This window comes from Pipistrellus kuhlii, unplaced genomic scaffold (genome assembly GCF_014108245.1).
Source record: "Pipistrellus kuhlii isolate mPipKuh1 unplaced genomic scaffold, mPipKuh1.p scaffold_m20_p_7, whole genome shotgun sequence".
NCBI classification, from domain to species: Eukaryota; Metazoa; Chordata; class Mammalia; order Chiroptera; family Vespertilionidae; genus Pipistrellus; species Pipistrellus kuhlii.
This window is the reverse complement of record NW_023425573.1, coordinates 34000549-34461743: the sequence shown is the minus strand read 5'-3', so window position 1 is coordinate 34461743 and position 461195 is coordinate 34000549. Positions and strand designations below refer to the sequence as shown.

The window sequence follows — 461195 nt, the reverse complement described above, 5'->3', positions numbered from 1 at the left end:
TTTAATACATAATTGTAAGAATATACACTTGTGACGGAATTTTAAGGCCTTGTCTATTACAGAAAATGATAAATCATTTAAGAAAGGGCTAGTTCTAATTCTTCCAAAATGAGAACTGAAGAAGAATTAATTCTTTAAAAAGTGCTGTGATAACCAGAACACCCAACATCTTAAGCCAATGAAGCCCTATGATTAGGGCAGCTTACAGGTGGCAGTTACCTGTGAGTCGGATGCACCCTTTGTTTTCCTAACAACTATGAGTTGATTGATTTTCTTTTTTCTTCTGGCCCTAACTTAGTGAGGGGCAGGCATACACAGGTCCATTCTTTTGACCTGTGCCATGGAGTGATTGTAACATTCAGCAACTGTGTGCAGTTACAGGGTGAAATATCAATATCAGAACCACTGCATGTAGCCCCCTGTGGAACACTAGTAAATGCTCATGGATTAAAAATCCTATCTAATAAAGAGGGAATATGCAAGTTGTCACACCATGAAAAAAAATATGGCAGTGCCCTTAGCCACAAGATGGCGGCACCCAGTCCCCTCACCCCTGCTGGAGTCCCCCAGTCCTTTCAGCCTCACCAGGGGAAGGAGGAATGCAGATGCATGGTGCAGCTGAACCAACTCTTAACCCCCTAGCCACCCAGGGCTGCCTGAGGCTCAGGTAACCAGGGCCAGCTGAGGCTTGCATTGCCGGCAGTGGCAGCAGCAGAGGTATGATGGGGCGTCACCTTCCCCTAATCACCGAGTCACCTCCTGCCCCTAAGGGCTCCCAGACTGTGAGGGGGGGCAGGCTGGGCTGAAGGATTCCCCCTTCCACTGCACGGATTTTCATGCACCAGACCTTTAATTACTCCATAATTACATATTATTAACTAGGCCTGGTGCATGAAATTTGTGCACAGGGTGGAGGGGGTGCTGAGGGAGGTGATGTATGTGTCCCTCAGCCAGACCTGCACCCTCTCCAATCTGGGACATTCCTCTCACAATACAGGATAACTGGCTCCCAACTGCTTGCCTGCCTGCCTGCCTGATTGCCCCTAATTGCCCTCCTTTGCTGGCCTAATTGCCCACAACTGTCCTCCTCTGCTGGCCATCTTGTGACGGCCATCTTGTGTCCACATCTTGTGTCCCTCTGGTGTGTTGGAGTGATGGTCAATTTGCATATTATCCTTTTATTAAATAGGAGGATATCCTCAGTATTTCCAGGTGGGTATGAAAAAAACATAAAACAAAATTGTCTATTTTCTGCAAAATATCTATTTTCTATCATGCTTTCCTTCTACATATAATACATTAGGGCAATTACATCTACAATTGCAGCTGTAACTCTATTCCTTTAGTTAATAGGGTATGCAGCAACTTAATACAGTACTGTGGAAAAAAAATAATGCTAAAATTACTACTTTTTCAACCTTAGGCACCAACTCCCCTTAATTATCCTCACTTAGTTATTTCGTAGGGAAATAATGCCATTGCTAGAAACCTTTTAAGTCATTTCAGGCTTATTTAAAAAGCTTTATTGGGGTGTAACTAAATTACAGTAAGCTTTGCATATCCAAGCTATACAATTGGATAGTTTGACATGTGTACACACTCTTGGCACTGACCCATCACCACCATCGAACTATCGGCCCCTTTGCCATCCCTCTCTCCCACACCTCTCCAATCTCCACCCCAGGCAACCACTGGCCTGCCTTTTTCACTTATTAAAGTCTGCATTTCTTAAAATTTATTTACTGCAGGTGGGTTTTTTTTTTTTCAAGGTGTGGGCATGTGAGTGGATGTATGCCTCCAAGTTCTGCCCTGTGTCCACCATCACATGGGGACGCGTCACAGAGAAAGAGGGTGTTAAGTTCTAGTTCTATAGCCAGCTGACACGTTAGGTTTGAAATACTTTGAGACAATAACCGTTTTCATACCGAAATGGCCGTGTGAGCTAAGGAGCTCATTCCCGTCTGTCGGAGGCCCAAAAGGAAGGTCGGCCTGGCCCGCTGGCAGCGGGGAGAGAGCCCAGGAAGTGGTGTTCTCTGGTTTGTGATGAACCAGAATGACCGCCCGGGAAAGGAAGTCATTTTTTTTTTAAAATATATTTTATTGATTTTACACAGAGAGGAATTGAGAGGGACAGAGAGTTAGAAACATCGATGATAGAGAAACATCGACCAGCTGCCTCTTGCACATCCCTCACTGGGGGATGTGCCCGCAACCAAGGTACATGCCCTTGACCGGAATCGAACCTGGGACCTTTCAGTCCGCAGACCAGTGCTCTCCCACTGAGCCAAACCGGTTTCGGCAAGGAAGTCATTTTAATGGCCCCATGAGGGAAGTGGTCTGTACTGAGTGGTTTCTCATTCGCCGCCCAAGCCCCACTTTTGTGTCACACACATTAGACACTTCCGGTGCTCAGAAGGCTGCTTTCCCATTTCTTCTCGGCCCTCACGTCCTCTCCAGGAACAGAGTTCCTAAACCCTGTTTTGAAAAAGAAGTGGGAAAAACCTGTTCCTGGAAAGTAGAAGACTGCCCGGAACTGTCACCTCCAGCATGACTGATGCTGAGTGACTATGGAGAGGAAAGACAAGAGTGAGGAAAGGAGAGATGAAATACAGGGGAGACAAATGAAATATGTGGGGTCGGCAGATGTGCTGGGCTGCACCGATGGCCCCAGGGGCCCGGATTATGGTCTTTGAAGTTAGATCACAGGCAGGTTGACCCCTCAGCTTCCCTCCAATGATTCTGACTCCTTAGTTCTAGGATGTGGGCCAAGAAACTGCATTTTATTTTATTTTATTTTATTTTATTTTATTTTAAATATATTTTATTGATTTTTACAGAGAGGAAGGGAGAGGGACAGAGAGCTAGAAGCATTGATGAGAGAGAAACACCGATCAGCTACCTCCTGCACACCCCCTACCGGGGATGTGCCGGCAACCAAGGTACATGCCCCTGGCAAGAATCGAACCTGGGACCCTTCCGTCCACAAGCCAACACTCTATTCACTGAGCCAAACCGGTTTCGGCAAGAAGCTGCATTTTTTTTTTTATATATATTTTTATTGATTTTGTACAGAGAGGAGGGGAGAGAGATACAGAGTTAGAAACATCGATGAGAGAGAGTCATCGATCAGCTGCCTCTTGCACACCCCCTACAGGGGATGTGCCCGCAACCAAGGTACATGCCCTTGACCAGAATCGAACCCGGGACCTTTCAGTCCCCAAGCAGACGCTCTATCCATTGAGCCAAACTGGTTTCGGCAAGAAGCTGCATTTTTAATAAGCTCTGGGACCCCAGAAAATTTGAATGAACTTTGGCCTAACCACCCACTCACACCATCCTTCCTGCTCCAACATCAGTCTTCCTTTCTTTCTTTCTTTCTTTCTTTCTTTCTTTCTTTCTTTCTGTCTGTCTGTCTGTCTGTCTTCCTTCCTTCCTTCCTTCCTTCCTTCCTTCCTTCCTTTCTTTCTTTTTTTAATGTTTGTATTGATTTCAGAGAAGAAGGGAGAGGGAGAAACAGAAACATCAGTGATGAGAGAGAATCATTCATCGGCTGCCTCTTGCACGCCCCCTACTGGGGATGGAGCCGGCAACCCAGCATGTGCCCTGACTATGACTTCCTGGTTCATAGGTTGCTGATCCACCACTGGGCCACACCGGCTGGGCTAACCTCAGTCTTTCGTTGGATTTTTTTCTCCTAGTGAAAACTAGTTCACGAAAACTAGAGCTGAGGGACTTTGCCATGTGTGGCTTCCTGTCACTTTTAGACTTCTGTCCGGATGCCAGTGCGGTATGTGGAGGGGAAGAGTAGGAGGAGAGAACTCTGAAACCTACATATGAGATGGTGTTAAGCCAGAGACTTAGGTCACAGTGTGTTCCTGGAGGCCCCTAATAACCAGTGCAGATAACTGAAGGGTACTCTTCAAAGCCGGGGTCAACCCTGCCTGCCTGCCAGCCCCTCTGACACCCGTCTGTGTCTCTAAGAAGAGTTTTCAAATGAGCCGATGGGGCCCTGGCTGGACGCCCGCAGGGAACTTACCGGCAAAGCGGGCTCCCGAGCACCTGGCCAGCGATTTCATAACAAGGTGTAGCAGCACCTTCTATATGCAGGTCAGTTTCTTCCCCGAAGGGGGCGGGAGGGGAGGGAGGGGGGGGACGTGCCCTAATTATTCCTGAAATTGTCCACCCTTTTTAAACTTCACCAAAAGTAAACTCCTCAGCTCAGCCAGTGTGGCTCAGTGGTTGAGCGGAGACCTATGAACCAGGAGGTCACGATTCGATTCCCAGTCAGGGCACATGCCCAGGTTGCAGGTTCGATCCCCAGTAGGGGGTGTGCAGGAGGCAGCCAAGCAATGGTTCTCTCTTATCATTGGTGTTTCTATCTTTCTCTCCCTCTCCCTTCCTCTCTGAAATATATCCTAATATATAAAACCCCAGAGTCCATAACGACCAACCAAAGGCTCGGCCGAACACTGGAAGTCAGTCCTGCAGTCGGAGCTGGATTGCTGTGCTGACTCAGCACTGACTGCCAAGGGGGCTGTGGATCAGGCTCAGAGAGAGGCCCAGAGAGAGAGGGAGGGTCTGATCTGCAGCCTCTGTGGCAGCTGTTAATCAGCCATTGTCTCTCTTTTTCAGGGCTTCACCAGCAACCGTGCCTCTGTTTCTCTTCAGGCCTCCATCGGGGCTGCTGATCAGCCCCATCTCTCTGATCAGGCCCAGAGATAGGCCCAGAGACACTGCCTGGCATAGACACCGACCAATCAGAACCAAATCTGGATGAACTGCGAAGAGCCAATGGCTGCCTAGGAGGCAGAGCTTTTGATACTGACTGGCATAGAAACTGAGCAATCAGAACCAAATTGGCAGGCAGGGGAGGGCAGTTGGGGGCAACCAGGCTTGCAGGAAAGGGCAGTTGGGGGTGAGATCAGGCTGGCAGGGGGTGGCAGTTGGGGGGCAAGATCAGGCAGGCAGAGGCAGTGGGGGCGAGAGCAGTCCAGCAGGGGAGGGCAGTTAGGGGGTATCAGGCAGGCAGGCAGAGGGGCTAGGAGCAATCAGACAGGCAGACAGGTTAGCAGTTAGGAACCAGCAGTCCCACTGCCGGTCTGGCCTCCCACTGTGGGAGGTGACTGGCTGATCATGGGAAGGCACTGCCCCCATCACTCCCTGGCTGCTGCTGCCTCTGGCCTCTCTCTGTGGGAGGTGACCGGGCCGATCAGGGGAAGGGACACCTCCATCACACTGCTATTGCTGCCACTGCCGGCCGCCGCGGCTGCCTGAGCCTCGGCCAGCTCTCACAGCAGCAGCTGCTGTGGCTTTGTCCGGAAGGATGCTGAAAGATGTCCGGTCTAATTAACACATTACCCTTTTATTAGTATAGATATTTATATGTACTAGAGACCCCGTGGGGTCCCTCGGCCTGGCCTGCGCCCTCTCGCAATCCGGAACCCCTCGGGGGATATCAGACTGCCGGTTTCAGCCCGATCCCCACAGGTCGAAAAAATATATCCTAGTATATATGTATATATTTTTTTTAACATAAACTCCCCAAATGGTAACAGCTCAGTATTTTTACCCACCCTTCAAATATGAGAATAAAAATTTCCTTTCAAGGAAAATCAAACCACTCCACACCCTAGCTTTCCTCTGGAAGACACTCCCTGCAAATGCCCAAGTCCCCCCTGCCTCTCCCAGGATTCTCTGTGTGCTGTCGCAGTATTTCTGGGTTGTAACACGTTTAAGCTTCTCATCGTCCTTACAATTGTATTTTAAATCCTCCCTTACAACATCTTTTCCTCTTCTGTCCTATTCTTACTTATGTAGAATGAAGTGCATTTATGTTTACATAAGTAATATGCTCTTTTCCACGTGTGCCAGTCATGTTGTGATGTCTCAGAAGGATAATTCTCCAAAGTATCCCAAAGTCGTTCTTCCTTTACCTTCCGAGTAAGAAGTGGCGGAGGCGGCCTCCCATCCACCTCACCTCAGTGCCGGCAAACGGCACTCAGCGCCCCTTCACACGTCCTGCTGTGTGCCAGCGCAGGTCTGCCCAGCCTTTCCGTGTCGTTCCTCCGCTCCCGAGTGGCACCTGGGCACGCAGGCACCTGCCCCCGCACAGCCGCTGCCGACTGGCTGAGCAGGATGATGGCAGGGCTGGAGGGTCTCGGCGTGGCTTTTCCAGTCAGCAACGTTCACACGCATAGTCCCAGCCTGAGAGTTCAAGGTCATTTTCTAAATGTCTCGCAATTTTGCCAAACGAGTAATTAGTGAATGGAACATTCTAAACTTTTTTACTTTGTCCAGTGAAAGATGTTTTTCCATGGTGCAGCCGAACTGGTGAAAACGCCTAACGCGAGTATTGCATTAGAGCCAAAAAATTAAACTACCATGTGACTCCGCAACGTCACTTGTGGATATACGTACACTGTATACGTTGGCTGGGGCCGCCATAACCATTTACCGCAGGCTGAATGTCTCAAGCAGCAGAAAGTGATTTTCTCAGAGGTCTCGGCCAGAAGTCCGCCATCACGGTGTTGGTGGGCACTGTTTGTTCTGCGGCCTCCTTCGTGGCAGATGGTCGCTCTCTTGCTGCCTCTTCACCTGGTCGTGCCTGTGTGTTCTCTGTGCTTGCATGAATCCATGGTGTCTCTTAGTGTCCAAATGTCCTCTTTTTATAAGGAAACCAATCAGATTGGATTAGGGACCACTCTAAAGACCTCATTTTAACTTAATCGCATTTTTAAAGTCCTTATCTTCAAAAACAGTCATATTCTGAGATACTTGAGGTAAGAATTTCAATATATGAATTTTGTGAGGGGGCTAGGAGAGATACAATTCAGCTCCTAAAAATACCCAAAATAGTCGAAACCGGTTTGGCTCAGTGGATAGAGCTTCGGGCTGCAGACTGAAAGGTCCCAGGTTCAATTCCGGTCAAGGGCACGTACGTTGGTTGTGGGCACATCACCAGTAGGGATTGTGCAGGAGGCCGCTGGTCGATGTTTCTCTCTCATCAATGTTTCTAACTCTATCCCTCTCCCTTCCTCTCTGTAAAAAATCAATAAAATATTTTTTAATAAATAAATAAATAATAAAAATTAAAACATCCAAAATAAAGAAAATTAGGGTCTCAAAAAGGTATTAGAGCACCCATGTTCATAGCAGCATTATTCACAATAGCCAAAAGGTGGGAATAAACACTTCCATCCATTGACAGGAAACCGGATAACAAAAGGTGGCATATATCTACAATGGAATATTGTTCTGCCTTAAAAAAGGAAAGATAGTCTGATACATGTTACAAAATTGAAGACATTATGCTAAGTGCGACAAGCCAGTCACAAAAGCACATACGCTGTGTGATTCTGTTTAGACAAAGTATCTAGAACAGTCAAATTCATAAAAACAGGAAGTATTATACAAAGGTGGTTGCCAGGGGCTGGGAGAACAGAAAAGGGGGAGTTAGTGTTTAAGGTGTAAAGAGTTTCAGATTTGCAAGAGGAAAAGAGTTCTGGAGATTGGTGACTGTAGTTATAACTACTGAACTGTGCACTGAAAAATGGTGACAGTGGCAAATGTTATATATATTTTACTACAATTGTAAAATTTTTAAGTTAAAAATGACATAGCTCAGTGGTCGGCAAACTCATTAGTCAACAAAGCCAAATATCAAAAGTACAACAATTGAAATTTCTTTTGAGATCCAATTTTTTTAAACTTAAACTATATAGGTAGGTACATTGTTATTAACTTAATTAGGGTACGCCTAAGCTGGCCTTTGCTAAAAACTCAAGGGGCCAAAGAGCCGCATGTGGCTTGCGAGCCACAGTTTGCCGACCGCTGACATAGCTGTATGCACTTATACAACTTAATTTCCTTGTTTTGATATTGTGCTGTATTTATGTACATTCTAACTGTGCCATCTTTGCAACTTCCTGTGCCTCTGTCATTACTTGAAAGCAAAAAGTTTCTTCGGATTGCATTGTGTGAAAAAAGTCAGGAAGTTACAGATGCCAATTCAATCTCTTGAACCAGGACGACAGCTTCATGGAGATAGAGATTAAAGAGCCACAAGGCCTGCCCATGAGGGTAACTTTGATCTCAGCGAAGTCCACAAGCTGGGACCCAGCAAGACAAGGTAACCCATGGGATGGTTGTTACAAGTTATTAGCTTTCAAGGGAAGTTGAATTAACGAGTCTCCTTTTTGGCATTTGAGCCTTGGTAATGGCTTCCTATTGAGGAGTGTTCCCAGCGCTGATTCCCCTGCATGTCAAATACCTCATTCACCGGACAGGGCACCACAAAAGGCACTCACAGCACATCGCTCTCTGAGCACATCTCCCAGCACCGCTCTGTGAGGGCAGGACTGGGAGCATCGCCTCTGCCCAAAGCCAACCCCGTAGACACAAGCCTCACCCCTTCCTCCAGGAAAATCACTGGGTCTCAAAACGTCTAAAAGTCTGTCTCTACTTCCACCTCTCTTCATGTGAGCAGTCCAACTTTCTTATAGGGGCTGGAGGTGATGTCTAGAATTTTATCGACTTTCATCATGTAGGGTCCGACTCCTAAATCTCTAGCTGTGATGACTGCCTCTGGAAGGAATTCCTGGCTGCCTGGCTCTAAATTCTCACAGAAGGCGAGGTTCAGAGAAAACCGAGGGAAGATCTCTTCTTTCCAGGCCAAGTCGCCAGGGTTGTTTCATAAACATACAGAGGAGAAACGTATTTCCTCATTCACCACACACACACACACACACACACACACACACACACACACACGTCCCTCTAACGGGCTGGTGCTGGGCTCACACAGACACGCAGATTGCCTGTCTGCAGTGGCGGAGACGGGATGTTTGTGTCCACCCTCCCCACCCCCCAACCACCAAATTCATCTGTTGAAACCGACTCCCCAGTGTGATGGTCTTTGGAGGCGGGACTTTGGGAAATGAGTAGGTCACCAGAGCGGAGCCTTCATGAATGAGATTAGTGCCCTAATCAAAGAGACATAGAGAGTTTCTTCTTTCATACGAGGTTACAGTAAGAAGAAGATCGTCAGTGAGGACCAGCTCCTCGGAGACATCAAATCTTCCAGCGCCTCAATCTTGGACTTCCCAGCCTCCAGAACTATGGGAAATAAATTGCTATAGTTTCTAAGCCTCCTAGTCTGTGGTGCTTTATTATAGCAGTGCACATAAAAAATTAAATAAAACACCTGGGCTCTGATCATGAACTGAAAACTATTCTTGGGTAAGTGTTAAAAAAAAAAATGAAAATTCTTCTAAACCCGTTTTAGGGCCTGCCACCATCATGAGAAACAGGCTTCCTTCTCCTTCCAGCTTTCACACTGTGGTCTCCGATTAGGAGCATTCAATGTGTATATGTACAACATTAACAATAATTTGCAAAAACAAAGCAACCTGCTCTATCCCAGGTGCTCTGAAACGTTATCTCATGGTGCCAGGTGGGTGCTGGAAATATCAGGGGGGCCATTCTGTAAAGTGTATGATTGTCTAACCACTGGGCTGTCCTCCTGAAACTAATACAAAATAACGCTGACTATGAACTAGAATGGAAATATTTTTCCAACTTTAAAGATGTAAGAAAAAATATTGCCTCTAATATTATAGCAACATAAACATAGGTATTGAAGCATTACTAACCTCAAGTTATAGAAATCGAGGCTCAGAAGAATTAGGTAACTTGCTCAAGGTTACAGGCAAAAAAAATAAATAAATTTGTTAAAAGCTTTTGAGTATTATGTATGGATAGGGTTTCAACAAAAAGAAGGAAAACTATAGATATAAAAAGAAAATAATTTAAAATATAAGCAAAGCCCTTTAAGAAAAGTGTTCTAGGTTTTCTATTGCTGTTCATTCAAATTATCACAAAATTAGTGGCTTAAAACACCACAAACATATGATGTCCCAGCTCTGTGTGTCGTAAATCCAGAAAGATCTCACTGTGCTGAGACCAAGGTGTCCGTACGGTGCATTCCTTTCCGGAAGCCTCCATGCCCGCGTTCTAGAGGTGGCCCATTGTCCTTGGCTCAAGGCCCCTTCCTCCACCTTCAAAGCCAAGAAGATTAAACCCCGTCCTTTTGCCCTGTAATCTCTCTCTGTTCTCTCCCTTCTGCCCCCCTCCTCCTCATTGAAGGACCCCTGTGATTACATTAGGCCCACCTGGATAATCCACAATATCTTTTTATTTTAAAGTTAGCTGACTAGCATCCTAGCCGATTTGGCTCAATGGATAGAGCATCGGTCTGGAACCAAAGGGTCCCGGGTTCGATTCCAGTCAAGGGCATGCACCGTGGTTGCAGGTCCCTCCATGGCCCGGGCCCTGGTTGGGGCTTGTGCAGGAGGCAACGAATCTATGTGTTTCTCTCACATCGCTGTTTCTCTCTGTCTTCCCCTCTCTCTCCCACCCTCCCTAAAAATCAATGGAAAAATATCCTCAGGCGAGGAATATAGAAAGAAAGAAAGGAAGGGAGGGAGGGAGGGAGGGAGGGAGGGAGGGAGGAGGGAGGAGGAGAAGGAAGAAGAGAAGGAAGGAGGAAGGAGGAAGAGGAGGAAGGAAGAAGAAAAGAAAGAAAGAAAAAGAAGAAGAAAGAAAGAAGAAAGAAAGAAGAAAGAAAGAAAGAAAGAAAGAGGAAGAGAGGGGAGGGGAGGGGAGGGGAGGGGAGGGGAGGGGAGGAAGGAAGCTGATTAGCAGCCTTGACTGGCCTGTGCCAGGTAATCTAACGTAGCCACAGGTTTGGGCCTGTGGCCCTCCAGGAGGAGCCAGGATCCTGCCCAGCACATGGCTGTGAAAGGCTGCCGAAGACACTCCTGCCAAACAGGAGAGCGGCCTCAGGAGGCTCTTTCCACCCCACCCGGACGTGCTGTTCACAAGGCTTCAGACCCGTCTGGGCGCAGCAAAGGCAGTCTCCGGCTCCCGGGACCCCCTGTCCTGCGCGTGTCTCGCCCGGTTTGCAACAGTGACCATGTGGTTGTAATGTGTTTTTTAATCCCCGTTAAAATGAAACAACAAAAACAGCGATATCCGTGACTTAGACTGAAAACCTTTCTCTCTGCGGGGTCCATAGAGAAATTCTCTCAGCAGGGCTGGGCCTTCGTTCTGCCAGGGCCACGGGGGTCTTTGTGACATCATCTGCGGACCGAACGCAATTATCCCCTTCATGACGGGCCTGCTGGGCCCGCCGGCCGGGGTCAGCGGTTCGAGGGTCGGCCTGTGGCCGGAGGGTCCGGTGATTCCCAGTCAGGACCACACACCTTGTCTGCGCGTCCCCAGCCCCGGCAGGGGTGCATGCGAGAGGCACCCCAAGGCTTCAGTGTCACTTAAGAGACAGGGTCTTGTAGGCAACGGTTATAGGGCTAAGCCTCAGGCTGATCTGCAGGCAAAGTCCCAGCTTAGAGGGCACAGAGATCTTGTGACTGCTCCCTGGATGGTTCCTGGGTGGCTCCTGGGCTGTGGGAGGGGCAGCAGGTGCTGCCAAAGCCAGTGAAACGTACAACAGCATTGTAGATTACCTTGTTTGCCCCCGACCATGAAATAAACCACCAGCTTGCAGCCTGGATGTGTTCTGCGGCCTCAGCCAGGCACAGGAGATGCACCTAGACCCAGCTTTTTCTCTCTCTGTCCTTTTTCTCCATCCTTCACCGCCCCCCTCGAACCCTTGGCTGTGCTGGCACCGCACAGGGCCTCTCCTCAGGCAACACGGCGCAGACTGTAACAACATAACAAAGGCTCAGAAAAAGCGTGAACGAACGGCCTTGGGTTCTGGCCTCGGGCCGATACGTCTGCTCTTTCCTCTGCGGGTCCCCCCAGGGGCTGGCTGCAATGTTACCAGGGGATTTGTATGCGAGTGGTCACCCCACGTTCACAGCGGTGCCTTTCCTCTGGGCACCATCCAGGTCTCCGGAGCACGTTCCTGGCGTCCTGTCACCTTCCAGCCGCCGGGGGGCGGTGCGGAGGGCCCTCCCTTTTGCAGGAGAGGAGCAGAGGCTGGCGGAGCCCCTGTCATGGGGCAGCAGTGGGACCAGGATGGGGGCAGGGACCACACCCTGGAGTCTGGGGAAGAAGGCTGGGCCTGGAGCCGGGGTCCAGTGCCTGCCTGGCGGGTGGCTTTACACAGGTGCTCCTCCCTGTTCACCGCATTCCCTTTCCTCAGCCGCCCAGCGGGCCCCACGGGCTGATCGGAGCCCCACCTCCCTCAGGAGGCTGCAGGGTGGCTGAGGGGACCTACTGGAGCCTTTTCAAAAGGGAGTCACAGCCGCCATTCCAGAGAGACTGCCTTCCCTGGCTTCACCTTTGGACGGTTTGCATAGGGCCAGACTTTGGAACGGGCCCAACCAGCATTGCCTTACACAGGTATTTGTTTGTTTGTTTGTTTGTTTATTTATTTTTAAATGTATTTTATTGAGTTTTTACAGAGAGAAAGAGAGAGAGGGATAGAGAGTTAGAAGCATCAATGAGGGAGAAACATCAACCAGCTGCCTCTTGCACACCCCCCACTGGGGATGTGCCCGCAACCAAGGTACATGCCCTCCACCGGAATCGAACCTGGGACCCTTCAGTCTGCAGGCTGATGCTCTATCTCCACTAAGCTTAACTGGTTTCGGCAAACAGGTATTTATTTTAATATGTATATATATTTTTTTTTATTGATTTCTGAGAGGAAAGGAGAGAGAGAGAGAAACATCAGTGATGAGGGAGAATTATTGATCCACTGCCTCCTGCACGCCCCCTACTGGGGATGAAGCCCGCAACCCCCGCATGTTCTCTTGACTGAAATCGAACCCAGGACCCTTCCGTCTGCAGGCCGCGATGCTCTATCCACTGAGCCAAACCAGCTAGGGCCTCCCTTCAATTCTTGATTGAAGGGCCTAGAATTAGTGACAGTGCATTAGAGTCTAACTTACAGACCTTTTATCTGGTAGAAGCGCGAGGTTCTGTCTAGCTGAACAGATAATCTCAAACGTTATAATTTAACCAGCCCTGTGTCTCACCCAGCAATCTCACTCCCTATAAATGAGCTCCCTCGCTCCACCAGTGCTCTTTGAACCGGGCAGGGCGTCTTCCTGGCTCCTCGGCTGTTTAATGAGCGGAGTGGAGTCTCTGGCAGGTGCTCACGGTGTGTTTCCACCGGCTGACTCCTCTGAACATTCATTCCCCCTGGAGCTCAGAGGGGGAGTGGGGCTGAGCAGGAAGCAGGGACAGGACTCGGGCTCTGAGCTGGCTTCAGGCGGTTACAGGCTTACTTCTGGGTAATCACGTCACCTCCCTAAATTCCCCATTGCTCATTCCTAAAAGGGAAATAACATCACCTCGCTCGCACTGTGTCTATTAGACTGAACACATCCAGCATTCCAGGACATGGCACCTAGTATTTGATAAATGGTGTTATTATCATTGTCTTCCTCATCATTATCACTATCAATCATATCGATAGTTGATGGCAGAGACCTAAAAACCAGGTGTGTGTGTTTTTTTTTTTACTTCCCACCCAGTGTTCTTTCTAATGTCACAAAGGTACCTGTGTGGTTGACAATTTATATAGTGCAATGCTGTACCCAAAAGACAAACTTTTTAAAATATATATATATATTTTTTCTTAATTTCAAAGAGGAAGAACGATAGAAACATCAATGATGAGAGAGAATCGTTGTTCAGTTGCCGCCCACTGGGGATCCGGCCTGCAACCCAGGTCTGTGCCCCCAACTGGAATCCAATCTGGGACTCTTCAGTCCGCAGGCCGACGACGCTCTATCTACTGAGCCACACCAGCTAGGGCTCAAAAGACAAACTTTTAAGTGACTCCAGGTTTTTTCTTTCATCCAAATAGCATTGTATAAGCTTTTGGCTTCTGAACACCTCCATGAAAAAGGGAAATATATAATTACAGTTTTAAAAAGTAATGATTCAATAAATGGTGCTCACCAGCTCTTTGTCCATATAGAACGTAGTCACACTTTATACGAATTGGAATTTATGTAACTATTAGAGTACAGCAGAATGGCTCTAGCTGGTTTGGCTCAGTGGGTAGAGCGTTGAATTGCAGACCAAAGGGTCCCAGGTTCGATTCTGCTCAAGGGCACATGCCCGGGGTGGCAGGCTCGATCCTCCATGAGGGGCGTGCAGGAGGCAGCCGATCAATGATTCTCTCATCATTGATGTTTTTACCTCTTTCTCCCTAAAAAAATATATATTAAATATATATATATATTAAATATATATATATATATTTAATATATATATTAAAAAAGAGTACAGCGGAACTAATTTGCAACACTTGAAATAATACAGGTGTGCACAATATTGAAAAATATTCGTCAAGAATTCCATGGCTTCAAAGCAGGCAGGCTTGGTGAATTGTAAATGTAGAGCAACAGTGGACTGATAAACCTACAGCGCTCTCGCCCACAGGGGCAGAGTTGCAGCAGTGCCCTCTTGTGGATATTCTGAGAACAGCACCCTAATAAGGACTTGTCAGTTTGGGGGGAAAAATCCTATTGATAGACACCCTGCAGAGAGATGTTGCAGTAGTGCCCTGTTGTGGACATTCTGAGAACAGCACCCTACTAATGAATTCTGCCAATTTGAAAAGAAAACCCTATTGATAGAGTAAGAGGGCTCTCATCCTGCAGAGAGTGGTTGCAATAGTGCCCTCTTGTGGACATTCTGAGACCAGCACCCTTTTGGTAAATCTACACTGGCTCTCACCCTGAAGGCAATAAACAAACAAACAAACAAAAAACCGCCTCTTTGGTCAGTGTCATCAGGGATGCATTCTTTGCATAAAATGTACTAGTAGACACTCTGCTCAGAGAATCGCCCTACCTAATCCTTTCCAAGCTTTGTATCCAGTTTACCACTATGTGCTCACCCCTGGCCACCTGACCAAAAATACGGTTTCCCAGATTTTGACCATTCAAAACAAAACTTTATTAAACATCTGGATTCCTCCCTTTAGGGGACCCCGCCTAGATCCTGGGAGGGGCCCTACCAAAGTATTGCCGTTGATTTTTGTAAAATTAGCAAAAGATGTTTTAACTAGAATTCATCCGTGAAGAGCTCAGCACCTCGCTGCACACCTGAGTGTGGCTTTTCCGGGCCGCGGCCTCCAGGGGAGGAGCGCAGAGGCCGCTGCTCTCACAGCTGCTTTCTCAGCGCGTCCGTTCAGAAGCCCTTACCCGGAGCCCTTACCCGGAATGTGATGGCACCGCCCATGGGGGAGGGGGGAGTCCTGAAGACACCTTTCTCCTCTCTGACTCTGAACTCAGGATGTTTTCCACGTTTATTTTATTTTATTTTTTTAATATATTTTATTGATTTTTTACAGAGAGGAAGGGAGAGAGATAGAGAGCTAGAAACGTCGCTGAGAGAGAAACATCTACCAGCTGCCTCTTGTACAACCCCCACCGGGGATGCGCCCGCAACCAAGGTTCATGCCCTTGACCAGAATCGAACCCGGGACCTTTCAGTCCACAGGCCGACGCTCTACCACTGAGCCAACGTTTAGCCGTTTCCCCCCCTCGCCTCCATCTCACCAGCTCCCTGATCCATAACACTGGAGGAGACTTTGGTTCCAGGGTCCCATGGGCAGCCAGGAAAAAACTAAGTGCTCATTAAAAGACTAGTAAGTAAAGAATGAAAGTCCAGATTTACAATGTAGAATTACCCACGTCCAGTGAGAAGTGCAAAAACTCTCAACATGAAGGAATCCAACCGTCCTTCCCTCAAACCCTTCTCCCCTTCTCTCCTCCACACACACACACACACACACACACACACACACACAGACACACACACACACACACACACACACACACACATATATATACTCAGACACTTGACCAAACATTAGAATGGCTTCTAGTAGCCCAAGGCCATGAACCAGCAGGTCTCGAGTTGGGAAAAACTTTAAAAATAAGTTACTGTTTGTTCTAGCCAATACCGAAGGTAAGCCTCTGACCTCCCTTTCCTGAGAGCATTTATCACCATTGTAAATCCTCCCTATGTCCCTTTGAGATATATAACTCTTCTGCAACCTTTCTCAAGGACCAGGGAGCCATTCTTATGACAGAGAAGCATCAAGGATAGGGCCCCTGTCTCCCAGCCGCTGTGGGCCTGTAGGGGCCTACCTAGGCAGCAGGCAGCAGGCACAAATGGTTTCATCCACCACTCCTGTCCGTCAGCACCTTTCGTCAGCAGCCCCAGTGTGTAAGGCCGCCTGCCTTTTGTTCCGGGGGAGGAGAGCTCAGGTTACACGGGCCTCTCCCGGACAACAGTAGTACTCAATAAAATCTGTCTTACGGCCCAGCCAGTGTGGCCCAGTGGTTGAGCACCGACCTATGAACCAGGAGGTCACGGTTCGATTCCCGGTCAGGGCACATGTCTGGGTTGCAGGCTCCATCCCCAATGAGGGGCATGCAGGAGGCAGCCGATCAATGACTCTTTATCATCATTGATGTTTCTATCTCTCCCTTCCTTTCTGAAATCAATAAAAATATATTTCTTAAAAAATATCTCTTACAGCCTTTACTGAGTGTCTAAGATACTAAACAACTAGCTATATTTTTCTTTGACACCAGCATGCTTTGTATCAAAAACGAGGAGAGCCGAAACCGGTTTGGCTCAGTGGTGGAGCGTTGGTCTGCGGACTGAAAGGTCCCAGGTTCGATTCCGGTCAAGGGCATGTACGTTGGCTGCGGACACATCCCCGGTGGGGGATGTGCAGGAGGCGGCTGGTCGATGTTTCTTTCTCATTGACCTTTCTGGCTCTCTATCCCGCTTCCTTCCTCTCTGTAAAAATCAATAATATATATATATAAAATAAAAAACAACGATGAGAGGCAAATAAAAGCAAGTGATTGTGATGAATCCTGAACATGTGCCAAACCGGTTTCGGCTGCCATGTAATTCTCGACCTTCCTTGTTTGCCTGCCTTCTGCCTCTTACTTCCTGAGATATAGGCAAAGCATTTCTGTACCTCGGCTATAGCTACTAGCACAACCTGCAACAGACACTTCTCAGTTATCCACTCCTCTGACTACCAGAGGAAGGAAAATTACCCTGTTTGGGTCTTTTTTCCTGGACGCCCCACTCTGGCCCCAGGCCAAACAGAGATTCCATCCTTTCCATGGACTGACCTCCCTGGCTCTCGGACCGACTGCGCAGCAGCTGCTGGATCTTCATTGCTCCTTGTTCTCTGTCAATGGCCCCTTTGATACGTTCTAGAGTAGGGATGTCGAACTCAATCAGAGAAGGGGCCAAAATCTAAAATCCAGCCTAAATCGCGGGCCGAATGGTTTACTGAACAGTCATAAACTGACAATGTTAACCAGAAATGTGAATTTAAAATGAGTGGAACAATCTTTTCCTTAACAGTGCTGTTAACCAACTCACATGCTATCAAGGATTTGGCCCGCGGGCCTTGTGTTTGACACATGTGTTCTAGAGTAACATTGCAACGGGAAATGAAGCAATCAGTTAGCGGTGCTTTAAATATAATAACTGTGAGATCTGGTGTGTGGCTAATTTTCCAACAAGCCCAAACTCCATTTTGAAATCTGCTCTGTCTGTCTGGGGCGGAAAGCCCTGCTGATCCGTTTGTGAGTAATTCAAAATGTGCTGAGAAGCTAGTACAATCTTCAGTCATTTCCACACGTTTACAATTTTTCAGGTAAAGCTGTGCTTTAATGAGTCAGAACAAATTAACGCTTCCCCAGTTTACTAAGAACTGCCGCTCAGTTCCACTGCTCAGATACTTTTAGGTTTGGAGTTTATACTTGTTAGAATTCATATAACAAAATGGGCTCTTTCATTATTTTTAACATTTCATATATATATATATATATATATATATATATATATATATATATATTTGATTCTTTAAAGAGAGAAAGAGAGAAGGATAGAGAATTAGAAACATCAATGGGAGAGAGACATTGATCAGCTGCCTCCTGCACACCCACACTGGGGATGTGTCCGCAACCAAGGTACATGCCCTTGACCGGAATCGAACCTGGGACATCCACTGAGCCAAACCGGTTTTGGCTGGGACATTTCTATAATATTTCACTTTCTACATACCCTTTTACAGGAATCTTTTCAAAAGGCAAATATTCTGTCACAGGAGCCCCTACACACACCACCCACAGACACCTGCCAAAAAGAAACTGGTTACAAGGTCACCACCAGTGCTTCCTCCAGGGATTTTAACAAAAGGCAAAGGATTAGTATTTATTTTGCATTGTAATTTTGTGTGGTTTATAACTTACGTGATTTATCTGATTTTTCTACGAATACCTTGTTGCACTTAACTATAGGCGCACAGCCCGGTCGGGCCCCCGGGGAGCAGATCTGAGGGGCTGTGGGCGGGGGTCCGAGGGGGAGCTTTGGGCATGGCCCTCTGTCGGGAGAGAGCAGGACTGGGCAGAGGAGGAGCGGGGAGCGGCCCGCGGTCAGGATACACTTGGACGGCGGCGGTAACTGGTTTTGTCAGCTGGTCTGGGGCCTGGAAAGAAACAGACTGGAAGATAGGGAACAAAATTCCTCCCTCCTTCCATTCCAAATATATCTCCCAGCTCAGCTCACACTAGATTGCTACCCGACTCTGCCTAATCCTGTGCCGGGATGGGACCGAGGACCCAGCTCACAGCCGGTGGTGCTGGCTGCATGGCCCCTGAGCATCCGTTGTCAGGTGCTCTGTGGCCACCAGGGCCCGGCAGCACCTCGAAGGCTTGTGGTGAAAGGTGTTTACTTCTACCGATGGCATGGCCTCCATCCGGAGTCCTTGGAGTCTGCCTCGGGCTTTTCTCATGAGACTTGTCCTAAACTCCACACGGCATCTCTTCCCACTGCTGGTGCATCTCACAGGCATGGCTACCCATGCAGCCAGTTTAGGAAACTCACGGGTGTAACCAGTTTAACTGGTTAAGAGCCTTAACACAGTGCTGTTAAAGAACGCCTGATGGTGCAGCAGCTCCTTAGGACATCTGGAGTCTGACAGAGGCAACAGCTGGACAGCGTCTTTGAGATACCTGTGTCCGCCGAAACCGGTTTGGCTCCATGGCCAGAGCGTCAGCCTGCACACTGAGAGGCCCCTGGTTCGATTCCTGTCAAGGGCATGTACATTGGTTGCAGGCACATTCCCAGTAGGGGGTGTGCAGGAGGCAGCTGGTGGTTGTTCCTCTCTCATCGATATTTCTAGCTCTCTATCCCTCTCCCTTCCTCTCTGTAAAAATCAATAAAATATATTAAAAAAAAAAAAAAAGAATACCTGTGTCTCATCCCCCCCCCCCCCCCCCCCCCCCCACACACACACACTAAAGGGTTAGCTTGCTGGCTTAATTAGAAAGGTTTAGGGAATGAGGAGGGGAGAGGAATATATGGATGGAGACTTGAAGGCGCCAGGTGCTTATCTTACTTGTACTAAGGATGGAGAAATGCCACAGCAGATGGAAACACTTCTGGCCTGAGCAATTCCAACAGCCATAAGCCAAGGACAAGGGTAACTCTGGCTGAGCAATTGAAGTGACCGTGTGTGAGACCCACAGGAGCCCTGAGCTGAGCAGCGGGAGGGCCACAAGACGTCTCCGCCAGCACAGCTGGGAGAAACCCCTAAGATAAATCACAGTGACTCCCACCTGGACAGATAAGATGACCCCAGGAGAAGTGCGGCTGTGCGGGTCTGGGAGCCGATTGCAGGGCTAAGGTCCCACGTGGAGAAGGAGGGTCTGCAGCCTCAAGACACAAAGCAAGCAGCGCCCACCCTTCCCTGGGCCCCTCTGTGTGTCCGGGAGGGACAGTCTCAGGAGCAGGAACTCAGAGGACCTTTCTCAGGTGGCCCTCCGCCCCTCCGCACCAAGACTGACAGAGCTGCCGGCTTAGAATAACCGTCTTCGAGGCAGTGTTTGCTTGCAATCAAGTTTCTGTACTTTTCACAACCACCTTTTGTTCGGGGCTTCATTCTGCGAATCCATTCGGACAGGGACCCGGGGAAGAAATCACTGTCCACAATACAACCACCCAGTCATGGGCCCAGCCGGAGCGGGGAAACCGTGCGCAGGAAGAACATGCCTCTGGGCACCGTGCACTCAACTCTCATTTTACCAACACACCTGACCTCCTCAGAACCAAATTACATTGTCCTTTCCCCTCTTGGGCCTCATCCTACTTCTCCTTATGGAACCTCCCCCCGACACACACCTCACCCCCCAGACACACACATCCCCAATTTCCCTCTTCAGTTAGCATTTTACTGGGAAGAAGAGTCTAATGTCATCTCTTAAAGTGACTTTATTGTGCCTTCTCTATATCCTATTCATAAAAACCTAAGATCAGTCTATTTTAATGACCCACAAGCTCCTCTTTATGCCGAAACTGTTTACGTTCTTTGTATTCCTTAATCTCCCCAACAATACCCAACATTCACTTTATCAAAGATAGCTTATGCCGAAACCAGTTTGGCTCAATGGATAGAGCGTCGGCTTGGGGACCGGGTTCGATTCCGGTCAAGGGCATGTACCTTGGTTGTGGGCATATCCCCAGTAGGGGGTGTGCAAGAGGCAGCTGATCGATGACTCTCTCTCATCGATGTTTCTAAACTCTCTATCCCTCTCCCTTCCTCTCTGTACAAAATTAATAAAATATATTAAAAAAAAAAAAGATAGCTTATAACATGAAACTAAGTTTAAATGCTCTTCGTGTTGTGCATTACATGCACTGATTTTCCTTTATTGTGCAATATTATCATCATCAAAGGCATCCACTCAGGTATGATTTTCACTTTTCTGCCAGGAAAATCTTTGTGGCCCATTTCCTGCTTGATTAACATTTTAGATTGTCAAAATCTAGTTAGGCATGTTACATAGAAGGTCTGTCAGGCTGGCCAGTAGTGTGTGGGCTCGTGACTTCCTGCAGGAAAGAGTCACAACATCCATGTGATGCTGAGAGTGCTGGGGGCAGTGTAACACAGGAAGAGGACAGGGCGAGGAGGGGGAGGGGGACGGCGCCAGGGCAATGCTCTGCTCAGTTCCCTAGAAACATCATAGGAAGGAGCCAGGGTGGCTTCTGCTGGTTGGCTGGAAGTCAGAAAAAAAGGGGTCCTTGGAGACAGATTCAGAGGATGAGCCCAGGACAAGCCGCTGCTACCCACTGCTCCCCTGACTGCAAGTCTCCTGAGGACCTTTAAGTTTAGGAGGAAAAAAAGTCCAAAAACAGGCATGGGTGTGCTCCAGAGAGTCCAAGTTGGTACCTGTCTCGAGGGTTTTATCTCTGCAGCAAGGATCTTAGCAGATCTTACTGAAGGTAAATAAATGAGGGAAGAGGTAGAAACACAGGAGTCATCATTTGTTTAAAGAGGTCATGGTTAAATGTATTTCAGCTAGTCAACAGAGGAAAATGTGTTTCAATAGAATATTCATTAGCTTTCCAGATGCATTCTTGATATGCTAGTGCAGCAAAATAATTGCATAGGAGCCTGGCTGGCATGGCTCAGTGGTGAGTATTGACTTATGAACCAGGAGGTCATGGTTCAATTCCCAGGCAGGACACATGCCCAGGTTGCGGGCTTGATTTGGAGGCAGCTGATTAATGATTCCCTGTCATCACTGATGTCACTCTCCCTTCCTCTCTAAAATCAATAGAAAACTATATACCTATACCAATAGACAAATATGTAAATTGACTGCACCTCCACAACACTCACAGCCAATCAGGAGTGAGTATGCAAATTAACCCAACAAAGATGGCAAGTCTGTGGGCAGTGCGCACGCGCACATGCACAGGCACCAAGCAGCCAGGGGCATCCCTGGGACCCTGCCCACTTCGAGCCTGTGGCCAGCATGCTTCCATCTTTTTGATTTAACAGACCCTGGACCGGAAGCAGAAACCAAGTGCGCGGGGAGCACCAGGAATTCTGGAATGTTAGTTCCGGTGGCAGCCTCTGGACCAGAAGTGGAAGCCCAGAGTGTGGGAGTACCAGGAAAGCCTGTTAGTGCCTCCTCAACCCTCTACGTCTAAGGGGCCACCTGCAAATTCCTTTTGAAAGCCTTTGCACCAGGAAGAAAGACTGTTGTTAGCAGTTTTATTTCATCATCTTCGTCATCATCAATACACATGCAGTTTTTTCCTTTTATGTACATGGCATTGCCAAATGGGTGCTACACTCTGCCTGTGGTACAAAGTTTATAAATACAATATACCAATACAAAGTTGAAGCCATAAAAAGAGTTTAGTAACAACGAGGAGATAATGAAATCTGTACTGTCGATGGAATCTATGAAAGAGATTTAGAAACAACACACAAACTCAAACATTACAGTACACGTGTGACCTGGGAAGGGGTGAGAGGGACGTTTTATGTGCTGCTGCAGGGTTTCCTCGGTTGTTCCACGATTACTTTTTCTCTGCTATTATCTTTAAGTACTGCAGAGCATTGTGGGCGGCATCACTCTGGGCATTGCTGCAGGAGATCCCGGAGCCATGGCACACGGTGATGGGGCTGGTGGACAGTTCGGCGAGGCACTGATACTGTCCGTTGGCACTCAGTTCTTCTGTAGTAACAAGTCCAAACGTGACAGTTAATAAGTGCATATGATGCAGATCCTTTGTCTAAGCAATATTTTTTATCATTGTTTTTCTCAGTAAGCATCCATGGTAGACTACTTATCATCTTTGCTATTATATTTATTTATTTTTTAAAATATATTTTATTGATTTTTTACAGAGAGGAGGAGAGAGGGATAGAGAGCTAGAAACGTCGATGAGAGAGAAACATTGACCGGCTGCCTCTTGCACACCCCCTACCGAGGATGTGCCCGCAACCGATGTACATGCCCTTGACTGAAATCGAACCTGGGACCTTTCAGTCCGCAGACCGACGTTCTACCACTGAGCCAAACCGGCTTAGGCTTACTTTTTTTTTTTTTTTTTAATAAAAATTATTTGAGAGAGGGAAGAAGGGAGAGAAAGAGAAATATCAATGTGAGACACATTCACTGGTTGCCTTCTGCATGTGCCCCAACTGGGGCTGAACCTGAAACCTAGGTATGGGCCCTGACCGAGAATCGAACCAGAGACTTTCCCGTCAACCAACTGAGCCACATGGGCCAGGGCCTCTTTGTTATTCTTGTATAAACAAAACACAGCTGCTCAGGTACGGCAATTCTCAAACACAGATGTGCTTTATGAACATCAGAGGGAACTTAGGAATGCAGGTGTCCAGGCCCTACTCCAGCTTGCTTAGTCAGAAATGCAGGGTTAGGGTTAAAAATGCCAGATTCTTGCATTTAAAAAAACAAACAAATAAAAAAGCTCCTGAGACAATTCTAACGTGGCTATTTGAACAGTGTTGACAAATTACTGAACCGCAGCAATTTTTTAGAAAGGGAAAACAACATTGGCTAGAAGCCAGGGGAAGTTGTATTTTTCATTATGAAGCGAGTGTTGTTTTCAGTGGACACTGAGCTCAGAAACACATGCTCAGGGCAAGGCCTCTTTGTGCCTCAATGTTCTTTGGTTATACAGCTGTGCCCAGTCTAGTTTCATTGTGTGTAGGCATTAGGGTGTTTTAAAAAATACCTAACCCAGGAAACAAATGTTTTCATCAATGAGTCACTCTTACGGGAAGATAATAAGATCAAAGAAGCAGTAGAACACATGAGTCATAATTTGTGTAAAGAGGTCATGATTAAATATTATTTCAGTTCATCAACATAGAGGGAAATACCCAGATACTGTGGGATTATTTAATGCCTGAAGAAACTGTCTAGTCCTAGCATCTAGGTTCTTTTATTTTTTTAAGTGAAGTAAAATTCACGCAACATAAAATTAATCGTTTTTAAAGTGAACTATTCAGTGGCGTTTAGTACATTCACAATGTTGTGCAACCACCACCTCTGTCTAGTCATAAAACATGTTTATCATTTCGTCATCCCACAAGGAAACACCACACTTGTTAAGCAGCTGCTCTCAACTTGCCTGCCCCATCAGCCACCTTTTCTCACCTAAGTTCCCAGGACATCTGATCCCAAAGAAATAGAAAATCAGAAGTTCTTTCAATCCCTAAACACCCTACTTTCCCAGTGCTAGTACCTTTGAAAGCTAGGTCCCACTGCTCACTGAAACTGGAATAAAGTTATCAAGTTCTTCACATATTATACTGATGTAAAATCAAGACAATAAACACATGTACACGGTAGCCAGCTTTATAAACTGAATTGAAAGAAAATCCAAACTGACTTACTCTCCAGTCATTCTGCATTTGTCTATCTAGATGATTGAGGGCTAGAGGAAATGGTAGCTGGAACGGGATTAAAGCTATAAGTTGACCTGCCCCCGTCTGCCTCCCAGAACTGGCACACAGTGATCGAGTGAGGGAGAGGTCTGGCATGGGTTCTATAGAGACACCACACTTCTAGAACAAGGAGTGAGTTTGTGAGTCCTATAATGATGTAGTCGAATGTGACGTTTAATAAGTGTACATAAAGTAGATCCTTCATTTAAGCAATAATTTTCATCATTGTTTCTCTCTGTAAGCATCCCCGGTAGACTATTCCACTTATCAGCTTTGTTATTCTTTTAAAAACATTTTTTATTTTAGGGAGGGAGGGAGGGAGAGAGGGAAAGAGAAACAGAAACATTGATGTGAGACATGTCCATTGATCATTACAGAACCCACAAACTCACTCCTTGTCCTAGAAATGTGGTGTCTTTTTATCTGTCAGTCTTCCCATCAGGGCGAGATAAATAGACAGTGTATCTGCAGTCACTCTTCCCCTAACCTGGTTCTACCACTGACTAGCTATGTGATCTTGGACAAGTTTCTCAACTTTTCTATGCCTTACTTTCTTCATTTGCATATAGAACCTACTCATAGGTTTAGTTTGAAGATTCAATTAGTTATTAGTTAGAACAGTGCCTGGCACATCTACACTAATAAAAGAGAAACATGCAAATTAACCATCACTCCACTACACCCACCAGCCAATCAGGATCAAGTATGCAAATTAACCCAACTAAGATGGCGGTGGCCACAGAGCTGGAGCCAGCTGAAGGCTTGGGTTGGCCCCAGTGATGGAGGAAGCCAAGCTTCCAGCCCGCCCTGGCCAGCTATGGCCTCTGCTCAAGGCTAAAAAGTTTCAATTATAGAAGATAAATAAATCCCAGATACTTGCTTTTAGCAGGCCCTGGCCTCCCCTCAGAGGCCCCACCCCCCCCCAAAAAAAAGAAAGAAAAAAAGGAGGAGCTGGGAACTTGGATCACCAGGGGGCATGGCCAGCCTACAAACAACCATCAGCAAGCACCTCACCCAGGCTGGCCAGACACCCCAGCAGGACCCCCATCCTGATCCAGGACACCCTTCAGGGCAAACCAGCTGGCCCACACCCGTGCACCAGGCCTCTATCTATACTAATAAAAGGGTAATATGCTGATTAGACTAGAAGAACTTACAGGAGATCTTCCAGATGTTCTCTGGACAAAGCCATGGTGGCAGGGCCAAGGTAGAGGTGGTTTGAGGCCGAGAGGGGAGGGCAGTTGTGGGTGATCAGGCTGATAGGGGGTGGAGCCATTGGGGGTAAGCAGGCCATCAGTGGGGGTCAGTTGGAGATGATCAAGACAGCTGTGGGGCAGTTTGGAGTGAACAGGCCAGCAGGGGGGCAGTTGGGGGCAAGCAGGCCAATGAGGAGGAAAGGTAGGGGCGAGCAGGCTGGTGGGGAGTAGGGGGGGCAGTTGGGGGAGAGCAGGCCGGCAGAGGGAGCAGCTGGGGGTGAGCACACTGGCACGGGGGGGGGGGGGGGTAGTTGGGAATGATCAGGCTGGCAGGATGGGCATTTGGGGACGAGCAGGCCAGTGATGGGGGGCAGTTGGTAGCGAGCAGGCCTGCAGGCAGAGTGGTTAGGGGCAATCAGGCAGGGAGTCAGGCAGGTAAATGGTTAGGAGCCAGCAGTTCCGAATTGCGAGAGGGATGTCCAACTGCCAGTTTAGGCCTGATCACTGTAAACCAGCAATAGGATATCCTTCGAGGGGTCCCAGGTTGGAGAGGGTGCACAAATTTCATGCACCGGGCCACTAGTAGTAAATAAAATTCTATAAATCTTAGCTATTATTGTTTTATTATAACTATTATTGTTTTGTAGTGATGCTGGCTATTTTGAATATTATTTATGAGAATGGAACATATCATTTATATATTTTACTGCTGTGGTAATATATATAGTTAGAATCCCTAATCAATGAAATTAATTATAATAGAAGTTTTTGTTTCTCAAACATATTTTTAAAAGAAATACATTTTGGGAAAAGCAAAAAAAAAACCCCTCATACCTATATCCAAATATGTTATATTAAAACCTTGCTCCTTGGCGATTTCACTGAGCAGCTGGATGTAATTCGTGTTGGGAATACTGAGGAGGCTTCTCTTCAGCAGGTTGATCTTTTCACCAGGAGAATTCCTCAAGGAATGCCAAGTGCATCCTAAGGAATGTCCTACTACATTTGTCTGAAAAACAGAGATGAAGGTTAAGACTCGAAACTGGGACTGGTTTCCAACTATAATTAATTTAGAAGGCACTCACAATTAATATAATAGTTTACAAAGCATGTTTAAGTGGACACAATTTGGTTAACTTTCTAATTTAAACAAGACAACACTAACAAGTACACACATTTAACAAATACCATGATGTTAAGAAAAAAGAAGCATGTATAATAATATACTGGAAGTATTAATTTTTATTTTTATTTTTTAATACTGGAAGTATTTAAAGATATTTTGTATAGCACAAATATCTCTCAGTTTAACTTTCTGATAGTCACAGTAAGACATAAGATATTTATTTAAGAGTACTATAAACAAATTTTCAAATAATTGCATCTGACTAGCAATCTACAAATAAATTAAATATAAAACAATTTCTGTGTCTTTATGATTTTTTTATTAAATACCAATCCCTGTAACCAAAAACTGTAGAGCAGAAAACAAAGAAACTGTAGAAAAGGTGAAAAGTATGTTGGGTTTGAGAAGAACACGTTACTTAAATGAATATCAGGCTGTCAGAGTTCTCAGACTTATATCCAGAACCCAACTGAGCTTATGTTTTTGTTTTTTTTCTCCTTTTCCTTTTTTCTCCCTCATATCCTCCCTTTTTCACCTGTGTTCAGAATGTTTCACATTCCAAGTTAGTTTATGTTTCTCAAATTATTTTTCTTTATTATGTCATTTACAAAAACCACAACTACTCTTTGAAGTAAGTGGGGCGACCTATCCTTAGTCTTATTTATTAATGAGCCCAGACATAGGTTAAGAAATTTTCAAAAGATCGTAGGAATGGCCTTGATATAGAATTGAGTAATTTGTACAATTTACTAAATAGAATTTTACATTCCTGGATTGAAACTTTAAATAAAATTGTTTTTTAATTATAATTAATTCACATGGTTAAAAAAAAACCTGCAATTAAAACAAACATCTAATGAATAGTGGTCTTTTGTCCTTACCTCTCCCTCCCCAAAGATTTCTGTTCCACTCCCCAGAGGTACTTGCTATTAAATTTTTCTTCAGTTTCCTTCCATAAATGTTCTATGCACATTCAAGCAATCTTTTTAAACAGAAATGATAGCTTCCTCTTCTACATCTTACTCATTCTTCTCATCTTTGTACATATATGTACTAGATTTATTACCAGCCTTTCCAACTAAGGGTTTTAGGTTGCTTCTGGTTTCTTGCTTTTAATAACAATGTTACAATAAAACCCCATTGCACTTAAATGACTTTCTGTGCAGATTAATTTTTAGTAGAAATGTTGAATCAAAATACATGCATGTTTTTAATTTTGGTAAATACTTCCAAATTGATTTTAAAACACTTCATACTCCCATCAAAGTCTTAAAGCGTGCTTGCCTTCTCATATTCTCACCAACACCAGGTGTTATCAAACTTTGTCGATTTTGTCGATCTAAAATATGAAATTAGTATACTGTTTAACTTGCACGAATGAACTTTTTTTTTTAAGATAACTGTTTGTATTTCTTCTACTTGGTTGTCTTTAAGACTCAATATATCCTCCATTTAGCTCATTATCTGTTCCTCCTCAAATCTCACTCTTTTTCTGTGATCCCCATATGAATGAGTGGTACCACTATCTACTCAGCTGCCAAACTAAAAATGTTTACTTCCTCCCTTTTCCTTACTTCCCATATCTAATCAATGACCATGTCCCCTTCACTTCAGTTTTCTAAATAATTTTTAAACCTACCATTTCTACTGCTACTCCTTTAATTTAGGCCATCAACATTTGTCATCTGATTTCTATAACAGCATTCTAACAGGTCTTTTAATATTCATTAACTCTTCATAACACAGCCAAGTGATTTTTCTTCTACTGGATAAATTAGATGCTATGAATCCAGATTAAAATTCTTTGATGACTTTGTGCTCCTCTCAGGATAAAGTTCAGTCTCCTTAAAGGCCTCACGATCTGAGTCTCCCTCCAACTCTCTGCTCCAGCCATACAAAACTACTTAGGGTTCCTACACTGCATATGATGTTCTACTCCTGCGCTTTCTTCTCTCTGGAGTTCTTTTCCCCACTCTCATCCTACAGTCTTAATGTAAACACTACTTCCTCCAAGGAGCCTTCCCTAAACCCCCAGTCTGAGCTGGATGGCTTCTCCTATGTTCCCACAGCAGCCTCTGTAAGGAGCAGTCTGTAGGGTTCTTTTCCCTCTTTCAGTCTGCTATAAATGCCTTAGGAGCAGAGACTGTCTTATCCCTGTCTGCCAGCACCCAGCACAAAGCATAGCACAGATATGAGCTCACTAAATGTTTCCTGAGTGGATAAATGAATGAAGAAAGAAAGGGATGGGAATGCACTGTCAATTGAAGGCAAAAATAGCACTATGGCCTATTATCTTTAGATCCTCAGAGTATTCTCAACTTGTCTATTTTCCTAAGCCCTCTGACCTGGTCACCCCTATGACCCTGGCTCACATATAGCAAGCAGATTAAATTGGGGTAGTGTATAACTAAACAACGAAGAGTTTTCAAAAACTGCAACTATGAAGTATCAGTGCAACAAGAAATCTAGGCAAGTTTCCTACAGCAAGAGATGGAGGGGGAGGGGTGCAAAACAGAGGAGAATGGGAAATATCTGTAATTCTGTCAACAATAGATTTTTTTAAAAAGAGATGCTTCATCACATTAATATCATGGCTGTAAGATCATTACTCACTAAAGAAATGTGGTTCTCTGGAGAAATGTTACTGAATTTGGCAAGAAATTTCTCAGCAGCATTTCTCTTGGCTTGTTTTTTTGATGCCCCTTTTCCTAAATAATTAAAAAGAAATGGTAGGTTTAGAAAAAAAATGTGTCCACAGAGAATCATCAAACGTATATTGCATTTAATCAGAGAACAACCTCATGGTTTTTATATACTAGTCTATTCTTTACTGACCTGACATCTTTGCTTGCTGTGATTCATATAGCTATTCATTCTTACATTTTTTAAGGCATTTTGATCAAATATTCAAATTTATCAAGGTATGTTTGAATTACCACTTGTTTCTCATTGTTTACTTCCTTCTTACAATTTTCTATAAACTGACAACTATGTGGAATTTCTCTAACATGAATAAGAAAGGAGATACTGAAGTTGAAAGACACCTTATATTTCATCTCCTTCCATGCTTCCGTTAGATTTAAAAACTAAGGCCCAGAGAGATTGAGCTGCCTATCCTGCAAACCAAAGACTGCATCAAGAACAGGAGCTGAGGTTCCCGCTTCTTGCTCAGTGCTTTCTGTCCTGGCTCACACTACCTCTTTTTTCTTTTTTTAAAAAGATGTCTCATTTTATTTTTTTATTTATTATTATTATTTTAAAATATATTTTTATTGATTTCATAGAAGAAGGAAGAGAGATAGAAACATCAATGATGAGAGAGAATCATTGATCGGCTGCCTCCTACACACCCCCTACTGGGGACTGAGCCTGCAACCTGGGTATGTGCCCTTGACCAGAATTAAACCTGGGACCCTTCAGTCTGCAGGCCAACACTAGCCACTGAGCCAAACCAAGTGGGGCCCACGCTACCTCTTGAGGACAAAAAGTAGCTTGTCTGTTGAAACTAATACGTAGCCAAGGCAAAATTCCCTTTCAAACCATTTTAAATATAAGAGAAACATATTAGGGAATTTAAATAGGAATCCTCAATAGTACTTTATTAAGTAACTTTTTTTCCTCATAGTTTATGGCCTTTACAACATAAAAGCTGCTATCACTACAATGTTTTATCATCTAACCTCTTATTAATTATCTTGTTTTTAAATGCAAACAAGATGTTTTCTAGTACTATCTTCTAGAATAGCTGCTGTAACACCAAATGAGATTTCTTAAGTACGTAGTATATCAATGAGGATTGTATAATGAGTCAATTAGTTATTTATCTTTCCATTAATAACTCTAGATTTTTAAAAATATCAAATTATGTCCATTGGTTGTACTTATATGCATGTATACAAGTCCTTCGGTTGATCTATTATAAAACTATGGGGAGGGAGGGGATATGGGGGAGGGAGGGAGGGGGGCAAAAAAAATCATTAAAATATGTAAAAAAAATAAATTAATTAATTAAAAAAAATAAAATAAAAATAAAAATATCAAATTAAGAAGTATAAGTATTCTTAAACCAAATATTTACTTAAATTCATCCTCAGAAAGTTAGAGACAGAACAGGAGAGTATCAATTTTTCTCAACAAAAAAAATTTGAGAAGTTGCCACAACAGAAATTTCTATGGTCATTCATCATCTGAAAATACTTCAAATGTCTTCAATTGTATGAGGATAAAAATACTTAAGTACCAGTTTCCATAAATGACTCTAGCTTGCAGATTGTGGTATATTCTCTCTTATGAGCGGGTCCTCCCTCCTGGGAAAGGGTATATTCAGGAAGTCTCCAGCCATGATGAATAGCCAATTCCTAGAAAATTGAGATGAGGCTTTAGTAGTTTTTACTATGCAAAGGCTCAATCTCATTTCTATTAATATGTTTAAAGGAATAATGATATTATGCAATAGAAAAATTAGGGAATACCCTTGTAAGCCCACAATACCAAAGCTGAAGCAGTTTCCTGCTTATGAATGGCATTCTGCCATTAAGGCAGAGTGAGTTGATATGGAAGAGTTCAAGTATGAAGACAAATTGAGTAGAAACCTCAGAGGATATCCAGAGGCTTCACTGCCAACAGATCCTAAAACCTTTCCCCTGAGCTATAGACTCCTCTACCCACAGCTGGCTAACCACTGTAACTGATCAAGAGCAAAAGAGGAGCAGAGATAGCAAACAGACTTGAATGAGGTTGGGAAAAGAGGGAGAAAACCACAGGATAACTCATGGAGCAGGAAAGAGACGAAAGGTCTGGTTGGATAATGGGGAGGGGAGTTGTCCAACAGAGCACACAGATAATCTGTAAGAAGGATATTCTGTATGCAGAATATATTATATATATTTGGTAGAAGAAGCAAATGCAGACTTCTTCCCTATTCTTGAACTAGGCTACCTGATTTGAGTTCTTTAAATTTAGTCTTCTGTCTCAACAAAAGTAGAAAGAGGTTTGTCAAAAAAAAGTGGCAAGAAACATTGTTAAAGTAGAAAACGTATGTAGAGGTTCTGTTGATCTCAAATGAGAATCCCACAAACCAAAGGCATATACTGTATATGGAGGAAAATTCAAAACATAAACAGAAAAATAATTTCAAGCACTATAATATCTAATGATCATAACTTGGAAAACAAAATATCATACCACCTTATCTTTAAAATATTAATGCCCTGTCTTAGCCCTTGATTGTATCAATTTATGACACCTTTCTTCAGTAGACAAAATGTTAAATATGGAAAAACTATGCAACTTACCTGCAATGAACCAATAGGATTAAGCTGGTTCTTTGGTTGCTTGGAAGGGTCAGGCATTGAGGGGTCAGGAACTGCAAAGCTAAACGTTTTTAAAAGTGTTACAAAACCAAATGATTTCCCCCAGTTATCAAATAATGACAAGCATTTTCTCTCTAACCCTCTATGCCTTTGCTTTCACTGTTCCTTCCACACAGACTGCCCTTAGCTCCCACCTCTTTCACGAGAAGCTGATCTACCCATCACCCAAGGTATATCTTAACCCCCACGTCCGGTAAAAAGCCTGCCCTCCCGTCCCAATGGAATATACTTTCTCCCTCCTTTGAGCCATTATAACATCTGGTTTGACTCTTTCTTAAGCAAACTATTTTGTCATAAGTTATACACTCTTACAAATACATGTAATTTGTGCATCCCTTGCCACCTCTCGCCTCTGTTCAGACTGTAAACTCCTTGATGGCAGGGCCCATCTATTACTTTCGTAAGCCTTGTGATACTTTGCATATAATTGGTGCTCAATAAAATATATTTAAGTAAAGCATACTATTGTTACAACTACACAAAGAGGGAAGACTAATAATTAGTTAGGAAAGTTAGCCTGTGAGTCATGTAAATCATAAATGCAGTTTTTTCATTCGGATAATTATAGAGGACAAATTTGTTTGATATATCATCTGGTCTATGCTAGGATAACCCTAAGATTAACATACATCCTAGAGGGCCTGCATGAATTTGGTTTCAGCATCTGATGATTGTTATTAGGAAAAAAGAAAACAATCTTTTCTAAGTAATTTGAAATACTAACTACTTGGATGATGGGTGCCTGATGCTGAATAAGCTATTAATATATCCCAAGGTTACTACCATTGAGGCAACTGAAGAGTCATTTCTTCCATGAAAATGGGCTTAGTTACTGCCACTTCCTCAAGTTTCTTTTTTACCAGAATTTCAAGCTTTGCAGAGGCTTTTGAGATCTGAATATTCACTTACAATGCTGCATGACTAAGCTATCCAAATAATTGTGATGAAGAAATAAGAAAGTCTGTATTAAATCAGGCCACTTTAGGCCTCATTATAGCTTAGTAATTCCCATTTTATCTGCCAAGAAGCACAACATATACAGAGAGGGGCAAAAGTAGGTTTATAGTTGTAAGCACACATAACAGTTTATTCTTGTGTTATTAATTAATTAATTATTGTATTATTTTCCATATGAACAACTGTAAACCTACTTTTGCCCCATCCTGTAAAGCGCATGAGCCTTTTTTGCTGATAAAGTGAAGCGCTCATGTGCAGGAAGGACACAGTGTACACCCATTTCCACAAATGCACTTAACACTTGGGTTGATCTTGGCTGCACAGAAATAGTATGGCCATCACAAGCAAGGGGGGGATCCAGTACCTGCCATCCCCTTTGCCATGTCTAAAAAGGTAGCATAAATCAATTACAGAGTCAAGCATTATTTTATAAAATCCAAGGCTTTCACTGACTAAACTATCCAAATGGCTGGAATAATTCAGAAAGAGGGAGCAGCACTGCGTGAGAGCCTAGATTAAGGTGACCAGATGGTCCCGCTTTTGGTGGGACAGTCTTGATTTCTAACAATTTTTCCTGCGTCATTTAAAAAAAGTCCCGATTTTTGGAAAGATTAAAAATCTTTTGATTTTTTAAAATACCGCAGGACGCGGGGAAAAATTGTTAGAAATCAGGACTGTCCCACCAAAAGCGGGACCATCTGGTCACCTTAGCCTAGATCCATTCTAAGTCAAGAGTTTTGCTCTGGCTGGGAGCAAAAACCCCATGGGCCTATGCTCTCAGCTATGAACAGATATGCAAACTGTACTCCAGACACATCTGAGTGCACGCAGAGAGAAGCCACTGAAGGCACACCGTATTCCAGGCTGTGCCCATTAGACACCGAGGACACCACTTTAAGATACATGAGATCTCCAGGACCAGCACTCTTTCCAAAAGTGCCTAATGTGCTTACAAATTTATATTGGAAAGATATGTCAAGAATTAGCATCCCATTGAACATTTTTTTGTATTTGGCATACATTCTATAACAAAAGGAAATCTTTTTTTCTCCTTTCAAATAGAATTCCCGAGTGCTTTCAGCTGCTCTTTTCCCACCTCACACCTTGCTTTCTTCAGTGTAGAAATAGTCTTAATACAGTAAGACATTGGTCAGAAAACTCTGGTTTCCAACTGCCGCACGCCATCCAGAAAACAAACAAATAGTAGCCTAGCTCAAGGGCCTTCAATTAATTTTTAATTGCTGGATTTAACTTCTTAAGAATAAATTGTCTTTAAAGGATGATGGATTTTCACAAGGAAATAATATTCTAGAGCTACATACTAAACACTGTTCCCTCTGTTGCTTTTTCCAAGGATGTTCAAACTTTTAATCTTACCTCCTCAGCCATGATATTTTTGAGCTGCAGAATACAAAGAAATTTAGCTCACCAAATACTTGCATTGGCTTTCAAAATGTTTATGGCAGCCTCTGCAGCTCTATGTTTCGCCAGCTTCTTACTTGTACCTTCACCTGAATTAAGGTTAACAACAACAAAAGTATATGCTGTGAAAATGTGAGGTCTGCATAGATGATTTCATATTGCAAAATAAAGTCAGGCTTTATATATTGAATAGTTATAAAACATATACTATAAATATGCTATAATAAAAATATTCACCACATGAAATACATTTAAAAAACCCAAGGTTTCAAAAGTTCTGTGTGTGTGTATGTGTGTGTATCAGAGAGGAAGGGAGAGGGAGAGATAGAAACATCAATGATGAGAGAGAAAATCATCAATCGGCTTCCTCTTGCATAACCCCTAATAGAGATCAAGGCCGCACCCTGGGTATGTGCCCTTGACCAGAATCAAACCCGGGACCTTTCGGTCAGTAGGCCAATGATCTATCCACCCAGCAAAACCAGCTAGGGCAGAAGGTCTATGTATTTAATTCTACGTATACCTGTATAAAAAAATCCATATTATCTCTCTATTATATATTTATTATATGACGTGATAATAAAGTAGCCCATATTATACCTTTTGAAGAAATGCAAATTAGTAAAGTACTCTTCCCCTATTCACAGAGAGAAAATTCTTCTGTAACAAGAAGTTTCCTTTAAGGGAGCCACTCACAGCAAAATGTGCCCAATTTTACTCTAACGGCCTGTCCTATACTGGAATAATGCCTTGATCCGATAAGCAGTCATGGCTATATATTGGGCTCATTGTGGGAAGAATGATATGGGAAGGAAGGTGAGAGTTTATGTTATGTGTTTTCCTTACAATCTGTATCCCTTAGGGGTAGCTAAGGGGGCCTGAGGGGATAGTCCTGACTGATCAGTGACATGATGTCTAACTGTAGTAAGTAATCACATCTGGTAACTGGTAAATTCAATCTTTTTCCTCTGTGTTCAGACGAGGTGTTGAGAACCCTTCGAAAGTGGTATTAGAATGCTCACATCCATTCCTCTGGTGTGGAAGAAAGAAAAGAGACGTGGAATAATTTCCAAAGACACAGACACTGTACTCAGTTATCCAATACAATAGAGAACTGAACAGAGTCCCTACCTTTAACTTTAAAGTTTAAAGAGTTCAAGCCCTAGTGCAGAATTCCTTCATGTCTGCAACATGGAATGGTACATGCATGTGATGGCAGTCCTAAGCGCAGGCTGCATGGGAGCACACCCAGGGGCAGCTCCCTACACTTAGGAAAGATTCAGAAAGGCTTCATGAAGAAAGGAAGAGATAACTCAATGAAGACTGGAAAGATCAGTAAAAGCCGGGAACATGTAGAGAGTTAGGGGTTGAGAAGAAGAATCTGGGCAGAGAAAAGAGCACCGGCAAAGGCTCAAAGATAAAGAGCGTGGTTATCTCAACAGCCCCGGGTAGTTGGATACAATAAGAGCTAGAAGGAAGAAACTTTGAGATAAAAGGCTAGAGAGTTGTAGGAAAAGGAGGAGGGGTCAGAGAACGGCCTCCTAAACTCGTGCTTCTCAAACTCTAATGTGCATTGGAAGAGCCTGGGAGTTTTGTTAAAAAAAAAAACACACAAAAAACACTCTGATCTAGTAGGTCTGGCATGGGTCCTGAGATTCTGCTTTTCCATCAAGTGTCCACGTGATACCAATGCTGCTGTTGATCACAGTTTTAGCAGCAAGGTTCTAAATCAGATCAATAAATATATATTCACCCAGAGAGTAATGGGGAAACTACTGGATGGATTTTTTTAAAAATATATTTTAATTTTATGTTTTTAATTGATTTCAGAGAGGAAGGGAGATGGAGAAATAGAAACATGAATGATGAGAGAGAATTGTTGATTGGCTGCCTCCTGCATGTCCTCCACTGGGGATCAAGCCCTGGATGGGAATCGAACCATGACTTCTTGGTTCATGGATTAATGTTCAATCACTGAGTCACACCAGCCCGGCACTGCATAGATTTTTAAGACGAGGAAGTACATGAACGCACGTGAATGTCAGAAAGAACACTCTGGTTGTCGCGTAGAGAATGGACATCACAAGACTAGAAGCTAAAAGCAGTTATAAGACCATAGCCATAATCCAAGGGGGAGATGACAGTGGCCAAACAGTAGCAATGGGAAGAAGAGAGCAGGGGACAGATTCAAGAGATAGTTAGGAAGATTTGGTGATAGCCTGGACAAGAGAGGAAGACATCAAGGAGATCAGACACAAATTTCTATTATGAGCCAATGGGTGACGGTGGTCCACTGACTGAGCTAGAGAAAGCAGAGGGAATGGGTTTGAGAGGGAAGATGGATTCGGTCGGAGGCAATGAGAGAGTGGGGTGTCTTTGAGTCCTCCAAGTAAAGATGCCTCGCAAACACAGGCTGATACGCTGTTCTGTAACTGGGCCTGGGCTGAAGATAGAGGTTTCAGAATTATCAGCCTGTAGATAGCATTTGAAGCAGATAAGCTTGTACAGGAATACAGGGCAGTGTAAGAAGAGTAGAGGGTCTGGACAGAATGTTTGCTATAGGTTATTAATCACTGGTCTATAGGTTATTAATGATTAATAGGTTATTAATCACTGGTCTATAACACATTGAGGGCGAAGAGGCTACCTTTTCTTGAATTTTCATTGAATATTTAAAAATAGAGCAGCTAAAGCAATAACGCAGTGTTGATTCACATGAAGACTATTGAAGCTGGCACCTCCAATCCACCTGCCTCACATAGAAAAAAAAAATCCCACAAAGAACTTCAAAATTGTCTTGAAGTGGCTTTAATGAAAATAGCAGACTCAGTGTTTTCAAGGACACAAATAAATGATTTTTTTAGATTATAGAATGATAGGACTTTAGATTATAGAATGATAGGACTTCAGCCTTCCTGCTACAATTTCTTCTTGACATTCTTCCAAACTAAATTTACTATTTAATATTTTTTTAGTTTGCAATTAAATAGGTACATAAGAAATAGAATGTCTACATTTACAAATGGGCAGCTTCAGTTATAATTTGCTCAAACTCAGAGACCATAATAAGGTGAGTTTAAACTCTGAAAGTTTACTGCTATGTAACATGGGGCATATTATTTCTAATCTCCTTGAACCTATTTCTATATATATATATATAAAGGAGATAACAGCTTATTGAAATCCCTGTACAGTGTCAGAAACTAGAAGCTGCTATGCAATTAATATAACTCTATATTGATTAATATAACTCTATATTCAAGCCATTTGCCTTCCTCATTTTGCTTGGATACAGAATCGAGTGTTGTACAATGAGCCTAAAGTGGCAAATGAGTCCACACAGAAAGGGGAGAGGTTCCAGAAAATTCTGGGGTCATGGAATCAGCTATAATCTATGAAACTTTAAAACTTGATAGCACCTACTGATCCAGCTATGGCTGCTCCAAGAACCTTTCCTGCTTCTCCCTAATTCTTGGAAGAACCCTAGGAGGGTCCTAGGATGTTTCTGAGCTTCTCTTGGTATCTGGGGAAGAGAAAATCAGGGAGAGAATCAGACGAAGTTGGAAAAAATCCCAATGGCCTGAGATGAGAGGTCTCATTTCAAGAGCCTGCTCCTCACAGCTATCTCCAGAAAAAAAGGGCGCCTGCCCAACGGATAAACAGTATCAAGTCTTGACGGTCCACCCGCAGGGTCGTCGGGGGTTCGCTGTTGTGCATACAGACCTGTGCAGGTTATGTCCCCAACGGTTACTCTGAAGGTGAAAGTGGGCACGTGTATTTGCATATCGGATCTTTCACACTCATAAACCGGGATGTTCTTGGTCTTCATGCCGTATTCGTGCAATACCTGAATCGGTGTTTTCCCCGGTTTAGCTGTAATCATCTTCCCCAAACTGCAAAAACAAACAGATAAAAAGGGTGTGCGTGCTTTGCATGCCAAAGCAGGGAGGAAAGCAGGAGCTTTGCAGAGGCTAGTTCTCACGGCCACCTCCGGTGATTCCCGAGCACCGAAGCTCCGAGGGGCCGGGGCACGCCATCTGCCCGCCCCTCTGCAGAGGGAGGCCCGCTATCGGGGAGATGGTTTGAATGAGGGTAGAGCGGATTCGCAACCTCTCAGGACCAGGCTCACAGATCTCATTCCCCGGGAAGCCCTGAACCACCTCCGCCTGCCCAGCCCCGGACCCAGGAGGACGCCAAAGGGGCGGGGCCCAGCCGCAGACCCAGGTTCGCGGGCCACCGAGGGCGGGTCCGAGCGCCAGCGGGTCCGCCCGCAGCAGCTGCGGGGGCGAGAGCGTCGGGAAGCGAAGGGGGGGGGGGGGCCTCTACCCACAATGCCGCTGGGGAGCCAGGCTCCCGGGCCCCGCCTCCCCGCCCACCACTCTCGGCCCCGCTACGCGCGGCCCCGGCCGCCCGCGCTGACCTGAAGGTCCCGCTGTCCTCGCGCTCCAGCGGCGGGGCCGCGGCGCGATGCCTGCTCTGGGACATGGCGAGAAGGGAGGGCGGGCTCGGCGGCAGGAAGAGCGCTGCGGATCGACGTCCTCGCTCCCCGGGTCGGCCGGTCCCCGAGAGGAACACTCCAGCGCCGCCGCCGCCGCCACCGCCTCCTCCTCCCCAACTCCTCTGCTTCCCTCCTCCGACCCCCACCCCCTCGGCTCCCCTCCTGCGTCCCTCCGGCGAGGAGGATGGGCGGGGGCGGGGCCTCGGCGCGGCAGCGCGGGTCCAGGCTCCCGGCCACGCCCCCTCGCTGTCCTGGATCCCGACCCTCCGCCAAGCTCCGCCCCGCCCGCCGCCTCTGCGGCGTTTGGCCCCGCCCCCTCGCTGCAGGCCCAGGCTCCTGGCCACGCCCCCTTGCTGTCCCGGATCCTAGCCCACCGCCAAGCTCCGCCCCACCCGCCGCCTCTTCTGCATCTGGCCCCGCCCCTCGCCGTAAGCCCCGCCCCGTCTCCCAGCCCAGGCTCTGCTTCCATGCGTACCCCACCTTGGGGCCTCCGGCTTCTTGGCATCCTGTGTCCCGGCCTATGGAGGCCTCAGTTCTGCGTCCTTAAAAGGAGGCCGTTTCCTGCTGGGAGAGAGAGGCTGGTGGGGTTGGCAGGTCTCACAGTCTGTGGGCCTGAAGCCCAGCCTTATTTTGTTGCGTGTGTTTTTTTTTCTGGCGGGGTGAAGGATGAAAATCCCAAAGGCCACATTTGTAGAGGGCATCCCTGGGCCTGGCCCGAAGCTTGAGGCTCGAGGTGCACCAGCCCCTGAGGGCTGCGGTGGCTCCTCCCTGCAGCCCTGCCTTGAGGAGCTCGCGGGGACGCCCAGAGACCCCTCCTTCTCTCTTGCTCCGGGGGCCTCTTTGTCTTACACAGGCTTTTGTCTTGAGAATAAATGTGGGGCCTGCGGATCCCAGCAAGGCCTGCTAGGTGTAAGCGAAGGCTTTTCTGTGAACCAGATTCTAATTAAATATTGTTCTCTGCACACCTGTGGTGTTGGTTGTGATGGCGTTTGCATGGGATGCACCACCTTTGTTTTGATAGGGGTCAGACAGCGACCTGAGATGCCCAATCCCTCTCTAGGGATTTGCTAGCCACTTGCAGAAATGACTCCCTGTGGTTTCTTGGTGTTTTGGAAGGTTCTTTGCACAACACTATTTGCACGAGGGGACATTAGTAAAAACTTCTTTGGAGGTTTGCACGTGAGCCCTGGATATCTGAAAGTAAATGTTTAAAAAATGTCCAGAATCTAATAAAATTGATTTATATTATTTGAGGCTTGAATCAACCTATTCTTCCTCTCTATATGTCTTGTATCGATTACTAGCCACCTAACTATGGCAATACAATATTTCAGCACTCAGATTTGTTTCTAAAGTGTATTTTAGCCACAAAATTCCTTTAAAAAACAAGACAAATCCTTATATTGCTCTCTTTAATGGCTGAGTTACTGATGAATAATAATGATGAAACAAAATGAAAATAAAGACAGTAGGATCCCCTTTCAAAGAGCTATCCATGTGCCAGCCTCAGGGTAAGAAACCCACATGTTTATACAGTTATTTATATGTAATGTGGTTTTCATTCAGGATTTTATAAAGATTTGCATACGTTTGTTTCCTTATAGTCTGTCACTCTTATTAATCACTTGCTGTAACAAGGAAAATGAATGAATTGCTGAAATGAACTATATACCATAAGAATTCAAAACAGTACTTTTCTGTTGCCAGAGTTGGCATGATGGACTTGTGAAGGAATTCCCTTTGGACTAGGTACAGGGTAGCTGGTGTCCAGGCTAACGTTAGTGCATAATTGCATTTCCCTCAAAACTGGCAGACTACTAGTAACCTTGACCTTCACTAGCATTTTAAAATTATTAGTTTCCTATGTATATTTTAGTGCTATAGACTGCAGTTCCACATTAGACTCACTTTCAGTATATCACTTTACACTGTTGATCTATAATTCATCACCTGAGCACACCAAGGGAGGCAGTGTTGTGAACTGTTCACTGTAAACTACTTGGTGGAACCATGCTTTTTATTTTTAAAATATATAATCATATTTAAAATCAAGTAAGGTTTAGATTTGTTCCTGATTTTCTTTGCAAATATGGATTTGTTATCTGAGGGTTGCAGTTGATGGGTATTTTGATACTATATTAATATGTTTGCTGCTGCTACCAAGAGCTTTGTCAAGCAAGTTGGAGATGGAGGGAGATTAGTTCCTGTTCCAAGCCTCAGTGAAGCTGACAAATACCAACCTCTAAGTCTGGTGGTGAAAAAGAAGCGATGCTTTCTGTTTCCTAGGTACAAATTTACCTCGACACCCTTTACGCTGAAAGATATTCTTCTAGGAGACAGAGAAATTTCAGCTGGTAAGTTCAAATGTCTGTTTGAGAGTCACTGCTTATTCAGCTACATTGTTGGTAATCTAAACATAGGTCATTTTTACTGCTTCTGTTCATAATATTTACACATTTTCATTGATAAAAGCAACTTTTATTGCTATAGCAGTAATAATATTATTATGATTAACAGTGCCTAAAGTTTGTAATAGTATCAAATCTCTTATTGATCAAATAACTTTGAAACCTATTTTATAAGATTATTTTATTTCAATTATCTTATTGTTTTAATCAAATTAGCTTAGGAAATGGCATAACAATATATTTTTTCATCTATGAAATGGAGGTATTATTTAGTCTTACCTATCTCACATGGGCAAATGAGATGAAAGTAATTTGTATTTATTTTTTATGATTTACTTATTACAGTTGGCAAACAAATATATTACAGTCTTGGTTAGAAAATAAATGGACATTGAGACAAATTATTTCTTAGAAACATCTGCTTTTCTTTCAACTATCCAGTGGATCATGATGCATAAGAAATTCTGTCCAAATTGAGTTCATTTTAAGCACTCTGGCTATTTATTTCTTCTTGTTTTCTCATTAATTGGATGACTATATTTAATCTTGGTTTGAAACTTTGCCTTTCTTAATAGGTCGTTAATGAAGTCTTAAATAGCAAATTAATGTGTTACCATATGTAATCTACATTAGAATAATTAGTGACATTTGAAAAATATTAACTTCCTTTTTTAAAAAAGGTATTTCATCTTATCAGCTACTGAATTATGAAGATGAATCAGATGTTTCACTCTATGGAAGGCGAGGCAACCATATTGTGAATGATGTGGGGATTAATGTTACTGGATCAGATTCTGTTGCCGTCAAAGCTTCATTTGGTGTAGTCACTAAACATGAAGTGGAAGTTTCAACATTACTCAAGGAAATTAGTTCACGGTCAGTATAATAATTATTGTCCTGTAGTGTTCTCATTATTTTTTTTAAATTATGTAAACTTCATTATAAATTATTAAAACATTCAGGTTTGTTTTAGTAATGTAATGTATTTGTTTGAAATAATACAAATTAGTAATATACCCAAACTTTTGATAGGAGTAGGTATCCAAAATCATTTAGTTTACAGAGAATTTTTAATTGTCCCACAAAATTGCTTTGGATATGAATACATTTGCTAAATTATTAGATTAAAAGAATACAGGAATCTGCTTGCAACGAATATGCTAAAAGAGTCTCTCCAATAGACTCCTCAAGTAAGCATGTTTTAAGAAAATAGAAAGGAGAGGCAGATTATTCCATTTCTTTTGAGCATCCTTACTGATTTGTGTTAAGCCTGCCTTGATTTACTTTTAATTAAGGTAAACTGTGAATGAGTAATGCATGATAGCAAAAAATGTATTGGGTGATATGTAGTCAGATGCCATAGATTCTTGTGACTGTCTCTCTCGTTTATTTTAGAAAAATTAATTTTGACCACAGCTTGATACGTCAGTCAAGGAACAGCAGAAAGGCAGTATTGTGTGTTGTCATGGAAAGCATTCGAACCACACGGCAGTGCTCACTGTCTGTGCACGCTGGAATTCGTGGGGAATCCATGCGGGTAAAGGCACACTCATTAAGCTTCTTTTATTAGAAAGCTGCAATGGGAATGTTTTTTTAAAGTACTCAAATTCCAATGGGACTTGTGTATTTGGTCAAATATTGAGATTAAAGAACTGCAATGATATAAAGGATTTTGCATAGTAATGGTTTTGTATTAGAATGTGAAAAAAAAAATCCAAGAAAATTTGGATTGTAAACATGTCTAATATAATGAAAACAGAATACTAGTCCTCCTGAAATAATATACACACTGGAATCCCTCCTATTGCTATTTAAATACTGTCTTAAGACTAAAAATTAGATAATTTTACTGAATTCTTTGATATCATTTTCAAGTAATATAGTTTATATTACTTAAATTTTAAAAGTTGAATTTATAGTTTTATAATAAACTCATTTTTCTAAAATAATATTGTCAGTGACTAAACATACTTCAATGTTAAATCTTTTTTTTTTTAAATATATTTTATTGATATTTTACAGAGAGGAAGGGAGAGAGATAGAGAGCTAGAAATGTCAATGTGAGAGAAACACCGACCAGCTGCCTCCTGCACACCTCCCACCAGGGATGTGCTCGCAACCAATGTACATGCCCTTGACCTGAATTGAACCCGGGACCTTTCAGTCTGCAGTCCGACGCTCTACCACTGAGCCAAACTGGTTTCGGCCAATGTTAAATCTTTTTAAAAGTCTTAAAAGTAATTGTGTATATTACTTCCATTATTATATTTGTCCTTGTCATTCACATAATAATGATTTGATTTCTAAATGTTAGAAAGACAGGGTTCAATGATAACCTTTTCAAGTCTTTGATAATAAAGCTTATATTTAGCTGCTCACTAAATTGTTTAACATTGGGTCATTTGGGCATGAACTTGATTTTGGTGATTGCTTTGGAAAGCTGCTAAAAGCTCTGTGGGCTTTGGGACAGTAGACAGGGTGGGCTTAAAGAAAGCCCTAGCACGTAAGCACAGTTGGTTTGCATTTGAAAGAAAAAGGCTTCTATGCCAGAGAACTAACTTTTGTGGTAGTACCAGTCATTGGCTCCTGTTACCAAAGTAAGGGAGGAGTGGTGAGTGCCATTTCCTAATGTAGATCGAGATCCCATCGGACCATTTGGAACTCTGCTATGAAGTTTACTTCCAGTAGGATAGTTCTTTACTTGGAGAAGTGTTTTGTTTGCTTATTTCCTTTTGATAGGATTGAGGGAAATGTTATGTTCCTCCAACAAGTTATCCTTACACGTTATGCTCCTAAATAATGTTATTTATTTATTTATTTATTTTTAATATAGTTTCATTTTATGGATGAACAGAATCCCAGGGGAAGGGACAAAGCTATTGTTTTCCCAGCACACACAACCATCGCTTTCAGTGTTTTCGAACTCTTCATCTACTTGGATGGTGTCTTTGGTGAGTGAGTGATTTGTATGAAACACTGAATTGACTATATTTTTAAGAATTTAATTATCTCGCTTTGCCTCTGTAATTATAGAGCAGTGATGCTCTCAGCATTGTCAATCTTTTTTCTAAAATATGTTTTTATTGATTTCAGAGAGAAAGGGAGGAGAGAGCATCAGAAACATCAATGATGAGAGAGAATCTTTGATTGGCTGCCTCCTGCATGCTCCCCATTGGGGATCAAGCCTGCAACCCAATGGGACATGTGTTCTGACTTTCTGGTTCATAGGTCAATGCTCAACCACTGAGCCACACCTCTGGGCAGCACTGTCAAGCTTATGCTTGGATGAAGTAGCTAGAAATGGCTCTTTACTCCCTACTTAGCCAGTACCTCTTTCTGGTTCTTGATAAAGGCTATAGACTTCCACCATCCCACTTACAATTACAGATAAGAGCTAAAATGCAATCCACCGACAAAAGTATTCCTTGACTTATGGGGAGATAACACATGGACTGCTAATAGATAGTTTTTTATTATGGCAAACAGAGAAGTAAACAGTAAGATGCCTGAAGATGTCAGGGCACCCAAACTAGTATACCTAAAGACAACTTTTCTTTAATTTTTATCTATTAGAGATCCTCCCCACCTCAACTCTCCTTAAAAATAACTTTAAAAGTACAAACACTGCCCCTAAAATTGTCACCTTATGCACTGTCACCTCAGTGCAGCTTTATTTTTATTTAAAAAAATACATATTTATTGATTTAAGATTGGAAGAGAGAGATAGAAGCATCAATGATGAGAGAGAATCATTGATCAGCTGCCTTCTACACAGCCCCTACTGGGGTTTGAGCCTGCAACCTAGGCATGAGCCCTTGGTCAGAATTGAACCTGGGACCCTTCAGTCTGCAGGCTGATGCTCTATCTACTGAGCCGCTAGGGCAGTGTAGCTCACCTTAGATTTCTATACTTCACAGACCTTTAAGGTTAGGAGGCCAGCCAGCTTGAGACTAGGTGTAGGCCAAAGGATCAGGCAAGTGAGCCCTCTGGCCACAGTAATTTATAGACATTTTTAGACCTGTTTATGTTTGTTTCTGCAGTTCTATTGGAAGGAGGACTAGGGAGTCCAGAGACAAAACAAAACATGCAAATTAAATTCTCTTTGGGACCCTTCAGGTGTAGGTTTTTTACAATTATATTGTTAGGAGGAGTCTGAACTGATAGAACTGATATCCATCAAAATTTTAAATGGGCATATACTTTAGCGTTGCTTATACTTTTAGGAATTTAACATATAGATATACTTGTGTGAAATGATATGGGGATAAGGATATTCAGTTCATAATAGTAGAAGACTGGAAATAATCTTAAGATCTATTATCAGCAACTAAATAAAGGTGCATCCATATAAAGAAATACTAAGAATGAGGAAGCACTACATATCCTGACATTGAATAATTTCTAAGAGATACTTGAAAGAAGTGTGTGTAATATATAATGTTTTGAGCCTAAAGCATTTTGTGTACATACATACTTATTCCTTTATGCATGTAAAATATATGGAGCATTTCTGGAAATATACACAAGAAAGCTAACATGGTTACCTCTGGGGTGGAAAACTGAGGCTGGGGTCAGGGTAGTCTAGAGATTTGTCACTATACCGCCTTGTTGTGCTCTTTGAATTCTGTACCATGTGAATGTTGCCTTTCCTAAAAATATGTAAAATTTAGCTTAAACAAATACAACCAAGTCATGTACCGGAATTCATCAGCCACAAAATATGAGTTCAACTTATAACATCTTCTAAATTCTCTTGTAGACCTTTGTGTCACTTCAGTGTCAAAAGGAGGATTTGAGAGGGAAGAGACGACAACATTTGCCGTGCTCTACAGGCTGAGGAACATACTGTTTGAAAGAAGTATGTCCGTGTTCACTGAAGAGTATTTCAAATGTGTCCTTCTTCTTCTGAGGTCAACACTTGAGGTTGTTTATGAGTAATCCTGTTAAGAATTTAAATTTAAAAGCCAAATTACTTCATGACTGATGGCTTAGATTCACCTGGTTATAAATGCAGCTTGGTTATTTGTTGTTTTTTTAATTTGACTTCTGACACATTTCTCTGTGTTTGTCTTTAGACAGAAGAGTGATGGACGTCATTTCTCGTTCGCAGCTTTACTTAGACGACCTGTTTACTGACTACTACGACAAGCGTTTCAGCATGACCGATATTTCACTCAAAGAAGGGACTCACATCCGGGTTAACTTACTGAACCACAACATTCCCAAAGGGCCGTGCATCCTCTGTGGGATGGGGAACTTGAAAAGGGAGACGGTGTATGGGTGCTTTCAGTGCTCTGTCGATGGGCAGAAGTACGTGAGGCTTCACGCAGTTCCTTGTTTTGATATTTGGCACAAGAGAATGAAATAAAATGAGAAATGAATGCACTTTGCTGGTGTTTAAGGTGCAACGGTGCCACATACCTTTTCCCCCCAAATGAACTGTGGCAAATTAAAGGAGGAAAGAAATTAACCTGGGCATCGTTTTCTTCATGTATGACATGCAGGTGACAACAGTCTCCTCATAACTTGTATGAAGGTGAATATTTTTATGTGGAAAAAAAGGGCTTAATTATAAAATGAAGGATGTAGATGCTCCTCCATAAAACCTGCCACTTACATTAGAAGTATTTTGGGGGATTTAGTCTATCATTTTAGGTAACTTTTTACATAGAGATTTTTTGAAATACCAATTTTATTTTTAATTGGCTTTTTACTAACATTTAAAGATGAAAGGCTGCACAAGAGGCGACTTTATGGTGCTTTAACTCTTGCCCTGTTTCTGGTAAAATGAGAAAAAATGTGTTAATAATTTATTGTAACCGAAGTGTTTGATTGCAGTATCAAGTTAAAAGCACACTGAGCTGTGTGGGGCGTTCTGTACACAGTTGACAGGGTGACTGATAATAATAATAATGGGCTGCTATGTACAGTTGCTCACTCGCTTTGGCTTTATAAAACTCACTGCTGTCATTTTAAAGTTAAGGCAGCTAGGAAATGTTTATTTCTTTTCCCCCCTGAAAATATTTTAAACATTTAACATATTTAGTTCTGAGATCTTTTTCATCTACTCTGTAAGATGTCTGAAATTTGTCATAAACAGCCTAAAATTATTTACTATATACTCTCATGAAAATAACTGCAAAAATAATATGTTCAAATTCTAGAACTCACAGTGTATAATTATACCACTCATTTCTAGGTATATGCCTATGAAGGCGTAATGCAGTCATGTAAATATGAACTACTTGTGCACTATAAGCATGTAGAATAATTAAAATTTTATTTTTTAACTAAGGGTGATTAGTTTCAGAATCAATCTCTGTATTAACATCAACTATAATCTTTTAAAAGTTAAGTTTAAAAGCACTTTGTATGAAAACAATGGGACAGAAGGTTAGAATAAACTTTGTATTATCTGATAATTTTCATTTATATCTTCTGTCACTGTATTTTATTTTAGACAGAGTATATGATTCTAGGGCAAATATGGGGATACAGACCAAACAAGGGCCTAGTGACTTTTTTATACAAAAAAAGTGGGGGCAGTTTCCAAACCAAAGCATAATATTATCAACTTAGTTTACTTCTACTGAGCAGGTTTTTCTGAAGAAAGCAAAGAGATGAAGTTATAAAACCGGGCAGAGGAATGATGCAATCTTGGCAGGAAAGAAAAAAAATAGTAAATGTTTTTGTTTTATGAAGTGTCAAACTTTGTGCTATGCCTATGTGACATCCACTAACCGGGTGGGTTTTGTGTTATCCCTACCCTTTTAAGTAACAGATTTTCTGGCAGTATATCAAAAGAGGTTAAAAGATAGTGGTTTGGAAAGAGCAAGTTTCAGAAAATGCAAAAGCTTTGTTTTGAACTCACCTGTTTTGAACAGAGCTATTTACTGCCTGACCATTCCTTCCTACACATGCAGTAGGCTAAACCTTACATGTTCTAATAAACATGTGCCCTTTCTTTGCTACCAACTGCATCTACAGCATCTCTCACCTCTTTTTCTCCACAAGTTGTACCATGTCATGATTTGACCATGACACAAAATTGCCATGGGACATTTATTTTGTTTCTCTTTTGAAAATGTTTAAAACATTTAACATATAGTTCTGAGAGATATTTATGAATCCTCATTTCTATCCTCATTTGATATTTTCATGTATCCTCATGTGTAAAATAAATGATATACATTTATAAAAAATTTGATGAGATGTCAGTTTGTAATGTTCATTCATAATTAATAACAAAATCATCGTGAAATGAAATGACATATGATAGAAATACTAGAGAAAAGAAACTACAGACTAAGAAATACCATGACATCAATTTAAAAATCAAGACAGAAAGTTAGGGATGGTAGATATAAAAGCCTATGAGAAGGAAGAGGAGGGGCACATTTATCATGATGTCTAAAGGAGTACAAGACTCAGAGCAGTCTAGACTGTATTATGTCTGCTATAAGAGGCACAATTTGATCAAACATCTTTAACAATCTCCCATTGGAACAAATATATAAAGTCAGAAGCTTGCATCAAAAAGTACAGAGACTGTGTTGAAGCTCTCTGTGAGACAGGGTTATACAACTCATATTTTCCTGCATGCACACCAAAAGTAGACTGTTCAGTTCTATGCTTTTTACATACTACTACCTACTCGTATGCTATGAGAGGTATAAACAGTGAAATGTTAATTTCTTGGTCCCTATTGAAAATTTTAAAAATATGGGCATTTTAACATTTAAAACATTAAAAAATGGTTACTTACAACATGTGCACACGTTGTTAGATTAGAGTTGGGAAGAGTTTTGTAGATTTTGCTATAGATGTCCTCCAAAGTGGGAGAATTGCCCACTGGGACACAGTCAGGTCAGTTTCATGGTTCTGCAACTCATGTTCACAGAATTAAATTTGCAACATAGCCTCACATTTATTCCAAACTTACATGATTGAGGAGATCAAAATATGTCCTCATCGGGTGAAGTAGAAAATACAACTTGGAGAAAGTGACCTTGTTTTATATATAAAGTACAGTAAGTAGCTAAGGAAATTGAGAAATAAAAATATGCTATAGTTCATCATGTTGATATACATTGTATTCCTTGGGAGAAATGAAGCCATCACCATCATGGTCATTCTTCTTAAAAATATCTTCTAGAACTGCATTCTGATATGACTTGTCACGTGGCTTATCATCTTTTTCAAAGTCCTTTTTCAGGTACTGATCTATCTGGAGGGCCAAAATAACATTTCATTAATAAGAAGAAATCACAATACATTTCTAGTAACTTTGTAGAAATGTTTTATAAAGAAACTCACAAGGAAGAATGCTTATAAGTGAAATAAAAAATTTAAAAAGCTGTTTGAGGTTTTATTTTTTTAATCTTGGAAGCAATTCTCTGAAGAGAAACCAATCTTCCCTTGGAGTTGTAGATGGTTAGTGGTATAAGTTCAAAGATTGATATATAAATTGAATTTTGTTGAAACTAAATGCTTTCTAATAATTTATACTGGCCACATTACCAAAGGAAATTCACTAAAGATTTCTATTAATGAATTTTATTATTTCATTAATTTATTAATGAAATAATAAATTATTTCATCTATTTACTTTCCATTAATGAATAAAATACAAATTGGTGTTTCTATGATCTCTAAAATTAATAAATATGCTGCATAATCAATAAAACCAACCACAGGTTTTAAAATATAATTTTTTAAATTATTCTATGCTTCTATATCTCCTTCAAATCTGCAAACTACAACAATCTCTCAAATAATAATGTCAAATAAAGAACAGGTATTCTGAAATATTTCCTTTTCTCTATATAATATGATATTTCTCCAAGCAAAGACATTATTATAAACACTGCCTAACACAGCAGCCACTAGCCACAGCCAACTACTAAGCACTTGAAGTGTGATTAAATAAAAATGAGATATGCTACTTGAGGATAAAATACACAACAAATTTTGAAGGTAATAAAAATATCTTGGTAATTTTTATATTGACTTAATATAAAATGGTAATATTTTAGATATCCTGATTTAAACAAAACATATCATTGAAATTAATTTCACCTGTTTCTTTTTTTAAAATGATGTGGTGGAACTCAATTATATTTCCATTAAAAAGAGCTGATATGTAATAACTGAAGAAATCAATGCACAATGATCTAGAAATAATGTTCAGCTGAGCATTGTAGAGGCAAGAGTGTATGTAAAGGCTAAAGTTGAACCCTGAGAGGTTTTTAGCAATCCATATCCCAAACTCAATCCTTAGACTCTAGTTAGAATGACTAATGGATCTATCAACTGTTCTCAAATGGGACTTTGGTCCTATATGATGAAGATACATTTTCTTCCCAGTGAGCCTTAGAAATCCTCTGTAGATATAAAGAATTTTAAATAGCATAAAATATTCCTCAGTTTCTAAATAAATGAAATATATTTTCCTCATCAATGTTGGTGACTATACAAATGTACTTTTCTAATACACTGCAGTGAAGAGGCACAAAAAGGCAGTGCATAATTTTGCTGGCAATGGGATCCATACTATTTCCACTTTGTAATTTATTAAAAACACTGTATTCCTCCACTCCCCCACCTGACTTATACTGAATAAATAACTGACTAAATCTTTCTGAAGATGAAGGAAAGTAGTTTATTTTAGTTCATGTTTGAAATCTAGGCTCTGCCATGTACTGTTTGTGTAGTCTTAGATAAATAATTTAGCCTCTCTGAACCTCAGTTTTGTCATCTGTTAAAGGAAGGAATCAATAAAGATATATTTGAAAAAAAGGGAAGAAAATATAATCTATACTGTAGGATTGATGTGAAGATTAGAGTCATGTTTACAAGTGTCAAGGATAGATAACGATTGTTATGAAAATCAAACATGTTAAAATCACTCTTACCTATCTAGTGATAATGCAGTTAATCCCTGATACCCAAGAATGTAGGCAAATCTGGGCAAAATGTAGGTAAGCATGTCTCTATTTTGGACATTCTCTATTTTTTTTCCAGAAAAAAACTAAAGATCCCCTAAGGTCTACTGAACATTCATACTGAAGAACGTGTCTGTTGGTGTACAAGTAATATTGAGGGGTATGTGTACACAGGCTGAGCTCCTGAGTACTATATGAATTCATCTGCAGTTGCTGTTCATTCTAAAAAGGGTGATGAGCCCTAACTGGTTTGGCTCAGTGGATAGAGCATAGGCCTGCAGACTGAAGGGTACCAAGTTCGATTCCGGTCAAGGGCATGTACCTTGGTTGCAGGAACATCCCCAGTAGGGCGTGTGCAGGAGACAGCTGATTGCTGTTTCTCTCTCATCGGTGTTTCTAACTCTCTATCCCTTTCCCTTCCTCTCTGTGAAAAATCAATAAAATATATATTTTAAAAATAAATAAAAACGGTGATGAGTTGACAGAAAGTATTGTACTGGGAACAGTTTGCCACACCTCTAATGGCTACACTTAAGGAAAGGGGCATGTTCTCCTTCTCTTATCCCTCTTCTGTTATTGATCAACCAAAGAGCTTCAGGAAAAAGTCCTTACTAAGATCTTGGAGGAGGTAGTAGAATTAGGGTGGGCAAACCATTGAAGAAGGAAGAGAAAAAGAAACAGAAAAAGGTCATACACATACATACACACATACACACACACACACACACACACACACACACACACACACATACACGTTTTTTACAGAGAAGAAGGGAAAGGGATAAAGAGTTAGAAACATCAATGAGAGAGAAACATCGATCAGCAGCCTCCTGCACACACCCTACTGGGTATGTGCCAGCAATCAAGGTACAAGCCCTTGACCGGAATCGAACCTGGGACCTTCCAGTCCGCAGGCTGACACTCTATCCACTGAGCAAAACCAGCTAGGGAGGGTTTTACTTTTTTTTTATCCCTTGAATCAGTGAAACGGTTGCCTTTTTAAAAAAATGATTGCTGCTTCTTTAGTTTTTAAAATATATTTATATTGATTTCAGAGAGGAAGGAAGAGGGAGAGAGAGAAAAACATAGAAGATGAGAGAGAATCAGCAGTAGGCTGCCTCCTGCATGCCTCCTACTAGGGATTGAGCTGGCAACCCAGACATATTCCCTGACAGGAAATCAGACTCATGACCTATTCTCAACTGCTGAGTCACACCCGGATGGATCCCAGTTGTCTTTTATTATTTAAGTGATAAGAGTTATGCATGTTAAACTGCCTCCAAATGGGAGGGGAGACAAGGCACCAGACTTCAATGAAATGAACATTAGCTGTGAAACACTCATGATGAAGAACATGATAGTGGAGTCAGATTGCTGGGTTTGCAGTCAGGTTTTGCCACTTAGACCTGTGTTGCCTTAAGCTAGTTACTTAACCTGTCTGGGTGCCACTTGCACCTTCTATAAAATGGAGATGATGGCAATAGTATCTACCTCATGTATTGTCAAGGTCACACACTATTGCAGGCGTCCTCAAACTTTTTAAAGTGGGGGCCAGATTATGGTCCCTCAGAGAGCTGGAGGGCTGGACTATATGAACTACTAATTCCTACTGTAACACCTTGGCTGCGCTCACTGCCCAAAAAACCTGGCGGGCCGGATCAGACTCCTCTGCGGGCCGCAGGTGGCCCGCGGGCCGTAGTTTGAAGACCCCTGCAGTGACTATTGGGTTTATAACTATACCTGGTACTGAGAAGGTATGAAAAATTATTGTTATGAGATCTTTATCAATTCCTCAATTCATAATATAAGACTAACTGGGATGCAGAAGCTAGGTAGCTGAACTCCTGAGAACTGTTTACTAACTTTCCAATATACACAATTTAAATTTTGGCTAGCTTTTTTTTTTTTTTTTTTTTTTATTAAAAAAACATATTTTATTGATTTTTTATAGAGAGGAAGAGAGAGGGATAGAAAGTCAGAAACATCGATGAGAGAGAATCATCCATCAGCTGCCTACTGGGGATGTGCCCGCAACCAAGGTACATGCCCTAGACCGGAATGGAACCCGGGACCTTTCAGTCCGCAGGCCGACGCTCTACCCACTGAGCCAAACCGGTTTTGGCTTTGGCTAGCTTTTTCCATAACCTTATGTAATCCTCACAGTCCTATGAGGTGGGAATTATTTGCTCTGTTAGACATTCCTATAGTGCTGCTTAAAAGAGATCTGCTTCTGTAGTCCAGTTGCTGGAAATGCCTCCTAGAGATTAGTATGGTATTGCAATGGCCCTCTTGTAGGGAGAGAAGAAACTGAACAGAATGACTAAGTTTTGTTTTGAAAAAGCTCGTTTTCTTCTTGGAGCTCTGATTTTTTGTAACCAGCTCTTATATTAAAAGCTAAGTAATCAGTCCATACTAGGTAAAAGTAAAAAAATAAGAGTTGTAACAAAAATGCACTTAGTGTATGTTAAAAAATTAGGCTGTACACACGAAATCTGTTTGAATTACCTCAGCCTTGGAGAGTTGCCTGTCATTGTCTGTGTCTATCTGCTTAAAGGTTTCAATACTTCGTGGTCCTTTGGTCACAGCATAAAGTTCAATCTCAAAAATCAATGTTGCATCAGGTGGAATCTTGCCTTCTGCTAAAAGTATAAAATTTTAACAGTTTAACTTACATGAAGATAATGTTTAAATATTTATTCATAAGTAGCCATTACAGCATTATGATTATACTATTTTATATCTATAAAAATTGTGCTCTAAATACTTTTTAGAAATTTTTTACAAATGTTTTTAAACCAAGTCAGTTCTAAGAACTTAGGGGACCATTATTCCATAATTAAACAAAAATGAATATAAATAATATAATTTTTATTAATATACCCACCATTTTAAAGGAGAGAGCTAGTGCAGAGAAGAAATACCTGGGCAGAAAAATCTCAAAGCATAGATCAGTAATCTTTTAGAAAATGATTTTGTATAGTTATTTGGGAGCATAAACAAAACATATATATCAATCTATTTGTCTTTTAAATTCTTTATAGATATTAAAAATAAAGTATAATGACAGAGTAAATCAGTAACAATTTTATGAAGAAATTTCTAAACACAACAAAAAAAATTAAGTATTAAGTTGAACAGATCTCCTTAATAAAGTTAATCTATTAACTGATATCACAGATGATTTTAGTATGTAGGCTTTGGCTATTTCAGATGTTCATTTCATAAAAATAACCTTTAAAAATGACTTGGGAGGGCATGTTTGGGAATGGGGGTGGGGTGGGGATTGGTAAGGTATGTACACATATAATATCTTTTTAAAAAAATATATTTTATTGATTTTTTACAGAGAGGAAGGGAGAGAGAGATAGAGAGCTAGAAACGTCGATGAGAGAGAAACATCGACCAGCTGCCTCTTGCACACCCCCTATGGGGATGTGCCCACAACCAATGTACATGCCCTTGACCGGAATTGAACCTGGGACCTTTCAGTCCGCAGACCAACGCTCTACCACTGAGCCAAACTGGTTTGGGCACATATAATATCTTAATAAAAAAAACAAAAGAAAAAAAACTTGTTCTGCTTTAAAAAAAAATGACTTGGTACGAGGCAGTGAGTGGTTTGTGTCACTGGTATATTCCTAGAGACTCTCAGAATGTCTGATTCTTATCACTCAACTATTTGTTGAATGAATGCCAACTACCCTTTATTTTTAAAATGGCTAATTTTGTTCTTTTAAGAAAACAGTAATTTCTTTAATAAAAACAAAACAAAAAACAACCCCAGAGGATTCTTGCTAAAGTGCTTATACATATATTCCAAAAAATATATCTTTGGATCATCATCAGTCATCTCAAAGCCAGGACATAGAACAATCTTCCTGTGCATCACGTGACTAATGTGATCATCCCAAACAAAGCAGCACCTGTTACCCGATTTTAGAATAAAAGAGCTAGAGATTGACTCAATGATCACTTTTTAAAACCCATTCCTCTTCCATCCAGTTATGATCTTCTTATAACAAAACAATAATTAAAAACAAATTCCAAATGCAAATTCTAATTTCTTAAGAAAAAATATTACAGGTTCAAGTTTCTGAACAATTCTACTATAAACATAGAAAATATTGCCAATTCTTCTTTTCTCTTGCAAAAAACTATATCATAAAGAAGAGAAATGTGCATTTGCTACAGTTACTTGTATTTAGAGAAGTAGATCAAAGACATAGGAGTTAATGTGAAGAATCTATACATACCACATGTACTGTTAATTAAAGCACAGACAAGTCACATGCATTTCAAGACATGCAGGGGTGTGCTGCGACATGAGGCAAGGACATTGCGCAGAAGAGAGACTTCTTCAAGTACTCCCTAAAACAAAGTTATAACTTACATTAGTTCCTAATCACTTATTTTTAAAAGCTTATTTCACCAAGAAGTTTTGTTAAGCAGCTACTTATGGTCTACACTGCAACTTTTAAAATAATCCAATCTGAGCTATTGTCGTGCAGATAAACTTGCAGTGAATTACATTCTAAACAACACACCCGTTTGTTTGGGCCTTGGTTCCTCTCTGTGTAAAATGAAAGTGTTGGTGGTATTACTAGTGAAATTCATTCTTTTTATATATTTTTGGAGACACTTCAAATTGAATATGAACCAACTTCAAGTCAAATTTCCACATCTCCACAGCAAGGGTTTTTGGTTTAATAGTAGGTTAGGCAGCTGGCTTAGTCATTCACGCATAAATTAGTTTACAAAAAAGATAAACTAAGCAATCATTCGCCTTAAGGTAACAGGACACTAGATAACATCTATTGATGAGGGATGTGGGTGTAGGCTGATAGGGAAGCAGGTGCTCTGGCAGTAGGCAGAATGTGGAGGCATCTGATGGGAAAACACAAGAAAGGGAAACTGGAAATGAGATTAAAGAGACTGACGGGCAAACTTCGCCTGTTATCGTGTTGCCTAGAATTGGCTTCAACCTTTGGCAATATTTTTAGGACAAGTATTGCATTCACTTTTATTTATCTTCAATTTTTTACTTCTCTTCTTGTTTCCTCTACAATTAAAAATAGAATATATAGCACTGGCTAGTTTGGCTCAGTGGATAGAGCGTCAGCCTGCAGACCAAAGGGTCCCAGGTTCAATTCTGGTCAAAGGCACATGCCTGATTGCAGGCTCGGTCCAACATGCAGGAGGCAGCCAATCAATGGATCCTTCTCATCATTTATGTTTCTGTCTCTCTCTTCCTCTCTGAGAACAATAAAAATATATTTAAAAAAAAAGATAGAATATACAAATTATGGTTCAGTGGCAGCTATTTTGTTGGGACCAAATGATTGGTAAATAGCATTGAAAATGAAGCTGTAGTTATCTGAAACTGTCTCTTGAGAAATTTTAAGTCTGAACGGGTCTGACTCGCACCACTAACCTCCCTCCAATCCAGTTTAGAGCAGTGATCCTTGCTCTTGCTGAGAAGAAGACGCGAGGGAATCACTACTCTTAATGAGTAAATCAACAGCCTCAAAGAAGGCATGATATTTCAATGAAATATTTGGAAGTTAATGACAATATTTTATTGGAGAAAATTAATCTTTAATTACTTTAATTATATATTTAATATTTCAAAGAGGTGGAGTTACCAAGGACTCTAGACAGAATGAAGAGGCTTTAAAGATTCTTTAACATCCTTACACAGCAGTAGGAAGCAAGGACTTAATTGAGAATAAAATATCAAAACTGTTCCTCTGACAGACTGCCCATTTCTAAAGTTTATCTATTCGCTCCGCTTTTAATTTTAGTGTTTTTTATTTTATTTTAATTTTTAAAAAATAAATATATGCACACGGTGAAAAATTTAAACAGTACAATATATTACAGAATGAGAAGAAATCTCCTCTCCCTTGACCCTGAGGCCGCCTTCCCAGGACCACTTAATGTCATCAGATTATCTGTGTATTTTTCTTTTCTTTTTTTTTTTTTTTTAATATATTTTATTGATTTTGTACAGAGAGGAAGGGAGAGAAATAGAGAGTTAGAAACATCGATGAGAGAGTCATCGATCAGCCGCCTCTTGCACACCCCCAACTGGGGATATGCCCGCAACTGAGGTACATGCCCTTGACCAGAATCGAACCTGGGACCTTTCAGTCCCCAAGCCAATGATCTATCTATTGAGCCAAACAGGTTTCGGCTATCTGTGTATTTTTCCAGAGAGAGTCTACCTAGATACATGATGCATATGAGAGATTCTTCCTTGTACACATAAGCTCATTGAGGATAGAAAGTTGTTTCTGCATTGTAAACAGCTTCTTTTTACTGGCTGAATCCATTTCATAAGTATACCATGATTTATTTAACTGATTTCCTACTGATGGATACTAAGGTAGTTTCCAGTCTTTTGCTACCAAAAAGACTGCAATGAACGTTCTTTTACATATACTTTTGTGCATATTCATGGTAATGGAACTACTGGGTCAGAGAAAATATGCATTTTAAATTTAGATAGAAATTGCTATAGAGTTACAATGATTTACATTCCCAGTAATAATGCATGAGCCTACTGTTTTTTCCATACCTTTGTCAACTTTTATGTCTTTGCAGATTAGAAAAGACATAAAATGGCACTCACTTTTGTTTTAATTTCACCTTCTTTAATTATGAATAAAATTCAGTATTCTCACAAATTTAAAGGTTATTTGTATTTTTTGTTGTTACTAGTGGGACACTTGTTTATAAACTTGTGTATTCCTAAGGGTAGGTAATTTTTATTATTTGTTATTAGGAATCTTCATATATATTGCAAACATTTTTCCTATTTTATTGCCTTACCTAGATTTTTAGATCTCACTCTCGGATTTAAAAATAGGTAAGATATTAGCAGTTCAGTTCTTTCACATTTCAAGTTTTCTCCTAAATTCGGGTAATAGTGACTGACAGTTATTTCAGATGTTCTTTTTACCATGTTCCAGTGCTATCCTTTTACTCTAAAATCATATGTTTCAGTTTCCAGGTTTTATGATTTGACTTTGGTACTGCTTACCCAAAGGAACATGCCATTTACATTTATATTAAAAGCAAATAACATTATGCTAAAAACAAATATGACAAAGGTAGAGCTTATAGAATATACATGATCATTAGGAGAACTAACACTATGTGGGAAGAACAATTCTGGCCAGAGATCTGTATTTGAACAATGTTGTATTTTCTTTATATGTAAAAACAGCAGGCTGGCTGGACTGGATTAGATACAGCTAAAGTTTGTTGTACCCTTTAGTTCTGTAATTATTTCCTCTATAATTTTAAAATTTTATTTGAACTTTTTGAGAGATTGAAATATTTTAATTCAATTTTATGTAACATGAAATTTACCAGTATAACCATTTTAAGTATACACTTCAGTAGTGTTAACAGTATTCACATTGTTGTACAACCATCTCCAGAACTATTTCATCTTGGGAAACTGAAACTCTATACCCATTAAACAACAATTCCCTATTCCACCCTCTCCCCAGGCTTTGACCTCCACCCTCTCCTTTGATCTCAATGAATGTGACTACTCTTGGTATGTAGTTAAAGTGGAATCATATAGCATTAGTTTTTTGATGATTAGCTTATTTCACTTAGCATAATGTACTCAAGGTTCATCCATGTTACAGCATGTGCCAGAATTTCCTTCCCCTTTTACGGATGTATAATATTCCATTGTGTGTAAATACCACATTTTGTTTCTCCATTTATCTGTTAAAGAACACGTGTTATTTCTTTGTGTGTGTGTTTGTGTGTGTGATTAGTGCTGCTATGAACATGTTGTACAAATATCTCTCTTAGACCGAGGAATAAATATTAAAGCATCTTACCATAGCCTTCCTTTCCATATGCAAATGAAGGGGGTATTATCACTTTTCGCTTCTCTCCAGGGCACATATCCATCATAGCAATGTCTAGGCCTTTTATGACTTGCCCAACACCAAGAACAAACCATTTGGGGTGGCCTTCATATTGTGTCCGGCTATAATAAAAAGCAACATTTAGGTAAGCTGATTTCAAGAAAAATAAAATCAAACTAAAATGAAATCAAACCCAGCATCCTGGCTGGGTGGTTCAGTGCGCTATAGCATTGTTCCTCTGTACACCAAAGAGGTTGCGAGTTCAATACTGTTTGGGGCGATAAAGGAGGCAACCGATCCACGATTCTCTCCCACATTGATGTTTCTCTCTCTCTCTTCCTCGTGATCTAAAAATTAATAAATATATATCCTTGGATGAAGATTAAAAAAATACAGCTGGGCATTTAGTTATATTAAAATTGGATCCTCTTTAACCATCTCTTTCCCCGTACTATCACTCACTCTGAATCCCCTGGTGGAGTGTTTGGCTCAAACTTACCTCATAATAGCCCGAATGAGGTATGATTTGTCATCTCATTTTCTTTTTGTTGTTTTTATAAAAACTACTCAACAGTTAACGTTTTTGTTTTTTTAAAAATATATATTTTATTGAGTTTTTACAGAGAGGATGAGAGAGGGATAGAAAGCTAGAAACATCGATGAGAGAGAATCATGGATCAGCTGCCTCTTGCACACCCCCTACTGGGGATGTGCCTGCAACCAAGGTATCATACATGCCCTTGACCAGAATCGAACCCGGGACCTTTCAGTCCGCAGACCTTCGCTCTATCCACTGAGCCAAACCGGTTTCGGCAACAGTTAACGTTTTTAATGGGTCTTCTGCCCTTACCTAGCTGCATGACTTGTCTAAATAATACATTTACCATGTTTGGATTTGTCCTAAAAAATGATGGTGTTGTTTTAGCCACATAAATATTTTAAAGCTATGTAAAATTTGTACCCTTTCTTCTTAAGTTTCTATAGTTTCTGTAGTTTCCTCTAAATAGGAAGAACTAAATTTTCCCAGCTCCTATTTTTATAGGTAATAGTACAGATGAAGAAAAGACATTCTCCCTCTGAGTAGTAAGCCTTTAATTAAATCAGAGGAGGCAGTCATGGGATGAGGAGTCAGGCGGAGGACAGAGAGCCCAGAAGTCATCAGGGAAAGTTGCTGTGTGTTTTCTCAACAGTTGGAAAGTGGCCCCATCGCCTGTAAATATGGTGCTTCTGAAGGCCAGACAGAATCCCTTAAACTACCCTATCTGACCCTCTGTCAAGAAACTCCCGCTGGCAAAGGAAAAGTGTGAACATCCTTACAAACAGTGCCTTGACTTACTTCTCTAAGTCCCAAGGGTAGTGGGAATGGTCAGCTGTGTGTGGGGACATCGTGCATTTATTTTTAATTGCTTCAAAGAGAGGAAAGGAGAGGGAAAGAGATAGAAACATCAATGATGAGAGAGAATCATTGATCAGCTGCCTCCTACATGCCCCCTACTGAAGATGGAGCCTGCAACCGCATCCTGGGCTTTTGCCCTGCGGGAACTGAATCTTGACCTCCAACTTCATAGGTGGCGGCTCAACTACTGAGTCACACCAGCAGGGCCATAGTGTCTTTTTTGATAATTTCTTGGTCCAAGATTTTTAATAACTTAGAAAAGTAATATTCAGCTTAATTGAGAACGACTGCATCTAGTCTGATTTCCCCCTTAGGAATGAAAATCTCAACTCTTACTGTTAAAAAACAAGAACCAACCAACCCACCCACCAACCAATTAAGCTTCTGCATCCTGGAGGGAGGCTAGATTCCACACCTCCACTGGGCGTGACGGCTGCTCGCTGCATGTCCTACCTGCAGTAGAATTTCGTGCCATCTTTGGCCAGGTAGCCGTCATAATGGGCATTTAGCAGGTCCCCCTTCTTGCTGGTCTTAGAACAGTTTTCTGGACGATGCACAACTTCTATTTTCACCTCCTCCGTGAGCCCCTCTTCCTTTTGTCCCTGGGCAGCGAAAATGCCCCACGCGCAGAAGAAAACGGTTAATCTGAGCAAGAGATGCATGGTTCCTGGCGCTGGTCCCCTCCCGCGTGTCACTCGCGTCCCGTGGCCCACGGGCAGCTGAGTTCCGACGCGTGGCAGCATTATCCTACGTCACAAAGGGGGGCGGGGCGGCGCGGGGCCCCGCCCCTTCACCCCGCACCCCGCACCCCCTGCTCGAACGTGGAATTGTGCCAGTCGGAGGCGGGCTGCCGCGCTCCGGTACCCAGCGCCTGGCTGGCTGTCATCAGTCTCCAAGGCAACGCTGATCGCTTGCACCGCTTCTCGCCGGCTCCGCTGGTTTGGCGGCCGGTTTCCTCGGGGTTCGGGTTCGGGGTTCGTGTGGCAAAGCTAGCGTTTCCTAAAATGAAACCCGTAAAGGACGAAAGAAACAGCCCTGGGTGGGGTGTAGTCAGAGGATATGATTGTCATTTCTGGGCATAAAAGGCTTTTCTGCAGACCCCTAGAGAGCTAGCGGGCATGTGTGTGTGGGGTGTGTGTGTGTGTGGGGTGGGGGGTGGGGGGACGGAGGTGTATTCCGGGGTGTCCTGGAAGGCTCAGGCTAAGCCGCACTCACCCCAAAGGCCTCTGGGTCTGGAGCAAACAGAAGCGCCCTGCTCCCTGCCCAGGGCGGACCCCAGCATCCTTCACTGCGGAGTTTGCAGTTACTTCCTCCCACCCCTTGGGCCGCCCCTGATTTCAGGGCTTAGAGAGGTGCACAGTTTCACCTTTTCCTACCAGCTCTGCCAGATGGGGAACTATTCACATCACACGAGGAGAAAATGAGGTACAGAGGTCCCCTCTTTTCCTCAGACCCGTTATCCTGCGGGGGATGTGTTCCAAGCCCCGGTGCATGTCTGAAAGCAGGCTAGAATTGAACCCTACATATATATTTCCATATAATCCAAACCTATGATAAAGCTTAATTAATAAATTGAGCACAGTAAGAGATTAATAATTTATAATAAAACAACAACAGACTGTAATAGAAGTTATGTGAATGTGATCTCTCTGGAAATATCTTGTTGTCCTGAATCACAGCCTGGATGTGCTGGACAGAGAGGGCTCATGGTTTGGCAGGAGGGAGGTGGTCAGCAGATTTCATCAGGCTGCTCGGAACAGGCCCACAGCTGAAAACGTATGAGTTGTTCATTTCTGGGATTTTCCATCTAATATTTTCAGACCGTGGTTGGCCTCTGGTAGCTGAAAACCACAGGAAGTGGAAATCCAACTCCTGAAAGGGGAGGACTTCCTGTCCCTTCAGTGCTGGCCGCTTTGTTCCCACCTCACAGCCCATGTGCAGGAGGGATTCGGTGAAGCCGCACCCAAAGCCAGCCTCACCCCTCAGCATTTCAGAATGAGGAATGTTCAAACACACAGAAAAAGCTGAATTTTACTATCACCATGGCCATCCTACTACCCATCTCTGTATCCATTCATCAATCCCTCTTATTTTCAAATGAATATCCGAAGGCCTTTGACCAGAAAGGCTAAGGCCTAGATCAGGTCCTGGACGGGGCGATGTTTTTGAATCCACGTCGGTGATGCTGAGAAAAGCCACAACCCTGAGCACCTTACATCCGCTTTGCGGAAACCCTGCAAAATCCCATCCACCTGGAAATGATTGCCCATTCTGTAAGATGATGATCCTTTCCAAACAGGATTTTTAAAAATCCTAAAAGCTAGGGGAAAGCTTCCCCATTTTTAGTAAAACAAACTCCAAACTGATTCCCCGTTTTCTCTTCTATTTACATGAAGATGTGGCTGTCTAAGGTTAATTGTTTGCTGATGACGCTCCTTGATGAGTTGTTTGCTGATGACTCTTCTCTGGAACCCATGGCCACTCCTGGCCGCGGATTCTCAGCGGCCCCCCGCCTCCCGGGACATAGCGGGTTGGACCCTCTGAAGGTGAGGACACGATGAAACATAAATAGGAAATCTTTTATTTCCTTGGGACACCCCCGCTCCCCCCAAACAACAACAACAACAACAACAAAAACAACCACCGGAAGGACCGGAGGCTCAGTTATTAAAGCCTGAGGGCGGCCCGGGGAGCCAGCCGAAGGCCGAGAGGGACGGAGCGGAGCCGGCGGCGGCGGCCGGAGCCCGGGGCGCGGCGGGCCGAGCGGGCGCGCCGCCGGGGAGGGGTTTCCCGGGCCGCCCGGCCCCTTTCAACCAGGAAGTGAAAGCGACGCCGGGGTCAATGCCAGCAGCGGGGAGCCTGGGGGCCGGGGAGGCGGGCGGCGAGGAGGCCGTGCCCGGCGCGGAGGGCGCAGCACGCGAGCGGGAGGCCGGCCCGCGGGTCCGATCGCCGCCGCCGCCGCCACGAGGCAGGCCGCCCGGGGATGTGTGAGCCCGCGGCCCGCGGGGCCCGAGCTGCGCGCGGCGGCCGGCGCCCCGGCCTCTGAGGCCGCCACCGGCGCGCGGGCGGGCGGGCGGAGGGGCCGGGGCCGGAGCGGCGGTCCGGCTGCGCGCCTTCCCCATCGCCGCGGCCGGCGGGCCAGGAGGATGCGCGGCGCCGGGCCCTGAAGCATGGAGGGCGTCCTGTACAAGTGGACCAACTATCTCACAGGTCTGCGCCCGGGCGCCCGGGGCGGCGGGCGGGCGCGGGCTGGGCCGAGCCGGCGGCGGGGCAGGCAGGCCGGGGGCTCCGGCGCCGGGTGCCCGCCCGCCAGCCCGCCCGCGGGGACCCTCCGCGCACGGACCCTTCAGATTCTCGGGCTTCAACCCTGTCTGTGTCCCCGTGAGAGCCCCGCCGGCCTCTGCCAGGAGACGGCTCCAGAAGGCGCACCTTCCGGACGGTGGGAGGTGCACCTGATGGACCCCCACCTCCTGGCCGGTGCAGGGATCCTGGCTCCCCAGGTGCTGCTGCAATCTCTGTCCTCATCCACACGCAGCTCAGCATATTGTTACTAGAGCGGTCAGGGTATAAGACCAGAATGCGCCCCTTAAGATCAAGATTTAATTTTAAGAAATGTTTTCTATGCATCACCCCTCCCCCTCCCTCCATTTCCAAAGCAACACGGTTTATTTGAATAGCTGCTCTCTTGTTGAAGTTTGGACATAGAAGCATTATTTGGGAAGCTGTCCCTGGATAATGTACCCTTAGAGGTTGGTTGTCAACGAGATAGCCTTGTTTTCGATGTCAGGTAAGTGTGAGAAACCGTGGAAGATACAGAAGTGCAACGTACAGAAGTGGAGGAGGCAAGTCAGTTTCACGCATGAAGTGGGTTGCAAGGAAGAACTCCAAAGAGTGAGGTGTTTGTTTTTGTTTTTGTTTTTTTTTGTCGAAAGGAGTCCGCAGGGAGGGCCCTTTGCCATGACATCAACAACCTGGCATATTAAGAGTCTGAATTCTAGTCCCATCTCTGCCGTCATCCAAGAGTAAGAATAGTTACTTATTCTCTCAAGAGCTCAATCCAAGGCCAGGCCGATCAAATAGTTTATCCTGAAGATGCCTTCCAGTCCAGAATTCTAGGATCTCACCAAATCAGAGGAAGGGGAATGGGTTTAAAATAAGATTAAGTAGCAAACATTTTTTGGTCCATTGTGACAGGCAAATCTTGACTTGTTGCCCCCTTATTCACTCTGCCAAAAGTATTAAGCCGTTAGTTATTGTGTGGTACACTTGTGCCCACCTGACTTTGCTCACAATCTGCACATAAACATTTTGAGACATAAGCACTGAGCTACAGTTGTCCATCTTTTATTTTATTGATTACAATGGTACTGCCAGATTTATAGCAGCAAATGCTTTATCATTTATGATGGATGTTTTGTTCACACTAAAATGTCAGTTTGTTTCTATAAACATTTTAATAGGAAACATTTAAAAAGGAAATATTAAGCATTTTCATTCTGTTTAATTGAGATATTGTATTAACTTTAAGACAGTAGCTTCTGTGGTTAGCTATGCAAATGGTCATCTCATTGCAGATGTTTATAAGCACAGTGTCTTGGGAAGTCTTTTGGAGAAACTGCTTAATGCATAGCACAGAGCAATGGGCGATTCCTGAGATGAGTCATAATTTATTCTTGTGTCAAAATGTGGTCTTCTATAGCACTGAGCACCAGCTGGTTAAGGTTTTAACCACTTGTGCTTAAGGTTTCAGTCATTGCTGAGCATTTAAATTAACTGCTATATGTACTTGTAGAAGCTCGATAAAATTACATCTTTTGGAAGAATTCCCTTTTTAAAATTTAAATTGGGCTCGATGAAATGCTGATTATTAATTTTAGTTCATCGTAGGTCAGAAGGATGAATAATTGCTCATACTAAGGGATCTTTTAAAGAACCTTCCAGTTCAGTGACAGCATTCTTTGAGAACCCTTTGTAGAGAAAAAGGATTTCAGTAACATTTGGTAGTTTGAGATAAAAAGAATGTGTGTGTGTTTTAAAAAAAAATAATTTAAAAGAGAGAATACCTATGAGTCTTTTTCACAGATGTAGCTCTCTACTTCATAAATTAGAGATGTTTTATTAAGTATTTCTTCAAAAAGGTGTGAAGAGAAAGAGGAATCTTTGATTAATTAACCCTGCCTACTTTTGAAGTTGTTATTAATTTTAAGTGAATCCTTTTTCTCAGTATTTGTTTTAAAGACATTGAGTCACAATATTGCAAGCTTACAGAATCACACAGGGCCTGGGGTGGAGTGTATTTTCACACTGCTTATACTTTGTTTGCCAAGGTGAATTAGTGTCTGGAAAGATAATGTTTTTATTATTTCTGTGTATGTTTAATACAACATACTCATGAATATACTCCTTACCTATACTCATGGATAACATGCACTATCTCACTTTTCTGGTACTTAATCATTCATTCAATCAGTCACTTGAGCAATAAATATAGTTTTTTGTTACCCTGTTTCCCCCAAAATAAGACAGTGTCTTATATTAATTTTTGCTCCCAAAGATGCACTAGATCTTATTTTCAGGGGATACCTTATTTTTCCACGCCCTAGGACTTATTTTTGGAGGGTGTCTTATTTTCGAGGAAACACGGTAGTACCTGTCTGTACCAGGCACCATTCTAGGGAGATGCTGGGAATGCAGTGATGAATAAGATAAAGTTCATGTACCAAAAGAACTTACTTTCTAATTTGCTTGGCCTCATTAGGGAATATAGTGTTTCATAAAAATAATTATCCAAGCATTAAAACTTTTTTGGGGGCTATCCCTCGCTCTGAACTGTATTATGACATTCCCTGCTGTGAAATGTAACCTTTTTATGATGACTCACCATTGTCATTTCAAAAGTGTTACAGGTAAAAGTTTTTGGCTGGGTATATCCTGGGTCTGTATAGGATGAAGAACAACTTCCCCCATCTGTCATTATCTTAGTACTATTTGACCCTGGAAAAATGGAATTGAGTAATTATATAGCAGGCTATGTCCAAACTGAGCAGGCTGAAGTGTCATTTAATAGTCACAGAAAGAACAGGGACAGTCACATTGCCTCCTACATGGTCACCATGCTACTAATCAGTGAACTGTTAAAAATTAGTAGCATGCTTAATAAGATTTCAGGGAACACTGAGTTTGGCTTGTAAGAGTGGGAGCTGAGCTTTGAGGAAGGTCATTATTCTCATTCCCAACTTCTTGTTAGTGATAGCTGTGTGCTCTAGTCTCTGAATAAATACTAATTAAACGAATGGTTGTAGTTTCTAGCATTTCTGCCAGACCTGTGCAGCAGCAGAGCAAGGAGAGAGGGGTGGTTGGGAATCCATGCTCACCACAGGGTATGCAGCTTCTGTGTAAGAGACAGAGTCATCCAGCAGCACTTACTATATGCAAGGGAGCTTGCTTAGGAAACATAAGAGAGGGGAAGGTCACATTGTAGAATTAGAAAACTAGGTGACAGCTAAGGGGTCTTCTTATTCAGTCCACTCTCGAGACTTGGTGTTTTTGATATTTAATGAAATGAAGGAGATTTGTAGTCCAGGTTATCCAACTAAAGAATTGTATTAGAGCTTGGTCTAGAATCCAGGTCTTCTGTTTCCCCCGTTCTTCCCCCCATTATATCATAACTAAACTCTGTTCCCTTTGGAAGAAGGGGACATTTATATCGCACCCAGGGAAAGGCTGTATTTGAGGATGGGCCTATGGGTTGTTAATGAGAAAGTAGTGAGCCAGAATAAAGGTATCACCCCCCATATTGATGCTGATCGAGACATTTCCTCAGAAATCTCTCCCAACAAAGTAGAGATTGATGCCAGAACATTTTGGGCAGGGCTTGTCATTTAAAAAATTCATTATCAGAATGGTATTTTAGAGCCAATAAGTAACATGGATGGTAAGTTTTGAAACCAGTTTTCTATGTGATGAAAGTAAATTTTTATTAACTTTTTATTATTTATGATTTTGTAGGTTGGCAGCCTCGTTGGTTTGTTTTAGATAATGGAATATTGTCCTACTATGATTCACAAGATGATGTTTGCAAAGGCAGCAAAGGAAGTATAAAGATGGCAGTTTGTGAAATTAAAGGTAAGTGAATATATGGAATTAGAGGAAATTAGGTAAAGGAAAGTAAAGGGATCTGCAGCATACTCCAAAAATGGGAAAAAAGCATTTCTAACTAAGTAGGGGTCTTCTAATACCACTTATTTCCTTAGCATTCAGGAGTGGCACTTAGCATTGTTAAGCATAGTTTTGATGTTTCTGTCTATGAACATACTTTGAATTGCATTTTAAAGTACTAGTGCACATCTTCCAATATGGACTTGAAACATAATTTCTTGGGGATGCCACTTATGTGTCCACGCTGAGTCTACAAGTGTTCTCTTCATTCTCGTAAAAAGGCATTGTGAAGATTGAAAGCTGAATTCTAAAGCTCTGTAGGTTTCTGATAAAGTGTTAAGTCAGGGTCATAAAATGGTTCTAGGCCTAATCGAAGATAAGCTCTTCTGAATAATAGAGATGTTTTTCTTTTCTTTCTTTTTTGGTGATCTTTAGAGTTTTAAGGAATACTGCTCAGGAATATTGTAGGAAGCCCCTCTATTGGAATTTGATGTTTTTCCTATGGTTAGGCTTGTTATGGGGTTATGGGTTTTAGGAGGAAAGTCACAGAGGTACAGTGCCATTCTCATCATATCAAGAGTGGGTCCTATCAACATGACATGTCACTCTAAATGTTAACCCTGACCACCTGGCAGAGGCAGAGTTTGTCAGATCTCTCAACTGTCAAGTTACCCTCCCCCCTTCCATATTGTGTTCTTCTGAAATGGAGGAAATAAAGCAATAAATGCTATAATTTTCATGAAGAAACATTTTATGGACCATTGATTCTTTTGTATGTGTGTTTGGGATGTGTAGGATGGAGGTAGGTAGGTAGGAGAGATCAAGCAGAATGATAGTGAGAAGTATTGAATTCTTTAAGAGAATTGAAGGAAAAATGAGCTCTAGAAGAGTGAATGTTAAACTCCTTCAGGGAATCATGGCTATAAAAGATATAGATTCACCAGTCTGGTGTATTGTTACTTGCACAACCCCTGAAATATGTGGGATTAATTTTGCTTTTTTATTTTATTTTTATAAATTACACAAGAAAAGAACATTCAAAGAATAAGTTTTTATCTTTTTAAAGTGTGAGGTTTTATCTCATCTCATTCCCCAGACTAATTTCCAAATGAGATTTGATGAGAATTAGAAATCAAACTACCTTCAAAGTTTAAAAATTTGCCAACTTTGAGGATTTTAAAAGACTATTAGTGGCAGAATTCTAAGGCAATTCCAAATGTTTTTTAGCCATGGCATCATTTTTGTTCCATTGTTTTCTCTTTAAAGTAATCATGTTGTTGAAGAATAATATACTCATAGAAAAGGGCATAAATCTTAAATACTCAGTTTGAAGAATGTTTACAAAGTGTCCATGCTTGTGTAGCCACCACCCAGATCAAGAATTAGAATATTACCCTCATGCCAAATGCTGGGAAATTACTAAATCCCCTCAGCTCCTAATTCCTCTAAAAGGTAACTATTAATCTGACTTTATCACCGCGAATAGGTTTTTAGGACATTTATAAATCAGTATTTTCTTCTGTGTCTGGCTTCTTTCTTTTTCAAACATTTTTATTGATTTTTTTTTTTTTTTTTTGAGAGAGAAGAAGGGAAAGGGAGAGAAACATTGATGAGAAAGAACATTGATTGACTATCTCCTATAGGTTTCTTCAATACATAATGATGTTGAGTATTTTTTTCAGATATAATTAGCCATTTGAATATTCTTGTTTGAAGTCCCTTTTCAGTTCTTTGGCCCAATTTCTAAACTGGACTATTTTTCATGTTGATCTGTAAGAGTTCTTTATATAATCTGATGATTTTTTTTTTATATTGCAAAGGTATTCTCTCACTCTGTAGTTTGCATGTTTATTCTGTTAATATCTTTTGATGAACACATGTTAATTTTAATAAAGTCCGGTTTATTAGTTTTGTTATTAGAAATTTTTATGTCCCACTAAAGAAATCCTCTGTTACCTTCTTGAAGCTTTATTGTTTTACTATTTATATATAGGTTTATATTAGGTCTGTGACTGGCTTAAAATTTATTTTTATATATGGTCTCAGGTAGGGGTCAAGATTCATTGTTTTTTATCCTCCGATGGCTGAGCACACTTATTGAAAAGAGTAACCTTTCACCCACTGCACTGCAGAGACATCTTTGTCACAAAGTGAGTGACCATGTCTGTGGGGATAGGTCTTTTTCTAGACTACCTTTTGTCTTACTTATAATTGGTTCTTTACATTTCATTTTACATCTTAGAATCTGTTTGTAAATTTCCACAAATATTTGTTGGAATTTTGATTGGAATTGCATTGAATCTATATATCAATTTGGGGAGGATTATATTCTTGACAATATTGAATCTTCTGATCCATTAGTGTGGTATATTTCTATATTTAATTAGGGTTTTAATTTCTCTCAATGTTTTGCGGTGTTACATATAGAGGTCTCGTCCATGTTTCCTAGAATTTGGTGTATTAGAAGCATTATTCTTAACTTTGTTGCTTTCTCAGGTGACTGCTTGACTGATACATCTGGTATATTTAAAAATGAGTCATCTTTACTTTAGTTCCATTTTTGTGGAAACATCATTGGAAATTAAAACATTATTTTCTTTTAAGGTAGCTATTGATTTTTTTTTTTCTTCCTAGTACTAGCAAGTAGCAGAAAAGAATTATCCTTGGAGCTTTGGGATTTCAATAATTTTACCCTAGACTAGAAATCTTTTGTACCCATGATTGATCATTTGTCCATTCATGAATATCATTACTTGGTGATATAACACAATGCTCCTTTTAGACCTGTCTCCTGATATTCTCAGCACATACTATATTTAGTTCCTCATCTAGAACTTTTCTCATGCAGTTTTTCTGTTTCAATTTTAAGCCAATCCTGCTGTCATCAAATCCCTCTTCTTAAAGCCTTTTTTATTTTCTGTCTCTTCTTATCTTTCTCTCATTATAATTACACATGAAGTCTCTGTATCAAGGAGTTCAACATTTAGATGTCTTGATTATTTTTAGTGTGTCAGTTTGGTTCCTTGGTTAAATTATCACCTCTTTTAAAGCAAAGACTTTTTTCCTCTTGCTCTATCTTCTCTATCATCACTGCTCTGAGCTGAGTAAATACCGTGTTTCCCCAAAAATAAGACCTACTTACAGGTTTCCTTCTGAGTGAAATATAAGGCATCCCGCGAAAATAAGGGTCCCCCTTTCCCCCCCTACGCTAAACATGAGAGATTTGGTCCACTGATTCTGAAAGAAATGGAGTCACGAGAAATTCACCAGGAAATTCAGGAATTGGATTGTTATGATGATGTTCCAGAAGATGATGACATGATTGGCATTGAATAAATGAGTAAATTCTTGATACTGTAGGATTCACAGTTTGTCTGGTTTGTGTTGACAACTACCGTACTACTGTACCGTATACAGGTAATAAATTTCCTTTATTTTCATTTAACAATAAATGCGTCCTGTATTCTTCTTCATGGAAAAATAAGACATCCCCTGAAAATAAGACCTAGCGCATCTTTGGGAGCAAAAATTAATATAAGACACTGTCTTACTTTCGGGGAAACAGGGTACTTGTGATTAATGGCAATCTAAGACAAATTTAGTCTTATAAGAGTTAGGATTGACTCAGCATAATTCTTGATGAGCTCTCTTTTGTCAGAGCATCAAGGTGGGCTGTGTAGGAGAAGAGAAGGAGGATGGAGGGGAAAAGATCTTCAAAATACTCTTGCCTTCCAAGTGATTATGATGTGCCCATTACTTGAGGACAACATGGCCATAGTTACCATTTGTTGTGCTTCATCTATATGCCGGGCACTACCTAGGCTTGGGGGATACCAAAACACAGACTGTGCTTTCAAAGAACTCAGTAAAAACTGAGTGATAAGTTAATAATGGATGTGTATTTAGGGTAGTACAGTTGGCCCTAAGGGAGGGAGTTCTTTGTTCTCATTTCTCAGTACATATTGTATTTAGTAGTTAATATATGTGTTTTCTCTTTTGCCTGGCACCACTGCCAGCTGGGGTAGATGTGAGAATGGCAGTTTGGGGGGTAGCCCCTTAGGGAGCAGCACTGCCTGCATCTTAAGTCATAGTTTGTGGTTTTAAGTGTCTGAAACATCTAATACTGTATAAGAGTGATGCTTTGATTCTCCCCAACTTACTTAATTCCATGACTGTATTTCTCCTTTGTTCATCATCATAGTCCATTCAGCAGACAACACAAGAATGGAATTAATCATTCCAGGAGAGCAGCATTTCTACATGAAGGCGGTCAATGCAGCTGAAAGACAAAGGTGGCTGGTTGCTCTGGGGAGCTCCAAAGCCTGTTTGACTGACACAAGGACTAAAAAAGAAAAAGGTAACTTCCTTTGCAGTAAGAATATTTTCTTAAACACAAATATAAATTATCATTTCACTCATAGTAATTTATTCCAAAGACATAATCAGAAATGTAGAAGATTTATGTGCATAGATGTTCATCAAAAAAATATTGTAGCCCTAGCTGGTTTGGCTCAGTGGGTAGAATGTCAGCCTGCGGACTGAAGGGTTCTGGTTCAATTCTGGTCAAGGGCACATGCCTGGGTTGGGGACTCGCAGTAGGGGGCATGTGGGAAGCAGCAGATCAATGATTCTCTCTCATCATTGATGTTTCTATCTCTTTCTCTCCCTCTCATTTCCTCTGTAAAATAAAAAAAAACAAAAAGTTGTAAACAATGCAAAGGTTTGAATTCAGGGGAATGGTTCAGTAAACTGTATAGTGCTTACATAGGCTGATATATAGGCAGTAAAATGTTTACAAGGAATTTTAAGGATGTGAGGCAATGCCTAAGGTTAAATAATAATTGAAAAAAACAGGATTCAACATTATATATCCATTCATTGGACAGGTCAGCAAAGATAGGTAAGAACTGATAAAATTGTTACCTTTAGAAAGGGAATTTGTGGGAAGAAGATTCACTTTTCACTGTATACCTTTTGACTTCATTATGTACATATATTATCAACTTAAAAGGACTAAATAAAAATCAAAAGCAAGGCAAATAATTTATGGTATTCAATTATATGCAGATATAATGTGAAAATAACAATAGTATTTATATCTTGGTAGCGAGATTATAGTTGTTCAGTTTTTCTTTTCTATATTTTTGATTTTCCAAAATTCTTCATTGACCTTGTATTACTTTTATAATTAAAAACAATAAAAGTTATCTAAACTAGTGAAAGCACTAAATTATGGATATATGAAAAGAACATCATGGAAAGAGTAGGATAAGAAGGAATGAAAGGCGGGAACAACCCAAACATTCATAGACAGATGAGTGGATAAATATAGTATGGCATATACACACAATGGAACATTGTTGTGCCTTAAAAAGGAAGGCAATTTTGACATTCACTATGACATGGATGAATCTTTAAAATATTATTATGCTAAGTAAAATAAACTAGTCACAAAAGGACAGATATTGTATGACTGTACTTAATATGGAGTATCTAGAGTAGTCAAATTCATAGAAACAAAGTAGAATGGTGTTTTCTAGGGGACAGGGGAGGGGAGAATGGGGAGTTAGTGTTTAATGTGTACAGAGTTTTGGCTGGAGAAGATGAAAAAGTTTTGGAGGCGGATGGGAGTAGTGGTTATATGGTAGCATGAATGTAATTAATGCCAGCACACTGTATATTTAAAAATGATTAAAATAGTAACATATTTTACTACAATTAAAAAGAAGCAATGGGCTTAAATTTGAGTAGGAGGTTAGGGTAAGTGGGCAGCTAGAGCTCTTTGGTGTGCTCTAGGTAGAGTAGCTCTGTGGCTAGTACCACAAAGCAGTGTCGCAGACTCAGGGATGCAGAAGCACCAGGATCTGCTATGTGTATTTTTCTCCTTCCTCTGCTGCTTATTCCTCTAGTTTAGAAGGTATTGGTAAGCGAGTGGTGGAGATTATGGCCAGAGGTTTAGTCTGTCCAGATATATTAAACAAAAGAAAGTGAGCTGTTAATTTAAAAATTCTGAAAATAAATATAACATGAAAATAAACCAATGAAAAGACCAAAAAAATAAAAATAAATGAATGTTTATGTAAAATAGTTTTAACTACATAAAAACTAAAAATATTTTTATGCCAAAATATACAATAAAACAAAACTGGCAGATCTTGAAATGTATTTTAGAGTAGAAAGGACAGGTGAAGATGGCTACATTTAGTGTATAAGAAATTTTACAAATGACCAGTTTACATATTATTAATAGAAAACCCAAATATCAGAACTGGAAAAATGAGTTAAGGATAAGAAAAGCCAATTCGCAAAAGAAAAATGTAAGCATTTTTCAAATGAAAGATGAGTGGTGGAATGGAAATACCTCGTATAAGACATTCAGCGGTCATCACCCTGTCTCTGGGAATTAATCTACCCAAACTTCATGTTAGACATAGACTGCCAATTTTTTCCCATTAATCTGAGGAGAATGTGCTTCCTTACAGTGTTTGTATCCTATTTCCAAGGTCTCACACTACAGATATTTGTATTTATTGTCTTAACTTTTTAAAAAATCCTGCTTAGGAGAAAGATAGGTGCCATGAGAGATGAAAAGAGAGATGGGTGCACAGAAAAGAGAGGGAGCATGAAAGAGAGGGGCATTCTGGGGAAAGGAGGTGGGGAAAGGCTGGAAGGATGCCTGCCTGGAGAAGGAAGGCACAAGCATGTTTTTGAGGGCACCATCCCCAGAAGGGCAGGAAAGGGCCATCAGACACAGGCCAGTGGCAGGAAAATGGCACTAGGCCTTAGAGATGAGTTGAGCTGGCCTTGAGTTCAGCTTGAAAGAATTCAGAGCCAAGGAACTGAAATTATAAGGGAAAGTTTATTTAGAAAGTTACTGAGGTAGTTGATGGGCACGTGGAGTTTAGAAAAAAGGGAGTTAGATAAGAGCTCTGAGAGGCAGAAGAGCCAGAGGGGAGGCTTGGGTGTGCTCCTGAAGAGGACATGTTGGGGGAAGCAGAGGGAGGGGAAAGGCACAGCACGCTTCGCAGAGAGAGCCACTGTCTTGCTTTTTAAATGATTCCATTTTATTGCTTTGCCCCCAAAATATGAAAATGATCTAATCGAATGTTTATGTATGTTCCCTTTTAGAAATAAGTGAAACCAGCGAATCTCTGAAAACCAAAATGTCTGAACTTCGTCTCTACTGTGACCTTTTAATGCAGCAAGTTCATACGATTCAAGAATTTGTTCACCATGACGAGAATCATTCATCTCCAAGCATAGAGGTATAACAGGGATAGTCTTTTATATCTGATCATGCTTTGCAATACTTTGCTGTCTTAAAAAAAAAAGGGAGTTTTTATTTTACCAAGGAAGAAATGGGAGAATGGTGTCTGCCACTAATTAATTCTCCAGTTTCCACTGCTCTGATCACCTTTGGAATTCAGATAGTTACAAAATTCCATTTAGGTTAGGTTTATCTAAGAAATTCTGTACACGATTTTTCAATATAAAAAACTTATTTTTTCTTAGAATCTAATTTCATACATTATTTGCCTGAGAGACAGGTAATTATTATTCATGTATGGCTTTAATTTTCTAATGTAGTGTATTTTAAATAGATTTGACCACAATCTAGTCAGATATCCTACTCAGTACTTGATTATAAGGTAGTGCATGATGGTACATAGTCGTGTATGTGAATCTATTCAACTCTGTGTGTAATTTTTCAGAACATGAACGAAGCCTCTTCCCTACTCAGTGCCACATGTAATACGTTCATCACAACGCTTGAGGAATGTGTGAAGATAGCAAACGCCAAGTTTAAACCTGAGATGTTTCAGCTGTCCCACCCGGATCCCTTAGTTTCTCCTGTGTCACCTTCTCCTGTTCAAATGGTTGGAACATAACTGTTTTTCTTCTAGCAATGTTGCATGTACTTCTGTTTTTGTTTTTATTTTTAAGGGTGGAATCTGACAGTGGGTGGGAAATAGTCAGCAGGTTAATTTTTAAAAAAATTGTATTCATATTCTCTATTGGAGCCTTTCATCTGGTGAGCTCAGCATGTGCCACGGTCATGATTCCCCCTTCCCCGGAGAGCCTGTACCATTTACCCCATTGTGCCAGGAAAAGACTACACTGTTCTCTGGGTGCGGTGACATGAAAAATGTTGGGGAAAACTGTTCTATTTGGAATGATGTTTACCCACAATGGGATAAGATAAGCAAATCTTTACAGAAGTTGGAAGGAATTTGAAACAACTTGTTGCTGGGAAACAGTATTTTGTAGTCTGCATTTGGATTTGAACCCTTTGAGTAGGCAAGTTTCTTAATCTCTCTGGACCTCAAGCATCTGTAAAATCAAGTGTCTTCTACATCAGAAGCTCTTTGCAAAAGACCTGACCTGTTTATATTAGGGGATGTTGTTGAGTGAGTAATCTTAAAGGAAGTGATTTCTGTTAAAGGAAGTATTAATGTAATGAGTTTTTCTTTTATGACCTCTGAGAAAGGGAAGTGGTGTGCAGTGTTTCTGAAATTTGTTTGGCAATTATACCCTTTTTATTTATTTTTGAATAACATCTCAGGACTGTAGCATTCAGTAGAACACAGTTTGACAGTTTTGCTTTTAGAATAATTATAGATATACTGTGAAATGTTAAATAACACATATAGCTGAACAAAACATGATCTTTTGAGATGGATATTTGGTGCTGTGTTCCTGAGACTGATGGACAAGAGGTCCGCTGTTGTTTGTTTTTTAAAGATGTACTTTACAGAGCCAAATACAGTAAATAAACCTCAAACCTGCCATGTTTGTATTGAACTTCTGAAGACAATGCCTTCTGTTTCAAATGCTCTGTAGTCCTGAGAGGTTATATTTGTAATGATGTATAAGAAACTCAAATAAATGTTCCTCCTCTAAACCAAAACCTTTTATCAATAGAAACATTAAACCAAAACCTTCTACCAACAAAACATAACAGGAAATCCAGTCAGAGGCTGCTTATTTTTCCTTGCCATGCCATTTTTTTGCACACATAGAGCACAGACTGTGGCTTATGGTAATTAGTTCTAGAGATAGGGAAAGTAAGGTCAGTCTTCATGAGAAAACCGCCTTTTTAAAAATAACATGAGTAAGTAAAAAAAACAAAACATTTGAGAATTCTAAAATTAACTTGATAGTTATAACCATTTTATGTAGCTACTTTCATTATGTCCCTCTTAAAACTAGTTTGCATTCAATTATATTTCAAATCTTCATGGAAGTTCAAACAGTGGTCTTTTGGATGGACAGATTGATGATAACTGTAGGGGGGATGTTGTTGGGTGAATAATCCTAAAGGAAGTGGTTTCTGTTAAAGGAGGTATTAATAATACAGTTGCATCTTAATGTCAACCAGATATCCCTGGACTCATGGATGGGTCATAACTGTTATTTCGGCTGGGATTTCTCAGAGCAACTGGTGGCTCATGTTACAAATGTAGAAGATGTTTATTTACATAACACAAATGTTAGACATAGATTGGACCTCTAAGACTCTTGAGCCTGTATATAAAATCAACCATTCTTAGCCTTTAATATACATTTTATTATTTTGTTACCTTGTTAAATATTGAAATAATCTGTTTTACTTGATTGCCTCTTTCTATTTTTTTTCATTAGTTGAATTTAGTATTTGTCATATTTATGAATGTTCTGCTTAATCCAATTTTATTTATATTTTTAATATGTGTTTTTAGAAACCTATTTGAGGCTTAGGGTTCCTCTTCTGAGTTCTTTAAAGACATGAATTATTAATGCCATCTTCCATGAAAACCATCCTTTAGACTCACTTAGAGCATCTGTGTGACAGCTACCTGAATAATGAATGATAAAGAGAAGACTTTATCCTAGACTTTGCTCCTAGACTCTATTCCTGTCCTTTAAAAAATACATAGAGAGATTAGAATATTTTCTGGTTTACCAAATATACTTCTTTATAAAAAACATTATGATTTTTTGAGGGGGACTAGATAAGTATACTCTTTTTTTATATTTGTGTATATACACACAAACACACATCTGATATAAAATTTGTTTTTTAGCATTGAGGAAAGAATCCAGCATGTTTTTGGTACCTATTGAGAAACATTCCCATTAATGGTTACTATGGAGAAAGCTTGAAATTGTGCTAATAATGTTACTTGAGTATGTAAAACATAATTGTTTTGGCCAGCCATTTTTAAAATCTGAATAAGGATAATATATTAGAGCTGCTTTATTTTACTTGACTAATGGATTATGCTTACTTTTTAAAAAAATTTCTAGATGAAGCGTTCTATCAGCCACCCTGGTCCTTGCAGTTCAGAAAGGTAAAGTAACTTTCTTTTGACTAAGTTCTCCCAAATTTATAGCTAATTAGGGAAATTCTTTGAACCTTTAACAAAAGTGGTGTGGAATCTAAATTCTGTATGGGCAGAGTCTGGTTCTGATTTGCTCAGCATTTCTATCTCTTAGTGTTTAGAATAGGGCCTGCCATAGTATGTAGTAAAGAAAAAAAAATGAGTGAATAAATTAACCAGCAAGGTAAGCACCTTGCCAGGTATTATACCTCTTAATAAGAGAGGAAGGGAGAGGGATAGAAAATTAGAAACACCGATGAGAGAGAGTCATTGATCAGCTGCCTCTTGCACACCCACTACTGGGGATTTGCCCACAACCAAGGTACATGCCTTTGACCAGAATTGAACCTGGGACCCTTTAATCCACAGACCAAGGCTCTATCCACTGAGCCAAAACAGTTAGGGCTTTAATACCTCTTTTAGATGTTTAAAATTATATTAAATGATATAATTTGATGGTTTATAAATCAATATTTTATATAACAAGGCTCCAAAGATTAGGTTCATTTTACTACTGCTTTTAGTGCATCATATATTCATACTGAGCAGTTTTTCTTTCTTTAAAAATATTTTTTTATTTATTAAAAAAATACTTTTATTTCAGAGAGGAAGGGAGAGAGAAAGATAGAAACATCAATGAGAGAGTATCATTAACTGGCTGCCTCCTGTATGCTCCCCACTGGGGATTGAGCCTACAACCCTAAGCATGTACCCTGATGGGGAATTGAACCGTGTTCTCCTGGTTCATAGGTCAATGCTCAACCACTGAGCCACGCTGGCTGGGCTGAGCTATTGTTTTATTAGATTCTAAAGATCTTACTGAAAAAGAGAGAAAAAGTAATTGATATTTTAAAGCACATGTGTCAAACACAAGGCCCGTGGGCCAAATCCGTCCCGCCAGGCCTTGCAATGTGGCCCGCACCGCGCTGTCATCACTGCACTCCGCTGCGTTTCCATCACAATGACAGTTTATGACTGTTCAGTAAACCATTCGGCCCGCGATTTAGGCTGGATTTTAGATTTTGGCTCCTTCTCTGATTGAGTTCGACACCCCTATTTTAAAGTATACACACAAATACATACACACACTTTGAGTAAGTATGAGGGCAGTGTTTATTAAAATACATTTCATTTTCAAAATGGGGCTATCATATATTAAAATGTGTGTACATTTTTGGGGGACACCCTGTATATTCATTCAACTCATTTAAAAATTTTATGTTCTAGATTAGGGGTGTCGAACTCAATCAGAGAAGGGGCCAAAATCTAAAATCCAGCCTAAATCGCGGGCCGAATGGTTTACTGAACAGTCATAAACTGTCATTGTGATGGAAACGCAGCGGAGTGCAGTGATGACAGCGCGGTGCGGGCCACATTGCAAGGCCTGGCGGGACGGATTTGGCCCGCGGGCCTTGTGTTTGACACATGTGTAATCTACAATAGATAGATCTTGCCAATATCTCACGCTACTAGAGTATTCTTTATCTTGTTAGGTGACATTGCTATAGTTGTCTTACTTGGTTCATTGGAAAGTGATGAAATTGTAATGACATTAGCATTTATTTATCTACATTGAGGATAAGTGCTGAGCCCCTATTATTGCTTTGTCACATTTTCCCCCTCTCTCTGATGATTAAGTAATCTTTGATTAAACTATCATGTGCTCAGAGGTGTTCAGTGATGTGCCCATGTATCCAGTCCTATCAGAATGAAGAGTTTCACCAACAGAATTTTCCAGAAAAGTAGCAGCTTGATCCCTTTGACAAAATTTTACATTTATGAGAGAAAGTTTTCTGAACTGTATTTTATCCTTTTTATCTTGGTAAATAAGATGTAAACTTTTCTTTTTTCTTTTTGATGATTCAAGGTTATCATTAAGAATAGTAATGTTGGGCTTTAATACATTGATAGCCAAAATGCTATTGAGTGGCAGTGATTTGTTTCTATGTTGGATTTTTTTATTGATTTTTCTATTTTTTTTTATTTTTTAGACTGTTTTTTAAGTATTTTTTAGCCTTCATTTGCCACCTTTGTCTTGCTGCCGACAGAGTTGACCTTTAATATGCTCCCACACTACCTGCCTATGCCTTTTCACCCTGCTGTTTTTAATCAGATATGGATTGACACTAGATCTGTGCACTTGTGAAATCCATAATTTTTAGTTTTTAAACATTTGTTAACCATCTGATATATTTCTGTCTAGCTGGATTTTCCTCTATTAAAAAAAAGTGATTTTCATTTTATCCCTTTTGCATTTAGTTTGGCTCAAAGGTCATATTCTCTGAGTTATCAGCTGGATTCTAAATGATTTGACTTTTGGCCTGACCTCTGAACAAGTAGAACTTACTAAAATAGAACTTTGGCATAAAGGTAGTTCCTCTTTCATTTAAAGAAATGTCATTTAAAACTCCAGATAAGTTGAGGGTGTTTGCATTTGTTTAAAACGTTACAGTTTAATGCTTTCTTTTTAATTTGCAGGAGTAGCCACTCTATAAAAGAACCAGCGTCTACACTTCACCGGCTCTCTCAGCGACGACGAAGAACCTACTCAGATACAGACTCTTGCATTGATCTCCCTCTCGAAGACCCAGATAGTAAGTTAGATGGGGTCTGTCTCTCCTTTGGTGTATTCAGCAAAATTATTGCGGGGCTTTGTAATCGCTGAAATGAAGAATACTGACAAGTGAACACCATACTTGGGCCCTTGGATTAACTCCTTAATTCAGAGCTAAGCAGACAATACATAATCAACAGAAGCTCATATATCCTCTTATAAACACCCCTGTTATTAACTGAGAAGTTCTGAGTATCTCTTTGTAAATACCTTATCTTAGACTTATATAGAATACAGAAATCTTTTACTCCTACTACATTTTAGTAATTACTTAATAATTTTTTACTCCCACTACATTTCCATTTAAAGAGCATTTTAGAAGAAAAAGAAAAAATTGTGGGTAGGATTTAGGGCAAGTTCAAAGTACTAAGAAAATAAGAAAAAAATACAGATAAGTTCTAAGTTCAAAGAAAAAGTCAGCATTGTTGTTTAAATAATTTGAAATGTCCAAGGAAAATAAATTTTTTTTCCTGGTGTTGGTGGTGAATTATAGTAGCATTTATTTTTGTACCAATTTTTTAAAATATATTTTATTGATTTTTTACAGAGAGGAAGAGAGGGGGATAGAGAGTCAGAAACATCGATGAGAGAGAATCATCGATTAGCTGCCTCCTGCATACCCACTACTGGGGATGTGCCTGCAACCAAGGCACATGCACTTGACTGGAATCGAACCTGGGACCTTTCAGCCCACAGGCCGACACTCTGAGCCAAACTGGTTTCGGCTATTACTATACCCTTTTATTCCTTACTATTTAAAGAGGAAGCATACTGTGATTGAATACTTTAGGAAAAGTTTTATGATTTATCTTAAATTTTAAGAATTTTTCTTTGCAGAGGAAAAACTTTAAAAGTGTGTCAGACGATCTATTTAGACAGTATTTTGAATGATTTCTACTGAACATAAATATGGTCTTATTACCATTAATAGGCTTTTGCTTTACAAAGTCTTTACTACTGCCTGTGAAGCCTGTGGGCCAAAAACTACACACAGTTCCCAGTTCCGTAACAGGTTGTGCTCCAAGAATTCATGTGTAAATCAGTTGTGTGGAACACAGGTCTTACTTCCCTTATGGAAATGACGGCAGTTTGATTCTTTTCTTTAAAAAAATAAATAAATAAATACACACACACACACACACACACACACACACACACACACACACAGATTTCAGAGAGGAAGGGAGAGGGAGAGAGAGAAAGAAACATCAATGATGAAAGAGAATCATTGATCGGCTGCCTCCTGCATATCCCCTACTGGGGATCGAGCCCACAATCCAAGCATATGCCCTTGACTGGAATTGAACTTAGGAGCCTTCAGTCTTCATGCTGACACTCTAGCCACTGAGTCAAACCAGCTAGAGCAATTTGATTCTTTGGTTGCCTAGAAGAGCCCAGCTAGTTCACAGGATGGATAAAATGGGACAAAACAAATGGTGTTATATTTACCTATATGTACCTATAAAAGTGCAACTGCCTTGGTACCGGACCATGCCAATGTGTTAAGCTTCGTTCACTTGCATTCTAGTGATAGTTTTGTGAGTTGCATTCCAAATGGAAATAGGAAAGTTTCAGTGTGCTTTACTCAGAAAGTCTAGTGATGAAAATAGCAAGACTCAAATTAGTCTAGTTCTGTTACCAATTGTGTCATCTTGCCTTAGCCATGTAACCGTTTTTGGAACTTGGTTTCTTTGCCTAAGAGCAAGGAGGTTACTAACAGTATTAAAACCATCAGGCTGAAAAAGCCATAGTTAATTAAGAAAGATTAATTCAATTAAACAAATATTTGTTGAGTGTCCATTATGTGCCAACCATGGTCTTAGCAATGAACAAAATAAATATCTCTACTTCACGTAGTTTCATAATTTACCTCATGAACTCTGAGATTTCTCCAATGACTGCCGATAGTAGAAAAGTTAGATTTTTCTTTATTAAACAAATAAGCAGAAAAATTAGCAGAAAGCTAAAGGAATTCATGTCTCTGAAAAGAAAACTTAAAATGTTCTCACAAAGGATATTGGAGTTAATTTTGATAGGATGTTTAACCTTTTAATCAATTTGTTAATAGGGCCTGTTCACTGTTCAAGAAATACACTTAATGGAGATTTGTCATCAACAATCATTCCTGAAGAGAGCAGACTTATGGCCAAAAAAAAATCTGAATTGGAAGATCCTCTTTCATCCTTTTCTTCCTGAGGAAACAGAAATGTCCAACTTCCTCTAAGTATTGCTATGCAAAAGCTGCTGTAATTAAACTATGTCATAGGGAGTAGTTTTTCCCTTAGGATTTCTCTGCACTTTATAGAATATTGTAAAACAAACAAAAAACCCACCTACCTTTGAAGTGTATTTTATCTTTACATAGTTTATTTGCAAGAGTATTTTCCTAATAACTTCACAGTATGAATGTGCATCTTTTTCTTTTTAAACAAATGATGGTGTAACATTTTGACATCCATAAGGACAAATGTAGATATTTTTCTAAAAAACTGTGAGTGACTGACAGCTTAGTCAGTGTATTGTAGCTTATAAATATGAAATCTTATAAACATAAGGTTTCAGTTGGACAGAAGTGTGACATATGTAACTTGTGCCATGGACCAAATGGTCATTTTACCCCCTCTGAAAACGAGTTACCATAGCAGCTTGATGGTGATCGTACTGTATTCCTTTAAGCAAAAGGAAACATTTAATATTCTTAAATATTTTTAGCCCAAATACCATGACATTGAGGATTTTTTTACAAACCAGACTGTGCTGTCCTTCATATGTGAAGTTGACACTACTGATTTGTCAATACCAAATGTTGGGTTAAAGTATTTAATTTTTATTTATTTATTTTTCTGTTGCATCAAAAATGACCTACCAAATTTAAGATGTGTATACATTGTTATTTACACTGTTCTGGGAAAGAGGCTAATGTTGTAGTGACCTTGCTCACTTCCACCAGAGAAATAAATGGCTTTCAATGGAAGAGATTTTAGTGCTTTTTTTCCTAAAATAGATGATAAGCTGCTGTTTTACGGTATTAATGTTTGCAGCTCTTTAGAATATCTAGAGACATTTTTTAATTTATGAATATTTATACAAAAAAGGAATTTTGTTAAGGCAACTGCTCTACAGCACTTGAGAATGGCATTATTTAATTAAATTCAAATAGCATTTTTTGGTAGTTCCTGTTCATATCTATTGTCAGTGTTTGCCTTGTAAACTGTTTTTCTAAATTCACTTTGGAGTGATGGTTTTGTCCAAGGTCTTGGCTGAGGAGCACTTTAAAACAAACTAGTTTGGTGTTTTTAAGTTAATCATGTGTTTAATAAATATGTGGTTTTTGCATTCAAACCCATCACATAATTACATTGTATTTTTTTTACATTTGTTGATATACTGCCTAATTTTTATCAAGTTTTAATAGTATTTGTTATTTCTTTGATTTTGTTTGTGTATTCAGACCTCATAATGAAAACACAAATGATGCGTAATTTTAATTTTGTTGCCTTTGAGCTTAGAATAGTGTGACCTATTTTACTTTAAAATTCTAAGTGTGTGTGAGATTTTTTTTAAGAGTCAGTGTTTGGTATTTACTTTATTAAAATAAATTTGTAATTATAGGCTTTCTCCCTTACATTTAAATGGACATATGCAATCTATAGTCATTAATATACATTTAGATAAACTGTGTGCTCTTAAAATATTTTATTTTAAATAGCACTCAGATCATTAGACTGAATTAAGTGGAATATTTTTCTAGTCATATGCTCTACTTCATATGTCTAATTTGAGAAAAACTTTAATAATGTAAGTTTTCATGTTGATCAGATAATCACTTTTTTTTTTTTTAAAGTAAGAACTTGCATAGTGACAAGACTATGAAGTTCAAGGTGCTACTGATAGGGTTTTTTTTGTTTTTTTTTTTGGTAGTTTTATTTTTTATAATGAAAACAATACAACAAGGTTTTGAACTCCTAGAAAATAAATTCACTTTCTATTGTTTTATCCAAAAAGCTGAGTTCCTGAACAGTTTTCTGTAAATAGTTTTTTAAATAAAATGCAGTCATTTCTGGAACATATCAAATTTTCTTTCTTGAAACAGATGCTTTGAACAGGTTTGCTCTATTCCTGAGTATGGCTTTTATTGTGACATGGAGCCACTTTTTTTTCTCGTAGGAGCCAATATATTTGTGAAATCACTTTTTGAGGGGTTATTAGTGTATCTTGCATTACATCTAAGTTTTGATTAGTGAATGGGTAGCATGAATCAACCTATAAGACTTCAGGGAACCTGCATTTTGAGCATCCCTGTATATTTTTAAGTGTACTCAGCTTCTCTGAATTTTAAGAGAAAGATGAAGCAGAACAAATAAGAACAATTCTGTAAGGATTTTAACTTGTCAGTATTAAAAAAAAAAAAAAAAGTATAACTATTGGTTGTTCCTATTTTGCTTTGTCTAGGCCATGGGATCATTGAGAAATTCGGATACTGTTATAGGCGATCTAAGCAACACCAGTACTTGCTTTTCTTTTCAGATACCTGGTTTCTGGTGAGGGTGAGTGGGAATCGCAGAACTCTGTGAATAAAGCAACTTTCATGAGAATTACTCTGTAAATGGGCCAAATTTAAACTTCATTCTATTACATTGCACTTTGGTAGTTCATTTCAAGTCCAGAAACGGATGCTATTGCTTAAACTTAAATTCTGAGGCAAGAGGTTATGGAAACTGACCCTGAATTATAGTTTTTCTTTATGCCTTATTACATTTAGTGTTTAGCAGTCATCATGAAATCTCAGGAAGTATATCCTTTTAATATGTTACTATTATTCTACTGTTTATACTAATTCCATATACCTTATAATATTACTTTGGATTCTACCAATTCTTTACTTTTATTAAATGAAATGCCTCTAAGTCTGTCATTATTGCTGCTGTTGTAGTTAATCCTCACCCGAGGATATTTTTTCAATTAATTTTTTTAGAGAGGGTGGAAGAGAAGGAGGAAGGAAAGAGAGATACATTTTTTTTTTAGAGAGAATGGAAGAAAGGCAGAAAGGAGAGAGAGATACATTGATGTGACAGAGACACATCAATTGGTTGCTTCCCGCATGTACCCCACCAGGGCTGAGGGTCGAATCTGCAACCCAGGTACAAGCCCTTGACTGGGACTCGAACCCGTAACTTTTTGGTCCGAGGGCTGACACTCTAACCACTGAGCCAGATCAGCCAGGACTGGGTTTGTCCTTTGAGCCTTGGTATTGCCACTTGGTGCAGAGACAGTGTCTTGGCCCCAAAGGAAGCCTGTTTAGACTGCAGCAGTTCCTTTGAGGATATCTCTTTTAATAGCCCTGGTGGGAAGTAGCTGGGAGATAGGGCTACTTTTCATGTCTTTCCAGTTCCTTTCTTTGAGTTCATACTGAATTTGTAAGTTTAAATTCTTTTCTTTTAAATTTAGCTTTCTTTTTTTCTAAAGTAATTTATTTATATAGTTTAAAAAAATCAAATAGAACTAGGAAATAGTTCTACATGATTATAGTGAAAAGGAGTAGCTTCTTTCCCCCAGCTTAGCACTCCTGAGACAAGCACCTGCCTTCCTATTTGAAAATACAATAGTAATATTACTTTTTCTTGATTTATCAATTTCAGAAATGATTCTTAAATTCCTTTTATGGCAAGCGGGATTTACTTTTTGCCCTCATGCCTCTCAATATACATTACTCACAACTTGTTAAATTAATAGGTAATAAATGTTCACTGATGAACCCAATGTGGTTAATGATAGGAAGTCAACAACTATTCAGGCAAAGTGTATGTAACACATACCATTCACTTACTAGCAGTACCTTGTGAATTTGAAGACTGCCATGCTGACATGGTACTCAGAAGAAAGCCATTGACATACTTTTAAAACACTTTAAAAACGAGTTTAGCAAGTGTAATTCAGTAGCATACCAGTGCTTGACATGCCACCGTTTGTGTATAGATCACCCTTAGTCATCACTTGAGAGAAGAGTTTTAGTGTATTTCAATTTTGCATAGGTAGCAAACCCCCTTAGAAAGACTAGATGCTCTTCATTTTCTTTGCTGTGTTTTTAAAATCGTATCCATGATTTTTTTGGGGAAATTTACATATTGTAACTTTTCTTTATTGATTTTGTGAATTGGGCCACCTTGGCCACACAATATGCTATCTTGTTTACATATGTCACTTTTGGATTTAACTCCTGCAGGTGTTTCTCCCCCCACCCTTTGAGGGAGTAACAGAGTGATTATAATTTTAGATTATTATAACAGTTAAGGTTCATTAATGGCTTGATCTAGAGACCATTAAAGACTCACTGTGGTAGGTCTTCCCCCCCCCGTTTTTCACATGCTGTATGTTATTGCAATATTTCCTTTTTTCTAGCCCTGAAGAAGTCATGTTTGTATGTTATACAAATCATGGTTGAATGTGAAAAGTAAATTTCTAAGAGCTTTCCAGATTATCCATAATTAGCCAAAGAGAAAGTCATATGAATGTTTCCATTCTTTCTGAATTTACTTTTTTCTTATCACTTTGTTATTTTATCTTTTCTCCATTTTTAATTAATTATAGTGTCTCCTCCTTTCCCAAACCACCTCTTCAATTTCTCTATATTTGGTGGACTGTTTGGAAAAGAAAAAGAATCACTTGGGAAGGGTGGTGAGTTCAAGGGGACATTTAATTTAGGGTTGTATGTTTATTCACCCTTCTAAAAAGTCTTTGTTCAGTTAATATTCATTGCCTACTTACTAAGTGCTGTGTTGCTAGTATTCACCTTTGCTTTCTAATTCTTGAGTGCACTCAGCACTTAACCACTTTATCTTTAATAGTTTAGATAGGTTGAATATCTTAACTATAATTGGCTTCCCTAAATTTTCAATATTTAGTTGAATAGTATTTATGGTATTTATTATTCACATTTGCACACCAACTATTATTTTAACTTAAATAAAAAGGAGCAAGCATTGGAAGATATCATGGCTGTTTTAAAATAGCTTTATCTTTGTATATATAAATATTATTGAAGACATAAGCACATCATATTTTTTGCCTTTTAAATGTTTTTATTTTTGGTTAGCCATAACCAAAAATAAAAACACTTTATTTTTGTTTATTAATTACAGGGTCTCCCAAAAAAATGGATACACACTTTGAATAATTATTAATTCCAATGGGATCAATCTATCAATCTGAAAAGAAAGAAACATCAACTGATCTATCAGTTGTTAAAGTGTGTATGCATTTTTTGGGGGGACACCCTGTATTTATAATGGTTCTTGCAACAAGAATTTGTGGGTGTTTAAATGGACAGTTTGTAATTTTAGAAGTTAAATAAATTAGAAATGCTGAAATTGAGGGAAAAGCTAGTTTCTAAATATATTTAGTAACCTATTAGCAAATATGGCTTTAAATGAATATAACTAAGCATTTTAATTTTGAAACATTTTGAGAATAGGATTTTTATTTCCAGAGGAAAATAAATATTATTCAAAAATATAAGTATATTTTTGTTAGTATTCTTTTTTCTTTTTCCAAATGCTAAAAGGTGTACTTTATATTTTTGTTATGAAAATTCTGCTTATTTAAAGTATTGTAGCACTTTTATAAATCAATAAAACTGAGTCATGCCAACAGTATGGGGGGAAATGTTTAATATATTGTATTTGCCATGTCAGTGAGAAAAATTTAAGCACAGCATATTTTGAAAGTTTAAGGAAGGGTAATCCTGAGCTTTTAAAAAATAAGACAACTGGCTTGTTGCACACTTAAAAGTAAAATCTGGTTGGCTAAGTTAAAGTTAGTGCTGTTATGTGAGCAAAGACAGAAGTAATAATGAACCTGTAAGTGACAGCATTAAGTGAATCAGTTTATTTGGCTGGATCGGGGGCTCTCCATAGTGGCTGCACATTAGAAACCCCAGGGAGAATTTAAACTTCCTCATGCCCAGGTTGACTCAGACCAATTATAGTGAGTCTTGGGGGAGAGCCGGTGGTGGTGGTGGGGGGGGTGCGACCAGTCATCAGAGTTTTTTTAAGCTCCCAGTAGCACCATTGGTTAGCCAAGGTTGAGAACCAGTGAACTAGGTGGAAACCCTTGTATTTAAGAAGTGGTATGTGTGTATAGCATTAAAGTTTGGGGTCATCATCTCACAGCCTGAAAGGCCAGGCATTTTTCCGGGTCCCTAGGTGCATAGTCTGAGGCAGTGGTTGGCAAACTCATTAGTCAACAGAGCCAAATATCAACAGCACAACGATTGAAATTTCTTTTGAGAGCCAAATTTTTTAAACTTAAACTTCTAACGCCATTTCTTCAGAAATGCCCAGGCTGTGGTATTTTGTGGAAGAGCCACACTCAAGGGGCCAAAAAACCACATGTGGCTCTCGAGCCGCAGTTTGCCGACCACGGGTGTAAGGATTGGCCACAGTGGCTTCACTTGAGAGCTTGTTAGAAATGCAAAACCTGTGCCCTCACCCCAGATCTGCTGAACCCAATTCTGAGCTTGAATAAGACCCCCAGGGGGTACCTCTGCACTGTGAAGTCTGAGGGGCACTATTGGAGGTGGTGGTGGGGCAAATGGCCGTCTTCATACAGCTTGCCTTGTGTTCTTTGTTTTCTGTCCTACGTAAGTAAGTCATGACATTTTCCTACAGGGTTGGAAAATGAAGCTAGTCCTATGTGCTCATGTTAGCCAGTTAATAGCTAAAGTGCTTTTCTAATTGATGGAAACAACCCTCACCATCACCATCACCACCACCACCACCACCAAACTCCACTTTCCCTAACGCAGGAAGAAAGAAAGGAGCTAGAACTGATCCCTGGGCTGAAGGCTGAACTCTTTAAATCCTTTTCCACAGCTATCTGTGTATTAAGGAAAAATAGCATGTACAGCCGGGACCGGTTTGGCTCAGTGGATAGAGCGTCGGCCTGCGGACTGAAAGGTCCCGGGTTCGATTCCGGGCAAGGGCATGTACCTTGGTTGCGGGCACATCCCCAGTAGGGGGTGTGCAAGAGGCAGCTGATTGATGATTCTCTCTCATCAATGTTTCTAACTTTCTATCCCTTTCTCTTCATCTCTGTGAAAAATCAATAAATATATTTAAAAAAAAATAGCATGTACAGTCCTTGCAAGGGCACCTCTTCACATGTGCCCTTACTCTGACAATTCTTTGAAAAAAAAAAAAAGATTTCCCTTTAAGACATTTACTTATCCTGGTCTCAAGCAGAAACGGGTGAGCCTGAGTGCTCCCCACTCTCCAGAATGTCTACCCAGCACCCCACTCAGAACCCCCCTTCTCTTGGCGCCAGTCCCTACCTTGGACATTCTGGAGCTCTCAGCTGGCTTCCCTCGTCCCAGCACCATCAGAATCAAGCAGTGTTTCCTCAAGACACCTCCTTCTGGGAACGTGGGAAAGGTCCTTTCCATTCATTCTTTAGAGTCCCTAACCTGGTGTACAGGAAGCTCTGGCTCCCCTCTGCTGTCTGTCCACAGGACATGCTGGGCAGATAAGCACCTGATTTCCTGGCCTTGGCTTTTTGAGAAGAAGAGCTGGAGGGCCTTTTCATGGGGACTGACCTGAAGGGTTGCTGCTGTCTACCCTGCCCGGAGCTCCAATGACCCTGAAAATGGGATGGAGCCCTCTTGTCCCTGCACAGGTGCGCTCCTGCGCTTACTCTCCAGCAGGTTTCAGTTCTGGTGTCCATGAGCACACTGGTCCGCGCAGACCGGGCTTCTGGTTCCAGCTTTGCTGCTTACCGGGTGACTGTGGGCCTGTTACTCGAAGACCCTGGATCCCAGTGTTCTCCACTTCCAGCCTTCCTTCCGGTGGGCTCTCCACAAGGGGCCTCTTTCTCCTCCCCTTAGAGGTCCTTCCCTTTTCTAGGACAAGGCAGCTCAGGCTCCCATTTGCTCTCAGGCTGGTGGACCAGGTGGTGTCCCTTCTCCAGCTCTTTTGAGTTATTCCAGGCAGGAAAGGGAGAGCAGGGTGGATGGCTGCTCCTTACTTATGTGGGCCAGGTTCCCAGCAGGTTGGGGAATGAGGGGCACCTGTATGCCTCACCTGCCTACAATCTAAAAACATAACAGTTTCAGATGGAGCTGGCTGTCAACTAAAAAGCTGACTTCACTCATGCATTGCAATTACAGAGAAGGATTCTGTCCCCATATTCCTCTCTGAGGCTGAAGCTGGTATCAGGCAGGGTCACCTCCACATCCCTAGTGACTTTCTCTATAGCTCAGGGAATGTGTACCTGTTACATCTTCAGCAAGAAGCATTTGTCCTGGAGTCTTTGCTGGTTTGGAAGGCCCCAGAGAAGCACACACCTGCACAAGGCTCATGAACAGTGGCCTCTGCTGGATGCAGAAGGAAAGGAATCCTGAGCCCCAGGGCTCTAGCACTTTCCAAGGTGGAGCTTGTCATAGCCTGTTTTTATGGGGAGCCATGTGCAGGTGTTTCTCAGATGGCTTAGGCATCTGTCCATCCGCTCCCTCTCTGAAACATGCAGGACAGCATTCCTTAAACTTTTAAAATCATTTGCATCTTTAAAATGAAATAAAAAATTTTTAAGGAATCATGCCCTTAAAAAATATACATAGGGCCAAAACTGGTTTGGCTCAGTGGATAGAGTGTAGGCCTGTGGACTAAAAGGTCCCAGGTTCGATTCCGGTCAAGGGCATGTATCTTGTTTGCAGGCACATCCCCAATAGGGGGTGTGCAGGAGGCAGCTGATCAGTGGTTCTCTCTCATCATAGAGGGATAACTCTCTATCTCTCTCCCTTTCTCTCTATAAAAATAAATATATATATATATATATATATATATATATATATATATATATATATATACACACACACACACACACACACACACACACACACACACACATAGGCATAATCTCAGGGAGCTCAGACACATAAAGACCTGAGGATAAGCACGGATTCCAGACTTTTAGGACATGCCATCTTTTCCAGGGAATTCAGGACAGATTGGAAAGCATTCATACATCTGCCCACGCCTCTCACCTGCTTTCTACCCTTTCTTATAACGGAGCAGGAGTGAATGGGAGTCCTCCCCAGGAGCCACACTCCTCACACCACATCCTCAGGGGAAAATGGCTTGCTGGGTCAGAGTCTGCTTCGCCACTGCCAATTCCTCAGACAAGGACTTGTCAGTGAGAAGGCTGTGAGGCCCCCTACCACCCCCACCCTCCTGTGCCTGGAGAGTCTACCAGCCTGGCTTTATTACATGTATCCTGAGGTCCCCAGACAATCCTAAAAAAGGCCTTTCCACAGACGGCTACAAAGCCCCTGAGCTATCATTACCGGGCCACTAAGGGCTAGAAATTTGGTGGTAGGTAAAAGTCTTTTTTCTTGTGGGTGGGGTCTCCGGGGAGGAAATATGTAAGCTCCTTGATGTGTAGAATGACAAGTAAATGTCATAGCTTCCTCAGAATAGCTCAAGACATTGTAAAACTAAAATTTGATCAAGTAACTAGTTTGCTTCAGTCTCTTTCATGCTTCCCTTACCTCCTAGGGTGAAGCCCAAACACTGTAATTCTATATAATAAGAGAGGAATATGCTAATTATCTGTTATGCCTTAAGGCTTAACAACCAACCGAGTAATGACCAGATCATGGATCTGCAGGAAGGTGGGGCAGCGAATTACAAGCTACAGGAAGGGGCAGGGCAACAAGCTATGAAGGGGGAGAAATGGGGAGAGAGGAGGGGGGAGAGGGAGCTACAGGAGGGTGGCAGAGAGCTGCTGGTGCATGGATTCGTGCACAGGGCTCCTAGTATGTATATGGAACCTTTGCAACCTTATCCTGCCTCTCACTCCCAGCCCTTCAGAGGTTCTCACACCAACCTTACTAATGAGTTTTTTCTTCTAATTTTCTGACTGTATTGTGCTTTCCCTTGTCCCCAGACTTCTGCGGTTGCAAAAGTCATCTGCCCGAAAGCCCTGCCCCACTCCTGCTTACCCCAGACTTCAGGCCACAGCATTTACATGGTGTTTCCTCTGCTGTTCTTCATTTCTCCTTCTGCATCAGAAGCCCCAGCCACGTGCTCTCAAATACCTTACTTTTTTTTTTTTTTTTTTAATCGTAGCACTTACTTCCATTTCTTAGGTGATATCCAGTTCCTCATTCTACTGAGATCTAGTCCTCTTCACACCTTCCACATTTTCACCCTCTCAGCCTGCATCATGTGCAGCACCAACAGAAACAGTTCCATTATCAAATAACATCAGGGAGCGCTGGATTACCTCCTGGAGAATCAACACATACTAACTCATCAAAGGCTCTGACAAGTCCTGCATAAAGAAGCATAATTACCCTACCCAAGTCCTGACTCGATTGTCAGAGGGGAGGGAAGTTGGGGGACTGGATGGAAAAAGTTAAGTGATTAAGAAGTACAAACTGGCTAAAATCGGTTTGCTTCAGTGGATAGAGCGTCAGCTTGCAGACTGAAAGGTCCCAAGTTCGATTCTGGTCAAGGGCATGTTCCTTGATTGCGGGCACATCCCTAGTAGGGGTTTGCAGGAGGCAGCTGATTGATGTTTCTCTCTCATCGATGTTTCTAACTCTCTATCCTCCCTTCCTCTCTTAAAATAAATAAATAAATAAATAAATTTAAAAAAAGAAGTACAAACTGGTAATCACAAAATAGTCATAGGATATAAAGTACAGCATAGGGAATATAGTCAATAATGTTGTAATCACTATGTATGATGGGTGCCAGGTGGGTGCTGGAAAATCACGGGAACACATTTTAAGGTATGGTTGTCTAACCACTATGCTGTACACCTGAAACTAATACAACACGATATAGAATGTAAACTGCAATAAAATTGAAATGAAATAAAATCAAAAGAAAAAAAAAAAAAGGAAGTACAATTACCCAAGTCCTATGTTTATTTGGTTGTGGAACACTTTTTTTTTCGCAGCATTTCCCAACTTCCCTAGGAAGAGTTTGGGAAATATTGACCCACACATACCATAAGCATAAACCTAAGCTTTCACTTTTTATAACCTTAGAATAAAAATTGATGGGCCAATCTCTTTTCAAAAGTCCTTCATCTATCTAGCAGACAATATTTTCTCTCATTACAAGGCAACTGGACTTCCTCTGCCTGAATTTCTCAAAATGACATTTGGGGCAGAGTAAACAAATACAAATTACTTTCTCTTCCTGGAGCACAATCATAAAACGTTATTCTTGTACCAGTCACCATGGAGACCACCATTTTTACCTGTTATTTTACTGACTGCTTCTGATTTACCTCCCTCCCTACCTCTAGATGGTTCATCTATATAATCAGCTACTCCTGGATAGAGATGATAAATTCATCTTTTGAGACAATCCATCAAAACACTTCTTATAAAAATGTGTTGTCCCATGGGCACCATATCTAGAGGTTGAATTGTGTCTCCCCAAAAAGATATGTTGAAGTCCCTCGTACCTTAGGATGTGACTTTTTTGAAGATAGGTTTTGGCATGGATAATAAAATGAGGTAAAATTAGGGTTACCCTAATATGCTGGTATCCATCTAAACAGGAAAATTGGGACCCAGACACACAGAGAGAATGCTATGGGAGCATGAATGTGGCCATGTACAAGTCAGAGTAGGCTGGAACAGAGCTTCCCTAACAGCCCCCAGAAGGAACAGACCCTGCGGACACTTTCATTTTGGATTTCTAGCCTTCCTGTGAAAAAGCCCCCACAGTGTGGGGTACTTGGTTCCGGCAGCCCAGGCCAGAGAACGCATCTGGTGAACACAGGTGCAGCCTGTTCTCTGTCCCCTCTAAAATGCTGCCTCCCTGGTCCCTGACCGTGATGTTTTTTATGGTGGTTCCTAATACAGTAATGCTTGCTGGTCCTTAATGGTGCTGTGCCAGGCATTACTCTAAAAGTTTCTGTAGAGGGCCGCCTGAGAAGGCACATGGACATTCTTTAAATTGTCAGCTGAGCCCGAGGCACTGGCAGAGTACCTTTGTCCAGGTGTCAGAACGGGCGGGTCTAGATATGTAAATCCAGTAATGTTAGAGCCTATTTAGAATGCAAATAAGCTCCTTTGACCCTATAAATAAACCTGCGTGTCTTGGGGTGTCGCTTTTGCTACCTCTCCATCAGAGAGATGGCGCCCACCTAGCGCCAAGCTTGATGAATCTATTTCTGCCTCTTTCTTTTTTCAGTATCTCTTAATCCCCAGCTCCTCCACTCAGGAACCTGTCGTTTTCCGTGCTGGACACGGAAAACAGAGAAACAGCCCACCATAGTTTCATATGAAATAACTCGTTGAATCCTCACAACAACCCAGTGAGGTTGATGTTGTTGTTATTCCCATATTATGGATGAGAATATCAAGGAATGGAGAAGTTCAGTAATCTGTCCCAGGTCACACAAGTTAGCAGATCCTAGATTTCAGCTTCTCACTCTGGGTGCTGAGCGAGAATGTGTAATTCCTTCATTATGCTGTCATGTAGCCTGGGTGTGGGGTTTGTAAAACAGACAGGAAAGATTCAGCACAAAGAGGGCAAGGATGACTGAAGATTTCTCATGGGATGGATTGGAGCCAGGAAGCTCGGCTTGATCCTCTCTGTTGCCCCCAGTCCACAGGGGGAGAGAAAAGGCGGTCTAAACTGGAAATGCAACTATGCAGAGAAACTATGGAGGGTTGCTGAAGGCCTGGAGCACGAATCCCCTCCACCTTCCAGCTGGGAGCATTATTCTGGGAGGACTGAGGGGAAGGAGGCTGGCTGGTGAGTCCATGAAGGGTTATGGTCACTCCCCGCTGGAGTGCCCCTGACGGACTTCCAGGACCCTCCCTATGCAGACCTCTGTTTTCCCAGGCCCCTGTTTCATAAAAAGCAGTCTGGCCATACTTGTAGCGATGACCTCCTTTGCTGGATAGAGTGCGGCCTCTCCCTTCTCTCCCAGGCCCTGTGCTTGGGAGCTTCCACTACAGAAGTGTGAAAAGCTTCAACATTCTCTTCAGCTCTGACTATATCTCCGCAGAAGGCGTAGGCCTTGTTTAGATATTAGCATGTCCTGGTGGGAATCATCCTCAGGAACCACCCAGTAAGCCCTGCCTCTCTCATTTAGGTTAAGAATAGGCAATTCAAGTAGCAGTGGGTGCTGTGGTACCGTTCAGATTCCCCTAGGTCAGTGGTCAGCAAACTAATTTAGTCAACAGAGCCAAATATCAACAGCACAATGATTGAAATTTCTTTTGAGAGCCAAATTTTTTAAACTTACACTTCTAACGCCACCTCTTCAAAACAGACTCGCCCAGGCAGTGATATTTTGTGGAAGAGCCACACTCAAGAGGCCAAAGAGCCACGGTTTGCCGTCCACTGCCCTAGGATATGTGTACCCGACCCGGCTTCTGGAGTACTGTTTAGTGCCCAGCCTGCAGAGATTGCTCTGGCCAAAGGTCCCCATCAGCTGGGAGGTTATTCCCCCACCCCCACCCTCACCCCACCCCTGACCCCAGCACACAGCCTGTAGCCACCAGCTGGCAGATAAGGGGGTCCAATGAGGCTACTTCCCCTCCCCTGTTCCAAAACAGAACTAGCTCTGGTATCATTTAGGCTCCCTGCGGGGTTGGGCTGCTGCTGCTGAGGCTTCCCTTTCTCCTCCGCCCTGCCCCCCTCACTCCCCTGTTTGTGGTAGCAGCGCCTCAAGCCTCAACCATTCCTTATACAAAAGCCCTTGCTCTGGGCTCTGCTTTTAGGGACCCCGACTTAAGACAATACTTGTTGAGTAAATGAATGAAGACCCAAGATCTTATTTTGGAGAATTAAAATTGACAGTATGTTTGCTTCAGGTGTCTAGCACAAAATATTGTAGCTATTGAATGTCTTTGATAGATTTAGTTGAGTCAGCTCCCATAAAAATAATTTTCTTGATAAGTGTAGATTTCATCCGTTATTTTTAGGGGAGTTTTGTTATCTTTTGAGGATAAAATTATCCAATGAAAATGATATCTATGCTTTAAAAATGGTTGAATATATTCAGCACGATGATTTAAATATTTGCTTTCATGAGCTTATGAACGTAGGGCTACTTTGAACTTGAGTTGCTTTATTTGATGAAGGCACATAACACCTCCCCCCAACCTCAGAATTTCACAGAAAACAACCAAGCACACGTTTTTGAGGTGCAGATAGCTTGCTTTTATTTTGTTCTTACTATCTCCAGGAGGCCCAACAATTATAACTAACAATCGAATTTATACTTGCATGAAAAGAACTACATCCGATCGACATTTGGGGCAATTAGTAATGTTGTTTTAGTTTAACGACAGCTTTAATTTGTTCTTGTTCTTGTTGTTAGCTCTTTGCTGTGGCTCATTTGCTTAGGTGCCCCGGTTTCTCAAGGTAATTTAAATTTAGAGCTACCACACGAAGGCATTGGCTGCACCCCGGGACCTCCAAGAGGTGGCACTGCTCCGGCATAGGAATACCTGAATAGCTTGGTTAAATGAGGGGATGGCCAGGCGATGTTACTTTCCCAAGCGACCCAGGCACTCTCTATGGTCAGAGGCAGCGCAAAAATGGGCGAACAAAGTGCTGGCCGTTGCACTTTGCTCTGGTAATATTTAGGTCATGGTAATTCTGAGTGTGACATCATCAGAGAAAATGTAAGACGTTCAAGTGTTGCTTACAGGAGGGTACATGCAAACATCACCAATGCCTTACATTTCTGATTCAAGTAGGTATTTTGGTGCACATGCCAGGGGATGTGCACAGCATTATCTTCCAGGTGGATAAGACATCTTCAGTGGGGAATTGCTCAACCCACTGAGGCAGACTTAGACATCAACGTTATGTTGAGGCACAAAGATTAAGTGTCGAGCAGGGTATTCGTTCCCCAGGAAACTTTCTCCTGCCAACAGTTAGTTTCAGGAGTTACATTGTAAAAAGTCATAAAATAATGGTACAAAACTTTATAACCGTTAATCCGGCTATATACAGTATGTACATGTCAATAGAAAAGGCGTAATATTCTTAGGTCAACAATTAGAAAAGGTTGAAATGCATATTTTGAACTTGGACTCATTTAGGTTGATACAAAACTACTTTTTTTCCCCCTTAATATTTACAGATCAGAAAGATTAGTCCATGTGCATCGTTAAGGTTAACCTTTAGAGAAAGGTGAAGGAGGATGAGAGCACCGGCCCTCTTACATGGATCGAATATTTATATTCACAGTAGCAGAGTCACATCCGAATTCATTCCCTAAGCTCAGGGTATAAAGTCCGCCGTCTTGTTTCTGTACGTCCATGATGATCAGCGTGGTCAGGTCCTCTGTGTTTTCAATGTGGAACCTCCCCTGGTCTTCGTTTTGGATTTCTCGTCCGCCACATGACCATGTTATCTCTGGGGTGGGCTCACCCGTAAACGCGCAGGCTACTGTGAGCACTTTGCCCTCATCAATGCTGATGTCAGAGGGAAGAGCTTCAATCTTAGGTGGGATTCCTTTATGGAACAGCAACAAAAACAGTTTAGAATCACAGAAAAAAAAAACACAAAACACCTCCATTTGCTCTCTACTGAATTGTATGAACTACAGACTACACAGTGCTACTAGGCATGTCAAACTCTACCAGTAATTTCATTGCTCACCTCTTACGCCTGCTGTAAGCATCTTACTACTGGAGCTCGCCAGTTGCGTCATACTAGATTGTCCCATAAAACTGCTGGAACTCATTCCTACAAAGGACTCTTGCATGGAGGACATGCTTTGGGCAGACATGCTTGCAAATTTCATTTCAGTCATGCTGCTAGCACTGCTGCTGCTGAAACTGCTGAAGGAGGCCTCCTGCTTAGACGCAGACATTTGGACTGACTGAGACGAGAAGCTTCCTTGCATGCTCATGTCATCGCTTGTCTTCAATACTACCTCTCGGGGAGGTTCTTCAACTAGAGCTGTGGACCATAGCAGATACGGTGAACATCAATGGCATCTGGTTAAGTCGTGACATCTGACATTGACTTACAGAAATGGCAAACTTAAACACTGTACAGAGAAACGGAACTATGGAAGCTTAAGCAGATACATAACATACATACATACATTTGTCAAGAGCTAGCCCAGTGTCTCCAAGGAATGAATCCTTATGTTTCTATCACCGCATTACATGCAGGTACTAGAATCACTAGGAGGAAAATGATGAGTCATATAGAAAATAATTTATATGTTGCGCATTCTGAAAAGAAATGTAACAGGGCAGCCGGTAGCTTTGCCTTGGAAGCTTCTGTGGAGCTGTAAAGAAACTGAGGAGAAGAATGAATCCATACAGGAGGCCTGTGCCTCTTACCTATGGAATTTAATGAGGCTCCTGAGTCTGCTGTGATCAGAAAACAAAGGCAAAAAAAAAAAAAAAACCCAAAAAAAAAACACATAACAAAAAAGCCTTACACAAATAAAGAAAATGGCAAAGATATACTTACGAAGGACCGTTAAGGAAGCAGTAGCTGAACATTGGCCACGGAAATTTTTGGCCTTAATGGTGTACTTCCCACTGTCACTTACTGACGCATTTCGGATTTCAAGAGAATATACATTTCTAGAGCGACTGACGCTGATATTTGAAGAAACAGAAATCTAAAAAGAAGAAGAGAAAAAAGTGTTTCTTCAACCTCTTCAGGAGTATATGTAGTGTTTAAAAATTTCTTCCATAACAAATTCATAATTGAACTTACCGGCAGATTGTTTTTAAACCATTCGATTTCAGGAGAGGGCTCACCACTGATTTCACAAGAAAAGAGAACACTTTGTCCTTCGTTAACATTTTGAGATCTGGGCTGCGAGATGAAGGCCGGAGCATCTGAGAGTTCTTCGCTCAGGCTCAAGTCATACTGACACTTGACGATTCCTTGACTGGTTTTGCCAATGCAGGTGAGGACTCCCTGGTGTTTGCGACTGGCCTGCTTGATGGTTAGGGTCTGATCGCTGCCCGAGACGCCGTACCTGTACTCCTCGGAGTTAGTGAGCTCGACTCCATTCAGCACCCATTTCACATCAGTGGCACCAGCAATGTTGGCTTTTAAAGTCACTTTCTGACCATCAGTTATGCTCATCTGACTAGAGAAGGCTTTAATTTCAACTTGAGAGCTGATTTCTTCCATTGCCTGGGATGCTTTAGTGACTTCCTCGTGAACAATGGATTTTTCCATGGAGGCTGCTTCTGACTTCTTGACTTTTTCAGAAATTGTAACCTTCGACGCTTCCTCCACAAGGGCTAACTTTTCTTGAGATTTCACCTCCGACTTCTTGATTTCTTCAGAAATTAAGGCTTTTTGGGACGTTTCCTCTTGGATAACTGCCTTCTGGGATGTGGTTTCGGAAGTCTTTTGTGTAGATACTTTCTGTGTCTCAGTGTCCTTTACTAAGGCTGAAAAAGAAACCTCTGTAAGGCAAACTTCATTGGAAAGAGGCCCCACTCTGAACTCCTGTACATTCTGCAAGTGAGCGATTACCAAGGAAACAGGTGCTGGCTTCTGTGTGCAGGGTAGGTACCCGTCGTGGCAAACTGCAATGCTTGACTTTTGAAATGAGTGTAATGATTCTTTAAACTAAACTGAAGATGATTTTTATGACTTAAGGGGAAAAAAGTCTTGCAAAGAATAGCCAAAGAATTTGGGAGACGTGTGTGTCTTGATTAATGAAAAATGAATTATGTTTTAGTTGACTGAGATGACGGCAAACTAATTTTAATGAGGAAAACTGAGGTAGCTCTTTCTTTAACTTAGCAAAAGTGAAGGCTTAGGGAAGAAGTACCGTTTTGTAAATTTGGTGGTCCTACGGAACTTTATATAATACCCCACACAGTTAGGTACTTAATATGTACTTTTATAAATTAATATTTGTATTGATTTTGAGAGAGAGAGGAAGGCAGATGTAAGAGAAAAAAAACATTAATGCGAGAGCAAAATATCCATCAGCTGCCTCCTGCACGTTCCCTACCAGGGATTGAGCCCTCAACCCAGGCATGTGCCTCAACTGGGAATCAAACCAGCAACATTTTGGTGCATGGCACGACCAACACCCAAATTGTGCCACACTGGCCAGGGCTCAATCCACACTTTTTTTGTGAATATAAAAGTATATGCTAATTTCAAATATGTATATTTCTACATTTGTGTACAAATGGCATTCTGAAATTGGAAAACAGTTTTAATACTTTCTCATGGATGGGATTGTGTGTACAAGGAAGGGCTTAGAAATGTTTCTTTAATATTGTTTTCTGAAAAATGTTGGTAAGAACAAAAGCCAACCTACCTTTTATGGTTAATTTGCAGCTCGAGGACACAGATCCAGCTGAGTTTGTTACTGTACAAGTGTAAAGCCCACTGTCAGAAGTGTCAGTCTTAAGAATTTCTAAGAGGAATCCTCCTTTGTCTTCAGAGAGTTTATATTTACCTCCCTGTGTAATAGCCTGTAGAATGCAAGTTTTAAAAAGTGATTTAATTTTCAGCTTTATTTGGGAGATGGGGATGAGGGAAAAGGTTAGTTATTTAGAAGATAAAATTAAGAACATTTAAGAACTGGTTACCTTTCCATCCTTTGTCCAGATGACAGTTGGTTGGGGTTCTCCGGTAACTTTAATGGAAAATTTAGCGATGCTGTCTGAAGAAACAGTTGTATCCTGCAGCCCAGTAACAATTACTGGCTTTGAGGATATTGGCTCAGGTGCTTTTGTTTCAGTTTTCTTGGTTTCTATTGCCTCAGCAGTTTTCTGAGCTGATACCTTGGCTTCTGACTCAGCAGTTTTCTGAGCTGATACCTTGGTTTCTGTTGACTCAGCAGTTTTCTGAGCTGATACCTTGGTTTCTGTTGACTCAGCAGTTTTCTGAGCTGATACCTTGGTTTCTGTTGACTCAGCAGTTTTCTGTGCTGATACCTTGGTTTCTGTTGACTCAGCAGTTTTCTGAGCTGATACTTTGGTTTCTGTTGACTCAGCAGTTTTCTGAGCTGATACCTTAGTTTCTGTTGCCTCAGCAGTTTTCTGCACTGTTGACTCAGCAGTTTTCTGAGCTGATTTCTTAGTTTCTGATATGCTCGACACCTGCTCATGGATGCTCTTAAAGGTTTGTCCCGTGAATTGTAAGTTAGTTTTGGAAGTTCCACCTTCCCCAGAAATCTCACAAATGTATTCTCCACAATCAGATTCCGTGAGGTTATGGATTTTGAGCTCGTAGGTACCATCTGCTGAATAATGAAACTGGAAATGCCCATTTTCCTTCAGTTTCTTGCCATCTTTATACCAGGTGACCTCTTTTGCACATAATACACTACTTTCGACGGCACAGGTCAGCTTTGCTACGTCTTTCACAGCTTCTGCCTTCAGGGACTGAGATATTTTGGGCGGGGCAGAGACTGGTAGCTGTGCAACTTTCTCTGTGGGTTTTTTCTCCGTGGGTGATGTGGCTTTGGGGGGAGAAGTTACCAGTTCTGGGGATTTCACCCGTTTTGGAGACTTCACTCCTTCTGGGGATTTCACCTGAGGCTCTGGGGATTTGACTTTCGGTGGCGAAGTCACCGCCTTTTCGGTGACTCTGGCCTTCTGAATCGTCAGAGTAAACTGTGCTTCTTGCCTCCCTTCACTGTTTTCTACCACCACGCTGTAGTTGCCCTCATCAGAGGCCTGGACTGAAGAGATCTCAAAGGTGGACTTGTATTTCGTGGTGGTCACGTGGTGGCGGGTGGAAGTGCTGACCACTTGTCCTCCCCGCATCCAGGTCACAGTCGGTACCGGCTCACCATCTGTGTCGCAAGAAAACCTGGCAGACTCTCCCTCAGAGACGGTGATGGACCTTGGCTTGGTTAGGATCCTCGCTTCCAAAGTGGACTTGATCTTCCTGTGTGTGGATTTTTCTTCCAGCGACTTTTCTTCCACCGCGGCCCTTTTCATTTCGGCAGACGCGTGGTGTTCATAGGATGAGAGACTCTCCCTGGTCTCTGTCATCTGTGACTTCATCTCCCTAACTGAGGAAGAGGCTTCCATCTCAGACGTCTTCTTGAACGAGGAAACCGCATATGCCTCTGTTTTTGTCAGGTCAGGGAAGAGGGACCGGGGGACGTCCTCGTCTCTGCGCCGGGAAGCGTAGGTGGTATAATCGCCTCCCGTGACATCCAAGGTCGCGTAGTCAGAAGCCTCGCCTTTGTAGTTAGTGCACACGGTGCGGTAGGTCCCGCTGTCATCAATATGACAGTCTAGAATTTCCAGGGTCAGGACCCCGCTCGTGTTGGTGAAATGAATCTTACCGCTCTCTTGGAGTTCCACACCATTATGGTACCATTTAACCTCGGCCGTTGGCTTGGACTGAACGTTTAGGATAAACCGGGTGTTCTGGCCACAGGGTACCCTGTGGGAGCGCATCCTCAGTGTGATCCGAGGGGCGTGGTCCAGCGTGAAAGGCTGCTGACTCAGAACCTCGTACTTCCTTTCTGATGTCTTCTGAGTCTTCAAAGCCGCCTTCATGGACTCATACCTGGAAAAGATATCAAATCTCGCCGACCTCTCAAATCTTGAGAGCGATCTCTCACTGGAGACGGGGCTGGGGGAGCGTGGGCGAGTTCTCTCTGGAGTGGGGGACCTTCTCTCTGTGTCATCTTCGTGTTCCTCAGCCGGTTGTGGATGGGATCGGATTAGCTCGGACACCGGCCTCATTAACTCGATGTAAGTCGGAGACAGGGAGCGCCGTCGTCTCAGAAGTCTAGACACCGACGAGGATGCCTCCCTGTGCGCGCGTTTTGTGATTTCGTATTCCTCCTCAATTTCCGTGATCTCGGTCACTCTTCTCTGTTGCTTTGATTTCTTCTTAGACTTCTGTTCCTTTGACATGTGGTCAAGCTCGCTTTTGTATCCTGAGAGGCGCTGGGTGGTTGTCACCGGACGGAGCAGCTCTTCGTCCTCCTTCTCGGCCATGATGCGCTGCCGCTGCTTGGGCTGCCGGTAGGAGGCCTGGGCGTGCCGCTCGCGCAGCTCCGCGTAGCTCGTGCTGGTGTCGGCCTTGGTGGGGATGTGATAGGTTGAGTATCTGAAGTCCTTTCTTGTTTCTTCCACCTTCACGTGAGCCTGGGGGGAGGAGTAACGCAGGCTAGAGAGCTCAAAACGCGGAGGGCTCCGGCTCGGGGGCGAAGCTGAGAAACCCAACTCAAGCTCCTCTTCGAGACGCAGCCTCTCTTCCTCCGTCCTCTTCATCGCCAGGTAGTCGTCAATGGGAAGGAGCAATTCTTCATCGGAGATGTCCCCCAGGGAACGTCTCCTGGGCCTGTAATAGAAGGCGTAGTCGGGAGAAGGTGTGCGCCGGCGGGCTGGCCTCACCGTTTCAAGGTCATCTTGGGTGAGTTTGGGAATGCGCCACCTGGGCTTGTACTGGTCGGTAAAGCGTGGGAGAGGCGTCACGTAGAACTGCTCCCATCTCGAAAGGCGGATGCGCTTTTGTCTCTTCTGGACAACTCTGTCAATCTTCCCAGGCATTTCGTACTGGTCACGGATCTTTTTGTACCATTTCATGTCGGACATGGGCACAAACTGTTTAATGTGCTGGTCTTCTTCCGTGACGGCCCGCTTGTGCTTGCGTGGCTCTGGTACCTCATAGGGCATGCGGAGTTTTCTCTCCTCCTTCTTTTCTTCTGTCTCAAGTCGGAACTCCCCCTTGACGGTCTTGGTGCTTACAGCTGGTTTGTAGAGGATAGCAGCTTCTCTCAGAGCCTCTTGGGCTACCTGTGTCAGTGGCACACTTTCCGTTCCAGAGAGAATCTCGGCCATTCGTATTGTTTTGTCAATTTGCTTCTGTACGTGTCTTTCACGCTCCTCTTTGCTCTTGAATTCTTGTTTGACATATCGCAAGCGCTCCACTTGTAAGTGAGCCTGGCAGCTGGTGGACCCAGCTGTGTTTGTGGCTGTGACCCTGTAATAACCAGTGTCTTCAGGCAAAGTATCCCGGATGTGCAAAGCATAATAGTCCAAGCCTTCGTGGATAATTTCAATGGTAGGCCCAAGGGACAGTGGCTGACCGTCTTTCTCCCACTTTAATGTTGGCGGGGGGATGCCAGAAACTCTGATCTCAAAGCTGACACTCTGGCCTTCTTGGCATTCTGCATTTGCCAGGAGCCTTTTGAACATGGGCCTTAAGGTTGTATCTGCTGGAGGCGGGTGTGGGGTTACAGTCAGTTTTGCTTTACAGCTGTCCTCACCATATTTGTTTCTTGCCACAATAGTATATTCAGCATCATCATCTGTTGTCACACTGTTGATTGTTAATTGGTAAAGACCCTTGTCAGACTCGAATGTGTATTTCTTATCATCATCACCTGGTTTGATTTTCTGACCTGATTTGTACCATGTGACACGAGGCTCTGGGTGGACAGTGATAGTCACTCCAAATCGGACATTTTCACCCACATAAGCTGTCTTGTTAAAGAGCGGCAGGGTAAACTCAGGTGGCCTTTCCAGGAGTCTCATGGTGTCTGTTCTGCGCTTCATTTTCTTCATGGTTCTACGGAAGTAATAGTCGTACACTTCTCTCACACCCTTAACAAACAGCTCTGCATAAGAACTGTCTTCTCCATAGTCATTGACTACTTTGCATCTGTAGGTACCGTCGTCGAACTTGGTAATGTCTTTGAGGTACATGGTTGCCACTCCATCTTCATAGGTGATTTCGTATTTCTCACTGTTCTCCAGCTGTCTGACACCAAAGTACCAGGTCACTTGGGTAGACTGGTCATAATTTTCAATTTTGCAGACATACTTGATATAGCCTCCTTCCTCGCCAACAGCATGCATTATCTGCCCAGAAACCGGGCCAATTTCAATGGATGCCACTTTAACTTTGGCAACACTCACTCCCTTCTGAGATCGAATCGCACCACCACAGGAGATCCGGGCTGCTGACACAACCATGTTGAGGTCTTTCTTGATCAGAGTGTGGTAGTACCGCCGGTGTTTTAATGTTCTGATAACTTTAGTACTGACTCTTTCCATCTTCTGCTTGAGCCACGGATGCTGGAGCGCTTCAGATGCTGTCATGCGAGATTTTCTCTCTTTCACTAACAGCCGGTCAACAAAATCCATGGCTTCAAGGCTGATCTCTTTGAATGCCTCCTCATCAAAAGTATATTCCGCATTCCGGATGTTCTCAATCATCTGCTGGTTAGTTTCAGCCAGGAATGGATTGATACCACTCAACAGTACATATACCAGCGTTCCAAGCGACCACATGTCTGTGGCGGTGCTGACCACATCATGCTGGTGGACCTCAGGTGCATAGTACTCAGGGGCAGTGAACAGAAGCCTGAAGTTGTCTCCTGGCTTCAGCTGGCGGGCTTGACCAAATTCTATGATTTTAATGACGGAGCTTCGTCTCGTTTGGTAAATGATATTTTCTGGCCTAATGTCAAAGTGTCCAATACTCTGACTATGTAAGAACTCAAGAGCTTCGCAGACCTGGCGGACATAACTTACAATTTCTCTTTCAGTAAGTTCAAAAGCACTGGTGTTGATGCGTTCAAATATGTCAAGTCCTGATATGAACTCAAAGATCATAACCAATTCTTCCATGCTTTCAAATGACTCATGGAGGTATAAGAGGTTTCTGTGCCTAGCAATATTTAGGATGGAAATTTCCTTCTTTACCAAAACCTGATCAGTCCCTTTGACTTTCACAAATTTGGCCATGTATGTCTTTTTGGAGGCTGTTTCAACACAACGGTGGACGATTCCAAACTGACCACGCCCAAGATCTTCAGCAATCATGTATTTCTCATAGAGTTCCTTGGTTGAAGAGTGAGATGCTTTAGTCATGGAAACTTCCATGGTTTCATCTACCTCTTCATCATAGTTCATAGCTCTGGTCTTATCTTCTTTGGTTACAGTTGGTTCTGAAGGCTCAGAAGGCTTGCTCAGGCCAAATTTATTTTCAGCTATTACACGGAACAGGTAACTTGTCTTCCCAAATAAGTTGATCACAGTATAACGTGTTTCTCGGGCCTGTCCTACACGGAGCCATCTTTCTGCAGTCGTTGCACATTTTTCAATAATGTAGTTGGTGATTTTGCTGCCACCGTCAGTAGCTGGCTCAGTCCAGGTTAAGTTGACAGAGTCCCGTGCGACGTCACTAACTTTGACTCCTCTGGGTGGGTCGGGAACATCAGCCACATCCAGTTCAACTGTCTTCTGATCAATTCCAAACCTGTTTTTAGCACAGACCACATAGAAACCGGCATCTTTTCTCTCCACTCCATTGGGGAAAACAAGTGATGTGAAAGATCTTGTGACAATAACTTGGTAGTGGCCGTTATTGTCGATGAGATCTTGTCCTTTCTGCCAGGTGATCACGGGATCCGGTTTGCCACTGAAAGGGATCTTGATGCTGATCACCTCACCTCGGAGAGCATGAACAGCTCCCATGCCCTCAAGAGTTTTAGGCAAGTGGATCTTAGCTGGGACTGTATCGGAAAAAAAGAGGAAAAAGAACATGATTTAGAAATACCTAACACTATGTAAGTGCACCAACTCCCCTCCAATTAATAGTGTTATCTAGCACCAAACTTATGTTTACTAATTTGCTTTTACCTTCCACTTCCAAGGAGGCAGTGCCAGACACGGATCCCCCTTGGTTGGTAGCTCTGACTTGGTAAACTGTGGCATCGTCATCCGTGACACTTGCAATAACGAGCTGATGGTAGCCACCCTTAAACTCTTGAATCCTGTACTTCAATCCATCTGCAATGATTTCCTTGCCTTGTCTGTACCATTTCACAATAGGTTTTGGGTGGCCAGTCACTTTGCAGACCAAAGTAGCATTGCTCTGATATCTGACGTTTAGGTTTCTTAGTTCATCTTTAAAGTGTGGTGCCTGAATTGGGACATCAGATTTGGGAGTGACAGGTTCTGATATTTCACTCCATTCACTTTCCCCTCCTAAGTTTTCACACTTCACACGGAACTCATATTCAAGACCTTCAATAAGGTTTTGCACTGAGAAGACAGTTTCTCGGATTTCTTCTGTTGTCACCGCAATCCATTTATTCTGCTTCTTCTCACGCTTCTCAAGGTAGTAATTTCTGATCTTGGCGCCACCATCACTGGCAGGTGGCTTCCAAGCCACAACGCAAGACTCTTTTGTGACAGCAGAAATAGTTGGCTTGCCAGGAGCACTTGGTTTTTCTATTTAAAACAAACAAACAAACAAACAAACAAGAAGGATTTGAGTCAAGAGGTGAAACAAGCAGCTTTATTAAAAGCTGATTAAAAAAATAAAATGTTATAAATTCAAAGTTCTATTACGAATAACTATTACAGAAAAATGAAGGGGTTAGTTTGTGCTAAGAAACTAACAAAACACAAAGTTCCTTTTTAAAGAAGGGATAGGGTATATACATGGGTGGGCAAAAGTAAGTTTATAGTTGTGAGTATGTGGAACAGAGTTTATTCTTATATTATAATTTACTAATTAATATGCTATTTTCCATATAAGCAACTGTAAGCCTACTTTTGCCAAGCCCATATTTGTCTTTTTAGATATGCAAAAGTTCGATTTAAGTAAGATAAAAGGTTCTTGCGCTTTACCTGATTGTTATTTCCTTCCAAAATTTATTTCTGTTTCAAAGACTTTTATGTGAAGATATATTTTTTTAAAAACAATTTTGCCATGTGAAGATTGTAGTGGTTGTACTCACCAAATGGACTCTTTATGATCACAACTGAGGGGACCTCTAGAGGGTTACTGATGCCAAAAGTGTTCTGAGCCGAAACCCGGAAGTAGTAGCCAGCATTTTCTGTGAGGTTCACAATCCTACAGGTTGTCACTGAGATGGCTGAAGACACCAATTGCCATTCAGCCCCTTCCTTGGCCTCACATTTCTCCACCACATAATTGGTGATCCAGGAGCCTCCGTCATCTTCTGGTGGCTTCCAGCTGATCACTACCGAGTTCTTTAATAGAGCTTCAATCACAATGGGTCCTGTGGGTTTGTCTGGTTTATCTGTTGGGGGAAAATACAATAGTAGTGGTTTTTGTAGTGTGTCTCCCAAGAGCTTTTTTTCCTTTAAAAATAAACACACACACACACACACACACACACACACACACACACACACACAAAACACTGAGGATGAAAATAAATACCTTGTATTTCCACATCAAGGGTGGCATCCACTGTTCCCAAAACATTGCTGAGCTGAACTTTGTATTTCCCAGCATGCGTCTTCCGCTGGACATTCTTCATGACGAGATGAGTGTAGTGCTCAGTGTTTTCAATAGCAGTGTTTTCTGAGTTTTGCAAAAGTTTCTGGCCATGGAACCAAGTGATGGCAGGTACTGGGCGACCAATGTACATAACATGAAGTCGAAGTGTTGAACCCACAGCACCATAGTATTTCTCTTTCAGTGGGTAACCAGGATGGAACTGTGGTGTTGCTTGCAGGAGTAGCTTACTACTAGTTTCTATCTCTCCAACCTCATTGGTAGCTATGCAGGTATAAACACCTTCGTCTTCTTGTTCATCTGTCATTACTGTCAGAGTATGTGTGCGTCCATCTGAAGACATTTTGTACTTCCGGCTTTGTATGAGCTCCTTACCAAATCGGTACCATTTAATGTCAGGAAGAGGCCTTCCAATGATCTGGCATGAGAGTTGAGCAGCTTCACCCAATTTGGTGGTAACATCCTCCATTTCTTTGCGTACTCCTGGGGCCTCGCCAGCTGAAGGGTATGAAAGATAATATTAATGCATATTGTTACTACTAGTTCTATAATCCCATGTCCTTGTATATCAGGAATTTAAAGTGTTGTTATTGACCAACACTTTAATAGACACCATGATTTACATGAGTCTAATTCTTAAAAACTCTTTGCAGTGATTTTCCTGAGGTCATATGGAAAATAAGGATTCAGTGAGGACATTATACAGAATGATTTTTCTTTTTATAATTGGGAGGCATTAACGATGTATAGAGTTTTGGGGAAATAGGAATTCTCTCTATAAATCTGTGGTATCTTTGCTTTTAGGTTCAGTGAAGTTGGGTATATTTGTTGACCCTTCAAGTCTTGTTAGGAACTATAAAAGAACACAACCCATTGCATTCAAGGGAGATCCTGTTCCAGGATTGTGTTCAGTTCACTGCACCTGACATCTATTGGGGTTATGTGCTTGGAATGGCTTCTCATAGAACCTATCCACTACTCCCTGTGTGTGCATATGCCAAAGTGAGTGATTCTTTCCATACATTTGCTCACAAGGAAAGCTTTCTGGAGATCTACTTAGTTTACAGGAATAATTAGCCTTACATGTTACTTAGTTTGTAAATCATAGGCAGAGAACTAGAAGCTACTTACATGTTAGTTTTGTCTTTACAGACATAGCAGTTCTTCGAGGTCTGCTAAGCCCAGCCTCATTCTCAGCAAAAACCCTAAATTCATATTCAGTAGCTTCCAGCAAACCCCCTATTGTGAATTGCCTGTCCTTGATGCGTTCCTTATTGCTCTTCTTCCAGGCACTGTCTCCAGATTGTCTGTATTCAACCCAGTATCCAAGGATGTCTTTGCCACCATCACATTCAGGTTTCTCCCACTGTAGAGTGACACTATCTTTGGAGATTGAAAGAATCTCAAGTTCTCCAGGTTGGCTTGGCTTATCTGAAATAGTTTAAAACAATTAAAAGAGAGTCAACTATACTGCTGAAATAACAGAAAAAAAACTCCCAAAGATGGCTTGCCGGCTTGCCCCTTTGATGTTAACCCCTTCACAAAAACCTCTCCTTACCAAATGGATCTTTGCAAATAATTGGTTCAGAAGCAGGGCTGGTCTCACTTAGGCCAACATCATTCTGTGCTATGACTCGGAACTGATATTCAGCATCAGGAACGAGCCCTGTGACGGTGTACATTGTGGTCGTTATCTGAGTCTTATTGTGCCTGACCCACTTGTCAGTTGAGGTTTCCTTGCGTTCAATATAATAGCCTGTAACTCGAGAACCACCATCGTCTTTGGGCCGGGACCAGGACAGACTGACAGAACTCTTGGTCACATCGAGTACTTCTGGAGGATTGCTTGGAGGCTCTGGAGGATCTAAGGATATAAGTAGAAAACACACGTGTTATAGTGCCAAGTCTTGTGAGCTGATGGCTTCATTTCAAAACAAGAGTACCGAAAGAATTTTTACAAGGTTGTGGTTAGAGGAGCACTTACTTAGTGGTGTTTTTGGTATGACTGGTTCCTCGGATTTTAAGGGTTTGCTGATACCAAACTGATTTTCTGCTGAAACACGGAAATGGTATTCCACATTTTCTTTGAGGCCTTTTACCACCAGAGATGTACCTTTGACTCTGGAATCAATGGTATACCAGGCGGCTTTAGGCACTTCTCGTCTCTCAAGGATGTAGCCTAAGATGTCGGCACCACCATCATCGGCAGGGGGTCTCCAGCTGACCCTTACAGAGCGAGCTTGTATGTCATCATATTCAAGCGGCCCTTCTGGAGTGTTAGGAATTCCTATCACCTTGACCTTGATGTAAACAGCCTTCTTGCCACATTTATTTTCCAGAACCAGGTCGTACGAGCCAGAATCTTCCCTGACGGCCTCTTTGATGACGAGCTCAGTGTGTGTTTCAGAGGTTGCAATCATGGCACGCTTACTGATATCTTGGCCTTCTTTGGTCCATTTACATATTGGGTATGGTTTTCCTTTGATTGGAATGGTAAGTCTGATGACTCCACCTTGTCTTACAAAGAGACCCTCCTGGTATCTTTCATCAAGTTCAACATCAGGATGTTCTGGAAAAAAAGGTAGGTTGCAATTGTCATTTGTGTGTAGGAGTGGGGAGGGGGGGGGAAATAAGTCTTAAGGCAATTACAGAATAAAGTAAGTGATTGCGTGTCTTACCAAGCATTTCCGTGATTTTGACTGTTCCTGGTACCTCAGCAGGTTCTCCAGGTCCACCAGCATTACAAGCGAGGATACGGAATCTGTATTCAGCACCCTGAGGTAGGTGAGTTAGAGTATATTCCCGAATCTTGGTTGGGGTGGTGTTACATTTGGTCCATTCATGTTGATCTACTTTCTGCATCTCAATCAAGTAGCCTGTGACTTTAGATCCGCCTTCGTCTTCTGGAGGGCTCCAGGCCAGGGAGACGGACGTCCTGGTTGTATCAGTAACTCTCGGGTTTTGTGGCTTTCCTGGGGGAGCTGGGAATAAGAATAAGATCACAACAACAAACTTGTTAAGGTTGTCGAAAGTTGAAAATCAACTGTGCCACCTAACAAATCCACTGAGTGTGGAAACACGGACTGTTAGCATTAGAATATTTTTTTGTTTTGTAAAAATTTCATTTTATAAGGTAAAAAACACTAAAAGCTCTTGGTTTTTTTTCTTTATCTTTAATGTTTTATTTGTAATTATTACTGCTATCTCACATTTATTATCAGTTTTTAAAGTGCTTTCAGAAATATTAACTTGCTTAAAATTTTTAACTGGAGTTCCATTTTAAAGAGGGGAAAATAGGCTCAAGAGAAGACTATAAAAGTTATTTGACAAAAGCTCCTAAGAGAGAGAGGAGGGTGGAGATTGATGACAAAGGGATGCAAGCAATTTTTTTGAGCTGATGGAAATGTTCTGCATTTTGATTGTGATGGTGGTCATACAACAATATAGCTTTCAAAACTTAACAGACTTATACATTTAGAAAGGGTGAATTTTACTACATCAAATTATACCACAATAAACTTGACTTATACAAAAATGTATTACCAATTGGGTCCATGGCAACGATGGGTTTAGAAGGACGACCCGGTTTTCCAGTCCCTCTCACGTTAATGGCCGTGACACGGTGTTCATATTCTAAGCCTTCAATCAGGCCAGTGGAACGGTACCGCGTCATCGTCACTGGAACTTTATTGACACGGACCCATCGTTCTGCTCTCACTTCTTTGCGCTCCACAATATATCCGGTCACTTGGGAGCCACCATCGTCCTCTGGTGGGTACCAGGTGAGTGTCATGCCATCACGGGAGACATCAAATATCTCTAATGTTTCTGGAGGTCCAGGAATACCTGCAGCAAGAAAAGGTGACACAATATTGGCAATATGAATAAACCAAAGACTCATATATTTGTACCAGTGTGTTACCTTTTTAAATAGTACTTAAGACTCCTGTGGCTTTTTCCCCAAACTTTTCATTTTTTTACTTTTCTTGCTGTTCCTTGTTTTCTTATATTTTATGAACATTTATTAAGCATGCATTCTTTCTCTCACTTTACCAGAGCCAGACTGTCCTTCCTTTCTTCCCTTCCTCTCTTCCATGTATCTTTCTCATCTGTCTCCCTCCCTCCCTCCCTCTCTCCCTCCCTTCCTTCCATTAAAACAAAATCTAACCATGTTGAAAACCTCCAAGAAAAGGGGTGGGGGGGGTGGGGGGTGGAGGGGAGAAACCTTAGAAAGACCCTGGGTTAATTTTGTGACCTATTTTTACTTATGTTAGGACACATTAAGAACAGATTCCTTTTTGTTAACATTCAGAATCAGATCAGAGGAGGGGAGAAGGGAGGAAAAGTCCAAGGACTTACTGATGCTGCTGCGACATTCTATGATCTCTGACTGCAAGTAAGAGCCAATCCCGAAGCGGTTGGTTGCAGCCACACGGAACACATACTCGTTTCCTTCAGTGAGTCTGGTGAACTTAAATGTCGTTCTAGTCACTGATTCAGATACTGGCAGCCATCCTGGACGATGGGCATCACGTTGTTCTACCACATAACCACTCAATGGCGCGCCACCATCCAATTCAGGTGCTTCCCAGGAAATGGTAACTGAAGTATCTTCAATTTCATCAATCCTGATAGGCCCAGTTGGTGGACCAGGCTTGTCTATGAAAGAAAAAGAAATCCAGGGAATCAGTTTTCACTTCAAATCAAAATTGGGTGACTGAATGTCAGCAACAATTTGCATGTGTCTTTGTTAACATGTCCTTACCAAGGATGATAACTTTGATGGTCTCTGAAGTAGTTCCAGTTACATTTTTCAATTCAAGTGTATATTCTCCAGTATCTCTGATGGTGGTTTCACGGATGGTTAATTTAGCTACTTTTGTATGAGTTTCAACTGTGACACGGTCTGATTCTTTTAGTTTAGAACCAGCAAAGAACCATGAAGCAGCAGGAGGTGGACGACCAGCAATAGGTATCACCAACTCTATTGGTCTGCCCGCTGGGACATGGATGGTCTTTTGAGGCATCGTAGAGAGATCAATTGTTGGCAACACTGTAAGGAAGAAATGAGGCATTTGTTGTTAAGCATTATTTCTAAGGACACAGTATCATGATTTCTGAATGTTTTCTTAATTTTACTTTACTAGGATTGCCATTTTTGTCAATTTGATACATACCTCTGAGATCTTGTACAGTCACGGGTGTGATGATCTCTCTTGGCTCTGACACACCTTTCTCATTTTGTGCCCTTACTCTAAATAAGAACTGTTCGCCTTCATTTAGGGAAATAACAGTGTGCTCTAGGACTGTGGGCTTTAAGGTAACAACCTTCATCCATCTGTCAGTTCCAGCTTTGCAGGCCTCAAGAACATATCCAGTGAGTCGGCTACCACCATCATAGAGTGGTTTTTCCCAGGCAAGGGAAACAGTTGACTTGGTGACATCAACCACTTCCAGTTTTGTAGGCACCAAAGGCACTTCTGAGACCAGCACTGCATCAGATGTTTCACAAGGCTCTCCAATGCCATAAATATTTTCTGGCAACACTCTGAAATAGTACATGGTTCCTTCTATGAGTCCAGAAATTCGGTAAGATGTCTTGCTGCATTTGGTAGTTACTGTTTTGAATGCTCTCATGGCAGCTTCACGCTTCTCAATAATGTAGTTGTTGACTGGAGCTCCACCATCAATTGTGGGGATTTCCCAAGTAATGGTCACAGAATCTCTTGATACTTCCTTAACTGTCACAGAAGGACAAGGACCAGGAGTATCTAAAAAGTAGAATGAAAGATCCATAATGCTTATTTGCCCGATTGGTTGATAGATTTTCATTTTTGCCAGAAAATATACTTAACATAGTTTCTCTCTAGAGAGGTGATAAGATGTATTTTTTTAGAGACTCTACCCACAGCATCATCAATTTTCAGACAAATACTTACCATATACTTTAACAAGGACTGTTGCTGATTTTTTGCCAGATTGATTTTCGGCTTCAATGGTGTATTTTCCAGCATCGTACCGGTTAACTTTGTCCACGATAAGTAAAGAGTAGCTGTCTGTGGTGTCAATAATTGCCCGGTTTGCAAGGTCAATGCCTTTCTTGCTCCATGTTATGACAGGAGGTGGCCTTCCAGATACAGATACCATCAGGCGTAATGAGGCCCCAGCTCTGATGGTCACAGTTTTCTTTAAATCGTCTGCAAGCTCAAGATCTGGTATTTCTGGAAAGTAAAGGTCAAAACTTAATTACTTCAGGAATAGGTGTGATGAGAAAATAATTCACCTAAAAGTTTGTAGGATAAATACCTAGTCTTTCCACAGGCTCAATTTCGGCAGTTGATTCGCTGTATTCACTCATGCCCTTCACATTGACAGCAGCAACTCTGAAGGAGTACTTCTGGCCTATTTTAAGATCTACCACCGTGAACTCATTATTTCTTATTGTGGCATTGGTATGCACACGGTACCACTGCTCAGTGTCCTTCTCTTGCATCTCAAGAACATATCCTATGATGTCAGTGCCTCCATCGTACATGGGCTTGGTCCATGCCAAACTAATGCTGTGCTTGGTGGTATCTACAACTCTTGGAGCAGAAGGTGGTCCAGGGGTATCTATAGGATTTTTAAAAGGGGATACAGATATTATATAAATAAGAAAGCTTTGAGATTTGTATTTTTGGTTTTCAAGAGTCCCAAAGGCATTATTTTTTGTTGTCCACACCCATCAAGATAATTTTTGTAACTGGCATTTTCAGATATTATAGAAAAGCACTGTCTGTTATATTATCACTATTATTATTATTATTTAATAATTGAACTTCTTTGCAAAGGTAGATGTATCTTTCCTGCTACTTTGGCTAGCTATGCTGTGTTCTAGCTAAGCTCTGTGTTTAAAGTATTCACTCTCAGGGACTATCTTTCAGTTGCTCAGCTTTCTTTCACTGGGTTAATATCATTTGTCTCCTCTACAGGTGACAATGAATACAGGAATCAGTTTCTGCTACATCCTCTATTCAGCCCCAGTGATTTATTCCTTAGTTTTTGGGCTCTAATTCTACACAGGGATTTGCTACTTCCTTTCGAAGCTCTTGTGACAACTGTTATGTTGGGCACTTATGAAAGTACTAAAAACCATGTTCTACTAAGACTCTGCTTAAAAGAGGTGTTATCTTCTTTCTTATCAGTAGCATTATCACTACAGTGCATTTTTCTTGTCAATAGCTGTTATCACTACAATGCATTTTCTCAATTCTTTAGAGGATTTATAAAATACATCCTTGTAATATACTTTTTTCATAGATTGGAAAACACTGCAACAATTTTCAACCATTGCTGACTTAACAGAAGTAATAGCTAACTTGCTTTCTGATTGAGACTATATTTAAAATCCTCCTAATAAGCATATGCTTTTGTAGACCATTTGTAAATTCTACAAGTTCTTGGAAGTGGCATTTTGGAAAATTATTTATGATACAGTTTTGGTAGGCATTAGGTTTATGTATAATTCTTGGAACTCACATGATGGCTCTCTGCAGGAGATAAAGTTGGAAGCCTCGCTGGGTTCACTGTTGCCAGCAGCATTCACTGCAGTCACCCGGAACTGGTAAGCACAACCCTCCATCAGGCCCGTCACCTTCAGCCTGGTATCATACACCACATAGTCTTTGTTGACACGGGTCCAGCGCAAGCTCTTCTTCTCACGTTTATCCACTAGGTAGTTGCTGATCTCATTGCCACCATCAGATTCAGGTTTTAGCCACTGAATAATGATATGCTCTTTGCCAACCCCAATTTCTTCAGGCATGCCAGGTTGTGATGGGATAGCTGTTTACATTTTTATGGAAATAAGAATAATAGAATTGCATGAAGTCACCATTGAGATAACTGTCCTCTCCCCTTGAGCCCATTACATTTCAATTACCAAATTGCTTAAAAGTGTTAATACTCACTGAAAGAGTTTCTGGCTACAATTGGCTGTGTCTCAGCAGGCACACCAGGGCCATATTTGTTTACTGCCCGCACTCGGAATATGTATTCATTGTTCTTGATGAGTCTGGTAACCACATAGGATAGGGTTGGGCATTCACTCTCAACGATCACCCAGTTGAGCCTGCTGGTCTCGCGCCTTTCCACAATGTAGTGAGTTATTGCTGCTCCTCCATCCTCCTGAGGTAGGCTCCAGGCTAACGTGCACTTCTCCTCCGTCACTCTGCTGACAGTGAGATTTGCACATGGGCCAGGGGTATCTGAAACAGGTGTAATGACAAACAGTGATGAAGACCTTTCCTTCTGCTCACCATTGAAAATGCTATAAAAATAAAATAAAAGAACATCTGACATGCATACCAAGAACTTTGACCAAAACAGACACGGCCTTGGTCCCACCAGCATTCTTCACTGTTAAGGTGTATTTTCCACTGTCAGTTCTGTCACAGAACTTGATCACAGCAGTTGCTCGTTTGCCAGTATACTGCAAAGAGACTTTTTCACAGAGATCTAGTTCCTTGTCCCCTTTGGTCCAGATGATTTTGGGTTCAGGTTTGCCACCAACTGCAGCATCAAGAACAAGATCTGAGCCTGCTCTGATGGTAACCAGATCACCCTGTAATCGGGCATCCAGTTCAGCCTTGGGTGGAGCTGTCATAGACAAAACAGATGTAAATGAATATATGACAGTTTATTTACACATACGTTGTGATAACTTAAAAGGTGAACATTGAGTATTTTTTACCATATTCATCTCGGCAGGTGACGGGGCCCGTAGATTCTGATCCTTTGCTAATGACGCCTGCTGCATTCTTGGCCAACACACGGAATTCATAAGTGTCTCCTTCACTGAGAGCGGTCACAGTGAAGAAATTATCAGAGACAATGGTATAGTTGCACTTCAGCCAGCGACCATCTCCAACTTCACTGACTGGCTTACGCTCTATGATGTAGCCCACAACCTTGCTGCCTCCATCATATATTGGGGCTGACCAAATCAGGGACACGGTTGATCTTGTGACATCTGTCACTTCTGGTCTTCCTGGTGCATCTGGAAGGGATACAGAAATAAAGTTTAAAAATGCAATCCTGAATTCAACTAGTACCAATGATCATGATGATAATATTAATAAACAAATGTATTCTTAAATTTGGACACATACCAACTGGGTTCTGAGCCATTACAGGTCTTGAAGCTTCGCTGGCTTTGCTAACACCTGCAGCATTGAGTGCATATGTTCTGAACTGATATTCCAGTCCTTCTACCAAATTGGTCACTTTGTAGTTGCACTCTAAGCATGGCACTTTGTTTTCTTTTGTCCAAAGAATGGTGTTACGCTCTTTCTTCTCAACCCAGTAGCCAACAATTTTACTGCCACCATCATGATAGGGTTCTTCCCAACGAATAGACATGGCATTGGCTGACACATGGTAGACTTCAGGTCTGGTAGGAGCGCTTGGAGGAACTAAATAGAAACAAAGGTATTAAATATGAATACAATTTTATAAAATCTAGGGGAAATATTTAATACTAAAGATGTTGAAATATGATTTTTGTTTTTCTTACCAAATGGGTGCTCAGCAATTATTGGTGCTGATTCTAGAGGCTTGCTGACACCAAATCTGTTCTCTGAACTGACACGGAATGAATATTCCATGTATTTTGTGAGATGAGTGACTTTAATCTGAGTGCGCTTGACACTGGAATTGATAAGCTGCCAAGCTGTTGTGCCTGACTCACGCTTTTCAACTATGTAATTAGTAATCTCGCTGCCTCCATCATCTTTAGGTTCAGCCCATGAAAGGACACATGATTCAGCTGAGACAGATGAGACTTCGATGGGGCCGGTTACTGGACCTGGTCTTCCAATGACCACAACTGTGATGGTAAATGTTTTAACACCAGCTGTATTTTCCAGGGTCAAGAAGTATCTTCCAGAGTCACCTCTCATGCTTTCTTTTACAGTCAAGGTGGTTCTGTCTTTTGTTGTTGTGATACTCATTCGCTCTGTCTCCTTAAGTCTCATTTCTTCCAGCTTCCATGTTACCTTGGGGGTGGGACGACCACTGATTGGCACATCAATGGTAAATGTACTTCCTGCTTTGCAAGTTATGAGCTGATTGGTAATTCCAGTAAGGTCAGCAGTGGGCTCAATTTGAGGCTCTTTGATAATGACAGAAGAGAAGGCTTCCCTGGGTTCACTGTAGCCAGCATCATTCTTAGCCTTCACACGGAATTCATATTCAGTGTTCTCAACCAGGCTTTCCACTGTGAAGGTCAGCAGTTTGGTGTGACCAGCTTCAACCCAGAACTCAGAACCTTTTTGTCTCATTTCGAGCAGGTAGCCAGTGATTCGGCTGCCTCCATCATGGTCTGGTTTCAGCCAAGCTAAGACTGCAGAGGATTTGCTTGTGTCGACGATATCAAGTCTCTTAGGTGGAGCAGGCTGTTCTGTGGCTATAACTGGTTCTGGCATTTCATAGGGTTCACCAATGCCATACTCATTTTCTGCAGAAACACGGAAATAGTACGGAACGCCTTCTGCCAGGTCATTAACCTTGAGGATTTGACGAGTGCATTTTTCACTGATAACCTGCCAGCTTCGGCGACTTGCTTCTCTTTTCTCTACCACGTAGTGATGGATTCGGGCACCACCATCAAGGAGAGGGGCATCCCACATCAGTGTAACAGATCCCCGGGTCACATCCTTGAAGGTAATCGGGCCAGGTGGCCCTGGAGTGTCTAGCACCTTGACGGTGAATGTGACTGACTTACTACCACTGCTGTTTTCCACAGTAAGGGTGTATTTCCCTGCGTCATTTCTGTTGCAGTTTTCCACAGTGAGGGTGGTGAAGGAGTCTGTTATATGGATATCAGCCCGAATGCTAAGGTTAGAGTCGGGTTTGCTCCACACAGCTGTAGGGGCTGGTCTACCCTGGTAGGCAATGAAGAGGCGGATACTGGCCCCAGCTCTAACGACATGAGTTTGCTTGAAGTTTGCGTCAATATCCAACTCAGGAGCTGTTAAGCGGTCAACTGCTTGAATTGTGCCAGTCACTTCACAGCTGTCTCCTTTTCCAGCACCATTGATAGCACTAACCCGGAATTTGTATTCTTCACCTGCTTCTAGATCTGTGACTGTGTATCTTGTTTTCACACATGCCTCTGCATTTACTTTGTGCCAGTCTTCTAAGCCAGCTTTGCACATTTCAATAATATACCCAATTATTTCCATGCCTCCATCAAACACTGGCTTAGACCACTCTAAGCTCACAGTTGTTTTTGATGTGTCTGTCACTTTGACCACTGTGGGAGCACCCGGTGGGCTGACTGGGTCTCTACATTTGATTAGTCTTGAGATATCACTGGCAGGTCCTATTCCTGCAGCATTTTCAGCCATGACACGGAATTCATACTCATTGCCTTCTACCAGACCAGTGACTTTGAATCTTGTCTCAGAGATTGGTCGTTTGCTGATCACTTTTACCCATCTTGTGCTTTTCTTTTCTCTTCTTTCAAGGATATACTGTCGAATTTCATTGCCACCATCTGATTCTGGCCTTGCCCATGTCACGGTAATGCTATTGGCCGTTACGTTACTTGGTTCTGGAGTCCCTGGGGCATCAGGAACAGCTGTAAAAGGAGAACAGAGAAATTAATGAATAAATAAATAAACCAATTAGACACATTTGCTTGGAAGTTAATCTTATGACACATTATTACTCCATAAAAATGGATACTTACTGTATTGTATTTGAGCAACCACTGGGTCAGAATCAAGTGGCCTGCCAACACCAAACTTGTTAACTGCAGAAACACGGAATTGGTATTCATTGCCATTTATTAGTTTAATGGCAGTATAGCTGTGGGCTTCACATTTATCTTCAATTAGTGCCCAAGCAAGTCTGCTGGTTTCCCGTTTTTCAACAATATAGTGAGTTACAGGAGAACAGCCATCATTGAGTGGAGCATCCCACCACAGGGTCATCTTCTCGCCAGTAATATTGGTGAATCTTATTGGCCCAACTACTTTTCCTGGTGTATCTGTAAGAAAAAGATAGTTACACAGTTAGTTCCTTTTTCCTTGTCCATTCAAATGCAATCAGGCCTTCCTCTAACCCATGCCCTGAAAATGTTAAGATTAAGAAGCTATTTTAGAAGTACCTTGTACTTTCACTGTAATTTCTGCTTTTGCTATGCCAGATACATTTTTGGCTTCCACTTTATATACACCACGATGGTCCCGAGTAGCATCTCTAACAAAGAGGCTGGTGGATCCAAGGACATCAGTTATTTCCATATTCATCCTCTTTTCAATTTCTACTTCATCTTTGAACCAAGTTACTCGAGGTACTGGTCGTCCTTGCACCAAAGCTTTAATTCTAAGACTCTCTCCAGCTTTAATAACGAGACCATCAAAGTACTCAGGGCCAAACTCTACTGTTGGTGGAACTAAAAAAGAAATAGAAATAATATGTGTTAATTTGGCTTAATAATGATATAAATTAACATTGTTTTCTTTAGATATTTTTTAATTTTAATTTTTTTCTTATTGATTAAGGTATTACATATATGTCCTTATCCTCCCATTGACCCGCACCCCCCTCATTCATGCCTTCACGCCCTGGTGTCTGTGTCTACTGGTTAGGCTTATATGCATGTATAGAAGTCCTTTGGTTGATCTCTCCACCATATCACCACCCTTCCCTACCTTCCCTCTGAGGTTTGATGGACTGATCAATGCAACATTGTTTTTCATTAGCATCATATCACAAAGCCCAGAAGAGTTAATACTCATTCTGTATTACCAAAGGCTATTCTGAAAGTAGGATGGATAATTGAGAATGTAGACTATGGAGTAAGACATTTGCGTGGTTATCTTCTTTGTTATGTTTGTCATTCTATTTAATCTCACATTGAGACTTACAAAAAGAGAAGCAAAACATTTACAGATCATTTACTTCCTAGTACTGCTGTATATTCAAATGAGTTCCTGTAGGAGACTATTGGCTGTGCTCAGGCAAGCTGATGACTGTGCTACTGATGTATGCTATATTTCTAGTAACTTCAGTAAAGATGGACAGCTATCTTGAGAGCTTTTTAAGTTTATTATAAAAGACTGAAATTACAAAGCTAAAAATGCAGCTCCACTTGCATGCTATTTATATGGGAATGGAGTGAAATAATAGACACGGTAAAAAGCATCGATTCCAATTACATTTTTTTTTCTTTTCTTCATCTGAAAGGTAGACAATCTAATTCATTACATAACAACCTTGGGTAATCTGTATGAAATGATATTCCTGTTCCCATTTTATAGACCAACGACCAAAAAATCTTTTTCAAAAATGTGAATGATCTTAGCCTTATTGGAAATCAGTTGTAAATGCTTACCATTTTCATCTCTGGTCATGATAAAGCCAGAAGACTGTGAAGGAGGACTTATAGTTCCAACGGCATTTCTTGCAATTATTCTGAATTCATATCGATCCCCAGGACTGAGTCCTGTGACTGTGTACTGACATTCACAGACATCAGTAAAGTTGCATCTAACCCAACGATCACTCCCTTGCCGTCTCTCAATGCTGTAGGCCACAATCTTACTGCCTCCATCACGCAACGGTGGGTTCCATTTAAGTGTGATGGTTTCTCGGGTGACATCAATGTAGTCAGGAGTGCCAGGTGGGTCTAAAAAATTATATGGAAATTAAATGCATCATTATTTCTGTAATCAACTCTTAATCATCAATAGAAGAAAAATAAAATGAACAAATTCCACAAGATCATTTTAGCCATGTCAATTTTTTGTATTATAATCTTTAAAAAGAACTTTAAGGTACTTTATCAGACTGATTTGAAATTATCCCCCCTTGCTTTACTTGACTAGTTCTTTAGTGATAATATGCATATATTATGAGAGAAGGTGAGGTGATAACGTGGAAGAAAAGCAGTGTTATTTATTTGTCACCAACACATTCAGGTGCTGAATTAAATATATTTGAATAAAACTCAATTACTTACCTACTGGGGAAACAGCTAAGGTAAATTTGCTTGGGTCACTAGGTGAGCTTAGGCCGGCAGAATTTTCAGCAAATACACGGAATTGGTAATCCAGGCCTTCTATTAGTCCAGTAGCTCTATACTCTCTTCCAGATATTGGTGATGTATTCACTCTTTGCCAGAGGATGCTATTTCTTTCTTTCTTTTCAACATGGAATCCAGTAACTTCTGAACCACCATTATAAACTGGAGCATCCCAAGTTAGTGACATGCCATCAGAAGTCACGTTGTATATAACTGGCTTTCCTGGGGGGCCAGGAATCCTGAACTGGTGTTTTGCTATAATAATAGTAGAGACAAGTGGCTGGCTGACTCCGTATCTGTTTTCTGCCCTCACTCTAAATTGGTATTCAGAATCTTTGACTAAATTAGGAACTTTGAAAGTCGTCCTGGCAACACTAGAGCACACCATCTTCCAATTAGTTTGTGAAGCTTCTCGCTTCTCAATGCTGTAACAAGTAATTTCTCCTCCTCCATCATCTTCAGGCACATCCCATGACATGATTACACTGTCAGCTTTGATTTCATCAAATTTAATGGGCCCTTTTGGCTTTGATGGCGGGCCAAGAGTGATGACAGTGATGGGAAATGTGTTTCTACAAACTGCGTTATCAAGAATAATTGTGTATTTCCCTCCATTCTCCTTTTTGGCATTCTTAATATTGAAAATAATTTTGTTTTCACTTTTATCAAAGCGAACATTTTCACTTTCTTTCAATGGCAAACCATCTTTCAACCAACTGATAGATGGTTTGGGCTTTCCTTTATAAGGTAATTCGAGGTGCACATTATGCCCAATTCTCACAGTGACTTGTGCTCCAGGTATGTCTGACAGGTCAACTTCAGGTGTAATGACAAGTTCTTTCACTGTAATTGGTCCAATAGTGACAGAATCACTCAGTCCTTTCTCATTTCTGGCAGACACTCTGAATTCCAGGACTGACAGTTCCTTAAGTTGGCCAACCTCAATTTCACATGTCTTACTAATGCCAGCATGTGACCATGTTTGTTCTGTGCTACTTTTCCTTTCCACAACATAGTCTGTGATGACACTACCACCATCATAGTCAGGTTTGGTCCAGCTCAGGGTAACCGATGTCTTTGTTGAATCTTTCACTGAGAGATCACGGACAGGAGCTGGTACTTCAGCAGCCTTCACTGGCTCTGTGGTTTCACAGGGTTCGCCAATTCCAATTTCATTTTCTGCAAGAACTCTGAAGAAGAATGGTGTTTTCTCTGACAAATCTGTTACCTTAAAGGATGTACTAGAACATTTGTTTGCCACTGCAGACCATGTTCTCTTGGTGGCATCTCTCTTTTGAATGACATAATTAATTATGGGAGATCCTCCGTCAATGAGAGGAGGATCCCAGATCAGAGTGACTGTGCCTTGAGAAACATGTTTAATCTGTAATTTCTGGCAGGCGGCTGGCGTATCAAGCACTTTGACACTCACAGTGGAAGACTTTGGTTCACCAACTCCATTTTCTATTGTGAGAATATATTTCCCTGTATCATTGCGAGTCACTTGAGGAATAATGAGTAATGAAGACGAATCAGTGTTTTGAATGCTATATCTGACATCACTGCCAAGATTCTTCTCATCTTTTCTCCATGTGACAGTAGGTGGAGGTCTGCCTTTAAAGGGAATAAATACTTGTACATCTTCACCCGCTTTAGCGATAATAGAGGTTCTGAAAGCCACATCTAGGTCGATCTGTGGTTCCTCTGTAGACATAAAATGAACATGTACAATGAATTTTAAAGCAAGAAAATGATTTACTGAAGGTACACTAATAAAAATATAAAAATGCAACCAGACTAGTAGATACATACCAAGTATATCTTTAGCCTGTGCAGGTTCAGTCATTACTATAGGTTCTCCTTGCCCAGCACAGTTTACAGCAGACACCTGGAAGTAATAATTGACTCCAGGTTTCAGGTTAGATACCACATATTCTGTAGTTCTGACTTCTTCTTTAGTAGAGACAATAGTCCATTCCTCTTCCTCTCCTTGTCTCATTTCGACAACATAACCAGTAACAGCACTGCCCCCATCATAGACAGGTTTACTCCAGGCAAGAGTGATGGATGATTTAGTTGTATCTGAAATCTTTATCTTAGCCGGTGGGCCTGGAGGATCTGGAATGGCCATTCACATAGCAGTTACACAATCATGTACATTTCAGTGACATAAAAAAAAGTCATGGGTGAAGATGCTGCATTAATGAACACTTACCAACAGGATCAGCAGCTTTGTAGAAGTCAGATGGTTCAGAAAATGGACCCTGTCCAGCAGCATTTACAGCACAAACTCGGTATTGATAGTCGCTGTTTTCTATGAGTCCTGTCACTTTCTGTCTGGTGTCACGGATAGTCTCCTTTAGGACTTTAAACCATCCTAGACTCTTTTTGTCTCGTTTCTCAAGGAAATAGCCACTTATTTCATTACCACCATCTGTAACTGGTCTGTTCCAGACAACGGTCATTGAATTCTTGGTTATCTTTGTCACCTCTGGTATGCTTGGAGGCCCTGGTGTAACTATTTAGAAAGGAAAAGGAAAATGAGCTCAAAGGATTGACATTACTGACATATTCTACCTTTCAATCTTCAAATCTTATCTAAGAATACTAGCTTCATTTATTATATTTTCCACCTTGTGAAGAGGATGATAATGTGAAGAGGAAGAATACAAAAAAAAAAAAAATCAAAGTCATTCTAAGAAAGCATTGACAAGCTAGCAGAATAGCTTATATTTAGTTTTAGAATATTTCAGTTTTGGATTTTAGTTTTTTAATGAAATCATGTCTCACCAAATGCATTCTTTGCTACCACTGGATCAGATTCTAGTGGATCACCAATGCCGTATTTGTTCACGGCTCGAACCCGGAAGATGTACTCATTTCCTTTGATGATTTTGGTGGTGGTAATGATGCATTCTTCTAGATTTTCAGACACCATAGACCATACCACGCGGCTTGTTTCTCGCTTTTCCACAATGTAGTGAGTGATTTTGGCACCACCGTCATCTGCTGGAGGCCGCCAGAGAAGAGTCATCTTTTCAGCAGTGACAGTCTTAAATTCAATTGGTCCACCTGGTGGTCCTGGTTTGTCTGTCAATGAAAGAACAAAATAATATGTTAGTAATTTTAAAAGGCTGTTATGTAAAATTACTAAGTTTTAGGCCAACAAAATACGATGTTGGCCTTTATTCAGTACCTACCAAGGATCTGTACTCTGATGGTGGCTGAGGCTGAGCCCATGGCATTCCTTAGTTTTAATTCATAGGTTCCACTATTAAGGCGACTTGCATCTTTGATGAGTATAGACGCAAGGTCAGTGGTATTTTCGACACACACCAGTGCATTGGTTTGTAATTCTTTATCATCTTTATACCACTCAATTGTAGGCTCAGGTTTGCCAGAAATGCCAGCTCTGAGTTTCACAGATGTACCTGCTCTGTATTTGACAACTTCTGTATATTCTAGAGGCAAATCAATTACAGGTCCACCTGAAGGAAAAACAGATGATAAATATTTAAAAGATCAAAAAGATGAAAAAAATAATTGTAATTACTTCAAAGTAAGCCATTGGCCTTTATTTAAAAATATATGGACACATAGTAGTTATAATCCTATTTAGCCATTATTTTAAACATTCAAATGTTACAAGCTGCTCTTCTATCCCAAGTGAGTAAGAAAGATTGAGAGTAAGTTTTGTACCCCAATGACACTGCATCAATTGCACAGTGATTTAAATGCCTTTGAAATATATTTAAAAGTCTATTAGGTGTTTGATTCCAGTGTTTAAATTAGATATGCTAGTGCAGTGTTTTTCAACCTTTTTTGGGCAAAGGCACACTTGTTTCATGAAAAAAATCACGAGGCACACCACCATTAGAAAATGTTAAAAAATTTAACTCTGTGCCTATATTGACTATATATAAAGTAATTCTCTTGAATAGGAATCAAATAAACACAAAGAAAGTATTTTATAATTACTTTATTATGAAATATTAAGTAAACAAAATAGTGAAAAATTATAAAATTCTTGTCTTGTCTGCACCTACGGCACACCAGGCAACATCTCGCGGCACACTAGTGTGCCGCGGAACAGCGGTTGAAAAATGCTGTGCTAGTGAGAACATCATTGAAGAATAAGCATTATCCATTTTTCTTTCATGCTAGGTTCTCCTTTCTCTTTCTTTACCTCCTATCCTTTTTTATTTTCCCTTTTCAGTTTATTGGTGTGGGTGGTTCATGTCAGACCCTTGAAGTCTGAATTCTCTACTCAGAGAGCTACATGCTTCACTGGATAGATTTTCTGCGATGCTTCTTAGAATTTTTCCACCCCCTTTATTTCTTTTTAAATTGATTTTAGAGACAGGAGGGAAGTGGGAGGGAGGGAGGAAGGTAGGGAGAGAGGAAAAGAGAGAAATATTGATGTGAAAAACATCGATTGGATCAACTGGTTACTTTGCCTTCTATGCCCTGGTCAGGGATTGAACCTGAAACAAGAGTATGTGCCCTGATCAGGAAGCTAACCTACAACATTTTGGTGTTTAGGAGGACATTCCAACCAACTGAACCACACTGGCTAGGGCAATACTAACGAGGCCTGATCCTGCTTAGCTTCTGACATTGGATGAGTTTGGGCATGTTCTGGGTGGTATGGCCATAGATAGAACTTTGAGAAATAGAACTATAATAAATCTGACTTGCTTCTTGGTCTCACAAGTACTGATTCAGTGTCCACAAAGCCTTATTCATAAAAAACCGCCCTGGGATTCTCAGCATGAGGATGAGAGTGGACACTAGAGGATCCTCCTTAAAAATGGGAAACTTAGAAAAACTATCACAGGATGCCTAACTCTGATGAAATTTTAAGTTTTAAACAATGGTTGAATTTAACAAACTACTTATTTTCTAGAATGGTCAAGTATGAGTATTTTGGACTGACAACAATGTTTAATAGAGAGTTCAGGAGTTTGTTTGAATTTCCATTCTATCACTAATGAGCTTTTTGATGTTGGAGAAATTACATAAGACTCAAAACCTCAGTTTCTTTTCTGTAAAATGAGCTAATCTTAGGGCTCTTAGAACTAAGAGGGAGCATTCATGGAAAGTACCCAAATACTACCTAATACTACCATGAACACCTCTGTTTAGTTTTTCACGTATTTAAGAAGAATATTTTCTGGATACTCAACCATGGTCTTAATTTACTCATATGACCAAAGAATCATAAAGGTTGAAGTTGGAAAGCCCTTTAGATATTCATGGCTCGAACCCGGAATATCTCCGGTTTTACAGTCAAGAGGCCTGGGAGCTTAAAGAATTTTCCTTAGACTCCAGCTGGTTCTTCCTAAAACTGCCACATAACATATTCTAAAAATCAAACTAAAGTGTATACTAAAAGTTATTCTATAGATTAAGGCCAAATGAATTAAGGATGACTATTGAGGTAACTGCTATTGGGATTCAAAGTGCTAAAAATGCTTACCATAAGTATCGATGCATGTAACGGGGCCCACAACCTCGGATGGATTGCTGACGGAACCAACAGCATTTCTAGCAAAGACACGGAATTCATACTGCGAATTCTGAGTCAAGCCAGAGACAGTGAACTGAGTCTCAATGACATTGGTGAAGCTGGCTTTGGTCCACCTGCCATCTGGAAGATCTCGTCTTTCAACGATATAGCCTGTAATCTTGCTTCCTCCATCGAAAGCTGGTGGTTTCCATGAAAGGTTGACAGAATTCTTTGAAATATCAGTGATACGGACATTTCTTGGTGGTTCTGTGGTAACAAGAGAAAGCAGATCAGCAGTAAGCACTATGCCAACATTATTTGGCTTCGCAGAAACAAGACTTGCATTTTTAGTTATCAGAAGCATCTTTCTTGACAAATACATACCACAGGCATCTATGGCGAGGACTGGCTCAGATGGGTGGCTGGGTTTTCCAATACCAGCAGCGTTTTCTGCATACACTCTGAATTCATAAATAAGTCCAGCGCTGATTGTTGTGACTTTGAAGTGAGTTGTACGAATGACCATTTTGTTGACTTTTTGCCATAAAATACTGTTTCTGTCTTTCATTTCCAGGTGATAGCCTATAACTGCATTGCCTCCATTGGACACTGGTTCATGCCAGCCCACAGTGATGCTTTCTCGAGTAACATTATTGATCCATGGTGTAGATGGCGGTCCAGGTGTTGCTACAAAAGAGATAAATGCTGTAAGTTAACACAAACATTTAAAACATGTATGTAAGTGAAAACCGGGGCTCTTTGCCAAAGTTGAGAACTTACTGTATGGTAGTTTGACAACCACACAAGCCGAATCTATGTGATCACTGATTCCAAAGCGGTTTTCTGCCTTGATGCGGAATTGGTATTCTTCTCCTTTGGTCAGTTTCATGACTTTAATCATGGTTCTTGCAACTGTGGCAGACACTTCAGTCCATACTGCCGTACTTGTCTCTCTCTTGAGTACAATGTAATTGGTAACATTACTTCCACCATCGTACTTGGGTGGCTCCCATTTGAGAGTCACACTTTCTTCAGTTACATCACTAATTGCAATAGGGCCAGTTGGGGGACCAGGCCTGTCCAGCACAATGATGTTAATAAAAGCTTTGGTTGTTCCGCTGGAGTTGGCTGCTGTGATCTCATATCTTCCGGCATCAGCAGCAACGCTTTCTTTCAGATTAATGGTTAGGTTCTCAGCAGTAACTTCAGTATTAAATCTCATGGTAGCTTTCAGGGGTACACCATCTCTTGATAAGGTCACTTTGGGCAGTGGTTTTCCAGAAATTGGAATGTCAACTTTAAGGTTTGAACCAGCTCTAACATATACAGTCTGACTTGGGAAATTCTTCATGTCAATTTCAGGTGGTTCTAAAAAAGAAGAGTATGGCAGATGAAGATGAAAACAAATTTCTAAAGATGAACTCAGATCAATGCACATAATTTCAAATTTTTCTTCTACATAATATTAGACATACCTAGTTGCTCCTTAACAAGAACAGGAAGAAGAAGCTCTCTTGGATCACTCAGACCAGCTTGGTTTTCAGCAAACACCCGGAAAAAGTATTCAGAGTTTTCCCTCAGACTAGAAACAACATGACGAGTTGTCTTTACCACGGCACATTTCACCCAGTTTTTCTGTCCTTTTTCTAGTGCTTCAACAAGATAGTGTACAATTCTGCTTCCACCATCGTGTTCTGGCTTCAACCAGGCTAGGGAAACACTATCTTTGGATACACTTGTTACTCCAAGTTTTTCAGGTGGGCTTGGTTTTTCTAAGAAAGCAAAATATCAAAGGAAAGGGAAGATTATTATAACATTTTAATCCATGCATATTCTTTCTGCATTGTCAAGAGAAAAAATTTTAAATGAAGGCCATATATCTACTCTGATTAGAGCCTTTCTTACTTTTTATAGGACCAGTTTGGCTTCTGAGCTTTTGCCATTCATTACATGTCATAGCATTAAAATTCAAATTAAGTGTCAAGTGACCAGATTAAAGCTAAAATCTATCATAGGTTTATCATGGGTATAACATTGAAAAAATATGATGATCAATCTTGTAAGAAACTTCATCATGTAATTCTTGCACACCTATGCTAATATACCTAGTCCAATTCAATTGTACTTAAATTTAACATACATTATTCAGTTCTAGCTATATTACTTTCTACTTATATTTTTATCAAAAATTTTCTCTATTAGAGATTCCATTTTGTATGAATTGTTTGAGGTGTGAACCAAATGCATTTAAGATTAAACAGTAATTAGAATGATTCACACTATTCCAGGAAAATTAATATGAATTTACAGGTTTTCTTTGTTCTTAAAACATACCTGTTATTTTTACTCCTTCCTGTGTTTCAGCTGGTGCACCAATGCCAAACTCATTTTCTCCAAAGACTCTGAAGTAGTAGATCGCCCCTTCTTGTAGGTTGGTAACTTTGTAGGAGAGGCGGTTACAATTGTTGGTTACAGAGACCCACGCTTTCTTACTGGCCTCACGTTTTTCTATGTGGTAATTCTTCACTGGTGCTCCACCATCATTTTCAGGCACATCCCAGGATACCACAGCAGACTCTTTGGTGACATCATGTACAGAAATATTGGCTGGAGGACCAGGAGAATCTAAAACTCTGACAACTAAGGTCAGTGAAGCAGCATTCAAATGATTCTGAATTGTTAATGTGTATTTTCCAGAATCATTTCGATTAGCATTTTCAATAGTAAGTGAGGTACGAGAGTCTGTGGAATCAATATAAGCTCGAAGGCGGAGGTCAGTATCTGGTTTACTCCATGAGACATTGGGTATTGGTCTTCCTCGGAAAGGCACAGTCATGGTGAATGAGGAACCAGCCTTGACAATCAAGGTCTTCTTCATTTCACTGTCAAGATCAAATACAGGTTCTTCTTCTCTTTCTTTTGCTATCTGGGGATCAGAACTATCACTGGGATCACTAGCACCCATCTTATTGACAGATCTTACTCTGAAAATATATTCAGCTCCGGTTGTTAGTCCATTTATTGTATATTCTGTGCCTCTTAAGCTCTGAATGGCAACTGTCCAGTCAGTTTCATCGGATGTTTTGTATTCTACAGTGTATCCAGTTATTGGGGACCCACCATCAAATAAAGGCTTAACCCAGCTAATAGTTATATTTGTCTTGCCAAAGTCTACAACTTTCGGTTTGGATGGAGGAGATGGTAAGAACACTGGATCTTCTGCCCGAATTAAGGGAGAGGGTTCACTTGGAAGGCTTAGGCCAGCAGCGTTTTCTGCAAAAACCCTATACTCATATTCACATCCTTCCCGGAGTCCTGTGGATTTCACTCTCAAATCATAAACTGGTTTTTTGTTTACACGCACCCATCGTAGACCATTTTTCTCTCGCCTTTCAATGATATATCCAGAGATCTCACTCCCTCCATCACTCTCAGGTCTCGACCAGCAAAGTGTCATGAACTCTTTGGTCACAGAGGTAATTTCCAAAGATGTGGGAGGACTTGGAACTGTAAATGGGTCTAGTGCCTTTACAGCCACACTCTCCAGGGGCTCACCAACACCATATTTATTAACACCTGTTACTCTAAAGATGTATTCATTGCCTTTGAGTAATTTGGTGATTTTACAGGATGTTGTCTTTAACTCTCCTTCACATATTGTCCATGCAAGGCGGCTTGTTTCACGTTTTTCAACAATGTAATGGTCGATACTTGCACCGCCATCTTCTTGGGGCGGTCCCCAGGAAAGAGAGCATTTCTCAGAGGTGAGGCCATTTATCTCAATCGGTCCTGCTGGTGGGCCAGGCTTATCAAGGACCTTGCAATTAACTGCCATAGACCGAGTTCCTGCAACATTCTTCAGTGTTAGTACATACTGCCCAGTGTCTCGTCTGACACAGTCTTTCACTGTTAATGCAGTATGAAAGTCCGTTGAGACAATCTCTGTTCTTGCCCTTTCTTCAATTTCTACACCATCCTTGGTCCAGGAAACTACTGGCAGAGGTCGCCCTGCAATGTCAGCATTTATCTTAAGGACTTCTCCAGCTTTGACGACAATAACATCTCGGAACTTGACATCCATCATAATTCTTGGAGCCTCAACATCGTCTTTAACTGTAATAGGTCCAGTGGATTCAGAGGGTTCACTAACTGAGTCAGCAGCATTCCTTGCAAAAACCCGGAATTCATAACGCTGATCTTCAGTAAGTTCAGTCACTTCAAAGTATGTCTCTTGTACGTTAGTAAAATTGCACTTCAGCCACCGGCCATCTGGGAGTTCTCTACGTTCAATAATGTATCCTGTGATCTTAGCTCCACCATCGTAACGTGGTTTAGACCATTTAAGTGACACTGATTTTCTTGTGATATTTGTGACTTCAGGTTGTCCAGGAGGGTCGCAGGGATCTCGTGCAGGGACTGGTTCACAAGCTTTACTGCATTTGCCAATTCCAGCAATATTTACAGCATATACACGGTACTCATACATCAGTCCTTCATCAAGGCCGGAGACTTTCATTTGAGTGTTGGGGATGAGAATTTTATTTGCTTTTGACCAAAGAATGCTGCTTCTTTCTTTATATTCAAGGTGATATCCAATTACTTGACTTCCTCCATCATTAACTGGTACTTGCCAGCTGACCAACATGGTAGATTTTGTGGCATGCACAACTTTAGGTGTACCAGGAGGCCCTGGGGGACTGAATGGATACTCTGCAACAACAGCTGGAGATTCACTGTAGGAACTCTTTCCATAGCGGTTTTCTGCACAGACACGGAACTGATACTCACTCCCTGTAGTCAGACGCACTATTTTAATGGATGTTCTTGCAACTGCTTGTGAAACTACTTGCCATGTTGTGGAAGTAGTTTCTCTCTTTTCAACAATATAATTGCTAATTTGGCAGCCACCATCATACTCTGGAGGATTCCAAGAAATAGTTATATTGTCACAGCTAACCTCATCAATCTGTATAGGTCCTGGAGGTCCTGGTTTGTCAAGGACAATTACTGTAATAGGAACTGTTATGGAGCCAGCACTGTTTGAGACACATAATTCATAAGTTCCAACATCTTCCCTTGAAGCTTCCTTAATAGACAGTGATGTTACAGTCTTTGAAGAAGTGACGTTGACTCTGGTTGTCTCCTTAAGAATCTGGCCATCTTTTTTCCAGCTTATTGTAGCTTGAGGTCTTCCTTTGAATGGAATATCAATCTTAAGCTGGTCTCTAGCCTTTACATGGAAAGTATTGAAAGGAAGGTCAACTGAAGGCTCTATTTCAATATCCCTTGCAATTACTGGCACTCCGAGTTGTCTTGGATCACTTCTTCCTTTTTCATTAACTGCAGCTACCCTGAAGACATACTCTTCTCCTGTAGTTAGGCCAGATACAGTTGCTTCTAGAGTCTTAACTTGTGTGCAAGTGCTCCATTTCTCACTCCCTTTAGTCTGCATTTCAACTACATAACCAGTAATTTTGCTGCCACCATCACTTTCTGGTTTTTCCCACTTAATTGTAGCTGTGTTACGAGTCACATCAACAAGAGTTACTCTTCCAGGTGGGAGGGGTGGTTCAGAAGCTTTGATGGGCTCAGTTGTTTCAGCTGGCAAACCAATCCCATATTCATTGGACGCCAAGACTCGGAAGTAGTAAGAACATCCTTCTTGTAGATTTTCAATTTTAAAAGTGTTCTTAGTGCAATTGTTTGTCACGGTGGCATAGGCTTTCCTTGTAGCTTCTCGTTTTTCAACGATGTAGTTTGTAATCTTAGCTCCTCCATCAATAAGTGGTGGTTCCCAAGACAATGTCACCGAGTCTTTCTTCACTTCTCTTACAGTCAAATTCTCCGGGGCACTTGGCGAGTCAAGAACTCTGACATTAACAAAAGCTGTTTTGGAGCCACTGTTATTTTCCAGTGTCAGATTATACCGGCCACTGTCAAATCTGGTAACATTATCAATGACCAACATTGTGTATGAGCTGGTCACCTCAATCTGGGCCCTCTCAGTGAGAATGGCATCAGCCTTTTCCCATTTAACTTCAGGTTCCGGTCGACCTTTGATAGTAACAAATAAGCGTAAAGTAGTACTTGCGCGGAGAATGACCACCTTTCTGAGGTCAGCATCAAGTTCTATTTCTGGTGGCTCTAGCCGATCTTTAGCAGCGACCGAACCAGGGATAGTTGCTGGTTCACCTACACCTTCAGAATTGATGGCACAAATACGGAAATTATATTCAGTGTTTTCTTTAAGCTCAGTCACTGTGAACTGCCTTCCTTGTAATCCTGTTGGTGGAGTGCAAGTTGTCCATTCATCAGCAGTGGCTTCTTTGACTTCAATAACATAGCCCTTGACAGGTGCACCACCATCGTAAATTGGCTTATTCCATGCCAGGGAGACAGAGGACCTGGAAGTGTCTGTCACTTTTGGGTTACTTGGTGGACCGGGTGGGTACAAAGCATCACATGCACGGTAGAAAACAGATGGCTCACTAGGTTCGCCCACACCAGCTGCGTTTTCAGCTGCAACTCTGAATTCATAGGAATGACCTTCGGTGAGGCCAGTTACCCTCATTCGGAGGTCTGTCAGTGTTTTCTTGTTACACTTGATCCATCGGATGCCTTCCTTATCTCGTTTTTCAAGAATATAACCCTCAATTTCAGCACCTCCGTCATCCACTGGGCGGGTCCATGTTACCACCATAGAATCTTTGGTGATTGCTGAGACTTCAGGTGGTGAAGGAGGACCAGGTGGTTTATAAGGATTGCAGGCTATGACAGGCTCAGATTCCAAGGGCTCGCCAACGCCATACTTATTAACAGCCATGACACGGAAAATATACTCATTACCGGGAAGAAGTTTAGTGACTTTGTAGTTAAGCGCCTGTACCTCAGTTGAAACCTGGGTCCAGGAAAGCCTGCTTGTCTCTCTCTTTTCAATGATGTAATGTGAAATATTAGCACCACCATCTTGTAAAGGTGGATTCCATGCCAGGTAACATTTTTCAGCAGTAACCCCAGAAACTTTGAGAGGCCCTTCGGGAGGCCCTGGCCTGTCCAGTACCTTTACAGTGATTGGTATAGACTTTGTACCGCCTACATTGCTCAGTTTCAGAATGTATTGTCCTCCATCAGTACGGATACAGTCTTTGACAACGAGAGTTGTTCTCTGAATAGTAGATTTGATTTCCATCCTCGCAGCTGTTTCTTCAATCTCTTTTCCATCTTTTAACCAAACAACATCAGGTATAGGTTTGCCGCGGATATCAGCTTCAAGGACAAAGGTCTCTCCTGCGTGAACAATGATGACATCTCTATATTTTGGATCCAGTGAGGCGTTTGGTGCATCAATTTCATCTCTTGCAGTAATGGCACCCGTGCTTTCAGATGGCTCACTGAAGTTACCAGCTGCATTTCTTGCAATTACTCTAAATTCATATCTTTGGTCTTCTACAAGTCCACTCACTGTAAATTCAGTTTCTAATACGTTGGTAAAGCTGGCTTTCATCCAACGGCCATCAGGTAGGTCTTTCTTTTCCACAACGTAACCTGTTATTTTGCTACCACCATCATAGGCAGGTTTCTTCCATGTTAGTGTGACACTGTTTCTTGTGATAACAATGGCTTCTGGGCGACCAGGTGGGTCACATGGATCACGAGCAACAAAACATTCGGACACTTTGCTAGGCTTACCGATGCCAACAATATTTTCAGCAGAAACTCTGAACTCATACTCAAGGCCTTCATCAAGCCCCGTTGTTTTGAATTTGGTATCTTGAATGGGACTCTTATTTAATTTGATCCATAAAATGCTGTTCTTTTCTTTCTGTTCAAGATGATAGCCAATAACTTTGCTACCTCCATCGTTAACTGGCTCATGCCACTGAACAACCATTTGATCTTTTGAGATTGATGTCACAAAAGGAGTTCCAGGTGGTCCAGGAACTTTAAATGGATATTGTACAACAACTGGTTTAGAATCCAGAGAGGTACTTTTTCCATACCTGTTTTCAGCAAAAATTCTAAACTGGTATTCCGAGCCTGTTTTCAGTTTGCTTACTTTAATTGTTGTTCTTGCAACTGTTGCTGATACCATCTGCCAAGTGGTAGTGGTTGTATCACGCTTTTCTACAATGTAGTTGCTTATTTGGCAGCCACCAGTATAGGCTGGAGGTTCCCAAGAGATGACCACAAAATCTGCACTAACTTCATCAAACCGAACTGGTCCAACTGGAGGTCCAGGCTTTTCCAAAACAATAACGCTGAGATTTTCTGTTGCCTCACCTGCACTATTTGTTGCTGTTATGGTGTATTTTCCAAAGTCATCTTTGTTACTTTCTTTAATGTGCAAAATAGTGGAAGTAGCTGTTTCCTCAATATTTACTCTTGTTGTCTGTTTAAGAGTGTCACCATCTTTGATCCAAGAAATTTTAGGTTTTGGTCGGCCAATAACTGGAATTTCGATTTTAAGATCTTCTCCAGCTTGGACAGTATATGTGTTAAATGGCAACTTAAGACTAGGTTGTATAGTTAAGTCCTTGGCTATGACTGGAACACCAAGCACTCTTGGATCACTTTTTCCCTTCTCATTGTAAGCCTTGACACGGAACTGATACTCTTGTCCAGAACTCAAACCAGTAACAACTGCATTACAGACTTTGGATTCAGCCACAACACTCCATTTTTCAGTTCCCTTGGGCTGCATTTCAACAACATACCCCAGGATTCTGCTACCACCATCATGTTCAGGTTTCTCCCACATAAGTGATGCACTGGTTTGAGACACATCAGTGAGTGTAACCTTTCCTGGTGGGGAAGGAGGTTCAGCAGCTTTCACAGCATCAACAGTTTCTACTGGAACACCAACTCCAAATTCATTTTCAGCCATAACTCTAAAGTAATAAATGGATCCTTCTGTAAGGTTCTCAACTTTAAAGTTTGTTTTGTTGCATTTATTGCTCACATTAGCATAAGCTTTTCTGGTTGACTCACGTTTGTCAATAACATAGTTCTTGATCTTTGAACCTCCATCAATGATGGGTGGTTCCCACACCAGGATGACAGAGTCTTTTTTCACTTCTTTGACTGTCAAATTCTGTGGTGGTCCTGGGGTATCCAGAACTTTCACAGTCACAAAAGCAGATTTAGATCCACTGCTGTTTTCCAGCTTGAGAATATATTTCCCAGCATCATTTCTATCACAGTTATCTATTGATAGATGGGTATAGTTTTCTCCCTTTTCAATTTGAACCCTATCTGTGAATTCACCTTCCTCTCGAGACCAAGTGATCTCAGGTGTTGGACGACCTTTGAATGGGATGTGAATTCTGGCAGATCCACCAGCTCTCACAACAATCCCTTTCCTTAATTCAGAATCAAGGTCAAGTTCAGGTGCTTCAAGTTTATCTTCTGGTTTCACAGTACCAGGAACTGATGTAGCCTCACCTAAGCCAATTTTATTGAGGGCACAGACTCGTATTTTATACTCTTGGTGTTCAATGAGTTTTGAAATTTCAAATCGAGTGGCTTTCAGGCCAGTTGGTGGAGTAACTATTTGCCATTCCTCTTCGTCTGCTTTACAGATTTCCACCACATATCCCAGGATCTCACTGCCACCGTCATAGATGGGTTTACCCCAGGCAACTGTAATTGAATTTTTAGTGGTGTCTACAGCGTGTACATTGGTGGGTGGGCCAGGTTTAAACACAGGATCACAAGCCTTATAATAAACTGTCGCTGGACTTGGTTCTCCAACTCCAGCAGCATTTTCTGCAGAGACTCGGAATTCATACTCATGATCTTCTGTTAATCCTGTCACTCTTAGACGCAAATCTGTAATGCGGCGTTTATTACATTTTATCCACCTGATGCCACTTCTGTCTCTTTTCTCTACAATGTAACCTATAATCTCACTTCCACCATCACTATCTGGACGGTTCCAACAGACAGTCATGGAGTCCTTGGCAATGTTCGTGACTTCCAGGCTTTTTGGTGGTCCAGGGAGCACAAATGGATTTTTCATTAGTACTGGTGCAGATTCCAAAGGCTCTCCAACACCATATTTGTTGACAGCCATTATACGGAAAATATATTCATTTCCTTCTAAGAGTTTGGTTACTTTCAAAGAGTTGGTCACAACTTGGGAACCAACCACAGTCCAGGCAAGCCGACTGGTTTCTCTCTTTTCAACAACATAGTGAGAAATGTCACTGCCACCATCTTGCAGTGGTGGAGACCATGTTAAAGTGCATTTTTCAGCAGTGACTCCAGTAACCTGAACTGGTCCTTCTGGAGGTCCCGGTCTATCTAACACTTTCACGTTTACCGGGAATGACTTAGAACCTGCAACATTAGAGGCTCTTAAAATATACTGTCCACCATCAATTCTAATGGCATCCTTTATAATAAGTAAAGCCTTGAAATCTGTGTTTTTTATTTCACATCTAGCAGATTCTTCAACTTCTTTATCTCCCCTTAACCACTCAATGGTAGGCAGTGGCTTTCCATGGACATCAGCCTCAAGTCTGAATGTTTCTCCAGCATTCACCACAATTGTGTCTCTGAATTTCGGGTCCATTGAAATTCGTGGGAGTTCAACCTCATCCTTGGCAGTTATCGGTCCGGTACTGTCAGAAGGTTTACTTACTGTACCAGCTGCATTCTTTGCAATGACTCTGAACTCATATCTTTGATCTTCAGTAAGACCTGACACGGTAAATTGAGTTTCAATGACATTTGTGAAACTAGCTTTCATCCAACGACCCTCGGGCAAATCACGTTTTTCTACAATGTAACCTGTAATCATACTTCCACCATCATATACGGGTTTGGTCCATTGTAAAGTGATCTCATTTCTTTTAACAATGATTGCTTCCGGGGTTCCTGGTGGGTCACAGGGATCTCTGGCTATGTAGCATTCAGAATTCTTGCTTGCTTTGCCTACACCAACAATATTTTCAGCATAAACTCTGAATTCATATTCAATGCCTTCTTCAAGATTGACTGCTTTAAACTGGGTGTCATGAATAATAGTTTTGTTGACTTTTGTCCACAAAATACTATTTCTTTCCTTTCTTTCAAGGTGGTAACCTATAACTGGGCTTCCGCCATTATTGATTGGTTCATGCCACTGTACAACCATGGAATCTTTGGAAATGGCTGTGACAAATGGTGTGCCTGGAGGGCCAGGTTCTTTGTAGGGATATTGAGCTACAATTGGACTAGAGTCCAAAGCAAAGCTTTGTCCATATCTGTTCTCAGCAAATATTCTGAATTGGTATTCCGTACCGGTTTTCAGTTTGGTTACTTTGAGTGTGGTTCTGGCAACAGTAGCAGAAACAACTTCCCATACTGTGGTGGTTGTATCTCTTTTCTGAACGATGTAGTTGGTTATTTGGCAACCCCCGGTATATAATGGAGGCTCCCAAGATAATGTAATACTTTCAGCACTGACGTCATCAAATTTAACAGGTCCCTTTGGAGGATCAGGTTTATCTAGAGTTATAATTTCAATGGATGCTGTTTTCTGACCAACAATATTAGCAACTGTGATTCCATACTGTCCACCATCATCCTTATGAGCTTCTTTAATACTGATTACAGTGAGGTCAAGTGAATCTGTAACATTGATTCTTGTAGTCTGCTTCAGTGGAGCACCGTCTTTAGTCCATGAAATGGTTGGCTTAGGACGCCCAGAAATTGGCACTTCTATTTTCAAATCGTGTCCAACCTGTACACTATAATTATTGAATGCAGGTCTTACATCTGGCTCAATGACCAGATCTTTGGCAACTATTGGAACTGCAAGGGACCTAGGATCACTTCTCCCCTTTTCATTTACAGCAACAACTCTAAAAAGATATTCTTCTCCCTGAGTTAGGTTGGTAATTACTGCTTCAAGGGACTTGACTCGTGCACACTCTGACCATTTCTCACTGTGTTTCGCTTGCATTTCCACAATATACTGAATTATTTTACTGCCACCATCATGTTCAGGCTTTGTCCAACTCAAGGAGACACTGTTTCTGGTGACATCATCCACAGTTATTTTTCCTGGAGGTTGTGGGACTTCTGCAACCTTAATTGGATCAGCAGTGCGGGCAGGAAGGCCAATACCATACTCATTCTCAGCTGTGACTCTAAAGTAATAACTGCAACCTTCTTGGAGCTGATCGATTTTCCAAGAATTCTTATGGCAATTTGTTACAACTGCAGCATACGATTTCCTCGTGGCTTCGCGTTTCTCAACAATGTAATTTTTTATTTTGGAGCCACCATCCAGCAAAGGAGGCTCCCATGTAATTGATACTGAGTCTTTTGTGATTTCTGTGACTTTTAGGTTAACAGGTGGACTTGGTGTGTCTAGGACTCTCACAGTAACAAAGGCAGACTTTGTTCCACTGCTGTTTTCTAAGGTGAGTGTATATTTCCCACTATCATATCGGTTGACATTGTCAAGAACCAGGGAGGTGAAACTGCTAGTGACATCAATTATAGCTGCATCTCGGATTTCACCGTCCATTTTCCCCCATTTCACTTCCGGTGTAGGACGACCTTTAATAGGAACAAATAGCCTTAAGGAGCCACCTGCCCTTATATTTATAATTTTCCTTAGTTCTAGGTCAAGATCAATGTCTGGTGCTTCCAATTTTTCTTCCACTAGAACAGGTCCAGGGACATCAGCGTGTTCTCCAACACCAGCTTTATTAACAGCACAGATGCGGAAGTTGTACTCATGCTTTTCCAACAGCTTCTCAACTTCTAAGTTTGTTCTATTGATTCCAGTTGGGGGAGTGCACATTGTCCATTCACCAACACTCACATCACATTGTTCAACGATGTATCCTTGAATTTCACAGCCACCATCATATATGGGTTTGCTCCAAGAAAGGAAGACAGAAGACCTGGTAATATCTGTGACTTTTGGATTGTTTGGGGGTCCCGGTTTGTAAATGGGATCACATGCCTTCTGGTAAGCGGAAGGTGGGCTTGGTTCACTAAGTCCAGCAGCATTCTCAGCTGACACTCTGAATTCATAACTATGATTTTCTATGAGTCCAGTTACCCTCAAGCGCAATTCCCCAATCAAACGTTTGTGGCATCTTGTCCATCGAATGCCCTCTTTATCTCGCTTTTCAAGAACATATCCAAGAATTTCACTGCCACCATCAGAAGCTGGCCTTTCCCATACAACAATCATAGAGTCCTTGGTCACTGCCGTGATTTCTGGAGCCTTTGGTGCATCTGGTACTACAAATGGATTCTTGGCAATTACTGGCTCAGATTCAAGAGGTTCGCCAACACCATATTTGTTCACAGCCATTATACGAAACATATATTCATTGCCTTCAAGAAGCTTAGTCACCTTGCAGCTGAGAGTTTGCACGTTGGCATCAACCACAGTCCAAACTAAGCGGCTGGTTTCTCTCCTTTCCACAATATAATTGATGATATCACTTCCACCATCCTGTAGTGGGGGTTTCCAAGCCAATGTGCATTTTTCTGCTGTAACTCCTGTTATAACAACAGGTCCTTCAGGTGGCCCTGGTTTATCAAGAACTTTGACATTTACAGTAACTGATCTCTCGCCTGCAACATTTTTGGCCGTCAGTATGTAATTTCCACTGTCAACACGTACTGCATCCTTTACACTGAGACTGGTGGCAAAGTCAGTGCTCTTTATTTCTAATCGGTTTGTATTTGATAGCTCCTGATCACCTTTTATCCATTGAATAGTTGGTATTGGTTTGCCACGAACATCTGCATCAATCTTGAAGAATTCACCAGCATGGACCACAATTGTTTCTTTGAATTTGGGATCCATACTTATTCGTGGTGGATCTACCTCATCTCTTGCTGTTATTGCTCCTGTGCTTTCTGATGGCTCACTCAACACACCTGCAGCATTTCGAGCTATAACCCGGAACTCATATCTATGATCTTCAACTAGGCCAGTTACTTCAAATTGAGTGTCAATGACATTTGTAAAACTAGCTTTCATCCAACGGCCTTCTGGTAGTTCTTTCTTCTCAACAATATAACCAGTGATCTTGCTTCCGCCATCATAGGTGGGTTTTTTCCACTGAAGAGTCACAGAATTCCGTGTGACAATTATTGCCTCTGGCCGCCCTGGTGGATCACATGGGTCACGAGCTACGTAGCATTCTGACACTTTGCTTGGCTTGCCAATGCCCACAATGTTCTCTGCAGAGACTCTAAATTCATATTCAATGCCTTCCTCAAGGCCAGTTGTTTTAAACTTGGTTTGAGGAATAGGCGTTTTATTCAACTTAACCCAGAGGATGCTATTTCTTTCCTTGCGTTCTAGATGATAGCCAATGACTTTGCTACCTCCATCATTGACTGGCTCATTCCATCGAACTTCCATGCTGTCCTTGGAGGAGAGCGTTACAAATGGTGTGCCAGGAGGACCAGGAACTTTGAATGGATACTGGGCTACAATAGGCTCTGAATTGAGGTAGGTGCTCTTTCCATATCTGTTTTCAGCAGCAATCCTAAACTGATATTCACATCCAGTCTTTAATCTGCAAGCTTTTATTGTTGTCCTTGCAACAGTAGCTGACACAATTTGCCAGGTGGTTGTGGAAGTGTCCCGTTTTTCTACGATATAATTATTGATAGAACTTCCACCATCATATTTAGGTGGGCCCCAGGAAAGAGTAATACTATCAGCCGTCACTTCATCTATTTTAACTGGTCCTGTTGGAGGCCCTGGTTTGTCAAGAACAACAATATTAAGAATTTCAGTGGCTTCACCAGCTGAGTTCGTCAGTTTAACTGTGTAATGTCCAACATCTTCTCGGCAGGCTTCCTTTATTGTCAATAATGAATTATTTTCTGTGCTCTCTGCATTTACTCTAGTTGTCTGCTTCAGTGGCACCTCATCTTTAAGCCAGGTTACAGCCGGTGGAGGACGTCCAATGAATGGAACATCAACTTTTAGGTCTTCACCTGCCAGTACTGAAAAAGTATTGAAGAGGAGTTTGAAGGCTGGTGGAATGACAAGATCTTTGGCAATTACTGGCACACTCAGTTGTCTAGGATCACTGATGCCCTTTTCATTCTGAGCTGAAACACGGAAAGAGTATTCTTCACCCTGAATTAATCCAGTTATAGTGGCTTCAGTGACTTTGACTGTGGCACACGTGACCCATTTGTCACTGCCTTTGCTCTGCATCTCTACAATATAGCCTAGAATTCGGCTGCCTCCATCATGCTCTGGTTTCTCCCAAGAAAGCGACACGCTGTTTCTTGTGACATCCACCAGAGTTATTTTTCCTGGAGGAAGAGGTCTTTCTGATGCTTTCACAGATTCTGCAGTTTCAGCAGGCAGCCCGATGCCATATTCATTTTCAGCAAGAACCCTGAAATAGTAACTACAACCTTCTTGAAGCTGGTCTACCTTCCAGGAAGTCTTGTGGCAATTTATTGCAACAGTTGAATATGCTTTTCTTGTTGATTCCCGCTTTTCAACAATGTAGTTCTTTATTTTCGAACCCCCATCAAGGAGAGGAGGCTCCCATGTCAACGTGACAGATGTCTTAGTGACCTCCTTTACCTTAAGATCCTGTGGAGGGCCTGGTGTATCCAGTACTCTAACATTGACAAATGCAGATTTGCTGCCTGAGCTGTTTTCCAAGGTGAGTATGTATTTGCCACTGTCGAATCTGTTTACGTTTCCAACAACAAGCAGGGTGTAAGAGCTTGTGGAATCAATGCTAGCTTTATCCAGAGATTCTCCATGTTCCCGGCTCCACTTCACCTCAGGCGCGGGCCTGCCTTTGATTGGAACAAAAAGTCTCAGGGTACAACAAGCTCTTATGGTAACAACTTTGCGCAGCTCAGCATCCAGTTCAATCTCTGGAGGCAGCAACCTGTCTTCAGCCTTTGGAGTTCCAGGAACAAGTGCAGGTTCTCCAATCCCTTCAGAGTTCATGGCATAGATTCGGATTTTATACTCCTGATTCTCTACGAGATTGGTGATGGTGTAAGAAGTTGCCTTGAGTCCAGCTGGTGGAGTGACAATCTGCCATTCATCTTCCTCCGGAAGGGCAATCTCCACCATATACCCAGTGATTTCTGAGCCACCATCATAGATGGGTTTATTCCAAGCAATTGAAATGGATGACCTGCTTGAATCTAGAACACGTGGGTTACCTGGTGGGCCAGGTTTAAACACAGCGTCACAAGCCTTATAATATGGACTGGTAGAGCTTGGTGCACTAATTCCAGCAGCATTCTCAGCCATAATCCTGAACTCATATTCATGCCCTTCAGTCAGTCCAGACACTTTAAATCTTAAATCAGTAACAGTTTTTTTGTTGCATTTCACCCAGCGTTGCCCAGCTTTATCACGCCGTTCCACAATATAGTTTATGATTTCACTTCCACCATCAGAATCAGGATGTCCCCAGCAGACAACCATTGAATCTTTAGTGATAGTTGTCACTTCAGGGTTTTTGGGTGGGTCAGGGGGTCCATAAGGATCCACTGCAAGCACAGGTTCTGATTCCAGTGGCTCTCCGACTCCATATTTATTTACTGCCATAACGCGGAAGATGTATTCATTGCCTTTCAAAAGTTTAGTAACCTTTAGTTTTGTTACTTGGACTTCTGCGGCTACATTTGTCCATGCCAGTCTGCTGGTTTCACGTTTCTGAACGACATAATGATCAATTTTGGCACCTCCATCATCCAGTGGAGGCAACCAGGACAATACACATTTTTCTGATGTCACATCGGATACAACTAATGGTCCTTCCGGTGGGCCTGGTCTATCAAGAACTTTGACATTGAAAATATGTTTGGCAAAACCCCCAGGATTAGTTGCTGTGAGGATATAGGCACCACCATCTCTTCTTGATGAGTCCTTGTTTACCAGAATAGTAGAGAAATCTGCAATTTTTATTTCTAATTTCCCTGTGCCTTCCAGCTCCTTTCCATCTTTGGTCCATTCCATTGTTGGAGGAGGGCGACCCGAAACATCAGCTTCCAGCTTGAATGCTTCACCTGCTTTCAGTATAATTGTTTCCTTAAATCTAATATCCACCATGATCCTTGGTGCTTCAATGTCATCCCTGCATGTGATAGCATCTGATGGCTCAGATGGTGGACTAATAGCACCAGCAGCATTTTTGGCAATCACGCGGAATTCATATGCAGCATCTTCTGTTAGGCCACTGACTGTAAATTCATTCTCCAAAATGTTGCTGAAGTTGGCCTTCAGCCACCGTCCATTAGGAAGGTCTCTCTTTTCAACTATATAACTAGTAATTTTAAAGCCTCCAGTATATTCAGGCTTAGCCCACTTAAGTGTCACGGTGTGTCTAGTAATATTAAGAGGAACTGGTTTCCCAGGTGGGTCGATGGGATCCAAAGCAAGCATGGGTTCAGATGGCTTGCTGGGTTTGCTTTTGCCTGCCATGTTTTCTGCAATCACTCGGAACTCATAAGCAATACCGTCTGTAAGTCCAGTTGATTTGAAAATGTTGCCTGGTACTAATGCTTTGCTCACAGTCTGCCAGAGTATACCATTTCGTTCTTTTCTTTCAATGTGGTATCCTAAAATGGGGCTTCCACCATCAGAGAGAGGCTCATGCCAGCTAATTGTCATTGAGTCCTTGGTAACTGCAGTTACCTGAGGGGTGCCAGGAGGCCCAGGAACCTTGAATGGATAATTGGCAACTACTGACGCGGATGTGATGCCTGGTCCAACTCCATATCTGTTTTGAGCTTTTACCCGGAATTGATATTCCACTCCGGTAGTAAGGCGGGTGGCTTTATAGGTAGTGCGTATAACAGTGCTGGCTAATTCAGTCCATGTGGTACTGTCAGTCTGTCGTACTTCTATTACATAGTTGCTTATTGGTACACCTCCATCGTTCTCAGGTGGGTCCCAAGAGAAGGTTACAAAATCAGATGAGACTTCATCGAATTTGATTGGTCCAGTAGGTGGTCCTGGAATATCATGGACTTGAATGGTGATGACATCACCAACCTCTCCTACAATGTTCCTTGCAGTTAATGGATAGGGCCCACTATCACTTCTTACACACTCACTGATATTTAAGATGGTTGACGTTGCTGTATTTTCAACATTAACTCTCTGTGTCTGTTTAAGAATCTGGTCTCCCTTTTTCCATGTCACTGTGGGCTTTGGTCGACCAAGCACTGGGATTTCTACTTTGATGTTGTCACCAGCTCTGGCAATGACTAATTTCTGATAAATGCCACGGAGATCCAATTCTGGGAGCATCGTCTGCTCCTTGACAATGACAGGTCTGCTTTCTCTAGGGGCACTTCGCCCTGCACTGTTCACTGCCATCACTTGGAAGGTATACTCTTCCCCCTCCGTGAGATTCCTTACCACGCACTCTAACCCTTTCACGGTTGTAATGTGGGTCCACTGATCAGAGCCTTTTCTTTGGGCTTCAATCACATAGCCAGTGATCTTACTGCCACCATCATGTTTTGGTTTGGGCCATGCCAGGCTGACCGTGCTCTTGGTTATGTCCATGATGTTCAGACTTTCTGGAGGTAGAGGTGCTTCGGAGGCTTTCACAGGTTCTGTTGTTTCTGTTGGGACACCAATTCCGTATTCATTCTCTGCCATCACTCTGAAGAAGTATTCACATCCTTCGGTCAAGCCGGTGACTTTATATGTGCACTTATGGCACTTAGTGGAGACTGTGGTGTAAGATTTTCGTGTTGCTTCTCGCTTCTCCACAATATAGTTTGTTATACGGGAGCCCCCATCTACCAGAGGGAGGTCCCAGTGCAGGGTGACACTGTCCTTTGTGATGTCAGTAGGCCTAAGGTTAAGGACGGGTCCTGGTGTATCCAAGACTCTGACGTTCACAAAGCCACTTTTCTTCCCAGCAGGATTTTCGATGGTCATCACAAATTTACCAGTGTCATATCTGTTACATTCTGGGATAATCAGAAGCGTGAATGATTCTGTGTTTTCAATGTTTGCTCGGGTGTTAAGGTTGATATCATCTTTGGTCCATGTCACTTCAGGAGCAGGGCGGCCTTTGATTGGCACAAATATTCTAATACTGAGTCCTGCTCTAACAACAAGGGTTCTTCGAAGCTCAGCATCTAGTTCGAAATCAGGAGCCATTTCCCTGTCCACAATTTCTACATCTGGAACCAGTGCTGGCTCCCCAACACCTGCATCATTGATGGCACTGATTCTAAAATTATATTTTTCTTTAGTCTGAAGATCAGGGACAACAAACTGAGTGATTCTGAGGGCAGTTCCTGTGGTATCTTTTATCCAGGCGTCCTCTCCTACTTTTTGATGCTCTACAATATAGCCAGTGATTTCAAGTCCACCATCATAATGAGGCTTGCCCCATGCTAAAGAAGCAGATTTCTTCGTAGTATCTGTGACATGTGCATTTGTAGGTGGTCCTGGAGGATCTGAAAGGAAACCAAGACACAAAAATATATATTAAGAGTTTGACTTAGCTAAATTATATAAAATATTTGCACCCTCAAAGGAGCTGTGTTGAAAAAGGTGAATACTAACATGCTGCATCTTTCATTAAAACCATATTCGAAGCCTCACTAGGTGGACCAATTCCTGCTCTGTTTTCTGCACTGACACGGAATTCGTAGCTGTTTCCTTCCTGAAGTCCTGTGACTTTGCATCTGAGGTCGGACACTGGTGTCTTGGTTGCTCTCACCCATCGCAAGCCTTTCTTTTCTCTCCTTTCCACATGATATCCTGTGATCTCACTACCACCGTCATCAGCTGGTCTTTTCCAACTGACAGTGGCGGAGTTTTTAGTGACATTTGATACCTCTGGTTTTTCAGGAGGGCCAGGGGGACCTGAAAAGGAAGCAAATGTATGAGAAACCCTGTTTCCTAAACTCTGCCATCAGTATTAACAGATCAATTCCCTCACATGCTGTACGTACCAAATCTGTCCACCATTTTGACAGGTTCAGACTCTACAGGTTCTCCTTTGCCATACTGGTTTACAGCCGAGACCCGGAAGAGGTACTCATTTCCTTGGATAAGTTTGGTTGCCACATGCCTGCAAGACTGAAGATCTTCAGCAACCACTGTCCACAAGAGTCGGCTGGTTTCCCTCTTTTCAAGCACATAGGACTTAATTGGCGAGCCGCCATCTTCCAAGGGAGGTGTCCATGTCAGTGTTGCTTTTTCAGAAGAAACATTACTGATTTCAATGGGACCTGGGGGACCAGGTACATCGAGAACGGTTACCTTCACGTGTTCCTCCTTCGTGCCAAAAGGATTGGTAGCAGTGATGGTGTATTCACCAGCATCTTTCCTAGTGGCATACTTGACTGCAAGCATGGAAGATGTTGGGGTGGAAGTGATCTTAACGACATCTGACAGTCTAATATCTTTTCCTGCCTTGGACCAGTTTGACTTTGGAAGAGGTTTGCCAAGAATGCTAATGGCACTCAAAACAATGGTCTCTCCGGCTTTCACGGTTAGCCCATCTTTTATTGTAGGATCAAGGACAATGGTTGGTGCCTCTGCAAAGGAAAAAAAAAATTAAATTTTAATCAGAAGAGTAAGGAGGCTTAAGTTGATGTTTTATGTGCACAAAAAGTAAAATAGACCTACCATATTCGTCCTTGCAAATAATGGTTCCTGTACTTTCTGATGGAGCACTGATAGCACCTGCTGTATTCTTTGCTCTAATTCTAAATTCATATTTTCCACCTTCCACAAGGTCAGTCACAGTAAAGGCACAATCAGGGACATTAACATGGTTAGCTTTCATCCAAGATTTGGAGGGTAGGTCCCGCTTCTCCACTATGTATCCAGTCAACTTATGACCACCATCGTATTTGGGCTCAGTCCAAATGAGAGTCACCGAGTTCCTTGTTACACTGATAACCTCAGGCTTGCCAGGAGGATCTAAAACATGGGGGAGAAGAGAGTCAAATACCACTGCTTTTTTTTTTTTTCAGGCAGAAAATGCACCTGGGTTTTCCTTCATATAATGACTTACCAATGGGATCAAGAGCCACGACTGGCTCTGATGGCAGGCTTGGCTTGCCTACTCCTGCTAAGTTGATTGCCATTACTCGGAATTCATATTCCAGACCTTCAGTTAATCCTGTCACTCTGAACTCTTTCATCCTAATAGGAGTCTTGCTAGCTCTCTTCCACAAAAGGCTGTTTCTTTCCTTGAACTCGATATGATACCCTACAAGAGACCCAATGAAGTGTCAATTCAGATAGAACTTCCAAATGTTGCCTGTTTTTGCTCAAATAACTTATATATGGATATGTGAGATAATCTTTCTTGCTAACATCTACTTTTTTTTTTTTTACTATTTTTTAAATTTAATTTCTTTATTGTTTAAAGTATTACAGATGTCTCATAACATCTATACTTTTATTACCTAGGCATAATGTCATTTTTTTTCCTCCGAGAATATGTATATTTATTTATTATACCTTTAGTTGAAAAATTTTAACTTACAAAAATTGATATTATCACTAAGAAAGATTTTCTTTATAAATTATTATATTAGAAGGGTTTCAAAAAATTAAGCATTAGCTGAATGAATTTGTTTAATTAATACTTAACATACTGAATGCTGATGTACTGAAAGGGAAATACGCATGGTCAGACAGTGCCATGTAAAAAAGGAGCACACATTCAACGTGTTTTCAGGGAGGAAGGTTTGGAGGGAATATTAATGTGAAAGCTGTAGGATAAGAGTGAAATAAATACCTGTAATTGGAGAGCCACCAGTTTTCCTGGGGTCTGTCCACGTTAGAGATACCGAATCGTGTCTGACATCCACAATATTGGGAGGTGGGGGAGCATCAGGCACATCTGGAAAATATATGGTAATGGAAGATCAATAATAAGAAACTTCCACAAAACCACATTTTGCTTTATATTTTCTGATATTGAGACACTCACCGAAAGGATGTTTAGCAACAATTGGGTCTGACTTCAGGCCCTCACCCACACCGTATTTGTTCTCGGCACTGACCCTGAAGGTGTACTCCATGCCCTCATGAAGCCTGGTTACTCTAAAGGTGGTTTTCTGGACAGCCGAGGCACATGTCACCCACTTGTTGTTTACAGAATCTCTCTTCTCCAGGATATAGTTGGTGATTTCAGAACCTCCGTCATCTTTTGGAGGGCCCCACTTTAAGGTTATGGCTTCTGCTGTGACCTCATCAAATTTGATTGGCCCAGTGGGGATGCCAGGTTTGCCAACAACTTTGATAGAGATAGTTCCTTCCTTTGTGCCAGCGGCATTTTTCAGTGTAATCGTGTATTTTCCAGCATCAGATTTCTGGCAATCACGTACTACAAGGGTTGTGTTCACTGCAGATGACTCCACGCTGACTCTTGTGTCAGTTGCTAGAGGATCTTCCCCTTTCTTCCAGGACACCGATGGAACTGGCTTGCCTTTTATGGGGATCTTAAGGCGGAAGTTGCTGTTTTCCTTGGCCAAGTAGCACAAATCAGGTAAATCCTTTAAGTCAAGGTCGGGAGCCACTGGGAAAGAGCAGAGATACATTTTTATTTTTTAAGAGCAGTAATTAACTTTTTATATTGCTACAGTTTGTAAAGAACTTATATAGAAGTCAGTGAGTAAGGCTCAAGAGTGTATTTCTGCTGACAATAAAGAGAAAATGAAGGTGCAGGGCAAAAGGCTTACCAACGTCATCCTTTGCCACGACAATGATTTCGCTTGGCGTTCCTTCTCCCTTTTCATTCTCAGCACTCACCCTGAAGGTATATTCCTTCCCTTCAATCAAATCTTTGGCAAAGTACTGTAAGTTTAATGCTTTCATAACTCGTTGCCACTTATTTTCTTCAGTTAGGAAATCAACTACATATCCGGTAATTCTACTTCCACCATCGCTGCGAGGCTTTTTCCAGCCAATGGTACAAGATGACTTATTTACAGATCTCACTTTCAGATCCACAACTGGTCCAGGGGTTTCTAAAGCAAAGGAGAAAAGGTAAGTCTAAGCCCCAGGTAACCAAGGTAAGATGCCACTCAGAATTACAGGGCAGCATCTCATTTGCTCACCGGAAGCTTTGACGGCATCACGTGTTTCACCAGGATCACCAATGCCGTACTCATTTTCAGCAAACACCCTGAAGAAGTAGGACTTTCCCTCCTCCAATTTAGATACCCTGAAGCTTGTTTTGGGGCACTCAGTTGCCACTGTAGACCAGGATTTCCTCTCCGCATCACGTTTTTCTACCACATAGTTTATGATGGGGCTTCCACCATCAATAATGGGAGGATCCCAAGTAATATAAGCAGAATCTTTGGATATTTCCTTAACAGTCACATTGATAGGTGGCCCGGGAGTATCTGGTAAATGGTAAGGAAGAAATAAATATGTAAAAGAGGTATAGAATTGCATTTTTAACACTTATGATTTTGTTTTAAATCAACTTACCCAGCACTTTCACCACAATGGTATATTCCTTTTTACCACAGCTGTTCTCCAGAGTCAAGATATATTTTCCTGCATCATATTTGTTCACATTTTCACAGCGCAAGAAAGTGTCAAAGTCAGTTGACTTTATGTCCAGTCCAATCCTTTCTTTTAGATTGGCACCTGGTTTAGACCAAGTTATCTTTGGAGGTGGGCGTCCTTTTACTGGTACATATAGTCTCAATGTAACTCCAGCACGTAATATAATTGTCTTCCTCAAATCAGCATCCAGTTCTCCCTCTGGTGGAACTGTTTAATTTTGGAGTGGAGAAAGTTAAATAATTTAATGGGTCAAACAGTATTTCCAAAGATTGGACTTAACCACTCCTAAAATATGTTTCTTTTGTAGAACTGATTTCTTGTTCTTAAAAAAAAAAATCCTTAATATAATCCTCAAAACTTTTGTCAACAATTTCAATACCCAAAGCAATTGTTGATCTTACTATTTTCCAATATCCTGTAGGCCAAACCCAGTTTTCCTTGGAGGATCTTCTCATACACCTTCCTTACTCTCACACTCTGCATGTTAAGTAAATGATTGGTTGTTGGCTCTCTTCTGCTCTTATTTTTCTTTTCTATATTCAGTGAAAGCACTCTGTTATAGACTCTGACTCTCTTTATTTCATTGTGGGAATAAAAGTACATAGGGGATGAGAGAGAAGTAATTCAAAATAAATGAAGACTTGGTTATGGACCAGAGTGAATAGAAAAGTTAAGATAAGATAGCCTTCTAATGCATATTTATGGAAAAGGGTGGGTTAGAAGAAAAAATAAAAACCTGTAAGAATAAAAACCTGCTCAGTGCTTAGTTAAAAAAAAAATCTCCTTATTCTCAGAATAAAATTCCTATATTCCAGGCTCTTTTGAAGACATGTCATTCCCATGTAAGTATGAAAAGCTTTTCAAATCACTTTGCATTCCCTTTGGCCTGTTATACAATACCACAAATTACCAACCCAGCTCTCCAAAAATGTATTCCTAGAATTACAAACACCAAAGCCTATAAACAAATAAATGTACAAAAGGGAGTTCTACACCACTCCCCTACTCCCTTACAGTATGACTGAAGACAAAGCTCGATGTATTCTTTCTAGTAGTACTTACTTAGGATGTCCTTTGGACAGTGGTTGTCTGGCACATCACTGGGGTCACTGTATCCAACCTTATTAACGGCATACACACGGAACTGATACTCTATGTTTTCCATCAGGCCGGTTACCTCAAAGCGGGTTTTCTGCAGCTTATCTGGTAAATTGCACCTCACCCAGTTATCAGAGTCAGCTCGTTTTACTTCAACAAGGTAACCAATGATAGGGCTTCCACCGTCATAGGCTGGCTTGCCCCACGAAAGACTCACAGAGCTACGGGTTGTATCATACACTTTAGGGAACGCTGGTGGGCCAGGAGGATCTGAGGATAAATTAAAAAAAAAAAAATTGTTTTTTCATTAAAACCTCACTCCTGGTTGTTTAACGTTGATTGCAACACAGGATAAGAGACTCTTTCATGAAAACTTACACAGAGGGTCCTGAGCATAAACAGCTTTGGATGCATCACTGGGCTTGCCTGGGCCAGCCTTGTTTATGGCTGTAACTCGAAACTCGTATTCGGTGCCTTCTTGGAGACCTGTTGCTTTGATAGTTCTTTCTATAACAGGTTTCCTGTTGACCTTAGTCCAGTTAACTGCCTGGGTTTCCCGCTTTTCAACCAAATAGCCAGTGATGGGTGAGCCACCATCATCTGCTGGTGCTTTCCAGCTTACTGTCATGTGATCTTTGGTTATGTTGCTAATGACAGGAGGATCACAGCGTCCTGGTGGGTCTGCAGGGAGTGATGGAAATGTTAATATCCCATCTAAAAGGTAATACTTCAAAAGTAAAATGAGAAGCCACAGGAAAATGTCCCTACCATAAGGGTTTTTAGCAATGGCTGGTTCAGTTAGGATTGGATCGCCCACTCCATATTTGTTTTCAGCACAAATTCGGAACTGGTACTCGTGGCCCTCTATCAGTTTCTCCACGCTGCAGCTGGTGATGGGCACGGTGGCAGAGACCTGGGCCCAGTTGGGTCTGCTTGTTTCACGTTTGTCAACAATATAGTTGGTGATTTCTGAGCCTCCATCTTCAAGAGGAGGTTCCCAAGAAAGCATTGCACGGTCTGAATACATTTTGTTGATTTTAACAGATGCTGGAGGACCTGGTTTATCTGAAAGAACAAGGGAGAAAAGTGAAGTCTTTCACGATCACACGTGAAATGGGGAATGAGTCGAATGGAGGTCTGGAAATCTGGGCTGCAGTCTTGATATTGTCACTAACCTCCCATATGACTTTGGAAGTCACTTAATTTTTCAAAACCAAAATTTCCTCACATGTGAAATTAGGTAACTGAAATATGTAATCTCTAATGCTCTTTTCAGCCCTAAAATGCTGCTGTTCTGTGATGAGAATAATTCTATGACTACAAAATATACATCAAGATATGCACCTTCTCTCATTATTATTTTGTAAATTCTGGTGCATCACATTAGCCAAAACAAAATGAGATTCTAGTTAAGTGCTTTAGTTACCTAACACTTTAAGCTTAATGGTGGCTGATTTGGAACCACTTGGATTTTCTGCAGTAATGGTGTAGTCTCCTGAGTCCTTCCGGTTCACGCTGAACAGCTCCAAGGTGCACAGGTTCCGCTTCCTGGCCATTTTGATGCCTTCTGCTGGTTTTAGCAGTGTGTCATCCTTCTTCCAAGAGACTGTTGGTATTGGTTTCCCAAAAACAGTAGCATCTAGGCAGACATTAGTTCCAGCTTTGACAGTAAGCAAAGATTTCATAGACAAACCCAGTTCTATCCTGGGAGGAACTGGAAAAAAAAAGAAAAAAGGAATAGGATTTAATACGTGCAAAACTATATTATATGTCATAACAAAAGCGGGAAATTCATATACTCTGTGTCTTTCAAGATAGAATTTTTAGAAGTAATATATTAAGAAGTGCAGGTTTAAGGTAGAAATTCTATTATGCTGAAAATATAAAGAAAAAAATAAAGGTCACTTACAATGCCAACATCCTAAAATTTTCATTATTTTAGGGGGGTCATATTTCTGTGAAAGTGTATGGTTGGAAGGATATGGTCCTTTAGGTTAATTGCTATTTTTAGTTTAACAAGTGATTAATATTCTCCATAATATAATTTTCATGTCTGTATACAAAGTACTTATCACTTTTATTCTTTTCTCCACAGATGTAGATTTTCTTTTTTATTAAGAGAAATATACATTATGAGTGCTGTCCTCCTTCGCCTCTGATACTCAACACAATCTTACCATTTTCTGCGAGGATTGTCACTGGATCAGAAGGTTCAGAAGGCTGGCTGATGTTGACTGCTGTCTTGGCGATTGCTCTGAATTGATACTGAGCATTTTCTTCTAAGCCCGTAGCTGTGTACTCTTCCTGGGGAATCTGGTGTGGTGTAGTATTGCACCGTACCCACTTATCACCAGGAAGTTTGCAAGCTTCTACGAAATAGCCAATAATTTTGCTGCCTCCATCATGTTTTGGACGAGCCCAGATGAGGGACACAGTACTCTTGGAAACATCGATAACTTCAGGCTTTCCTGGAGGATCTAAAACCAAAAGAGGTATTCTCAGCATTTTTCTTAATGGCCAAAGTTTTTAAGTGCCATATTTCATATTATCCCCCCAAAACCCACTCCTGAATGAAAATAGTAGTCTTCAGAGATTCCAAGATTTAGATGTGTCCCTGTAATACTTAGAAAAACAAAACAAAACAAAACAAAAAAACCACTCACCAACTGGCATTCTTGCAGTTACATATTCTGTTGGTTTGCTGGGTGGGCTGGATCCAGCTTTGTTCAGGGCATAGATTCTGAATGAATACTCAAGACCTTCTATAAGGCCAACACAGGGGTATTCAGTTGACCGGACAGGAGTATCATTAGCTTTCACCCATAGCAAACTGTTTCTTTCTTTGCGTTCAATCAGGTAACCAGTGATGGGGCTCCCTCCATCACTGTCTGGCCTGTCCCAGGCCACAAATATGCAGTCTTTGTTGACTTTCGTGATTCGTGCATTCTTCGGTTCACTGGGAACACCTGGAGATGAAAACAAGGGACGTGTCAATTTCTCCCTTAAGTAGCAGACTAGAAAGAAAAGATAATTTTTTTCTTCCTGAAAGAAACGCACCAAATGGGAACTTAGCCAACATCTTTGGAGACGTGAGAGGCTCTGAAATGCCAAATCGATTTTCAGCACGGACCCGGAAGACATACTCCTGGCCTGGGATCAGTTTTCCAATTCTGCAGGAAGTTTTTGTCACTGAAGCTAGCGCTGTCACCCAATCACCTCGGCTTACATCACACTTCTCCACTATGTAATTGGTGATGTTACTGCCTCCATCCTCCAGCGGGATGTGCCACGACAGGGAGCAAGCATCGGCGTCTATGTCAGAAATGTCAAACGGAGGCTGAGGGGGCCCAGGAGCATCTGCGTGAACCAAGAGGAAAGAAACATAGAACAGGAATTTGATAGGGAAAATAGTTTTGGTCTTCATAGTTAGATGCCCGTTTGGCTAACGCTAACTTACCCATGACGATAACTTTGATTTTCTGAGTGTCTATCCCAGAGCTGTTCTCTGCAGTGAGGCTGTAATAACCACTGTCTTTCCTAGTAACATCTTTTATGATCAGAATCGAAGAAGTATCTGTTTTATGCACGGCCAGGTGGCTGGATGTGACGACTTCATCTTCTCCTTTTTTCCATTTACAGGTTGGATGAGGCTTCCCGTACACATGGGCTTCAATTCGAACTTTCTTCCCCGCTTTAATAGTAATTTGCTCTGGCATAAGGATCTTTGGTGGCACTAAAAGGAAAATAAAAATATGTTAATTTTGTGGGGAGGTTAGTTTCCTCTGGTGGGGAATTATACTAGTGTGTTTCAAATTGTGGGTTTCAACTCATGAGTGGGTTCAACTTAATGTTGGCATGACAGCTAATATTTTTCTTAAAAGAATGACATAATTGAACAGAAAATATGAGCCCAGCATGCAGAAGAAATATAGGTGTTGCTTCAAGAAACTTCTTTTATGTGTGTGTGTATACCATGTTACATATACATTTATACATTTATATGTACTGTGTCATGTGTTATAGTTTGTTTACAATGTGTATGGGCTCAAATGCTTCAAAACCACTGTTTTCTACTATCTATAAAGTATTTCTGGAACTATATTCCTCAGGGAGAGATGTCTACATGTGAAAAGAAAATTCTAATAACTTTTATCGCAGGATAAAGTTGAGACGATGACTACTTACACAGCTGTTCTTTGGCTTCATACACTCCTTCGGCTTCTCTTGGCAAACTGACTCCAACAGAATTTCTGGCCACTACTCTAAATTTGTACTTCTTTCCTTCCTTGAGACCAGTGACGACAAGGCTGAGATCTTTAACCACTGAGTATTCTGTCCAGCGATCTGCAGGCTGCTCTTCCTCTCTGTAACTTATGATATAGCCATCGATTTTAGCTCCTCCGTCCCGCAGGGGAGGTAACCAGGCTAATGTAGCGCTGTTCTTGGTCATTTCAGTAACTTCTAGTTTCCTTGGTGGATCTGGCTCACCTAGAAGAAAATCGTGAGTTAGAAACTGTCCAGGTAACCTCATCAAATCCATTTGTTTATATACTTAAGTGTCAAGTATGACATTTGCTTCAAAGTACATGGAAACTGTAGGGTATGTTGAAAATAAATAGTACAAGGTGAGTTAAGGAGAGAGTTTGACATTTATTTGTACTGTATAGGTTTCTACGAATTAAAATTCTTTCAGTAGTAGATAAAAATGTTTCAGTATCTTGACTTTGCTAATGTAGGGGACTGGAGTTAAAGAGAGGAAGAAAGAATATTGCTTACTTAGGGGATCTGATGCAAGTACTGGTTTGGGGGCATCTGTAGGAACACCGGGGCCATACTCATTGACAGCAGTTACTCTGAAGAAATATTCATTTCCAGGGACAAGATTGGTGACTTGGAAGCTCAGTTTCTTAACTTCAGGGGTAACTGTTGACCACGTCTTTCTCTCTGCATCACGTTTCTCCACAATATAATGTGTCACCTGGCTCCCACCATCGTTCTCAGGAGGGGCCCAGGAAATGTGACATGATGTTTTAGTGACGTCCGAGACTTTCAGATCAGACACAGGTCCAGGAGTATCTGTAAAGAACCACAACATCAGATGTACATGCCTCCTCAGCCTCTTCACTGACATGCATTTTTGAAGAGGAAACTTGTTAGTAACCCACCTAATACTCTAACGTTCACGAACACGGCCTTTTCTCCTGCTGGATTCACAAGTGTCAAGGAATATTTTCCTGAGTCATCACGAGTAGAATTGGGGATGACAAGGAAGGCCATTGTATCGACAAGGTCAACTTGTCCTTTTCTGACCACGTTATCAATACCCACTTTTCTCCAAGTGACTTTAGGGGCTGGTCGTCCTCTCACTATGGCAAATAGGCGAATCGGGCATCCTGCTCTCACGGTGACCAGTTTCCTCATGCTGGCATCCAAATCAATCTCCGGAGGTTCTGCAAATGACATGAAAGCCATTAGCGGACTTCACAGAATGTGGGGAAATCATGTGAAAAGTGAGGATGAATGAGGTGATAATAGAGGACCTCACCTAAGATTTCTTTAGGTTTAATGGCATCCTTTAGTTCTGCAGGGCGCCCAATGCCAACCTGGTTTTGGGCACACACCCTGAACTCGTATTCCTGGTTTTCGTCTAAGCTGGTAGCAGTGAACTCCATGCGGATGAGTTGAGCTGCAGCATTGCATCTTTTCCATCCTTCATCGGGTGATGCATCTTCTTTCTTTGGTCTCATTTCCACAACATAGCCAATTATTGGCGCGCCACCATCATACACTGGTTTTCCCCATCCGAGAGTTATGGAATTTTTGGTCGTATCAACAACTTTGAGATTGGTTGGTGGACCAGGTGGTTCTGAAAATAAATTACGTAAGAATAAATTTATGCATGGTTAACTACTACTAGGATACTTTAATCCATAATTTTATATAGTCTATTCTTAAAGATAGGCTTTTCAATATATCAATTAATGAGCTCTTATTCCCCCTTCCCCCATAAAATTAGGATCTACCATTGTTCATACACTTCAGGTGATTTGGTAAAAGATCTACTTTGAAAAATGTAGGATAAAATAAAGTTTTGAAGTTACAGATTTAATGTATTTTTCTAACCACTCTGTACTTGAGATTAAGAGTTGGTATAGTATCAGAAAAAGAAAGAATATCATACCTATGGGATCTTTTGCCACCACTGGTTTTGATGGCAAAGATGGTTCTCCAATTCCAATTTCATTTTCTGCCTTGACACGGAACTGATATTCATGTCCTGGGAAGAGATTCTGTACTTTCAAACGTCTCTCAGGGATTGCACTCTTGTTAACAGGGACCCAGCGTATTGAATGTTTTTCCTTTTTCTCCAAGAAGTATCCTGTGATGGACTTTCCACCATCATATTCAGGTGGACTCCAAACCACAGTCATTTCTTCTTTGCTTACTTTAGTGACATCTGGGGGATCAGGGCGACCGGGTCTATCAAATTTGGTTTTTGCAATGACTGGTTTGCTTTCCGTTGGAGGCCCGGTGCCTATTTTATTTTCTGCACGGACTCTGAAAATATACTCATTTCCTTCTATGAGACGTGTTACTGTAGCACTGGGTGTTAAGACAGCAGAAGAATAGGTAGACCAAACCATGCGCTTGCTCTCACATTTTTCTAGAATATAATTTTGGATTTCACAGCCTCCGTCATCCTCTGGTGGATCCCAGCGAATAGTACACCTATCACTGGACACATCAGAAATTTTCAGATTTCTCACAGGACCAGGCTTATCTAAGACATTGACAGTGGCGTAGGCCACAAAACTGCCAGCTATGTTAGTTGCTGTAATTACATATTTACCACCATCACTTCGCTTTGCTTTAGTAAGAGAAAATTTAGATGAATCAGAACTGGTATCAATCTTGACCCGTGGTGATCTTGTTAAGTCTGTAGCATCTTTGTCCTTGGTCCATGCAACTTCTGGAAATGGTTTGCCTCTAACACCTGCCTCAAGTCTAATGGTATCCCCTGCTTTAACAGTTAATATACCACTTAACTTCAGATCAAGTACTGGCTTCTGTAAATCTTCCTTCACAACAACTTCCTCTGTCTTTACCCAGTCACTTTCTCCACCTTCATTCTTGGTTTGTACTCTGAACTCATAAATCTGGTTTTCAACACATTTGTCAACCATGAAGTGGGTTTCTTTAATGCTTCCTTTATGCACTCTTTCCCAGTCAGTAGAACCCTTCAGTCTCCTCTCAACATGATAGGATAGATTCGGGCTGCCTCCATCATAATCAGGCCGCCGCCACTTTAGATAGACAAATGTCTTTCCTTTATCTGCAATGTGAAGATTTTCAGGCTCACCTGGTCTATCAATAGGGTTAATAGCCAGAATTGGTGTTTTTGTTTCAATGGTTGGCCCAACACCTACTTTATTCTCTGCACAAACTCGGAAGTAGTATTCATTGTTGGCTAAAAGGTTCGCCTTGATTAATCGCTTAGTGACATCCGAAGCAACGATCGACCAGCTTTTCTGGTTTGGTTTGCGAGATTCCACTATGAAATTTGTTATCTCTGAGCCACCGTTATCTAGTGGGTTTTCCCAAGAAATTGTACAGTTCTCTTTGTTTACATTGCTAATCCTTAAATTCTGGCAAGGCCCAGGTCTGTCAAGGACATTGACAATAGCATAACCTTGGGCATGTCCACTGCTGTTCTTAGCGGAGATGATATACTTGCCATGATCAGCTCTAACAGCTTCTTTAATTTGTAACTCAACACGAGGTAGATCTTGAATTAGGTCAACCCGCTTATCACGGACCAGTACTTTGCCTTCCTTGGTCCACGTTATGTCTGGTTGAGGTCTGCCTTTGACTCGAGCAAGAATATGGATAGTTTGGCCCACTCTAACGGTAATAATATCACGGCAAGTAACATCCAGTTCTACTTCTGGAGGATGAAGGATGTCTTTTGCAATCACAGATTCTGGTAGTTCTCTTGGCTCTCCTTCTCCCACAATATTAGCTGCCTTTATACGGAATCTGTACTCTGTTCCTTCAATTAGTCCAGGTACTGTAAAGGCACATTGCCTAATGAGTTCATCTTTATTAATCCTGTTCCACTGGGTCGTACCAGCCTTCTGACATTCCACTACATAGCCTAGAATGGGGCTACCACCATCACTGAGAGGCTTTGTCCACACCAAGTCAGCTGTTTCTTTGGTCTTGTCTTTCAGTTTGGGATTAATAGGTGGTCCAGGTGGTTTGATGGGTCGGCAAGCTTTTATTGGGTCAGAACTTGGGGATGGATTGCTTAGTCCTGCAAGATTTTCAGCAAAAACTCTAAATTCATAGGTATTTCCCTCATAGAGTCCTGTCACTCTAAACCTCAAGTCCGCTATAGGCGTTTTGTTGACCCTCACCCATTTGCCACTTATTTCTCGGCGTTCTACATAGTAACCAGTTATTGGGCTGCCGCCATCAGATTTTGGCAGAGTCCAGGACAATGTTGCAGCATTTTCAGTAATGTCAGTAACCACCGGTTTACCTGGAGGCGATGGAGGATTAAATTTATGTTTAGCAACAGTAGGTGTGGACTCAAGAGGAGGACCAATACCCATCTTATTCTCTGCACTAACTCGGAAAACATATTCAGAGCCCTTTTGCAGATGTGGGACTTTCAGCTTTGTCTTACTGCTTCCTGAAGAGACAACACCCCATGTATCTTTCCTTGTATCTTTTTTCTCAACGATATAATTTATCACAGGGGTTCCTCCATCATCCTTAGGTGGCTTCCAGGCGATAGTCATATGCTCAGGGCTAATATCCAGAATATCAATAGGACCTGTTGGTGGACCAGGAACATCAAGGACAGTAAGATGTACAGCTACTGTTTTGGTGCCAGCTGCATTGGAAACTGTGATTTGATATTCCCCAGTGTCTTTCCGTAAGCAGTTCTTAATGGTAAGTACAGATGAGAAATTGTCAGTTTCCACTGTGTAATGTTCATCGGTGTTAATCTCACTCCCATCACTTGTCCACTTTGCAGTAGGGAAGGGTACACCTCTTATAATGGCTGGGAATCTGACGGTAGTTCCAGCTTTTACCACAAGGCCTTCAATTAATTTCACATCCAGCTCCACAGATGGAGGTACTATAAACACAAAGAAATTAGATTTTTTTAAAAAGAAATATGCATAATTTCAAAAAGAAACAAAATAATAATGGCAATCCAAAAATTACCTAATTTTTCTTGACATTCAATTGGGATAGTTGTGTCAGGGAGACTAAGGCCTACGATATTTTCAGCTTTTACACGGAATTTGTAGGTATTTCCTTGTTGTAGTCCAGTAACAACACATGCTAAATCTGTCACAGTCTTGAACTTAATCCAGTCTTTGGTTCCTTCTTCTTGATATTCCACCAAATATCCAGTGATTGGAGAACCACCATCACGATCTGGCTTATTCCAAACAAGGGAGACTTCAGTCTTGTCAACATCTACATGGTGGAGGTCCTTGGGTGGCCCAGGGGGATCTTTTCAAAACAAGAAGTTATGATGAATAAAGAATATTCTTAAAAGACACTCAAATAATATCTTGTATTTAGAGAAAGCAACTTACGTAGAGGATCCACAGCCTTGATGGGTTTAGGTGTTTCAACAAAAGGACCACGTCCATACTGGTTCTCAGCAGCGACTCGGAAGAGATACTGATTGCCTTCATTAAGATGTTTAGCCCAGTGACTCTTTTTCTTTGACGTAGTTGAGAGAGGTGACCACTGGGCGGTGGCAACATCTCTCCTCTCAACCACATAATTTGTAACAACAGAACCACCATCATCCAGGGGTTCCTTCCAAGTAAGGTAGCAAGAATCTTTCCTAATTTCACTGACTTCCAGATCTCGAGGTGGCCCAGGCTTATCTGAAAAGTGTTAGGCAATGCAGTGATATGTAACTTAATACAGATAAGAGCTCACAATTTACTTTTAATTTATTTTTACACCAAAAACAACCTAAGCATTAAAATTCTTACCTAATACAAGTACTTTTACGGAGACAGTTTTTGAACCAGCTGGATTCTCCACTGTTAAGGAATAGATTCCACCATCTTCATGGGCAGCGTTACGAATTTCAAGCTTGCTACCAACTGGAGTCACATCAATTCTTGCCTTAGTTGGAGCCTCTCTGTCTTCTTTTTTCCAAGTTACTTTTGGGAATGGCACTCCTTTGATGATGGCACTAAGTCTTAGAGTATCACCAACCTTTATATGTTGTTCTCTCGCCATGTTGGCATCAAGAATCAACTCAGGGGGTTCTTGAATAAAGAAAATAGTAGTTTCAGGTTTGATTTGTTAATGAATTTTAGAAATAAGTATATACATTGACACACCTATCTTTTCTGCAAAGAAAGCTGAGGACATTTTACTCACCAAGTCTGTCTTTTACTAGTACAGGCTCAGGAACATGAGCTGGATCTGATTCGCCAGCTTCATTGACAGCTAGTACTCTGAACTTGTAGGATTGACCATCCCGGAGACCAGTGACTTTATATGTAGTTTCAGGACATGACTCAGGAGTGTGATTGGCTCTTCTCCACTCTTCATCCCCAACTTTCTGGTACTCAACGATATAACCCAGAATCTTGCTCCCACCATCGCGACGTGGTGGCTGCCAAGTTAGGTCAACTGAATTACATGTTGTATCTATTGCCTCGGGATTAACAGGTGGACTTGGTTTAGCTATATAATAGAAGGGGGGAAAAAGAATTAGAATATACCTGAAAACAAAGTTGGATAATATAAAAATTGAATGGATGCTTTAATACTATACCAATTGGATCTTTAGCAAAGACTGGTTTGGATGGTGGGCTTGGGTCTCCAATACCAATTTCATTTTCTGCAGCAACCCGGAATTCATATTGACACCCTTCTAGAAGATCAGGAACCCTGAATTTAGTGTATGGATGAATCGGCTCTTTGGTAACTCTCACCCATCGTTTAGACATAGTTTCCCTCTTTTCCAGGATGTAGTTTGTTATGGGCTTTCCTCCATCATTTGGCTTGTTCCAGGTTACTAATGCGGAGTCTTTGGTAACTTCTGTGACAATTGGCATGTCAGGTGCATCAGGAACCCCTATCATAAACATTAGCAAAATGTGTTAGAAATTTAATTTTTCCTATTAACAATATCAAACAACAAATCACTAAAATGAAATGTAGTGCATACTGAAACGATCTTTGGCTTTCATTGAATCAGACACCAGAGGATCACTTATTCCATACAGATTTTCAGCGCGTATCCGGAAAATATAATCTTTTCCTTCAAGCAGTTTAGAAACTTTGCATGTTGGTTTAGCACTTGCAGCTGTCACAGGCATCCAAATATCTTTGCCCACCTCATTCTTCTCAATAATATAATTGGTAATTTCACTGCCCCCATCATCTAATGGTGGCTTCCAAGAGATAACCATGTGCTCTTTGGTCACCTCATCAAAAATAACTGGTCCTACTGGTGGTCCAGGACGGTCTGCAGGAAAAAAAAAAATCACAGCACAAAATGTTATTTCCACTTCTGCTTTAGAAAGAACAGAATATCTATTCATCTTGCTAAATAATACTTACCAACCACGTTAACTTGACAGAAACCTTTCCTAGAGCCTGTACTGTTCTCCACAACCACACAGTACTTGCCAGTATCTAAACGTTTGGCCTTGATCTTCTCTAGAGCAAGTGTTGTTGGAGTGGTCTTGATATGGGTGCGATCATCTTCTACCACATCAGCTTCATCTTTGAACCAAGTAACCTTAGGCTTTGGCTTGCCTGAGTAACGGCCAGTGAGGGCAAAAGCTTCACCAACTCGAACCGTGATCTTATCTCTGAAGTCAAGTTCAAGTGTTGGAGGAGCTAAAATGTACAATTACAAAGGCAAGTCAGTATTACGGATGTTTTATGCTAAATCTATAAAGGTACAAGTTTTCAAGGTATAAGCTTCATTGGACACATACCCAGCTCATCCTTGCAAGTGATTGGCTTGGTGCAAAATGATGGCTTGCCTTGTCCAACAATATTGACGGCACTGACACGGTACTCGTATGTGTCACCTTCCTTTAAGCCTTTAACAGTGTATTTTCTACTAAGCAAGTTGTCCTGTGTAACTTTGTGGAATTTCTCAGTTCCAATGAGACGGCTTTCTAGGACATAGTTAATAATTTCGGATCCACCATCATACTTTGGAGGATTCCAAGTCAAAGAAACAGAATTTTTAGTGACTTCTTTAACTTCCAGGTCTTCAGGGCGCTCTGGTACAGCTGTAAGTGTAAGTATGGAATTGCAGTGAAAAAACTGTCATGTTAAGAATGTAGTAAAGAATACTTTCTGAGGATTGCATTTAAACCTTAAACTATTTGCTTTGATAGGTAACAAAAGAGATAGCATAGAATCATTAGCCCTAAAAAGGATCTAATACAATCTAATTTCCTCTGACAGATGAGGAAATAGAAATTCTCAGACTTGATAGTTTTAGAATTAAGAAAACACTTCATATTCATGCCACTCAGTGGCAACTTAAAAACAACCAGTGTAGCAAACATTGGAGGAGTTGAAGAATAAGATATATTCCCATAATCTTTTTCACAACCACATTCAAATACTACCAGTATTTGATCATTGAGTATTTACTTAATGAATGCTTGCCAAATGAATAAAATGTTTGGCATTTATACACATATTTTGTCACCATAGTTTTTTTTAAATTAGTAATCGAGTGAAGAAGTAATTAAGAATGAAATTGATTGAAATTGTACGTACTTATTGGATCTCTGATGACTATTTCATGTGGTGTTTCAATAAAAGGACCTATGCCAATGATATTTTCAGCTGCAATTCGGAAAAAGTAGGCTTTTCCTTGAATGAGACCCTGGACAGTAGCATTTTGCCGGGTGACTGTGTATGTCACTGGGGTCCATGCTCTGCGGTCAGCTTCCCGTTTCTGAATGACGTAATTGGTGATTGGAGAGCCTCCATCATCTTCTGGAGAAAACCACGTCAGCTTGCAGGAGTCATTGGTCAGGTTGTCAGGCAGGAAAGGGGTTCCAACAGGACCTGGCACATCTGGAAATAAGAGGAAAAGCTTTCTAGTGTTTGTTTTCAATGAATCATAGAGCTCAATATTTGTTACCCTCTGTTTTTAAAAAGGGGACACAAATGTTGTTATGAAGAAAATAAGATTTTGTGTTTATTTATTGAGCTGTTTTCCTCCCCTGGTATCTATTTTCAACCATATTTTTAGATGAATAGGTTTGCAATAATTACGGCTTGCCCCGGTTTCAGCAGAAGCTGAAGGAACAGTAACTGTAGGAAGGGGCTGTTGGGATGACAGCCAGAGGGAGATGGGATGAGAATGGAGTGATAGCATGGCTACTTTTTTTGTGTCCAATTTTCAAAGGGGAGAGAGTTTTTTTCTGGGTCACCAGTGAATCAATGAGGAGCACAAGAAGTCCCAAATCTCAGAATGACCTTTGAGAGGGTTGACATTTAACCTGGCAGTATACCAGTTGGTCAAGTTAAAACAATAGTCATTAGGTAATGGAGTGGTTAGTAGCTTGAAACTAATCTAAAATCTTGTAGGATTATGGCCCAATAAGATACCTTTCCTTATACCATTTTCATTAATGAAACCATAATGTTTTCATAACATTAATTGTGTTTAATAGAGACCTAGTTATTTTCACATAAAAAGTGGCTGTTTGGAGTGTGATTGTTCCTGGAGACATGCTGAGAGACAGAGACCTGAGTGGGAGGGCTTTCCTTGCTGAACAAATCACTGAATGAAGCCGCCAGCAAGAGGCGTGACAAAGCACTGGGGAGTTCAACTCTATTTTATGTCTAGAAATTCAATATTGATAACTGAATATGATGCTTCTCTTCAATTAGAATACAGAAACCCTTCAAAGGGATTTTTTTTTGCAGTAATATGATCATTAGAAAATGAAGAAACAGTCCCATGATGTGAAAAAGGTTAACCTTTGCAAAATGTGAAACATTCATGTACATTTGCAGGAAAGTTGCTTTTATGAAAACTATATAATAGCATAGTAAATGCTTATGGCAGCATGTTATATAAAAAGTCAACATATGAAACTTTAAAGTAGGACTACAACCATATAAAATATGCGTAGGATATAGAAACAAGGAGAAATTTAAAAATGCTAATACTGTAGTGGTTAATGAGATGCTGGATGGTTTTTCTTATTTTCCAAAATATTTGTAACATAATTTTATTTTAACATAGCATTTTAAAAATATATTTTTATTTATTTCAGAGAGGAAAGAAAAGGGAGAGATAGAAACATCAATGATGAGAGAGAATCATTAATTGGATGCCTCCTGCATGCCCCCTACTGGGGATTGAGCCAGCAATCTGGGCATGGGACCTTTAAGTCTGCAGGCCGACACTCTATCCACTGAGCCAAACTTGCTAGGGCAACATAACTTTGTTGTTGATAAAATAAATGTGATCTTTAAGTTGCATGGACAGATAGAAAGTATTTACCTAATACATCGACGATAATTGTCTTCTTCCTTTCTCCCCCTTCATTTTTGGCAAGAAGAGAATAGACACCTTGGTGGCTCCTCTGGCAATTCTTAATGACCATGGATGAGCTAATGGCTGTGCTCTCAATGGCGGCTTCTTGAGGTAATGCTCTTTCATTCATGCACCAGGTGATGGTTGGAGGAGGCTTTCCAGACACATAGGCGATGATCCGGATCACCCCTCCAGCATGGACCACAATTCTGTCTCTGACGCTGGCATCTAGCTGAAGATCGGGTGAGACTGGAAAAACAAACATGATTTTACAAAATGTGATTTTCATTCCCAACCCAAAACAGAAATACATATAAAAACAATAGAAGTATTAATTACCAATTCGGTCCTTCATTTCAATGGCATCTGTGACTTCTCCAGGCTCTCCGATGCCGGCAATGTTGACTGCTCTAACTCTAAATCTGTAGAATGCTCCTTCTTTTAACCCTGTCACAACAAGTTTTGTTCCTCTCACTTCTTTATCTTTAGCCTAGGGAAAAATCACAAGCATTTTATAATTACAACAGTTCTTGGTAGCTTCCTGTTTTAATAGTAGTTTTCTAAAGCATAACCAAGGACATATTTAATTGCCTTTGGAAAAATTGTTGCCAGTTTATGTTTTAGGGATCAGTTGTTATAGGTAATCACTGAATGGAATATCTTATCAGAAATCATGCTTTAAAGTTATTGTCAAATGATTGAAATAACAAAACAAAACAAAAAACTGTCCTGTGCCATCATTTTCTGTTCTCAGGGTTTATAACCAGAAGATAAGTTAACAATAATATGCCTTAACTTTCACTAGATTTTTTATATAACAGATATTTGGATTATAATCTGATTTCTTAATTCAAAAGATACAGATAGAAGTTAATGCGATTCAGAATAACCGCTACATTTTTAACTTATAGTACATTTCGGTAATACTAAGTGTTCATTACCTTTTCCCATTCTTCTTTTCCTTCTTCCTTAAATTCAACGATGTATCCAGTTACTTTGGATCCACCATCTTTTAGTGGGGGAGTCCACTCCAAATCTGCAGATGATTTAGTCCAGTCTGTGACTTGGGGAAATGGAGGACCAGGAGGGGCTGGAAAGAGGCAGTATACATTAGTATTCTTTACTATATATGGCACTTTGGAAAAAAAAAAAAGAAAAGAAAACAAATGCTGTCAAGTCTTACCAACTGGATCTCTAGCAGTCACTGGGTCTGATGGTGGACTTGCTGGACCCACACCAGCAGCATTGATTGCATACACCCGGAATTGGTAATCAGAACCTTCAATAAGGCCAGTCACTTTATAAGAAACACCCAAAGTCATGGCTTTGATAGGATCTCGGTTAATTCTCTTCCATCTCTTTGAAGTGGTGTCTTTCATTTCTAGCCAGTATCCAGTCACAGGAGAGCCTCCATCATATTCTGGCTCCTCCCAGTTGACAGTCATGGAGTTACGAGTCACACTGCTAACTGTTGGCTTATCTGGTGCTCCAGGGACAGCTGTGAAAAAAACAATCACATTGATTTATCAGAACTTATGAAACACACACATAAGAATGACTTTGTATGTGAAACCTGTGCTACTTACAGAAGAGGTTTCTTGCTGTTTCAGGTTCACTGTCAAGAGGCTCCCCAATGCCATATTTATTCTGAGCCATGATCCGGAATACATAATCATGGCCTTCTAGTAATTTGGGAACTGTGAACATGCACTCTTTGGGTTCACTGGAGACACGCACCCATGTCTTCCTATTGGGTTCTCTCTTCTCAATTACATAGTTTGTGATCTTAGACCCACCGTCATCTATAGGTGGGAGCCAAGATAATGTCATTTGGTCTGCTGAAATAGATTCAAACTTTATTGGTCCCACTGGAGGGCCAGGGCGACCTAAAATGGTTTAAAAAGAAAAAAACTTTATTAGTAGAATAATTTTGAAGCCAAACATTACATTTATGAACAGAAAAAACACAAGTAGTTTCTATAAAACCATGTAATCCTTACCAAGGACATTCAATCTCATCTCCTTTGATGCTGTTCCAAAGTTATTCACAGCTGTAATGGTATATAAGGCAGTGTCACTCCTGCGAGACTGTGGAATTACTAAGGTGCAAGTGTCATCCACCACGAGTTTATTGATATGGGTGTCATAGACAACAGGTTCTTTACTATCAGGCTTCTTTGGAGGTGCTTTAAACCAGGTTAGTGTTGGGAATGGTACACCTTTAATTTTGGCCACGATGTTAACATCAGTTCCTTCTTCAACCTCCATGAATTCTTTTAGTTCAATTGATGGTGGGCCTGGATTATTACAAACAAATTATTGTCATTAGGAACAAAAAGCACTAAAGGATAGAACATAGAATTCACAGTGACTATAAAGCTATTTATAGACAGGCTTTGTAGCCCAGCCCAATATAAAGAATAGATCTGTCTTCAATTAATTTATACCAGCTTGGGGAACAGGTACATGCCATCATCATCTTTTAACTACATGTGGCTCTGTACAGCTATTGCCTATCACTTACCTGGCATCATTATGCATATAAATATTGATGAGGGGCAGAGAGAAGTATAAATTGTAGTTGCGCGTGCATGGGAGTTCTTACATGATATTCCCTTTAGTATTTATGTACTTATGAGGGGACCTATTGTGTTAATTCTGAGATGAATTTCTTCCCCTTTGAAGAAATATAACTGATAGTAGAGGCAAAGCAAATGTCTATTTTCTATAAATTTAGTATAAGAATGTGAAAAGACTATTGTGACTATAGCCCTCTTAAATTTAGAAGAATTTAACAAAAATACAGAAGTGGTGATAATAACAATAATTAGAGGAAGAATTATTATCATATTTGTGTATATATTTTACCTATTAAAATTAATATGCCTTTTTCTTAAATAAAAATAGAATAAATTGGGTTTGGCAGTTGCTGAGCAAATAAATGGCCATATTCTTCCCCTTTTGTGGAGCATGGGGAAGAAGTGCTTTGACTTCTGATAGGTAAAAGAGCAAGCATGGAGAAAAATTATCTTAAGGAAAGTCCAAGCATCATCTTATTTAAAGAAGGAAAAGTAAATATGTAAGGTAATATGATAATTCTATAGAAGTTGAGGGAATGAGTGATTGAGTAATGTGCCCATGTCCACAGTCAACCCATGGTGACTTCCTGAGAGATAGACGAATCTCTTTTTATTTTGGACTATTATTAAATGTCTAGAAAGACATTCACAAGAGGATATTCTCTATTACTATGTTGGAGCTTACATGTCTGGTCTTTGATAATCACTGGACCCACAGTTGCTGAAGGTTTGCTGACTCCTGCCTCATTGACAGCTTTGACTCTGAATTCATATTCTCCACCCTCTACGAGGTCTTCCACTGTAAATTCCAATTCTTCCACATCACGCCGATTACACTGTTTCCATGCTTCTTTCTTTTTCCCAGTAGGGTCCCACGCAAGGCACTCAACAATATAGTGGGTGACAGGGGAGCCTCCATCATTCTTCGGGGGTTTCCACGTCAGGTGTACCGTGCTCTTCGTTATGAGGCCAATCTTGAGTTTAATAGGAGGATCGGGAGGATCTTTAAAAATAGTTAAAGAAAGTATTAAGCATTGTTTATAGCTGCCTATTTTTCAACTTGGAGAGGGTATTTTAATCACCGATTTTAAAACTTACATATTGGATCTCTGGCAGTGGTCCTCTGAATGGTTTCCACAGGTGGGCCAATGCCGAAACGGTTTTCTGCACGCACGCGGAAGAAATATTGCTGTTCAGAGATGAGATCAGGAACTAAAAATGTGGTGCTTCCACAGTTTGGATTGACTTTAGTCCATGCTTTCCCATCAATAGTCTTCTTCTCAATAACATAGCCTTTGATCCTGTCTCCTCCATCATCATCCGGCATCTTCCATGTAAGTCGGCAACTGCCCCTGGTGATGTCAGTGACTTTCAGATCTTTGGGTGGCCCTGGTACATCTGTGGAATGCATATTACAATATAAGCAATGTTGCTTCTTAAAAAAAAATAATTTGCTCTTATTCCATGGTAGCTTTTAAAGTCTTTCTTACCCATGACTTTAACTCTGCAACTTGCAGTCTTCTGTCCTGCTTTATTCTTGGCTGTGATGCTGTATTTGCCTGAATGAGATCTTTTACACTCCGGAATAACAATTACCGATGAGTTTTCAGCAGTCTCCAGCTGTACAAAATCCCCAAACAAACAGTAGTTATACACTGAGTGAAATACTAGAAGTATTGAAGTCAACTAGATTCTGAATCTTTTGCATTTTATCTTACCTGTGCATCTTCGGGTATATCATGAACTCCATCCTATTAGAAAAGAAGATGGTCAGTTGTAGTGTACATGTTCCTTAGAGTGATTCAATGGGAGACACAGAGAATTATAATTTTTCTCACCTTCATCGCCTTCTTTGCCTTTCCATCAAATTCCCAAGAGGATTTTGGTGTTGGGCGTCCCTTGATGACAGCAGGAATCCTAATCTGTGAGCCAGCTTGACAAGTCAGACTGTCCTGTGCTCCAATGTCAATGTAAACTTCTGGTGCCTCTGTACCACCACGAATAATAGAACAGGATTTAGCTCACCTCATTCAATAAAGTAACTGACAAAGCTTCAGTAAATTAACCCATTTGATAACAATATCCAAAGGCGAGTGCATAGATGGACCAGTACCTTGAATATCAGTTGCAGGGATCTCTCCAGTTGTATCACTTGGTTCAGATTCACCAGCTTCATTTACAGCTTTCACTCTGAACCTGTACTTTCTGAGTTCTTTCAAATTCGGCACCACACATTCACAGGTAGTTAGAAGTTTATCTGGCTCATTTACTCTTTTCCAGTCAGTGGTTCCCTCTTCTTGCATTTCTACAATGTATCCTTTGATTGGACTGCCACCATCTTTGGCTGGAGGTTTCCATGCTAGCGAGATGCTTGACTTTGTTTTATCTTTTACCTCTGGGCAAGAAGGTGGACTGGGTGGATCTAGTAAGACAAAAACCCCAAACATATAAAGTTTTAAGAGTCTCATGCTCTACCAACTGAGCTAGCCGGGCACCTCAAACATATAAAGTTTTAAAATGAATGGAATGCTAGATTTATATGCCACAGCACAGAAATGTTGTACTGTACCTGATCATTTTTTTTTATTTTTAATCTTTTAGAATATTAAAATAGGTATTCCAAAAAAATAAATTACTTTATAGAATAAATATAAAAAATAGTCTATTTCAGTTAGCATTAGTGTAAAAACAAAAAAAGCCAACAACTAATTGGGATTAGAAAGACTACTTTGATATATAGATCGATCTGCATTCTATTTACACATGATTAGTGAAAAACTATTTTACTTTTAAGATCCCTTTGAAGAGATACTACAATATTTTTACTAAGAACATTTTAATTAATTCACCATAAAATTAAAATTAAAAATGATTTTATCGTAGCTGGTAAATCTTTGAACACAAACTAATCTTAAGACCCTACACAGTCATTGTCTACAATCTTATATAATAAAAGGCTAGTATGCAAATAGACTGAACAGTAGAACAACCAGACACCTGAACAACTGATCACTATGACATGTGCTGACCACCAGGGTTGTTTGCAGAACATGGTGGGCATTGGCCATGGTGGAATTGTGGAGCAGGTGAGTGGGAATGTCAGACCAAGGCAGGGCACCAGTCATTGTCATTGGGGTGAGCATCTGGTGATTACTGAAAATTCTTTGCTCCCATATGCTGAGGTCCCACCCAGCACTCGTATGTGCTGCTGATGCTGGCCCTGCTTGCACCCACGGCTGGTGCCAGAGCTGCCACCAGAGCTACCTTGCATCCACTGCCAGTGCCTGCAGCCTGTCCTGATCACTTAGCACCATCAGTAGGTACAAGTGGCTGCCGGCCTGATCGCTCCTAAGGGCTCCACCTCCCCCTGCTCCTGAGGGGCAATCGGTGAAGCAGCTGCTGCTGGTGCCAGCTCCGATCACTCCATGCCATCAGAGGGTTTGAGTGGGGCAGGCACCGTCAGCACATGGGAGCAGCTGGAGGAGGGCTGCTGGCAGACAGGAAACCTGGGGGCCATGGCAGGAGGGGCCAGGCGGGGATGCAGAGGATGGGCTGAGACCCGCTCTTGTGCCTACAGCCCACAATTCCTTTTAAGGTGCATGATTTGTACACTGTGTCCCTAGTAATCACATAATAATCTTTTACATTCTTTTTTTTTTTTTAATATATTTTATTACAGAGAGGAAGGGAGAGGTATAGAGAGCTAGGAACGTCGATGAGAGAGAAACACCGACCAGCTGCCTCTTGCACATCCCCTACTGGGGATGTGCCCACCACCAATCTACATGCCCTTGGCTGGAATCGAACCTGGGACCTTTCAGTCCGCAGACTGACGCTCTACCACTGAGCCAAACCAGTTTCAGCAATCTTTTACATTCTTGACAGTGATTTATAATTAAAGAAATTATTTTACTCTACTGATCTTTTTAACCACAGCTCTTCTCGCTTTAGTACCTAGCATAATTCCTTGCACATAGCATATGTTCAGTAGTACCTTATTGAATAAATGAATGGATACTACTTCATTTTATACATTATCATCTATATAAAACTTAGAATATTTTTCATCTTCTTTTTAACAAATAGCAAAAGTTTTTTTTATAGAGTATCTAATCAGACATATTATATAATAAATGCAATTAACCATGAAGGCCATGTAATTTTAATTTTTCAACTGATTTTCTCATAGATATTTTAGAAGTATTTTTCCTTTTATTCCACAGACTGTGCTTGAGGATCTTACACATTTGTTTAATAAACATTACTGAATATTTAGCAACATTATGCTTTTTGTTAAATTCCTACTGGAGGTTCTGACTATTTAGTGAGGAAGATAAATTTCCACAGTATCTAATGAGATATGGATTTATTAAAGTACTAGTAGATTTATTAAAGTACTGTGCACCAGTAGCTTGCCAGTATTTTGCTGCCATCCTCCAGTAGCTCTCCACCCACTGCCCTGCCCTCCTGTAGTTCTTCCCCTTCCTAGTCCCCCTTCATAGCTTGCTGCCCTGCTCCCTCCTGTAGCTCTCCACTGCCCATTTGTGGCTCACTGCCTCACCCTCCTGCTGATCCTTGATCCCGTTGTTACACTTCACGGTGTAATGACCATTTGTATATTATATCTTTATTACATAGAATCTTTATTATATAAGATGGGAGCAGAGAGGAGCTTATGTCAAGGGTCATTGTTATGTGATTTCTCATAAAAGTACTAGGTTTAATCCAGGAGTTTAAAAACTATATGGTTTTATGTGTGTGTTTGTATGTATATATACATTTATAGAGATAGTTGTGCATAGTGTGTGTATTTATGTAAATAAATATATATACACATTATACATATATACTTTTGATAGTTTATATAAGTATGGAACTTTTAACTCTAAAAAAATAAAATAATTTGGCATAGAAAAATACAAGAAATTTAAAAGCAAAATTATCCAGTTAGTGGCTTTGCCCTTTGTAAATTCTAGAAATGAAAGCATACTTACATATGGGATCTCCTGCAACCTCTGGATCTGATGGTTCACTGGGAGGGCCAATTCCTGCAACGTTTATTGCCATTGCTCTGAACTGGTACTTAACACCTTCAATCAGACGAGGAACATTAAATTCCACGCCTTTTGATCCCACTTTGGTTATCGGTGCTCGGCTAACACGTGCCCAGTACGGACTTCCCTCTTCTCTCTTCTCCAGCCAGTAGCCAGTGATGGGAGAGCCGCCATTGTCCAAAGGAGGAGTCCAGCTCACTAGCATCGACCCTTTGGTGCGCTCCAAAACTTTTGGTTTTCCTGGAGCTCCAGGAAGGCGATAAGGATCTTGAATGGTCACTTTATCAGATTTGCACTCATCACTGATTCCGTATTTATTCGCTGCCCTAACTCGGAACTCATACTGTCCATTGGGGATAAGTTTCCAGAGCTAGAAATCAGATGAATAGTAACTTTTTAAAAAAGAATATACTTATGTTGATTTTCACTTATTTTAAAAATTAGTTATTTTGGTAGGGAAGACTATAAAAATAAATCTAGAAACTCTGATATATATGTAGTTTAAAAATATGTAGACTCTAACATGGAGAAAGATTTTTAAATGAAAATATCTAAATTTATTATTTTATTTTATTAAAAAAATCCTTAGTGAAAGTATTAGATATGTCTGCTTTTTTCTACCATTAACCTTTTATAGCCTGCCCCCGGCTCCCACCACAGGCCTCCACCATCTTATTGTCTGTGTCCATGGGTTATGCATATATGCATACAAGTTCTTTGGTTGATCACTTCCCATAGCTAATAATGGATCTCTCAAGTAAAAGATACTTTGTATATCAAATAATTGTATTTATCAAGTGGCCTTATGTGTATGGTGCTACAAAGTACAATGAAATTTTTTGGTTTTGAGTTTAATCATTAAGACTGGTGTTTATTCAAAGTCTTGCCCTTTTAATGTGTATAAGAAAATATTTAAAAGAGTTTACCCCATATCTCCTCTCTACGGCGGTGTTGGTGACTTCCTCCCATTCAGACTTCTTCCTACTTGCATCACGTTTGTCAATGATATAATGGGTGATTTCACTGCCACCGTTGTCTAGAGGGGCATCCCATGTCAAATAGCAAGATTCAGCTTTAATGTCTGTGACAGCAAGGTTTCTTGGTGGGGATGGACGATCTGGAAAGGAAACAAAAGAGGAGACTGAGAAGGCAATTCCTAAACAGACACTGGGTTTCGTTTTGATATAAAAAGAGCATGTTGCTTACCATAGACTTCAACATGAACATTTCGGAAGACGGAGCCAAGGCGATTGGAAGCTGTAATCGTGTAAGTGCCTTTGTCCTGCCGGACTGTTTTGGGAATGATAACCTCAGTCTTGGCCTCACTTCGGGATACTTCTTCCTTGGTTATCTTCAGTGCATCCGTGGGTTTTTCAATCACAGTCTCATTCTTGGACCACTCAATCTTAGGCATTGGAAGGCCTGTCACATCTGCGGGAATGTTAACAGGCTCTCCCGCCATAACCTTGATAGTGTCTCCTCGAACATTCAGGCGCAATTTAATGGCTGGAGGCACTGTGCAAAAGGACAAGAGAAAATTAGCGAAGTCATAAGGAGATTTGCTCAACCTATGAGATAAAGGCAACGCTGTAAATTACATTAAAAGTATTATTATGTTCAGAGTCCACACCTTCATCATCTTGTATGACCACATTGAGAGGCAGGGATGGTTCACTCTCACCAACTGCATTGACAGCTTTGACACGGAACTCATACATTTGGTGTTCATCAAGGTTTTCCACCAGAAAAGATGTGGTTGGGCAGAGTCTCTTGTTAACTCTTTCAAAGTCAGGTTTGTCGTGACGCCGTTTCTCAATGATATAGCCTTGGATGGGGCTGCCACCATCAGTGCGGGGCTCTTTCCAGTCAAGGGTGATGGTGGACTTTGTCCTTTCTGTATATGTGAGCCTCTCAGGAGCTGTCGGAGGACCTTTAACCAGAAGCAAGTCGAAATTACAAGCATGAAGTTCATATAAGAAATATTTCACTTCAAATTAATTGTGTGAAAAATATGTTTCTGTGTGGCCTAATCTTAATACTCATCTTAAAAAATCCTTCTCAAGACATCTTCATTACCTACTTATAGGCATTCACAGAATTTTTCTTAGTAAACTTTAGCATCAAAATTGATTAAAAATAAATTGAGGAGCATGTCTGTTTTTATTTTATTTTATATTTAGCATTTTAGATATTTTTACCTCTGTCACAGGGAAGCTTCCAATCTTAATGAACTAAGAGAATGAGTCTGTGAAGTTTTGCTTTGGATAACCAACTAAGAGCAAAGTTTTGTTGACAGACAGTGGATATGTCTACTGAACCTGTTTTGAGTCATGTTGTGTCAAGTGTGGGCTTAAAATGTGTTAGAAAGAGAATTTATGTAATGATGCTGTAGTTTGGTGTCCTGAAGGACAAAAACCAAAAGAATAAGCTTTGAATGGTGAAATTAGACCTGGTCCACTCTTATGGATTACTAGAGGCCCAATGCACAAATTTGTGCACAAAGAAAGAAATTAATTAGAAGAACTATATTGGAGGCCAGGGAGGGAACATAGGAGGTTGGCTCTAGGGCATGTCCAGCCTGTCCCCATTGGGCTGATCAGGGCTGCCAGGCCAGCTGGGGAGGGACCACAGGAGGGCTCCAGGGCGTGTCAGGCCTTTCTCTCCCAGTCCCAATTGGCCAGACCACAGCAGCAAGCTAACTTATTGGTCAGAGCATCTGCCCCCTGGTGGTCAGTGCATAACATAGTAACTGGTCCAGAGATCGACCCATCAGACACTTGGCATGTTAGTCATATATATATATATATATATATATATATACACATATACATATACATATACATATATACATATATACATATATACATACATATACATATACATATATATATATATATATATATATATATATATATATATATATATTACTGAAACCAGAGCAGAGTTCTATAGTGGAAGCCCATATCTGTTTGATTCTCTGATGAAACTAGACTATAGAGAAAATTCTGAGATGAGCTATCACAGTGATGGTATAGGAGGTAATTTTGTTTTTTGTGTGTTGTGTGTTTTTTTAGGTGGTGGTAGAGAAATAATACCAGCTGTCTCTTGGGGAATGGGTTCCAAGACTTTGTTTTCTTCGATGACATGCAAATGTGCATTACCAGTGTGTGCAATTTTAGGGTTTCATATTTGTTCATATTGGTCAAGGAGATTTCCTATGGTTGGTTTTTATTCCTTGATGGCTCTTCCTGGTTTGGGGCCTTCCAGGGTAGGGACTACTTGAGATCTAAAGGAAGACTAAGATATTTATCCTAAGGCATAGATATCTGTCCTGTAACCTTTCAAAAACAATGAACTTTCTTTAACTATTAGGCTATTAAATTAATTACTTCAGTGTATTCTATTGTAAAAATACAATATTTCTAAATTATTTTTAGGTTCTTGCTAAACTACAGTAAACTCAGGTTTTTTAGTACATATAAGCATGGTTGATTTTGTGTAAAAAATTAGTGAGCCAAAAATTATATTAAATATGGTATTCTTAAAGGTGCTAGTATTTATTTGATTTACCTTTATTTTTACTCCCTAGCTATAGATTTTGATACTGTTGGGAGTTTGAAGCCATAAATAGAAACAAACAGTATTTACTTTATAAACACAATGAAAACCTCTTTTACCTAGTGGATCAACTGCAAGAATTGGTCCTATTTCAACAGGTGGGCCACAGCCAAATTTGTTCTTGGCAATCACACGGAACTTATATTCTTGTCCCTCAAGGAGACCTGTGATATCACATTTAGATCTCTCAGTCTCTATGGGTTGTCTCCAAGTATGCATCTTGGCATCTTTTCTTTCAATAATAAAGCCCGTGATTTCACTTCCTCCATCATCTGCTGGATCAGACCAGTTCAGCAGACACATCTTTCTGTTTGTTACAACAGGTTTTAAGTCAAGAACTGGACCAGGGACATCTGCAAAATAAAACATTGGGAAAAAAAATCAATACAATAAGATAGTCTAACTTGAAAATCCTCTAAAAATCCATGTAACATTCCTTACCAAAAACCTCTACCCTGACTGCTGCAAATTTGGAACCACAGCTATTGGTAGCTGTAATCACATATCTGCCACGATCTTTTCTCAATGCTTCCTTGATAATTAGTTCGGATTTGGTTCCAACATCCTCTATTACAACACGGTCTTTATCCAGTTCTCCTTCTTCTATGGTCCACACTTTCGTAGGCACTGGACGGCCAGTTACCACAGCTGGAATTCTGAGAGTCTTCCCAGCCATTATTTGTATTCCACCCTTAACAGAAACATCTAGTTCTATAGATGGAGGCTCTGTTGATAGAGAACAGTCAAATGTTAGCCCAAGAAAGATGCGGGGGGAGAGGAGACCCATACCAGGAAAGTAGCCATAATCCTTATCATTATAACTTTTAAGTACCTTGAGGTTCAGCCACAGTAACAGGTCCCGTTTCTCCAGGTGGTCCTTCACCCGCAGCATTGACGGCACTCACACGGAGTTTGTAATCTGCACCCTCTCGGATTTCTTTGACAGTGAATTTACGGACCTTGATCATCTTCTCTGTGCAGCGTGACCATTCATTTGTCCCAACCAGCTGCTTATCGACAAAGTAGCCAATAATTTCCCCACCGCCATTGAAAGCTGGGGGTTCCCATTCTAGTTCAATAGTTGTGGTGCTTGTGTCAGTGACTCTTGGGACAGGTGGTCCAGGTGGAGCTAGAATGAATATACAAAGCAAAACTCACTGATGGTTTCAAAATGTACAGTAGCTCACCTGTCCCACTTGTTTTTCATAGTGCATTGCATGTGACATGGGTGAGTACTGTTTTGTGAAACTTTTAAGTTATATATACAGATGTTTAAAACTTTACATTGTAACCTCAATATAGTGTCACTGCTATGTTTTGTTTGATTTTCCAGTTTTATTGAAATATTAGTAACATATATGTAGGTTTAAAATATATAACATGATTTAATACATGTATATATTGTGAAATGATTACCATAGTTTATTAACACCTCTATTCCCACACATAATTACCTTTTTTGTAGTGATAATATTTAAGATTTGCTGTCTTAACAACTTTTAAGTATATAATCACCATGCTGTACCCCACTTTCTTCTTAAGATGTTACTTACAGATTGGATCATGTGCTGTTTTGGGATCTGAAGGGGGACTGAATTTTCCAGGTCCAGCGGCATTTTCAGCACATACTCTGAAGACATAGGTGAGTCCTTCTAATAGGCCTTCTACATTGGTCTTCAAAGCGTTCAGAAGGTTTCTGTTGACACGAGACCAATGTGTACTATTAACCTCACGTTTTTCAAGCCAGTAGCCCAAGATGGGGCTTCCATTGTCCTTTGGTTCATTCCATTTCACTAGCATACTGTTACTGGTAACATCTTCCACAATGGGCTTATCAGGTGCATCAGGTGGTTCTGATTAAAAAAAATATAGCATATTTGAATTAATTCCTTAGTTGTGACATAAACATTCAAATTCAAAAGCTGTGACAATGTATATAGCAATGTATATGATCAAAAGGCAACATTTAGATGCTAAAGGAACCTTACCAAATGGATCTTTAGCTGTAAGTGGCTTTGAAACACAAGGTGGTCCAGGGCCAAACCTATTTTCAGCTCTTACACGGAAGAGATACTCTTTTCCTTCAATCAGTTTTGTCACTGAATACTTGCAATGTCTGAGTGTTGAAGTGACAATAATCCAGTCTGAGTCAGGTTTTGTCTTATCTTTCTTTTCCAAGGTGTAGTTTATAATTTCACTGCCACCATCATCAAGGGGTGGTTCCCATTTGCAGAGGACTGAGTTCTTTCTAATATCTTCAAAGACAAAGTTGATCGGTGGTCCTGGTGTATCTAATATTTCAAAAGAGAAAGGTGATTGAAAATTTGTGTAGAAATAGTTTCAGCAGAAAATTTAAGTGTTAGTGTGTTTCCTTTGACATAAACTTTTGATTTTCCTATATCTGTCTATCTTTGTATCACATAAGCTAATGAATAATAAAGTTGGTTGATTTTTTTTTTACATAGCCAGCAGAAAAAAAGGGACTAAGAATACCTTGATGAAGCTATTTCCCATTTCTTTTAACTGCCCCCAACAAACTTTTTATTTGAGGTTTACTAAAACTCTTATGTTGACTGCCTTCCAGAGGGAAAGGTAGCTTTAACTACTTACCCAGCACACTGACAGAACAAGGAGCTTTTGCGATACCATGGTCATTTTCAACTTTGATCATATACTGGCCATGGTCTGGTCGAACAGAATCTCGGACACGTAGCTGAGATTCTCCTTTTTTACTACTGTCAATACTCAAGCGCTCCACCAGAGGCGAGACAAATGGCTCTTCTTCTTGAACTTCACCTTTCTTTCTCCTAACCGTGGGTGCTATTCGTTTTTTCATTTCTTCTGGTGTCAGAACATTTTCATCCTTTAGCCATGTAATAGTTGGGTAAGGTGACCCAGAAATTGTTGCATCAAGTGCTATTTCATCACCTCGTCTTACTTCTAGACTTGTCCTCATAATGACTTTTGGGGCATCTGTAATGATGAAAAACAATAATTGTTTTCAATTCTGATTAAAATATCTAACAAACCATTATTCTCATCTATTTGATAATGGGAAAATACCAACCCAGTTAAACAAAACTTACCAATAGGATCTACAGCTTTAGTTGGAGGAGTGGCCCGCGAAGGTTCACCAATACCAGCAGCATTTTCTGCTCGCACACGGAACTGGTATTCCTTTCCCTCTTCAAGTCCTTTTGCAGTATAGGTCAGGACTGGCACCAGGTGTTCATTGCATCTCTTCCACCTTTCTTCACCCTTAGCAATCTTCTCTATGATGTAACCCATTATCTTGCTCCCTCCATCGTACAAAGGTGGCTTCCATGTAATAGTCATTGCCTCAGCTGTAGGATTATGAACCTCAACATCTATAGGTGGATCAGGGGGCTCTGAAGAGCAAGAGAAAAACTGTTAATATAGGAAAGTCCACCTTCTTAAAATAAACTGCACGTTAATTCCTAGCTATATTACATTCATGTAAAAACTTACGCTTTGGATCTTGAGCAATGACTGGATTTTTAAGTTCAATATATTCGCCTCCACCAATCTTGTTGACAGCTTTAACACGGAAGAAGTATTCACCATTCGGTATGAGGTCTTTTACAGACCAAGATAGTTTATTCTCACCGGACATGACTGGTATATATGTCCTCCTTCCAGCTTCTCTGCGTTCCAGGACATAATGTAGAATTGGGCTTCCACCATCATATTCTGGTGGTTCCCAGGTTAATTTACAAGAACTCTTGGTCACATCACTTGCTTTAATATCTTTGCATGGTCCAGGTAGGCCTATTGAAAATAAAACTTATAATTACTATTGTAATCTGAAAAGTTATGCTGCTAGTATACTCTTTAGAAGTGGGACTATTCACATTTTGGGTGGGACAATCTTTAAGATACAGGAGGGTCCCTTACACTGCAAGCCATGTAGTATCCCTGTCCCCCAACTACTAAATGTCAGTAGATCTCCCTGAATCTTTGTTCCCTGAAAGAAAAATGGTCCCCAAATTTTCAAACACCATTTGTGTATTTGGGAGGAGTGGTCAGAAAATGTTATCACCCCTAGCTGAGAACACTATGGAACAATGCAGACAACTAAAAGGAATATTGGTTATTTTAACATTCTTTGGGTATTCTGTATCTTTTACTTAGATTAGTACTTTGCATGCAGAAGTAATTTAGTCAAATCAGAGTTTAACTACCTATTTTGTCTCTTTACAATTGTTTTGCTTCTCATATTGGAAGAAACAATCTGAAAGGACATTTAGCTTACAAATGGCCAATTCATGAAGAAATTTATACTAACATAACGAAGTTAACTATTTTCCCAACACATGAGGATTGACTGGTGTTTTATCAAAAGACGCTTACCTATGACTTTGACATTGATTGAGGCAGTTGCTGAGCCAAGCTTATTTTCCAGTGTAATAGTGTACACTCCTGCATCTGCATGGACACTCTTGGGAACTTCAAGGTTTGCTGAGAAGTGATCGCTCTTCATTGTTAGTCTATCACTTGCTTTAACTTCTTTGCCATCTTTATGCCAGCTAACGGTTGGAACTGGGACAGCTCTGAAGGGAACAGGAATGTTTAATTTTTCTCCTTCAATAACAACAATGTCATGAGTCTCCAGATCAATTGTTGGCTTGCCTATAAGATAGAAACCAAGAGAGAATAAAAGAGTATGTTTAAAGGCAATGCATGAGTGAAGCTGTTTTATTAATTAGAAAAAGTACTGTGTTCTTACAGTCTGGATCTTTGGCAACCACATTTTCGGAGATTTCAGATGGCTCACTGACACCAACAGCATTGACAGCTCTCACTCTCAGAACGTACTCCTTATCAGGAACAATACCTTCTTCAACCTTGAATTTTAAGTCTTTTATGGGGCGAGAATTAACTCGCATCCATTTCTCAGTGCCTACTGGACACATTTCAACATGGTATCCTATAATAGGGCTTCCACCATTTTTCTCTGGAGGCTTCCAAGCAATGTCAATGTGTTTTCTTCCAGCATCAGTCACATGCAGGTCAAGGGGAGGTGAAGGAGGACCTGAAAAAAAAAGAATGTTCCATTCATATCCACAATCTCATCATTAACCTCTAGAAAATATTCTTTGTATGGTCAGCACTACTTACTTGTTGGATCTTCAATTGACAGAATTTCTGTGGGTTCACTTGGGTGACCAACTCCAGCTTCATTTTCCGCCCGAACCTGAAATTGGACTTCTGTGCCTTCAATGACATCAGTTACTCTGAAATTACAGTCGGGTCCTGAAGTCCTTCCAGCTTTCACCCAACGGGTACCTAACTTTTCTTTCTTCTCAATGATGTATCTATCGAAATAATAAAGCATTTCATTAGCATTAATAGAAAAACAAAGTTATGAATTTTCAGCCATATGTAAATACATTAATTAAAATTCTACCTCTGTATTGGTCTTCCACCATCATTTTTAGGTGGTTCCCACTTCAGGTCAACATGTCGTTTTGTCACATCAACAACTGTGAGAGCATAGGGTGGTCCAGGGGTGGCTGAAAACAAAATATTCAATGGTTAGAAAAACCAGGGGGAACAGTAATAATGTACAACAAATGGTGTCACAGAGATTAAGTTAAATAGCATACTAAAGGTGTCTTTGGCCAGGACAGAGTCCTCAATTTCACAGTAGTCACTTTGTCCTATGGCATTTTCTGCAGCAACTCGGAATACATATAAAGCGCCCTCTGTCAGTGGGGTTACTGTGCACTTGGTGTCCTTGACAGTGGTGTCTACAGTTTGCCAGCCTTTTCGCCTCACGTCTCTCTTTTCCACAATGTAGTTGGTGATGGGGGATCCTCCATCTTTCTCAGGGACTGTCCACTTCAGATCTGCTGTATTTTTGGTGATATTAATAACTTCAAGCCAGCGAGGTGGTGATGGAGGATCTGAAGCAGAATAAAAGAAAAGCAAACATAATTTTTTATTGTCCAATAATCAGTCTTCACTAAATTATCTTGGATGTTGTGTGGCAAGGATGAAATAATCTAGTAATGAGATTTTCATATTTTCTCATATTGTAGTGCTCAGATATACTTTAGGAGAATTCATATACCCTAAACATCAAGAATGACTTACATAGTTTCTCCCGACAAAGCACAGGGTCGCTGGGTTCACTGGGCTCGCTTTCCCCAGCCTTGTTCACAGCTCTCACTCGGAATGAGTATTCCTGTCCTTCCATGAGCCCTGGCAGCAAATGCTGAGTGGTGGGAACTCCTTCGGCCACTCGGACCCAGTCATCTGTTCCAGTCTTTAGCATTTCAATGACATAAGACTCAATCTTTGCCCCTCCATCGTGTTCTGGCTTTGTCCAACTCAATACTAATGATGTTTTGCCTATATCTTTTACGGTTGGTTTTCCAGGGGGCCATGGAGGATCTGCAATCCAATGAAAGGAAATCAACATTTAGATTTGTCAAATAGTAGAAGCTTCAAAAGAATCACATAAAATATATAAATAGTACCTATGGGATCCTTTATTAAGATTGGCTCAGTTGATCTACTTGGTTTTCCAGGCCCAGCAAGGTTTTCAGCCAGCACACGGAATCTGTACTTTTTCTTATTGGTGAGACCTTTCACTCTGGAGTTGGAACAAAATGACAGTTGAATTCCATGACAAGAAGCAGAAACATTTGTTTATTTTAATAGAAGAGACTAATTTGTTTAAATTGCAGAAAACTTATTTGGAAATTTAACTGAAAACATTCCAATATAAATTTAACATTGCTTTTTAACTATCACACACTTTAGGTTTGGCTAAATATACCAATCTAATTATAATACTATAGTAATGATCATTATCATAATATCCTGGAAGACCAAGCACTTTGAAACTTCCAGAAAGTTAATATTTTTTTAGTAACTTAAATATGGTTGGAACTCATATCAATTTTTAAATTATGTGCCAATAGAATATATAAGTAAAAGTAATTTTAAAAATTATAGTAATATATAAAACCATGTATAATCAAAAGGAATACTAAAGAATAAACATTTGTATGCACTATAACAGTTTTAACATCTTGATAGAGATTGTGGGCATACCTGTATGTTGTGTCCTTTATTGGCATCTTATTGCATTTAACCCATTTATCAGTATCAGGATCTAATCTTTCAACCCAGTACCCAGTGATTGGGCTGCCACCATCATCGTCTGGCTCACACCATGTGAGAGTCACTGCATCTTTAGTGATATCAGAAGGTTCCAGGCGAGTTGGAGGTCCAGGTGGATCTAGAGACAGGATAATGATATGTGTTACATGCCCTATATTTAATAGAACACCTAAATCCAAGTATGACACAAGCATCCTTACCCCATCCCCTAACCCCCCTACCGATTTAGAAACTCACCAAACTGAAATTTGGCTGTTATAGGAGCGGCCTGCACTGGCTCGCCAACACCGTACATGTTTTCTGCAGCAACTCTGAAGAGGTATTCTTTATTGGGTGTCAATTTGGTTGCCTTGAAATTCGTATCCTTGACAGTTGATGAGAGCTTGTGCCACATATCGCTGTCTGTTGCTTTTCTCTCCACAACATAGTTTGTGATTTTAGATCCGCCATCATCTCGTGGGGGGTTCCATGTTAGAAGACATGACTCGTTGGTCACTTCTGTGATGTCAAAAGCAGCTGGCGGCCCGGGTTTATCTATGGATGGCATTACACATGCAGAAAAAAAATCATTAAAAATGTTTAATTTTAAAAGGTATCTGCTATGAGGTTGCCTGTTTTTAAAACAAGAGCCTCCCTTACCTAGAACATTCACTTCTACCACAGCGGTGGCCCGACCACAGACGTTCACGGCCTCAATGATGTAGGTGCCAGTGTCACTGCGCTTACTATCGACGATGGTCACTGTGGATTTGTTAGGAACATTTTCAATGGTGATCCGATTGTCCTGCTTCAGAAGCTTTTCAGCCTTCGTCCACGTTATTTTAGGCTCAGGCTTTCCAGTGACAGTGGCAGGAAGTTCAATCTTCGTTCCTGCTTTCACAGTGAGACCGGCAAGGAGCTTCACGTCAAGGAAAATTTCTGGAGCCTCTGCATTGGAGAGAGATTATTTACCATGTTAACAAGTTCAGGCAGAAGTAAAGTTAGAGGCCTGACAGATAAAACAAACAAACAGCAAAAATAAATACCCTGAGTGTCCACAGCCTGGATTTCATCGGTGGGTTTGCTTGGCTTGCTGGCACCCAGCCTGTTCAAGGCCTTCACGCGGTAGGAGTACCACTGGCCTTCGTCAAGACCTGTTACTTGCATTCTGCCAGGAAACAAAATAGGTTATTTTACTATAAGGCCTATCATCTGTTCCACCATGTAGTATTCCTTTTATTTCCAAAATTCATATCCCTGAAACAATAGTATTCTTTAAATCAATTCTGGGTTGCTTCAATACTGTAACTAATGAAAACCTTGAGCAGGGGATTAGTTCGACAGCAGCACTTCTTAACATTAGACGGGCACAACAGGGGAATTCTCAACGAAAAGGACCAAACATTTATTTTATTTTTTTCCCAAAAGAAAGCTCATTTTAGTAACAGTAAACATTTACCCTTGTGCCAAGATTTATTTATTTATTTATTTATTTAGCCATGAGCAGGGATACAAATGGAAGTTGTTTTGAATGCTGAGGGCTATTTATTTCATAGTAGAGAAAAAACGGTTCTCTAGTTCACACACACTAAGAAGGTGGCAAAGTAAGTTGTTGACTTTTTCTAGCAATATGATTTTAAATATGATTTTAAAAACATACTTTGTTTCTGCAACTGGCTCTCCACAGGCGACCCATCGATCAGAACCACGTGGGCATTTTTCAACCAAATATCCTTTGATACGTGAACCACCATCATATTTAGGTGGATCCCATGTTAGGAAGATGCTCTTGGCTGTTCGATCTCTCCATTTAACGTTCTCTGGTGGGTCAGGTACCGCTGTAAGATTTTAAAGAGAGAGTCAGTCTTATATAGGCCATCTATGAAATCTTCGTATTGTCAACCTATATATTTCCCCCATAATTTCAACTCCAGGTCTAACAGCAAAAACAGGTCACAAGAGGCTAGGTGATAAATCATCAAGGAGGTACTCACTTGCAGGAGCTGACATATTTACAGGCTCATCAACATATGCAGGTTCTCCAGGACCACACTTGTTCCGAGCACAGACTTTAAATAAATATTCTTTTCCTTGAACAAGATCAGGAACTGTGAATTCTAAGTCAGTCACAAAGTCCATAACCTGAAACAGATAAATACAGTTAATTAGTTGTTTCCCAAGTCAGAAGATTTTTTTTTTTTTTTTTTTTTTTTTTGCCACGAGCAGACACACAAATGGAAGTTGTTTTGAATGCTAAGTGTTATTCATTTCATATTAGGGAAAAACTGTAAAGTAATATAAAAAATATTTGACCCTTAATATAAGATGAAACTGTTTCCTGGTTCATATACACTAAGAAGGTGGCAAATAAGGTGTTGACTTTTTCTACCAGCTTAGTTATTAGAAATATGATTTTAAGTCAAGATAAAAATAGCAATGAGTATAAACTGAGGGGAAAATTGGACAGATTACACCAACTATTGTAATCTAGTGGAATGAGAAGAAGTATGATCACCAGAAAGAGTTAAGTACTTAATATCCTTAGAATGGCTTATAGCTTAAGAGGGGCATATTGGTTACTTATCAGGTACCGAATAAGTGGTTATTTTTTTGTTGTTGTTACTGTTGCTTTTATAAAACAAACCTAGTTAAAAATTTGGTAAGCCTCACAAAATAAGGCAGTTATATCAAATTTTGGTTGGGCTACCTCAGAAAGCATTAGCATTAATTCATTTAAAAAAGCATTTCAGCAAGGTATAAGTAAAAACATATAAACTTTGCATGGCATCCCAGAATTGTGAGATTTCCCTACTCTTCTGGAGTAGGTGAGTTGCTACAAAAAACTCACTTTAGTCCATGTTTTCCGGCTGACTTCCCGCTTTTCAACAAGATAGCCAGTTAATGGACTTCCTCCATCATCATCTGGTGGCTCCCAAGTCAAATGTACTGAGTCCTTGGTTATGTCACCATATTTCAGTTCTTTGGGTGCACTCGGGCGAGCTGAATAAACACAGTCAGAAGTCAATATCATTAATAGCGTGAACCAATATTTATGAATACTGTTAAATCACTTTAGATAACAAAAGGTTAAGTTACTTACCAATTACATTGACATCAATTTCCCCAGAAATTGCCTTCACAGGATTTTCCAGTTTCAGTGTATAAATTCCCTTGTCTGAACGTTCACTTGGAGAAATGACAAGTTCAGCATAGGCAGATAAGGTTTTCATTTTCACACGATCCCCTTCTTCTAATACTTGATCTCCTAGAGACCAGGTTGCAGTTGGTCTTGGATAGCCCGTACTTGGAACCAGGATCTTGATAGGATTTGGGACAATAATTTCCAGACCATCTTTAAACGTACTTAAGTCCATTGTTGGTTCAACTACCAAGAAGAAAAAGGAATGAGTTTCCAGTATTATACTTTAAGTCCCCTGTACCCTGAAGTAGCTATGTGCTGTTCCCAAATCTAAAAACAAAATATACACTTACCAAAAGCATCGTCAGCTGTTAGAGGACCAAGAATTTCAGATGGATCTGAAACACCAGCTTCATTTTCTGCAGACACTCTATATAAATATTTATTTCCTTTTTGTAATCCAGTAACCTAAAATTATGAATCAAACATTTGTAAAAAACGTATACATTTAAGTGCATGATCATACACTGAATGTGGTTTTTAGATAGAAATGCCCTACCTTGTAGGTCAGTTCAGGGACCAGTTTCATATTGCAACGAATCCATTTATCTTTCCCTTCTTCACAGCGCTCTATTATGTAGCCCAGGATTGGGCTTCCTCCATCTTTCAGAGGAGGTTCCCATGTAAGCTGAACTGATGACTGAGTCTGATCTGAGGAATTTAGGTTCACAGGAGGACTGGGTCTCTCTGGAGTGGAAGAGTAGGAGCACACCATTTAAATCAGTGACAATGTATTAAGACAGTGCTGGAACCACTTCTATCATCCCCATTAAAATATCAGGGTTTCCGAATTCATTAAATAGAAGCAGTAGGAAGTCTACATTTTTTATGATTTTCAATTTTTTCTGATATTCTACTTTTTCATTAACTTTGATTTATTTTAATTGATAGGCTTAAATTCTGGATTTCACGAAGGTGTTACTACCCCCTCCCTCCCTCCTTTTTTTTGATGGGCTTACCAATTGGATCAGCAACTTTGACGAAGGGTGTGGCTGCACTTGGTTTCCCAACTCCAATTCGGTTTTGGGCTCTGACCCGGAAACTATACTCCTGTCCTTCCACCACATCAGTGACTGTTGCCGATAGGTCTTCAGCTCTTACTGTCATGGCAGTGTCCCACCTGATAGAAGTCTTGTCCCTCAGTTCAATGACATAGTTTGTGATCTCAGCACCTCCATCGTACTCTGGTGGTTCCCATGTCAATGAGACACCAAATCTATTCACATCAGTGATGGTTACATTCAAAGGAGGGCCCGGAACATCTGGATTTCATCACAGAAAAAAAACAAAACAACACATAGCCTTCGGTTATATCCGGGATCAAAGCAAAGATAAGCTACTCTGCAGTTTATTTTAAAAATTCTTACCATATTTGCTCCTTGCTTCTACAGGATTGTCAGTCTCTACTGGTTCACCAGTGCCAACTCTGTTTCTTGCACTCACACGGAATAGATACTCAACTCCTCCTTTTTGTAGTCCAGTGACGGTGAACTCACAACTGTCTGCCCGGTCAGTGGCCAGAACCCAGGTCTTTCTCTTGATGTCACGTCTTTCAACAACATAACCTATGATTTTGCTTCCACCATCAGTTAATGGTTCTTCCCAAGCGAGGCCCACTTCACCATCAAATGTTTCTGCCACTTCTAAGTTACGCACTGGCCCAGGAACATCTGAAATGCACGTGTAAAATTTTTATTTTTTTTATTTTTTTAGGGTGCTACCATGCTTTTAGTTGTGCTTTGCCAATTAAGTCCAATCATCTCAGGGCTTACCGATAACTTGTAAATTGATGAATCCTTCTGCTTTTCCATGTTTGTTCTGAAGCACAACTTTATATCTTCCTTTGTCTCCTGGCTTGGCCTCTAAAATTCTGAAGGAAGTTTGTTCAGCTGTAGTATCTACTGTTTTTGATGACAGAGCTTCATTTTCTTTAAACCACTCAGCTTCTGCTTTGGGGTAGGCCTCATAGGGCACCACCATTGTCAGAGGCTGGCCGACATCAACCACGAGGTCTTGATCAGCTGTCTTGATTTTAGGTGCCGCTAAGTGAGAAAAATAACACGTCAATGCCTTTGCGTTATTTCTTGTAGTCCAGCTATGCCATAGCTTCTTCACTATGCATTTGTTAGCAGATATTGGTTACATAACCTTAGACGTACATCACAGTAACTTTACAGCAGAGCACACTAACTGAGTTTGGAGTTCTCATATTGCAAATGATCATGCTGGAGAATTATTCTTTGCCAAAAGTAACAACAGGGGACTAAATATAATCAAAACATGTTTTGCATTAAAAATAAATTAGGCACCTCACACTTAGTTCAAAATAAACCAGACACATTTTTTTTCCCTTACGTATAAGACATACACTAGTGGCGTTTTCATAATAACAACCTAAAAGGATGCTTCAGAAGCTTAGGTCCAGGTGAGAACAGACCTACGAGGCCCCACAGGGGTTTGGAAAATAGAAGAGAATTGGGCTATTGCAATGTCTGGTTTGCTGGGAAGACTCTCAAGGTGTTAGGCGAATCCTAGAAAGTAGTGAACATCTGCCATGTGACAAAGATTGTTCAAGATTCTGGCATGTAGAGAGGAATGCTGTCAGTTTCCCTTTACTGAGGACACTTTGTTGTAAGGGAAATTAGTGTAGTTAACATGAGGCTAGGGCTTAACAGAAATAAAGGGCGTTCACAAGCATTACCTCATCAATTAGCTGAGAAACCCGAAACTTACACAGTATCTGTGACATTGTGGGGATGTTGGAAAATAAAAGAAGGGGACTTACCTGCCAGTTCCAGCTTCGCTCTGGCTTCTTTGTCTTTGGCAATAAATCTGTATTCACCCTGGTCACGGGGCTTAATATCACAAATCTGTAGCCTATGTATCTTTCCTTCACTCATCATCTGGTGTTTGTCACCCTGGACAATAATCATGTTATTTCGTAGCCACTGAACTTCCACCTTATCTTTGTTGAGCTCAGCCATAAAGATAACATCAGCCCCAGGGGCTTCGAGGATATCTTGGGGAGGTCTGATGATCTCAACGGGGATTTCTGGGGGGATGGGGGGGAAAGTGAAATCATAATCCAAATACGTTTGTGTTTGGAGTAACAACTCTCATAAACTGTTACTAGTACTAAAATTGTCCTTTCACTTAATACGTACCTTCCACAAAGAGCCTTGCTCGTGACTTCCTGTCTTCTACTCCACAAGCATATTCACATTCATCATCCAGTCTGCAATCTTTGATAATGAGTCTATGTATGCTGCCATCTTTTTCAAATTTGTATCTAAAAAGGAGAGGTTGACTTACTGGTTAGCTTGCACAATGACCACTAAACTGCCAAAAGTATATGTGTGTGTGTGTGTGTGTGTATATATATATTTACAGAAATAGAGATTAAGAAGCTTTTGCTTACTTTTTGCCTTCTTTGATTTCTCTCCCATTCCTGTACCATTTTACATTTGCTTTCTCTCTGGACAGCTGGCAGGAGAAGACAGCATCATCGAACTCAGTGACTGTCTGGTCTTCCAAGTGTTCCACAAATTCTGTAGGAGCTTCTATGATGAGAAGCTCAGCAACAGATTTATCTTGTCCAGCCGTGACAATGTATTCACCCTCATCTGGGAAGCCACAGTCTTTAATAATTAGAGAGTGCTTGTATTTATCAACTCTGTATACAACACGGTTGTCAAAAGCCACTTCTTCTCCATTTTTGGTCCATTTCAGTGTTACATTGAGACGATTCACCTTGCACCAGAATGTGACAGATTTCTTTTCCATTGTTTCAATATCTCTAAGAGGCTCAACAATCCTCAGGTCTTCCTCTGTTATAAAGAAGAATAATGTTGATTTTGTTTTTCATAATAGAAATTTATTTTATTTTATTTTTTAAAAATATATTTTATTGATTTTTACAGAGAGGAAGGTGGAGGGATAGAGAGTTAGAAACATTGATCAGCTGCCTCCTGCACACCCCCTACTGGGAATGTGCCTGCAGCCAAGGTACATGCCCTTGACAGGAATCGAACCTGGGATCCTTCAGTCTGCAGGCTGATGTTCTAACCACTGAGCCAAACCCATTAGGGCAGAAAGTGATTTTTAAAATCACTCCTGCCATAGAAGTGACTTACCTTCCACTATCAGATTGGCTGCACTCTTAACATTTTCACCTCTATGATTGGTCAGAGACACATTATAGTTGGCTTGGTCATCTAATCGTGCATCTCTAATTCGGAGGGTGTAGACCAGGTCTTTTTGGAGAATGATGTATTTTGAACTATCAAATATGGCTTCCTCATTTCTGAACCATTTAGCTTTTGCACCTTCAGTATTGACTTCGCAGTTGAAGACGACTTCCTGTTGTTCTTTCACACGGGTGTCCTTAAGAGGAACTATGATCTTGAGTTTTTCTGAAAGCAACCAACAAGATTTTATAGTATGAAGAAAGCCCCAAGATACCAATCTGAGTGAACTGTAGAAGCAAAGACAAACTTACCAATTACTGTCAAGTGAGCTGCTGCTCTGGCAGCCCCAACCATGACAACGTAAGTGCCCATATCTTGTAATGTGGCGTCTTTCACAACTAGGATCCTCTTTTTGCCATCAGCAATAATGTCATATTTATCTCCAGATTCAAGTGTGTTATCATCCCTCTTCCACTGGACTTCAAAGCTTTCCTTTGATATAGTACAGACAAATTCAGCCTTTTCTCCTTCCAGTATTTCAAGGTTTTGAGGCTTTGAGATAAATTCAGCAGCAAGTTCTGGGAAGAAACAATTTGCAAAATATTGAAAACTTAAGCATTTGCATCTCGAATACAACAAATATAAATTTCTTAAAATATTATTCACAGTAATTTTCATACCATGTACTTTGACTTTGCCATCTGTTCGAGAACTTGGGAGCCGGCAGTTATAGCTGCCTGTATCCTCAAGTTGGGCATTCTGAATGATCAGAATTCTCTTTCGTCCATCAGTGAGTATTTCATATCTTCCTGTTTCAATGATCTCTTCATCCCCTTTGTACCAAGTCACTTCTGCTCCAGGCTTGGAGACTTCACAGACCAGTTTTATAGTGTCTGTTTCACTAACTTCAATATTGGCAAGATTTTTTGTAAAGACAGCTTCTTCTTCTGCAAGAATAATTTTTTAAAAATTGAGTTAAGTGGAAATTATCATTTCCCCCCCAGCAAATAAACTTATGCAAAGAAAGACTTTACTCTTACCCAGTACTGTCAGCATGCCAGAAGTTCGTGCCGTCCTTACTTCACAGGAATATTCTGCCTCATCATCCAGCAGACATTTGTTGATGACAAGGATGCGCACTGCTCCCTTTGATATGATGTCATACTTTTTGCCCTTTTTAATTTCAGCACCATCTTTAAACCACTGGACCTATATTTAAGATAAATAAATATCTTTATCAGTTTTCCTGTTGTCCCTTCAGATAAGTGTCAAGAAAAATATGATCCTTAGTGGTTTTTTTTTTTAAAGCAACCAATAAGCTTTATAGTATGAAGAATCAAAGTGGTAAATACAACTCAGCCCCCAAAATATGTCAACTACAATTGTAAAATGAATTTTGATAAAATCAAGAACAAACTTCTTAAATTATTAGTAAGTGATACTATCAGTATTTATTAAACATGATGGGATCGTGTAAGTTGAGAGCCATAGAGGGCTTCTTGTAGACCAATTTGTTTGTTTTCTGGATATGTAAACTGAAATTTAAATGGTAATTAATGGCAAGCAAACGTGAGTACTCAGTTGAGTCATATGAAATTGCTGATATGTGATTATTTTTAACCTAAGAAAACAGAAATTTCATATGGTTCAGACTAATAATGTTTAAATAATACTAAAAAGAGAACAATTAAATCAAGTATGTATTTCATAGTAAAGTAATAATCTTTAAGATTATCAGATAGGTGAGATTAATTTTTTTATCCCATTTGGCTAAACCAAAAGTAAACATAAAGTTGACAATACAGGATAGCAACTATATAATCACATACCTTTGCATTTTCTCGAGAAATTTCACACTCAAACCGAGCCATTTCTTTTTCTTTAACTTGAAGGTCAGTAAGTGGTCTTAAGAATTCCACATGAGGAGCTGTAAGAGAAAGTCATCAGATTTCAAAATGTTTTCTAGAAACTTATTCTGACATACAGTAGTACATATCAAGAAAATGTGAGTATTTTGCAGGCTTTATTCATCTTAATAAGCTATATTGATTTTGAAATCACTTGGAGTTGCCCTTTAGGTATGATATTTTACTTTTTACATATCTGTAATTTTCATAAAATAATGTGGCATATTATAGGGCCAACTAATTATGTCTATCATCTATCTATCTATCTATCTATCTATCTATCTATCTATCTATCATCTCTCTATCACCAGCTCAGTTCTCCTGAATAATAGCTGGAAGAAAAATCCCCACTGATACTCTCCAGAGTTAAAAATTGATATTGCCAAAGGAAACACCAGTAGCAAAGAAATAGCATCTTGTTTAATGCCACAAGCATAATCTTTGAGAAGTTAGAATTCACAATAATGCAGCTTAAAGCACTATGACCAAGTAGTCTTGTCTATGTCAGAAAGCCACGAACCTGCAATTGAAATCACATACAATCAGCTTTTTAAAAAATAAGCTTCAAAGATGTATGTCACATATATGTCAGACATAAAATCTATTAGTGTGACAAAGCAGTGTGCTTATGGGAAGGTGATGCTTTTGTATATCTCTTGTTTCATTTATCTCCAGAATTAAGTCAGCAGAAGTACAAGATCGGAGAGCCAATCCCTTGCCCTTCCTTCTTTCAGGGCTCCTTGTGAGTGCCTCCCAAGATAGCTCTCCTTGATCAATGAGATTCTGGGACATAAATACTAACTAATAGGCTTAAAACTATTGTAGGCTGATAGTAACTGAGCCTTCGTGGAGTCGAGACAAAATAGATGACAAAAAGAAGAAGGCGACCCAAGAAGCTACTCTGTCATGGGCTAAAGCTAAAGCAGAGCAACCACAAAGTAGAAAAGAATACACCAGAACACGATGCATGGAAGGAAGCAGACTCACAGCCATTATTTTGTAGCCATTGACAGAAGAGAAGCAACTAAATCAAACAGCAAGTATAGCACAAAATATGCACTGAAAAATGTTATCACTGGACAAAAGAATGAATGGAAAAAAAACAAAAAACGAGCTAGCATGTGCTATTCTGTAACAGGACATTATATTTCCCCCCAGAGGAAGAAGTAATGCTAAAAACATTGGAGCTCTCTTCATTCACAGCACTCAACGAATCCAGGCTTCTTTCCATCTTCTTATCCATTCTTATTCTCAGAGAAAGCATTATGTGAAGGGGCTTTGTCATGTTACAGCAGGCCTTTAGCATGCTCCTATTCAAACTGAAGCTTCATGCTCATTTTCTAGGTGTTCCCCGTGCCCAAGGACTCATTTTCCTCCCAAGTGGAAATTGCTTTCCTTTTGTTTAAAAAAACATAGCTCCCTTCTTGTCTTTTTCATTCAGTTTGTTCTTATCTGTCTGAGGACATTCCTACAGGAGGCTTATCCCATGTTGCCAAAGAGCACATCTGCTTGACTACTCTGAGAAGCATAGTGAAAACTGAGCAATCTGTCCATAATCACCCCAGAAGTATCAGAAGGATTTTTTTTTTAGAGGACCAGATTATGTCAGTATCAATATTATAAGTTACCAAGAAATGCAGTTAGGCCAAGAAGGGCATGCAAAAAGTTGTGTGTTTTTTTTGTTTTGTTTGTTTTGTTTTGTTATCAAAGAGTTGCAAATGAAAAGACCTGTGTAAGAAGAATACTTACGCACGACATTCAGGTTACAGGAAGTCTTAAAATCCTTAGCATCACAAGTGTATGTTTTAATATCCTCTGGGGTACAGCCATGTATAATAAGTTTTCTGACCCTGCCATCAGCAACGATTTCATACTTCTTGCTTTTGAGAATTTCTGTGCCATTTTTGAACCATTTCACCTTAGCATTCTCTCTGGATACTTCACACTCCAATACGGCCGTGGCTTCCTCTTCGACCGTCTGGTCTTCAAGAGGCTTAGTGAATTCAACTGGGGGTTCTGAAAGAATCATACTTATTAGCCAAGGCATTCCTCCTTTCTTCTGGAAGAGTTGCAGGACCTCCTCAACTTTCCTCTTGTATCTCCCAGGCTTTTTCTATTATTAAGTTTCATTTGTAAGATTTGATTACGCACAAATGCTTTTCTCTAATAATGATGTTTCATCATTATTTTCACATACAGAGGAAGAGCATTTCTAAAGAATATGAAACACCAAGGAAATAACAGCCAACTCTTGGTTAGTAAAGTGATAAATACCTAGTTTGATAATAATTCTTTCTCCAGTTGTTTATTGAATGCAATAAAAACAGTGGGGGCCAGAAGAGGAAATAAACCTTATGCTAAGTCAATTTTGACTAAAAAAGAAAAAGTCTGTGTTAGGCCAAAAAGTAAAAATAGACTTTTGAATATTTGGTACATTATAATGATCTATGTTACTCAACATATAAAGATTAAAGATAATTGAGATTCGGCATTATTTATGAACCTTTGTATTATACATGTTTTTAAAAATAAGCCTGAAATTACCTTTCACGAAGAGACTGGCTTGGGTTTTGAAATCTTTTGCTGTTAGTTGGACTTCTCCAGCATCTTCTAACTTTACATCCCTCAGAGTAAGTGTATGAACTTTTCCTTCTGAACGTGTGACCACCTAGTTTTTTGAGAAAAAAAAGTGCAGTTTTAAGAATATTTGAAACAGCAATCCAATATATATAGGTGCATTTAATTCATTTAGATAAATAGTTTGAAACAGTGCTTTCCAAGTTCTTTTATAAGTAAAACACATATGTACTTGAAAATGATTTTAACGAATAGCTTAGAATCCTTAAGGAAATTTTAGATTTTTATAAATACCCTTAATTATTACTAAGTGGCTTTTTATCTTAAAATACTGGGAGAATTTTTATTTATACTTTGGTGTGTGTGAGTGTGTGTGTGTGTGTGTGTGTGTGTGTGTGTGTGTGTATTACATTTGCCTCCATTCTGTCACTGGGTTTATATATAAAGAAAGAACATAGAAAAGTTAAATCATAAAAGGAAGGAAAAAGCTGATTACAGATTGTAAAATGGAAAGTAAACCTTATATTCTAAATGCAAGGTATTTGCCATGCAACAAACTAGAGCTCTTCTTTCCAATCATTTTAGCAATTGAAATTATTTTGCAAGCCAAGTAAACCTATGTTTAAAATAATTTGCACAATTTCTTAATTTTGTTCAAAATTACAAATGAAGATGTTGATTCTTGTGCACCTCAGGATTGGGAAAATCCAGCATCAAACAGGGTTACAATTGTTCACATAAAAGTGAACAATGGATAAAATAACTTTAGAAATGGTTAAATCAGGAGATGACTGTGATAGTAGAACATCAAGACAAATGCTGCCATCAATGTTATTATCTGAATAATAAATTCTTGTGTAAATGCAACCTTGGGCAATTTGAAGGGGTCGTCAGTAGGACAATGAATTGTCAAAGGGCACACTCCACCTTTATATGGACTCTCGCTAGGTCCTATAACTGTAGTATGTACAGTTAAAAATAAGGCTACCAGACAGGGTCATCCTTATAATAAGGATATGACAGTCAGAGGTTCTTCTGGTCTTAGCATCTAAAAGTCCCTAAGATGCTCTCTCCTGTGTTTGCGATTGATTCTGCGTAAGACTTCATTCAGAGTTCATAATAACTTAAAAGTTTTTAGCAATGGAACTATTTCTTATGGTGGTGTAAAGGAAAGAGCCATGAATAAAGTTTCATATAAAGATTTTTTCTTAATAGTTGGGCATGGTTATTAATATAACTACCTTAATAATCAAGAAAGGCAAAAAACAAATAGGAGGAGGAAATTAAGATATGTTCTAGGAACACAGCTGCTTATTCAAGGGCCTGGTGCTTGAAAGGGAAAAAGTTTTAGTAATATATTTCAATATAAATTTTGAAAATAAAATTTGGACTGTGATTTAGGACTATTTTTAAAAGTATCTCAGGGTCCAACCTGCCCACAGATATATATTATTTATTAACTCGTTTTATCTTAATTTTTTTGCGGCTACTTTAGAAAATTGTAACTTGGCTCAGAACACAGTAATTCTCAATTAATTGGTCTAATGAAGCAAGTATGTCAAACTCAAAGGTTAACACGGGCCAAATAAACAAGATATGCAGCCCATGGAGTTTGAGTTTGACATGCTTATTATACAGTGTACCTTGATTATGTTTTTTAAAAAGGAAAAACTAATTGGTACCTTATAAAGATAAATAAATAAAATGAATGCTGAAGATTTGGTGGTGGATTGGGAAAGGCTAATGTTAGATATTGTCCTTTTAAAATATGGTTATTCTGTAATGCAGGCATGTTGCTATAATACAATAGGTATTATGACTGTGACCAAGCTATTAAAGTTTAAATATAAAATTATCTAAGACCATTTATAACTTAGCAGTGCTTTGGATTGATGTCCAAACACACACACACACACACACACACAACACACAACACAAGAACACAAAAAACCTAAACACCAAAAAACACACATACCAAAAATGCCACAAAGCAAAAACACACAACTCATTTCTAAATTTTTCTTTTGACTTTCTAATTCAAATAACTTGTTTTTGTTTGTTTAGTATAGTATTTGGAGGCTGACCAATTTTGTAGAGCGTAGATAAAAGGCCTGAATTAAACTAATAGTGACAACTTTGTTCTGAAAGGTTATTAAAAACAAACCTGGAAAATGTAATAAAGTAACTTTATTGCTTCATAGTTTATATCGCTTTTAAAAAAGAGACGTTTAAGTAACATAAGAGCAAGTTCATAAAAGGCTGAAGTATTTTGGGTGAGTAAAGGATTAAAATTCCTGTGCTAAAAGAGGCACAAAGAGGCCCTATAAAATTATAGTAAGATGATCCTTTCTAATCCAAGAAAGAAGTTTAGTGACAAGAAGATATATATATATATATATATATATATATATATATATATATATATATATATATATATGTAAAAGAAATGTGAATCAATAATATCATTGATTTTTATGAGTCTACATTTTTAATTGAAATAATATAGTTTTTACATTAAAACTAATGAAACTGATCATTTAGTAAAAAGCTCTTAACTTGACCAAAAGATAGTGGCAAAAGTTTAGTAGCAAAGTAATAATATCATTTGTCCTTAAGCAGTGTTCTTACATTAAAAAAGTCACAAATTTACAAATCTAGAAAAGGTCTTGAAAGTCAACCAAGTCTCTTCCTTTAGATGTGAAAGCAACTAAATCACATTTCATAGGACAAATATTAAGAAAGCAAACTCAAAGGTAGAGATGCCTTCATCATCCAGTTCAATATTTAAAAGATCTCACTGTAACTTAATTCTCATGTTGAAATTTGAACATATAGCCGCTTTTTCTGTCTTCAAAGAGTAGACAAATTGGTGATTATTATCTGTATAGTAGGCAGACTGCATTTCCCAGGTGAACTGTTACTGAAGTAGTCCTTAATCACTTAGGTAGAATATGAACCTTCTGTCTGTGTTAGAATGGGTCAAAGGCATTTGCCTTCTAATAATTCAACCAACTTTGTGGCTCCTTGTTAAACTGAATTCCTTGTTAATTATATTCCAGTTAAGTTTTAAAAATATTGAAAGCCTTGATGGCACATTTGATATTATTCCTAAAATATCGAAAAAAAATTACTATGGTATAATGAACTGTCCAGTGCATTCTTTTCATGGACTTGTTTTTTTATTACATTTTATTTCAAGAATTAAAAATCAATGATGAATTATCAAGATAATTTAAACACACACTTTGTTTTGGGAGTAAAATATATAACTCACTTTAGGTAAATTATATTTTAGGCCTATCTGAAAAATCATCTTGGTTTTCCTTATAAACCGATGCATAGAATATCCTCAACAATAACGATATATAAAAAATATATTTTAAAACACACGAAGAAACCTTAGGCATAGAAAAGCTAACACTGGGAGCTGGCTGGTTATTTCCTAAAACTTCTTAAAGTATATTTGTTCATATGTGTGGACAACCACAGAGTCCTTCTTTCTTGTCAGTAGCATCAGTTGCACTTTAAATAGTCTGCTTGCATTCCAGAATTTGCACAGCTCAAAACACTTGAGGGTTAAAAATAGCTTTGGAGAAATGCTTAACGAGCAAATTTGCTGTGAAGTTATCTCAACCACTTGATCAACTGCCTGAAATGGAATTTCAACCCTCCCCTATATGCAGAACTTTAGATAGCTTGAGAATTTGTCTTAAAACTTAATGTGCACTGTTGTTGCAGTGCATTCAATCAGAAAGTCTTTAAAAAAAAATCTTTTTGCTCCTTCCTAACATTGATAGCCAATGAGTGTTTGACTGTTCTTCAAAAAACAAAACAAAACAAATGATTTTATTTCCATTCCAATGAAAATATCATCAGGTTAAACTCAACGAAAATGTGAAGAATCTGTTTGACAATTACAGCAGGAATTAGGAAGAGTAGGCTGGGATAGGAAAGAGAAGGGGAAAGGGAGAAGGCGGCGACATAAAAAAGAGCAGAGAACAAGGAACGCACAAATGAAGGTGGAAGAACCCGGCTGAAAGAGTGAGAGCAAGACAAGCAACCACATACCCCTGCTCGTTACCTTATCGCTGGGCTCCAGTTTCTTCCCTTTGAGGTACCATTCCACTGGGATGTCCTCATAAGAGAGCTCGCAGTCGAAGGTAGCAGTTTCCCCCGCGGTCACCGTGACATCCTTCAGGGGCCTCAGGAGACCAATCACGCGTGCTTTGCGAGAGGAAGGAAGCAGTGCTGGCTTACTCATTTTGTAATCCCAAGAGAATAAACACAGACTCGGTTAGCAATCTTCGTGGGTGCTTTCTGTGAGAAGGAAAGGGCCCCGGGGCTGGCCACCGCTTTAGCTCCCAAGCGAACGGGGCCCCGTGGTGCCGGGAAGGGGAGAGCCGGTGGCCGGAGGGTGGGTATTCATAGGGGCCCTTCCGTGCTGCTGCACAAGGTCAGCGAGAAATCTGTGCTGCATCTGTCTCTCTGCCAGGCGTCAAGTTCCTCTGGCTACATAAGGTATGTGGCTTCCAAAATAGCTGAGGCTCTGATTGGGAGAGGACAAGGGCCCCTCAATCACATAGCCTGTCCATGTCCATCAAACACTTTGCACCTCCCGAAAATGTTAGCCTAATCCTCTCCTCTCCTCCCTTCCTGAGTCTGAAACGGCCACACCGCCAAGATTTTCTTTATAGTCCTGCAGAGGACGTGGTCTTTACGGGCTACATTTCTGAGTTAGAGTCTTCTTCTAGGTATAGCTATTTTGAATGAAATGATTACAAAACAGGAAAATTGGACTTGCTTAGTTTTCTTTTGTTCAAATGACAAGTTCAATGACATGTGTGCATTGGGGTGTCAAAGAAGTAAGTACAAGGAAGCCTGTTTCTATAATAATTGTTTTTCGAATGAATTAAACAACTCCGATTAGTTTCACTCCCATTTTCTGCAAAGCTGTACACTGAATTTTCAGCATAAACACTCGAAACTTACGTTTTACGCGGAGGTGGGCGCTAGATTTAGCATTGGCGGCTTGGAAATCCACCCCGCCAGTCTGGTCCAGGCGGCAGTTGTGCAAAATAAGGAAGTGCACTTTGCCTTCTTCCCTGATCTCACAATCCTGTACCAAAAAAGAATAAAGCTTTCACAGGAAATACTTTTCCTTGGTTCCCCCCCACTGAGGATATAATATCTAATTAAAGGGATGAGATTAATAATAGGTGAGGAAACAATACAAATTTGAGCTTCCCTTTTGCAGGAAATGAAGCTTACAAACACCATGGTGAAGGCAGTGATTACTTTAGCTATATAATTCTGAACCAACAGGCAGCTTTATAGAATACCTACACTCTTATACACTCACTCTGCAGGAACACAAATAATGCAAATGTGCCTGTCAGAGCCCATTCACAGACCCTAATGCCTCTCTGGCCTGATAGAAAACATGATATCGCATTTTAGATGCCTCGCAAGCACTCTGACTTTCTGCCTGCCCTTTTCTGTTTCACCCAGCAACTCTAGGCGCTGACAAGTTCAGAAATAGCCTTACAGGTGATTGGAGCAGTGCCTCTCCCTTGAGTTTCCAGTTGGCATGGATGTCCTCTTCGGAGATTTCAGTTTCAAAGCGGGCTGTCTCGGTCTCTATCACCTCCACACTCTTCAGGGGGCGCAGCAGCTTTATTTCCCGATCTGGAAAAGGGGAGGGTCAGCATGTGCCATTAGCTTCTGGCAGAAATAACTCCAACAGCTTTAAGAGCAGGCTCGTGGAGATTTGCTTACCCTCAATGTCAAGTTTTCCCGAGGTCTTATCTGTCCCACAGTCACAGGTGTACTGCCCGATATCTGATTTCAAGGCTTTCTTTAGGATTAGCATGCGCTTCTTGCCATCTGCTTTAATTACAGCGTTTTTAGATGGCTTTATTTCCTCTCCATCCTTAAACCATTTTACCGGTGCATCTGCTTTGCTGATTTCACACTGCAGAATCACTTCATCTTTCTCTACTGCGGTGTAATCTTGAAGCTTTCCTGTAAAGTATGGATCTCCCTCTGCAAGTAGAGTATCAATAAAAAACAAAATGTCATTTAGCACCGAGGGAAATGGCAATCTCTTGAAAAGTTTAAGAGGCAGCTCACAGAGTTCTGTGCTTATGTTACAATTGAACCAAATGCTCACTCATTTATTGTGTTCGAAAGTTCTCCAAATGTTAGAAAGGGAACATGCATGAGGTTTATCAAAACTTAAACCCATCTGTATTTTATTTTGAAGTATTTTATTAACTGTAGTTTAAAAGATACGGTGAAATTTATCTTAAGATATAATTATGTGCTCCTTTATTATTTGGCTAAATTTCTAATTTCTTAGCAAATCCATTATGCCTACTTTACCTTTATGCTTTAAGATTCACATAATTAGTTTTTCTTAATATCAAGTAACAGTTTGCTTTATATAGTTTCTATATACATTGGACTTTATATGTAATCCACTTGGTATAAAGGGGCTAAAGAGACGATTCAGTCATGTGAATTCTGTGTTTTCTCTCTTATTAGAAACTTGCAAAAACATTTTTATGAAATAATTTTGAGCAAGGAGATAAGAAATATACATATTCCTCTTTTCAACATAACAGGGCTCAATAATTAATTGAGAGTTTGAATTCTGATTTTAACTGCCTATTGTGAAGGCCTGGGTCTTTATCCCTTTAAATCCTCCTATTCTTAGAAAAAAAGCTCTATTGGAAATAAGCCTGATCACATCCAGGACAGCTTCTTAAGGACGGGGGCTAACTTCATGCCACGTAACACTTGGACGACTATCTTAAATAATAGCTACTCCACAGATGTCTGCAGGAGATAGCGCAACAGGATGCTATGGAAAGGGGCACCTACCGAGCACCGTGAGTTTAGCTTCTGAGCTTATTCCCATCGCTTCCACTCTGATCTGAGAGGTGTCATCCAGAGAGAGGTTTTTGAACGTGATGGCATGGGTCTTCCCCTCGTCGTGCATGGACACCAGCTTGCTGGTGTGCAGGCGCTGGTCGTTCTTGAACCACTTCACGTGGATGTTGTCGTGGGACAGCTCCACGGTGAACACGGCACTCTCCCTCTCTTTGGCTGTCACGTCCGTGAGGGGAGTGAGGAATTTGAGCCGGATTCCTATTCAGAAAAAAAAACAAACAAAAAACCCCACGCTCATGAATGCCAGCCTTTGAAGGAGGAAATATAAAAATAAAAGCAAAAAAAAAAAAAAAAAAAAAAAAAAAAAAGTGAAGATGGTCTAACTGATAACAACACTTACCTTCAATGATCAGTTTGGCGCTGGTGTGCTTGTCTTCAGCTTCAAATATGTATTTTGCTTCATCATCAAAAGCGGCTTCTTTGATCACCATGGAATGCTTCGTGCCATCCTGGAAAAGCTCCACGCGGTCATCGCCTGTGATTTCCTGGGTTCCTTTCAGCCAGCGGAAGGTTTTGGGCTCCCTGGATACCTCACACTCAAACTTCGCCTCGTCTTTCTCAAAGACTTTCACGTCGCTGAGAGGGGTGATGAAGATCAGCGGCAGCTCTGAAAGAGAAGGACGGTGTGGATGAAGCTATTATAGAATACGCTTCCATTCATGGCTCCGGCCCATTCAGGATAACAGAGGAAGTCTTACAGAAAACTCGGAAGCGTGGCTGACAGGTGGGGCGTACCTTTCACTTTCAGGTTGGCTGCAGACTTAGCATTGGCCGCCTGGAAGGACACCTCTCCTGTCATATCCAGCTGGCAGTTATAGAGGACCAGAGTATGCTTCTTCCCATCCTCGATGATCTCACAGTCCTGTTTGGATCAGGGTTAGAAGGAAAGAAAAAAAGAAAAACATCATTTTTCGTAACTGGTTATTCCTCCTGAGAGATTGCATACAAGAAGAGTGTCTTCTTTTCCACCCTAAACAAGCACGCAAGCCCCCTCCTGTATGCGAGCAGATAATCCAGACTTACAGGGGATGCAGTCAAAGGCTCTCCTTTTAACATCCACTGGCCGTGGACATCTGGCTCAGAAAGTTCAATTTCAAAGCGAGCTGTTTCACCCACAAACAATTCTACTCCATAAAGAGGTTTTTCCACTTTGATTAGCCGAGCTGAAATTATACCAAGTTTTTGTTAGATGGACTGAACAAATAAACTGAAGGTTCCAGAAGGTTCTACATTTAAATGTTTTCAGCCACTCACCCTCCACAGTAACGTCTGCCTTCGTCTTGTCGGTGCCACAGTCACACACGTATTCGCCTTTATCGCCAAATTCTGCCTTTTTGATTTTCAAGATGCGGCGTAGGCCATCGGACTTGATAGAGTGTTTGGGTGAAGGTACAATCTCTTCTCCGTCTTTGAACCATTTCACCGGCACGTCTTTGCTCACCTCGCACTTCAGGACAATCTCATCCTTCTCCACTCCGGTTTTGTTGTGTAATTTCACAGTGAAGTAGGGATCAGCCTCTGTGAAAGCCATTCGGCAGGTAATCAGAAGAACGTGCAAATGAAAGTTTAGTAAAGAGATGCGATTTAACTACCACCCCACCGATACCATCCCAAAACAGGCTATTTATTTCTAGTTGGTCACACTTACCTAAGACCTTCAGGTGGGCTGTGGACTTTAGGTCCTTAACCTGAGCTCGTATCTGGGATATATCATCCAGGGTCACCTCTCTCATTTCCAGTTTGTGAGTCTTGCCCTCAGAAGAGATGAGCACAGTCCTGCTTGTGTGGAGTTTGGCATCGTTTTTGAACCAGACCACGTGCATTTTTTCATGGGAAAGCTCACAAACAAAAGTTGCAGTTTGACCTTCTTTCACTGTTTGATCTTCAAGGGGTGAAATGAATTGCAGTCTCACACCTGCAATGCGAAGCATGGATAATATGCTCAGGAAAACAATTTACCTTCTGAAATAGTCCACTCTAATCTGCCTGGGTGAAAGGATTTCACATAGCATTTACTTATTCATCTTTTCAAATGGAGCTAACCTTGGCTTAAAAAAAAAAAATCAGGGGGTAAGTAAGTGGTAATGTGAAAATAAAGGGGTGCTGATTACCACTTATAACTATTAGAATTAGTGTTCTGTTTTTAAAGTCATATATTTGTGCGTCTAAATAGGGGATGCTATAGCCAGATCTCATCAATTCTTACCTGTAACAAATAATTGTGCTGAGCACTTCTTGCCCGCCACCTCAGCAGTATAGACTCCTTCGTCATCAAATTGAGAATCATTGATGACAAGAATGTGTTTATGTCCATCAACAATGATATCAAACTTGTCAGAAGATTTGATTATATCAGGTCCTTTGGACCAGATGACATTTGCCTCTCGAGTTAGGACACATTCAAACCGAGCCTGTCGCTTTTCTGGGACAGTGACATCCTTCAGGGGCACAGCGAAGTCGAGCTCGATTTCTGAAAAGCAAACAAGAAGAATGAGGTTTTCCAGAATGCGGAGGGACATGAAATGAAGCTGAGCCCACTCCCGAGTTCGAAAAGCCCATACCTTTCACCGTCAGGATGGCAGTGGTCACTGCGTTAAGCGCTTGGTAAAGGACTTCACCAGCTTGGTCCAGCTTGACTTTGTGCAAGGTTAAGAAGCGTTTCCCACCTTCTGCTTTGATTTCACAAGTCTGAGGAACAATAGTTTTAGTTAGCATTTCAGTGAGATAAATCCCCTAGAGGAAAAATGTTTCTATAGTACAGACAAAGATTTCTCTAGAGCACATGTGTCAAACACAAGGCCCGCGGGCCAAATCCGTCCCGCCAGGCCTTGCAATGTGGCCCACACCGCGCTGTCATCACTGCACTCCGCTGCGTTTCCATCACAAAGACAGTTTATGACTGTTCAGTAAACCATTCGGCCCGCGATTTAGGCTGGATTTTAGATTTTGGCCCCTTCTCTGATTGAGTTCGACACCCCTACTCTAGAGTTTAAAAATTTACTACTAATAACATAACTAAAAATGTCTTATAAACATTTTTTTAAAAATGTCCGAGTGGTCTACAAAGAATGCATCAAATTTATTTCCTTTTTTTGAGATTTAAGAAGCCCGAAGGAACTCTATCATTATGGAACCAAATCTGAATGTTAAACCTGAATTTAGAAAGTAGTTATTATGTACGACTAACAACTGAAAGAGGAAATTACTCACAGGAGAGGGCCTTAGAAGTTCTCCCTTCAGTTTCCATTGTCCAGGAACATCTTCCTCTGAGATTTCTGCATCAAAGCTTGCACTTTCTTTCTCATAAATGGTAACATCCTCTATTGGTTTAAGCAGTTCAACTTCACGATCTGTACGGGTCAGGGGTGAAATACCACAATGCTTTAACCAGTCTAACCATGCTTTGCTTTCATGTCTTTTGGGTTGTGTTATTTTGCCTTAGGCACACAGAAAACTTATCTTTTAGAATAATAGATGTAAGATTTTTATACCTCCAAGTGTCAGCTTTGCAGGGTATCTTTTCCCTTCGATTTCCACTGCATATTCATCAATATCTTCTGGTAATGCATTCTTAATTTTGAGATGGACATAATTTCCCTCTTTCACTATCTCAGTCTTGTCATTTGGTTCCCAGGGGATTTCATCGTAGCCCTTGAACCACTTAATGTTCGGAGTATCCCTTGCTATATGGCAGGTGAAAACAGCCGTCCCCTTGGGTTTCACATGCTGATCACGTATGGGTTTCACCAGCCAGTCTCTAATGATCTCTGTATGAAAATGAGGTCAGAAAATAAACGTTCTGAACAAGTGATATAAGTAACTTCCCTAGTCCATTTCAGAAATAGAAAAACTATTTTCAAAACTGGACCTAATTAATCTGCTCTGATTATTGATACTCCCCCACTCCCCTCTTAGATAAGGTACAAGACAGCTGATTTTCTGATACCGGAAAATAAAATTCTCTCTTCCATTTTCTCAGTATAATAATCAGCAGAACAAAATTTCCCAGCGAAGTACTCACCTACTACTTTCACACAGGATGAGCACTCCAGGTTGTTGGCGTTTTCCACGGTAACCGTGTACGTCCCAGCATCGAAGTCATCTGCGTCGTTGATGGTCAGGGCCTTCATCAAGCCAATGACGCCCGGCACGATTTTGCCAGGTTTCTCCACCACGATCTTCCCATCCTTCCTCCAGACCACGTCACGTTCTTTGTTCAACTCGCAGCTCAAGTACAGCGGCTGTCCTTTGACCACCGTGACTTCCTCTTCAAGCGTTTTTACAAAACGCACAGGAAGTTCTGGGAAGAATGACAGCAAAGACTTTTCAATATTCACAATATTTTCAATGAAAGAAAACTTGCAAAATAAGAGGTTTTGCCTAAACTTACAATAAGCATTACTCCTGAGGTTTACAGCATTAAACTGGAATATGGACCCTAGGCAGAAGATTGGAAATTACCTTCTACAACCAGCTTAGCTGTGGAGGTCTTCTCTTTATTTCCCAAACGTAGAACACAGGTGTATTCACCAGCATCCGAAAGCTGGACATCAATGATATGCAGCTTTCTGTCTTTACCATCTGCGATGAATCTGTGCTTTGGGCTCTCCCGGATGCTGCTGCCATCTTTCATCCAGCTTGTAATGGCCGTGGAGGGGGAGACTAAACACTCAAAGATTGCAGAAGAGCCAACGGACTCTGCTTCGGTCAAGACGATGTCTTTGATTTCTTTGACAAACTTGAGTGGCACAGCCTTTAGCTGGTAGGTGAAGGGGGCTTCATCGGGAGGTTTCTCCCCACCACTTCCCGGTCTTAACTTCTTCCTTTCAGCTTCTACTGGGGAAGGAGTCTTTTTGGCTACACCTAGTTCAAAATAAAATTTAAAAGTTAATTTGGCATGTCCACAAGGGCCAGAAAGTGCATGCTTGGCTGCCTGCCAGATAAAACTAGTGATAGAGCAACTAGCCAATAACAGAAAATTAAAGACGAGGTCATTGGAAGGTCAATTATATTTATACTGCCTTCTTCTCGACAGGAGTATGGGATGACATAAGGAGTCCATGAAAGTAAATGCTCTTCGTTTTCTCAGGGTTTAAACCCAAATGTATAGTATCTAGATTAATGTCTAATTATTTTATGATGTGTTATGTATAAAAACATGTGTATGAAAATGAAGCTAAGAACTTATAGAATTCATTATGCTAAAATATAGCTGGTTATATAGTACCTGCATGAATAATATTAGAGGTGTATTGCTTAAAATATCAGAAGACATACTAGCTTTAGCAGAATCAATTAGGAATAGCATAGATTGTTACAAATTTTGAAAAATTCCCTCCCTTGAATGTAAAGGTTTTTCCCAGAGTGAAAGGTTACAGTTCAGGTATAAGGAAACGAGTCCTACCTTTGATGGGACCTTTGGGCTTGGCAGCCTCCTCTTTAGGTTTGGCTTCTGAAATAAAAATGAAAACTCAGCATTTAAACAATTTTCAGACTTATTTCATACTTAGTAAACCATGTGAGGTGAATCATACTCTTTATATGAGTATTAATGCAAAACGAGAAATTGGTTTTATATGACCTCTATGGAGAATGGACATTTCCAACAGATATTTTTGACATATCCAAGAAGTCATATTCTGAAAATAATGTGACTAAGCTAAACTGCCACCCACATAGTTAGGATTAAAAAATTATTTTCAGCAAGTGCCTTTAATTCTTCTTCAATTTCCAGAAGGCTTACTCTTGCCTTGTAAGGAGGAGTTTCATTCTTATCTAGCAACACAAAGTACTTTACATAGTTATTTATGTGTGGTTATGTGTGCCAAGGATATGTTTCTGCTAACAAGGAATCAGTGTAGAAAAAAAGGGAATGGCCCAGAAGTTACCTATAGCCTTTCTTTTTAAATTGGGCAGACAAATCCAGGCAAGGTTAAGGAAAAACAAAGGGTTATGTGCTACACATATGTGGATTCCTTTGAAAGTTTCCTTTAATTAGACAATGAACTAAGGCAGAAGCAAGATGTCCGTACATTGAGAGTTTAATTCAATTATTAATGCAGGGGATAATAAAATGTAGAACTAGTTTTCTAGCTTCAGCCCATGAAAATGCAAGAAAAGCTTTATTTTTATACACAATTAATTGGCTCAATAACAGTTACCATCCTTTTCTTAACTAACAAAAGGTATCACATTGCAATTATAAAAGTTTAAAAATAAGAATAATACCCAAATAATAAATATCAGTGACAACTATAATAGCTTAAATATTAAAATTTTGCTATAGCCAAAGAATATAATATGTCATTAAAAACAATAATGACCAAAATATTTCTATAAGGCTTATTATGTACCAGGCAGTGTGCTAAGTGCTTCACACATATTTAATGCTCTCAGTAATCTGACAGGACAGATGTAATTATTATTTTGATTTCACATACTAGGAAATGAAAATTTAAAGACAATTAGTAACCAGCCAAAGTTCAAATATGAGGATGTGTATTTATCAATCAGAAAAACACATCAAATCATTTTTGGTTTTGAGATTATCACCCAAGTAAAGAATTAGCAATAGCACTTGAGATTTGTAGCTGAGATAATTATACCAGTTAGCACATTTAAGAAATTTATTATTGATCTATATTCTTATATAGATTTAAAGGCTGAACTATCCTTTTTTTATTATTGTGGTAAAATACACCTATAAAATTTACCACTTTAAGTGTGCAATTTAGTTGCATTGAGCACATTCTCAATGTTATGCCATCATAACACCGTTCATTTCTGGAACATTTTCATTGTCCCAAAATACAGACTCATTTATTTATTTTTTTTTAAAAGAGAAATGATTCCTATGGGGCACATGGAAAATCTGAAACTCCATGGGATTTCTGTGTGCATGTCCTTAAAGAGTGTCTGACCGTCTCCTTAGTTTTCATTAGCCTGGAACATATTCATTACTTCATCTCAAGAGCATATAAGGAAATTGTGCATCATAGGAATGTACATTCCAATCAAAACAATATGCATCCATTAGCTGAGAGCTTAGATGGGTAAAGGATATCAGATGAAGAAAATTTAATTAAGAATTTACAAAGCTCCAGAGTTGAAATAATGCCTAGTTTCAACATAATGAGAGCTTAAATTTAATTCAAGTATGAATATTTTTATTAAGCCATCAAAACAATCAGCCCAGCTGGTGTGGCTCAGGGGTTGAGTGCTGAACCATCAATCAGGAGGTCATGGTTCGATTCTGGTCAGGGCACATGCCTGGGTTGTGGTCTCAATCCCTGGTGGGGGGGCATGCAGAAGGCAGCCAATTAATAATTCTCTCTCCTCATTGATGTTTTTATATCTTTGTTTCCCTTCCTCTCTCTGAAATCAATAAAAACATATTTGAGAAATAATCAAGAAGAAAAATACAGAATAAATACCTGCTTTCTTTCCCACTACTGGTGCTGTCACTGGGGCAGCAATGGGGGCTGGAGCAGGCTCCATGGGGGGTGGTTTGATTGTTTTCACTTCTGTAGAGAGATGTCCATTGCATTAATATATATTTGCCGTTTTGTAAAACCTGTTTTGGTGGCCTATTTGCCTCTTCTGAGGTAACTTTAAAATCTTTCAATGACTAATTCTTCGGAGAATGATATATTCTAACTCTAATATAATCTACAAATAATATAATGATATATATTCTACATATTCTAATGCATGTAATATATTAAATGAAATATTAATAATATATCGCCACATTAGAAACTATTTTCTACATACTGACTTTTTATTCTAAACTACACTTTATTTGTGTAAAGCATGAAGGAGTACTGTTGACACTGGGGATCAGCTGGCTTACCTGGTTCAGGCTTTGGTTTTGCTTCAGGCCCAGGGAGAGGTATTGCTGGCTTTATTTCAGGCACTAAAAGAATCCATGATAATAAACAGGTTATCACAATATTTTTTAAGGTTTTCACAAAGTCAAACCAAAGTTAGGCAGACATGTCTTAGAAGATATTAGAATTGATACACATAGTCATCAAATCAAGTATTTGATCTACAAAATATTTGGAAAATATAGTAAGGCAATTTTATTGGTTCTAATGTTGTTATTCATCTAATTGCCCATAGACATATTTTTCTTAGTGTTTAAAACTTAGTAATTTATTTAACAAATGGCTGATCATTAGTCCACGAGAGGGAAATGGTAAACACAATTAAGCTGACCAGATTAAGGTCATGTGTTCGAATCTTTTTAAAGAATGCATTATCTGCTGAGACCAGTTTGGCTCAATGGATAGAGCGTCGGCTTGGGGAATGAAGGGACCCGGGTTCGATTCCGGTCAAGGGCATGTACCTTAGTTGCGGGCATATCCCCAGTAGGGGGTGTGCAAGAGGCAGCTGATCGATGACTCTCTCTCATTGATGTTTCTAACTCTCTATCTCTCTCACTTCCTCTCTGTACAAAATCAATAAAATATATTTTAAAAAATTTAGAAAAAAAAGAATGCATTATCTTCACGTTATGCATACAGATGTACGTGTTCAAGTCTTGATGCCAGTGTAATTATATTTTAAATGATGCATATTTGTATTTTTAGAAACAACTAAAAAATTGCCAGTAACTTTGTACCTTTTTCTGGTTCAGGAGTTTTCTTTTCCACTTTCGCAACAGTAGTTGGAGGTGCTTCAACCTCAACAGCCTTTGGAGGTGGTTCTGGTACTTTAAGATAATAAGGTTAATTTTAGTGATATTTTACTATTTTAACACTTAGAAATCACTTATTAGTTAGAAATCAATAATTAGATTAAACTATATTTCAGAAGTTCAATTGATGTCTTTTTAAAAATGTATATTCTATCAATTAATTTTTTATTCTCTTTTTGACTCTGATTTAATTTTTCTCTTCCTTATTCCATCCACCTCTGCCCCAACCCCATTATCTCTTCCTTTCCGAATCACTCTCATAGCAGTTACCAATAAATAACCCTTTGATAATAGGCTAAGGATAAAAAGAAACCTAGCCTACTTGAAAGCCCCCAAATGTTAAGAAACACTTGCTGACACTCTCCCATAAAGTTATTTTAGCCAATCTGATTATTTCACAATCATTTCTATGGAAAGAACTTAAAGTAATCACAATAATGAAGCATAGGCAAATACATGAATGGATTTGAGAATTACTATGCAAATATTTCAACAGAAAGCAGACAATGGAAAACACAGATGAAATATGAAGCTATGCTTTTGATTAACACGACTTATGTTTACAAGATAAACCTTTTGTAAAATGTTCATTTTTTTTCAAAAATCCTTTCACAGATTGCTACTGTGATTCCTACCTGTTGGTTTTTTAACTTTTTCTACTTTTTTAGGTTCTACTTTAGGTTCTTCTTCTTCAGGTCGCTTTCTTAGAACTTAAAAGACAAAAAGGTTTATATGTAAACCAAGACGAACAAATGTAGATGTTGAATGAACTTGACAAATACAAACAATGTGCAAAGCAAGGAGAATGAAAAACATGCAACCTGACCTAGTGCACTGGGAAATTAGCATTTATACTAAAGATAATTTTTAAACCAAAGGTTGTGTTAATTTAGGATAGCATTCAGAGTTGCTTTACATCAATATCAATAGCCTGTACAGAAACAAGTCTATGCCAGTAAGGACCCAAATACAAAATGAATAAATTGAATAAAAACATGCTAACCATAATTTATTTTCTAATTTAATGAGGAGTATTTAAATAAGTATAAAGTTTACTGAAATGGAGATATCTAAAGAAATGTAGCTTAGAGAAGAGTAATTCTTTGTGAAGACAAAGTTAGAAGTTGAATTTTCATCTGAATACCTTATTTCTGATTCTTTAATATCTTATTTGTATAAAATAGTAGAAAGAAATGTTCACTTTTTTTTTAAATGTGGGTTTTTTTGTTCACTGTGGTGATCTTGTGTCATATTTTAAAACGGAATATTCAATTTAGTCTTAAATAGTTTGGTGTAATTTAGAGTATTTAATAGGTTTAGTATATTTTACTACATAATTTGATCATGGAAATGATGGCTATGGTCATTGTTATTAGATTAGAATATTATCAATTTAGTTATGTGTATTAAGTGAATTTCAGAATACTGTGAACATTCACAAAATTTCTGTCTTCTTGTAAAAAAGTTATGATTATAACCTTAATTTTTAATGCTACTACAAATAAATTTTGATAAATAGGGAATCTAATTAAAAGAAAACCAAGAGACAGAAAATTTTGTAAGCTTTGAAGTATATTTTTTATATACTCAAAGCTGATAGATATAACGGTCGAGAAATACTATACCGCTTTTGAGAACCACTTCTTCCTTTGGTTGAGGTTTAGGTTCTGGAAGTAATTTGCGAACTTTCTTTTCAACTCCAGGCACTTAAAAGAATATGATTTCATATTTTGAAGTGAATTCATATAAAAACTAAATGTCAACAATAAAAATGCCTCTTTCAAAACTAGTTAACTATGTACTAGTTAACATAAGCAATAATTTCTGTCACATGTAAATATCACAGAATTTAAATGCAAATAATACATGTCAAGTTTTTTCCTCTACAAACATCTATATAACCTTGTGATGAAATTCAATTGCATTAACTATAGGCAAATATACTCAACTTAAATGAATGTATAGAAGATGCAGTTCTATATTAACTTTATAAAATTTCCATCAAATATACATATTTTGATAGCATCTTTGCCTCAATCTGCAATTGTAGATTGCCCAAATCTATGCTGGTATCTCCTCAATATGATTATATTGTACAATATAATCATATTGGTAGGTGGAAGTGTCCTTATTCAAGCTTTTCCAACTGAGAGAGAAGAAAAACCAAGGGATCTGGTTTGTGACTTTGATGTTGGGTAGGGGCCATTATCTCATTTTCTTAACAGCAAAGAAGTAACCTTTCTTAAGGTCTCTGTTTTGAAATAATACTAACAAGATTATGGACCTATAGAATTTGGAAGCTGGTGTTGGCATTATTTATTATGAATAAGAAAATGTTCTTGAATTTAGACTAAAAGGGACTCAAGGTGTTTTAAATTCCCTCTGTGTCTTTAGTAATATCAGGCATGGAGTATGCTGTTAATATATAGGGCAACCTCCTAAAATTACTAGACTCCTTGTGGATTTGACTGGAAAAAAAAGAGAAACACTTGGTGATCATTATACCTTTTCCCCTTTCTCTATTGATATCTATTAAAATTTAAGACATTATTTATTTGTATCATGTAATGTGTTTGTTTATTCATACACAATCTGAATTTCTTAGATATTTCTTTAAAAATTTCCCTCTTGGTGCTTTAAATAAGACATTTGCTACTCAATAAATAGGTTTGATTTTTTTAAATGTGATAATGATAATCTCCCCTAACTCTTACTTCAAAATTTAAACAGTCAAAGGCAAATGTAATTATTTCATTTTTACATATTTTTTCCTATCTTTTAGGTAGAATTTCAAACATTCATTTTTTTAAACAATATAAATTGTGCTGGCCTTCAATACTTATTTAGAGTTACCAATATTTTTAATGTATACTTATTTTCATCGATTGAACTTGGAGAAACCACCCAGTAAGTTGAGATAGCATAATATCCTTTACTTCCACAATGGACATAGTGAAAATACATCAGTGCATTTGTTTTTCTATATTATTTTATTTTTAAGAACTTAATGATATTTGATACTCAGGTGCAGAACACACCATAATAGCTTTTTAAAGCCAATATACATTATTTCATGTCATCCTAATGTTTATAAATGACTTTGTAAAATACTTTACTCACTAGTATTTATAGTAACATTATTTTGTAATCATTTTATTTTTGAAATATTTATTACTTAAAAATCCCATGAAAAGATATTTTCTGACCAAATCGTTTCAAAAGAAAATTCTACTAAGCTTACAGAATCAGGACTTATTGCCGTTTACATAGTTCCAGGACAAAGAAAAATGAAAGAAAACTTTCTGCTTTTGTGTGAAATAATTGTTTCTTGTTTATTTAATTTATTGACTTTGGTTAATAAAATTATATAGGTTTCAGGTGTTACAATTCTATAATATATTATCTGTGTTGTTTTGTATGTTTACCACCCCAAGTCAAATCTCCTTCCATCACCATTTATCCCCCCTTTATCCTCTTCTACTTCCATCTACTCTATAGCCTTCATTTTATAAGTCAAGAAATGCATATTCATATTGGTGATTTTCCAAAATTCCAGAGTGAGTCAGGAGCAGATTCAATTTCTGGGTCTGGATGTGTAGATTACTTAAATAGAAAATAGCTCTCCACTATACTTACTAGAAAAATTAAGAACTCTCTTTTAAATAGATGCTTTCTAGACTTGTATGATTCATTTATTTTTCTTTAGGGTTTAGGCTTAGATAGGGAATATCTATTCAAAGAGGAATTTTGAAAAATGATGTGCAGTGATATTAAAATTTCTCTAAAACATGAGATCTGTACACTAGAAAAAATGTCTTAGAGTCACAGAGAAGAAAGTGACAGGAAAGCTATGAGAAAAATCCCTGTGAGTCATCTTAATGTGTAGAAGGAAGACATGACTTATTTTTAGTGCTTAAGACACTGGCTAAAATACTGTTGTTCTGCTATAATTCCAAAGATTTCCCTTACTCTCAGCCCTTTAACCTAAGATATATCCCAATATTAATTTCAGCTAAGCACCAAAATTTTATAGGTAACTGCAAAAAGACATATGTAGATGAGACAAAGAAAAGCAATATCTAACCATACAATGGATGAAAATGATGAAAGACAAATGAAGCAACACTCATGAGCTAGGACCAGAAAAGGGTACAAAATATAAGAAATGAATGCAACTAATGTGATTATTTAAGAAATGTTGAAAAGAGAACATTCTAGAAGACAGGAAGAACAAGAGGTCAAATGCAGGAAGACTGCATATGAGTGCGTTTTCCAGACTGAAATACCTTTCAGAGGCTTAAGCTCCACCTTCTCTGGGACCTCAGGTTTTTCAGGAACTTTCTTCGAAACAGCTTTAAAAAATAGAATCTTGCTTTTATTATTTGTATATTTAGACCAGGCTGAAGCACATTATTAAACACCTGCTCCAAGAACCAAAACCAAGCTTTGGTTATAACCAAGAAGCATTAATAACAGCCAAGAACAGCCACCACCGAGCGAATCAAAAGCATTCAAACCCTGAACACACACTGCAGTTTTACTCTTCAGTGGAGTCATGAAGTCTGATTGAGAAGGAAGATAATTTTTTGGTTTTTTGCAGAAAAATGAAAATTTTATTTGAGTATAAATTTTATATTAAGCGAAATGTATTTAAGCATGTGTTATCATGAAGTATCAATCAACACTTGGGTAGCCTTTTAAGAAGTGCCCTCTTTTTCTATGTCTGACTTAAAATGCCAGAAGTTCCTCCTGTTGGCCAGGAGAGTTGTTGAAGGCCAAGAATCACTAGAAGTAACATCTTATTCTGGAAGATTCTGAGTTTGCACGTGCGTGTATGGAGAACATATTCATCTAAGATTATGGGTAGATAATTTAAATTGGGAAATCTCATGATACCACAAATAAGACAACATTTTATTAAAATAAAAAGAATAATATGCATTTGCCAGTTCATTTCAGCTTTTAAAGAACATATATTAAAGAAGTTATTAAAATTAAGTAATATTGCATCAATTCAAAGAAGAGTTTAAATGTAAAAAGAATGAAGGGAAGTTTAACACTGGGAGAAGATGCTGGCTCAAATGTATCCATTATCACTCTGGCCACGGTGAAGATGACCACAGAACACAATTCGGCTTTTATTAAGTTACAAAAGAAAAAAAGTGGGGGAGCAGTTACAGGTCACTTATATGCGTTCCTTTCTTGGTGCATGAGCACATACCAGCTATTCAATGCTGTAACTATATTACTCATAGAATACTTGAAAGCACACGACATTCCTTAAGAGCAAAGTTTTGCCTTTTGCATAAATTTGTTACTGCAATATTAAAAATATATTGCAAACATTTCTTATACATTTCACATGCATAAGATTCCAAAGATATGCCTAGCAACCAAGCTTTGAAATCAGAAAATTATTTCTCCGCACTCGGCATAAAAAAAGTTAGTTGGGCAGATATCCAGGATGAAGCTCACAAAAATGCACTTCCTGGCATTTGGGGCAGCAGGCATAGCCTGGCGAGGCACCTGGAGCAGCTCAAAGCACAGGTCTCTATGCAAGGCCCGCAGCTTGGTCATGTCTGGAAGCACACACTTGTAAACATTCTGGCAAGCGCCTCTTCAGATGGCTGGGTAGCAGGTTAATAAAACTTTAGAAGTAGCATTTTGTACCTTTAAGTTGGAATACTTTCTCCTTCACGTCTTCCTTAGGTGGAGCAGCTGGAGGAGCTGGGGGCTTTGGTTTGAATTTTGGTTTCTCAATAACCTTCTTTTCAGGTTCAGGTTCTTAAAAGAGTATTTAGGAAAGTTAATATATGTATAAGTTAATTAGTAGGTGGATATATAGAATATTCAGTAAAAATTAAAAAAAAAATATATGAAGTGATTCCTTTTTTGGGTACATAATATTAGTGTCCAACATAAAACATAAAACAGTGTCCAACATAAAACATAAAAATATCAACACGGTACACAGATGATGAAAATATAGCCAAGACATTAATAAAAACAACACTGGAAGCATCCATATAAGCCACATTGACGAGATAAATAGTACAAATACATGGATATATAAGAATCAGATGCACATTTAAAACAATGAATCTTACATACAAATACAGAGACCTACTCTACATGTAAAACAACATAAAACATATATATATAAAGATGAAGATATGATGATGAAGATTTAAGTCCAATTAATTGAATACCTTGAACTGGTATTTCTTCTGGCTGTGGTTCAGGTTCAGGTTCAGGTTCTTCAGGCTCAATATACTTTTCAATTTCACGTTCTTTAAAGAATGTTGACAAAGGATGTGAGATTGTAATGGAAATTGCTTCACAAAGACCCATACAAATTTCACAAAGATGTAAAGATTACCATCACAATGAAAATATACACTTAGTACAAGTTCACTTATATGTTAAAAAGGGACAAGATTTCTACTTTCTTATGCTTGAAATTTCTATTAACTACTTTTCTATATATAATGATAGCAAATGAGAGGGGAGGAGGGAAGAGGAGACTGGATGAAAGAAGGTGGAGGGATTAGCCAGAGAAAATATATGCATAGACACAGACAACCAGTGTAGTGCTGGTCAGAGGGAAGGAGTGTGGGGGCTGAGTGGAGGTGGGTAAAAGGCAGAGAGGGAATGGGGATATCTGTAATAGTGTCAACAATAAAAATAAAGTAAAAATAAAACATTAAACAAAGGCTAAGAAAATCTAAATAACGTATGGACTTTTAGTTAATAATAATATGTTAATAATAGAAGAAACTGATTGTGGGGATATATGAGAATCCTATTTAGTATCTTCACAATTTCTTTGTAAATAATTGTTCTAAAAAATGTTTATTTTTTAAAGTAAAAAAAAAAGTAAAATTATATATTGGGTTACCATTTGAGAAGCCAATGTAATTAATTCTTTCAGTTGTGCCTCAGTAAACTATATTTTGGAATTTATAATTACCACCAAGAATAATCAAAGTAAGGACTCAGATTTTCCTTCAAAAGAAGCATAAGTATTTAAAAAATGAAAGATGTTCTGAAGTGCTTTTGAATGGAATGTCAAGAAGGAATTTCACCCTATAACCACTTCTGTATTTCTAACAGGAGTTCTTAAGAGATTAAAGAATTTATATTTTAATATATATGTATATATATACCTTCAACAGGGGGAGTCTCTTTTTTACCAATTGTTATGAATGTTTTTTCTTCATATATTACTTCCTCGAAAGATTCTTCAACTTAAAAAAAATACAGTATTTTATTTTAGATTGCATTCAGAATAGAATAGTGCAACTGCTAAATTGTAAGACATCAACATTGTTACACTCTATAATATATTCTTCAAATTACCCCAAGATATCAACAACTTCCCTACTTGAGACAGTCAACAGATAGATATATTAATATAAGACCCATCCACAACCAAAGCAAGATGATAAGATAATCGCTATCTTTCCAAGATTCGTAGAGAAGTCATGTACCTTGGACAAGTGGAGCTTCTGGCTCTTCAGGGAGAGGAACTGACACTTTCTTTTCCAGGATGACTTCCTTTGGCACTTCAAGCACTTTAAAAATATTGATATTGTTTATGACTAAGAATTTAGAAGAATTTTCAAAATTCTGCAAAGAGTAGGCAAAGAATCCAGGGGGGAGAACTTTATCTTATAAGACTTAATGGGACAAATAGCTTCGGTGCATGGGATCCTTTTGGAGATCCTAATTTTATAAATGAGTCTTCTCAGCCTTCTTTATTTGCTTCTTTTCTTCTCTGTACCCTAAAATGTAGGTGCTCTCCACTGGTCTAACTTTGATGCTTTAAAAAATGGGCTCTACATTCTCCGAACAATCACTCCTGCATTCTTAACGCTAATTTCCATGTGGATGACTTTTAGATATATTTCTCTAGCCTCGATCTCTTTCCTAAGCTCCAGAGGTACATTCCCAACTGCCATACTTGAAACATGAGAAATATATTCACTATCTTATTTCTAATATTAATTCAGGGATTCAATGAGCCATCCTCATGGCCATTTAGCTTCAACCTTACAAACATCTTGGGCTCCATTTCCTTAATTGCTTTGATAATAGACACTAACTCAATCTCCATCTCCCTCAAATTCAATCTCCTTTTTTTTCATTTCTACCAACACTGATCTTGTCCAGCTTTTAATGACCTTAAATAACTGCAATGACTATGTACTATGGCCACCATCAAGCTTGAAACTTCCTATTGCTTACAGAATTTGGTGACATTCAAAGAACCCCAAAATGTGGTATGACCCTCATCTTTATATCTATTTTTATCTTTCAGTATACCTCACAACCAATCCATACTCGAATCACACATGCTTATTTGGCAGACCTTGACCTTCCCAGACTTTTCTACCTCGGTGCCTTTTGGTATAATATTCCCTTTGCCTAGAATACCATTTCCTCCATTGCTACATGTAAAAAATCCATCAAAATTTAAAATTATTCCCCCCCCCCCCCCGCAAGCTTTCCCTGATGCCTCTGCCTGAAATTGATCTTTCTGTAGCCTTTTATTCTCACTTTATAAGTGTGCTCACTTCCTGTCTTGTGTTAGAGGTGTGCTGTACTTTCTTCCCATCAGGTTGAAATTGCTTGAAGACAGGACCAGATCTTACGTTTCCCAATACACTGTCTTGTTAGTGGTAAAAACGTAAAGAAATGTGCTGAACTGAGCTGTTCTACACTGACCCAGAGGAGAGAGCCTTTACTACCACATGTCACCATGTCATGGCACCACCAAAGCTCATTTGTTTTCTTTCTCCTGCTTCCTTATTTCATTTTCTCTCTTTGCCCTCATTATTGTCCTCTTCTTACTGTAAAATGTAATTTTGCATAAACTTATACTATTGTTTTCCCCCTGAGAATCATTATTAAAATGATCAAATAGTGTTCAGATAAATAGATACTTTTCTTCATACAAGGTACCTTTTTCTGGAAGGACTTCTCGCTTTTTGGTAACAGGCACTGGTTCTTTCTTTACTGGAACAAGTTTCTTGGGCGCCTCGGGTACTTTGAAGATATTAGTTTTATTTTAAAAAGAGTATTTTAAAACAATTAAAAGTGTTAAGAATAAAGAGTCTATAACTAATGGAACAGCATTAAATGAATGAAAACAAAATTAAAAAAAATTTTGTCCCTAGTTATGCAATAATGAGGGCAATTTATTGGATTCCAATTTAAGATATCAGAATACTATTTAAAAGAGCGACGATGTCAATGATGACATAAGTACCTTTAGCTTCTGGTGTTTCTGGCTTCTTCACAGTTGGGACTTTCTTCGGTGGGACAACCTTCTTTGTCATCTCAGGTACTTTAAAGATATTAGTAGCATTTAATAATATAACAATGTAAGATGCAGTATCTACACATTAACTTGACAAGTCTGTTCAACACGATAACATATGGGTCACAGTTAAACACAGAACACAGCACAACACAGAATAAGGAAAGTGTCAAATTTCAGACAGCAAACGAAAAAGAAGTAAGTATAGATTTGTTTTACTGTAAGTACCTTTAGGAGGAGCTTCTGGTTTTTTGACAATAGGAACTTTCTTCTCTGGAACAATCTTCTTGGGCTCTTCAGGCACTTGAAAGATAGGAATTTCTTTTAGAGTCAGATGATTATAGTAAAAAGTTTAATACGAATGAATGAATTAAAAAACCACATCTACTTCTTTGTTATACACATTGTAAAATTCTGTTGGACCGAAGTTTTATGTGCAAATGATGTGTGTTCGTGCCAAAGAAGTCAAATTTCAAGTGAGGAGATTAAAGACTGACGCTTTACCTTAAAGAATATATGTAATGACATAACAATTAAATGGTCAAATGATGTGTTTTCCCAGACAGTGGGTCTGCCTTATACCTGCCAGTGGGGGGGCTTCTGGCTCCTCCTCCTCCACAGCAGGAGCTGGTGCTTCCTCTTCAGGAGCGATTTCCTCGGGTTCTTCATATACTTTAAAGATACAGTGAATTTTAATTTAACGTGTGAAACAATGTTCCAACATGCACAAACATTGGCACAATCAAATGACTTCTCATTTCAATGAATATCTTCTCTCATTTTTGTTAGGGTGAAATCTATCTTATTTTCCCTGACATCTGTTTCTGTTGATTGGAATGCTGGAAAGCCTTTTGGTGTTTAATCTCTTTCATGATCATTAGCTCTCCTCTCCTGCATACCTTAGAGAGCTTTGTTTCATACAGGCTACAGGTTACAAAATCCTACTTAAATGCTGCAGACTGATAACTCAAAATAGATCTGAGATTGGAGCTAATTAAGAATGATGAAGTAAGACAAATAAAGGACAGAAAATGATGAGAAGATATTAAGTAAAAAAAAAGAAAGAAAAAAAAGAGGAACAAGGCTTAGATTAGAAATAGCACAGGTGGCAAGCTCATTCATGGTCATAAGCGTACCTTCTGGAGGAGGAGACTCCACTTTCTTGGGAACAGGAACCGCTGGTTTCTCTTCTAAGACAGGTTTCTTTGGAACTTCCGGCACTTTAAAGATATTAGTTAGTTTTACCTCTAGGTAGTTGAAAGGACATGCAACTTATACCACATCTAGTTCACATGTAGTTCCAATAACACAGGGACAGATACAAGAAAAATTCACTATGAGGTCAATAGGTCAATGACCTAATCTTGGAACTACAGAGAAAGAAGGAAAATGTGGCCTATAGATATTAACAAAACCACATTAGTAACCTATTCCAATGCTCATCCGAGAAGTGTTAGTTGTTGTTTTAATGATGTTATTTACAAAAATTTAACCCCCAACCACCCAGAATGCCGGGTTTGTAGTTGTAGTTGTGAAGATAAGAGATTTGACAAACAAAAGGGTTTCCTATAAGCAAATGACCAAGATTGAGCACGTTTTGCAGAACTTCAGTCGTGACATGTACCTTGAGCTGGTGGGAATTCGGGCATTTTGGGAATGACTATTTTCTTTTCAGGAACAACTTCTTTGGGAACTTCAGGCACTTTAAAGATATTAGTATTGTGTCATTAGGAAGAATAGCTGGTTAACATTTACCACATTTACCCAGGACAAAAGATGTTTTAAGGGCTGGAGGCCGGATCCACCCCAGTCAGATGGGGGACCTCGACATGTACCTTTGACAGGTGGGACTTCCGGTCTCTTGAGAACCACAGGAGGCTCTTTCTTTTCAGGAACCACTTCCTTGGGCACTTTGGGCACTTTGGGCACTTTAAAAGATATTAGTACTTTTAGCTCACAGTTCCCATGGCATGTGGGAACCGTTAAGTAGAAGCAGTAAAACAACATGTGAAAGACAGACATTTTTCTGTAGGAAGCTAGTGGCAGCGAAATATACCTTTGAAGGGTGGTGGTTCAGGTTTTTTGGCAATGACAGCAGGTGGTTTCTTTTCTGGGACAGGTTTCTTAGGTGGTGGAGTCACTAAAGAGTTTAGAATGTATATGTTAGAGTAAGTGGCGACGAGTAAGACACAAGACAAAAACTCAGAATGCCCAGAATTCTCCAGGAAAGAAGGGTGCAGGATTGCCTAAGGCCCAGAATTCTCCAGGAAACAAGGGTGCAGGATTGGCTAAGGCTACCTGGCAGTTGGCCCAGTACCTTTTGGAGGAGCCACAGGCTCTGGCTCTTCCACAAGTTCAGCTGGAGGCTCTTCAGAAACAATTTCTTCAGGCTCTTCATGCACTTTAAAAACACAAGTTCATTTTAACACTAGGATCGTTTAAAGTATAGGAATTATTTTGCAAAAAGATGTTTATAACCCTAAGAAGAGAGTTTGCTTTTTTTGTTTTTTTTCTTTTCGTTTTCAAAAACACTAGTTTGGATAATTTTTCATGATTACCTTCAGGGGGAGGACTCTCCGGTTTGGGAGGAGTCACTTCAGGCACCTTCTTTTCTGGAACAGCTGCCTTTGGCGCCTCCGGTACTTTAAAGATATTAGTATGTTGATGATTAGACAGAGTGAAGTCAGACAGACAGACAGACAGTGTCCAACACAGGGGCAAGAGGGTGACTACCTTTGGCTGGCGGAACTTCTGGCTTTTTAGGAGGCGCCAAAGGCACTTTCTTTTCAGGGACAACTTCCTTGGGAGCCGCAGGCACTTAAAAGATATTAGTAAGATCACATTTAGTAGTTCTATGACCGCAAGAACAAAAGAAGTTCAAGAGTAGCAGAGTGTATCTTCTTAAGTCTAAGATGAACGGTAAGTAAGTACCTGGAACAGGCGGGACTTCTGGCTTTTTAGGAGGTACCACTGGTGCCTTCTTTTCAGGGACAACCTCTTTGGGAGCCTCGGGCACTTAAAAGATATTAATATATTTACATTTAGTCATTGGGAGACTGCTAGGACAAAAAAAAAAAATGTTTCCAGAAGCAGATGAGGTATGTCTTCTTAAACCTAAGATCATTGACAAATACCTTTCACAGGTGGGGTTTCTGGCTTTTTCAGAGGCGTCACAGACACTTTCTTGTCAGGGACAACTTCTTTGGGAGCCTCAGGCACTTAAAAGATATTAGTAAGATTACCATCGGGAGTTATGAGGTCCCTGGAAGGACCTATTTTCTAGAGCAGAAGCGTTATGTCTTTCTAAGCCCAAGGTCAGTGACGAATAATACCTTTCACAGGTGCGATTTCTGGCTTTTTGGGAGGCGCCACGGGTGCTTTCTTTTCTGGGACAACTTCTTTGGGGGCCTCCGGCACTTAAAAGATATTAGTACGTTTACCGTTAGTTGTTTTGAGACTGCTGGGAGGAAATGTTTTCAAGATCGGAAGAGCTGTATCTTCTTAAGTCTAAGGTGAACGATAAGTACCTGCAACCGGTGAGATGTCCGGCAGCTTCGCAGGCACCACCGGTGCCTTCTCTTCAGGGACCATCTCTTGAGGAACTTCAGGCACTTAAAAGATATTAGTATGTTTTACACTTGGGTTAACGAGCTCACTGGACTACAGTTATCCCCAAGAAGCAAAGAGGTCTATTTTATTCTTCTGTAGAATAAGGATGTGGTGGGAAATACCTGAAACCGGTGGTGCTTCTGGCTTTTTGGGTGGAGCCCTGGGGGTTTTCTTCTCTGAGACAACTTCTTGGGGAGCTTCAGGCACTTGAAAGATATTAGTCGTGTTACACAGACGTGAGTGAAGAGCAATGGCCTAACACAGTTTCCAATAGCAGAAGAGCCAGCTCAGTGGCAGAATGAGGCCGGGAGCACGCATACCTGTGACAGGCGGAGCTTCTGGCTTTTTGGGCGGGGCCCTGGGAGCTCTCTTTTCTGGGACCACTTCTTGGGGGGCTTCAGGCACTTGAAAGATATTAGTCGTTTGACACTTCAGTTAAGGAAGAGCCACGGCCTAACACTATTCTCAAGAATGGAAGAGATATTTCTCCTGCGAAATGAGGTCGGGGCTCACATATACCTGTGACAGGTGGGCGTTCCGGCTTTTTGAATGGTGCCTTGGGAACTTTCTTTTCTGGGATGGCTTCTTGAGCAGCTTCAGGCACTTGAAAGATATTAGTGTTTTTAGAATGTGTGAATGGTGGAGGCCTATGCTGTAACAACTGTGAAGAGGACAAGACCATGGTTCCCCTCTTCACAGAGCAGTGGGGATAAATACCTAGGGCAGGCGGAGCTTCTGGCTTTCTGGGCACAGCCACAGACACCTTCTTTTCAGGGACAACTTCCTTTGGAGCTTCAGGAACTTTGAAGATATTAGTATGTTTTAGTTCGAGACTATGCATAGGCGATCGTGACGACATAGTTGCCCCAAGCCATACACTGTGAAGCTGGAGGACACTTCCACACATGCACTCACCTCCCCCCCCCCCGATTCATACTCCCCCAACCCCACCCCAGAAAAGCATGACCAGCAACACAAGGATAAATACCTTCAGCAGGTGGAGCTTCCGGCTTCTTAGGCACTTTCTTCTCAGGGACGGCTTCCTTCGGTGGTGGCGGCACCTCTGGCACTTAAAAGATACCGGTAATTTGTGTTTAGAAAAAAAGTGACCATAGGTAACGACTCTACCTTGTCATCATACACCAAGGCATTTTGGAAAACTTCTGACCTGTGTCTCTTTAGAATGATATCGCCTTCACCTAGTGCTATTTGTATACAGAACTTTCTAGCTAAGATAGTGTGACCTTTCCTCCTGGTATAGAGAGCTTGCCCATTACCTTCAGGGGGAGGACTCTCCGGTTTGGGAGGAGTCACTTCAGGCACCTTCTTTTCTGGAACAGCTGCCTTTGGCACCTCAGGTACTTTAAAGATATTAGTATGTTGATGGTTAGACAGAGTGAAGACAGACAGACAGACAGAGTGTCCAACACAGGGGCAAGAGGGTGACTACCTTTGGCTGGCGGAACTTCTGGCTTTTTAGGAGGCGCCAAAGGCACTTTCTTTTCAGGGGCAACTTCCTTGGGAGCCTCAGGCACTTAAAAGATATTAGTGAAATTACAGTCAGGAGTGATGAGACCGCCGGGAGAAAAATATTAGCAAGAGCAGACGAGCTATGCCTCGTTCAAACCTAGGATCAGTGACAAATACCTTTAGAAGGAGGGACGTCTGGCTTTGTAGGAGGCACCACCGGTGCTTTCTTTTCAGGGACAACCTCTTTGGCAGCCTCGGGCACTTAAAAGATATTAGTAACATCACAGTCAGGAGTTATGAGGTCACCGGAAGAACAAAATATTTTTTAGGAGCAGATCACATATATTCTTAAACCTGAACCCAGGGCCAGTACCTGTAACAGGTGTGGTTTCTGGCTTTTTAGGAGGCACCAAAGGCACTTTCTTTTCAGGGACAACCTCTTTGGGAGCTTCGAGCACTTGGAAGATATTAGTACATTTATTTACATTTGTGTTACATGGATCGACACAGACAGACGTCACATTGACACGTCAACAGAACTCCCTGGGCTAACGCGGTGGTTCTTTCCATTCCCTCCCTCCCCCACGGTGCAGGGAGTCCGGGAATGTACCTTCCACAAGTACAACTTCAGGCTTTGGGGGAGGATGCACTTTCCTTCCTGGGACATCTTTGGGAGCCTCCGGCACTTTAAAGATATTAGTATTTTTACACTTAGGAGTTATAGGAACCAGTACAAACACGAAACACATTTATACAGGAAAAGAGATTTTTCCAAATCTCTGAGCCTCCAGCCACATGTACCTTCATCAGGAGGGCCTTTAGGCTTTTTGGGAGGAACCACAGATGCTTTCTTCTCAGGGGGAATTTCGTGAGGTGCTTCGGGCGCTTGAGGAAATTTGTAACATTTAGTGTTATGAGGATCAGGAGGTACAAGCAAGTATTTTCAAGACTACACGAGCTATTTCTTCTACAGCTTGAAGGCATGGTCACGTGTACCTTTCACGGATGGAGGCTCTCTTTGTTTGGAAGGAACTCTCTTCACAGGAACCACTTCTTGAGGAGCTTCGGTCACTTTAAAGATATTAGTATTTCAGGTTTAAGAGTTAGAATGTTTACTAAAAGCAGTCACCACAATGAGTTAGCAGATACAGTTTTCTGGAAGTCTCTTCTCTCCCTCTCCACTCTCTGCTTGCCCCATGAACCAACTAAGTCTAATGGGGTGGTAGGATCCTTGAGAAGAGGATTCACCCTTCTCCAGCACCCAGCAGAATTTCTATGTCACCGCAGCCTTCCTTACTAAGTATTTGCTGAGTGAATATGTTTAATGGGAGGGTTTTCTGTTTTGATAAATATGGCCACACATTTTTTTTTGAGAGACTGCTTTAAAGAGGTTAGTATGTTTAGGGGTTACGGAGAACATTAAAAAACATAATTTTAAGAGCAGAGGGCAGATCATCTCTTCTTCAGTATTTGTGTAGACATGACATATACCTTCCACAGGCTGAGGTTCTGGCTCTTCAAGAACATCCTCAGATACTTGCATATCAGGAGCAACTTCTTTCATAGCTTCTGGTGCTTTAAAGATATTAGTATCAGACTTAGAGATTAAGGATCAGTGGAGACCTGAGTCATATTAACTGGACAAAAGATATTTTTATGTCTACAAGGGCACTTCCTTCAAGAACTGAATGAGGTATAATGCATTAAGGAAAGGAATCCAGTCTTATTTGTCTTTGCTTATTACTCCCCAGCTCACCAGCACCATGTGCTTAATAAGCATTCACTGAATAAATGAAGGAAGGAATGACAGAATGAATGATACCTTTAGTAGAAGGTGTTTTAATTTCAACTTCAGTCATAAGTGTTTTCTGAACAGGGACAACTTTGTGAGGTGATTCAGGCACTTTAAAGATATTAATTCATTGTACTTCAGAGTGATGAAGAGCAATGAAGGATTTTAATCATAACTCTACCTACAGGAATACCTCAGACTGGGACACCTCCCTGCTCCTAAAATCTGATATTTTGGTAATAGTATGAATATTTGATTATCAGAAGCTGTTTTCTTGGTCATCTCAGGCACTATCAATATTAGTAATTTTGCTCAGTGATTGAGTGTTGACCTATGAATCAGGAGGTCACGGTTCGATTCTTGGTCAGGGCACATGCCTGGGTTGCGGGCTCAAACCCCAAAATGGGGATGTTCAGGAAGCAGCTGATTAATGATTGTCTCTCATTATTGATATTTTTCTCTCTCTCTGCCTTCCTCTCTGAAATCAATAAACATATATTTAAAAATTACTAATTTTATTTCTTGAAATGGTAGATGTATAGAAAATTAGATAATAGAAAATTAACTTCAAGATAAAAGTTTTAATTTTTAAAAACAATTAACAATGTACTTTTGTTTAGCTATTAGTTTGAAGAGAGAAAAACAGCTCCTTTCTTATCTGGTTTAGCTTCCTTTTGTACTTTTAAAAAGTGCTTGTTTTTTAGGTATAGCAGATAGGATAACAACCTAAAGATTCTAAACTGAGAAAACAATGTCAAAATGTTTAGTTTTTAAATTACAGAAATTATTATTCTAGATGTTAAAAAATTTAAATTCAAAATGAAAAAATATAGGACTCTTTAAAAATAAAAGACAATTAGAGGGGCTAAGTATTCAGGGCAGAATTCCAACTTTAACTGGTTTTGTTTTAACTGCTTTGGTTGTAGAAAACTCTCAGTTATAAATGAAATAGAACAGTTTCAGATTAAATCTGATATTTTTTCTTTAAGTAATGGTTTCCTGAAAATATTTCTATAATATTTAAGTCTTATAGAAATTACATTATTTCAAATATATGGGTTTATTTTTGGTAGTAAGCTTATTTTAATAGAAAAATAAATTGCAGTAGGCAGTTATATGATATTCTGGGATTTCAACTCTATGGAGAGTTGAATTATGGACTTATAGTCTATAAACAAACACCTCTGTCATTTGATAACACTGATTTCTACATTATAGAATAATGAGCCAATTCAATCTAATTGGGGGGATATAAATGTTATAAGTAATCTATCATTATTTTTCTAGCTATTCTGATTTTAATTTTTTATGGACACAGTAACAGTTATTTTCTATTGAAGAATCTATCCAGCTTCCATCTGCACATTATATGTATACATATTTTCCCTGGAGGCCTCATAGATAAACTTTGTAGCCCAACCATATTCCATATATATATGTCAACAATAATTTCCCCTGTTTTCACTCATGGGGATATGTATATGCCCAATCAAACTTTTGCTTGGGGGAGCCACTTCTCCAAAATGACTTTCTTGGTAGCATCTTGGGTTTTCAAGATATTAGTATTTTTACATGTGTTAACTACAACTAGAATCACTAGATAAGAAAGTCCACTTTCTTCTGGCTTGTACCTTTTGGTGATGTTATCTTTCTTCTTCTAGCAGCAGAAGCTGGCTCCTCTGGAGTACCTTCCTCAGAGACTTCCATCTCTTTAAAGATATTAGTAGGTTTTAGTTGAAAAAGGGCAAAGACATGAAGATATGGCATACTAAGGAAGTTATGTATATTAGCAGAGATTCTAACTTTAAATTCAGATTTTAATTTTGTAACAATTTTTCTCTGTACATTGTATGAGTGGGACTTTTTTGGTGGGGCATGTCATAGTTCCTTGTTTTGGGGTACATTAGGTGTTCTAAAGATATTAGTATTTTAGCATTACAGGTTGTGAGAATCTACACACAACAGTAAACTCATTTTGTAGACCAAAGCAGAATTTTCTTATTTCGATTTTTATAATTAACATTTATGACTTCAGTAGGAGAACGCTCTGAAATGCTGGGAATAGCTTCAGGAAACTCTACTTCTGGAAAAACTTTTCTGGTTGTATCAAATTCTTCAAAGATATTAGTAGATTTATACAGAGAACTCAAAAACAGTGAATGATATAGCATGCAACTTTTGTATCTTGAAGTCAAAGATATTTATCCAAGTTTGATGTTGCTTAAATATACCTTTAGTTGCTGGTGTTTCTCTCTTTTTAGGAATAGTCACATGTATTTTATCCTCTGGAACAACTTTCTTGGGTGGTTCAGGCACTTAAAAGACATGAGTACAGTCATTAATGGTAAAGTAAATATTGAGCTTTTAAAAAGAGCCACAAATCAACGTTCTTCAGACTGTGTCATCAGTGTTATATACCTTTTGCTATTTTGGGTTTTGTCTTTTGAGGATGGGTCATAATCACTTTTTCTTCTGTGGTTGATTCTTCGAATACTTCATACACTTTAAAGATATTAGTATGATACAATTAGCTTCATTTCAAAGTGGATGAAGAACAGTATTAATAAAAACATAATACATAACCATTACTCAAATTACCGATTGTACGTAGACAAATATTAGTGACAATACACATTGGCTAGGAAAAAGTCTCCTTCCCAGTTTTATGATATGACTCAGCATTTCTTTTTTAACATGATGATAAAATTGAGGAATTCACTGGAAAGGGGCTATATAATTATACTTTTTCTGCAGACATTTACTGGACAAATTTTCTATTGCTCTTATTTTTTACGGGTTTGTTAAAAAAGTACAGGGTCAATGTTGAATTTAATCAAGAATTCTTTGATATTTGACCTATTGGAAATGCCGGTGAGTCTTTTTCTTCTCCAAAACCTAGTTACCTATATTTTAAAACCGCATCTAATTTTTTGTTTTATTGTTTAATATTAATGTTAAATCATTTAGGGATTGAAATCAGGAAATAAAAAAATAAATATTTGTAGAATAAGGCAGATGAAAGAAATAAAAAAGATTCCTCCAGCTTTTAGAAAGGAGTACTGGATGATGACAATAACCAAAGTAAAAGAAGAAAGTTAGGCCATAGCTGGATTGGCTCAGTGGGTAGAGTAAAGATATTGAGTTCGATTCTGGTCAAGGGCACATGCCTGGGTTGTGGGTTAAATCCCCAGTAGGGGGTGTGCAGGAGGGAGCCAATCAATGATTCTCTCTCATTGATGTTTCTATCTCTCTCTCCCTCTCCATTCCTCTCTGATATCAATAAAAACATATTTAAACACACCTACTCCCCACACACACACAAAAGGAGGGAGTCAGTATATATTTTTATCCCAGTGACAAAAATTGGTTTAAACAGGGAATTTTTTAGTGAAAATAAATGTAAGAATATCTAGACTACTCGCATTTTCACTACTCAGATTATTGAAAGTATCCTATTCAGAGTATTTTATTATTCAAATAATAAAAAATAATATTTATTATTTAATTTTACTACTCAAATCATTTAATTAAAATTTTACATGAGAGCCAATTAAAAAAAATGGCTTCATAATTCTTTTGGGGTCCTAATTACTATGTAAATCTATGGTCATTTGTAGCATTTCCAAAATGTTTCCAGAGATTGTGTTGAAGAGTAAAAAACAATAATGGTTGGGCATTTTGAGTCTATAAAATTCAATTAAAATATTATTATGAAGTTAATTATTTCATAGTCTGAGAAAATAAATTGCTTCAAAGCAAGAGACATTTGTACAAATAAAAGATTAATAAGACAGGACAACAAATTCAACAAGACAAATGACTTTTCTAAACTTCAGCAATGTTATAAGGTCAAGACTATATTTATTTTTAGATTGGTGAAGAAATAACTTTGACACTAATAGCATTCAAATTATTTACTCTCAGCTAAATATTTTGGTGAGTGAAGGCTTTTACATGATATTAGTGTATTTACTTTTAAAAGCTATGAACACAAACACAAATGAAACAAAAGGGAACCACCAAGTTTTCTACACTCACTGTACATCGTTGTGTCTTCAGAAAGAACTATAGGTGACGTTTCTTCTTGAAAACTTTTCTTAGGCACCTCAGGGACTTTAAAGATATTAGTATATTAATTGTTATGTAGGACAATGTAAGATATTCAGAATATAAAGAAACAAACCACACAGATTTAACCTCACACACATTCACTTTAAACCATGAATAACTAAATAAAGAGTTCCTTCATCTTGTGATTAGCATCAGTGTGTACCTTTAGCTGGTGGAACTTCAGGCTTCTTAGGAACAGCTTCATGCACCTTTTCTTCTGGGACAATTTTCTTGGGTACTTCAGGTGCTTTAAAGATATTTGATTGTTTTATTTTTAAGAATTTCATCATTGGATATAAAATATCGAGACAAACAAGGGGCATCTAACAAGAAGAATGTCAACAATTCCAAAATAAATCAACTAAACACAGTCAGTGTATCTCTCTAGATCGCCTTGTGACTGCTTCTTGTTTTGTCAGTTTAGAAACACTCTTCCCTTTGGGGATAGCATCATTGTCTATTGTAATTTGGAACAAGTTTATTTGTTTTCAGAGCTACTTGACAATAGCTTCAAAAATAAGTTATATATGAAAAAGAAGTTGAGGGGTCATATTGTTTAATTATTGTTTAAGAAGAGGATCAGCCCACACAATAAACTTACAGGCATACAAGAAGGTTATGTTATAGAACATAAATTGAAGTACACATCAATACATCAATATATTGTGGCATTAGGGGAGAATGGTCTCTCTCTCCTCCATAGTAAGTAAATAAAAGAGGGTTTTACATTAGAGGTCAATCAGCAAAGGCAATACCTTTAGCTGGTGGAAATTTGGGCTCTTCAGGAACATGTACTTTCTCTTCTACCACAGTTTTCTTGGGCGCTTCAGGAACTTTAAAGATAGTAGTAATATTTTTTACTTTTAAAAATTCATAAAGATTTTCAACAAACAACATAAGAGAAATGTCAACCAACAGAGAACATAACAATATCAAGTACAGATATCACTTTATCAAATATATTACTGCATTTGATGAGAGTTGAATTTTGATAAGAAATACAACACATCCAGGGGAATTTTTCATGTTAGAATTTACAAGAAAAAGTAACAAGACAGTGTCAGTTGGTACTATTGCTACTTGTCTTGGTGGGATAATTGGTACTTTCAGTGATGACGTTCTTAAATGCTTCACTGATTTTAAAGATATAAGTATATATTATGTATTAGATTTTTTTCATTTCTATCGTGAAATTCAAGAGGTTTATAAAAATGAACAAAGCAGAGATATTAAAAACATAGTTATTATGCAGTTATATTTGCTAGGTTATTAAAATTAGTAATAGGGAAACCTGGATTTTCCTATAAGCACATTAGAGAATATATAATGAACTAGTACCAAAGAAGGAAATATGAGTTTACTATTTGGTTAAGAGACATTTGCTTTGGGTAGTTTAGGTATAACAACAGTGACTTTCTTTTTGGTAGACTTTCCTTTGGACCCTCAGCCACTTCAAAGATATTAGTTTGCTTTAAAAGTTACCAAAACACAAAACACAGAAGAAAAATATCAAATAGAATGCAAACTTGTAAAACAACCACCGTGCTTCTGTACGTACAATTAGGTAAGTAATTTTTTGCCAACGAAATACCTTTAGCTGGTGGCTCTTTTCGAGGAACAACTTTAGTGGGTGGTTTTTTTGGAGGGATGACTTTCTCGGATATCTCAGGTCCTTCAAAGATATTAGTGTTTTGCTTTAGAATGAACTCTCCAAGTATTATGAAACATTACTATTAAAGTTAGTAAAACGAGGGCTGATAAAATGCTTTATTTATATTTTTAAATTTATACCACACCCACTTAAAAAAAAGACTTGGTTTTACTAAATTTCACTTAAATTGTGTATTTACTATGTATACTAAGCACACACATGCACACACATTCCTTTGTATCACACACATATTATTAATTTGTGCAATGTCTGGAGTGCTATTGCAAAGAATTATTTGTATATGGGTTATCTTCAGAATATACTAGAATTCTGGTGTTGTTACTAATATTCATTTACTTCCTAATGTTATTTTTCTAATGACAAATGGTGGGAGCTATGGATAAGGAATTTATCAGCTTATGAACAATTGTTTGAAATGTTAACAATGCAATGATTGTTTGGCCTGAATATGTAGATTCCCCAGTGAATTGAGGAGCGTCTTTTTCACTTAGCAATGACACTGGTCTGTTATTTTGATTTCTGTAACAACTATGTAACATTCTTAATTGGATTTAAAAAAGAATCTAGAAATTCATATAGTGACTTCCTTAGCTAAGTAGATATCAAATGTTATCTTGTTTGCTAAAATTATATGGTGGTTAATCTCTATATCAACCTTGTATCAAATAGTTTAAGTATTTGATACAAGTGTAAAGTATGTAATGATTTTAATCAGAAAAATAAATGGGTTTCTGGTGTTCCAAGTTGAACATGAAAGGTGCTTAAAACACAAAGTTAGTTAGAACAAGATATACAATTTGCAATATCTACAGAATTCCCCTCTACCTTTGGGTGGAGCTTTGGGTTTTTCATATACTTCCACTTCTTCAGCTTCTAAAAATTCTATCACCCTATGAATTTCTTCAACTTTGTGTACTTCTTCAAATCTCTGCTTTTCAACTTTGATAAATTCTTCTACTTCATGGAACTCTTCTTCTTCAAAATATTCTTCAACTTCATGGAACTCTTCTTCTTCAAGAGCTTCTTCCACTTGTGCTTCCACTAGTTCTAGTTCTGTTCGTTCTCTTACTACTTCCTCCTTATGGAAGGCAACTGATATTTTTTCTTCAAAGACAGTTCTCCCTGAAAGAGTATTTTTTTAAAGATATTTTTTTTAAAAACACAGAAGAAATGAAGATGTAAATTCAAGATACAAAATAAAAACTACCGGAAAAAAGGTTTTCATGCAACAATGTGTGAAAATCAAAGATTTCCCCCAAAATACCTTTAGCTGGGGGAACAGCTTCTTTTTTAGGCACAAGGACTTTCTTTTCTGGGATTTTCTTTTCTGGAACTTTCTTTGGTACTTCGGGCACTTTAAAGATATGGTTTTAACATTTAGGACTAGTAAGAGCAAGTTTTCATAGACAAAGACATCAAAAACAACCAAGACACAGAGACATAAAACAAGTCTTAATGAAAAAAGATGAAAAGGAAGTTCAGGCTTAAAAGAGAAGATATACCTTTGGCTGGAGGTGCTTCTTTTTTCTGAACCGGAACAGGTACTTTTTCCTCAGGAATCTTCTTTGGCACTTTAAAGATATTAGATGTTTTAGTTAGCTGACAATACTCAATAATAAACATGAAATAAAAACACCAGAAACGACACCAACAATAATCAAAGTCTAAGAAGTCCCTCTGTACTATTAGATAGCATTGTGACAAGGAATAACGACATTTTTCCAGATCACTCACTTGTGCTAACCATACCTTTAGAAGAAGTTATGTCTCCCCCCCCAAAATTGTGCTGGTTCTATTTTTTAAAAGCAAGAATTATCAATATTGATATTGGGCTCACTGCTACTATATTTAATTTGATGAAGACTTTTTTTCTTTTTAAAAGATAGGTGTCATATTCTATTGGGCATTATTATATCTGCTGAGAAGGTCATACACATATAATCATCCATTAACATCCTAAAAAAGGTTAAAGAAATGGAAAGGGTTTATTTTTACTAGTTCAAACTCAATTTTATAAGTCTTAAACTACTTAAATGACTCTAAGAAATGGTGAAAGAAGACATTGTTTTAAAAAGAAAATGAATAGGAATTTAAAGATATTAGTTATTGGGATTTGCTATACCTTTAGCTGGAGGTGCCTCCACTTTTTTAGGAACAGGAGTAGGTGCTTCAGGTACTGCTTTCTTAACCACTTTAGGCACTTTAAAAGATATTTTATGGACATTTTGAAAAATGACATGCTGTGAACAGAACAACTCCCACATACCAACCCCCCAAAACACTGATTTTTGTTTAAAAGATATTAGGAGCCTAAATGTTAATTTTAAATATGGAGTGATAACTCTAAAGGTAGATATTACCTGGAAATCCTATAAGCAAACATAACATCAATTATAAAATAGATTGTCATAGTCTTCAGAAATTATAGGCTAAGAATTATTCTAAAAAGTAAACACCACAGAAATATTTTCCCAGTCTTAATATTTAAAAAGTTAAAGGTTGAAAACTACAAGAAAATATTACAATAGGAGCTGGCCCGAAAAAAGTTAACATGCCAATAACATAAATGTGATCACTCACTCTAATTGCATTGCAGCTATAGTAGAAAAAGTAGATGGGAATGGTGGGGGGAGGAAGGGAAACAAAACTTGTGGTGCCAGTAATAATTAGTCTTCAATTTATCATTGATGTAAAAAATGTACTGCTAAATATTGGATAAATACAAATTCTGAGAAAGATTTGGAACACTGTGTCTTTTAAATGTCCAACCCATAAAAGCAGCTGTACCTCTAGGTGGCACCACTTCCTCAACCTCCTCTACGCTAGGTGGTTCTTCTGGGATCTCTTCCTCTGGCATAGTTTCTTCAGGCTCCTCATACACTTCAAAAAGATTATTATTTTGTAAATTATTTTTAGAAATTTTGAATGTTACTAGTACACTAAAACGACATATCTGAAAACTGAAATTGTCTGATCAGTGTAAGTAATTCATAGCTTTCAGCCTTCCTAAACTATGTGAAAACTGCCAAAACTGATTTGGCTCAGTGGATAGAGCGTTAGCCTGCAGACTGAAGGGTCCTGGGTTCGATTCCAGTCAAAGGCATGTGCCTTGGTTGCAGGCACATCCCCAGTGGGGCGTGAGCGGGAGGCAGCTGATCGAAGATTCTCTTTCATTGATGTTTCTAACTCTCTATCCCTCTCTCTTTGTCTCTGTAAAAAATCAATAAGATATTTATATATTTAAAAAACTAAATAAATAAAGTGTGTGAAAACTCACTAGTCCTTGAAAAAAAGCTACTGGATCTTCAAAATATGTGAGGCACTTCCCAGAATGTTAGAGTTGGAAAGGGCCTTAAGAGAATTTAGCTAAAATTATTATTATTTATTTTTAATGGAAGGGGGCTTTTCAAGTCAAATATTCACTTTGGGGTAGAAGCTAGACTTTTCTGAGTCTGTTACTCAGGTTTAACTGGAACATCTGTTGGACAAGTTTATCTCTCAATTGCTAACCAAGGAATTTTGATGAAAAAATTTACCATAGCAAATAGTTTATCTTCAAAGAGTCTTATTAAAACAAACAAACAAACAAACAAACAAACAGACAGACAGACAAATAGGTTAAGTATCTAAGAAAGGAGATTCCATTGGTTTTAGTTTTCCTGCATCATTTCTATTAGGTAAGTAATAATTACTTTTAGAGTCTGCACATGTTTGTTTTCTGGAGTGAAGCGTGCATTTATCACCTTCAAATACTAGACAGTGATAAGACAATGATGGCTTTTAAAGTGCTCTTTTCTCAGAAAGTCATCTACCTTCGACTGGTGGAACTTCCTCTTCTTTAGGGGGAACAATTCGTCTTTCTTCCACTTTCTTAGGTACCTCAGGAACTTAAAAGATATTAATTGTTTTAGGTACTTAAAATGCAAGAATAAAAGAAGAGTACATAAAAGCCAAGTTTTCTGTGTGTTTTTTTTTTTATAAACACAAGAGAACAAATAGAATACACATGCATAAGATGAAACATTGACATATCACAGATCAATTAAAGACAAAAATAAAGAGGTTGTGGTTTAAGATTAAGAATCCATTAAAGAGATATTCTATCTTTTACCATTGGAGCCTCTACTTTTTAGGGAGAGACAATGGTACTTTTGGGATTTTTTTTTTTTTTAGTTACTTCTAATTTTTAAAAGATATATGAGTTTAGTATTTTTGTTTTTTTAGAGACAGCATACATAGAGTCAAGATAAAATACATTAAAAGCAAAGTGGAAAATTTGACATAGTACAAACATGGGCACAACTGAGTCACAAATGATGAATGCAAAGGACAGACCACACAACACAAACATTTCTGTTGAACATTCCATGTGGATAGATAGCATCAGCGTTCAACTTTGGCGAGGCAGGCATATCCCTGTGTTGGGTGATGTACCTTTGGCAGGAGGAGCCACTGCTTTCTTAAGACCAGGAGGAGGCACCTTCTTTTCAGGTTCAGGTTTCTTAGGCACCACGGGCACTTTAAAGATATTATTTTGTTTTATAATTTCAGTTTCACAAACACCGAGACAACAGACTCAGCAATAGTACGAGCTCTGCTAGCAAACACTGGCACAGAACATTTTGACATTTACAGGTGATGGGAAGAAAAGACAGTGTCCGGTTTGCTTGTGAACAGCAGTACCTGGGCTAGGGGGAGCCTCCTCTTTCTTAGGAATGACCACTTTCTTCTCCGGCACTTTCTTCTTCACCTCAGGCACTTTAAAGACATCGTTTCATGATAAGAATATTGTGAGGGACAAAAAAAAAGAAAGAGAGAGAGAGAACCCAAGAAGTCCACACACAGAAAGACCAACATGCAACACTCACTCGGGATAAGATGTAATGCAAGTTGGGAGTCCAAATGTTATGTTATAACATTTTAATGCCTGATATGTGGTCACTTCATCAATTTAAATTTCACTAGTGATTTATTAAATCACCATCTATAAAACATTTCTGAGTCCTTGAAGTCCAATAAAGGATCAGCTTTATCCTTTCATTGATCACATGACTATTTAGTCTGATGGGGGAATTATGCTTATTTTAAGTAGTGGTACCATGATCTTTTGGGGAAAGTGTAACTGAACTTGAAGGCACACATATATTTATTTTGACCAGTACTGGGAGCTGATTGATTATGTTAAATCTGGATACTGTTTATTCAGTGATAGAATACTTGTACTATATTTTATCCTCACAATATACGGTATTATATTTTATCCTCACAGTAATATGCGAGTTCACTGGGACTGATATTAGTATACTCATTTCATACAAATGGAACTCGAGAATCAGATTGGTGAAAGAGTTTTCTCAGGCTAAAACAGCAAGGCACAAATCCAAAAGACAAGGCCAAAATAAAAAGTTACTTGTCTACATTTATATGTATGTATCAGAAGACTTAAGTTATTATTCAGTATTCTGATAAATATATAATCTTTCCTTTTTATTTTCATCCTGTTAAAAGGCACTTAATATAAATGGTTGAAGGATGAAATTTATGAATATTTACCATATTTTTCAGAGTAGATACTTTTCATTGCAAAATATCTATATGAAAATTATGGTGTCTAGCAAAATTATTAGAAAAATCAGGCACAAATTTTGTGGCAGCTTTGGGTCATATCTTTTCATCTTTGTTCTAAATATTGCTTTGAATCCAATGAAAAATGGATGTGTGTGCCTGTACATTTTTAGAAGTGAAAATGGGACTGTCTGCTTTATATATGTAATTTTTCCTATAACCCAGTTTCACCATAAGTTTTCTGGTGATGCTATGAGACTGTGTATTCTCTTTTGGGAGTTGTACCTTTGGCTGGTGGAGGTTCCACATGTTTAGGAGCGGGAACTTGGACTTTCTTCTCTGGTACAGGTTTCTTTGGCACTTCGGGCACTTAAAAACATTCATTTCAAGACATTAAAAATCACATGCACAGTACTGTGTATATAACAGGAAGGCAAATGAGAATAAGACCACAGACAACTAGATGACCATGAAATTTGAAAAGACATTCACATAATTTACAATAGACGAACACATAAGACAGACACATTAATAAGAGCACAGACGAATAGAATGTTTTCTAAGATTTAGATGGCAGACAACGTAGAGAGTAAAGCATGAGAGATAACATTGGAGATGAATGAAAAGATGGAAAGGCAGAACTCAACACAAAAGAGGTCTTGGCGATTGAAGAAGAGCTGCTATACCTCTTGCAGGTGCTGGCACCTTGGGTTTAATTTCCGGAAGAGCTTCTTCTTCCGGTACAACTTCCTCCTCGGGGACGAATTCTTCCTCCTCCGGAGGAAGTTCCTCTTCCTCAGGAGGGACTTCCTCTTCTTCTGGAAGAATTTCCTCTTCTTCCTCTTCCTCTGGAGGAATTTCTTCTTCAAATGGAACGTCTTCTTCCCGAGGTAGAGTTACAGGAACTGGGGTTATCTCCCGTTTCTTTGGCACTTTAAAGATATTTATTCAACCATCAAGCATCACTTGAATGCACAACATTAATAACAATGGAACAACATGGAAAGCAAGTCATCTGTGATCATAGAGCACCACAGGTCAGCACAGTCAATGCCATCAAGCGTTAATTAGAATCAGTGAGGCTGTGCAGTATCAGCTAGTTTTCCCTTTGGCCCTAGTTCTATTAGAGGTAAATGTACCTTTGGGGGGTGGAGCCTCTACTTTTTTTGGAACAGGTGTTGGTTTCTTTTCTTCTGGAATGAGCTTCTTGGGCACCTCTGGCACTTTAAAGATATTATTTGTCTTTAATCACTTGTTCTTATACACGTTTGAGTACAATAGGTATGAAAAAGAATCACGAAACACCTGATTTTTTTTATATTTCCAAGAAGACAGTTTTAAAAAACATGCAATAGTGTGGGGGAATTTATGTGTGAGTATACATACACATATATTTTTTAAAAAGGTTTGCTTGTTTCCCCCAGGCACTTTAAAGATGAAATGATGTACCTTTCTCAGGTGGGGCCTCTACTTTCTTAGCAGCAGGAGCTGGCACCTTCTTCTCAGGCACAGGCTTCTTGGGCACTTCTGGCACTTTAAAGAAATAGTTTAGAAACAAATTTTATACGACATAAAATTTTGAGTCGAAGCATAGCTTCAAAAAAGATTAAAATAAGGTAGTAAAACTATAACCAAGGTGTCTCAAGAAGGATTTTATCTTTAAAATAAGTATTTTCTTTTCCATACAGGAATATTAAAGTGTTGCATGCCCAAAGATTAATTTTTACTCACATGCAAATGTGGAATAAAAATGATTTGCAAGTTTATGTACCTTCGGCGGGTGGAGCTTCCACCTTTTTAGGAACCGGTACAGACACTTTCTCCTCTGGCACAGGTTTCTTGGGTACTTCAGGAACTTTAAAGATACCAAATAGGGTTAGTGTCATATTTCCACCCACTGCTAAGAATCCAGCAATTTCAGGACCTAATGGAAGCATCGTAGATATTCTAACCATTTCACTTTAAGATTGAAAATGACAGCCACACACAAAGGAATTCACAAAAATAAAAATTAAAAACAACAACAACAACAACAACATTGTAAAACATAGATTGGTGACAAAGACAGAACACAATGCCTGGTAAATAGTGGTTTTGTCCATTTTGGTGTTATGATAAGTATCTATGTTACACTAAGAAATTTCCGCTAAAGAGGAGGAGCCAAGCATGAAGCACTAGCATGCTACCATAGCAAAATTCAGAGATGGCTGCACGGTAAACTGCTTCTATCACCAGTTGGGTGGTCCTTGCCTTGTCATTAATATTGTTAATATCATTATGGGGAAAGAACCGATATGATTCATCAAGTTATACTATGTGAGTAGATTACTACACTATCCCTTTGATGGACTACAAAGAGAGGTACCTTTAGCTGGTGGAGCCTTCTCTTTCTTAAGAATGGACACAGGAACTTTCTCCTCTGGCTTCTTAGGAATCTCAGGCACTTTAAAGATATTGTTTGATGGTAAGTTCTAACTACCAGTAACAACCCATCCATACAAAATACAGTTAACATTTCTAACAACAGATACAACACACACGAGGTTTTGAATGCAGAAGATAGTTAACTTAATTTATCTGTAGGTAAAGGCTTTCCTATAGCCACGATATGAATGATGGTGTACCTTTTGCTGGTGGGGCTTCCTTCTTTTTGAGAACAGGAACAAGTTTCTTCTCTTCTGGAACAGGTTTCTTAGGTATCTCAGGCACTTTAAAGATATTATGAAGAATTTTGGAAAGGTTGCAAAAAGATATAGAATGTAAAAAACAACTGTAGAAATCATACGTAAGCATCTAAAAGTGTCTATTTCTAAAATAAGCAGCATTAGTCATCTGTACTAATAAACCCCAGAATCTGATCAAGTTAGACACTCAGACTCCAAAGATGCTGCTCTGTATCCCTTTGTAGGAGATGTAATCTACCTTTGACTGGAATTACTGGTACCACTTCTTCTTTAGTTATGACTTCCTCTTCTTCATGGACATATTCTTCTTCTTCATGGACATATTCTTCTTCTTCATGGACATATTCTTCTTCTTCAAGATATTCCTCTACTCGGGTTACAACTTCCTCTTCAAAGGCAACCTCTTCTGGTTCTGGTCTTTTAGGCACTTCTGGCACTTTAAAGATATTATCTTTAGGTTGGACATTTTCCAATTTCTCAACAAAATTAAGACATGTTAGGCACACAACCATTTGTAATGGAAGAACAGGCTTTGCCTTTCACACAGAACTTCACACATAGAACTAAACATGAATTTCATATAAAAAAAGACAAACAAAACATTAAAAAAGAGTGGCATTAAGTACCTCTAACAGGTGCTGCTACTTCTTTTTTAGGAATAAGCACTTTTTCTTCTGTGACAACCCTCTTGGGCTTCATGGGCACTTGAAATATTAAGTATAAGGACATTTTAATGTAAGAAATGGGCCACCCAGACAAATCTTGCTTTGTTGTTCTTTAAGCAGATAGAATAATTTTTAAGTGCTTCTTATGTGACGGATATGGAATACTTCATCCATAAGAAACTTTACATGTTCCATGGAAATAATTTTGAACCGCATTGGGATAAAAACATACAGAAGTACTCAAGTAAGCTTGAGGGAGCAGAGCCCAAATGTGAAGTCATGTTTAGTATTTGGGTGTCTCTGACTATAGGAAATATCCTTTACTGGAAATGAAAAGCTAAATTCTAGGTAACTCTGCTTTCTGAAATTATAGAGAAGTTACTTTATACTTAGTAAAAAGCAAAAGAAAAATTATTGGACATAGAATTAGCTCTTTTTAAACCTTCAGAATAGCTTTAGAATGAATACATCATTACATCAATTTAGATAAGCCAGGAATGTGCCAGATGGTCACTGACTTGACATACAAACATTCTATTTTCTGTATATTGTAGCCATGTGACAGGAAGCAGTCAATGTATAAAAGGCTATGGATATATATTTGAAGTAATATTTCCTTTTAAAGGTAACATTAACTTCTTATCCCATGTCTACAGATTTTTACATCCAATATTTTCCAAACGATTAGTTTAAAAGACACACAACAATTAACTGAAGTGAAATATAGCTTCCTGAATTTTACAAAAGACATTATAAAAGACTGGGTCAAAGAAGGAAATTATTATACCTTTAGCAGCTGGTTCAGTCACCTGCTCTTTTTCACGTTTGGTAATTGAAATGCGTACTTTTTCCTCAACAACTTTCTTTGATTCTTCAGCCACTTAAAGATATTAATTATTGAAGAGCATTAAAACCAACCACATGAATGTAAATAAAAAGACATGAAAAACTGACATGTAAGCATCAGGACTACAACAATTCATTTTGTAAAAACGAAGAGCAGCAGACAAGGTGGTAAGACACGTTTCTAGAACACAAGTAACAAAGATGTGTGGGGAGTTATCACTCTGAAAAAGTACCTTTGGGTGGTAGAGGTTTGAGTTTCTTAGGAATGGGCACTGGCACTTCTTCAGGGACAGCTTTCTTCACAACTTGAAAATATCAACATGAACAGATTTACAAACCTGAACCTGATTGCTCAAGAGTAGTTAAGAATAAAAAGTTAAGAAATACGACATACAACACAACATCCTCGAACACACACATGAATGGTATACTGCCACTACCACAGGTATTTATAGTATGACTGACGTGAACACAGGTCTCTTAGTATTGATAAAGTTTTTCTCACTCTACCTTTAGTGGGTGGGGCCTTTGGTTTTGTGGGAACCGGTTCTTCTTGTACACGCTTTACTGGGATAGGCTTTTCAGGTTCTTTAAAAGCACATACAGGGTATTTAATGTTAGATGCAAGAACATAAATAACAATACCATTTCTTAAGTACACTCAATTAAAATATCATCTTTCATCTACGGTGTAGTCATAGACTCTGGATGTGAGTGAGAATCAGAGATCCCAGGAGGAAAAGGCCCAAAAGACCTAAACAAGCCTACAGTGCCCTTTCCTCCTTGTTATTTATTTCTATTAGGTAACGTTCACTGTCTCTTACATATTCAAATCCTCACTTCACTTCTGGTAGACAAAATGGTGGTTAAATCTCCAGTCCATATAACATTGACTTTCAATGTTATCTTCAAAACTATACAGAATGACCCCAAAGTTAGACTCAGAAACATCAGAAATTAAGGGAAATCATACTGACTCCTTTCAAAGTTCCTTTTTTTTTTTTTTTTGAGTAAAATAAATTATTTGGAACTGAAATTATATGCCTACAAATGCGAACTTCATGAGATAAAACAAAACTGCTTGTTAGCCTTCCTCTCTGCCTTTACCTTTGAAAGGGTACTTGTCAAGTTTGATGATGGGACCCCTGAGGGTAGAGAATTTTCTCAATAGCCTATCACGCTTGATCACAACAAGCCTCAAATGAGAGATGCTCAGAAGTTTCTGATCATGTATTAGAATGATCATAGGCACTTGATGATAAATTTCTAACCTTTTGGAGAAAGAAATGTAGTGACATTTGCTATTTTGCATAAAAGCAAAAACAAAGAGTAAATAGGTTATTCCCCAAACCCAATCTAACAATAAGATTATTATAGAGATATCTTTCTAGAAGTTACCCAAGAAAATAAACATTTTGAAGTTGCCAAGGGAAACAAAGTTCTTTTCAAATTTCTCTGGGCACCCAAAATTGTATCCTGTTCTAATGGTATTTGCATGTACTTAAGGTGGTTCAAGTTTGCAGTTTTGCTCATACCTGTGATATATTCTTTAGACTCTTCATAATGTTCAAGTTCACGTTCCTCATAATCTTCATACTGTTCATATTCTTCTGCTGGTTCATACTTCTCAGATTCTTTATGTTCGTATTCTTCAACTTCTTCATATGCCTCTTCCCGATGCACTGAGACAGTTTCTTCTTCTCGGGTGTAAGACCATTCTTCCTCTTTTGTTACAGTTATTTCTAGAATAATATTGAAAACAGGCAGCATTATACTTGAAGCCCATTTAGAGATAAGAATGACAATGTGCTTTGATTTCATTCCCTGTGTGACGGTCTCATGCATTAATTATGGGAGACTTTCATTGTCTTTTTCTGGACAAGGTACTATAGAGTGGACATTTGTTATTTATGATTTCAAATGTTAGGTTCCCCACCTTTAGCCAACAATAAGCCAATAAAAAATGGGAGCCAAATTGGGAGCTAGCAGGCAAAGAGCTGTGCAGTTTCATGCTTCATTTTATTATTTAGTCAAACACAATATACCTTTAGTGGGACGAGGTTCTCTTTTCGGAACTTCAACGGATATCTTTTCTTCAACAGCTCTTTTCCTGACTTCAGTCACTTTGAAAAGAGTAATTATTAAAAGTGAATTGCAAGATTTTAAATATATATATATATATATATATATATATATATATATATATATGTATATATGTATGTATGTATTAAGAGATGTGTGTACGAACAATCCAAGGACAAAGATGACCATAACTGTGCTTGTTGTTCAATTATTTTTTCCATTTAAATGGCAAGAAACATCAATAGAATTGGAAATAAACATGACATAATATACATATAAATACTGTTTTCTAAGTTACTTAATACTTAAAAGACACAGTAATTTCAGAAGATCAGGTAGCATTTATAAGAGTTTAAAAGGGCAACTAGACAACATAATGACTATGAAACAAGCACAAGACAGAAACTTGTATTACATAAATAATTTCTTCACCTTAATCCTAGAATCTGTTCATAATCTTCTAGAAAAATGTAAAAAATTACATTAAATTTTAAAAATTAAGGATTAAATTAAAGGTTTAAAAAATTTTAATTTTTGTCCAAGATTGCCACATAAAACAAGCATTTTGGCAGACAAGTTTAGTATATAGACAAATAAAGACATAATAGATGACAAGTACATTTTAAGGAAAAGTATCTACATGTTTGTGGGGGGGTGGGGGACTTCAGATTTTTTAAGAAAAGAAAGAAGCCCAGCCAGTGTGGCTCTGGTTGATTTTTATTGAGGGCACATGCCCTGGTTGTGGGTTCGATCTCCAGTAGGGGGAGTGCAGGAGGCAGCCGATCATTGATTCTCTCTCATCGTTGATGTTTTTTTCTCTCTCTGAAATCAATAAAAAAATATTTAGAAAGAGGAGAGAATACTTTCTGGTATCTAAAATGTTTAGTTTTGAAGTGACATGAAATAACATATGTATATTATATTAAAAATGTATTTAAATTATTTTCCCTAAGAACCTAAACTCTACTAGATTAGTTTCAATGCCTATATGCTTAGTTCAATTTCTGAGACAGTCGGTGTACCTGTGGCTGGTGGTGCCTCCTCTTTTTTAGGTTTGAGTCTGAGAACCTTTTCTTCTGGAACAGCTCTCTTGGGTTCCTCAGGCACTTTAAAGACAGATTCCACTTTAAAGACTTGTTCCCTCATTCAGACCACCCAAAGGTCCTTTCATAGCAACTCAAACATCAAAGACCTGCCATTTTCATTATTTCCAACATAAAACAATGCTTGTAATCATGACAACCACCCAGCACCCGCAGCCAGTGTGCGTGGTAAAGAGAACAGGGCGAGGACAACATTCTGCGTAGGGAAAGGCTCCCAGTACCTCTGGCTCTAGGAGGCTCCTCTCTTTTAGTTACAGCGACATGAACTTTCTCTTCCTGGGTAATTTGCATGTGCCTCTCAGTCACTTAAAAGATAATTTTAGGGTTAGGGAGTCATAGTACTCAAAGTGGAATTTAAAAATATATTAGCCAGAAAGTACTGTGATTTTTTTTTTTTATAGCGTATAACAAGTTTACAAGGTACACACAAATACACTTCACGCCAAGTAATACTCCACCCACAGACAAGGCGAGAACACACCACTGCCACCAACACACACCAGTAACCTCCACGTAAAAGGTGTGACCCACAGACAGCAGCAAGAGGACGCAAGACGGGACACGTGCCTAGCTTCCCTGCTGGGGAGGAGGGGGGTCTCATTTACCTTTGGTGGGGGGCGGTTCTTCCAGCTTAGCCGCTTTGGGGGGAGCCCTTTTTTCAGGAATTGGTTTCTTTGGCTCTTCTGGCACTTAAAAGACAACAGGCAACACAGTCAAACGTACAATAGGCACACTTATCTTCTTGTCAATGTTATAAAAAAAAAAAAGACAGGCATTCTAGAGAATGAAGTAAACCCCAATATACCTTTGGCCGGTGGCACCTTTTCCTTAGGAATGGCGACCAGAATTTTCTTTTCTAGCATGGTTTTCTTTGGTGCTTCGGAAACTTCAGAAAGATTATGTTTAAGAATATTAGTTTGACGTACAGACGAAGGGACCTCATTTGGTGGCAAAGAACTCACTTTTTTTTTTTTTGAAACATTACACGTTTATACAAACAGTGATGACTATACTTAGCAAAAATGTTTAAACACACACTGACAAAAGTTTAGGCAGTTATAGTAAAGACATTATTACAGCCATTAAGACAGGTTGGTATCATTTCTTTGTAAGAACTGTACCTTTAGCTGGCAGAGGTTCCTCTATTTTAGCAGGAATTTTTGGTTTGGGTACAATTTTCTTCTCACGCTTCTCAGGCACTTGAAAAGATTATAAAATATATTTGTGGAAATGTCCATACTTCTTTTTAATAAAAATATGGGGAATCTTTTTACTTAGACATGATACTTAGCAACATCTGTAATATAGACAATAGCTACACGAGAACATAAAGAATGGGACACAAAGGGCTTGAACAAATTCAAGAGTTGATGTACCTTCAGCTGGTTCAGCTTCCACTCTCTTGGACATAATGTACAGGTTTTCTTCTACAACATATTGTTCAGGTTCTTCCAGCTCTTTAAAGACATCAAGTTTAAAGAAGGTAAGTTGTAATGCTTTTCACGTTAAACTTGAGTTGTAATTCATTGCCCCAAGAGTGATTACAATGGCAAGAGTTTAGCACTTGCCAAATCCCTGGTTGTTACTATTTAACATAGTGACAAAGAACATTTTAATCAAAGTACATATCTTAAGAGTTTGGGAAGTAAGTTTCATTAATTTAATATTTCAGTATATCATAAAGATATAATAATGCTTGTATTTACAGGAAGAACAGGACACATATAAGACAAAAACAATTCCAGTGGCATTTAAGTATTTGAAGATAAGTTAAAAAAAAAAAAAGAAACTCTAAATTCAAGGCTACAAGACATAAACATACTTAAAGAAGCATAAACAGGTTTATAAGAAAGACCAGACCTGTATCACATAAGGAAAACCTACCAAGAACTTGGGAACAAGCCCCCCCCCCCCCCCCCAGTTTTGTGGGGCAGGTATGGCAAAAGAGCCCATGTGTATAAAGTTATTTACAGACTAGAAAACCCTAGGTATAGACACATATCTTTACACTAGAAGTAAATTTAATAGGCTAGCCAGCTTTCCCCTAAATCTTTTGGGCTTAATAAAAGCATAAGAATATCATAGAATGTTTTCCTTCCAACTAGAGTCTGTAGTACCAAAGGCAATTATATGCATAACATCAAAAATTCAAATCAGATTTATACAATGAGAACGTTCTTTGCATACATGTTATGTTTGGTTTCCCAAACATTTCTGGAAGGGAAAGGGCCCTTTTTGAATCCATTAGATTCCTGACTTATGCCCCTTATCTTGGCCATTCCCAGGAAACAAAAGAATGGGTAGGCTTCCTCTTGGGAGTCATGTCTCATCTTGTTATTTCAGGCCATTCCATTAAGACTATACATCTGGGTTTCACATGGACTTTTCTTCCAAGCAGAGAAGGGGTAGGGCAATATTTGTAAGCCAGAGATGCACTTGAGGGCATCTATATATACCGTTCTACTCAGCTTTTTCATTGGGAAGAGAGTTAATTTGTTAAAATTTATTGATTTATCTTAAGAGCCACATTAGAACTTTCTTAAGAACGTTCTTTCAGATGTTGGACTTGATCAGTATACCTAGTGGGATTTTCATTCATTGAAAAGGTATCATAACACTGCAATAAAGCTTCCTGTTCAAGCCTTAAGAAACTATAGGGAACTCTCATTCCAGGTATGGGAACATCTGAATAACAAGTTAATCTAATCAAAGATGTTACACGATTTTTTCTAAACATGAAATATTGGAAAGCCTTATGTGCTCAGTGCTTCACTCTCAAACTTGGCCTTGACTTCTGGATTGTAATAATTCTTTCTTAATTTTAAAATTGTGAGTCAGAACACATTAGTGAGTTATGCTATCAAACTGCTTTATGTTACACTTACTTTAGACATTAGACTACCAAGGTGAAGATTATATCAATCCACCCTGCTGAAACCAAATCCTACCTAATGGGAGGATGAATGAATACAGAGATACTTGCCCCATTAGTTACAGGTAAATATGAAGTTTTCACCTTCCCTCCACCCCATCCCATCACCTCCTGCTTTTGGCCAAATAAGAGAAGATGGACAAGAATACATCAGATGTTTATTTTAAGTAATGTCCCTGAATCTCATGTTTTGATCAAAAGATATATCTGATGAGGCCAATAGATATTCACTAAATTTGTGTCGCATTTTAATTGATAAATTATCTATGAAAGAAAATAACTTATCAAGATTCCAGATCGTGCCTAGCTTATTTGAATTGTTTACCTTCATATTCTGTAACCTCCACTTCCTCCTCCTCCTCCTCTCTTTCTTCTTCTCTATAAACTGAAATGGACACTCTTTCCTCTTGTTCTGAGTAACTCCATTCCTCCTCTGCAGATACTTTAAAAGATAAAATGTAATTTACATTCAGTCTCCTGAAATACTAATAACAGTCACAGGCTCCCTAAAGATGGATATGGTTCTTCTGGCTGCTTAGGGTGTGGCTTCACAGTCCTTCCTCATTACAAGAAGGAGAGGGCTGATTTAAGATGAGGGGACAGTACAGCTCAAGACTGAGAAGAACATTCAAATTACATTCAAGAGTGGCCACTGTCGCAGTGGTCACATTTTCAGCACCCCATTCACTTCCTAAGACTGATTCAGAACCAGTGAAGACACAAAGACTCAGTCTCAGAATGCTACAACAAGTAGACAGTGATAAGGACAACTGCTACTGTCAACAATCACATCTGTGAAGAAGAGACGACTTGGAGGAAACACACACAAATTCATTTCTCCCCTCTCTTCTGCTCATGTACCTTCATGTCGCGTGACTTCCACTCTTTGTGGAACTGCAACGGATAGTTTTTCTTCAGCAACAAATCTTTTTTCTTCTAGGACAGTTTTCTTAGAAACTTCAGCTTTAAGAAAGCATTAAGGGTGAAGTTGAAAAATCAAGAATCTTAACAATTCTCTCAAGAGTTTGGGGAAGATTTGCACAGTACAACACTTTTTCTAGCAAAATGGGAAAACAAGTTACATAACATATCACGAATATACACACCTCACATTTTATCAGAGGACAGACAAAGGGACAGGATAAGAAACACACAAATAGGAAACAGCAAGAATTCGCAGACTGAAGATTTTTGTCCGAGGCTTGGGACAAACCCTACCTCGGGGAGGAGGAGCTTTCTTAGCAGCAGGAACTGGTACCAAAACTTTCTCCTCGGGGACAGGTTTCTTGGGCAGAGCTGGGACTTTAAAAACAGGTACTTTTTAGAACCTCAATGTTGTCTCTCTGAAGCCCAGCACAAAACACAGATATACACCCACAACACACTCATAGCACAACACTAACAAAATTAGCATTTTCCTGGGAACATACTATTTGAAAGATGGTTTCTTGGAAAGATGGAGACACAATACCTTTTGCTGGCGGAGCTTCTTCCACTTTCCGAGGAGGAATAGGTCTCTTTCCTTCGGGAACTTTCTTCTTTGGTATTTCTGGCACTTAAAGGATAGTATTTGATTTTAAAATTTTCAGGAAGGCAATATAAATGAGCAACACTGAAATGGCAGGCCCACTAACGAAGACATGCAATTACAGAAGCTTGAAGGAAAGACAGTTATGTCATGGAGCGAGGACTGAGTACCTGCTGGTGGTGGCGATTCCTCTCGCTGAGTAACAATGGTTATTTTTTCTTCTGTGACAACCTTCTTCTGAACTTCGGGAACTTGAAAAGACATTAATTTTGAAAAGTGACTTTATATTTTCCAAAGCAGCTAATGTACAGTTATTTTTTTTTTTAAGAAAGTAGGCAGGTGGACAGACATACTTGCTGAATTCTCACTCATACCATAAGCCATTCATTTTGAATTTAACTAACTAAATTAAGAGGTAATTAAACAACAAAATGTTTTGTACTTAAGATGTAGAAATAGGGCTTTTTTCCCCTCTTTTTTTAAACTTCTTTTCTAAGTAAGTCACTGTACCTTCGGCTGGGGGGGCTTCCTTTTTCTTTGGAACAGGAGCAGTAACCTTTTCCTCAGGAACAGGTTTCTTGGGCACCCCTGGGACTTAAAGTTTTTAAAACAGAATGTTAGTTTCAGGTAGGCATCACCTTTATGAATGGACATAGGCACACACAAAGATCTTTATGTAGTTCATTAGCATTGTTACAGATTTTCTGTGCTTTGGCAAAATAATGCATACAAGTAAACTACAGTGTTATAAAGGTCACAGCGTGATAAATGTCCCAGGGGAATGTTACAGAGGCATTTAGGAAATTAACATAAATTAAATACACATAAGGATGTGTATAGAACCCACTCTCTCTAGACACTGATATGTCTTTGATAAAAACAAATTTGTCAGCAATTATAGAGTGTGAATATAGTATAAAATCTCTCTATGCTTGAGAAATGGAATCCACAGGACAATGATTTAAGTGATCTAAGACTATTTTAGACTGAGACTAAGAACTCTTTAGAATAGTTGTATCTACAATATATTTCACATTCCCTCCTTTCCCTTCTGATATTTTTTTAGTGTCCCTGAATGTATACAAAACTTAGGAAACCTATTATTCTAGAGAGAGCCTATCAATCTGATGTCCATGTGTCAATAGCTTTGGAGAGCTCTGTGTACAAAATTTCGGGAGTATGTGCATATGTGATTTTCTTTAAGAGGCTCAATAGCTTTTAATAGGAACCCTGACCCAGCATTGGCTGACGATGGGTTTAGTTTATTTATGCTAGTGTTGATGATGTTGCACTTTTAATTGGCAGATGTATTTTAACAGCCTATATTATTGGCAATAATTATTCCCACTTTAAATAAGTAGATATTGGCAGTTTTTGTGAACCCCTGTACCTCTATACCTTCACTTACAATATTTTAATGTCATTGTACAGATATTCACGCATGTGTTATATACATGGGATGTTCACACATGTACACATGTCAGCATGTGAATTTGTTTATTCAGAAACAGACATGCCTCCTTCAGGAGTGGTCAGTGGCTTTGATTTTAGTAATTGATTTTAGTATTGATTTTAGTAATATCACTTTTTCATTATAATCATTATATTTTCAGTACTCATTGTATTTTAATGATTAGATCATCAGAAATCATTCTTTAAAATCACTTGATTAAAGAAAAAGTCCAAGAATTCTTAAAGAGCCACGAGTTTGAGAAAGTGAAAAGCAGGAAGAAATTGGAAACACTGGTGAGTTAGGCAATAAGGAACTACTGAAGTTCCTTTCAGTAAGCCTGGTTTCTCCTGAATTAAATGAAGTTGAATTCTTTCTGAATCTCTCTATAATTGACCAGTTTGTAGCTTCAGGGCCTCCCTAAGATAGTATCTTTTATCATCCAAACCCAAACAAAACCAAAACAAAACAACAAAATAAGCAAATACTAACACCAAAGCAACGGACTGGCACATTTGAATCTAAATGTGAAAGATCCCCTGACTAGCTAAGTAGATTATTACAATGTTTATGACAGATATTGTTGTTCTCAAGAAATATGGTGAAAGTACATGTCAAAAGTCAATATATTTCCAACTTGAGGACTCGGCGTCACTGATGGCCCGGAAGAGTGGCAGCTGCGAGCAGTGCTGTGTGTCTTTTTATCTAGTTAACGTTCCATTCTGCCAACACTCTGCAGTTGTTTATCAAGACTCATGAAAGCATTTTGTAATCAAGACAAAGTCACATCTATGAGGAGAAAAATTATTTTTCCTAGAAACACGTCTAAAGAAATTTTTTCACAAACATTTCTTCTTTCTCTAAGAGAGGGAAGATATTAAAAATTCAAGATAGCTGTCTGATGTAATGAATTACTTTTCTTAGTAACACTTTTTGTGTTTCCTTTGGAAAGTTCAATATTGCAAATAATGTATGTCAAGAGTATGACCCCCAAAGCTGACAAACGAGTGAAAAGACTTAAAATAGAAAGACGGTACAGGGCATAGAACACCAGGTAAAGCAAGGGGCTCTCATTCGGGGCACAGGTTACCCATGACCAGTCTGATGTACCTTTTGGGGGAGCGGCAGGTTTCTTCTTGGGGACAGGAACAGGCTTTCTCTCCTCTGGCACAGGTTTCTTGGGAACTTCAGGAACTTTAAAGATACCATTTTTGAAAAAAATGTTGAGAATATCTAGTCTTCTTTTGAGACACTTAAGATTACATTAAAGCATAGATAGTAAGAGCACAAGAATTTAGGAAGCATTTCATATGCTCTGCTTGTGACGACAATGTCTGGCGAATACATCAATACCATAGAGACATCACATACTTTACACGAAGCTGACAGAGACCCAATTAGCATAGTCTGGAGTCTAAAAATGGTACTGATACCTCTATAACACATTACAATATGTGTTATAGTGAGGGCAACATACACACATTAGTGAGGGCAACATACACAGGATTAAACCTATTACAAATATTTTGAAGATGTTCCTTTGTTAAAATATAGTTCTCATAGAAAAAGAGACAAGAGGGCAGACACTAAAAAAAAATTTAAAAATATGATTCTACCTTTGGCTGGTGGGGGCTCCACCTTTTTAGGAGTGGGCACAGGAACCACTTCTGGGGCAGCTTTCTTAGGTGGCCCGGGGACTTTAAAAACAAATGCACTGTTTTTTAGAAAGCGCGTATTTTGACAGAGCAAACATTGCTGCAAGACTTAAGACTTAAAATAAAGAATAGACATTCCCGTTTTATGCCAACTGAATGCAAGAAAGTACTGTGTTAGAAACAAGAGTAAAGGGAAATGGACGACTAACTAACTAGAACATGCTGTGACTGTTTTTCGCCTTTAACACAGGAGCCTCCACATCCCCAGGAACAGCGGGTAGCACCCTTTCCTCAGACACTAGTTTTAGAAATGTAACTTTAATGAAACGTGTAACTTTACATCTATAAGCGTAACAATTGCATTAGATTATCTCAAGTGTCTTCCATACTACTCTAAATGTTTAGCAATTTGACAGGGGCAGAGTGGGACAGGGTGGGGAGGGGACGGGGACCGGGCTGGGGGAGTGGTGGAGCCCTCATTTGTAGCTGCTGCCGATTTCTGAGTTCCAGTGTCCACTGAGGTGCAAATACTCTCATATTGGCCAACAACCGTGACATCATGATTGTGGATTAGGAAGAGATGTGCAATAGCACACCATTTATCTAGTGTTTCCCCCACAGAGTTACAATCAACTTAAACAACCTTGGAAATATATGTATATATATATATGTATGTATATCAGTAAAATAGGGAGTGATGAGTGTTGAGTGTTTATTAGTGTAGTGTTTCAAATGACATTTATTTAACTGTAAGCTTAAATAATTTAACTTTCTCAATCATGGAGGTATTAAACACTGGATAGCAAAATTCCTGAAAATTTAACTATCAGCTCTGGTGAGCTGGTATTTCCAAACAGCTGGTCACTAGATTGTAAGCTCCCTAAAGTGCAAACAGAGCCTCCGGTAACTTTTGTTTCTCTCTCCTGTACCCTCCTCCTGATTTTCCCATCTCCCGCCTGTGATGCCTTTTGTACATAGTAGGCTGTGAGTCTACTGACTATGTGGCTGAATCTGTTATTTAATACTAAAGGCCTGATGCATGTAATTCATGCAACGGGCTCTCTTCTTGCAGCCTGGCTTCGTCCAGAAGGTCATCCGGATGGTCGTTCTGCTGTCCGGTCTAATTAGCATATTATGCTTTTATTATAGATTAACATGTTCAGATATTTACTATGGAAATTTTAAAAGATGGTAGAGACTTAGAATGCAACAATACCTTTTGGTGGAGGTTCAATCTCTTTGGAAACAGCAACATGAATTTTCTCTTCGGTAACAGTTTTCTTTTGTACCTCAGGAACTTGAAAAAAATGTACATTTTCATTACTGGTATGCCACATTGTGGGTGGTAATTGTAATTTACAAAGAATATTGAAATACAAATTAAAATGGAGACACATGAGAAATGAAAAGATGACAGGGAACTACAAGGAGATAGAGATGCCTACATAAACACAAATTAGATAAGAAGAGGAAAATCCATCTGAAGCTTTTCTATTGAGCCCCCCCACATTCAAATTTTCCTTATACCTGTTACTGTCACCTCCTCCTCTGTGTGAGAAGCAAAGAACATCTTTTCTTCTGAAATAACTGTCTTCTTTGTATGCACCGCTGGTACTTGAAAGAGAATATTTCATGTTAGTGTTTATTTTTCTACAGCAACACAGCAGATCAAATACATAGGTCATATATTTGTGTTTAGACACAGAATGAGTGGGTTAATATGATAGCTTGAAAACAAATTCATTGTTCACAGACAACAAATCATGTTTGATCTACAGGGACAAATGACCCATACAGCCTTTATCAAACATTATTAAATGGGAATCAAATAGACACAACTTCTTCACATGAATGTGGTGTGTTTCCCAATCTGGTAGGGTTTATCCATGTAAATGAGAGGATGGGAAATATTCTATGCATTGCATAGTAAAGTTAGAAGACTATTCCATTCAACAAAGCCTTCCTTTAAAAAATTAACGTCATTATAAAGTAAAACTAGAAACAAAGATAATATTATTATTTTGTTAGATTTATACATATGTGCAACTCAACGTAAGATGAATATTATATAAGATTGTCTTATTTTGGTGGTTCCAGATTTGTGAATTGTTTAGTAATATATGTACACATATCATATCCATTTAAAAGGGATTAAAACTTGTAGCTGGAAGACAAAGATATATACCTTTCACTTCAACAACTTCTTCCTGCACTGGAGTCCGAGAGGGTTTTTGTGGAACAATCTTCTTGGAAACTTCGGGTACTTAAAAAATATGTACAAATATATTTGTATTGTAAAGAAGAACGCTTTGCACACAATTGTAAAATATCTTAGTTTAGATGCTACAAATCACTAACGTGTATAATCAGCAAACAGGTTATTTGTGCCCAGAGACTAGATGTGTTTTAAATGGTGATACCTTTTGTGACTTGGACGGTTTCTTCCTCTATTCTCCGAGAAGTCTTTTCAACTTTTTCAGCTACTGGCTTCTTTACAGCTGCAAGTGTTGTAAAGACATTGCAGTACTTTTAGACCTTCTGTTAACAGTTTTGCTCTCTCTATATGTATGTATATATGTGCGTAATTTTTTTTTGTAGAAAGAGACAAATTTGGTGCTCTGAACTTTAAGTACAAGTTTCTGTACTTCAAATAGTTTGGTTATATTTTATTTTATATTTACCGTAATAATCTTTTTAACATTTAAATGTTTTTCCTCTAAGTGAATTAGATATTCTTAGAAAAAGATTCATGGATACAATAAAACTTAGAGAAGAAGTTGTGCCTATTGGATTGAACTAGTGATTTGTACACTTTTGCCAAATAAGCCATGATAATGATGGTGATGCTCTGATCTATTTAAATAATTCCAATTACATACCTTTAGGAGGTGGTGCTTTTTTCTTTTCAGGCACTTTTTCTGGAATTTTTCTCTCATGCGATTCTTTAACAAAAAACAGAGGGTGAGAAGGGGTGCTTAAATAGGTAAGTTCATGAAATCAGTTAAGAATAACATGTAGCTGTGTATTGTATCTGGGATCTTCCTTGCTAACGTGATTCCTCATGATGTATTTTGAAGCAGGATCACACAAAGGTGCAGCAAGGCAGTGAATATAAAATTTGAACTCCTGCTTCAGAAAATAGCATTTGGAATTTAATCTTACTAATAGGACTAAATGATGAAACTTACAACATCAAAGCATGAAAGTAACTGAAGAAAAAGACTCTTAAAAATGAAGTTTGTACCCATTGCCAATCAGGTTAATAACATTGAAAATATAACGAACTGAGCAAAAATAAAGAAAAGAGATCACCTGACGAACACATACCTTCATAAACCTCCCTTTGAACTTGAATGACTTCTCTTTCTCTGTAGGTCTTCTCCTCCCACTCTTCCTCCCCTTCGTCATAGCCTTCTTTACTTTCATAGTATTCGTGACCTTCTCCAAAGTCTTCTTCCCATTCCTCATAGACCTCCTTTTTAGCTTCTCCCCTGACCTCTTCATAGTCTTCCTCTGGTTCCTCATAATAGGGTTCTTCAAACGGCTCTGTGTACGGCTCCACTTCCAGCTCGTCATAAGGTTCTTCCAAAGGTTCGATGTAAACTTTCTTCTCCTCATAGATGGCTTGCTTTTTCTCGTACACAGCTTCTTTTGTGGTCTGCACCTCTTTCTGTCTGGTTATGGTTGTTATTTTCACTTCTTCAGCCTTGGAGGATACATCAATGACTTCAGGAGCTAAATTAAATGAATAAGTTCATGATGATATTAGAATGTCAAACACATCCACACAATTACTTCACTAAGTGAAAGTCAAGCTTTACCTCAGTGCTATATTGATAATTTGTTTTCTTTGTGTTGGTTTCATTTAAATTTTTGTTGACTGGAATTTTATCAGGAGTATCAAGATACATTCTACTCTTAATTTGATGATTTTTTCCAGGGTGAACAAATGGCATTCAGTAAATATTATCAAGTGGACACATCTTCCATTGTTTTATAGGCTCTCCAGTTTGTAAAATACCATCATTTTTTTTTTTTTTTTTTGGCATTCATAGTTAACATTTCTGCAATTTACCTCTACTTAAATTCCTAACTTTCAAACACATTTCTAAATTTAAAGCTACATTTTTTTACTACCAAATATGACTCTTTAGCCAGTTTGGTCAAGATAATATTTACAATTGTGTAGCCAAATCACTTCATTGCTTTTATATCACTTTTAAAAACTCTTAAAGGCTAATATTATTTATATGATCCTAAACATTTATGTTAGCTACAATTAAAATGAGCAGAGATGAACCTCTCCCCATTCTAGCCCTCACCCTCTTCCCCCATGGCCACTGCACTGGGGCTGCATAAACGTCTGGCTGGGTTTCCTTTCCTGGGATTAGAGCGACATGAAGTAGCCACCATTTCTAACGTTAGTTTTAATGTAGCAGAGGGAACTCCACAACTTTACAATAAGCTGGAAGCCCAATATGTAAAAATAAGAACACACAGCAGAGATGTTAATCTCAGTAGTAAATAGAATACAAATGTTTAATAATGTTTTTACTTACCTTTTGCTGGAATTAAGGCGGTAGGAGGTGGGGGCTTCTTAACCTCTGGGACTTTAAAAACACAAAATACATATTTATGTTTAGATCGTGCATTCTTTAATGCTTACTAATCCTGTGCACCCTTGTTAGCCATTTGTATAGTATAATCTGTAACTACTACTAACATAACAAATGCTTTCATAATATCCAAATGTAGCTCACCAGAAATGCTATGCAATGCTATATTATATATTGTTTAGAGAGAGAGGGAAAGAGAGGGAGAGAGAAACATTGATTTGCTGTTCTACTTATTTACACATTCATTGGTTGAAGGATGGAACCTACAACCTTGGTGTATCAGGATGGTGCTTTAGTCCAGCAGTCGCCAACCTTTCAGACCTCACAGACCCCCAGTGGTCCATGTACCACCAGCTGGTGACCACTGCCCTGGCCAGGGCTTGCAATATGATATTCATGAAAACTATAGGAAGTTTGAAGTTGCATTCTAGTTGAGGTTGATTTAAAATAATTTAAATTAGAATTATGCATATAAGCCTAACCAATAGACACAGACACCAGGGGATTGAGAGCATGAGTTGGGGGGGGGGGGGGGGGGGAGTAAGGAGGAGGGTAATGGGGTGATAATGAGGCAATAAGGACATATATGTCATATCTTAATCAATAAAGAAAAAAAGAAAAAAATAATTTAAATTAACATGAAACACGAGAATATTCAATATGTCTAATGTTAAACGTTAGTGCATGTTTAATTTTTTCACTGATTAAACTAAAAAGTTCAGGAAATATGCATGCTTTTTAAGCGTTCTTTTATTCCATAATATTTCACAAGTGACCACTCAGAAAAAAAGTCTCAGTGAGTGGCCCTGTGCTCCTGGATTCTCTTTCTCTTAGGAGGTTGGTGTGCTCTAATTTTAGTCAATGCATTTACCCAAAGGGGCAAATAAATTTCCCTATTTAAATTTAATTCTCCTTTTTTCCCTAAACACATTCTATTTTTACTATATAGTAAAAATTCATATAATTGAATAGAATTTTTAAAAACAGGTTTTGTGTATTTTTATCTGCGCATATTGACATTTACTTAGATGAACCAGAAAGGATGCTAAGTTGGGCTGGAGCAGCCAGCTGAAATTCCCATCAGCCCTTGACCTTTCACTGTGTGACTTGATCAAGACCAGCTGTTGGATAGAGGGTCCTGCCTTCTTCATATCACCATCTAGGGATAACAAGAATCTCTAGGGTTGCCATTGGGTGTCAGGGGCAGACACAGGCACAGGATAGGAGGGAAAAAAGAAAATTGAGAAAGAGAAAGTGAGGACTGACTCCAAGAAGAGGGTGAGAGTAAGTGAAGGAAGAGGTACCATTTCCTTAATTCAAACTCTTACCTGCCTCTACCCTCCGCTATTTGGGATTCAAAATTGGTAACCAAGAGAAAAGCATGTAACCTACTTTGACTAAATTAATTATAATACCTTTTGGCGGTGGTGCCTCTTCTTTGGGCTTTGTGACAACTTTTTTGGTATCTTTCTTCACAGCTTTTTTAGTCACTAAAAAAAAAAAAAAGATGTCAGATGTAAAATAACCAAAATGTTTTCGGGAAACTAGGAAGTATTAAGATATTTTTTTTTCCATATGTTTTGATGGTAAAAAGAGACAGCATGTTATTGCAAGATACCTGGTTTATAGTAATCTTGGACTAGAATGCAGAAACTTTTTTTTAGAGGGAGTTAGAATATGTAGGATGATCTTACATCTTCATTGATTTTATGCCTGTTTTATGTTAAAACATCTCAAATCATTCAAAATGAACCCAAGTGATATCATAAATAGAAAAGGTGCATATTTTCATCTTATTTCACTCATGTAAGAACACTTTAAATTGTCAGGAGAAAGAATAACATGTGAATCAGCAAAATTAAAGCCCTACTTATGATATATTGTGGATGTTTTCTCTTGTTGCTGATGTTATAGTTTGATCATGCCCCGAATCCATAACTTGATTATAGCTGCCAGTATTCATAAATAAATAACACTGTTTTTAATCTTTAAAATATGATTTAATTTCTCAAGTTTCCCTGTGGGCAGTTGAATGTGGCCATGTTGACAATAATTCTCAAAGATTTAATCATTTATTAAAAACAAATTGTTATTTCTGACAATAAATATAAATGGAAATCTAATTTATGATTTTTGATTTTTGTTCCTCTCTGCTTTCAGAAGTGGATGAAACATATTTGACTATATTCATAATAATAATAAAAAATGATTTTCTTTTGTTATTGAGATTGTATTAGTCACAAAACTAAGTTTTTTGACTGTGTGTATGTGTTTTTTAAAATGAATTTATCCTGAGCCAGGCTAAAAAATAGCTCAACCTTTTAACACCAATTGGAGTGAGTTGTATGGGACTAGCATGTCAAACCCAGGAAACTGCTATAGTAGTGGTGGCTTAGCTGTGAAAAAATATGACTTGGACATGTAGAATCTTTTTCTGGTGATGCTGGAAAAATTCTGAAAGCAATTCTGAACTCACCCAAACTCTAGAAAATCTCAAAGAGTCTCCTGAATAATTTAGTTCAGCAATTTTTGCGGCATAACTAGTACTTATTGAAAAATTTAAGAGGAGCAACTCCCTGGCACATGCAAGAGCTCCTTATTGGTGAGCTCACTCCTTAGCTTTCAAAAAGTCAAGTGTAGTAAAGATAGCTTAAATCATATATTTTAAACAAAATAGTAAAGTTTAGAGCATTTGTTATAGTAATTGAGAAAAACAACACAAACTGTAATTTTTAATTTGACTATAAAATGAATTTATTTCCATAAGCTTCACTAGAAATCAACTGAACTATTTTATTATGTAGTAGAAATATATGAAACGTAAAATAAGTTTGGCATTAATGTTTAAGTAATTCAGTTAAAATAAAATATTTTAATATTAAGCATTGTTTTTGGTTTGTCTGGCGATTTTCAGCCTGTCTTATGCCTTTGGTTAGTTAATATAATTTACATTTTGAAAGGCAATTTCACTGTTGACCACTAGAGGGAGAATGTGTTGCATTAAACAACATTTTCTAGGTCAGCAATAGTTAAATTCTATTTTTTTACATTTAGGTAAAGAACACATATTACCTTCAATATGTTTTCCTGGTGGTTTCTTTTCTTCAGGTGATGGTAGCAACACAGGGATAGGAGGAACAGCGGTAGGAGGGATTTCTGGGGGGGGGGGGGGGGGGGGAAATGCCATCATCAGTTAGTTATGTGGTTTGGTTTCTCATTATGTGAAGCATAACAAAAAGTCTCATAAATTTCTTTCAGTTCTTCAAAGGTATTATAGTCCTATTCATCTACCAGATGAAATAAAAATAGCACATATTTATAACTGTCACTACTCTTGTGCTCTGCTTTTTCATTACACAGTGAAGAACACAACATGAAAGTGTGTTCTGGCTCTCTGCTATGGTCTGGCATTGGTAATTTCCTAGCGCGAGAATATTGTCGTTCCAAACCCAGGCATTTTGGTCCCAAACCTCACCTTCTGGCGGCACTGCTCTGATAGGCATGGTAGGGATTGGAACTCTGGAGTCGGGAATATCTGAAAAGGGACATTTAACGATCAGCATAGAGGGACTGAAAACACAGGTGTTTATCAGACAACTCAGATGTGTTTGATTGTTAGGCATTTCCAACAGCAGAACCTAACATATAGACACGAACCATACAGGCACATTTTATGTGCAGCCAGGCAGGCAAGTTTCTTCCCCGTGAAAGTTTTTGTTCTGTGGCCATACCAGTTGGCATGATCCTAGGTAAGGGACATTAATTCAAATTCCCCACACTCTCAAAGCCTATGATGTTATTATTTATGAAAAGCATTATGTATTAATGTTGAAAATATTTCACCAAAAAAAAAAAAAGACAACATTATTAGGGATTTTTGTTTGTTCATTTGGCTTCTCCATTTACAAAATTATACTGACTGGGTTGTAAGCAAGGGCTGATTTTCTTAAACTCACCAGGAGGTTTCATCTCAAGTTTGATTTCTGCAAAAGACAAAAACCCCAAACATGTTTATATTTAGAACTGTCTCAACAGGCTACGATGTTTCGAAGACTGCAGCGTGGTTTTAATGCGGTGCTTTCTCACCTTTGGTGGTTAAGTACAGCTCTGCTGTGCTTCTGGCTTCTCCTCTTGGCTCCAGCCGGGCAATGACTGAATAGACGCCTAAGGAGAAGAACCATCAAACTTTTGTTTTCTGCTATATGCGTCAATAACATGTCTTTCTTTTAGACATAGTTTGTGTTATTTTTACTTCTCTTTCCTCAAAAAGCTATTCTATATAGAATTATAGAGAGGAAGTGTCAATTAGGGTAAAACTACCCAAAACAGACAAGCTTTACATTATATATTCACAGGGACCACTGCCAATTAAAGTACCTTCGTCATCTGGGGTCACGTTGTGGATGGTCATGTAGTGGCAGCGACCGTCATTCCTGAAGTTGTATTTCTGGCTCTCGATCAGTTCTGTGGGTCCTTTGTACCAGGTTACAATGGCATCATCGAAGGACACCTCACACTCGAAGGTGGCGGACTGATGCTCGCTCACCACGATGTTCTGGATGCGCTTTGTAAACTGAATTGGTTCAGCTGTTCAAGTACAAAGAGAGTCACAATTAGATTGTTAGGGAGACATTTCTCTCACTGTGCTTTCCCCTCAGGTATTTAAAGTCTCCATCTTTTGACCCAAATGGAAAATAGCAGAAAAATGTTGAAAATATAAAACAAGAAGAGAATGCACTTCTTTCCACCAGAAGCCAAAAACCAAAGCAATATGATGCCAATACTTAAATGTATTCCTATAGAATCAATGTAAAAAAAAGTATAATGTAGTTCCTGCAAGTCCTTAAAATATCTGTTCATTCTATCTATGGAATTTCATACAGATGGAGTCAAATGAATTCTTACAAACCAAATATCAACTCCTAGCCAAGATCTTTTAGTTATACAGCCATGAAATCAGGTTCTTTCTGAGATTTTTTTGGGGGGAGGTCTCAGAATCACAGATGTGAGAATTACGAATTTAAAAGAATTGTAAAGATTCATTAAATTTAACAGAATTATGTAATTTAACAGAAATAACCATTAGAAAGTCACACCTTCATTTAGATGGAAATTTGCTTTGAGTCAAAAAAAGCTATGCAAAGGAATTGCTACAATAGATGAACCTCTCCCTTTTGATTTTGTATGCCCTTTGAAATGTGAGTGAATGCTGTGAGTGTGTGCTGGGCCTGAGCACACACTAGCATCTGGGACACGCCTGATGGTGAGGCTATAAGGTCCTGCACACCTTGGGCCATTGGCCGAGGCTGCACCAGCTGCAGCCACAGTCCACCCACCTTCAATCCGGAGCTCTGCTGAAGTCTCCAGGTCTCCGTGTTTGCAGGTGTACTGGCCCTGGTCTTCCGCCCGCACATCCGCAATGGTCAGTTTGTGGACTTTGTGTTCTACTTCTGTCTTATGCCGACCTTGGGGCTTCAGGATTCTTCCGTTTCTGAACCATTCGGATTTTACATTTGGCACAGAGAACTGGCACGTCATGGTGCAAGTCTGGCCTTCCTTCAAAGTGACATCCTGCAGGTGCCGCTCCCACGCAGGCTCTGTGGGTATGACACAGCACACACTGCGTTAGTATCACAGGCAGATACGTTCAACAGGCAGCCTCTCGGGGCTGTTGGTTTTAACTCTTTACTTACCAATTACTGTCAGTTTAGCACTAGCAATGTGTGGGCCACACACCAGTCTATAATTTCCCTGATCTTTAAGTTGACAGTTTTTGACTCGAAGTGTATGTCGATCACCATCGATGCTTATTTCAAATTTATCGCTGGGTTCCAGTTTTACAGTCCCTTTGTACCATGAAAGCTTGATTTCTGGATAATTAATCTTAATGTCGATTTCAAACACAGCATCATCATCTTTCAAAACTGTCTGATTTTCAATGTCTTTGATCAGAGTGACAGGCTAGGAGAATAAAGAATTAAAATGCATTATCATCCTTCCCTCATAATTCCCGATAATAAAATGTTCACTTCATGATCGGCATCCTTAATTTTACCTCTGTCTGTGACAGCCTTTGCTGAATAAATGATACAAGTTCTTCAAATTCTTTTTCTTCTTTCTCTGACTTCTCTATTTCCTCAATTTCCTGAGAAGAAAAAAGAAAAGAATATGTATTACCTATGAAGTAAAATCTGAATTAGAGGATTATATTTAGCTTCCATTGTTGATGCTTCTTAGGTACTATTCAACCTTCTTATACAAATATAGGATCCTGGAATTCCAAAGGGCATATGTTAGAGTTTTCAAATGTGAATTTGTAAAGATGATGCTATCTGCACAAGATCATACCAGTCTATGTGTCTCCTCTTCTTGACTTTGCTTGAGCAGTTCAAATGCTTGAAGAAGACCGCGGAAGTCAGTGATGCCGTACATGCGGGCATATTTTTCATATTCTTTAGGATCAACATTTTTGAGAAGTTCCATGATATCAATTTCTTCTTCTTCCCCAGAGCCCCTCTTCAAGGTGGGAGCCCTAAGTAGAATAAGAAATAAACATAAACCATCTGTCTTCTACATATTTTGAATGTCTACCATAATTTCGAAATTATAAATGCCATTACAAGATTTTTTTTCTCACAAAGGAATAATTCTGTGTCCTTTATTTTAGAAATATTGATATCATGCTAACTGTGAAATAATAAAAAGTGTGAGTGTGGAGATGGAGTGGATTAAGATTGGACCATTGTTCTAAAACACATAAAGTTGATCAAAGAGTTTTTAAAAAGAAAATAAATAGTAAAAACATTTTTGTAAACTTTAGAGCCTAATAAAAGAATTACAAGAAAAAATAATAACAGCAATAGGAAGCATTAATAAGGGATAAATATATCTCATGGAAAAGATGTATGGAAATTAAATGTTGATTAATTTAATAATTCAATAATTATGTTGAAACTTAAATTGTGTTGAAATTATTGGTAATTATCAACAATGTTTAAAATAGTTGATCTAGAAAATAATTCAGAGCATGAGATATCTTACACAGAAACAAAAATTCCGTACCTAGTCACATAAACACGTTTCTATATAGGTCATTTCCTTTGTTTAAAATTTTATAATAAAAATTTACCTCTTTCTCAAACTTTCTCATGATTATGCAGAAATAAATTTTAATGAACCACTAACTTCCACCCAGCTATTGTGTATTTTCCTATCTTTTTCTGTTAAAATGTCTGTGTGCTTGTGTTCTTTCACAGTCTGAATCTTGGAGGGGATAGCCCATGCCTCGTGAGAGACCTCTTTTGTGAGTGGAAATTATATCTTTTAAAATTAAACTTACTTTTTCAGCATTGCTCTAAGATCTCCTTCAATCTTCTCTTGTTTCTTCCTTTCGTCCACCTGCAGGTTAACATTACTTTCAATTTCGCCGTGTTTATTAAACGCGACGCATCGGTATAAGCCAGAATCGGTTTTTGTGGTGTCTCTGATCTCAAGCTTGGCTTCATCGCCTTTCTGCAGGATAGAAACGCGACCTCCTGGGTTCAGCTGTCTCCATTTCCCTTTTGTCCATTTCACATTAGGGATCGGATCACCGCCAACTTTTGCAATGAATGTTGCGGTAGTTTCTAAGGAGTAATGAAGACAAATAAAATACTTAATTTTCCAAAGTCAGTTCTTCCAAAGTTCAATCAGAAGTGAAATGTACAGGATAAATGAAGATGTATTTTTCAGGAAGTACTTACTTTCCACCACTCTGATACTCTGAGGTTCTGATACAAAGAAGAGTTTCCCGTCTACCGCTGCTTTCTTAGCTGCTGGGATGGCGGTTGGTTTGTCTAAAAACACATTTACATGTTTTGTTACCACAATTACCTTAAGATTGTAAGAATAATTGTCTTTGTAAAATAAGTTTTAGGAGTTTGACATAGTCAAAAACTTGATTCATTCTAGGGCTCATTATATATGAGTGGATTACAGAAGACAAAGCAATTTCCTATACATTTATAACTAGTTGTAGCTGTTGCATACAGGCTGACCTACAATCATATTAGTAGTATCAAATCTTATATTCCTAGACTTGGCTTTATTATTCAGATTTCTGTCATGGCTACAACACCAGGATACCTTATGTTACATTATTATCATTTTGTAACTTTACTTAATTTTACCCTTCTATACAGTGAAAAGAGTTTCAAGAAATATGATGTTGAACTTAGGATAATTTCAGACAGATTTTAATTGAAATTATCTGGTTCATAAAATTCATGCACAGGGGCAAGGTGTCCCTCAGCCCAGCCTGCACCCTCTCCAATCTGGGACATCTCTCTCATAATCTGGGACTGCTGGCTCCTAACCACTCGTCTGCTTGCCAGCATGATCACCCCTAACTGCCCTCCCCTGCTGGCCTGATCACTCCTAATCACCTCTGTCTCATCCCCTGTCACTGTGGCTTTGTCCGGAAGGACATTCAGAAGATGTCTGGTCTAATTAGCATATTACCCTTTTATTAGTATAGATTTCCATTAAATTATCTATACTTTAATTACTATAATAAGGGGGAAATTATTATATTGCAAATGAGCAATAACTAACGTTTCTAAAAATCTAATTATGTTCTTATTTAAAATGAAAAAAGTAAATAAATGTAAGTAGCTGTTAGTTTAATCTGAATAATACTTTTGAGGCATCTGTACCTTTAATGGTCACTTTTGATTTGGAAGTGTCACTTCCGGCCGCATTTGAAGCTTTACATACATAATCTCCCGCATCTGCTTTGGCCACATCCTTGAGTTCCAGCACAGCAGTCCCACTAGCAAAGCTGAAGCTGCATCTGTCTGAAGACTTGATTTCCTTGCCAGCCTTCAGCCACTGGATCCGGATTGGCTCCGAACCCTGGACGTGGCAGCTGAGCTGTACGAATTCTCCTTCATTCACTGTTACTGGACTAAGGTGCTGATCAAACACAGGTGGCTTCTTAGGCTCTGGAATTAAAAAGGCATTTTAAATATAAAATAAAAATGACCACAAAAGGACCATAAAGGCAAGTAAGTATTAATTTTTAGACAAGAGACAAGTTCTGCGTCTAACAGGTAAGACTGGTTGCTGCGGTAGTACTGAATCACATTCCTGATTGATTTCTCTTTTAAGTCAATCGTTACATTTGTTGAATTAAAAACATAAAGGTATAAAAACAAGCAACGAACAGACACCATACAGGCTATAAATCACTCAAGCACCTGTGACCCGATTAAGCCCTGCAAATATTGCATTGGTGGTTATCATAACTGCTGTACACAGGATTGATTCTCTCCAACCTGGGTACAACTGCATTTTCACTAAACTCTAAAATCTAAAGGTTTATTGAGGAATTATTTTAATCTAGATCAGTAATTATTTTATTTTATTTATATTTTGTTAATCCTCATTTGAGGATATTTTTCCAATGATTTTTTTTAGAGGGAGTGGAAGGCAGGGGACAGACAGAGAGAGAAACATTAACATGAGAGACACACATCAATTGGTTGTCTCCTGCATGTGCCCCAACGGGGGCTAGGGATGGAGCCTGCAACAGAGGTATATGCCCTTGACAAGAATCGAACCCGGGACCCTTCATTTCATAGGCCAACACTCTATCCACTGAGCCAAACCAGCTAAGGCTAGTAATTCTTGCTACCCTCTGGGAAAGAAAGCCAAAATTTGAGTAATCCATGAACCCCATATTTTAATATGTGATTTTATTTGATGTTCATCTTAGCTATTAAATACAGAAAATCTAATCTTTTACCAAAGCATTTAGGAGTTGAAGCAAATGAAAACCAATGAAGAAAATATGTAACATGATACAAAGTCCATGTAGAACTTTGTGTTATATAATGATATTATTCAGTGGTTCTGAGACCTACATATATGAATAAGGCAAAATTCACAACTGCAAAGATTAAAACTTCTGGTATCTACTCTTTTTTTTTAAAACTATATAGATAAATACCTTCAGAATTCTATATAAAGTCTTATCTACTTAAAGGCAGAAGCATCAGGAATGTAAATCATGAATATAAGCCACTGTCAATTACGTATTTTTCATTTTACTAATGATGTTTTAAAACTAAACAAACTTAAATCCTATTAAATGAGTGAAAAATCTGAATTTTAAGACAACTCAAAACATACACCAAACAACTCAATTCTATTAACCTACTAGTAATATCAACCTATTATCTGTGCACCATTACATGGCCAATTACATCACCAGAGTCAGCAGCCAGTTCCAGGCTGTTTTTAGGAGGTTAATTTGTAGAATGATTTTGATGAATCTGCACCATAATCATCTGGGTGAACTCATTATGGGGCAGAGGATCAGATCGAGATGATCCTCTTAAACAATATAGTCTATTTTTGCCTCAAGCTATAACTATGTAATTAAATATGTCTTCCAGGATGAGATGCAGTAATATCATTCCACTCATCTATTTTTTCTTTGTAAGCAAATTTACTCTTTTATCTGGGATTAATGTTCATTTATAGGCTAAAAGCTTTGGGCAATATATGTCAAGCAATAATCCTTTAGAAGTATGTTTAGAAAAGAGAATGCTCCAGAATGTGATATAATGTAAAATAAGAAAAGCTAATGCAGTATTCAGTGATAAAAATATAAGAACATATAAAAATAAATGTGCTTCATAAAAATGTATATGTCATTTATGCATGAATTTGAAAGTAGACTTAGACTTCCTACTACATGAGAGAACTTTAGGATGGGATTTACTAGGTAAGATTTTTAGTCCAGCTGCTATATGACCTCTTCTTAGGTCAGCCATGCAATTAAGTTACAAACAATATGCATTTTATTAAGTAAACATCTGGAATTTTGGTAAGTCAATTAAATAACACATGTATTTATTTTCATTATAACTGACTTGGTCAGCAGAGTGGAAGAAGAAAAGCACATGTTAGAGGCAACGCACATGACTGCCTCACAGGCGGTGAAGAAAAGCACACCTGTCTGGGGGCCATGCCGATAACTAACCTTTGATGACAACAGAAGACGTACACAGAGCAGAGCCCGCATCGTTCGACACTTTGCATGTGTACAAGCCAGCATCGCCCATGCCTGCCTTCTTGACTTGCAGCAGCAGCATGTTGTTCTTGAATGTGATTTCACAGTTAGAAGTTGGATGTATCTCTACGTTATTCTTGTACCAAGCCGCAGTGATTGGCTGGGAACCGGCCACACGGCCCTCCAGTTTGAAAGAATTCCCTTCTGTTTCTTCCACGGTCTCTGAGAGCTTTTTAGTGAAACTTGGCGGGGTTAGCCGCTCTGTAAGAAATTGGAAGTGCATATGAAGTGGATTCCAGAAGTAGTTATTACCATGAGTTTTTTTAAGAAGTCATCTTTTTTCATTAAAATTCAATGCTGAACCACTAAATAGACCATATCAGTGTGTGTTCCTAACATCTTAGCCTCCTCCCAAAGCTTATTCTAAATTGTTAGCTGATTCAAGGGATAGAAAATGAGGATATGGAATGGTCATTAACAGAACCAGATAGATGTAAAAAATATAAAAGAAAGATTGGTTTTAGGATTATGCAGAATATGTACGATTTTAGAGAAATACAGATTTAAGGAGATCATTTGTTCTCTAAAGAAACCTACATCCTTTTAATCATTTTTATGCCATTTGTTTAAAAACGTGTCCTTAATTACATTTGTCCTAAAAACTGCACACTTAGAATGTAAAACGATGGCGTCTTGTCGGACACATGCCAAAGAAACCGTACCTTTGATGGTAAGCTGAGCTGTGCAGGAGTCCTTCCCCACCTCATTCACTGCATGGCAGGTGTACTGTCCAGAATCTCCCTTGTCTACTTTCAGGATTGTCAGATGGGCAGTGTTTTCCAGGTAACTAATCTGGTAGTTGCCACCACTGCGTATCTCGCGGTTGTCCTTGGCCCAGCTGACCTTGATCGGTTGTGTCCCAGTGACATGGCACTCAAAGTCCGCACTGTCTCCCACCACCGCGTCCACGGGGGCGATGTGGATGTCAAAGAAGGGCGGGTTCTTCCCCTCTGCGAGAAGAGCAGAAAGACAAGGGGTCAGGCTCCCTGTCCGGGCCATCCCACTTTACAGAAACCATGATGTTTTCTCCTACTTGATTATGAAACTTTCCATGACAGAACTAGAAAGAAGTTTAAGAATCCACGAACCTGTGAGGATGAGTCTGGCGCTGGAAGAGGCAGACCCTATAGGATTTGTTGCTGTGCAGGAATACTGGCCTGCCAGGCTCCGGTCTGTCTTAAAAATATTGAGGGTGGCTACCTTATCTAAAAAGGATGTTTGTACATTTGGCCCATCTTTCAATGGCTTGCCATCCTTAAACCAAGACACCGAGAGAGGCTCTGATCCAGTTATGGCGCATTCAAAAACAACCGGCAGCCCCACTGTTTCTTGGACGTCTCTCAGTTGTCGAGAAAACGACGGTGGAAGTTTTTGCTCTGCAAGAACAGAATTGAAGTATTAAACACTTCTGGACATTTTAAATTTACTGAATATTCTCACAACTATTGTTAGATCGATAATGCCATTTCTCCATTTCTACAAATGCATCAGGAGGTGTTAACGTTTCTAGAATAACTCGGACCCAAAGGAAAACATGCAAACTTTGGGAGCAAAAGTGTGTCGCTCTTGAGGCCAGCCTAATGCACAGTAGGTACAAAGCCAATAGAGAACTTGACCGGCTTACATACATCTCCAGGTTTGCAGCAAGTCCTTCTACTTTTAAGACTGCCTTCTAGCATTTTGAATGACACACTCAGAGGGTGGGATTTTAAAAATATGGTCCCTCGTGTTTCTTAAAGAATTTAATGATAGAGCCAAAGGACTACATGATCCTTCCCACTGAAGACTTAGTCATCTTATCTGTCTCTGGGATAGCCATTAATTATAGGTGGAATTACATAAGCAGAAAATGTTGCATTTGGAAAGAATTTCCTAAAAAGAATGCTCTCACGAGATCCTTTAAATCTAGTTCAAAAGAAATACAAATTCGTTCACTTCTGGAACATTTCGGTCACCTTGAACAGTGAGGAAAGTTGATGAAGAGACTTCTCCCACAGTGTTTTCAGCTCTGCAGATATATTCTCCGCTGTCCTGACTGCCAACCTGGTTGAAAACCAGGGTAGCCACATTGTTCCTGAAGTGCATCTTGTAGGTGGCAGTGGGTCTCAGCTTTGTATCGCCTTTGTACCAGGACACGGCAATTTCAGGGGTTCCAGCAAGTTGGCATTGTAATGAGGCAGAATCTCCAACAGTCACCTTCACAGGCTCTAACTGCTTGACAAAATACGGTGGTTCTGCAGGCAAGAGAGATATGAGTCATGAAGGAAACAGGCCAGCATGCCTATTTATATATAAAGGTAGGAATGTACAGTCATAACAAACCTAGGATCTGTATTTGTGCTGAACAGGAGTCTTTCCCTGACACATTTTCAATGTAGCAGTTGTATTGCCCGGAGTCCTCCACTGCGGTACTTGGGATTTCCAGGATTGAGGATTTTTCCGTTGTGGTTATAGTGCACCTCTGAGAAGGAGCTATATTTATGCCATTTTTCTTCCATGTAACCGAAATGGGTGGAGTTCCAGTGTACGTGCCTTCCAGGATCAGGGCTTTTCCTTTCTCTAGGCTGTAATCATTGAGCCTCTTCACAAATTTAGCTGGGGCTATACACAAATTGGAAATGGGGAGTCAAACACACATACATACAGGTGTAGACTCGTCTATTAAGTCACGTATATTAACCATGAAGTTGTGGGATATCAAACAAACCTTTGACATGGAGGCGTGTTGTGCAAGAAGCTTTGCCAGCTTCATTGGTGACGATGCAGGTGTACTCTCCACTTTGCGAGGTGTCCACATCAAACAGCTCCAGTTCAGCCACGGACTCTTCCAAAGACACATTGCACCTGTCCCCTGGCACGAGTTCACTGCTGCCCTTGAACCAGCTGACACTGAGAGGCGGCGTTCCCTTTATGATGCTTGTGAAAGTGACATTGGCTCCAGTCAAAACGTCCATGGCATCAGGTTTCTGAACAAAAGATGGTGGTTCTAAACAAAAAAAAAGCACACAGCAGAAAAATTTAATATTTTTGATTTGTGGTGACCAAAGCCTTTATAAATTATGAAAGGCAGTTCTATTTTTACTGTATTTTTAACAGACCTCTCACAGTCAAAGGAGCACTGCATTCATCAGAACCAGCCACATTTGTAGCTACACAGGTGTAGTCACCAGCATCTGATTCTTCCAGCATGTTCACAGTTAAAGCGCACGTGTTATCTGTCAGGGTGGTCTGGTATTTCCTTCCACTGCTGATCTCATTTCCCTCATGAAACCAAGAGACAGAGATTGGAGGAGATCCATAGACTTTGCACTCCATTACAACCGAAGAACCAGATAGACCATTCGTTTCTTTCAATTTTCTTGTGAATGAAGGAGGAATAGTTCGGTCTAAATGTGATAAAAGTCAGACAAACAAGGGACATCAGTTATAAAATGATTTGAAAAGAGATTTACTGACTTTTTGATTGGCTACACCTAGATCCCTTTGGCTCTTTTGCAAGGGTATCAAAGAATTCCCTATAGGGTCACATGTTTGAACGCCTTGAGGATCAATGGGCAGGATGTGCTAGTTGACTTATTAGGTTATTGGTTCTCTTTGCATAATTATATGGTGAATTATTCAAGTGTAAGTGATAGTAGAAGACAACTTTAACCCTTTTCAGGGATTCAGTTTTACTCCTATAATTTCAAATTGTGAAATTCCTCAATGAGAAAGGGATATAACTTTTGGACTTGGTCTTCTTCTAACTATAGGTATGTTACCTCTGATTTTACTGATTCAGAGGATGTCAGACTCATGTAATGTTGTAGAAGATGGATCTTCTCCTGCATATATATGTAAATCAGGAGCTACATTACAATAATACTGCAACAAAAGCCTAACCAACCAACCTGACACTTGAACCGAGGCTGTGCAGCTGTCTTTGCCAACAGGGTTTTGCACCTCAAAGCTGTATACTCCACTGTCACGGGGGGTTACGTTGATAATCTTAAGACCAGATACTTTGTTGAAGAAGCTTATTTTGTATTTGCTGTCACTCGTCAGTTCTTTTCCATCCTTGAACCACTTGGTCGTGAGTTCAGGTGTGCCAGTGACTGTGCATTCCAAAGTGCAGGTGTCTCCGGTGGTAACTTTTATGGATTCTGGCTTTTCCACAATGGCTGCAGGTTCTAAAACAAGATAAAATTGCATCCAAATGTTAATATCAAACAGAAAAACGAAAGAAAATGTGGACACTGCTAAGTGTACGCCTTGTGTTCATCATAACATCCTATTTGTACTGACCGAGAACGGACAGTGTGGCGGAGCACTCTTGCGTTCCAGCATCATTTTTGATCTGACAGGTGTACTTCCCAGCATTAGCTATTTCTGCTCTTGAAAACTGTAGGGTTGCAGTATTTTCTGAGTAAGAAATCCATATGTTGTCACTTTCTCTAACAATCTCCCCCTTTTCTTTGAACCAGACCACTGAAATTGGCTCAGCGCCTTCAATCGTGGTCTGCAGCTGGACTTCTTCACCAACGACGGTAGAAATGTCACTGAGCTTCTTCACAAATCTTGGTGGTGCTGATGAAAAAGAGGCATATCATTGATTTAAAATGTGTGGGATTCATAGCATTTCCCTTAATCATGAATGCTAGTAATCAAAGTAGCGATAATGTGTTGTGTCCATATGTTAAAGAAGAGGCATTCTCAGTGATTGTGAGCAGGGACATGTTAGAGTTTGTGGTAAGAAGAAAGAGTTGAACGTCTTGTACTTTCCAGCTTTCTAAGTCAAATTGAAACCTATTGGAAAAAATTATCGAAGAGGATACTTGGTGCAATTCAGAAATGAGATGCACCCTAAACAAAAAGATTTGTAAAGGAAAAAAAGGGGAAAGTAGAAGAGATAGCTAATGATAAAGAACTGGACAACAGCAAAGGGGCCAACAAAGCATTAATATTACAAGAAAAAAAAGAGGAGTATAAGAGAATGAAGTCACTCTAACCTTTCAGAGTGATAGAACCAACACAAGTGTCACTCCCCACATCATTCGTGGCTTTGCACTGATATTCCCCAATGTCTGCAGTGTCCACATTCAGAATGTGAATACTTGTAAGGAAGTTCTCAGACATTATCTTGTACTTCTTGCCGCTCCTAAGTTCTCTCTTGTCTTTATGCCAAGAAACTTGAAATGGGGGAGTACCCTGAAGCTCACATTCAAGATGAACATCAGTTCCTTTCAGTGTCTCAATGGGATGAGGCTTTTTGCGGAAAATGGGTGGTTCTAAAATTGGAAGGTAATTCAGTTAGGAAAAAGAAAAGAAAAATTAGGATATATTCTGCAAATATGTAGTTACAAGTAAGATTCAGTTTTCTATTCTTTAAAAATTTTAAGACATCGATGGAAAGTCAAACAGGGTATTAAGAGGACAACTAGAGAGGAGGCTACTGTGAAAAACACAAAAGAAGGGTAAGATCTGACCTTTAACTTTTAAGGAAGTGCTGCTACTTGCACTGCCCGCTGCATTGCGGGCCTCGCATGAGTAGTCACCGCTGTCTTCTACACTGAGATGGTGCATTTCCAACACCGCCACTGAGTCAACGAATGACATTCTAAATTTGCTGCTCTCTTGAATCTCAGTTTCATCTTTGTACCAGGAAACTCTGATTTCTGGAGACCCTCCTATTTTACATTCGTATCTTGTGGATTCATCCTGCTTCACAATTTTTGAAGGTTCTAGCTTTTTAATGAACCTAGGTGGTTCTATGGAATCAAGAGGAAAAACATAAGGTAAGGGACGGAAAAGACACATGTAACTCCAGATGAAGTAAAAAGAGGAATCTCTGCCAAATAGAGAGGTTTTTAAATACATTTATTTTTACAAACACCCACATCAAATATTATTGTAAAAGAAGGAAACACAACTGAATCCTATGGTATAACCTTCTTCCCAATAAAAGAATCACTTGTCTAGTACAAGATCAGAGGCAGTGTGTGTATCTGTTGGCAGAAGCACTATGATATTCAGGGGAAATAAGAGAGTTTGATTACTTTTTGTGTGTGAACCAGTGGAGGACTATTTTGTATGGTTGAAAATGTATTATTTATGTACCATAATAAGTCAGAATAGCAAAATTGGGTCAGCTATGCTAATATTTTTAAAGTGCCACTTTCTCTTATAGGCTTTAGATATTTCTTCAACCTTCATAATTTCCCTTTGAAGTGGGGAGGGCAATGCTTTCTTCATTAAATGAAGCAAAAAATTCAAGCTTAAGGAACTAAAGATGGTTAGTTATATGCCATAGAGCAGGTGGGCTACTATCTCTAATTCTATTATTTAAAGATATTTGTAGCCAAGACCGGTTTGGCTCAATGGATAGAGCGTTGGCTTGGGGACCGAAGGGTCCTGGGTTCGATTCCGGTAGAGGGCATGTACCTTGGTTGCAGGCATATCCCCAATAGGAGGTGTGCAAGAGGCAGCTGATCGATGACTCTCTCTCATCGATGTTTCTAGCTCTCTATCTCTCTCCCTTCCTCTCTATACAAAATCAATAAAAAAAAATAAAAAAATAAAGATATTTGTAAACTACCACCATCACAAAAATCCTTGATAATGCTCTATGGGTTGACCAGCAGTCCACTGAGTGAGGTATTTAACTTCACTATAAGCCATGAACATACTATAGAAGGAAATGGCTGTCTTCCAATATATATATTTTATTAATATATATCATATATATTAATGTACTCCCCACCTCCTTGGCTTCCATTATTATTATTATTATTATTATTATTATATTTTTATTGATTTCAATGAAGGGAGAGGGAGGATAGGTAGAAAATTGATGATGACAGAGAATCATTGATTGGCTACCTTCAGCATGCCTCACAATGGGGATTGAGACTGCAACCTGGGCATGTGCCCTGATAGGAAACTGAACCGTGACCTCTTGGTTCACAGGCCAACATTCAACTGCTGATCCATACCAGCTGAGCCTTCCACAATTATTTAAGTGGGGTCAATGGAGGGCAAGTTATTGAAATAATTAATCTTGACTCTCCTTGAAGAGCTTGAGAATCTGGGGCTCTGCTGTCCCTTACTGGGATAAAATCCATTCATTTAATAACTATTGGGAAAAATAAGACATTTGAGATAACTTCCTTCAAACTTTGATTTTCTTACAATTCTGTAAAATTTTTTTGTTCATTCTCTCTCTGTCTATTTTTATCTTTTGAAAATAGATTTTCAGTCCACTTTAATAATAATAAAAAAATTTGATCCACATGATCACTCTTAATTACTTGACCATGATCCTAACCATAGCTTTCAAGCACATTCTTCCTCTTTTTAAGATATTGAAAATGGTAGAGACCTTGCTACTTTACTCAAGCAAGTACCTTGTACACCCAGATGAGCAGAACAAGAGTCTTTTCCAGCTGCGTTGCTCGCGTAGCAGGTATACTGCCCAGCATCACCTTTGCCTACTTTGAGCACTGTCAGAGTGGCAGTGTTTTCAACCAAAGTCATCTTGTAGTTGCCTCCAGGACGAATCTCTCGGTTGTCTTTGGCCCAAGTGATTTTGATTGGTGCAGTTCCAGTGACATGACACTTAAAAGACCCACTTTCTCCAAGAGCAAGATCTACTGATACAGGCTTTAGATCAAAGAAAGGAGGTACTTCATGCTCTAAAAAACAATGAAGACCAGCATGGTGAGTTCGGTTTTCCTGCTCCCTGACACAGAGCAGAAACAAAGTGGCACCAGAGTTTGGTGGCCCGGAGCAGTGAAGCCCCTTTACAATGCAGAGGGTAATGCGATGAGCGACTCACCTGAGAGAATGAGCTTGGCACTGGATGAAGCAGTTCCAAGAGGATTAGAAGCTGAGCAATTGTACTGACCCACGTGACTCTGGTCAGTTTGTAAAATCTGAAGAGTTGCTACATTATGAACAAAAGATGTTTGCAAATTAGCATCATCTTTCAAAAGCACCCCGTCTTTGTACCAAGACACTTGAAGAGGTTCTGAGCCATTGATGCGGCATTCAAACGCAACTGGGAAGCCAAGAGTTTCATGGACGTCCTTCAGTTTTCTTGCAAAAGTAGGTGGAAGTTTGCGGTCTGTAAAGAAATTACAGATAGACCTTATTTACAAGACAGAAAATAGCTACAACATGTTTCAGTCCATTACATGGTTGTTGTTTTTAAGAAAAATGGATTTGTCAACACACAGCAAGACTTGTGAAGCAAAAGCATCATCACCTTTGATAACAAGCACAGCTGAGGAAGCCACTGCCCCCACACTGTTCTCTGCCTTGCACGTGTACTCTCCCACGTCACTCTGGTCCACCTTGTTGATGACTAAAGAGGCAATGTTATCTTTGAATTGCATTTTGTATGCAGGAGCAGATCGTAGCTTTGTGTGCTCTTTATACCAAGAAATTCTGATTTCTGGGGTGCCTTCCACTTTACACTGCAATGTTGTGGGTTCTCCAATGGCTGCTTCCACATGTTCCAGAGGTTCAATAAAATAAGGTGGTTCTAAGGTACAGAGAGTGGTCATCAATCAATCATGCTAACTCACAGAAGATTGTTAAGGGAAAGACAAGAGAGCAATAAAAAGAGGCAACTTTCAACACACCTAAAACAGATACCAGAGCTTCACAAATATCTTGACCGGCCTCATTTTCTATCAGGCAACTGTATTGTGCGTAATCCTCTACTGTGCTGTCGAGAATTTCCAGGATGGTAGATTTTTCGGTCATAGTAACACTGCAATTCGGAGACTGTGAAAGAGGAAGCTCATTCTTCATCCAGCTCACTGAGATGGGAGGCGTGCCAGTGTATGTGGCCTCAAGGACTATGGGACTTCCTGTCTCAACACTGAAATCAGCCAATCTTTTCACGAAAGTGGCTGGCTCTATAAGGAGAAAACATGAGGGTAAAACTGATGTCTTCCACTGAAGACTTAGGAAAAAATGTAAAAAATACACGAATGGGAGTGAAGAGCAAACCTTTCACAAAAAGATGCGTGGTGCAGGAAGCACTGCCAGCGTCATTAGTGACGAGGCAAGAATAGTCTCCACTGTGCAATGGCTCCACCTCAAACAGCTCCAGTTCCGTGACAGAATCTTCCAGAGAGATGGTGCATGACTCCCCTGACACCAACTCCCTGCTGCCTCTAAACCATTTGACCTTGAAAGGAGGGGTGCCTCTAATGACACTGGTGAAAGTGACACTCGTTCCTGGTAAAACTTCCACAGAATCCGGGGTTTGTTCAAAAGATGGTGGTTCTAGACACCAGGGGGAGGGGAAGATCAAGAGAAAAAGAAAAGTCCAAGTGAGAGATGCTTTTGCTATTTGAAGAAAAGGGAGCCAATTAGTGTTTTGGGGGATTTATCCAAAGAAACCCAAAATACTAATTCAAAAGAGTATAGGTACCCCTGTGGGTTCATGGCAGCATTATTTACAATTATTTTACAATTGCCAAGATTTGGAAGCAGTTCAAGTGTCCATCAGCAGATGAGTGGATGAAAAAAACTGTGGCACATGTACACATGGAATACTACTCTACCATGAAAAGGAAGACAATGTTACCCTTTGCAACAGCATGGATGGAGGTGGAGAACATTTTGCTAATATGTTTCAATGAGAGACAGGTATGATATGATTTCACTCATGTATGGAAATTAATGAACAAACTGAACTAGCAAGTGTAATGGAGACAGACTCATAGAAGGCAGACAGACAGCTATGGATGGTGGTGGTGTGAGGCGGAGGTGAAATGGTCAGGGGGAAATGAACAAAAAAAGAAAGTCTAAAGAGAGAAAACTCAAGGACTCAGACAACGGTATGATGATTGTATGAGGAGGGGATGGATGGAAGAGCAAGAGTGAATGGAGGGGATAAATGGTGATGAAAAACATAAAATAATAACTTTAAGAAAAGAAAAGAGAGCCAAGACTAATAAATAAAGATGAAGTAAAGACATTCCATGCAAGGCAGGCACCAAGTCACGTGGAAGAGACTTGAGAAACGGCAGCCTGATCCTTGCACACTGACCTTGCACAGTCAGGACTGCCGAGCACTCCTCAGAACCAGCCACGTTGGCAGCCACACACGTGTATGTGCCTGCGTCGGAAGGCTCCAGTAAGCTCAGCTTCAAAGTACAGACATTTTCCGAGAAGCTGGACTGGCATTTAGGCCCGCTAACAACCTCATTTCCATCCTGAAACCAGCCAACAGAGATTGGGGCCGAGCCAGAGACTCGGCACTCCAAAACCACTGAGGCCCCTAGGGTGGCGTTCGTGTCTTTCAGCTTGCGGATGAAGGAAGGAGGCACAACTCGATCTATGTGGAGAAGGGTAGTTTTCTGTTTAAGGAGAAGCTTTGTTTTCCAGGAAAAAATTATATAACCATAAATACCTCCTCCTACTTACCGGAAATGTGAACAGATACAGTGCAGTTACTTTTACCAACACTGTTTTTCACTTCAAAGCTGTATAAGCCCTTGTCACTCATTTCTGCAGAGGGGATCTTCAGGGACGCCACTTTGTTGATGAAGGTGATGTGGTGTTTGCTGTCTGCGGATAATTCTCTTCCATCTTTGAACCACTTGACTGAAAGTTCTGGGGATCCAGCCACTACACACTCTAATGCAAAAGGATTTCCAGTCGTGACAGTCATGGGTTCTGGCTTCTCTATGATTCTGGCTGGTTCTAAAAGATGAAGTGTAATTACATTGAAAATAAACTCACCGTCCAAACGACACATGTACTCAATATTGGGAAGGAGTAGTATTTGTAGAAAATGATCGTGGGTCAATTAATCTGATTATCCTCCCTCCCCAGGCTATACTTTGCTACTAACCTAGTACAGTCAAGACTGCGGAACATTCTTTCATTCCAGCATCATTTTTTATTTGGCACACATATTTCCCGGCATCAGATGCTTGTGGGCTATCAAGTTGTAGGGTTGCGATGTTATCAACGAATGAAATTCTCGTGTTTTCACTCTCTCTGATGACTTCGCCTCTGTCTTTCAGCCAGACGACAGAAATGGGCTGGAAGCCTTCCACTACAGCCCGTAGCTCCACAGCATCCCCAACGAGGGTGGAGGTGTCACTCAGCTTTTTCACAAACCGTGGAGGTTCTGATGAAAGAAATTTGTAATTTAGGGGGAAAAATTAGAATCACACCCACATAAATGGTTGGTCAAGTAAGAAAAGATGAAAGGAGGGGACACACATGTATGTACCCATATATACAAACCTCTGAACTTGACAGTGCAGACACACGTGTCACTTCCCACCTCGTTAGTAGCTTTGCAGTGATATTCTCCTACATCAGAGGCTTCAAGGTTAAGGATATGGAGACTTGCATCAAAATTTTTTGAAGTCATTTTAAATTTCTTGCTGCTTCGAACTTGCTTCCGGTCTTTAACCCATATCACTTCAAATGGGGGCGTTCCCGAAATTTCGCATTGTAAGATGACATCAGAACCTTTAAGGGCTCCTACTGGAGAAGGCTTCTGGGTGAAAACAGGAGGTGCTATTGGGGGGGGGAGGGGAAGAAAAGATAAACAATAAAAACATTTGCATACTAAAAATGAAAAACAAATTAGAATCTATAATCATTAAGAATGGCTGGAGACAGGGAAGCATCGATTAGATTTTCAAACCTCAAAGAGAAGGTAGGGGAGGGTGGGGGTACTGCGGGGAGATTAACCAAAGGACTTGTATGCATGCAGATAATCCTAATAGGTGGTCACGGACAACAGGGGGCTAGGGACAAGGGTTTGGGATGGAAAAGGGGGGGATGAGGACAATTATGTGATACCTTAATCAATAAAGAAAATTTTAAAAAAGAATGGCTGGTGTGACCATATAACAAAATGCTAACTTAAGAAATGACAATTTCTAAAAACTAGTTTAAGAACTGCATGAAGTACTCCGGGGAGTTCCCTTTTTAATTACGCAACGTACAACGGGCGCATACTTTTTCACTAGGACGTGTCAGTACGTCACACCCAAGGGACGTAATTTTATATAATTTTTTTTATTTATACTTAATTAAAATAAATGAAATATATATTTTTTCGTTTATTTATATATAAAGCACAAAGGAAAATACAAAATTACAAACAGAAAAGAATACCAACAAAAAAATGGAAACATCGAATTAAAAAATTATAAATTTTACAAACAATTATAAAGATTACAGCCGAAGCAGGTTTGGCTCAGCGGTAGAGAGTTGGTCTGCGGACTGAAAGGTCCCAGGTTCGATTCCGGCCAAGGGCATGTACATTGGTTGTGGGCACATCCCCAGTAGGGGGTGTACAAGAGGCAGCTGGTTGATGTTTCTCTCTCATCAATGTTTCTAGCTCTCTATCTCTCTCCCTTCCTCTAAGAAAATCAATAAAATATATTAAAAAAAAGATTACAAAAAATATATACCATCCCTCTCAGGGCACAACATATATTTCAAGGACGTATTCATATGTCCTACCCGTTCACAATAGTGTTTATGCTTGACGTATTTATAGGTCCCACTCAGTTAACAGGTTAACTAGCCTTGCTACTTTGGAGTTCATAACATTCCTGAGCAGGAATGGAAATCAGATGGGAATGAAGAAAGCAGTTCAGTGTGACTAACCTTTAACAGTCAGCACTGTGCTGCAACTGGCATCTCCAACACCGTTATGAGCTTCACAGATATAGTCTCCACTGTCCTCAGCGCTGGCCTCATTGATGGTGAGCAATGCCACGGAATTAACGAAGGACATGCTGTATTTCCAACTTTCGTGGAGCTCACTGTCATTTCGGAACCATACCACTTTGATTTCTGGGGAACCACTTATTTTACATTCCAGTTGGATGGCTTCCCCCTGCTTTGCAACTTTTGAAGCTTCTAATTTCTTAACAAACTTTGGAGGTTCTAGTAAATCAAAAGGGGAAAAAAATAACATGTTTGTAGTTGAAGACCCTGTAACTGCTTATTTAAACTGGTTTAGTAAGAATATCCTTCCTGAGAATTTTGTGGTGAAATAAGGTGCCTTTTCTATTAAATCAGCTTCTCATATTTTTAAAGAGAATTAAATTGATAAGTTTATTTTGTAGTTTGAATTTATAAGTTACAACATACAAATTGATGTATTATAGAAATGCTTGATTAACGTTTAGTGATGACAAATCAGAATGCTATGGGACAGGAAAGAAGGGAAAAAGAGAATGGATAGTTGAAACAACATTTAACAAATATCAATTAAACAACACTTACTGGTAGGATTACACTTACCAATACACTAACTTAAAAAACAATACAAAGAGAAAACGGAAATTTTAATGAATGTTACCTCCAACACAAATATACAAATTGTCATATGATCCAGTTTACCCCCAAAATTTAAAAACTAAAGAAACTTTACACAAACACGGGAAAGAACAAAGATTGGCAAATGCCACATAACGATACCTTTCACACTGAGTTGAGCTGAGCACATGTCTTTGCCAACGTCATTGGTTGCTTGGCAAGTATACTGACCAGAATCTCCTTTGCCTACTTTAAGAATTCTCAAATGGGGAGTGTTTCCCACACATGTGATCGTATAATTTCCTCCAGGACGGATCTCCTTGTTATCTTTTGACCAAGTGATTCGCATTGGTTGAGCGCCCGTAACGTGACACTCAAAGTCAGCACTTTCCCCAGCAATAACATCTATAGATACAGGCTTGATGTCAAAGAAGGGAGATTTCTTAGGTTCTGGAAGATGAGAAGAAAAGGCAAAATGTGTTGTTGTTGTTGTTGTTGTTGTTGTTTTTTGCTTTTGTGATTGGCCATTTCTATGTTGGCAATAAGCAAGAAGTCACGGTTTGCAAAGAGAGAGATTGACATGAGAACAAACCTCTTGCTGTCAGTCTAGCGCTAGAAGATGCTGTTCCAAGTGGATTGGAAGCTGAGCAAGAGTACTGGCCGGAGTGACTCAAGTCAGTCTCCAGAATTTTCAGAGTGGCCACATTATCCACAAAGGATGTCTGTAGATTTTCGTCATCTCGCAAAAGTACCCCATCTCTGTACCAGCTCACTTGGATGGGGGCAGAGCCATTTAATCGACAAGTGAGTGTAACTGGTAGCCCAACAGTTTGTTCAATGTCCTTTAATTGTCTCGCAAAGGAAGGTGGGAGTTGACGCTCTGTAGGAGGACAAGTGATACTTGAGGCATTAGTTGATGAAATGAAAATTTCCCTTATAAAGATAAAAGAGTTAAGATAAGGAAAAAAATACATTTACTAATTTCTAAAATAACATCATCACCTTGAATTCTGAAGACAGTCTGAGAAGAAGCAGTTCCTATGCTATTTTCTGCCTTACATGTGTACTCTCCACTGTCGTTGATAGTCACTTTATTAAAAACAAGGGTGGCCACATTGTTTGTAAAGTAGGTCCTATACTCAGGAGTTGGCCGTAACTTGGTGTCTCCCTTGTACCAAGACACTGTGATTTCTGGTGTCCCAGCAACCTGGCACTGAAAAGAGACGGAATCTCCAACGGATGCCTCCAGAGGTTCCAGTTCCGTAACAAAATAAGGTGGTTCTAAAGAAGAAAGGCTCACATTAGCAATCGAAATGAAAGAAAACCAGACCATTGCTTCCTGTTAGATGAATGCTGATCAGTTAAGACAGAAGAAGACAACACACCTAATGTAGACACCAGAGCTTTGCAAACATCCCTTCCTGCCTCATTTTCAATCTCACAGGAATACTCTCCTGCGTCTCTTTTTGTGCTATTAGGAATTTCCAGGATGCACGTTTTCTCTGTAGTGACTATGTTGCATTTCTCAGATGCGGTTATGGGAACACCATCCTTTTTCCATGTAACTGAAATGGGAAGGGTTCCAGTGTAGGTGCTCTCCAGAATGATGGACTGGCCTGGTTCTACTGAGTGATCGCTTAATTTCTTCACAAATGCAGCAGGTTCTGGTGAGTGACAAAGCACAGCAGTTAAACACAGTAAAAACACACAAAGATATGAGTGTACAGAAAATAGGAAGAACAAATGCTCTTGAGCAAACCTTTAACAAAAAGACGAGTGGTGCAGGATGTTTGGCCAGCACCGTTAGAAACCACACAGGTGTATTCCCCACTCTGAGACAGGTCGACATTAAATAATTCCAGTTCCGCTACAGTGTCTTCAAAATAGATGTTGCACCTGTCTCCTTTCACCAGTTCTCTGGCACCCCTGAACCAGCCAACCTTGAATGGAGGGGTTCCTCTGATAACACTTGTGAAGGTGACATTTTTGCCTGGTAGTACTTCCAAAGGTTCAGGTTCCTTCACAAAAGAGGGTGATTCTACATAGACATAAAGGACAATGAAAAGATCCTGTAAGCTTCTAACTTAAGTGCAATTCTGAATTACAAAAAAGAAGATCACTTTCAAAAGCGTGTCAACCCAAAGAGGAATTTGTAAGAAAGGGGTTGAGTGTCTAACACTGACCTTGTACAGTCAACACTGCACGACATTCGTCAGACCCAGCGACATTGGCAGCCACACATGTGTAATTGCCCATATCTGACATGTCCAGAGAATTCAGCTGCAATGTGCAGACATTATCTGAAAATGTGGTTTGGTACTTTGCTCCACTGACAATCTTAGTTTTCTCATGAAACCAGGCAACAGAGATAGGCGATGATCCGGCTACTTTGCATTCCAAGATGCAAGAAGTCCCCAGCACCCCACCAGTATCTTTCAGTTTCCGCGTGAAAGAGGGAGGAACCATTCGGTCTGTGTGAGGAAAGGCAAGAGATGCATCATGATTTGGAAGAATAGAAGACTTTCGAGAGAAGAACATTTGAAAGGAATTTGCATGAGCAATGGGAGGAATACATCGGAACTAACCTGAGACATCGACCACAGCTGTGCAGCTGCTTTTTCCAACATTATTTTGAACCTGGAAAGTATATGTGCCTGCATCTTGCCTTTCAACGGAGAGAATCTTTAAGGAAGAGATTTTGTTGTAGAAGCTAAATTTGTGTTTTTGACTGCTGGTCAACAGTTTTCCATCCTTGTACCATTCAACTGATAGTTCAGGAGTGCCAGCCACCTTACACTCCAGAGTGCATGTCTCCCCTACAGTCACTGTCATGGGTCCTGCCTTCTCAACAATGACTGCAGGTTCTGAAATACAATTCAATAGTCATCTGTCAAAGTATGGTAGAGGTATCTCTACTATCTTGATCTCTACTATCAGATTCACTAAGATTGTTTATTTCAATGAGATGCTATGTGAAGGCTCTCTCTCTAGACTCAAAATGTGATTTCACACTGTCATGAGTTATTATTATAGGAGTTATTGTTAAGAAATATGTTTGTGCACTAGTTGATTTCCAAAGCAATGCAGATTATATATATATATATATATATATATATATATATATATATATATATATATATATATAGCTTTGCACTTGACATTGAAAGCAAAGGCTACATGTTATTTTTTAATTATTTAGTATATTTTTTGCTCTACTTTCAGGTACAAAAGTGAGCTTTTTGGAAGTTGTTATCCAAAAAATTAAAAATTGAAGTTTAATATGCCCAATGATGAAAGTGGTAAGTCACTGTAATCTTTGCTGTTCTCGCCAGCTTTAACAACTAGTACTTTGGAAACAAAATGTCATGCTGGGCTCCTAATTTTTTTTTTTTACAAGTAACTAAAGATAGACATGATTACATCTGCTAATCCAGCAAGAAATTTAGTAAGTAAAGAGTAAAACAAATGGGTGTTTCCTGTTAGAATCACTGAGTTTTGGAAGATTTATTAGATTCCCTAAACCTTTCAAATAGATGATGGTGGATAATATAGCTCCAGGAGAAATTCTGAGAAGGAGATTCTACCAGTGACTCTTAAGTAACTCTCTCAGCATTCGGCACCCCTTTCTATTCCGGGGATTATTGTACCAACCTAGAACTGTCAATGTGGCCATGTTCTCCCTTACTCCACCATCATTCTTGATTTGGCAGATATACTTCCCAGCGTTAGCTGGTTCTGCTTTTGCAAACTGTAGAGTTGCAACATTTTCCACAAATGTAATTCTGATGTTTTCATTTTCTCTAATCACTTCTTCCTTCTCTTTAAGCCACTGGACAGAAATAGGCTGGACGCCTTCGATAGATGCTTGTAACTCAGCAGGCTCCCCAGCTACCACGGTGAGGCTGTTCAGTTTGGAAACGAATCTTGGTGGTTCTGAACATGGGAAGATGGACGGAGATGGTTCAAAAGGTTGTCCAGATAATGGAACAGAGAAAAAAAATTTTTTGCACATTCCTGCCATTTCTGCCACAAGCAGGAAATATGCTTACCTTTTAATTTTACAGTGCAAATGCAAGTGTCACTTCCCACTTCATTCTGTGCTTTGCAGTGGTATTCACCAATGTCTGAAGTTTCGACATTGAGAATGTGAATACTTGCATGGAAGTTTTTGGATGCAATCTTGTATTTCTTGCTACTTCGGAGTTGCCGCTTGTCTTTGTACCACACCACCTCAAACGGTGGTGTTCCCGAGAGTTCACACTCAAGACTAACCTCAGCATTTTTAAGAGTTTCTACTACAGGGGGGAAGCTGCTAAAGACAGGTGGTTCTGTAAAAAAACACACAAGAGTTTCTTATGAATTGGGCTATTTAATTTCATCGAATATTCTATTTAAATTGGAAGAGTCAAGATACTTTAAATGGGGAATGGTGCCAAGTGCTATTGCTTGTGTGGAGGAATAACAGCTTCAGAGTGGCCATTACCCTTTAAGGAATCACTTAACTTCTTTGGCAGAAAGCCTAACTGTCCTTACTAAGCAGTTCAACACTCTGTCTACTGCATCTTTCTTATTTATCGTGGACTATAAAGGTTGATGTGCAAGTTGTAAAAATCTAATCAAAAAAGGAAAACACAACCAAACAAAGGCAAAAGCCCAACTATATTCATTAATATGATTTGCATGAAGTATGGAATCCTGACTTCAGGAATAAATTTTTTGTATATGTCCTACAACGAAGAGACTTGGAAGTCATCACAACATTTGTGATCTGGGTCTTTTGCTTCAAAAGATGTTTACTGCAGTAACCATAACACACACAAAAAATGTGGACTTTGTGACAAAAATATTGGAAAATGGCAGTAGAAATACCAGTATTATTTGCACCAATGTACTGTGATATAATTTTATAAAAATAGGAACTGATTTTTGAGAGAAAAGAATATATAATTGTCCTGTTTTAAATGTAAGGTTAAAACCTATATTGCTTGCATCCTCCTTATTATGAACGATAAATAGCATACTGAGGATGATATATTTATAAATTGATTGAAGGCAAAATTAATTTTAAAATGCCTACTTTGGTGTTTTTGCATGCTTTTGAAATATCAAAATTTGAACTCCTTGGCTAATGTGTATTGAGATTATCAGAATTATGGCATTGACATAACCAGAAAATATCTCAGAATGATTGGCTGCATGTAAGTAAATCTTAAGAAGAAATAACATTTAAAAGGGGAAATAATATCAGTTTGGGAAAATATTCTATGAACTCAAATGGAAGTGACGGTAAAGGACAAAGAGCTATGATACCCAGGGGTGAAGAAGGTAAGTATCAGGTAATGAAGAGAAGAAAGAGATCTCTACCTTTCACTATGACCTTGGTACTGCAGCTGGTGCTGCCAGCAGGATTCTGAGCCTCACAAATGAAATCCCCACCGTCCTCAGTATCAAGATTGTTCATCTGTATGACGGCCACTGAGTCAATGAACGTCATCCTGTACTTATCACTGGCTGGGAGTTCGTGTTCATTTCTGTACCACATAACTCTGATTTCTGGGGATCCAGTGATCTTGCATTCAAGTCGCGCTGAGTCACCTGCTTTTACTATTTTGGATGCTTCTAATTTTTTTACAAACTTGGGTGGTTCTAGAGAGTGAAGGAAAGAGGAGATTATGAGGTAACAGATACAAATAACAAAAATTCAATCAGGTAGCATGTTGAAAAGAGCAAAACACATGACCAGTGCCTGGCAGACACAGTGCACTGTGTTAGAAAGAAGGGCACATCCAATGTAAACTCCTTAGCTAATTTGTGTTGAGATGATCAGAATTATGGCATCAAAATAACCAGAAAATATCTCAGCATGATTAGTGACAGATGCACAGAAAGGACCACAGGTTAGACAGAAACATAAAACAATCAAACCTGCACACCTGTCACAAGCAACATTGTAGTACAAGAGTCGCTACCAACATCATTGGTAACTTGGCAAGTGTATTGTCCTGTCTTGGAGGCATCCACTGAGTAGAGATTTAAGAAGCTAGTTGACCCTTCTAAGCCAATGAAGCATTTAGGTCCAGGGGCAAGTTCCACATCATCCTTGAACCACTTTATTTTGAATGGTGGTGTTCCTTTTAGAACTGCTTTAAATTCCACTGAAGAATCAGGTATGGCTTGTTGGCGCCCAGGTTTCACTAAGAAGCTTGGTGGTTCTACAGGTTATTAGGAGAAATATATTAAATCAAACCCCTTTAGAAATATTATTTTGACAGTTTTATGGATACATAAGAAAACCTTATTGAAAAGAGGTAATGACTGAATATTTCTTGAACTCAAATATATATCTAAAGAAACATAATTATTGAGACTTTTATCTCTAAAGGCCACAAGGTAAGAGTGATACACTTTAAAAGCAATTACAAAGAAGAATCAAGAAGAGGTAAAGAAATCCCAACCTTTCACAGTTAAGATGCCACTGCATGCATCATCCCCTGCAACATTGGAGACCTTGCACGTGTAATTCGCAGTGTCTTCTAATTCCAGGTTATAAACTTCCAGAGCCATGGTGTTCTCGTGACAGACAAGTCTGTATTTTGCACTTGTAGATATTTCTTTTCCATCCTTAAACCACTGAGCACTAATAGGAAGTGAGCCAGACACCTTGCACTCCATATGAATAGAAGAGCCCAGAACTTTATCCATTTTGGCTAATTTTTTAGTGAATGATGGAGGAATATTTTGATCTGTCCAATGCAAACAGCAAAACACATTCGTTAATATGTTGCCATTTGTTTACAAAGGACATAATATAAATAACGGAAACCAACTGGGGCCAAGGTACTAACCTAGCACATTCAGGTAGGCATCACAGCTACTGCTTCCAAAGTCATTTTCCACCTTGAAAGTGTACTGACCACTGTCTTGCTTCATTACTGACTGAATCCTAAAACTGGCCACGTTGTTTTCAAAACTCATTGTAAAATATCTACTGGGCACAATTTGTTTCCCATCTTTAAGCCATTTCACTTTGAGTTCTGGTGTTCCAGCCACAACACACTCCAAGGTCACTGGGTCTTTCTCAGTGACATCCACGGATTTAGCTTTCTCTAGGATTTGAGCAGGCTCTGTAGCAAGAATTAAAATGTGGATGAGTTGCACTGACCATTCCACCAGACATAGGGCATGTTTATGAAAGGGTCTCCACAGACTAACTAAAAAAGGAAATAGCTTACAAACCTTGTACTAAAAGGAAAGCATAACACCTCTCAACGCCTGACTCATTTTTGGCTTGACACGTGTATCTCCCGCTGTGTCCATTATCCACAGCTCTGATCTGAAGAGTGGCCACGTTATTTGCAAAGGAAATATGAATGTTATCATCTTCTTCAAGGATCTGATCATCCTTCAGCCAGGTTATGGAAATGGGAGGAGAGCCTGCCACGGTGCTCTGAAAAGTGGCAGAACTTTTCAGAACAGTAGTGATGTTTTCTATCTTCTTCGTGAACGACGGTGGTTCTGTGATTGGACAGTGTGAAAAGAAGAGGCACATTTGAACTCTTACCCGACATCATAAAATGAAAGAGCACTGCAGAATTTTTCTTGGGCAGCCTGCTTCTCGTGTGTGTAACTGACCTTTGAGGGAGACTCTAGCATTGCCAGAGCAGCTGCCGCCTTCATTGGACACAATGCACTGGTATTCCCCAGTGTCTGAGGGGTCACACTTGGTTATGTGGAGATTAAACACCGACACTCTGTCAGTCAGGGTGTATTTTTTGCTGCTTCGAACTTCCTTATTATTCTTCAGCCACGTGACTTCAAATGGAGGTGTTCCCATAACTTCACACTCCAGCTCCACGTCACTATCTTTCACTACTTCCACGGGCCTCAACTCCCTGATAAAGGTGGGAGGTTCTAAAAGTTCAAAAGGAAGAGAGAGACTAGCTTACTCAAGGGAAGACCCACAGCCTGGCCAGCAGCGCAGCCAACATGGAAAGCAGAGCCGGTAACGAACCTTTCACTTTTAATTCGATGCTGCAGCTTGCCGTGCCCGCATCGTTACGGGCTTCACAGACATATGTCCCACTATTTTCTACCCTGGCACCGGAAATTTGGAAAGTGGCCAAACCATCGATGAAGGAAATGCCATGCCTCTCAATGGCTGTTATCTCATTCCCATCCAAATACCAAGAAACTCTGATTTCAGGAGTGCCTGTTATCTGGCATTCAAATGTTGTAGACTGTCCATTCCTCAGTGCTAACACTGGGCTGGGCTTCTTAATGAATTGAGGAGGGTCTAAAGATGGGGGTGGGGAAGGAAAGTGTGAAGTTGAGCATTTTTTAAAACAAAGGCCAATAAACAATATTAATCTCCAAAGCCTCTTCCCCCACCCCCACCCCCACAAGAAAATCTAGACAAGCAAGAAAGTGAGAAGATGTAGCGACCAGACCTTTGACAAAGAGAGTGGCTTTGCTGGTTGCTATACCAACGTCGTTGCTTAGTTGACAAATGTAGGTTCCGGAATGAGCAGCTTTGGCTGAGAAGAGCTCTAGCACGGTGGAGGTATCATCCTTCCAAACCGAGCGAGCTGCTCCTGAGTGCAGCTCTTTGTTATCTTTAAACCACTTAATCGTCATGGGCGCAGTGCCCCCCACAAGAGCCTTTAACTGAACCCTTGCATTAGGGTTGACATCTTGCGACTGGGGTTCTTCCACAAAGTAAGGGGGTTCTGAGGTGAAAGAAAGAGAAGCAAAAGAAGACAGGAACATTCATTTTAGAACCGGGCAAGAAAGGTAAGAATTGAGAGATGAGACAGCAATAAGTTCCCGAGAGGAGGAGATAAAATTGCCGACCTTTGACTGTCAGATGGCCGCTGCACTGGTTGTGTCCTGCCTTGTTGGTGGCAGAACAAGTGTATGTCCCAGTATCGATGCTTTCCAGGTGCCTGATTTCCAAGAAGGCAGTGTTGTCATGAAAAGAGAATTTGTATTTTTCACTAGCTGAAATTTCCTGGTCATCTTTGAACCATTGGATACTTATGGGGTGTGACCCAGACACTATGCATTCTAAGTCAATAAAAGACCCTTTAATGCTGTCCATTTTCTTCAGCTTTTTAGTGAATGAGGGAGGTATGATAAGATCTATGTAATAAAAAATAAATTAAAAAAATGGTTAGGTCAACCCACCAATTTATATCTTCTCTACAATTGTAAGAGATGAAGGAGCATAGAATTGCCCAGTTCCTCCCCATAAAAAAGCAATACCAACCTAACACATTAATGCTAGCCTTGCAGCTGCTTCTCCCAACATCATTTTGAACTTCAAAAGTATATTCTCCACTATCTCTCTTTTCTGTAGAAATAATCTTCAGTATAGAGACTGTGTCAGTGACACTGATTTTGTATTTTTGGCCCAGGGTCAGTTCTTGGCCATCTTTGAACCATTTGGCTGTAATCTCCTTTGTCCCTGAAAATTTAACCTGCAAGGTGGCTGGGTCTCCTTGGGTAACATCTATAGACACAGCCTCCTCGGTGATTGTGGCCGGTTCTGTAGAAAACAAAGGGATAAGTGTGGGCTGTGAATCGCTCTGCTGAAAGGCATATATCTGCTCTTTTTCCTAAAACCCAGGGTTGACTCTCTGAACCAACCTTTTACTGAGAGTAATGCAGAACATCTTTGTATCCCTGCATCATTTTTGGCCTGACAGACATATTTCCCGTCATGCTTGACTTCGATGCCACTGAGGTACAGGCTGGCCACATTGTTCTCAAAGGTCATTCTTATATTGTTGTCTTCGGTGATTTCATCGTTGTCTTTTAACCAAGTCACTGTGATGGGCAGGGAGCCTTTCAGCGTGGCCTGGAAGGCAGCGGTGCCTCCTCGAAGGGAGCTGGTGCTCTCGATCTTCTTCACAAAGGTTGGTGGTTCTAACAGAAGAACGAATCCCCAATCAATACTAGGTCTATAGAAACACTGGCTTAAAAATGAGTGGGCTCTGCAGAAGAGCTAGTCGGTCATTTGAACCAACACTAACCTCTGAGCATCACCCTGGCGCTGCAGGTGCTGCTGCCCACATCGTTGCTCGCCCGACACTGGTATTCACCAGCATCGGCAGCTACGAACTTGAGGATCTGCAGGCTAACCATCTGATCCTGAAGGAAGGTTTTGTACTTCCTACCACTCCGCAGAATGGTGTTATCTTTGAACCAAGTGATCTCAAAGGGAGGTGTGCCTGCCACCTCGGCCAGCAACATGACATCATACTCCTTCAACACCTCAACCGGCTTAAACTCTTTGGTAAAGTAAGGTGACTCTATAGTGGAAAAGGAATTATTTTGAGTGAATGCGGGAGGCATCTGTGCTAGGGGCCACAATGTGGGTAACGTAAGGGGCAAGGTGAACACAAACCTTTGACTATTAAAATGCTACCGCAGTGGTCACTGCCAGCCTCGTTTTGGGCCTCACACATATATTCCCCACTGTCTTCAACAGCAACATCCGTAAGCCTTAGAACCGCAGTGGACTCCACAAAAGACATTTTGTGCCTGCTGCTGTCCTTAATCTCTCTATCGTTGACAAACCACGTGATTTTAATCGGAGGGGTGCCAGTGACTTTGCAGACTAGCTGGGTGGCATCTCCTTTCTTTAAGAGCTGTGACGGCTCTAATTTTTCAACAAATGTGGCAGGTTCTATGGAAGGAAAGAAGTTATTAAGAAACGCGAGAAAGAGGCAGCAGCTTACAACAATGGCAGTGCAAAGATGTCCAGAAAACACCGCGAACCTTTTACAAATAAGTTTGCGCTGCATTCCACGCCTCCGGCGACGTTGCTGACTTTACAGGTATATGTGCCTGAGTCAGAGGTTTTTACTGAATAGAGCTCCAGGGAACTTTCTAAAGCTTCTTTGGTGATATAGCAGCTTCCACCGGAAACCAGCTCTTTGTCACCCTTAAACCATTTGATTGTGAGAGGAACAGACCCTTGGAAGGTGCTCTTCAGGCAGACTGCCGAGCCGGGCAGAACATCCTTGGATGCGGGTTTAGTTACAAAACTGGGTGGTTCTAAAGAAGGGGCATAAGAAAGAATTTCAAAGAGTTAAGAGGCACAATCTAAGGGAGAAGTCTCAATTTGAACATCGTCTACAGTAAGAATGAAAGGCAGTCTCCATCCAACCTTGCACAATCAGGGCTCCGCTGCTGTCCTTGCTCCCCACGGAATTCGTGGCGCGACAGGTGAAATTCCCTGCGTCATTCATGTCTACTCTGCTTATCTCCAAAGAGGCGGTGCCTTCCACAAACGCTATTCTGTATCTGTCAGAAGAAGCTATTTCCTTCCCATCCTTAAACCAGGACACCCTCATGGGGAGGGAGCCGGCGATTTTGCAGTCCAGCCTGCAGGTACCGCTAACAACACTATCCACGTTGCGTAGGGGTTTGGTAAAAAATGGAGCAATGTCTCGATCTGTTCATGGCACAAGAAGGGAAGAAAGGTCAATATGGAAATGTGTTCCTGCTTGTATTTTCGGTCGTTTGTTGGTTTTCAAAGGAATAGGGAGCACGGGTTTCTAGAGATACTAACCTAGGACAGTGAAAGTGGTCTCACATGAGCTGCTGCCCACCTCATTGGAAATTTCAAACGTGTACTGGCCACTATCGTGCAGCTCAGCTGAATAAAATTTGAGCTGGGCAACGTTGTTTTTAAAACTTATTCGATACTTTTTACTGGCCACCAGAGGTCTCCCGTCTTTGTACCATTTGGGCTTGAGCTCTGGGGTGCCTGTGACCGTGTACTCCAGCGTGGCTGGGTCTCCTGCTGTCACCTGGATCAGCTCCGCTCGCTCAACAATTTTGGCAGGTTCTACAAGGGCATTAAATAGTTAACATTCCAAGATGTGTGCTAGGGTTTTTATTTTTAAGTGGAAATAGTGATTCAAAGTTAAAAATGTTCCTACACGAACCTTTCACTATTAATTCCCCAACAGATGTCTGGCTTCCGGCTTCATTCTCAGCCAGGCATGTGTATTTGCCACCCAGACTAATCTGAACGTCAGGGATGGTCAAGACCGCGACACCTTTGGAAAAGCTCATTTTGATTTTCCCATCTTCTTTGATGATCTCTTGTCCTTTCATCCATGAGACGGAAATGGGTTCTGACCCTTTCACAGCAGCTTGTAAGGTAACTGTTTGTCCTGCTAGTGCAGTAAAGTCATCTACTTTCTTTACAAAGGTTGGTGGTTCTAGTCAAAGAAAGAGAGTATATACAAAACTTATCAATTCCCAAACACTTTCCACCCCATATATATTTAAGAGTTTTATCAAGATTACACTTATCTTGTCCAAAATGCTATCCCATAGTGTTGATTAATTAGAGGAAGAAATAAAATTTAAGAAGAATTACAATTTTACCCAAGAGAAAGAAGCATAGAAGATAGATGGTTATCAGTCAACAAAATAGCATTTGATGTAATTCACTTTTGTTATCAGATATTCAATATTTACACCCACCTCAGGATTAACACTGGATGAAGGTCACCTATTGTATCCCCAAAGTCCCAGATCAAGCCAAAGGCAAAACGTATTATGAAAGGTTAAGAGAAGATGGGAAACCACCAGTGTTCTTCCCCCTTGGTTAAGAAAGCCATTTGGACAATTTCTTAAAGAGGCACCAGGTTTTCAAACACTGACCTTTTAGTAAGTGTGTTGCACTGCAGCCACACTTGCCGACGTCATTAGCAACAACACATTCATATTCACCAACGTCCGCGCTATTAAAAGAAAAGATCTCCAGAGACACAAAAGACTTCTGGGAAAACAACCTGTACTTTTTACTACTTCGGATTTGCTTCTTATCTTTGAACCAGCTAACTTCAAAGGGTCCCGTGCCCGAGATTTCACACTGAAGGAGGGCGTTTGTTCCTCTCACTATATCTGCAGGCTCAAGAGTTTTGATGAAAGAAGGAGGCTCTACAAAAGCACGAAAGCATGGTGTAAGTCATGTGTCCCCGGCAACGATAGAGAAAATCTTTTCTCAGAAAAGCAAGGGGCTGTAACTGAGCACACAAACCTTTGATAACTATTTCGGCACTGCAGCTGTCACTGCCAACATCATTCACTGCTTCGCAGGAGTAGCTCCCACTGTCTTCAACTTTTACATCGGTTACATTGAGCACAGCCTCCGAATTGACAAAGGACATTCGGATTGTGTTACTCTCACTCAGTTCTTTGTTATTTTTGAACCAAGTGACCTGGATCACAGGGGAGCCTTTCAGCTTGCAATGGAGGCGCGCTGATTCGCCGGGGAGCATTAAGTAAGAGGGGTCCACCTTCTTCACAAAGGAGGGTGGCTCTATGCAACGTTCACAAGAAGAGAAAAAAGAAATGGTGTCTGCAGCATGAACTCCACAAAAGGTAAGCAGATGCACACGACAAAAACACGCAACCAACACAAAATGTCTGCATGGAATGTTTGAAAAGGTTGTGGTGCTTACAAGACCTTTCCATGTTTCCATGATTCTAAAACACGCTTCCAATCTCTTGATTAAAAACAAACAAACAAACAAACAAGCAAAGAAACAAACCCAAGCCAACTCCACTTACACAAAGAGCAATTTTATAAAAGATTAGTTAAGGATTTCCTAGACATTTGAAGTTCTTAGAAGAGATTTTAAGCAAGTGCTGTTAATGGCAGATAGTTTGAAAAGTGAGTGAATTTGGAAGAAGATAGAAAATTTAAAATCAAACAATGCCAGGACTTCCCCAAACCAAAAGGTTTGCTTGGATGAAATCATTTCAGTGACACAATGTACTGAAATGTTTCTCAACAGTTTTTCATCCTTTCAGAGAAGGATGAAAAGATACCAGCCACGCATTTCTTACCTCTGACCGTTACTGTCGCAGAGGAGGAGCTGCTCCCAGCCTCATTGGACGCTGTGCACACATAGGTTCCTGAATCTTTTAGTTTGGCAAGAGGGATCTCAAGGGATGCTATTTTATCTTCAAAATAGATCTTATAATCTTTCCCAGCTGGGAGTTTTTGCCCATCTTTATTCCATGTCACTGTGACTTTTCTGTCTTCGTCTACTTGGCATTCAAGGTGGATCTTCTTATTGATGGCTGACTGCACGGGCTCTAATTCTTTAATGATATGTGGTTTGTCAATTATGATCAACTCAGCTTGGCAGATGTCGGCTCCAAACTTGTTAGAAGCCATACAAGAGTAAACGCCTCTGTCTTGAACTGTAAGGTTTGAGAGTTCTAAACTGTGCTTGTTCTCTGCGTCTGAGATCTTGCGGTTAGGGGAAGGCGGCAGAGCAGCACCATCTTTCTGCCAGATGGTTTCAATCACGGGAGTCCCTGTCACTGTGCAGAGGAACTTGGCTGTCTTACCCACAAAGGTGGTAACGGACTTAGGCCTGGAGAAAAAGGTTGGTGGATATGCCTCTGCAAAAAAAGTTTTTTCAACATTATATTTTGTCCCCACCAAAGCTCTTGTTATAATTACATATTCCAAGTTAAATAAAAAAAAAAAAAAAGATGAGTTATATCTTTAGATAAACATGAGACATTATTTAAAATAAGGTACACATTGAGACAGCATGAAGGGACCTGGAGAGTATTACGCTAAGCAAAATAAGACAGTAGGAGAGACAAGTATCACATGATCTCACTTATATGTGGAATCTAATGAACAAAACAAACTGACAAACAAATAGATCCAGATATATGGAAGTATGGAACAGACTGACGGATCTCAGAGGGAGGGTTGAGGGAGGGATTAACCAAAGAACTTATATGCATATGTGCATAACCAAGGGACACAGACAATAGTGCGGTGAAGGGGGGGGGGTAATGTGGGAGGAGAGAGGTCAAGGGGGAAAAAAGAGGGCATCTATAATACTTTCAACAATAAAGACAAATCAAAAATAAAATAAAATAAGATAGTGTATTAATAAAATAAAAAAGATTTGTCAAAGAAAATGGATAAGAGTATTCTTTATAGAGGAGCAAGACAGCATTTTAAATGTCTCTATCAAAGGGAAGAACAAATGTTCCTTTATTTAGCAACATTAACTTACTATTGCTAAAGATTTGTCCATTTTAGGAGTTGATTAATTGTTTAAATTCTTTGATAAGAAATTCAGCTGATACTTTAATTCTGGCTAATTAGAAGACTGTATAAGAAAGATAAAAACTGAACTTGACTTTTCTGAACAGTAGAGATATTCAGTGGTAAAAAGTTTGGGAGTTTTGTAAATCTCTCTAACCCTCATGTCAACCACCAGTAAATCCTTAAGTGACTTAACTTTGAAAGCAACCACTAAGTCATTTCAAACTTGTCAAACTATTTATCACCGTAATTCTCCTCCCCAGCTTGAATTATGAAGCAAGCTTTTAGGAACCTCCCTTCCCATTACTTAGAAATCCCCCTCCTTTCTCTCTTCTCATATTTGAAGCTTGAGTATTAGTCCCATTACTGAATTGGCCTAATTTGGATAAAGAAATTTCTCAAAGTGTCATTACAATTAAAACCATGTACATGTTTGCATGGTGATTCTTTGATTGCAAAGTGAAAACCACTGGCTGGGTTTCCATGGGCCTGGGTTTCAGATTTTCTGATATGTAAAGAGGTTGTAGAAGAATAGAAGCTACAAGAAACTCTGACTTTTTAAGTCAAACAGATGTGCTGCTTTTGCCTTCCTCCTTAATGTTCTCACTGAAAAAGAAGACTAAGGGATAGTCCACAGTCCTGCCCTGACATTAGTGCATGGCTTCTCTTAACAAGATGACTCTAAATCATAGTTCATACTTTGCCTTGAAGGGGGCGGGAGAGAAAGAAAGAGAGAGAGAAAGAAAAGGAAAGAGCTACTGACTTCTTTTTTTTTCTAATGAGGGAATTCAAACACTTGGTGAGTGTTAAGTACTCTGATGTCATCCTGTGTGTCCATTAAGATATTGCAAATAAAATATTTGTTTAGTTGCTCTTATTTTTCAATAAAGAATGAAGCCTAGTTTACAGTCCTGTGCTAGTTCCCCGTCTCACATTAGAATTTGCTTCACTTTAGTCCTATGCTCTGGCTTTTCTTAGTTTGTAATTCTGTTCTTAAGTAATTAACTGGTTCCAAATTATTAAATATATTGGGGTATCATATATTTTTTTAATGGCACCAAAAATTTTGGTGGTCCTGAAATTTTTACATTATGGGACAAGCCATTTGTAGTTACCCAAGATATATCCACCGAGTTGATCATTAGAAACGAGAGAGAGAGAGAGATAAAAACAAAACAAAATCTCTCAAAACCAATTTTCAGGAGCCACTGCTCATTTGATTCCTTAACATTTCCCTCAAAATAATAAATTATCTTTATTTAGTTATTGTTAGAACCATGACTAAAGAATGATTTCTTGTCCCGCACAGGTTCTGCGGCACCTCAGCACCATGTTACCATGTTACCAGCTTGGCTATTGGTCTCTCCAGTTGGTAGAACACACACTCCCGGCACCTGGATGAAAAGCAAATCAGGCAACAATATGAAATGAGAGGACAACATCGGATTCAATGTTCGGCATTTACCTGTCACAGTGAGTGTGGCTGTACAGCTGACGCTGCCATACTCATTAGAGGCCTGGCAGGTGTACTCGCCGCAGTCAACAACCTGGGTTCTCAGAATTTCCAGGCTGGAGACGTAATTTGACGATCGGATAGAACACTTGTCACTCTCGTAAATTTCTCGGCCAGCCTTAAACCACTGGAATCGGACATTAGGGGCACTCTGGATCTCACAGGTGAACTTGGCGAGGTGGCCCAGAGCTACTTCAAGCGGCTCGATTCTCCTCTTGATCACGGGGGCAGCTGCAAAGGGAAGCAGAGTCCATTAGCAGGCCTCCTTATCAGGCAGACCACATTTTTCTTTTCCTTCTAACTTTTGTTTCTGTTAATGAAGTAAAACAGTTGAAATTGGTGAGACAGATTGCAGCAGTAGGACAAGTGACTGGAAAATGAGGAAGATCATTGAAGGCAGGAAAAGACAATAAGCAGCTCTCAACATAGTCAATCATTACTTTGCAGTGAATTGTGAAAAAAATCATTAAAATGTGATGCTACTGGCTTACATGCATAACAACATGACATATTCTTTAAATATACCATGCTGACTAGAAACACTGAGAACAATGTGAAAAAAAAAACACGTGATCTACTAAATAAAGTGATTAAGAGAAACAACAGAAAAAAGAAATAGAACTAAGAAACTTAGACAATTAATCATGGTTATTTTGAATTTGGGGATGAGGCTGGCCATTTTAGAGTGGCTAGGCATTCACTGACAGCTTTGTGTCACGTGATTAAAGTATTTTCATATAAAAAGCATGTGTATTGGTATTATGAAACATATAAAAGCATGTCTTATTTTAAAAACGAATAATGATGTAGATATAACATTAGCCAATAAGGCAGTGAGGAAATAACCATGATTATGTCTGTGACTTCAACCTTACTTTAACTCGACTACGTTCTAGCAGTGGCAGATAAGTGAAAATTTGGTGACGAGACCTAAATCATTACAATCCAGTGAATGTTAGAGCTTGATCTACTTAATCCTTAAAAATCCAACCTCTTTCGACTACAGTGAGTTTTGCCGAAGTCGCTGTTTTTCCTCGGTCATTCAAGGCCTCACAGGTATACTCTCCTTGATGCTCGTCTTTGCTTACTTTGTTGATTACTAGCGTATATGTATTTTGATCTTGGAAACACTTGAACTTTTCATCTGAAGACACCAGTTCTCTCTCAAAATACCAATTCACCTCTTTGGCATTTGTTATGGATGACGTGAGTTTAACAACATCACCTTCCTGAGCAATCGTGTCCACCAAGGGTGTATGTATAACAGGACGGCCCCCAGTTTCCTGTATCTCTACTGGCCCAGCCTTCTCTAAAACACTCTCAGAGGACTTGTCTTGTTCCTCGGGTGGTTTTGGTACCTCATCCTGTTTTTCGTCAGAGATAGCAGGGGTGACAACACCGTCAGTGAGAGTCGCATCCACAACTTTGATTTGACTTTCCACTTTAAAATAACTGACCTCTTCTGTTGGGACAAAATATTTAGATTCAACTTCTGGTTCAGTGATTGCTTCAATCTTCTGTGACTCTGAAAAAGAACCTACTTCTCCCTGCAAGCTTGTTTGGGCTCCTTCCTGAATTCTTGGGTCCTCGGCTGTTAAGATGTTCACTTCCTCACATATAATAGCGCACAGAGCATCCTTAAATTCAGTTTTCAAGTTAGCCGTTTGAGGATCGATGCCTTCAATCGCAATGGTTACTTCTTCTGTTAGAGACTTCACTGTGGTAATAAGGTAGGTACACATAATGCGTTTGGGCTCTTGGGTGAAGCTTATGGCCTTGACCTCCACCTTCTCGATGTTTCTCAACCACTCAGAGAAAAGACTCATTTGCTCACTGCCCACTGCTGCTTGCAAAGCCCTGCGGATCTGTGTTTTCAGGTTTAATCTTTGTTCTTCCGGAATACCAGAAAGCAAACTTTCCTTCGAGAGAAAGTCACGGCCCTGCACTTCCTGCACGCCCTTGATTGCCTCCGGCTCTTTCTTATACTCCATGGTTTGGTTAGGGGGCATGGTCCAGTGGTCAGCATGCTCTTCCTTAAGCAGTACCTGTTTTTCCTCACATGCTAGTGGGAAACTTAAGGACTTGCTCTCCTCTGTCCTGGCCACAAAATCGTGAGCTGTACTTTCTAGCTGATCTGCACTTTCCATCAAAATTACACCTTCTTCCGTGCACGTGTGTTCTGACGGGACCTGGGGCTCCCGGTTTACTTCAGAGACCACAATGTCAAGACCCTCGAAGCTTTCCACCTGTCCATCAGCTAAGCTCTGACTCAGGATCAGAGCACTGTGTGCCTCTTGCTTGTGAGGAGTCCGTATTTGCTCTTTGTCCACACCAGGTACTATCTTTTCTTTTGGTAAAAGTACTTCCTCAGCCACAGAAGTTGGATATAAATGGGCTGGAGGTTCTTCTATCAAAGACTGTGGATAATTCCCTTCTGGCTGAGCTAATAAAAGTTTCAGAGGGTCAGCTGTTAATGAACTAATTTCTTCTACAGATACGGCACTTGGGAAAGTTTTTTCAGTATCTGATAGAACCACCTGTGATGCAGGCATTAGAATATCTTCTTTGGGGAGGGTTTCCTGGGTCTGAACAACCTGCAGGTGTGACCTGGGAGGTGGCTCCTTGGTAGGCTGAACATGAAGAGTGCCATCGAGAGGAAGAAGTCCCCCGGTGCTCTCAGTAATCGGCACATCCCGCTCCAGCAAGGCCGTGGATTGCAATTGCTCAGCTGCAATTTCCAGCTTTGAGTCGAATGCTTCAAAAGCAGGGCCCTTCAACAACTTCTGTGGAAAACCTTGGGGAGCCTCTGGGGTGGGCTTGGCTTTGCAGGGCGCATCAGTCATGTCCGTGTCTTCCAGAAGCACCAGCAGCTCCGCAGCACAGGTGGACTCACCCCACACGTTCTCTGCTTTACAGACATAGAGGCCACTATCTTCCTTCTGAGGGTCATTGACAATGAATGTCCCAGAACCATCGGAATTATGAATGATAGTGTAATACACATTGGTGCAGAGCTGCTTGTTTTCTTTGAACCACAAAACAGTGGGTGCAGGCTTTCCAAGCACCACATACTCAAAGATGGCAGGGAGCCCCTGAACACAGTGGACTGGTTTTAACTCCTTAAGGAAGTAAGGAGGACAAGGACCTTCAAGCTTTTCCAGAGATTTCTCCACTGCTGATTCTAGCTCAGTCTCCTTGTGTCCCTCTCCTTTGGGATTTATTTTTAGATAGGCACTACATACTGTCTGTCCATACTCATTACTGGCAATACATGTATACTCTCCCTCATCTTCAAATTTTGTGAACAGAATGATCAAGCTGTAATCATTAGCATCAAAAACAAATTTGTAGTCAGTAGAAGGCGTTAACTTTATTCCATTGAAGAACCACTGAATTTTAGGCTTGGGGATGCCAGTGACTGTAACAGATAGTTTAGCCACATCCCCTATGCTTATTTCAGCATTTGACAATTCTTTGATAAAAACTGGGGCACTGCCTTCCTTTTTGGAATAGAATTTAGTTGAAGGGGCTGGACGTTCAGATAAAAGTTCAAGTGTTTCATTTCCCTTAGATAGCTGAAGGTCAGAGCTATAGGTTTGGCGTCCTTCTTCCTCAGCAGACAGAAGACAACTAGAAAACTCTGTATGGGGAAAAATGATTACTATTTTACCATCAATTTTATTTAACAACAAAAAAATGAAAGTCAAAGAATTATGTACCACTTGATGGTCTTCTTCTGCCTTATTCCTGAAATCATTAGATTATCCTGAGATTAACTTATTACCAAGCACATTTCTAAGTGTTTAACCTTAGTTTATTATATATCACATTATATGATTATAAAGAATGTACTCATGCAGCTTTCAATCACTTCATTTGGGTCAGAGTTTATAAATGTTAAAGATGTTCTTATGAATTTTTCTTTGTGCTATTATACCAATACTCAAGTTCAAAACACTGCTGTCTATTTGTACTAAAAGAACCCATGGTTATTTCAATCAATTCTTTGAAAGGTCCAGAATTATTGCTTATACATAAAATTTTAATTTGCAAAAATATCCTCATTATCAAATTGAAGACTGATGATTTCCAAAATAAATAATCCATATTTCAGTTACTGCTGATAAACTGAAGCCGTTGTTAAAAACAAAGGGCTGCAGGGGATGTTTAATCTGAATTTAAGAGAGAACTGCTGTTTACAGTTACTTGAAATGCAAGTCATCTTTTGCCCATGTAAACTGCCACAGTACCATAACAAAGCTTTGATAATAAGACCTATATTAACTCAAGTTAGTCAAGAAAATGGGAGAATCAGATGAGAGAAAACCACTCTAACTTAAAAATCTTGATTGGGGCTCCTGACTCCCATGGACTCCCATGCACTCCCTTCACAAATCTCCTTAGTTTCACCATTGGTGTGTGGTCCCACCTCCCACTCAAATGGCCTTTTGGGGAGGACTGAAGAGCATGTGGAAGAGGTGCAGTGTGCTGTGAGAAACTTTCACCACTGTGCTTTCTGTGCTGAGCATGGTTTGCAGGAAATCTTAGATAGGATGATAGCGATAATTCAAGATGAAGAGGCCTCCTGCAAATCCTCCTGTTGCAAGAAGTATGGGCCCAAAGGTTATGAGTAAGGCCAGGGGCTCAACATAGAGTGGGCAAGAGACTGGCTTTCAAGACAGTGAGTGCTCAGCCTCACAGGCTTCCAACAAATCCAACTACTTATAGATTTGCTCAGAAACACGGAGATGCTAAGAAAAGTGTCAGATGTGGGAATTCTGTTAATGCTGCTGAAAACCCTGTCACAAAAACTGTTCCCAATGTGCCAAGTATGGAAAGAAATCAATAACTCTGAATGATAAAGAGGGGACCTCTATTGTAAAGGATGCCATGCAAAGAACTTTGGGCCCAGTGGATTTGGCTATGGTCAAGGAGCAGTGGTTCTTGTTCACCCTCAGTAAAGATGTAAACCAAGAACCAAAATCACACACTGAGAATCTCCACATAATCTATGTACAGACAAACTATCACTTAACACTTCATTACTGAATATTACTCTGTCCTTGGATAGGCTGGCTGACTCTTATGCAGAGAGCACTGTATCCTTTTGCTTTACTCATAGGAAATTTTAAGAACCAATTTTTTTACATTTTAAACAAAACTTCAGCTTGAAAAACAGCCTTGATTGTATTTTATTATGCAAGAAATACCTATACAACAATTATTAAACAGAAAAACAAAACAGTGAATAACAAATACTCTTTAAACAATATTATGGACAATAGAATGAAAGATATGTGATTTGATAACAAGAAATTAGGATTTTCATTAAAGCAGTCATGTATGTACAACAGCCCAAATAAATAGCAATTTTATTGCCTTATTCAAAAGCAGTTTTATTATTTTATTAGTTCACTCCAATTGCATTACATGAACTAGTCTTATAACTTAATACCTTTCTGTTCTAGTGCATAAGCATTAGAAGGCAGGACTCCAGTGCCAGCTAGCTATAAATGTACTGGTAAAACTTATCTGTAATATGTAGAATACATACTCAATTATTTATTATTTCAATTAGTTGCCATAAAATCATTAATTTCATATACTAATGGTGACCACTTAACTTTACATTTAATCTGTAATGTATTACTCATGTCAGCTTTCCCTTTACTTGAACTGACAAAATATCTGTAAAAGGGAATGAATGTGAATATACCCTATTCACTAATATCTTGAAACATTATCCTTTACTTCTAAATATCATGTATTAATCATAAAAGGATAGTAAATCAAATTCAAATGCCCTGAAACATGAAACATGTGGTTTAAATACATGTAGTAGTAGCAGTTAATAATTATGTCTAACTTCAACTATGTAATAAATGAATTCTTTATCCAGAATCAGAGAAATTAATATTCCAGGCTTTTAAGTTATGTGCCATTGAGTCAGAAAATTAAAAATATTTCAACAATTAATAAATAAGCCAAGTGTGACCAAAGCTTACTTTTCTTTTTTCATTCACTGTTACTTTGCATATCCTCAAATTTAATGCATTTGAGACTAACAGAATTCTAATGAGCAAAACAAAGCCCTCCTTGTTATGTGAATAAAAGTATGTTTTCAGCACTTCTTGCAAATCCACATTTTTTGGTTTTTCTTTCTCTTTTTTTTAAAGAAACAGTCTGAATTGTTGCTATCTATGCTCAAATATAACAATTGGTAAAATGTGCTTGTCAAGTTTATCATGAATTGAATTTATAATTATTTAAAACTCTATTAGGTGACTAAAAGTAGAATAAATTCTTAAGTCCATAAACTATAGAATTAGTTTTATTTCCGGGAGTTAGGATGGATATATTTCATTATATTTGTAATGATTACCACAGCTATTGTATGCATACTGGTTGAAACAGAAATGATTGCTCCACAAGAGTGTATCCATCTTGATGAATTATGGTGACTTACAACAAGTAGAACAAATGTTTTTGGGGGGCATAGAAATGAGGGTCTGAGCCTAATGCTCTCTCTACATTCTGCACATATTCCCAATTGTTTATTTAATTTGGATGGGCTTTTAGGTAATTCCCATTGTGGGAATAAAAAGGTAATACAATGAAAGAAACGTGGTAAACATAATTGGTTATATGAATCCTTTTGAAAATTAAATTTACATTTTAAATTTTTTAGCATTAAAATTAATATGTGTAATATATTCATGGTACTTAAAAATTGCTCAATGTAGAGAACAAATATCGTCATTGGGCTATATTTAAGAGCTGAGGGGAGGAAAGATTAATAATTTCATTACTATATTTTATTGTTTTTTTTTTCATCATCTGCTATACAACTAAAATTTACTCTAAATTATTTTTTAAAAGTTACCACTGGGATGACACAGAGAGTTGAATGATCGCCTCTTTTTTTTTTTTTTTTAATATATTTTATTGATTTTTTACAGAGAGGAAGGGAGAGAGATAGTTAGAAATGTCGATGAGAGAGAAACATAGACCAGTTGCCTCTTGCACACCCCCTACAGGGGATGTGCCCGCAACCAAGGTACATGCCCTTGACAGGAATCGGACCCGGGACCTTTCAGTCCGCAGACTGACGCTCTACTGCTGAGCCAAACTGGTTTCAGCGAATGATCGCCTCTTAGGACTTCTGGTAAAATCCCTCATTTTAGATTTAAAAACACCTACCTGAATTTTTCTATCAATATATTTATTATATTACAACATATATGAGAAGATATAAGTTGACATTGGTACATAGGTACAATGCTAAGGATTTTGTGAATTTATTATTTTAATTTTGAAAAACAAAAAAATGTCAATTTAGAAACATATATAAATCTTTAATTTGAATGCTTATTAATTTTGAGTTAGTTTAAACAATGAAATTCAATGAAAATGACAGGAAAGCCTATTATCTATTATATACAAATACAAATTACCATACTGCCTCAATTCTAAAAATATTCCACCTTCCTTTTCCTAATTTTAAAGATTCTGAAGTTGGACTGCAATTTAAAATCTTATGTAAAAATGTAATATGGTAGTTTCTTTTCTCCTAAGGAAAATACTAAATTAATGTTGCATTTTACACTTGATGCCATCTTGAACTGAGAAAATGAGGTATTCCCAAAAGTAAAAAGATCTGTGTTTGCATATCCTGCAAATGTTCAGATGATATCTATCTGAGCAGCACCATTGGACCCTTCAAAACCAGCAAGAGTTAAAACACTTAAGAAGAGGGATATTAATAATTAAAACGTTTTTTTAAAGAACCAAACATATACTGAGGATGTAATGTCAAACAGATTACAGTCAAACCTTGGTTCTCAAATGTCTCCCAACTCAAACAATTTGATTTTCAGCCAAGTGGCGAAACAAAACTTCCTTTTCCACTTGACAACCCTTTCATGCTGATTCCTCAGCATGACAAAAAGCATCTCCAGGTAACAAATGCTTTTGTCGCTGGCATAAATCTAGCTATTAGCACAATCTTAAAACATAAAGAGGCTATCAAGAGTGCTAATGTTGCTCAAGGTGTGAAAGTGCTCAAATAACAACAATCGCAGGCAATTGAAGAGATAGGAAAATTGTTGTTGATTTGTATAAAGGGAAAACAGTTAGCCAGTGATAGCATTTCAGAGGCAATGATATATGAAAAAGTAAAGATGCTGCATACTCACCCCCTGAAAAACTCTGGAGAGGTGTGCTGAAAGTGACTCATTTAAGGCTAGAAAAAGGTGGTTGGATAATTAAGAAGTATTTGTAGGCTAAACAGTACCTTAGAAATGAACTGTATGAAAGGAAGGTTAAAACAGGGAATTATTAGTGGGTCTGGAAGATATTAATTCAATTTACATAACTTCTAATGGGAAAAAAATTATTCATTTAAAAAAAAACACACAAATCACTTCTTAAACATCCGTCTGGAATGAATTAAATTTGAGAACCAAGATTCCTCTGTATATAGTTAGTTACTAACTGAGCAAAGCTGGTTTCTAAGTCTTTGTTTTATCCCTTTTAAGGCTGAGTAAATAAGCATTAATTTGGCTGCAAAAGGGTTATAATTTCAAAAATGACTTCCATTCAGAGCAGAGAGGAGATTCTCTCTTACTAATCTGTGTGGTCATCCGACATGGTCTTCCCTTTTGCATTTTACGTTACCTATATAGTTTATCTCTAAGAGAGAATACATTTTGCTGAGACACTCTGAGAATGAGAAATGAAGGTAAAGTAGAACTACAAGTAGATAGCCATAGAGATATTTAATTGTGCTTGATTTTCACAGTATAATTGACACAAGTGATGATTCCACATTTCAGATAGTTAGATAACAGAGTATTTACATGTATTACACACGAGACGTCCACGTGGAGAAACAGTGTTTCCAGGGATCTTCAATGTAGTGCATTCAAATAGAGTTGACAGATTTGGAAATTTATTGGGTCTATATAATTTGGAAGATAGGAAAGCACTCAACTCAAGTGTAATAACTACTAAGGCACTAAAACATTGCACAAGAAGTTTTACACTAGGGTGAGTGCTGCACAGGTCTCGGCCATCCCTCTGTTGTTGATAGCTACACACCTGTACTCACCCGCGTCACCTTTTACTAAGCCTGTTATGAATAAGTTGTGGAACCCTATGCCTCTTTCCTCAGCACTGAACCTTGATCCTTGCAACAATTTCCCATCTTTGTACCAGTAAGCTGTGGGTCTTGGAGAGCCACGAACTAAACACTGGAAGTAAGCTGCTGTGCCTACCGGGGCGCAGCAGTCAGAAATCCCTCTAATGAACCTGGGAGGCCCTTCCAACACCTGAAATTCAAAAAAGCTGTCTGCGTATTTGCTCCTTAAGACTAACTCTTCCCTCAAACTGCTTAAAGTCACTAGACTTTTCTTCGTTATCATAGCAGTCACTTCGGAATCTCCCAGGGTGAGAAACCCCCGGCAGAGAGCCTCTCCCACACAGTTCACGGCCCTGCATCTGTATGTCGCACTGTCCGAAAGACAGACGTTTCGAATTCTAAGGGTGTGACTCCCATTCTCCTCACTAATCACGTATTTAACATTATCTGGCTCGATACACATGTATTCCTTATACCATTTGACTTCGGGACTAGGGACGCCTATGACTGAACATTTGAACACAGCATCGAAATGTTCTGGAACTTTAAAATCACAAATAGGCGTTATAAAACGAGGAGGCATCTCAAATACTTCCAAGTCAATTTTTAAATCTTTGTCTTCTTCCCCTCTTGAGGCCATATTTGCATCTGCTAAATTGAATGGAAGAACATCCAGGCTCACGATCATGCTTTTATGATCAGGAGTAAATTCAGGAACTGTGACTATTTTCACTTGCTTCTCAAATTCTTTGACGTCTTTTTCACTTAACTCAACTTCCAAGACAATCTCTTGAGGAGAAGGTGTTCTTGAGGATGAATTATTTTCCAAATCAAACTCCATGACATGCTGATGTGTTACTGGAGGTGGGAGTGCCACTGCTCTGCCTTGTTGGGGTACTATGTCTACATCTGCAAAGCTCTTCGCTTCCCCTATGATGTTTACAGCATGACACATGTACTCTCCCCTGTCTCCTTTCTGAATGTTAGAGATTATCAAAGAACATACATTACCCACCCTTTCTATCTTGACCCTTTCATCTGGCTCTAGCAAAGATTTATTTCTATACCATTTCACACCGGGAACTGGAATGCCCTCAACTTCAACAATGAAGCCTAACGTTGTGTTTTCATATATCTTCCTTTTGGTCAGAGGTTCAATAAAAGATGGAGGCATTTCATTGTCTTTGGGTTCGATGGCTTCATTAGGTGTGCCAAATGAATCTGACCGCCACACTTCGTAGGCTGAGCTTCTCTCTCCTGTAGGTGTATGGAAGTGTTCATTTGGCGTACTGTCCTCCCTTTCTATTTTTGATGGGTACTTTTTTAAGTTTTCAGTGGGGTTTGGTCCTCCAGTAGGAATATAATATCTTTCAACTGTTTCCTCTCCTAAAGGTGTAGAATATCTTTCTAAAGTCTCCCCTGGGGGTGTGGAATATCTCTCTAGAGTCTCCCCTGGGGGGGTGGAATATCTCTCTAGAGTCTCCCCTGGGGGCGTGGAATATCTCTCTAACGTCTCCCCTGCAGGAGTGGAATATCTTTCTGCTATCTCCCCTTCCAAAGGTGTTGAGTACCTTCCAGCAACTTCCTCTAAAGGTGTGGTTCTTTGAACAGTCTTATCTCCTGGGTTTGTTGAGGATTGCTTAATTGTATCTAATGGAGCAAAATATGAATCAGGAGACTTTGGAGTCTCAAAATGTTCAACAGAGGATGGTGGAGTATAAAACTGCTCTAACTCAGAGATTTCTTCACTGCTTATACTTCCCACATCAATGGAAATATCAGATTCAGGAGAAAATGGGCGACCTAATGATTCCTGTTGTTGGTTGTAATATTCATACACAGTGTTGAAAGTTACTTCTTCAACCTCCATGGATGTGGTTGATTCACTCTGGACAAGTTTTGCCCTGTCTTTGGTGTCTTTAGTTTCAGGAACTTCATGTTTTCCAGCAGCAAGTAAGTATTGTGTTAGGGAGGACTCGGAGTCCTTTACTTCCATTGTATGTGCCTCATCCAATTTAGGAAAACAAGTTTCCATCTTTTCCTCTTCAGAGGTAAAGAAAGAAGTTTCATTTTTCACTTGAACTTCGTAAAATTTTTCTTCTTCAGAGACATCATTTCTTTCACTTCTTTGTTCATTTAGATTCCCTTGTTCCTCAGTCATCAAGAATGAAAAGCACTGGCTCAGGGAGGGTTTTCTGTGGAGTGTTTCTGCTTCCTGAGCATCACCTCTGTGGTCTCCAGTGGCATATTCCTGTATCCCTTCATCCTGCTTTTGAAATGATGCCAACTCTTGCTCCAAAGTGTGTTCTTCCTTCATCTCACAAACTTCTAAAAGCTTTTCCTCACTTGCTGCTTTTTTCAAAAGTGAAATGAAACTTTGATCTCCATTTTCTAAAGCACGTCTTTTCTCAGAACTATCAGTTTCTCCTACATCTGCAGATGAGGTTTGAAGTAGGCCACCTGCCTGCCTATGGATTTCATCAGAAAAGATTTTAAGAGAAGTATCCATGTCTAAAATTTCTACCTTTTGTTCCTGCATCTGTTGGACTTCTTTCCCCAAATAATAGGTCTTTTCATCAATACAACTTTCCTTCATCCAGTCCTGACTAGAAGAAATGGCTTGATTTGTAAGTATGCCATTTTGCATTCTTTTAGACATATCCTGTGTATCAAATAGTAATATTTCAGGGCCAGGAATTTCTTCTTTATAAGGTGTTTCCCATTGTGGCGTAGATTCCTGGAAATCTTTAGCTGCATCTCCTATATGAGAATACATTTGTTTTAGATCAAATACAATGTTCTCAGCATCAGTTGTTTCAGGATTAGGATGCTGGATTTTAAAATAAGCTGCTTCTAGTTGACCACTATCTAATTCTTGGGATTTTAAATCTGGATTTTCTAATTGAGAGTGAAACTGCTTTAGGTCAAATGTAATAGGAGTTTCATTTTCAGCCCTTTTAGAAACTGCAGACCACTCTATAAGACCTATTTCTTTCTGTTGCTCCCTCTCTTGTACTTTAAATTCCTCATGAGTTTGCGAAGAAAGCAGCTTTAAATTCATTATAATGTTCGATGAATCTGGTTCTGTGTCTGGAGATATTGTATCTGTCTGATGCATATTTGCCTTTAGGTCACTTGATTTTGATTCTCTTTGATTTAATGGGAAGTCAATGTCATCAGGCTTCTTTTGAGGAGGATTAACAAATGATTTCTTGGTAGCTCTTTTCTCTAGAACTCCTTTTTCTGCATGTTGTAACTTTTCAAATGCAATAATTCTATGCTTCACTTTTCTTCTTGGGTAGTATCGCTCTTCACCAAGGGGTTCTTCATATGCAATGGTAGGTGAGTCTTTTGTATCATAACTATCAGAAGTTTTCCTTGAGTGGATATTTGAGAAATGGTCACTTTGGGCATATTCTTGCACATGTACCCTGTCTGGTTCACCAAGTTTTCCAAAATCATGTCTAACCTCTCTCCTAATTTTAATTTCACTGAAATCGTCAGCAAATGGGTAAACAGTACCCTCTGCTTGGTGCAGCTTTGATTTTTCACTTACATGCCCTTCTTCCCATTCATCTTGACATTGTATGAGTTCCGCTCTGATAGGTCTGTTGGTTTTTATGGACCTAGAAGCAACTTGCATAAATCTGGGGAGTTTTTCTCTAGAAGATGTGCAACGAGCATGGCCTTTCTGGTCTATTTGCTCAGTTGTCTCAAGGTTTTGAAAAACCTCCCTTACAGAATATTCTTTTACATTAGATTGGGAAGTAAAAGGACCAGCTGGATAATCATACAAATGTGCCCTTACCGATTCTCCCTGAATTTGTTGATCTTTCGATTTGTTTTCATAAATTCTGCCAATATTTTCTAATTGGCTATCTTCCCAGTGAATGACAGGTTCCACCGTCAGATCTGAAACACTCTCAACTGTTCCTGAACTGTTTTCAGCGACACATTTATATTTTCCAGAATCTTGAACATCAATATCATGAATATATAACCTGTAGCTATCATCAAACTCTTCAAATTGAAACTTGTGATCCTGCTTTAAAAGGACTCCATTTTGAAACCATGCTATCACTGGCTTAGGCTCACCAGATAATAAACATTCAAGTACTATGAAGTCCCCTTCTCTACAGATGGCATATCTTGGCATTTCTTTTAACACTTTTGGTGGCTCATCAGTAATATCGGATGAAAATATAAATTTGTGTTTTGGTGACCGAGTAGCCTCATCTCGAGGTGCTGCTTCAGGTTCCAGCTCTTCAAATTGAAACAATTCTCTTGACTCCTTATCCTGTTCTGGGGTAGGAGTTGCTGCTGTTACCTGAATTTCTACAGGAAAGGAAAGCAATTCTATGTCTGCAGAGGAAGGACCTAGTGGGGTAGTTTGTAACATACGGAGATTTGTTTGGCCTTCTAGTCTCAAAGACGGATGGACATCTTCTGCTTGGTCAAACACCAATGCCAGCTCTTCTTCCTCATCAGTGTAGTCATGCAATATTGGGATTTTATGTGCTTCGATATCATGCCTTTGTTTTGCTTTCACTTTTAGTATACCTGTTGCCTTTACTGTTCCATATTGGTTAAACAGCACACAGGTAATAGAACCTTCATTGTGAGGAAGAACAGAAGTAAAAGTTAATGTTGAATAGTTTTCCGAGGTATGAATGATAAAGCCTTGATTACGTGGGATTGGTATATCATTGTTATACCATGTCACTATGGGTTGAGGATATCCTTGAAAATGGCACATGAATTTACAACTTTCACCTTCATAAACTTCTTGAGATTCCACTTCTTGAAGAAATGAAGGTGGGCAACGTTGTAGATGTTTCTGGAAAGAATTTTCAAAAAATCCTGTGGTTTTTTCTCCCTGTTCAATTTTGAATTCTTCAGCTCTTGTGAAAGTGGAGTGTTGTAATTCTCTCAAATCATCCTTTTTTATTCTTTTACTAGCTATTGCTTCATTTTCTTTAATATTTGTAAGTGTACCGAAATCACTAGTGCGTGGTATAGCAGCTTGAGACACCTTTTCAGAAGTCTCATCTATCTCCTTATTTTTACACACATTAGTGATATATTGAGATAACTCTCCAATTTCAGTTTGGGTCATAATTTCTTCAACTTGTCTTTTTGCTTGGATATTCTCATTTACTTTACTTCTACCAAGTAAATGGTCTTTTGGTCGACTCTCTTTTATAAATTCCTCTTGGCTCATGCTTATTTCAGTCTGGAGAATTTCCTCATCAACAGTCATTGGAAAATGTGTGAGAGATTCTCCAGATTCTATATTTTGATCCATTTGAATAGAATACTCAGTTGAATATTCAACCATATCCCTATTTTCAACTAGATCAGATACTGACTTGCTTTCCATTTCCTCTCTAAAGAACATAGTATCTTTATTACTAGCTTCCCTTCTCAAAGTTCTTGAGCTTAGTTCAGATGACATATCTAAAAGAGATAACTTCTTTTTCTCCAGTAACGTTTTTCTAGCCTCCCGTAAACGTTGCAACTTCCCTTTAGTCTCCTCATCCAGGAAATTTTCACCTACATTAAGCCATCCTCTGACATCAGATTTACCTTCCAGATATTCTTCATCATACAGAAAATCTGTTTTCTTGCTAGGACTCACTGTCTCAAAGTGTATCGTTCGCATCATTCCCTTTTGTTCCACATCTTGTTTTTTGTTAAAGGGAGACCCAGTAAACCTCAGGTCAACCTTCATCCTGCCCTCTTTCCTTTCAACTAATGTCTCTATATTTTCATGTGTCTGTTCTGCCCTTTTCAGAAATTCTAAATATTTCTCATCTTGCCCTTTTTGAATAACAAGCAGGGATGCAGTTGACTCAGCATACCCTTCACTATTAACTGCTAACAATCTATAAGTTCCAGAATCTCTGTCTTGGACCCTTTTAATCTCTAAGCTGGAAGAGTGATCATGCAAATCACTCTCAGTTTTTATAACCCGCCGGAGACCTGTTGGGATTGGCCGGTTGTTATAGAACCAAGTCATTTCCGGAGTCGGACAGCCAATTAATCTACATGTAAAAACAGCAGGTTCACCCTCGAAAACATACTTAAACGTAAGTTTTTGGGTAAAAGAAGGCTTGAAATATTCAGGCCAGGAGCTGGTAGATAATATTCTACTTGCATATCTTTTAGCAGCCATAGAGCTGTGGTCTACATCTTCAGAATCTGAAAAGGCATCACGTGTATCTCTTTCTGAATGTTCAGATTCTTCCTCGGAGAATAATTCTGAAAAGAAATTAAATTATAAAGCATTTTACTATTTTCCATCGTATTTCAAAAAGTTGAAAATAAATGAAATTGCAAAATAGGAATGAAATGAAATGCATGCTACAGATTCTCACAAATCCATAGAAAAATTCACTCACCATATTTGTTCGAATAAACGCAACACCATGCTCTGTTTAAAAGATTCTGACACGAAAATCGTTCGTTGTCTGGTCTTTTCTTCAAACTGCTGAAATTTCTTCTTGAACAAGCAAAAATGCATTTGAAAATAACATGTTCCTGTGCATATTTGTTTTGAGAGCAGGAAAACTTTGTTCCTTTGATGGCTAAGAGGAAAATCTTACCTGACTTGCAGAGAGTGGAATAAACGCCCTTACTGATCCTTTTGATTGCAGATTAAATTATTATATTTTTGATAATTAACTATTTTAAATATATATATATATACAAGAATCAAAACCATAAATAGCTAAAGTAAAATAAGAAGGCGTTTATTCGAACTAATACAGCCATATAGTCACAACGTTATTCAAAGAAAAGCAGGCAATAAGGATCACATAAGGCAGCTATCTGCAAGCCAGTGTAAGAGACATATCAATGTTAAAATGATGTATGAGCATGAAGTGTAAACCAGATGGGAATGTAACATTTTCACACACCCTAAATCAAATAGCATTTCAATCATCATTCATTCATAACATTGCATTCTGAGAATGACAGCTAGGTTATTGTCTACTGTTCAATTTAATTCACTGTGATTTTGAAAACAAACTTCTATTTCATGATTTCATGCATTAAGATTCCAACTTTTTCTAGTCCACACTTTCGAAAATGGCTGCAAACATGAAAATGATGTGGCTGGTAAATTTTAAATTCGAGAATTTAAATTACTGTAAAACAAAATACTGTGAAATGCATGTAACCATCAGCATACTGAACCAGGCATGCAACATAGTAATATATACTCTAAGAGATATATTTATACATCTATGTCATTTTTCTCAATGATAGTAAATGAAAGAAGGCAGTTAAGTATTCTATTAATCCTTCAGAATTTCTACTTAAATCTCATATTCAATGTAATAATACCTTTCGTCTCCACCTCAATCTGCTGTTCAATCCTCTCGTGTAAAATTGATTCATAGGCTAAAATGGAAAAAAAAAGATATAAAAAATTTTAATGATTAATTCCATATACTGTCTGCCACAATATATGATTCATACAATCATAATTTTATCTTTATTATAATAGAAAACTACAATACATCCACCAAATGCATCAAACAATTCATGCCAAACAAATCAATGAACTAATAAAGTATAATACATGACAATGTTGGCAGAAAGATTTAAACGCGTTTTTATTTTTGGTTTTCTATGAAATTTCCACATTTAGTTCTATAATTCTCCATGCCTTTACATGCATTCCGAAGAGCAATCCACAAGCCAAAGGAAAATTCTTTTTTAAAAAACGTCTTATTGACTGAACACTTGCTAAGAGATGAAATCACATTTATAGGGGACATGCATTTTTTAACATGCCACATTTAGTTGATGGCTATTCTCAGTTTTCCCTGCAGAAGTAAGCATTTTCAGCTAGTAAATAAATACTCCTTTGGTCTAAACCACCTTTAAAATGTCCAACTACCTGAAGTTCAGTTACATATTAAGAAGCAAAACAAGGAGTCAACCACTCTAAATAGCTTTTATTGCAGAAGGAAAAGGAACAGTCTTTAGACACAATCATCCCTGGGGGGGCTTCTTCAGAGAGGCAGGGGCCCTGGAACCGCTCTCATCTCTCAGTTCGTGTGGCATTGTGTCAGTGGGCTTCTGAGCCCCTTGTGGTCTTTAGCATGAAGTGAAGGACAAATTTGATGTTTTCTCTGATGATTCTCTCTGAACTTCACGGGTTGTTTTAATTTGTGATTCTTTGAGTGTTTTAAAACTTTTAGTGTTTGAACCAAGGGTGGTTTTTGTAACTGCTCTGGTTTGTGATTTCTTTGCTAGGTAAGAATAAAGTTAGGAAAAGGAATCAATTAGCTGGGTTTGTGCGAGTAAAACACACGCTAAATTTAGAGAAGATGGAATGTCATTAGGATGAGAAGGAAAGCGGCACATTAGTCCCAAAACTAATATGTGAAATAGCTATGCTTACTATGCACATAAGAACTCAACACAAACTGACTTATGGGGTTTTTCATTCTTACTTGGTCTTTGTGGATATCTATGAAGCCTATGTGCAATTATTAGGCCAGAATAAAAAAGGGGTTTATAAAAACTGCCTTCTTTTAGATAATTGGACAACTGTGCCTGATCCTTCACTCTTCACATACTTAAAAACGTTTTAACATTTTAAAGTACAAGTAAGGCCGCCTGGACTTTCCAAGAAAAAAAAAAGTGTTAATTTTCCAAGAACACTTTAATAATATTTAATTGGAACTGGAATTCCTGGGGCAGAAATGTCTAAGCAAATCCCCTCTGGGAACTTGACTTTCAAGTACTGCACTAGGACACTAGGTTTTTTAGGAAACAAGTTGAAAGACCTACATTTCTCCCACCTCCAGCTGATTGCCAATTACATTGCTGCTGAAACTGTCATCGTTGTCACCTGCAAGGCGTGTAGATAACAACTCTAGATAAATAGTAACTGTGATTACTGTGCTTGCCAGCAGCTGTGGTCAAGTCTCCAGATGGTGGAATTTTCCACTTCATTTGCATAACTAATCTCAGTCCTGGACTTTGGAAATATAACTATTGTAGAAATAGCATTAGGACAAAAATGCCAGCTTAAAAAAGGCCTTTTGTGTGTGTGTGTGTGTGTGTGTGTGTGTGTGTGTGTATTATAGCTACATTAAGTGAACTAATTAGCCAATTTCAAAATTCAGGGGAGAGAGGACTGTGCACATAGCACTGCATTTTCACCCCTGCTAATGTCTAACAACTAAAAAATAGTATGGTCAGATCTGGAAGACCCTGAGGCCACAGCTCTCAATAGACCCTGGAGATGCTCAAATTTCTCCCAGCTTCCTTTCATGGATTCAGTGAAGCTTCTTTGTTGGCAAATAGATAGCACAGGCTTCTCGCACCTAAAGAATTTTTTCTTATATCATTAGTATCTAAAAGGAGAGTCCATAAAAAGAAAGTCCACAGATAAGAGGAAGAAGCTATCCTTTGCCCAAATTTATTCAGGCCTTTCCAAACACGGGAGAATCAAGCATAATAATAACATAAATAACGATTTTCCCATGAAATAATTCTACAATTCCCAGAAGATCTGAAGCTATAAAAGCATCATGATTTACTGAGAAATATCTAGAGATGACTAATTTGATCCAGATCTATTATTGTAAGTGCCCATTTTTACATTTTCATGGCCTCCTTGTAACAGCTAGAATCTCCAGATCTGAACACAAAGGGCAAATGAGAAATTCTGAGCCTCCTCTTACTAAAACAATTAAATTTAAGTGTAGAATTCTATCAGGCACAAAAATAAATAATAAATACTGGAACCATAATATCTTAACCTTCTTTGGTACGCCCCCTAGGTGGCACATTGGGTCAAGATTAGAAAAGGCAGCCCATGTGAAAAGAACCTTAACTTTCTGAACCCGGATCTGCTAGTTATACTTCCTAACTCTGGACTGGAAAGTTAAATGTTCTTAACAAGTTTGGCCAATGACTTGGCCAACTTTCATAAGCCATTGATGAATACAGTACTAATTTTGAGATACTCTAATTAATATATTCATCGATTCAATTTGAATGGCAGAAAAGCTGCATAAAGCGATGAGGATGAAATGAATGAAGCAAGTCATAGCTAGAAATCAAATAACCACCTTCTATGCTTAGTACTGCTGAAGATGTCTTCTCTCCATACCCACTGTGTACAATGCAGCTGTACAATCCTTGGTCTACCAGCTGAACATTACATATGGTAAGAAAATAAGTATTTCCATTTTGTGACTGCTTCACTCTCTCAGATTCCTCTAGCTTTACACCTCCAGAGTCCAGATTACATCTACCGAAGATTCATCCTCTAAGACGCAGAGGAACTGAGCAGTGTCGCCGCACTTTACAGAGAGGTCTTGCAGATGCAGAAGAATCTTTGGTGCCTCATCCACCGACTCTTCAGAGTATTTATCAGATAACTCAGTGCTTTCTGCTATTTGGGACAGGAATGCAGGATGGTGCAACCCTACTTCTTGCACAAATGCAGCTGTGTGAGTGGAACTTTGAGATACACTTTCAAAAACCTGCACTTCACCTTCATATGATGATCCTTGAAATGACTTAACTTCACTTTGGGATATTTTACTCTCTTGCTTTGTGAAAGAGGAATCTACCACTGCCTGGGACTTGGTGGCCTCTCTTACATCTTTCCCAGAACTTTGCCTAGCTAGGGCTTGCACTGTATAATCAAGTGACAAGAAAAAAAGAAAAGAATATTAAGATCTAAGCTTTGTCACTTGGCAAGGTTAGTAACACAAAATGGCATGGAGATGAAGATGAAAGACATCATTGGCGCTTGGAAAGAACATGCCAGATGCAGTATGCCCTAAGAATTTTCACACAAATGAAAATTCATTCCCAGCAATGCAATGATGAATGGATGGTGAAGGCTCATGCAGATGCCATACAGTATCTGGCTTTTTTCTTTTGTTGTCACTGCAGTTATCCAGAATCAAGGAACCTCTCTCTCTCTCTCTCTCTCTCTCTCTCTCTCTCTCTCTCTCTCTCTCTCTCTCTCTCTCTCTCTCTCTCTCTCTCTCTCTCTGCGTTTGTACTCTCTCCACAATATGCTTTGTAAAAACTATGCAATAAATAGATCACTAATGATGCAATGATGAGATGCTGTTAAATGTTCAGCAGCATAGATGCCTAACAAAATGGTTACTAATGTAATGCATGGAACACATAATAACTATCAGACTTAAGATACATAGGTTAGCCTATAACTGAGATCTTGGTGGTGGGGCTGGTTGGGCGTTACTTTATTAGTAAATTAGATACTGCCATACTATGCAATGAGACAAACAGCCGAGACTCTCATTAGTAACAGTGGGAGTAGGAGGTAGGCAGCAAATCAAAGTCTTCGAAGCAAGTTGGGCTTTACCTTTTGGAGTCACTGTGAGTGTAGCTGCACAAGTGGCTTCCCCAGCGCTATTGGCTGCTTTGCAAGAGTACTGCCCAGCATGCTCTGAGAAAGCGTCAACTATAAGCATTAAAGCCATGCCTGTGGATTCCTCAAAATGGAAAACTACATCTTTTGTTGGTAGAATTGGCTGCTGGTTATGAAACCACTGGATTTCTGGTTTGGGAATGCCAGAGACCCTTGCATGAAATCTGACTGTCTCCCCGCTGTGCACCCTGAGGCTGGATAGAGGCTGGATGAAGATGGGCTTTTGGCCAAGGGACTCCTTCTTAAATGAAAATGATGAAGAGACATGCCATTGGGAGTTTGATGTAACTTCTTCAAGTTTGCTAAATCCTGAAAAGAAGCATGCCAACCTTTAATGTTGTGCCCTGCATTGAAACCGGAAGTCGTGGAATTTTCAGCAGATCAGTGGCAAATTTCAGCAGTGGACTGGAATCCAGTCCAGTCCTGATGCCTGGTCACTGTGTGCCACTGTGGATTCAGTCATACAAGTCACTTGCATTTTCCAGACAAACAAGCTGAAACATCAACAGTCTAAAGAATTTCACCACACTGTTCAGGAAGGCAGTAGTGGAGTACACAATTTGGTATAGGTATTCTTGTTTTCTGGTTTTATGTTTTTCTCTCTGGTTGTAAAACCAGCTTTTCTACTTTGCAAACCACTTTAAATTGATTATTAAGAGAAAATCTGGTTATTATAATAAGTGTTTACAATTGAAGGAAAAAACCAAGAGTTGCCCTTAAATCCTTATATATTTGTATATAATCAATACTATGTATAATAAATTAGTTCAGGAAAAAGACTCTGTAAAAATAATAGTTATCTCCTTTTGAATCCAAAAGCCTTCCCCCTGCTCCTCTCCTATCATCAAAGTGTGTCTGATTGCAATTTAAGAGACTCAAGTAACAGAAATGTTTAACCTTCCTAGGACTGTGCCCCTCAACTCTCAGGCATTCTTTGAATGATTGTGAGTACAGCTGACTAGTGTACAGACCTGAAATTGTCCACTGTCACTTCCGTGTAACCAGGATTATGTGAACACAATGCAGGGATGGTTACATTCTTAGATTTTTTAAAAAAATAAATTTAAATTTTTATCCTAGCCAAATGAGAAAACAAATATACCTATTTTTATGAAGTACATTTATCCCCATTCTGATACATGCTTATCAGGAAGCATGAAAGTTGATGATGAAAGCAACACATCACAAAACATCATGGAGACAAAGCAGGCAAAATAACAAAGGGGTGGATGGTATGTGGCTCAGAACGAGAAGGAGTAAATGAAAAGTGAGAATATCACATAAGGAATGAACACAATTAGTTGCATTAAAAGAGAATGATAGGACCAACCATGATTTACATGAAATCTTTAGTAATTGTTACTGCTAAGAGATTAGATCTATATTGAAACATGATTCTTAAAGTTGTTTTACTCTACCTTCCAGTCTCAAGTTGGCTGTGCTTGATACTTGACCTACGGCGTTATTAGCAACAAAAGTATAAGTCCCTTCATCTTCTGGATAAGCTTCAGCAATTTCCAGTTGGTAAGTGTCTTCAAATTGAGTCATTCTGAAGAACCTAGATGGCTTAATTTTCTTGTCCTTGCTGTACCAAGACACTGTTAGATCTGTAGTACAGAAGAAAATGTATATTTAAATCAGAAAAACAGGTGTATATTTTAAATTTACCTGCAAACACAACATCGATTATACTGGTGACTACATTTCACATTTATCTTCATAAGATTATACTTTTCTTTTAGACATACAAAATCTACCCTTACATGATTTCTTTTCATCTTTATCAAGGAAACATGGTTATAGAAAAATTCAGCTTATAGACTGGTTGACATATTTGAAAATTTACAATTTTAGTTATACTCTTTTAATAACCATTTGCATGTCATGCTGTGGAAGCAGGGAAAGATGTTGACATGCTTAGTGACCTTGAAAACAAGAGAGCTCTGAGAAACAGTCATCATGAAGAACTTGATCTGGACTGTGGCTACCTACTGGGACAGGAAGTGAAGAAAATCCCCACTTCTGGTGTGCAGAAAAATCAATCAAAAAGAGCTAAAAAGATCAACATCTTACAAAGTCTAAAAATAGGCTGAATAAAAACACACACCTGCATTTTTTTAATTATCAAAGAATAAGCATCAAAAGTTCTCAGCACCAAAGAAAATATTTTTTAAGTTGACAATAATTTTAAGTTGAAAGAGTCATGGAATTTGGTCATCCTAGTTATATTTGGCTTTTGCCAAGGTATATAGTAATAGTGACTACTAATATAGCAATAGTGACTACTAATAAAACTATTTTATATAGCAATAGTGACTACTAATATAGCAATAGTGACTACTAATAAAACTAGTTATTTTTACACAAGGAATTGAACTATCTTAAAATGATAGAAAATAAAAACACAAAAGCAGAGATAAAATAACATTATTATGCTGTTAAGGTGACAGTCACTTTAAAAAATATTATACTGATATTAAAACAATAACCCTATAAATCAAGAGTGGATTTAAATTTAGTTACTTCTTTTAGAAGCCAAAATCAAAGCCATCTTGTTTTTGGAGTATGGTCACTATATAACTTCCTTATCTTAATAACAACCATATGGATCTTCTAAATAGCCCGACCAGCTCGAATTTGTATTTAGTACAAATATTGGTTTACGAAGGTTCCCAATCTTCCCATGATGGTTTTGAGTTGTTTGTAAACTACATGATCTCCTTTTAAATAAACAAATCTCACTTCCTCAGATGACAAGAAAAGGTAGAAAATGGAATCCTGACACTATAATTTACCATCTGTGTGATCTTAGACATGTCATATAATCCCTCTGGACCAATCTTCTCATTTGTAAAATGAGATGCGTAATAATTCATGGCTATTCATTGAATAAAATTGATGTGTAAATTAAATGGCATACACCTCTGAAAGTACTTTGTACTTTGCACAAGTCAGTCAATAAAATAAGAAGGTCTGCCAAAACTGGTTTGGCTCAGCAAATAGAGTGTCAGCCTGCAGACCTAAATGTCCCTGGTTTGATTCCCATCAAGGGCATGTACCTGGGTTGCAGTAGGGGGCGTGCAAGAGGCAGCTGATCAATGTTTCTCTCTCATTGATGTTTCTAGCTCTCTGTCCCTCTCTCTTCCTGTCTGTAAAAAATCAATAAAATTTATTTTTTTAAAAACAAGAAGGTCTAACATCATGGAAGGGGTCAGTGGTGCCAAAAGATGGCGCCATACCCAATCATCCTACTATTTAGTTAGTTTGTTTAATTGTCAATTGAACTAGAAGAATGAGGAGTTCGGTTTGAACCCTCTGAGATTCTCTGCTTATTTTTACAACTTCTTCCTTTGGTGAACTGAATGAAGCAGTAGTACCTACATGAATTGCCAACAATCAATGAGCTAAAAGCTCAGTCCTCTCTTGGCAATGGACTTGGTGCTTCTGACTGGGATGCCACTATCTGTGTTGGTCATTGGCCTCTTGTTGCTTTGATGAGGCTATTCCACTGCTCTTGCTCTTCCACCTCTCCACATCATTGTATTTGGTTCCTAGATCTTGTTCACTCTACCTCCTCAATTCTACGATTTACTCCCTTCTTTCTCCCAACTCCCTTAGTTGAGGGCCTTGTCAATACTCTCTACACTTACTGTGATGGCCTCTCTTCTGGTCCCTTAACTCCAGTCTTATCTCCCATTCTCTCCATTCCTCCTTTCACTATCATAGTATTGTTTCTAAAAAGCAAACCTGATCATGTACCCAGAGGCTTAAAATTCCTTCACTGGCTCCTCAATGCAAACAAAATAAATCCTAAGCAGAGAATGCTAAACACTTTAGTATCTGACCATAGCCTTCTTGCCCACTCATTACATCTCTTTCCAACCACACTTAAACCACTTGTCATTTCCAGGACATGAAGTGACTCTGTTGATGAGCTTCTTCTCTGCCTGGAACACCATTGTATTCAATGACCCTATTGATTCTTCCATGCTTAGTCCATGCATCTTTCTCTGTCTCCCAGATTCAGAGCACGAAGTACATGGGCTGTTACAGCACTTACAACCTTTGGATGTAGTTGTACACTTCCTCATATTCACACACTGAGCTCTATGAAGTCAAGAGCCTGGTATGGGGATCCCTCGGACCTAGGGCAATGCCTCAATAGCAGGAACACAAATGTTGGCAGACTAATGCTGAATAGATGCTTAAGTGAAAAATGGGCATAAGTTATTACTACACAAATTATTGATCACTCCCTTAGCCAGCTCTCACTCTGTAAGCCTCCAAATGATTCTGACTCACCCGTAAAATAAACACTAATAAACCCATTTTAAAATTCTACTTTTCCCAATAGCTCTTCTGCCAGCAGGTGGCACCAGAGACCTTCAATAGACAATATTTTTCTGTGGGGAAAGCACCACCAGATTAGATTGCTAGCACTATGTTCCCCAATTAACAAGTTTTGAGTTCCCCCAAACATGCAACTGAGGCTTCTGAAGCCTCATAATTTTCTCCAATTTATAGAAGGCAGGGCTGCACTTTATTTCCTGAGGCAATAAATACTTGGTCAGAGGAAGCTGTCTAAATATTTTCAAACCTGGGGACATGAAACTATGTAATTTAAAAGGGCATTTTATTTAATGAATTTTTGTCAAATAGAAAATATGTTTTCAAGAGGGTGTTAAAACTTGTATATGTTTTACCACACATAGATAGTTAATAGTTTCATGAATTGGTGAACTATTCAAACAAATAAAGACATGAATCTTATATAAAAGAAAGAGTCTCAGAGGACTTCAAATGTATTTTTGCAACACCTTAAAAGCAAACTATAATATGACTTATTAAGTGCAAAGCACTATACAAATATTGTTAAGACTTGATACTACTTTGGACAATCCACATATATGTATATTTACTTGAAAAATTTCTCCTAAAAATTCAATGAATGAATAAATTATTTGGTGTAGCTTTAGTGAATTTGATATTAAAGTGTTTTTTCTTTAATGTGTAAATAGAATATTATCAAATTAGTCACATTTTTAATATTTAATATTTTTCAAATATTATGCTTTGAAATGACAAAAGCTATGTTGGTCACGCAATTCCAGGATTTTATGTTTGTATAATTCTTCTCTATGGCCGTAATAAAATTAATGTATTGAGCACCAGTCACTTGCCAGCCATGCCTATAGGTGCTTTGCATACATTATATCCTTTAATTATGCTCATAAAATCAAACAAGTCCATTTAGTTCCTAGATTAGCATCTCCATCCCAGAGAAGGAAATCTCAAGACATAGCAGCCAATTGAAATACTAACTTGTTTAGGAAAATAGCTTTCAGCAGTGTAATGCTGGGTCATAAACTAATGGGAGAAGCATAATAAAGAAAACAATAAAACTTATTAGGAGTGCTATGAGATGCCCAAGCTTTGAGAATTCTCCTCTGGTGGTGGTATAAAAAAGCCAAGTAAATACGAGAGTGATTTTCATTTTGGATGAAGTAGGTTTATGTTGTCCCTTTCTGAGGCCAGTCTGCAATAATAAATGGTTTGAAATGGCTCCAAGCATTTTGTCTCATTCTACCAATGTCAAACTCCTGGGGGAAGGGGAAGGGTTGGTGGTGGTTGGCTAGTGTGCCCCTATTAAAAATTCAAATTGATGGCCCTCCCGGAAGCACACTCACGCCTTTCCCCTCTTCCCATTCTTCCCCACAGGTGTACATCTCCTAAACTCTAAGGGACCCCAATAGGCTTACGACCAGAGCAGCAAAGGGCATGGCAGTTTGTCCCGGGCACATCCCCTGAACCTGTCTTTAAGGCCCCCTTTTCTCTGACCTCTTAGTGAGCCAAAGCAGCCCAGCCTAGGTTTTCCCACCTACCGTGTTTCCTCGAAAATAAGACATCCTCCGAAAATAAGACCTAGCGCATGGAAAGATAAGGCATCCCCTGAAAATAAGACCTAGCACCAATTTTGGGAGAAAAAATTAATATAAGACACTGTCTTATTTTCGGGGAAACAGGGTAGTTCCTCTCCTGTTATCCTAGGCCCTTCCTTCTTTTACTGTCCCCAGCTTTAATAAATGTCCTCTAAAATAAAATTTAAAAATCCTAACAGACTGAGGAATTACTACATGATGGATACTGTGCTAAGTGCTGACTTGGGTTATCTAATATAATCCTGATAATAGTCTTAAGTGATTGGTATTAATCATTCAACAACCATTAATTTGTCCAATCAATAATTACTTATTGAGTATCGATTACATACAGAACAAAAGTCATCTCCTTGTTCTCCTTGTTCACATGGAGTTTCTCTTCAAGTAGCTATTGCTTTTCAGGCACCAGGTTCTATGTACTACACAGAATCCCTGGCCTCATGAAATGTACATTCTAAGATTGAATGCGATATTATTTTTATTTTATTCATAAGGGAAAGAGAACCAGAGAATTTATATTTTTGCCTAAGGGCACACAGTGGAGCCAAGATTCAAATCCAACCTCTCTGACCATAGAACCCTTCATTTGACCATTACAGGTTAATATATCATTCCACATAAACACTAAAAGACTTAATAACATCTTACATATAAATAGACCCTTCTTTTGAATCTTTTAAAAATGTTATTATAGCCAAGACCGGTTTGGCTCAATGGATAGAGCGTCGGCTTGGGGACTGAAAGGTCCCGGGTTCGATTCTGGTCAAGGGCATGTACCTTGGTTGCGGGCATATCCCCAGTAGGGGGTGTGCAAGAGGCGGCTGATCGATGACTCACTGTCATCGATGTTTCTAACTCTCTATCTCTCTCCCTTCCTCTCTGTACAAAATCAATAAAATATATTTAAAAAATGTTATTATAATTAATCTCACAATAACTGTAGTTTCTATTATATTTAATAAATAACAAAGTGCAACTATAATCATAAAGAAAACATGAAATTTTTTTGAAGTTTAAAACACTGGGAAATACTAATCCGATTCTTTTCTTATTGTGTTTAAAAATAACAAAGTTGATCACCTTAATTATATTTTTAGGTGTGTAGTCCAATATCAAAAAACACTGATCTAATTTTTAATTCAATAATTCAAATAAGCCTTCTGCAAATGAGCCCCTTTAAACCTTAAATTTTGCATGAGAGATGTTTGTGTTGAAGAAAAAGGTGATTACTCCTCCCCACTCCCACCCCCCCCACCCCCGACACACACATCATTATTTGTGAATATTAGCCATGATACTGTTGTTTGTGAACCTACCAGTTCCAGAAACCCTGCACTGAAATCGAGCAGGCTGTCCCTCCGAAGTGACAGTGTCCTGAAGTGGGGTGATAATGGCAGGAGGATAAACTGGCATTTCCTGGTCAGGAGACACGACCTCTGGAACTAAAGAAAGGGGCCATAAGGTTTATCATGATTGAGTCACCTTACAGACCTCATGGAACGGAGCATGCTGATTTATCATAATTTATCTCACAGTGGAACACTTTCAGAGTTCCCAAGTTGGGTGGCAATCTATTTGCGTGAGCTCCAAATTGTATTTTTAAATGCACTGGGAGAATGCAAAATCTAGTTTCTTCGGTCTTATTATAAGCTAAGAAGTAGCAAGACATTCCTACCTTCCACTGAGAGTGAAGCTGAGGTTGTGGCAACTCCGTAGTCATTCTTGGCTTCGCAAGTATAAACAGCTGCATCCTCTGGGAAGGCCTCAATGAGCAACAGTGTGTACTCTTGCCCATCGTGGAGGAATTTACATTTGAAGCCAGTGGAAAGCAGCTGCTCTTCCTTGTACCAGGAAATTTTGGGCTGTGGTCTGCCAGAGATCACAGCACAGAAGCGGGCAGGTTTGCCAGACTGCACAGTAATAGGTTGGAGCTCCTGCAGAATTTGGGGTGGTTCTGGAGCTGAGGGTAAATGAAAACAAATAGCTCATGAAAAAGTGCAAAACCCACAGGAGAGCCCATGAAACTCTACATTAATTTGTTGCCAGGTGGTTACTCTTCTAGAAATAAAGGTTTGGAATTGTTACATCTTTGCTTGCCTCAGGATATTAGGACATTTGTTATGCTAAGAAGGGGAAAAACATTTGGAATGATGTCTTTAAGTAGAGGGAATAGCTTTAGAAAGATACTTTGAACATTTTGTATGGGGGTGGAGGGTGCTGAAAGCGTTTCTCAACAAAACAGGATTACCCCTGCTTCTATTAGGGACCGGGAGGGGGTATAGTGATGGCCAGTATCCTAAAGAATTCTAGAACAACTTCCACATACTATTTATTTTTAAAAGTAATTTGGGCACATCACGTAGTAAAATGTCTCATCTCATTCAGGTTTGTTTGGTAAATATTTGTGTATGTGTCATAGTCATCTCTTTATATACGGTGCCAGTGAAGTGTGTTTATACGTATGAAAGAATGAATGAATATTATTTTAGATGTAGTTAAATGTTTATATATATTTTAAAATCAGCTTTCCTGTTATGCTAATGAAAACATAATCTTGGTGTTGTGATGAGTGAGGGAAACTGGGTAATCCACAGAACACAGGAATAAAGAGAAATGACTTCTGTGAGGCTGGTTACTGATACTGCTTTTCTTCTCTGTACCTCATTTTCTCCATTATTAATCTCCTTCTCTCTCTCTCTCTCTCTCTCTCTCTCTCTCTCTCTCTCTCTCTCTCTCTCTCTCTCATGAGGAAAGTGTGTGGATTAATGGCATTCCTCTTAGGAGTTGATAGCATGTGAAATCCCCCCTCTGAAGCAAGAGCCCCTTGACCTAGACTCTAGAGCTTCGGGCAGAGAGAACACCATTCCACATGGCCTGTGACTCCCTAGGCCCTCTGTGGTCTCACAGGGGAGGACCTCTGGATTGTCCCAGGCTCTGTAGACTAGAGGCTGGAAAGGCTCCTATCACTAGGTAGTGCTGCCAGTACGTATGCAGTTAAGGATCTAGGTCAGACAACTAGAAGAGCTGAATCCATATCTAGAAACTGACTTGAGGTATAATTGACATTCCATGAATGTTCAATAGTGTTGACCAATCAATAAAAATCTAGCTGTCAGGGTTTTTTGGGGAATGACTTCTTAACTCTCATTTTAATAGCTGCCATCCCTTACCATAGATGTAATGTAAAAATAAAATAGATGTAACCACATGAGTACTCTAGGTTCTTTAGAAATTACACAGAAACTGTCAGAACTTTGGAAACTTAAATGGGAGGGTTATTCCAGATGGATCCACAAAACACGTTAACATCTCTACCTACCATTGACATAGAGGGTAACAGAACTCCTGTTCCTTCCGGCCACAAAGGTGTATTCACCGGCATCACTGTGCCTGGTCTCAGAGATAAACATCCGGTGGATTCTTCGCTCTACAACATACTGGTGACGTTCTTGAATTTGGAAATTGATTTCAATGCCATCTTTATACCAGTGGGCATCAACATCGTCTTCGTTGACCTCAAACTCAACGACAGCACGTTGTTTCTCAATAACCTTTAGATGAAGCAACATTAAAAAGAATATTGAAGCCCTGGTTTCCTTCCAGTTAACCTGTTCTTGAAAGTGCTTCTTTTTAAGCATGCAATTTTTAGACAATTTAAGTCAATAATTAAAATAGGAAATATGGGTTATGGACTATTGATGATTTCTCAAAGAACGTGGCATGTATACAATACCTGGACCTCCTTTTTAATGCTTCGGATGCGAACATCTCTGCCCTCCACAAAGAGATTGGCTGTGGACATGTTGCCTCCTGCCACCACGGTGTACTGTCCGGCATCGGACATCCGGGTGGATGGAATCAGAAGGCGGTGGACATATTTCTCCTTCTGTATCTTGATTCTATGGATGAAATGGAAATTGAAGGTTAATGTATGCCGACTGAGAGGACATGGGGAATTGGAACGTAGTAAGACCAAACAACCGACCTGTCCTCAATCTGCAGCTCTTGGCCATCTTTCATCCACTGGACAGTGATGTCAGGCTCGGAAACTTCACATTCAAACATGGCTCGCTTCTTCTCAAGCACCTTGATGTCCTTAATGTGTTTCCTAAATTCTATGTGACGAGCTAGAAAACAGCAGGTATAAAATTAACCTTTTCAGCAGCTTTAGGAAGACATAATTCACATACTATAAAATTTACCCACTTAAGTTATACGTGCCAGTGGCTTGAAGTGCATTCAGAGTTGTGCAACCATCACCACAATCAATTTTAGAATATTCTAGTTACCCTAGAAAGAAACTATGAGCCCCTCATTGATAACCCCTCACACCCCTTATTACTGTTTTGCCTCAGATGTAGGCCAATTTATATCTCTATACATATATGTATCCTGAAGGTTTCATGTAAATAGAATCATACAAAATGTAATCCTTTGTGACTAGCCTTTTCACTCAGCATGAAGTGCTCAGGGTTCATTCATGCTGTAGCATGTATCAGTACTTCCTTTTTATTGCTGGGTAATATTCCATAGCATGGATATACCACACTTCAATGATCCATCCACCCATTTATGCACTAACATTTTCTGCAGTGTGTTTGACATTGTTTTTATGCACAGGACACCTACAAAGCCATACCTTCCACATAAAGGGTGGCTGTCGACGTAGCCTTTCCCGCCACAAAGGTGTAATCAGCAGCATCTCCAAAGTGAACATTCCTGATGTTCAGGGAGTGGGTGAGCTTTTTGGTTCGCGTCTGGCACCTGTCCGTTGATTTGATTTCCACACCATTCTTTAACCATTTGTAAGAGATGCCCTCGTGGTTCACTGTCACCTCAAAGGTAATGGTGTCTTTTTCTTCAGCATTGATGTCCTTCAACATGGACGTGATCATGATTGCTGCAAAAGGGGAAGGAAAAACACCAGCGGAGACTTTATGTCAATAAAGTGTGCGTCATAACAGGTGCAGGATGAAAACCTGGCATGTATTTAGTATGTCTGGTAAGGCAACAACAGTTCAGAGATATGAGCTATGATACCTTCCAGGTACCTCTCTCTCTACAGAACAATGGCATGTGACAGGGGAATAGAAACTGCAAGTGACAGAAACTGGGGCATCATTATAGGTAGCCTTTCAATGTTACTCTAATTGGAAAATTTTATCTGGGTGGAGATAGTAGTGTTTAACTCAGTGCAATCTCTCAGTAAACCTTCCAGTCAAAGATTTTTCACTGGACCAAATGATCAGGGAAAAAAATGTGTAGCATACGGGATAACAATGATTCTACTAGATATCTCTTAGATTTTTTTTTTTCCTTTAACTTACGGGTTACTTTCAGGGTGGCGCTGACTTGGTCGTTGCCACAGACAAATGTGTATTCTGCCGAGTCCTCTGTGCTGGTGTTCATGATCATCAGCTGGTGGAGCTTTCCCTGCACCACAATCTTGAACTTCTCACTCATCTCAATCTCCACGCCATTCTTCAGCCACATGGCAGGGACGTTGAAGTGGGACACCTCACACTCAAAGGAGGCAGTTTTGGTCTCAGGCACCTCGATGCTTTTCATGGTTCTTGTTATATGTAATGCTTGGGGGGGAAATCAGAAAGCACTCCAGTTAATATATTTTCTTTGAAAGGCAGGTGAATCAAACAGACAAATGAAAACATGGTAATCGTCCAGGGAAACGCTGCGGGGCTGCCTAATACTTACTCTCCACAAAGAGTTTAGCTTTGCATTCCAGCTGTCCCACCATAGCTGTATATTCCCCAGCGTCCGAGGGGGCGATGTGCTGCAGCATCAGTTTGTGGACCTTCCTTTCTGAGACCAGCCTGTGTTTGTCGCTCGGCTTAATCTCCACATTCTTGTGGAACCATTTTACTGGAACTGTGTCGTGGGAAACACTCACTTCAAAGGCAACGGTGGCATTTTCCAAGGCTGTCACATCCTTTGGCTTTTTAATGATCTTGACGGCTGATAAGGAAAGTTGAAGGGATTCGGGGAAATGGTTAGCATCATGGTAACCATGAGTTGGCAACTTATACAGTATTTCTAAATCAACTTACTCTCAACGTGCAGCCTGGCACTGGCTCCTAGCCTTCCGAGCTTGAAGCCATAAACAGACTCGTCCATCATGGTACAGTTCTTAATCCTCAGAGAGTAAACGGTTCCTTTGACTGAGATGTCGTACTTGTCATTGGATTCCAGCACGACCCCGTTTTTGATCCACTGGATACCTTTCACGTTGGGGTGTGTTAGCTCGACTGTGAAAACGGCGTCCTGCGTCTCTGTCACTGTGAGGTTTTTCAATGTCTTCTTCACCTTGACAGCTGAAGATAAATTTATGGTCGGTTAAGAAAATAAGGACGATACATTTAAATTAATGAGTCCCAAATAAGAGCATTACCTGGTCATCTTACAAATGAATGGTTATCAAAAACTTTACAGATATGCAGTATCTTTGTTTGAAAAGACCCCTTGAGATTATTTAGGAAAACATGGGATCCAGTTTGAAATACACATCGGCAATAATTTTTCTATACTTGAATGGGAAGAAATTTGCAGAACCACACCCTAACAGCTTACTAGATTAATTGGAGAAGGGTGAAAATGAGAATATCTAATTTAGCTGTTCCCCAGCGCTGGAACCTGAGAAATGCTTCTTCGCACAAACACAACTCGTAAACAATGTGTATCTTGTGGTACATGGCTCAGAAAGAAGGCTCAGAGAGTCTTTAATGGTTCTATGAAATAAGAAGACTTAAGGCATCCAAAATGGTCTTGCCATTTGACATTAAAAACGGTAATTGACAAGAATGTATTGTGGCTGAAGCCGGTTTGGCTCAGTGGTAGAGCGTTGGTCTGTGGACTGAAGGGTCCCGGGTTCGATTCTGGTCAAGGGTATGTACATTGGTTGCGGGCACATCCCCGGTAGGGGGTGTGCAAGAAGCGGCTGGTCAATGTTTCTCTCTCATGGACGTTTCTAGCTCTCTATCTCTCTCCCTTCCTGTCTGTAAAAATTCAATAAAATATATTTTAAAAAAAAGAATGTAATGTGATTTGAAATGACAATTTTGTTACTGCATCACTGACCTTCAACTTTGAGATTAGCAGATGTTTTGGAGGTGGCCACCTGGTAGGTGTATTCTCCAATGTCATCTAATTTGGTGGCAGCAATGATGAGTCTCCTTTTGCGGCCATCAGATTCACTTTTGATGCTGGTACTTAGCGGCAGGTGCTTGCCATCCCTCAGCCATTCGCCTTCGGAATCAGGGTTGGCAACTTCACATTCAAATACCGCTTCCTGAGATTCAGCTACTGTCTGGTCTGTGAGTGGCTTGGAGATGGCCCCTCCTTTGGAACAAAAGAAATACAAGTGTGAGACCTTTAAAAATATTTATGCCATAAATAAATCTTTGGCCTTATCTACTTTAAAATGTCAAATTTTAAAACATGAATTTGAACATCATGAAATATCTAATACAATTATTTTAACCTATATTAAAAAGGTATCACAAGAACCCCTATTCTAAGGATGCAGGACTGATAACAAAGGGAAATGCTGGCATCAGAAAGGTTTTGCGAAGGAAAAGCAACTGTAAAGTTAATATGGAATTCTGAAAACCCTACTGTGCAGCATACCACAACAATTGCTCCTCCCTCAGAGGCATTTTACTTAGTCTTCTTCAGCACCTCTTCCTGGGAATATGTCTGATATTTGATTGGGGGAGGGGGGGGAATTGCTACACAAAATGGCCAAGGCATCAATGTTTTGTAAGATTAGGGATTCCTATGTACTAAAAATCACTGTTTTCATTTCTCCTATGAAATTTCATTTCTCCTATGAAATTCTCCCCTGTTGCCTCCAGTGCCATCATGCACTGACAGAAATAATGACTCCTTCAGCAAGTTAGTTCCTGATGCATCTGTCCCTCTCTAAATTGAGAATTCCTCGAGAAAAAGTATCATGCCTTATTCATTTCTGTGTTCTGAGTTTCTAGCAATGTCTGGCTATGGCAAGTAGTTTTAAGATTTTGGGTGAAATCACATAAGGGCTCATGGTTTATTTTTTTTGTTTTGTTTTGTTTCACACATTTAAAAAGATGTCATTTACATTAAATATATCAAAGTTCAGGATATAAAATTTTGTTTCAAAAAATTTTTCATAGTCAAATCTATGGGAAAACCTTACAATGTAATAAAATATAAACCATGCAAATTTCTTTCCAAATAAGAAACCCTGTTCTCATGCTTATATATGAGATGTCCTAGATAGCACAATTTAATCTCAATGTAATATCCCAATTCTTCAATATTTAAATCATAAAGAACCAAACAAATTAATGATGACTTTAGTTTTTTCCTGACATCTGACTTACATTTCTGATTCCTCATTATAAAGTTAAGGGTTTCTGCTGAATGAAAATAGTCTACTTCATAAGAAAGAAATACACAGACATACTGAGTTATATTTTTAAAATATTCCCTGGGTTCATAAGAAGTATGAAAGAAAATGCTTCTTTAGTGTAGGAAAATTTAAATAAAGCTCAATTCAACAAACACTTACTGATCCTCTCTCATACTGGAGTACACAAGGAAGAAAGAGAAGCAATTTCAGATTTTGGGAGCTTATACTCTAGTGCAAGAAGAAGAAATTGGGATAAGACAACTATATGGCAAGGAGTATGGAAAATGCACACATAAAGTGGTCCTGAGTTTGGAGGACTGAGATCTTCTACAAATGGGGAGATTGAGGAAGGCTTCACAGAGGAGAAAGCATGTGAGGTAGGTATTCCCGAAGGAACATTTGGAATTTAGGGAGTTCATGCCAGAGCTGAGCATACTACTGTAGGCTTTGAGAAGAGCATAAGCAGAGGCAGAGCAATGAGAAACTGATGGGAATTTGGCAGGAAATGAGCAACCACTTCTTTATGTTTAAACAACTGTCCCACATACGAACTTAGGTTAAGTGATAAATGGACCAACCTGCCACATTAAGTTTTCCAGATGTCATGTTTTCTCCAGCATAAAATGTATATTCTCCTTCATCATCTTTCATCATATTTTGAACTGTCAACTTATATATTTTTCCATGAGCTTCAATTTTATATTTAGAACTGGGTTTGATCTCTTTGTCCTTAAAATTCCATAAGACATCAATTCCTGAGTGGGTCAGCTCAACCTCAAGGACCACATTTTGGGTTTCTGTACAGGTAAGGTCACGAAGTCCTCTTATAATTTTAACTTCTGCAAAAAAGGTAAAATAATCACTCGGTTTATTATTACACCGGGAACACAGAATGCTTAAAATGATGCTAGGTTAAATGGGAGAATCCTTACTTTCTACAGAGAGTTTACAGCTGGTTTCAACTCTGCCAACCATCAGCGTGTAAGGTCCTTCATCTGAAGCATGGGTCCGGTTAATCACCAGTCGCTGCTTAGTGCCTTTGACAATGGCTTGCACGCGATCATCAGGCTTGATCTGTTCGTCATTTAAATACCACTTAACAGAAGTCACATCCGGGACGGAGACCTTACATTCGAGAACAGCCTTGGTACCCTCAAGCACATTAACATCCTTTAGAGGTGTGATCACATCGACACCTGCAAAGCCACAGACACACATATGAAATATTTATGAATATAGATTCTGTTTTAAAAGTCTGTTTATGAAAGCTCCTGCCTCACTTGACAATGTACACAGAAAACCATGTTAGTTGCACTCACTGTAGACAGAGACACGCCCACTGGTTGACATTCCCAGGGATGGAATGGTGAAGGAGTAATTCCCAGCGTCCTCCTTGGTCATGTCTTCAATGAGCAGCATGTGCGACTGTTTGTCGATCACAATGTGAACCCTGTCACTGGGCTGCACTTCTTGGCCGTCTTTCATCCAGACACCTTCCACATTTTCCAAGGAGACTTTAACTTCCAGTTGAACAATGTCCCCCTCACAGACTTTTTGATCACTGAGTCCTTGTAGGATAGCAATGGGGCGGGCTGTAAAAGATGGGGAGAAAATAAATTTTATAACCATTGTTTGTCAATAAGCCACATGATGCTCCCTGCAGACCCAAAAGAATGGGGAGACTTACGTTTCATCTTTAGTTTACAAGTGGTCTTTTTCCCGTCAACAACAAAGCTGTATTCTCCTTGGTCCTCTTTGGTCACATCCTTGACTGTGAGGTTCTGACGTCCACGGCGAGATGTGATTGAGTATTTGCCATTGGATTTAAGCTCCACATCATTGTGATACCATTTGCCTTCTATGTTTTCTGGGGTTATAATGCACTCTAACTCTCCTGAAAATGATTCTGGAACTTCTATGTCCTCAAGTTCTTTTATAAATTCAATAACTGCACCTGAGGCATAAGATAGAAAGAAGTTAATTTCTCTGGAAAGTTATTCATAAAGACTGAGCATAGGGAACATTCCTTGTATATCTCTTATCTCTTCCATACTATCAGGAATATTCTTAATATCTACCTGCTGATAGGTTGAGAAATAAATATTAGATAAAAAGGAATTACTTTAATTTTTAAATTATTTTTAAAGCATAGACTTATATTTCAATGAGAAAATTAAAATATAAGGCATAAAACCTTGCTTATTAAAAATCCAAATTGTCAATATTCTTAATTAATAGTATAAGTTCATGATTCTTTCTATTGAGCTTATATACAACTAGAGGTTCAGTGCACGGTATGGGGGGGGGGGGGGGCTCAGCCCAGCCTGCACCCTCTAGCACTCCAGGAACCCTCAGAGCATGTTAGTCAGATATCCTTAGCACTGCTACAGAGCAGGAGAAGCTCCCTCTACTGCTGCCTTTGTGCTCACCAGCCATAAGCCTGGCTTCTGACTGAGTGGCGCTCTCCCTGTGGGAGCGCATTGACCTCCAGGGGGCAGCTCTTGCATTGAGCATCTGCCCCCTGGTGGTCAGTGCGTGTCATAGTGGCCAGTCATTCTGCAGTTTGGTCAATTTGCATATTACCCTTTTATTATATAGGAATCCTAACTAATTCTTTATATGAAGGGAAAATTGCCTAGATAATTTTTTTTTCCAGATATTAAGGCTGACTTTATAACTTAAGTAAACATTGAAAGAATCATTTATTACCTTCAACAATAAGTTTAGCAGTTGTCTTTACATTTTCATCTTCCACAAGCACACAGCTGTAGTCTTCAGCATCAGCTGTATCAATGGTCAGAATGGAGAGGAAGTGAACCTTCCTGTCAGAGTGCATCCTGTATTTATCTCCTGACTTGATCTCCACTCCATCTTTATACCATTTCACTTTGACAAATGGCTCTGAAGTTTCACATTCAAAGGTTGCCATGGTGTCTTTTTCCTTAGCAACAACATCTTGTAATTCCTGGGTGAAAGTGATCAATTGCTTGGCTATAAGAAAAGGAAAAACACACACACACACACACATATTGCATTAAATTGAAAGTTCGAATAATGGGAAATAAAAATAAACAAACTAGTGAATATTCATGGATAAATAGAGAGACCCATCAAATGAACAAAATTTGAATTACCTTGGACAAGTAAGAATGCGTGGCTTGAGGTTTCCCCAGCTATGTTGATGGCTTTTACCATGATGCTGGCAGAGTCCTCAGAAGTCACATCTCTTATGACCAATTCACAAACATTGTCTTCGGGCCAGTACCAGTAGACTCGGTCAGAGCGTTCAATCTTGACACCATTTTTGTACCATTCACATTCGGGATCTGGTTTTCCCACGACTCTGACCCGGAAGTGTGCATCAGATCCTTGGCCCACTGTTTGGCTTTGGATTCTTTCAAAGATTTTGGGGGCTTCCATACTAGGACTTAGTTCAACCCTATCAGGTTTAAAAGTTGGAATAGTGATTTTGCCCTCTTCCACAAGGGCTTTCTTCTCCTCTTCAGTTAGCTCTTTGGTCCAATGGAGAAGTTCATCTTTTGTCTTTTTAAGGAGTTCTTCATAGGATTCATCCTTTTTACGAGACTTGAGCTCCACAGCAGTGATGGCTTCATAATATCCTTCCTCTGTTCTGCGCTTGAATTTGCTGCGCAGCTCTTCTGATTCCTCAGACACTTTTTCATGGGTGATTCGCTCGGCCCTTTTCAACTTCACAATTTCCTTGGCTTCAGTGGTGTCAACGGGTCTATCTACCTTTTGTACCTCAAACTGAAGTTTCCCAGATTCGTGTACATGAAACTCAGGCTTTGGTTCAGGAGCTCGCCTGAGGACAGACCTAAAATCTTCCCTCTGCTGGATCTCAAGTTTCACTTTATGCTCTGTCACACCTTCAGGATTTTCTGCGGTGACTTTGACTTCACCTGTATCATATGATTTGCAGTCCACAATGTCCAGATAATGAATGCCATCGTAGCGAACTCTGAACCTCTTGCTTTTGCGGATGAGCTGTCCATTGAGGTACCAGTTGACTTTGGGCTGAGGGTAACCTGTCACTCGGCAACGGAATCTAGCAGTCTCCCCTTCAAGTACTCTTACCGGCTCTGGGAACAAGACGATGTCTGGCTTCTGCTTCTCTTTTTGATCTATCGTCACACCTGTAAGAGCACCTTCATGAGCCATCCTCTCTAATTCTTCAATCCTCTGTAAGCCTTTCCTGCCCTCAGGCAATTGAGTTTCTTCCACCAGACTTTTCTCATCTTTAACAATGAGGGTGGCAGATGTGTGATCCGTTCCATATTTGTTAGTGGCTCTGCAGGTAATGATGCCACTGTCTCTAGAATATGCAACTCCATAATCAAGGCTGCAATACCCAAACTCATTGATCATCCGAAGCCTGTTGGCTGCTTCCAGTGGTTTCCCATCGTGGAGCCATTCCACCACCATCGTTGGGTCACCAATGGGTGTCAGCCTGCATTCAAAGTGGGCAGGCCCAAAGCGCTTGAGTCTTAAGGAAGTGAGTTTTTTCTTAAAAAACGGTTTCTGTTGTTTCTCTTTGTCATAGAGGTCACCCTCCTCCCATTGCTCTTGACCGTATCGCAAATGCAAGGGCTCCAGCTCTGGGGCTGCAATTTCCTTCGCTCTATATGTCCCTCTTGGGATGATTAGTCTCCTCTCAGGTTCAGGCTCTGCAAACTCAACTTCCACATTGACTTTGCATCTTGTAGTATCTCGGCCAGCCCTATTGATAGCAGTTGCAGTATACCAGGCTGAGTCTTGGCTGACAGTGGAATCAATTTTAAGGGCAGCTTCTCCCTTGGTTCCTTCAATTCTACAACAAACAAACAAACAAACAAACAAAGTTAAAAACAAAACAAACAAAAAAATTACTAATACAGAAGTAGTAGTTGCTTCTTTGGTTATTGGATTTGCAGAATGGACTTAGTAATATTATTCCCAAGCAAAGTTACCTGATTTTTGGATATTTATGAGGTAGAATGATTTCACTGTTTTTCAACCATACGATGTCAGGGTTAGGGTTACCCGTAGCTCTGACTTTCATTTCAAGTCGGGAACCCTCCTTTATATTGACATTTCTCAGTTTTTCCACAAACACTGGTTTAATCTGATGTTCCACAGCTGAAAGAGAGAGAGGTCATGATTTAGAGTGAACAGGGCTGAAATACCTGTCCAAAACCCAAGTGATAAAGTAATTTCTTTTTTAATTTAAAAGCAAATACCTTCCACAGTTAAAGTTACTGAAATGGACGATTTGCCCGCCCTGTTTTGGGCAACCACAGTCCATTCTCCAGAATCACTGGGTTCTGTCGGGACAATAATCAGTGATTGGGTACCATCTTCTTTAATGACCACTTTATGTGTATAGTCATTGACAACTTGCTCGCCTGTCAAAAAGTAAATGAAAAAGAAAAAGATGGTTAAAATAGTTTTTTTAAATTGTTGGGCAACACGTATACACTTATTTTTGGGTTTAAGAATTTGTGAGAAGAAACTTATCATACCATTATGAAACCAGAAGGTCTCTGGCATAGGTCTACCCACAACCTTTAGGTCAAATCTGGCAGTTTGTCCTTGTAAACATTTGAAAGAAGCAGGTTTTAACACAAAGACTGGCTTATACAGTCTCTCGAGTTGTGATTCATCTGTTTCTTCCAGCCTACGTCCAGGGGACATCCGTGCAGGGGACATCCGGGCAGGGGACATCCGTGCAGGAGACATGCGTATAGGAGACCTGCTCACTGAACGCGGAGAGACAGACCTGGAAAACAAAGGACATATTTTCATGAATCATAGAGAAAATTCAGCAAAATAAACAAACCTCTGTTTCTTGTTCATCAATGTCATTTTATAATTTACTTCTGTATGTTACAGAAGGCACCTCAAACCCACTGGGATCTAAAATGGAATATATTAGCATAACCCCCCAAACTACATTTTTTTCATATATCCTCAATCCAGTCAGTAATCATTTAGCATAGCCAGGTATTCAGGGACTCAGAATCTTGGAATGATCCTTATTACTGTTTTTCTCTTACCACCTTGACTTAGTAAGTCATCAACCCATTTTGATTCCACTTTTAAAACATCTCAATAAAGATTGGTTGGTTAAACAAACCAATGCATAAGAAAAAAGATTAACATGTGTTCTTACCCAACAGGAGGAAAAACATAAAAATTATATTTGAAAATAAAATCCTATCTTTCCATTGCAGCTAGAATGGCGTGGATGGGATAACCCTACAGGCTGGGTAAACTAAGGCAGTTTTCACAGGATCGCAGAGATTCAGCATGCCCACTTTCAAACTAGATATAATAATCCCTATATTGCAGCATTATTGTATAAATTAGGGCTAACATGTAAAATATGATGTTAGATAAACCTTATAGCCTTCATTATATTAGTTATAACACTGACAAAATGAAGAATGCGCTACAGTGAAGAAAATGCTTTGCTCATCTTACATAGGGGCAAGAAATAAAATCTCTTGGCAATTACTGGCAGGTTTCTGTGCTGTCTCACTCAGCCTTCACCCCAAACCTCTTCCTACACCTCATCTCCCTACATACTATAGCAATTTGCCATTGGATATTTAGTATTTTAAATAATTTAAATATTAATCAACCTAAATTATTATGGGTCTTACCTGATTCTGCTCATTGGCTCTGGTGTGGGCATGTACATCGGAGCACTAAGTGGAGCAGCAGGCTCCACATACAACTTCCCGGAGCAGATGGCATTTCCTTTCATGTTGCTGGCAAATGCAGTATAGATGCCCTCATCTTCTGGAAGAACGACAGGTATGCGCAGACTAGCTCTGCCATCTTGTAGAAAGTCCATTTGGTATCTCTCTCCATGCCTAATGCGCTTGCCATCTTTGTACCACGCAATCTGCAAGTAATATGTACAGGTGAATTAAACATAGATAAAACAGTTACAATGTAACCTAGTTGTATCTTCATTGTGGCACGGAGGTATGACAAATGGTTCTACTTTACCTTGGGTAATGGATAGCCAGACATCTTGCAGTGAAAGGTAACACCCATCCCCTCAAGAATCCTGTAATTCTTGATTCTTAAGTCAAATCCTGCTTCCACAGCTTCGGATTCAGAAATGTCAACTGCCATCTTTTCTTCTCCATCTTCTTCAAGAAGTTCTTCTAGTGTAGTCTTTATTATTCTATATTCAATTTCTTTAATAAGCCTCTCTTCAAAGGAAGAAATGTGGAATTCCTATATAGCAAAAAAAGATGATAGTTTGTTAAAAAGATATATCCTCACTGTTAGAAATTCTTTAAGGTTATTAGTTTCAGAGATAAGGACTGATGAAAGTTTCTAACTAGGAGAAAACTTTAGAAAGTTCTTTTGTTTTTAATCTGCATTACAATCATCTTTGCTGGTTCACATTGTGGCATTTTGGGTAAATGATAGTCTAAAAGTGTGTTACAAAAGTTCAGATGTTTATCATACAAACAAAGAGATCTTGGCAGTAATGAACATGGTCATGCTAATATATATATATATATATATATATATATATATATATATATATCCCTATTTCTAAAGTCATATTTTGTTGTATATATGAAATCTGTTTCTAAAGTCATACGTGCAACATGTCATGAAAATGAAGAAAGCTTATCAGCAGTGAACCTGGGCCAATTAATCACAATCTAACTGACCCCATCACTTGACAATGAAATTATTTTAAAATGGGGGGGGGGGGGTGTTATAGGAGGAAAGCTTAATTTGTAAAAGGGTTTACATCTCATTATTTTTATACTCACTTGGTCAATGAAATTATTAAAAAGGAGGGGATTATAGGTTGTAAAAGTGTTTACATTTCATTATTTTATACTCACTTGATCTTCTACAAAAGTTCTGACCATTACAGTATCTTTGGCCATTTTCTTCCTAATTAAGGCCTGTTCTTTTTCATACTCTTTTTCATAGTCAGCATATCCAAATCCAGGTGCTATTTCTCCAACTTTAGGTTCTTGCACAAAGGCAGTCATTTGTGTCTGATAAAACATTTCTTGCTGAGACTTCATCAGTAAGTCATAATCAGCTAGGAGTGAAGAATATAAGTTACTTTTCAATGTTTTTATGTAAAAGCCTTCATCCCATTGTTCACTCAGCAAGCCCCATACTAGGAAAAGTTGGTAACCAACTTTTTCCAATTTTTTCCCCCAAAAAAGTACTCAATAAATATTTTAGATTGAATTTTCAAAACCAAACAAGTCAAACCAGTCCCTATTATTGTAGCAACAATTTCATATTAGCAGTCAGTCCTTTGGGATGTATCCTGGAGGTCTTTATAATTTCCTGCATGGCTTTTGGCAATTATTTTACCTTTCTGGATTTTGAGTTCTTTCTCTGCTAATTGAGAATAATATCCTAACCTTCATTTAAGGGGTGTTGTGCAGATCAAATTAGATAGAGCATGTGATGGTCACTGTAAATGCGAACAGCTAAACAAAGATAATGGTGACTCACAGATACATTTTATTTGGCCTGAATTCTATTACAATTTTTTTTCAAATTATTTACAAACTTGAAAATCATGATTTCCAGCTTTTCTATAAAATATCAGAAACTCTAGTAAAATAGAGTCTGGTACAAGTGTGCCTGGCAATAACACACTAGAGACAGGACACTACCGCCCCTTTGAGTCAGGGCATAAACTCTCCAGCTTGCCATTGTCTTCCTTGTGCTCATCGATATCATCTACCTGCCTGGGTCTAGGAGTTAACTGTATTTAGAATCCCTTTATCTTCAAAGGCATGATATGCAACAAATGAATGCCACCAAATAGAAAATATTACTATTAGAAGTTCAATACCAGTATGGTTTTTGAGGCCTGGATAGTATTATGCTAAGTGAAATATAAGCCAGGCAGAGAAGGATAAGTATCACATGATCTCCCTCAGATGTGAAATCTAATGAACAACACAAACTAATGAACAAAATAGATCCAGAGACATAAAAGCATGGAATAGACTTTCAAATCTCAGAGGAAAGGTAGGGATGGGAAGAGATCAACCAAAGAACTTGTATGCACATATGCATAACCCATGGACACAGATGATAATGTGGTGAAGGCCTGGGGCAGGAGGTGGTGGTGGGCTAGAACGGGTCAATAGGGGGAAACAGGGGACATATGTGATACTTTCAACAATAAAGATTTAGAAAGCTAAAATATGAAAAATATTTCCTATTATGGCTAAGCCGAAGAAGGGGAGCAGTTGAGACAGAACCAGTATCAGAACCAGGGTACTACAACAGGCCTTTCAACAAATACATAGCCCTGCTACCTCCATGTGTTTGTGCTCTTATCATGCACATAAGTACTAGTTAGAGTTGCACTGACCTTCTCCAAGCAATGAGGCAGATGCAGAAGTTTCTCCATGCTTATTACGAATAACAATAGTGTATTCTCCAGCATCATCGGCAAAAGTCATTGAAATCACCAGTTTGCACTCACCGGTTTGTTTGTTGTAAATCACTTTGTGTCTTTATGGAAATAAACAAACAAAACCTTCAGTCATATAATAATCCTTATGTAACTGTGCTATAAAATTCAATGATCCTAAGCATGTGACTAAGCACTATCATAGACGAAGCACTACTTAGAAAATTGTGGAAAATACATGGATATGAGTAATGAGGGACATGAACACTCTATAAAATAAATAATATAATACTACTGAAATCAGGCATATGGAAATAAGTGGCTGCAAATATGTTTAATTGTAGCAAATTTATTAGCATTACTTTTCTTGTATAACTATCATCACATGACTCTTAGTCTCTTATCTTTTAGTGACTTAATTATGTGTTTTTGTTATAAATTGTCTCAGATTCTTTCAGGAAAAGTGTGTGTGTGTGTGTGTGTGTGTGTGTAAATATCTGTAAATATATACATTTTCTCTATTTCACTAGCACTATAAATGAACCAAACTAGAATGTAAAGAAATATATCTTCTATCTACTTTGTCAGATGACTTTGTTTTTCAATAAGACTTTGTACAAACATATGAAAATACACCATGAAGGCTCCATAGTGAAAGAGACTACCTTCAGGGAATGGTGCTGTAAGTATATTCTACTTCTCTCTAGGCTTCATATACATACCATGCATATCACAGAGAACTCTATATCATTCAGCCATTAACATACCTATATCCAGAGGTTAGAGGAACCCCAGATTTTTTCCAGTAGACATGGGGCTTTGGGTTGCCACCAATCTGGCATTCAAATACCACACTCCCCCCTTCCACCAGTTTCTGGATCACTGGTTTTGAAATGAAGAAAGGAGCAGCAGGTTCCCCAGGCTCGGCTCGGTCTTCCATGATGCTAGTGTCAGTCATTACCACATCTCGTGACTCCACAAAGCTGGGAATAGAATTTCCTCACATTAGCTTCTGGACTGTAAATTTCTAATACTAAATGGACTGAAAAAAAATCAAGACTATATATATTGACTCTTGAACAAAGTGGGGCTTAGGAACACCAACACCACAGTGCAATTCATGTATATCTTTTTTAAAAAACATATATTTTATTGACTTCAGAGAGGAAGGGAAAGGGAGGGAGGGAGCTAGAAGCATCAATGATGAGAGAGAATCATTGATTGGTTGCCTCCTGCATGTCCCCTACTTGGGATCGAACCCTGGGCATGTGCCCTTGACCAGAATGGAACTTGAGTCCCTTCGGTCCACAGGCTGACACTGTATCCACTGAGCCAAAATGGCTAGAGCCATGTATATCTTTTGACTCTAAATTCAGCTTTTCCTTTCCACAGGTTTCAAATTCACAGATGCAACCAAACAGACTGAAAATAGCATTTTCAATTTGCTATTGGGAATCTGTGGTTGGGAATGTGAAAATACTGTTTTTGATTCCAAGTTGGTTGAATCTGCAGATGCAAAACCTAACAGACACAAGGGTTGACTGTATGTATTGAAAACACCCATGTGTCAGTGAACCCATACTTCAAATCCCTGTTGCTCAAAGATTGACTAGAACGAAAGCTCATTAAACAAAAGAATGTTTTACCGTTTCTCTTCTGTGGTAAACTTCTCGGTCATGGTTGTGGTTTCTTTTTCAAACTCTTCTGACACTGGAAAAAGATAGAAGTTTCTCATTAAAGTCAGGCACTTAGTCCATTTTGTTAGTGACCCTGCTTAACGTAACAATTTAAGTTGACTCCATAACCTCCCGTCCTGCCCCCACTCCAAAAGGGGACACCACTGGGAAGTGTGCAGAGACCCTACTGTTCAAGGAAGTGTCGGCTGGGAGTGATGAGTGAGTGACAGCTGTATGCAAGGACATGGGAGCATGGCCACTCACCCTGCACAGCCAGGAAGCAGGAGGTGCTGACGGTCCCAGCCTCGTTCACAGCACTGCAGGTAAATCGCCCACTGTCTTCGGCAAAGGCTTCCCGAATCATAAGCCGAGCAATTCCACTCTGGAAGGTTATCTGGAAGTCAATGGAGCTTTCTATTTGGTAGTCTTCCCTGTACCATGTCACTTTGGGGGATGGGTATCCAGAGATGTGGCACTCCAAGGTGACGGATTCACCTTCTATAACAGTCACATTTTTTAAGCCCTGAAGAGAAAGAGAGAAAAAGAATGTAATATTGATAAGTGTGCATTTTCATTCATCATCTCTATATGTTATGGCAGATGTGGGGGTTTGAAGTACATTCTAATGGCCATAAATGGTTTTTTAAGATCGGCACTTTAGAAATGTTAGCAGAGATTCCTTTTGGAAATTGGAATAATCCCAAGTTGAAATAAATAAATATATAAATAAAGCAAGGTGTTTCCGACTTGTTAAGATGGAATTATATTGATGCCAAATAACTCCATATGAAGGTAACTCCATACCCTCTGTGATTCTCACATACTCAGACCTTAACAAAGCCTGAAGGCTCAGCAGCATGTGCTGCCTCTTCAACAAAGCTTTCCAAGCTATCCCCAATTCTAAGTATCGAATAATTGACTCTTCTTAGCGATCCTCCCTTTGTGGAGGTGCTTATCACTTCCTGTATTTTATCTTGCTTGTTTAGGACATTTTCCCTGACAGTCAGGCAAAAGTTTCAGAAGGCTACATCTCTTTCTCTATCTCCACACTTTCCTCTAATGCACATGTGTCAAACACAAGGCCCGCGGGCCAAATCCGTCCCGCCAGGCCTTGCAATGTGGCCCGCACCGCGCTGTCATCACTGCACTCCGCTGCGTTTCCATCACAATGACAGTTTATGACTGTTCAGTAAACCATTCGGCCCGCGATTTAGGCTGGATTTTAGATTTTGGCCCCTTCTCTGATTGAGTTCGACACCCCTACTCTAATGCCTTACACATAATAGAAATTCACTAAATCTGTTAACTACATAACCCATGGTTGCCACACAGAATCTCCCTTTCTCTTTCTAAATAATGTATGGTCTTAAACTTAGCATTTGTAAACTCACTGGTGCCATTTTCCAGTTTGGGAAACTAGTTTTGGCACGTTTTAAAATCACGTGTCCAGATATGCACATGGTCCAACACAATCAGCTTCTTTACTCACCGAGACCAGAGTTGGCGGAGTGACGGGGATTTCAGCAGGGGCAGGCACTCTTGCTGTTTCTGTTACCTGTGATTTTTACAAAGGATATTTACAAAATGCCCACGAAATCAGGGAAGTCTCACAAACATTTAGCTCATGCAAAATGATAAAAGTAAGTTGATAAAAAGAGCTCTGTCCTACTAAAATTAAGTGTGAGCATAGGAAAGGAGGAAGGCAAGACGCCCTGAGGGCTGCCTCTGTAGTGCAGACTGCTGAGGGTCTGGCCATGAGTCACAGGGATGTGTGAGAGACAGCACGCAATCCGGTACCAACCTTGGCCTCACGCCCATGAAGTACTTCGAAGCGCTCTTCGCGGATTGTGGTATCTGTGATGCTCAACCCTACTTCCTTCTTCACTTCAATGCCAGCCTGACTCTTGTAAGTCTCTGGTGTGTCAGCGAAGGGGAACTGGGGCGAGGGCGTGGGCTCTGCTCTCACCCTGGTCTCACCAGGCTTCACAGTGGGTGCCTTTACGGATTTGGTAATCTTCTGAGAAGATGTGGCTGACAACTCTTTTTGTAATGTAGCAATAGCGCTACCGGCTATTGACGCCTTAAATGAGAATGGAAGTCAGAAAATAAAGTCACTCAACTGTCATCCAAGTCATCATTGAGAAGTGATTTGCCACTAGGATTTCTGTTGTGAGTCTCAGTCTATTCTCTCTTTTTTTTGGGGGGGGGGGCATTTTTTTTTAATGTTCTCATTATCATTTTAGAGTGAGTGAAAAGTCAGTTAGAGATGAGCCCGTTATAAAGCTCATTGTCATTCCTGCCACTTTGTGAAATATATTGAAAATATCTTTCTTAAAGAGTTGTATTAAGAACTCCTTATTTTACATTCTTATCATAAAGGAACTGAGGGTCTTCTAAAGCTCAGTCAAGAATTTTCACTCAATCATCCAATGCTGTATTTGAAAATACCACAGTGAGCTATTCAAAGTCAAGAAATTATTAAAATACTTGATAAATTCTTAAAACCTACTTTACAATAGCACATTTATGTTTCAGCCACAAATCTATTTGAAAGGTGAAAATGTAGGCATTCAGAGAAGTAATTTAAAAGCTTCCTTACTATTTTTTTATTTTGTTGCTTTCTGTGATTATTTGATTTCAATAATAAGTTGGGACTATCCCAAATATAGGTATCAAATGTACCTTACAATTCTTTGAAAGCATACAAGGTTTGGATTCTATGTCTTGGATGTATAGAATAAGAACAAGAGTTTACATATGCTGAGGGTTAGTATTGTGCTGTCCCCTTGGGAAGGGTTTCCCATGTATTAATTTGCCCCGATGACAAAGCTAATAAGGGGCAGGGCCAGGACACTAAATTCAGGGTTGTTTGACTCTACAATCCAACCCAACCACCACATAATACCTCCCCCCCATTTTGTTATACTGAGGATACAACTCTATGATGTCTCAATATCTGTCTTTAGTATTTATAGACATTCTCAGCTAAGTTACTCTGAAATGCCTCATAACATAAGGAAAAGTAAATAGTATAATTACAGAATGTGAAACCAAGAGAAGCCTGCATGAATGTGTCTCTTCAGAGCAGTGAGACAACCACCTGCTACTCCAGGCTCACTCTGCCTGGCAAGTGTCAGAAACCAAACCTTAGGGACTCTGAGTCCACTATGAATGCAAATGGACACTAACAAAAACAGGCCACATTGGCCTCTACCAAAGTCAACTCTGTATCACACATCAAACGTTTAGTTCCTTTGGGCCAGCTATTTCTTCCTCGTCCTTATTAACCTCTTACCTCATATCCATGTTCTGTTTTAGGTACAGAAATCTTTGAAACGGTAAAGTGAGGGCTTGCGGTGCGGGGGCGTTTATCCACATGGACTAATCTTTCAGTTGTTACATCTGTAGTTTTCTTGATCTGCATAGAAATGAAACTTGGTGACACCACTGTCCACAAGGTTACACTTGCTTTCCCAGGGTGTTAGAAAAAGCAGCAGGTTCCCACTCACCTGTGATGATATATGCATTCCCATTTGATCAGTAGTTGTGATATGAGTCTCAGAAGGAGCTTGGATCACTCGAGGCTTGACTGCTTTAGAGACAACCTGGGGTTCTGAGGCGGGACGCTGGGGTTGCTCAGTTATCTTTGTGGCAGAAACATGCTCCTTATAGCCATAATCTAATGTAGTCTGCTGAGCATATGATTCTTCAAAATGCCCAGGCTCTCTGGGCTCTCTGACACGGGCCTGGTCAACAGCAGCAACAACTGTTGCTACAGCTTCTGCCCTTTTCCCAGCGTCCACCTGGAAACAAGGTTTCCAGAATTAATACGCAGTCATGTCAAAGTCAGGCTGGGCAATCTCCTCCTAGGAGAGCAGATGAATGCCTAACGGCGTGATAGTCAAAGGGCACCCATGTTATAGATATGTTAATGACTCTAGAAAAACAACTCATAAATACACTCAAGAACTTGATATTTCACAGATTATTACAATGTATGGACATCTGGTTAGATAGACTCTGTATACAACTGCTTTTTTAGACTAGACATTAAATCACACACAACATAGGACAACACAACATGTATATAAAATAGTAAGAAGATTTTGAGTTTTTCAAGCATTATGTCTGAGGCAGTCAATTAGCCCTTAAGAAATCAGAACTTTGGGGCTGGTTATCTTCATTGATTCTTTTTGTTATCTTCTCACTCATTTAGTCTTGTGTTGACACAATGACAGTGATGATAAAAATGTACTCAAATGCCATCCAAAGAAATCAGTTGCTGCAAAGTTGTACAGTGCATGCAGATCTGAGGTAACATGAAAGCTCACGAACACAGAGAGAAGCACATTCATTTACTTATGATTCTGCAGGGATAAGAATTTTTTAATCTATAAGAAAATATCTCTCTTAAAACACAAAATGAAGATATTGTGATAAACATGAAAAGTGTTATATTTGTATTCAAGAGAACAAATTTTCCTATAGAAGTTCAATTTACTCTTATTATTTCTGGGAATTAACAGGAAAAAAGGAAACAAATGTTGTTTTCTCATTTCGTGAATTTGATTAACACAAATGGGAACACAGTTTGCAAAGGAGTTTCTTTTTTTAAAAAAGATTTTTGTATTGATTTTTAAAGAGAGAGCAAGAGAGAAAAACATCAATGTGATAGTGAAACACTGACCAGCTGCCTCTTGTATGCCCCCTACTTGGGATTGAGCCTGGCAACCCAGGCAAGTGCCCTGACCAGGAATTGAACTGGCAACCTTTTGGGTGTACGGGAAGATGCTCAACTAACTAAGCCACACCAACCAGGACAGGAGTTTCTCTTTTAAAGATTGATTCTATGCAATACTTGGAAAAAGCATGTTATAAAAATCACATTGCCATGTCCATCAGTGCTCTTTCAGAGTAATGCTGGAATATTTTATTCATGGCCAGTTTTCTTTCCTACTGCTGTGAATAGCATCTAGATTGCATCTGAAATGTTTTCCAAGTATGCTACCTGTATAACTGTTAAAATTGTTATCTGAACCATTTAAGATACAAATGAGGGTTTTTTGAGATGGAATTGGGCCATTTGTGATCTAGTGCTTTATCTAGTGCTTCCTTCTAGGAAGATACACTTTAATTAACCTGCCTTAAAGAACTACAAATATCATCTTCACTCTAAATGGCATTTTAGAAAAAACTGTAAAATATATGTGAGATTTAGGTGAAGTTTGTTCATCTGCTTATTTACTTTTTCTTTTAATCATATAGGCCATTAGTTGGCCTTAATTTTGCAGATGTTTGAAATGTTAACATCTTCAACAGATAATATATATTATATAATGTTTATATTATCTTATATCTATAACTTTGCTCGTAGAGTTGATTGCATTTCCATTATATCTCATTTGAATCTTTCAACCAATCTACAAAGTTATCAGGTTGAGTTTTAGTTTTAAAAATGAGGAATAGACTCAAAGAAATGATCTTTTGCCAACTGAAATATACAGATCTTGTTATAAAACTTATGTACATATAAAAGGAATATTAATTATAGTATGATATCTTAAATTAGGGAAGCACCTATGCATTTTTTTCTAGAGTTAATGTACACCAAGTCCTTATACATATGACAATGGTGGACAACTAAACATGCATACTCTATGCTCTTAGCTGCTTTTGTTTCTTAGTGTATCCTAACATCACTCATTGAACCAAAGAATCCAAATCATACCAGTTAAATAGTGAGAATTGATTTAAGAGACACAAAGAGAAGTGTTATTTAATCTGGCTTTCCACAAATGGGAAGGCTAACTGTTCCATGGAGGAACTGGACTGGATCTCATCTCTCATGTTTTGTTGATCAGTTAAGTGATTAAATGGAACACCAGGACCACAATGACTCATGACAGATGAAAGGTTATGAGAGTTGATGATGAAATGGGATGAAACAATGCTTTTCACCTCCATAGCATCAGTTTCCATCTCTTCATAAAAAAGATATATTTGTTCTTGCTTAGTAGCAAATCCTTCTCTAGTCCTTGGCAATGTGGCTGGTTCAGTAGGTTTTGCAGTGGCAATTATTACTTTGGGTCTAGCCACCTTTTCAGCTTCCATTATTAGCTAATTTTTAACAACAAAAGCAAGTTATGTCATTTAGAAATAACAAAAATTCAAATAACATCACTCATGAAGTATGTTACCTATTGGAATTTCTAGCATCTATGAGGCTTCTGAAAGGCTGATATGGCATTTAATATTAGTCTTGGATAAATGTTTAAAAAGCTAATCTTAATTCATGTTTTAGAAAAAAAACCAAAGATGTAAAGATAGAAAATAAAACTGAGAGAAATACAGATAGGACTCAACCATGATGCTAAAGAAATTGAAAAAACTTTAGTTGTTGATTTCTAAACACTGTATTAGCAATAAAGAATAAAATTAGGTAAATAGCTCATGTGGGGTAAATGAAAGAGTCATGGGAAATAAGTTAATTCATAGAAATTTCATAGCTACAAATAACATTTTCATGGCTTATGTGCATTTATTCTGGATGGATAATTCCTCCTCTAGATTTTAATATCATATCTTATTTAGCTTTAGTGGGAACTACTACAGCAGGCACTATCATTTTCTCAGCTTCTTTTCTCATCTGATATTTTCATAGGGAAAAAAGATAATGTTTCACATGAAGAAAATGATGGATAATTTTGTTAAATAAGTCCATACTCTACAAAGTAATATACTGAATTTATGACCCCTTCAAAACATACATCTTCTTGACAGTCAGTAAGATTCAACATATATATTTCATAATTATATATATATAAACTGTACATATATATAAATATATATATATATATATATAGTTTTATATATATACATATACATATATATATATAGTTTTATGTTCATGGAATATATTAAAATTAGCCTGCATGCAATTTCAATCATTAACTTCTGGAGAATTTCTAGATGTTAATAATAATAAAAAAAGGAAAATAATAGTGAAGAGATCAGTGGGGAAACAATTATGTAGTAATATTAACAATAATAAATAATTTGGCCATTTATTTCTAATAATTTAACCATATAAAAATAAATTAGGTTAATAGTGTCTCATACATAAGAAATTTTGAGATTGGTATTAATGTATTATAATAGGGGATTTCACACTTGGTATAGTCACCTTTCCATGAGCAACTTGGATTTGTTCTTGTCTAGTAGCCATTGCTTCTCTAGTTCTCAGTATTGTTTCTTGTTCTTTGGCTTTAGCAGTAGCAACTGCTATTGTAGACAAGGCAGTTTTCTCAGCTTCCTTTCTCATCTGATTATTACAGTAAAATCAAGGTTTAAATTGTACAAAAGTTCATACACTCATGGTATGACCCATCCATCCCTCCCAGTTATTCAGCGTTAAAAAGTTAGCTTTCACTTGGCAATATTTGCACACACTGAGTGGGAATCACAAAATTTAGAAATATTAACTATAAAAAAAAAACTCCAGGTGACTCTATATATTGCTTCTTCATGCAAAGAATAGCGGTGGATAAAATGAATTGTAAATGTTACACATAGATGAAAATCAAATGTGCAGATAAGATTAATGGTAAGCCATCATGTAATTACTATTTTGTTTTTAGTTTGGGATCCAAAAAGGAAAATAAACATTAATAATTTATACCACATCATAGTCATTATTTACTAGGAATCAGTCTAAAGGTAAACCTTTCCAGTTTCAAATATCTGTATTCACCTTTTCCTGAGTTATTTGAATTTGCTCTCTCTTGGTAGTGATGCCTTCTCTACTTCTTGACACTAAATCTTGTTCTTTGACTTTGGGTGTGGCAACTATAACTTTAGGTACCACTGTTTTTCTAGTTTCTTTTCTTATCTGGTCATATGATAAAAAAAAAAAAGAGAGAGAGAAATGGTCATTAAATTTCATACATCCTCTAATAATAAAAACTGAAGTTAAAACTGAGAAAAGAAGCAAAATTTCTTCCTAGTCAAGGACATTTTAGTCACTCTTAAATACATCATTTGAGGTGCTTTGATCATTCATTGGTAAAAATATTAACAACAAAAGAGTTCAGTCTAAAAGAAAAAAATGTGATTAGCAACAAAAGAATAAGGGATACATTTCTCTTTCTCACACTATTCTTATTATAATGTACGGAAAATTTCAGCAGAGCCATCCATGAATAACACATACTTTTGCTTGTTATCAACAAACGTGTACACTGCAGTCTACCTCAATCAGAAGACATTAAAGTGAATTATAATATCATGTTAGTAACAATCCAAAGAAAGTGTGAAGGTTAGGAATAAAAAGTGGCAGTGAATGCTAGGTAGACGGCATAGAGATTGTGAAGTTTTCCTATTGAGTTATAAGACAACGACGAGGTGGAAAAGTGGTGATTACGATCCATGATGAAAATGCAGGTGGCTTGCAAAAGATGACACAAGAGTGAATTTAACACAGGCAGGAAGTCATCACCTGTTCATGAGTTACATGCATTTGATCTTGCTGTGTGGCAATTTCTTCTTGAGCTCCCAAAACTGTTTCTAGTTGTGTGGCCTTTGCAGTGGCAAGCACCACCACGGATGCAGCGGTTGTCTCAGCTGTCTGCCTTATCTGATTTTCAGAGTAAAATAAAGATTTGAGTTTCAAAGGGGGCTAAAGAAATGGCAAGGTATCTTGCAACATTCAGGGGAGAAAACATCACGTTTCCATTTCAAAGGTCCTCACTTGTATTTAAAACACAGACTTTTGTTTTTCTGAGGAATGGGCTCCTTTATTTCCTACCTGCCCTGTAGCAAACTGTCCTATAACTGAAAAGTTCTGGTCTTTGAGAAGGGCTGACATGCTATGGACCCCAGTGAGTGGCCCATGGCAAATGCCTGGAAAAATATAGGCAGCTGAACCTGCCAGTCACCAGCGTTGTGATGGCAATGGGGGATTTCTGTGCCCTTGATATGGATCCAAAGTCTCTCAGGTACTATAGGGAGAGAAAGAGCAATCCAACAGCTGGTAGCCAGCCTTTTAAGCATTAAAACACATTAAAAAGGTTCTCAACTGGACTTTTTCAAAAAAGTAGTTCTGGGATCAGCAAAGAGCTTGAGATTAAGAAAGGTGAGCACAGCCAACCCCCAAACACAAAAGAATTCAAAGCAGATGCCTCTTTTCTGGCACTTTAAGGTTTGATTTCTCACGAGGTGACACTGAGGTTGTTGCCACATGGCGGAATGACACAAAAGCAGAGACAAAATACTCCTGCGTCACTGGGAATCAATCCATGATGAGGGCTCTTTCTTGAAGCAGTACTGATCTTGACGTCCAGTATTTCCTCACTTTTTTGTGATTTTCAGTTAGCGTGTTCATGACTGGTGTGTGTGTACAAGCATGTGTCCTACAACTATGCAGTTTTTGTGTTATAATCGAAGTGACTGAGGGATCAGGCTGTGCATGAAAAACCTGAGTGTACAACTGGGCAACTGGTCTGGGGTGATAGCTATTTTCTGTATGCTCTAGTAAAATGACGTGCCCCAACATGTCCTAATAAATAATCTCCCCAAACAAGATTGAGTGGTATACTGTAATGAGAACAGAATTTCCATCATGAATGAGTTTCAATACTAGACATAGAGAATTAACAAGAAGAAAATACACGCAAAGACACCTTCTTTTAGAGGTTGTGGTTATAGAGCTCATGTAGTCGACTGGAATGTATTTGACAAGGAACTACAGGTATTTAGAAAATTACACTTACTCTTTCTTGAGTTATTTGTTCTTGTTTTGTAGTAATTTCTCCAGAAATTCTAGTTTCTTGTTCTTTGGCTGTCGTCGTAGAAATTACTACTTTTGGTACAAATGCTTTTTCAGTTTCTTTTCTTATCTGAAATAAATAATAAAAATAAAACCGTATTGTCTCCTGATCTCTAATGGAAGTGACATAATTTTTATTAAATATAACAAAATAGGCATTCAAAAACAGAAGTGAAATAATTTTTCTGGAGATACTACTAAATGAAATAAATCATCTCATTTTCATTAGTGTGACCATACTCTTTTTCTGTCTGCACCATAGTTATACTGCTTAGAGCAGTGGTTCTCAACCTTTCTAATGTCGCAGCCCTTTAATACAGTTCCTCATGTTGTGGATACCCCCAACCATAAAATTATTTTCGTTGCTAGTTCATAACTGTAATTTTGCTACTGTTAATGAATCGTAAGGTAAATATCTCTGTTTTCTGATGATCTTAGGCTCTACAGTACTGGTTCTCAACCTGTGAGTCGAGAACCGCTAGCAGGGTCACCTAAGATTATCGGAAAACACAGATATTTACATTATGACTCATTAACAGAAGCAAAATTACAGTTATGAAGTAGCAACGAAAATAATTTTATGGTTAGGGGTCATCTCAACGTGAGGAACTGTATTAAAGTGTTGTGGCATTAGGAAGGTTGAGAATCACTGTCCTAAAGAGTCAGGGAGCCCTAACCGGTAGGCTCAGTGGATAGAGCATCAGCCTGCGGACTGGAGGGTCCCAGGTTCAATTCTGGTCAAGAGCATGTACCTTGGTTGCTGGCACATCCCCAGCAGGGGGTGTGCAGGAGGCAGCTGATCAATGTTTCTCTCTCATCTATGTTTCTAACTTTCTATCCATCTCCCTTCCTCTCTGTAAAAATATCAATAAAATATATATATATTTTTAAAGAGTAAGGGAGCAGATATTAAGTTATTTCCAAAGTAATGGGTGTTCAGTGATCTTTTCCACCTTTCCCAGTTCCTACTCTTCCTCTTCCTGGTTTCACCTCCCTCACAGTCGCACATGTAGTTAGTGTATCCCAGACCCCCTGTTTCTACTTCCAGGGTGTGTTTACAGAGACCCTTTTGTCTGATGAGGGAAGCAGTTGGTGACATGCAGTGCCCAGGAACACACAGATACAAGGGGGTTTTATTAGTGTGATAACCACCAGGTTGCCCAAGCAACACCACCCTCCACAGCAGACATTATTATATGTGTTGACACAGGTAGCAACAACAATCATTTCACATCAAAAACCATTCCCACCTGTTCGTGAGTTACGTGCACCTGCTCTTGTTTTGTCGTAATTATTTCTCTGGTTCTTGATTTTAATTCTTGTTCCTTGGCTTTGTCGGCAGCCATTACTGCCTTGGTTACAGCAGACGTCTCTGCTTCTTTTCTCATCTGATTTCACAGGGGGAGAGAGAGGGACATACTCTCATACTCTTTGTATAAAACGTTACAACAGTAAATCAGGATCAAGGCATACACGTCATACAGGAGAGGATAAGGAGGAAAGCCGGTACAATTTTAAACGATCACAGAAAAATCTATTCAAAAACGAGGTGGGAAATTATCCTGGATTTATAACACTTTCCAGCCATGAATCAGTGTCACGTTTTATTTTGAGGGAACCAAAAGCAAAGGTCTTTGGGAGAAGCTTAGAGAAAAGGGATGTCTGTCCTAAATAATGGTTCCCAGGCCTGGCTCTTGGAGCATCTGGACTCCTGATTGACTGGCCTGGAGCCACAGCCCTGAATGCGCCCTCCCCACCTGCCTTTTAGTGACAGTCCAGGCTGCCCTGCCTAGGGAGCACAGTGGTACTTCCAATACCTGTCTGACCTCCGTGTTGACTTTCTGAAAGTGAACTTTTGGCTGCCTCCCTGGGTGACAGAGACCCAGTACTTGGGGGTTTTATGTCTTGTACCTCTCTGGTATCTCAGACAACCTTTTGCTAAGCAAGTCCTGACACCTGGGGCCACGTTGGGCTCAGTGCTATCCTCAGAGAGATGTGGGCATTGGCTCATCCCAGATCCATGCAAGCAAAGCCAGGCCCGGCCCGTGGGCTCACCTGATCTTGGGCAGGTGGGATGTGCACGGCAGTCGTGGTTGTGGTTGTCCTCTGAGCAGCCTGCTCTACAGCGCTGATGCCTGGTTCTCGCACTCTGGCCATGTCAACCGCAGCAACGACGGTCGCAACAGCTGCACTTTTGTCAGTTTCTTGTTTCACCTGGATTGGAAACGGCCAAGCATGTTACTTTTCAAAATGAAGACTTTCTCTACATTCTGCAGAAAACAACAAATAGGATCCCGGAAACTGAGCTACCTAGAATAAAAAACACATGTGCATAGGAATAAAATGCACGTGTGCATAAGCACTTCTCATTGCCAAGAGAAACAGGGTGCAGGTTGTTAAAAATCTATGTTTTATGTACACCTCACAGATGAGAGCCTTTGTCCCAATCAAAAATACTTTTACAAAGCAAGAGCTGGTCTTCAGTGTCTATATATTCTTATGTTCCAGTGCACAACCTGCACAGACTTCTTTCCTGACGGGATTCTATCAATAGTTGGAGAGAGGAAAGAAGACGGCTCTCAGGGTACCTCTTTGGCTGCTGCAGCAGCGGCAGCAGCAGCTCCGCTGATGGTGGTTTGCTCCTGGACCCCGTATCTCCCTTCCCATCGCTCTTCCGTCCGGATCTGCATCTGCGTAGCGCTGGTCACCGTCGTTTCTCTCATCTCAGACTCAGATGAGGCCACGTAGCCCTCCTGCTTCCACGGGGGCGGCACCTCGGGGCCTTGGCCCGGAGTGGGGGTCTGAGCCTTCCGGATGGGGGACGGGGACTTCACAGACCGGATGGGCGACGTGGAGATGGACGAGGAGATCCTCCCGGCCGGGGACACGGACCTGAAAGCAAGCAGCAGAGGTGAAACCCCCTGACTAGGCACTCTTCTCTGGCCATGAGAGTTGAATAAGGGCAGGGAAATCTGGACATGTGTAATGTAATGCAGGGTTTTAAAACGGGTGCCTCGGTAATGTATTCCGAGGCAAATGATGTCCTTGAATGTAATCTGTCTTAAGGCTCCCTAAGCCTTACTCTCGCTGAAACTTGAGAACCAGACTTAATTCTAAGGGAAAGAGTTTCGTGCCCAGCTCCACTTCTCTCACATTTTAAAAAGTGACAGTAGAAGGTGCTTCCTTAAACTACAGCCAAAGGAAGGCCCTGGCGAATATCAGACCCACAACTCTCAATTTCTCAGTAGTGCCGACTCTGGGGCAGGAGAGCAAATACTATACAGTGCATGTTGAACAAAGAGAGGTTTCTGCAGTCAAATGCATGAAAAACAACTTAGATAAAAAGTTACAATAATAAACCAGGATGAAGATGCAAACATCACCCAAGAGAGGAAAAGGAGGAAAGCTAAAGCGATTGTAAACGATAACAGAAGATCTATTTAAGACTGAGGTGGGAAATGATCCTGGATTTATAGTACTTCTCAGCCATAAGTGTCACATTTATTTTGAGATCAGTTAAAGCAACGGTGTTTTGGGGAAGCGAGGCTAAACAAGTTAGACCTTTTTTATTTTCCTGTGGGACTTCCCACAGCCTGCACCACGCCCTCATGCCTTGTCAACCTTCTGGTAGGAGGTGCTTTCTCAGAACTGTTTGGGGTGTAGGCTGTGCGATGTGCTTTGGAAACCACTGCTCTAGTCACAGTGTGTGGCTTGCTCTTTAAAGCTGTCTCTGTATTTGTTGCCCTCAGCCTCATTGTGTTATGCTCTGGACTTCTTTTAAATATCTTTGTAGTTAAAGTGGCAGCTGGCTAGTTTGAAACCCAAGGATTCTATGGTTTTTCTTTTTATTAAATTGATAACGTGGCTTCTTCCAAAATAGTTTGCAATGCTTTTCATGTGTGTCCAAAGTACAAAAGCATTCATCTGGGTGCTAAATCTTGGCATTTATAGTCACACAAAAAAGAGCAGTTTCAGATCAACAGTTCTAGGGGTTGGTTAATTAACTATTTTAAGATAAAATTTTCATAATTTAATTCTTAATCCGTAAGAAGGTGTATTAACTTTCCCCTCTAGGTGGTAGTATTGCCTCATCACTGCATGTAACTGGTACTTCATACGGGAAAATATTTATAAAATGTTTATAAAAGTATTCTGGGGGTGGGAGAAGACAGGGGTCCAAATATATGGTAACAGAAGAAGATTTGACCTTGGGTGGTGGGCTCAAGGTGCGATATACAGATCTTGTAATGTATAAGCCCACTCCTGAAACTCATGGGTTCATGGTGACCAATGTCACCCCCAATAAATTTAATTTAAAAAAGAATTCTGGCACTCCGTATGGTATTTAACTTATACTGATAACGAGGGAAACAATTATTCTAATTAAGGCTGAAAGTACAGTTGATACCTGCTCTAAATCACAGAGTAACTAAACAGAACATTACAATATTAACCAATTTAATGAAGAATCTCAATCACTTTCTTGAAGAAGGTTTTTTGTGTGTTTTTTTGAAACCAATTTACATTTTATAAACAGTTGCAATCAACTAAAGGGCGATCTAGGGGAACTTGTCTCTGTTTTGGAAGTGACTGCCTTAGAAACAGAATGAAGACCAGCTTAAAATAACTTGGCTCTACACTAATTGAAGAAAAGCAAAGTGACATGCTCTTCTTAGTTTCAACCTGTGCCTTGTTCTTGCTGTACCCAGTAAATTGGGTTTAATTCAAAAAAGCGAAAGGCATGATTAGCATGATGTGAGTTCTTAGCAGCAGGTTGCAGGTAAGCCCATAACTGTGAAAATCTCTGTAAGTGGAGTCATTATAGGAAAGTGCTATTTCTGCTTTTACGATAAAAAAATAATCACCTGGTCACAGCTAGATACAGTGCACCTTATTCAATGAAGTATGTTTTAGAAAGCAATCTAGCTTGGATAATCATTATTTTCTCTATAAAAACTGATCGTTATATTTCTTAATTATGCTAAAGCAAATTATGGGGGCTAAGTAATTATGGAGTTGTTATTAATGAAATTTCAGAACTCGAAGTGCTCCATGGAATCAGGAAGCTCTGTGATTCTCAGTGATCCTTAGGCTTAGATCTAAAATTCGGTGAGGTTGTTATATGCCCCCCAAATCACGTGTGGCCTGTCTTGTGATTTCATGTTGTGCAAACTTGGAGTTAAGCCTGGGACAGAACACTTCTTCTATTTGTTAGCTAGGTATGATTTTTTAAACTGAGCTTTTGTTCAATGCTTTACATTAGTGTTTGCCAATATCTTTATAATAAAAATTGGAAAATATCTAGAATTTTGTTCATATATTTATTGGACATTTAAATTGCTTCTTGTGTGAAATGCTTGTCTTCTGTCATTCTTTTTCCTTTTAAAATTAATTTGTACAGGTTTTTTAGTACACTTGGTGCATTAGTTCTTTGTCATAAGTATTGCAAACATTTCCCCCACAACTAATGTTAGCATTTTGCTTCTGTATGGGGTTTTACCCAGCCTCAGCATGCACAGTTATGCAGATTATGTATTGTTTCTAGGCTTGTACGTTCACATTTCAGACATTGTGTATTTGTTATAACACTTTTAAACATTTTAAACTTTAAAATGTATTCACAAATGTCTGTTTGGTTTAGCCATGACCTTGCGTTGGCCATACATACATGTTTATTATTAGATAGTTGAATCTGTGGGTATATTTTTAAAGTCTCTCCTTCACGAAAGCCTTTACAGGCTTTTTTTCCCATTGTTTTGGTTTTTATTTTTTAATTTAGCTCTTTAGTCAAGCTGAGATTTATTTTACAAATGGTGTGAGGCAAAGGTTATTATTTGTTTTCTTCCAAAAGGGCAACTAATCGGGCCTTGATTCTTTATCAAGGGAAATATCCTTTCCCCGCTGAACTGAAAGGTCACTTTGATTGAAAATTGAATGTCCTGAATATCTGAATCTATTTCTGGACCCTGCTCTGCTCCCCTGGTGTATTTTCTATTTACTTACCAGTAGCATACTATTTTGATTACAGTAACCTCTCGATAAGTTTGAATATTTTTAGGTCAATTATCTGCTTATTATACTTCTTTTGTAATTTTTCTTGCATGGAAACTTTCTCTACATTTAAAACATTCATTCAAACTAATCAAGAAACACTTTTTTTCCCCCTCCAAACTTTGCACAATTTTTAGTTCATCATATTAAAAATCTCAGAACGTTAAGCCAAATTCCAAAGTTTTTAATCTGCTGTCTACAGTTTATACTTGATTAAATAATTTCTGAGACCTGATACATGCTCACTTTCCAAAATACCCCCCTATTAACTGAATCTAAAAACCATTTTATTTTTTAGATAAAATAACTTAAGCATATGCAAAATATTTAGAAGGTTTTAGTTATTATCAAAGGATAAAAACATTTGTATAATTATTTTCTATTTACAATCTACTGTATTTTTCCGGCGTATAAGACGACCCCCTAATTTTACAGTTAAAACATAGGTTTAGGCCTATATTCGCTGTATAAGACTACCCCCCACTTCCGCTTTTTACTAGAACACAGTGTAGCTTCGGGTACAGAACTTGTATAATTTGCATGCATAAAAAGCCTGCTTGGATTGGCTGAGTTAGAGAGGCGGTCTATTAAAAAAAGAACTGGTGTTGCCTCAGAAGTGGGGGGTAGTCTTATACAGCGAATATAGACCTAAACCTATGTTTTAACTGTAAAATTAGGGGGTCGTCTTATACGCCGGAAAATATGGCACCTTCACCTAATTATCTCAAATACTCACAATATACCTTGAAACCATCCTTATTGTGATTCCCTTTAAGTTATAAATGACATGACCAAAACCTTAAGCAAATTATTTAAGTTCTTTAGCTTCAATCATCTATCTATAAAATTAGGGGTAAAAATTCTTAGAGGTTGCTTCAAATATTTAATGAGATAATGCACATAGCGTACCAATCACATGTTTAACACAGACCATTTAATTATTACAAATATTTTCCTAAATCACATTGGTAGCAAGTGATGAGGTTTGACTCAACATTGAGCAACCAAACCAATTCTGTGCTGTTCTCATTTCGCTGTGCTTTTTTTTCCGTCCCACAAAGCAGATGTTTGTTAAATTGTATACATATAAGAATTTAGAATTGTAGCATATAAAAATTCTCCAATTTACCTGTGGACAGAGGAGATTTGTGAAAATCATATTTAGTACCCTTTTTTGTTTACCTCCTTGATCACATACTACATTGAAAAAATATATGTTTTTATTGATTTTAGAGAGAGAGGAACTGAGAGGGAGAGAGAAACATCAATGTGAGAGAGAAACTGATTGGTTGCCTCCTGCCCACCCCCTACTGGGGACAGAGCAGCAGCCCTGGCATTTGCCCTGACTGGCACCTTAAGGTGCAGGGGAAGATGCTAAACCAACTGCACCACACTGGCCAAGGCTAAACATGCCACATTTTTTTTTATTGCTTCCCTCTATTTTTCTTCTTATTGGGTGAAACCAAATTCAAAAACACATAGTGACCTGATCGCTTTTAAGTGGTTTTACCTGACAGGAGATGGGGTTGGCGCCCGCACATGTCTGACCGGGGAAGGGGAGTGTCTTATTGGCGATGGGGACTGCTGTCGAGCCAACTGTGCTTTGGCAGAAATGGATGGTGGGGTGGGAGACCTCGATTTTGGCTTAGGAGGTATCCTGGGAGGTGTTTTATGTGGCAGCTGTTGCCCGGTGGCACCATCTATGACCATCTCTACTGTTGCAATTGACCTGGCATCAAAGTGGGCTTCAATCTTCTGCAAGAGACAAAAAACAAAGCCCACAATGAGAAGGAAGTTGGTGAAACCACAGTCTGAAAGGCTTGACCCCCAACCTTATAGAGAAATACCTTTTCTATTCGGGTTTGTCTTGTTTCTGAAATCTGAGCAGTCGAAATAATTGTCTTTGTCTTTTTAGCGGGTACTACTTCTTCACCTGTAGGAAGGGAAAGATAAATATTTAGGAGGGGGCACCATGTCTCATTTTTTAGTTCTGACTACAGAGTCAGGAAGGTTTTCTAGATGTCCCAATAGAGGAAAATGAAGAAAGCTGTGAATTTTGTATGAACATCAATTAGGTTTAAAAAAAAGAAAAATGTTCATTATTAGATAAGAATTTACTTAGATGTGCTAGGGGGTGGGATTGGCTGGGGAGTGGTCAATGGGGGAAAGAGACATGTAATACTTTAAACAATAAAGAATTAGAGAAAGAGAGAGAGAGAGAGAAAGGATTTACTTAGGCATTTAAACATTATTTTTCATTATCTGCCAGTAACTTGAAATTTTAGATGACAACTAAAAGACTTCTACTGGGGCTAATAACTACAGATTGCTTCAGTCATGCTGAGCTCCTGCTGAAAATCTCAAAGACTTTTCAAGGGTATTGAAAAGCTAGCTTTGATTTCAGCTTATAGCATTGCCAGACCTCCCTCAGAGGGCAGGCCGATGGACCTCGGCCCAACTTTGTCCTGAAGCAGCCCTCCCCACTTCTCCCTGTTCCTCAGCCTCCAGCCAGTACCTTGAACCAGCAATTCAGCAGTTGAAGTAGCTCTTCCAACGCTATTGGTGGCATTTACTGAATAGGTCCCAGAGTCTTCAGGGTACGCTTCTGCAATCAGTAAGCTGTAGAGGTCGCCTTCTTGTGAAATTTGAAAATCAAGGGAGCTCTGGATTTCGGCTCCGTCCCGATAGAACTTCACCACAGGTGTAGGGATTCCAGTCACTCTCACTTGGAGTCGCACTTGGCTTCCTTGTCTCACGGTCATGCTCTGCAGTCGTTGAACAAAGTTGGGTGGCGCTGTTTCTGCTGCAAGGGGAAGAGAGGAAAGTCAGGACTGCAGCCATGGTGCTCCCTGAAGGCTATTTTTAAACAATCACAGCTCTGATGCCAGAACCAGGCAATGACTTGCTGAACCAAACATCCTTGACTGCCCTTGAACCCAGCTCCTCCAGCAGATGACAGCAAGAATGGAGCCAGCAGATGGCAGAAGGCAATCCTGCCACCATATTTTATTTTATTGGCTTTGTGCTGTTTAGCAGTTCTAGGCCATCACATTATATATATATATGTGTGTGTGTGTGTGTGTGTGTGTGTGTGTGTGTATATATATATATATATATATATATATATATTTTTTTTTTTTTTTTAAAGAAAAGGCCTCAATCTTGTTATAACATTTCTAGATAATCTTTCTGGCACTTTCTCCCAACCTTACCTCTAGTCTAGCACTATATTAACATGTTAAGGTAACTTCATATTTCCATAAGGTGCATTCAGATGAATTCCAATAGTTGGTTTGAAGAGTGTACCTGTGACTTACAGGATCATTACATTTTAATTTAATTTTACAAAACCTAAATCATTCCCAACTTGGTCTCTATTCAAATAACCCAAACATTTACTTGCATTTAAAATGTTAGTCTAAATAACAATGTGATTTAATGTTACTTATGCTATGGAAAGGAGTTTTCTTTTTGTTAATGATGTCAAAAGAAAAAATTTAAAATAAACATGAAGAGCTAATGGGAATAATTTCTATATGTTATTGAGTAATAAATAATAGCAGATGCTGTCAACCCTGTGCATTTTCCATTTCTGAATTTTCTGGTTGTATGTTCACACCTGACGTTACCTGATGTGCCTCCTGCTTAGTCAGTGATAGCCCAAACTTGAACAGTGCTAACGGCATAGTTTACTGGGTAAACACATGTGACATTATGCAGCTCCTGAACGATATTATTGTGTAATTGCAAAGTTGTGTGATGGTAAAAAGTCTGGGTATTGATGTCTTATCAGGAAGTAAAGCATAGAGGCGAAAAGGACAGTGGCCCTGAGGGCTGGTTACAACTTTTCTGGAGACACTGTCAGGCATCTGAATAATAAACAAGCACAGGCTTTTTTCTGTGCATGTTTACTGTGTCACAGTATTAGAAATTAAAAATAAATGAAGATTGTTAAACTTTGAAGCCCACAACAGAGTTTCTTAAATGGGTGGTTTGTGTAATGTTTGCATCAGAATCATCTAAGTGTGAATTCCTGGAGAGCTGCATACTTCTTTATCAGGCTTATAAACAAGTCCCCAAGCCTTTCTACTTGCTCAGAAACATGATTTTTAACCTTTCCTAAATATACCTGTGAGTGTTTGATATAGTATGTGCAAAGAGGAGCTGATTCTCAGCCACGTTTGTGCTGTAGGTTGAGAGGAAAAGGAAAATCCCACAAGGCAAACAGCGTTGCTCTCAAAGGCAGCCTCTAGCTGGCCCTTATGAGCCTGGAGCTGCTGGTACCTGTGCTCAGTGGCTCTTTGGGGACCCACGGCCTGAAGGTGCCCTCGGGGGGTGCAGGGGAGGACAGGCCCGCCCCAGCGTACCTGTCACGAGAAGCTCAGCAGTACTAGTCGCTTGTCCAGATCCATTGGTGGCTCTCAGGGAGAATCGTCCACTGTTGGCTTTCGTCACGGCGGGGATCGTCAGTTTAGCGCGGCCATCGCTAAAGGAGATCTGCACGCCGGGCAGAGTGGACGTGGAAATTGCCTGGCCATCCCGAAACCAGCTCACCTCAGGAACTGGGAAACCTGGAGTGCAAAGACAGTTCACTGTCATGCCGGGCTGGGCACAGCCAAGTCCTGTGCGGGATCCACAAGGTGGGGGACCTTGTCCTAACCGCTAAAAACTGCCCAGAGTGCAGGGCTGCTGAATGACGGTGACACCATAGCTGCAGGAACAAAGTGCGAACCTGCAGACCCTGAAGCAAGTCTGTGGCTCATGCGGAGGCCAGCGCCTTTAGTCTTGCAGGGAAGAGACTGAGGCCAAAGAGGTGCCATGGCTTTCCCAAGGTCCTGGGCTCTCCATGGCACACAGAGCATGAGGGTGTCCATCTCCTGCCCTCCTGCCAGGCAACTTAAAAACACCCCTCAAGTGATGAGAGGGGTTTGTAAAAGAGACAAGCCAAGGAGACTCTGAAATAAAAGGCGACTGCTGTCCTGTTTGAAAATAATTGAAGAGCGAAAGCAACTAAGGGATCTGAAAGCTCTGCCTGCGACAAGTACAGAGGACTGCGCATCTCTCTCCCTCTCTGAGGTCACAGGACACCGTCTTCTCCAAGTCTCCTGCCTTGCAAGTGTGCAATCACCATGAAAATGCCACACCGTGCAGAGGCGGGCTCTCATACAGAGAGAGAGGAGGCCAAACCTAGTCTTCCAGAACAACACGTGGAGCTGGAGGGCAGGTAGAAAAGCCAGGCTCTCTTCCCTGCCCTAACTGTGGAGCTGAGGACATGCACGTGGGTTGATGGTTTTGTGAATTACACCTGCACCATCAGGCAAAGAGGTACATTCAGAGCGCAGGTCATTTGCATTAGCACAAAGGCTAGTGACCGATCATCCTTCAGGGAGGAGATGAGGACAACCTAGAGCCGTGGTCGGCAAACTGTGGCTCGCGAGCCAAATGTGGCTCTTTGACCCCTTGAGTGTGGCTCTTCCACAAAATACCACGGCCTGGGCGAGTCTATTTTGAAGAAGTGGCGTTAGAAGTTTAAGTTTTAAAAAATTTGGCTCTCAAAAGAAATTTCAACTGTTGTACTGTTGATATTTGGCTCTGTTGACTAGTGAGTTTGCCGACCACTGACCTAGAAGAAGTTTATTTTTTTACCCTTCCATTGGCCAGCCTCCTACTGTGGACAAGGGAATCGTTTATTTGACTGATGCATGGGGATCAAGTGTTTTCAGTGGCAGTTTCCTAAGAATTTATTAGCGCACAGAGTGAAGGAACTAGACTCTATGAAGAATCCAGATTCCACTACTTCACTCTCCGGCCAAGTTCCCTATGAAGCCATATGTGTTCTGCTCTGTTCAGAAGTTGCTGGGCCTCACATGATAAATAAGTGAGTTTTTTGAAATCTGTCAGCATTTATCATGCATGAGAAGAATTGACTTGGTGTTAATATACATATACAACAGAAAATGAAGAGTGATTACATATTTGTGCACTGTAAAATTTAAGTGTTATTCAGTTATAAATAAGATTGGAACATAAAAAGATAGAAAACAAAAGGAAAGAGGAAGGAAAAGGCAATTTTATTTTATATCTTTATTATAAGCCATAAAATTAAAAACAAAAGGGGGGCAATGTACTTAGGGAGCTACATCAAGCATGATTTTCAATTAATCCATTTGATTTATATGGCTGGTTATGATAGTGCAGTAGGCAGTACTGATTAAATAATTTTGAAATTATTTCCAATACAGTTTGTAGATTATCCCCATTTTTTTTTCACAAGATGCTCTCATAAGTCATGCATTTCATGATATTATTCCTACATTGAGCTATGAAGAAAATGAAGAAGGAAAGAAAAAAAAGAGAACTTTTCTTTCAAATAAATTTCCAGGGTCATTGTTTTTCTCTCTCTAATAGATACAACAGAGTGGCATATATTATTTTTTGTTGTCATTTCAGAATGATTGGAAATCTTTTTCATTCATTAGAATCACTTAAAGATTAAAAATTAAAAAATAAAATAATTAGGAGTTAGCGCACCACTGAAAGTTGTGAGAAAAGTCAGCTGTATTGTAATTTTCCACATAAAACCACCGGGCTCAGGCACACAGGCTGGTCAGTCCAGGCTGCTGGGCCAGTGGCTTTGTGGCTGGCCCCTACTAGGCCTGAGTTCTTGGCTTCCAGTCTGGCTCTGCAGCTGAACCCAAAAATAGAATGGCCAAATCTGGCCTTACTTAACAGCTGGATTCTGACATCAATTTTAATCCGATGCTAACTATTTTGCTTTGTAGAATTATAAATATGAATAAAACGCTTTCAACTTATGATATTGTAAGATATTATCAGTAACCTGTGAATGGCATATCCTTCCTTATAAGAATCCTTCCGTAGGGTGGGACCAGTTCTACAAAGTGAAAGCAGGCCTAAACTTGACATCAAGTCCTTAGAGCAAAGTTTTCTTACTGGGCTGGAGGCAAAGGAAAGGAAGGAAAGCGGGAGGGAATGTGTGAGCTTACCACTAATGTGAGCCTCAAAGGTTGCAGTACTACCCTCCAGTACTACAACACTTTGTAACGGCTGCTTAAACGTCGGTGCTTGAGCTGCCATCTTCTCAGGCACTCTGAAAATGAAGAGCAAATAAATTAGAATGTCGCAGTCAAGGGCAGCTCTGGAGCTATTTTGTAGATGACACACATTTTCAAGCAGATTGCTCCATAGATTGTCTGTGGGTCTGGCCTGATGGGCCTCCTCCTTTGTGGCTTGAATTTGAACAGTCGGCCTTTGAGTTTACTTAAAGCCCAACAGCAGTGAGTGTAAGGGGATATGGAAAAAAAAAAAAAAAGAAAAAAAAAAATTAGGTAAGCAGAGCAAGGAATGTACCCTAGAGGTCAGAGAGGAAAATTTGGGTTACCAAGGGTGGGAAATCTGAGGTAGAATGGGATAAAAGGAAGCTAGAGTAAGAGGGTGGGAGTGGATGGGTTGAGGGTAGGGAAGAATAATAGAAGAGATATATGGAAATGTGAAATGATTTTTTTGCAGCAGTTCAAAAAAAGAGAGACAATTGTCCAAAAAAATTTTCTTTCCTCCCAATTTTTTTCACTCACTGTGAATATATTTATAAAGTTGACAGAGATTCAGACATTTTTAACCTAAGTAATTCAGGTGATTACTTAAATCATCAACAAAATTAATAATTTGAACCTTAAAATTTCTTTTCTTACTTGAAAAGTTTTGACAAGCCTTATCAAAATTGCAAAACATTTGTAGAAAGCATACAGTGTTTTCTACTTCTTAATATTTCTTCATCGTGTAAATGCTCAATAAATGTTGCTACTGCTGAAATAAATATTCAGGAAAACTTAAATTTCAGTGAGGAGGCCAAATTTTATTACAGATCTGAAAGAAAAATACTGACTTAATAAGGGACAGTGTGCACACTCTAAAATATGGAAGGCTGGTGTGAGATGTAGATGAAAAGACCTGTGTTTATAATATATTCAAAATAAATGAATACAACATTTTCAGTTAGTCCATTTGTTAAGTGAAAGAAAGTACTTTGTCTATGAGTTTCAGAGAGACTGAAGAATTTCCTGATGCAAACTCCTTATTATCTAATGTGACTGTTCCATTATTCTGATACAAAAGCAGATTCTCAGTGGCCAATTGCTTCATTACTCTTTTCCATAATATTCTCTGTTCACTATAAGTTTATGGAGCAATAATCTTTTAGTAATAATTCTGTATCTTATTGTAACTTTTTATTTGGTTAAAGAGTTCTCTGAGACAGTAAAATTTATATTTGGAAAATTCAGATCATTTCCAAAAGATTTTTTTTTCTGAAACTTTTGTCAATAACTCTTTATTATAGTATATTACCATTAGGGGGAATACTTTTTGTGTCTAACTTATCCTGTTTACAAACTAGTGCACCTTCTTAAAAGAGCTGTCTTATTTTACACCATTTATATGTTTATAGTCATTTGCAATTACTAATTTAATTCCAGGAAGATGGGGAATCAAAGTATACTTAGAAAAAAGAATCTCTGAAACATTATTTCTTACCCTTCTTAGCATCAACATTTACCTCCTATCCTATACTTTGATAGTGAGTTGAATTAAAATACATAATGAGATTCTGAGTAGCTCAGAAAACAATAATATAACTCCCCCCCCCCCAAAAAAAAAAATTTCTAACTATATTGCAATTAACTGGCCTAAGTGGATCTTTTATTCCTATTGTCTAGGTAAAGTTTGTTGCTTTAGCACTTGCTCTTCAGAGGCCTTTGTCTAATTAGGGCAGAAGGTATGCGTCTAAAATGTCAGGCTCCCAAAATAAACTCTCCCAAGTTGACTGACAGCAGGCAAGTGTTCTGTCACTGTCCTGGGACCGATAGCTCAGCAGTTGATTCCCTTAAAAAGCCATCAGGGTGTAGCTGATACCACACGCATTTTATCAGAGCTATTCTTGGGTGTCTCACTCTATCCCTGAGTAATATAACCTTGAACATTTTGAACAGACAAAGAGTCTACAAAAGAAGCAAACATTTCTATCACCATTTTGGACTTCAGCTTTAACACTTTCAGAATATTAGGCACATTTAAGCAATGTGAACCATTGATTGCTGGAACGCTAAAGCGTTGAATGTCAAAAAGAACAACGTTTTCCCGTTTTAAAACAGAATTTAACAAGCGGATTCAAGTCATGGATCCTCACCAGTCACTAGTCATGAGATTAACATCTCTACCTAGGCATTAGCATACAAAGACAACTGGGAACTGGAAATCAATGAGAAAAGGGCTCTGTGGTTAAAAAAGAAAAAAGATGCTGCTCACCTGATTTCTCAAGAGTGCCCAAAAAGAGTGGGACTAAGCCCAAGGTTGCTTCTGAAACGACGTCCTATCTAGAGTTGGTTTGTTCGACCATCTCCGACATGAATCGGTGAGCCTCTAAACCTAAAAACAAAACTACACAGTTGTGACTGTGTAGTTTTGCTTTTCTATGCAATCCCTACACCCGAGGCGAGGCTGGGAATGCACGACTGCTCAAGAGCCAGGGTCTGGCCCTGCCCTTATATTTGCCAGATCTGCTGACAGCCCCACATGCTCAGCGCAGGGCCCTGGTGATTGGCTCTCCTGGGGCAGCCTGATGGGAGAGGGATCTATTTGGTTGTCTCATACCACCTGTCCTTCTGATTGGCAGTGCTAAATTTAGCACCTCAGAAGAGGCTTTACCAGGGAAATGGAACCGTATTTAAAGAATAACTGGAGAGGCTGGGAGAAGCATTTGTTGCCCATGTTAAAATCTGAAAGCACTAGTCTGAGGAGGATTTGTGACAATAGAAGACTTGTGGGCAGTCGTAAAAGAGCCCCAAACCTAAGCCCCAAACCTAAGCCTCTGCCCTGTGAGTCAGGCCCCATTTCTGTTCCCTCCGCTCATAAAAGCAACCAAATGGACCTGTCAATCATGACACCAGATGAGGGACTTTTTCTCATCATCAGATTTCACCTTCTTTGGAAAATTAGTGGCTGTAAACCTTACCATTGAAGAGAGTTTCTTTGTACCACCTACAGAACCCATTTGCACTTTGGGGAGAGATATGCTAATGTTAATGAGCTAAGTGTTTACACAGCCCTGCAAGACTTACTGCTGAGAGGCCAAACCTGAACTCTGCTTAGATTTAGTCTATAGAGTGCAATGATTTCACTTCTGTAGATTTCTTTTTTTTTTTCTGGCACTCATATTTACAAATATGCACACACTGTTTCTTAATGAATAGCCAAATCCTGCATTTAAATCATCCATAGGGGTGTTTGTTTTTTCTGCATACATGAAGGCTCTTCACTAATCTCGGGAGTTTGCTGTTACTAATGGGAAGTGGTTAGGAGATGATATAGTTGCTATTTTAGGACTGAATTTAATTTCAAGCAAGAGATATTTCAAATACAAAAGAACTTACCAGAAGATTTTTATAATAGTTTAGCTGGAAGATTTGTAAAACTTCACTAAAAGGGAAGAAACTGGTCTTGATAAGGAAAAGAGATTTTTCTTAATAAAATTGAATAAAATTTTAAAATTTAAGCTCAATTTATTTATGTCAGTAATAAAAATATTCCCTATTGTGGAGAAACTTGGTCATATAGTAGATTTTTCAACTTCCTGAATATTTCATACTTTGCAATTATTGATATAATAATTAATTTATTAACATTTAACATAGCTAAAATATACTGGACAACTAAGGTAATACAATTATATAGACAAGATGATACCATGTATTTATTTAAACATTTGTCTTCTTTACTTAAGTAATCATGTCTGCATTGGTGGCATTATCCCCTATCACCCCCACCCCAGTTTCTATTTGCCATAATCCCATTTGATTGCTCTATTAAAAAACAACTAATTTCATATTATATTTCTTGAAATTAATTCCCAATTAGAGACATAGTACAGGCAACCTATGAGTCATAAGACAAAACAAGACTAGAAATTTTGTGTGATCTTTCAGATTTGGGGTATTCATCAATTGGGTAGCAATTTAAGTTTATGTGTGTGTGTGTGTGTGAATATGTATGTATATTTTTAGATTCATTTGACCTAATGAGAAGCATATTAACGTCTTGTTACAGTTCTTGGAACCAAAGTCAACCTCTTTAATTCTTATGGCAACCAGAGGGAAAGAGCGAATATAATCTTGAAGCTGTGTCATTGTGACCTGGTGTAGTACAGAGAGCTCAAGACCAATATAAGATGATAGACCAAGTATCTGCCCTCCGATACTGCTTGTCTATTCACTGTCCTTAGACATTTCTAGACTCTGCAGTATTGTCAAGATCCTTGCCTTTTGGCATTTACATCCTTATATGTATGACTTTCAGAGTTAAGACAGAGAAGGGAGGGAGGAAGGAAGGAAAAAAGGAAGGAAGGAAAAGAGGGAAAGAGGCAGTTTAGGAAATAACAATATACTACTTTGGAAAGGCCATAGTATTGGATTAGTAAACAGTAATGGACGGTAAGTACTATCATAGTAAACATTAGTTTAAAATGCAATATGTCTTAGATGGAACATACTAAGCTAGCCCAGTGGAAACCAAATGCTACTCAGATTTGGGGCATGTGCTGATGCAGTAAGATCTTAATTTATCATCCTAACAGTGGGAGGAGTCCCATAGATAATCCCAAGCAGCTGATAATTCAAATATAATGTCTACTTAGTTTTGGAATGCATGAAGTGATTCTCTTTTTGAGCATCACAGTCAAGGCAATTCAGTGACTATTAAGTATATGCTCAGTATTGAACACTGTGCTAAATGATGGTTCTGGATTCTCTCATCACTTATTGGCTCAACAAATATCTGAGTGGTGAATCTTTACCAGGCGTCGTGCTAGATGATGGCTAGACAGCAGTGACCAAGAAGGCAGTTATGGTTCCCTCACTTTTAGAAATTGTGGTCTACATAAATTTCTTATAAACTCTCAGTAACCTGAGACCTATACTCAGGCAGTAACTCCATCTGCACGGTTGTTATGGTATCAGACTTTGTTTATACTACACAGAACCATCTATCAAAGGAATGTCGTTACGGGGGCTATTTGAGAAATGGGTACAGTTTTTAAGGATAACGTAAAAGTCTTTTCTGAGAGAAAAGAGGAAAATTTATGTCTTATCATTTTATGAACATTTTTGTGTGCATTCTTGTGTAAAACTCAGTTCAGACACTGGGATTGTAGCAATGCATACAAAAGACAGAAACCATGGCCTCGGGAAGGTTTTGCATTTTATTAAGCACAGTAATATCTAGTAATGTAACACCTCCAAAGTCCTGTCCACTTACAAAGTATTTTAAAGCTGGAATATAGACTTATCATTGAGCTATTTTTACAGAAAATGTAGAAGAATAATTTCAGGAAATATAGAGGGAAAACATGCTGACCCAAACAATCCATTCTAATGTAATTTCTTCTGTGTTCCTTGCATTATAAAGGCAAGCAAAGCTACCCTGGGTACATGGGAGGCAAGAAAGTGCTGCTTAAAATTCAAGGGAGATGTTCCTTTATCCCATTTTTACTACTTCCAGTTATAATCGGGTACTAAGAGCAAATTAATTGACTTCTACAATAAATGACAGGTGTATCAATAGTTACTAGCACATTTAATACAATTAAATAGGGGGGAAAACTTTTAGATATATATGATACCCAAGAAAGACAAATCATAAAGTCTGGAATTTCTCAGTAGTAGTGACTCCAAGAAAGAGAACATGAAATGTTGCTCCTTCTCTATATAGGCTTAGGCAGCTCACTGGACTCTGAGTCTCAGTTGTCAGTGGTAAGTTGGGGATTATAATATCCATGTCAAAGGGTTATTGGGGTGATCAAATGACAGAATGGACACGACAGTGCCCAGGACAGTGAGACCTGACACATGGTGGGCATTTAGTTTGTTTGCTGTTACCAAGCATGACACAAAAGAAAATAATTTCTGTGCTTAGAAATATGGATTTGATTAATTACCTAACTTCTGTGCTGAATATTCAGATAACATTTTCGAAGAAATATTTGAACAATCCAAAAGTGAGCTCATAAAAACATGTTATATTTTTCTGAAGGACATCAGAAGGTGAATGATATTTATAGGTGGAATTGAAGCAAGGTCTAAGAATTACTACAATCTTAAAGAAGAAATAAGCTGGTTTATGGGAGCTCGGGATAGGAAACCACAAACCAGATCAGATCCAACCACTAGCTGATGCTGCCTGGAGGTGATATTATTGTCAAAGAATAAGCTTCACACACACTGAAGGGAGACAGTTGGGCTCATTTTATCCAGTAACCACTGCAGGCACAGGGCCTAGAGATTAAGGGCTCTTTCAGGACCAAAAACTGAGTTTGGGAGCTGAAAAATACCTTTGCTCTGAAATATAAAACAGAATCTGCAAAAATGGAAAATAGATGTTTATTGAATGTCTACAAAAGAAGACACATCAACTAGCTAACTGCATTCTTTTAAATATATTTTATTGATTTTTTACAGAGAAGAAGGGAGAGAGATAGAGTTAGAAACATCGATCAGCTGCCTCCTGCAAACACCCCGCACTGGGGAAGTGCCCACAACCAAGGTACATGCCATTGATGGGAATCAAACCTGGGACCTTCAGTCCTCAGGCCGACACTGTATCCACTGAGCCAAACCGGTTTCGGCCTAACTGCATTTTTGATGGGTATATTTTAATATGTTTGATATGTTAAGGAATGAACCCATCAAAAGTAAGAGAGTCTGTGTGGGATAAAAATCTTAAAAAATGACCCTGAAGGCAGCTCTACTATTCAAAAAGACAAAGGTGAGCTCTGAAATATTTGTAAGACCCATTGAGACTTAAGTCATGATTTATGTTCATTTGGAATTCTGTATATTTTGTGTCTGTTGAAGAGACTTGTCATTTTTACCTCCGTTTCACCTCATTTATTTCACATGTCTAACCAAATATCCCCCACACCTCCTCACCTAATTATAGGAATAAAATCCTTTACAAGAAAGCCCTCACTGAGAAAGCAAAGTGTGGGGGTGGTGCTGCATCTTTTCTGGTGGCCCTCCACCCACTATCTACTCATTTCCATCCCATTCCCTACCGCTGGGCGGCTGATCCCTACTGAGGGCCTCCTTGCCCTCTGGCTTTTGATATGGCTCAGCTAAGGGAAGTGCTGGTAGGAAAGCACTTGGGATATTTATTCCTTTGGCTCCCGCCTTGCCCGGCTCTGGTTTGACCTTGTCTTTCCTCTACTTGTGGCCATGCTCCGTCAGGGTCCCTTTTCTAACAGGTACTCTCTTTGGATTGTGGTAACTGTTTGTAGCCAGAACGTTGTACTGCTATCCTCAGGGCTCTCTGCCATCTCCTGTTAGGTTTCATGAACCTGCCCTCTCCTTGGAGTAGGTAGTCCCTTCACTAAGCTTTTCAGTGAGGCTTTTGAGTTGCATGTGCTTCCTGCCCCAATTATGACCCGACTGTTTGTATGGAGACCCTACTAAAATTCTTAGGCTTGACCAACTTCAGCATTTGCCTTCATTGTTAGGTAATTGTTTCAACTTCCAATAGACTTCTTCCTTTCAGGCTGCATATTATTTTTAACAGAAATTTCAGACTTCTTTTTCTTTTCATCCCCACCCCTTTTCTTTATCTCTTACCTTTCTTTTTTCTTCTCAAGTGATTTATGAGGGTCTCCTATGTAACAAGAACTTTGGGGGAATATGGAAAATGTAACATCCTTCACTTAGATGTTGGAAAGACAAGAGGCCTATGTAACAGTGCAAGGAGAGACCATGGAAGGTTAAGAGCCGGAATGGTTGCTAGGGACAGTAAGTGCTCAGGAAACCAGAGATGGACAGGAGCAGTGGAGCAAAAGCAGGACTCCTCGTGGAGGAGAGCCTGGGCTGGTGTTTGCATTTTGTTCCACAGAAGAATTGAGGCAATGGGGTCTGCGTCTTTTAAGCAGGGCTCACTCCTGAGATGGGTGTATCTGATGCTACGGAAATATTTCAGTGGAAATCATTATGGGGAATAATGTCTTCATTACAGAGTTCCCGAACAATCAAACAATGCAGAAGGAGAGTTTGGAGAGGCTTACTTTATTCATCGTGCGATGGGCTTAGAGACAATGAATTTAAATTCTAAGCAAGGCTACAACAGAACTTCTCTTCTTATTAAAGAGCTAGCGCTATGTGCACTTAGTGGTTATCTCGATGCTGGCCTTGAAAACAACACAGTTCTATCCAATTCAAAAGTGCACCTGGCATGGCATTGAGATTATGGCATATCTAGTCTCCGGCCTACAAGGTCATACAGCTAAGTTTATCTTTATTATTCTTCAAACAGGCTAAAGCAGACTAGAAAGCAATATTTTATCTAAGAAGAACAGCAGAAAATTTCCCAAATTGCAGTTTGTTATAAAATAGGGGGTTTCCTTCTCATTTTGACCTTATTCATTTTAGTTAATAAATATTATTATAAATTTGTTTTTAAATTTCTTTTTAATGTTATTAAAATTCCACCCAGTATGAATAAAAAGGAAAGAATTGAGGCATTTCAGTGAAAGTACATAAAATATGATAAGAGAAATGAAAATAAGGAACATGTCAGAGAAAATAGAGACAGAGTAGTAAACTAAAACCATGTCAAGGAACAGCGTCAGTCCACAAACTAAGAGGAACACTGTACCTGCTATAGTTGATTTTTAGTTTGGTGATGAGATACCGCGAAGTGAAAGAGAAAAAGTGAGGTATAATTTTTCAATATACACGGGAATGTGGACCAATTCCTCAGGTAAGTGCAATTTCTTTAACACTGAACTTTAATAATGTATCAGGATTACTTTATAGAAGGGGCACCAAGTGATATAAAGAACATAAAGTGTTTTTAAAATATACCTATAGCAGAGGCCTAATTTATATGCTGATATTTTGGGTGGCAGTTTTTTTTTTTTACAAAAGTCAAGGGCATAACACTAAAAGGCAATTCATTAAATGCACCTGAATGCTAAGGAAATACAGTCCAAGTTTAAAAAAACTAGGAATGGGAGCAGGACTCCAGCCCCTGATCCATGGGCCGAATTTGTAATGTCCAAAAGGTCTTTGGTGACTACCACCTTTCTCAGGTGTGCCTTTGACAGGAATTGAACCTGAAAGCCCTGAGTTTTCTGGCTAAGTGCCTGGTGTTCTGTTTGATTGACTGAGAAGTGATTAACAGTTTCTTCAAGAGTCTTAAACAAAGTTCCCATTTCCTGTTGTAATGTAAAGGTTTCCACATTTTCTCACTGGCATTAACAACAACAATCACGACCTTACAAGTGATTTATATTTTTGTACATAAATCCACTTCTAGTTTGGTAATTATGCTCTTGCATTGTACAATATTGATGTAGAATAGTCCTCAGAGACATTGAATAGATTTTCCCTTTGTAAATAAATGCCTAAGAGGCAAACAAGCACTCTGGGTGGGTCAGCATGAAATGCAAACATTTCTCAGTGTCAGAAACTACACTAGCTACACATTGTTCTTCTTGAGTCCTTGACACTAATAGGCTTTTGAAGATGAAGCCACGGAACAATACAGAAAAAAAACGTTAAGAGTGATTTCCTATAAAGAGTTGGGACTAGCTGTCTCAAAGCAAGGATGAAAAACTTAATTTTTACCTTATACCTGTCTAAAGAGGTTGAATTTTCATCATGAACATATATATCACTATTTAAAAAATGAATTATGGTACTATATTCAAAACTAGGAGTGAAATTTAAAAAAATTATAAAATCTAGTTAATAAAATAGAAAACAAAGAACAAACAAAAAAACTTGCTCCATGATGTTATTCTGTGGATGAAAATGAGCAAATGCCAAAAAAATCTAAACAAAGGAAATCATACCCGGGCAGGAGAAGCAGGACTGGAAAGAGGCCCAGGATACTGAAGTAATTAGTTATGTTATTTGAGTGCAATAAGCATGTATTATTTTCATAAAGTTCAAAACATCCAAACCCTAACAAAACCCAGTTACAACTATCATCCCCATAAATCAGACAGTTGGGGAAGGAAATGAGCCTTTTGGAAAAATCTTTGTTGTTGGTGGTGCTGAATGTGCCTCCCTTGCACTTGTCTTTATGTGCTCCAAGCCCCTGGGACCTCCATTCCACTGTACACAGACATTCCACACATATTGTCTTCTCACTGTCCTGCCTTCGCTGACATGCGGTCCTTCTAGTGTGGAGGATGGTGTTTCCCAGGCAGCCTCAGCTAGTGGAAACTGCTTAGTGTCCACACAGCCAAGGCATGGCTGTCCCTGGCTTCCCTTTACCACCTGTAGACATTCACTTTCTTACTCATGGAAAATGTCTGCTCTTCCTTTGAAGGTAAGTTTCTTGGCTACCACTTTCCGCTCTTCTGCAGACTTTCAGGGCATCTTCTTCATCATTCACTGAAGATTTCAGCCTCCACCCCACTTCAGTAAGCCCTGCTGTCGCCCTGAGGGATCCCAACATCCAAATATGACAAAGTAGAGGAAAATGATGGACAGCACAGCTCCCGAATCAGACAGACTTTGGATCAAATCTCAGATGTGCTATTCTCAGCAAAGAAAGTTCTTATCTGCCTTCTGCTTCCCAGGAAGTTGTCTTTTAAATTTTATTCTAAAACTTGGCAGGCCTGTTGATCATTTGGCCCCCAAATATTAAGTCCTTGGTAATATCATCACCCTATTGTGATGAGAAAACCAAGAATGTGCTGTGTAGTTAATATCCTTTAAAGATCAGCGAGAGCTGGAAGTGCTTCTAGAGATGGTTTAATTTACATCTTCATTCAGTCAAGAAACATGAGGTCAGAGAATTTAATTGCCTAAATCCTTAGAGCTCTTCTGTAGCAGATGTAGAATTAGAATTTAGGCTTTTAGTTCTTCAAAATAGTGACACTTACCAGGAGTAATACAGAATAGCCCATATTTTTAAAACAAATGCTCATTTATCTATGAATGCAAAATTAAAACAGGCTCAAATGCATGATATATTTTATAAAATCAGTGTCCCACTATGTTTATCCAATTTACAAGAGATTCAGATACCTCTAGGTTCTCAGAACAGCATCAATAAAGGGGTTGAGTTTTATCTCATCTATCTTATCTCCAAACAATAATTCTAAATTAGACATTTAAAGTCATATCCATCATTAAAAAATAAAATGAAAGAGAACCTTGGTTATAATTCATTCCTTATACTGTATGGAGCCAATTTTATATAATTTCACTATCAGAGATACTCATTTAAAATGTCAATGTTATTAAAATAGCCATGTGAACTTTGTACTGTATATGGAGTCAAAAATATACTTTAGTGATAACATGAACAGCAAAGCTTCCATGGTAATCTCTCTGTACAGCAATGGCAGCAGTGGATGCTAGTCATCTTCTAAAAATTAGATGTTAGTTTAACTGAAAAACGTTTAAGTAAGCACATTATAGCTCCAGTTTTTAAGTCACTTGAACTAGTATGCTTTGGGAATTCATATAGCAAAACTTTCCAAAGGGCATTTGATGTTGGCATTGACTTGTTAGCTATTTATACTCATTGAAGGGGCAAACTACAAGTGTAACTGCAAGCAGTTTTTGATTTTTTCCCCTCCCCAACAAAGTTCTGAATGCAGAGAATGTCTTTCCCATTCTGAATAAATCTTTGGCACATTTTCAGACAGGCATTCTAGCCCTTCTAACTGGCCTGATTTGCCATGGCCTTAAAAGGCTTAGCTGGGTAGCACTGTGGGTTTGGAATGTACAAGTTTGTTCTTTTTCTCTGGTATCTATTTTGCAAAGTTCTTAGTGGCATCACCTAAACACCACACAGTGTCAAATCTACCTGATTAAATGTGATGCCTAAACCTGAATTCATTCCCAAACAGGACTCTACAGATCTGACTGGCCCATGGCACTCTAACTTCTTTACTCTTTCTACTGCAGAAATCTGCCAGTTTATTTCAATGTTTCCATGTTGGATTCTTCAATTGTGAATCTTACACATGGGAGCACAGATGTCACCAACATGAAATGATCTATAATATAATAACAAAAGCGTAATATGCTAATTAGACTGGATGTTCTTCCGGTTGACCTTCTGGATGAAGTCGTGGTGGCGGGGGCCAAGCCCCTTACACAAATTTCGTGCGTCAGGCCTCTAGTTACAGATAAGGCTTGAGCACTTTAAAATTCAAGGTGTTATTGAAAACAATGTTTCTCACACTCATCAATCAGAAAGAATATATGCACCCCTATGTTCATAGCAGCACAATTTACAATAGCTAGGATTTGGAAACAGCCTAGGTGCCCATCAACAAATGATTGGATCCAAAAACTATGGTACATTTACACAATGGAATATTATGCAGCCATAAAGAAAAAATTCTCATCCTTTGCAGCAACCTGGATGGAATTGGAGAACATCATGCTGAGTGAAACAAGCCAGTCAATGAAAGAGAGACACCACATGACCTCACTTATTTATGGATAATAAAGAACATTATAAACTGAAGAACCAAAAGATAGATATAGGAGACAGTAAAGCAACAAGCAGACTGTCAAATTACAATGGGGAGGTTGGGGAAATCTGGGGGAGATAATAGATCAACCGAAGGACTTGTATACATGCATATAAGTACAACCAATGGACACAAAACTCTGGGGAGGGAGGGTATGTACGGAAGGGGGGGGGGCATTGGTATATGTACAAAAATAAAAAATAAAAATAAAAAAATAATAAATAAATAAAAGGGGGGGGGGGGAAGAAAACCATGTTTCTCACACTTTAGTATGCATGAACGGGATGCTGCCGGGTGATGCCGATTCTCTGGTCCCCTGTAGGAAGGCTGTAAAAGACACATTACACCGAATATGCCACTGACTGACAGCAACGTGTTCTTTAGGATATGCTGTTCTATAGCAGTTGTGGAAAGTATTTCCCTCTTTCTTTATAGTAACTCTTTCTTTAAAGAAAACCAGGTATGTAAGCAGGGGGCTGCCAAGTGCGGACACACAATGAAGCAACGTTCCTCTTTCCTACCAATCTGAAATTTTGCAGGTTGGCTCACTGAGAGGTTTACATGACAGTGTCTACATCCCAACCTAGAGGAAACTCCTCTGAAGCCAGCATAAAGGCCATGTGGAGACAGATGAGGAGGCCTGCGATGATTTTCTAAAGCGAGTCTTTGTGGGTTTCAGAAGACACCATATGGATATAAATATAGTAGTTGAATGCATTCATATGTAAGTTGGCCAATATATATGGAGGTGCATGTATCTGTATGTGTTTTTATTCCAAAGCAGAACAGAGAAAGGAGGACACAATATTTTTAACATGAGCACCACAGAGAAGAAAATTAGCACACAACCATAACTGGGTTTGCATTTTCTCTTCAGCACTGATAGTGGTTCCCATCCTCCATATCATTTATCATTTCTTCATGTGGTTCCAGCTATTGTTTGCCATCTTCGTCAATTCTCACCTTGTTGCCTTAGATTAGGGGTGTCAAACTCAATCAGAGAAGGGGCCAAAATCTAAAATCCAGCCTAAATCGCGGGCCGAATGGTTTACTGAACAGTCATAAACTGTCATTGTGATGGAAACGCAGCGGAGTGCAGTGATGACAGCGCGGTGCGGGCCACATTGCAAGGCCTGGCGGGACGGATTTGGCCCGCGGGCCTTGTGTTTGACACATGTGCCTTAGATAGTATTTCCTATTTGTGTCTGACGTGGAATTCCATTTCTGTAAATTTTACCAGCACAGTTCCACAAACCTGAAAAATGTTTTGTTTTGTTTTTAATATGTTTTTATTGATTTTTTACAGAGAGGAATGGAGAGGGATAGAGAGTTAGAAACATCAATGAGAGAGAAACATCGATCAGTTTCTTCCTGCACACCCGCTACTGGTGACATGCCAGCAACCAAGGTACATGCCCTTGACCGGAATCAAACCTGGAACCTTTCAGTCTGCAGGCCAACACTCTATCCACTGAGCCAAACCGGATTTGGCCTGAAAAATGTTTAATATGATCATTGGGTTCAATTATCGATATGTATGCAGTATTTGATTAGATACTTAGTGCCAGACAAAACAAATTGTTTATCATTTTATCTTTCCTAAATGTTTCCCCAGTAAAACTGAAGGCATGGTGAGTAGTATAGGGGAAATGAATTCAGTCTTCAGAGCCACCAGCATCATTGACTTTAGAAAACTGGCTTCACTTGTTTTGATTACCGTCCTGTTACAAAACGGATCTCTATTCTGCCATGGGACATGAAATAGAAGTATGTTCTCCATCAAACATTAACTACCACCATGCTTTTTCCTCTTGAATTAGAATAGTTTATTAGAGAACTTATTAAGATAATTTATGAGTCACTATTCATCTTAGAAAAAATATCCCTTATCTGCAAAACTGTTGAATGAGATAATCAGATTGAATTTATTGTCTTTACAGGAGTTTAATGTTAAATTACATTTTAAAGGACTCCCAGTAGAACTAAAAAAAAAAAAAAAAAAAAAAAAAAAAAAAAAAAGGCAAGTAAACTCTATTGTTTACAGGTACTTAGTAGACATAATATACATTTGATTATTAGCATATATAAACCATTAATAAAAAAGGAATGAGCATATAAAACACTTACTCCTACAGTAATCATGCATGCTCTAATGACCTTGAGAAATGAAATCTGTCTTTAAGGACTCATGTTCAGTATTTCATAAGAACAATTCAAATACAATAGCCAATAAATTAAAAAAACCATAAGCTGCTTCTTGAGCAAGACTTATACTATTATTACATTTAAATAAAAGCAACCTCTAGTTCTATTTATAAATAACTGTTTTGGAAATGGTATATTTGGGGGATTTAAATGGATTTCTATTTGGAGTTGATATATGTATACGCTAATGTATGTTTATCTGAATAGCATTTTCCCTTTAATTCAGCAATGTGGGAATCCTGTTTGAAATATATTGGTTTCTAATTATACACTTAAAAAACTGGATTCTTACTGGATGCTTTATCTTGTAGCCTGCACATAAAATATATATGTATTATGTAACTATTAAACTAAGAAAAGCCTGTTTCTTTATTAACTCTTGGCCATCGGTTGCTCATGACACTTGTGCAACTAAAATGAGGTGTTTTCTAACCTCATTATATCATATATCACCTGGGGATTTTATATATTTTCTAACTCATATAGATGTGAACTCATTCTGAGTGGGTATGGACACACACACACACACACACATCACCAAGAAAAAAACTCTTGCATTGATTTTTATTAATTCAAATAATTCTAATGACATGTAACATGCAGTGAAACAAAATTGTGATTCATCCAACCACCCAAAATTTTTCATATTTAACCATAGAGATTTTTGTAATTCTGGGGTTGTCTGAGTGATGGCATCAGAGTTAGAGCTCAGAAGAATGGGAGTCATGCCAAGAAAATCTAGAGTTGGCCATGACTCACACATGCATATTCTGTGAAGCCTTGGTCACTCTTCACAGTGTTCATGGTCTATTTTTAATTGTAGTAGAAAATGAATATTTGTGCAATTATATAATATGAATAAAATCTATGATGAGTACTTTGCTTGTACATCCATTAATAAGACCTGGATGGGTCTTAACAGAATTCTATTGTTTCTGTGATTCTATTTGCAAAGCCTTTTTTATAAAATACAAATGCTTGGCTTTTGTGGTGCATCAATTTTCTTTTAAGTGATAAAGTACATCATTCTATTTTAGACAAATGACATATGTGACCCAAAATGACCTTTAAGAACATGGATCTGAAGAAAACAGCTATAGTTAAAGTTTACAAAATTAAAACTATTGGTTTCATTGAAAAGTTTCCAGTTAAATGTAGGTACCAAAGTAGCCACTTATATTCTCCTTTAACTGATTAATAGTACAATATATGGCTTTATGAAACTGATTACTTTTTTAAAGTAGAATACAATGGTTGACATATTTTAGTTCTGGGTTCTACCAAGAAATCTTGGAGATATACGGGCAGCATGAACCCATCTTGCAGATCTGGAAGTACTTAATCTTGAGAGATACTCATTTTTGCAGTGCAGTAGAGTGCCAACTGACACATCACCTGGGATTTGATGTCTCCTTTTCTTCTATTATTGGAGAAGCTTCAAATGCTATTGTTACAAAGTCTTTCTAATTTTTCTCAGCTATTAATGATGACAATGACCAGCAAATGATAAAATTTGACTTAAGTTCCACATCAAGTTTTCCCTTACTCTGGCGAGCATTGTCTCCTTCAGATAATTTACCTCTTTCCAATATTCCCTCCCTACCCCAAGTATCACAGGAAGCTGCAAGAAAAATCAAGTGTTAGATGTTGCAACTAGATTAGAAATATCTATGATGTCTATAAATAAATTCTGGAAAAGGGACAAATCCATGTTCCTTGGCCTGTGGAGATGGCTCATTCACTGGGATTTATTTTTTGCCCTCTCCTTGCCTTTCTCCTAGATGCAATTGTTGCAGGCTTCCTGCTTTTGATGAACTTGTTATATTCACTTAGAACTTCCAAGAGTTGTTGTTGTGTTTTTCTAGTAGATTTGGGAGATTTTCTATATAGAAGATCATCCTACCTGTAAATAAAGATGGTTTTATTTCTTCTTTTCCAATCTGTGTAAGTTTCCTTTCCCTTGCTTGTCTTACTCAGTAGCCGGGACTTCCAGTACGGTGTTGTGAGAGACCCTCCAGTCTCCAGGGAAGACTCCTCATGCCTCTTCTTGTTTCTGGTGGTTGCAGTCTCCCATGCCCTGTGGCTCACAGCAGCTGCATGACACCCACCTCTGCATCCATGGCCACATGGCCCTTACCTGTGTGTCTCCTGTCTCCATCTCTATCAGGCCTTCTTGGAAAAATACCAGTCACTGAACTTAGGGACTACCAGACACCCTATTCTGCCCAGAATGGTCCTCTAATTGGGTGACAGAAATATCATGCAGACACATGTTTTTATGGCCTCTGCCTTCCTCTCAGGGGATCCCCACATACATTTACATTTTCTCCTCACATACACATGTGTTTCCTGAATCTGTAGGAAATTCACACTGAGAAGGAAGATGGAACCCTGATGTTTGGTTATTTTTTCGCTTCCTATCTGCATTTCCCAGCACTTAGGAGGACACAGCATGCAGCCTAACTCTTTCTGGTTTCCACAGATCCCATTTCCTTACAAGAATCATCATTAGTTTTTCATTTTTTAAGGGTGGGGGGGAGATTTTCATTTAATCTGATAACCCTGACCAGGATTTGTTAAATAATTCTACTACTCCCTGAAGAGTGGTAGAAATGAGTAAACGGGCATTTAAAAAGGCATTGCCTAGAGCTGCATCAACTTCCATCAAAGGCAGACCTCTGAGGGTTGGCATGGTGATGGTTGCTAGAGAAGGCTGTGGAGCAGGTGGGCATCTTAGCCTTAATTCTGCCAGGTAACTGTTGTCCTACTGTGTGTCCAACTGTTTGGTTTGCCTGTCTATGTGTGGGTTTGCATAATACTTATTACATAGAAAGGAGACTTTCTAGCATCACTAGCATAATATGGGCTAAAGACTATTTGCCATGAGTAAAGTATGTTTCTTTAAAGTTCATCTTTTGAATTCTTATCTCTGAAAGATTTTATTAAATGATTTTTAATGCCAGTGTAAGATAAAAATGTCATTTGAAGTTGTTTGAATCAATAACATTCTTGGAAGGGAACAGCTGTTGGATGACAAAGGGAAGGGTATATTTCATTAGCGATCTCCGGAGCTGGATTTCACAAGTATTGACTTACATGGGTTCTAAATGGGGGTGGGGAAAGGCCATAGCAGGGAGCCATCCAAATACAGATGGAAAACTTCAAGTTATATAACTATTATTGTTCTGGTTTAAAGAAAAATCAGGTTGGATCAATGTTTTCCAGCTACTCCCAGGGTTTTTTATTTTTTATTTTTTATTGTGCTACAGAGAAGTATATGCACTCAAACATTCTTGACTATACATTTCTTTCTGTTCCCTGTCTTTTAATGAGGAGAGGATGTTAATTTTATGGTGTAATAAGAAGGATTTTTTTCTTTTTAAAAAAAATATATTTTATTGATTTTTTACAGCGAGGAAGGAAGAGGGATAGAGAGTTAGAAACATGGATGAGAGAGAATCATCGATCAGCTGCCTCTTGCACACCCCCTACAAGGGATGTGCCTTCAACCAAGGTACATGCCCTTAACCGGAATCGAACCTGGGACCTTTCAGTCTGCAGGCCGAAGCTCTATCCACTGAGCCAAACCGGTTTCGGCAAGAAGGATGTTTTTTAATCCTCCATTATAAAAGGAGGAAAACTAAATCCTCCTAGTTTAAGGAGTAAATAAAATAAAAATTTCTCCTATTTTATAAAAAGGAGGAAATATCCATTGAACAAAAGGAAGAGCTACTTGGCCAATCAGACAAGAATCAAAGACTGTTCATCTGGTGGCATGTCATACATCCAGCCACCGATGCTTAGGCGATGCATGATGTGACGCACATTCTCACCACACCAGGAGCAGTGGTGTGGGGGTTCATGGGTAAAGGACAAATTAGTAGCTTTTTAGTTCCCATTTGAGGTTTAACTGATATACACCTGACAACATTCAAATCTCATCTCATGATAAAAGCAGAGAAACTGAAGTGTTGCTTTAAGTAGGACACTTTCACTCGGAAATGCAAATCTTTTGGCTTTCTGATGTAGCTCAAGATTCTGCTTATTACTACTGGAAAACAGTGTGTCATGCTTTGGCATTTGCTTCGACAAGCACAATATCAGAGCATATTAGGAGGAAATATTTTATTTTGTTTCAACTAACCTATTTCATGGATACATTAAAAATATTGTAGTGCCCTGGCCCCTTGGGGTTCAATTCCTGGTCAGGGTACATACCCAGATTGTGGGTTTGATCCCAGGTTGGGCATGTATGGGAGGCAATCCATCCGAACCACTTTCTCTCTCTCTCTCTCCCTCTCTCTCTCTCTCCCTCTCTCTCTCTCTCCTTTTCTCTCTCTACATAATCAATAAAAACATGTCCTCAGGTGAGGATTAAGGATAAAAAAAGCTTCAGATAGCAATTTCTACTGTGTTTCCCAGAAAATAAGACATCCTCTGAAAATAAGACCTAGAGCATGGAAAGATAAGACATCCCCTGAAAATAAGACCTAGAGCAACTTTGGGAGAAAAAATTAATATAAGACACTGTCTTATTTTCGGGGAAACAGGGTAGTAAGGAATGGTCATGAATAAAAATAAAGTAGAACAAGGTGCCTTATTATTTCCTTCCTTCATTTGGAATTCAAGTACATATATGAATGAAATGCTGGTTTCAAATAAAATCTATTTACAACCAGATTACTGAGCCCTCATGGCAATAAAACATTGATAATATGTGGAGTGTTCTAAAGAAGTGTGTAATTTCTGGTTTGGGCAGGCAGGGCATAGTCACTGAGCGTGGAGACACCACTTCTGCACTGACACCTGAAGATGACTGTGTCTGATTTTATCTGCTTTAACATGTTGGAACAATGGCCCTGGATGTTGCCTCTTCTCTCTGCAGTATTGTTTTGACCACTACAGCCAGCATCTATCCGGATCTAGCTCAGAGAATCTGGAGAATTCTTATTTAATTTTTTTAGGTTAGGTGTTTTATACATTCTTCCTGGCTAGAAGCAGATAATTACTGGGCAATGTTCACAATAAGGAAGAATAATCTGCTGAAGCCGGTTTGGCTCAATGGATAGAGTGTCAGCCTGTGGATTGAAAGGTCCCAGGTTCAATTCCAGTCAAGGGCATGTACATTGGTTGTGGGCATAACCCTGGTAGAGAATGTGCAGGAGGCAGATGGTCAATGTTTCTAGCTCTCTATCCTTCTCCCTTCCTCTCTGTAAAAAAAAAATCAATAACATATATATTTTTAAAAGAATAATCAGGGAACAAATATATTGTTCTCTTTTTACTCCCCCCACTCCTTCCCTCCAAAAAGAAAAAACAAGCTAAGTTTATCTTTGTTTACTTCTGACAATAATTCAAATCATGTAATATTAGGTGCTGAAAATATAATGATGAACAAGAATGTCAAGATCTTGCTAAAAAAGATCTCTTACTCTCGCCAGAGGAGACAGATGCTGGAACATGCAATTCTGATGCTGTGTACTGAAGGACATGAGGATGGGCGGCTCTGGTGCTGACATAGCAGGAACATCTGCACTTCCCCCAGTGGCTCAGAAGGCTTCCTGGGGGAAGTGTCTCACATGGAACTGGAAAAGTAAGCAGCAGGTAAGCTACATGTATCGATAGATGGGATAGAATAGAGTACGAGAGAAAGGACTAGGGAGAAAAAAAGAGCATGAAGTTAAATATTGCTTTGTGGGGAGGAGAGGTCAGAAGGAGTGGGAACAGAAGCTGGGAAGGGGAGGCCAAGTAGGGAAGGGTCTCATATCCTATGTGAAGAAATTTAAACTTAAGTGAAGCAGTTAGAAGGTTTTACAGTGATCTATTTTAAGCCTGTGTCTTGACTATATGTTAACATTATGAATGAAATAGCTAACTTTTTTTCCTGATTCCCCCCCCCCCAACTATTTTAGGTATTATAAAATATGCAGAGATTCGGATGTAAGGATTTGTACAGTATATTTCTCCTGGAATTCAATGTGAGAAAAACTTTACAACAAAATGTTTATACATACTCTTATTAGGAAGTCAGAACTGGGGGACTCAGTGATTTTGCTTATAGGAAGCTCTCCTTTAAGGTGTCAAGTACATATTCTCTTTAGTCTTTCATCTCATTTTCATTTTCTTGTTGAAAAACTGTTCTGATATTACTAACTGTCCAGAATTTTTTCTAGAAGTAAATGGGCAAAAATCATAACTATATCTTAAAATAGGATCATTATTTGAAGTTCCTAAGTTTTCCATTTTAACCCATAATTTTAGATCATATTTTCATAAGAAGAATTCTTTGATCAAGACAGAAATCCTAGCAAAAAGGAAAATCATGCTTTGAAATTTAAATATAGCCAATTGGCTCGGCCAGTATTGCTCAGTGGTTTAGTGTCAACCTATGAATCAGAAGGTCACAGTGCAACTCCCAGTCAGGGCACATGCTTGGGATGCAGGCTCCATCTTCAGTGGGGGCCATGCAGAAGGCAGCTAATCAATGATTTTCCCTTATCATTGATGTTTCTAACTCTCCCTTCCTATCTGAAATAAATAAAAATATATTAAAAATAAATATAACCAATAGCTACTTATTTTTTACTGCTGTGGGAATTACTAAGTAGTTAATTGAGAGCCCAGAAAAATAGGTAGGTAGGTACACAGATAGACACAGAAATACACAGAGAGCTATCTGAAATATATCATGAATATCAGCATACTGTCTTTTTTCCAACATTTGGACTCTATGTATGTGTATATATGCACATATATATGCACAATCTTATATTTATATGTACATCAAATATAGCAGGGGCTTTAGATATCTTATTTGTTCATACACCATGAATGTATGTATGTCCCACCCTGCTCCCCAGAGGATTGATAGTAACACGCAGGCAACAGGTGAAGTAAATCGGCGAGCTCCAGTCCCCTAAATACCACAGATTCAAACAAGCTGACAAAATGGGAAAGGAGATCCCACTAAATTATCAGACAGAGACAGAGGGTGGGGCAAGAATTTGTTCCTTGGTCCCGCCTATCTGCTTTGGACATGAATAGATCTCACTCTTTAGTTTCAACATTTAGGCGAGATATGCAAAATACTTGGAGCTGGACCAAAAGGATAGGAGAGTTAAGAGACCATGTATTTCCTGAGATGCTGTGCATATAAGCTTTTAATAAGTTTATGTCAAAAATTGAGAGAAAATTAAGAGATTTAATATTTTAATTGAACTAAATATGGAGCACAAGAAAACAGATGCAACTTTTTACTCAACCACACACTTCGCATCTTCAGTTAACATTCAGTAACTTTTAAATACCAACTTGAATATATTACATTTAAATATTTTATTATTTGTAGACAGTGTTATAGCAACATGATTAATTCCTTCCCTTCTTCAAAAAAACTATAATGAATTATTCTTTCAACTCAAGATTTAACCCTAGCATGACAAGACTATTTTTAAAATCTAAAAAATAAATGCAGCTTTTATTTACGTCTATTTTTAAAGGAGCTAAAATGACGATCCTCTTTTCTAAGTAATATATTATATTTCAGAAAGCCATAGAACATTCTTCAATATCACAGTGATAATTATAAGAAAGAATAGAATTCATCTTATGTCATTTACTACACACCGTCCCTCCTGCCCCCAGATCATACTAAATGCATCCTCCTGAATTTAATTTCAAGTTTCTGCAAAGGATATAGTCTTAAGAAATCAGAAAGGAATTAAAGCTCCAATTCATAGAACATCATTTTCTCATATGTGAACAGTTGGAGACCACATACTAACACCACTCCTTTAATTTAATATTCTGAGGAAGCAACATCTGGAAGAGAAATAGTAGACAGGAGGCAGTGTGATACCAAATTACATTAAACAATATAATTACCCTTAGTCTTCATAGCATGCTTTTTAAAATTTCATAGATTTTTATAAGATATGAAATGAAAACTCTCAATTGTCCAAGAGGTAGATGATGACCCCATTTTCCAAATGGAAAACTGAGGCACTGATAGGCCTTACCATAGGCTGCAAACATGGTCAGCAGCAGAATCAAAACTGGAAGCAGGTAGAACATGGCTGCCTCACACCTGTCAATGGGATGGCAGGAATAATGTTGGTCCCCCGCATTGCCTGTGTTCCATCTTATTCTATGACAAGCATAGCTCTGGAACTTTGAGACTCCATTTAAAGTTGGAGCTGCACATCTAATCTCCAAAGGCAAGCTTGTGAGAGCAACATGAGGAGCGGTTATTTATGGCAGCATCCTCAGACCCAGGAATGTGGACTATGTTGAAACATAGGATATATTTCAATAAATGAGATCAAGACGTGAAAAACAAAATTAAAGGACACATAACGCAATAATGAAAATGACAACTTCAGTTCACTATTTCCACTGTTATTTCACAAAGAGATGAATAGGAGTACAATTAAAAATAAATTTTCAAACAACTGGATTTAAAATTTGACTCACTTCTCTATGCTATGAGCCTTGATCTGCATGCTCCTAAATTAGGAAGGAACAAACACAGCATAATTTCGCTATTTTATATCAAACCCAACTCTCTCTAGAATACAAAAAAAAAAAAAATGTACCCTTATCCAAGGCAAATAATTTTCTAAGCTCCTCAAATAGATTAAAGTACTAAAGAAAACTGGATTATTTTATTTCATTGAACTGTGGTATTAGCCAAACAAGCAGTATGGCCGGAAAGGAGATCCAGTTGATGGGAGATGCTTTGTGGGAAACGCAGGAAAATAAACAACAGTATTGTTCTTTAGGCTTGTGAGAATGACGTCCATGGGTGCCAACGCCACAGTTACTGTCTGAGCAGCCAGTACACGAACGACACACTCACATAGATGACGCACAGCATTATCCAGTTTATCCTTGTGATGGGCGGCCTGCGGTTACCTGTCACGTGGAGGATGACATTGGAAGAGAGAATGCCACTAGCGTTTTGGGCCCGTGCCACATAGAGGCCTGCGTCTGCCCGGCATACCTTCGGAATGAACACCGCGTGTCTCGTCTCCTTGTGCATAACCTGTAAGTGTCCATCAGCAGGCAATTTCTGGCCCTTCTTGTACCTGAAGCAGAGAGTCGGTTTTTAAAATCAGGGTCACTGTTTATTCACATTATATCCAATTTCTAAAATCCATCACCACGGCAATGGTGATGGATGTTAGATCATCTGTTTCTTCACATCATATCCAATTTCTAGTAGGAGCAGGGGCTTTGCAGCTACCACAGATTCCAAAGGGGCAGTGGTAGCTGGTGGCCAGAGAAGTGCCTGATTGCCTCAAACCATGTTTTTAAAAGCCAAATTTTTTTACAGCAATTAACAATTGGAATGTTGCATATGAAAATTTAGATACCCAACTACTCCCAAAAAAGCAGACCATCTGGTCACACTGGGGCTCCATTTGCTCATAGCAATTATCTAGAATGGGAAATGGTACCCTCCTATTCGGCCCCCCTCATTCTTCCAGCTGCGATGGAACAGCAGTTTGTGGCATCTGGAACCTGTATTGGAGTGACCTTCATCTGCTCCATTATATTCATCCCATATGACCCACGTGAAAATAGCAATGTGAAGAAAAAAAAAAAAGAAAAGAAAAGAAACAAAGAAACAAAGAAAGAAAAAAGAAAGGAAATACCAATGTGTTGTGAGGAAGGTACTTATATAGCATTTCCTAGAGAAATGAGTTCATTTCATTAATGAATGAATCTCATTAGAAGAAAATTGTTTGTAATTATAAAAGGATTTATACAACTGGATTATTACTATTAATGACATATTTCTAAAAGTTTTCTATGAACATGAGCACTTAGCAGCATATTTTTCTAAAGCAAATAAACTTGTATATTTTGTATATTCTAGATTCTTTACTTATCAATACGCACATTCTTCTACACAGGAAGTGATGACAAACCTGAATTGTTTTCTGTTCTCATGGCCTAAGTGATAATTTTGCATTTTTCCAAGTAACCTAAAAATGTATGATAGCTCACCAGTTGTTAATGGAGAAAAAATTACAAATCTGAGGGTAAAATGTTTTCTTACAATAGTCCTTCAGTATTATACTAGGTGTACCAGTTAATAATGTGGAGTTTTTCAATAGATGGGAGTTACACATACGTTGATATATATATTTGATATCTATGCTATTTGGTTGTATTGTATGCTATTTGGTTGTATTGACAGCAAGCTTCAAAACTTCATATGTCAAATTTGCTGAAGGTGTTAACATCATAGATATTTTTTAATGCTTAAAAATATTGAATTTCATGCCCAAAAAATAGAGCATTGGTGGGAAGTTTTAATTCATTACATTATTTTGAAGAAAAAGGTAACATATACTTTGGCGGGAAGCTTATGGTGAACATGCTCCATCTCAAGATATTTGTGAAAGGTGGTTTAAATGTTTCAAAAGTGATGATTTCAATGTGAACTACAAAGTACATCCAGGTCAACCAAAAAAGTTTGAAGACCAACAACTGCAAGCATTAATGGATGAAGATGTGTGTCAAACTCAAAAACAATTTCTGATCATTTACAAGCAATAGAAAAGAATTTAAAGGAAGGAAAATGGGTGCCAATCAACTGAATGAAAGACAAATGGAAAACTGAAAAGTCATCAGTAAAACATTGCTTCAATGGCATGAAAGAAAGTCTTTTTTGCATTGAATTGTGACTGGCAATGAAAAATGGATTTATATTGAGAATCCCAAATGTACAAAATCATGGGATGATCCAGGTCAATCCTCAACATCGACTTCAAGGCCAAATCACTTCAGAAAAAAGACAATGCTCTGTATTTGGTGGGATCAGGAAGGTGTGGTGTATTATGAGCTTCTAAAACCATGTGAAACAGTTAATACTGCTCGCTACCAACAACAAATAATTAATTTGAACTATGCTTTCATCGTGAAACAACCAGAATGTTCCAGAAGACACAGCAAAGTAATTTTGCTTCATGATGATGCACCATCACACACTTCAAAACCAGTTAAAGGCACTTTAAAAGATCTTGCCTGTGAAGTATTAACCCACCCGCAGTATTCACCAGACCTTGCTCCTTCAATTACCACTTGTTCTGATCGATGGCACAGGTACTTTCTGAGCAGCACTTTAAAACATACAAATAAGTGGGAAATTGGATCTCTGAATGGTTTGCCTCAAAACAAGAAAAGTTCTATTGGAACAGTATCTACAAATTACCTGAAGGTGGGGAAATGTGTAGCTAGCGATGGACATTACTTTGAATAAAGCACTTTTGATGTTTCTCCTGAAATTAGCTTGTTTTCTTTGATTTCAAAATTCGCCATTATTAACCACTATACCTAGTAGTTGCAATAGTTCTTCAAGAATATGTACTAATCAAATTATTTGTTATGTGGACAAAAATAAGAAACACTTCAGACATTTTTCTTTGGGGTAAACTGATATTTAATGATGAATTAAATATCTTTTAAATTCATAAATATTAAATTCCTAATCTGTAAAAAACCATGCAATTGTAAAAACAACAAAATAAAGCAAAAAGCACAAAAGCTGCACTATAGCACAAGTGCAATTTTTTTTTTAATAATCCGAGAAACCAAAGTTTTCTCATAAATTCTTTAATTAACTGACACTTCAAATACCATCAGTGGGCACACACAATTACTGAAACCGATCACTTAATACCGACTGAAACATTACGATAAATACATGTTATTTTACTTATTGTAGTTTAGAAACATGAGCTCGTACCCACAAATGTATAATTTTGTCCTCAAATAAATATGCTTAAGGTTGAACATTTTCTAAAATGTTCAAAAGTAACCCAAGTATTGAGAACGTTACAATTGTTTTCATAGCAACAGGATGTGATTCAAAACCTGTATTCTGCAGTTTACTCCCATTAAAAACAAATAGGCTAGCCGGGACCGGTTTGGCTCAATGGATAGAGCGTCGGCTTGGGGACTGAAGGGTCCCGGGTTCGATTCCGGTCAAGGGCATGTACCTTGGTTGCGGGCATATCCCCAGTAGGGGGTGTGCAAGAGGCAGCTGATCGATGACTCTCTCTCATCGATGTTTCTAACTCTCTATCTCTCTCCCTTCCTCTCTGTATAAAATCAATAAAATATATTTTTAAAAACAAATAGGCTAAAAAATAATAATGTCTCCAGAGTGAAATCGCATTGTTTACAGCTCAGTTATTGTGCCACCTTTCAAAAATGTGTTTATTGCCTGTCGCTGCAAGTAACTGTGAATGAAATATTTTTTTTTATCCCACCTCTCACACTGAAGAAATGAATAAAAAGAAATCTTAGTAAAACAAACAAGATTGCAAAAGTGACCGTAGTGACTGCTGGGAAGAGAAAGAAGTTGAGATAGGCAAATGAAAGAAAAAGGGGAAACCAGGTTATGTGTCTTTTTATTTTTTAATTGAATTAGGGACGTTAAACCAAGAAAATGTCATGCTTATGCAAAAATAAACAACAAGAAAGCATTTCAACTCACCATCTTTAGAAACGTGGAATGTTAAATGGATACAAGAGCACAGTGAAGTCACAGTGCTTTTGCAGTTTGTTATTATTTTATATGGCTACTTTTTTTTTGCTTCAGGGGTTAGCATGCAGCTCCTAAGATGAGGGTTGGGGGTTGGTGTGAGGGTGCATCATGCAGAGTTGCAGGGCTGGTGACTGTTAATCAGCTCCCCCTGTCCCTGTAAGTTAGTGCCCACAAAGATTCCCTCAGAGATTCAATCAGTTTCTGGTGAAGGCTCATCATTATAGGCTACCCACCATGTCAGTGTAGGCTCTGGAAATCCTGTTACTTCAACTTCCAAAGTCACTGGAGAACCTTCCACGACAGTGACATTAGACTGGAGCCTGGAGAAACTGGGTGCCTGGCCAGCTAGGCTGACCACGCTGTTCTTGGCTGACGTACTTTTCATCTCTTCCTGGGAAACCACTTGCCTCTGATGGACCTGGCTGGGGCCTAATTGAAAGCCGAGGCCCGAGGGCGCGTCCTGCGAAGCATGCAGCCTGTCTCGGTTTTTAGTGCCGTTATTAGCAGCATGCATCTCCTCCCGTGTTTCTAGCACACTCTCCCGAGCCCGCGGGTGCTGCTGGCAAGCTCCCTCATGCATTCCACTCGGCATGCTCCCAGGATGGTCAGCATGGGTTTTGCAGATGGCTGTGCTCTGTTCCAGAAACCTTCTGCAGGTGAATGGGGGCTCAGCTTTGAACTGGGGGAAAGGCTTCTCAAAATGACTTGAAAATGTGTCTCTCCCATCATTGCAAGTATCAGCAAAAGCAGCAGGTGGAGGAAGGCCACAGTCCTGGGCCTCCCCTGGCCCCCTGGCCCCCATCTGCATCCTGTCGCTGCTCACGTGAAGGCTGAGAGAGGGGCTGGCGTGTTCTTCTACCTCCATGTCGGACAGTGCGAGGGGGGAGTCGGGGCTCCCTGGCAGTGGAGGCAAGGAGATGTCGTCGGGTGAGACACACTCGTGTTCTTCCGCAGAAGGCGTGTCCGCAGGCAGGGGCAGGCCTTGGGCGCCGCTCTCTTGGCCAGAGGAGAGCCGCGGCAGGTCCTGAGGTAGCCGAGCCTCACCTGCTCCATCGACGGGCAGAATTCCTGCCCCCTGCACCTGCCCCTTCAAAACAGACAAGCCAAAGCTCGCGGTTAGTCATTGGATTTCCTTTTCCAGGCCTCAAACTCAACTTCAGAGAGACGACTTGAGAAAACCCATAGGGGGTTAAAGCAGGCCCTGGCCCAGACATTAGAGAACTTAAAACCACTTGTCTGTTTGAACTGGGCACAGTCCCACCCATGACTGAGGAATCGGTAAACTGACTTCCCTTCTCCGAGTGAAACATGATAAACCTGAAGAGAGAGCAGCCCAGTTATCATCTCTAATGACTCGCTCGGCCTGGATAAACGTCTTTTCAAATCATAACCTGAGGAGCCTCCTTTCACCAGCACATTCTGTGTGAACCCCGTTCCTACACATCAGAGGCACCCGTTGGGTGAGCTCTGAGACTCCACTAGAATAGCCCCCCTCCTTCCTCAGGAAGTCATTCTTTTCATTTTTTTTTATTATGGAAAAATACACAGAACATAAAATTTACCCTCTTAACTATTTTTAGGTGTACAGTTAAGTGGCAGTAAATTCATATTATTGTGCAACCATCACATCAACCAACTCGAGCACTTTTTCATCTTTTCAAAGTGAAACAACCCTGTAACCCTTTAAATTCTCCCTTTTCTCTCCCGCCAGCGCCTTCCACTTTCTGTCTCTATGAGTTTCACAACTCCAGATACTTGGTCATTTTTGATCACTGGGTTTATTTTCTTAAAGCCCCTTTGTATTATTCTCACATTGAGAAATATCTACGGAGAAAGAGCCTGTGATATTCCAGGTACTGTGCTAGGCACGGGAGAGATGAAGTGGTGAGTAAAAGGAAATACAGCCTCTGCCCCTTGGAGAGGACAGCCTGGTGGGGGATGTAGACATTAATGGAACCTTTGCACCTACAGACCTTTCACAATGAAACACACCGAGATGCCATAGAGGAACACCTGCCACTCACCTTTCTGACCCAGGTGGGAACATAAGTTGTGACAGTCACCACCTACGGCTCACCTTGTGCCATTATTCCTCCCCATGGAATCCACGTCTATCTCTGGGTTAAGAAGTCCTTGGGCACAGACTCAAAGAAGCAGTGAAGCTGAAAGGGACCCCACCTATCCCAAGCAGTTTATTGGACACAGACCTCTTTCTTTGCTTTTCCTCAGCACTTTGGATGCACGTTTTACTTAGTTAACAATGACTGGTTTTTGTTCCAAGGCTAAGGCTTGCACATAAGAAACGTTTGTCTTGCCTTGAACTTGAGTTCTGTTTTCGCACATAGTCCTGCTCCTGACATACTTTATAAGTGATTTTTTTTTTTTTAGAAAGAAGTAAAGTGGTTTTAAAGCTTAGAAGTAAAAATAAAACAATCTCCTATTATTAGCCTACAGACATGACTTGTTTGAAGAGAAATCATAAACCCAGCTTGGAGAAAGTGGTTTTCTTCAGCCATTTAAGAGAAGTTTGCATTTTGGGTCTAAGTGAGTTCTTAAAAGTCCCTCTAATTAAAAGAATAAATAAAGAAACACATACCCAGTAGGTAATGCCTTTCCTTTTTTTGTTTGTTTTCCAACTACACCTTAGCTCTGCCTCTTTTTACAATATCTTTTCCTGAAAGTAGGATTTCTCCCCCCGCCTTTTTTTTTTCCTTAGAAACATTGATCCAACTTCACATTAAGTCTAAAAATCTCCTCTATGCCATCTGGCAGCCTCTGTTTGCACACTTTTCCTGAAGGGTGCTTTCTTTGAAGGTAATTCTATGCTTTACTTGTCTTAAGAATCTCTTTCTATACTTAGCGAAGAGCTGCCTTCTCTCAGTACCCACCAATGGATCTGCACGGCCTGCTGGAAACAGAGATGTCCATCTGCTCTCCTCTTAAAACAGCATTTACTGTTGGGAGAACGGGTCCCACAGCCCCTCAGTCTCTGTCTTTGTACTAAAAACCCAAGTCTTCTTCTGCCTGGACTCCTGGAACTTCCATCATCCTGGCTGCCTTCCAGAGGTCCTGGTCCCACTGCTGTGACCTGCTTCACAGGGAAGCAGAGACATTTGTTGATCTAAGGATCACCCATGAGCAGGCAGCCCTTTAATGACTCCTTGGAGTAAACTCTGGCTCTCCAGAAACAAGCAGTACTTTTAAAATGTGTGAAAAGTTTCAAAAAATTTAGGAGAGAAATTAGAATGAAAGCCCAGGATATTCTCCCCACTCCTCACTCTCTCCTGGAGAGGAACTGACTTACCTAATTGTGGGTTTAGTAGAAAAGACCCAATAATTGCAGCCCTCTCTTTGATGTTCTTTATCTCAGATCTGCCTTCCTCCAAATGGGTGCATTTGCATTGGCTATAAGGCATGAAAAACCCCTGGACAGGAATCCTGTAGTTGTCTAGCTATGCACCCAAGTGTCTGGGTAGACAAAAATGTCTAAATCAGAGATGAAGTTTTGGGAAACCCTCTAGATAAGTCCCAGTCGTGTCCTCGAATCCAACTTTTCCTCTTTATTGATTCCTAACTGCTGAGTCTCACTTTCAGACTGTGCCAAACTCAAAAAGGCAATCCAAGAATATTATTTTTCACTCCCTACAACTCCTAAAGCATAAAAAATACTTTCTGCAGAAAACAACACTACTGGATAACTTCTGGCAATAAGAGAAAAATAGTTTTCTCAAATCTTTTTTTTAGAAACTTCTCAACTGATTAATATTCCCTCTAAATATGTTTATTTCCAGGATGCATTTACTTTCCAGAATGGGAAGCAACCACATTATCTCTTTGATCTATTTATGTTTTTATCAAAGTGATTGTACTTTTTTTGTTTTTATAAGGAACACATGGGACTATGAATTTATACTTAGTTTTTATTTTATTTTTTAAATTTTATTTTATGATTTAAGGTATTATATATAGTTGTTCATATATATATATATATATATATATATATATCCTTTTTTCCCCCAGCCTCTCCTACCCCCTGTCAGATGCCCTCATCCCACCCCCCATCCCAGTGTCTTGTGTCCATTGATTGTGCTTATATGCATGCATACAAGTCTATACCGAGTTTTTAAACCACTAAAATCTTGTTGAACACTGCATAGGTTAGGACAAGGCCAGATGTCTCCCCCTGGCAAGGAAAGCTGTCTTCCAGGGTGACATTGATAAACTACTTGACACTCTTGGGTACAATTATCACCAGACCAAACTCTCATTCAGCTCACATTTTCCCACTTAAGAGAGATAACAGGAGTGTTATCAAATGACTTCCTGAAACCATAATAAATTTTGCCTATGGCACTAATTTAGAATTTCCCAGTAAATAATCATCTCAGAAAGCAAAATGAGTTTAATACAAGTTTTTCTGAGCAAATCATGTTGGCTTTTGGCATTTCTGCCTTAATTTCAAATGCAAATAAGCTTTCAGTTTTTAAATCATTATGGAATTTTATAAACATTCCTTCTAAATCTCACTGAGTTATACATTCCTGGATCTACTAGTTTTCCTTTATGATATGGTTCCCCAACATTCAGGAACCATTATTCACGTACACGAACTATTTTTTCTTATTTCCCCACCATGAAACTGTGTGTGTTTTTCTGACAGTAGAAACAGTGTGTGTGTATGTGTGTGTATTTCTAGAAAAAGGTAGTTAATCTATCTTTTTCAGCACAGATAGGACATATGTGCATCACTCTGGTTAATTCTGACAAAAAGGACTGGACAATTGATCTAATTCACTATAACACATCCCATTCTCAATGTGTTCCTCTTACAGCCTTGGTTGCTCCTTGTCTTTTTTGATGATTTCTTTCTCTTTTCCCAACTTCTAAATATATGAATAACAAATGATCTTGTCTTTCTGTTGTGTAATATTCTCTCTATATTTTCCCCTCAAAGATCTCACCCACTTTCATATCTGATGACCAGTTAACTTTTATTTAATAACCCTGAATCAATAGCCTCAGATCTTTTGTCAGCATTTCTGAACTTTCATTTCCATTGATGAACATAACCACTTGGATTTCCAATCATTGCCAAACAAAATGAATACAGAATACAATGATAATCTACATCCACCAAACTAAGAGTAGAGTACCAATCCTCAAAGTACATAGAGGAGGAAGCCATCTCTGTGGTAAATTTAAGGAAACACCGCAAGACTTTAATTTCCAAAATATCTCAATCTTATCTTGGGCTATGTACAATCAAATGAAGCTAAGTAAGAAATGGTTTAAAAAAAAAAAAAGACATTTAACAAAGAGCTTTTCCTATGAAAGGCATTTCTGGGAATTTGAAAGAGGCTTTGGGCAGCCAAGAAGTTGAGTTGGCACCTTTGGGCACTTGCAGTGAACAAGTAAAAGACAAGGCCAGATGTTTTTATAAGGAACACATGGGTAATGAACAACACTTTGTCTTCTTCCCAAAAATTTCCAAAGAAAATGTCTCCAGATTATTTCCCTCTGCCTACCTAGGGATCAGGATTAGAGGATGAGGGCCAGGGAGTGCCTCAGGCAGGCTGATAAGATCACTCCACTGTACTGATTGCTATAAAAGTGATTCCATGCTACTGCTTTTTTAACAGATGAATGCAAAGAGAGGAAAGGTCTGGCATAGGAATCTACAGTATCATTACAAAACAGCTCATTTATATGCAGCGGTTCCTTGGAGCTCCCTCTGGTCTTGTAGAAAGAGTTACATGGCTGAAGTTCAGAAGAACTGGGCTGCCTGCCCAGTGCTGACTCTGCTGTGATTTTTGGAGGGCAAGATATATCATCTCTTTTGGCCTCAGTTTCCTCAACTGTAAAGTGAGATTTGATCAGATGATTGTTAATTTCCTTCTAGCACTGGAATTCTGTAACTCTAATTGCTGGCATCACAAGCCTTCATCGCAAGCCTACTGAACAGTTCTGTGACTTTAGGTGAGACTCTTAATCCTCTGCATCTCCATTTAACCTTAGGAGTTTTCACATATTATTGTAGGTTTAGCTCCGGTCTTCACGTTGGGGTTAAAATACCATCACTAATCTGTTAGCAGTGCAATGAGCATTACATTGACTGAATTGCCCAATTCCACCTGCTGCATTTTTGGGTCAGAAAAATGAAAAGTACTTTACTATCTCCAGGAGAAAATCTTGGGACTAATACATTCTTGTAATATGTTGGTGGAATTGTTGTTTCTCACTTATATCTTTTCCCAAGGAAGATCAACACCATTTAAGAGTATTAGAATTGAACTTAGTGATACCCCCCACAACCTTTTTATGTGTCGCTTCTTATTATCTGTCCACATTGTGCTTTGGGGAGTCATTACATCATTACATATAAGTGATACAGTCAGAGGGTAAATGTGATTGTGATATTTAAAAGTGAAGATTACTACTTTCTTTAAGTTTGCTTTCTGTACCAATTGTACTGAATGTATACACAAAATCATGCCAATTAGGGTTCTTGACAGTAATAATTGTGGACCTTCACTTTTTAAAAAAATATATTTTATTGATTTTTTACAGAGAGGAAGGAAGAGGGATAGAGAGTTAGAAACATCGATGAGAGAGAATCATCGATCAGCTGCCTCTTGCACGTCCCCCACTGGGGATGTGCCCGCAACCAAGGTACATGCCTTTGACAGGAATCGAACCTGGGACCTTTCAGTCTGCAGGCTGACCCTCTATCCAGTGAGCCAAAACGGTTATGGCATGGACCTTCACTTTTATCCTAAATAACTGATGACTTATAGTATCTTTTACTTTATATGAAAATAAAAATGACTTTTGAATGAAGGTAAATCTCTTTCTTTCTACTGAAAGAAATTTGCTCATTTAACTCTTCTTCCAAGCAAAATAATAGCAATAAAACCCATTTTTTTACTATGTTTTTGATTTCATAGCAATAACTTCCATTTCTAATCTTAGTAAATGTGTGTGGTAGACAATGTAGAAAAATGTGCAGAATTACAAAAAATAATATGGTGTTGAATTTAGCATGTTTTAGAAAGTCAATGAAGAAAATGTGGTACATTTAATGTTATTTTTTATTATTTTAACTAATAGATTTCAATCAAGAGTGAATTTGCTCCCCAGAAGATGTTTGGCAATTTCTATAGAAATTGTTGGTTGTCACAACTGGTGGGGTGGGAGGGACTACTACTGGCATCCAGAATAGAGGCCAGGCATGCTGCCAATCATCCTATAAAGCAGAATGCTTTAGGCCAAAATGTCTGTAGCACTGAGGTTGAAAAACCCTGATTTAGACCAGTGAGAGTAACCAAAGACTAAGATATAAGATTAGGGTCCAACAAGTTGTCCAAGGTTTGCCTCAGAGAAGAACCAGGGTCACCCCACCAAAAGAAAGGCAGCTTGCTTAATGGTTCTTATAGTCTGGTGGTTTTATAATTAAACTAGATCTTCACATACATTTAACCCATGGAAAAGAACATATAAACAAGCTCTGAGAACTGTATAAAATCCACAGAAACATAACTGGTTTTTTTTTTTTCATGAAATGTGCATAACAATTGGGAAGATTTTTTTTTTTTAAGTCTCAGGTCACAAGAAATATATTTTATTAATTTGGGGTAGGTGAGAATAGTGTTGATTCTACTTGTTACTTGAGTTTCTTGGGAGAGGGAGAATAGAGGGACCAGGCAACTTGGCAAAGCTAAGAGTCCTGAGGTAATTATAGTCCAGCAGCTATGAATAGAGAGTGAGTAACTTAAGCTGAAACCCATAATGATGTGATTTAAATAATATATTTGATATCAAGATACATTTGCATTCTGTGGGTATTTGCAGTTTTTGCTACAGGCTTAATTTATTTGTAATGCATAGGACTTAAAGTAATCTAAACATTTCTCTAAATGGTTTAGTATTCATGTTTCAGTTGGGTCCTATATTTTAGTGCCTGAAAATATCTTAAAGGCAGATTCTCTGCGAACAAGATACTGTCTGATTTCATATATTAAAGTTCTCTAATGATACTGTAAACAATAAAATCATAGCTTGGTGGTATCATAAAGAGGGAGAAATAAAATCTGACATTGGGATTGATGAGAAAGGACAATGGGAAAGGCAGCTAAGTAGGGCGTAGAAAGGCGGTAAGGGATGAGGTCACTTGCATTGCATTTATATCATGAGACTTGATCCATATAGATAAGAAGGCTTTGATATACTTTTTTTTTTTTTTGCAATGCACAATCAAATGAACATCAAAACAGAAGTAATGAGTAGCCAAGGTAGTTTTCTTTACCTTATTCATTTCTTCTTTGAAAATTGTCTGCTTATTTCTCACTGGTTCTTTCAAGAGGTCAATGCAATCATCGTGGAAGTCTTCCGAATTCAGATTCATCTTTACAGCACCTCCCTGCTGTATAAAGTGATAGTCAGTGAGTGCCTGGGCAGAAAAGTTGAAGGGACAGTGCCATATAATAATCACTTGGAAGAAAAAAGGCCACTTTAACCTTTTAGTTGAATATATTCCACACAAGACTTATGTCCTCTCATAAGATTTATGAAATTACCCCTCCAAGTTCACAGGTCCCCTCCTATCTCATTCCTTTGATAAAATTCATTGTCAATAAAATTTGGTCGTTTAAAGGCATAGAAAGTGGGGGGGGGGGAGTCATTGTTACAATAGAATGCACATGCAGGATTGTACCCTGCAATTTAAACCATTAGGAGAGTTTGGGGGAGCAGCAATGAGACAGAAATGACTAAGGGTTTCTGGTGTAGCAAAAAATAGGAAATCCAGAGAACTTAAACATGCAAAATGCTTGTGAGACTCATAAAAAGAGGGAGAAAAATATCGCTGAATGCTAAAAACAACACACACAATTGAGAACAAAGGACAATATCTTGCTCCTGCATTTAATGGGGTTTTGTCTTAGTCATGGAGGTAGAGGGGGTCGCAAACTGCTGTGGAGCCAGTGTGAGGGCTGAGAGGACTTGGTGAAGGTAAAAAAAGATATAGTTACACAAGCGACAACACCAGTTTAGAATGATGATTCTACTGCAACAGAAGGGTCTCTATTCCACCTGGAACATGGTCCTTGCATGAGCCTTCAAGAAACAGGCATGCCCTTCAAAGTACACATTCTACACTGACTCAGAGGATTAGGGGGACACATTATGGGGAGTATTCAGCTTTAGCCTCAATTATTTAAAAAAAAAATATATATATATATATATATTATATTTTTTACAGAGAGGAAGAGAGAGGGAGAGAGAGTTAGAAACATTGATGAGAAAGAAACATCAAGCAGCTGCCTCCTGCACACCCCTACTGGGGATGTGCCCGCAAACAAGGTACATGTCCTTGAGCGGAATTGAACCTGGGACCGTTGAGTCCGCAGGCCAATGCTCTATCCACTGAGCCAAACCAAGTCAGGGCTTTAACCTCAATTCTAAAACCTAAACTAGTTTATATTACTGGTCACTCTGCATTAGTACACTTGATACCTAATTCCAAATGGCAGCTGTTATAGAAAGAATGTTAGATCTTAAATCATATCCAAGTTCAAATTCCAGGTCCACACTACTGACTGGAAGTGAAAGTATTTTCACCCTCTCTGAGCTTCCCTCTGAAACAAAGAAAACACATTTGCCCTATCTCCATGGCAAGGTTATTTGGAAATCACTGATGTAATTATGTATGAGAACCCTTTGTAAATCTCAAATTGCTATACAAATAGAAAGGATTATTATCACTATTTCAGCCTCAACAGGGATGTCTGGGCCTACTTTTTAAATAGCTCCTAAAATGAGCCAAAGTATCAAGCATAAAAACTAGTCACTTAGGCTTCTTCTGCAAACTTCTGTAAGTGCTAGAAAGCATTCTCTGATAAACTTCTGTTCAGGCTCAACTCCTAAAGGCAATACTGATGCCAGTTTCTGCTGCCAGAAAGGCCCCTCCTCATTTTTAGCACCCGATCCTACCTTTCTGAGCTATGGAATGCTTCTTCTCTGTACTAATCCTTCAAATTTGTGCTATAAATATCAAAACCCTTTCTGGAGAAGCTGCTTTAGGTGAAACATGGTACAAATGTGTGGGTGCTACATTGGAGAGAGCCATCGTTTCCTCAGGCAGGTGACTTTGGGATGGTAATGGCAGTTATATTGATGATTGTGCGAGGAAATAGCACAGAGCTAGGAGAGACCAGAGAGGAAGTGACACCTGAGGAAGGTGATGCAGAGGAGGCAGTGTTTGGTTTTGCCCATGAGAGATGGTAAGATTCGGAGAGACGGAGGTAGAAGGTCATGTGTTTGAAGTAAAGGTTTGGAAGCAGGGAACCTGGGGATGTGGGGGTAGCAGACCAGTGAGACAGGCACTTACAATGGCTGTAGAAGTACAGTGGTTTGGAAAGAATATCAGCCTCAGAATACTGGAAAGAGAGAGAATTCATAGACATGGACAACAGTATGGTAATGGCAGAGTGAGGGGGATTGAGGAGTGGTGGAAGTGGAAGAGGGCATAGAGGGGATAAATGGTGATGGAAAAACGAAAATTAAAAATTAATTAAAATAAATAAGTAAAAATGACACAAGAAGAAATGTACCGTATTTTTCGGACCATAAGATGCACCGGACCATAAGACGCACCAGTTTTTAGAGAAGGGAAATGAAGAAAAAAAGATTCTGAAACAAATAGTGTCCTAAAATATTTTATGTGCATTAAAACCCAACATCACAGTCATAGACACATGTAATCAACCCTGTAAAGTAAACAGCAACATTTAGAACCATTTTAGAGCCGGGCAAGCACACAGAGACCACACAGAGCCGGGCAAGTAAAAAAACTTTTTTTTTAAAGTATATGTGTAGGCTATATTTGGACCATAAGACTCAGGGACTTTCCCCCCCCACTTCTGGGGGGGGGGGGAAGTGCGTCTTATGGTCCGAAAAATACGGTATTTAGGAAGGACAATCCAGCTGGAGTGTATAATTAAGAGGCTCCTGACTAGTACAAAAAAGAATCTAAGTGATGCATAGGAAATGAGAAAGAGAGGGTCTAATCCTTACTACAGATGGTATAAGAAGGATTAGGGAATGAGGAAGTGTAGAGAGGGAATAGAAACAGCTTTCAGGAGGAATATCCATGAAGGTGAAAATCTGGAAAAGGCTATAACTTTAAGAGGATGGATTTTATTAAGTGGATCCCACTAGAAGGTGCACAACATAATTGGGAGGGACACTGTAGACAATAGGGAGCAAAGCTCCAGAGAAGCAGCGATTTTCAGGCTGTGTATCAGAAGTTAGGAGAAGAGACAGATCCTCAAGGGGTGGGGTCGAGGTAGGGAGGAAATGATAACTGTTGCAAAAAATATTATGTGATATGTGGCACATTCATACATTACTGTTGGCATTATAAGTATAAAACATTTATGGAATTCAATATAAATATACATATTTGAGACATTAACAATTAATATTATTTCATATACACATATGTGAAGCATTAATAATTTCATACACACTTACCCAAACCTGGAGAATGTATGCATAGGTAATAATACAAAAGAAAAAAAAGGTCTATATGCATGAAAATGTTTGTTATAGTGTTATTTAAAATGATAAAGAAGTTTAAAAAAAATCTAGATTCTTAATCAAAGGTAAAATGGATGAGTTAAAAGGTTGCAACCTATATTGAATGGAATTAGTATTCAAATTTATGAAATGGAGATTCAAACAAAAAGATATGTTTGCTAGAAATAATTATACTTCTGCTCTGAACTGTAAGAGCACCATTATGTCTCAGTAAGAACAATGATCACAACAATAATCATGGGTGTCTTCCATAGTGTAAATGAATTACTGCTTTTATATCCACTCATCTTCTGATGGGCACTTAGGTTGCTTCCAAATATTGACTACTGCAAATAACACTGCAATAAATACAGGGAGCATATATTCCTTTGAATTATGTTCCCAGTTTCTTCAGATATATTCCCAGATCATATATCACTGTATATATGAGCAAAATCACTGGGTCATAGAGCAGTTCCATTTTCAATTTTTTAAGGTAATTCTATACTGCTTTCTACAATGGCTGCACCAATCTGCATTATCAGCTGCATTTTTATACACCAATAAAGAACTATCAGAAAGTGAAATGAAGAAAACAATCCCATTTACTATTCAAAAAAATAAAATAAAATATCTAGGAATAGATTTAACCAAGGATGTAAAAGACCGTACTCAGAAAAATTATAAAACACCAAAGAAAGAAATTGAAGAAGATACAAATAACTGGAAGCATATACAGTGTTTATGGATAGGAAGAATTAACATTAAAAAGTCCATACTACCCAAAACAATCTATAGATTCAATGCAATGCCTATTAAGACACCAATGGCACATTTCCCAGAACTAGAACAAATATTCCAAAAATTTATATGGAACCACAAAAGACCCTGAATAGCCACAGCAATCTTGAGAAAAAAGAACATAGTTGAAGGTATTATGGGATTACGCTACTTGATACCAAACTATACTACAAGGCCATAGTAATCAAAATAGCATCAATTTTCTAGTCCATGAATAATGTTAATGATTAGTTCAATATTTCGGTGAAGTTAATTGTTCAATGAACATAACTCCTGAAACATAGTTTTATTTTCTCTTGGGCCACAATCCGTAGAGAAAATAAAAATTTATTTATGAATAAAAACGTAAGGTTACTTAATTCAGACTTTAGTTTTATTTTAATGGTACACATTTATTCTTTAGGATATGATCCATGAAAATGTAAACGAGACACCTTAATTGTATTTAGCCCTCATTCTCAGCAATGATGAAAAAGAAAGTTTTCTCTGCAGTGATGAAAAAGAAACAGAATTAATGATAAGAAACACCCAAATAATTATGTTAGAAAACTGTGAAACAAATGTGCACATTATATCCCTTGAGAATTTCCCTTTGAACATTTTTGCACCAGAAGACCCCTGATGAATGCATTTTTATTTATACCACTCGAACGTACATATTCTGAGAAGACATTACCTTCAGCTTTTCTTCAAGCTCAGTGAGAGAGCCACATAATTCAGTAATAGATTCAAGAACCTCTTTGTGTTTTGCCACAATTTTTTCAGTATATTTCTGCCCTTCTTCAAAACCTGGAGAGGAGAAGGAATAAAATTATCTTTAAAAGTCAAATTCTTGGCAGGAAAAAACAAACAAAACAGATTTTAATTCATCTCCCCAGTGTCTGGTAGATAGTAAATGCTTAATAAAATATGTGCTAGACAAGTAAATAAATAAGAGCATTTTTGAGAACTAGGTATTCTAGAAAAATGCTTACATTTACTGTATCATGTCTCTTTTATGTAACCTAAATAATGTTGCTATATTAATATTCTTAAAGCTGAATTCCAATCAGTTTTACCCAATTCAGAAGGTTCAGTGGTTCTTTAGTACCTAGGGAGTATGCATTCAAGGCCCTCAATAATATAGGTTTAACTTGCCCCTCCCCAATGTTTATCACCCTAGTTCTCTCACATATTTCATCTCTAGCAAAACTGAACATATATTCCTGATTCTTCCTTCAAAATCCTCACAGCCACTGGGCATTTTCTTCTGTACTACGAATGCCCTTCCCCCCTTCCATTTCTGCTATCAAACCCCTACCTACTTTTCAAACTCTACCCTAAGTGCTAACATCTTTGTGAAAATGTTTTTAATCTTTCCCAAATGTATTTAATCTCTCCCAATTGGAATAATAATGAACATGTCTACCAAGTAGTGAGTGCATAGGCACTTCATATGCATTGTCTAATGTAATCCCCCTCAAGTAGATTCTCTTGTATTTTACAAATGAAGAATCTGAAGCTCAAAAGAGCCTCTTCAAGTAACCCCGACAATAACTGGAGGACCAGGGATTCAAACCTGATCTACTGGAATCCAAAGTTTAGGCTAAATTCTACTGCACATCACTATGGGCTAAATTGTGTTCATCCTCAAATTCATATGCTGTAGTTCCAATCCCTAGTATCTCCAAATGTAACCCTATTTGAAGATAAGGTTTTCAAAGTGGTTATTAAGTTTAAAAAAGGCCATTAAGGTAAAGCCCTAAACCAATATGACTAGTGTCCTTATAAGAACAGGGAGAGACAGCAGGGGTGTGTGTGTGTGCACAGAAGAGGCAGCAAGGGTGGCCACCTGCAAGCAAAGGAAAGAAGCCTGAGGAGAAACCAACCCTGTGAGTACCTTGATCTTACACTTCCAGCCACCAGAACTGAGGAAATAAATTCCTGTTGCTTAAGCCACCCAGCCTATACCATGTTGCTATGGCAGCCTGAGGTGACTCATACACACACTTTATACCTTTCTCATTATATTAACCATTTCATGATTTCTAAGTCTAGACCACATGTGTCAAACACAAGGCCCGCGGGCCAAATCCGTCCCACCAGGCCTTGCAATGTGGCCTGCACCGCGCTGTCATCACTGCATTCCGCTGCGTTTCCATCACAATGACAGTTTATGACTGTTCAGTAAACCATTCGGCCCGCGATTTAGGCTGGATTTTAGATTTTGGCCCCTTCTCTGATTGAGTTCGACACCCCTAGTCTAGACCATGGATTCTTGAATGAAGGAACTAGATTTTATTTGTCTTTATATTGGTTAGAGCTCCTAGTACAATCTTTGTGATACATTTACTTGCATTAAAATTCTGGGTTCAGCCCTGGCTGGTTTGGCTCAATGGATAGAGTGTTGGCCTATGGACTGAAGGGTCCCAGGTTTGATTCCGGCCAAGGGTACATGCCTGAGTTGCGGGCTCAATTCCCTTTGGGGGGTGTGTAGGAGGCAACCAGTTGATGATTCTCATCATTGATGTTTCTATTCCTCTCCCCCTCTCCTTTCTTCTCTGAAATCAATAAAATATATTTTTAAAAAGTTCTGCGTTCAGTAATGTTTGGGTGACCTGCAAGAGTAGATGATTTAATATTCCTAAAGTATCTTACTTGATGCAAATTTTTAAAAATGCATAGCTTCCATATTTAACAGGAAAAGACTATTGCTGTTTTTTCAATGATTTTTTTATTCATCAAGTATTTATTAAGCACTTAGTATGTACCATGAAGCAGTGAACTAACAGGCAAAATCCCTTCTCTTGTGGAGTTTATATTCTGGTTAAGGAAAGGCACAAAACAGATAAATAACTACATAAAAGACAGTTGGCAATAAGGGTCAGGAATATAAAACAAAGCGAGATATAGAATCATGCATGCTGGGAGGGGTGGGTCTTTATGAGTACTTAGTGTGTCCTAAAATTGAATAGGCACTGAAATATAGGGATAAAATATACTTCCCATGCCCTCAATGAGCTTATGGTCAGTAGAAAGGACAAATAAAAGGGCAATTATGCTACAGTGTAAGAAATATAATAATACTAGAAGAAAACATATACAATGCTATGAGGACAGAGTGCCTCCAAAATTTTTGGTGCAACTCATAGAATAACAACAGTAAGAATGTGACATCATATTGGTTTTCATTAATTTTTCAATCTGTATTTTATTATTTTGATGTTTCTACTCTTTTCCTTTGGAAAATCATTAACAATTCAATATGTTATTGCAGTATTTATTGTTCTACAAATTTTTAGGTCAATCCATGGACAGTGTGCTTCATGTAATAAGAGAAAATCCCAATCTGGCAGCAGCTGTGGGCATTCAAATGAAGCATTTTATACCACCTGTTGATATCTTCTTTTGAGGATGAATTTGCCTGGTCACTGGGAGTAAGTCTTGGTCTCAGTTAATAACATCTGGGAATTGATGAAACATGCCTCACCGCTCTCAAGGACTGTAATTACCTATGGGGCATCTTAAATGGGAGCCTCCTTTAGCTAGGACTTCTCAGACAGCAGAGCTAACACCTTACCTTCTCCATGGAGAAGAGGAAAGAAGAACCCATGTGATGATAATTTTAGTTTTCCCATTTACTCCACGAGTGAGAGGAGGGCAAGAGAAACATTTCCATCTTTCTTATGTCCACAAACCATAACTGTCATAGAAATGAGAAGGCTATAGACTTTAGTCTTAGCTTGATACTTACTTAAAGTACCATGGGAAATTTGCATGTTTTTCAAGGAATCACACTAGTGAAAATTAGAATTTTTTTGGGGGGGGGAATCTATAAAAACTGAGTATTGTCCTAGTTTTATTACCTGGAGATGGGCAACAAGAATGGGGGAGAGAGGAGGACAGAGAAGGAGGTTTACATAAGGTAGTTAAAAATCTACAAGCTTTGCCGAAATCGGTTTGGCTTAGTGGTAGAGCGTCGGTCTACGGACTGAAAGGTCCCAGGTTCGATTCCGATCAGGGGCATGTACATTGGTTGCGGGCACATTCCTGGTAGGGGGTGTGCAAGAGGCAGCTGGTCGATGTTTCTCTCTCATCGACATTTCTAGCTCTCTGTCTCTCTCCCTTCCTCTCTGTAAAAAAATCAGTAAAATATATTTTCAAAAAATAAAATAAAAATCTACAAGCTTCATCTGCAGACAGAAGTTTCAATGTCTATTCCCCAGCATTTACTTTTATAGGTTGTGAGCTCTTATCTTGAGGCTTTTCCCTAAATAGGTTGGTGTAGAGAGGACCATGAGGACTTGTGACCCTCTGCTTTCTGCTAGATTAGGTTCAGCATAGGTTTGTTTCATGGGAAATGATGGCATGTTTTAAAAGAGATCTCACCAATTACCAAAGAACTGGTATGCATTATGCACAACCCATGGACACAGACAATAGTGTGGTGAAAGGCCTGGGGCTGGGGGAGGATGCAGGCTAGAAGGACTCACTGGGGAAGAGACATCTGTAATACTTTCAACAATAAAGATAAAAAATATTTCATGTAAAACCACATGAAATACATTAGAAAAATGTCTATTCACACTTATGCCTTTAGCTGGTCATGGCCTCAAATAAGTTTTCTCTTTCCTATATTAGGGGGGAAAGCTTTATGGAATGATTAAAACACCTTTGAAATCCTAAAAAGGAGAGAGAGAGCTCACCATATAATCGCTGAGCGAGGTCACTGATCTCCTGGATCCTTTCTTCTTGCTGAGGCACTGAAGGTGTGATAAACTTATTGAACTGCTGGTGGAGGATTTCCACAGCCTCTCTGGTCTGGCATTCCATGGAATATTTTCCAACTCTTACAACTGTGGCACTTGCATCCTCACACCAAAAATGACACTAAATTAAAATAGAACAAAGCATAGATTAACAAGACACCATCATTCTAATGTTCTTCGCTTTGGTCACTGAAGTATCAAATTTAAATTTCCTCAGACTTTATGTTCACATTAGTTTGAATCTCTAAGTTTTAATAAAAAATATAAAAAACATGATCATATACTTTGTACTTGGGTATTAGAGTCAGATAAGAAAAAGTATGAAAATTCATTTGATTTTCTTGCCTTCTTAAATTTGTCTGAAGCATAATTCTTAAGAGGAATGTTGCATATTTGCAAGAACAGGTGATATAAAAAGTGTATGGCACTAAAATATCCAAACATAACCTAAAAGGAAATTTAAAAACCCAAACACAAAATCCAGCCTAATTTATTGAAACCATTAACAATAAACGGATAAAGTATTGCCTGATTACCACTCAAATGACTTCTCTCTTAAGAATTAGATATAGTCTATGGATTAAAGAAATATCATCTAAGGAATAGCATTTGAACTATTTTGTAATAGAAGACAATCATATGTTCAAAGCACACTGGAGAACTGAGTTTCTTCACTAAAAATAACCCTGATGGAAGGAATATGTCTGACCAAAGCCACAAGCTCTTGCACTGAGTGGGAAATAGAAACACATGACTTCGTTATGAGCCAGTTTTGAATCAGTGCCACAGAGCTGCAGAAAACCTATGAGTTATAGAAGAGTGGTTATCTGGATCCTTCTTAATATGGTGTTAAATCTAAAAACTCTACTGCATCAGTGGTAAATAGAGGTGTTTGTTGTTTTATTTTAATTTCATAATAACAGGCTACAAAAACACTCAAGAACTTTGAGTACAGGGTTTCTTCAATGTAAGTGTGTAGCCCCATTGGTGTGGCTCAGTGTTGGAGCACTGACCTATGAACCAGGAGATCATGGTTGGATTCCCAGTCAGGGCACATGTCTGGTTGTGTGCTTCATCCCCAGGAGAAGGCATGCAGGAGGCAGCCCATCAATGATTCTCATCAATGATGTTTCTATCTTTCTGTCCCTCTCCCTTCCTCTCTGAAATCAATAAAAATATATTTAAATATGTGTGTGAAAATAATTTTAACTTGTCAAATTTTATATATTTTACATATACTCTTCCATTTTAACCTTTTGACAAAACAAAAATAACACTAATAATAATTTTTATACCTGAAAAAAAGTATCACCCTTTCTTTCTAAAAAAAACTTTCATATTCTGTGAAGTAAATAAGTCATTTTGGGTGTTTTAAACAGATATCCAGCAGTGAACATAATTTCATGATTGTTAAACATCTTCAGTTGACAAGGTTATAGAGAAATGAGAAACTCTCATATGTTGCTAGCAAGAGAAAGTTAGTCAAGTCTTTCTAAGGGCAATTGGACAATACACTCAAAATATTGTAACATTTACCCCATTTGGTTCATCAATTCTACTCTAAGAAATTGTCCTAAACAAATAAGCATGGGAAGGAGAATGATGCATGGGCTTAATGACAAGAATAGCTAGTACAGCATTGTTACAAAGTATCAGAGTGATTTCATAGGTCAGCATTACAGCATGGACACCACAACAGTAAGCAGGTACCTCTTCTATCATCTCGTGGAGGTGCTCGGTCAGGTCCAAATTCTTCTTGTAATCTGTTACAACTTTATCAAACTCATCCACATGTTTTTTCAAATCCTTCATGGCTTCCAAAAGAACTGTAACTTTACTATTTGGGTAATTTAAGAAAGATTCAGAAGTCTTGTTCTCAACTTTTTCCATTTTCTTTTTCAAAACCTGTGCCAATATATAAAATCTTTAAAATAAAATTCAATTTTTATTTAAGAGGCTAGCTAGTGATTAAATATTGGAGAAACACTTGGGAAAACTATTTGAAGCTTCCTCCATTATAATATATTAAAATTATAATTATTAAAATGAATTTTGGATGAATGGACTTTCTTCTAGATAGTATATTGATTCAGCATTCAGCAAACATATAGAAAATTAACTACAGGCCAGGGTCTATTCCAGATTTTGAGAATACTACTATAATTAAAAATAAGATAATAATCATAAAATCAGATATTTTATTGTCTTCAGTAAGTTCACTGTCTCTTGGGAAAGGCATTCAAATAATCTAGTCTGTAGATGTGATAATCAAGGTAGGTGTAAAAAGGTCCTTCCACAAGCAGGTGTGAGGGGGGAAAAGAGGATGTGCAAAAGGTAGATGCATGTATGCATATGTGTGTGTGTGTGCATATGTGTGAGTGTGTATGTTTGTGTCTGTTGGGGGTAAGAATGGAAGCAGAGAGGCTAGGTAGGTTTGGTAGAAACCATTCTGGAGCTGCTTTCAAAGATAAATCAATTTATTATATATTTTACATAAAAAACTTAAATTGTTATAAAAATGGATAACTACCTTTTCAGTCCCAATGCTGTAAAAAAAAAAAAAATAGCCCAAGGATTAGGCATCTAGAATTGAAATGCAAAATGATTTTGCAATAACTGTAGTAGTGCATGCAAACACAAACACACACACACACACACACTTTTTTTTCATTACCTGTATTTTCTCAGCATACATATCAACCTGTTGAATTTGATATTTCAGAGCCTTCAGATTCTTAGCTTTTTCATTTTTCTTAGTGTAATTGAACTTCAAATTGTTAAATTTCTTTTTTATATCCTTGAATGACTCTCTGAGCTGCAGGTCAATAAAAAGAAAGAAGTGATTTCCTTAAAATGAGAACAGTAATATTGATGAAAATATCTAAACACTTCAAAATATTTATAATCTTTAAAATGTTTTCAGTGATTTTAAATAGAAAACATGTCTGCTAAGTGAATATATAATGTGAATTACAACATATCCCCAAAATATAAGTAATTATGAAATTATTTCAGTATTTTTAGAGTTTAATTTATAATTAGTCTTACTGTTATATAATACATGGAAATTATACTGATGCAAGTTTTTCATCTGACATACCTCTATTTATTCAGCGTTGTTTTTTTTTTAATATGGTAAATTAAAGTACTGTACATTAGTTTTAAACTACAAATTAAACCAAGCACATTTAAACATATAAATCAGTAATATTCTAAAGGAGCAGAAAGAACTATAGCTTCAATGTTTTCTCTATTAGAACTCAGGAAAACATTTAAAAGATCATACTCAGTATATTTATTAAATAACCAATTAATATTTAAATTATTTGCCATTTGATGTTTTAAAATGAATGTTTAATTTTAGAAAGAAAAGACATATGAGATTAATTTTATGGGGCTGAGACATAAGGAGACTTTATCCTGAATTATTCACATAAAACTTTGAAAGGAACTTTTTTTCTGTAAAGTAAAAACCAGCAACTATTGGTATAATAACTACCACATTCAAAGAAACCAGAAACACTTGTATCTTTAAGGAAACATGGTCTTAATGGGGAGTTGGAGTTTAATGAATACAGAGTGTCCTGTTAAGATGATGAAAAGCTCTGGAGGTGGTTGTACAAAAACATGAATATACTTATATAACTGATCTATCCTTAATATGGTTTATAGTAAAGTTTATGTTTATTTTTTATCACAATTAAAATAATTTTTTTGTTTTTAATAAAATTAAATTTAAAAATAAGGTTAAAATAACATTTTCTATTTCTAATATAGTCCATTAAAAATAAATTATGTTATTCTTATTTTTTCCCTTACTAGGACATGACATATACAGTGTGGGGGGAAAATACAGTTGTGAGTACATGAAAACAGTTTATCCTTGTGTTATTACTTATCAAATTATTTTATTTCCATATGAAATAAATAAACCTACTTTTGTCCTAGCCTATGCTATGAACTTCAGTCCAGGAAAAGGAAGAGGGGAGGGGCCTTGTCATCATTGGGTTACATCTGCTGTTTAGATGGGAAAGATCAACATCTATTTGAAAGTATGTGATGAATGGAGAAAGGCTTAATCCTAACCCTTTAATTCTAAGCCATGAAATTTTAAGTCTGTTCTGGATGACTAAATTGAAGACTGATAACCAATGAGTGCAACTTCACTTCCATGGGTTTCAGAATGTAAGCACTTCCACGGAAAATGACCTACAGGCCAAAGAATGTTCATGGCACTGTGGGTGTGTGACATGAGATCAGCTTCTCTATGACACATGAGCTCCTCTGACAAAGCTGCTGGCACTTTTCTCTTTGGGTCCCACTGGAAATCCATCTTAAATCCTGTGCCTTTCCCAGCTGGGATTCAGGACGGCTGCAGATACAAGTGGGAGGCAACATGCATGTATCACCTCTCAGCGAAAAGAAATCTAGTCATGCATACTTTTCTTACCTGCACCTTTCCATATGAAAACTTAACTTCCCATCTAATCCCCACGAAACCTGGGATCATATTTTTAAAGGAATTGAGAGCCATGGCAGCTTCACTGTGGTATCATGCAGCTGTTTCTAACTTTAGCTCATCAACAAAGTGTAATGGTGGTGATGGCTAAGACAACCACTGTTCAACTGGAGCATATAAGCCACAGAAATCACCAAAGCTTGGGGCAAGATGAAATTCACCCAGAAATATTTAAATGTTTTTGCAATTTGTATTCATAAAAATTTATGAAAGTCTTAAGCAAACCAGAGGGATTCCCGCCCCCCCCCCCAGTGAATAGTATGATATCCCTACCTCCCCACTTGCTCGTCTTTGCTATAGAATAAGCAGATTAAGTCAATATAGCTTTAATTAAGGGAGGAATAGGAAGACTGTAGGTCTTTTGACATTAGTAGAATGAGCATCATCACCAAATGTCCCAGGGAGCAGTCAGCCTCTCTCAGGGTTAGGAATGAACAAAGCTTCGTTGAGAAGAAACAGAAGGGAAAGAGGCCGACAACGAGACTGGTTTGCTATTCTTAGTGCTGGTTGAGGCAATGTTGGCACCAGAATGTATTATTAGTGAGCCTGTTGCTGACAAGGCCAATTTATGTAGGGAACGTGAGACATTTTAAAACTAAGGAAATATGTTTCACAAAAAGCCTTTCATTAGAACTATGGCACATGTTTGGCCAGAAGTAAAAACACAGAACAAGCAGTCCATTTCTTTTAATGTCCATTTCATGAGCTTCATTTCTTGCCCACCATTGTGCCCAATCCAGACAAAAGCTTTCTGATTGATGCTCATTTTAGGGAGAGAAAGCTGTACTGTTGTCATCTCCCAGGGATGCTTGCATTTGACATAAAGGGGCCCAAAGACTCACAAGTTAACCAGGATGATTTGTTTTACAGTTAGTAATGGCAGAGTATTAAGCCTTAGCACTGGGGAGGTTTCGGGATAAGACTTTCTTGCCCTTCTTCCATAAAGCAACAGCACCACTGTCTTGCTGTGCTTATAGCCAGTCTTGTACTGGCAGAAAGGGGGCGGGGGGGCCTTGGAAAGAGGAGAGAGTTGCTCCGTTTTAAATTAGAGATAGCAGCATGTCCCAGTAGTGCCCATTTTATTTACCCTGCACAATTTGTGTCCATCATGTATTTAAGTGCTATTTTCTGAATATAACTATGATGTTATAATTTAGCTCTCTATATCCTTTAGAAAGAAGAGGCATTTTTCAGATGTAAAACACCAAACTTTAACAGATTTTAACCATCTGAAATGGACGTTCTCAGAACAAATCACAATAGTTCCTATTCTCTTACTCATGTCATTGAATGGACCCACAGTGGGGCCTGACAACCGGTAGTGGCTGTGACTGAAGTCCCAGGGGCTTTAACCTGCCCTAGGCTCTGATTTCCGAGGCTTCTGCATTCTTATGACCCTCCCTCCACCACAGGTGGCCATGCTGATATTTGCTGAATGACAATAATTTAGGTTTTCTCTTAAAATAATGAGCTAAGCTTATCAATCTACAAAAAATAAGAATTTTCTGTGCTGCCCCCATCAGGTGTTTTATTCATCTATACACACATTTTCTGCTTATTTTCTTGCTACAAGGTGACTGTCCATGGTCATTTTGTCAATGGCAAATCACCATGCAATGTCAGGAGACTTAATTATTATATATGTGTCTATAGCTGTGCCATTCCCCTATTTTAATTTATCATTTCTAATCTGCCTTGTATCCATGGAACAAAAACTCTGACATATGGTAAGAAAGATAGGTAGGTAGGTAGGTAGATAGATAGATAGATAGACAGATGATAGTCTTTTTGTTTCCTTTTTGATGGTGAGATGTTGCTACAGTGCAAAAAAATTTTCAGGCTAAGTAACATCATTATATGAAAGCTTCTGATTGCAAATTTGAGAAAATGGATAGCAACCCAATTCTGTCATTACTATTCTTTTCAGCAAAGTAATTGTGGTTTACAATGAGACTCTAGCTACAAATTTCCATTAACATCATGTAAATGTAGAGGTAATTTTTTGATCAGATGGCAAGGAGAAAATATGCTCAATATTAACTTATTACATTTCTAAATGAAGATGGTAAAGAATGAGTAATGGTGTTCTGTCATGTAATATGGCAGAGAAAGTCTACAATGCTCTGTGTATTAATAGCTTATTTATATTGTCAAGCGATAAAACATAATGAAATTCAACATTCATGCATACAAGCATATCTTCATGGGAAATGGGTGAGAAAAAACCCACAAAATATGTCAGTCTGAAGGCTGTGTTTTCTAGTAGGAAGACATGGAGAAAATGAATTTTCATAATTTCCCATGTCGTTTGGCATATGAAATTTAAAAACTAATATTTTAATCAAAGACAATCAAGGTACAAAACCATGATCCTTTGTCTTTAAGAAATTATCACATCACATTTTTAAAAATCACATTTAGAACATATCACTTTATTTTGCCTTGAGATACCACATCCTTTTCTAAGGGCCTTTCATGTAGTTAAAACCATGTAAGTTAGTTATGGCAACATCAAGAAAGTAATTCTTGTAATGACCAAATTAACTGTTATTGTATCAGATTGTACAAACTCATTTCAACTCAGAGTCTGTGAACTTGCAAGAAGCCCTTTAAGAAAACAATGAAATATTAGAAGAAAAACATGTTTTCAAATCAACTTAAAAAATCAAATGCTATGCATGTTAAGGTACCCAATGGTATTTTTTTTATACAAAGAAAGAAAGAAAGAAAGAAAGAAAGAAAGAAAGAAAGAAAGAAAGAAAGAAAGAAAGAAAGAAAGAAAGAAGGAAGGAAGGAAGGAAGGAAGGAAGGAAGGAAGGAAGGAAGGAAGGAAAAAAGAAAGAAAGAAAGAAAGAAAGAAAGAAAGAAAGAAAGAAAGAAAGAAAGAAAGAAAGAAAGAAAGAAAGAAAGAAAGAAAAGTGGAACATGTTGCTTTTAGTTTTACAAAATGTTTGAAGTAACTATATCAAAATTTTAATGATGATAAAAATAATAAAACTGTCTAGGTGTCAAATATTCACTTTGAATTAGACACCTATTTGCACTCTGATATTCATAATACAAACTAGAACACAAATATCTTTATTTTACTAAAGGGTACTGAAAATATTACTTCTAATTACTTTCCCTTGTAGGCTCATGATTGGAAAGGCCAAGGCGTAGACACTACACTGTGGCATGCCTAATATATCTCTACAAGAAAGGAAAGGGGAGAAAGGAATGATGATGTTCAAACACCCTTTAAACGTGAAAGTATAACCTACATCAAAGATTAGTGGGGTTTGAAGTAGAAGCAAACGGGAAGAACAGGTCTCTTAATATTTAAGATCATGTTAGAGTGACATCTGACTCCTAAAGCAAGCTTGCACGTATCTGGTTGCTCTTTCCTCGTTAGGTACAGACAATCCTGGGGCATCCCTACTATGACTGGAAGAGTGATCTGTTGTCCTGGCCAGCTGGCTCCCAGCACGGGCTCATCACAAGGAGGCCCTATAAACAGAACCTACTGTGGGAAGGGCCTGAACAGGGAGACCCAGCACCACAAGTGCCACAGCGCTTCAGGGAGGTGGAAACTGAGCAGTAAGGGACTGGGAATAAGCCTTAGCCAGCTCCACTTGTGGTTTCTGTAGAGGCTGAATATCCCAACAGGAAGAGCAATTTTCAGCAAGACAAAAAAAAATTACCACGAAGGAGGAAGAGGAGGAAGAGGAGAAGGAGGAGGAGGAGGAGGAGGAGGAGAAGAAGGAGGAAAGGAGAAGGGAGGAGAAGGAGGAAGGAGGAAAAGAAAGATGGGGAGCCAGAACCGGTTTGGCTCAGTGGTAGAGCATCGGTCTGCGGACTGAAGGGTCCCAGGTTCAATTCCGGTCAAGGGCATGTACATTGGTTGTGGGCACATCCCCTGTAGGGGGTGTGCAAGAGGCAACTGGTCAATGTTTCTCTCTCATTGCCATTTCTAGCTCTCTATCTCTCTCCCTTTCTCTCTGTAAAATATCAATAAAATATATTTTTTTTTAAAGAAGAAAAAAAAAGAAAGAAAGATGGGGAGAAGGAAGAAGAAGAAAAGATGATAATTTTGGGGAAAGATAGTAAACACATTGTTTTCATGGCTGCAAATCTAAATTGTATAGCTTTGGGGAGAATAATGCTCTCCTAAGATTGCTTTCCTTGTTAATGGCAGTACAGAAAGCAGAAGAGGCAATTCGACTACCTAGAGGGCAGGATACACTATGAGTTTAACCCTGAATGACTCTCTGGAACATCTTCTGTGTAGAAACTATAGTCCTGTAGCACATTGCTAAAATGAACATCGTGATTGATTTAGTTGTTGCTTCCCTCCTGTTGAATGGGATCCAAGTGGCCTCTCCTGCTCTGCTCCCTCTTACTTTCCTTCTAGCAGTGCTTGCCTCTGCCCTTCCCTGTGGTTTATGAAAGTGTGGCCTGCAGGAAAGGGCTCTTCAAGTTCAGTTACAAATACTTTAGTCCATGCTCTAATGTTTGATAATGTTTGATTTTTGGGGCTACATCCTATAAACTGGTCATAAACAGAACCTTAAAGTTGGTTTACTTCCTTCTTCCCCACCCTGTTTCCTAATAGATTTGTGACTAATGGATTCAGAGACATTTTGCTGAAAATGGGGGTAGATCTGAAATCATGAAATCTTGTGTTCTGTCAACCCCCAGTCGAGAATTGGGACCCTTGCTATCCTGAACAAGTAGGGCTTTGAGTGGAAAGTTTAATTAGGGAAGGGCAAGTGGTTGTGGTCCAATATGTACCTGGGATTGGGGGGTCAAGTAGAATTGAGGGAGAGGAGGTCGAATTATGTGATACAGGAGGGCATGGATGTGAAGGACAATTTTCATCTGTTCATTCTTTTTCTCTAGGAGTTGTTTTGCCAGGAAAGCCATTCTGAATAAATAAAAAAATCAGATACTTGACTTTGTAGCCTCTGAGGCAAAGAGCCCACTCTCCTGGCCCTTAGCATCTGCTCCACCATGAGTCAGTGGCACTTAAATAGAACCTCCACAGGCGGAGCTGACTGCAAAGGGTCAGTGTCACCCTTCCTGCCCTGGCAGGCTGCATGCACTCAGCAGATACGTGCTATAAGCATTTCAGGGGGTAGAAAAAAGTATTCAATAAACTGTAACATTAAATTCTAGGTTTTTCGATGCATTGACAAGGTACTGACTTCAACAAGTTTGGAAGCTTGACGTTTACTCAAACGTTGAGTTCTGAGACCATTGCTCCGTGGATTAAAAGTCAAGAGTGTGCTCTGGCTGGTATTCCTCAGTGGTTAGAATATCGGCCTACGCACCTAAAGGTTGAGGGTTCAATTCTTAGTCAAAGGGCATGTACCTGGGTTGCAGGTACTCAGTTAGGGCACTTGCAGGAGGCAGCCAGTTGATGTGTCTCTTTCAGCAATGCTTTCTCTCTCTCTCTCTCTCTCTCTCTCTCTCTCTCTCTCTCTCTCTCTCTCTCTCTCTTTCTCTGCCTCCTCCCTCCCTCTTTCCCTCCCTCCCTCCCCCACCCTTCTCTCTCTTCCCTTTCAATTCTCTCTGAAAAGCAATGGAAAATATCCTCTGGTGAGAGGAAAAAAATTTTTCAATGTCAAGAGTGTAAAGAAAGTCTCCTGATTCTATGTGTGTGTATACGTGCAAACACAAACATTGAGACAAGTGTTGGCTCAGAGAGGCTCTTGGTAATGTGTCGGTCTGACCCCTTCCACCCACCTCGTTTATCTCATCCCTCGTGGCGCAGTACTGCAAGCTGCCGGCCAGGGCCCGCCCATGCTCCTCGGCTCTGGCTCGCCAGTCCACACTCTCCCCCTCAAGGATGTCCAGCTGCCGCTGCAGGTTCTTTGCAGACACATTAGCGCAGCTCTGAAAGCAAAAGAGAAATAGCAGTAACAAAGGGAACAGGCAAAGCAGCGGGGCAACAAGTAGGCTATTTACCTGCATTGTAAAATTCAGGAATGACATTTTAAAAAACAGGCTTCTGAAATACCTTCAGCATATCTGAATATAAGGATTTCACAAAGAAGCCAGGCACCCAGCATGGTGGGAAAGGCGAACTGTTCCACTTCCACTCTTGAAACTTCAGTTTTGAAGCCTGCACATCACACTAGCTCCTCAGAGACACCACTCATTACAAGGTGTAATTTTTACCTCAAAAGGCAGAAATCAAGCATTAGAAACATTTGGCTTCTGCGCAGTAATTTTCCTGTCAACCGGAGCTTCAGCTCAGGTTCATTATGCAAGTGCTCCCTCCAATCTCCCCTCGGCAGAGGGCTGCCAGGACCAAGGCCAGAGGAGACTAGAGAACAATTCGCATTATTTGTGCAAACTGAGGCGTCTTATTTCTTTCTTTTTAAAGTAAATTTATTAATAAAATAAAACTCTTTTTTAAAAAGCCCCTTCTTGGTAAAACTAGATTGCATTAGCAGATATTTTTATTCCTAGATCTTTTAATTAAAAAAAAAAATACTTTAGGTTCAGTGCATACCATAGAGTTTAGTGGATACTTAAACTTTAAAATAAAATTGTCCATTATTTCAATTAATATTCTACAGAATAAACATAATCTTTCCCTCAAATTGAGAGTTTAGAGGAGCAGGGGTCTTCAAACTACGGCCCGCGAGCCACATGCGGCCCGCAGAGGAGTCTGATCCGGCCCGCCAGGTTTTTTGGGCAGTGAGCGCAGCCGAGGTGTTACAGTAGGAATTAGTAGTTCATATAGTCCGGCCCTCCAGCTCTCTGAGGGACCGTGATCTGGCCCCCACTTTAAAAAGTTTGAGGACGCCTAATAGAGGAGATATATATATATATATATATATATATATATATATATATATATACTAATAATAGAGGAATATGGAAATTGTCTGGGACTCTATCACAGTAACAGTAATGACTGAATAGCAGGCTGCATGGTGAAACCGAATCAGCAGGGGGTGGTTAGTGAGGGACAACCAAATGATTGAATAGCAGGCTGTGGATGAGGGGAAGGCAGTTGGGGGTGATCAGGTCAGCAGGCAGAGTCAGTGAGGGATGATCAGGCTGGCAGGGGGAGAAGTTAGGGGTGATCAGTTAGGCAGGCAGGTGAGCAGTTAGGATCCAGCAGTCCCCGATTGTGATAGGGATGTCCAACTGCCTGGGGATCGGGCCTAAACTGGCAATCAGACATCCCCTAAGGGGTTCCTGATTGGAGACAGTGCAGGCTGGGCTGAGGAGAATATATATATATGGCCAGATTATTATGATCTCTGAACACATAATAATCTGGCCACTCAGTGTGTGTGTGTGTGTGTGTGTGTGTGCACTAATATATATATATTAGAGGCCTAGTGCATGAATTTGTGCATGGGTGAGGTCCAGCCAGCCTGGCCAGGGGGAGGAGACATGAGCAGTTGGCCAGCCTGCTTGCTGGTTGAACTCCTGTTCAAGGGTACAATTTACATATTAGCCTTTTATTATATAGGATATGCTCTGGCCAGATTATTATGCATTCAGAGATCATAATAATCTGGCCACTCAGTATATATATAATTTCAAGTTCAAATATACATATATTTTGCATCAGAGCCCAATGTGCTATTTATGAAAATTTGGTCTGGAATGATTTCCTTGTCATTAGACACCTTTGTAAGGTTCACCCATCCTGTGGAATCAAACAGTTCAAAGATAGTGCCCAGAGCCCTCGGCCTCCACCAGGGGGCTCTTTCATGATGGGTTTTTATGCTAAAGCAGCTTTTCTGGGCCTCAGGCTCTTCATCTATAAAGTGAGGGTCCTGGGCCAGGTGATTTCTAGGATACCTTCCAGACCTGCAATGCTAACATGGCATACTGTCCAAGAAGTAAAACAGGAGCCACATGAATACTTTTAAATTTTCTAGTAGTCATATTAAAAAGTAAAAGAAAAAAATGAAATTAATATTCATAATAGAGTTTAATCAACTAGATCCAAATGTCAACATTTTACCACATAACCAAATATAAAGATATTAATAAGTTTTTTGATATGAAGTGCTTGAAATCTGGCATACATTTCACACTCATAGCACCTCTCAATTTTTGCTACATTTCTATCAGAAATACTTTATCTGTATTTAAGTTTCATAGTCTCTAGTTTAAAGTGGAAATATCCAAGCTATTCCAAACATATTTAAATAACTACATTGTAAACTTTAAAAATTAAATTAAAAGTTTAGTTCCTTAGTTGCACTGAGCACATTTCAAATGCAAAAAAAAAACTAACTGCTATATTAGAAAACACATCTCTACAATTTTTTAAATCAGCATGAAAATAGATATATTAAAAAAGACTTTTATAATCATATTTTTCTTCTTAAAATGTTTTTCTTTTGTTATAGATGGTAGAAACTCACCACCGAAAACTGCCCCATGTTTTAATGCATTCTTAAATATAACACACACCAGGCAGTCTGCCTGGCTTCTCCGCTATGACACCCCAGCTATAATTAGGGATGAGTGATGGTGTTCTGAGTGGCTTACCGGCTGCTGCACTGAGGAGATGATGTCCACTCCCAGGCAAAGGGCCAGTTTGTGGAGATGGTCTATATGTGCCTGCTTTTCCTGAGAGCGACGGAGGCGAACCTGGACATTGTGCGCGTTATCCAGTTCCTTTGGCTGCTCTAGAAACTCCAATTCTCTTGATTTGAGATGTTCAAGCTGGAACACAAAGCATTTACAATTAACTTGTGTTTCATTTTTATGGAGACAGATTTTATATACATATATATTTTATTGATTTTTTACAGAGAGGAGGAGAGAGGGATAGAGAGTTAGAAACATCGATGAGAGAGAATCATCGATCAGCTGCCTCCTGCACACCCCCTACTGGGGATGTGCCCGCAACCAAGGTACATGCCCTTTACCGGAATCGAACCCGGGACCTTTCAATCCGCAGACCGACGCTCTATCCATTGAGCCAAACCGGTTTCGGCTGGAGACAGATTTTTAAAGCCTACTTCCTATTACATATTTTCCTAGCTTGTCAAATGCTGCCAAGTCCATCTATAATTATTAGTGGTATAACCAAATAAGAGTTACAATGCTGTCCTAACCAGTTTGGCTAAGTGGCTAGAGCGTCAGCCTGTGGACTAAAGGGTCCCAGGTTTGATTCTAGTCAAGGGCCTGTACTCTGGTTGCGGCACATTCCCAGTAGGGGGTGTGCAGGAGGCAGCTGGTCGATGTTTCTCTATCATCAATGTTTCTGTCTCTCTATCCCTTTCCCTTCCTCTCTTTAAAAAGTCAATAAAATATATTTTTTAAAAAGAGTTACAATGCTGCAAATCTATAGGGTAAACCTGAGAGGCTAATGTTGTCTTCTTTCTATTAAAGAAGAAAACACTCTTTTTTTGTTATAGTCTAAAACCTTAGGAATATCTAGGTCTATGACCTGAGTAAGTTCAGAGGCTGTTTTAAAGAGATACCAATACATCTCTATTTTCTGTTAATAAAGGCTATTAACACATTGCAGACCACTAGTTTTATTGCTAGCTTTACCCAGTGGCCAGATAAGTTTCTGTTGAATGACTACAAAAAATGTTTTACATAAATGTTAAAGGCACACTTTAAAATTAAATATCCATTGCATTTTGAAGTTATTTATTACATGTTCTTACAAGCTAATATCTTTTTAAAGTATGATACTTTATAAAACACTGTGCAATTTGAAGCAAAAATTCTCGTGATCCATCTACAATGAATTTTACTGCATACTCTATGCTGTCAGGTACTTGAGATACAAAAAAGAAAAAAAATCGAATTTGTTTTCAATTCAAAAACAATTCAAATTTCAAATTTCAACTCAAAAAGCTTACACTTGAGTTTGGGTTAAAAATTATTAAAAATCAAGATGCTACAATGACAGATAAGTGGAGTAACTAATGAGAGTTCTAGAAATTTAGAAGAGAGGAAAGTCAGTCCAAGCGAGGAAGATCTTTGGCAGAAGAAGCAGGGTTTAGAGCAGCGTTTTTCAACCGCTGTTCCGCGGCACACTAGTGTGCCGCGAGATGTTGCCTGGTGTGCCGTAGGTGCAGACAAGACAAGAATTTTATAATTTTTCACTATTTTGTTTACTTAATATTTCATAATAAAGTAATTATAAAATACTTTCTTTGTGTTTATTTGATTCCTATTCAAGAGAATTACTTTATATATAGTCAATATAGGCACAGAGTTAAATTTTTTAACATTTTCTAATGGTGGTGTGCCTCGTGATTTTTTTCATGAAACAAGTGTGCCTTTGCCCAAAAAAGGTTGAAAAACACTGGTTTAGAGAGTCATGAAGAGAGAAAAATGCCTGTCAAGTAATGGCAGCCTGGGAGTCAAAGAGTTGGAGACATGTGCACCATCTCTGAGGGACAGAGAGGGGCTGTTTGGCTGAAATATAAGGGAGGACAGAGATGCAGTGAGGGAGACCTTGGAGGCCAGATGTGAAAAGCTGCTAATAGAGTAAGCAATGTGGCTTTTACTTATATAATGATTTATATTCCACTTTAGAACGGAGGGTCTTGCAGACATCTATGACAAGGCTCACCTCTTCCTTGACTTGGTGAAACTGGACTGTCTTATACAGGATGTCCTCATAGTCCTGGATCCTCTCTTTCTGTTTTTGATGGAGTTGAATGAGGTCCTTCAGCTGTTGGTACTTTTCTTTCACAGGGGCACCTTTGCCATTTAACTCTTCTGATTCTTTTACAATGTATTCGACCTCATCATTCAGTTGCTAAAATGTTGATAACCATAAAAGAAATCCAACTTTCAGAGAGCTCTTTACTTAATAATGGACTATATGAAGATCTATCAACCATTCTCTCATTTGTTAACAAAAACTTCTGTGGGCCTCAACCCCCTCTCCTGTAAATTCAGGTATTGTATTTAATGCTAGGAGTATATTTCCATCCCTATCTTCTCAGATTTTTTTTTATTGTGAAAAATGAAAAAAAAAAGTATATAAAAGTTAGGTGGTGAAATGAAAGGTCATGTATTTCTATAGCTCACCAAATATTCTAGTTGTCTGCTAAGTAAATGCATTTCATAAATAGTTCTTAAACATATTTTTATTGATTTCAGAGAGGAAGGGAGAGAGAGAGACAGAAACATCAATGATGAAAGAGAATCTTTGATCAGCTGCCTCCTGCGTGCCCCCTATTGATGATTGAGCCCACGACCCAGGCAGGTGCCTGGGACTTGGGCTCAATCAAACCTAGGAATCAAACCTAGGACCCCTCTGTCCACAAGCTGATACTCTATCCATTGAGCCAAATCAGCCATGACCAGATATTTTATGAAGCCATGAGCCTCTGTAATATTTAGAATCAGGTGGTCTAGTAAGAACAACAAAAGAAACAAAGTATAAAAATATATTAGGGGAATTGCTTGTCCTCGTGATTAAAGAATGATCAGAATGAACCACAGCCGAGTAGCACAGCTAGATATGCTGCTTCAAAAGTGGCCGCCCCTGAATCCACAAATAGCCACCTCAATTAGGGAGGGATAAACTGTCTTCCCTTTTACCCAGCACTACTCATACATCCCTCATATAGTTCCAGATCCTGGGGTAGAATTTGCAAAGCATGGACTACTCAGAGAGGAAGCTACTATAATTTTGGATCTTACAGCAAAGATAAAAATAGTGGAAATGATTTAGGCTAAGGAAATAATTTGCAGAAGAGTGACCTAATAAGGGTCTTCAAGTTTAAATCAAGCAGGTGGGCATCAAAAAATATGCATATCACAGACAGAGCTAAAGAAGCTAGACAGAAGCTAATGTAGAGGAGTTTGCACATACGCACACTCTTGCATGTGTAGGGCAGGTACACACAAGCACACATAAAATGCAAATAAGCGTGCAACACAGGGCACATAAATAAACCTCACATATATATAGGCTAATTGGATTTTCTAAGAGTTCACTGTGGGCTACAATGTTTGTGTGTTTGGGGGAGATGGGCGTGAGGGGTTGGGGGGTTGATTATATACTATGAAGGTTTGTGGGAAATTTATGTAAATTAGATATTCTGTAAAAGAACCCTCTGTCTTCTAATTCTGGGGTTCTTTATAGCCAACACTTCCAAAGTTTTGACAAACAGAAGCACAGGTATCTTAACTTTGTAATCCAGTCGGGAGGATTACATGCCTGGTGACCTTGTTTGGCAATTGACCTGAGTTTAGAAGTGCAGCAGGTGGGGGGATGGAATGCATTAGCAGCCAGGGACTGGGAGCATGACTCATGGTTTTATCTCTCCCATCCTGAGAGCTCTCAGAGGGAAATAGGTGAGCGCAGCAAAATTCCTGGGAAGGCGGTAGGCGCCAGAGACTGGAAACAGTGACATCACTTAGGACATTTCAGGGGCAGAGGGCAGCTTAGCCTCTGTGTCAGCGGGTGCCCGTCCTTGTTCAGAGATGACTCTAACCCTTAGAAAATGACTACAGTGCATTTAGGTATGCTGATTACATTAATAAGAAAATAATTTAATGCAAATTAAAATCATCTAAGATAAGACTACCTTGAGGACATTTTACAGCCCAAATATTTGTGTATCATTAAATACAAAATAGTGAGAGGGAAAAAAAACACACACACACATAAGAACAGTGTGTTTTTAAGTGGATTTTTAGACAAGCAATGCTTAAAAAAAAAAAAAAGTAATTCACCAGTCTGTTAAAATTAATTAGGTAAACTAATTAAATGGTTAAAAAATGTTTTCCATTCGCCCAAGTCCATCCGTTTGTTGCTTTACCTGGCACTGAGGCTTCATTGCCTTCCAGTGTTTCCTCAGACCTAGAATGGTCTGGAGGCTCCCGCCAAGGTCAAGTGCAGACACAGGCATGAGTGCTTCCTGAAGAAGTTTTAAGTTGTGAGTAGTCTGAAATAAACGTGGGATGGTTAAGCGTATGTTTTCTTTGCCACCATCAGCAAATACACTATGGTCATTCTGGTGATGACATGGTGTGTCGTTAAACTTTTCAATCCCATGAGAATACTCATGACCTCAAGTGAGCTCCTGGTTCTAAACCCCATTAATGAAGAAAAGCATGAGCCCTCGGTTTCCCTTCCCTCTTTTGGTCTTATTGTGGTAAAATAGACATAACACGGTTGAGCATTTTAACCATTTCTAAGTGTGCAGTTCGGTGGCATTAGCATTCTCGTGGGTGTGCAACCATCACCACCGTCCAGCCCAGAACTTCTTCATCATCCCTAATGCAGCTCTGTACCCATCAGACACTAACTCCCATTCCCACCCTCATCTCAGCCCCTGGTGACTTCTAGTCTGAATGTGACTACTCCAGGTACTTCACATAAGCAGAATATCATATTCATCCCTTTGTATCTGACTAATTTCACTTAGGATAATGTTTTCACGGTCCTTCCATGCTGTACCATGTGTCAGGATTTCATCTAATTTCTTTCTTTTTTTATTTTTTTTGTTAAATTATTATCTGTGTACATACCTTACCATTGCCCCCCCATACAATCCCTCCCTCCCCAGAGTTTTGTGTCCATTGGTTGTACTTATATGCATGTATACAAGTCCTTCGGTTGATCTATTCTCTCCCCCAGATCTCCCGACCCTTCCCGCTGTAATTTGACAGTCTGCCTGTTGCTTTACTGTCTCTATATCTATCTTCTGAAGACTGAATGTCCCCCACTGCGTGCTCCTCACCTTTCTCAGTTGCTCTTTGAACGCTTCCCACTGCTGTTTCACCGGCTTGCGTGCAGCGGCTCTGAGTCGCCATGCCGTCCGAAGGCGGCCGAGTCCTTCCCTTTCTGCCTTCTGACTTTCCATAGTGTTCTCCGTCATGTGCACTTTGTTTTTCACATTTAATATTTCACCCTCTTTTGCCTGTTAAAATTAACAATCCGCATAATGGCTTTTCTTTCCCAAGAAATGCAACATCTTTCCAGATAGCTACTCTAGGAGGCAGTCACGATCACAACCAAAGCAGAGCAGGGACGGTTCTAACAGCAAGGCAAAGCAGGAGCGCGCCTGCCTGCTCAGGGGCCTGGCTAGGCTCTCAGAACCCATGTTCCCTGCGTGGGCACCAGGTCCTGAGTTCTCCAAGCACCCAGTGCTGCTGGAGTCACCTGCTGGAGTCTATTTCCTGGGGTTCTAAAGGGTGACTGGATAAGCTCCTGGGTACACAGAAATATTAAAGTGAAGATTACCTTAATGCATACATTTTAAAGTGTATTCTGCCTTTCATTTTAACACTCTCAATAGCAGATGTCACAACCTGGGTATCAGGGAATAGGAGAAGGCAAATTGCTCTGGGCCATCTTTTCTTAAGCTTCTCCATTGTATATATTACAACGATTCTAAGTTTCCCAGTTCCTCGAGCTACTTCCTTTTGTGAGAACTGAAATGTGTATCCGTATCTTTATTTCTGTATGTCTATTGTGCAACCAGAAGCACAGTATCTAAGTTTAAAGACTTCCCTTAGCAACTTCTAGATGCCCTGGCTAACTGATTTGAAATCTTTAAAACAATGGTTTTAAACAAGGCGAAATTTAATTGGAGGAAGAAAGATAAGGGAGGCAAAGAGTAAGATCATGTGCTATTTTACGCACAAACATGGAAAAATGCAGAAGAATCTTTGTTTGGCAAAACCATGATTTTTACTTTGATGACCGGCTGTTCTCAATAAATCCTTGACTTTCTAAGGAGCAAATGTACATGGATTTTTATAATGACAATGGCAACTAATTATCTTTTTAAAAGTCCAGGGACCTCTTAGATTGTAGTCAGAAGATGGTGTCCTAAAATTGTAACAGGATATTTTTAAATAATAACCCATCTTATTTTTAAATTAATTTAAATAGCAATAATATTGTCTATTTATATTCTTATATTAATTCAGACATTATAAAAATCCAATTAATTGCAAAAAAACACGATAATTGCAGGCCCTAAAGATATTTTTTTGCCCATGAATTTGGGGATCTAGGAATCAAATGATACATTTTGTAATTATGATTAAAAGATGCTAAATATTATGAAATATATTTGATAACTTCAGCCAGATCCAGCCCAAATCATAATTTTAATCTATGCTATAAATAAAGACTGGGTATCTTTCATCTTTTATTAAGAAACTACTGATCAAAATGTAATGTAATACACAGTTTAATGTAACTGTGGACCTTGCAGCATGCCAATGACAGCTATACTCAGCAGGGAGTGATGGTCTGAGTGAAGTCTGGAAAAAGGAGAGATTTAGCAGCATTTGTTGATGTCTGGCTGGCAGGATGCAAAAACAGTGATTATGTACTTGGCAGACGTAAGTGTTTTGACCTCTCAGGAAGATTAATCTACAGGAGGTCTAGTTAGTAAACACACTATTCACTCTACTTCTGTGGAAGGGCATGGCAAACTTTGCCATAACCTAGCCCAACAGGGCACTCAATTCTCAATTTTCCATTTATATGCAGGCACAATAAGTGCTCTTCTGATATCTTTTTATTTTTATTTTTATTTTTTAGATTCCTTGATAACAGGAAGGCGGTGCCCCAAATAACATCTTTGCGTTTACCACTATGAATTTGTAAACTGGCACTTTTATCAAGATGTCTGCCAGATTTCTCACTTAACTCAGCTTCTTTAATCTTGATGACTTTTAGATGAACTGAAAATTTTTTAATTTCCAGCTTGAAAATATGAGCCACGGCAGCCCAATCAAGAGCGCAACACTGGGCGGAAAATGCCAGCTGGCATTCTCCCTTCTTAACAGCCAAACTGGTTACCACATTTCGACAATAATGTTTGTTTAAAAGCCTAATGCTCCAAAAGATATGAGAATAAAAAATGTGTTTCACTTGCTTTACCAACAATTCCCTACCTCAGAATGATGCTGAACCAATGAAGTTAACTATTATTTGGTCCATAATTCTTATCAATAAGGAGGAATTTATTTATCATAAGACAGTGGTAAGAAGCTTAGGGTAAAGGATTCATTTTTTAAACATAACACCTGACATTTGATAAATTTTCACTAGTCCTACCAAAACAGGACTACATAACTGGAAAGCAAGAGAAAAAGTAGACAACTCAGATCCAGATGCAGGAATTAGCTAACACACACTTTAAATGCCCGTGATTAATACAGCTAAAAAAGTATCCAACTAGTGTTGCTCAGTGGTTGAGCGTCAACCTATGAATCAGGAGATCACTGTTCAATTTCAGGTCAAGGCACATGGCCCGGGTTTTGGGCTCAATCCCCACTAGGGGGTGTGCAGGAGGCAGCTGATCAATGATTATCTGTCATCATTGAAGTTTCTGTCTCTCTCTCTCCCTCTCCCTTCTCTGAAATTGATTCAGATATATGTATAGCAAAGGTGGAGAATGAGAATGAAAGGATAGGAAAGATAATTTAATCAGCAACTGAAATCTAACTAGAGAGAAGGAGAGAGAGAGAGAGAGAGAGAGAGAGAGAGAGAGAGAGAGAGAGAGAGAGAGAGAGAGAGAGAGAGAGAGAGAGAGAGAGAGAGAGAGAGAGAAAGAGAGAGAGAGAGAGAGAGAGGAGAAAGATGAAAGACTCATGGACACAGACAACAGTATAGTGATTACCAGTGGGAAGTTGGGGAGGTAGAAGGTAATGGGGGATTAAAAGGTGATGGAAGGAGATTTGACTGGAAGTGGTAAACACAATACAATATACCGATGATGTATTATTGAATTGCATACTTGAAACCTGTATAACTTTATTAACTAATGCCATCCAATAAATTCAATCAAAACAATCAAATGGAAACTACAGAACTAAAAAGTAAAATTTCTGAAATGAAGTTAGTAATAATTAAGCAAAAAATGCAATTTGCAAATATTTGAATTCACTTAAGAGTGCAAATTAGAGAAGTACACAATCAAGAGTTGGAAGAATATATACTGAACAAAGTAAAAATGTAAAAGATAAATAAATGGTAGGTAGGTAGGTAGGTAATAGATGTTCTAAATATTCCAAATGAAAAACAACAATTGTTTTTACAAACAGCACCTGGATAACATAAGAATATGGGCAAATTGCTTAGCAAGTTTCCTCTGATGCTTAAAGGTAGTATAAGATATGTCAGAACTGTTTCATGAATATTTTGTTTCCACACAAATTGAACAAGCTTGGCTTTCAAACAACAAAGATTGAAACAAAGAAGATAATGTCATTCTCACATAATTTTTAAATTAAGAAACTCAAGCCTTAGGTCTTGAACCAAAAAAACAAAGAGAAAATTGCAGTTGAAAGTAGATGAGGGTAGTTAGACAAAACCTAACTCTTCCAAGTGAATTCAGGCTCCAGGCTGAGATTAATCACATTCCAGAGTACGGAGAAAATTGTAGATGTCAGTTATCTTTGCAAGTCTACAGAAAATAGGAGGAGGGCCAGGCAATTAGGGAAAGAAAAATGCCTTGATTTTCAAAGCGGGGAGACTGGGCTACAGAGTTTACAGATTGGAAAGCTTTACAGTGAAAGCCGAGTTCATCATTGATCAAGCAGTTTGTGAGCACTTTGGAAAGAATCTCTTGCTCACTATGAGCCAACCTGATTTCTGCCAAATTATTTTCATGCAATTGATAGGATATTAGGTAGATTAGAATTAAACCCAGGAGAGATGGCTAATGTAGTAGATAGCAGATGCAAAATTAGTTTGACAAGATGGAATCATGGGTAAAGATGAACAAGATGACACTGAATAGAAATAAATATAGAGGCCCACATTTGTATGTAAAAGATAAATACCTAACACAGATATAAAATGGGAGAGACCTAGCTTGGCAGGAATTGTAATAAAAATTCATGGGAGTTATATTCAATCACAAGTTTAATATGAACCAGCATAGTGAAGTCATGGCTAAAAATGAATGCATTACCTTAGGACTCATTAGTAAAGAATGATGTCCACTTTGTTGTACTCTGTGTTAAAGTTGCACTTTACTTTTGGGTTACACTTTATGAATAGCTTTAACAAACCATAAACATTTTGGGGATCAGGATGGAGAGAGAAATGAAGCTGCCTCATAATTGACAAAAAGGATTTGCATGTGGTTTGCTGGAGAAAGGACTCCCAGATTAGATATAGCAATTATTTGCAATGTTTGAAGGACTTTCATATGTAAGAGAAATCAAATATGAATAGTCTCCCCTTACCTCATGCAACTACATAGGGTTAGAACCAGGTATGAAGACAGATTTGACTTAACGTTTTTTAAAAATGTTTTCTAGCAGCTCTTATTTTCTAACAATGAAATGAGCAGTTTCATGAGGAAGATACTTGAAGGAGAAGGGGATTAGCATCTTTTAAGAATTCTGTGGAGAACTTCATATGGGTCAGAGGTTGATCAGAGGATTCTAGAGTATTTTACAGACATAAGCGGACCACTAAAGTTTAGGATACATTTGTAAATATGACAGAGCTTCACTACAGAAAGATATGCTATAGGAAGAAATTCTTCAAAATGAAGATTCAGCCTAGATGTTCACCTGCGCCACTGGAAATGTTGTCAGGACTTCGTTGGAGGCTCTCAGCATAATTTAGAACCCTAGGGTGAACGTCCATGTAAGAATAAAAACGTTGCATTTGGATTAGAGCCAATCTTTCTTGTAGATAGTTATAACTTACGGGAAGTGTAAGACTAAATAAACACAGATGTGCTAGGCTTTGGCACTGCTCTAGATTGAATGAAGCTAAAAAAAAACAAACTTTCTAAACCCACCCTGACGATGGATAGTTGAAGTTCTGAATTTATAATTTTGACTTTGACAAGTAATCCTTGCAGAAGGTGTGACTCACATAATGTTATTCTCACCATATTTATCAAATTAAGGAACTCAAGCCCTAGGTCTTGAACTAAAAAACTCCTTTTTAAGAAGAGCTGCCACTGCTTCTCAGCTGAGTCAGACCAGTGCCTGGCTTCCGCAGAGTCCTCTTCCTTCCTCAGGCTTTCCATTCGGTAAAACTCCTTCAGACGCTCACATTGCTCCTTCACCTGAGAGAGAGAGAGAGAGAAAGAAAGAGAAAACACAAATCCAAGAGAAGAATATTTGCAAACATTTTTAAAGAAAATGACACAAGATTTCGATAAAAGCTTTATGTGAAAATTAAATGGAAACTACATTTCAGACCTTTTTTTTTTTTTTTTCTTCAGAGAAAGGAAGAGAGATAGGGACGGTGGGAAAGAGAGAGAGAAAAACAACATCTTACATGCCCCAGCTGATAACTGAATCTCCAGGTATGTCCCCCGACTGGAAATCAAACCCACGGGACCTTGTGGTGCACAGGGTGACGTTCCACCCAACTGAGCCCCTGTGGCCAGGGCCAGGATTCTTTAAATAACTTAAGCATTGTCAATTTATTAAAAACGATGTTAGAATCTATCTAAGCTGTTTACAGACCAGACTACTACTGGGCAATAAATTGAACTAACAAGTTTATTATCTCTAAGACCTACTGTGACCCAAATCATATTTATATATTTTGTGTAATGTGTGTTTTGCAATTGGGGACAATTTATGTCAAATACTGGTGTGATAATATTTAAAGCTGAGTTTTATAATTCAGAGGAAAGCTAGACAAGAAATAAATGAGAAAATAAATATAAGTCAGTGAAATATTAGTAACTCACTATTTACTTTGAATCAGTGATAAACCTGAATGAGAATACAATTACTAATTTTCGGTACAAATGTTAATATTCAACTGCTTCCATGACCTAATCTTATCAAGTATATTACTTGATCTCCTTAGAATTACATTTTTTTTTCCTTTGCTAACCAATGTATGTAGGACTGGATTATTTTCAATCACTCTCTTTGAAAAGAGCTTATATAAAATCAAATGTGGTGATAGCAAAAAGAATGTGGTGATAGAACTAAAGATGAACATTTAATTGGCTGACACAGAAACAGTGGGAAATTTTGACACAAGTTTTTATGCATTTTGAACAATATTTAATGGTCAATGGACAAGACTCAAAGAGCTTGTGACTACCAAAATCAATCTAAACAGGGTAGAAATTTCAGGTGATGGTTAGTCACTGTGTTTTAAAATTTTTAACAACATTCTTAATTAAAATGAACTTAATAGAAGAGCCTGCAAATGGCCTCAGGAACAGACGTGCTCTCTACATTTCCCATGTTCTATTTATTCATGACCCTGTTTTGCTGATTCTTATCTCCTCAGCCCAGAATGATCTTTTCTCAGTGTTGTGCTCCTACACATCCTTCATGAGCTAGTTGAATGGCTACCTCCTCCAAAAAGTCTGTCCTACTAAGAATTAGCATTTATTTCCTTGGATTCCCAAAGATAGTTCTGGAAGAAAGATAACCAAAAGCAAGATATTACAACACAAGGACAATCAATATACACACAATGCTACGGGCTTAGTAAGGAGGGACCATTTTTGAATTATTGGTGAACTGAAACCACAGGGGTGTGTGTGTGTGTGTGTGTGTGTGTGTGTGTGTGTGTGTAATTTTCATAGGAAAAGCATGACTCTGGGACCCTCCATACTTCAGGAACAGGGAACCAAATTAGGAAAAAAAAAGAAGGAACAGATGAAGCAGACAGAGTCATTACACTTATGTGAAGTATCCAAATAAGGCAAATCTATAGAGATAGAAAGCAGGTCAGTCCTTGCCCAAGGCTGGGAGTGGAAACAAAGATTAACTACAAAGTGCACTGGGGCTACTTTTGGGATGATGAAACTATCCTAAAACTAGAATGCAGTGATTATTGCACAATTCAATAAATATAATAAAAATCATTGTACTCCAAAATAGATTAATTGTATGCTATATAAATTATACTTAAATAAATCTGGGGGGAGAGGGTTTAAGCCAAAGGAGGTAAGAATAACTGGATTAAATAAATGTGGCAGAGTGATTAAGCAGAATGAAGACAGAAAATAGAGATTTCATTTATCAGTAAGTAACTTATAAGGACATTTTCAATGGAGTGAAGAGGTAGCAGATGGCTGGATTAAATTGCTGTAGGATGAGGACTGGGAAGGGTGCACAAGTAAAGACAAGAAATGTCATCTTCCCAGTCAAGTCCAGATGTAAAGGGAAAGAAAGTATAGAGTGGTTGCCTTCATGAGGGCAAGACCATTTGGGCATAACTGTAGACCAAAGGCAAGGAAGTAGTGGAAAAAGCAAATTTGAAACATTAGAGGAGGCTAGTACAGCTAGATTCTGAAGGATGTGGGAACATACAGGGAGGGACTAATTTTCTCTTAGTGCTGGACAGAAGTAGGGACTTGACTTTATTGGTGACAGTGGAAGAGGGGCGAATAATCAATTGGTTTGGTTTGGAAGTCCAAGAAATCAAGGCAGTTAAGTTCAATGACTCTTTCGTTGTTATTGTTACATATGAAGTAAGGGCACCAGCTGAGATTTAAGTATGGAAACTGGGGTAAGATTTTTGAAAATTGCTTCTGAATGGGTGCCAATAGGGAGCATGTGGGAGACCCAGCTGAGGCAGAGACCCATCAATTTGTAACAGTGCCAATCAGCACAATTGTACAATCAATTGTATGATTTTCTGCAGCAGTGTCTGGAAGCTTGGGAAGAAAAGTTGAGTAAACAGAGTCTTGGATTAATCTAGTATTGGGAATTGGCAGGGCTCCTCAGGGTGGAAGGCAGGAAGTTGAGGGCATGGAGAATGGAATGCAAATGAGTAACCATGAGCTGGTGAGGAAAGAAGGAAAACCTGAGGGGGAAGGAGAGTGACAGAGTCAGAGCACTGCCAACATTAGAACAGAAGGCTCTGCCAGCTAGGAAAACCAATTAAGTGAAAGCTGGGAAGAGGGAAGAACATAGGTTCTTCTGAGGAGGTGGTGTTTGCAAAGCTAAGGGTTCAGTCCTAAACCCACAGCTCCAGGGGCCAGGGTAGGTCATGGAAGCAGAAACTGAACCAGAAATCAAGGAGGTATGTTTTTGGCAATAAAGTTGCAGAAAACAAACACTTCTTTGTACCTTTTCCACCATTTCTAATCCTGAGTAAAAACATTCATCAACAGGATAATGCTGTTGGTTGTAATACCTCTGCTGAACCAAGAGAGTTTGGAGCTAAATCATAGAAATTATAAAAGATGAGTGAAGAGGTAGAAAGGAGGCAGCATTTCCCCAAGATTTCCAGGGACTTGGCATGGCCTTCCATCAGAGGGGCAAGAATTCAGAATATTATAGACCAAGAACTGACAGAGGAAGGAGGATGGCAGGATGAGAGGTAGGGTGAGGGTGTCTGCAGGGTAGGAGTGAGAAGATGGAAATCTAGCATGCTAACTAACTTTGGTTGGCTTTACCCCGGAGTGACCCTGCTGGCTCTGCCCCCACTAAACCAGTGCCTGCCATCCTGAAGAGAGCGGGGTCCACATGAGCCTGGTGCACTAGGACCAGAGTTAAATGAGGTGGGACCCTAGCATTATCTTCAAGCACCAGGGACCTCTGAGACATGGACTCCTACTCGAGTAGAGGGAATTTTACAGATTGTCTAATACAAACCTGTCAAAGATTGCCTCAGAAGAAGCTCTCTGAAGCAACTTGTTAAAAGGCATCACGCAAGATTGACCTAAGCTTGGACCTCAAAGCCCATAATTTCCGATTCTGTGTCTGTTAAATGAACCATGTGAATTGCTTAGGCATTTAAAGAAAACCATGCAGAAAACACACACTTCTTTGTACCTTTTCCACCATGGTTTAGAAGATGACTTATTTTTAAATAATTTTGTGCTATCTTTAGAATAGTGTAAATATTTATGGGCCAAAGTTAAAAAGTGTTCTAACACAACCACTTTGCTTATTTGCATGTATATCTACACATACACATTTGTATTGTGCTTTTGTAAAACAACTTTCTGCTTTAGTTTTGTATGGTGCCCTGGTGAATCAAGGGCCTACAAGTGAGTACATGCTCTGGGGTGGACGATATGGGACAACCCACCGGGGCTTCCCTCCCCATAGGACGCAGGAAGCTGACAGGAGCCACCTTGTTGATAAAAGAGAGCACACAGGTACTGTACCTCCTCTGATGACTTTAAAAATGCCACATAGGTCTGCAGGACCTGGGACCTGGAGCCGATGCTTTGGCCAAGTATGTTTAATTCTTCCTCCAGCCATTTAGCTTTAGAAGAAAGTGAAGCCACTTCATCAGGTTCAAATTCATTTTTCTCTGTCATAAATTTCGTGGCTGCTTCTAATTCATGTGATGCTTCCTATGAAAGCAAAGCGCGGAGGGTCAGAAGCTGACAGGGGAATCATGAACATTCACATTTCATTACCTTCTGCACATCCATCTATAACGGTTATTAATTGAACTTGTAACCAAGACTCTCCTGAATAAAAGGAAGGCACAACTTTCCAAAATTAAAAAAAAAAGTGTCTTAAAATAGAAACCATCTCAAAGTATTTTTCAGTCTATCAGCTACACTTTTTTTTAGAGCATTCTAAATTCTGTCACAAATAGAAGAAAAGTTGTTCAGTATGAAAGGTGGTAAAACAAAATGGCAAAAACACTTTAAATAATTTAAATAAAATAAGTATAGACCAGAATTGTTTTTGAAATTAACAATAGCTCTAGCAAATTCTTAAAGCAATGTTGTTATGTACAAAATGGCAATTTTATATAAATTATTTCCTCATTTTTTAATTTACAAAAATGATATCGATTACACAGTCTTGTTTGAATTGCTATCTAGAAGGATTTTTAAACAAGTGTAGGGAAGTATTAGATATGGGATCTAAAAGCCTAGAGAGTCTGTGAATTTGCCTTGCTTAGGGTAGCTCTTCTGTGCTTTATTTTGAGTGCAGTTTGTGGCATGTGGGATCTAACCACTGACAAAGTGAATGAGTGAATACTGTAGGCATTACAGACACCATTGCCACAGAAAGCCACGTAAGTTGTCATGTGGTACCATGCTAGGAATCAAGCAAAAAGGAATAAAAAAAACTTCATTTTCATTTGCAGCAAGAAGGGATGGCTTCCCCCCTTGTGTTTAATATGCTTCCCAAGTCGTTCACTGAATGATGGCGATTTTAATACACGAGTGCAGCTTCCCGACTGCACTCGGGGAAGGAGGAAGCAGGGGGAGTTTCTCCCTTAATTCTAGAAATTTTGGAATATAAAAATGAATTCAGACATATATTTTATTTTAAGCGTTCAAAATAATGAATTACAAACACTTCATTAAACAAATGGGCTTGTCTGTGAGCTGTGGGTGCGGGTGCCTCTGTGAAGGAGGCTATGCTGCTGAGGATTGATGGGGAGGCACAGCCACCCCTGCTGGTTGGGGGAGCCAGGGCCACAGGTGACTCACTTTCCTAAACACCTGGGCCAGGTCTGGAGCTACCAGCAAGAATGTTTGAACCTAAGTCCCATGGGAAAGGAGAAAGGGGGTTAGAGAGGGTGCTAGGAAGAGGAGGGCAATTTCTGTCTCCTAAGTCTTAGTGTGCAGATAAGATTTGCCTCCTGGAATCTTGTATTAACACAAGTGGCTTCTGGCAATTTTCTTTTGTAACTCACTCTAGTAGAAAATCACGAATAGTCTTATAAATGCAATCTCCCTGCCTCCTCTGGATCCCCAAAAGGAGTTTCTAACATCTTTCAGGCCAGGAAAAGGGGCTAAATGAGTGTTTAATACCAGGCTAGAATGTTGAACTTCAATGAGCTCAAACTCCCTAGTAAATGCATGTTTAAAGATACACCTAAAAGTAGGAGTTTTTAAGTCATTATTTACCACAATATTAATTTAGAATTGCAGTCCTCATGAGAACTAGGAGTTTTATAGCTACCAGATATAAAGAAATCATCTTAACAAAATCGTATCCATGATAATAATTCTCATTGTATTTACCTTAGCTTGGGTATCTAATTCCAAATATTTACGCAAAATCTTCTCTGACTCAGAAAGGCTGGATCTGACATCCATGGCATTGGAAAGTACTAGACTGATTTCCTGAATTGACATTTCCACCTATAGGAAAAAATACATGTAACCTAGGGAACATGTATTTGCATATGCATAGAGAAGGTAAATATTACTCTACACATTCCCATTATCCTTTAATGTAAATCAACATTAAGCTAAAATAGTTTTAAATATTTTAGAATTTCATATTTAAATTAGTAATGCTGCTCTTTATATGGGGTAATGCTGCTGATCCACCAGTAGAGGGTGTATGTTTTAAAATATTTCATTATACCAATAGCAATGAGATAAAAAGCAATCATCCATGCCCTCTTAAGAATTTGTTGTCTGTATTATCTAAACAGGATAATGTACTTGCCAACACATATGCAGAAGTGAATGTATCTAATTAATTCACAAGCATCCACTATAAGTTGAACATGGCCCAATTTACTGGCACATTTTTAGGTAGAGGTCTAGAGTTTGCGTATTAGATCATCTTATGGGTTACTAATTTTAGGGCTGGGGGATCCTGAGGCAGCACCAAACCCTATAAATGTAATAATAAAATGGGAACACACTTAGGTAATGTAATTGATGAATGTGAAGAATGTACACATGAATAAATGTATAAAGTGACCTTTAAAGGTTTTATTCCATTCAAGTCACTGCCTTCATCTGGACTCTCACCAGAGCCCATACTTCCCAGATCAAATGGGTTCTGAACTGGCAGTAAGACAATAGCAACAGCTGTGTGGGTTCCTCATCATCACCACTAACTTAGCTTGAGTCTCAAGCTCTAGGGAATGTGGCTCCACAGCTGCCGCTGTATTTGGAATCTCCCTGGAACCCTGGCCTCAGAACAAGGCTCAAATTCCCAAGTTTCTGGACCAATAACAGGTGGGGTGACAATTTAAATAGGGACTATGGTTAACTAATGAACTCTCCTGTGAAGTCTCCTATTATAATTCTACTTAAGTTAAGCATATAAATCCATTGTATTATAAGAAATTATCATAAAATTTTGAGACATTAATATCATTGAGATATTATTAGTTTTTGCTGTATATTCCACCTACAGGTAAGTAACTTTTTATTTAGTCAAATAGTAGCTGCCTGATTTCATTCCTTTTTGAAAATAGAAAGTAAAATTCTCACATACCAAGACATTCTATTCACTCTGCAGAAAGGATTTCCAAGTGTGTGCTTATATTCAGAATAACCATGTCCATTGCACTGGCCTCGTTCAATAAAATACGATGATGGCAATTTATTCCTGGAACTCTTATAACTCACCATTTTTGTTATGTATCGAATGTCCTCACGTTCTATGGTTCCATGTTAACTAAAAGTTGCGCATATTGGAACCATGCAGAAAGTCATGTAAATCAAGGACACCATCAAAACATGCACATGGTTAGAACTGCTTTTGTGTATACATGTTTGTGGCTGGGTGGCAAGAAGGGTTACATATATAGTTTTGGCACATGGGGCAGGGATGGATGATGAACAATGGTCAATTGCAACTCTATTCTGTCCAATTGTAAAGCCTAGCATGTGCCACGAGAGAAGCCTAAGGAGACATCCCCTTGTTATCCCTCAGGCCCACATGTGCGATTACCACATCATCTATTATCATCAAACAAAAGGTTCATCTAAATTGCATCTTAAGGAGGACGTATTTTATGAAACTACCTTCCTCAGGTAGCCCTCCACCGAGGCTGCTAACTGTTGTTTCTTGAGAGCAAACTCCTTGTGCGCTGAACACTGTCCGGTCAGATGATCCACTTGTCTCTGGATGCATCCCATCATCTCATGGACGCCGGTCATCCCCCGGGAGCTGAGAGGAACAGCCAGCTGTTAGTTCATTCCACCCCCATCTAGAAGCCCCAGGGTCAGGGAACATCTGACAGTAGATTTGCTCTTTCATGAGAGGTACAAGTTGATAAAAGTTATCAAGCTTCAGACTTTAGGATAACCAAAATTTTAGTGGCGATGGTCCTAGTACAGAAAAGAACACCAAATTATGTTCCTTAGTTTAAGTCAGTCCATCCTGAGGGAAAAGATGAGTTGTGGGTTTTACAACCAGATATAATCTTCTCTAAAGGTTTATTTTTCCTATTATAAGGATTTTAAAGATTTTAAAATTTTTAAGGAGAGATTTTAAGGATTTTAAGGCAAAAAGCACAATGTGCTTGCCAAGATTTTCCCTGGGGGTATTGTTTTAAAGCTGCATTTATCTAAAGGAGCTCTTTGAATAGAAATGTGGATCAGCCAATGAACAAAACATCGGATAAGCCAATAAGGTGAAATATTGATGTAACACTAAGGACCTTGTTCTCCACGATTACGAATGTTCAAGGCTGCATCCATTAGAATAGGGGTGTCGAACTCAATCAGAGAAGGGGCCAAAATCTAAAATCCAGCCTAAATCACGGGCCGAATGGTTTACTGAACAGTCATAAACTGTTATTGTGATGGAAACGCAGAGGAGTGCAGTGATGACAGCGCGGTGCGGGCCACATTGCAAGGCCTGGCGGGACGGATTTGGCCCGCGGGCCTTGTGTTTGACACATGTGCATTAGAAGAAAAGCAAGTTATCACCAACAATTGGGAATCTAATGTGCTTGTTCACAAAAAAGAAACCCAGCCTCACGTTGTCATTTCTCGTGTCACCTGGCCTGGCCTCATGAGAAACTGGAAAGTGACACGAGAGTTCATAAAATGAGAATGCCTCTAAAACAAACAGCGTTGGACCCCGTTAGCTGCATCTGAAGATAGATCAGCAAGTTTCCTCATCATTTCCAACATGAACCTGCCAGCAATGCAGGACAAGCAAAGAACACTGCTGATGGAATGAGCACTCTGTGCCTTTTCAACCTATTCCTAAGACAGAGCCTCTCCTACTATGCAAGAAGTTGAAGTCTTTAATTTCCTGTCAGTCATTTCCTTCAAATACAGATAAAGATGAACACGATAACTCTGAAATTTAATTACCCAAAGTTAAAAAGATCTTGGAATGAGGTACAGATTTCAGAAGTTTTACCTCAAATAATTAATTGATGACTCTCCAAAAATGAATTTAATTAGTAATGAAATGAGGGCAAGGACTGAGAGGTAAAGCAGCATCACAGGAATGGCAATGAGGCTCCTAAAGAAGTGAGAGGATCCAACCCAATGAATATGAGATTCAAGTGCATAATGTGGGTGTCACTGAGTCCCAGAGAAGTTCAAGTGTGGGATCTTATTCCTGACACATAGTGTTCCACAAATATTACACTTAACACGATCAGTTTGTCTGTTAATAACTCAAAGATAGTGAAGAGTATAATCAGGAAATCAGGAGAGTTTTAGAAATAATTCTTAGGATACTTAAGTCCACAAAATTCTGTAAAAGCAGTGCACTGGTAATGCTAATCATATTTTAACTAGGTTTTAGATGTTGGGACATTATATGCTTAAAAAAAAAAAGCACTTAAAAGTCCAATTGTCTTCTATCTTATAGGCTTCAAATTTCCTATGGCATATTCAAATCTGGAATGAGAAAGATAAAGAGAAAAGTGAATAAATGCTATAAGAAGACTGTACAGAAAATCAAGTTTGTGAAATAAATGGGTAAATATTTTTTAAGCACAATGATCGAGTACTCACTGTGGCAAGTCACCATTTTTAATGTTTTGAGCCATATCTTTTCTAATTCTCCTAACTACCCTCTGATCTGGGCATAACTGTCATCCCCATTTTGCAGATGAGCAAACTGAGGAACAGAAAAGCTTGGTAGGTTTCCCAGGTCACAATGAAGTGGCCAAGAGGAGATGTAAACCTGCTTATCTGATTTCAGAGTCCACACTCTTCACCACTTCACAGTCCCTTTTCTGGGACTGCTACACATGGTAGAAAGCTGAGGGTATTCTTCCTTTCAAATTTCACTTTCCCTGACTTTGAGTGTTGATGGAAAGAGGCTGGCATGTTTTGAAATTAACTAGCTTCTCTCAGACTGTAGTTTTCAAAGTAGCCACTAGAGGGGCTCAGTACCAGCAAAGAGAAAGGAAAAAGGAAACAAAACAAAACCACGCATTCCTTCGGTAAGAATAATGCTCTTTAGCAACTTACAATTAGAATTTTGATAAATCAAATAGGGTATCTCTCCCTCTATCTTTGGAAGGACTATCCATTCTAGATCTTTCAATGAGCCAGGAGATTTGGTCTCATTATGTGGTGATTTGTGCCTCATTGGGTGTATCAATCGCATTGTAAATTCTTTACAGGAAAGGACAGTATTCTTTTTTACTCACATATCTCTGCAGTCCTAAGCACATAGCCTTGCAAGTAGTAGGCTAATAAATGTTTTGAAATGAAATAAAATATACTTTGATCAATATCTGAGGGAAGTGAAAACAGCTTTAAGTAACAAGAACACATGCATAGTCACTGTATAAAAATGCCACTAATAACCATTTTCAAACAATGACTACTTTGCCCTTTGTCCACTAACAGAGGCTTTTGGCTATCCAAAGACTGCCCAGTTTCTTCCTTGATGGTTTAGCATTTTATAGTTAGATGGACTGGTACTTCCTTCCTCAATTTCAGGGATGAGAAACCTTTTTCTGCCAAGGGCCATTTGGATATTTATAACATCATTGGCGGGCCATGCAAAATTATCACCTTCTGTATTTGGTCAAACATTTCACTAATTCACCCCTAATGCCTTGTCAGGGCCAGACCGTTGAGGGCCTTATACAGCTCGTGGGCCAGACGGTCCCCACCCCTGCTATTGGAAACCTCAGGGTCAGATTGAATTGCCTTGGTTCTCTGTGCATTACTGCCTGTCCACTGTGTACACCACTCTTATATGGGGCTTAGACAGCTCCCCCCGTATGAGAAATTCTCCGTTATCTTGCTTATCCTTGCCAGCTCCTATTTTCTTCTTTACATCCTCAGCTAGATCATCTCTGTCTGTTCTGGCATTAATCTCTTCCCTCTCCCTGAGTCCCAGAGGGAATATACTAGTATCTGTCATACTCCTAAGCCCAGGGCCACCCCCGTCCTGTGCCTTCTTAGTGAAAACCTAATCTGCAGGTTACAACCCGCCCCAATTCCATCATGTTTAGTTAGAAACTTTCTACACGGATCCCACACCTTTCCTTTGAACATTCCAAACATTTTAAAACATGTAGAGCAGGCACATCGGTGATGCTCTCAGAGCCTGTAAAGCAAATGGTTTCATCAAAGGGCAAATATGACCTCACTCTACCAGCGATTCTTACATGAGCTGAAAATAAATGAATAGATTTCCACCAGTCACAAAGGGACAATCCTATAAAATAAAAGATGGGATAAGAACTAAGAGCAAGTGAGAGGAACTTGCTGAAAGAAGGGCCCTGTCACTTTGTTCTGATTTGGGAGCAGTGTGGCTGCCTCTTTGGGTGGGAGAGCAGCTGACAGTAGACTACACGTCCAAGTCTAAGGATCTATGGTTCTGTGATTTCACTGGAAATACTGGCTGACCGTTGAACTTTCTCTATAAGAATGGAGGAGATGGTGCCTGTCTGTATGGGTGTGGGGTTCATCAGATTATTCCCGATGTTGATTTTGACTTCTTCAAGCATCACAGATACTCGGAAATAACAGACTGAGGTTTTTGCAGACATTCGTTAGAAACTCCATCATGGGAACTTTTCCTCCCTTATTCATTGAGGTAGTAAAGGAGAGGGGAGAGGGAAGAAAAATGATGGGGTTTTTTTCCCCACCAAAGAACAGAGACATATTGACTTCTGGCTCAAATAGACCATTCTATTTGCTGTATGGAAGCAGTTGCCCTGTCATTGCGTCTGTCACAAATAGGGGTTGGGGGAGAGGAGCAAATCCCAATGTTAATGTGTTCTAATGACTCTTTCCGGAGGACAGCATGTTGCTTCTAAACCTTTCATAAATTACCATTGGCAGCCCATCTGGATGAGGAGCTGAACCAGATGGTAAGCGCTTGACAGCTCACTCTCTCTCATCAGAAGGAATCAGCTGATCACATTTTTCTTCTTGTCCGTGGACAAATTATACTTTGAAAAAGGGGGGGGGGGGGAATAGATCTTCCTTAGCTTTTAGCTCACTGCTTCTCTTGGCAGGGACCCAAAGAGTATCCCCTCATGTTTATAATTTTCTGTATTTTGGAGGAAACAACTGTCATCCTCTAATTCTCATGTCTACTTTGAAAAAGTGCTATTTGTTCTATAGAAGTGAAATGTCTGTTTTCCCGTGTGGTTTTTTTTTCTGACTTAAGTTATGCATATTGAGAATTCCTCCCTACCAAGCAAATCTCAATCTCTCTCTCTCTCTCTCTCTCTCTCTCTCTCTCTCTCTCTCTCTCTCTCTCTCTCTCTCTCTTTCTCTCTTTCTCTCTCTCTCCTATTTAATATACACATAACGATAAAGTAACCAAAAGCAGTGAGTGGGGCTGAAGTTACAGCATGCCTGGTTTTGGCACAGATGCCTGCAGCAATGTCCCCAAGAGGCCACAGAGACCTACAGGAAGGCTACCCTAGCTTGGATTCTACCTGAAATAAGTAGCAGGGAAGGGATTCTCCATCCTTGTAAAGGGAGGTTGAAAAATGTTGTAGTTGAGTGAGCAAAAAATCAGATACAGAGGGGCAGTCAGGAGCCACCTCTTGATCCCCACGTGGTTTTCAGAAACGTATCTCGGAGAGCCAGTGTGTCTCAGTGGGAGCTAATGGGATGCCAATCAAACAACAGAAGACTGCGTCTGGACTGGGGACCCTATGAGTTCAGGTGGAAGTCACTGCAATGCTGTTAAGGATGAAAGAACAAAAAAGAGAGAACAAAACCAAGGAAAATAAAGCAAAACAAACAAACACATCCCACTCCAGATGAGAGTGCAATCTAAAATTTCAGGACATATGAGAAAAAGACATCCTAAGAAAAGTCACTAACCAATTGAGAGATAAATATACTGTATCTGAAATGAAAATAAGTAGAACAACCTGAAAATGACCACAAATTACCACAAATACAACTGAGATCATCAGAGAGATAAAAGAAAACCCAACACCCATAATAACAGAAGGAGAAACTCTGAAACAAAGTCAGAAATAAACACAATATTGGATATGAAACAAATGAGTTAGAAATCCTGAAAAAGAAAAAAAAATGTAGTTATGAAAACTAAAAAAAAAAAAGAAAGAAATCACTGAGTAAAAACAAAAGGGGAAATTATAACAAAAGAGAAAATTAGTCTGAGGGATCCATAGAACACAGCATGGAGAGCTAAAGGAAAGAGAACTATGAAGGCTTTTGGAGACCTGAAAGCCAGTCTGAGGGGTTCCAACATGGCCTGGAGCTCCAGGAGAAGAGAAGGCACAGCAGACAGTCAATCTTCTAAGAAAGAAGGGCTAACCATGTCCCATGCTTGATGACATAAATCCTCAGATACAAAGGGCACAGCAAGAAACTAAACAGGCAAATATTCTCATTTGATATAATTGGGAAAATATAAAAATAGATTTGAATGCAGTGCCTTCCAAACAGTTCCTCTTTTTGCCGTCCTTCCCTGTCTCTCTCCTCTGGAGTCAGTGTGATGCCAGATGCACAAATTGGATCTGACTTTTACTCACTTCCCATTATGTTGTGAGAATTCTCTCCGTCTTTGAATATTCCTCAAAAAACACTGTCTTGATGGGGCTTAAAATATTTCATGATGTGCTTGCCCTTAATACATTAAAACATTTCCCTATTTCAGAAAATATTTAGGTGGTTTTTATCCACACTCCTGTACTCCTGTATATATATGAACATTATATTCATAAACATGTCACCTCTCTCTCCTCTCTCTCTCTCTCTCTCTCTCTCTCTCTCTCTCTCTCTCTCTCTCCCTCCCTCCCTCCCTCCCTCCCTCCCTCCCTCCCTCCCTCTCACATTCTTTTCTCCTCAAACCCTCTATTCTAAGACAACTCCTCTGAAGTGACCCAAGGCAGATATTTCTGTCCTGCCCCTTAAGCCAGGCCTCCTCTGCTGGCACCATAGTTCCAGACCTTCTTACTCTGGGGGCCTGGCTACTTCACATCACATCATCACCTTCATAAATGAGTAAGTTCATTTTGCAATGAGGGGCTCCTAGATATTTTACAAGAACCTAATATGGAAAGGGTGAACCTTGGGTGCCTTTCACACTAAGAGTGCCAGAATTCTGAAAGCCTGGACAATGTTACCAGGCCCAGATTGCAGTGATGACATTTGCTCAACCTCTGAAGAGAATAACTTAATATAGACATGGGAATATTGGAAAGTGGCTGAGTTAATACTGTCATAAGAACTTTGTAATTTCCTAAATTTCAGTGACATTTACCATCTAAATGCATCATCATCAAACTTTTTTAAAAACAGCTATTTTAAGTTCTTAAATGCTCAGTGGGATTCCTATAAAATGCAACTATAAATGATTCTGTTACACAAAGGAATCTTCTGCTTTTGTTTCTTTGTTTGGTTCTTTAGAGGATGGGGAATGTCTTTGTTGGTTTTCCACTTAAGCTCTTTAGAAATATTTTTACTGTGATGAGGCTTCCCTTTGATGCCATACCAAGTCTCTTGACATTTCAAACCAAGTCACCTAATATGTAAATGCTAAGACAGAATTCTAAGAGAAGTTCCCCGCATGGTTTCAGCCCTAAACAGTGGTTCATGGTCTGGATAAGGAAAGGATACCGTCACAAGTCAAACAACTAAGAAATGATTCAAAGGTCGCAGAATGAAAAGTGAAGCCCTGGGACAGCTGACCAACACAAAGGAACTAAGAAGGCATCATGTGGTACGGATTGTGCTCATCTTAGCTGGAGGACGTAGAACCTATGAAACTCAACAATGGCCCTCGCATCTCAGTCCTTCACTTATCCTGTCCTGATCAGATTAAGGATGAAAGAACTTAGCTGCTTTCTGTTAAGGATGAAAGAACAAAGAGCCAAAAACAAACACACACACAAACAAACACTTTGTGTGGGAATGTGTCTCCCTTCTCTAAAAAAGGCATCCCCAGCACCCACTGTCCCCATGACTTGCTCATGCCTGGAGCACACTCCCTGGATGTAGCTATTGTTTCCTGACTGGCTGTTAGTAAGGTTCTGGAGTTTCGGCACCAGGTTTGTATATGTATTTGACTGCCCTTGAAGCCTGGTGCCGGTCATGTTAGATGCTTACACATACACACACACACACACACACACACACACACACACACATACACACACACACACACACACACACACAGGATTTTCAAATAGACTGAAAGGAAAAAAAAACCTTTGGAAGGTGAAACTTAACTTGAAACTAGAAGATAGATGGAGTACGCACATTTCAATCACAGTAGAATCCCTGTTCACTGAGTGGTCAGGATCCCTGAAAGGAATAAGCAGAGAACTAGCAGCCTAATTAGCATAGCAATTCAGACCTGCATTCCAGGCCTCTACCTCTTACTGCCAGGTGACAGGTAATAGGGTAAGTTACCACACCGCTCTGTGCCCTAGAGTCTTCATTGGCAAAGCAGGGACAATCATCACAGTGGTGCTGATACCACAGGGCGGCTTTGAGGATTTAGTTTGTTAATGTCTAGAAAGTACTCATGTGTTTGCCACTCTTGCTAATTATCATTTGAACAGTCTCACTTCCACCTAACTCTTTGACCCTGCCTTCACCCCACCCTTGTGTCCCCACTCCTCCAGCCACCTCGTCCTTTCTGTTACACCTTAGCTGTGGCTCTGCCAAGTATGCTCACCTCCAGCTATCTGCGCGGAAGCTCCTTTAAAGAATCCTACCCTGACCAGTGTCCAAATGACCCCCCTCCCTACAGGCACTCGCTGTCCCAGTTTACTTTTATATTTTTTATAACACTGGCGGTGTAAGAGCATCTTATTTTTTTATTTGTTAGCTGCTGCTTCTTCCTACCAAAATATAAGCAGTGTGAGGACAGACATTTTGTCTATCATACGTCATACGTGGGGGCACTGATTTACAAAAGATGCTCAATAATATTTTGGAATGAACAAATAGACTATATTGTGTCTAAGTTCATAATCATCTACCCTATCAACCAAGGGAAGTCAGTGGGAACCAACATACAATAGATGATAAATGTGGAAAGAGAAAGCAAAATCCCAATAACTAGTAAGTCCTGTTTTTATTTCTCTGTAAAATATGGAAGTATGAAGACTTAACATTAAGAAAGTAACCCTAAATGCTAAATCAGAACAGATGACACTTAAAGTTATACCAAAACAAAATATCCCATAAGGATGAGGTATGTTATATACTTTGTAGACAAAATAAAGTGGTTCTATGAAAAGTAACCTCACAGGGTCAGCTGATCATAAATTCCTAACTGGGCAGGTTGTGGTGGGTAGTCACACCCAGGCATCTAACTTCTTTAGTAAAAGGTTTATGTTTGCCTTAAGCCTTGTCATTGTTTCTATGCATCTTTGAGATGCCTCTTTTCAGATACCTCCTTCTAATTTGTGAGCCACCTTTTCAGACCCTTTGTTCTAAGACATTACCACCCTCAAGAGAGCACATAATCTTAACCAATCTGTAATCCAACCCCTGCCTTGCTCTCTCCCACCTTCAAGCAATCTTCTTTAAGTTCCCTCCTTAATTTCAAGTACATAAAAGAGAATGCAAACTTTTATTCTCCAGGAGCATTTGAGATCTTGCTCCCCAGCATATGTCACCAGTTTGGCTTAAATAAACAAGCATGTCAAACTCGCGGCCCACTGGCCACATGCCTTCTTTATTTGGCCCATGTTAGCCTTTGAGTTGGACATGCTTGCTCTACATGTTTAGATGTTTTCAGGTTGACAGCTTAAATTCACCACCACAGGCAGGATGAAAAATGGCACAGTCTTTTCTGCAGGGATAGAAAATGAGTCAATACTGAAGCAAGTTTGCTTGTAAATCTTCAGTTAACTTTAGTACACAGAAAAAGGCAAGTGAATACTTCACCAGGTGGCCTGGTTTTGCTGGTTGTTTGCATGTCTTAAGTTCTGAAGTGGAAGTTACACTAACAAAAAAATCCCTCATTTTGTCCAATCATGGAAAACTTCAATCTCACACAAGGTCTCTGAACCAGCACTTCCAATCACTATAGCTTCCTGTAGCTTAATAAATGCAAAATTTTGCTTGGTAGCAGGCCACCTATGGTCTATTTTTAGATTCAGTGCTCAAAGGTGATACCAAATGAGGCCTAGGAAGAGATGAGGAGGGCCAGAAGCCAGGAGCTCCCAACTCCACTGACAGCTAAGTTTGACCATTACCACCTATTATTATAGGTAACTTGCATCCTAACTAAGAGCAAAGGAATGCATGAAAATGCCTCTCAAAGTAAAGGGTATTTGGATTGGGGCAGATATCCCCTGTAAAGATCACAAACTATTTAAGGACTCAGAATTATGACCAGATTAGTGACCTTATGCATGGATTAGCGCACATTGAAAGGAAATTAATTAGAAGCTGGCCAGCGGGCAGGACTGAGCGAGTTGGTCGGACACACCTTGGAGCCAACCTCCCACAGACCCTCCCTGGCATTTGTGGGATGAGTGGGGTCTCTCTGGTAGGTGGAATTCCTCGACCTGGCCTGCAGGGATTGGGCCAAAACTGGCACTCTGACATCCCTCGAGGGGTCTTAGAGTATGAGAGGGCACTCTGCAAAGTTTCTGTTGTACAGGGTGTGGAACGCAAACACAGTGTGCAGTAAACTAGATTCAGGACCAACAGTGCCCCAGCAACAACATGACCCACGGCTGAAGGTAGAATCACGTGGCCCTGTGAGGAATTGGGCTCCCTCCTCTCTGGGTTCAGGGTGCATCACCTGAGAACCACTGCTGCCAAGTCACTGCAGCTCCTGCATTGAGCCTCTGCCCTCTGGTGGTCAGTGAGCATCATAGCGACTGATCATATGGTTGGACATAGCACATTAGCCATTTATATATATAGATTATAGTGAGGAAATAGAAAAGGCAAGGAAACATTTAAATAACTATTAATTCCCTTGTGAGGCTGCTCCAACTTCAAAGGTGTTTGATTCCAGGATAGGAAAGCAGTGTGGACCCATTCCAAATAAGATAGTAATTACAGAGCAAAAATGGCAAAGGTCTCAGATGTACTGAGAGGCCTAATCTCAGATAAATGTGAACTCAGATAAATGAGTTCTGTATTTTTTTATTAAAAAGGAAAAACAATCAGATCTAAGAGTCTCTGAAATTCCTTTCTGTCCCAATGCTAAATTCTGCCTTTTATTACATTAAGATAAATATTTGTCCTATTTCAAATATAACCTTCTGCAGTTACTACAATGAATATGACTTGGTGAAGCTGACTCTATTGTAATCATTTGACTCAGTATTTATTAGCTTGTAAAGCTCTTTGTATAGAAAGTAAAAAATGTAAGTGAACCAATTACTTATTGGGCACTCTTCATGTGCCAAGAGTGGTGTTATCTCATTTGAATTTAAAAAACAATGCTTTGGCCAGGTGGCTCCCTTGGTTAAAGAGTTGTCTCCCACACCAAAAGGTTGGAGGTTTGAGTCCCAGTCAGGGCACATACCTAGGTTGTGGGTTCAATCCCTGTTTGGGGCACATACAGAAAGCAACTGATCAATGTTTCTCTCTCACATTGATGTTTCTCTCCCCCCCCCCTTCCTCTATCTCTAAAATTAATAAACATACCCACAGGTGAGGATAAAAACAAAATACCCAATTATCTATGAAATGTATAGCTCCATTTTACAGATGAGGAAACTGGGGTTCACAGAAGATAAGTTTAAAAGGCATGACATCGATTGGGCCCTCAAAATGCATGAAATCGAACTCTTTTGACACCAACTCTTATCCACACCAGTTTTCAAACATCTGATAATAGGAACCTCCGTGTTTTGTCTCCTAGCAGTGTGGCTCTCATTCAAAAGCCTATGAAGCCACTGTAATGTTCAATAACATGGACTTGGCACTATTGAAATTGACATTTATTCCCATTGCCACCAATCAAAACTCCACTTCCCTCCAGCAGTGGCTGCAACTTGAAAACTCCTTCATAGGTTCTGCTTCTTTCCTGTGATGGTGACTCAGTTCATTGAACAGATAAATCATCATATGAGGAAAGGAAGTAAGTCCCAAACAGAATTCATGGGGTTGAGGTCAGGAGCTGCATGTGGCTCTAGTTTGCAACTGAGATTCTAATGCATTTCAATTTGATTTTTAATGGCTTTCTATTCTACTTCTACCTTCTGAATAAAAAATGTCCTCTGCCAAGTAACAATTTTACTTTACCTTCAGTTCCTCCTGCAACAATGGAAATAGCATTTCTTTATAAAATATAGTTAAATCTCAGGGCAACCAAGCACTTTGGAACAACTATAGAAGCTCATATATCTAGGACATTGACAGAAACTATACTATGAATTATTTTTTTAAATCCAGTTACCTAACCATTAATTAGGGTTTTGTGAAATGGTCCCTAAACTATTGCTTTGTCTAGTAAGGCTCAGTCAGCAGCCTGAAGAATAGAACTATAAATGCCTCTTTAAAATATATATATATAAATAAATTTAGACTAGAGCAAAGAAGAAAAGAATGAGACCAGCTAAGTAAATATGCATGGCTCAAAACAGTCACTAGTACCCTAAAGATAGAATATAATATAAAAATGTAAACTAAGAGTATTTCTCTTAAGTTTAAGTATTAAAAATAAAGCATTACTGAGTTGAACAAACAGGATCATAACAAATTATGACCAACTTTCCAATGTCAGGAGTTAAGGATCAAATTGAATAGGGAATTTCAGTTTCTAGCCAAGAAGCAGTGCCTGGATTTAACCTCTCACCTTAAGTGACTAGAAAATAAACAACATATGTGAGTCATCGGTTCTCAGACACTGCACAACAGATAGCACAGGACAGTGATCCCCGAGAGAAGGGAAATGAATGAGGTGGGCTTATACATGCATCAGTTTATTGGCTGGAAGGCAATTTCCAGATCAGAGCTCGGGGAAGTAGAACCCAAAGGAGCCCAGAGGTCTTGCTGAGTTGAGGGGACAGAGATCAGACCTCGGGGAGGCCAAAGCACCTAGAATCGCTGGGACACCAAACTACAGACAGATCTCCAGAGATCTGGGGAAGGGGCTTTGGCTACCTCCTGACCTACCTGTTGTGAAGAGACTGCCCACACCCAGGGAAAGCACTATAAGCAAAGAGTAGCCTGGATGGAGAAATAACATCGGTCTTTGTTTCAGACTCGCCTGCTGAACTGACATGGGATCATTCCCCATTATAACTGGAGACCCCACTACTGAATACAGTCACACAGGACTCAAGATCACGTCCAACATATCCCTGAGTCCAGGCATAAGTGGCTGTGTCACCTCATAGGGTGTCTTCTCATTTATACACTCTGGGAGGCTTCACCGTTAGCAGGGAAGGGGAAGAGAGGGAATCAGCTTCTGTATCACATTTTTGGGTCAGACATGGACACACTGGGGCTCCTAGGACCAAGTGTACACTTTACTTAATGCACATAGCTCAAAGCTAAAGAAAAGAAGCTTTACTGTCGTAAAACTCCTGCAGTAACTCTAACTGTTGTTAGCTTTCCAAAGGAGAGGACCATTTGCCCTTCTCATAGCCTCAGCTTCTTGGCTACGCCTGGAAGGCCTTGGATCATTCCTGACCTTGGCTTTGTATGGTCCCATAGCAACCACCACAAACCCTGGTTAAATATCTGTCTGGACTCACACTGTCTTCTGGAAGGAACATTCCCTGAACCCAAACTTACCCAATCAATACTTTTAAGCACATCTAATTCAGAGCAGGACAAAGAAATAGAGTAACTTTACTCTATTCCATCTGTCTCATTGTTCCTTAAATTGAATTTTTTTTTTTTTTTTTTTTTTTTTTTTTTTAGTTTCAGAGATTGTGGACATGGAAGATAAAAAAACTGGACTTAACCCACCGGCACAATCTTTCTGTCTCTCTGTCAAAATGCAAGCCCTGCCTTCATTTCATCCTAGCCAATATCTACACCCTTATCTCGTTTGTCAACCAATCCCTGTTCTTCCTCATACTTTCCCACTTCATTCTCTTTGTTTCTCACATTCTTTTTCTCTCCTCATTCCCACTCAGCTCTAGACTCACAGTGATACACTCACCGAATGTGCTCATAAAAATGACCAGCCCACGCATACTGGTCAAGAGCATGGGGTCTAGGGCCCATTAACATGGATTTAAATTCTGGTTCTGCCACTAACTGGCTGTGTGACCTTTTGCAAGCATATTAACTTCTCTGCATCTCAGTTACTTGTGAAAGTGGAACGTTGATAGTATGTGCCTTGTAGAGTTGCTATGAGGATTAATGAGGCTCTCGGCACAGAGCCTGGCACATGGTGGGCTCTTGATAAATATGAGTCGTTGTTATTATTAGCAATGTCTCCTTTCACTTGGGGTTTTTGCTTAGTGGACTACAAAGTCATTGATGAAAGGAGATTCTGATATTTTCATTTTTTTCAGAGAGGAAAAAAGAAACAGGGTAGATTTCAGGCTCGTGAATTAAAAGGGAAGAAACCCATGGAGGAAAGAAAAAGCCATGAGACCCAATGCCCTGTTTCTTCTTTCGCACTTTTGTTCTCCTCTCCTCGGAAACTCAGAGAGGGAAAGCTTTAGCACCCTCAGGTCCTCAGGCTCATAATACGGCCTCACTTCTGGCCGAGCAATACTGTGTTCAGAATCACTGCTGACCAAAATCCAGCAGATCCTTCTAAGCCATGTCATAATGCAGCAAAGCATCAGAAGCAGAAAAAAGTCATGCAACTCATTTTTTAACAGCTTGTGGAAGCTGTGAAAAGGCTTGCTGCACAGAGGAAGAAATAGCCTCTACTCACCTACAGGAGTCCACTTGGCTGATTAAGGCTTGTCCCTTTTGCAAAGCATCAGCAGAGCAGCCTTTAATTTCTCCGTGTAATTCCTCGTGCCGGGCTGCCAGGACAGGCAGGCTTAAACCCTCTGACTTAAGGAGCTTAAGGTAAGCCTCAACTCTTCCAAGTACATCAAACGCCTGCCAAAGAAAGCACACTTTCATTTTCTGCTTTTCTAGTTTAAAAATCTACATTGATGTATACGTGAAATACTAGCGAATAAGCCAGCCTGTTTAATTTATTAGTTTTATCAAAACCAAAAACAGCAAGGTTAGTCTTGGAAAAAAGCTATATAGTTTTAAGGTTCCATTTAGAGAAACTGATCACAGCTTAGTTCAGCATACATAAGTGCCAACACCTTAAAATCTCCAAAATAGTTTACCTTGAGAACGTACCTAGACAATAGTTATAACTGTGTAGAATTTAGAAGGCCGGGTTTGTTATTTGCACATTCTGAACTGCATACAAATAATGGATGAAATATTTTTAAAATGTTATGCAGACTTTCATAACCTGAATGTCTCTGTAATATCCTTAAAAGAAAATGTCCCAATAAATGGCACTTTCAGACTGAAACACTGCAGGGAAATAGCTACTAAGGCGCTTTTGCCCTTGGTTATCCAAGTAGAAGACCTTCTGCCTACTCCATCCACAGACATCCATCTCTCTAAGAGAAGATTAGCATTTGGATCTGAAGCAGTACAAAGATTAAGAGCAAGGTAATATTTAGCTTCCAGCATACACATAGATTGTGCAGAAAAAAACATATTTTTGCAAACTAA

The 461195-nt window shown here is 39.4% G+C and overlaps 6 protein-coding genes and 1 long non-coding RNA gene across 20 annotated transcripts in view; 2 read left to right on the top strand and 5 right to left on the bottom strand.

Moving 5' to 3' along the window:
• Positions 1-22064: 22064 nt before the first annotated feature.
• PRKRA (protein activator of interferon induced protein kinase EIF2AK2) lies at positions 22065-39057 on the bottom strand. Of its 8 annotated transcripts, none has more exons than XM_036420775.2 (9): positions 38786-39057; positions 38213-38258; positions 37789-37888; positions 34373-34454; positions 31909-31987; positions 30855-30972; positions 29228-29322; positions 26323-26497; positions 22065-22550 (listed from the first exon to the last, which is right to left on the bottom strand). In XM_036420775.2, exons 1-9 carry the CDS (start codon positions 38848-38850, stop codon positions 22393-22395), a joined length of 918 nt encoding a protein of 305 aa, XP_036276668.1. In that variant the 5' UTR covers positions 38851-39057; the 3' UTR covers positions 22065-22392. The 8 variants fall into 8 exon arrangements, with proteins under 8 accessions (XP_036276668.1, XP_036276667.1, XP_036276670.1 ...); XM_036420776.2 differs by lacking the exon at positions 37789-37888 and adding an exon at positions 23977-24025 and having other exon boundaries at positions 22417-22550; positions 38089-38258; XM_036420774.2 differs by lacking the exon at positions 37789-37888 and having other exon boundaries at positions 38089-38258; positions 38786-39053.
• Positions 39058-39568: 511 nt separating this feature from the next.
• On the top strand, positions 39569-49227 carry PJVK (pejvakin). 2 transcript variants are annotated; one of them, XM_036420772.2, is made up of 6 exons: positions 39569-41217; positions 41952-42147; positions 42667-42808; positions 44105-44222; positions 46031-46129; positions 46347-49227. In XM_036420772.2, the coding sequence occupies exons 1-6, from the start codon at positions 41007-41009 to the stop codon at positions 46637-46639; spliced, it is 1059 nt and encodes a 352-aa protein (XP_036276665.1). In that variant the 5' UTR covers positions 39569-41006; the 3' UTR covers positions 46640-49227. The 2 variants fall into 2 exon arrangements, with proteins under 2 accessions (XP_036276665.1, XP_036276666.1); XM_036420773.2 differs by having other exon boundaries at positions 41081-41217; positions 41969-42147.
• Positions 49174-61271, bottom strand: FKBP7 (FKBP prolyl isomerase 7). Of its 2 annotated transcripts, none has more exons than XM_036420783.2 (4): positions 60957-61271; positions 59078-59229; positions 53721-53851; positions 49174-49498 (listed from the first exon to the last, which is right to left on the bottom strand). In XM_036420783.2, exons 1-4 carry the CDS (start codon positions 61244-61246, stop codon positions 49337-49339), a joined length of 735 nt encoding a protein of 244 aa, XP_036276676.2. In that variant the 5' UTR covers positions 61247-61271; the 3' UTR covers positions 49174-49336. The 2 variants fall into 2 exon arrangements, with proteins under 2 accessions (XP_036276676.2, XP_036276675.2); XM_036420782.2 differs by having other exon boundaries at positions 53721-53854; positions 60957-61268.
• Positions 61272-63578: 2307 nt separating this feature from the next.
• PLEKHA3 (pleckstrin homology domain containing A3) lies at positions 63579-83979 on the top strand. Of its 2 annotated transcripts, XM_045575246.1 has the most exons (9): positions 63579-63713; positions 67512-67628; positions 69036-69113; positions 71863-72018; positions 74790-74926; positions 75374-75538; positions 77949-77992; positions 80501-80616; positions 82705-83979. In XM_045575246.1, the coding sequence occupies exons 1-9, from the start codon at positions 63674-63676 to the stop codon at positions 82830-82832; spliced, it is 981 nt and encodes a 326-aa protein (XP_045431202.1). In that variant the 5' UTR covers positions 63579-63673; the 3' UTR covers positions 82833-83979. The 2 variants fall into 2 exon arrangements, with proteins under 2 accessions (XP_045431202.1, XP_036276663.1); XM_036420770.2 differs by lacking the exon at positions 69036-69113.
• Positions 83980-96802: 12823 nt separating this feature from the next.
• TTN (titin) lies at positions 96803-373132 on the bottom strand. 2 transcript variants are annotated; one of them, XM_045575224.1, is made up of 319 exons: positions 372911-373130; positions 370594-370697; positions 367954-368157; positions 366102-366389; positions 365434-365519; positions 365097-365341; positions 360124-360427; positions 359591-359749; positions 358786-358923; positions 357480-357605; positions 356207-356344; positions 355463-355600; positions 354896-355033; positions 351222-351515; positions 351008-351130; positions 349514-349792; positions 349202-349267; positions 347977-348235; positions 347683-347746; positions 346804-347019; positions 345995-346137; positions 344487-344692; positions 343624-343857; positions 343272-343516; positions 342129-342385; positions 341847-342011; positions 341577-341745; positions 339744-341437; positions 339319-339600; positions 338297-338563; positions 337929-338201; positions 337542-337805; positions 337188-337448; positions 335295-335555; positions 334268-334531; positions 333915-334175; positions 333530-333790; positions 332842-333102; positions 332188-332329; positions 331936-332101; positions 331522-331753; positions 329878-330162; positions 329519-329644; positions 323682-323870; positions 318174-318230; positions 302676-305324; positions 301637-301915; positions 298941-299504; positions 298129-298410; positions 297750-298028; positions 297023-297301; positions 296644-296922; positions 296239-296526; positions 295848-296126; positions 295474-295755; positions 295100-295378; positions 294714-294992; positions 294334-294612; positions 293919-294206; positions 293516-293794; positions 293080-293361; positions 292701-292979; positions 292305-292583; positions 291914-292192; positions 291524-291811; positions 291002-291280; positions 290433-290714; positions 289118-289396; positions 288720-289001; positions 287654-287932; positions 287252-287539; positions 286828-287106; positions 286454-286732; positions 286071-286349; positions 285661-285948; positions 285231-285518; positions 284412-284693; positions 283029-283307; positions 282628-282909; positions 282198-282476; positions 281821-282108; positions 280773-281051; positions 280400-280678; positions 280021-280299; positions 279592-279879; positions 279161-279448; positions 277244-277525; positions 276767-277045; positions 276063-276344; positions 275669-275947; positions 274877-275164; positions 274486-274764; positions 274101-274379; positions 273734-274012; positions 272867-273154; positions 272441-272728; positions 271689-271979; positions 269356-269643; positions 268405-268497; positions 268002-268287; positions 267011-267194; positions 266718-266807; positions 266356-266623; positions 265999-266259; positions 265040-265249; positions 264749-264826; positions 264619-264645; positions 264138-264197; positions 263735-263818; positions 262078-262152; positions 260606-260656; positions 259374-259781; positions 258926-258988; positions 258467-258544; positions 258232-258309; positions 257574-257660; positions 257263-257343; positions 256008-256088; positions 255502-255585; positions 253452-253535; positions 253112-253192; positions 252885-252968; positions 252632-252715; positions 252275-252376; positions 251739-251855; positions 249858-249938; positions 249603-249680; positions 249287-249367; positions 249087-249170; positions 248703-248786; positions 248401-248484; positions 247342-247419; positions 246832-247038; positions 245807-245884; positions 245530-245601; positions 245238-245330; positions 244412-244489; positions 244024-244221; positions 243726-243809; positions 243467-243544; positions 242873-242956; positions 242551-242625; positions 242241-242324; positions 241788-242033; positions 241387-241470; positions 240220-240294; positions 239349-239423; positions 238324-238416; positions 237659-237736; positions 237039-237107; positions 236801-236890; positions 236362-236658; positions 235456-235536; positions 234620-234697; positions 228140-228223; positions 227943-228026; positions 227770-227853; positions 226216-226299; positions 225617-225700; positions 225442-225525; positions 225201-225284; positions 224940-225023; positions 224719-224811; positions 224508-224585; positions 224020-224103; positions 223466-223555; positions 223112-223186; positions 222833-222910; positions 222526-222609; positions 221052-221135; positions 220728-220808; positions 219771-219851; positions 219232-219348; positions 217848-217913; positions 215187-215267; positions 214197-214271; positions 213487-213576; positions 212713-212775; positions 212294-212383; positions 210265-210312; positions 209322-209723; positions 208882-209160; positions 208352-208627; positions 208071-208210; positions 207422-207548; positions 207067-207330; positions 206509-206775; positions 206115-206378; positions 205884-206023; positions 205596-205722; positions 205201-205467; positions 204792-205058; positions 203685-203951; positions 203455-203594; positions 202899-203025; positions 201991-202133; positions 197877-198000; positions 197082-197348; positions 195255-195352; positions 194466-194634; positions 194106-194372; positions 193737-194003; positions 193372-193650; positions 192657-193065; positions 192403-192527; positions 192024-192290; positions 191011-191280; positions 190606-190908; positions 190198-190500; positions 189738-189925; positions 189532-189646; positions 189140-189424; positions 188888-189039; positions 188034-188181; positions 187700-187877; positions 187086-187207; positions 186700-186987; positions 186298-186594; positions 185992-186178; positions 185412-185527; positions 185026-185325; positions 184536-184835; positions 184337-184442; positions 184048-184244; positions 183656-183961; positions 183280-183558; positions 182398-182697; positions 181995-182297; positions 181519-181881; positions 180897-181199; positions 180462-180761; positions 179741-180037; positions 179350-179634; positions 178968-179261; positions 176921-177220; positions 176497-176805; positions 176217-176407; positions 175231-175660; positions 172350-172658; positions 172075-172223; positions 171955-171987; positions 171727-171856; positions 171335-171634; positions 170922-171239; positions 169658-169954; positions 169244-169543; positions 168841-169155; positions 168599-168747; positions 167997-168147; positions 167625-167906; positions 165881-166183; positions 165079-165381; positions 164696-164977; positions 164301-164600; positions 163905-164207; positions 163505-163813; positions 163108-163389; positions 162697-162996; positions 162317-162610; positions 159261-162227; positions 158625-158945; positions 158245-158529; positions 157856-158155; positions 157265-157567; positions 156537-156812; positions 156137-156436; positions 155743-156045; positions 155257-155556; positions 154506-154793; positions 153848-154144; positions 153458-153760; positions 153044-153349; positions 151901-152188; positions 151522-151812; positions 151144-151431; positions 150393-150980; positions 150198-150302; positions 149466-149663; positions 149075-149371; positions 148396-148983; positions 148004-148306; positions 130789-147894; positions 129930-130226; positions 129235-129822; positions 128839-129141; positions 128425-128721; positions 126146-126433; positions 125736-126035; positions 125161-125463; positions 124758-125063; positions 122883-124649; positions 122256-122549; positions 121026-121313; positions 120606-120905; positions 118428-120494; positions 118024-118326; positions 117606-117911; positions 117221-117511; positions 116824-117120; positions 116393-116698; positions 115181-115486; positions 114814-115095; positions 114052-114645; positions 113640-113927; positions 113234-113533; positions 112418-112720; positions 111553-111855; positions 110859-111443; positions 110433-110738; positions 110006-110305; positions 108797-109372; positions 108348-108653; positions 107242-107835; positions 101212-107114; positions 100938-101094; positions 99359-100050; positions 99107-99260; positions 98279-98581; positions 96803-98131 (listed from the first exon to the last, which is right to left on the bottom strand). In XM_045575224.1, the coding sequence occupies exons 2-319, from the start codon at positions 370682-370684 to the stop codon at positions 97836-97838; spliced, it is 103638 nt and encodes a 34545-aa protein (XP_045431180.1). In that variant the 5' UTR covers positions 370685-370697; positions 372911-373130; the 3' UTR covers positions 96803-97835. The 2 variants fall into 2 exon arrangements, with proteins under 2 accessions (XP_045431180.1, XP_036278171.1); XM_036422278.2 differs by lacking the exons at positions 96803-98131; positions 98279-98581; positions 99107-99260; ... (270 more) ...; positions 302676-305324; positions 356207-356344 and adding an exon at positions 310443-317084 and having other exon boundaries at positions 372911-373132.
• On the bottom strand, positions 228779-229584 carry LOC123651615. Its single transcript, XR_006740442.1, has 3 exons — positions 229454-229584; positions 228959-229033; positions 228779-228847 (listed from the first exon to the last, which is right to left on the bottom strand). It is a non-coding gene; the product is annotated as an uncharacterized LOC123651615 (long non-coding RNA).
• A 19411-nt stretch (positions 373133-392543) lies between the features above and the next one.
• The window catches only part of CCDC141 (coiled-coil domain containing 141), a 159906-nt gene continuing 91254 nt past the window's right edge, over positions 392544-461195 (bottom strand). The window contains exons 8-24 of one of the 3 annotated variants that reach the window (XM_036421941.2): positions 460381-460553; positions 446160-446304; positions 444411-444530; positions 442581-442772; positions 438369-438548; positions 433236-433415; positions 432312-432437; positions 430106-430294; positions 428056-428232; positions 425275-425424; positions 417703-417843; positions 416739-416933; positions 414966-415149; positions 410957-411069; positions 406208-406321; positions 398139-398992; positions 392544-394432 (exon numbers count right to left, since the gene is read on the bottom strand). In XM_036421941.2, coding sequence (XP_036277834.1) covers positions 394165-394432; positions 398139-398992; positions 406208-406321; positions 410957-411069; positions 414966-415149; positions 416739-416933; positions 417703-417843; positions 425275-425424; positions 428056-428232; positions 430106-430294; positions 432312-432437; positions 433236-433415; positions 438369-438548; positions 442581-442772; positions 444411-444530; positions 446160-446304; positions 460381-460553 — 3501 coding nt within the window. In that variant the 3' untranslated portion in view covers positions 392544-394164. Of the gene's footprint in view, positions 394433-398138; positions 398993-406207; positions 406325-410956; positions 411070-414965; positions 415150-416738; positions 416934-417702; positions 417844-425274; positions 425425-428055; positions 428233-430105; positions 430295-432311; positions 432438-433235; positions 433416-438368; positions 438549-442580; positions 442773-444410; positions 444531-446159; positions 446305-460380; positions 460554-461195 lie in introns of all 3 variants that reach the window. The other 2 variants (XM_036421940.2, XM_036421943.2) reach the window with 2 other exon arrangements.

Coding starts and splice junctions, on each gene's coding strand:
- PRKRA (XM_036420774.2), bottom strand. CDS start 38,850: ATGTCCCAGAGCAGGCATCGCGCCGCGGCCCCGCCGCTGGAGCGCGAG. Junction 38,259..38,785: donor GAGGACAGCGGGACCTTCAG/GTCAGCGCGGGC, acceptor TTGTTTTTGCAG/TTTGGGGAAGATGATTACAG. Junction 30,973..31,908: donor ATCCTATTGGTTCATTGCAG/GTAAGTTGCATA, acceptor TCAATTTTCTAG/GAATTGGCTATTCATCATGG.
- PJVK (XM_036420772.2), top strand. CDS start 41,007: ATGTTTGCTGCTGCTACCAAGAGCTTTGTCAAGCAAGTTGGAGATGGA. Junction 41,218..41,951: donor AGACAGAGAAATTTCAGCTG/GTAAGTTCAAAT, acceptor TTTTTAAAAAAG/GTATTTCATCTTATCAGCTA. Junction 44,223..46,030: donor CTACTTGGATGGTGTCTTTG/GTGAGTGAGTGA, acceptor ATTCTCTTGTAG/ACCTTTGTGTCACTTCAGTG.
- FKBP7 (XM_036420782.2), bottom strand. CDS start 61,246: ATGCTGCCACGCGTCGGAACTCAGCTGCCCGTGGGCCACGGGACGCGA. Junction 59,230..60,956: donor GGCACGAAATTCTACTGCAG/GTAGGACATGCA, acceptor TTTTTATTATAG/CCGGACACAATATGAAGGCC. Junction 53,855..59,077: donor ATATGGAAAGGAAGGCTATG/GTAAGATGCTTT, acceptor TTATACTTTTAG/CAGAAGGCAAGATTCCACCT.
- PLEKHA3 (XM_045575246.1), top strand. CDS start 63,674: ATGGAGGGCGTCCTGTACAAGTGGACCAACTATCTCACAG. Junction 67,629..69,035: donor GGCAGTTTGTGAAATTAAAG/GTAAGTGAATAT, acceptor GCCACCACCCAG/ATCAAGAATTAGAATATTAC. Junction 80,617..82,704: donor CCCTCTCGAAGACCCAGATA/GTAAGTTAGATG, acceptor ATTTGTTAATAG/GGCCTGTTCACTGTTCAAGA.
- TTN (XM_045575224.1), bottom strand. CDS start 370,684: ATGGCAGCTCAAGCACCGACGTTTAAGCAGCCGTTACAAAGTGTTGTA. Junction 344,693..345,994: donor TGCCTCATTGCTTGGAGAAG/GTCAGTGCAACT, acceptor CTTCACTCCTAG/CTGATTATGACTTACTGATG. Junction 193,651..193,736: donor AGCTCACTTGACAGTAATTG/GTAAGTTTGTCT, acceptor GGTTGCTTTCAG/AAAAACTCAAGATCATAGTT.